Source organism: Xylocopa sonorina, chromosome 10 (genome assembly GCF_050948175.1).
Source record: "Xylocopa sonorina isolate GNS202 chromosome 10, iyXylSono1_principal, whole genome shotgun sequence".
Classification (NCBI taxonomy): Eukaryota; Metazoa; Arthropoda; class Insecta; order Hymenoptera; family Apidae; genus Xylocopa; species Xylocopa sonorina.
The window spans coordinates 2,328,259-2,819,598 of record NC_135202.1 but is presented as its reverse complement, the minus strand read 5'-3'; the positions used below and the strand labels follow the sequence as shown (position 1 = coordinate 2,819,598).

At 46.0% G+C, this 491,340-nt stretch overlaps 12 protein-coding genes across 31 annotated transcripts; 9 read left to right on the top strand and 3 right to left on the bottom strand.

Moving 5' to 3' along the window:
* The first annotated feature begins 27,837 nt into the window (after positions 1-27,837).
* Positions 27,838-90,025, top strand: Rdl (Resistant to dieldrin). 16 transcript variants are annotated; one of them, XM_076902794.1, is made up of 11 exons: positions 27,838-28,133; positions 59,473-59,570; positions 68,832-68,899; positions 76,604-76,830; positions 77,942-78,024; positions 84,569-84,706; positions 86,069-86,206; positions 87,539-87,823; positions 88,040-88,188; positions 89,320-89,482; positions 89,781-90,025. In XM_076902794.1, exons 1-11 carry the CDS (start codon positions 28,000-28,002, stop codon positions 89,927-89,929), a joined length of 1,632 nt encoding a protein of 543 aa, XP_076758909.1. In that variant the 5' UTR covers positions 27,838-27,999; the 3' UTR covers positions 89,930-90,025. The 16 variants fall into 16 exon arrangements, with proteins under 16 accessions (XP_076758909.1, XP_076758912.1, XP_076758910.1 ...); XM_076902797.1 differs by lacking the exon at positions 68,832-68,899 and adding an exon at positions 64,975-65,042 and having other exon boundaries at positions 89,341-89,482; XM_076902795.1 differs by lacking the exon at positions 68,832-68,899 and adding an exon at positions 64,975-65,042 and having other exon boundaries at positions 89,338-89,482.
* Positions 90,026-102,652: 12,627 nt separating this feature from the next.
* On the top strand, positions 102,653-105,035 carry LOC143428136 (uncharacterized). Its single transcript, XM_076902847.1, has 3 exons — positions 102,653-103,076; positions 103,782-103,991; positions 104,114-105,035. Exons 2-3 carry the CDS (start codon positions 103,793-103,795, stop codon positions 104,857-104,859), a joined length of 945 nt encoding a protein of 314 aa, XP_076758962.1. The 5' UTR covers positions 102,653-103,076; positions 103,782-103,792; the 3' UTR covers positions 104,860-105,035.
* A 14,636-nt stretch (positions 105,036-119,671) lies between these two features.
* On the bottom strand, positions 119,672-467,412 carry Foxo (forkhead box, sub-group O). 3 transcript variants are annotated; one of them, XM_076902789.1, is made up of 10 exons: positions 467,403-467,412; positions 216,227-216,896; positions 155,279-155,400; positions 155,001-155,195; positions 154,641-154,673; positions 153,658-153,773; positions 152,805-153,034; positions 152,156-152,512; positions 151,758-152,079; positions 119,672-119,927 (listed from the first exon to the last, which is right to left on the bottom strand). In XM_076902789.1, the coding sequence occupies exons 2-9, from the start codon at positions 216,668-216,670 to the stop codon at positions 151,858-151,860; spliced, it is 1,719 nt and encodes a 572-aa protein (XP_076758904.1). In that variant the 5' UTR covers positions 216,671-216,896; positions 467,403-467,412; the 3' UTR covers positions 119,672-119,927; positions 151,758-151,857. The 3 variants fall into 3 exon arrangements, with proteins under 3 accessions (XP_076758904.1, XP_076758903.1, XP_076758905.1); XM_076902788.1 differs by lacking the exon at positions 467,403-467,412 and having other exon boundaries at positions 216,227-216,930; XM_076902790.1 differs by lacking the exons at positions 154,641-154,673; positions 467,403-467,412 and having other exon boundaries at positions 216,227-216,930.
* Positions 220,262-221,424, top strand: LOC143428003 (uncharacterized). The gene is made up of 2 exons (XM_076902555.1): positions 220,262-220,725; positions 220,925-221,424. Exons 1-2 carry the CDS (start codon positions 220,533-220,535, stop codon positions 221,419-221,421), a joined length of 690 nt encoding a protein of 229 aa, XP_076758670.1. The 5' UTR covers positions 220,262-220,532; the 3' UTR covers positions 221,422-221,424.
* Positions 223,041-274,228, top strand: Gukh (NHS actin remodeling regulator GUK-holder). The gene is made up of 11 exons (XM_076902745.1): positions 223,041-223,588; positions 260,478-260,728; positions 262,039-262,205; positions 262,419-262,619; positions 262,681-263,241; positions 263,360-263,807; positions 263,892-264,741; positions 264,859-265,152; positions 272,013-272,589; positions 272,781-273,267; positions 273,339-274,228. Exons 1-11 carry the CDS (start codon positions 223,297-223,299, stop codon positions 274,143-274,145), a joined length of 4,935 nt encoding a protein of 1,644 aa, XP_076758860.1. The 5' UTR covers positions 223,041-223,296; the 3' UTR covers positions 274,146-274,228.
* Positions 281,925-302,392, top strand: LOC143428118 (uncharacterized). Of its 2 annotated transcripts, none has more exons than XM_076902821.1 (8): positions 281,925-282,385; positions 283,886-283,989; positions 285,197-285,377; positions 285,811-286,013; positions 286,726-286,908; positions 299,878-300,060; positions 301,515-301,599; positions 301,797-302,392. In XM_076902821.1, the coding sequence occupies exons 1-8, from the start codon at positions 281,964-281,966 to the stop codon at positions 301,864-301,866; spliced, it is 1,431 nt and encodes a 476-aa protein (XP_076758936.1). In that variant the 5' UTR covers positions 281,925-281,963; the 3' UTR covers positions 301,867-302,392. The 2 variants fall into 2 exon arrangements, with proteins under 2 accessions (XP_076758936.1, XP_076758937.1); XM_076902822.1 differs by having other exon boundaries at positions 281,926-282,385; positions 285,197-285,373; positions 285,831-286,013.
* Positions 302,519-309,607, bottom strand: L(2)k09022 (HEAT repeat containing 1 homolog l(2)k09022). The gene is made up of 7 exons (XM_076902743.1): positions 309,558-309,607; positions 309,296-309,444; positions 304,578-309,220; positions 303,920-304,237; positions 303,367-303,821; positions 302,837-303,287; positions 302,519-302,739 (listed from the first exon to the last, which is right to left on the bottom strand). Exons 2-7 carry the CDS (start codon positions 309,435-309,437, stop codon positions 302,569-302,571), a joined length of 6,180 nt encoding a protein of 2,059 aa, XP_076758858.1. The 5' UTR covers positions 309,438-309,444; positions 309,558-309,607; the 3' UTR covers positions 302,519-302,568.
* On the top strand, positions 310,055-311,366 carry Galla-2 (MIP18 family protein galla-2). The gene is made up of 3 exons (XM_076902861.1): positions 310,055-310,175; positions 310,485-310,564; positions 310,634-311,366. Exons 1-3 carry the CDS (start codon positions 310,055-310,057, stop codon positions 310,901-310,903), a joined length of 471 nt encoding a protein of 156 aa, XP_076758976.1. The 3' UTR covers positions 310,904-311,366.
* On the bottom strand, positions 311,073-313,055 carry Oxa1l (OXA1L mitochondrial inner membrane protein). The gene is made up of 8 exons (XM_076902834.1): positions 312,904-313,055; positions 312,640-312,814; positions 312,483-312,551; positions 312,082-312,402; positions 311,941-312,020; positions 311,578-311,847; positions 311,330-311,501; positions 311,073-311,260 (listed from the first exon to the last, which is right to left on the bottom strand). The coding sequence occupies exons 1-8, from the start codon at positions 312,964-312,966 to the stop codon at positions 311,091-311,093; spliced, it is 1,320 nt and encodes a 439-aa protein (XP_076758949.1). The 5' UTR covers positions 312,967-313,055; the 3' UTR covers positions 311,073-311,090.
* Positions 357,102-391,752, top strand: LOC143428108 (protein apterous-like). 2 transcript variants are annotated; one of them, XM_076902787.1, is made up of 6 exons: positions 357,102-357,394; positions 367,541-367,829; positions 368,094-368,544; positions 384,559-385,088; positions 388,162-388,379; positions 391,380-391,752. In XM_076902787.1, exons 1-6 carry the CDS (start codon positions 357,347-357,349, stop codon positions 391,593-391,595), a joined length of 1,752 nt encoding a protein of 583 aa, XP_076758902.1. In that variant the 5' UTR covers positions 357,102-357,346; the 3' UTR covers positions 391,596-391,752. The 2 variants fall into 2 exon arrangements, with proteins under 2 accessions (XP_076758902.1, XP_076758901.1); XM_076902786.1 differs by having other exon boundaries at positions 367,538-367,829.
* LOC143428130 (LIM/homeobox protein Lhx9) lies at positions 435,509-446,906 on the top strand. Its single transcript, XM_076902842.1, has 7 exons — positions 435,509-435,529; positions 436,111-436,229; positions 437,603-437,913; positions 440,894-441,067; positions 442,078-442,310; positions 446,013-446,248; positions 446,448-446,906. The coding sequence occupies exons 3-7, from the start codon at positions 437,636-437,638 to the stop codon at positions 446,700-446,702; spliced, it is 1,176 nt and encodes a 391-aa protein (XP_076758957.1). The 5' UTR covers positions 435,509-435,529; positions 436,111-436,229; positions 437,603-437,635; the 3' UTR covers positions 446,703-446,906.
* On the top strand, positions 454,866-473,232 carry LOC143428173 (uncharacterized). The gene is made up of 7 exons (XM_076902893.1): positions 454,866-454,970; positions 463,203-463,358; positions 471,264-471,539; positions 472,170-472,331; positions 472,388-472,600; positions 472,671-472,827; positions 473,027-473,232. Exons 1-7 carry the CDS (start codon positions 454,866-454,868, stop codon positions 473,230-473,232), a joined length of 1,275 nt encoding a protein of 424 aa, XP_076759008.1.
* The last annotated feature ends 18,108 nt before the right edge of the window (positions 473,233-491,340 follow it).

Below are 491,340 nucleotides of genomic sequence, written 5' to 3'. Positions count from 1 at the left end.
GGGTACCTACGCGGGAATGACACCGTTCGCTTGGTCCGCGAGATCGATTAATCTCCATTACAAACTGTTCCAACTGCGTGCCACGGTTTTGTCGTCGGTTCTAATTACCCCTCGTTAGTTCTCGCACCCCCGCCCTTGTCTCTCCATTACCGTTCTATTCGAAGCAGAAAAGAATGGCGGAAGAAGGATCGATGGTTTCGTTGGTACTTTAAATAGAATTCCTACTTCTTTCTCGTAGTAGAAACCAACGACTCAAATCTCGGCGTTTTCTTTGGACAAAGTGAAATTGATCTCCTCGCCAACAATGACGAGACGGTGGATCGGAAACAGTGCTATAAGATGCAGGGCGGATGATAAAACGCAGAGACGCGAGAAGAGTAGCGGACGAATTCTCGTCACGGATGGAGAGGACGGGGTTGGATAGCGCTAGGGGCGGAATAAAAAGTGCGCCGCGCGTGTTAGTCGGTGATCCTACAAGCCGTGCGTGTTCCGCAGCTTTTCGGCCGACAGTTTGGATCCCAGCAGACCCGCGCCAGCTCTCCCGTTCCTAGGAGGCATGACAGGTATAAATTATGCCACTGGCCTATTTACATGGCTGCCATCCTGGCCAAACTCGACCCGAGCGCTCTTCATAGCAGAGATATCCACTTGTACGTAGCTGCACGCGTGCTGGCCCGTTCCATTTTTTGCCACCGTCGAAAAGAACCGGCGGAATTCACGGCCAAGGAGGAAAATACTTGAACCGCGAGGGGATAGACGCGCATCAAGGGTGTGGTGGACTTTGAAGGACAGCGGCAGAAGTGAGCACGAGAGTTCTCACATCTCAAATTTGATTCTCGGATCTTATCACGTTAAATCAAGTCTAGTTTATACACAGATTAATAATAATTTAATCTGTCCAAGTTATATTTACGATACGTCATTTTATGCTACTCTTTCCATTATAATTATTATTTTCTGTATTATTATAATATAACGCAGTCTTATGACAGCTAAAAAGAGGAATATAATGGTACTGTAATTATTACAAATACTCGTCGAGCTAGATCTCGAATGTAGGACAAAAATATTTGATCCCTTAGTAGCCTTTAGCGGTTCAATTAAGACCTAAGAAACACTTCCAGGTGAACGTTAAAAAAATAACCAGCACTCGGAAAGAGATGATCACTCTGTACTGCAACGCCACCTGCCGCCGTCTGGGAAAAAAGTTGAGACCCGAGGAAGAGAGAAGAATGAAAGGAAAACAGTCACGAACTGGATGAAAAAACGAGTGGAAGCTACGAGAAAAGTACCCCGGACGAACTTGGAAACATTCTACCGACTCTTAATTCCTTAGTTCCTCGAGGCCTGACAATTTTCATCAAAATATTTGCTTTCAATTTCAGGGATCGGAGCAGGCCGTGGTGTAATTTACCGTTTTCGAGTGCCTATTTCTTTGAACCGTTCCAAGAAGAAGGGAGGACGACGGAGGGGGTTGGAAAAGGTGCGGGACAAAGGGGACGGCGAAGGGGAGAAAGGTTCGCATGACTGGGATGAAAAGAAGAAAAGAAGGCGAGGGGAACGTTCGAGCGAGAAAAAAAAGAAGGCAGAAAATAAGCGGAGCAGGGATGTATCCGCGCATCCCATTTTCCGTGTCTTTCTTTTCGTCGCGCTGCAGAAGCCGGCTGCCACTGTGCCAGCCAGACAAAGGTCCTTCCGGAACTCGCGGCAAGGTATTCTCCGGACCAATTAGAAACGGGGTGTCAAATGGAAAATTCAAATGAATAATTACTTCCTTGGCGCTCGTGTGCGTACCACATTCGTACCCCCGGTATCGGATGGAGTAAACGCGTTGCGACGAACAAGTCGGTTAGCCGGATTACGTTGTAACGTTAATCGCCTGATTAAACCGTGGGGCGATCGTTCCGTTCTATTTGAAAGGAGAACGAAACAACGGGAGGCATTGAGAGACCAACGCCTCGAGAGAGACGATCGACTTTTCGCGCGAAAAGCAAAATGATCCGCGAAACTGGGTTACGAGACACGTAGATCGTATTTCCTGGCGTGTTCCATTGTGAGGCGGAAAAACGGGCAAGAAGACGCTGCCACTTCAATCTTCCACTCCCCTAACGATACTTTGAATCGTTCGCGCCCCGGTCTCTTCTTATTCGCGTGCTCTCGATCTCTTGCTCGTTAAATATAGCCGGGGATCGCTGAAACGAAACGGCCATTTTTCCGGGCTCGAACAATAGAAACAACATGATTGATCGATCGACAAACGGGTTATATCGCGCGATACAGGCCAGAATTTTTTTATATTTGAATGTCGACGTGAAAAATTCCCTCTTCCTTACGCGGCGGCTGGCTACGAGAGAACTGCGCGGTTCTCTTCTTCATATTCAAACTAGTCTCGCCCGGTAAAATAGGAGAAAAAATGATTTTTACAGAAAATCAGGAGCCGGCCCGGGTTGCCTCAATTACGCGGCGTTCTAAAAGTTGCTCACGTCCCTGTGTCGGTATGCATAAAACCGCGAGTTTATTCCTAGAATTCATTCGCCTCGCCTACACGCGCTCTCGTCTGAAAGGAAGAACTCCAACCCCTTCCGACCCTCCACTCGATCTCTTATTTCAAACACTTGTTATTCGCAACCACGCGTCCGCGGAACATTCAACTTTATGGCGAACGGATATTGCTGCCGCTGTTAAAGGGTGTATTAAACAAATTTAACCACCTTTTAGATCTTATCACCAATGGAACAGAAAAATAGTAAACGATTAACACGAAACGATTGCTGCGATTATTTTCTGAAATACGGTTCGGACGCGGATGTCAAAGTGGTTTCTAATGAACGGTTCGTTCTAATTGGACGAGTGGACACCAGCCTCGTAGGCATCAAGTATTTAAATAGAGGATAAAGTTTAAACCGTGTCGGACGTAAACGGATCGATGGAATAACGCCGCCTTAAACGGTCGCTGAAATATGTAAATTGATAAACGACGGACGGCTTTAAATCGGGCCGAATCGTGTTTGCGGGCCGTTCGATTGGCCGGAAACCGATTTCGGATCGTTAGGACGGGAGACGAAGATACGGCTGGCTTGATCACTGCCACTTGGCTCAATGAATTAATTACAGTTAATTGGCAATTACCACCTTGCGCCGCCTCGCGACCCTGATAGGTTGGCGCAGTGACGCTGCGGAGGAAAATATATTTTCTTCTTAATGCGATCCTGCGCCCCGGTGTTCCGCGTTTTCTGGCCCCGAATTGATTTAATCAACGCCGAACATCGTCTCCCCTGTCTCTCCCGTCTTGCACCCTTTTACCTCACTTGGCTAGCAAGGTATCGATGTTATTTCTACAACTAGCTTTATTTATAATCACTTCCATCGACGGGATCGGTTAATAGAAAATTTCGTCGATGACGATGACGGCGAAACGCGGAGGGTACTCCACAAGGAAATGAATTCTCGTGTAGAATGAGTTGCGTAATTTGACACAGTGGCTCTTGTTTAGGCGGGGAGAATACATTTCGCGTTTTCCGATGTTTAATACTAGAAAAGGGCGGCGCTGTGCAGGCCAATTGAAACGAATTTTTAACCAGAGCGATACCTCACCGAGTTCCTTGCAACTTTTACGATGCAATTTTCAATTTGGCCACTCCACGCCCGAAACGTCGCATCAATTTGAAAGTAGGAAAAAAAACAGAAACACTTTGCCTCGGTTAAGGGGAACTAATTAACGACCGTTGCAAATACTTTTCCTTCCCCTCAACGACTTTGACTAATATCGGTCATAAATCATCGGAAAGGTAGGAATTATAAAAAATGATTAAGCGTCTGAAAAACTGGAACACTTAAAGGTCATAACGCTTACCACGCGAAATATTATCAGCAACGAAAGCTATCAAAAAATTACTATCCTATAAACCGAAATACTCGCGTCCAGGATCACTCGATGCAGAGAAACGATATTGCTTCATCCCCCTTTCCAATTTCTACGAAAGAATTTTCAATTTGCCCGCTGCCTCCTACTCAAAGCGAGGCATCAATTTAAAAGGCCGGAAAAAACCGTCCTCGGAAATATTAATTTGATAATATTTCTTAATTAAGTGGAACTAATTAATGTTCGTTTAAAATGGTTCCCCTCGTTCTCGCGGAACTAGGTTATACCGAGAGTAAGTATCATTGAACGCAAAATGGAGAAAAAGGGTAGAATAAAATGGTAAACGAAAACAAATTTTTCGGCAAACAATTTATATGACATAACATCGAAAAGTATGTGAACACTTTACAATCTTATATACCAGTGTCGTAAAGCGGAACGTTCTCCCTGAAGAATGTTCGGAGCAATGTTTGGAACCTAGCTATCGATACTGCTATTTTTTATTATTCCACGAAACAACTAAGTCGGCAGAAATGTTTATTTATACAAGTGGAAATCTGTTATACGCGTCTATTGTGCATACAAATTACACAGCTCGACGATTCTGACGCTTCATGACAGTTGAATCGATATTTCTATCCTTGCCGAAGACTGCCTGTTTTCTTGAATATAACCGGTACCCGCTTCGTACCTGTAACAATATAATATCATGAACCCTGAAATATTGAACGGAATACATCGATCATCTGAACGCCCCATTAGCGATGCGATTTCAATTCCAAGTAGCACAGACCATGAATGATCAGACGCCGTTCTCCTAGCAAACACGAGGCAAAAACCAACGTTTCGCTAAATAAATTTACCTAAACGCGTTTAGAAAACCAGTGCAGCACCTTGAAAATCCCACGAACCTTTCGTATAACAATAATTCCGACTATCGCATTAGAACGATCGCGATCAGAAGCGGTTTATCAGTGCAATGAACGTAAAACCGCGAAGGGGACGCTACCAAGGAACCGGACAGATTACTAATTAATAGAGGTCTAAAATTCAGCGACGACCTTACGCGATACGAAGTAAGCGTCCCGCGGAATTAATGAAACATTAAACCCTATAAATTTCCCTCGGACCCTCCATCAAATATTAAACGGGATAAGGTCCGGCTCTCCGGCGGTTAAGCCAGTCCAGCGCCTGCAACGTGGTTAATTAATGCACCCGGTGGAAGTCGACGCGTGCAAACGAACCGGCAAGCAACCGTGGCGTTCGCAATTAACGGAATTATGCTTACCGATGTCCGATACTCCATTAACGGGACCGATCAGTCGTAATGGCGGCGGAGAGTGGCTCGTTCGAAAGCCATCTTAAACCACGCTAGATGCTCGCCATGGCTGTCGCGGTAATTAACCGTTGGATCTCAGGATGCGAGCAGGATGCATTAATTGATCGCACGCGCGCACGGGCCTCGTTTTCGTTCTGTTCGCAGGTCGAAATCTCCCGCCGAGCAAATCACAGACGGTTGTTAGATATCCAGGGTGAATCGATTTCGCGGCTGGACGCCACGCGAGGAATTTTGGAGATGATCACGGAGAGATCGCGGCCCCGAGGCGAGATTTATACGCGCGAACGAAAACGTTTTTTACTCGTTTTATTGGAGCTACAGAGTTTTTTTATACTCAGGATGGACGAAATACAACCGGGTTGAAAATGAACTCTTTGCGAGTTTTTCATCGATGGATTTTACGTTTCGAAGCTCTAAAAAAAATGAATTTCAGAAGTAGGATTAGCTCAAATGATGATGAATTTCATTTTGAACTGTTGAAAAGCGAAATCGATCCTATAAGTGAAAATGGACACCATGCGATGAATCGAACGAAAGCAAAATTTATACTCGGCGAAATAAAAATCAAATAAAATGGATAAAATATTCAAATATTTTTGTAAGTTTACGTTTTAATTCTCTGTTACATTCTTACGTAAGTTAATTTGTATATAAAATCATTTGGTGTTATCTGTAAACAAAAGCATCTTTAGTTGCTATTTCACCCGAGCGGAAATGTCGCTAAGCGCGAAGGATTAAAACGAGTAAAATTGAAACGAAGCTTCAAAGGATCTCGAAACATTCGTAGTTAAAATGTAAGAATTCAGAGTGATGACGTTCGAAACGTACTGTTTTCGTGTGACGCCAACAAGGTCGCGCGAGACCACGCGGCTCGCAGTACCAAGATGGCGTCGGCTGGATCCACATGTCAAGTCGAGACTAGTAGCGTAGCAGTGTTCGACAAGGCCGCGACTGTGCTAATAGAATCCCGCGAATATTTTACATTCTGTTACACTTAATCGAGGGGTAAGTGTTCGTATTACTCGGTGAAGTTTACTGGTGCGAAGAATAGCGTTTGCGACTGTCATCTGTTACCACCGGCGTGTTTACTGTAAGTACTGTCTTCTACGTAATTCGTGCACGCCATGTTATAACATTTCGTAGCGGCCGTGTGTATCTGAACGTTTCGGTCCGCTCCATAACTAATTATTTTCATTTGATGGCTTTCGCGTGCGTTTAATGGAGGCGTATTTCGTGATACGAATTGCAGACACAGCGATGCATATTATTATACGCGGGTTACGGTTAATTCCTGTATTAATTTACCGTTCCACCTGCCAACATATATTGCCATTTTTGTCAACGTCTAAAGAAACGTTCGGGCTTCTGTTTCGCTCAACAGTTTTCCAAAGTCTCGATTATCCGAAACTCGAGCCAGTTGACGGAGGAATGTTTGAAGCATTCTTACCTCGACGTCTCTGAAAAGTTTCATCTCTCCCCCCATTTTCGTGCAAAAATAAAGAAACTTTCTTAATCCTTGACCTAGCATCGCACATACACCGTCGTCGTCCAGAGACGACAAGGAGAGAAAGTCTGCTGATGTGAAATTAATTAAAACTTCGTTAACGGCTGACGTATATCCCACTGAGGGATCGCGTGGAAAGCTGTGCACGCGATCGCGGGTTATCGAGTGAAGGAGAACGTTACTGATTTATACCTTCTGATTCGTTAGGCTCCACTTTTCCCTGGCCCAATAAACGATGCTAATGGTGTGATCTCGATACCTTGTCCTCTGTAAAACGATGACGAAAGATGGCGGTGACTCGCGCCAAACGTTAATTACTTAATTTCGCAACACCGTAAGGGGACCGAGGTCGCCTCGATCCACCGGCGTACAATTCAACGCAATGAGCTGGAGCGATGCCATTTTACCACACAATTTCGCGCAGCCTGAGCGAAATGGAAACGAGGAGGCTCGCGTGATTATTTACCTCCCTAATAGCCGCTGTCGAACAGGAATATTAAAAATCGCGTAGCCAACCTCTTAGCGGTTAAAAATATCACTGGCGTAAGCATCACTTCCTTATTCACTTGTTTTCTAACATAATTAGATATACGATTAAATGTTGGAATAATCATTTTTTACGTCGCATGTGTATGAAAAGTGAGTAGAAAAGAAAGAAAAAAGAAGGTGGAACGTTTTGTTCTAGACCTGCTAGTGAACTCGGTGCAGCTACGTAGCGGAACTCTGTCTTAGACAGGGGATGCTAGAGACAGGTTAGAATATTTTTATGTTGGAACTGCAGGAAAATGTGAAGTCTTGTGGCAGACTGTAAGTGGTGCTTGTTTATTCAATAGCGAGCTTCAGAAGATGCGCTACGTTAATCTTTATATTACTATTAGGCGTTCGTAATTGATATTATATCGAAAGTTAAGTGAACAGTGTTTACGAGTGTGCCTAACAACAACGTTAATTCTTCATCTAACGCAATAACAGCTCTCAAATTCGCCAGCCTTGGTTACGCTGCGCACCTAAATCTTGTTACGCGTCATACTGTGCACCCTTAAATCCCATTACACGTTATGTACAATGCATGTGCCTACACCGTGTGTCTCGTTATATCTAAAACTTTGTCAACATGTGCAACTAGGAGTCATCCGATCGCAAATTTTCTCTGTGAATTGAATATTTATCCTCGAATACGCGGAAATCGTAAAAAACGTAAGAAGCAGACTGATATTAGCTGCGGTTCTTAGTTTAATCTTCCGTTTCCATCATTCGATTGAAATGCCAAGCTAGTTCCAAAATAATTACGAAGAAAATAAATTAGAGAGTTCGTTAAAAATATTTCAAAAGGATTGTCGCATTTCAGGGTTATTGTCTAACATACGTTAAAACCGAAATACTTTTCTATGCCTGTTATTACTCTGACATAGGAACTACGTTAATTAATTTCCATACACTTTGTATTATTATATATTGTATCTTATTCAATATTTGGTAAAAAATCTCCATAAACATTATATATGTTACTTTCATTTATTATAATTCAGGTGACTAAATATTTTCATTCCTAATTATATTTATTACCAAATAGATACAATAAGAAACGATTGTTAGAAATCCATTTTTATACCATCTTAATGACTTTGACTATAAAATATTTGTCTTCCTTCTTTCATTCCATTGAAGAAAAATTGCAAGAATTGATTACATTACACACCGTACGATATTATCTATTTCTCCGTGTTGTCACAATTCCCCAAAAGTAACTACAAACAGTACACCATTCAAGTACTGCTGAAGATATCGGATTCCCTATCAACCCTTCCGCGTCGCGATGAAATTCTGTACGTCGATCCGTCCAAGAGAGATACATATAAAGCGAACCGTCTTTTGGATCTTGGATATCTCGGTGCCGGTAATTCTCGGGGTCTCGTACACATCGAACAAAACCTTGGAAGTTTGGATCGACTGTAGAAAGTCGGCCGCGGGCTATGGGGCCGATGCGAAGCGGCGTTGCCCAGATTCGAGGGGTGGCGGCCTGCGGGGTGGATAAATGAGGGGGAAGGAAAACGCGGAGAAAGCTTAAATCAATTCGGTGCATTCACGCTGGGATACCCAGTAGGTATATTATGTACCTATTATCGGGAAAGCCAATCCGACCGAATATCGCGGGCTCCGCGTACGGTGCAGGATGCTCGATTTCCCCAATCGAATAGCAGTTAGTTAACTGCGACCCTTCTGTGCCTCATCCAGCGTTTGAAAACCACGCCAGCTGGATATCGTGAACCGAGCCGTCGGTTTACTTTTGTTGTCAGACATTCGATTGGATTGTCAATCTCGTCGTAGTTAAACTATCCGTGCGAATTATTTTCGGCCGTTCTCAAATTCCACTGCAGCGAATAAATAAACGGCAAACGACGCGCTGATATCCTACCCCATCAATTCGTTCCGAAGCAAATATCACGCGAGAATTCCAGATAAAAATAAGAGAAGGAAATAAGGTGGCACTTCCAGGAGACAAGGAAAATTTAAGCATACGGCGCGAAGCAAATCTCTGTCGCCGTGCAAATCCTCGCTCTGTGTCATGCATCGCGATTTCGCCCATTACCAATACTCGACCGAACGGAACGCAACACGAGGACTCTGCGAGATGTAAAAAGAGTAATGGAGGGTGGAGGCGGAAATGCGATGCAACATTCGAGACAAAGGAAATCCAAGCGCGGGAGGTGAGAAAAAGTCGAGCTGGTTGAAGAATTCTCGAGCAGGCGTCGGCGGCCACGATTTGAACGCGAGAGACTCGATAACCGATTCAGGCTTGGGAGCCACGATTGACGTAGAAACGAACGACGAGTCTGACAGGCCACAGATACGGAAACGGACGGTCCCGTCGGATAAATCCCGGGGGGTGGCTCGTTGACGAGGGCGCCGGGAAAAGTAGTCGCTGGTTGGCGCCACGTAGCACCGGGTGAATAATAAATACCGTGAGCGGGCACTGCGACCCGGAGAGTGGTCACAGATGCGCTAGGCTTAGGATGCACTTTACTGCAGTGCAGTGCCGCCGCGACGAGCCGCGCGTACCACGGGCATGTATGCCGCGTCCTCCTATATAATGCACCGTATGTGCCGTAAACCCGCTCTTAAGTATCCTCCGCGGCGCTCCACCTATTCCCCGTGACGAGGCCGTTTCGATTCGAGTCGCGTCGTACGTCTTTCCGGCACTTCTCTGGTGTTCCCGTCTGGTTCACGCGGCGAACGCATCGATTCGAGTCTGGGGTGCTCCTGGAAACGGTCACCGCGATGTTTGACTCTTCTTTTTTTTACTTTTTTTTTTTTTTTACCAAACCCTCCCCTTCTGGAAGTGATTGCACGAATGCAAATACTTGGTTGCGACTCACTGCGATAAAATGAAGTTCGATGGCATTCGGCAACGGGTGACGTATCGATACGTCAAAGCTGTGCCGATCATTCTGGCTAATGACGTATCGATGTGTCAAAGTCGTATCGGCTGACTCCGCGGATACGTCAGAGGTCTCGTTATTTTCGCGGCATCGAATGATGAACGACACAGCGGCATCCATATGTAAAGCGAACTAATTGTAGAGAATAAGCCGGTGGTAATTAGAGGAAGATAAAAATTGAAAGGGAGCCCTTTCCTTTCGGGGTTGGATTCAGTTGGAAACTCCTCGTTCGGATGCGAACGCGGACGTGTGTCTAAAGTTGAATTTTCCAGGGAACGCGTTTCCGCGAGTACGGTTCCTTGTTACAAGTTCAAAGGTAGAAGTATCGAAGAATTACTCCGGTGGTAAGTCCAGAACGAGTTCTGCGTAAACGGAGTTAGATCGATCCCGGTATGGCACCCCTATCCGGATAATCTGAAAAGTTTCGGTCGGATTCGGAGTCTCTTAAACTGGGAAACTTATCCGAGTCGACACGAGGGAAGTTCGTTACTCCGCTGATTACTTGCTGATTAGACGTAAACTTGAGAACTTTATTCGCGTTGCATGCAATTCGGTAACTTCCGCCCCCGTCTCGATAACAGAGGACAGATGGTACAACGTTACAGCTATTCGGGAGCCATTACAATTTAAAAAAAGTAAAAAAGAAATCTCGCCATCGATAAGCGACTCTATTCTCGAGTAGTTAGATACCGTCTCGATGAAATATACAATTTAATTCAATTATCCATATCATTGATAGCCACTGTAAATCCAAACGAGAACAGAATTTTAAACCCGTGATCATCCGTGGGAAGAGAAAATTCTATTATAGTTGATTAAGCCTCTTCGCGTCTGATTTAAACCGACCGCTTCACGTTGGCACAACCGCGCGCGTACTTAGTAATAAAATAATAGATGCGCGGGTAACTTCCGTGTCGTATCGCGTTATACAGGGCTAACCAACAATTAAGCAAAATCTCCGGGGCTGGTAGTGCACTCGCGTCGCGGGCTTTCAGGGACGGCGAAAAGTGAAGTGCGAGCAGACGCGACGGAAAAGAGCAAAAGAGAGAGGAGTGGCGTGCGCGACACCATGAGGAAGGTGTGCCAAAGCGAAAAGGGTGACGGCGAGGTTCAAGAGGACTCTGGTTGCTCGCGACGGGGAACACCAATGGAATAACGTAACCGAGTATATACGTACGTACGTACGTATGCGCTCGCAGTGGAAAATAAGAGTCACGCGATGCCACGCCGCACTGCACCACGCGCGTACGTTCCTCGCATGTGTGCACGCGCCTGCGAGAATGACGGATTCGACTCTTTTCTGTATTTTTTTCTTTTCTTTTTTTTTCATTTTGCCGCAAGTAACGCCATAACGGGCCTTGGGATAACGAGCCTCGTCTGTCACGGTACACGACCACTTTTACTTTGAAATTTTTGCCAACTATGCAAACGTATTCCCGAGAATCGCGCTTGTGTGTTTAAGCTCCGTCCATTTTGTCAATTTTCAGCAATTTCTCTCTTTCCTCGAGATATTAAGACAAGAATCGAATTTTTATACCCTCCAGATCTGGACGGATCAGACGGATTATCCGTAAATTGCACAAATTTCGCAAATTCATTCTGTTGTTTACTTTATTGATCTATTTTTTCTGTACGATACTTTATTTAACAAGAGCGAACTATGAAAAGAAATCGGAAAGGAGCGATTCCAGTCGCCAAACAGAATTCTGGTCCCACAAGGATATTCCCTTTTGAATTGCTAACCGTACGTGGCAGGGAACGAAAGTTTGGCGATATATAATTCAAGTTTTTGACACTTTTTCTACCCCCGGATCAAAGTTAGCCTTTTGTTTCGAATAATTTAAGTCCCCGTAGCCACAGAGGAAAGTTACACGGACGTTCGATATCGCGTAGACCGGCAAGTGAACGATGAACTCGGCTCGAACCAGATAGTTTTTATTGCCGCATCGCGCGTACCAAGCTTGGCGATAAAGATAAATAAAATAAATTTAACCGTGCGATTATTATTCGAGCAAGTCGCTACTTTTTGCCCCCGTAGCCGTGAGAAATTACTTGACCCCGTTTTATCCTGGCTACGCCGTGGATCGCGCACTCTTATCACGGTATCGGACTAAATTGTACAATTCCGTGAATATTAAATTAGGGAGCGCACGATGGACGAGCGAAACACGATCGTGAAATACCGCGATTTCGATGAACGACGAGATCCAACGGCCGATTTACGTGACCGAGAAACCGAGGAGCGAGCCATTCACCGAAACATCATACAGTCGACGACAGTTCAATTGCACACGATTATTAATCTCTTAATTATAACAATACACAAATTGAATGCCGATTGTTGTTTCGAGTACTTGGAAACGTACAATTGTATAATAGTAATTAATTTATATGCGCACATTGGAACCTCATACTATGTCAAAGAATAGAACATTGGCAGTCTGAATGTTCCCGCTTTCTATCTCCACGAAATTCACCAGAATCAATATACTACGCCCGCACAAGTAGCGATACACAGAGATTATGCTAATACAATATGTGTGATTACGGTACATTTCTGTCCATAACACGACGTTACGGAATTAATATAGAACAACGTGTAAGCTCCACCGCCATTTTCACCAGTCAGCTATCCAACCGGATTGATGCCACCCCGCAAAGCTTAGTCCAATTTTCATTACACACGTCGCGAGGTCTTCGTCTACCTGTCACGATCCATAATGCACATATTTTCAACGATCCCGAGGTTGTCACGGGATGTCTCGGGCGAAATGAGCGAGGCAACGTAACGCGCTAATACCCCGATTAAATCCCATTGAAGGCACCGCGTGCAACGTGTCTCGCGGAGACGGAGTTTCGCCGCCGCGGAATTCAGTTGGCCGCCGGTTACAATACGCGGTGCCCGTTGCTCGCTCGCGTACAACGGTCGCCGGTTAATCCGGCGGTATTTTCGCGGCAGCTAACTTCGCGACAGGTAAGAAGCTTAAAGCGCAACCGAGCGAACCGAACACATTTCGACGAGTTTTACTTTTCGACAGACGCGTACTCGTGGACGCGGTGAAACAAATCTACGAGCATCCCTACCATGTTTCTCTCAATTTAATTATCATTAGATACCTTCGTACTATCCGCTCATTCTCGTCCACCGATACTTTCCATTTAATGCCAGGAATTACCAAGCTCTCGCCTCTTTGCTCTTCCATCCCCTGCCGTTTCTCTTCATTTAGAAGAACGATATTACAGACCCGCGGGCAAGTTTCATGAATTTTCGATACATTAATTATGCATGTCCCTGCGCGGGCATATTAAGAGCCAGATTCGACGATAAATTGTAACGAACCCCGTCCCACGGTAGCGTCGATCGGTTCGCCAGAGGCTCTCGACTGGTCCCAACTGGTTCGCTTGGCGATCGCTTGATCGTTCGGGTAGACGAAGGTCGAACGGTCGAAGACGAAACGCTGCCGAGGGAGAGAGGGATGCAAAAAAGAAGGCGAACGGGAGCGAGGCGAAAGGTGGATGCGGCACCAAGGGGTGGGTTACCTTATCGGACGAGCCGACGAGCCGTGAAATCGATAGCTCGATACTTTGCACCGCCGCGCCCGGCCTCGTTCCGCCGTGAAATCCTTCTAACGAGTTTCCGCGTTTTCTGAAGCAACCGAGCACCCAACCGCCCCTCGCGATCTATCACCAGCCACCTTCGATACTTTTTCGAGCAATCCATCCGCCCGACTCCGACTAACGGCATCCACCTTCTCCTTTCCGCGGATTCTCGCACGAATTCGCGCGCCGTTCCCCTCGTGCCTCACGCGATTTTCACCGGTTCCTTGGTGAGAAAAATTCCTCGAAATGTCAATATTTCGAACGTTCAAGAGAAATAGATCAATGGCTAGAGAGACAGTCTTCTTCGATTTATGGTTATACCACTCCGAGCCCCATAAGTAGCTATAGTGCGAGTGGCTATATGTAGCTATAATTGTCCGAAGCGATATAAACTATGGTTTAACATCTCTTCCAGCAATATCGACGTCCACTGTTCTCGTTAATTAAATGCGTCGAGGCTGCTGAAATTTTCTGAAACGTCGCTCGAATCGTTTGAAACGCTGACCGTAGCAATCTTCCAATAATCCACGGAATCCGATGCGATAAACAAAATTACAAAAGTGGAAACGTTCCATCTCTGACTGATACGAGAGAAATTTTTTTCATCCTCGATTTTTCGATGAGCCAGCAACATCGAGCTCGTTAGGAGGCGTTTTTTTTCCCCCGCTCGAAGCTAGATTTCTTAATTGAGCCTCGAGGAATGAGGTCGGAAGTTACCGTCTAGTTTTCAATTTCCTCTTATCAGTCTTGCACCCCGTCACCCAATCCCCCACTCCTTCGTCAGAATCGTCGCCGCTTCAACGAGAGACGGAGGAATGAACTGTACGCGATAATCGGCCGGAATCTCTCGATCGTCCAGAGAATTGCGAGTATCCACTTCCGATAGTGACGTCGAGGAGGACTCGTGAAGTGGCGCGAAGCACGGGGCCACCGCTACCTGCCGGACTTGGGACACTCGATGAGGAATCGCGATAAGCTGGCGCCGACATCTTTGCGATAAGACGGATACAGTTTTAACTCTTCTATCAATGGCGCTATCGATGACTTCTAAATCGGGTGTGTCTAGTATCGGCGATTCAGAGAGCGAAACGGAATACCAGCGAGCTTTAAACCATGAAACTTGAGATGAGAGATCTCCGAGACGCGAGACCGGTTTCTCGATTAAGTCCACCGTAACCGTTAATACCTATTACTTGCAATTTGTAAGAGAACCTGAGCAAACATATCCTCTTACCACCGCGAGAAGAAACAATCGCCTTTTCGCGTACTCTGAGAAGAGAAGTGACACTCTCGTTCGTGGTACGTCACTTTTCTTCTAATTTCAGGCCAGGTTCGATCACGCTCGATGCTGTTACTCGAGTTCGATACCGCGAGCCGCGCAAGGAACCGGAAGTTAGCCAGCGGCCATAGAGGCTCTCGAGCGGCCACGCGTAACTGCGCTCGCATAAATAATACCGGATATATCCGATGCGAATTAGGGCACAGCAGCGGATGCACGAGATGCAACAACGATTGCAAGCTTCGCTCTCTGTCTCTGTGTATAACTTATTCAACTGTAATAATAAACGTAATACAAACTAGAAATGGAATGAAATTGGAAAATGACCCAGAAAATTTTACCGAGGAAAATTTAGTTAAAGCGAGATAGCGATGGTAAGAAGAATGTATAGGCAAAAGACTTAGAGGAACGGAAGTGACACTCGCCAAATTAAATCACATCATTAAAATACAATCAGCGGCTGTTACTCTAAGATTACTGAATTCCAACAAAGTTACAAACATGACGGAATTGAATAAAAAAAGGAATGCTGCAAATTTACGGGCGCAACCCAACACGACACCATCCGTATACATACGCAGACAGCGCTGGTGCACCCTTAGCTATTTCATCCGTTTACCTCGTTGTTGTGCCGGCTCGGAAGAAGGAAAACGGAAGCGGGGAAGGGCGCCGAGGCAGGAGGAATGCGGTGGGAAGAAGAAAGAGAGAAATCGACGAAGGAGAGAACAGCGAAAAGTTGGCTCGACGCCAAGCCTGTTGAGCGCCACGCCCTGGGGAAAGAAAAGCAAACTAGAAGGGGATGGGCTCGGAGGCTGGAAAATCATCGCTGCGATTCGAGCCAGGTGCCGATCGGTCGACCGACCGACCGACCGCTATAGTTATACACCGAGCCTACCCTAGTCGCGCCTGTTGCATTTTCTCTGCCGAATACTTCCGTTCTAGCAGTGTCCAAAGTCTTTCCTCGGTCGTCCTTACTCCGCGTTCCTCCACTTTCGCTCTTTCTCTTCCGCGTGATTCCAACGGGCGACTAATTAGAATGGCAAACGGAAGCATGGCGCGATCCTGGACGAGATAGGACAGTGTAAACGAGTAGCTTTTTTTTTTTATACACGCGTTGTGTATTGTGTCAACGTTGTGGTGTACAGCTTTCGACTAGATAGAGGCAGAATTTAGTTGTCGGGGGCGTTGTTATCATAAAGTGTCCTTTTTAAGTGGGATAATTAGCAAGGAAGCTTTGAGAGATCCTGTTGGTTCAGAGAGAAAGAGTTGGTCAGTTTTCTTTTTACGTGGACGTAGGCAGGAGCAAATTGCAAAGAACGTGAAGCTCGCGTTATCGTCGTGCCCATGCCGCGGCCATAAAAATAAAATGGCTTCAAACGGTTACACGCAAAGTGGCCGGGTTGGAAATTTCAGACGTCAAGGTGAATTTAGCGACTCGATGGTGTAGTCTAATTTCTCTATCCTTCTCGAGCCGGCATTAATTCTTAAGTAGTCCCCTGGCTATAGTAAATACTGATGGTAGTTCCCGGTAATAAATACTGCATAAAACAAAAGTACGTAAGCTTCCCTCTAGGAGGGTTCTCGTTTAATCCTCCCTCGTAACTGTTTAAGCATTAAACAGTCATCCCACGCCAGTGTGTAGCAAAAGTTAACCCAAGAAAGAAGTTGATACTTAGAAGCCTACTCTGTCAACTCGTCTACATCGTGCTGCTTGTTACAGGCTAATATTACGTTTTCCACAACACAGCAGAATGGAAAACAAAACGCCGAATGCAATTTAATTACACTCGCGTTGACTGCCGGAACGAGCCTGTGAAATATCCCTCGACGCGACGCAAGGAGGATTCAACCCCGTTCCCATCCACCATAACTTATCTACTCATTTATCGGTTGTCTGCGTAATAGATAACGGAACGACGACAGGCCTTGCGCCCACATAGCTGGCCAGATATCATCTCGGCTATATCTGTCTACTCGACCGCCGATTTTATCCGACCGCGTTTTCTACCGTGAACGATAAGACTTCCGGTCATTACAAGGATTCTGCTATCCAGGAATACGCGATGGCGGACGAACTTCTGTTCCTCCGGCAGCCTACTTTGCCAGCCGACCCGTCCACGCAGCCACGCTGCCCGTAATAACGATTTATCGCGAGAAACAATCACCGGTGTCGGGCGAAACAAATGAAACGTGAATTAGGAAATCGCGGAAAGGAAACGGCGCACCGCTGCCGCCCTCCCCGCGAAATATCGCTCACCACACAATTTATCGTGCGTTCGCGTTTCTTGGACGAATTATTCTTTTCACGACTCACCAGGCGCTGGGAAAGTGACAGAATCGATCGAGGATTCGGAGAATTCGAGAGAAGTTTCTTAATTTAAGAAAGATATAAATTACGTGCGTGTGCGATGGAGAAGGAGAGATACGGACTAAGAAATATAAACGAAACAGAGGAAACTATGAATAAATGATAATATAATAGAAACTGTAGAATGAAGCATACGTCCGTGGAAAGTGATGAACGTAGAAAGCGGATGTGGAACGGAAATTTAAAGAGAATTCAAAGAGTATCTTCGCTCTGAATAAAAAAAAAAAAACAAAGACGGGGAAATAAATTTAATTCAAACCGCTGTCGATGATAGATGGTCGACGTTGAATTATTTCTACCATTCCAATAAAGCGTTTTAATTAGTGATTCACGGTCATGCCTGCGCCGGCGAGTTAGATTGGACAATCTTATTTACGAGGAATACGGATTCCCGGAGAACCGGGAACGCCTCGAAACGCCGCTGAACCGTGCCGTGCGATATTACGAAGCCAAGTTAGGGACCACGGAACGAGGGATGGCGATTGTACATGGACAATCCAGCCATTGGTGGGAGGGCGACGAGCGTGAGCTGAACGGAGCGAAACGACACGCGCGTTTCGAACTTTGCTGTGGACCAAGCAGAAATTCGGTCGCGACGAGAACGGGGAAAACATCGAGCTGCGCGTACCGATAAGCGAGATACGATTCTCGAAAATTCGCCAAATCGACCGCTGATACCGATTTTTATTCGTCTACGAATTGAAATCCCACGATATTCGATTCTGTGGAAATTTATCGTAGATAACCTTCGAATACTTTAATTTTATCGAACAATCTTTGAATTTAAATTATGTCAACGCTATAGTCCGACAGATGTCTTTTCGAATGGCAGCCAGTAGTATCGTCGTGCATATATCAAACGCGAAATACCGCGCACCATTAATTTCAACGATGAGAACGCGAAAAAGTGTTATGCAAACCATAAATAATTTTGCAGATCTTGGTAAACATAGCCATGAATATAGAAAAACCGCGTAACAAACCAAATCCCGTCCCTGCCAATCCTCGTGCAGCAACAATTCTGCAAACAAACCCCAAACCAGAGCAAACCATCCTCCCGGCACGAAAAATCCCAAATAAAAACCAACAAGCCATCGTGTTTACCCTGATGCTATATCGCTGGGAAGAAAAACGCAACGAAAGAAGCAGCAATGGCGCTGCGCTGGGCTTAAAGGTCCAACAATAAGAGGATCTCGTAGACGCGTTTCGGTCTACTTTTATTAATAATAAAACGACGAGCAGTTTCGCTTCCGCTCTCCTCGGACTCGCGAAGCTCTGCACCGAGATGAACCGGCGTAGAGATGGAACGAAATATTCCGGAAACCGTACGGGTAGTTGGCACAAGGGTTTGGTAAGCGCGAGAGGGCGAAATATGCGTAAGAATAGCAGGCATGAAATGAACAAACGGTAAACTAGAAATAATAAAGGAAGCACATATTTGTGATAATAAACAGCTGAAAAGAAGAAAAAATGACGAAGAATAGAGAAAATAAGGAAAGGAAGGCAGGAGAGAGCTGCAAGCGTCAGGAAAACACAACGGGAGTAAAGGTTAGAAGCGGCAGCGCGAAAATCATGAAAAGAGCAAGCAGAATGTAATCAGAGGATGAAAAATCCAAGCGTAAGAGACGTAAGCACACGAGACGCGAGCTTGAAGAAAGCAAACATTAGTAGAAGGTAAGGTATAAGGGTAAAAGGGCAAGCGGAGAGTGATATGACTATGAGGAAGCGTAAAGGAGGCGAGCATAAGCGAAACGAGCGTGAGGGTTGTCGCGCGGATTCCGCTCAGTCTCGATTGCCGTCGTATCATTCGGTCCGGTGCGGTCTGTAGAAGAGCGGCACCAGGCCGAAGCGGGACGAGACGCGCTACGTTCGCGTGTACGCCGACGAGGAGAGAGCGCGCGCCTCGTTCCGGCGCGCAACGTTGGCCAAGATCAATAGGCGGGCCACGAGCCATCATCCCAGGCGACAGAGGAACCCGCTGGTTTTGATCTCTCGCGCAAGCGTCCGCGTCGTTCCACCGTACCGGCTCTGCTAATAACGGCCACCACGCTACCGGCTGGAACGATAACGTCACCCAAGGAATCCTATCGAGCCAGAAATTTCTGCGTACGGGGCGGTCACCCTTGGATCGAGCTGAAATCGGGGATCGATTTTTAGCCAGCAGAAGGAACGCTGGATTTCGAGAGTTTGTTGATACATTCGCCCGGTGTTAATTTGATTTGGTAATTCGGTTTGTTCGAGAGGCTCGTGGGTGGGTTCGCAGGGAGCTTGTGCGCGCAATACATTGGGTGGTTCGAAATTTAAGGAAATCGTAGCTTACAGACGGAAGTCTGATCACATTTTCAATTCCTCTCTAAAACGTAGAATGGAAAAAAACAAATATAAATCCGAATACGATGAAGCGTTTCAGATTTCGAATTATTGATACGATTTCTGATACAATGAACGTTCCCGTAATTCCATCAGCTGAAACAGAAATTTCTCTCCGTCACGCTATTCCCCGAGAGAAAACATGCTACGTCCCAGAGAAATCCTTTTCCTCTAATTTCAAAAAACAAACAGGGAACCGTGCTAGCGATAAAACTAAACGGAACATTCCGAGTACGGTTATTTCGCGAGGATTCCAGGTGTGTATGGGTTTTACAGCGACGATTCGAACGGGTTGGTTATAATCGGAACAACTGTATCCAAGCCGGGCCATTAGAGAGGATGAGAATGGCGCGTGGGTCCGACCGCTGACTTATACTACTTACGGGAGCCTCTTCGCTGTTGATACCCTAAGACCAGAACTAGAGACAAACGCTTTTAACGTCTGTCAATTTATTTCGATTCTCTTGTTAATCTCATCACTGTCCCAACTAACTGCGACGCATTTTTCTTCAATTCATTAACGAAATGCAAACGCACATACAGTGCAAATGCATCGAAACGTTTGATTTACATTAACGACGGACGGCGTTTCGAAACGTTCCTCCGTATAATCATCCGCGACTCGATTGCACGATAGCGTGTCGCAGTTTTCAACAATATTTTCGTAATGTCGCGAGGTGTTCCAGATCGCGGCTGAAATCGTGTTCCGTATGTAAATACGGCGGCTAGAAGATGTATATCAAGAGCAAGCAAAATTATTCTCCCTTCGAGTACGTGTATAGTTCTATCTCTCGCTATGGCAACGTCCTCAAAAACACGCTGCTCAAAGTATCAGATTGAACCGCGGCAAAATATCGTAAACCATCACGAACCGCGAAGAAAAAACGAAAAAGCGGTGGCAATAATGGGGAATCAATCAAATCAATCGCATCGTGAGACGTTGCGAGACGCGCTTGACGCGCTCAACGCGTCCGTCGGCCGCGAAATTACGCGCGTTTGCTCGTGACGCGTGGAAATCTTAGTCCGACGTGGATACCAACGAAGTACACGCTAATGAACGACAGGAACGGAATCAGAGAAACAACCGGCGGGGGGGGGGGGGGAGAAGAGGGAAGAGCAGCCCTTGCACTTGTCGTTTTCTGATGAATGCTGAAGCGGAATTTGCGAGCGCGCGTGTAAGACAAGGGTTCGAGGCAAGAACGTGTTCTGAGATACATGCTTTCATGCACCCTCTTCTGAGGCACCGACGTGTAAAGCGTGTACTCCTCTATATTTCAATGCTTGGATCGAACATATCGCGTATCGATGGTGTTACCAAGTTCTGGGGCTTTGAATTTAACACGTACTATCGTTTAATAAGTTTTGAATTTATCATTTGATAATAAAAGCTCGTTACTTTCCGTCAAATTTCTAAAATCGAAGATATATTATTCAAAATTTATTATGGTAGACGTGAAAATAGTGTTACAACTGTGTTATATTATAAACTTGATGATTTGAATAGGAATGTAGAGAAAAGGAAATCATATCTTTACGAAACGAACGGCAAACGCAACAATGACGCGAAGCCAAAGTTGATCCTGGCAAATGTGAAAATAGAACAATTTTTCTTCTAACTGCATTATTGCATTCTCTTTCGCACAGCAAGCGATGCACATTAAAATTTAGAACACATGACAATGTCAGTCAGACTTTGTTAACTACTTTTGACAGATACACTGTCTGGTGCACGCTTAAAATTTTTGAACAGGCCGCACAGCTGAACTGAATCGTAAAAACAGTTTCCATCAAGTTAGTTTCCCTCACGATATCACTAATAAAACCTCGAGTCACAAGCTAGCGTCTTTAAGTTCTGCGCAGAATCCGATAATAATTAATCGCTGATTTCCACGATACATCCAGCGCACCCTTTAATTTACCCGAGACGCAGCGATCGTCCAAGACGATGGAGACAGCGATATTCGCGGTCGTTCTTCTTTTAATTAAACGTTAGGCTCTTAATTAGGGGCGGTATTTTATATTTGATACTCCGTGTTCCGTTCCAGGGCGCTCGTTACGCGCGTGCGCTGCGCTCGACAAAAGGGGGTGAAAGACGCGCCGCGACCCGGCCCGCTAATTAGAAATCTTTGTCCATAATTTGAGCTCGCGATTAAGTTAATCGGCCGAGGCGATGAAAAGCAGCGGCTACGAGGTCGACGGGTATCAGAGCTGGTGCACGGCCGTCGCGATCGCGTCGAATGAATCACGCGGCGTCCCGCGACGAAACACGCGGCGACCTTAATTAAAAAGCCGCGCGCGTTCACGCTCGATTCCAGCTTTCTTCCGGCAATTTTCTCTAATCAACTCCATTTTCCGCAATTAGCGCGCACACTCCCACCGGCCACCCTCGCCTACCTCACTCTGTTGCGCTGCTGCACCCGTGTACGTGTGCAAATAAAACAGAAAAAATGTGTATAGATGTCTGCGAGAAACACGCATCACGTTTCGCCCCGACACGACTGCGTCCAACCACGCGGCAAGTATACGCGGTGTCCCAGAAACAAGGCGAGTCTCTGTTTTTTTTTCCTTTTTCTTTTTCTTTTTTTAAGACAGAACCACTTTTTTTAAGGCAGAAACGGAATGCGAAATAATTTCGTTCGTTCCGCGAACGAAAATTGAACGCACGCGTTGAAACTCGTTCTTTGTCTTTTCGAACGAGGCCCTCCGTGAAAAAATATTTCATGAGGAGTCGTCTGCTGGTCGGAATCGCGTCGCTATTGCTGGAACACCCACCAGCGGTTCAATTTTAAATGGAACGCGCCGGAGCGTTGGCTCGGTGACGCTGGACGCGGTTGTTAACGCGTACAGAGGCCTCGACTGTTCTCCCTTTTAATTAGCTGGCATCCCCGCGGACGCGTTAAGAAGGAAATAACACGGCTGACAGGAGGCCTAGCTCCTGTCAAACGTGTCCAAATGGGAATGTAAGCGCGCGCGGGGAAGGGGTGATCGATCGTCTGTCCCAGGAGCTTTACATTTCGATACCAGCTTCTATCCGTCCGGCTCCGATAAGCGCCGTAGCGGATCTTTATTTCAAATAAAATCCAATTTTCCAAACTGCTGGAATAAAGAAATTTATCGAGCCGCGCGTCCTCTCGACGCGCTTCTCAAATATTTTTCTATCGTTCGACGACAGTCGCCGGACAGATCCCTTTCGACTGTAGGAACGCGTCCTCTTCTCTCGTCCCTCCTTCGCGAAATCAAATAGAGGGAAAATCGTAACCAACGTCGAACGGAATCCGTTCTTCTTCCTCCTCTGCGAGTTTTAAAGGTGCACCCGCGGAAACGAGGCTGCCACGAGCGAGGGAGATCCGATCGGACGCGGGAGAGGAAACCGAGTCCTACGAATTCGATGAATCGAGGAATTTACCGAGACCTCCGCCGGGACACTCGAGGATTATTTTCATCCCCGGAAATTCGACCGCCGTTCCTGCAAGCTCCTTTTCTTCCTTCTCCACTCCGCCGTTCGCAACCCCACGCCGTACTCCACCCAGCTCCCCTCCTTCTCGCACACTCTACGCGCCTCTCCGTTATTCCCGAGCCTTTCCTCCTCGACGATCGCAATTATATTCGAAGCCGACTCTCCCGCCCCCGCCGACGGAATAAATATGTACCCAGAAGTGAGCGCGACGACTGACAAAAGCGTTTCCCTTGCTATAATCCGCGTTTATGAAAGAGAAACAAAGCGATGGAAGAAATTAAAGTAGACTTCGGCGAACGAGAAACGGTTGCAGCGGGACGGTTCGAGCGACTGCCAGGGGTGGGAAGAACTTTCATCCCGGTGGCTGAAATTAGACCGACCGCTTCTTAGAAAATATCATAATAGCGTCGCTGACCGGGTGGCTCGGGCGAAACGGTTGGGAACGTCGATGACGAGGCGGAGGTCGCGAGGGGGAGAAATACACTTCGATCGAAGCTTTTTAGGCCCGCGAACGATCGTTCGAATAGGATATCAAACTTTACCTACTCCGTTTTATATCGAGCGCGATTTCGAGCACTTGATTAGCCACTTCACCGGTTTGTTCCCGATACAGTTTCTACAGTTTTACTACTTTGTCTCAGAGAAACTCGATTACACGCTCGCGGAACGCAGCGTCTAACCCTTTGAGGGGTGGGTGCGTTCAACAGTCGACTCTTTTACGTTGCTTTCTTACTCTTTAGCGAAGCGAGCGCGCGAGTTCGAGTAATGTTTCGCTTCCCATGCAAAGCATATCGTGTGTGTTCGAAGCTATTTGAAAAATTAAAATTCTGATCAAATTCCGGGAGAACTGTTTCGAAATTTCGAAACTTCGACGAAGGAATTCTTGGGTATATATAAAAAGAAACACATGGCTCTTGTTGTTCTAATATTAAACCGTTGCGCGCAAAGCTGCAAAGGGGATGAATATGCACGTAACGCGATGTGTGTACACGCATACACGCACACATATCGCAAGTTCATAGAATTTCGTCGATTTTCTCCGCGCGTTCAAACGGCCCCGATAATGGCGGTTCTAAATAAGTTCCGTCGAGTCGTACCGACCGAATTCATTAAGCGTAACAGACGCAAACGGAAGCGGAGGGAAAGGGAAAAATAGATAGGGAGAGAGCGAGATGGGTATTGAAGAGGCATTCGAGTTTCGAGGATCGCGGCGGGGATCGATCCCGCCGATATGCAACGAAGATTCGACAATGGGTTCTCGAGTTACCGCGAAATGCCACCGTGAAACTTTTGCGCGTGCGATAGTTCGAGAGCGGTAATATCGACTCTGTTCGCCTCTGTCTCTGGACCGTCCGCTGGTCGCGGCTGTCTCTCTCATTCGCGGCTCGCTTCCTGCACATTCACCCATGCGAGTGCACCGGGCGAAACCTCGCGCTCGGTTAATTCGCGGACACTACCGATACCAGCCTCTTCCTGCTAAAATCGGAACCGAAATTCTTGTTTGGACGTCCACCGTGTCGTTATTGCCAGGATACTCCTTTGTAATCAACGACCGGGAGGGAAAAGTGTCCCTCAAAGCCACGAACGCCCTCGATCAGAGGCTCTCGTACACGCGCGCCTCCACAGCGGATGGTACACGCTCGAGTACGTTGGTGGTGGTTCGTTTACTTTAGCGGTTATGGTAAACGATCTATTTGATGGTATCTTGCGTCCCGTGACACGACGTTACGGAAAATAAAGTAAAATTTTGATGGATGTAATCATTCAGCGCGCGGTAGGCCCTTTCGAGTATGAAATGCCGCGATAAAAATGGCCCGCCGAATTTTTCTTCGCCGAATGATGAATTAACTTTACGACGAGCAAAAGTCTCGTAACTCCTCGAGTTTGAAATGTCACGTGCTTCGTCGAAGGCACGAAATTGCGCCCTTATTCCTCCGCTCTACGAACTGTATATTACCGGGGGCACGCGAACGTCGAAAACCAATGGTAGCGCAAAAATTCAGACTGCGTCTCGGGACACACGTCCTCGGGAAATCCAAACATTGCCATCCAGATCCAGAGGTAGCGTCGCGTCCCGTTTCTCGGCAGTAGCACGCTTTGCGGTAAAAAGGGACCAATACAACTACTCCTGTACATATTCCTCGTTTTATTCTTACCATTCCTTTGTACGCGGACACCGAAAAAGAAAGGAGGAGAACAGCGGAATACATCGACTACACCTATCTAAGCGGAAAAGTGCTATAAGCAAAATTCACAGTCGTCCATCGCTTTTAGCGAACCGATATAAAAAGGAGAGGAAAAAAAAGCATAAATTATCAAATCGACGGTTCGATAATCGAGGCAAGGTTACGGGCATCGACAAAGGGGTCCCACAAAGGACGCGAGTTATATAGCCAGATATACACGGGGGCAAACAAAACGAGGGAGAAATAGAGGGAAACCAAAAAGAGCTTTTGACAGATCGAACAACCACAAAGGTAGGCTTTCACGATCAATTGAATCGAAAGTTTCCAGGCGCGGGATACCTGGCGATTCGCGAGGCTGGTTTCGGGTAGCCGCGCGCAGACGCGCGCTTGCACCGCGTATGCAATGTTTGTCTCGCAAGCACGGCGGCGGAGAGAAAAAATTTCTCGATTCGGAATCACACGGTTGGAAAGAACGCGACACCCGCTCGGGCTCCAACGATCTCAATTACCCCGCCTCGCTGCCCGCACGCGGACTTCTTACATGACCGTGTCAACGCGCATACGTCCTTTCCCTTTTGCAGCCGTTTGTTTCGCGTTTCTGACGTAGACCGGCTGCTCAATGAACCTCGGTTACGAAGTACCAGAAGCCGTTAGCAAGCGTTAGATTCGAGCGTCAACCAAGAGTATTTTACATTTTCATTCACCGATTCAGACCTTCGAATGCCACATATTCGCATTGCACAATACCTTATTTGCAAATCTCGTATATGATAAAACGAATGTATGATTTCAGGATGCAGAGAAAAATGGGATCCCCGGTGTTCCGAAGGGCGAGCATTCGTTGGTGCGACAACCGAGAATAAATGATCGCGACAGCGTGGCTGAAAACAACCGTCGAGACCATGGGCGAACCGCGTAAAGTCGAATCAGTAGTATAAAACGAAATCGCTCAGCCACTTCCGCACCGCGGGCTAAACACGGAGACAACGGGGAAGAAATGGAAGCAATAAAGAATGATTCCGTTCGTCGTCCATTAGGAGAGGCTTGAGTGGCGGCGAATCAAAGAATTCACCGGGGCGAGTTGCGGCGAGGTGGCGAAAGGGCGATCGCAGGGGGAAGAAGCTTACGACGGAACGAGTAGTCGGTAAAAGTATTGTTGGCGGTTTCGAAGCAGCCAGGTACAGGGGAGGGCTAATCAGAGGCGAAAGAGTAAGACAAGCAAGTAGGCAGGCAGGCAGGCAGGCAGGCACGCAGGCAGGCAGGCAGGAAGAGAGGAAGGAAGGGCGCTTGCGCGGTGGTACGGCCGGGCTAGACGCGAGAGCCGCCACTCCCGAGCGCGTAGCGGTGTAGCGCGGGTGCTGACCGAGTGTCCCCGTGAGAAGAGAGCGAGAGAGAGTGCGAGAGCGAGCGTACGTGCGAGAGAGCGGCCAAGAGAACGCGAGGAGAAGAGAGAAGAATGTCCATCGTCGAAGGAAGGATCCCTAGGAAGCGGAGCCTGCGGCAAGACATCTTCTACGCCCGGGCGGCTCCGTGCTTCTAGGACGAACAAAACGGAAGAGAGGGTTCTCTTCGAAAGAGGATATACTCGCCGCTGTCTCCCTCCTCCGCAACGCGAACCCCTTGCTCGGCACCCGATCCCTTTATCCCAGCCGAACGAATAGCCGGCGAAGAGGAGGAAACCGAGGGGCGCGTGAGAACGTCGCGGGAGAGAAGTATTCGTCAAACAGTGCCTCGAGGAAGCGTCGTGCTCGCGAATCGGTATTATCGCGGTTAAATCGAGCCCGGGACACTATGCGCAAGTATTAGAACGGTGTACGCGACCACCGAGACAACGGACGTGGCTGGTGACACCGGTGAATACGACGATAATCGAACGTGCTCTCTGTGCGAGGCTTCGAGCCGAAACGAGAGAGGAAGCGGAAGAAAGATCAAGAAAGATCGCAGCGTTGCTGGTGAGAGAGAGAGAGGATCTTGTTGCGTGGTCTAGTCGTCGCGAGTGACAAAGCGGAGAGAGACTACTCTTCGAGAGCCGGAAGAGTACCGGCCTCTCTCTCTCTCTCTCTCTCTCTCAATCGAAGCTCGGTCGCGATCGGAGGAAAAAAGTACGAAAGATCGTTGTGAGGTGATTCGATTACGAGGTTGCGGTACACGCGCGTACACAGGTACGTACGCACGCACAGTGTGAACCGGGGGTAACGAGTCGAACGCGAGTGTCAGTGAAGCCAAGACCATCCAGGGTGAAATTTCAAGTAGTAGCGCACTTTGCTGGCCAGACCAGGCTAAGAGCCGTGAACAGAGGAAAAACGGGAAGAGCGAGAAGCGAGAAGCGGGCGAGAGGAAGACGGAGGTAGGAGGGCGGGGCGGGTGGGTGGAAGGTTGGGTGGGGGGAGGAGGAGGAGGAGGAAGAGGAGGAGGAGGAGGAGGAGGAGGAGGGGGCGGAAGAAGGGGGGAGGGTGAGACGCGGACGGCACGCAGAGAGGCGCCGGGTCAACGCGCCAGGTAACAACGCCTCAGGACACCCGCTGACGTCCTCGTCGACGTCCTTGTCGTTGTCCTCGTCGTAATCGCGAACGGCGACGCGCCGTGCTTTCTCCATGAACCTGGACGGCCCGTCTCGTCCCACGGACAATACGATGTCCTTCCACGCCGCCTCCTGGAGCTTCGCCCTCCTCGCGGCCACGGTCGCGTTGCTGCCCGCCACGCATCGTGCTCCATTCGCGCAGGCCGCGTAAGTACCAGTACACACCTTCTACTCTATTTCCATATTCTTCTTGCCTTCTCACTCGATGGACCATCGATGGATGGTTACATCGATCTTATCGTCTTATCGAACCGTTGATCCCCTCTTGTAGACATCTCGATTGTTTGGTAAGAACGTAAACGGTAAACGTATGTACAGGTGCACGAAAGCGGGGACGCGTAATTTTGCGGGATAGAAACGTAGCCGAGCACTGTCCGAATCGATAGCCGGTGAAACTGTTCGCAGACTTAACGGCGTGTGTGGCGAAGGTCTCTTTGAACTTTCCGCCCTTCCCGTTCGAATCGGCCCAAGTTGAGGCACACACTCGGAGAGATAGTCACGCGCGTACATTAGGCGAACTCACGAGTTCCGAGGAACTCACTTTGGAAACGATCCTGCCTCTCGCTCCCTCTCTCACCCTTGTCGTGACCTCGAACGGACGCCGAGTCGAAGTTAATCGACGAAGCCTAATGTGCCTAGAATACCGCACGCTGGCAATCGATAGAATCGCAGCTGATCCTGCGGCGCGAGCTAGGCGCAAGGATTTAATTAATCATCCATAATCCTATATCTCGATTACGTGTTCCGTCGTCTGCGGGGAGTCGTGCACGCGGAGCTATCGAGGCACGCGAAAATTGCTGGATAAACGGCTGTAATGGTCGCGACGGATACGTAAAAAGGGAACTCACGAAGGCTCGTTGAATTAAACGCTGTTACGCGCTGCGTTGTCGCGTCCGCATTTTCGATTTCGAATACCCTTTCGAGTCCACGTGCGACCGTTTAAACTAGCCGAGACCATCCATCCTCGACCATACGGAGCCGCGAGGTTGTACAACCTTCTACGCTGTCTGGATGCACGCTCGTGATTGCATGTAAATGAGCGGAAGCGTGCAGGCTACGTTGCATGCCCGGACGTACAGCGGGTGCATACGCTGCTTCAATGATCACGATGACGCCAATCCTCGTGCGACTACCAGTGAACGACTACCGCGAGGCGTCGTCTCGCGTTTTAATGGACGCCCCTTGTTCGCTGTTGCGTTAAAAAATTCATTTGTCAACCGATAATTGTCGCGCCCTCCTTGTCTTACTAATTGATCCATGTTAAACTTTCATTCCGAGAAGAAACTCGCTATGCAATTAATCTTCCCGTATGCATTGTTCGAACCAACGCTGCTTTTTCCACTGATAACACGAGAACAGTTTCAATCGATGTTTTATTACATTTCACGTTCAGAGAGCGGTATCTTCGCGTTCAACTTTTACGTTTATCTTCGGTATCGAGGCATTTCGATATGGATTATTATGGAAAATGCGGATTTAATAAACACATTCGGTTAATAAATACGCGATAGTATACGCGAGGCGCAAGCAGGCTTAGTCGGTACACAGCCAGTGTCTCGAGAATGACAGCGGCAGGGTGAGAACAATGGCGAAGCTGAAATTAGTTGTACCGGCTCATCCCTTCTCGCATTAACGCGCGATCCAGTCCCGCTCGTGTACATACGCGTACGTATGTAATCCGCAAACGTTCCTGCAACCCGAGCGGCTGATATCGAGCGCTATTTTCCGACAATGTTTAACGCGTTTACTTATCAGCCGTCGCTACCCTGTGACAGCTCAATCGATTACAATAACAGAGATTTTCTTCCAACTGCACCGTCATCGGAGCTACCGCGAAATTTTCAGCAAAATCGCACCTTCTGCGAACCAGTTCTGCGATCGAGAGACATCGCGAACGTGTCGCCGGAGTGTTGCAATTCCAAAAAGGGGTGTGGCGAACGAAAATAAAAGAACGTGATTAATTGCTTCCGTGTTCCTCGACGGTGGCCAAGTTAAATTAATCCTGCCCTCGCAGGAACGCTGCTTCGAACTATCGGCGAAGAATTTCAGACGCTAAGAAATCGTTCCTTCGTTTATTCGAACGATCAATTTTATTCAACGTTCGACTTCGAAAGATAGACATAAGGCGCGACGACTCGCGATGAAGAATGATGGTAAAGAAAGGAGAGATAACAGGACAAGCAACAATTCGCCGCGAAGAAACATCAAAGCTGGAACCTCGGTTGGAAAAGCAAACCTTTACCCGTCGTACCGTCGCTGATCCAATTACATTACAATCCCGCTCTGATCCCGTGCATCGGCTGTTTACAGAAAATCGCATCAACAGAATCTCCTTTCAATCGGAAATAACAGTAACGTTAGCTAGGTAGGCGTTCCGCAGACGGCCGGGAACAATTTCGGGCGGTAGCCGCGATCAAATCCAGAAGGAGGGCGAAAGAAGGGTAGTTAGATATAGCCGAAGGGATTATCAATATTTACGCTGGTCCAACAAGCTCGCAGCTCGGGTCGTTCCACCTGTTTTCTCCTCGAGGGCCGTGCCTCTCTGTAGCCTCCTCCAAACCCCAACGAGTACCAACCGCGGACGTTCTGTAGTGTGGTATCGGTGATCGCAGTAGAGCACTCGAGCAAGAGGGTGCTCCCGACGTGGCAGAGCTCCAAATCCTCCTACGCCTGCCACCATCTCGCACCGCTGTCGTTACCACCACCGCCTCCTCGACCCCCGTGCCAAACGGCTTCTCCCTGGACCCGCCGACACACATATTCCTCCCTCTTTTTCTTATCGAGAAGAACGGCCCTTTTCGTACGTCTCCTTCGTCTTCCACGCCCCTTACCCCGTCTCACTCTCTCTCTCTCTCTCTCTCTCTCTCTCTCTCTCTCTCTCTCTCTCTCTCCCCACTCTCTAGTATCTGTCTTTGGCCCACACACCCATATCTTATCCCCCTTTCTCGGTTACCCGGACCGAACTCGACCCGGAATCGTACTCTTTTCAACCGACCGCCTTCGTTGACGTTTCCTTCTCCCTCTTCTTTTTTTCTTCCTAAACGAACCTCGCCACTATGGGCATGCCGCTCGTAGATCCATAAGGGCGGACAGCCACCGTTTCTTCCGCAGCCGAGTACGTCCCCGATTTCATGATTGAAACGCGTCTGAAATGGGTTCCACGTACACAAGGAATACGAAACAACGTTTCCACGAGAGGGACGGGGCTCCGGGCTAAGCAGACGCGCTCGTTGCTCTATCTTGCTCGCTTTTACCAGTTACTCTTTCCCTGTGACGTTCGAGGTCGCCGTTTTGAGTGTCCTCACTTTTTGCTCCTCTTTTTTTCTCCTCTCTCTCTCTATCTGTTGTCAAAGCGGAATCTACGATCTTTGTGTCCAAGATTTATAGCTGTACGAACGTACATAAATCCTGTAACGTCGCCCGTGGTGCGGAGAGAATTCGATTCAAAAGGAAGAGAACGATAAACGCAGTAAATATGAAATTTAACGCTCGAAGAGGCGCGTATCCAGCAACGCTCGCGACAAAGCGACGGGTACCGTCCAGAACGCGCGAGCGTCGAAGAAGACCCGGAAGGTCTCTGATCTTCGAGCACCGTTTCGCGACGGATAATGACGATGTCGTTAACCGCGGCGCGTCATCTTTCCCCGTGGACGGTGTTCCGTGAAAGCGATCCTCTCGCGGTCGGAAGGGCGCGTGCTGCGGTGCTAACAGGGATTGAAAACGCGACGGATACTCGTGCGGTCGCGAGTGCTCGTGTTTTCGCCGTGAAAGACCGGGGAGAGAATCGTCTGCCGCGGAAACGAGGGGAAACGTGCCAAGTCATTCGGCTCGGTCTGACCCACTTTTCGCGGAAGCGTAAAACGCGCGCACTTTGCGACGACCATCCGACGAAACTGATTCTCCGTCCCTCCGGCTCCTCCTATTCCATCCACGGTCTCTCCTACGGTTCTCGCCATTTTTCCTCCATTTTTTCCTTTCGGTAGACACAATGAATGACGGTTGAAGAGCATAAGCTCTTGAAAAGAAATCCCAATTTCGCGGCGCGCGTTCCGGGCCCCTTCTACGTAGCTCGGCGAACCTCGACTTTGTAATTTCGCGATACTCCCTCGGCTCAATGCTCGACGTGCTCGCAAACTTGTTTAACTGTTCGCTAAAGACACTCTTCGAAACATTTCATTCCAGTTTATCCGCGATAGAAACGAATGCAACTCTCATATTTTTACGCCCCGCCGTGCCTCCCCGGCAGTGGAGGATATTTTGCTTGCATTTCCAGCGGACATTATTTTCATTAAACGAGGCTTTTCGTACCAGGATATCGATAAATTCTGTTTCAAACTTCTAGGATTCTGTCTTTCTTCTTTCTTACGTACATATAGAGTCACGTTTCACAGTGTTGCCGTCACGACATAATTAGGAATTGTTATATTCGTTGCTGTGGGTGCAAATAATAAAGCGCGCGGACTTTGAAAGAGCAATTTTGAAGAGATTGAACGAAGCCCGCGGAACGCATTTGCGCATGGATTAATATACATAGAATCGAAACGGAAATACAGGGGTGAAAGTTAGCGCGAAAGGGGAGCGTTTAGCGGGGTAGGAGGAATAACCGCGCGGCAAACAACGAATGCATATTTAATAGTGAACGATTATTAATGCGCGCTTACGGGATGATTGATGAAACTGCATATAGCCGCGCAGAAGGGTCGGACTTTAACGATTTCCGACTGCGATGCACATGCCACGCAATAATCGCGAAACGTCCGTTTGTCTTCGCGATAGTGTTATTCTTTCATTATTTTTTTTTTTTTTTTTTTTTTTTTTTTATACCGGAAAAGGAAACGCGTTGGGACGTCGAGGAGCGAAAGAAGCGAACGACTACGATAAAGGGACGAAGAACGGGGTGAAAACAATGGAAACGCTTGCAAATATCACGGCCGACCTTCGTATTGTGCGAGAACCGTTTGAAGAATTAATTAGAAGCGACCAAACGACACTCGTGTACGTCGCTGAAAAGCCCCCGGGATGCTGAATGCGCCGTTTACAATGCGCGTTATTAACTCTCCGACTTCATTTATTTAGACTCTGTTAATTATGGCTTCGAAACAATGACGGGAAGCACGAAGGGCAACCGGCTCACGGATTACGCTTGTAAGCCAGACGCTACAGTTCGCTGATTCAACGGCTATTTTCTATTAACAGACCACATTTTTCCGTGAATATTAACATCTCAATCGTGCTTAACCTGCTTCCTTTTTTCAATCGACACGACTGTATAACGATACTCGCATGAATCAGAGACCGCATCAATATTTACGATCAACGAGAGTCTTTCACGCGTTCAAACACAGAAACGTACCAGATTTAATAAAAAAAATTAGAGGTGCGGAGAATGCAACGTTTTGGATGATTACCGTATGATCAGTATCAACAAAGAGGAATAGAAGAATCAAATAAAAAAAAGAGAAGGAACGTAGGACTGTTAGAATACATAATGATGCACAACCAGCGAAGACTAGAAAGTAAGGATTGCGCTAGCTAATAACTTAAATCCACTTCTTAAATTAAACAATCCGGTACCTTAATTTAATTATCGTAGCTATATTATCTCGCGCGAAGATAATCTCTTCGTTGCAACGTGCATTTGTGCGCTTGCTTGCGAATACAATAGAGAGGGAACACCGAGCCGGAAGGTGAGACCGTTCAAAGTTTATCATGTAGTCAGCATCCGGATCAATGAGCGAGCCTTCCTAGTTACGCGGAAATCAAATATTCTTCAGTGCCTGCAATATCCGGCGCTGCGGTTCCACCGAGTCGGATCCAGGCCCGACTATGCGTCGGGCTATACTACTACTGCCGCCGCAAATTACATATTCCGCGAGGCAAGGATCTCTAGGAAATCATCGCCAGAAATCGATGCTAATCATTCCACCGCCGTTTCGAACGTAGCGTCTTCCCGGCGCAACTTGATTATTCAATCGTCCCCGACACCCGGAACCCGCCGGCTTAATGAGGTTTCGCATTCATTTCCAGCTAGCTAGCATCATCCTGCCAGCTTTCTACAGGACCACGGTATCCGTGGCAGTGATAGAAATTAGGGATACCCAGGTAAATTGAAATTCATCAAGTTTCGCTTGACGTGTTAAGCCATCGGCGATCAGCGAGATTTTGTCATCGACGAAATGTCGTTGCACAAAGTAGCTTGTTTCGTTCGCGGATTCTCTAAACGGAAGTGATGGAAGTGATTATTAGTGAAGGAGTGTTACAAATAATACGTAAAAAGAGGTTTCTCTGCTGATCTCTGCACGTGCACCCTCGTCGCCGCTAAAACTTCCGTTTCGTCCTCTCTACTCGCTAAAACTTCCGGCAACGTACATAGATCTGCCCGAAGAACACTCTCATCCCTGCACCCACCCGTCCACACTCGATATCACAGCACCCTTCGCTCTACACGGTTAGTTTCGAAACCTCGATTCTCGTAGCGTTACACTCGCGCCAACAGGGTGAGGCACCTACCGGGTCACCTCAAGATTGATCATCGACAAATCGAACGTCTCTATGCAACCGCTAATCCTCGGATAGAGACGCGTAGCTAAGAAAACAGTAGCTCGTAGGAAGGTGGGAAAATCGGTGGAGAAGAACAGCGACGGGGTGCGGATAAGTACGTTCGCGGCAGACGGAACGAGTGCACGCGGTGCATTCGTCCCTGGCGAACGGGGGGAAGACACGGGGTCGAGGAAGAGGCGAGAAGAGGGGCAAAAGGAGCAGAGGAGTCGGGAGTCGGCATGAAGCGAAACGACGTTGGTCGGTGGCTGCTGTTCCGTGGGGTTGCCGCGGCGGTGCGGGGGGGCGCGCGGGTGGGGGTCGCAGGAGGTCGAAGGGGGTTGACGGAGGTTGTGGGTGGTCGGGGGCGAACAGGGGGGTTGCTCCTCGCGTGCAGCCTTGACATGGGCCAGGAAATCAATGGGACCTCCAACACCAACGCAAACTCGGTCAGTCGAGCCGCGCACACGGCCCATGAGTATAATTCGCAGTCGCACGCGGGAATGTTCGGCATCGTCGACGAGCGAACGATCGATCGCCGGATCCAATCGAGAAACGCCTCTTTCCGTACGCGACCGTTCTCTCCGGTTTTATTTTCCGTTCGGAAAGCGGCAGAGAACGAAAGGCGAACCGACGCCGTTTCTAATGTTGCCCTCCAACTCCCACCCCCGAAGATTATGACCTCGATGAAACGTTCATTATTCGGTACACGCCAGTCGATTATCGGGAACGCCGGATGCGCGTCGTTTCTTTGCCGGGTAAACCTGACGAGGGTGAGGCGTCGTTCGAGTTAACGCTTGCTCGGTTCTAGCGATGCGAATGTACAGGCTGCTGGTACGATGACGTTGCTTACGCATATCGATACTAACGGTATTTAAATGTTACCTCTAATGACGTGTGCCGTTAACCACCATTTCTCGCGACAGAGCTTATTTTATTCGAGGAAACGAATTGCAATATTGCATTCACATCTAAGTTTGTACGTACTCAGTATATGTATATTATCGCCGAATTATCGACAATTAACGAACCGCGCTTACGTTTCGATGATTCGTGGCGGCTGGATTGATTCAAAAGCGGTCGAAGAAGCGTTGAAGGGTGGCACGACGTGGAGAAATGGACAGAAAAGATATCGAATGTGAGAGATGGAGAATTTGATGGAAGCACCGGGACGGACGTATTAATGAATGTTTGAAAGGACTTTATAAATCGAGTTGAATGAAACTCGATGGAGCTTTTAGTTACGAGATAGACAGGATTTGAAGGATGATGCTCCGAGCATTGTTTGTAATTTGATTCTATCGGCGTAGCTCGAAGATTGAATTTCCCGTTGTGAAAGGGGAGGAGGCGGAGCAAGAGAGAAAAAAAAACTGGTTAACACAGTTATCGGAGAAAAGTAAAGCTATAATAGATCGATTCGCGAGCACACCTCGCGGTCGAGATCTCGATACAACGTCCATTGCAATGTCTGTCCCGATGACGGCGGCGATACCGATAGCTGGGAAATGAAACGACGTACCGAAGGAAATGTCAAACAGCTGAATAAGGACACGTTGATCGGGAATGGAAACAGGGAGAACTTTCTTCCGACTTTCTAAATCTATTTCCGACCTCGTGGCTCTTCGGCTTCGTGTAATCTCTACATTCTCACGGTCTCGTTCTCACTTCCTCGACGCTCGAACTAATTTCTTTAATCCAATCGAACGAACCGAAATAAGTGATCGATTCATTGAATTATACGGAAGCATTATTTATACCGTCTGCTGTTAATTAAGGGTTTAATCAACTACTGCCACGTCACAGAGCCACGGCTCGAGAACGGCTACAAAGGAAATGGAAGGCAATCGAAATCAGTTTCCAACGTAATCCGCGACCAAAGCTGTACGTCCGAGTGGCGGAACCTTGACGAGAGCGCGGCCAGGGCTGCCAATCAATGACGAGGACATCACCCTCGGCGACTAACGTCTGCGTCCTTGATCGTACACGTTTCCCGTCGTTCCTACCGCGATTATTCGTTCTAAACGATTCGAATACCGAGGATAAGCGACTTTTGCCAAAGCTTTCTATCACCAGATCGAAACCACTTGAAAATAGTAATCGTTCAAGTCTCTTCCATCATCGGTATGCAAAACGATTGCTCACTGAATACACATATCTCTTCTATACCGTAAAATAGAAAGAGATTGCTCGTTTGAACGTTTCTTACGTCTCCCGAGAACCTCATCAACTGCCAGTAGTCATTGAGAAATCCTTAGTAGTCGCCATAATTCACCAAAAGGGATAACTATTTCCGCGCGACGCGTTAAAGGATCGAGAAGAAAGGGGGATTAATCACAGCGAAAGAGATTAGAGTGGCAAGAAAACGAGGAAAAAGCAGAAGACTCTTTTTTCCCTTCAATTCGGCGTGGCAATGGGATCAGAAACAGCGGGGCTGGTGTGCGTGCGACGACGCATTCGGCGTAATGCGCGCGCCTGAGTACGGGTGTAATAAAAGAGCTTTCTAGGTCGCATTAAGGTAATGCTTCCATGACGCTAGGCGCGAGCGAGGCACGGTTGAAACTTAGGCGAAATGGTGGAACAACGAGGGTCGACGGACTTTTCGGCGGCGTGAAAAGGGCAAGTCTCACCGACGCTAGCTTTCCCTCTGTTTCTCATCTGAAAACACTCTAACCAACTCGCACCAACGTGAAAGTAAACCTAAGTGTGGGCGCGCGTATATGCGACGGATCGTATTGTCTTGCGAACAATTTCTATTGGACGGAGAAAAAGGAGCAGCCTTATCGTTGTCCACGTAAAGATTTTGCAAATTATAAGCCTCGTCGTAAACTATAAGAATTCTCATAAAAAATAAAAATTGAAAAATGAATAAAATTGAAAAAATGCACGTAATCGATGTTCCGCGGTTTTCTTTAAACGATGATGAATAATAATGTCATTAAAGTTTCGTTACTTGGCTGACTTATGTTAGCATTAAAGCTGTTACTAGTTTTTCTAGTGTTTATCTACTACTTAACGTATAATTATTCGTTAGAAAGGTTAAATAACTAAGTAGTTTCCTGTACCTTATACGCCAGTTCCAAACAACCCTCTCACCAGTCGAGATGTATAGACACAATTAAAGCTTTCTTCGCAACGTCTAAAGTTCGCAAACAGCCTTACAATTTGTACAAGAATATTACATCGACCATCGGCTGAAAATTAGCCATTTCCCAGTGCCCTTCTTGCTTCGAATAGTAGATGGAAAAGTCTGCTCTTGCATTTGAGAGTATTTAAAGGACTAAGCAGATTTTACTCGGCGAACGATTCGGTGAACAAAAACAGATGGAACCTGTCCAAAAAGATGGATTCGCTCGGAGTGGAAAAAATTCCTCAAACTGACCCGCTAATTAATCGAAAGCCAATATCGTGGCCGATAAATTATAATCTCTCCGTCGATCGATCGTTCTCTAGCGCAGCTGGTATTCTCTAGCCAGTATTTATCATTGTTTTTTCCACACGACTCTCCCCGGTTTTCTAGAGCAACCGCGCTCAACCCTGAACCGCCCATCACCGTAAACTCGTAATGAATATAATAATGAACCGGACGGGTACTACTGGAAGCGTCATTGACTAGACACTAGATACTTGACAGCGTCGCGGCTGACTCGGCGAAATCGATTGCGTCTATGTCAGGGTCGCTTTACTTATCAAAGTGAGCTCGTTTCTTTCCAGCCACGAAACCGTCGTCGTTTAACGACGTAACAACGTATCCAACACCTGGCGTTTCTCGTCGCTCGTTCATCCTGACAAAATAAACGCAACCGCGCTCTGCAGCGCCCCATTCAACAGCCAACCCCCGCGATCCCTCGAAATTTCATTCACGTTTCCTCAACCCCGGCTACGGTGCAATTTAACATTTCAGAAGATGAAGCGTGGCTTCGTAGCGTGCGCGCGGTAATTAAAAATCAGCGAAGAAAGAAAACGTCCGCGTTTCGGGAGCGAACTCTGTCCGAAGGACGCTCAACCGGTTGAAAGCTAAAGAACATCCTGTCGAGTGGATCGCGGACAGGGGAAAGAAGAAAGGGTCGGAGGGGCGTGCAAGGGGCCTCTTTTTCGGCTGAGCGTTACCAAGCGAGGGTCGGTTCTGGCGGTAGTCGAAGCAATCCCCTAATTGGATAAAACTCAACGGCAACCCGGTAACTGGTAATTTCCCTGCAGCAACGTAATTACTGGCCCGTATTTACGCAGAGGGCTGCGCGCAGACCAAGGCGGCGCTCGCGCTCGCCGCTTCTCTCCTGTATAGCCAGCTGGAAAAAAGGCAACAACACACACATCGAGAGACGAGAGAGAGAGAGAGAGAGAGAGAGAGAGAGAGAGAGAGAGAGAGAGAGAGAGAGAGAGAGAGAGAGAGAGAGAGAGAGTGTGTGCACGATAAACCCTTGCAGAAAGTGTATAAAAAGCCATCGCAATCTCGTGGTATACTGGCACGCTAATGGGGCACTGATATAATTAACTGCTATACCTACGCTCTTATCGAGCCCTAGCGACGTAGCTGCCGCCGGCTCTGCATACCTTGAATAAAAATAGCGCTAATCCGATATATAACGGGTAACGCTTTGATATCGGCACCTCCGCTACCCTCCTTCGCCTCTTGAGACACGCGCGCACCCTGCACACACGCGACCACGTCATTTTCTTCGACTTCCCTTCTCTCCCTCGTCTTACGTCAATGCGCAACCTGTGCCTTTCCGTTCCCGCGGATCGGACGGGCCGCGGTGACGCGAGGGGAAACTAGTGAAAAGGAAAAGGAAAAACGCAAGGGAAAACCGTTCGTTTTCGCGTCGCGTAAACGGTAACACAGGCGAACGGGGAACCTTGAACAATGCGGAATGGAACGTTCCGATGAACGGTTCGGGCACGCGAACCTCGCGAGGACGGCTGGAATTACGATAAGGTTATACAGGGGTCGGTTTTTATGCATAGGATGTTTCGTAGAACGTACAAACGGTTTCAACGGTCGTTAAACGGAACGAAAAAGAGCCGGTGAACGGAAATTGACCGTTTTCCAGTGATATGGAATTTAAAATGACCGGAATAAATTACTGTGGAAGAGCGCAAGTATATTTTACCTTCTGTCGTCGCGAGGAAAAGGTAAGAGAAATTGGAGAAAACCCAATAAAAGCTGAGAAATTGGGGCTTAATCGTGCAACAAGAGATTTGCGCAATCGACGCGAAGCGTATTTGATCAAGTAAACTAGCTGTTCGTGTCGTTTCACGCGTATAATTCGTCGCCAGTGGAATTTAATGTCTCGATATTTAATCCATCAATAATTATCGTCGCATGGCCCACCCGGTTGCGGTTAATTTTCAGTGAAACTGGCAACTGCCGCGAAAATTTCCCGTTCAATCGAAGCGCACTGTTCCCGCCCGACTGGAGAGCAATTCGCGCTATAAACGAACACGAAAACAGTCCGATAGCGACAAGAACTGGTACGCGAGCGGGTGGATATCGCGTCTTGCAAATTACGCGAATAAATAGCCATTGGAATGGGTGTTCGTTATAATGAGCAATGCGACCGAAGATATCAACTGCGTTTAACGATCGGGAAATCACTAAACCTCGCGAATGAACCGTTAATTAAAACACAGCGCCAGCAACGTACGTGACAAGCTTCGAAGTGTGCGTGTACTTTTACCCCAGTTTGTCCAAGTATTTTCGTGCGTTTTCACGCGCCAGTTAACTCTCGACTGGCACGATATAATCAAAACCGACCGCATTATTCCATCGAAATATTCCACGATTATTTACGGCACGACAGTGGCAGTCATTTAGCTGACACCTCGGTTATTTCATCATCGACGTTGCAATTTGCTAGCGCGATAAAATTAGTTCGTCCATGACTTTCAAAACGATTCAAAAATAGAGATAAGATTCCGAGGAATAATTATTGGAAGTGGAGTAAATTTCTATTATGTTATGAGTCTGCGAAGCTTAACATTCGTTATATGAAAACGGTATAAAAATGTTTTATATTAAATGTCAAAATTTTTTCTAGCTTCTCAACTTGGTAGCCATTAGTTTTACGAACACGTACCTACTATCTATGTATGTCAGCGTCTACCCGATTATTGCTACTGTACTCAAGGATAATTTATAAGAATTAAAAAAATAACCGGTACATAACCGCACTATTCAAGGAAACACTGTAATCAAATTTTATATAGAATCATTCTTTGACCAATCCCTCGCTACGCTACTTACCATCCAGTCCCATTTCATTATAAATTAAGCATTCTCCCAATCTCTGAACATTCCATTATTCTAATGAAACGGTAACGGCAGAAAAAACAACAGTTGATACTATACCGTCGATATGACACATGCATATTTAACCGACTCACTTAATCATTTCAGCTACACCTCGTTCCTCCGCTTCCGACGCAAAATTACACGAATTCAGCTGCATCGTGAGCATGCTTACACAGCGTCCGCTCGAACGGGTGCCCTTCGACCTGAACTTCCCTTCGATTGGCCGCGTTACATTTCGCCGCGAGATTGCGTACGCTCGAATTGAGTGGCGCACCTTGAATAGAAACGACAAGCGAGCAGCACGCAGACCCTCGCTTCCCTTATCAGCTATCGCAGTACGGCGGTATCGCGCGCACGTTGAACGTTTCATTGGAAATTTTCCTTTCGATCCGCGCGCTGCACTTTAATTAACACGCAACAACAGTCGCGCACGGCCCACCATTGCGACGGCTACGCCGCGTGGTTTGACGCAAGAACGCACCACGCTTCGCGTTAACTTCCGACCGCAACCGAATGAAACCAATTTGCAAATAGCGCCGTGCTTAAACTGAATTAAATAAAATTTCATTCGCCGCTCTGTGAGTTCGAGCGGGGTTCGTGGAAGCACTCAAAGAGAAATATTATCACAGAGAAACAGCCGGGTAAATAACTTTCTTAATCAGTCTAGACGGACGGTTAAAACGAGCCACGCTTTTTTCTTTTACTGACAAACACCAGGTATAAAGAAAGAACCAACCAAACCTCCTCTTGGAATCGGTAAACGGCAACGAGACCACGGCCTCGATAAGAGCGCAAGCAAATCCGGCGCGGTAACTGAAAGCCATTTTCATCGAGTGTCCGAGGCTTGTGTAACGCGGTTAATTCCTCATCCACGTCAGCTAACGGGGGTGGAACGAGCGGATGGTAGGCTAGCGACAGTGAAATCAAAGTAATCCGGCAGCCGGTCGGTCCTGCACGTTGATTCGCCCGTCTCTTTCCGTCTCGTCCTCTGTCTCTTGCACGTCCGCGTAGAACAGCTGGTGCACACGGTGCCCGCCGCTGGTTACCCTGTGTGGACACGTACCGGAGCAGAGGAACGCGATTACGTCGGCGGCAGCATTATCGGAAAGTGCATTACCAGGCGCGTCGATCACAATTCCTACGCGCGATTTCCACCGAGTTCGCCGGTTCGGTCGGTGCTTCTTGATCGACGCCCAACGATCGGACCCGGATTACCCAGCTGCCGGTTATAAAGGCAGATTCGGGGATTTCGGGTGTAATTACTCGTCCCTGACCGTGCAGGCTTCCGACGGAACGGTCGAATCGATCGATTCCGGGCCACGTCTTCGACCGGTTGCAATTAAACGTCCCTGTGAATTGCGATATTTCAGATCCAGCGGTAATAAAAATATGCGTTCGTAGTAAGAGGAAGGACGAAGAATTAGGGAAATATTTTTTGTCGTTTAATTTAATTCATCATTTTTAAGTTTGTACAATTTTAAAATTCAGCGAGAAGCGTGGCCGTAATGGAAGAATGTTAAATGAATAGCCTCGGCATCGTCTGATAAAACAAATCGAGGGAATAATAGAAATACGCGAAAGAGAATCTAAAGTGACCATTATCGCGAACGCAGATCTTTATTGCGTGTCAGAACCACCCCATGGGTAACCTGTTAACGATAGGAAGTGGTCTGATACACACCGCTTTGCCTTTTCTTCTCGCGTTTCTACACCTGACCTACCCTATCGGGAACGACGGAAATAAATTACCAACGCTCCCTTGTCATTAAACGGCGAACATTTCGCACTACTTGGTCATTAAAATTGCTCTAGAAATTAATAATTTTTTGCTGTCTCAACAACAATTATCTCTCTTAACAAGCACCCTGTTTAGAACGTTAACGAAGACGAAAGCGTCCACCATTACGTCCCACTGCACAAGGAGTACCACTCGTCGAGGGGGCACGAAATGAATTTGTAAAGAAGATCGAAGACACGCTCCTCCATTATGCGGGAACGAAGCCACAGTCGATCGCTCGACTCGATTTCATTTCGTACACCCTGACACGAACAGGGTAGCTTCGCGTTTCCAGGAGCCGAACTCGTGATTGGCAGATCGAAGTAAGCCGCGTTCATGTCAGACGAAACCCGCCCCGTTCGCGCGGAACACGATAAAGTGTAACTTTATGACAAGGTCCCGGTACGCCACTCGCGTGGAACTGCAGTTCGCAAATCGTTCCAACTTTGTAAGACGGGTTTCGACGGTGCTCCGCGTCGATGCATCGGGGACCACCGTCGCTTCGCCGCGAGATTCATTCAAATTCCGAATACCTACGTGTTTACTCTTAAATTTCTTCATCGCAGGCGCATAGTTACTCGTCGAATGTGAAATTTCCAAATTCATCGTCGAGGCACGCCGAATCGTTGCTCTATTACAAATTCACTGTCAGATCGCGAAGAATCGCTGGTGTGTAAACGCGTAAAATTGGCGTGGTAACGGCGAAAAAAACGATCGCAGAAAATGAGAGCCGAGAACAATATTATCGGTGGAGGAAATCGCAGCGAAGCTAGCGGGAAAACGGGATGATGGCGTGCCGCGGCTGCATTTCTTCCGGCAAAAAACCGAAGCCGAAATGAAAAATGTTATTTGCCAAGATTAGAACCGCGCTTATATACGATGCATAATCCCCCCCGGGGTCGGCTCGAAATCGCGCAATTCCTCTTTTCTACCTATGCAGCCACTTATTAGAGGGCCACCGCCGGTTGATTTGCATGCCGCGGCAGAGGCACACTCCCGATTTACTGCTTATTGCTTATCGATCGCGCAGCTCGCGCTTCACCAATCCCCCGTCAAAATCATCGCGATCTCGCGTGCGCGCTCCATTTTCCGGAGACCCATACGTCATTATCGCCCGGCTTTATCTTGCTTCTTCTACCAACGAAACGCATCCCGTCTCGCTATTAAATCACGCTTTAATTACAACCCGGTAGATCGAACGGTCTTATCGTTACACGCCGCTACGGTTCTCACGGGCGTTGATCAAATTCTTCCTCGTTTAGAATACACGCTTTTGTTTCAAGATGTTTCGCGATAGATTAACGTCCGTGCGAACAAGCTTCGTGCAACTGCGACTCGTAACAGAAGCGTGGATATTGGAGAGAAGGTACCATTTGGTTTTGTATAAATTGGATTTTACGGTGCATCGATTATTACGTATCCGATTTCGATCTCGTACGAATAATATCGCCGAGTTACGTGTCACTCGCAAAAATAAATTCGCATCGCAACATCCAATTAGAGTCGAGGAAAAATTCATCCCAGTTCCCGTCCGCAATTACTTACATCGTTCACGAAACACCACCGGCGGATACCCTCCACATCAGAGGCGACCAAGATAAATCTTTCCACGCAACATCCATTAACATAAAACAGAAAAAGTACCATGAGATTTCCCAGCGTGAAACGAAGCAGCGTAGATTTACAGCGTTTCATCTAGCCTCCTTAGGTCGGCACGCTTTGAACACGTAAACCCGTCGACTGACGTTTCTAACGTAAGAAACGGGCTAATCTGGCCGGCCATAGTCTCCGACCCGTGAACGAGGGTGAACTTTAATAACCGGAGCCCTGACGTCCTGCGAGATGCCGGTGTAAGTCGTAAGAATAACGGGCTCGTCGCATTCGACCGGCGTGTCCATTAGGTAATGGTAAACGCCCTGCAGCGTGCTCGTTGCACCGGCCATTTCGACCGTCGTTGTTACGTCTTGTCGCGGAGCCGACGGCGGGTCGCCCGACGCTCTCGAGAACGATCTCTCACATAATACTGGTCCACGAACGCGTCCCTGCTTCCTCGTTCGTTTCGTTCGAGTGAAATCGACCACGATTTAGTGGTGTCGCTTCGAGTTTTATAGGGGCCGCGGAAACTGGAGCTGGCAATTTCTGTTTTTGGCAGTTAAACGGTAATTAAACGGAGAAGTGGCTTGCTTTTAGTTGGCTCGATGGGACGCTTTAACGTGGCGTATCAAGATTTCGAAATAATTAAGCGAGCCAATTTTAGAATAGATCCATCCGTAAATTATACTCGATGTTTAATTGTCCGTGTGTACAATTCGTTTATACATCCATTTCATTGGAAAATCAAAATCTTGTACAAAATGATTCCTTCGATTCTCCACATTTGCTGTGGCGTCCGCGGCGTCAATCGTCAAGCCCCCGTCGCGAAGGAGGACGACGATATTAAAAGATTGTTTCATCGACGCCATCGATCTTGGTTAATTATAAGAGTCGCGTCGCCCTTTTAATGACTTTAATAGCGGCAGCGCGACAGGATGCACGCCGCTCGCGACGTAAATCGGTCGACGATAAACGTAACCGTTCACCGTTTTAACGGGGAATAAACGGCTCGCGCGACACGTAGACCGCGCCGCGGGGGATACGGCCGTGCACTTTTAAAGCTACGCTGAGAAATAACCGCCGTTCCACGAGGCCGCGTCTAATAGCCGTCTTTAACACCCGGCTGAGAAACAGCGAAGGTAGCAGAAGTTAGTTCGATGGTGGCCAGCTGATAGCGGCGGTCGAGTTCCGATTCCGACGCGCATACATACGCTGCGGTCTAGGCCAACGGATGCTTATCTAAATTCCCGAAATACGAGACCCACCCCTTAGACGGAGAAACTTTCGCGAGAAAATTTATCCACTGTACGGTGAACTATGCTTTCTTTTCGTAATTCCTCCAATTTAGGGAATTACGCTAATCCGATCGCACGCCTGTCAGACGTTCGATCCGTCTAAATTACTGTTCGTGATTTTTCAACTGTTTCGTGTTTCTAATGACGAATGAAATTTCGTTAATTAAAAATAAACGCGTCTCGAGAAGGGTTAAAAGGAAACGTCTGAATCGAATTTCGAGCCTTTTGTTGTCGGGGCGGCGAATTATCTAGGTGAATGAAAGAGCTTCGGTCGTAATCGGAACCGTACTCGGTTACAAACGTCATCAATGGGCATGACAGCCGCGGCTCTTTATCGCCATTCAGTGTTCTCTTGACCGTGGCCGTGTACACACAGTGACGGACGTAAATAACGCGAGTGCGGGCAGCCCGCATGAATAAGAGAGATCGTAGATACGCAGCGGAGCAACAAAGACGTCGCTCTCCGTTGTCTTTATTGCCACTCGTTGCTCTTTTTACCAGCGACGCGTTTCACGATCACGAACGTGGACGATTAACCAAGATCGAAGATACAACGGCGGCCTGACAATGACTGCACCAACAAGCACGGGGTGCAACGACAACGGAACGAGGGGGATACCGACTCGTTGTCTTTATTGCGACTCCGTGGCCGGCTTATCTGCAGGACACGCGATGTTCCCAAGAGCCCTCCTAGATAACAAGTTTCTCCTCTAAAACGGCGAAGAACATCTTCCTCGTGTTATTGCCATAATCACTGTTACGACCGCCACTTAAAAAACTCGCGTCGTCCGCGGCGCCGGAGGGAGAAGGAATTTACCAAATCCAGGCGTCGCAGTTGCTCGTAGTTGTTCCCGGCAACTTTACTAGCCTGTGTTTTCCACGCTCCATGCGAAAACTTGTGCGCCATCTTCTCTAATTTCGATTCCATTATATTCCGCGTTTCGCCTCGCTGTGGGAAATTGCTTGTCTCCGTAAGTATTTTTTCGAACACCGGTGAAAGAAGTGGAAACTGCGTTCCAATAAATCTTCGACAACGCATACATTTCCATAGATGAGCGGATGACTTTGATTAGCCAGAATTCGGTGAGTATTTCTACGTTGGTATCCACATCGAGCGAATGAAATGAAATGCTGTTTTTGTACCGCGGTGAATTATTCGAAAAAACGGCGCGCAACGTTACATTAATCCGTAGCGTATAATTAACCACGATTTTAAGAATCACGGATAAATGTTTGCTCGTACGAAGATACTCGTACGTTGTCCAATATTCCGCCTTCGTCGTCAACGAGTCGACTATGTCGCAAGCTTTTCAATTTAACGAGCATAATTAATATACCACGGAGCATTTCGAACGGTAATAAACGAAAAAACATCCAACTAGGAATAAAAAAAACAGAGTCACGCAACAGACGTATTAGAGTACTAGCGCAGGGTTAACGCGAATTCCACGGAAAAATAGAGAGAGAGAGAGAGAGAGAGAAAGAGAGAAACAGAGGGAAACGGGAACGAGAACGGCAACCATAATTCAACCGTGTCCCGTTTTCCGCGATCTTAATTTTATATTTCATCGCGTGCACGCGCATCTATCACGCGCCAACCCTCCGCGGGCTGCGACCGTGGGATTCCATCGTAAAACACGTAAGTCGGTCGTACGCTCGTATCTGAAACCATGATCCTGGAACGATCCCCGGCGTCGAAGACGTTGCCAACACGACGTGGCTACGTGCAACCAGGCCAGGGGACTCGAATTTGATGGAAATCGAGATTTTCGACGCGCGTCCGAGACGAGCAGAGACGGGGGAGGAAGGGGCGAGGACGCGGGGGCGTAGGATTGAACGGGGACAAAGGGAAAGGCGCAGTATTCTTGGTTGAATAATATATGCTCTTGCCAAGAGGCTGCAGGATAAATGTAGTCGTATTTGCACAACAATTTCCAGCGTGTAGCTCTTGCACAGTGGGTCCCGTTTGCCGAACGAGGAGGTCGACGTTTAATGAGCCGTGTCTCACCCTCACCCTCACCCTCACCCTCAGCCTCACCCTCACCCTCGCCCTCGTTCTCGTCCTCGTCCACGTTACATCGCGAGGATCGTTTCACGCGTACGGCGCCCTGCCTTCTATTCGGACGAGCACGGAACATTAGCGTGGCTGATCACCACTGGTGAACTCGCGTGAAACAAATTTCATCGTGATTGACCGATCCTCGGCCGACGGAAGTTGACGTGCGGACAGCACTCGAGTAGAATCTCTTTAAATAATTATCCTTTTGCGATGAACGCTATTCCAGGACTTATGGAACGAATACTCTCTTTAAATTATGGTGAAAATGTATGGTACAAGTTTCGCAGAGGATTATTTAACTTGCAAATCATTTTACGAGCGAAAACGAGAGGAAATGTTGACAATCCGTTGCAACTGGCATAGTGAACTATGAAATTTTCAAGCGAAATAATTTCATTTCTCACAGTTTCGATGCATCGATGTTTATTGCACGATGATGATGGCACGATCAAATATAGTATTTCTTCGAAGATGATAGACGTGAATGAAACGTTGGATTATCTTTGTGGATTTTTCATTAAAAGCAGTGCTCCAGAATGAAAGAAACCGTTGAAGTGGGCTCGTGCTACATGTATTTCAATAATTAAAAAAACTCGTTTGTTGTTATAGCGGTGCTTTACTTTTCTAACAAGAAATCCAAGAAAACCCCCGCGGCAATCCAATACTTAAATGAGATTCTTGAGACTTTCACGGGCCGGGTGCTTGCAATTGAATCTATTACAAGAGTCCGGGTGTAAACCGTGCCCTTTAGGGAAATAATCCCGATGCTTCGCCACCATCGCAAACTGGCTTCATCCCAGATCTCGCAGCTCGCGGGTATTCTAGGAAGAAGCAGCTTGTATCTCGAAATCTTTAGTAATTTCAATCGTCAACTTTCCTCAACCTTTCTTTCCGCATTCTTTTATTAAACTTTTATCATTCATTTTGCGCATTTATCTAGTAAATAGACATTGGTTCCCTAGTTTGATAGAATATATCCACAGGGAAAGTCGAATATTTTCAACAGAAACCTACTTAAAACCTAGATTAACACCCGTTAATATTATAAAAAATTAGAAGCGCTAAAAAAACTTTGGGCCCTTATATCTCAGCAACGGATTAAGACATTGGGATGAAACGGAAACTGATTTGAAAGTTGGTGGCCAAATTTTATAACTAGGTATAAATGCACTCGTACGGAAATGAAACATTCGTATGTTTTCCGTATTTTTTTTTTGTCGCGCGACGAGCAGTACCGCCTTTGCAATGAGACGCGAGTTATTTGCATCCATAATCGCACTGTTTACAGGTATAGTAAATTTTGTTTTCCTTTCAGAGCTGTACAGTTGGGTACAAATATACTTTACGCGTGTATCGATGGAAGTTCGAGCAATTTTAAACTAACAATAACCGCAATCTAGCACTTGAACTAAAAGCAGGTCTTTCATTCGATGTATTGTCAAATCAAGCGCAATAACCGCGGAAATATTGCCGCGCAAGAACTGCAGAATCCGTCCCGAAAGCTCTTTCTCGCTTCCCATATTTACAATCGAAACACGGAAACTGGAAACGTCGACTTTAACTGGAAGAACGATCGGCCTGCCACGGAGCGGCATCGTGCAACGTTATTTTTTCGGGGTAATTTGCAGTCGAACGGTAATGGCCGCCAGACAAGGGGGCGAAGCGAGAACGAAGACAAGACTGATAGCGATTTAAGCGTAGCACCGCGGTGGCTCGACTAATAGGACTTCCTCGTCTTTCTCAGCGACCGCCGGCGCTCAGTGTCGCTTACCTAAATACCGGAAGTGGTTGCCTGGAAAGCGGCGACGCTCTCACAACGCGATGGTACTCTCCTTAAGCCGGCCTGAAACAAGAAACACGGATGAAAGGAGGATTACGGTCGCGCGTGCGCGCGCGGACTCGCGCAACCACCCTCGCGACGTCTGACAAGCGGCTACCGGGCGAAACGGATAGATTAAGCATTTTTTCCCTGTTCTGGCATCTATTCGCCATTGGCATCGAGGATCAATTTTTGTGCAGTTCGCAATTTTGCACGAAACGTCGATTACATGAAAATTGAATTCACCTGATCGTCGTAGGGTTTACGCACGTTCTTGTTCTAATGTTTTTTGGAATTTTTACGAAATATGAGAGCCTTCCGTCTCGAAGACTAGTTTTCAAATTTCTAAGCAAACGAGAATCAGAGGACGCTAAATAAAATTGTAAAGCGGGTGTCGCAGCTGAGCGCATTCTTGAATTACGCTCGGTTTGCAAAGGGTGTACAAAGCTCTCGGAAGCCTCTAGATTTGAATCAAGTCTTGCACAGTCATGTATAAACGTCAGAGAGCAGCGTCACCGCGAGGCAATTCATTTTTCAAACATGACTGGATGGTTCGGAGAAAAATTTTATCCGATTCCCTTATGAACCAACGAATTTCGCTGGTTTAATTTAAATATCTCGCATCCGTTCTTTAATTACGATATCCCTTCAAAACATCGTCGAAACGAGGTGGAAAAAGAGGAGACGGGGGAACTTAAACGAGCCGTGTGAACTCGCTTTAAAATGAAAAAGGGACGACCTCGCCTTTCGAGGTACGTTGAAAATTCTCTAATTCATTATGTTCCACGGGCAGCCAGGCTCCGGCTTTGTTACTACGCGCAAACACAGCCCGCACGCCACGGAAAACACCCTCTCCCTGACTTTTTACGTTATTTCCCGTTGAAAACCGTGATTCGTTGAGAATCAGTGACCTCTGGCTGATGTGAAAAGAGGGACGCGCACGAGATAAAAGCACGAGCAGAAAGAGAAGTAAGAAGACGGGAGCGCGAAACGCGCGGGAAGAAGACGAGGGCACCGCATGTCTACGTCCTTGTAACGATACGGCCGTATTAACGCGCGTGCAAAGTTCACCAGGGGATGCCATCGCATCGTGGCGCGCGGTTGTTTTCGCAAGCTTGAACCAAATACGTACACACAGCCAAGGGGTTAACCGAGCGCGTATCCCCCTGGTATCGTCATAACCCACATAGAGGGCGTCACACCGACGGGTTGAAAGGGGTGCGAAGGCGAGAGGGGCTGGCCGGTGACGTCAAATTCGCGCATACAGCCTCACACAGATGCGCACTCGATAAGCTTTGCTGGATACTGCCTCTTCTCTTCACCCTTTTTCCATCCTAACTATCGAACTATGACGTAAACCATCTCGCGAACGGTTTCCCATTTATCTTCGGCCCCTTAATTTCCTCCGGAAAAATCGAAAGCCGCGGTGCAGCCAGCCAGAGGTGCAACACATTTCTGCGTCAAAGTGTCAACTCGACGCGGATTCGCCGGCGAGGACGCGCCCGGATTTTCGACGCGGTTCCGAACATCTGTTTCGCTGTATCGTTAATTCGGCGCGAGCCGAGATACCGGGCTTGAATCCGTAATTTCGGGGCTGGAGAATTTATCGCGCGAAACGAGACGGTCGCGCAAACGTTTGTTGGAGCGAATTCAAATATTTATAGTGCCGGATTAAAGTGACGTCGAGATAAACCTTGTTAAAACCGAATGTCCCCGGCTAGATGTAACTCGTGACGATTTAACGAGCACGGAATATGTCGTTTGCGCTTGGCAAAAATTCATGACATAATATATTCAGCAATCAGTGTTGTTGTACTCTTCGATCAGGCTTAAGAGAAGCGCACAGGTTACAGATATTGTGTCATTTGAACTAGAAAAATAATTGGTAATTTCCAGTTGAACGACGACAGGATCTTGCGCAAATAAAACATAGATTTGGATAAAAGCAGCAGGTAGTAATTCGAGCGGAAAAATGTCAAAGTGTTAAGGGTTGCCTATTTCAAGCGGCATCGTGAACAATGTGTCGCGTAAAGGGGCATCTAAAATAGATCATCTGAATAATTCATTTGACTTGCATTTGACAATAGCGAAACACAGGTACGACTATCTATATTAATCTTATTCCTTTCCGTGGGGTATTTTTACACCCTCTTAAACCGTAATAAAGTATAATTAACCTCGATAGCTAATCTATGCTTCATTTGCACGTTCCTGATTTTACATTCATACAAAATTTCTCTCTAATTATACGCAACGAGTCGCTTCAACCCTTCGCCCGTAAATTCAGGATTATCCTGATATATTCAAGCGGAAAAGGATAGCAACGGCGATGGCTAACGAAAAAGCCATTGAAAACGGTTAAAACGAACGTTTTACCGCGTGCATTAATTATAGTACTCCCGACGAGAATGCGGATAGGGGGTAAAAAAGGCGCATTGTACTTACTTAGGCGGGGTCGGTTCGCATTCGGCATTTAATTATCCCGGGACCCCCAATCTTGGTTAGCCGACAATGAGAAGTAACTCACCGGGGCGCCTTTATTAAAACGAATAACCGGCGAATGTGTACGGGAAGTGATGCGTTCCAGCGGAGCAGCAACCGTTTTAATTGAATTTTAAAACGGCCACGGGAACCGCTTTGGCGATATTCCAAACAGCTTTCTACGTCTCCGACTTCGGGGCAATTGTCTTCCGTTCGATTAAAAATCAACGGAAATGGCTGGGAGTATCGTTGAACGCGCCGTTTAACAGAGGACAATGCTCGAGTCCTGGACGCGGAACTTTTAAAAATGGTAAAAACCTCGGCACCGTCGGGCACAAGTGTCCCACATCGAAAAGCACGATAACAAGAACGGAAATTTCGAACGGTTTCCGGCGCTGCTACGGGAGATCGCTATTATTCGAAAGCTTCGAAAGACTTGTTAAAACTCAACAGTAGCAACGAAGCCAAATAGTTTGCGGTTTTGTTTTAAGTTCATCGAAGGTATCCTGGTTGTCTGTGGAGGCCAAACAAGGGTATTTTCCCTTCTAAAAATTAACCACGATACTTTATTCGCTGCCTTAAAACAACAGTTTTACAGAGGAATTCCCTTTTTTTTATAACTGGTCCCATAAATACGTAGTAAACGGGGTAGCACCGCATTAAATATAGTTTCATTGCCCATTCATGTAACCGATGAAAAATACATCGTTGTATCAACCGCGAATATTTTAAGCCTCTTTTATATTTTAATGCGCGCCAATCTGTATGCGTTCATTAAAAACGGAACACTTTCAGGAAATTTATGCAAACGTTTGAGAAGTTCCAAGAACCTAGAAATTACACGAATCTACCCCTATTCTCGAACAAACAAAAGTTCCAATTACTCCTCCAGGAATATCGTTCAGGGCTTCGGAAAGATGCTCAAAGTTTTCAAATAAAATATTTCCAATCGCTTCGCAAACTACAAAGCTGTACAAAATCTCTCTCTCTCTCTCTCTCTCTCTCTCTCTCTCTCTCTCCCTAGCTACCCCAAATTTTCCAATGTTCAAAATAAATATATTTCCAATCGCCTTTCGTAGAATATTACCGACAATAAATAGAAAAAAAAATCGCTCTCGAAGCTTTCGCGCCAACGCCGTCGAACTTTCCAACATCCCGGGGTATACTCCCTCTCCCCGCGGTTAATCCTCTGTACATGATCGATCCCGCGTGAATTTCGCGCGAGATTTTCGCGGTCCGTTGCCGACGAAAGCCGCGAAGGATGAAAGGATCCGCGCGGTGGGGCCGGCAACTCATTTGGACAGTGACAAATGGACGCGGCGGTGCGCGCCGCGTTCCAACGTTAAATGTATCTGGGTCCGGTGTTCAGATTCGATGGATGACTAGCTCGTATCGGCATTTCGAATTCCTCCGCCAGCTTTTTCTCCCCTCGTTATCTGCACGGCCGTCCGTCCGTGAACGCGCTTTTCCGATCCCATTACGCGCGTTATTTATTACCGGTCGCCGTGTGAAAATAGCACCGCGCGACGTCAATGGAGGCGTCGTCTGTTAATTATGCGGCAACAGGAAAGCAGAGGGAAAGATAAGACGAGAGGAGAGGACGATGTAGGAGCGAGCAACCGGGGATGTTAAGGAGTGTCGTTACATTTTTCCGTGAAACGTAGAAAAATCCAAAATACCTCTGCGATTGTCTGTCGGTAACCAACCAGAGTTACCGTCTGCTGCCAGTAAATTAATGGAATGGATGAGCTTTAAATATGAAGCGTTAATATAATATGAATCACTCCCTAAAGTGTAAAACTGGTACTTCTACATATTCCAAGATTGTTATTAACTGAGATTTACGCGAATGTTTTCAAACTTCCAGGTACTCGTATCTGCGACAAATATTAATTTCTGAAAAAAAGTGTATGCTATTTCTTTAATCGGACTTCTAAAGAGTAGATAACGCAACAGAGTGGTACCGCTCTAAAAACCGGCACTCAAAATACGTCCCGCTGGTAATTCTCACCGAGTCTCGTAAAAAAGAAAGGTAGCACTTGCAGGGTCCCTCGTAAAACCCAGCAGACAACCGCAGCAATGAATTCGCCAAGAACGTGTAAATGAAACAGACTGCCTCCCGATGTTTCAACCCCCGTTCAACAGTCTCGCCCCCTCGGCTCGTCAACAACGTTAACAGGGAACGAAGGCCGAGGGAAGCGGGAGAGAAAGATAGAAATTTAATCAGCATTCGCGTTCATTAGCATGAACTAACGGCGAACTAATTCTGACTGGAACAGCCGACAGAGAAATATAGGGGTGGTTAGGGAGGGAAATTTGTTGGCGGCGCGGCGATAAAAAGTACACACGCGACACTGACCGGAAGGATGCGTCCGCGCACTTACCGGCTTCCTGGCTGTGGTCGAGCGTGTAAATCGGTGCCGAAATTAGCGTAAATCACACTGAAAAGCGTTTTCATTTGCTCTCTCTCTCCCTTTCTACCAGTTATGTACAGCGTCCGGTGACCAGAATATAACCCGGTTTTTCGTTCGTGCCCCACACCGGCCCGCTTATCATGAATAATTCATAACCGATACCCAGGCCGAGCGTTGGCTGTTTGGCAAAGGAATAAAGAGGAGGAACGGCGATCGTTGGGCGGGCGAGAAAGGACACTCGAGGGGTGGGAAGAATCTTAGGTGAGGCAACGATCGATCGATAAAAGAGTAATATGTTAATTGCGGTTAATATGATTCTCGTAGATATTATTATCCCTAACAGTGTCAACGAGACGTATCAACTGTTCTTCTCTGTCATGGAGAGAATGAATGTATTTAAAGCAAAAAAAAATCGTTCTCCGATCTTTACATCAAGACTGTGTACGCGGAGATTTTTTGCTAAGAATGATGGCAGCGAAGTTAGGGGGGGGGGGGCGTAGCGAGGCGAACGGACGCAAGAGATCGGCCACGAGGGGCTGCGCTTTTTACTGTCTGGGACAGTAAAGCTGGTTCCACCAGGCTGATCACAAATCAAATCGAGAAGAGGTATGGCACGGTTTCGTGGAACGATCGAGTGGAAAGAAATTCTTGGATATACACTGCTCGCTACGTGCGGTACATGTTCTGCGGCGACTCTTGATCTTCTTCCTTTTTCATCCCGCTTCTTGGCAAGCGCGGAGAGACAACAAATGGAAGATGAAGTTGTCGCGGGCGTGGCCAGGAAACTATATGCGACGCAACAAATTCGTAAAACGAATAAAGAACTGTTGGTAAAACCTCGCGAACAGCCTTGCGAGCTTGCCATTTGAAATTCGATTAAACGAACGAAAATATCCCGAGACAGCTCGGACCCTTTAAAATCGGAGAACGTCGCAGAGGAACGCGCGAAGCACCGTGAACAAAAAAAAAAAAAAAGAAAAAAAGCGAAGAAGCTACGCGATAAACGAGCGCGAGTAATTCTTCAAAGGGCCAGAAACGGTCGGTAAGGAAAGCGTAGGCGAGCCTGCTGACATTTCCGAAGGGAGCTCTCAAAAGGCTGTTTCCCGGGGTGCGCGTGTTTCACGCGCGGGGGACACGCTTTGCGCGCTTTGGTCCCAACGGTCGCGACCAGTCGCTCAACCCGAAGGACGCCATCCGAATGTTCTCAGCGATCGAAAATGTCATCCGTCGAGGACACTCTGCCCTTTTTCCCGCCTCTCGTTAACAACGAGAGCAGGCAGAGACGACTACGGATCGCTCGAGTTGAAGTTGATTAAAGGAGTAGGCGTTCGTCGACGCGGGAATCGAGTCGAGTGGAGGAAGAAAAAATGCAAAAAAAAAAGGGGAAAGGAGAAGGAAAACCGGGTGGATGGGGGCCGTCAAAGGCAGCTGAATTTCGAATAACGATTTGGCACGCCGGAACTGGGACGATATTTTCCCGTTTCGGGCCGTACGCAACCCGGAGAGATATGGCCGCGCGGCGACGTTTTATATAAAGGGAAACTTTCCGGCGGCGGGCGAATTAATCACACGTGACTCCGCGCCGCGAACTCCGTAGCGCATTTAATCCGCCGGAATTTACCGTGCACCGAAGTTTACGACACTTTGGAATACGACGATTCCACTTTCCGCGCAATTAACGTCGCTGCTCCTCGACCGTCGACATTTCTTTCTTCTCCCGTAATTTTGATACTAATGAGCTACAACGATGGCTACGCGATCTGAAAGTGAAATTTCTCGTTGCACTTGCAATATATTTAGCTCTGAACAAAAATTTCGGACTTTGCGTGGAAAAATCGGATCGAGGCGTTTATAGCCGACCATATAACGGTCGATCGATAGCTATTACACGGGCCTTATGAGACTTTGAATCGTTTCGCGAAACACATTCCCAGCGATTATGATCTATTTGCATTCTCCCTACGCTACGTGTTCATTAGTAGGAACGCAACAACGTTGCCGAGGCCGGCCGAAATTGTACCATCCCCCGTAATTTAATATAAATGGATCGCGAGGCTCCCCCATTATCCGCGGAACAAGAATCTACCAACACCTAAGCGCGGCTAGAGACGGTGTGTATCCTGCACGTTCTCAACGGCGTCGCTGTTATTCGCACCCTTGTTCTAAGAGCGGTTATCTGCGTTTAATCGATACGCCTAACCTCTGACCTATTATCGTAACCTGGCTGGCAAGTTGTTCGCAGATATCGTTGCGCAAGATTTAGTTCGCAGCGTGTACCTGCCGAGAGTTGTCCGATAAATCGGCCTCCATGATACACACGCGTACGGTCAAAGCCACTTCCGCTCGGTGCACTCGTCAGCCATCTCTTTTAAAAATAGTGAAACGACGCGCGACGTTCCAGCCGGATCGGCTTTCGCGCGGATGCATCGAATGATTACCGGTCCCTTGTTTGATCGAAAAATCCCGCGTACAGAACGTCACGGCGGATGACGAATCAGGAGGACACTTTTATACGATGGCCGGATATCCCGACGATGGATCGCCACGCGGAGGCTAAGCCTGAACTTGAAAAGAGCATCCTCCAGGCGCCCGATAACGATTGTCGTGAAATACGTTCTCTGCGTACTCGAGGAAATTTATCGCTATCAATTCGTATATCGAATCGGACGTATCGGAAAATTGGAGCGCGATGTTGATTAAAAGTACGACAGTATCGAAGAATTTTAACGATCAATAAAAGAAATTTCAAAAAAAATTCTTGATAAACTGATTTCGTTCGCCAAAAATTAATAGGAAAATTTCCGAAATATTGGAAAATTCTATTAGATTCCATCAGCGTGATTCTACAAGCGACTCAGATTTCGGAGGTTTCGAAGATTCGGGAGGTTTTACGGATCGAAGAGCCGAAAAATCCTGGCGAGCCCGATACTTCGAAATTCCGTGGGTTTCTACAATCTTCTGAAACTTGTCGAATCCCTAGAGCTCCCCGGAACCGCAGGTATAATTGAAATACCCCGAAATTTCCCAAACTGTCAAAAGCAATGGAACTCACTGATACCCTTAGGACCGCTGAAACCCCTACATCCCTTAGGGACATCCAGGAATCCTGACGCAGCCTAATGCCTCGTGAAACTTCCGGAATCACCAGGACTCTCGAAACTCCGAAAATTCCGGCAACCTTCGAATCAATCAGAGTCCTTTAACTCGTCCTCGTATTACGCTGCTTCCTTAAACTTCCTACACTTGGAATTCACGACTTCCTCGCATTCGATTGCCACATTGTCGCCACTGTGCTTCAACAAGTATCATCAATTTACTGCCATTCATTAATTGTCCGCCTTTGATATAATTTAAAGAAAAATTAATACCAGTTAATCCCTTTTGCGAAATGTATCGATCTACTCGTCCATCAACTATCATAGCTGCAGTAACGTTGTAGGAAAACGAGTCGAAGGTAATCAAGGAAATAAAATTCCCTAGTTCAATTTTGAAAGCGTCCTATATGCGGCTACGGTGACAATGCGAGTCGCGATAGTGGTGCAAGGCATCGTTTAACAGCGAAGGGATGGACGATCGCTCGAATTTCAACGGTACCACCGAACAGAACCGCGATAATTGAGGCTCGCGCGAAGCCTCAGCGCCGCCCACCATTGTCGCATCAGCAAGTTAACTTCATCACGCGTAAGGTCATTTATTCCACCAGCTATCTCGATCGAGTTGACTTTCACACCTGACAAAGATCACGGCTGGAGGGTATCAGTCAGGGTTGAACGTGTGATTTTGATCGAACGGCCGAACGAAACAAGGACCTGCCGCTGATACGTGACCGTACACAAAGACCGTTCATCGCCTTCGTTTTCTTCATTTTAGCTATTCAAATCTATCACAAAATTTACAACAAAAATATTTTACTAATGTTAGGCTTTTAATATTTGCTAGCTTCGATAAATTCCTTACACGTTGCTCGTTCCAGCCGTGTGTGAATACCAACGAAATGGAAAATTTTTCTCAAGTTTTTATCAAGAATCTATTCAATTTCGTAGATTCCGATTAATTACCGATTAATTGACTCACCAAGCCTGTATCTGCCGATCCGATAAGCGGAACCCGAGCATCCAGCATTTTACGCATTTAACCTTGTATACGAGTCTTTTCGTGCTCGAATACGCTACAGAAACCGCCACGATCGCTCCTTTCCGCTTCGAGAAAATCACTGGGAAACACAAGAGGGGGGAACGATAAATTATCCGCTATTGGAGAAGCCTCGCATATTAAAAAGCTATTAAGCGTTGGATATTAGAGAGAGATATATCTCCCTTCCGCTTTCTTCCGCGATGCTTTTAAAAATAATTATTGGAAGAAAATAAAAGCATCGTACGGTTGGAGTTTAATCGCTCAGATTAAATTCGAGTTGAATGTTTTTTATGCCAATTAGGTTAACGTACACGAGAGGCGCGTATTGTTAAGTAATACAAGAGTCCGATTTGACATGGACGTGAAAATTGCAAAGGTATCGATATTCTTTAACGTTTTCCTCTCGAAATATAGAAAGAAAAAAGTGGAACGACGTTCGGATCCACTGGTGGATCACGGTGTTGGATAAAGCCCGGATAATATTTCAATGACAAGCACCGGTTTACACATCGGCTCTGGAATATAATTATCTCTTGCCTTTTCACGTCATTGATCATTTGAACGCGTTAGCGCCGCTTGTACGCGTCAAGAGCAGATTTTTCACTCGGCCAGGGAAACGCGACTGAACCGCGCGAATCAGACGCACGCCCATTTACTCGACACAAAATCCCGTGTAACCGTGGACAAAAGTACAGTTCGCGGGTTAAAGCGCTTCTCGTTGATGGATAAAAATATCCGAGCGGCTGGAACGAAAGAAAATAATGATAATAATAGACTGAAGAGGGACGAGGGAAGAAACGAGCCGGTGTCCTGAATTGATAGTCGCATCCCTCTCTCGGAATTAAAGCGCGGCAGAGGGCTCTAAAATACTTTTTCAAACTTCCCCGGTACGCGGGCGAAACTTTAATATCCCCAGCGTGGCTTTAAACATCGGACTTACCCTTCGGTATCGTAACTCCCGGCACGTCAGTCATATTAAAAGCGTTTCCGACTCTGTGCATGCCACTAAGCTGGCCCCGTGTCGCCAATTTCGCGCAGCCTGCAACTTCCTCCTCTTTCTCAAAATCGTTATCCTTTTTATATTGCAGAACCGGCGGGGGCAGTATGCTGAACGACGTCAACATCTCCGCGATATTGGACTCGTTCTCCGTCAGCTACGATAAAAGAGTAAGGCCGAACTACGGAGGTGAGTAGGGGATACGACGTTTCCTCCTTTCTTTTCTAATTTTTTTTTTTTTTTTTTCTCTCTCTTCTTTACCCTCCCGCCTATCGACAGTCTGATCATTCGGCCACTTATCTGTGGTAGCGTCGACATATCGTGCGCAAAACCGCAATCACTGGCAACACGGCAACAGACGCGACTTAACGACGCCCGCCTAACTAATTTTTCGCGCCCTGACTAACGTTACCTAACGACAACCGTGGCGTAGAGAATCGGAGAGGTTTTGCCTACGATGTTCGATTACTTTCGCATATACCTGCTTACTCGTCGCATTTCTGATAGTCGTTGCACGGACTGAGCGTATCCGGGGCTCTGTTTCGCAGCGAACGGGGTTGCACCCTCGTACGACCCGATTATTTTATCGAGCGCCCTTGCGGCGTTGGTGTCCGAAGACGGAACCCGACTTCGTTCGCTGCGAGCATCGGACGAAGATTGCAACGTGTGCTTGGACTCGTGATCGAATGGAATCACCGGCTGGAGAGCGGCTGGATAGCGGTGCTGAAACGCGACGTCTCTAACGAACGAGACGGACGGCAGAAAGAAGAGAAAAGGGGGGGATAAAAAGGTTGACAGCGATCCGGGATGATCGTGGTAGTTTTAATGGGTGTAACGGGAACGCGGAGACCGCGGAACACGGACCGGAAGCGTTGATCGGTACGCGACAAAGGGATGAAAGCGCGACGGCTACGCGGGAGGAACAGAGAACCGGGAAAACTCTGGAAAATATTTCTGACGCCGCTTACTCTTACGTCGGGAGCGATACGGAAAAGAATATTCGGGACAATGGGGTGCAAGCTGGTAGGCGTGTACCTTTCGCCGTGCAGTGGAAAAGGCTCAGCCAGAGGCGGACACGATGCGGCGGGGGTGAAAACGAACCCCCTTCGAATCGCCGAGTGACTCGCGAGTCGTTCGCCGTTGAAACAGTAAACAATGCAGGGCAGCCTTTGACGATCACGATATTTCGCGAGGAAATCAGGAACAAGTCTTATTCCCGAGGAATCGTAAACGTCCCCGTATTTTATCGCGACGAATTTCGAATCCCGACTGGATTGCTACGATTCCTTTAAAAAGAACGATCCGGGGGAAGATATACGACGACGGTTTCCATATCTTGCGCTCTAGCGATTGCTTTCGATTCGTCGCAGGCGTAGAATAACGATCGTTATTGTTTCGGTTATTTCGAAACTTGATAAGTAAGGATAAATAATTCGGAGCTTGTTCGTCTTACCGTACGGCAGAAAACGTGTAACGAGATATACAGGAATGCTCGTATGGACAGAACTGTTCTCGATTTCAATCTAGTTGTAGAAGGAAAACCGTTCATGGAAATATTGCACTGGCGTATGAAATCTTTACCGATTTCTTCGAAAGAAAACCATTCGATCTTGTACGATCCGTCGCGTGGCGGGACGACGGTTGACGTTCGAGACGCCGACAGCTGAAATTCGTTCAGACTCGAGGTGGATCGAAGCCGGTGTTCGAGTTCTGTAACGGATAATCGATCGTTTTCGATGTCCACGATAAAGTTAAATTTTCGGGCAGCCCCGTAGAGGCTGGGCGGGGCTGGAGCGCTTCGATAAAACTTGGATCGATGCTGGGACGCGGCACGGGTTGCCACGGGTTGCCACGGGTTACCGTTAACGGCATCTCTTGCTCCGGCCACACTATGCAACACTGTTCTTCCCCCCTTCGATTACGATTTCAACGATGAACCGTCTCCCTTTGTCAGCCTGTGCGCGACGTCCCGTTCGTGGACTTCCGCTGCTGGATCGGGAGTCGAAGAATCGCGGAATCCTTGCAGGATATGGGAAAAGTCGTTCGCGCTCGGTTAGTCCAGATGAACTCTCACTTTCAACGTTGTCGCGTGATTTTCCTCAAGGACGCGCAACAATCTTCTAGATCTGTACTCGAGCTTTCAAGCTGGGGATCAATTAAGATTCGATGAGATAAAGAATTGATTATCGCACCGATCAGTCGATGTTAAAGCGGATAGCGTTCAAAGTGGTTAATCAATTTCTGATCAATTAGGTCGACCGAAATGAAAAGTAATTAGATTTCTTATCAGTGGCCAATATTGAAGGAAGTCGCAGTCGAATCGGTATTCGGAGCAATCAATCAGCTGACACTCGAGTTAGTCAACCGATCGTTGGTCAACCAGGAAGGATCAGTTCTGCCAAGAAGCAATTAGGTGCCACTTAGAACTAAGGCTTCGAGCAATTACTCGCAGTCGCCACAGTTGTTTTAATCGCTTCCTGTTAAACGAATGGAGCTACTTAGGAAACGAACCAATCGGGGCACGGCGAGACCTGCTATCGAACTTTAAAACCGCGACTAGGCCCAGCGATAGAAGAAGAGGAGGCGGTGTAGAATAGGTCTTGGCGACGAAACCGCAGCTAACAAGATCGTCCGAGGTAGTTCTGGCGGAAAATTTCGTACGCCTCCACCCGCGAACGTGTCCAGGTTCCAGTGGGAAACGGTAAACAGCAAACACGCTTTATTTATTCCCCGACAGACCGAACGCGCGCATTCATTTTCATTCCTGGTCCGATCCCGTGCTGGGACACGTTCCAGGAGCGACTCCTGACGCTGGCCTCGAGCCACGATGACCCGCGGAGGCACCCCACAACTGCGGTTTCTTGCTCCTTTCCCGCGGGAGACAATGCCGGGGTATTCGAGACCTCCGAAAAGTGTGTCGACCGCGCGAATTACTCCGTGGAAACAGCACCCTATCAGTTCTCTCGTTTCGCCCGAGACGATCGATTCTCTTGGCATTCTGGGCTACTTTTAGAATTGCGCGCAGAAACCCACCCTCCCTCTCGCTCTTCGAGGTCCCGATTCCTCGTCGGTTATTCGAGCGAGGCTTCCCCGCGGTATATTTTCCAAATAAAGAGTGAAGAGGAGATGAAGGAATGTAAAAAACAGCAAAAAAAAAAGCAAAAAAAAAAGCAGAAAACACAGGAAAAAAAGAGAAACGCGAAGCTATAACTGGTGTCGCGAGCGAATCGATTCAAGCGCGGAGAGTAAAATAGCAAACAGGCGTCATAAATAAAAGGGTCGATCGTGGAATTTCATTCGGTACTCGCCGTTCGCTCTTTCGTGGCTCGCCTCGATATTTCGCTCTCGTCCAATAGAATGCATTATACCCCGGCGCGTCTCGAATTTATCGGCGGCCCAGTAAAAATGCCTATAAATCCCAGGGAGAATTTTCAATGGCCTCTCTTATTTTTACCACGCCTCTGCCCGAAGCCCGCATGAAGCGGCACGGAATCGTATATCGGGGCGCTGCGCGGCGAATCGTCGATCTCCGCGGCTGGATGGAGCCACGAGACAGCCTGGATTTACCGGGTTCGTCGAATACGAGCTTTTAACATTTAAAATTTAGATGGATCCCCCCTCCCCCCCCTCTCCCGCGGATATTACGGACAGGCGAACGGGATATCCCGCATCCGCCGTGAGATAAACAAGCTTCTTCGTGGCTCCTCTCGACCAACCGGGCTTCGTTCGATATTCTCTAAAGCGCGGCTGGATTTTCAGACTGCGGTTTTCCACCCTCTGGTCAAAGGTCTGCATAAAAATAACTAAATACGTGACAGGGAACCCGGTATGCCTAGCGTTTCCGTCAGGTTTTCTTAAACGACGTCCCTGAGGCTCGCCTATATTAGCAAGCAAACAATTCGATCGATGACTGGCTACGTAATTCGATATAGTTCAAGGACTCCGGTGCAATGATGCGCTCCCGAGTGTTCGTTAAACTGCTGATCGATGGAGGGCATAAAGATTCGTTGTTACCAGCAACAATGTGGCGACGCGAGTGTCTTCCGTGCTACGGTGTATCCAATACTCGTTTCGAAGGCATTTTAATAAAGTGCGAATATTGAGACGTTGAGGCGACGATATCGAACACTGACGGGTGATTGAAGGTAACGAATAAGAGTAACAGAGGAGAAATTCATCGCGTAGCAATGTACAATAATAAAGAAGTATTTGAATCTCGTAAATAATTTGAAATTTTTAAAACAGAGCGGATGAATATCGCGTAATATGCGTCTCGATTGTGAACAATTGAGAAATTTTTTCATCTACGGAATCCTTATCCTTATTTATCTCAGACAGAAAGCGCGGGATGAGCTTTCAGATTTAAATACAAGAAGCTGAAACGAATTTTCGTTGCCAGAATGAAATTATATGCATAACAATACAGAAATTCTAGATTATGTACTACGCTGGTGAAGAAAAATAGAAACCTAAGAGCACGCAGAACCAGTTGTCAGTGACACGAATATTCCTCGCCAGCAATTCGTTTCAACCGTTGCCTGCCTTTTTTTTATTTCTTCCGTCTCTCTTGTTTCACCCCCCCCCTCTCTGCCCGCGTTTTCCCCCGCTTTTTCCGAAACACGTTCTCGCGGACGATTGGCTCCGAGAGGTAAGCCATAGCAACGCATTTCAATTAACTCGATACCACATTCGTTCGGTGCGTTTTGCAACGTGTACGTCGGCCCGTCATTGTGAAATATGCGTCCCATATGGGACGTTCCTCGACGCGCGCTATAGGGTTTTAAAAACACCCCAGAAATGGAAATGAAGATATATCGACGAAATGGCGCGCGATGCCGCTGGCAGAGCTGTTGTTTACGAGTCAACTTTACCGTGGAAATGTCTGCTCTAACGATTTTCTTCGTTGACTAACTTTCTCGCCCCTTATTTTTCACTTCCTCCCCTTCGAACTTGTCCGACACAGCTACCCTATTTTACTTTCTTAATCAAATTCTAGAGCCAGCCGTCGAACTATGTTTATGAACTTTACTTCTTCGTCCGAGTTTAGTCGTTACGTAGGAGAAATTTCGTATTTAATAGTGCATTAAGGGGTAAAAGCATATGTAGCGAGCGATCGATTCTCAGGTATGAAAAGGGAAAGAATCGAGCTATACGATCAACAGATTCTCCCTTCCCATGTCTGCTTTACGAAATAAATGGAAAACCGATCGACGTTTCAGCACCGCGTTCAAGGTATCAATGAATCTCTAACGACATGCCCAAGCACACGTGCCGAAAAAAAGAGTAAACGATGATCCTGGTGGTCCTCTAATCGAGAGTAATTACCACTTTCAGCGATCCATCCGACGTAGCGATACCACTTAATACCCATGACATTCGACACTCACAATAAATATTCACGAAATGAAACGAAAAAAGCCAAAAAAAGAATAAAGTATACCATACATACATACGTATCTAGAAACTGAAATGAGAATGATACGAACAAATAATTTAACGATCAGTGAATTAAAAAAAAGCCATAGTCACCTCATCGTGTAACTTGTCCGCGGCCGGAAACGGCCGACTCAGTCTGACTAACCTTCGATTTCAGGTCCTCCTGTCGAGGTGGGCGTCACCATGTACGTCTTGAGTATCAGCTCGCTATCCGAAGTGAAAATGGTACTATGCCTCTAGGTCTTACTCAGTCATTAACGCTGAAAATCGATTACCAATCATTCCGATCGTTCGACTAAAACATATATCTCCCAGCCCCCCACCCCCCAACCCCCTTTTGCCCGAGTAACCACTTCTCTTTTTAGTGCCCGTTTACTCGAAAAAGAACGATTGCCGCCAATCGTTCCAGCCACGATCTCTCATGTACATACCAACACGGTGCACAGACACACGAACGGACGTACGTCCAGACACGTAACCGACACACACACATACACACACGCTCGACAAAGCGAAATTGCTCCGAAAAAGTAACATCGAACAACAAAAGACACGAATGCGTACTTGTAACTACACGTACACACATATACGCGCGCGCTCACACACACACACACATACACATTGGATGCATGCACGCGCACAGGAATGCTTAGATTCCCTCTGAAGTTCCGTCTTTGGTTCCCATTTCGCTGGCACAACATTCGCCGATGATCGAACCACGCTCTATCGCGATATTTTCAACCTCGACTCGAATATTCGCAACGCTTTTCCCGGAATGTACGAGTTTCAATGTTTGATAGAATTTTCCAGACGGCGGTTCCGATTGGAAATCGGTGGCTCGCGCGCTAAGTCGTCCCCGCGATCGATCGAGACGAGACGCGTGCACGGGATAGTCGATTAATCGGGGCACGGGCGCAGGAAATTCGTAAGGTTTAATCCGGTTCTATCGTGGGTGGGAAAGGGTTGGAGCAAGGGTTGGAGAGTCCGATGGGACGAGGCTCCCGCTCGGTCGGCCATTTCGCTCGCTTGCTCGTTCGTACGTGTCGAGGGCCCGATTGGCGCTTCGCCGATGAAATTAGTTCGGTTGCCGTGCACAGAACCGCATCGCCTCGAGCTGTGTGCTCCTTTGATCTGCTCTTCGTTTCGCGAGAACGCCCGGAACGGCCACGACAATCGTGTAACACGATTACGATCAGAGACGGCCGCTGTTCGAGCGCTCCTTCCGCCCAGCTCGATGTCCAATTTCTTGGCACGCTGCGCCCAATCGACGCCCCGGGTTCGACCAAATTTTAATCAGAAGCTCCCACGCGCTCGTTTATTACCCGGCTCCAACATTTCTTTTTTTTTTTTTTTCATTCTTGTTCCCTCTTTCGACACACGGACGTTCAAATTGGACCGCCCGTTTGTACATCGGAGCGAACGGTTGCTTTCCTAGCGGCGCTCTGCCATATTTTCATTTATATTTTTCCAATTTCTATTTTCGAACAATCCGAGGCGAATTTTCGTTCATCCCTATTCCGTTCTGTTCGGTAGCTGTTTCAATACTTTTATCCGATTTCTTTTCCTTTCTCTCTCTCTCTCTCTCTCTCTCTCTCTCTCTCTCTCTTTCATATGCGAAAACGACCGTCGATTTTTATCAAGGCACAACGATGGGATCGTTGCGCTCCGCTCGGATCGCAAGCACCGCAGTGACGAAGAAACTTTTTCTTACCGAGGGATCATGTCTGGAAATACATCTATATACATTTATTATACGAAGTAATTTCGAGCTCGCTCGAGAAACAGGAAACTGAGCGCTACTTTTCCTCGAGCGAGCGCAAGCGTGAGCATCCTGGGGGCCAAGGTGTGCGCATAAAGTGCGCGTAAATGGCACGGTTAAACGGTCCGAGTTACGAAGGCGGCTTGCCACTGCAACTTCGGTACTAACGAGATGAACCCAAACTTGGTTAAGAGCTCTGACCAGCTTGATACGTTGCATTACGTCCGCCTAGTTACGCCGCAGTAGCGACTCGTATTAATGTTAGTATAATTGTGCGCGTGCATGGTATACACCGACACGAACGAACACGGGAACACTCGTGGCCGCGGACCACGGCTAGAACACGACAAAAACGACACGGAACCAAAAATGGACAAAGTACTATTTCGCATGTGTGAAACGATCAAAGTGCTCGCAAACCATCAAGTAGGCTACACTCAGAAAAAACGTCTCAGCATCTCAGCTGAACAGTGGTCGCGGCGAAAGGTTTGTAATTGTATTACGCGTACAACACAGTCCGTTGGAAAGGCACGAAACGCTTCTCCTTTCACGCTCTTTTTCTCTCGTCGTATCTCTGACTATCCATTTAGAATTACTTTCATTCGTACGATATATATATATACATTTCACGTATCCACACGCGTCTCCGTCTATAGAACGAGCGAACCGAATCGTTCCGATCCGACGTTTTTTCCGGGTGTAGACCAAGTTATTACTCACTGTCTCCTGCTTGTTACTTTTTTAGCCTTTAAGCTGTCTGAAGCGTGGTCTGCTCTTGTAACGAGAAACGATAAAACGAACGAACACTTTTGTTTCCTCTCTAAGTAGAAGAATAGTATCTTGTTCAATTTTGGATATAATATAATATATATAATATACATATATATATATATATATATTATACAAACGCACGAACCGTCCCGTTTAGACCATTTTTTAGACGCTAGCTGCTATGCCGCGGTTGCTGAGATGGGCTGCCCGCCTGCCATCACTTACAATTATTATTATTCTATATTTTATTCCGCCCGATTAAAACCCCCCTTGTCGACCCCCCCCCCCCCCTCGCCCCTTCTTCTGACCCGCCGTCGCCGCCGCCCTTCTCGCCCATCACCACCGTTCGCAACCACACTTCTACTACCTTCTTCACCCTCTGTGTCTGACACCGCACGTATCACACGTTCGTCTTCTCGGAACACCGGAAGACTCCGTTTTCTTTCCACGTCTCGAACGAACCATTCACGTTCATGTCCGTCCAATAGCTGAATCGTCGAAAACGAGGGGGGAAAGAAACGTGAACGAAATGGGGGGAAAAAGCGAAACAGACGGGGACGGTGGAAGGAAATAGAGATGTACAGTGACGCGCGACTAACAGCTCGTCCGGAATCGACCATCGCAGTGATAATGACAGCAAATTTTTTTGGGGCTATCCGTTTCTTAAAGCTCGAGAGTTGATTACGAACGTGACGTAAAAAAGTTAATCGATGCATCGCTCGGGAATGGGGGGAGGGATGGACAGGTAATAGGGACGGAATTATAGCGATGGAGAGGAGAAAAAAAACGGTACAGAAACCGGAGATAGTAACGAACCGGATACTTCCGGGTGATACGAAGTAGAGACACGCGTATAGTTGGCGCGGAGTAATTAGAATGACATGCTCGGCTAACAATGCCGTAGAACAAGAAACGGAAAATGTGCGAAGGGTAAATGTAACGAGGAACAAAGGAAACACGACGATAAGGAACTAGTGTAGAAATTAAAGCGAGATAAAGGACGATTTATCGAGCAAGGTAAAATTACCTTTCTTGGCACGTGACTCTGATGTGTATTTATATATATGTATAATAGATATTATATTATACATACATATAACGAGTCGAGTGTGTAAATAATTCTTCTAGCTTGGAAAGCAACGTGGCCGACGAGTGCTGTTGATTTGGTTCCGTGCAGGGTGCGAGCTCTCTTCGACTTGTACGCTTGCATTTTACCCCTGATTCCGTGTAAATTCTGAAAATAAAATTATGGACACGATCGAACGGTTGCTTTGTACAAGCGATACGTCTGCATTCGAAAAGTCGTTTCAGCGTTCAGTCAGCTACGCGTACCTTTCCCGGGTGATCGTCTACGGATAAGCGAGTCAGGGGTAACACACGAACTTTACCGTTGTCTTCGTACAATGTACCTGTCACATGTACGGAAACTTTGAAACTAGCGGATAATCAGAGCGACCAAGGCCGGATGGTTTTGTTGATTGCAGGTCCACCAGTGGAGGTCGGCGTCACCATGTACGTCCTCAGCATCAGCTCCGTGTCCGAAGTGTTGATGGTACAGTTTGCATTCTGAAACTCATACAGAACTCACATCGACATATTCCGTATTCGTCCGTTTTCTTTTTCTCGACCCTCCTATCGGCGTTCGCGCGCGTACCGACACGCGTACCACTCCCCCCCTTTTCTCGACTTGAACACTTGAACAGCGTTCGCCGTGAGATCGATCGCCCCGCTCGCTCGATCGATCGATCGTCCGAACACGCGAATCAGCATCTCGACCGCGCCCATTCAGTCCCACTATGCCGCTTGTTGCCGATCGGTCGTCCCGCGATATCCGCGATCGGCGCGCGTGCACGCACCTGCGCGCGCCTGAATATTCCGCGTGAAACTCGACGAAAGAACAACCGTGAACGGGGACGCGAGTAAGATTAATAAATATTCCGACCGTGAATATTCATCGTCGGCCGGCATTGTTCGGATCCGGCTGCAAAACGCAACCGTTACACCGGCTGGAAACCAGTGTATCGCGTATAAAGTATCGTTATCGACGAGATCCATCTCTTACCGTGTGGAACTCTGTCTAGGGTAACGGAAGTATTTGGTACGCGCGACGAAATCTCACGGAATTCTCCGACCGTGGTACCGGAAGTAAACGTGCACCAAGAGACACGTAGGCATCGCGGCTCGCGATATTTACGTTGGCAGCAAGAGGCATATTGGCACGTACACACCCACACACGTTTGTGTACAGACTCCGCGCGTCCATAAAATGGAAGAGCCGAAAGAAAAAGTGAGATACACGCATACGTACATACGCAGACACACACGTACACACACACACACACACACACTCACACACTACACGGATGGCCTACTAACCTACGTTTTTATAGCTCGTCACAGCTGTTTGGTTGGCTGAACTGTTACAAGGGAACCTTGCTACGTTCCACAGTCTTCGCAAGATATATTCTTGTCCACTTCGTTTATGGTTTATGGTTGACTCGTTTAATTCGATTTGCGATGTTCTTGTTGCATGGCCCTACCCGCGGTGCTCGAATCGACGACGGGAGCTCGAACGCGGTAGAACGTAGTCCCGAAAATGATACGGGGCCTGGAGGATTCCGCACTTTACGATTCACACGCGACGCGCACGATCGTTCTCTCGCCGATCCGTTTTATCGCGCGGAAAGGTTTTACGAGCCGGGTGGTAAAAGTAAACGGACGCTGGACCAGATTCACCCGATCGAGGGGCGAGACTGTCACGTCCAATTACCCATGCCGTCCGTCGATGTTTCTCGAATTCCCTTCGAAATAAGTGGTAACACGATTACCCCGCGCGAACCGCGAAATATCGCGAGATCGCGATTCGAGTACTGCAGGCCGCACATATATACGTTGAGGCACGCATATATACGCGTAGACGTACACGTATTTTTCCGTAAACTCTAGATGTATACGTATATAAGCGTGTATACAGCGTCACGTATGGTATACATAAATAAATAAATATATATATATATATTATATTTTCTTTCTCGATATTTAAAATACGTATATATATAGCGTAATCATATAACGTATTGTGTATTGCGTATACTCCTGTAGTATTCAAAGGTATCTGTTCCGGTGTCTGCAATCAGTTTCAAACTGGCACGAAACTGAATCGATTTTCGTCTGCCGCACAATTCCAGACTCGAGATATCCTCGCCGCTCGTATTTCCAACGGATCGCGCGTCCGATGTTCGGTTTATCGTTTATCAATTTTGTCTAACGAAACGCGTTTAAGACGATCGCGATCCAACACGCAAGTTTGGAGCTGAATGTACGAGACTGGACCCCAGGTGTTGAGCCCTGTGCGGAAACCAAATCAAGTCGACACTGTCACCTGGGACGTGACTCGCGATTCTTAAACCCGTTGGCAAGCCTCCATTGTGCATTCCTACCCACGGATCTACTTAAAAACGCCTCCGTGTCCATCGCTCCCCGTTGAAGCTGCCCCTCGGACCGATCCGACCTCGATCGTTGATCGTTCGATCGGAAGCTCGTCCTCTACCCTCTTCATATCCGGAAGCTCGTCGCGGAACGAGCGGAGGAGCCAGTAGTTTCCTCCATCGATTCGCGCCACTCTTTCATCCCCTCCTTTCCCGTTGGCCTTTACTCTCGTGGATTCTGGACACCCGCGTTTTTGATTAAACGAACGCGACCGGGACACGAGGCAAAAGAGGAGGCGAGAACAGTGGCGAAAAGAGAGAGCCGTCATGTCCCCGCATCCCTGCATCCCCTCTGGCCAGCCGACGAAACGCAATAGAATTAAAATGAACGAGTACAGCTCGCGCTACGTCACGACCACGATCGAGGCTATACCAGTACTCCGTCATTCGATATCTATGCATATACATATATATATACCGCGTATATATATTTATATTACATTATGGATATAATACGACACCTATATTGTGCTGTATCATTGTCAGTGTGTGCAGTACGCTTCTGGTCGCTATCAATCACTACGATGCCCGTGTGCGTTCCAATTATTCGTGTCTATATGTGTGCGCGTGTGCGCGCGTGCCCGCGCGCTTGCAGCCAACAGTCCGCGCTGGTGTGTCGCAAGATTTGGGGTGCATGCGTGCACACGGACCGGCGATAACGTCGAGGCGCGAACAGGGATAACTCGCGAAGCCTTCTCTCGCCTCTCCGTCATTCGTCGTACATACACCGCTCTGTTGCGTTTCTTTTCTTCTTCTAGTTTCATTTCCTTTCAGTTCCGATTCGCTTGCCAGCTTCCGCTTTTCGAGTTTGCTTCGCTCTCTGTGCGCGTAACAGCTTCGTTACCTGTGCTTGGTAGCCTCTTCTTCTTCTTCTTTTTCTTCTTCTTCTTCTTCTTCTTCTACATCTTCTACCTCTTTTCTATCTCGACATACCCCGTAGGCAGACTCTCGCATACCCCGCGGACTCTCTTCTCCTGCCTGGGAAAAGTTGCAAATTGTCCTTATTGTTGGATACGCTCGACGAAGTGTCGCTTACGTTCCATCCATCGTGCTCGCGGATTAGACGCTCCCTTTCGAGCGACCTCGTGAGGAGATCGTGTTCTTCTTGAACAATTATCACAGGCATCTGGTCATCTATTTGTATGAATTACAGAAGAACGCGCGGTACTGTTTCGACGTCTGGCGAATCATATTTACGTATTTAATAAGTAAGAGTAATCTGCCACGGTAGATCGCGACTAATGGTTGGTCAGATGCAAACTTTTGTCTGAAGTATACTACAGTTCCCATTTCTGTCACATTACACTTGTTTTAGCGATATTGAGAACGTTGTTTCTTTCAGTTACGTCGATTCTGGATCCCTGTTTCTCTTCTACGATTGTCGGCAACAGAAATTCAAAAACTTTCTGATCGAATCTGTGGTACGACTCTGCCGATTCAAGTAGTTATCGGACAGTACCGTGACGCTCATCGGAACGAACGGAAAGTCTCAACGCGCATAGATAGAAAAGTTACAGAACAATATAACTTGTCCTTACTCCCAACCCCTAAAATCCGATCCGAACTTTTTCAAACACCACGGTCCAAAGAAACCTGGTCGCGGTGCTACGGAATGAAATTCACGAGATGCCAGGATAATTCTTTCGTCAGGAATTAAATTACCGCATACTCTCGCGGGAAGTTGGAAAGCGGCAGCCGGTATAATAATGTCAGGCCGCACGATCGCGACGGTAAAATTCGGACACGAAGGGTTCGTAAGATCTTTCGAATCGATGGTAACGAGCGGCGAAAACCATGGCAGGACAAATTAGACGTCGAGTGCGCATCACGACACGACTGCACTGCGCCTGGAGGGACGCCAAACGAAGCAAAGCTTGCTGCCGTGACAACTTCCGCCCGAAGTGACATCGACGCCACGTTACAACGGAGTTACTTTCGAGACCGCTTTAATTAAACTTGCGTTCATGGATCCGCGTTCGCATCAGAAACTACTTATGACCGCTACACGGCCTCCAATTAATACGGGAACGGTTGGAACCGAGAACTCGTTGAGAAGTAGACGATGCCAGATATCGAGATGCTGGATGCATCCTTACACGAGCACCACTTCGATTTTAGAAAAGTTAGTTGCGCGTCGAGCGTATTCGCCTTGCGTTGTTCGTTGAAAGTCTCTCTGTTTCCACACTCTGTGAGTGAGTGAATGAATTTTTTGACTGGAAATTCCTCTGATACCCTTGCGAAAATAGAGCTGTCGCTATTCTCGGCGAACAGGGTCGTTCGATTAATAGCGGACGATATAGCACGATGAAACGGACTTCTATTTATTCCCCTTTTATTATTTTCGTCTTTCGACTCCACCCTTTGAGCGGTATCCAGGCATCGCAATAGCATAAATCCGTACATTTATCCGGCATAAAACTTTCCGGGCGTTGAAAACGTCACGAAAATATCGCGGCTACGTATACAGCGTCGATGACGGCGGTAAGCGTCGCCTCGGGTTGAAATCCTTCCAGCATCGCTGGAGTGAGTGTCAGCCGTTATTGGAGCTGTAAAACGTCCAAGTTCGTTCCTAAACTTTCCCGAATTTCTCTCTCTCTCTCTCTCTCTCTCTCTCTCTCTCTCTCTCTCTCTCATTTTCCCCTGGTCCAACGAAATTTCACACCTATAACAATTGCGAAAATTCCAACGAGAGTGCCGCGTTTATAATAGTCGTAAAATCCTCGACGTAACGTTGATGCGAATAAAAAAGTAAAAAAGGTAAAAAGGAAAAAGGTAGGAGACGGAAATTTGTGTCCAACGTGACGGTAGAACGCGGGTCTGCGGATTTATAGAGGCAATTGTTATTTGTCGCAAAATCCCGCGACCCTTTTCCCTCCCTTTGTCACGGAACTTGTATAGTAAATCAAAATTTTTGTCACGACTGTTACCGTGCGCGCATAAAACTCCCTTTTCCCTCCCGCTGGAGAACCAGCGCACTTTAATTCACAGCGAACGCAGAGAAGTGTTTGCACGCGCATCGCGCGTACGAGCGCGTCGAGTAAAAACACGCCGTGCAAACTCGATCGCGTCTACCCAACCGATGCGATCATAACGAACAAAGCGTAATCGGTGAACGATTTAGCGAAACTCCAAGCACGAATACTATTCGATAATCTCGAAACAGGCTTCACACCGATAATTTTTCTCTCGATATCGAACAGCTGCGCCGGTGGGAAACGATAGACGTAGCTAATCAATTTCACACGAAAATTCCAACAACTTTCAGATCCTGCCGCATATCATTGCTACCGTTTGTCAAGTTCGAAATTCGATTAAGCCTAAGTATCGTATTTACCGTTAAGATTCTCCGCAATTCTCTCTTCTGCAGCGCAATGTCAGTAGCCAGAGCATGTAGCTGTAACGATGTTCCGTAGCATGCTTGCACGTACCATGTAGCATTGCCCGAGTAGTTTTAGTCGATGTATGGAATATATATATACATATATATAATTACCATATATACACGGTCCATGCACCCCACCGCTTTCGCGTGTACACACGAATTACCATCGCGTCGCGGAACTTCCTCACTGAGATCGACCACGTCGACAGGGATCCGACGCGAGCGAACCGTGCTCCGCGATACCGATACCGCGAGCTCCAACCCGTATAATTTTCAGCTCCGCCGAATTATCCTTATCGCGCGTACTTCGGGCTGTCGTTCAGATTTCAGGAACGCGTCGACTCTGCCTCTGTTCGCAGTTTACTTAAATTCGTAACCCCTTCGTCCTCTGACACGCCGAGAAGCACGCGTTTCAAGAGCTCGCGTCTGGACGGTTTAATCTTTTAATCACCCAAATGTAACGCAAATACGATCAGTTTAGAGCGCGATCGATACACCCGTTACACGACTTTGATAACGAAACTTTTAATAGCATTTTCGTTACCAGCCTTTGTTAACTATAACCACGTTCAAATGCGCTCGCTTGTAATTACGTCCCCCCCCCCCCCCTACTAATAATAGAATAATCAAGGAACTTGGAGCTCGAATAATAAATCAGCCGTCGGGATCAACTGATTGCGCCGGAGCTATTCGCTCGGCTACTTAAACTTTCTTTATCGAACGTATTAGACACCCGGCTTCCCAGATGGAGATTCCCGACTAAAATTGCTCGTAATAATGTTTGATAAATTCACGGGGCGCGCGCGCGAAATCGTTCCGCCACTCTTCACCCGATTAAGCCGAACAAAGTAATCAAAGTTTCAACGATGGCCCCCGAACGCTTCGAAACGCGCAACATCTTCCCACGAAAATCTATTTCTGAACGGTTAAATTACAATATTTCCGCTCGACGATCGACCATTAAAGCGGCGGTACCTCTAAATATTAAATCCTTTCGCTCTCGAATCGTTTCGCGCAAAATCGTGGCTATTCAATCGCGCTCCGATTCCTTGGTCATGCGTGAAATTTTTGATCAACCGTCTCGCAATCTTCCGTTCCTCCGAACGCAAACAACTAAACCGCGAAATCATTTGCCGTGTATGAAAATCGTTCGATTTCACGCGATTTTTAAATCTACGCCCGTGTCCCGGACCACGTATTTCGCGACTACTTACTCCTTTGCCTGCGAGATACCTCGTGATTGGGTGTCGTTTTTACGACGCTCCGGACGAGCTGCCTCGCGTATCTTTTCATTAACACGCGGAACATCTCGTCCGTGTAATAAATCGCGAATGCGAACAGGTTTACGAATACCCGACGCTCTGGAAGCCGCGGTTTCTTTTTTATTTCCACTCGCAAATGTTGTACGAGAGACGCGCAACGTTTCAAAAGATCGAAGAGTTATCTAGTTCCCGGACAGGAGTTAAATATTTCCAATTATCCGGCATCCTTCGTGTCTCGCACGCTCCGTCGAAAGACTTCGCTGCCGGTGAAATTAGTCCGTGCTTGGCGCCCAGCGTGAGATCAAAACGGAGCGTTGAAGGAGGCCTCGATAGGGTTACGTGAGTGTTCAAGTAGCCGATTTAGCGCCCTACGATAACCACGGCGCGTGGCACAACGTCGCTCGACAAGAGTTCCGAGCTTCCTGTCGGCGTTCACGATCTCAGTTCTGCGTTTCCTCTCCCATTAACCAACCGCTCGAGCCCCTATCTTATCCGATCGCGTCGCTCTACGTTTTCGTTTCCCGGTGTTGCGCCTCACTGTTTTTACCCTGATTGTTTTAATCTCGCGACAATTTCGCGTACAAAAAAACGATCTCTCACTCTCCATCTCTCCCTCTTTCTGTCTTCATTTCACGGGGCGTTCCACGATATTCATCCATCGAGAGAACACTGAATTTGCCTTCTCGCCTCGAGTGACATCCTCGCGAATAAAGAGCGGAAAAAGAGAGAGAGAGAGAGAGGGATAGCAAACGACACACGCGAGAATAAACGAGGAACAACGTGAAAAGATAATCGCGTCCTATCGGAACGGGTATACCGCTCTGTTGCAAATTTATTTATTATTTGTATGAAACGTCGCGTAATCCCGTCAATCCACCGCGTACGTGTCGCGCGTCACGTTGTTCGGCTCGATACTTTGTCGGCCATTGTAATTCCCAGGCGCGATTCCCGTCTAATCGAAAATACGCACCCCCGCGCGGGTTTTAACCACCACCACCTCCCACTAAATTCGACCGCTTTCGACGCTCTTCCACGCTCGTTCTCGCTGGTGTCGAATACGAATCACCGCCACCATTTGCGGCTCTAACAAATGCACCCGTGTGCGTGTGTGTGCCCTATGCCAGGACTTTACGCTGGATTTTTACTTCCGGCAATTCTGGACGGACCCACGGCTCGCGTTCAAGAAGCGAACGGGCGTCGAGACGCTCAGCGTCGGCTCGGAGTTCATCAAGAACATCTGGGTGCCGGACACATTCTTCGTCAACGAGAAGCAGTCGTACTTTCACATCGCTACCACCAGCAACGAGTTCATTCGTATCCATCACTCGGGAAGCATCACGCGTAGTATACGGTGAGTGGAAACGCTTTTACTATTTACCTCTATTTCAACGTGACCCGAGGAGGGTTTGTTATACTTTCGATCATCGAATAGCAGCAGGGAGAGGCATTTAAATTTGACAATTTTTATCTGGGACACGTTCTCAACGCAGAACCAGTTTTTACGGACAATATGCGATAGCGTTACTATTGTTACATGGAAATGAACGTCCGCGGTACCTTTCGTTGCGTTAATCAATCACCTTTTCATTCGGTTCATCGATTTTTATAAACGTTTATATTAACCGAGCTTCAGTCTAAACGTTGCACAATGCGCGTAGGATTGGGAAGGAAGATAATAGCTGGAAACAGAACGGCAAAAATGCTGAACGGGTTTATTAAAAATTATTCAACGGCTTTAAAAAAAAAAAAAAAAAAAAACCAAAAAAAAAGCACAATACGCTTTTGAAAATGTTTCTCAATATATCGTTCAACAATGCTTGTGGAAATTGAAAAAAATTCTCTCAACTGATTTTGGTAGCGGGAGGACGGTCTCTTGGTAAGCGATCTAACCGTTTTCCGCAGGACCGTATTTCGTTGCGCAACTTTCGACGAAAGTCGGCGAACCCACCAGCCGAGAAGACTTCTCAAGTAATGGAACATATTTTCTTGCGAGAGAGGGAATGCGCGATAAAACTGCCATGTTCAGGCGCGATTTTAACCTCGTTTCGATACCTCGTACCGCCGGGGAACCGCCTAGACACTTGAGGGAGCAATTGTACCAGCCACGACAAATTTCTACCGCGCATCGGTTGTCACCGCTACCACCCTCCCGTTCTTCCTTCGACGCCTGGTCGTAACATCCCTCGTATCCATTGCTCCCCTTCGAACCGACCCGAAGTGTTCTGGTATTAACGGTGCTGCTATATTCAGACGATCCATGCATACCTAATTCCGCCGGTGCACACCCTTTCGCGGTGCTCTTCGTCTGGAAACTTGAAACCGGTTCGACGCGAACCGAAAGCAAAAGCAAAAGAAGGAAAGAACGGTAAGAGGTATCGATTCGAGAGCTAGAAATTCCTCCCCTAAATTAGATTCGATGGATGGAATTGATTTCGAAATGATTCTTGCACTGTTTGTTACAGTTTAACGATCACGGCATCGTGTCCGATGAATCTGCAATACTTTCCGATGGACCGACAGCTCTGCAATATCGAGATCGAGAGCTGTAAGTACGCACGTGTGCGCGTGTATAAATGCATACATACTAAACCGAAGTGACGATCTGAGAAAAGTTCGACACCCTCGCCTCCGTCCACTGTTCACACAGACACGCTACATACGTACACGTTAACATACGACCCGAATCTATCATCGGAGCATCAACGATTGCCGATCTTGGAGACGGCGATCGACACGTTCGCCGTGTTAAAACGAAACGAGTGATAAAGTGAATCGCGAGAACTCCGTTGCATTCGTAAAAGGATAAAGAAACGAGTGTCGATCGCCGTTCGTCGAACGCGACTCGACTGTACATCGCTTTCAACCCCTTTTTCAGATAAGCTCAGAAAGACACGCTTCTGTCGTGTACATTTGCGCCGAGCGTAACAAGAAAAAGAAACGAAAAAAAAAGAAAAAGAAAAAAAACAACAAAATCAGAAAAGAAACCTAAGGAAACTTCGTATATTCTTCTTTTACACGCTCATACGAAATATCGTTACCAGACACCTTACAGGCCCACCCCCTTCAAACGCGACAGCCACCGCTCTCTGTCTCCTCCGCCCCCCCCCCCACCCCCCACCCTCGTCTATCCCCCTTATCATCTTCTTCCCTCTTTCTTCTCTCTATCTTCTCTCCTCTCTAGCTGTCTATCTATCTGTCTGTCTGTCTGTCCATCACTCGCCACTTTACACGCTCACTGACACACGAATCAGTCACACGATCTGCGACATCGTCGTGGATCACTTTCATTCACTCGGTCCACTCACTCACTCGCTCACTCACCCGCTCTCGCTCACTCCTATTGGGTTTTTCTGTACCATTCACGATGACTGTTCTATACAAACGTGACATCGTGAACTTGCCAAGCCAGACGCGTGCCTTTCGTCTCGACTAAATTTTTCAACAGAGAGGACTTTAACTTCCGACAACAAGAAATTGTCGGAGGACGGTTCAAATCCGACGATATGCGACGCGAAACGAACGCACGATTCTCATCGGAGACTTTCTCGAAAAAAAAAAAAAAAAAAAAAAAAAATAGACGAGGGAAGCCGTCGAACAGAGTTGCAAGGTACGCCCGTCTCGATCGTTTCAATTCGAATCACGCGTTCGGCTCGGCAACGAGGCACAGTGTGCGCGGAACAACAAGAGCACCTTGACGAGAAGCGTCCGCAATAGCCGGAGACGGCCGCCGTCTCAGTCGCGACGCCCGCTGTATACGCAATCAGCCTGACGTTGAGTTCGGCAAACGGCTCGATCGGACGAGCCGCGCTACGTTTAGGCTGCTAATAGTGTTACGAGAGTATAGAGAACGCAGGGGTCCCGCTGAACGAGGGAGAACCAACCCCCTGGTAACGCACCAGTGTACGGTGGCACGTAGACGGAAAAGCCGGCCAACCACCCTCCCACAGCCTACTCTCGCGTGGCTGCTGACGCGCGGCTGCGAAATTCCTCTCTGTGTGTATGTATGTGCGCGCCCGCGCAAATGATCTGTGTACGTGTGCGTACAGTGTCACTGCTGCAAATTGCACGCGATTATTGGATGTGTGAAACCGAAAGAGGATGCCCGGATGCTCTCTCTTTTTCTATCTCTCCGGCAACCGGCCTTTCCCTTCGACCCTCTAGAAATCGCAATCGACGCGGCGTCCTCTCGATCCCTTTCCGATCGATCGTTCGCGTGAACGGTACAAGCGATTTTCATTGGAAATATTTAGCGCGAACGAGCGAAACTACGGATAACCTACTAATTCGTTAACGATCATCGGAGCGGCGGTCGGATCGTTCAACAGCTATTAAATCATTCGGCCCCGTCTCAATATGTTCCGTAATTGTGCCATTTACTCCGCCAACTGGCTCCGTCCGGCTCGGCTCTCGATTACGCCCGGATATTGTCGACGGCTCGATTCGCAAATAAATGGCAGAACGGACGGGCTTGGTGATCAGCAAGGTTCATATATATATACATCTGTATCACATCTGTAGAAATTACGGTAGAGAGGGATCGAACGATGAAGGGATGGAGAAGGGACGACGAAGTAACGAAAATGAGTCGCGAAACGCATCCTTTGATTGTAGCGGTCCTCGAACGGAGATCGGTAATCTATACGGGGACAATGGAAAAAGTTTCGGGCTAACTCGTCCCGGCTAACGGATCCATATTAAAACTCGATCGTTTGCAGGACACGACGAAAGTCGGACGCTTGAGATATCAAAGTGACTTGACCAAGTTCGTTGATTAGTTTCGCGGAGTAGAAAGTCGGATCGTGGCTTCGTCCTTAATTGCCCCAGCCTCGTCGCCGGACGAAATTATTACCGTCGTTCCGAGTATTTCCGTCCCCATCCGCCCCCAATTCTCCTCGCGAGACGGTAATTAATAACGATTAAGATCGCAACTACGACGAAACGTTCGAATTCTGCGAGAATGAAATAAAAATACCGATACGTTCAGTTCTATCTCGAAGCAATAAATAATTATAGAGAATCGATCGATTCGCGTTCCCCCTGGTTACTCCTGTTCTCGCGCGATTCATCCTAATTAACGCAACTACGCCCGACCGTCAAATTCCACGCGTCCAATTAAACATACCAATTAAAATATCGGCCACACTTTGCAGCCAGAGAACACTTCGTTACCCGAAAAACTGAATACCATTACCGTTCGCGTTCAACGAGTCGCGTGATATTTCTCTCGGCTATCTTAATTCGCGGAAAACAATGAGTGGGTTTTGTTTCCGCTTCCAATGGCCATGGGGCGAAGGGTATTAATTGAACTTTTTTCGACCGTGATTCGTCCGCGTTGTTATTTTAAATCTCGTTAATGGCGAACGTTAAACGTTCGCCTGTTATTGTTGCGATTTATCGGGACGGCACGGGCCACCTGCGACGAACTTGGTCCAGCCAGAGAATTCGTTTGGCCGGGGAAAAAAAACAAAAACAAAAAAACAGAGGAAAACAGCCGTGCAGGCCTTTGTTGTCGTGCCAATTTATGACGTTTCACCTGGTACGCATTAACGTTGTTCCGCCGACGAGTGCGGACGTGCAATTTGCAGTAACTCGAAACGACAGGTAGTAAGCTCGATCGCGCAGTAGTACAGTCGATCATTAATCCGCCGCCGGTGGATATCGAGCCGACCGACGTTTACGCAGCGAGAGCAGACGAATTTTGTGGTGGATTTTCTGCGTGTCGAAGGAACACCAATAAAATACGAACTGAATACGTAAAGGAAAGGAAAGAGAAAGAGATTGTTGACAATCGGAAAAAAGGTCGTCGAGCATAGTTCGAACGCAAGTACGAGTCTCCGCATCCTCGATCGCAATCTACGTGACAAAACCGTACATAACCGTAAGACCAATTTACGAGCATCCTCCGAAGGGTCTCCACTGTACCAATTTACCACTGTTATGAATTATCACGTCGGTCTCAGCGAACTTTAGTGTAATTTCTCCGCATACAGCGCTCGAGACGCGACTCGAACGTCTGGTTATCGCGTTCTAGCGTTCGCTCGATCGAGAACACGCGCAGGGAACGCGTACTCCGAGCGATTCGGACGGAAGCATTCAAAGGGATCCATAGAAAAATCAAGTAATAAGTAAAAGAGAAACAAAAAAATAATAATAATAATAAAGTATATAGAAATGGATGAAAAATCGACGGAGAAATCGCACGAAACTTGGGGGAACCATTTGAGCACACGCACGGCTGTAAATATAAGAATTTCCGGACGATCGAAAGCGAGTAAATACTTCTTGGCTCCGACGACGATACGCCTTTACGAACGTGTGCTACATGATTAATACCGAAAGTCACCACTTTGCCACTGTCACAAAACCACCACCACCACCACTTGACCATCACTATCACAAAAACCAAGCCCCCCCGGCCCCTCTAAAAAGCCTCCGACATATAGCACTGAGCCTCGTGTCCGGGGACGTAGTAAGGGCCGACGACGGCCAGCCCCGAAGGAGGCTAAACACAGAAAACGACGTGTCGACTACCGTGCGACCGAATTAAAACGCATTGTGCATCTAGCCCAGCGCATGTAAGAACGAAACGACTGCAGCATCTTAGCCACCACGTGACGTGCCGTGGCCCCGTTCGGTATGCCTACATTATTCCGAATATCTGGTTATGATCTATCTTGTCTATCAATTGATACGTTTCTCTCTCTTTCTCTCTCTCTCTCTCTCTCTTTCTCTCTCTCTCTCTTTCTCTCTCTCTCTCTCTCTCTCTCTCTCTCTCTCTCTCTCTCTATCTATCTATCTATCTATCTATCTATCTCTCTGTCTTTCTTTCTGTCTCTCTGATTTTGATATATTCCGCAATTGGTACCCATATTCCCCGGTCACATTTGCGTATGCCACCATATATACTATATAGATGGTAGTTTTGATGGAACCCCCTGTCCCCTAGATGAAGGACGGCATGTCTTTGGCACGAAAATCTTTTGTTCCGCTCTCTTAATCAAGGACCGAGTTTTCGGAGTGGCGTGCTAATTGTACGCGCATAACGCAACTTTAACGAGGTTCGAATCTGTCGACCAAACGGGTCTCTTAAATTGGAGTGGATCCCCTTCAAAGTTCGAAACTCGGTAAAGTTCGATCTACGCAGCAAACGAACGACATCGCTGTCCATGATAATTCGAGGGGAAAGGATCCCCGTGTTTCCGTGAAAATTCGATCGGTTGAATTCGATTCAGGGTAAATTGGATCCAAGGATAGCGTACCTCGCGAACGTTTGAATACTGCAAACGGCCATTCCAGCGGGGATAAAAAGAAAGTTAAATTCCGTGTTCAGAATTCGTGTCACTGGTAATGCACAAAGCATGCGGCATCGGGCATGACGTACAAAATTACGTGGCACGAAGCATGAGACTGTGTGGCGCTGTGTTGCATGTTACGCCCGCGCGTGGGAGAGCGCCGAGGCGCGCGCCCACTCGCCGAGCCCACCTATGCGTTCTCCAAATCCCGCACCGACCACCGCATGCAGACGCACGATACTTTTTTTCTTCGCTTCTCCATATCTACTTATACACTTTCCACTTATCGTCTTATATAACCTCGACTTGGTACCACCACTACCGGATCCCATACTGTTACTCTTTGCTAATGTTGCCGCAAACCCTCCTTTCTTACAGTATTCAACGGCCGCAGCTCTTACCCTCTCCCTTCTTCCCTCCGCACCCGTTGAACCCTCTTATAATGCTTGACGATACCCCACTCCAGGACGTTTCTACCAGTGGAAAAAAGAAAACAGGAACGGTCGATTCTTCGCACGCGCCGCGAACATCGGCGGAAAGATGGTCCTTTCTCGTTTCTTTGGAATCGTTTTTCGAACGAAATCGTCGCACCGCGGCATTTATTCTATTCGCGACTAACCTCGAACGGAACTCGATATACGAAGCAACCCGTTCGCGCGTCAAAAAGCAATCGACAGTGGATCGGTCCAGCAATCGATAGACGCCAGTAGTCGCGAGCATCGTAGAGATAAATCTGTCGCGCGGCGGAAAGCGTACGCCCGTGCGGAATTACAGGGTGGCATTCGCCGGGCGAAAATGAGCAACCGGAACGGTAGAAACGGCAACAGTATTTCCGTGTTCCACAAACAAAAGCAGTTAATCTCGAATACTCGGTCGCGAGACCGCTTAATCCACGTTTCGCCGATGCTCGCGCTATGTGGCCGACGCCGCGATGGAATTCCACTTTGGTGCCTGGAATGCGGTATAACGATCGTAATCACCTAAGATTCAGTTACGGAGGAATGTTTCTCGGGCCGGTATGTGCACGCTCGAGGCCGCGCCGAGGAATTAGACGAGCATAAATAGGCGTGAATTCCGATCGATCGCAGAAAATTCGACGGCAATCACGGTTCCGCGGAATCTCTTCGAAATACGAGGTACAAACGAACGAAAAGTCCGTTGTTTTCGTTCGGTTATTATTTTCAGAACTGATGACGCATAGCTTGTTCCTCGTGGCCTCGATCGCGCGTATTGTACCGTATAACGGGTTTTGCGTGGGAAATTATGGACGTACGGAAAGTGAACGGGAAAACGCCCCCAAGTACGCGAGCGGCGGTTAACAAACCGATCGGATTGAATACGGAAGTGCCTTTTGTACGTCCATAAATGATGATTATAAACGCTGCGCACGCGCAAACGTCCAGAGTATTATCGTTTCCAATTACGCGTTTGGTAATCGGCTGAAACGAACTGGTCGTTTCAGTCGACCATCGTTTCAACGCCTGGCTCGATTTTTGCAGCGCAGACACGCACCTTAAGCCGACACCGAAATGTAACGAGCGAGAAAATGGACACACGCTCGGTACGAACGTGTGAATAACAGATTATCTAACGGACACGGTTTAGGGTGCTCGATGAAACTTTTTGCTTCTCTCTACAACCCCAACCATACGAACCAAACCCCCCGCTCCTCAGAGTTGAACCCTGGAACAACCTTGTTTTCCCTGAAAGTTCCCCCTAAGACCTACCACACAAAACTTAAGTGTCTAATTATTGTATGTTAGAGCGAAGATATTTGTGTTCTTGTTCTCCCGGCAGTTGGATACACAATGCGCGATATTCGGTACAAATGGAACGCCGGCCTACAGTCGGTCGGCATCTCGAACGAGGTGGAACTACCGCAGTTTCGCGTGCTCGGTCACAGGCAACGACAGACAACCATACACCTATCTACAGGTAGATATCCCCCTCTTATTAGTTCTTCCTTCTAAACTTCGTCCAGAGGCTCGCGCAGATGGTTAAATGACTATTAACTTGTTGTAATGTAATGTTCACACGCGTGTACACGCCGTTATGTGCAGTACGATATGTGTGGAGCGTTCTGTACTATTCTTTTCCCTTTTCTTTTTTTCTTTCGCTACGATCGACTCTTCTTTCTTTCTTTCTTTCTTTCTTTCTTTCTTTCTTTCTTATTATGTACATGTATATAAGTATTATGTATGTTTTCGTTGTTTTTTTAATCCGTTTATTTTTGTTTCTTATTTCGCACCGATATGCACCGATATCACCGTGTTGCCTTATCACCGCGAACACAACCGATCGTTCCGATCAAGGAAGAGCTTACCCGCTAGGACGAAACCGTCCCCGGGGCTAACTCATACGACCAATCGACCGATCGACCAATCAATCGACTGTCATCGATTTTTAAATCCACGGAACAAAGGACGAAGACGAACTCTCCCCATACGAATCCATCGTTCCCGATTTAGTCCCCTATCACGGGTCCGAGGTCGGTGACGTACTATTTCGCTGTATTTCGCTCGACCGCTCTCCATTTCGATGCACACGCGTTCGCACGCCGCGAACTAACTCTCGAGCCACGAACGAAAACGGAAATAGTACCGAGCCGACCTCCGACGAAACCACCCACAACATCAGATCAAACCGACACGATGGGCTCTTAGAAAGTTCGAAAAGATAAGAGAAAGAATTATTTTGCTAAAACGACAACATCACCACGATCATCTCTTGTGGATCGTGTCCGGCGATCGAAGGGATCGCGCGAACCGACTACGAGATCATCGCACGAAATAAAAAAAAAAAAAAATAAAAAAACAAACAAACAAACAAAATAGAAACAAAGTAGACGAGTGACTTATGAGTCACGTTCGTATGTCATCTCGCGTTCGTAATCGATTTTTCTTGCCCCCCGCGAATCAACGCGGGCGCAAACGGGTGCCTCTCGTGAACGACGCAGAGAGTAAAAACGGACGGAGAGGGACAGATAGATAGAAAGGAGGACAGAGAAAGATGTTCGAAGAGAGGAGATCACGAACGAAACGAGACGCGAACCGATCGAAGGATAAACTCACGATCGAATATAAAAGCGATATGTAAACGAGTAAATGAACGTATGTATATATATAATATATACATTGATATAATATAAAGAGAAAAAGAGGGAAGTGTAAAATGAGCGGACTTGTTGGGGTTTTGACGGGGGTGCGAGGTAAGTGGAGGCCCCCTCGGAGCTGATACGCGTTTGAGGGCTTCCGCGAAGGTACGTACCAACCGCGGGGGGTCTCTCTATTTTTTCAGTCGGATACACGATGAGGGACATCCGGTACAAGTGGAACGAGGGCCCGAACAGCGTCGGTGTCAGCAACGAGGTCTCCCTGCCTCAGTTCAAGGTCCTTGGTCACCGTCAACGAGCCATGGAGATTAGTCTAACTACCGGTAATGTATGAATAGAACCCCACCCCCACCAACAAACAAAAAAAATTCATAAATAAATAATAACAATAATTGAACCCTCGCTTTTAACGGTATGGGTAAGGTGGAGAGACACGTTTTGCGCTATCCGATGTCCGCAGCTACGACGTCGCTCGCAGCAACGTTACTCTACGTTAAACAATCGTCGATCGATCGATCGATCGATATCTCTCTCTTTCTCGCGGTCACGTCCCCTATGCAAATGCTGCGCCACCTCGGTGGACGTTGAAGCGGCCGGTCCTCGGGCTTCATTCGTCGCCAACTTTATAATCTTCGCTCGATTTAACGGCTAAATATTTCACGAACGTATTTAACGAGAGACCGAGTCTCGAATAATTATTAAAAATTCCCGCTCGCTAACGACGTTAAGAAGGTAGAAAGAACTTTTAACGGAGTCTCTCATCAGCGACCTTTCAACGAAATTTCCTTTGGAATTGCATTTCCCATTAAAGCTCGAGTTAATATTCTTTCGTCCGAGAACAAGCGTTGTAACCGTCGTTCGCGTCGTTCCGGCGCATCGCGCGAGCTATTTTATCCCAAACCGCGTCATCAGTTCCACCCTTCTTCCGCGTCCTCTCTTTGAAGTCCCCGCGTGCTCGAAGCGAACGACCGAGCTCATAACCGTGGCGGAGAGGAGCAATCAGGCCCCCGAGCAAATCCCATTTACCTTCGGTGAACGTTGCGCGGATTCTTCTTGCCAGTTCGTTGCGAAGGGGCTAGGCGAGGGGCTAGGAAACTCCCGGGTGCCTGCACCGCGAAAGAAACCAATGCAACTCGATTTTCCATCCACGCAAATTTCTCGTTCCACCTACTCCCGGCCTCGTTGTTCAAGCGAACTCCTTTCCTCGAGCATACACGCGATATCCGACGTGGTCTCGGGGGCGAAACGCACGCACGAGATCCATCAACGCCGCGAAACTTTGCTCGACGTCTTTGCCAACGTCGGGGGCGAAACGCGGATTCGTCCGAATAATGAGAGGAAACGGGAGGAAGAGAGAGAGAGAGAGAGAGAGAGAGAGAGAGAGGGAGAATTAAAAAGACACGCGGGATGAACGTTCACCCTGGCCCAGACTATTCGACGAAGAGAGTAGAGAAAGCAAAGGGGATGGAAAAATGAAAAGCGACCAGCGTGGAAAGAGAGAGATATAGATGTAGAGAAAGGAAGTGTAAAATGTAAAGGGCAGAGCGAAAGAGGGAGATGGAAAAGAAAATGTGAACGAGAAGTAATGAACGGGATGAGACATTTCATGGCGCCTCTCCGTCCCCCTGTCCTAACTGTCGATCTTTTAATCGTAGGAAATTATTCGCGACTGGCCTGCGAGATCCAGTTCGAACGGTCGATGGGCTACTACCTGATTCAAATCTACATTCCATCGGGCTTGATCGTCATTATCTCGTGGGTGAGCTTCTGGCTGAACCGTAACGCGACCCCCGCTCGAGTGGCGCTTGGAGTGACCACCGTGCTCACCATGACCACCCTCATGTCCTCGACGAACGCGGCGTTACCGAAAATCTCCTACGTCAAGTCCATTGATGTTTACCTGGGCACTTGTTTCGTCATGGTGTTCGCCTCGTTGCTCGGTGAGTACCATCGTACACTTTCACTTACCGAAAATACTGCGAAATCCTTAAATACGCGGTGAATTTGAGGGATCAATCAAAAGTGCTTTTCAATCGGAAGGGTAGAATAGTATTGAAATTGGAAAACGAAGATGAAAATGTAACGTACTTTCAGTAAAAAGTATAATACTTGTACCGTCCTGTCTGATTATTTCCGCGATCTCTCTGTCTTCGCAGAATACGCGACGGTGGGCTACATGGCAAAGAGGATTCAGATGAGGAAGAACCGGTTCCAAAAGATCGCGGAAAGTATGAAGACGGCGAGAGAGAATCCAGGACCGCCCGGTGTACCTGGTGATCACGGAGATCACGCGCCAAAGCAAACTGTGAGTGTAACATCGGCCAACCAGTAGCACCCCTTTCGTCTTTCTTTCCAATTAGAACGTTTCTGTTGCCGTCAGCATTGCAACGCGTTGCGCCTTTAGCCACCAATTGAAATTAAACAGCAGACAGAACTACTAGTCGCAGTAGAATAGGATCGTGATTAGCAACGATCATCGTAGATAGCTGTTTCACTTATTTCACTCGCCGAGCATTGCCTTTTATCAGCGTCGCTATCATTTTCTGATGCGTTCTTCGGCAACTTGCGCACCGGAACTCGTCGCACGACACGATTTCAGCCGTCGAACTTAAACCTGTCCGCAAGCGTTCGATTTTCGATGGACCTCCGACGAAAAACAAAAAAAAAACGAAACCATAGGAGGAGGGGGAGGGAAACGAAATGTTTTTTTTTCACTCGAAACACGATCGAGCCGCGAAAGGTCAAAAGCTAAAAGGTTCTGTGAAATGAATTCCCATTTGGTCGCGTTCCGCCGGCCGGCGGCGCACCTCGCGCACGGAAACGCGATGCACTATAAATTTTCTTTTAATCTCCGGGATTGTGAAACGGGAACGAAAAATATTAAAGGGGGGGGGGGAGGATGGGGGAGGGCCACAAGAGGAGGCGCGAGACAGACGGAAGGTGGTGCTGACGGACGCACGGCGTCACGGTGCGCGTGTAAAGTGTTGCCAGAATCAGGCGTTTTAATTAATTCCGAACCGGATTAATTACTCGTTCTTTGACACGGAACAACGACATAAACCGGAACTACCGCGACTCGTTTCATCGGTCAGTGTTTTACGGCTTTGGAAAATGAAATAACACCTGAAGGAGAGGCGTCGATAAAAATGACGCGTATATAAAAGCGAGACGTCGTTCTCCATTTCCGAATGTGATTAACACCGGTACGGCTTCGTAATTAATTAAACGAACAGGAGAGCGTGCGAGTAGCTATCGTCAGGTGAGTCTTATCGCTTTTAAACTTGAGATTTAAAATATAGAAAGCTAGAGTGTTAAACGTTCGTCGAGTAGTAGAACACGCGGTTGCCCATCCTCGATGTCGCATGCCAATCTACCAAATTAAGGGGTTTTCCTCGGAGAAGGACACCCCACGCCGAACTGCCGTGTCTCTTGTAAGTGGTCCCGTGTTGTCCAGGAGGTGCGGTTCAAGGTGCACGACCCGAAAGCACACAGCAAAGGTGGCACGCTCGAGAACACCATTAACGGACGGGCTGACGAGGAGGCAGCGCCTGCGCCGCAGCATCTCATTCATCCTGGCAAGGATATCAGCAAACTTTACGGTACGAACGAATATTCTCCTCCGAGCTTATACTCTTGCGACCTTTTCTTCCGACGCTCGAACGTTCAATGAGACTCGAACGTTTTGATTCGTACAAGTTAGATTATAGAGTCCAACAATTGCCAACTAATTTTGCTCGATTCTTTTCTGATCCACAGTCGTTGATAAAATTGTTCTCCGACAGGAAGTAAGAGAGTAACTCTATTAATAGCGATTGCATATTCATATCGCTTTCTTTTAACGAACTCTAGTTCGACGACCGGCTAAGACAAGATAATCGATCGTTGTTTCTTTACTAGGTATGACACCATCGGATATCGACAAATATTCCCGCATCGTGTTTCCGGTATGCTTCGTCTGTTTCAACTTGATGTACTGGATCATCTACTTGCACATCAGCGACGTAGTGGCGGACGATCTGGTACCGATACTCGAAGAGGGGAAATAAGCTAAGAGAACGCGACGGTCGCGCGCGTACGGCAAACGAAACGTGCGGTTAAAGACTGATGCGACAGAGCATAGAAAGAAAGGGGTGAAACCAGTTTGCGAATAGTCCCGTCGAAATGAGACAGACTAAAATAACGCTGTGATTACTTCGAGACGAAGCGGTGATCGATGAACTGTATAGATGAGGTAGAGTATAAAACGACGAACAAAAGTAAACCGGATGGGAGACGGAAAAAAGAAAAAAAAGAAAAAAAAAAGAAAAAAAGAAAGAATTGCCGATTCTAACTTGTTTTAACGTGAATTACAAAGCGTCAGACCAAAGATGTCGAAAGAAGAACACCGGGAACGAGTCGCGTCTCTGTGCTTCGTTCGAGCAGGAGATAGGGACGGTCACTGGTCAGACCAGTCGGACGACTAACCGCGCTGTGACTACTACTTCGTGACATTCCAATCGCTGCACGCCGATCGTAAATTCCCCCAGCGACGTGTTCTTCTCGCTGGTTCCCGTGCACGATCGCGTGCGGGAAACAGGCGAGCGTTGGTAAAGAACAAAAGTATAGAACAGAGAGCGGACAAAAATTGAAAACTAACGGCGAATCCACGGACGTGCATACCTTAAAACATTGCCAGTCTAGGATCTATGCCTAGATCTTCAAAAAGAGGAGAAGAGAAACAAACACCTTCGATATAAACACTTGTCAATTTAGCCACCATTATTTACATACATATATACATACTTATAAATATATGTATAAATATATATGAATATATATAAACACGCGCGTGTACATTTATATATATTTGTATATTTATATATACATAGTAAGATTAAGGTAAACGTAAGGGGAACGCAGAAAAGTATAACGCTCGTCAGTACAAGGCCGACGAATCAAGGCGAGGCCGTCGGGAAACGAGAAATTCTAAGATCGAGTCGATCGTCGCTCGAATGGCGCTCGAGTGGTGTACATGTGCGCGCGCGCGCGCATGTGTGTGTGTGTGTGTGCGTGCGATCGAATGCGAGGCTGCGTGCACGAGGTGCGTGTCTCTCGAATGGATGGATATACCTCTGGCGTGCGTGCGTGCGTGTGCGCGCGCGTGTCTCGCGAGCGTGCACGAGAGAAAGGAGAGTCGAAGTGTAAGAGGGGGTTTTTATTTCGAACGAAGACGAAAAGAACGGTTCACTACCGGAGACTGGTGCGACTTAACCCGTTAAGTAAGTACGTTCTAAGTATCTACGTATGTAAGGACACATACGTACGCACACGTGCCGCAGGTGCGTCGCGTACGTACGCGCATGCATAATTAGGTAATTAAGCGCAGACACACGTACACGGTTTATCCGCGCGGCGGGAGGAGACGTGGTCGCGCGTTCGATCCTCCGCCAAGCTTCGAGACGGGCGGAGGATCGATCGCGGGTCTAATCTCGCGGCGTCCGTGGGACACGCCCGATCGCCGCGCGGAGCGAGCAACTATTTCAACGCGAGTCGCATCATTTCGAGGTAGAGCTGTTTCCTCGGGACAGTCTTTTTTATTGCCACGAACGTTTATGTATGTCCGTTTCATTTTATACCACTTTTTTACCATTTATAGACAACTCGTCGGACGAAGCGACTTTTATATTTCCGTCACTTCTATGACCGCGATCCTCCCTCGGAATCGTGTAACTTCCGTGGAATCGTCGCGGCGCGCGAGTCTGTACGTGTTCGTGTACGTGGCTCAATTCGGGGGGGAGGGGTATATAAAAGAAATTACCTTTTAGCTCGTACCACTACGTAGCCGCGAAAATGTTTACGTAGAACGATAACCACCGGTACGTATGATTAGGTCGGACGTAACGCCGTTGTTCCAATTATCAGGCGACTCGCGATATTCGAGTTACGGGGGTAGGCGGGCCAAGGAGGGGTCGAAATCAAACGCGCGCCGCGCTTCAAGCTTTCTCTCATTCTCCTCGCCGTTTCAGTGTTGTCGGACGCTAAAAAGGAGGCACCTCCTGGTCGAACGAAATCAAACAGCTTTCCTCTGTTTAGTGGCGCGCAAGCGTGGAGGAACGCGAAACGATCAAAATAAAAAGGAACAAAAAATGAAGAAAAAAAAGGAAGGAAAACGTCCTCATCGAAGAAAGCGGTTGCGAGAGCGGAAAGGGTAGCGAGGCGAGAGGGCGAAACGAGAGTCTCGAGGAAAAAGAAACGTGGAAAGAACGAGGGAATAGGTGGACAAAACCACGATCCTTGAATCGCCTTTCTGCTAATGGTTCTCGTTAGTCGTACGTCGCTCTGCGATGAATCATCACTCCCAGCCACGAATGTAACGCGTGCGAGCGCTCTTGTGTTCTCCATTTATATCCCTGCGGCGTTCCATCGGGTACAAAAAAACAAACGAAATTGTGAGCGGAGCAGCGTGCATGCAGGCTTGTTCGCGAGAGCAAACGAGAGCCCTGATCGCGTTTATCCTCGCGCGTGGATTAGCTTCGCCGTTGAACACCCGTAGGTGGAGCCGTGGCGCGGTCCTCCCGCGAAGAGACCCTTCGTCTTCCCCGGTAGCTGTTCCGCCGGTACGTTTTTGCTGAGTTAATTAACGCCAATTGTATGCCGTTCAACTTCCGTCTTTCGGATACTCCACACGCTGGCTGCTCGCGTTTTTCCATCCGCCGTCCCTCCGTGTGGGAACGCACGCGCTCATAGACATCAACACCCATGGGTGCCGGAGAGTCGCACACGCGAACGAGAATCTTCATGATTCCCGCCGTAACGTGCATACATACGTATTAACTTTACACGCGCCTCTCATTCTCTCAGTCTCGCCCTTGTCTCTGTCTTTCCGCACGCACGTCTCTCTCTCTCTCTCTCTCTCTCTCTCTCTTTCTTTCTTTCTTTCTCTTGCCGTCTCGGTCCACTCTCTATCATCCCCTTTTTTCATCCCTCTCTCTTCTGTCTCTTCCAGCGCGGTTGCTGGCTGCAGACTGGGTCGTGGAAGCTTGCCATTCAGGATATCGACCAGCTGACACGCCCAACCCACCCTCTGCATCCACCCCGGTGCTCCTCTGTCTCTCTTTCTCGATCTTTCTCGCAGTTCTAACCGTCTCCGTCTAGCCCGTCGATCCCGTCTCGGCTCGCCCTTCGGTTCTCTCGGCTCCCTTCGCTACCGGGCGCACTCCGCCGCTCTCTTCTCTACAATCACCAAACAGTCCGTTTGCCAGACGCTCTTGCTCATTGTGCATTTAATAAGGAAGTTCTTGCCCCGGTACTTGGCGAGAATTCTTTATAAAAGTAGGTAATCACGCTCGAGGATCTCCTTGGACGCTATTCCTCCTCGAATATATGCGGAAGAAGTGGCCGAGGGAAGGGTTTCGTGTTTCGCCGTCCCGTTGCGACCGTCGAACTCGCGGAACGGCAGGATAACGAACGCCCCTTAATTAACCCCCGCCGCGTCGTTGTTATCGGCTATTGCCTCGTCGAGAGACAGGGACACGGCCACTCGGTGAATGAGATGCGTTCCTCAATTTGAATCGGTCGCAGAGAGAACGGAAGGCGAGAGGGTTAGCGACAGTAGCTATAGGTTGAGAGAGATGAGTTGGACTGGCGGGGGTTGGAGGGATGAATAAAAATGGGTGGGATCGATCCCGCGTGGCGAGTTGTAACGGGACGTAAATTAACGTTCTTAGCCCTCGTTCGTCTCTTCGTTCTGCACGTATTACGATATAATTGTAAGTATACCGACGATACTTCCACGTCCGCCCCACCGGAAGCATTATTATGCAGATTTATATATAATTGTACATCCACATTATCTACTTGGAGTCTCTATTATAACGAGAGCGAGAGAGAAAGGAACTAGCGTTTTATCGTTGTGATATATTCTATAGCGTCTCTATATGCATTTATTCATACGTGTACCGCGTATGCGTTCATGCATGCCCACGTGTTTCTACGTATGTACGTTATATACGTGTGCCTATTGTTTACCTATGTTGAACCTATCGGCCGTGCGTGCGCGTGTGCGCGAGGAACTGGCGCGTCTGCGAAAGGTGCCGAGGTTAAAAGAGTGTTCTTCCGTAGCTAACGAACCATGTATCATAGGCGATTAGGCTAAGTTAGAAACGAATTCTACCGATAGAACGAAGAACGGGCGGATTCTCGATACGTATTTCCTTCACTTCATCCGTTTATTTCTCACCTCCGCCTGACAAACGCACGCAAAACGATACTGTAATATAAAGAATCGAGGGGCTAAGCCGCTACTGCAATCGCAATCGATCGAACGTTCCCTGTCCGTTTCCGCATCAAACACGGTTTCACGCGTACGCGATATATTTAGGCTTATCCGATACCTTTCGACGGAAAGTAAACGCGGCTACGAAGAACGGGCGTGCGACCGATACGTTTCGAGCGAAGAAAACGGAGAAACCTCGTATAAAACATGACTCATACCTCGTACGTATATATATATACACACACATATATCTATATTTTCGAAAGTCGAGACGAGGAATACTTCTTTCTTTCCCTGATTCACTCGAACACTCCCGAGCGGCCCAGACAAACGCGCGAAGCGCGATCGGGCAACGATTGGCAAGCGGGACATCGAAACGACGAGACTCGGAACGTGTATTTCCCGTTTCCGTTCTTCGACCACGCGATACGTAGACCAGAAAGAAATTGAACTATAAAAAAGAAAAAAAAGAAAAATAAGAGAAGAATCAACGATTCCTCGATCCGCGATATTTAAAAAGAAACACGCGTCGATTCATGCCTTGGAAATCACGCGTCAGTTCCTCCGAACCAACCACGGTCAATTATTATTATTACTATGATTATCATTGCTATGATTAATATTATTATTATTATTATTGTTATCATTATTATTATTGATACTATCGTATACATTATATACATATATATTATATATAAACATTTTAAGAATGAAAAAAAACGACGATCTCTGTCCTCTGGCAGGATGAAAGACAAAAAGTAAAGTGAATGAAGGAAACGAAAATGAGATTCGCGTGTTATAGGCGGTCACCTACGTATATGTATAAATATAGATATAAATACTACCGCGTATTAATATATTACCGAAATAATACGGTATCGTTTAATCAACAATGAGCAACCATCGACGCGCGCAGGCATCTTCTCATTCAATTGAGGAGCAGGCGGGGAAGACGTCAAACCATTAATGAAAGGGATTAATGAAGAAAACAAAGAGAGAAAGATGAAAAAACCTATTAAATACTATACAAATCGATCATCTTGTAAATACGAGTTTTATACAGAGCGATTGTATCCGTTAAAGAAAACAAAAAAAAAAGAAAAAAAAAACAGAGAGTACCTACTGCGAAGTAATATATACATATTATATATATATACATATATATACATATTATATATATAAATATATATACGCAAATGTAGTGCACACGAGAATGTGACTGTTCGCACATATTTAGGTAAATCACTTTTAAAGTATAGGGGAAAAAAAAAACAAAAAAAGTAGACTGGAGGCACGTCGGGGGACCGAAGTGAGTACGTACGTTCGTTCGTTCGTTCGGTAGCGAGTGATTCACTGTGGGAAAATGTTCAAATTGGTGCGTGAAAGTAGATAAAAAAAAGAGAGAGAGAGAGAGAGAGAGAGTATTCAAATATCGAGGGAAACGTAGCGAATGATTGATGCGCAGCGAACGAGAGTATTTTCCAAAGTCGACGAATCGATCGAGAAACGTGCACGAGAACGAGGACGACCATACACCCACGACGTTAAAAACCGTTTCGAGATTTCCAATAGCGCTCGAGACATTCGTCGCGGTGAGGGGAACCGCGTGCAGGATCGAAACAAACCCCGACAATTCTAAAGTACCGTGGAACCAAATCAACGTCTCGATTCCGTGCGACCGCTCGAGCGGAACGCGTAATTGCTCAAAACGAAGTTTTCTCGATTGGCAACGCGCTTGGTTGTCCGCGGAGCAGCAGAGGGCAAAGGGTGCGACGTGGTCTGTGACTCGTTGTCTTTTACTCGACGCGAGAAGATGCACGTAGAGAGAGAGAGGGAGGGAGAGAGAGAGAGAGAGAAAGAAAGAAAGAGAGAGAAAGAAAGAGAGAGAGAGAGAGTGAGAGAGAGTGATAAAATGAAAAAGAAGAAAAAAAAAGTAGAAAATGTTCCTATCGAGCTCGCGAAATATTTTCTAGGCCGACCAAGAGCAAGTTCGTACGCGTCATGATTATGGTCGTCTTCGTGCATGCGAACGGTGTCGTGAAAGAGCGGGGAAACGAGCCACAGGCGTGCACACGACAAGACCATGTGAGTTCAAATCGCGTTGTAACGAAAACTGCCAACTTCATATTGCAATATACGTTTTAGTCAATCGTGACGATGCACGGAAAACCAGTCGACGAAAAACTGAAGGAATTCGAGAAAAAAAGAAAAGAAAAAGAAAAAACGGAATAACAAAACTAAGCGACAAGGAATTGGAACAATTGTCTGTGCCGGTGTTAAAAACACCGTGGGGGACCTTCTTTCGGGTTCGACGATCGATCGATAGCAGGAGAATACTCGGAGGCAACGTTTCTCCCGTTGTATTTTCGTTGCAGCCAGTTCGATTTCGCGACGAACGATCCGCGATTCGCTGCACACCGCTTTGCTGATGAAACGCGCGCAAGCTCAACCATCTCGCGAATACGCGACGAACAAATTCGATGAACTCGATGAATAGCAATGTATCTTCGAACGGATAAACGTGTTCAACGTGTTTTGTAACCTGTATCCGTTCCCTTAGGGTTCGTAGTCGAAAGAAGTAAAAAAAAGAGAAGAAAAATAATACACGATTTGTATCATCCTGCTCAAAATAAAATTAACACCGCCGGGTTACGAATATATACCATTTCATCGTGTCTGACTACACACAAGCGACACACACACACACACACACACACACACACACATATACACGCTGAATATGCCAATTGATTTAGGAGCCAGCCTTTTAAATTGCTTCGACGAAGCTTCCAAGCAGAACAGAACGGAGAAGAATCTTCAAGCTTTTAGCGAAACTCCAATGTTCAAAATACAAGAAAACAAACTTGAATCGGTGAACATCAACGACACGATGTACTATGTTATATTAGCTTCTGAAGCTAGTGAACGTTTATGCTTTAATTTAGCCTCTCGTTGCTTTCGCGTCACGTTGCCATTTAAACTTTTACGATCCCGCCTTCTTCCCGTTTGTATCGTTCGAGGTTCCCCGTGAGCGTAGATCACTTTTACGATCTTCGCCGAGCTTTAACTACGTCACAGAAATAACAGAGAAATTTTTATTCTTAGGCGAGTTAACCCTTTAAAACGAGCTACCGTCGCCACATACGCGTACATAAACACTTGCCAAAAGTAAAAAAGAAAAGAAAAATGTAACATCGTAGCGAAGAGCGGAGAAGCTAACTCAAATTACGACCGATCGAGCAAACTTCATATTTTTCTAGAAGCTCGTAAACCGCAGCTCCGAATGGTATTGGAAAAGTTCAATTACGATCCCCCTGCGTTCCTCGCATTCGAGGCAAACCTACTACGTCGACGGAATTTCTAAAAGTATTCGCCAAGAGGGAACGATTCGCAGCTGGAAACCTCGAACGGTATTAGCTGGCGTAGAGTCTGATCAACGTGAAAGCATGCCTCGTTTCGTGTTACGCAAGTTTGCAATTTCGTTCGCGTACAGTTGCCAGACTCCCCTGGAAAGCTTGCTGCGCTCCGCAAAACCGCTCGAGAACTTCGCGAACGCCCCGATATCGAGGCCCCATATATACGCGGTTGCATGCACGCACACGCAGCGAAAGATGAAGAAGAAGAAGAAGAAGAAGAAGAAGAAGAAGAATCGATCGAATTGTCGCGCGAGGCGCATCGGCGATCGCCAGCCGAACATCGACTCGGAGTACGGTGCGGAAGGAACGCGGATCTCGAGGGTGAGTGGAGATGGACTAGACGTGGGAATCGATTGGAAATCGCGGCGATCGGTACAGTCTGGAGAACCGACAGAAGAGGAACGGACGACGAGAGTCTTGACGAGAGTACCAAATTCTAAAATGTATTTAATAAACACGCGCTAACCGCATTATGTTGTAGAAAACGTATTCTACGATCGTTAATGATAAGAGGAGAAAGAACAATGTAGATAGACGCCGGCGACACATCCCCCGCGTACATGCGTATGTACACGAGCGGGGAAAGCACGAATACGTACGCGTACGCACGCACACGGGCAACGTAACACAGCGACACACTGTACACGTACACGCAAGCATACCCCGTAGGTTGGGCGATTGCCATCTCGAAGCGATTATACATATATATATAATTAATTATAAATAAATAATTAAATAAATATATATATATATATATATATATATATATATATATATATATATATATATATATATACATATACATATACATATAACAGCACTTGGTAGGTATAGGTATACCCATACGTTTACCTATACTACCTATTAAGAGAAACAGAGAGGAGGGAATAAAGGAAAGGAGAACAAAGAGGGGACTGTTTCTACGGAAAGAAAGAGAACGCGCGAAGGGAGATTAAAAGAAGAGACAACGCGCGAGAATGCACTGCGGAGCGTACGTAGCATTGCGAATATGTATATATATATACATAATAAATAATAGCGTAGATTTAATAGGATCCAGGAGCGTGTGGTTGATTTAATCGTGAGAGTGAGCGAATGAATCGTCCGCGAAAGAAAGCCCGCGTGTATACTATTGGATACGTTCTAATGTGCGTGAGCATCTCCGTGGTCTGTATTTTATTACGGAAGTTCCTGTTCCTCGAGAATTAACGAGCGAGAGAGAGAGAGAGAGAGAGAGAGAGAGAGAGAGAAGAGTAAACGAAGGAGAAAGGGAATATGCGAAGATACGCGTGGTCGAAGGCGAACGAAATATCGAATAGAGAGTATCATAGGATTTTTTTATATCATCGAAGACAACTAAACCGCCAAGGGGGCCCTTGATATATCTGCCCGATCGATCGATCATTCCACTGCGTTTCGTTGACGAGTGATCGAGCGCCAAATTTTGTTCAGTGACCATGGAAACAATTGTAATTCTCAACGAAAATGAAACAAAAGTCTATTGGCGAACGTGTTCTTTCTTTGGAGAACCGGGCAGATTATGTGGTGCACACCCCTAACTTACGATTTAGCCGCGCGCCAGTAAGAATACCGTGTTTTGTATTATCCGAATAAAATGCATGGTCGACGACAACATACACAAATACCAGCTCAATTATCATTGTTCGTTTCAGAGAAGGCCGATCGTTCGCTGCAACCAAATAAATCACTCCCACACCCTCGGAAAATAAGGCTACCGTGGAGCCCGCTCGCGAGTGCATAAAAAAGAGCTCTCTTAATCGAAATTAAACAGACTGTGCGATTTTGTCGAAGGAAAGAAAAATTCTAGGCTACCTCGACGCTCACCGAATGCCAGAGAAGAAAATATTTCCGAACGTTTCTATCGTTCTCATCTTTGACATTTTTTTCGTCACGCGTCCATTCATTACTCGCGTTCCACTGATTTGTTTCTTGGCTTATTATCATATTTCTATATAACTATTTTTTGAACAGACATTACATTATTTCTTAAATGTGCTAGCACTTTAAAATTTATTCTTTCTACCACATATACACATATATTATGATTAGCAGTGGTTTTTACTGAGGAAAATGAAGGAGAAATGCTGCACTGCATTGGGAATATAGTCAGCTCTCGAACTTGAAAAGAATTAAATTTTCAATTGATAGATTCACATGAATCTTTTTCAGGCATATAACGAATACTTGACTCTACCAATAAAAAAATTGATTTCCGTTCTTAAAGTCACATCAACCTTTGCCTGAAACAGCAACTCTTTCGCGCTTGTATCGATAGCTACGCGCATTTATCCTCATCATTCATTACCCACGAAGGATGTACTGGCATCCAGCGAGCGTAATTGGACGAGAACGATGACAAACTGTAAATAAATTAAATAGGAAATCGAGAAGCGCGAGGAAGAGTAGCAAATGAACAAATACGAGTACGAGGGAGAATGCGAAGGAGAAAATGGTGGTGCAATAGAGAAAAAGGGAGAGAGTGCGGATGTATGAATGCATGTATCAAATAAATTATAACCACACAGTCGCATTACCACATGCGTAAAAATTGGAGAATTGCTCGCCCTGACTGCCGAGAAAAGGACGTATTATCGGGACATAAGCGTGCCCTCGCGCGCGTATCGTTTAGCTGTATAAAAGGGGTTTAAAGAAAGAAGATAGGTGGACAAATGGAAAGAGGAAGGAAGTAAATAAAACAGACGCTCTCCTAGTTACTTGCTCATTGAAATAATATTCTAAATAACATTCGTAACAGAAATAAAAGTCTAGATACGCATCGATATAATGAGGAATAATTTTACGTACAAATAATTAAGGTTCACGCGCTCGCGGTTACAGCCATGCGCGCGCACACGCGCGCCATTTCTTTCTTTTTTCGAATGCTCAAATTTCTTAGAGATTCGCATCGATCTTGGACCGTTAAAACTTGTTTGGTCAAGCTTTATTGTAATTTTAACCATATCTTCAAGTAATAGATACTGTTAAAGAAGATACGAATAATCGTTCATGTTACCAGGAAAAAAGGATAATAATATGAAGCAGTGAATCTTCAATTTAGTCAATTACTAGAATTTCTTAAGATACGAGACACTGTAAATATTCAGAAACTATAAAAATACTTTGAAACATTGGCATTTTTAGAGTAGAAACCCAAGACTTGTAGATATCTATTATTTTTAACAATTGGATATAGCCTATTTCTGATTTAAAGAACCTCCATTAATTGAAGATTCACTGTGGCTCTTATTGAAATCTAACATTTAAAAAACTGCTGCTCGTTTGTCACTTCGTCTAACGGAAAGAATAGTGGCTGTAGTCAAAAAAATACACACGAAATTATTTGCCAAGTGATTTGCTCTGTTCCATTTTATATACTAATGAATCGTAGCTGCATCCTAAAGAAAATTTTGAACAGAGGTACGTAGAAGAAGTGGCGTGCGCGTGTCTGCTTGCTGCTGTGCGTTCACGAAGGATCACGATTTCTATATATTAAGGATCATGTATGGCCTGCGAATAAAAATAAAAAGCTTGTATTCGAAAAAACGAAGGAGATAGCTATATTGCGAGGGAGAAAAGAAACGGGACGCACCCGAAACCACCTGAGGTACGACCATTATTAAAATGGTGACGAACACGACATACATTGTCACGTAAACGAGCATAACACGAGAGAAAATCGTATCGTTGCATGATCGATATACCTAAATAAAACTATTACTACGTGATACGACATTATTATGTAAAAGTTTTTATTGCGTGAGTAAAATTATGTTACCGATGAAAACGTGTACCTTGTAAATAATAAATCTCGTCCTTTTCTTCGTGCATCGATCACGCTACCAACCAAACGGTATCTTTTTGCACGCGCTTCGATCGATATTCGATAACGGCTACTTACTACTTACTTTATTTCTGAAAAGCTTTTCAAAGCTCATTATACAATGGAGCACATTTTTGTTGTAAAAGATGAAGTATGTTATTCGTAAACTCAAATGAGCCATGGCTCATTTAAATGGTGCGAAAACGATTGACCTGTACGGTCATAAAATTCTATTATACCTGAGAAAAATATATATTGATCAAAATGATAGGCAATATGTAGAATATATAACAGATCACTTTATGACCCAGAATTCCAGGAGCTTTACTGTTTAATATTACGTTCTGAGCAGGAGAAGAAGAGATGCTTTGATCTCTCCGTCTGTCATCACAATCATGGACCGCTTAATATCCAGAGAGAAAGAGAGGGAGAGGAAGCTTGTCGAAGAGGGATGATTATCTAGTTGGTATTATTCCAACTAGAAGAGAGAGTGCGTTTCGTCGTTGATTGACCTTGCTGAGCCCCATCAATAAGACTGACTCACCATCGATCGATTTATATCTCAAACAGCTTGCGATTTGGGATTTGAAACTTGTACGTATAGAAATAGAGAATTTACTAATCACTGGTGAGAGGGTAGTGATGTAAAGAATGCCATCTGACGGTAAAACACTCAGTTGTTGCTTGATGATCAACGTTGTGTCGGCTATCTGACATCAACCGAGGCGGCGGCCATTTTGGTACCACTTGTTATATTACCGATTCAGCACGGAATAGTTGGAATCGAAATTAAATTGTGAAGACTTGTCAGTAAGTGCAGAAATATTTCTGCAGTACCATCGTTAACACCGTCAATCGAAACACTCAATGATTTACTGATTCGCATCAGCACAGCGACTGGCAATGATTAAAGACAATTCATGAAACAAGTTGGACACATGAAAACATACTAAAGCGAATAATTCCTTATTAAGAAAACGTGAAGTAAAACGTCATTAGAAAAATTCTCTTCTAAAAAAGCATTAATCCATTTTCACAAAGCGATGCAATATTCAACAACAACATTCCCACTCTTGCAATGCGTACTCCTCTCTCAGGCGTCACTGTGTTATCCCAGCAAACGTATGCAGACGCGGTCAGCAAGTATCCAAGACGCAGTAAACGCGATCTGGGATACTTCCGTGACTAGCCTTGACCGCCGCCTTTACGACCCTTACATAAACCTCCTCGCATCGAGCAGTTAAACGACTAGAGCTGATCACCGCCAACAGGTTTGCATCATCCGAATGTTATTCGGATGACAAACGGGTTAATTGAGCCGATCCGTCTGGTTTCTCGCTAACTGCGAGCATAATTGCTCGAAATTGTGAACGACCTCTAGGCCAGCACCGCGACCTAGCGTCATCATCCGGAAGTCGAGCGCAAGAGTAGATGTGATTCCGCGACGTATCGTCGGCCAACAGGCGACAGTGCCAGCGTTAAGTTTAGCCACTCCGATCTGACAGCGACAGTGTGTCAAGATCACTCGATTCCGTTGCGTCTTCGCTTTCCATTAGCCGTCAGAAGAGGCGGACCGACGGAGAAACAGAGAATTATATCGGAGGGACCGGAAACAGAGGTGTGCCATCCGCGACAACGTTAAAAGGGGCGAAGTGACGTGGTGCGCGACGTTTCTTCGAGAGGTAATCAAGCTCCGAAAACGACTGTTGATCCTCGTGTGCGGCTTGCGTTGCGATCCTGTTCATCCACTACGAAATCGAGTCGAAGATTCACGAATTGAAAACACCGCTCGCGAGCATTCTGTCGTTTCTGCGACTCGAAGAACTGAACTCTTCCAATGTTCGCGAAGCGAAATGATAACGATTTCGTTAGCGTGTAACAGGTGATCCCTGAATTCTGATCGCGTTGCGTTAGATAGGATTAGTTTGAAGTTTTGAGAGTTGCCGATTGTTTGAGGGCTGATACGGAACGAACTTTTATTTTTAATTTACTTCAGAGTCTACGTCTATAGAATAGGGTGTTACGTCAATAATTTTTAACTGAGTAAGATATTAATGAAAATAAAGAGGCTTTTGCGAATGCAGTTATATAATTTCATCGGTACAATTAATAGTGGAGATAATGATGGATTAGTCACGTTGTGGAAGTGTATTTTCTTCGTCGTATTAACGTCAATGAGCATTGGTTAATGTTACATGTTAAATAAGCATCACAGACAATTTATATAGGCTACCACTTTGATATCCAGTATTTGTTTACTTTAAGACTCATCAATATTCATTTCCGCAAAATTAAAAAATGACATAGCAGATGAAACATGGCGCAGTAGAATTTCGACATTAGCAGCCAAGCAAAAGGAGTGGTGTAACGAAGAACATATTCCTTAGATTGCAGAAAAATGCAGCCAAGGGTGATAATGATGTCCACGATCTGCTTGCTGGTGTACGCGATCGTTGTGAGGGCAGCTAGCATACACCCTATCAATACTCAATACTCCCCTTTGACATTGCAAAATCGACAATACGGAGTTTACGGAAAAGTTAAAGACCAATTGAATAAGAAGGATCAAAATCTACCTCGAAACTTTCCATTCATCGGTACGCCTGGTATTATAATAGCGCTAGAAGCTTAAACTGAAAGTGCATCAAAATTTAAATCTGGTTTTGTAATCTACATTAACAATATTAGGTACACGTTCACTCGCAAATGAACATTTCAGAACACGAGGAACCCTACGAAAGCAATTACCTAGGAAGTGACACGTTGCTCCATCGGTCTGAGAGCAACTCTGATGACAATCCTTCACCTTTGGTCGAGGATAAACAACTCGATGATTTCTTCTTCGATAACGTAGAATTCGCGGATGAGAAAAAAGATGGTAGCGATGCAGAGGAACTCGAATTAGCTTCGCGTGAGCCGTCCCCCCCGTCCAAACTGGATAACCCTTTCGTATCCGACGACACATTCCACGATCAAGTATCAGACTTTAAGAATATACGCAAATTAAACCCGTTTTTAGAGAAACTGCCTCTGGACTCAACTTCTATCGCGAGACTTCCGTCGAATGGTAAAAGCAAGACATCCAAGAAGATACAAACGCCGGAGTACAACGACAACAGTACAGAGATTCCACCAAACATAGATCCATTTAGTATAGGCGGCGTACCGGAGCTGCAAGTTGGTTGCGAAGGATTGGAAGCATCCGATCTGAATGTCAAACAGAAGAGATCGATAGAGTCCATTTACAGAAGAGATAAAAAGGGAGAAGAGGTAAGTCAAATGCCTCTGGATTTGAGCTACGACATCCACAGCGAGGAGAGAGGAGAGAAGGTGCAGCGAGAAGAATTAGGGACCATCGTGAACGGGGTCGAGCAAAACGGAGTAGATTTCAACGAGGACAATGGACGCCCGGATGAATTACCTGTACGAGAAGACTTGAACAACTCTGGTGTGGACAACGAGTAGACCATTTTACCTGATCAGATTTCTATTCAGAAGAGAGTAGAAAATCAGCTGTCGAGCATCAGCATTTTAATAAATGGAACCGCAGGTCTTTAAACCCAGTCCTCAGTCCTCTCCTAATCACTTACTGAGATAATAATTATAGCGGAATATGTAAGAGTATTTTACTATCACACTTTGATTGAACTATCTATATTAATCGATCTATGTATTGCTAAAGCAAACGCAAGATACCAACAATTACGTTAAATAGCGTTCGCTGGATTTGTATAATATTGTTGTGAATCTGGTGTCCCTCAATCATTTAAAGAAATCGCCACTAACTATTTTAAAACGCTTTAATTAATTACCAGGATACAAATATCACAGTAATCAGACGCACGACCGTTTCTTGATAGCTCTGATTACGTTCTGACAGGTCCTTCTTATCGATCGCCTGATAAACAACGATCGATTACTGTTTCTTTACGTATACCAATTGGTCACGCGTCTATATACTCAATTCTCACAACAATATTAATCTAATCAAGATTAAAATATCAATAGATATCAGTTTTGCCAGAATTGTAAATGAAACATGCGTGTGTTATTCGCGAAATATCCTTCTTAATTAGTTACTTTGTACAGTAAGGCACACCTTGATCATTTAGAACGGCGGTTTAATAAAATCGAAAGGATGCACCAGATGATATCTTTGGGATACTTCGTGAGTGGTAAAAGTACTGTGCCATCGATAAGCAGTAACTACCCAGTTGATAAAGAAGGTTGCGTCCTTCGACTGGAATATACTGCATTTACCTGTAGGTCGTTCAAAAACTAGCGACCTTGCTCAGTATGCTTTGCACAAAGTACTCGTCTCACCAGCTGTAGGTCAAGTATTAAAAGAAATTTCGTACATTTTTTAAATATATTTAAAACGTTCCATTAAAATTATTAATTCGATCGCTTGATCAACGCTTATCATTATGAATTTCTCTTCAAATAATTCCCGATTATCTCAGTCGATCGATGAAGGTTATTTCGTGATTATTCAATTTACAAAAAAAAATTCTTATTTCGCAGAACATTTTTATTTCAGAATCGCACAGGTTTTATCGTTTTACTTACGATCGTCAATTGCATCGAGTTTTGACCATAATTGACATCAAAAGCGAGCCGCAAAGGCACGATAAAAGTTTGAGATCTTATAACCACGTTAAAAATAACAGTATTGATAATCGTTAATTATCCAATAATCAACATTTTTAAATCAATTGATAATTAAATACCTTGTTCAATAGAAAATTGCAATTAACGATTAAAGGCCTGCTGTATTCGTAATCACAATTATCGATTAAATGGCTACTTTAATTTTTAATCGCAATCAACGATGCAAATAATGTGCGCAGATTGGTCCACCGACGATCCCTGTGACGGGAACATGATAATTTACTACTTAGTCCAGATAAGGGGGCGATCCAAAAGGAATAAAGGGAGTGTATCCTATAACAGAAATACATTTCCAATAATCTGCTAAAAAAATGTTTAAAACAGAAATTACTCGTTTGGCTTGGTACAAGTTCTTGCGTACAGAAAAATTTATTTTTCTATAAGCAGCCAAGTTTACCATAACTGTCTTAAGTGTCACTATATATTATTAACTTTACAAAATAATCTCTCATTACGCCGTATCAAGTACGAAGAGGAGTTCAGACCTTGGTATCATCGCTGGCAATAGCTTGAACGCTGAGAATTATGCAATGGTGCCTCTGCATAGTCAACTCTTCGTTTGATGACACTGAAAATTGGTAACGTTTTAGAGAGATTGCATTGCTAAATATTAATAAACCCGCTGATATAACAATTTGTTTAATGTCGACGAAAGTCAGTGGCATTTCTATCTTATTAATAGATGGTGCCTTAAATTTGCACAGCGAAATGAATTACATGAATTATGAAAACTATACAGACAGATAGTTTTTGTTAAATTAGAGATCATTTTAATTTAGAGAAACAGCACACTATTTTACTCGAACATAGAACTTGGATATTGAATTTTATCGAGTCCATTTAAAACGAATTCTTCTACATTCTCTCTTATTTTTGTTTAGAAAAACTTAAATTCGCGCAAACAAGTTTTTGAAGAATAGCAATTTTATCTCGTAATAATATTTTAAACCCTTCTGTGCAGTTATTTTATCAACCGAAGATACATCAATTATGAGCGTGCATAAGATTAAAAAACTGTTCAGTATTCAACAGTGGAATACAGTTTGCAATTTGAAATGCTACCATTTTTTATATTCTACGCATCTTCAACGTCAGCAATTTCTAAACTTCCATCCGCAAGGTATCACCGATCTGAGAAACTTCCATTGAGCGAAGAATTACGTGCACATAAATCTTCGCTGGAGGAATTATAGGTTTTGCGTGGAAGTGCGCGAACGAGTGGAAGAAAAGAAACGAACGAAAGTTTAAAGAGTTCGAGATAAAAGGGATAAGAAAGGGTTACTAGCAGAATGTTTCGCTGCATAAAGTATTTCATTTCGGTGCAATGAATACTTAGAAGTGCAAAAGATAATGATAAGCATAGAATTCCTCTAGGTCACAACACAATTGTACGCATCACACATGACAACGAAAACCTATGCTATTTTTATAGATATTTTTGAAGAACTTGGAAAAATCATAGGATAGCTCTGAAACACCAGTGGATAAGTCACGCGTATTTCCGCTTCTCCTCTAGAACGACGGAGGTCTGAAGAACAATGCGATGACGGCAATTTCGATGCAATTACCCCAGCGTGAGCTGCTTTAATAGATCTTTAATTAGAGTTCCGTGTTTGTTGAGTTTTGTGCGAGTGCGAGTCGCTTGCTAAATTGAACAGTCGTAAGGGTAGCAGCCGGGTGTATACACAGAGACGTACCTCCGTCTCTGCCCGATTCATAATTCATAACCCGTTATGGCTCGTGAACGAACCAAGTATCCGGAGTGAGAGTTTTGAGCGTTCAACCCCCTCAGACTCTTATGCATATTGATACTCTCTACCCGCGGGAACGAAGACGGTGGATACGTTTCTTCAGCTGGTCGAACCCCGAATCCCGCCTACCGTCAAGATGTTTGCTCGCCGTTCTCTGTTTACTATCGTTATAGACTTTACAGGTATTTCGAGAATCCGTGTAGCGCCTCCATTCTCTTTTCCGTGGAAAATATTTTTTCATTCCATCCGCCTGTTTGCCCTAGTAATCGCACGTGGCTGCCGCGCGATGCTCCAGCGGCTTCGAATACGCGTTGTTGACGATGAGAAATGAATAGCTCGCTGCTAATTTGACTGGTTCGGATTTTTCGAAAGTTCGCAAGCCACTGTATCGTGTCTGTGTCGCGTTTATTAGAGACGGTACATCCGCGGATCTATGGACATTTTTTATTTAGCTCGTACAAAGTTAATTAGCACTTTTATATATTGCGCTGTTCGAAAATTAATATACCATCCCTTCTGACGGTCGTAGAAAATAAATTTAATCATTCTACAGCTTAATGTAATGTAGGGGAACAATTTTCTATTCTGTTATAAAGGCAAAACTTTTCTATGCGATTAAAAAGATTCACCGTGATTGCAACAATTGTGTTAATTTAATTATTTTATTTATCGTGCGTCGCATATCAGGGAATCATATAGCATATAATATAATTAAATTTGAAATAAAAACTCTCTTCACTTTTCGTCGCTAATAAATAACGTTAGCCGTTGTGGGTTCTTTTTTCAAAGCGTACATTTTTAATGTTGGTTACGTTATACATACGAGACAAATGAAAAATGGTACAGGATTAATTTTATCCTTCAATTGGTGAGAGAATTTATTAAATTTTCTGAACATTACTTTATAGAATATTAAAATCATAACCATAAAATATAAATAATTGAAAAATATAGCAATTTTAATTTAGAATATAAAATATAAGCCCCAAAGAACTATTCCCGGAATATTAGGAGTACTTACCTTGAAAATAATGATCCGCTCATTAAATTTGTTGACAAAATCTTGCAATCATAGGAAGAAAATGCTCTTTTATAACTGCTTGATATTTTACTATAAATTTCACACAGTTACAAAATTCCATCAAGACCGGTGATCGTCGCTTCAGAATGTTTCTCTGCAAGATAGCCAACAAAAGTACCTTGCATTCAATAAAATCCCATCTGGTTCACTCGAAGCAAATTAAAAACGTAACGAATCGAAACCCCGCACCAAAAGGAAGGGAAACAACACGCGACAATTAAATCCTCCTTCAAAGAGTGTATCGTACTGGTCGAAACACCGTGTCATCGATTACCAGTGCGCTGGTTAATTCAGTTCCGCCATTCAATAGCCAGGACCAACTAGCCACAGGCGCGGAACTGCGAAGAGGAGCACAGAGGAACGGTGGAAAACGAGAAAAACGCTTCGAGCCGCGAAACGGGTAGCCCTTAATTGTTTTGCAACCGAGGAGGACGGCAGATTAGGATAAAGCTCGCAGCGATGGTACTAGAGGGAAGCAAACGCAATCTCAAGTTGCAGTGGACAGAGATTGCGAGGGATGAGAAAGAGGTCGAAGAAACGCAAGAGGATCGCGTACCTCTTCTTCAACTTGAGGATCAAGGATTGAGAATGAAAAAACTCGAAAGGAGTTGCAATGGCATCGTAAATCGGCCGGGAATGCAAGAATTTAATTAAGAATCTCTGCATGGACAAGGGTGCCATATTGCCATAGTATACACGCGACTTTACTTGGCTAATTAAATCGAAAGAAATCCAGTCGTTTCTAGCCTTGGTTACGTTAAGAAGGTATAATCAACGTCCGTCTTTGATTATACCTTGAATATTTCCTTGTTATTTCTGACATTATTTTCATCATTTTACGAACCGATTTACTTTCAAGTACTTACATTCGTTGTGTTTAAATATTAATTCCTATTTGCCTCTCAGCTTAATCACTACATGTATCATGTTTGACAAGAAGGACAAAAGAGTCCTTCGAAAGAGTATTCCAAAGCTCTGAGATTTAGAACTAATACATCGTCTGCAGTAAATTATAAGAGTAACTTATGCACCGTTCGTGCTGCGTTGAAGTCAAAAGAAACAATCGCACTGTTAGAGTAGTTCAATTTGCTTCTTTCCTCCAAGCCAATTCTAGAATATCTCGGTAAATCAATGGATAAACTCGCAACTAAGCATCCTTGCCACATCAGATGTAGATATCCCAACATTGAGGCTCATTACTAACCTAACCTTTATTCAAGGTTCTGAACCACCCACTCCTCAAACATCACAGTCACACTGTCTTCTACATTTCTTCTCTCTCTTCTCCTTCTTCTACTCTTATCATTTCCTCTATGATATAGGCGTGTAAAATAGTGTAACAAAGTGTTCTTCCGGTAATATTTGTTGCAATACTGTTGTCCATCTAATAACCAGTATTACAGAACCGTCATATATACATTATCTATATTAATCTATTTAATATTTGAATAATGAACATTTCCTATTATGAATGATACTATAATTATTGCATTTACACATATATATGTAATAATTATAGTATACGTGTTCATATTTTGGGAATATTCGCGCAGGAAATTGTTAATAAACAGATTCGACGCATGTAAACCATGGGAATTTAAAACTAATCGCAGTTTAGATTAATTGAACGGATGTTCATTTTGTATTATCATGTGCGATTGGTTTATCCACTAAGATTTTATTTGTTGTTTCTCGATCGATGCATGAAAAATTGATACAAAATTTATCATTTGTTAATGTTGAAAAAAATAAATTAGACTATGTTTAAAAAATTATGGAGCATATAGAACGTTCTAACTTTACTTTAAAAGTATCGAGGGGGATATTTTTAACTAAGGGGAGCAGAATAGGCATGAATTAGGTAGCCGGCTATGTTTGTAACATATAAAAATATTTTATAATCAATTGATGATTATTCTAAATATTTCAGACGATGATTTGAAGTGAAAAATGAATTTTGATGGCTTATGATGCTATTTTATGGCATTGAGCAGTATATAGGTATAACAATTTTTGTATTTTGAAAGAACAGGCAAAGAAATTTGCGATTTGTCACTGGGGAGCATACGTTTCACGGCCTATGGAGAAAGACGAAAAGAAAAGTACGCTTGCACTTAAGAGTTCCATTTTAAGTCTTCCTTCCTGTCTCCCGACCTTACGAAACCTCTTACCTTCCTCTCGTTTGATACCACAATGCGCCATTCTTCCTCTACCGACACTGATTAATGATTCGCCAACGAAATGTACGTATGTAGAAGAGGGAATTCGCTAGCTATTTCCTGCTTCGGTTAACACACTTGATGATTGCAGAATACTTTATTAGATTTCTGTTTAGTAGTAGCAGTAGTAGTAGTAGTAGTAGTAGTAGATTACACAATTTAAAAGGTGAAATAATAATAATAATAATTGCCATTGCCAAGTTTTACCATTGTACAAATACCTTGGAAAGTAGAAATATTGTTCACCATTCTTCCACGCATCTTCCATTAATACTTGGAACTTGATCTTCTATTTTATATATATATATATGTAACATCACCTCGCTGACTTTTCTAGGTGGATCAGTCTTGCGAAGTTTACCATTTCTCCACTGACAACTTATCAAAAAGTTACGTATTTCTTTTAATTTACGCATCAATGGTGTAGAAAATGTGATTCGACATCGATAAATCGGGATCCACGAACGATCGTCAGCAGTTATATCCAGTCTGGATGGCATCTGTTCGGTGCCTAGTCGGTTTTCGAGCGCCGAAATCGAGCACAATAAAGGCAGAAATGAGAATAAAGTTTTCGAGCAAATCGACGATTCGCAAAGTTCTCAGAACCGTTCCGAATATTACTGGAATCGCGAAGGTCTTTAAAGGTTTCGAAAGTCGCGAGGAATCTTGAAAGTTTCGAACGTAACTCTCGCATATCCTGCTTCCAAAGAAATAGAAATCTCATGCTTGTCTACACTCGATGGCGGGCGCGCGTGTCACTTTTATTTCTCCCCCGTTATTTGCCTTCGCTTCCTTTACGTTTCGGACACGAAACGATGGAAGTCGAAACGCAACACCCCCGCAATTTTAGTTTTCCTTTTTAACTTATCAAGTCACCATATTATTACTTTCACACAGAGCGCGAAAGTAAGATGGAATACAAGAATAAATTTGCACGCACACAAGTATTATTGGAATAAATAATTGTGCGTTCCCTAAATTTGTTGACCATCAAGCAATAGACTTCTTATCGAAGTGATAGTTTGAATCAAATTGTACCTATTTATTTATTCGCGGCCATAATATGTTTCTGAATCCTCTTGATTATGTTATGTGCTATTGAAAATGGAAGATCGAGACATTGATAACAACACTTCTATACAACCTGTTTATTATAAGCTTGAATCATATATTAAATAGTATCCATGTTAAATATAATATATAACTCAAGTTTCAAGTATGTGTCTACATATCTTATACAGTTCCTTTCAAACGTTTGTGCTTACTCGCGCATGGTTCACAGAAAAAGAAGAAGAAGACAAAGGAGAAGAGAGAAAAATAATAACGCTAAACGGCTACAAGGAATTAAGAGTTACGATTGCTGAGTTTACAGCTTGTCACGGTATCGGTAACATTGCTCGCAGAACAGAGGACATTCTCTTATAACTCAAAAGAAATGGACACCATCGCTATGAGAAAGCCACGCTTCTAATAATTGTCATCTTCCCTCTCTCTCTCTCTCTCTCCCTCTCGTACACGCACATAAACACAGACGCATTCTCGTTTCACTCTTTCTCTTTCATGCTCGTGACACTATCTTAATTATTAGTTATCTCAACAAAATTCATTTTAATCTACAACTGCATCATCTTTAAAATTTGATTCAAACGTATCACTCAGAAGCTCGGGAAGAAAGATGCGTCTGATTATCTTTTCTTCTCACATTGAAACACGATGATACTTCTGAGATCTGACGATTGAATTAACTGATTACTAAACAACTAAAGAGTCTGATGTAAAATGGTGGTAATTATCTCCAGATTTTGGCTTCGAATATACTCCCTCATAGAGGGAAGAAAGGAAGAAAGATCGTTTCATGATACTAGTACTAAAATTCATTAGTTGACAGAACAAATTTGGAGATTTCAACGCGAGTGCTCGAACAAGTCAAACAAAATCCCGCAATCTTATAGTCCCACATAAGATTAAAGGGCTGTCTTCTGTTTCTCCTTGTCGATTCAATGCGTTGCAACTACAAAAACGTTACAATTCCTTTACCTTCCAGAGAAATTAAATTTTATCTACTAAACAGTAGATCAATATGGTAACTCTAAAAATTTAAAGATGACCATTAAATTTTAGAACAAAAAATGGCAAACATCTCTGTACGGATTACATTCTAATCTAAAAGTATAACAACGGAGACAAGTAGTTACACCAAAATCTTCAATTATTCGCTATTGTCACGATGCAGAAAATGAAGAGTGTTTCGGATCGCAATTTACAATGTGTGCATGTAAAGAAAAAAAAAATGAACATTCTGAACGTAAATTAGATTCCAATAGGATGTCGAAACGGCTTTCATTTCCGTCACTCTCGTGCTTGGTTTACTCTTTCGCTCACGTTGCTCCATGCGTTCTCCGTCGCGTTATTAACATTGACTACGTAATATATGTAACCTCTATGTAGTAACATATTTATCTAAGATAATTCGCTAAACAAACGTTTCGCTTACGTGTGCTGAATCACGGTGGAGGAAAGTACTTGTGTTCGTTTCTTTTTAAGGGTCGTTCCACAGGCATCGTCGTGGTTTACGTAGTCGGCGATCATTCGCGTGGCACGCGTTGCGTCTTGCGTCAGGATCTCGATCGGTCTCACGAGATATCCGGAATTTATTCCAGAAACTGTTCCTCGTTTCAAAGCGAGCGTTGCACCCCCTGTGACACGGAATTCCCAAAATATGTACTACCGACATTTTTTCAACTATCTCCAAGCATTTTCGTTCCTCGTTCATTGAATTGTTAACAAAATTTATACTACTTTTTTATCACGTTACATTTGAATTTATACATGAACGATCTCACAGCCACAGAAATTTATAAGCCAAAATTGTCTTTTTGCATCTGGTTTTTCTAAGATGAGCTGAAATGAGAATATTGTCAGAGGAACGATTCAATGTGCGCGATACTTTTGCGAATTTATCTTTGAATTGATATTTCTTCGAAACTGGCATTCAAATATACCACAAATGTTATTACAAAGACAGATAAGAACTGCACTGAGAAGATAACAATAATCATTACATAGTTAAAAAAATAGTAGAAGTACACATGTATCTGATGGAATTGAACAGTTGCAGCGCATCGCAGAGAGTTAACGAAGAATGACTAAAATTTGAAGCAGGTATCGACCAAAAACCAACTTCCCATAGCGACTTATTAATGTTACGTTTTAACGTTTTCGTATAGAGTCCTGTTACGCAACGACGCAACGTTCAATCCGACGATTCGAAATTCTACATTCAGTGGACGGATATACGAGCAAGAATTTCGCGTAGTTCTCGTCTGATTTTGCATGCTGAGTTCCCACCGTTCGGGGAAAGGTTTCTTGCTAGCGAAGAAGCTTCCCCGTGGTTCTTCGTTCACTCGCCATCGAAGAAAGCTTGACTTTCCCAACTGAATATGAAGCGCAACGTTTCCTACGTTCATTCTTAACGAACGAACGCTACCCCATCATCTGTGTACAGATAAAGCCACCGCTGCGCTGGAATCTGGAATATTTCGCGTACTATCGACTCGAACGAGATGCGAACTCGCACGATTTTTTTTCAAATCAGAATGAGACAACTTAAGTTGAAAAATTCATTTTTTTTTTACTTTATAGGTAGTAGATTGTAGCTTGAGAAACAAGTGAATCACGATAGAAAATCCTAAAGTAGAAATGAAAATGTGTCACTCTACGTACAATCTAACATATTTCTTCTTAGTTCACCTATGCATTGCTATCGAAATTTATTTGGTAATTGAAATTCATTAGCAATCGAATCGAATTTCAGTCTAATTTTGATGGAATGCAAAATTGTAATTGGATGTTACGACAATAATTTTGCAAAGGATGCACGTGACAGGAAGCACTCCATAAGCAGTTAACACAGGCCTAGCGTATATCGTGTATTCAAAAGTGAGAAACGTGTTTCGTTAGAGTTTCACCGGCATTCCAGATTCCAGTGTCAAGCTGACCAGCTTCCGCGTTTCACAAAACGAGAACAAGTAAAAACAGCGGTGTCTCTCGTCGCTGTTCTTCGTTTCTTTCACACCAGTGCGAACCACCGGTCACTGTTCCTCAGTCACACGTGTCATTTTCTCAATTAGATTAGCTCCGTCCCGCGATTACCTTATGAACACTTACGATTAGCTTCGTATTTACGCTAACACGTGAAGCTCGTCTTTCTCAGTTCGCCTTGAAGAAAGGTTGAACGCACCGTCGACGGATCTCGACGACCGCCGGAAGACCGAAACGACGACTGACGTTTTTCACATTTTGTACATCGTATATATTGCACTTAGTAAATGGCAGTTTCTATACATGTATATATATTTATTTATTTATATTACATATCACGAATAATGTGTAACTGAACAAAGACTCCGCTAGTCCACAGTCGTCTGTTAGCGTCGATCACAGAAATGATGCTCGCATTGTCTACGACTACGATAAATTTGTGGTGAGCGCATCTTCTACGAATCGAAACAAACTGAGATTACACATAAGAAAACTGGTATTCATTTGATCAGGCAGGTTGCAATAAACTACTATTGTTAATTTAAAAAATTGCATTGTTAGTGGTGCATTATGCTTTGTATAGTGATTGAATTGTGAATTGAATGAATCGTATGTATTGTACTGGTGGGCCCATTGCGATTAATTCGAGTGAATTGGAGAATCTTTCAGAGTTTTAATTCGACGGGTTGTTAGAACATGATATATTAGCGAACCGATATTAGCGTAAGTAAGTGAGATTTAAGAATGAGAGGAATCGTTGAGCGGTTATTTAACTGACATCCACGAAACGTCAAACGGCGATTAATTTCAGTTTACTCAGTAAACAGATAAAATTCTTTAATTTGCTGCGAAATTATAAACACTTTATGTACATTAATTACAGAAATCAGTTCGATGCGACTAATATAGCTACGATTAAGCCATAATTGAGTTTCAAAACGTTCTTAACCCTTCGTCGTTAGCTTCGTCGAACTCCGTTTCCGAAAGTCGTTCTCGAAAGATGTCTGGGAGAACAGTGGAGAAAGAAAATAGAGAAGAGTATATTCAACAGACGACCGTGCGTTTTTCTCCATTTCAGCTGTAGGACGCGGCGAGTGATCGTCAAATGGTGAATAAACGTGAACTTAGGGCGAGCTAAGTGCATTCACGCTCGTAATAGCAACAGTTGGTCAGTCGTCGTTGGCGTTCTGCCTTGTCCATCATTCTACTTAAATAACAGACGTGCCGCCTCGCTCGGACGAGGTCTGCTATCGTTCATACGTATGCATATGTTACCCTAGGACTTAATCATATTTGTCGATAACAAATTGACTTTCTTCTTCTTTCCTACGGTACTCGAGGGTTACCTGGACGCGCGCGGCCACCACCGCCTCTGCCGCGTTCTCCAAAACCCGAGACCGTCTCGCAGTGGCCAAGCTATCGACGACCTTTCTCTACCGTGTCGTTACTCCATCGCCGAAAAATTGATACGACTAAGATAAATTCGCCTAAGCTCTCTCTCTCTCTCTGTCTGTCTGTCTCTCTCTCTCTCTCTCTCTCTCTCTCCCTCTCTCTCTCTCTCTCTCTTCTAACCGGCCTACTGCACGCGTAGGTCCTCGCGAACCTCGAGGAACATTGTGGAGGACCCTCTAATTCGTCGGGCTGATAGTGTCACAGCGCGAGGGCAGACTTCTGGCGAACGTTTATTGGTATTCGTAGCGGTACGCACATCCGCGATCAGTAGCGTGGTTTTAAATTCGCGACACTGCCAGCCCCGTCTGTCTAAATAGCACATCGATCATCGAACGATTATCATTTCGTTCGCGGAAAAAGAAATATGGAAAGACAGAAAGAACGAAAGAAACGAGGAGGGGACGTTCATCTATTGAAAAGCACCAAACGTGTTATCGTTTCTGTCCTTCTAACAACGACGCGACAGATTCCAATATTGTACACCGTGCAAAATGAGCATTCGTCGTCCTGTCGTCTCCGATACCTGACCACGTGACTAAAAACTCTCCCCTTACTTTTACACGTTTCTACTTGTAGCAGTTCACTTAAACATTAATTGTACCTATGTATACCTTATACGTAACCTACGTAGTACTTATCTCTTCGCCTAAGTATATATAATTATACACATAATTATATATATATATTTTTTTTCCTTTGTATACTATACATAACATTAGCGAACGTACAATATTCTATAGAATATATTCAATATTTTTTTATCCTTACGTATTATCATATATATGTATGATATGTCTTATATATATATTTATATAGTGTCATATATATAATATCATACATATATATCGCAATGTATAATTCGTAGCGATATCCGCGCACAGATTTCCTCTTCGTAAATATTTTAGTTACATATACAATAATATTGTGTGTCCTTCGTTTTTCTCATATTTATGTATAATATATATTTATTCATTTATTTATTTATAATATATTTATATATCTATATTTATTTATATATGTATAGTGTGCGCCTCGCGAGCACATGAGGTTACTTTTACAGGGAACAGAGATCGTGTACGCACGGCGAAACGTCGGCAACCCGTCGCCTTTGTCATTTCGTTGGCCATCGTTTGTCTTCAGCCGTGCCCATCGTTTTCCCTTCTTCCCTTCCAGATTCGCACCTTCGTCGCGGTGGGTCACGTGCCAGGTTCGCAACGGAGAAACAGAAAAGAATAACGAAAAAAAAAGGAAAAAAGAAAAGAAGAAACAGAAATTACAAATGTATAGTTCCGTTCAACCCTTTGAACTGGAGCAACATGGTGTTCCGCCGCTATTCGCGCGTGTCTCCCCGTTCGTCGCGGATACGCAAAAATAAACTGGCGAACGGAGATCGCAGGCGTAACGGCGAGGAAGAGAAGAAACGAAATCGCGGTCGGCCACGGCCGTGGCATCGATTCGTCCGTCGATCGACTATCACGCCTGTGCGTATTATGTGTTTCGGACCTTCAGCGATCTCTACAACCGGATACGATCCGCGAGCGCAGGAAACCACTGTGATCCGATCGAATAGCAGAAACTCCGCGCGCCATCTGAATGGAATACGAGCTGCTAAGCCTTCCGATTCGAAAGCATGCTGATTTTTTTCGTATAGCTTGATTTTCTAATTCCTCTAAAATGTGCTAATATTCTCGATACTCCTTTCACGTGATAGACGCGACTAGTTTATTCTTAAACACGACGCAGCTTCCGATTCGTCGCAGTGGCAACAGATCTATGTCGTATCCGGCTATAAAGATCGGTGAACGGAAGTCGGACGCCTCTGCGAGTCGTAATGAGTTTCCCATCTAAAACAGACCACTGACCGTCGTTTTTTGAAGAATGTAAACAATTTCAGTGATATCAAAAGAAGAATGCATGGAACTTCTTTCAATGTTATTTTTATGTATAAATTGATGATGGAGAAAGTAGTTGGATAGCTTGATGGGACATTTTGTATGTGTACCATGAATTAGACTGTCCTTTGAGAAGTAACATGGGATAATATACAACTAAATAATATTTAGAAATGCTGCCGCACTCAAAAGAAAACCAAAAAAATAGAAACAATCTCCAATTGGAGAAAGTTCCGCTTTTGAGAAAATGAATAATTCTATTGTAAAGTCTAAAGTGCTATTCTCTTTTTCAATTCGCATCTCTGGAGAATAGGTTTGCAAATGTATTTCCTTCGCAGCTTCGACAATTCTTTTGGTTATGTATGCGCGTCGCGCGGAAGTCACGGAAAGGAAACAAGAAGGATCTAGGAGGAGCTGAGCGGAATGATCTAGCGATCGCGAGGAATCGACGGGAAAATATCATTTTTTGTTCTTCGCTCGTTGAAATATTCCGGAAATTGTTTCAATTTTAACGAAGAATTTTACCATATGTTATAATTTTGAATTTGGTGTGCGATACAATTTTCCAGACACAAGGAGACTGGATATTCGTAGGATAATATTTTTTCTTTTTTTAAGAGCAAAACGAAATTCAATGTTGCGATAGCACTTAAATATAGTGTCGAACCTACATGCTTTTAAAATTTATAGAATAAATATTTTTCATGCTTTTAATGCGAATAATATCCAAGAAAGAGTTGTAGGAAATAATTAATCTAACAGTGAGAACGTGGAAGTCTAAAACACGCGTTACCAATGTAACATCAGCTACAAAATTTCGTCATAAATTCTCGTTGCACCATCCACTTTCGACAATCTAAAATTATTGTGAACAAAAATCTATGCAGAATCGTGAAAGAGATTCCACTGCCTCCGTCCAAAACTTCGATTAATTCTTACCTATACTGTATCCACGTTCAAGTATAACTGTATCGTTTTCAGGCTGCGTTAATTTCGTCGAAGATACAGAAGGATGGAGAAAGCAGACATTTTTCGAGTAATTTCATCGCGACGCGTAATTTCCTAAAGGTATGTAATCGTGCAAGGGATGAATCCGAAGGTAAAGCAGAGGGAACTAACGTAGACCGCGAAATTCGATAATTCTATAAATCCAGAGGCAGAAAAGTTAGCTCGCGTCCCTTCCTCTGTCCCATTTAGAGCGGTCCGTTGTGCAAAACAGAGGCCACGAAGCGACGATGCCCGGTTCCCGACGTTGATCGCGTTTACGGCGTGATCCTCGCGCCGCAGTTGCACAGGACTGAATCGCCGTCTTTGAAGTACGTCTGATGGTATGGTACGTATCGTGGTCGTGGTCCGGTATAATTATTCCTACATCTTATCACAAGTACTCGTCGATCCTCCCGTTCGTCCTCGACACACGGAACATCTGCAACAGAAACAGAAATCGAGGTTTCGTTAATCGCTGCGAATTGATAATTTATCATTGTTAAGAATTTCTTTAAACAATTTTTAATAGTTCAATGCAGATTACAATTATAATCGATAAATCGCCAATGCTGTTGAATCCAACCTGTATACGATACGTCTCGTTGGCGGGGTTGCAATCGGCGAGAAACGGGCGATCGAAAAAGTTGCCCGAGCGGAGGAGCGGAGAGGATCGACGAGAGCAGCTTCGTTTAGCGGAGAGCCGATCGTTTGATACGGCGGCAACTAGAAGCGAGGAAAGGGATAGGATTCCCTGCGCGTCGCTGTCGTCGTCGTCGTCGACGTCGTGGCGGTGATTTACATGCAGCCCCAGAGGCGGTTGTCGCGGTGGCTTTTACCGTCCTCGCCGTTCCTCTCCTCTCCACTCAGCGCCCGTTTCAGCACGGCCGTTCGCGTACGCGCGAGCGATCCACGGCCATCTCGAAATCCGGGAATTGGGTTTCGCGTTTGGCGTGTCGTTACTTTGTTTACGAGCGCCGGAACACGGCTGGACAGCGAAAGAAAAAGTGTCCACGGGCGCACCGGGGCAATATTTACCGGTTGCTGTACCGTGCCGCGGCGCTTCGCCATTTTTACAGAGGGGTGCGAGCTTTATGCGGCCGGCTGATCCACTTTGCCCTGAAAACACGACCAATCGCCACGCTGCGACGCTTTGGCAAGCTACCAAGGCGAATCCACCAGCGTCACTCGCAAGAAGACTCACAGCTGTTCCCTTGGAATTTCAATCAAATTTTTCGAGAGCCCTTAACATCTTGTCGAATATTTTTTCACCGAACCGTTTTCTTCCTCGTCAAGAAATTAGTATACTTTTCGAGAATGAGTCTGTGAAACGAGTGGCAGAAACTTCTTTCGATTTTTCTTTTCTTCATTTGTCCATCTTTCTGTACAATGCCGAACTCGGCGAACCACGGTAAATCGTCCACGCTGTTGGCAGAGAGCGCGTGAATTTTCATGAAGATCGCGATGAGAACGGCGAGATACATGGCGAGTGAGGTCTTAAAACCCACGCGGCAGGTGAAAGGTAAAGGACTGGATCGCGTGATGAGATGCATTACGAGCGATTACTCCTGTTTCTCCCTGTTAAGTCACTCCCTCGTGCGCGCGCCCCGCGTAATGCGTTATTAAACAGCTGTTTCGAGGAGTCTAATGGGAATCTCGCGCAAATTGCTCGTTTGAATCGTGGAGACCTCTTGATGATTCGCCTTTTGTCGTCGTTTCGCGGGACAAATTGCACGCGCGTTGCACGTTCGATCAGATCAAAGGTGCGTGGATTTTTACTGCCGATACGTATCTCTAGCCTGCGCAAGACTAATCAAGGGATTGATCAAATCACTTGAATTCCAGTGTCCCTTCGATATCGAGATATTTAAGTACACAGCTAAATTACTTGATCGGAAATTGTTTGAATTCAAACAATATGATTTCAAATAGTAAATAGTTGAGTATTGTCGATTTTAACTTGTTCTCTGTGGTTGTAACGTCACTCTTCCGGTATAAACACACGTTACTTATTGTACAATGCAATTCGCATCGTTAGAAATATATTTCAAGTAGAGGAACAGTTGGAAAGAGCTCAACTGTGCTCCGAAATTAAAAGGGTATTTTAAGAGATCCACATTAGTGCGAATTGGTTTGAAGTTAGTTAAATTCGCGCGATTTCAAATCCAGTGGTCCAGCTAATTTTAACGCTTTCGTTAATAGTACCTCAAGTCACGGTGAAATGCACAAATTCGTTATTGTTCGGTATTATTGTAACAGATAGATGGAAACAAATAGAGGAAAGTGAAAGGAACGAGCAACGATCTCGCTGGGATTTTGCATCGTATGGCTTCTGATTCGTTGCTTGCAAGTCGACTCAGATTAGATTTCTCCCTAATCTAAAAGAAAACTAAGAGTTGTTGAAAAAATACAATTCGCATTAGTCGAACCTGAACACTTAGGCAAGGCAGGAGCATTTCCAAAGTGGTCCAAGGGGATGAACGCTTAGCGAGCTCAGAAATTCGGTACAGGTAGATTTAGATAGCAAAGGGTAGAAGGGCGAATAGAAAATAGGGGTGGACTCTCCGCTAGCACTTCGCGCAGCCAGTCATTCATACATACACAAAAGCTCTCGCCACTCTTCGCCACGGGGATGAAAGATCGGGCGTCGATGGTAAAACGTGCTTCCCCGGACTTGCTAATGGATTCCGCACTCTGATTTCACCTCCTTCTCTTTCTTTCTTTTTTCTTCTTTTTTTCTTTTTTTCTTTTTTTTTTTTTTTTATTTCGTGGTCCACTTAAATCCATATACTTTCCGCGCCTTTGTCCAGGTACTCGTGGTTGGCGCATTCGTGCCGTAAAGTTGGATACATAATTGAAGCACCCACGGCGAACCCTTTACCTTTAAACCTTTGGTAGTGAATCCATTTATCGCGCGTTATATAACCAAACTCGAGCAATTGTATCGAGACTACGAGCAATTAATACCCATTGCTCGCAACGGGAATCGATAACGTCCTGGCCTGTTACGGTTCCCTTGGAAGGATTGGGGCGAATTAACATCATCGTTAAGAAATTAAGTATCGAGTTACAAAAGTTTTATTCACTCGATGATAGTAGTCAGAACAATTTTAGTATAATAATAGTATTGAATACTAATAGTTTCAGCAGTATTCTATAACATAACAGTCGAATACCACTGATAAGACGCGATACCATAATTCTACAAGATCAAATAGCACGAGTATTCATTTCTATTGGTACTAATCACTAAATAATATTAATTATCTAATAACAACTGTATTTTAGATTTGTTTTGATCAGTCTCAATCGCATTTAAGTACCATTTCACGCTGCCAGACAATAATTATGTCCCAACAATTTATTTCTATCCATCTTTATGATTACATAAGAAAGACAATTCGATCTAGCACCGAAATAGATCCAATAATGGTAACTGTATTTCTATTTAATGCTTAAACGATACAAGAGTATCGTTATTGCGTTTACACCGCCATCTGTCGTTAATGCGATTTGCTGGTGGCAATTAGTCAGCAATGCTATTTTTTGGAACATTTATCAAATCCTTTCTACGGCTAATCACCTTAAATGCCGCCGTTTAACCAACGACCCTTGTAATAGACGGTTCCTGTTCAAATGAACAGGTCGTGGGTATTTATATTTCGGAGTTGGGTGCAGCGTTATATTTCGCAATGGTGTTCTTTAGTCATTCGAGATTGCACGCTGAATGAAATAACGGAAAGACGGTAAAAATTCGAAAAATCATTTGGTGGTTCAATTAAACTCTCAGAGTCACTGTAATAAATAAAATTTAACCCTCTGAAGAACATCAGAAAGCTTTCTTTCTCTGAAGACCTGTTAGAGAACTGTGAAACGCATTTTTTCTGAATTTTGGAATATCTTCTGCAGTTTTGCAAACATTTTTTACAATATTCTATCGCTTCCTACCTCCTACCAGAAAGAAACGTATTTTAAATACTAGATCAGAGATGAATAAAAGTGCCATAAAATTGATTTAAACAAATTCCGATTGAAGGAATTTAATTGCATATTTTAATGTTTCTTCTCAATGATATTTTATGAGCTTAACACTCAGTTGAATATTACTCAATAGTCTGTGTATCGATATCTGCAAAATCAATTATAATGGAACGTTGTGCTTCAGTCATAAATTAATCGTTCGTGATAAAATTACTCATTAAAGTATTCATTTATCGTAAATTCGATCATCATATATTAACCATTATAAACGGTAATAAAAGTAAACAAAAAGTAAGCAGATAATTAAAATGAATTCTAAAAAATTTAGTACAGCAACATAGCTATACTTGTGGAATCTTATACACGTGCAAAACCCATAGATGTTTGCATAAATTTCCTGTTGAATCAAAGTTATTCTAAGGGTCGGAAATAAAAAATTTCGCTAGAACAAATCAAGGATCGCCCAAGTGTCTATGCAGCATCGTACAGTAATTCAGCGCCCCGTGAGGATCTAGAGTAGAGTTATTAAGCTCTGGCAGTAGCGGCCGCTGCACTGGCCGGTCCAATACCGGAAAAGTGGTAGAATTTAATTTAAAAAATAGGTTTGTCGGTGGCACCGTCGCATAGAGCGTACAGTTTTTTATATTTTTAATTTTCATCGGAGGACGTCGTTTCTATCTGTCACTGACATGCCCCACCCTCCCTCCCCCGGCCACTTTTTCGAAACAAACGAAAAAAAAGAGAGGGAGAGAAAAAGAGCGTGCGCGCGCGGGTGAAAGAGTGTGAGAGTAAGAGAGAGGCGGACAATTCTGTCGATGTATGATCTGGCCGCTGATATATGGCGGTAACGTGAGCAAAAATGCGAGGCCGATTGAATTACATTGAGTTACGTGTCGTTACGCAACGCACCTACAGGGCCAGAGAGAAGCCTCGGCAAATTTATAGTACGACCTTTTTGGTTACGTTTGATTTTGAAAAATCGTCGCCGCGCGAAATTACGATCCCACCCACGCCCGGCGCGTTTTGGCACGTGCCCGTCGACCATATTTATTTGTTCCACGTGTTTTATCAGCGAGCACACATCCACCCAGTTCTCCCTCTCTTTTCCTCTATCCGCCCTCCGTGGGCCACCCTTCCGATCGCGATCTCTCTTTTCTTCGTCGACGCGGCGCTCCCGATTCTCGGATGCCCTCGCTTTCCGGCAAAATATGCGGCTCGGGGGAAACGACGCTTTATAATATCACGGCTGACACTTATCGTTATGCATTCTTAAGTGATAAATCTCGAACGAGCCGCGGATACGCTCGAAATTTCGGGGATCGCGCGGTTCCGTCGCGACGCTCGCAACCTGGCCAACGTGCTGATCTATATTCGCGACGATCCGCGCCCTCCGCCTCCGCCTCTGCGGATGCGAGTACGGTTCATTCTTTCACTTCTTTTCTCCTCTATATTATTTATATAATAGTTTTCTATACTATTTCTGAAAATTAGCTAAGCACAGTTATCCATGCAATCCTGCGCGCAACTAAGAGTTTCACTTTGTTACTTCTCGCCTCTCAATTTAACAATTGAAATTGAAATTAACTCCATTTTTGGGTATCGATTATCACGCAGATAGAATGGAAACGGACAATTGATAGTCGATCGGTGCCTCGCGATATAATTATTAATGCACATGTTTGCAAAGAACATTAATAGGTACCATTATACGGGACGTGTTATCTCGCGAAATTAAATCGAATCTGACGAATGGCTTGGCGGCACTAGACAAGTGTATTCTTAGAAGCACGTAATCACTTGAATTTTTACAGAGGGCAGAATTTTTGACTGTGATTGGCGTACCTACTTGTGACATGGCGAAAAGAGACACGGAGTAAAAAATAGATTTTCAGGCGAATTAGAATGCTCCCATGAAGCAACGAACCTTACGTCGAAATTTTGTCGTAGAAATTGGGAAAACGGATTATTTATGGACACTTTGCACATTTTTTTTTTAAATTTAGTATTGAAAAATGTGAGCTGGGGAAAACCCGTGGGAAGACTTTTCAATAGTAGATCAGTGAAAAAGTAGTTCAGGTTGAGACGTCCAATACTCGTCCACGGAGTTCCTCTGTTGGAAATTACCAGAACCAAGTGGACAGAATTTTCCACCTAGAAATCTTCGACTAGCGACGCAATTACTAAGCGATAAGAACAAAGACTGTGCGCGGTGCGCAAAGTGGATTAAAAGGAAAGCGAGCCGCGGAGGGAGAGCCAGATTTCTCTCCGTCGCACGGTACTCTGGACGATGTTTCTAACGTGGGGAAACTCCTAAAAGCATTTATTAAACTTATCAAGATTTTAGGATATCCCGATAACCGTAAACCTTATCGATCTTACCATCAGCTACCATCGATCGTTACCGTAAAAAGTGCTTTCTAAATATTTCTAATTCGTTCATATTCCGTTCAGAATATTGAAATAAAAGTTTCGCTAATTATTTAAATAATATCACCAGGTTATATGATATAGCGAAGATACAGACTGTTCGTTCGTTATAATAAGCAATAATAGTCCAGAGCGCGATTAGGAGAGAGTAATACGCGTTTGGTAACGAAACCGGAAAAGGTCGAGCGGTTCGGTGCATTAGAGTAACGGGTATTATCGAGAGTCACCCCTCCGAACTTGCATATCACGGTGGTCGACACTGAGGAAGAAAGAGGGTCTGCGCGATATCCCGGCAATTCGAGATAGAGCCGCTTGTGTGTGCGCGCCGCGAGAAAGCGAGGCAAGAGAAGAGGGAAAAGAAAGACACGCGCGGAGGGTTAGCCCTGGTCTCTTTAGCAGAGATAGGTGGGGGTGCGGGATAGCGGCGCCTATGTACGTTCGTACGACGGGCGTTGGTCGGTGTGCGTGGGCGCGCGTGCCGCTGTCGAGCGAATAGGTAGGAAGATATCGTTGGGAAGGGTTGGCCACGTGGCGCCGCGGCGCGCCGTTCCGGCGCCGACGTCCCGCACACCCTCAACGAGCTCAGTTTCACTTCAGCCCCCAAGCGGCTCGACTATAGACGACGAACAGCTCTCGTCTCCAGGATTCGGCCTCGCCGCGAGACCAGGCTACGTTTTCGCCTCGACTGTATCGACCTTGTTCCCCGTTCCTCGTTCCCCTCGCCCCTTCGCCCTCTCCACGGCCCGCCGCGTTAACTTCTCTAGCGCGACCTTCGACCCATGCGATCGCGACTCGGTGACATGCCCGCTTCCGCCGCGAAATTTCGACGGACGACGCCGTTACGTCGAACGCTAGAGATCGTGGCGCTAGCTCGGTCCCTTTCCATCTCTTTCTGCCTCGTTGCGGAGGAGGTTTACGATCTTCGGGGGATGGTGTAATGGGTATTGGTATCGTAGCTAGTTCGCTGATAGAGCTGGACGGATTAGACGTCTTGTAACGAGGCTTGCTTAATTGACGGCGCACAGTTTCTTTGGATGGTAATGGGAGATTAGGATTTATGGGGCCGAGGTTAACCCTCGATTATGGAGATTCGGCTTTAACGTTTGGTTACGTGCTCCATGCAGATCCGTAGCATACAAACAGCTGTAGCTATTGCTATTTCATTGCCTTCTACGGTACGATTTTCTACTTTCGAAGATTGTAAACCGATTTATTATAGAACAAAGGAGGATAGTTTTCAATCGCAATGTGTACTAACTGCTTTCGGGATACCCGTAAGTAGAAGAGACTCGTTTCTACGCGTCTATTACTAGCTGTAACATCGAGCAATCAATCTCAACTAGCTGCTCCAAATTTTTCACCAAATCGACAGTAGAATTCACAGGGCAATAAATACAGGTGACAGAAAATATGAGAAAAATTAATTGGTGAACAATTTGAAAACGGCACGTTTAATCTCGGGAACTCTCTCGGTTCTATCGAAGGAACGATCCGAAGTATTTGATCGAGCAGAGAACACGATTCGGACCAGCGGCTTGCAGCGGCAGATTCGCCGGTGGATCAAGTTTCGGGCGGTTCGAGGAGAAAGATGGCACGCCGTGCGAGGCGAAGGGAACCGGCGTGGCGACGGGTCGGGCAGGTCGTGGAGTGGCCATCGAGGCGGCCGATGCCACCGAGTTTCCGTGGCTCCGCCATCTTTATGGTTACGTCAGCATGTTTCAGTTTGCCGGATCTGAAAGTTTTCGCCCGGCGACAAGATATTTCAAGTGGTCGCCCGGTCGCTCAGCCCGCGATCGTACCGCGCTGAAATATTGGACGGCTCTTTCTTGCAGCCGCATATTCTTCTACCACCACCTAGCCGCGTTTCCCTCGCCGCCCTGCGCCGCCTCCTACCCTTCATCGGCAGCATCTCACCGCTCGGCGGTAGCTGGAGCAGCGGCTGGAGCAGCGGCTGGAGCCACCCCCGTCGTCTTCGTCATCCGAGCGTCTCGCGCGACCTTCTTTTTCCTCGCGGGTTTCTTCTGCTTCTTTTCCTTCTCCTCCTTCCTCGAGCCGGTCCACGGGCGCCTCGCTGGCAAGAACTGCGGAACTTATGAGTCGCGTATCAAAGCGCACCGAGCCAGCCCGTCGTTAACTACCCATGAATGAGTTACGCCCTACCGACGCTAATTCTCAAATTGTCCAAAAAGAAACGGCAAAGTGTCTATTAATCCGCGCGGCTCCGTTCCTCGAGACCCCGGAGGCCCGAGCTGGAGAACGGGGGGAAGAGCTACGAGGACCCCTTCCGGTTCGAAGCGGCGGAAGATTGGCGAAGATGAGCGAGAATGGGACAGCCGCGAGAGGAAAAGTCGCTTCCGGTCGAAAACAACCAATTCAACGGGGAACTGGAATCTCGGACACGCGATATTTTATCCGAGCGATCATTTCTCTGTTCTTTTGTTCGGATGCTTTAATTGAGAGATTTTACGAGGAAATTCGAAATTCCTACGAGTACCTTTTAGTTCTTGCTTCCCTTGGTGTCTTTTCTTTTACGAATAAAAACGTGCGACGAAAATAATCGAACGCCGGTTGACATGGAAAATTCAGTACATCTTAAACGTTTCCAAAGTTATAACTCGAGACTCGCGTACCGTCACGCGTTCAAGATTCATAGCCGCATAACGGAGAACGCCGAAAGCGTCGCGATCTTCCCTAACCGTGTTCGAGAATCGGAGAGAGTCAGACGTGGGGGTTAAAGTTTGAGAAGTCAGCCGATCACGAGCAGCAGGAGCACGACAGGGAGCTAATTATGAGTAATAGATCGGAGCGATCTCCGAATACGGCGAAGGAGGGGAACTAGCCGAGAGCCAGCTGACGAAGAAAGGTAAAGACGGACGCGCGTAGGCCCGGAATTTGGCGGCGAGGACTAAAACTCTGTCACCGTTGACAAATCTACGAGCGTCGGGCTGATAAATTCAATTAAACAATTATACCTCTCCTCCTCCTCCTCCCCCCCCCCCCCCTCCCCTCCACCTCCTCCCGCCGGTTTTCGAGGAGGATCGCGCGCGCGGCACCAGCCAGCCGTCGTCCTCTCCGCTCGCGAGCCAACCGGAGCGTCTTCGAGACGTCGCGACTCGGAGGACGAACACGAGAAGCCATTTCTGAAGTTTATAGCCGGCTCCGTGGATCAGCCGGAATGGGTAAGAAACGCAGAGGGCGGTTCGTCTTAATATAAAGCGAGTTGGTAAGTTTGGTGCAGCCAGCAGAGGCTAACTTATAATGCGATTTGTTTAATCGGCGCCAACTACTTTGTTCCGCCCAGCGTTTTCCGTCGTCCCTTTCGAGAAGAACGAACAGCCACCGGGGCTTTCTTCTCTCGCTTCCTTCTTCGCCTCGCCGCCCCGCGCGCGCTCTCCCGAATACCTAAAACTGCGCGACACTCTTCGCTCGAAACGATCTCGGGTATCGAACGACACCCCCTTTCGGCTGTCTTCTCTTCGCTCTTCGCCGGAGTCAAGGGTCGAACGCCACTTGGGCTACGTACACTCGAGCGCGGGCAACTTTTACCCTTCCCTTTCCGATGCATCGACGGATACCATCGCCGTTCTCCTGGCTACTTGTTTCGATTCCGGGCTGCGGATTTTTACGACCCGCTCCGACGGGGGGTTGTAAAGTGGTCTTACGTCTCGTTGATACGGTAATGGTGAACGATGCTCGGTAAATTTTTTGCGGATGCATTCCTTCAGGCTTCTTTCAATTGATATTTATGCGAATTACCGTCCCGGTGGGAGATAGAAATTCCGAATCGTTTAAGCGTTTATGTTTTAATGGTAATAAGCGTTTCTAAGTTTTTAATCGAATAGAAATCAGTTGCCACGATAAACCGAATGATCCGCGATGATAAAATATTCCCGAACAGCACTCGCATGTATATTTATGATCCGTTTACAAATCAAGCTAGTCCCGCAAGTCAGAGGAATCATCCCTTTACTCTTCTTTCACGCAAATCCACTCTTAGTCACTCGAGTTTCATCAGTCATGATCCGACAAAGTTACAAAGCTCGTAATGGTAAAAAGAGGACTCGGTAAGCCGAAGGGTGCATCGTTCGTGAAAAGAGAAATCCTTTGTGCGAGAGTTGTAACCGATGCTCCCGGTACCAAAACGTTTTTGCAAATATACACGCGACGTTTCTACCGTATTTTTGTTTTACATTTTAGAAGGAATATACATTCGAGGAATAATAGAAACAACCGAAGATCTTGGAAAACCTACTGGTCTACTATCCAATTTTAGGGTGAAATTATATTATAAAATCGTTTGCATTTCTTTAACAAAGTTCGAACGATCGTGATCCGTCCTATTTCTCGCATTATTCATTTACAAAATATCGTCTGCGAATAAAAAATGATCGCGGAGCGAAGGAGCAACGATTAAAAGCTCCGCGAAAAGGAGACGCACCCTATGATTGTCGCGCTGCCAAGCCGACTGAGGCATTTATCATTCCCAGTGATTAAAGAGTCTTTTGCCGACACCGTGAATCGAGGCATTCATTCCATAACGGTTTTTTGCAAAGAAGTGGCGTAAGGTCACGCTGGGAAAATGTTGAATTTTTAATTCAACCTCATCGCCGGTTTCCGCTCCGCTGAACGGATTAGTGGCATAGGGTAAAGTCTGGTCCGTTTGCAATCCCGGTTATTCTCTGACGCATTATTCCGCGATAATATGAAGGTACAATTTATTTGGATGAAGAAGAAAGAAGAAAGGGGAACGTAGGAAGGCAGGAGAAGGGAAAAGGGAAAATGATGTAACTGGAAAATGTGCCAGGTCGAGAGACGAATAAATACGGATGGATCGTTGTTGCCATGACAGTCTTTTCAGCCGAGGGAGAGCGAATACATCGTTGCTACTGTGGCTATTGATTCCAAAGATTCCTCGCCCTTTCATTTCCGACAATTACGCAACGATCTTGCTAATTCCGAGCTTCGGGAAACCCGAAGCATTCACCGAAATGCGATCATCTCTTCTCTCTCTCTCTCTCTCTCTCTCTCTTTCCTTTTTTTAATTACTTCCAAGGGACGTCCATTATTCGACGTCGAAGTGAGCGCGTTCTTAAAAGTGCGTCTCGCGCTTAGAAAGAGGCAGGTAATTTTATCGAAACGCTTGTAAAGTTTTCTATAATAAATCGTGCGGTCCACGGAAGATGATAACAGTTCTGTCGAATCAACTGATCAAATAAATTATTTCACCGTTTTATAATGAAGCTGGTCTTCTTGTATAAAGTAACCGCTCTTTAAACAAATTTCATCGTTTATTTGAATCGTAACTGTCAATGTTACGATAATGCTATTTCCTTGGCCACCACGCGTAGTTATAAGTTAGCTATTTTTTGTTCGTATGTCAACTTGCAATCTGCAGCCTTAGTATTTTTAGTGTTACTAGAGATATTATCAATTCAGCATATTCAGGGATCATGATATAATCACATATCATAAAATTTGTTAGGATGCTTCGTGTAGTTAATATTTGACGTTGGTTCCTTAGCTAATCGTTTCTTCTAATCGTACTACAACTATACTGATTACTAAGGGCAAAGCTTAATTGTAACTAATTGCATATTTTATTAATCTTCATGAATAAATTAATTATTTACGGGGAATACAACATGTTTCATCATTATCCTTCACCTCTCCAACCATCTCCATTCCATTTTTTCTGATCATATTCACAAGTTAGAATAGGATAGATAGCAGCAGAATCGTGTAAAATTAAATGTTCGGGATTTGAATATTCCGCGCTTTTTTCGGATACCTCCTGTCACATTATGTTCTCCTAATACAAAGTTCGATTTTCAATAAAAACTCTGGTTTTTCGACTTTCTATCAGGTGAATGTGATGTGTGAGGAGGAGGTATCCGAAAAACACGCGGGAAATTCAAATTTCAGAAATTGGCTTCGCCTTCGAAAAATCCTGATTTTCGGAATTTGTATCGGGAGAACATGATTACGAGGAGGTGTACGTAATGTATCATTTCTTGGAAATTACGTTATTTCCAGGAATCCTCAAAATTCTGAGTATTTCGGCAATTCTGGAAAGTGACGTCATTTTCCAGGAATACTTTCGAACTTGAAAGTAATTTAATCGTGATCAAGTCTGTGTTACACGAGTTTCTACTCGTCTAAGGATCGGAATCAGTGATTCTAGGATTTCAGAGCAGGTTCTCAAGTAATTAAGCGAGTAATTAATAATATATAAACGTTTATTGACACCTTTCAACAATTAATATTACAGCGATATTCTTATAAGCTAATTTTTATAAACTATTTTTATAAATTCATGTACAATACATCTTATATAACTTATATGCATATATACGACTAATACTTCTATACTAAGAAATTGATTTTTGATTTACTGCAGTCGTACCTCAGACACTCTTGATGCAAAATAATTGATAGTTTCTTGTCGAAGGGAATTCAGCTTCGTTGCAAAGTCTCGCAGCTAGTCCACGCAAGTATATAAAAAGCGCAGATGAATTGCGCACACAACAAATACATTAATAACCAATTATTATACATTTGATTAGAATCGGACAAAAGAAAAAAGTTATTAAAAACGAATATACATTATGCAACAAACATCATGGAAAGAGACAAGAAAATGCTAACCGATCTTGAACATCTCTCCGTTTAAAGCACGGCCTCTGCTAGATAGCCTCATCAACGAGTCCACCAACAGCTTCGTTCGAAATGTTCCATCTTCCATTTCTTTCTCATACAACGTATCCCTTTGATATCCTATTTGGTACAAAAGTATAAAGAATTAGTCAATTAATTCATTACTTACGAATTTGAAATTCATTTAAGTTATAACTTACCTTTTCTTGGGAACGAACATTAAGGAAACGCAACTGGTGACCCGTTTTTTTCGAATCGATGAGAATTATCCAGCGTTCGATTTGTTACTAAACTGCCCAATAAGTAACGTCGCGACGCTGTCGAGAACACAAGAACTTTGACAGAACATTTACAGGATTCCGCGATAATGGTGTGAGAGTGGTAAAAAGTGTACGAAGGGTGGTTCTCGTTCCGCCAAAGTCCTGAGTAAAAAACTATAGGGCGACTTTTACGAGCACCACGAGTTACGAAAAACGACGGATTCTATCGTTCTTTCGTAGAACCATTCGAACAGCTACGATTTCGTCCAGGTTGCTCTTATCGAAAATGATATAAAAATGATAAATCAAAATTCCTTACTAAAATATAAATGATTCCTTAAATGATAACTCTTAATTGTTTAGCACGTGTCGTCTTATTTAATTATCTATTTAAAAACCATTCGAGGAGAATTCAGCGAGGAACAAGTGTAATCAACGTCAGTGATAAAAATATCGAATGACAATCGAGTACACTTTGACGAGCATAATGCGAGAGTTATCTCACGCGAGAGACAAATGACTACGCTTTAAGGACCTATGAGCTTGAATACCGTTTGAAAAGCTTTAAAAGTGAGTGAGTGGGTAAACAAACGCCGGGGTTGTTTACCCTCTTGAGAACGTGGAGGAGAGCAGGTTGCCCGATGCTGGAGCATTCGCTGATACTTTCATCTCCCATGACCTATCCTATTTCATTCTTCTTCCCGATCTCTCGAGCATTCTCTTCAAGATCTCCGATTCCTGGCAGCCCGCTCGTGTCCACTGGGATGAATCGTTGAATCGTTCGCGACGAATCGTTCCGCGTACGCTCATTTGCGTGGAAACGCGCGTGTATCTCGGCAAGACGGCGTCGTTAAGGGGACAAGAGGAAGTGTCGCTTAGGTGGGTACCAAGCCGATGTAATTATTTCAAGGCCACTGAATACGCGATCGAGCAAACCCCTCGCATCGGATCATGCTGCTCCAGTGGTCCTGAGGCGTCGCTAATCTCCGATCCTTTCTAGGAAGACACATAGAACCGCTTCGCTACGCGTTCTAACCGTCGATAATCGTTCATGCAAGCACCGCCGCCGACAAGGGGTGCGTCGCCGAGAGGCGGAGTAATCCCGATTCGCCTCCAGAGGAGGAGCCGAGGCGAGATTCGTGCCGCTTCTTCGAGACTAGGAAGTGCGCTTTCACGCATCGGTATCGAAGAATTAACCAGCCGGAGATCGCTCGGTCGCGTGATTGTCGCTCGATCGATGCCACCGACGATAAGCCCGCTCGATGGTATTACGCCGCTGATAAGCCACCGACCGAGCCTCCAACGGATTTATTCCTCCTGCTGCTTAAGCTTCATGTTCACTCGAACTTCCACCATCTACGCTCCTACCCAAAAACGACGCGCTCCCAAGTTTAATACATATTCAATATATCCTATAATTGGATGGTTCTTTTCTAGTTTTCGCTCAACTTCGCTAGGACGTGAAGCGCGTCTCGACTCGTAACTTACAAATTGCAACTCTTTGCACGGTTGGCTGGATTTTCTGGAGGCAGTAATTAAAGGGCAAAATTTCTATCTCGCTGTCTCGCTAAGAGATAATTACACGACTGACCTGTTTCTCAGTCGTCTCCGTCGTCAACGTCTCCTTCGATTATCGGGCCAACTTATTCGTAGACCCGATCCGCGTCGATCCTCTCGTAAATTCATGAAATTCCAGGCTATTTTTCACCTTCTTTAAAATAATTACGTATGTACTCTAATTCTTTGGAGAAACTGTATCTTTTGAAATTAAAGCTACTAAACCATGCACTCGACTTCGTTTTCGATTCGCTCGCGGGACGGAAAAACAGCAGGAAACGTAGAAGCGCCTCGGCGCACAATAAATTCATCGGTAACCATCGAAAGCGAGCCACGGTGGGATCATCCATTAACCTTTGTTGCTACAACCCGTCAAAGCCTCGAACGTTAGATTTTACACGGGAACGGCTGTTACGCGAGCCATTTCAGCGGCTCGGGTGAGGAATGGCGAGGTACGGTTCCTGTCATTGATGCGTGCCAATCACGGAAACCGGCTGCTGCAGCTCGGTCGTCAGCGGTGAAATTACGTTGAAAAAAAAAAAGAAAAAAAAAATAGCCCACGCATACGCGTACGCGCGTGCACGTATGCACGCGCAGACAGACAGGGTTGTATACGAGAACGAAAGGGGAGGATGAAAACTGTCAGGGGTTACCACCGCGACAGTCGAATCAAACAAATGACCCTCCTCAATTTGGCACATTCAACGTGTAGCTTGTTGCGTTTCCATTCATTCCGCGGTAGCTCATCATAACGTCAGGTTATATACTTCTTTTATTTCTCGGCTTCCTCGGACTTCCATTTTCTTCTTTTGCTTCCTTCGCCTCGACTGCTCGTCCTGGTTGCTCTTCGCTTCCCTTACGTATATTTTTCTATTGCTATTCCATATCTGCAAAACGCACGCGCGCGTATCGTTCTTCCTTTTCGACCTACTCCGTCCTCGCTCCTCTCTTATTTTATTGCTCATTCGCCGGGACGTTTGCAGCTCCCTTCACACGTACGCGTGCACACGAACGCGTTGCCCGTGAACGCAACGATATTTTCACTTTTTAATAGCCGACACGTTTATCCCCGGGATTCACGCGTGCGAACCTGTTCGAAACGCGAAACGGCCGCTCGCGTTGATTATGCGCGTACACGCGCCCGGACCCGCGCTTTTCGGTCCGCCCTCCACAAACTCCGCCGCTGGACTCGTTACAAGCCCGCATACATATGTATTATACGCGCGGGAAACGGTTTTCCCGCTTATTACGTCTGTCTGCTCATTTATGGTCATTGTGCGCAGAAACGCGCGGGCTCGGCCGTTCCTCCCCGCAATTTCCACTACATCGTTTGTTTTCATCTTTCATTCGGGATGCATGCGGAAACATTTACCCTCTACAATTCCTCGTGTAAATGTATATTCGTACCTGTACACATGTACGAGTGCGCGCGTGCCGTCGTGTCAATATTATATCTTCCTTTCTCCCATCGCCCCATTGCTCCGCGTATTTCGGCTATGTACGCGTTCGATCATTTCCTCGATCATTTTTGCCGTTATCCGTTCGCCATCGACAGACACTTTTGTGGCGCGATGGGTGACATACAGCTTTATGGACGATAGAATCGGAATAATAACTAATAACATTTTTTTGTTTCTCTCTTAATAGCACTTCGAACAAATGAATCGCTGCTCGTCGAAAGTAGCATATACGTGTTGGAAAGTGAACGCGATGTAGGATTGAACTACTGCGTTCAGAGGGTATACTAGTTATATCGATAAATGGTTGAATAAATAGTTAGACTTTATTATATATATGCTAATAATATTATATAATTTTGTTCTTTGTTACCGTGTGGTATTAATCCTGCGTAGGACACAATATTTGTTATAAAAACAAAGAGGAGCGGTTGTAAATCGATTGCATCTTGCGTGTAATTATAATCGAGCGCCCATAGAGGTTAATAGTAAATACGCACTAAGGGTATTCTTCGTGCTATAATAGGTCTCGATAGAAACGGCAAAATGTGTACTTTTACTAAACTCAATACCGCGATTATTAGGCAATAGTAACGGTTCTCGTATCAGCATACATGTGTCCCTATATCACCGCAATTGATAGTAACCGCAATAATTTAGTTGGTGTTAAGTGATTTCGCAATGTTTCATTCCCCGGGTCTCGTTTTCCCTAAAACGCAAGCCTCGAACGCAATTTCCTTCCCATCGACCCTTAAATATTCCATGAGCGGTTGCCCGTCACCCGGCACATAAATAGGTAGAGGACCGCGTATCAAAAACAAGGAGGCGAAACGAACTGCTCCTCGACACCGGCGTTGTACACACTTATTTAGCGTGCAAACACTCAAGGGGTTTGCCAGAGAAGCAACAAGTGCCCACCGGTGTACCTAACAGCTCTCGGTTTACATCGCGCGGATACAAATCTACCGCCAGCACACCTGACCGACGAATCGCACACGCGGGAACATATTTTACGCCGGTTCAAGGTCCCTGTGGAATCGAGGGGAAATTAACAAGATTTCACGAGTTTAAGGATAACTGGAGTCATCCGGTGGACAAAATTATTAGAGAATTTTGTACTTTTTTTACTTGGTAAAGAGAATATTTGTTTGCTAAGTTAAAATATGACAGATCTTTCATCTGAATTTCTAAGAGTGAACTGGTAATAATCCGATTCGGCTAGCCTAGGATCGTCCGGGTATATAAATCTAACGACAGGATATCGTTCGTTCTTAATTACACGCGGTTAAACTAATCCCGCGTTCGGTTTTTCTATCGCGTTGATCCTCTGGTGCGGCATCGGGAGCGGGCGGCAAAAACGCGTCGCGCGAGCTCGCGTGCCGTTAAACGCTGGCTCCAGCTCGAGCCGGAGATGCCGTTAAACGCGGTCGAGTCGCCGCGAAAGGATTCGCTTCCTGGTGTTGGCAAAAAGCCGCGTTTTAAGGCTGCGAACCGGACCGGACAAGTGGACACGACCGCTGTACACCGTGGTACTATCGCCGGAGCCACGGGATCCGAGTGGACAGAGGACGATTCAGAACTTCCTTCTCCGCGACGTTTATGTGGCAAAGAAAGCGTCCAGGACAGTTTGGAACTTGTGATACATACGAGCGTGCATTCGACCCCGTGTTCATAATTCTTATCATCGTTCTTTTTGATGCTCTTTGGAACGTTCGAAGGAACTGTTGCTCGGCTCGGTATTTACGTGTCAGCCGTGAGGCCTTCGGATTGGACGTTGTAAACTAGAATTTTTGGACGAGAAGAAGACGAGAAAAATGAATGACTATGAAGTATTTCTACAACTATTTCTAGAACTTTTGCCAGAAACTAATATCATATGTGCTTTTTCCACACTTCGTGTCTGACATTTCAAGTAGTTTCTTATCGTCGATTCATCCACGTCGCAGATGCAAACGTATCGAAGTAATAATTTTAAGTGAACTTGAAAGGGTTGAAGAAGTCGGAGGATCGCTTTCCGTACCGATGGCATTTAAATATTTACGGGGATTTAAAATCCCGCCTCGACTGTTTCTTTCGACAAGACCGAAACTTTCGGGATATTTACGATCACGGCAATTTCGTACTTATGTAAAAGCTGTTTGAGTTATCGCGGTTCCATTAAAAACTGAAATTGCGAAGCGACGGCCGTTCTAAAAGCGGCCATAGTTTCTTTTTATTCCCGCAGCTAAGAACTGGAATGAAATTCGTTTGAGAGTGAAGTTTAAATTACCCCTTTACTCCGTCTGATCGTCGACCGCGGCGAGCCCTGGCTTCACACTAATTGACTTAATTTCTGGGCTGATTGCGAAGGTTATTTGCAGCTGCTTTAAACGCCACGGAACTGGATCCGTGTCTTTCCGAACGATTCATCCGCGCCTGGCTAAATAAGTACCAAATATCCCCCGATAGAATTAAACTCGCAACGATACCGATTTTATCGTAGCCGCCTATTTCAGACGAGCCTTAATCAGAATTAATTCCATAAAAAGCAACACTCGCTGAAATTTGTTTTCTAATTTTCGGTTAAATATGCATTCGTTGTATTCGGAGGAGGAACGAAAACATCCGCGGTTACGATATATTTTTGGTAATACAGAATAATACAGAACCAAACTCGGTTCGATGCATGTTCGATTGTTTTCGAACACTCGAAATTTCTGTTCGAGAAAAGTTTGAAGAATAAATGTATTTTAAAGTCTGTTTAATTCGATCGTCGAGGTTAGGTTCGAACGGGACCCAAGCATTTCGCCTCGAAGGAGAAACAAATCAGGTGGCAAGGAGGAACGAATCATTTTAATCTGTGACGATAGAAAGGCAAGCGAGGAAGTTTAAATTACGTTCGAAGGAGCAGGGTGCCGCTCGTCATTCTGCCCTCGCGGCCATCATTGCCTTCTTTAACTTCTGTAGAAAGGCGGCGGCAGCGGCGGCGGCGGCGGCAGCGGTCGCCGGTATCCGTGGAACTTAACTTTCCTCCTGATTGACGTTCGGTTATTGTCGCATTTGCATAACTCACCCCAGCGTCGCGGGCAAGCGCTCCTTCCGCGTCTTTCTCTCCTGTCGGCGCGTCTCGAGGCTGCTAACCAAGAGACAAGGACGTGAGCGACGACGGACCAGGCTGAACGAGCACCCGGAGACGGTGGAAAAGGTCGAAGAAGCAGCCTCGAAGGGGTGGGCAGACGGGTGCCGGCAGCCAAGGAAAAGGGAAGACGAGCTCGTCGACAGAACAGGAGAAGAATGCGAGAACGGCCGCGTGTCAAATCGAATTTGCCTCATTTGCCCTGAGCGGCGACTCTGCCTGGCGCAGGAATCTATTAGAATAATTTTTATGAATCTAATTTTAAATTCCAGGGAACGAAGTTACTTTACTGTCACGCTGTCAGCGGCTCTTTATTAAGTGGTCCTCCTTGCACAGCCGGTCCACGCAGCCGGAACTCGCGCGACCCATCGGAACCGAATAATTTAAATAATTCCTTCCGTCTAATTTCTCTCGCAGTCGATGTCGCGGGAGAACTTCGGGATATGCCCGACTCTGCTACTCGAAATATCGCTGATCCGAGCTAAGCTGAGCTTCACGCGATTAAATCACGTTCCCTGTTTAACTTATTTCTCACTCCTGGCCAACTATGCATCTGATTAACAGCCGGAAAAGGATTTTGTTGCCAGCCGAGAGCCGTGGCGATCGTCCGTCAACAAAATGTTCTAACGGTTCGATACTGTTTAGATTTTCATTTGTTCGCATCGTTTATACAGAGTCAACTGATAGCCTTGAAAAATCAGGAGGCAGCGCGGAGCTCAAGTGGAAGTGGATCGGCTGTTGTCAGACGTGCTATTATAATCTGCAGGAGTAGAGCAGGAAGTCTCGGTTCGTAATTTTCCACATATGAATTATGTTAATTGCTGGACGAGAATGGAAATTATCGTTATACTTTTTAGACGATATACGTAAAAAGCTCTCAAGCGATATAATGTAATATTACAAAAATTAATGCTTTCCTCGAATAAATTTGAATCGTTTTATCCTTTAAATTGCCGTTTGCGATATATTGCGATTTCACGCGATTTACATGCATTATTTACTTATAATTACTTATTCTTAACTCCACAATTTTTCCACGACAAAATTTAGTGAGCATAATTTATCTATTGTCGCAAAGATAACAATAGTTTGTAAGTAGTAAGTATTTTGTTTACAACTTTCGGTGTACATTTAATCATACATAATTATACGGTGTATCGAAGGTTGGAGCTTATTACAACTCCTCAGTTTTTGTACGATCCCACATTTGTACAAGATTTCAATCAAGGATACCATTTTGCGAATCGATACGTCAAAATGATATACGTCAAGTGACGCTGAAGATACGCGTACACGCTACACGGTGTTAATTTAATTGTACGTTTGCGAAGTTATGTTCGCGACGTTAGTACGTCACAATTAGTAGAGGTAAAATTTTCCCAATCATTTTCTAAGCTTTTCCACGCTTCCTACGACGTATCAGCTTGGTATTCGCATAGAAATTGTTGTGGAATTTTTCAGGAGCATCTGTCGCGAGTTGTACGAGATCCACAAAGAGGAGCTCGTTTTCCTGGGTCCGCAAGATTTTCGACGATTCTCGAGGATCAACGGAGCGTGACGTCGAACGCTCCGCTCGCCGGAGCACCACCAATTACGATCGGCGAACGGCCGTCACTCGACATTATCGGATAGTTAACCCGGTAAATGGGGGAAAAAAATTCTCCCTCTCAAGACGATGACGACGATGATTCGAATGCTGGCTCCGGAGCAGCAGAGCCATGGAATTCCATCGGCGGCCTATATTCGCGGCTTATTTTAGAACCGTACTCGAGCCAACTTCGGTCGTGCACGCACATGCGTGAACGCTGCGAACGGTGCGCCGGTTATGGTACCACTGGAGAACGGATGATGCACGCGCCATAGACGGAACCACGCGCGGTAACCAGTCTCGATCATCTAGTTGAATTAGAGACACCTTTCCAACTTTTTGCCGCGATTTAGAGAAAAAAAAAACTACTCCAGGAATTGTACGTCTATTTGCCAGCATAATAACTCTCAACTAGAGTTATGTCTCTAAGTTTTTGCTATAATTTTAAAAGAACTTCTCGATGGACTGTCTGTCTGTTAGTCAGTATAAAAAGCCGCCTTAACACGTTGAATGTCGCGTCGATCATAAGTACATTTATCACTGACAATTCAGGCTCCGACAGGAGTCTCATAAGGTGTTTCACGTGCAGATCATTTCAAATATGGTTTACTTAAAATACTTTTTTATTGTAATAAAAATGTGAAAGTTTTCCTAATACTCTGCGAAACAATTTAAACAGGTTTACGACATTTTAGAATATATTCTTCATTCATTTTAACAAAAGAAAAAAAAAAGGACATCAATTTCTCGCGTCTCGAAATCGCTTGAGATTGGAGGTTAATCCGTAGTCACGACACGCATGATCAATGAGTTTTATCGTTTACGTTTTATCATCCGAGAGATGTAATCATGTGGCCGCGATGGAGCGGAGGCAAAGGCACTCCTGTAATTCGTTTTTCAGTACCTTCCGTGTTAAATAGACCGTGGTAGTTCAGCGTCGCGCACCACGGACGACCACTACTTTTTCACGTTACCTTACAGATTTTATTTCAAAAGTTTCCCTCTATCGTGTCGCGACGTTAATTTATCCAACAACGGAAAAACCATACTCAGATGTTCACCCCTTTAACTGGCACGGCCGAGCTTTTAATAATAATTCTCCAACGCTGGCACAATGTGCGCCACGCTTTGAAACATCGCATCGTCGCATGCCCTTTCCGTTATTAATTCGATATAAAAGTAATTAATTAAAAATATTCTAATTTACATACGCTATGTTCGCTATAATATAAACGTGTTCGAAACAAATAATAAGCTATTAAAGTTAGTTCCGTTCCGGTATAATATTACTTGGTACACACAGAATTGCGAGCAATCGTTCCTCTATCTGCGATTCTACACTGAATTTACTCTGTCCCAAAGATAAGCGAATGTCCGCGTACTTTTAAACGTTGGTACCCGTCGCCAGTGTTTAAAGATACGAATCGTTTTGAAACTTGCCACGTAGATTTGGAACGATTCGGTCGGCCTTGAGTCCGCCACTGGCCGCTAATCGCGTCTGCCCCTCTAAAGCTTCGATATCAATAAAACTCGTACGCTTGATTGCGACAGAAAACTCCGATCTCATGGCGCGCGCACACATACACGCGTACACATACGCGTCGCAGCGATCGCCGATTGGTGGATCGCGGGATAGCACCCACTAGATATCACGCGTGGCGCCTTGGCCTACGCACTTTACGTAACGTCGCGTATCGCGGCTCCGCGTCGACTGAGGCGAACGTCGTGACCGTCTACGTGAATTTCCACGTCATTCCGAACTACGCAACTTGGAAATAGTTTTCAAGTTAACGGGAGATAGAATTATTTTATTCGTCGCGTGAAGCGTCGACGCTCCGGTCTACGACGGCATTAGAATTTCTAATAGGATCTAATTAAGCGCTGGTGAATTTAACGATAAAAATAACGTGGGTCCAAGTACCCGTATTAAATTTTATTTATTATTATTATATTAAATAATAATTATTACTCTTCAGTGTAATAGCGTAAAAAGGTAACATCGAGGAAATGGGCGCAATACTCGATGAAAATGCGATCCCGCTCGAAACTTTCCAGCTATCTGTGCGCAAACGAATAAAATAAAATATTTTATATACTAGAATTGCGTGCACGAGTTTAACTCCACGACCGGCGACATTTTGATTTACAATCGCAAAAACATTTGAAGCGAACGCAACACCATTGTTCAGAGTCATCGAATTAAAAAGTTTCACATTTAAAAGATTTAAATTCAAAAGTACGCGCAGCTGTTTCGCGTTCGCCCCTTTTTAATTATACCGTGTAGTAGGTTTACACAGTGTAACAATTAAACTCGAGTAGACACGCGATAAATCAGCAACACTCGTGTTACTATTGCTGAACAAGGTACTCTAGTAACAAACAGAATTTTTAAACACGTAAAAAAGAACGCGCAATTTTCCAACAGCGTTAAATGGAGTACGTTACATACCAGAGAATGCTACGATAAATTACGTAATTATTGCACGAGTAGAGGCGATAAATTGTAGAACGTGTTAAAAAAACAAAACATGCCACGAATAAGTGCAAACGATACTCCTTTACTTTCGCACCTACTTCACAAACTACCTAATCAAACAATTCGAAAACTTTGCATTAAATTTATCAATATTTCGTCCCACGTCAAATCAGAATTGTAAAAATAACATTGACTAAAAAGATTACTAGCTTTCTCGAAGCAGTTGAAAAACAGGGTATCGAGGATCCATTGCACGCGACCACAACCAATTCCTGCATTCGAAATTGTATCCCGAAATTCGGCGAGCAATAACCGCGTCTGTCCAGTCTTTCTAATATTGGTAGAGCCTCTAGAGACACGCGCGAATACGAGTTTCTCGAACTGGAAACCTTTTCCTCCGTCACCTTTCGGCCTCGGACGGTTCGAGCACATCTACGCCAGATGAAAAAAACATGTTTCTGTGCCTGGGCTGGGGAACATTTCTTTTTTTTATCTCGTCAGAAGGTGCTGTGTCGTCGATAAAAGTTGGTCGCAAAAATTTGTCAATCGTTAGCGTTCCTCGTACACTCTCTAATTCGGTGAAAAGATTTCGGTATCGACGACTAAAATAAAAAGAAAAAAAAATAGCTGGTGGTGCATTCGAGTTATCCTACAATCGAGGCCAGAATATTCGAGCGTTCGTATATCGTGATCGAATCGGTCGATCGGCGATCTCGATATCGTGAAACTTGGTCCGCCACATCGTCTTTAAATCCCGCTGTCCACTGGTGGATTACACGCGCGTATCGCGCCCGGTGTGCTCTTTCGGAAAAGTAGGCCAATGTGCGCCGGCAAGCGGGCAGCGGGCAGCGGGCAAGAGGCACGAAAACGTGGTCGACGATATTTCGTGTTACCCTTCTTATACGCATCTCGGCGCCACGTCACTCCTATATATTCGGTCAGCAGCAGCTCGTAGCCGCACGAGAACGAGAACTTTTCCGGCGACTATCGGCCCTCACGACTCGCATCGCCGACGATGACATACTTTATCTTCGACGGGGGTCGAACCGTGAGATCGTGGCAGAAATTTATTGGCCCCGTCGCGTCGCAGCGATTTCACCAAGGACGAATTAATTGATTCCCGGCCCTTCGATCAGGACACCGCCACTCTTCACCACCGTTCACCAATCTGATCCTTTTATTATATTATCCTGTATTTTTACAACTCGATCAGTTTTCCATTCCGCCACGATAGTCCGTTACAAAACGTAGTTAGCGGTCCTTCGAATGGTTCCAATTGATACGACGCAAACGTCCGATTTCTATCGGAGGCGCGGTCGAAATTGCCGCTTGTTTCGCGGTAACCAGTTTAACTGGTACGTTGCGACGCCGCCGATATTTTAAAGAGGCGAACGCTCGATACGAAGTGGAATCATCTCCGACTCTGGTTTAATAATGTTGTTATTCGTTTCTATCGACAATGCAGGAACACGGAACAATTTGCAAGACAATGGCTTTACTTTACAAAATTTGAATGACTAATTTTAAGTACGACCGCGGTAAACCATACTTAGTGAAAAAACGGGTATAAACCGTTGATTTTTTCAATCATTCTGGACACGCCGAAATAAATGATAATTTTAATTAATTTTATTATATAAATAAAATAAGTAGATATAATTTTATACGTACGCTAAATTATGTATACGAAAGCTTAAATTTCCACATCTGGTGCAACTCTGATTCACGATTGTGCGCGATCGATCGATGTCGAGAAGAATAATCCGCGACCGCGGCTAACAGCATTTACCCGTCTCTGATTATTGCAATTATAACCGCGTCCGCTTTATTTTCGCAATAAGCTATTCATGTAACCCGGCCGGTGTCTACGTCGATACGTACAATACAAATTCTGACCCTCTAAGCATAGCGGACGCCTCTATAAATGTAGGTGGACGCTATCCTATTAATGTTACCCTGCGAATTAGCCGAGTATTTAAAACTTGCTAATATCAGGGGGGTGAAAATGGGGAGAACTTCGATGCTCGATCGGGGAGGCCAATTACGCCCGCAATTCATCGCCGGTTGCGTGTACGCGTGAACGATAAAACACCCAAGTCCTTCGGGTGATATTACGGCGGATAAAGGCTACGTCGAATCGAAGGACGTGGTATTAATCGCGCGAGAAAAGTCGCACGGACGTTGATAAATAGAAACGGAAAGAACGTGAAACACGTGGACGCGCGTATCCACGTCCCGACGTAAACGGAGAGGCGTGAACGCGGGGATAATGAGAATAAACGCCTAACGGTTAAGCACGACCGGTCGTAACAACTATAGTAGACGCTCGATCTTGAATAATTCATTGAAAACGCACGCTCGATTAGGCAACCTCGCAAGCACGGCCACCCTTCGCGAGTACGAGCGTCGCGTCGTCACCCTCCGATCCTCGATCCTCCCTCTTTCACCGCTTCGGACGTCGTCGTCACGGCGACCACGCAGACGAACGAACCGCCGTTAGTTTTTCATTTTTAACGATTAACCGCGACGATATTTATAATTGCCTAACGAAATTCAACATCAAATTTTGCACACTACTATCGCAGTTTCCTTTACTGCTATTCCGAGAGGAAAATACCGCGGAACGTTGTTGAAGTAACGTATCGAGGATCGAGTGAAACCTTTCAGGTGCGATTGAAAAATACGGATGTCGAGCGTGTGTAAAACGAACAATTACAGAAACTTTAATTTTCAAAGCAGAAGAAGGCAAAATCGAGAATCGAATATTGCGGAAATATTGCGAATAACAACAAATGCCTGCAGCCAATGTTTGCCGAGATATTGGAGTTGAGAGGAAAGAACAAACGTATCGAAGAAACATTTTTATACTCAACGACGGCTTCCTTAATCATATTTCTCGTTCAGAACACAGCTACATGTAACAGCAAAAAATGCAAAGAGCAGGGTGATTAGAAAAAGAGAACGAAAAGAGACCGCAGCCGGTCCATGACCTCTTTTTTTTTTTCCTGATACACGCTCGTTCGACATTCCCTCCCGTTCCTCTTCCTTGTTAATCGAGGCTTTTTCCCTGCCAGGCCAGACAGATCGCGACATTTTCCGCCAGCAAGAATGCGTATCTGCCGGCATTCCTCATTGGCATTAAGGTAGAATTGTCGAGGTCGCCTGGTTCGAGTACCACTCCCACAGGCGACAGGGAAACAGGTACGAAAGAGGGGCCTATAATGGCGGACGTTTTCAAAGGGACACTCGTACGAGCTAAGATCTGCCACGGTGTAGAACGTGAGTTAGGCGTACAAACGGGATTTAGAAAGATTTTCAACGTTCATCTTCTTATTCAATTCTTAGGTTTCGCGTATCCCGATACAAATTTCGATTCGTACGGAACCTGTAACGAAGACAGCGCAATTATTCGAACGGCAGGAAGAGGAACATGATCGACTTGATCGATACAGAGACGACGAGCCTGTATCGCGTTGCACCACCTTTAAAACTGGGTTAACAGAGCTCACCCTGTACACCCGACCGAACACTGCGCAGAAGTAAATCAAAAGTTTTTTCTCCGGGGCCGGCGAGGGGGCGAGTGGCTGAGCTGGATCGTAGTTTTATCGTAACTACCGGTTAGCTTGAGTTATTGTTCGTATATTGTTACCGTCAGCAATCTTTCTGAGCTGAGCAGTAATTGCTTTATAGGATGCGTGCCTTAAAGGCTCGTTTACATATATATAAACGGCGAATTCGTTCGGCGACGACGCACGATTCAGGCGATTCAAGGGATTTCTGTTTAAAATTTTTCTAAAAAAATTCGGGTTTAAAACAAGAAAATGAAGAAATGTTATATAATACTTATATTGTTATATATAGTTTCGCTGAAAGAGAAGTGCAAAACGTGTAACGAGAATCCGCATTAATTCGTTCGACGTATAACGTACCTGGTGTTTCGTAACTTCTAGCTCGTGACAAGTTAATTAGGCATAACCTCCCGTTCTAACGACAGTATGTGTTCACGCTGCTAATGACTGTTCTTAGAGTGGCCGGTAATTCCCCGTATAAAGATTCAGTGCGAAAGAGAGAGAGAAAATTATGAATGAGAGATCACGCTACAAAGTCTTGTAACTCTAAACGCAAATGAGGATCAAATTAATTTGAAGGTCGAATCGAACAGGCAATTAACTATTTTTCAAATTAAATTAAGAAGGCGTCCTTGATGTAGAAATCTAGTTGGACAATCCTTTCGTGGTGTTTCAAAGAAATATTAGCGTGGCTCATTCCTGGCCTCCTGCCTTGGTCTCATCCTGCTGGCGAAAAAAACGCGCGGTGCAAACGAATTTGGAAATGAAACCCGATAAGAAGCATCGAATGAGAAGACGTTGCAAAGTCGACCAGTTACCAGGGATTATCGTCCGAAAGTTTCGCCAGCGAAAAGGAGGATCGTTTTCCGCCGGTTTGGTAGCTAAGAAGAGACCGGCACGCAACGGTTGATCATTAAAGGGACATCGGAGCTGGAAGTTTCGCTCGTGGATTGAACAACGACAGCGTTATTTCGAAATAATCACACGGTACATGAGTCTAATTGAACGACTTCCTGCGTCGGTGCAGCGCGAACAAATTTCGGACTGAACGCGGCCGACGGTCCCGGGCTTTAAACTCCACGCGAAAACGTACCTCGAACCGATTCTCCGCTCGCGCTGGAAAGTTTTCGAGGTGGGAGCAAAAAGCGCGGTCCCGATGAAAAAGAGAAAGACGGAAGGGCGCGCGACTCGTGGGTGAAACGGCGGGCGGCTCCTCGGGGGCGAGGTACGTAAAGAGAGAGAGAGAGGGAGAACGATGGTGGGTGAGAAACGGAGTCGGTAGGTCGAGGTGGCGCGTAGGTGGAGGACGCGGTGGAAAGGGATGGTTGCCTGACAAGGGTGGGCGGCGAGGGAAGAAGTCCCCCGGAGCTCTCCTCCACCAACTTTATAATTCTTGCGACGCTTTTGGGGAATGAGATTGTCGGCGCACGGGGTAGGGGTATAAAGGGGAGGTTTAAGGTAGTCCGCTGGCGCCAGTGACGTCTGCCGAATAGCTGCTGACTTCCAGACTCGTGCAGTTTCGGCTAAGTGGTTCCCTTTTGCTCCACTTGAATGTCTGCACACCTTCCACCCCTGTGTTCTTCTCCCTAGCACCTACCCACGTCGAAGAGTCGCCGATTTTTATCGATTTCCGTTACCACCGCCGATCTATCAAACCGGTTCCGTTACCTTAGAAATTCGCGGGCGCCGCTACGCGGATACGATGCAAGTGGGACTATCGTGGATATTCGTAGGTAAGCCGCGTGAAACGCGATGAATATCTCGACGTTGCACTCCGATGGCATCCACTCGGCGTACCGTTAAGTGGGCAACGGGCTTTAAGCCCGGAGAATGGTTATAAAGTTGGAGTCAAAAGCGGGAAAACAAAAAAGGAACAATGCAAAAAGAACATCGATCCGGAACTAACGGGAAACGGCATTCGCGTTTCATACATCGAACAAACTATAGGAGGCGCCGGAGGCGCTAATATGCCAGTGCGTAACAGGAGGGAGGCGGGTGTGTTTTTTTCGTCACGTCCACTGCTGCTGAAAAATATTTTGCTGAAAGCTAATATCTATCCGGCTCGATATTCGCCCGTGTAAATACTATTCCACGTTCGTAGAGGCAACAAAGTAGCCTCTCATGGTTGGCCGAATTTACCAAAGAGTTTGGAAAAACGAACCGGCCGTGGCCGGTACGCGACTCTGCGTATCAACATATTTTTCCAGACGGGAACCGAGGCGATGGGAGCGGTACGATATGTTTTACAATCTGCAACGATAACGTCAACTTCCCCTATCGAATTTGCTCTTTCATTCTAATTAACAAAAGCTTCGGAACATTCAGTCGTCAAGTTGTAACCGCGAGTGTTTTTGTTGCGTCCAAGTCGTTGCATATACAGCTACCAAGTAAACGTATGCATTAAACAAGTATTGTAAATTCGCGTATACATCGGAACGGTCGAGGGAATTGTATTACATTAGAAAAGCGCGCGGCCTGCGCCTCGAAATTGCGAAACTTTTAAACGGGGCCCGAGAATTAATGCGTTATTTCAATAACGCCTAATACACTATGCATTAATATTACTCAGTCGAATAGCACCACCGGTCCTCGCGATTCAATGAATTCCTAAAATGTTGAACGCTTAGAATTGCCAAGAATTTTTCACAACCAAGGAAAAACTTTGTACATATTGCGTTTCCAGTTTCGTCGTTACCCGCGGAAAATATTAACGCAACGAATGAAATACCAGCTGCGAACTTTTCAGTTCGAGCGTATTCTTGAGAAAGATGATTTCTATGCAAGAATGTTCTTCCCCCTACAGTGTTCCACAGTTTTTCGCTATTTTTTTCTCTTTTTTTTTTTTAGATAAGATTATTTGATCGCGATCGTTTTTTTCGATTCCAAATTATCCTGTTTAAATTAAAAGCTGTTTCGCAATATAAGCGACATCGAGGGAATAATTCGGTTTTTAATCCTTTCATTATTTGGTCTTCCATCGAATTCAATATTTTTATCTCAATATTATATTCGGATGTACATGTGTTCGGAATTAACTACGCGCGAATAATTCTTGAAATGCACGAGACGAACATATGTGAATAGCGCGAGCGAACGTTGCTATCCTAAGTGTAACGTATCGAACTAGAATTGTAATACTTTCCATCGTGATACTTTGCAACTCGAAAACATTGTTCTGGTATCCACCAGTACGAATAGAACGTCATAATTACACCACGCACTTGTGTCTGCTTGGGATTAAAAGGCGGCACGCGTTCCAATGAAATTATTTTAACGCGTGGTCGTCGAGCGGTAAGAGGCAGAATCGTGTTATCTTACCTCTTTTCCTTTACAATCCCTTTACAGCCTTACAATCGCAAGGAGAAATAGAAAGTGAAGATCTTTCTAATTTTCCGATGAAACGGGAAGATAGAATAAGCGATTTTCAACGAGCGGTTTTCAGATTATTTCCACTGAAAAATATCCACCGCGATGCTTTCCAGTAATAAAAATGAAATGGTCGCGTTAGCCGGTAACCCTGATGATATATTATACCGTTTAACAGTTAAAAATTTGAAAATATTGCAAGGAAATCTGTCCCCAGAGAAATTTAGCCCTCTTTTTCACTCCACCGTAGATTCGTTTCGTTTTATCCGTTGATACACGGATTCCGCATTTTTCTACCCCTTTCGCGCGTTACACGGACTAAAATGGTGCCTGCCCGCGAAGGGGTAGCAAAAACAAAATCGCGACAAATTCCAACGCGCAATCAGCGAACGAGTCCCGGATAAAAAGCGGCCGAGTTGATCGTAAGCCCCCCGATGTGTCATGATTTCCGGAATTATACGGGTGCTCGTTTAAAACCGGCCCGATTAACGCGAATCAACTTATTAGCGCTCGATATTCGCAAATCAGAATTACAATTCTTTACCTCTATTTTTTTTCTTTTTTTTTCCAACGAACTTTCGTCGATGGGGACTCGGTTACAAAATCCGTGGAATTTTTCGTGCTCCACTCATTCAACCAGTCTCATCCGAAGGTATCGCGTTTTTGATCGGTAATCGCCGATAAATGAAGCATAATTACCAGCGAACTCCTGGCTATGGTTCGAGATAAATCGACGTTTTACCGAACCATAACAGAGTTTCCAAATTATTTACGCGCTTTCACAGAGTCCACCCTTTGCCGAAGAATCGAAGCACTTGTAGCAGGATTAATTAAAGGTTGGCTAAAAATTAACGAATATTACAATACGCAGTCGCGTTATCACATTTTTCCGTGAACGCGCACAAATATTTTCCGCATAATTCGACGATCAGGTAAATGCAACCGTTGTTGCGAGCAAGTCGATACCGATTTCGGGCAAAACGCCGGTGGATATTCGGTGCTATATAAATGTGGCGGCACGTACGGAATAGATCGTACAACGAGGGGCAGCGATACGTGGAAACGATTTATTAAATACTCTACCAGCGGGCCATTGTTATGACACGACTGTGTAAATATTATTTTACATCTACGTCGATCAAACGTTATCCGGGACCGGTGCTCTCTATATTTCTGTGTACCTTCCTCCTTTCTCGTTGCCAGTAGCGAATTTTTATTGGGCCGACTTCAAGCCTGTCTCATTCGTCGCGAAGTCGATTCGATTTTAATAGTACCCACTAAATACATGGGATTTTCCATTCCAATCATTTGGGAATGTTTCATACAATTGCAACTTTTAAGCTTTTCATTAAATTCTAAAACGGTTGGCCTTCTCAACTAATTTATTTCCTTTATTTGTATAAAATTTAAGTTTGATCCTTTTCCGTGTATATATTTAAAGCTTGTTACGATCTAAATTTCAAACTACTTCGATCCTCGAGTGGTCGAGGTTAGCAATTAAATTATCCATTCATTTCCTGTATTCGGACACGCAATTACTTAAATCACGGTTCATTGCATTAACGCAGAAGATTCAAATTAACGAATATTCTTCTTTTAAACGTCTCGACGATGCAAAATATCAGTGAAATTGGACAAGCCGATTGCACTATTTCTATTTCTCCAATTAAATACGAACGAAAATAAAGCGCGTTACACGGTGAGATGATGAAAGTAATGTCTAAAAGCCACGAAAAGATTACTAAGATTTACCACGCGCATCTCCACGAAGCGGTCCGTATAAAATTCCTCGCGGTGAAAGGTAAGGAAAACTGAGACTCACCGATGAACTGTCCCTCGGACGGTCTGTGGAAGTTCTCCTGTCCGTCTAGTAACGACGATGACAAGGACGACGGGGGTGTCGAGGGCAGTGGGGTCCACTGCTAGTGAACCCACGAGGGAGGTGCAGCAGGAGTCGCCGCGTTGGTGCTCACGTAGACTCCTGCGGGCGCGTTTCCGGCTGTCGTGCCGACCACGTTGTTCTGGGACACGGCACCGTTCTGGCCGACGTTGCTGTCGCTCACTTGGATCGCGGCTGTGCCCATCACCCCTTGTTGGAAGTTGAAGTCTAACGTTCCGTCCATCGACAGCTCGTGTTTGATTACCTGAAATTGCGAGCGTCTCTTTCGTTCCTTCAGCGCGCTATCGCGAACGTTGAATTCGAATAAAGAATCTATATACCTCCTCGACGTTGCAGTCGAAACCGCCGTGCAACGATTCGATGTTAATGTTCAAATCGTCAAGGAGCGTGGAATTGTTGAGAGCACCCATCAGTTGGCCCATCATCGTGCTGGGTGTCGGCCCGCAAGGTGTGGGTGTTTGCGCTGCCCTGGAACCCGTCGCGCCGCTTTGCGGCTGTTGTTGTTGCTGCTGCTGCTGCTGTTGCTGTTGTTGCTGTTGCTGTTGTTGCTGTGTCTGTTGGCATTGTTGCGTCTGCATTATGTACTGAAGGGTTTGCTGTTGATTACTTCCTAATGCCGTGGGACTTGGCTCGCTCTGCTGGTAGGACGGCGACATTCCCGCTACTGGACTCAAGTTCTGATGTTTTACATAGAAAGGAGGAGAACCGATGGTTATTTTGGTACGATAACGAGTTGAAAATTAGACATCGATGTTTTCCGAAAGCGGACAAGAAAAACAAGACGATTCGACTGGTAGATAATTCATAATCGCTTAAAAACGTGATCGGATCAATTACGAATCCATGAATTATGCTTCGAAGTGAAACCGTGTAATCAACGTTTAAAAATGATCCTTCGTACACCGAAAACGGATGAAGCGATAATCGAAAAATGGTAGAAACTTAAGATTTGAAGGTTTTTCCACTCACCATTTGACAGGCGCACGGTTGCAGACCGTGAATCTGGCATCTCTGCTGATTCGCCGATTGCGGGGTCGGCTGAAGAGCGAAAGAGGACGACCCCGTTGACAGGCTATTGCTCCTTTGATATTGGGCCTCGTAATAAGAAGGTGGCGGTCCTGTCTGTTGCTGGTGACTAGGCGGTGACGTCTGATACATTTGGTAGGGCTCCAGTTTCATCGTTTCCGCGAGGCTACCGGCTACGTTCGCGTGAACGGTGAAAAGAACGTACGTTAATTGTACTTCTCTGATGTAACAAGGTGCCTCGGTCTCATGCTCTGTTCCGCTTTTCCGAGCTCCGGCTTCAAGCGACATTGGAACGCAACCAGTTCCGTATCGAACGAGGGCCCACGAGTTTTATTGTTATTCGCGTACGTGCATTTCATGAAATTTTCCTTTTTCTCCAGTAAATATCTAATCGAACTTACACTTGCACTTGCACGATCCTTTATCGCGAATAAATTTCCGCATGAATACGAACTCGTGGCCCCCACTTCGATGTTACAACAAAAAAAAAGCACAGTTAACCAGCGTTGCGATTGAAACTAGCAAAAGAATCGGCTAAAGTTACTGAAACGATAATCAAGTAGTAAAATAGAGCGCTGAGCCGACCGCCGTTCGCGTACACCAATCTTTCGTCGTTTCGAAACATGCTGCGCGTGTATAATAATTAAAAATGCGGTGCGACAGAGAAGAGAGAAAAGACTAAGTGGACGTTTACGATAGAAAAAAAGAAAGAGAGCGAGAGCGAGAGAGTAAGAGAGAGAGAGAGAGAGAGAGAGAGATAAAGAGAGAGAAACGTATATGAAATCGTAGTGCGTACCTAATTGTTCTGGGCTATAAGAAGGTGTGTATGTTGGTGTCCATTCCGGTTTCCCAGGGATCGCCGGGATTGGACTTAATCGACCACAGGATGATGCATTACTCGAAGTTCGAGGACTCGAATAAAAAATAGTTGAAATGTATTTTAAATGTGCAGATATTAAACTACAAATTATATGGGACACAGGCTACAAACGCTATGTCCTTACGCTACACGTACACACACATATGCTGCAATTTCTAAACGTAAGCGAGTGTGGTGCATTATGCGCGCAATTACACGGTACAAAAGCATACAAGAAAAGTACTTCAGTTTTCCTTTTATTGACTGCTGATAGTACGCGCGTTAAAGCCGATGCTTCTCACCATCTACTATACCAACGTAACGTATATTTAATACGAAAGAAATTCTAACTAAACTATTTAGAAGCAATGCGTAATAGTTTTAAAGGAATTCATTGCTACGTCGATTTTTTATTGTATTTGGTTCGATACCTTTCACGTGGAAGTACTTCAAGTAATTACACGAGATAAAATTGCATTAACCTTCCAACCGAATTACCGCTAATGTAATTTACGTTTAAATAAATGCGATATCATTTATTTCACATCACGCAACGCGTCAAATTGACGATTTCTTTCCAAAAGATCCCAAAGTGTAACATTTTCCACTTTTCAATACATTTTATGTATCGATACGTTGAACGAAGGATCAAGGAATTTACATTGCGGTATCCAATTGAAAGATTAACCACTCAGCTTGGAAAAACATTTACAATAATTCGTGTCACGTTCAATTCGGAATGGAAAGAGGTTGAAGTTTCAAAAAATTCGAAAGCTCTACGATCTCTTAAAGCTTCGCAACGAAACGCAGTTCGAAACGGGAACTGAAAGAGAACAGTCCGCTTCGGAACGTAAACTACATTGCGTCTCGCTGAATCTCTGGTAAAATAAAATCGTTGCATGGCAAACAATTATACGTACCTCGTGTCAATTCTGTCATTATAGTGAATGTTCCTATTAGAGAAAAATAGAACTTTACTTTTAGGGGATAAGTTTATCTTTTTCTGAAGAGACGGGAGGAATAGAGGAGGAGAAAGAGAGAGAGAGAGAGAGATAGTGAGAGAGAGAGAGAGAGAGAGAGAGAGAGAGAGAGAAAGTGAGAAAAAAAACAAACAGAGAGGGATGAAATCTCATCGAACAACACCTAAATTAAACGTTCGTTCGTTATAATTCCCAGCTAAGTGGTTCGTAATAAAGCGGAAACGGTGCTACGATCGTATTTAGGCTACGATAGGATCCGAAATAAAGTAAACGCGACTCGAATACGGTTGAAAGACATACCGGTATTCAGGTGAGAGCTGAAATCCGCTGCCAGGTTGGATAGGGCTATCCGGGAAGAGATCCAACCCCTCGTTGACGCTGTTACTAGGGCTGGGCGTCGCGTCGGGCTGCAACCCTCCGTTTCTTAACGCCTGAATCTTCTTCCTCATCCGTCCGCGCGGCTTCTCCAGTTTGCTCGTCTCCATGGTTATCGCCCTGCGAGGCATCGGAAATGTCCGTGACACTGTTCACTGTTCAGCTATTTTACGGATTCTCGTCAAACGAACGGCCCAATTTACCTTCTGCGCGACTTTCCTGGCTTCGCGTCGCGGTTTATCATCCACCAGGAACTCTTGCCCGTGCCCTCGTTCTGCACCCGCATGAATCTGCTGTGCAACGACAGGTTGTGCCTGATGGAGTTCTGCGGACAAAAGGAGACACCGGTTAAAAATTTCGAAGTTTGCTTAATCGTCGTGTTAAGTTTACGGACGACTGCGTCGTCGGACGCGGTTTTACGCCGTGTACAGAATCGATTCGAAGAGTGAGTCACGAGGGCCACGTTTTATTGTGTTCCGTAGACAGAAACGTTCCTCCGAAGCGGGCGGTTGTTCATTAGGCAAATTGAATCGACGTAGTAGTCGGGCCCTTTCTTGCTCCTAAAAATTTCGGAAAGCTTCTACCCTAATACGAAAGTAGCGTCGAGAAGCGATAACAATTTCCTTCCGTCTTCGTCCCATAAGCAGCGTCTCCGTGTGCGCTCCGGAGCTTCTCCGGGATGGCACTCGCGGAGGGAGGACGCGACGCGCGAAACCGTGGCGAATGAAAATTATTTTTGCAAAATTGATGCACCCGAACCTCGGGAACTTCTCGAAATTACAACAATCCGGTTCTATTGCCATCGTTTCGCGAGCACGCGCTACTCGAGATGCAGATTTTATTCCACGACACTGCCCATCTACGGTCCCAGCCCCGCGATACTTTCGACGGATTCGGAACACGGAAAAGATTTATCGGCGTCGATCCTCGAGGGTGGACCGTTTTGACTCAAAACGACAGAGACACTCGAGATGCTCGTTGCGAGAGAGAGAGAGAGAGAGAGCGGTACAAAACTTGGAGCTCGTGGTCATCCTGGGTGCTCGTTACCGAACTCGCGTAGCGATTACTTTTACTAGTCTGATCTCGCGGTTAAGTGGGCCCACTACGAGTAAACCTGCGAACGACGCTGCTCATTACTTTTATCACGCGCATACCGTTTCCTGCCTTTATACTGCGGACACTGTTCTTAAAAGTTGACCGATCGTTTCGCCGTCACGAGCTGTTCATGTGCAGAGCGGGCAGAGAAGCTAAACTATTTATCGACAAGGCGGTTGCGCGTCGCGAGTACCGACGAGGATGCTTTTACGATCGATCCGCATCGTCGATTCCTTTTACCTTCTCGCTCGGGTGACAGACTCGTAGGGTTCACGATGGCGATCCAGCCGTTCGAGTCATTCAGTCGCGGGGCTATACACCGGGACTTTACAGCCCTATCGTTCCCCCCGCCTTTAGCGCCGGTACATTTCGAAGATGAAGACATTTTTGGCGCCGACATTCTGATTTTTCAATCGTCCCACCGGTCGTTCGCGTTCCGACGCGACAACACAGCCTCACCGATCATATTACCTTTCAATATTTCTTTTACTAGCCTTTCTGGAGCTGTTGTCAAATTTAGTAATTTCATATTGAATTAAAAACGCGAGAAATTACAAGTAATATAAATAAATTGAAAGTAGAAATTCTTTATTTGTATATAGCGATTATATATGTGAAATATTGAAAGCTTTCCTTGTTACTCACTCTCTCTCTCTCTCTCTCTCTCTCTCTCTCTCTCTCTCTCTCCAAGTAGAAACTGATAACCATCGTTTATGTTAGTTAATGTAATTGTTTTATTTAACGATATTTCCTCGAATCCCTTACGACATTTCAGACGAATTTCATACGAGTCTCCATTTCGCAAGTCTTTGTATCGAACGATATTTAACAAGTTTGTACATCAAAAGATACGATAGCGGAAAAAAAGAGCGAGAGAGGGGAATCGGAAGGGAGAAAGGAATTGGACAAACGAGCGGAGCAACAAAAGGAAGAAATAAAAGGACAAACGTTGTCGAGGCAAACTTTTTCTTTGATCAATACATGATCGGAAAGTGTAGTTAAAATCAGTCATATGATGGTTGCCAGACTTTGTTATTGTTACTGAAACACAGACACGTTCGCGTAGAACGTTGCGCGTGTGCGTGTGTACAGGGTGGTCCACGTAACTAGAACAAATCCTCTCTCTTTTCCAAATGCATATTGCACAAGAATATTAAAGGAAAAAGAAGAGTAATTTAACGTGAACTTCGCTTCTACATAAAGATTAATATCGAGAAATATTCTAATCATTCGAACACGATTCGTCACGCTTGCATTTCACTTGAACGTTCTAAGGGCCAAATCGGAAATTGGCCGGCTTTACATTATCGACCACGGACACGTATTTCATCATCTCGATACGATTCGTCACAGAGAATTCGGAATGGTCAAGACAAGCAGCAATTTGAATAATAAACAACGGTCGTTAGTCAAATCTGACACGAATGCTTTAATTTTTCATTCGCACGTGAGCATAAAAGTGAGCATAAAAGTGAGCGAGCCAGCCAACCAGCCAGCCAACCAGTGCGCGATCGATTCACTGTCATCGAATTCATTTTTAAATCATGCCACGAGCTTCTCCTGCTTCGAAAGTTGCTACCGCACATACACGCTTCGTCCTTGCATCGGCGCCCCATGATTTATTTCGGTTATGCATGATTGAATCCTTAAAATCACCCGATTAGATTCTCGAGTCTTTCCGTACCTTGACGCGTTAAAAGTTGATACGCGTTGATTCGTTTCAGTCGATGATAGAACATCGTCAAGCGCATCATTTTTCTGTTTTCTCGCGTAAAAGGAAAGAAGGTGATTCTTTTAACGTTAATCAAACGGCTTAATATCGCGGAGTAACGCGAGTGGAAGTAGGCTTACTTTAACCACGGAGGATGTGGCATTTGTCTTGTCAACAGTATACATCCTTCTAAAACGCTTCCGTACGAGCAGGAAGTGGACACTAAAGTTTGCGGTTTGCGCACGTTAGAAAGCCGCGAACTCCGCGAGCGTCGCATCTGAGGCGATAAAGCATCGTTTATAGCTAAAACGAGTCCATTTTATCGCTGAAACGACGGAAATAATAAGTCCAGACTGTTATCATCTGCCTAACCACTTGACGCGAAAGAATGTTACGAAAGAAATTTTCTACACGTGCAAATAATTACGTACCTAAAATATTTTCCACGAATTTCGTCGTGATTATTGCAATCTCTTAAAACAAGTTCTTTTCAAATTGGATACTTGGAAGAAATTCTGCTGTATCTGGTCGTAAAAAGTATATTAATTAAACAAGGCACGACTCGGAGCGATTTGAATTTTATTTCATCGTTCTGTCAATCTACGCGTAATACGCGCCATTTTCTAAACAACACTGTGATCGATAAAATAATAATCGATAATTAATGTGTTCTAGTCAAAGTAGTGACACCTCCGCGATTAAAATAGAAATGACACAATAATAATCCCTTGGTAAATAAACAATCGTGCGAGGAAGAGAATATTTCAGTAGCAAGAATCCAGGAATTGCGAATTAAAGCTGCTTATTGAAGGATTCCGGGTGACCAATCGCGGGCGGACGAGATAAACCGGCATTTGTGAAAAATATCTGAAGACGAACGATTTTTATCGGCCTCCTGACCACCGCGATCGGGGTATTAACGATATTGCAACACCGATGTACAGAGACGGTTGTTACGTCGCTTTGTGTCGGCGACGTTTATGCTTTAAGGTAATTAGATCGGCCAAGACTGCCAACAAGACCATCCCAGCAATCTGCAGGAACATCTCGGTACACATTAATTCAATTCCATCGATGAGGTCAATTTCGTAAAAAGCATTTGCTGGGCTATCGAAGCGGGATCGATCGCGGAGCCGGTTAAATATCGTACCTGTGCAACCCGTTCGCCCACGCCGCGACCACAAACCGCCGAACGACGAAAGTCAACCTGCTTTCGCTAACAGCGTGACGATTGATATCGTGCATTCTAACGTCGTTCATCTTGTATCTTGGATGAAAATGAAATTACGATATCTCTACGCAAAGCAATCTTTCACACGTTTGTGTGCGATGTGCTTGTATTAGAGAAAGTGGAAAATTTCAATGTAATTTCAGTGTACAATTGTTTTTTCTTTACATTTTACATTAAAATTGGTTGATCGCATAGTTGTACGCAGAATTTATCGGAAATGTTAATGTGTCATGAAATTAGGTAAACTCGATGGCAGACGGAAAGGACAAAGTAGCAATTTTCAACGGTTTTTCATTTGCTTTTCGATGCATTAAAAATCTTTCTCGATAGGAGCGAACGAAATTGATGTGACGTGAATTGATCATTGAAACGTTCGATTGTACGATTAATTTTTACTAACGCATACATTAATTACCGCTAATTAAATTAATAACCACGTCGATTTTACACGAGGAAAGCTTGAAAGTTTGCAAATCGCGAGGTATTCTCCAGGTTTCCTTTGTAAATCAAGTATAATTACCATGTACATGTATCCTAGCCTGCCTGTATAAAAATAAACGACAATATATTAAACAATTAATATCACTGGAATTACTAATGTAATATTTTCAAATAATATGTGATTCGAATCAATCTGTTTTGGTTTCGAAGAAGTTTCATTCGAACATTTCATTTGCAACCGTGCGAAGTTAACTAGAATATTATTATTAGCAGTGAGGAGGCGGAGCTGGTCATTTTTGCGGCAAGAACCGTAATCTTTCTCGAGGCTGGGTCCCATGCCAAGGAGATATCCGCGAAGGGTAGGGGCGCATCGAGGCTCGCAGGCGCGTAATTTAGCGACAAGGAGAATCGGTTAATTCGGCTGGAGACCCGTAAGCTGCACGGGAAGAGCGGATTCCGCTCGATTGCAACCACTCAAATCAGAAACCCAGACTGGCAGCCAAATGCAGGATCGAACGTTCAATTCCGACTGGCATGGTGAACTGGCAACTGTGACTGAGGGGAGATCCCCGAAAGAGCAGCCAGGAAGGGCAAAGGGGGCAGGGAGAGAGAGAGAGAGAGAGAGAGAGGGAGACGGAGGGAAAAATGAACAGCGGTGGACGGTAAGAAAGGGTGAAGACGCGCGGCACCCGAGGGGCTGGCAAGTTCAGAATAATAGAAAGAGCGGTAGAAGTGGATATAAGGGAGAAACAGTGAGCCAATTCGCTAATCCCGATCTCCGATCGCGTACATCGATTCGCGTATTTACGTTAACAGCTCCAATCAGTTTCCTCCCCATTTCCTTACTTTCGGATACGGAATCCTCGGATGCGTTCGCCTTGGAACACTTCCTCCTTTGATGATCGGCCGATTCGCGATCCGAACTCTTGTTCTTCTCCAACCCTCATCCACTTTCATTTCCTTTCCCATTCCTTTTTCTACCCTTTCTTTCACCAATTACTTACCCCCGCGTCTTCCGCGTTCCCGACTTTTGCTATACAATTCTAGTGTAGTAATTACTAAATAAACTACGATCGTAGTAAATAACAATCTCGAAATTTCGTCTACCGACTAGCATCGTATACAGATCGATCTTCGGCGAGGGACGGCGACCAAAGAGCAATTAATATTAACACGCGAGTCCGACCAACGTCAGCGATGTTACTTCCAATAAAGTGTTCACCGCGAAAACCTCACAAATCTTATCCAGGAAGAAATCCACCGCCGGCTTCGTCCGGTCCCGAGGAAGGACGGCGGTTCTCTCTGACCAGATAAAGAAACGCTATGTCGTAATCTGAAAAATTCGGCGGCCCGCATCCTTCTCTGCGGTAATAGATTCCTTTATCGACTTCGTCCCGGACCAGACCTCGCTCCTCGACGATATCTCTGTCTCTTTATCGTGGCTGAAATATCAGCAAATAGAAAAGAGTCGGACGATGGACAGGAAGTTGGTAAAGTTTCGTGGCAAGGCGTAGGTGCGGACAATCGATGTCTCACCGTTCCCGATTAAGCCAAGTTAATCGCTTCGTCGTGGTTAATTAACTCCTTCCAATTTTGGTGTTTGGCGAAAAAACTGTTGACGCGAGCAACAACTCTACGGAAAGCATCGATGGGATCCGAGGCGAAGGAACCTCGGGTATCCGCGAAACGATAAACCAAGCCGGACTCGTGGACATTTTTAAAAATGAATATGGGGACATTTTCGTCGCCCGTACGCGATACAAGGGAAAGGATACGGTCAGAAGTGGAAAAGGCTTTCGGTGAAATTAGATCCGGGAGTTCCGTACTGTCGGCGGGCGCCGATTTCCCCGCAATTTATACGTGGTAGTATTTTTGCGCAATTTGTGCCGGTTATGAGGACGCGGAAGCGCGATGGTCCCACCGTGAAAAATATAGCTCGAATTTATCGCGGAGACCTCCATCCGAGTCCTCCCTTCCTTCCTCTCTCCATCGCCGACGGAATATCCATTATTCGTCACTGTCCGTGCCCTCCGAGTGACTGACCAAAAATTCTCTGGCTCCTCGAACGATACTCGAAAACCTCTCTCTCGACACACCTGTCAATTCGTCGCTGAAAAATCGCCTCCTTCCGATTGATGCCGATTCGAGGCTCCATACTTCAGACTCGTACTTTGTTAATTAACGAAGATTTTCGCACATTTCACATTGAATTTCGCCCGAAATTTCGAATGAAATAAAAGAAATTATAGATGATGAAATAAGAAAATGAGAAAGTAAAAGGAAGCAGTTTTTTCTCCTTTGGAAAGTCCTTGGGTCGGGGATGAGAGTCGGTGGTAATTCACGAGAGGGCATGATGGATGCTCTCGACGGCCGCGCGGCGTCGCAACGCCTGGACCACCGTCGGGCAACGCTCGCGATGCATCCACCGCGAAACTCGGATGATCGGCGTCGCCTCGGGGATCCCCGCGGAATGGTTAATTGCCCGTGGAGGACGTGGGTGCCGCGTCCCAATTGGCCGGCCCGCTGAATCAAGACGCTCGAATCGACACGCGAACCAACCGTTAAATCGCCGATATCTGCGATCTCGCGACCAAATTACCCTAAATAAAATATTATTGAAGAGAAAGCCGCGACGCAGCCGTCGGTTTTCAAGTACGTCACTTCAAGTGCCCGTCGCTACTTCGAGTCGTATTAATTGAATTCAATGACTTCAAGTCAAATAACTTGACACGTACGAAGTCAGGCCACTTTGGATTCGAATAACTTGATTAATTTCAACGAAGCTCCAAGAAAAACAAATATTACCATAGACGTCAATTTGGAGAAGCATTGCGGCTGGAACGAAACGGGCGTTGATTTCGTCATTCAACAAATCGAGCCGGCTAATGAAATTTTCATTGTAAATGAAAACCGTCACTTCTGCACGCGCAGACTTCCGTCTGACGCGATTATTGCGCGACGCAAAATAATGGCAGGAAAAATCGCGGTTAGACGAAAACATTAGTTTAGCGACAGAGACTATATCCGAGCTGAAATTAAATTAATTCACGGGAATGAAATTCAGCAATTGAGCAATTGCGCGCTGTGTCGAACAACGGATTCGCTATCGACAACCACCGCGATCGAGTAGCTCGATCTTCGACTTGGATAATTCCACGGTGAAACGAGTCGTGGAACCCTGACACCATTGATAACGATTCGATATAGGAAATTTTGTTCCCGAGACGAGACGAGACGCCGGCGGGAAATGATGTCGGCCACGAAAGATACGGCCACGTTCTCATTCTTCTGCCTCTTCTCGAATCTGGCACGATCACGGATATCCGAAAACTAATAAGAACGAGACTGCGCTGGAAGGCGCAGGAATGATTAATTTTCGCGTTAACATACGGGGATGAAGCTCGCGGTTTTTAACGCGAGTTCGGTTCGCAAAAATCTGACGAGGCGAACAATGTTCACGAGCACGAGAAAACACCGGGCATTCGTAAAATTGTCAGCGTGAAAGGGGCAACATCCATTTCCCGTCAGGCGAGGCTCCCCGACACACGCAACGAACCGTTCCCCGGGAACCTGAAAAACCGAACCTGTTTATGATATCCGGGGTTTCGACCCGGTAATTAATAATCGTGGGTCGCTTCAGAAGGTGACGGGGAGTTAAGACGTCGCGGACTCGACGACGTGAAGAATGTCTCCTCTTCTTCCGGAACCGGCTGAGGCGGTACGAAAAAAACAAAAAACTTCCGGTAACGACGTCCACGGCGAATTAATTTCATCTCGTCGCGTTCCTTCGTTCGAGGCAAGGTGGCCAGCTTTATTAAATTAGTCACAGTAGGCCGGGATACGCTGGATAGCGCGTATGCAGAAAAAAGCTACATAATTCACGGTAACATTGTTCTTCGCGCAATATGTTGAAAGCACGATCATTGGAATTTGAAGCGATCGCTGACATTTTGTAAGGTTTCAATATACTTCCGTAAATATCCTTTGTCGCACTGACAGCTTTTATAGGATATGATCAACATCCTCTGATCTAACCTATTTTTACGATGCACTTCTAATAAAGCTGCGTGTAAAACAATCGTCAAGTGTCACGAGGCGCGATCGTTGGGCGAGAAGGTGGAGCAGTCGAATTAGCGGAGAAATCTCCTCTAATCTCGCGGGAAAAATTACACGAGTCACGTCATTAATTGTCCTCGCCCTTCGGAGGAAAAACACGAGAGAGCGCTAATTGATCGTTCGAATGGACAGCCGTAGTAGGGCGGTCGCGCAGGGATGAACGAGATAGAAAAAAAAACGCTTATGTCGGCGAACAGCCGATTTAGTGTTTTCGCGATAAGCGTGCGGAATCGGCTGCGTAAAAATGGATCGTCTATTGCAAAGGGGAGTAGAGCTTTATCGTGGCTGCGATAGACCGACTTTACGGACTGGTCGCGAGCAATAAAGGGACCCGCGTAGTTTTACGTAGCTCCGCGGGAAATCTACTATAGAATAGCGGCGGCGGTGGCAGTGGCGGCAGAAGTCAGTCCACCGGATGAAAATGTCGAGGAAAACGGCCGTAAAAAATTGACCAAATCGATTGGTCAGGCACGAACTGAATTCGATTCATCGATCAGAGTTGCTTCTTCGTTGTCGTCGTCGTCGTCGTCGTCGTCGATATCCCATTTTGTACGGTTCTTCTGAATTAGAATCCTGTTGATTAACAAATTCCGCGAACATTTCTAACAACATGCATCTAAAAGCCTAGTGCTGCAAATTTTTAACTTTTTATGAGCGTTTATTAATGTTTCCAACAGTTTCATTTTACATACAATAGAAAAATGCAATTCGAGGATTTACATTCCAAGCATTCGTTATGAAATAATATCCGTTTAACAAAATTTCCTATCACTTTGCGGTTGAATAACGATAGGTTTGCATCTCCTCGCAACCCTAGGAATAGTACTTGTACTTTCTTTAAAATGAAATGTAAGCGGTTGACCGTAAAATATTATTATACTACAAACATTGTACTTTGTATAAGCTCAACTCTTATCGAACAGATAAAAGATGTGATTACATGCTGGAGATATAATCATTGTAGACTTTCAAACGTTGCTTTCAGAAGAAGTCACGTTTTTATTGTCTATCAATAATTATACTTCAACCGAGTGATGTATAAAGGTTAAACAAATAGTCTGTTTGTAAAACACTGTACTTCTCCATGATTTCGATAAGAAAAAGTAGGAAAAAATATTTCAAATATTCGAAACAACGATAACATAAATTTATTGTTTCTATAGAAGAGCCGCGCTCGCAATAAAATATTAATTTTGCAACGTGAAAGCTTTCCTTGCATCGAGCTAATAGTTTGGCATAAATTAATTTATATGCAAGTATTTGCTTCGATAAATTGTACAAAGTTTTGTAATTTATATTATATTTCAACGAATATTAAATTTGTCATTCGTTTTGACAACTCCACTTAATTTACAACTAACCATGCCCCAAAGAGTATCTCGCTGACAAATATTGAATAAAGTAATGAAATAACGAGACGAAAGAAAATGCTTGGTAATCGAGAAAAAACGAATCTTTTGAAGAAAAAAAAAAGAGGATGAAAAGAGGATTGGTGCGATCAATCAAATAAAACTTGTCTACTGAAAAGAAGATGGAGAGGAAATCTACATTATGTCCTTTCTCCTAGAAAACGCGCGATGGCCATACAACGCATCTCTCCCTCGTGACACTCTTTTTCCTTTTTAAAAATGAAACGAGTCCCGTTCTTCCCATTTCATTTACAATCTTATATCGTTACCAAAACTGATCACGTTAATCACTTTCTGATATTGGAACTACACAAACAACCGACAAATCGAAGGAACATGAAAATGTCCCGCGACGAGATTTACTATACTAGTTTTAACTCGCGATAAGATTCACAGAAAACCAGAGGACATTACCATCGTCACCGTGGCTCTTTCATTAAGTCCTGTCCACCCTTATCCTCGGAGGGCGCGCAGCCCTGTCGATTCAATCGAACGCGTATCTATCGCGTATCGATCGCGTCGGCTAGCCTTGAGATTCCATTTAATAATAATAACGGGGCCTCGTATGAAGCCAGTGGCGGTGGGCGGAATAAGAAAGGAAACGGTGCCTGGTCAGAGGGAGAAAAACCGTACGACGGGAAGAGAGAAGTAAGAAGACGGCTAGCGAGAAATAGGACGTCGAAGAGAAGAAAGCAGGGAGGGGGCAGGGAGAAGAGACGGAGGGCAGAGCTTCCAAGTTTTATTCCCACGTATTAGCATAATAATTGCAAGACTGCGCGAGGGTGGTCTCGGAGTTTTATACGGCGCTAGCGAACACTCGTGCACCCGGGGGGGGGGGGGGGGGGGGGTGGCACGCGTCGACACACGAGCACACGGTGTTCTCCGCACAAAGAGAGGACGAGAAAAAGAGGGAACGCGAATCGCTGTGATCGGTGTGCGGAGTCCCGGGTACGGAGACGGATACGTCCAACTTTTCGAGGCCGACTCTTTTTCGGGATCAGACGTAAAAGAAGGTTACGGCAGGCGGAGTTTCGCCAGCTAACCCAGTTGCCTGTTGAAACGGCCACCGTCCCGGAAAGCAGTTGCATTTATCGTCCAGGCTCGATTCACCGGATGATGGAACGCGTCCCCCACCTTCGTTTCACTTACCCAAACACGTTCCAGCATTGTGTAATTAATGATAATGCTATCTGGGATCCCCCAGTTCTCCGCCTGTACCCCCACTCTTCGATATTTGATAACGGTGCTACGTTTATCGACGGATTAATGGAATATTACCGTTAAAGGAGAATCGTTCGAGCCGAGGGCAGCTACGGCTGCCGTAGGAGCTCGTGACCACGAGACCCGCTCGGATTTCAATCGAGGACTCGATAGGCGCGAATTAAGGCTGGCCCAACGGGAAAATCGAGACGATCGAGCGCCTGTTCCACGGAAGTAGAGCTTGCCTCGGTCCCAGTGTAAATTTGCGACGAGTCAAACTTGAACCTTTTCGGAAAGGAAATTTTTTGAATTCCCACCCGCGCGGTTGGTCTTTGCACGCGAGGAGTAACGCTCGCGCGCGCGCACGAGGAAATGCCCGGAAACGCTCGCCTTTGGCAAAGGAAATCCACGATTTGTAAGCCACTTGGACTTTCGAGCATCCGAAACGATACTTCATCCGTCCTTTTCCCAGCATTGGGCAACGCTGCCGCGCGCGCTTCTTACGAGCCGACCAAGCGACTCCGGCAGGGATTTACTAGGGAAATTTCCCGGGGTACGAGATGCGGTAATGCTCGCAAAATAAGAGCCACTTCGGGAACCGCTTTCCGGGATACTCGCGACGCACTAACACGAATTAACCGCATCCCTTCCGGGGCATACGTTCGATCGAAGCGAATTCCTCCTCGAGCGCTACGTGCCTCGAAACTGAACTTCTCTAACCATTGCTTCCTCTGTTCTCCTATATATAATTAGGAACTTATACCTAGATATTTGCTTTGCACTGAATTTTTTCTTAATAAATATCGAAACTTTTTTATACTTTTTACACTGCTGTCTTTCCGGGTTTTTAAATTACACCTTTTTAGTAATTGCAATTTTAATAATTGCAAAGTTTGTGCGAACCAGACGAAGAACGACGAGAAAAATCGATATACCTCGACTAGCTTCTAATATCCGTAACAATGCACCCTAATATCCGCGAGAATACGAGTGCTCTATTTCGTAACAGACTATACTAAACTCTCTTTCTCTCAACTTTCTCTCACCCTCTGCCACTCCTTCTCTGTCTTCGCTCGTTTCTTTAATCACCTAATCGCGTGGAAGCGCAGTCGCATTGCGAACCCTCTGTAATTGCCTGCAATGATAAATCATTTCCTCCTGCGAACGAGGAATCTCACCCTCTTGAACGGCGTTCGAACGTGATTCGGGGAATCTCCGTGTTGAGGCTGTCCTCCATCAAACCGAACGGGCCATCGCGGACGCGCGAGAAGACTGGCTGGCTGGTTGGAACGCGGATTCAAAATCGCGGAGTGCAGTGGTGCACGGTGTATTCGGATGGGGGGATGGCACGGATACCAATGAACGGGGGGACGGATCGGGACGATAAAGAGAGAGAAAGAGAGGGAGATGGAAGTTTCGAAGGTGCAGGAAGGTGGTCGTAGGGGGTGAGCTCGCAGACTGGTAGGTGAGCGTCGAGTCGAGTCGAGTCGAGTCGAGGGAAGAAAAATGATCCATTAATCTGAAACCCAAAGTCTGGCGGCGCCGGGCGTCGCGGCGGCGGCGGCGGCGGCAACGGCGTTGGCGGCGGCAGCCTCGACACGGCCGACTGTGCGGTGGTGGTTTCGACGCTCGCGCGCAGACCGAACCGTCTCCTCGAGCGACCCCTCCGTTCGCCACCCAGCCTCGCTGCTGCTATTCCTTGTCTGTCCTACGCTTTCTTTTCGTCCTACCCTTACGCCCAGTGATCGTCAACCTTTGCTACGGCTACCGATTGCCACGGCTGCGCCAATTTTCTTCACCCTTTCCCACTATATCACGAATTCGAAGGTGGTCGCTCTACCAAGATGGAAACTGGAACGGTAAGAACGCTGGAAGCTTTCTTTCGTCGCATAAAAGATGTTCGAAGCGACATGTACGTGCATATTTAATATATCAAGTTTATAAAGCTAGTTAACGCCAGGGCAAATTCGTTAAACCAACTCTCAAAACGCAGACTCTAAATTGTAAAAAATACCATTTTATCGATTTAGCCGACGCGCTGGCCTATGATACATGCTAGAAGATTGTAAAATAGTTGAAGAACACTGACCAGGCACGAATCACACATGGATCTAACGGGAGCCTCGTCCTCGTGTGTGGCGCGTCCGCAGTAAGGGGTGGGTGACGATCTTAACTCGACCGTACAGGGGAATAAGAGGCAGCCCCACCGTCTCCGCAAAGTCGTGGGACGAAGATACGGAAGGAGAATGAGCGGAGGAGGAACGAACGAATAAGAGATCGAAATCCGGCCACGGTGAGGTGTTGGAACGAGAGACGACGAAGACGACGGCGAGCACATTTGAATCCCAAATTCGGCCAGACCACAGGCGAGCGTGATTAAAGAGTTCGGCGTCGTTGTCGATTGATAACTGCGCCCTGAAATCGGGTGCGCCCCTCTTGGCTCGCTTGGAACGCTCCAATTTTTTCGTGTTTCGCCTTTTTCTAATCGCGATCAAAATTCCTCCGATGATTCCTAGCCTGCCGTGCACGAATTACGACGTTCCCTTTAATCCGCGACTAATTAACCGCGCGAGCATCAGATTTTCCTCAATTAAGGACGATTTGAATTTTGGTAGACGGCATTAGACGACGCTCACGTGGAGCTGAAATTCTCGAGCGAAATAGGATCAGGTAATAAATCGAGTAACAACGGATCAAGCTGCTGCGACCATCGAGTTCCCGTCTCTTCAATGGAGTCACGGCCGTTTAATGGAGCGTTCGCGGACGGAAACGCGAGAAGTGACGTTCAGCGAGACAGAAAGCCGGGGAAAAACGTCGAAACCGAAAGTTCGTGGCGCGCGAATCGTGGCTGATATCGAAAAGGCGAAAAGTTTCCCTCCCGCCACGCTTTTTTCCTCAACTTCCGGATGTTCGACGAGCGCGCGGATGATGCCACAGGCTTCAGTATAAAGAGCGTCGCCTACTTTTTCCTCGCGGTGCCATTTCAGCCGTTTGTAAGTGGTCGGAGTTCGCAGTTTAAAGTAAAGGATTGATAACCGTGCATCTTAAGATGCATGGAAGCGGCAAACACGGAGTCGAAAGGCGTAGAATTTCGGAAGAAGAAGAAGAGGAGGAAAGAGAAAGAAGGAGCCGTTCAACTATTAGTGGCACGCCACTACCCCACGATGCATTTACAACAGCTGCGACGCCATTCTTTGCGTCTACGAATCCCAGCGACTCGGCTTTCTTGAATCTGTAAGGTTCCCCTAAACAGAAGAGGGTGTAGGCGAGCTACAATGGGCGAAAAAAGCACCGTTTGAAGTTGCGAAGAAAGTAGCGAGCACCTTTGTTTGAAGAAAAATCGATGAATTCGGACAAGCAACAACGTCTGCTGTTTTTGATGCGGCAAACAGTTGTGTAATTGTATCTGGCATTTACCAAAAATGCAAAGTTCAAACGATGTACGTAAACGTATATCGTATAGATTGGATGAAATTTTCCGCCAATACCAGGTGCGAATCACAGCATTCTCACGACTAAGATCGCCGACAATTGATCTTTAATTCCGCCTGCTTGCCATGCGGCCCACGCGCGCGTCGTCCACGCGAGGCTACATCCGCGAACACGCGTAAACAGAGGCATCCTCGTAGCAGTCCGGATCGCCCGGAGTGAGTTGACCCTGGCTGAGTCGCAATTGATCTCAATTAGCGTTCCCTCTCTTCGTTTCGCCCTATCCGTCCTCCACCCCCGCCGGCCAGCCGCGGCCGTCGCCAGTCCAGAGACACGTCTCTTTCCTGCTCGTGGCCCACCGTGGCCAATTTCTTCTCTCCTCCATTCCTACGTCCTTCCTTCTGCGCAATTGAACGAACGCCGCTGCGAAAGGGTGCCCCCAGCACCCTCGGAACCTTTCGACACCGGCATCGAGCAACGATCGATCCTTCAGAAGTCGCTGCCGTACCACTGCTCGAAGCGAACGATCGTTGGAACGCGGTTAAATATCGAATGGAATGCGGGCCTGATTGGTCAGTGGCCTTATTAGGTTCACCTTCTCGCAGAGACCAGACACTTTTGCCATCGACGATAGTCACGAATCGGATGTCATCGAAACTTTGAAGAAAACCGTACAATTTCAAATAATCGCGAATGCTTCCTCCTAATGTACGAGGAGAAAAAATAAGTAAACGAAAATCGGACGACTAATTCGAGCTTCTTCGAGTGAAGAGTTTTACCGAGGGAAGTTGAACGTTCGAACGAACCGAGAAGGAGAAACGAGACGAAGGGAGCAGACGCAACAAAACGAACCGAACGAGTACTCCCAGATAACATTTTCCGAACGACTAGCGGAAACCGAGTGGAACTCGTTGCCGTATAATGGATATTACACTGACGACTATAAAAATTAAATCGGCAAACTTTTGGCCCTATAGTGTCGGCCGTCCAATGGCGGACAGGCGAAGGATAGGCAAACGAACGATAAACCTTTATTACTTCGACAAACCACTCGACCAACGGATATTTCCATGCGGACATTGCGACTCTCAAACTTACGTTTATACCAAGAAATGATCCTGATCGATTGGTTATTGATGTTACGATCGAGCCTCCATCGTTCCAACTTCCTGCATAATACGGATCAAAAATTCGGGTTGCATACAGTTCGAAACGCGTAATTCCAGAACGTGATTTCGTTTCACAGTGAAACATTAAATATTTATATTGTATTGTACGAATAGAAATTTTTATTCGAAGCTTATATGAGAATGAAAGAGGTGAGTTAGAGAGGTGTTTGTTTAAAAATTCTTGTCCATGTAACACGACTTTGAAAATTCGTCGCGTGATCCAGGAGACAATGTGACGCGTGACGAAATCGTATGTCATATTGTCGCTTTGAATGCGGCCGCAACTCGACTGCCACCCGTTTAATCTCATTATAATTGTATGTCATAGAAGATAACTGTAAATCGAGTGATTTCATATCTACGGCACGTACCGCGTATAAAAACTACTTGCTGCTGGTAGTATCAATGATATAACGCGTCAAGTGGAATATGTCTAATCATTCTACTGATCGTACGGACGTTTCCTTATTATAGTGAACAGTTTTTACCCGTTGCGCGTTGATTTGATAATGTAAATAAAGTTTTTAACCCTCCATTTACTATTACATGCACACGTACTCGAAGCAAAGAAATAACACGTGTTTAGCAATTTTTAAATATAAAAAATTACATCAATCGGAGAAGGGAGACTGTTGAATTTGAATACAATGACAATGAGAAACAAGGACATCGATGAAACACTTTTTCCCAATCTTTCAGAAATAAATTTCACGAGATTCGCACCGTTGATTATGATAGCGAGAGTAAAAGGGTGGCACTTGAGAAGAGTCGGTGCGAAAGGGGTGCAAACGAGGATAGGTATGCGGTAGAGGGGCGAAGGAGTAAACGAGCGGAATTCAATGAGGTCGAGGAAAGCGAGGTAATGCTTGTCCTAACCCTACCTTCCACTACCCACCTGTTGAATTACGTGTAACCAACCCTGTGCTGACCATCGTGGTTTACCTGTGTGCGATCCGATCCTAAATCATCCTTCGTCCCGCCGCAAATGGCCTTCGAATAATTTAATTATTCGATATATAGAAGGGGGCCTCTACTAACGGCGAACAATTAACCCGTTGGTTGCGAAATGTACAGAGCGAGAGTTCCCCTAATATCAAATACGTGACGTACCTTCTAACACGCGAGAAATGGATTTTTTCAAATTTTAACTAGCCTAAAATGTATTGAGCGATCATGGTAGAACCTTAAAAATGAACTCGTAATTCTGTCCACGATATAATGGACAACGGCTGTTAATGTTCGAGCGGCTCGTAACCGCGTCTTCCGCTCGTCCATCCACCTTTCTCCGCGGCGTCGGTTCGTTTGCAACAACTCGAGCGGAGATTTCGCAGGCCACACCGTGGATGGATCGAGCTGATTAGGGGAGCGGGAAAAAATGAAATTCCTGAAAAATTACTACCGTCCCAAGGGGACCAGGCTTCGGTGAACAAGACGGCGCGAAACAATTCAATGAAGCGAGCCCTGATTAATTGAACGTTCGGGCCTCTTCTTCTTGCGGTCATTAACGCGCGCGGGCCGCGCGGGCAGCGCGGGCGAGCGCTGCAGGGATTTTTAACAGGGATAATGCCGGAGGGTGAAGGGTAAAACGAGAACCAAGTGGTTCTCGTGCCGTTGGCTACGTAAAGTGTTCATAACAAGATCATTATTCAAACTTTACAGCTGTTAAGAAGCCCGCAAATTGAAACGAGCGATCGTCCACGCCTGGGAAATTTTCGATCGTTCGTGTTCCAGCTCTGATTTATGTTATTTGCGTGAATACGTGCATTTCTTATAGAAGAAGGATTAAGCGTTGCTTCTTTCGGGGAGAATAGCAGCCTCCTTTTACTAAACGTGGTAATGTACGATGGAACCGTTACAATTGTTTAACATCAATTTTGAAGAAATTATCAATTCAAATATTTTTTCATTTCTGCCAGAAGGAAAATGAGTTTTTATAAAATTGAACATCCCTTCGGCACCTTATCTTCAATTTGTTTTACCACTTCACGGTTATCAGTTACATTGTACTCCACATTGAGTTATGACTCAATTACACAACATATTATCACCTGCTTACATTCCCCCCTGCGTGGTCATGTGTCTGTATCTTACGTGTAAACAGTCGTATCTGCCATTTTTGTTAATATCGAATTAACCATAATTTCACCACACAAGGGGCTTAAATCATATATATCCAATGGTACGGAAACTGAAATCCGTTATCGTTACGTTTCGATGGATGAGCGCAACGTTAGTGCAATATTGTTATCAGAAACTTTCATGACGACAAAAAATCAATTTTTCCTTCCTTACAACGAGTTATTAAACTCTTACGGAAAACAATTATAAAGAACTTTTTCTGGTATTAAACAGGTACCCGTATCGTTACGCTAAGAATGGTCAAAAATGACACTTTCACGATACCTTTTTTGGAGAAACTCTCGGCGTCTTTATCGCAGGTTATCGTAGCCGATTTTTCATTGAGACACATGGACGCGTAACTGTCTGACGTTAAATTGACAGGTGCAAAACAATTGACGAGCAACAGCTGCAACACAGTACGCGTTACGTAGCGCAGTTAAGAGCGCGATGCAAGCGCTGTCTCGACGATACGAGAGATCCACCGCCCTTTCTCTATTTGGCAGGTTCCGATTAATTTAATAAGGGAACGGATTTATCGTTTTCGCCAAGGGGGAATGTATCGAGCTTACGCCGGTTTGACCGATTCGACGCGTTTCAGTCGATTATCGACACCACTCCGGAAGAGCTCCGCAGTAATTAAGCCCGATTAAATTTCCTACGCGCCTTGTGCCCGCCGTAATTGCGACCCATTCTGCATTCGCAACGAACCAAATGAAATTCATTAGTCGACGTTATCCCTCTCTCTTCTTCTCTCGCTTTCTCTGCGTCGTACGTAATATGCACGCTTGATCAGGCCGACGAAACAATAGTTTAGAAAAACATTCGAGCTAGCAATAATAAACTTTTGTCGATCGTATCTTTGTTCGGTAACATTAATCGCAGGCTTTTACGATAGAAATTTTCATCGTTTTACGAACTGCACGTTCAAGTTGGAATACTAGGAAACCGCCGGTTTATATACATACACGGCTTGACCGAGCGAGACTTCCTTCCCGGCGGGTTTAGAGGTTTAATTCGCCGTGAAACAAGAAAAACGAACGCTTCGAGTGTCCATTTCCGAGAGGAACTTCTTCTAATTGGCTCGACGACGCGGCAAACAAAAATTCCAAAGGTCCGTCCCAAATCCGCTGGAAGCCGAAAACGGGACGCGGGTAAAGCCGGATAACAGCGGAAGATTTCGACAATGAAATTCGCGGAAATACAGAAATTCCGATATTATGATTCGAGCCACGTAAAGCGTGGTGCGGCGTCTGCGAACGCTCAACGCACGGGCAGACGCGCTTCCGTGAACAAAACAACCGAATGTATGAAGGGAATGCGTCGGGAAAGAGAGAGAAGGAGGTGGGTTGGGAGGAATTCAGGAAGCAGCAACAAGTGTGACATCCCTTACCATCGCTACCTTCTACCTTGCCCCGGACACCTAGCCACCCTTCCCAAGGGGCGAGAGAACCTCTCCCCTTCCGTGTCTTTCCACCCACGTTGCGAGTGGAAGACAAATAACGGCATCGTGTTACAAAGAACTGAATGAACCGTTCTTCTTCGTCCTGCTCGCGATATATAATACATTCTGTCTTCGCTTACTTTCTTCCTTTTCCGCTTCGTTTCTCTCTTTTTTCCCCCGTTGCCAGAACGAAAGCTATTGCAACTTTAATGGACCGAGGGTCTCGAGTCCCAATTTCGAACGGCGATACAATTTGGGCAGTGATTTATATGCAATTGCGGGAAACAGTGGTTTCTCGTTTCTTTTAAAATTCCTGCGCGATTCTCACGTCGATTCCGATTCGACCAATTTGGTCGTTATGAATTTCAATCTTGGGCGTAGGCGTGGGCCCACGAGATGTGGAATTTTCCGAACGGTTACAACCTACTCAATCAACGAAGGGCATAAAATCCATCAAATACGTACCAATTACCGCTCGGTATTCGTGCACCAGCGTTCCGCGATGCATATTATTGTGATTTCGTGCCGGCTACCGGTTCGCTCGTACTTCATTATCATTACAAGTACAACATCAATCGTTATTGATTCCCGACGGACATGTAATATATTCCTGAAATTTGCTCTAATTACTTTCCATTTAAATGTCCCGTCTGGCTCGAAAAATATTGCCGCGATCGATGAGGCGATATGAAATATCTCGCAACTTGGCGGCATCGCTTCTCTCGCCGTGAATATCAGCCGGTCCGACTATGTTCTATGATCAGCTCGTTAAAAGCGCCGTGCGCCCCCTTGAACGCATCCAAGTATCTCGAAGGACAGGAATTGGATCCAGAAAAGGGCGAAGAGGAGCGACTTTCGCTGAGGCGGATCCAAGATCGTCGATACAACCTGGAAACGATGTCGTCGAGAGGGTTGAAGGCACGGCGATGGGTAAGGGGCGAACCTTTGGCAGGGCAAGCGGCGCCAAGGGTGGGAAAAGGTTGCGAGGACACCAGTTGCTAGGCAGCGCCTCTCAATCAGCGCTTCGCCTCACGTTCGAAACCTATGTATATCTGGGTGATCCATAATGCATCATTCTTTATCAGCCTGAATCCACCCGGAATCCCCGCCGTCGTTGACGGTTGCTGCTTTGCTTATTGCTACCTCTAAAAGGATTCTGGTAGAGTAGCAAAAAAAAAAAAAAGAAAAGAAAAAACAGAAGAAATCATTGAACGACGTAAGTTGTATCGTCTCTTTTCTAGCAAACTTTTCCAGCAAAACCAGAAGGTTTCGATAAATATAATATGAAGGGAAATAATTGGTATTTCAGCTACACCGTCTTTCGTCGACTACGATGTCGGTAATTTCGTTTATCGCAATGAAATTTATGCATTCTGATTCGAAATCCGGTCACCCGTTACGCATACCAAACTCCGTTTATCAAATTGCGAATGCACAGACATTCTCCTCTTAAATTTTGATGTTCTCTTAACAAATAGAATAGCCTCATCTTGTTTCTTTAATCGTTCCGATATCTTGGAATTGTACCATTCTTGTTTTTTACAAAATAATCGTCTGATCGAAACAAACAGCATATTTTAGCTTTATAAAAAATTCGCTCCTTGCACGGCAGTCGCGTATTACGGATCTTCTACAAGATCGCTCGCGCACCCCCTGCATTACAACAGGAATTCCTCTCAACATTTCCGCCCGCGTAAACCAGCGGAAAGAATAAAGAAAAGATCGAAAGTAGAAAGTTGGAACGAAGAGCAGCACTGGTAGTTTAGCAATCCCCAGGGGAGTACTACTAATTAAGACGTTCCTCGTTTTTTTCACCCCTCCTATCGCGATTCTGTTCGCTCTTAACGTAAACGCAAACACAAAGAACCAATGGCGTTATAGCAGCAAGCTATCGCGATCTCCTTCCCTGCGTTCTGCATCGACGCGACAGTCAAACATTACATTAAATACGCCACTCGCCTCGACGGATCGATCGTACGTATAAAAAAAAAAGGATCATTGATTCAATTTTTTTCACACGATTTTTACCCGCGGAGACGCTGAAAAGAAACGTCCTTCCTTGTTTACTACGGTTGTAAAGACTTCAGGATGCTCGATGTCGTGCAGCGTTTCAAGGAATGCCGATCAATTTTAAGGTCCGCGTTTAGTGACCATAACCAACTAAATTATTGAAGCGACGATAAAAATGCTAACGTTAAAGTATCCCGCGATGGTTATCCGGTGAGTAAAACCAAAAGCGAATCGTTGAAAACGGTACAAGGGAGGCTGGGAAAGATCGTTTTCCGCGGTGTAAGCACATCCGTAGCCTAATTCTTTGGGCGCAATGAGAGCAGTGAACGAAAGGAACGGGAGAGAAGGTAAAAAAGAGGAGAAAATCAGGCCACAGAGGGGGGGAGAGAGAGAGAGAGAGAGAAGCGTCCTCCGGGGTACATTAATTGTACGGGGGCTACCCTCGATGGGCAATGGTGGGCCACTCGAAATGCAAAGCAGCCCCGCTTTAGCATGGTCAATGACCACCGCCAATAGACTCGAGCATAACGAAGCATTCTTAATTGTAATGCCGTTGGCTTCAACCTCGCTGACCATTTTTAATCCACTTAAGCCTACTCTGCCGTGGCAAATTGGCCTACCCAAGAAGGTTTCATCCCCGAATCGGTTCGCGTCTTGACCAAATCGACGCTCCATTGCCGCGATTCCCGTAAAATCGCGATGCGGCATAAATATACCAACAAATTCCTTATCCGAAGGTTTATCCTTAAACCGATCATTGGCCGATAGTAGCATTTTATTGTTCGTTCAATTTCTAAATATATTAAATCGCACGACAACTCTAATCATAGCGCATTACCGAGAAATCGTATTAAAATCGCAGATGAAACGACGAAGCGTTCCGCTAGCAATTTCCCCGATCGAGTGTAACGCCCCGGCGAAATGTTCCCCGTAAACAAATTTTCGTGCCACTAATTATTCATCAGATAAACGGAAAACGACCTATTCACTCGGCGTCTTTTATTTCCACCGGCCCGATGAAAACCGACGGGAAAATTCAAAGCGATAGTTATCGAGACAATATACTCGCAATCCCACCGCACATGCACGCCACAAATATATCTATTCGTATTCGATGTATAAGACCCCATTGGAAATCAATCGTTAAATCTCTCGATTCGGAAACGTTTGATCGCGCTCCTCCCGTAGATGCAAAGCGGAAAGCCTACGCCCAGCGTCGGTCGCGGAATCGTCGCGCTCGAACTGCCGTACGGATATTATTAATGCAAAACGTGCATCACACGATTCCGTCCTTCTCTGTATCGTAAGTGTATCACAAGTGAGTTTCGCCTAATTACTCCATTACTAATGCATGCGAGCGGACGCGTAATGGGGTACAAATTACCGGGGAGTAAACGGTGCCCGGCGAAATCAGAACCGCTAATCGACAGATCGACCGATACGGAGCGTTAATCGGCGATCGCGATGGCCGTTTAATAGCGCGGCCGGGAGAGCCGCCTCGTCGCGTCGCGTCGCGTCGCGACGCAATTTACGCCATCTCCGACGCCTTCGATTCGCCCCGCGGTGGAACGATATAAACTATGCAGAGCCGCGTTCGTGCCGCGAGGATGATAAAGGTGCAATAAATAGTATTATGAATTTCATAGTAGGTCAGGCGGTCGAGCCGCTTCGCCATCGCTCGGCACTCGACTTCCAGCACCGATTACGCGAAACGTCCTCCGAATCAGTTTTCGTTGCGCTCCCAGTTCAGGTCGTGATCGAGGGAAGGTCTTTTCGCTACGTGCTCCAGTATACCCGAGTTTCGTCGCGCGACAGATAAGGCGGAATTGCGTAATGGCTTTCCGAAATAAAATTGGCCAGATTAATAGTCATCGGATTATCAGCGGAGTCGCGTGTTCCCTGGCGCGCCTACACGCGGACCGACTACGATAAACGCTCGACGATTGCGATTGGTCGATGGAAAATAAAAAAAAATCCTTTTCACGCTCTGCCTCCGTCCCTTTTCCACGTCCCTCTCGCGCGCGCACAGCGTGTATCGTTTCTTTCTTCCTTTTTTTTTTTTTTTTTTTTTCATTTCAAATCCCCGTAACTTGCGCGCGTATTTCGCGATTATTATGGTCGATGCAATTTTACGATTTGTATACTTCCATACGTATAACGCTGGGTTATTTCCGTGTTCCGTTCGCCACCGTGGCCATCGTATTTGCATATAAACGAACTATTACCTATGAATTGGGGCCATTCGCGCCCCGGTCGAGTGGTAAATTTTAATGAGAAAATGCCACCCACCCCGGGGCGTTAATACAATTAGACGCTTCTTTTCCTTTTCGAAAACGTCCCGGGTAAAAATAAATCTAATTAAACGGAGAATTAACGAGCCACATCGTAGCCAGCTCGGTGGCTCGTTTCGATTCGGTTCAATGATATTAGGTCTACGCGAAGGTTTCGATCGTCCTTTCTCGTGGGCGGGATTTCTATTTACTTCGTAATTCCCAGGTCGATTAATCGTGGACGAAATGTCTGCCCTCAGACCAGGTTCGATCTTTTCGATAACCCGTTAAGTCTGTCGGGTAAAAAGATTGGCCAAGTTTCATTTTGAGGCAGGGAACACATCGGTGAACAAGTATCGTTTTATCGCGTAACGTTTCAACGCTGTTAGCTGTCGCTGTACTAAAATCGACCAGACAGACAGGGAACTGTTTAACATGCATTGAACCAGGCGATTATTTTACGATTGCCACGCGTTCGTAGCGTCGCTCGGAGACTATTCACCTCCTCGATGACGGAGTGTAATTAAGAAACACGCGCGACAGCTAATTAACATTCGATACGGCCACTAGAAAGCTTCTTCGGACGACGAAAAAGTACCTAAAGCGGATATTTTAATTAACGTCGACCACAATTGTTTGAAATATAATTAATTTTTGTTACCGGAAAATTGAAACGTAAATATACAATAATATCACCACGAAAGATCGAGCATCGCGATCTCTCCCACGTCCGAACGATCGGCCGGATTAATCGGAAAACTAGTGAAATCCTTTATTCAAAAATCCTGTCCATTCATTCGAGCCCCTCGGGTCTGAAGGGGTGCAGCGGTGCGCCGCGTGGGAGAAAGGGCTCTGCGAGGGCTGCTAATCGATTCTTCGCGATCCGACATCTGTCGACTTTGCCGCACCCCCGCGTTTTCAACCCTTTTACCACAGTTTTTCCCGAAAATCGTGCGGGCTGATCTGCATTTTTCCCCGACATCTGCTCGTTGCCACTCGTCTCGGGCATTGTCGCGACGTACAGCTGAACTGCGACGCCGCTCAAGGATTCCAGTTTTGTATCGCGGGACGAATCGGTTCGATTTCCACCGATGAAACGAACCGGTGGCTGGTTGCAAATCGCGGCAGATGCGTCACGCGACAATGGGAGAGCCGGTCAGCGGATTGCACAATGACGGCTGAGGACGCAATCGCCGCGACGGATTTTTCGATTCTGTCTGTGACATTGCATGAATTCGATACAGATGAAAATGCAAACGTAATTCCTCATACTCGATCGAGCCGTTGCGTACGCCTTTGGTAAACTTGAAATAATTTCTCGTGAAATTGAAGAGCTTTCTCTGCATCAACTGTCTGCGCATTACTGTTGTGATGCAACTCGCGTCATCGAATATCCGTGAAAAGAAGATGGGGCAACGGATACGTAAGAGAGAAAGAGAGTAGGAGTCGACTCGCTCTTTCGAAATTTAATTAAGCGCCAGTTTTACAACGATTCGAACAGCGTTATTAACAAGGGACGCAATTTTTCCTCACTTATTAAACATAACCGAATCGAGGTGGGTGTGCGTTTATATGAAAAACACCGTGTTTCGCAGAAAACGTTGGAATTTATATTCAATATCTGATTCGGGAGTACAAATACTTGAAAATCATCCAAGCTAATAAATGCAATAACCTTTCGCATTTTGCGTACAATGGACAGCGCTACGCTTCGCTGTGTTTCTACGTTTGCGAGTACGTACAATTATTGAGGGAAGGCTCCTGCGTCGTCTACCAATTGCTTTTCTAGAAACCTCAAAAACTAATTGCACGGTAGACAGGGACCACTTTGTACATAGAAACCCTTAATTCGAAACTAGAATTAACAAGACCTCGTGCTGATCACCGATTCGAGACGAATTACGTCCCAAGTTTAAGTTTCAGGTATTTAAATGGTGTAAGAATTATCGCGTCGACGGGTATCTTAGGGGCGATCGCAAATTGAATTTGAACAGGTTTCAGCGTTTGCATCTCGCGAGACCAGGCGAAGCTCGACGCACTTCCGTGTCTATGGAAACTGAGCACCTGTTGTCCACGCTTACCCTTACATTATATACTTTGCTCTGCTTTTATGGCGCCCGATACATACCAACGCGCGTAGATAACGGTAGATGTTTCCACCTATATTAAAAGGAGCTTCGAAGTGAAAGGAGACGAGGATACGCTATGAGACAGTGCTTCCCATCGCGAAAACGGCGACTCGATTAAACGCGAGAAACTGGTCGTTACTACTAACCATTCTTTTTTTTTTTTTTTCAAAAAAAAGTTCAATCGTGAAAAGTTACCAACACTCCACCATCTCGAAATTTCTTTAGTCTCTTCACTTTTCTTAGAAAAGGGCCTTAAATTAAATTTCGAGATTTCTCTATTTTTTGAAGACTGTAAAAAGTATTAACCTAAATTGTGCACGTGTGTTGTACGTGTATATACGCATAACGTATTTTATATACTTATGTGCTTAATTCCGATCGCAACGATGGTGATAGCTCGAAAAAGATCTGAAGCGTGTCGCTCGTTAATCACGGTTGCAACTCCAAAAGCGGGGCCTCCCAGGAAACTTTGAGAAACACTGAGCATCGCCTCGATACTATCGTATCGATAGTAACGAGCTAGCCTGGAACGCAGGAATTGTTGTACATTACGCTACATATTTATAATCATACGCAAGGTTATATATATCTGAGCATGCGCCTATATATAGGTCCACCTTCAGTCATGTATATGCACGTACCACGCATTACGTAAACGCACTTGAGCGATGCGACTACGCGTAAGGGTGGCTTTATAAAAAATTCCTCTAAGGATCGATGCCGGCGTTGTTGCCATGGATATGGTTAATCGCCGTTTAAACATGTCTGCGAGTGTTTTTTTTCACTATGGCGGCGGCCGTTTCTGTGTCATCGTAACTTTTTTTTTTCAACTAACTTCCCGCCGCGCCGCGCCGCGTCGTTTAAAAATCGAACCGCCGCGTCGCGCGCGCAAACCTCCTTTTCCTCCCCCATCGGCGACCCCACTAATTGTCTCTCTGATAATTGACTCCATTAAGTGTTTCTGATTCTAAACACTGATTCGACCAGTGTTTAGAACTCGTTGAAATCGTAGCCGCTTGGAATCGGTCATATAGGACGCGACGCGTCCATTCATTAGCGGATTCGATGAAAGTTTCGAGGAACGGCTCTTTACGTTAGTGTAACCCCCTTCACTCGTGGAACTCGTCGCGCCGTTCACGCGTAACGTCCTTACGCATGCAGGTATACACGGTGCGGTCGTAGTAGCAGTACCCGCGGTACCCGGGTACACGCCTAATGCGTGGGTTTCGCATCGGGTCGCAAAGATTCTTGGGGAATGCGCGTATGCGTTACGCGCGGTACGACGCCAGAAGCTGGTATCGAAAACCGCACTTTCGTTACGCAACGACCGTAACATCGCAGATCGCGATACGCTTACGGAGTCCACTGAAGAAAGCGAGGAAATGAACGATCGTGTTTTATTTAATTTACTCGTCGGAGAACGTGGAAGAGAAGAAGAACGGTGGCGTGAAGGTTGATTTCAACATTTATATTCATGGTTTTAATTCAATTTGATCAAGTCTGTTTGTGTTCGATCTGTTACTGTCCAAACCGTGTGTATCGCTTTGTAAAGTTGAAATGGAACGATCGTAACGCGTATAGGCTTGCGGTCTATCGAAGGTGCGTGGGAAAAAATAAGTGGGAAAAAATAATGTGATGCGCATGCCATTATTGTTCGATTAACAAATTATTAGAATATCTATGCGATACTCCGTTTTTCTTCGCCGTGAACGTGATAACCTTCGCATCTTGATACACTTTTTCATACCGTTCAATGTAAATATTTCATCGAGGCATACAATTAGCATAAACTCAATATAAACTACTCTTGGCGATAATTCCCATATACTTAAAATAAAGCGGCAAAGAAATGTATAATTGGCTCGCGATGCGCATCGAATTTTTTCGATTATACGTACGCGTATGCTGCGTATAATATTTTGAGTGAACGGGAAAGCAATTTTAGAAAATGTATCGGGAATTTATCGTATACACACAAGTAGGCTATCAGTAAGTTATGATACGTATTCGCAATATCCTGCATAAATTACGTATAAAGGTTAACAATTATTTCAAGGAAATTTTTCAGTAAATGTCCTTTTCCTATTTATAAATTGTTTCGATTTCCTCAACTATTCAGAAGTTAAATCATCTTCACGAGAATTACGTAAAATGTTACTTCCCCATCCACTATGTATTATGTTTAAAGAGGAGGACATTTAAATATAATGATTCAATAATTCGTTTCGCTCGAACGAAAAAGCTAAACTGGCGACTCGACGTATCGAAAGGAACTGAAATCTGACGCAATTTTCTCAAAGTCGCATCATCCAGTCACACGTCAACTTCTCCGGGCCCACGATTTTCGAACCGTGACGGAATCCGGATCGACGACGCGGCAAAGCAACCATTTCAAAACTGGCCGCGCGCTGCTGAAACTAGAACCTGCCGCGCCAGGTGCAATTTTTCGAATTGCGAGCCACACGCCATGCTCAATGAATCATGAACGCGTGACCATTTCGATTGTCGTACTCGCGCCGTTTCAGAAATAAAGAGAGAGAGAGAAAGAGAGAGAGAGAGAGAGAGAGAGAGAGAGAGAGGGATGACAAAAACTCGCATACATCGAACGATCTACGGCCGATTTCCACGAAGCTAACGATTGTGCCTGCGAGTAATGAACGTCGCGTGACCGTGCAGACCAATTACTTGAGGAACATCCGAAACGGAAATAAGAGATAGAGAGATAGAGAGCGTAATTGTTCGCAAAGTGTGAGTATAAAGGGAATTTCGAATCGAAAATGAATTCGACAAAAAAACAACTAAATTCCAAGATTAATTAGATGAAAGAATAGAAAAGAAAAAAGTGCAGAGAGAGAGAGAGAGAGAAACGAAAGCAGAGAATTCAGCAACGCGAAACCCGTGTCACCGGATAAAGAAATCTCGAGAGCGGTCGCATAAAGCGGGAGAAAAGTTGTGAACTCGGGGCGTTCCGAAAAAAGGACATTCTAAAACGATTGGCGGCGTGTCTGGTGTGGGAAAAGGCATGCATAGGTGTGCACAATGGGAAGGTAGATCAAGCTGGTTTGACGTGCCCGTGTCACGGATGTAAACGCAAACTGGCAATATTAGAAGGTGGTGGAACACGACGGAGTAGAACAGAAGGCGGGGGCCGTGGAAGAGGTCCAGTGACGTCACGCGTAACCTTGAGCACCGACCTCGGACAACGAGTCGCCTGGTTTATCTATATGCAGGCGATGCTTTTTCTCTGTCTTCGTGTCCGTGTGCCGACTGCAAAGGCGCTTGCGCTTCTCGCGTGTACACCGACGCGGCTCGAACGGCCGGCCATCGAGGGACGGGGCGAGGAAAGGGGATGGATCGCGTGAAAATTTGCCTGCGCTTTATCCGCACGCCGTGGGAACGAGTGTCGCGATTAAAACGGCTCGATAGGTCGCCAAGTCGTCCCCGGGACTCGTTTAATTGATATTTCGAGTCCGTCCGTAATTAATTATCCGACGTTGGCGCGCGCAAAATAGAGCGGACCAAACGGCTCCGAAAATGTTCCGTTTAAGTACAGCCGGGCTACCGAAATCGAGTCTCATCGTTCGCTGTACAAAAATCGCATCGAAAGTTTCGCAGAGTCGATTAATGCCAACCTGCCCTTGTACGAACTAAACGTCGATCATTTTCTAACGACGCGTTTAACTGAAATTAGGCGGAGATTCGAAAACGCCGTTCAACGATACGATGGAGCACGATTCTGTATGCACGGTGCGGAGCGAACGTTCAGAGGGACGTAATTTTAACGAGGAATCACCAGCACGTGCCGGTCTTTTAAACAACGCGGACAATCGACAATGGTCCCGTGACGCAGACGCGAAATACCAGTCAAACGTACACCACCATCTCGAATCTGAAGGTTGCCGTAGGTTGCGTTCGAGTCTAATTCTGACCGTCCAACACCCGCGTCTACGCGTGAACACCAACGGCCGCGTTCGCGCGCATAATAAAGTCTTTTTAGTTATACCAACCATTGCTCGACGTAGCCGCGAAAATTCGGCACGTTCTCGTGAGTCATCCTGGAAGAAATTATCAGGCATAAAAGGCTGGCGCGATTATCGCGACTGATTCGACCGATATCTTTCCGAATCGATTGCTTCTATAAAGGAATTGAATTCGTGACGCTGATCGTTTAATATTTATCGCGAAGCAAATCAATTGTCGTTTCTAATTATCCGAGAATGAAAACGAACGCGAAAATAATATCAACGGTACAATAATATCTGTAATAAATGGTGCAGTAAAGTGTAAATTGTCACCTAGCCGCTAGACTTTTACATTGCTGGATCGCCATGATAATTAGCGTTAGCATCCGAAAATCGACGCGTACCTTCCGCACACAGAAACCAGAATTTCTGTCCTTTTCCAACATCCGTGACATTCCATCGTCTTGCAAATCAAAAACTGCAGACAGGTTGAAGTGAAACCAGCGAGACGATATCAATTGCAATGAGAGGCCAGCATCAAGTGTGAAACACTTTCGAAGGTCTCAGACACGAAACCAGAAACGTACAACGCTCTAACAGCGTTGGTTTTCGAATAATCCGTCATGGACGCAGCTTCGGAAATATTCATTTTCGAATTAAATCCTACAGCCAAATGTAACCGTGATAAGTGTTGTACTTTATAACCGAATCGGTAAGGTGAATAACAATACGAGTCCAAAGTCAGTCGCTTTTAAATGTTCCAATAAAAAATAGTGCATCGTGGTCTTTGAACTCGTATTGTTCTTCGATCCACCTATTAGAATATTACGATTAACAGATGAACGAAAGTAAATTGTCAACGCTCCGTACACACTAAATCATAATCGTATCGCAAAGCAGCAAAGTAAACAGTCGATCGACCAATTATCTGCTATCAACGCATTAAGAATATTATCATGCAATCATTCGATTAAACGATGATTTGCAGAAAAAAAAAGTGCATTCAAAGTTGGACGGTTCGAAGGGAACTTTTGCGAATTATCGTTCCTCGACAGTCCGAGTCAGAACTCTCCCGGGGCGATACTGTACGGGGATGTACCGATACAGGGACTATTTCCCTGAGAATAGAAGAAGCACGTTAAGTAGGAGGGAGCAGCGGTGCCTAAAGGTTCAGTCACGTACGCGCGAACGGCACGATATATCGGCCGCTGTAAATGCGCAGAACGCGATGCAGACGGAACTATAATTCACGTGATTAAAGCTGCACTTTGATCATCTGTTTAGACTGCGTTGCCGCTATCACCAGCGATGTACTTCACCGAGAACGTATCGTCGCGCACGCGAGCCGAGCAGCGCCTCAGGTTCCTCGACAATTCTGCTCACGTGCAGGCTGTGACATTAGCCAGAAATTTTGCAAGAATTGATCGGAGACGAGCAACGCGTTATCAGACGTTGCCCTTCCTTCGATTCGTAGTCGAATCTCTAGTATTTCGATCGGATTTGCAAAAACCGGATCCAGATTAATCAACAAGAGGCATGTTCATCATCGAGAATTTGAAAAAACGAAGGACGGGTAAGAAAAGCCAGAGACGATGCTGAGACGAACTCGTCGTTTGTAGACGAACGTCATCTCCCGAAAAAGAGCGAACAAAGTGCACGCGGCTGTCAAAATTGTCATTTTAAGTTAGTCATATTAACAACGAAAGACCCGCGAGACATCGTATTCGTGTCTACTTGAGAATTCCTGGAGAGTCCGCGATCCTCCTGGATAGAGATGTTCGAGTCGAAAATCGCGCGACTGAAAACTCGCACGCGACGGAAACGTGGCCCCGCGCGGGAAAATTGCAAGCTCGAAATGCTCGATCGGCGTCCGTTGCGTAACATCGCGCTCGCGCATTATCTGCGAAAGTCGCGGGGACGCGGGTATCGAGCCGTGCACGATAGATCCTTAAAGTTTCCACTGCAACTTATTAAAAAGCCGTAAATCATTCCGCGGCGGCGGCGGCGTCGTCGATGCCGCGCCACCGTAATTACGCCGGCGAGAAGAGCGAGAGAGAGAGAGAGGAGAAGAAAAATGGTCGACGCGTACGTAATCGTAATCAGTCGTTATCAACGTCACGTAGCCGCGTGCAGCGATCAACAATTTAGCTCGAAGGCGACGTACACTGTCGCTCGTAAATATCGAAACGGCTTAGCTAATTTGTTACATGGCGGAAGGTGTAAATTAACGACAGAAAAGGTAACAAGTAACGTCGATACTTGTCAGCTTCTTACAAATTTTTAGGAATCGGTCATTCTTCGGTCGTTTATCAAAGACTTATCGGAAGCGTACAGGTTTTAAATTAAACGCGTAAAATCGTCGATGGTATCTGCTCGACATAACTTAAATATTGCTTTATTACAGTTCAAACATTTCAATCGACCTGTATGAACAATGTTTCCCAAAATTTCTGAATAGTAGTCGAAGCATACCGACGAACCATAATTGATCGAATTTTACTAATCACGAAAGAAATTAGGAATTTTTCTTTACTCGCTGACGCTTGATATTAGGTTGTTATGACGCTTGAATTACGTGTTACATATTATATTACATGCACGTTTATCTCGTAAGATATTTATATATTATACAGGTACGATTACCATTAACCTCTTTGTGCTCCAATGACAATTACATATAAACGTTACTCTTGCAAATAGATAAAACATTAAAGAGTTCCGTCAAATTTCTCAAACATGAATACCAATTACGCGTATGCGTAATTATTATGCGGTGACTTTGAAAAATCAATTTTATCGCACCGCAATATTTTATTGCGCCGTACATTTATCGACAAAAGTTACTCGGATATTATACAGTTGACGTACGCGTTGCGTTTCTATAAATCAGAGTACTCGCGACGCTTGTTGCGAGGTGAGAAAGACGAGAACGAGTGCATGCGCGTGTATTTCTCCTCTTCTTCTCGTTTCATTTGCGGGCAGCGGTTTTGTCAGCGATTTTCGGCGTTCGAACGAGCCCCCCGGATACTTTTGAACGGTATTGTACGTAATAATAAAAGCGGCGATTCGCGCCATGTCATTTGCCGCGCAGTTCCGACGTCGACGTAAGTAATGCGGGATAATTTGAATTTGCAAGTCTCATCGGGACGCGAGAGCACGCTGCCAACACAGACACCTATATGATCGTTATTTATATGTACGTATACGTATATATGCCCAGGTATGGCAGCCGATAACGTGCGAGTGATACGAAAGATTCAGCACTGATTAAAACGCGTTGATCGTCAGCGATGCGAGTATATCGCACCTTTACATACGATACCTGTTATCGAGAACAGTTGATCTCGATTCATTCTTACGCGAAGAATGGCAGATTTGTCAAACAAGTTTCCAAGTGATTTCGTATGGAAAACAATTAATTATGCTTCTCTACGTGTTACTTTTCATAACGCACGATAATATTACATCGAACAAGTTTTTAATCCTTTTTAAACAAAATTTATGATTCATTTTTTTTAATAAAATGAATAATTTTGTAGGCGACTAGAATCTAGCGCATAATTCAACGAAAAATAACCATTTTAAAGTATAAGAACCACCTTTCACGCCTTTTCACATTTAAAACCTGTTCTCCGTAATCTTCGGAAACAGTTTTTACAGCGTCTGTGTTTATATTGTCCTCCTGAAACATCCTGAAACTGCTAAAGCGCGTAACGTCTCGAGTGGATTTGACTTGGCGTGCATTTTAAAAATTTGTCTAACCTTCGAAGTAAAAAAAATCTGTGCGCTCCTGCCGCTCGATTTAGAATGGTTACGAATGGTTACGACAACTTTCTAATAACTTCAAATTAATATTATACGTATCGACAGTGCAGTCTATTTCAACTGTAGACATACGAAACGTTTGATAATATTCGAAATTTCCATCAGAGTCAGGTGAATGTTATCGAGACGAAGAGGCTGCCGAGGCTGCCGAGGCAAATGGGAAAGAACAAAACCGAAGAATTTAACGACCCTCCGCTCTCTAAACATAGAATACTCTCGAGCGGCCTTGAATCTGAAAAAGTTGCAGTTTAACCGGCGGCCGTTATTAAAGTGGCTCGTTTTTAGAAGCTGCGTAATACACGCAAATGCATTTAAATTTAATCGGCAAAGGTCACCGAGTAAATAGCTAAATAAGGCTCGATAAATCGGCGGACGAGCGTCAGCGTGTTTCCTGCAGGCCCTCTTTTTACAAAGAACAGCAGCCGCGTGAAACTGCGCAAAAGAGTTCTCGAAATTCCGCAGACACGCCGCGTAAAGGTATGCGCGAGCATGAACCGGTGATAGACGCGTTAAAAAACCCCGGCCAGGTTTGTGCTCGCCGGTGTCTTTATTCAGAATCGCGTACGACTTCTTCGAAAGTACGTACGAGCCATCTTTTTTCGTACCGCGAGGTTCGAAGGACAGAAGTGTCAGCTGAGCCGCTCGTCGATATTTTCGTCGGTGCGTATATATATATATATATATACGCGGAACGGTGATCGAGAGACCGCGATCACGATTTTTCTCACCTCGAACGGGAGCCATCGAGACGAGTGACGCACACGAAGGAAATCGTAAAGCATAATTGCAAGGAAAACACGGGCTCGACAAAACAAACACATCTGCTGCCGCGCTTTTTCGTTTCGCGAAACCTCCTTTCTTTTCACGCGAATCTCTGCCGCGCATCGCTTCAAAATATTTCCATAAATAGGCGCTCCCAAACGTTCGAATAACAGTAATAAAAACGAAACCTCTGCCGGTTCCTCTGCATCTTCCTCTACTATATAATTTATGTACGAAGGGATTTTAAATATCTAAAGTCTAAATCATTATTTGCCTTTAAAGTGGAAGAATTGAGTGCTAGCTTGGATCGAAAGCTTGGTTTTTTTTCCAAAAAGGTTAAAAAAGAAAAAAATACGTCGGAGCATTGTCTATATATTAACGTGCAGTCACGCTGTGAGTCGGCAGGAACGGTTAAGACGGTTTTTGCGCGTTAACCTTTCGCTCCAGACAAAGTATCAACAAAACGGGGAACCACTGACGGACTAATCGTGCAGACCAGTGACGTCATTCGGCTGCGTTGCACCGGCGAACGTATCGTTGCACCCACGGCGTGTCGCGCGCTTGCGCGCTCGCTCGTCAGCGAACGCGACCAAATTCTACCATCGCGTATCTGCTCCGAAGGCCAATCGGCGAAATATTTCGATCCCACGACACGCAAAACGCTGGCATTGTCAAAATTTAAATAGCAAAATCGTGCAAATTACAATTACCGCCTGATGGTTTTAATCTCTCCGAAAATGGCAGCTGTAACGGTAATCGGTTAAATGGCATTTTTATTATGCCGCCCGCCGTTTGCCGCTGATTGCTGTTATTTTTCTCATTTTTTCTTCGAAAGATATTAACGCTCGAACGTTTCGACTGTCCATCCACCGAAAGCCATCAACGGTTTCAGTCAAATCTCGTTGAAAGTAGGTAATGCATCTGGTGTACCGTCTCGTCGTGTTTTTTCGCAAAATTTCTTTTTTTTCTCTCTTTCCCCGTGTATTTCTCCTGGGTGTTGCCAATCAAAATAATATCGATACACACTTTTACCTTGGAATTTTTCAAACTGTACCTGTTGGTTGCTCGAAAAATATATTCGTCTAATCTTGCAAATACATCTCTGGAATCTCTGTAACCATCGCGAAGTAAGCAGTAGCAGGAGACGGCTTTTTTGCATTTGATATTGATCAAACGCTTGATAGTACTTATCATAAGTATAGAATTTGTACGAGTCATAGAACATCTCAATCGGCTCGAGTATCAACAATAAATGCGTTTAAACAAACCGTGTGTATCGCTATCAGTTAATTCCCAATACCAATGACGATAAAGTTACCTAGGAAAAAATGGCTCTTTCCAACATGGAGTATATTTTTCGCTTGTAACATTTTCAGCGAACTGTACGTTCCGTTGGGTTTGAAAATAGACGCGATAAAACGCGCGGCGAAGGTGAAAAAGAGTGACTTTTTCTCTGGTTGAAAAAATGAGCAACGTTCGACCGATAAAAGAAACGAGACACGGCGTCGGTCGTCATCGAAATGAAGCGGCGTCGATTACAGGAAACCGGGTTTTACACCCGGGTTAATTTAGTGATCACCGCTTAAACCCGCGTCCTCCGCGTCGACGGTGTATAAAATGGCGAGTGCCACTTTGATGGGCGCCGGTAGAAAAGCGGAGCTGAACGCGCGGGACAGGTAATGTCACGGTTCCACCCGTGAACTGTCAATTTCGATACGCGGGCCAATTCGTCGGGCGCACGTGACAAAGATATTTGGCAGTGACGGGTCAAAAATACGCGCGGTGCCGCGCGTCGCGTTGCATCGCGTGTGAGCGATGCGCGCTCGCTAACGATGTGGCGCAGATACCAGATCTGTACTATCTATGGTCTAGGGGTCGGTGTATAATTACGTAGGATGGTAGAACGAAATCGTCGCTTGAGCATCGATAAGTAATTCAACGTCCAATTAGAAACTTTTTATATGTATGATTACTGCAGTGTACGAGAAAAGTGTTAGTCATCCGAATACCAAATACTTTGTTATTGACTTTTTTTTGTAATCAATTTTGAATAGCTCCACATCCTGAACAAATGACAAGTGTTGCGCGCATTTGTATGCAATTTCGAGGATGATGCAATACCAGTAATATCCAGTACTCTGTGTATTATGTAATAAAATACTAAAAAGGATTGTTTCGAGAAATTCTTTATCTACGAGTTGGTTGGTTTCTAAGCTGCGAATTAGATAAACAATTTCTTTGGGACCTGTGATAAAAACGTTATCGCGATTAATTAAGCTGGAGATATTTAAATCTGGCAAATACGATAAACAATTTATGTATATTTTCGTTAAATACGCTGGGCGATAACTTCAACTTGTAATTTCAGTTGGTCTTCTGTGTAAAAAGCTATCGCTCGTATTAGCATCAATTACAAATTTGACGGTAATTCACACGGCGCTTACTATAAATCGACCAAAATATACGAATATTTATGAGCGACGGTGTGCATAAGTGTAACAACAGTGTGGAAATATTCTTGATCATATTTTATAAATGTACAATTTTTGGGTACGGACAACATCATAAATTTCGCTTTCGCTGATGCGTTATTCCGGCCATTAATTTTCATTTCACGGTCCCTGAAATCTGTTACCGTGCATTATTTTAAGCACTCCACTATCCAAATGGTTTCGCAATTCAATTCGATATTATGTAATCCGAAATCACTTAATTCAATTTCAAGGTGTAATCGCGCCACATAATAACGCGTTCTCGCGGTTCAGTAGGATAACCACCACCGGTCGCGAACGCGTACGTCTACCGCGAACGTACAAATTACCGTTTCAGAACTTTCATCATTTGAATTTAAATTTACATTCACGTTTGACGATCCGTACGAACGCGACCGTCTGTCCGTGTGCGTCGTCGGATCGTTTGGAACGATCACTGACACGAGATCTATTAAACGTGATTTACTCTCGTCGAGGTAATGCGAGCATCGCGTGAAATGGCAGACGAATACGCATCTGGTCGTAGATGGAACGCTAGAAGAATGTCTGTTAATTTTATTTCGCCACGATAATTAATCCCTAAATATCGCGATCGACCGCCTTCTTTGTAAAAAAAAAACCAAACGCTCGTTACGCTTATTTCGAACTTGGTTCGCGAACGAAGACTACGAGAAGCGCGAAACATTGAAAAGTTACGCGCAAGTGAGAGAAACGGATCGCGTAGTACTCGCCCGAAATACGCGTGACCACCACCGTAGCGGTCCGTAAGAAGCGATCAATCAGCGCGAAAGAGGACGCGCCAACGCGAATCGTAGCGATTCTACGAACGTGGCCATCGCCACGGATAAACATTGCAAAAGTAACGACCGACTAAATTTGCAGCGGCCACTGCGTCGATTCCAATTGAATACACAAAACGTGTCCACCTAATTGGCTGACGTTGGCGAATTGACACCTTACCGATGCCATTGTAGCATGCGCGTTGAGTTATCCTCGCATCTGAGCTAGCCTCGTCCCCGACTAGTTGACACGCGGCGAAACGCCGCGTTCGACAGGTTCGAACGTACACCGATACGTTTGTCTCGAAATTGGAATTTCACCAATCAGATATGATACACCCGGTATTGGTCCCCTCAGCAGCGAACGTATCAGAAGATAATAGATATCTCGCGTGTTTAGCCTGTGTCCATTGAGCGGCTAACTTAAGATACATAGGTGCGCACTATTTTGCCAGCGTTCTCCAATTGGTCACCCGTCAGGAATTCGCAAGCGATGAATTAGAATCGCAAAATAGCCTTAACGTATAGTCCGTAGAGAGAGGAGGCTTTAGTTCGCGCAACATTTCAACGAGCTGCTACGTGGTATGGATCCATGGTGATGGATATTATTTTCTGCTTAGCAAATGGGAATTACGATAAACAGAATTTCCTGTCAAGCGAATGTAAAACTATGCTATACTTGTACTTCGATGTCTGAATTTCTTTTTTTTCGTAGCTCAATAAATCAGAATCTCCCCGATCTCGCCTCTCGGGGGACTCTCATTCATTTCCATGCTCGGTTCGATGCAAGCCTAGCTGTTGCGTACATCGTATCCTTGAAATTTGTCTCTTCGCGTTCCCCACGCGTTCAACAATTTACAACGGCAAATTTCAACAGTTCCACCGTTGATTTATTGTAAATTTTCATCGAAATTATAACTCGCGACCGCTAACCATACAGGAAGATTTCAAGTGTGCACGCGTACGAGAGAGTATATAGGCCACACTGCGCGAAAGCAGAGACGCCACGCGAACCAGAATGGTTACGAGTAATGGTTACGACGATAAACGTTTTCTTTCAAAACGATGTCGATGCAAAGAAGAAAAACTAAAACGCTTGAATTAAACTCTTGTAACGATCGTACAAAATTTTGAACAAACAAATTCTTTTCTACGATACCGATCATCTGTGGAAGGCGCCATCTTCTCCCGTGGAACGCCATGTCGTTCGGTTCACGGGCTGGAAAGAAGAAATTCTAGATCGCGCGTCGCATTTCCGATCGACGCTGCGCCGACCGGTCCTGCGTGGCACAACGGTAAACGATGATCCACGAAACACGTTTCTTGCCTCTTTATTTTGGCAACAAAGGTCCGATTACCCGTGCCACACACGCGAGTATCGAATGACAGAATGGCACGGGAGAGTTCTTTCGCGGTCGGTCGATGGAAACAATTTCGAGGGATGGCCGCGTCGCTCACGCGGTTTCGCGACCGTTCAGTCGCGTCGATTAGTATGCTAAATGTTTAATGAAACTCAATTAACAAGTTAACCACGTCTACGTTGCAACGCATGTAATAACGCACGTGTGATTTTTATCCGAACGGCGGGCGGTAGTTAAATCGAAGAACGCAATTACTAGTCGATTCTACCTTATCAGCCAGTCGGATCACGACGCTAACTTTCCTTCATTTCTCACTGTCCCGACAATTTCGCTATAATTTTTTTTTTTTTTCTTTTTACGATTGAAATATTGAATTATTTATCGTAACTTACTCAACGCGTCGAGTTTTAAATGGATTCTGGTTGTGGTAAAGGAATTTTGTAAACACTCACCTGCAACAGAAGGAAAAAGTAAATATTAGTTGTACGTACACGCGAAACTGCAAAACTCTCGATGTAACAACATTTTCAGAGCAAACATTTTCAGAAGCTTTCAAACGTAACGGGAATTGAAGCAACTTGGCTAATGAAGGCGAGCGTAGAAACTGCGAAGCATATTTCACGTCAAGTAAACAATAGATTCGCATTGTTTCAAATTGCCACGGATTCAAGCGACTTTGATTCGAGTAACTCGATCAATCGAAACAAAGTTCCACGTTCGGGAACTATCCGGCAAATTGACAGAATCTGAAAAATCCTCGATCCAAATGGAGATGTAGGTGAGGATGTCGATGGATAAAAAGTTAAGGAAAGAAACCGCAAGAAACGCATTGGACGCACGATCGAGTTCGGGAACTCTGCCAGTCAAGAGCGATCGTCTTTCGTTCTTGAATCTGCAACGAGAGAGAGAGAGAGAGAGAGAGAGAGAGAGAGAGAGAGAGAGGAAAAGAAGAGGTGGCCGTTCGAGCCGGTAGCGTTCATCTCCGGTCTCGTCTACTCCCCCGAGTGCGCCACTTTCTCTGTAGCGTCGAGGGTACTTACGAGGGGATGTAATCGCACGGTAATTTTCTCATGAGCTTTCTTACCCCTCGCGGGAAGGACGCACTTGGATCAAGCCCAGTTGGCTGCGATTCTTCGCTTCTCGCTTTTGCCAACAAATGCCATAAGGCAGCAGCTCGCTACAAAGCCTTGTCACTTTGCATTAACGCCGATCTACCCGTCGACGACCTTTTTTCCCGACGGAGAACCTTAGAACTCCTTAGTTAAGGAGCAAAGATTCCGAATCGATTTTCACGGAGACTCGATCGTTTATAAATAGAGTTCGACCACTGTATCGGGCGTGTATCACGTGTTCTAATGCAATAACGCAAAGTTGCATTTCCCAGCATTTACAAGCTTTATTTCCAGAGCAGCCGTTGCTATTGCAGCAACCTTGCAACAGGGGTCGAAGGCGAGGAGCGGCTGAATGAAGTCGAGGCTGAAGACCGACAAGTGAGGATTAAGTGAAAAAATGCAGTACGCAGGATTTTTTCCACTGTCTATGCGGAGGTAATGTAATAGCGTCGAGGTTGCTCTACTCGATAATGCGTCGTTGAACATTGTCGCCTACCCAAGTAAGTATTTATGCATACGTTTGTTCAAAGCGGAGGCGACAAGATGGCGCGGTAACGACGTGGCGACTCCCTGTACAAAGTCTTTTCTTCGTAAATGAATCTTTTAAACGAGGGAAGAAGTTATAAAATTAGTTCCTTCTCGTGTACACATTTAAATATCGACGTAATAAAAAGACTGATATAAAAAGTACAGTCTCGATTTTAACCCACTGTAAGCGTGATGCCTAGCGACAGACTGTGTCTACGAAAACATTTTTACCTGTTAATTATTGTTATCGAACCAAGCATTAATTATAGGAATTTGTTTTCCAGCCATCATATTTATTAAATTTCGTTGGACACCGGATTTTATTAGATTTTATTTAATATCCTATTAAATACCTAGTGTGCAATATCTCGAACCCTTGCTGTCTGCGCGAACGATTCAAACTTAGAATTTACGCCATACAATTAAATTCTCTATTCTTATTCTGCTTTTTTTCTCCCCCGTTCTCTGCGCGATATAAATTAAAAAGGAAGAAAGGGAAAAGGCAGAGAACCGTACATTACCACCTGCTGATTTACTTTTGATATTTCGAACGCCAAAGAATCGGCAAACATCCGTCCGTAGGACCTTCAGAAATTGCGAAATTAAATTCGGATCGCTATTTCATTCCTCTTGATTTCCACGGCTCGGCAAAATTCGTAGACATCGCTGGAGAAAGTTGTTCGCGTTAACGCAGAGCTTTAAACAAGCCTGGCACGCGCGAAAAGAGCACAGGGATTCCTGTGCAGTATATTATCATGCCGCTCCCAGCCGAAATGCAACAAGTTGCCCATTCGATCCGAGTACCTTCTCTCTCTCTCTCTCTCTCTCTCTCTCTCTCTCTCTCTCTCTCTCTCTCTCTCTCTCTCTCTGTCTACTCCTTTGTTACTCTCTCTTCTTCTTCCCCAGCTAGCCTTGTACTACTACGATATGTAAATGTGAGAGTAGGATCGAGTAGTTTCGACCGTCTCTCCTATCCTTTCTTCTTTTTGATAAGTAACAAGTTTTTAATTCGAACATCCCTATTATATTTCTTTTTATACTTTATATTCGACCAGATGGAAAACGTTTGACGAATACAAATTGCATTGCCCAATTTGTTTCACAAGCAGCTGAAATTCCTACAGAAGTTTATCCGCTCGGACATTATCAAGAGATTGATTACGCAAACGATAGTATTCGATCGTTTCGAACGATCAATCGAGACGATCGCGTCGATCACGAATAGTCAAGGTTCCCTCCTCCGGGGCGAGGACAATCGGATTCCCTACTCTTCGACGGTAATAAAAATAGCTCTGCGCGGGAGTTCGAAATATATTGCATGAAATATTTCCAGTGGCCGTCTCGTTTCACAGAGACGTTCAACGGAACGCCAATCGCTGTCCAGTGATAAACCGTTGGTGTACTCATCGGGAATAAAGCTACGCGCTTGAGGAGAACGCGACTCGACTCGAGAACTGGACGTGGCAACGGTGGTCAGAACGATAACCCCTGTGAAGACTCGAGCGATAAAGAGCCGGTTATCTCCAGAGCTGGTTATCGTTTTCTTTCTTCCTCTCCTCTGCCCCCTTTTCCCCCCCTGTTCCTCCATCGTGTCCGTAGTCCCCCGCCAATCACGCGCGCTGCTAATCTGCCCGCCAATCACCAACTAACCTCTCGCGTTAAAAACTGTTAACTTTCCCGGCTGGCAATTCGTCTGACGTACCGAGCGCACTATCCGCTTTTACCCGCGAAAAACCGAACGCTCAGCATCGAACCGATGCCACCGATCGCGTACGTTTTCTCTACAATGCGAATACGTTTTTTGTTATATATATATATATATATATTTAAATGCACTAGTTGGTCCAGCTGATTAATATTGCGAGATAACAGTAATATATTCCTCTACATATGTGTTTGCTTAAAATAGTCAGAAAATTGTAAAAAAAAAAAAAAAAAAACAGAAGGAAACGAGACAAATTCAATTATAGAGTGTCGCAACGCAACGATACCATTGGAAGTATATGAATCTTAGAGAATAAAAAAGATTATTCAAATCGTACGAAGCATTCGAAAAACCATATGAAGAACTAGCTCGAAGGACGAAACCGCTGAAAATCTTGTACGGATAGTACGCGTGGTGTGTAATTAACATCATGTATCAACGTAAACGTAAAAAACAAACTGTGTACTATCTACGGTAGCAAAAACAGAAATGGTTAATTAATGATACTTAGTGAGTGGATACGGATTAATATAATACAAGTCGCATATTTCTAGAAAACATCCGGTATGCGCTACGCGCACTGCCATGAGATTCTAATGTAAAATTAATGTATTAATTAACTAACTACTGAATTTACTTGTCACCTTGGACATTGGATACAGTAATTTATATAAATACAAATGCATGATACATCTTCAAGTTTACGTTGATCGGCCTCGATCGGCTTCGATCGGCCAGGTTGATTTCTAATTCAATGCATAAGAAGCGATACTCTGTATCATCGATGTCTTAAACATTTCGATACAATGAAGACAACTTACAGAGTTAAGACAACGCGTCTAGACACGTGACAAATACGTGAACGTAACGAGTTGATTTAAATTTGATTAAATTTCAACCTATACAATATAGTAAGCTATCGAAAGATAGAATAGCAACAAACGACAACGATCGTATCACGTTCAATTGCAATCGCGTTCTAGCAAAAATGTTTGTTATTGCAAGAATCATCTCGAACAACTTTGGATTCCCCCGCTTTATCAACTTGTATCTATGTATACGGTACAGACGGTTACAGTGATTCGTTCGATACTACATCGTTGCACGTTGCTGATAAAGTCACATTCCGTATTGGACGAAAAATTGGAATCTAGGAGACTGTTCGTACCTTTACTCGCGCTACACACGCGATGCAACGTGTCATCGTTTACCCTCGTTCTTTTTTCCCTGATTGGCGCCTATATTACATTAATCACGCAGCGTTTGCCCTTTACGTCGTAGAGACCGTCCAAGAGATCAAACGTTAAAGAGCTGTACGTGAATCGACGATTTATTCGTTCTATCGGATCGTCTCCGTCTCGTACGCTTTGAATAAAGTTTTTTTTTTGTTTTTTTAAATGCTCGATCGCACGCAAATTCATTTACAAACCGATTTTCGTGCGAGGCGAAAAATTCGAACGAAACAGAACGAATCGATACTAATGCAATGTTTGCATGACTAGGTTAATTTTGTTAAGGACAAGCGCGCGATTGCACAGCCCTGGAAATATTTATTGCATCGCTAAAATATGAAACGCGTTATCGTACAAATAGGTACAGTACGTGTGTATGTACAGTCAAGTTGAAAAATGTTCAGTTTGGCGAATTATATTGCCAGGAAATGAAAAGGAACTTTTCTTTTCGCAAATTCATCTTACTCATCGCACGTACGAACAAATGCAGCCTGAAAGTGTGCATAAAAAGCGTAAAAATATGATACATTACAGGTATGCTAGCACTGTTCAACTTATAGAAATTAAGTACGATTGTAAGTAGTCTACTACTGTTGAGAGAAAAAAAAGGTACCTTATGATTCATGATTCTCAAGAATTTGCATTGCTGCACCCACTAATTTATATGTATGTACATATGTGTTATCGATGCTTTTTCTAGATTTATATGCACGTTTAAACATCACTTGCATAAAGTTATCCAACAACAAAATCGCAGAACGTAAATAATACGTATTTAGCAGGTATGTTTCTTTTTACGTGTACTCCTGTTTCTGCCATTCACCTACCACATTTATATCGAGTTATACGTACGCGCATTGACTCGTTCAATTATTGCTAAATTAAATTAAATTAAACTGTGAGCCATTTTCGTTAAAACAGCAGCGTAGTTCGGTCGTTGAAATTCATATTTACATACGCCGCGCCTAAAATACAGTAATTCGTTAATTAGCTGTCTAAACTGTTGTGCAAACGATAAATTTCCGTTTATCTCGCGTATATCCACGTATCCATTCGGTATTAAATCAAGAGGAGGAGCGACAATATGTGAACGGGAAACGGAGAAGTTTTGAGCGTTTGTCGGCTAGGATTTCGCCATAAACGAGACAAATTTTAATACATACGCATAGCTCGTTTCGTCATCGACCTCCAGAATCTTCGAACCGTGTAACGTGACGCAGATGATTCGACGGAATTAAACGGGCATAGAGATCGGGCATCGTAATTCTACTTTAATGAACCGTACTTTTTCTCGTTAAACGCTCCGGAGTAAAATATGGATAATTGCGTATCCAATTAGAAGCGGCGCATGTAACCTGTTTCTTGTCCGCGTAATACGAATTAAACGTAAATTACAACTGGATTAAGCGTAGAACGTTGTGAGGCCTCTTAAAAACTCGGCATTTACATATGGTGGTGCGTCAACCTGTTTGCATAGAGCGCAGGAATTTTCCAACGTGCGTCGCGAATTGCTGCAACTTTAATGATAACGTTACTCTGGAATCGTATCTCCGGTGTGCCACTCCAAAATATCTATATATATACCGAACGGGTAGAAAATCGTACTTTCGTTCGAATAAACCCAAGGAAAACCGGAAAACTTCCAAATATCTTACGCTAGATGAACTCGAAAATTAGGTGAATTAATCATCGAAATTGTGGATTAATCGTGTTTCACGTTCGGGAACGAAGTTTCAGCCGTTTCAAATATTGACAAACGTTTTCTTCGTTTTAGGCGGGAAAGGGTTTGGCTCGTCGCTGTTTGCGTCACGCGGTATTGCATCGAGATAACATTTGACCTATATACAGATGTATAGAAACGGGAACGATCGTTTCGATCGTCGAAACGCGATCGGTGAAACGCGATCCACGCGAAGACGAACGGGTTACGAACGGGGTGGTGGGGGAAAAAATATAGAACGGCAACGTGCGTCGGAAGCCCTGTAAGCTATCCAAGGCCAGTAACCTCGCCGACGTAGGGTCCAAGGTCGTGAGAAGCCAAACTGGAGGAAAGGCAAGAGAGATAAAAAGAGGAGATGCTCGGTTGAACGGTACGAGGACGAGCGCGCGCACGGATAGCTAAGCTATAAGCTATCCTTGGATCCTCGGCCCTTCGTGCAATTTACATTCGACTCGTAACCTGGCATCGAAGGCCGTATGAATATCCGACACTGGCGATGCCTAATGCTAAACAGCGCTATTCTCCGTCTGCGTGCACGGTTGGAGGAAAGGAAACGGGCAACGAGGAATAAATACGCCTCCATTAGACGGTCGTTGGATGACTCGAAGAAAAATTCATTCATAACCATGCGAACACGTATGGAAAATTGTTTAAAGGGGAGAGCGGTGGTTAGGAAGAGTTGTCTCCACTGGAGATATTGTAGCCGACGATAAACATTTCTCTAACATTGATAAGCGGATAGTAAATTATTGAATGGAAATAATAGTAAGAAAAATGTATGCGTAGTACAATGAGGCAAACGGTTCACTGATTTTGCCGCCGAGAGAGCAACAAATTCTGGGCTGTATCGTTTTTAATAACCGTTGCAATCTGGAGTGTCGCTTCTCGTTCTATCTACGTCGCGGGCAATATATAATAAGCCATGTCAAACAGAGCGCAATGATAAAGCGCCGATAACGCCACCGCGATAACTCCCGCGCTTTCGTCTCGTCGCGAAAATTACAGAAAAGTTGGCGAAACGAACGGCGGAATAAACGCGGCCGCATCCTCACGCTGGAGGCTCGTTTCCCTTACAAAGTCCCCTAATAATTCGTCGCCTTAAAATATTACAACGGTTAAAAGTCCACGCGATTACCAGAGCGGAGATAACGTTGATAAAGCGATGACGTTCCCGACCTTGATGCTCGAGTGGCCAAATTTTTGCAATCGTTCAACGGGTACCATTTTTGTTCGTTCCATATTGAAATATACGCAGCGGGCAATACCGGTATAATTATAACTCGTAACAGCTCTAGATGCAACGTGTACCATGTTATACCGCGATATATATGGTATGTGCCTGCCAAAAATAAAAAGAGTGTTGATTTATTAGGGATATCGTCCTCTAAATTCCATGATCTTTGATTCAGCCCTGTTCAATACCGTATATTATATTTACGTCGCTCGAAACAGATGGACTATCCAAGACTTCCACGCTCGATATTCCGTTTTCAAGAGTTCAATGCGTATCTGCGCTGAACGAAATTATAACGCTTCCAGAATTTAGATTCGAGATCACACTGATATTATTTCTATAACGAATTATAGAAAATAGAGTATTCAGCTATTATTACGAGATTGATGATAATCTTAATTCGCGTTCATGTCTGAATGGAAAGTTGCAAGCTCCGTTCCAGCAATTATAGCCACAAGAAACAGAAATAATTACGAAATATGTTTTATTCATCGCGGCGATGTGATCTATCATTGCAAGATGTCCAACGAGCTGTGACAAAAAATTCCACGTACCTAACAATTATCTACATGCATGATATTGCCTTTTGAACTTCGATAAACGCATCGCACGTTTTTCATCGCCAATGCTGACAATACAAGTTTCCCTCGAGTGACTTGTTCTGTATTTAAAAATGGATCAATTTTCGCTCGCGTCCTTGCGGTTGTTCCTAATTTTGTACTTTCGAATAATTTGATTTTCAAAAACCGCAAGCACCGGAGAGCATTAAACTGCAAAGCGACCGAATAAACTTCGACGCGGCCACCGAGTGACGTATCGTTCAATTTTGAGGCAGCAGAAAAACACGATACAACCATGTACTACGTGCACGCTGTACGTTACACGTGTCGCAAGAAAACAGAGTCATCGACGTGACATATGAGACGATATCGAAACAGGAATGCCTAATAGAAGCATAGAGCGCGTCTTTTAGATCGGTTCCCTTCAAAGGATACGACTCCAATATGGTTCGATTTGGCAAATATTACGCGTATATCGCGCCCGCTATGCCTAGCTTTCGTTTCGTCTCTTTCCAGTAGTTCCGTTTCGAATCGTACCGGTAATTGATGCGAATAACGCGTACGACGCTAACCATTTGAAATTGTTGTGCGTAATTCAACAGGTGCTCCCCTGTAAACGTGTCCATATCCCCGAAGAATAAAATGCGAAAAACTAACCACGTCCTCTCTCCATCGACTATCCGCTCGCTTTCGCCGGTAATTTGTTAATTTAAAACGCGGGATAGGAGCAAGGCACTCCGGTGATGACGCGGCGTTCGAAAACGCGCTCGACCTTAGCGGATCCACCCCCGCCTCGGAGGCGCGTGAAATGCCGCTCGATGGGCTCGTCGTTTATTTTTGGAACACGCTCGACCTCTCTCGGACTCGGTCCCCTTACTTTTCTGTACTCGCATCATCAGAAATAACTTGGCGCAAGGTGGGTACCTCTGCAACTTCTCGCCGACGAATGCGCTATATATTTTTCGCCTCCATTATGGATACTAGACGCGGCTCGGCTCGTCTCATCGGTTCAACCGTTCGTGTATTATAGTAATGCCAGGTTACATTTGCTACACCTATGAAATAAGAACTTAACCTTACGTTCCAATTAGATCAAAAGACTTTAAGAAAGAATTTCGAATTCAGTCCAATTTAGTTGAAACAGAATCGAGCAGACGGTGTTAATACGACGCTAGTTTAATCCTCAAAGGTAATCAATCAGTTGGAATTAGCGTGACGAAGTGGTGAAACGTTTCCACTGATTTCTACTTTTTGTACCAATTACAGACTACTGTGCGCTCCCAGTTAAATACAAGCGTTAACGACATGACAGTTCGTCAAAGCTTAATCACCGTCTTCCTTTCTACAAAAGAATAACGTTCCTTTTAACGAGGCGACCTGTTCATTTCGTAAACGATCAGCGTAAAAACATTATTTTCCCAACCAACACCTTTCCTTTGTTTCGCCGAACGAAATCGTGCGAGTTCGTATAATTAATTAATAATGGTGTATACAGTTCGCGTAAACATTGCGAGGGTGAACGGAACGCTACAACTTGTTTACGGGATAAAAGAACGCGAATGTCCATTCATTGATCGACAATATTATTGCGCGGGATACGAGCGCACTTGAGTCTCGTGTTACGAAATAAATTACGTTCACCCCGCCGTATATGGAGTATAGTTATTTTCGCGCTCGTTGCAACAGAGAACGTGTGCATTAAAAAGAAAAAGAAAAAGAAATGCGGCTGGCTTGCGTTTGATTTCCAACAATTTGACACGCACTTTGCGTCACGTTTCGAACGTTTCCAAACCGAGGCGGTCCCTGTAAGGTCAGAACGCAACGAACAACCAGCCGGAACAAAATTTCTTTCGCGCAGAAGAGAAACTTTTACGCATTCGAGAAATGATAAATTAAGCGACGTTTAATTGTTGCGTGTCACGCGATAATAACGATCAATTACCAATGCCAACGGAAGCGTCTGCGTGGACAATCTTTATGACACCTCGATCTTTAAATAGCTTCATAATATTAAATGGCCGAAATTAAAGAATTAAAACGGATCGGCAATATTATCGTCAAACTGAACCGTTCGTTAGAATCGAAAAGAGATTATTTCTCCAGCAACTTCTGTCGGAATAATGAAACGTTCGAATTATCGAGGTAACGCTGCATCCTCGATTGAATGCAAATGCGAATGCGAATTGATTCAACTGGAACGGTGTCGTTCGTTCGTTAACAGGATCGATCGTTGCATAACAGTAAATAAACAACATTTCACTATTCTTTTCCCTTTGATCGTTGCACCTATACAAGACGCAAAATGAAAGAGGAAAGTTCGTCGCAGTCGATTATCCTCGCAATCGAATAATGCATTCTCTTTCATGGAAGCGCAAGAAAACGAAGAGACCCGGCGCAAGAATACGCGTTTGAATCGTTGGCGAGTAAAATTACGCGAAGAACCCAGCAGTTCGCTCGATCGAGTCCCTATCTGAATTCAACGGCGGCGAACGTAATCGTTGCGCAAACCGATGAAGCGATAATTCGCAATTACGCATGCACGATCGGCAATCCGCGGTGGAGAATCGCTATACCGCTCACGGATCATAGGTTATCCTTCTAACAGTGGTCTAACGCGCAATAGAAGCCGGGCCGTGTTTATCAGCCGATATTAAAACGTACCGCGTAGTTGAAATGCTTCGCCGCTGTCGTTGCGCGAAAGGACTGGAAAAACATTTTTCCAAGCCACTTCTGCGTCTCGCCGCGCGTTCCGTTCTTGCCGATTGATCTTTCAAAATGTTAAGCCGGTAACGTGCGCCGCGATCGAAAACGATTTTCTTCCCACTAACGAAATTTTCACCCGTCCCATTCCAGTTGTTTCTCTGATCTACCTGCAAACTGTCATTTCGCGACTATTAATGTATAACTTTATGGCCACAATCATAGAACGATTCTACTTGCCCGTTGCTCGAAGAGGTAATATTTCCCGCTATTAACGAGTCTTCGCTTGACGAACGCGCTCATTTATTACTTTCGTCGTCGATCATAGTGAAAACTATGGAAACTGGCAATATATCTTACCCTACATATGCTCGGCCTAGCTTTGCTTAAAAATAATGTATCGTTCGATAGGGATATTAATATATTCTCATTATCAACGCTAAACAAACGTTTCGACGCGTATAATCTATCTCTCACAATATCTTTCACACATGTAGATACATCGTAGAAAACAGTCGTAGCAGCGGTGAGAGGTAATGAAGAGTACAATACCGATTGTCAAGTGTACGTATAGTTGACTAATTTTAGATCATTTTTCTTCGCTACTTGCTATCTACAATCTAATTTTTATATACTTTGAATTCAGTTGCTTCGTTAATCGAAGGAATTCGAGATTTCGTTTCGAAACCCAGTGTATTCGTTTCAACAATATCTCACCTTATAAAATCGATTATATTAAATTAAACTTTCACTGGTTCTAATTATATAAATGGTCGCAATGAAGAATCCCGCGGGCGAATCGCAGCGATCGAGGATCGAGGTCTCGATGAAGCCCGTATCATCTTTACATAACAGCTCCGAAACGGAGTGGCGTCGCGATGAGTATCGGACCCCACCTATCTGCATCTGCATCTCTCTGCGAGCGCTGCCGTTTAAAAGTAAAGAACGATTACGCAAGCCGGCGACCATACGGCAGGCCGCTTTTATGAGCGTGTGGCTAAGTTTAGAGGGCCGCGATATGCCCGCGCGCCGCCCGCCACCTTCTTTCCCGCGCTCTTCCCGACACTTGTTGGATACCAAACGGCGAACACCCGTGTGCGCGCGCAGTTACCGTCGACGCGCGCCGAAACCGAACGAGCGTACGCGAGCGAACGAGCGAGCGACCGAACGAAAAGGGCGCGAAAGCGGCGAGGCGACGCGCGTTGCACCGGGAATCCCACGCGGGATGCACGTTGCACACGCGCGCGTTCACGCTTTCGAAAACCTCGCGTATCGACGTGCCCGCCGAGGGAACGTGCACGTGCGAACGATACACGCGTCGCGCCTCAGAGGAAGACGACGCGGGCTGACGATACTATCTGAATGCAGCCAAACTCGTAGCTACTGCAATCCGCTGGCAAATGCGCGCGGTTTCTCAAATCTGTATGGGACCCTGTTTACTATCTACGGACAACGATAAAACGTTTTCATTTTTCAACTAACGAGTACAATTTTAATAAACTTTAAGAGTTCCGAGCGAACTCCTATATATGCTCGAATCTTTTGTCTATTCCTTCTGACTCATCTGGTTAAACGGGATGGCAACGTGACGACGATGAAGAAGAAGAAGAAGAAGAAGAAGAAGAAGAAGAAGAAGAAGAAGAAGGTGGACTCGCTCTTAGCGTGCCAACTGGAGCACACCTACGTTCGAAACGCGTCACGGCCGACACGCAAGCGGAATATGTCAAAGGATCGACAAGTTTATACTCGGCCAGTCGAGCAGCGTGCCATTTACCACCGGTTAATCGCGTGCGATCCGTTGGATTGTTGTAGACACGGTATTCTTTCAGGTTTTGACGTAAACGTGTAATTAACAAACTGGGAGGAATGCGGCTCGGGGGTAGGGGTAGGGATAGGAGGGGGGGGGGGGGGGGTAGCGGAGGTATTGCACGCGTACTTGCTTGGAAATCGGTCGATTACGGTTTAATAAAACACGCGTTGTTTGTTTGTGAGAATCTGGGTTCCAAAAGGGCACAGTTGACACCCGAAAGCTTCGACAATGATAAATATGTCACGGCTGGCCTTCCAAGTCCCAATCTTTGTGGAATTTTTTATTACAACTGTCCTGGCGAGAGGCCATAAAACTGAATCGAACCGCGTCTATTCTGAATAAATGTTAATTCCCGCTGAAGAAATTCCTGATAGTTCATATTATATGGGCTAATGCGAACCATGAAAAAAACAAAATTAGATACAACAGCTATCGTGAAACACGCCGCGGGGACGAGAAACGAACGACATCAAGGATTTCCAAACGAGTATAATTATTAAACCGTAACGAGGAGCGAACTCGCGCCGTGCCCATTACGGAAGCATTTTGAAACAGCGACAGTGTCACGCTGCTTTCGATAAAGTCAACACAGGCGAAAACATAGACGAGCTGTCGAAAAGTTGGCCCCAGCTCGTGAAATTATCGGACGAATAAAATTACAACGCCGTTTTCTTCTACGCTCCCGCATTTCCGCGCGCCCGCTACCACTGGAAAATTCTAATAAATCCACGCTTCCACGGGTTTCGCGTACTCCTCCGTTCAGGCACGTGTTTCTCATTTCGCGCGTAAACTAACCGGTTCCCCTCCACCGAAGGGCAGCAAACGCTAATTAGGATAAAAACCATACGACGTGGAAAGTCCCCGTACCCACGGGAAACTCTGCCACGCCATGATCGATATCGTTCGGCGTCGACGAACTGTGCCTGCCATCCGCAGTTATGAAACAACGAAATAGTTGCCACGCGATATTCTGCCGCACAACTCTCAACCCGTGCGCCAAGTAAATACGATGTTCAGCTCGCGTACGATACACCGTACACGGTGTTTCCAATTTGAAAATAGCGATCTACAGCCGTTAATTAGGCCACCAATGAAAATACTAAAATATCTCCAATATCCCATGTTCAATGATCCAATTTAACTCTAGCGCCATCGATTATTATGATCCATCGATCGATGAAAAAGGTTCGCGTCACCAACGTCAAAAAGTAACTAACAGCCAATTCGCAAAAACCAATTAATACTAATTATGAACTCCGTTGTCAAAGCGACGAGGCCTCGTAACGGAAAACATCTACGAAACGCATAGTACGTATACAGATACGCGTTCGTGTGACTCGCCTTCATGTACGCTCCGTGGATAACTTGCAGTTGACTTTGACCCTATGTAGACGAACATGAACGAGACAGAGCCACTGTCTCGTCACTGACCAGAGAACCGTATAATTACGTTCGAAACGAAATGGTGCCACAGTAAATTATTAAATATTTTTTATGTAAAACAAGTTGTAACAGAATTAGGGTAATGCACAAGATCATATCGTATTGTCACACGTGTTATAATATATGTGCCGGTAGAACATCTTCTATTGTAATTTTGAACAAATTCGTTATTCATTACAATTGACGTATAATACTGTTCACTGGTACATTTTTAACGGTGACGTGTGATAACTTGAAATCGATTTAAAAAAATAAAGCGCTCGTGATAGGAACAGTGAAGAAAATTGGATATTTAAAAAGTGTTTTTATCACGGTTTCTTATGTAAATATCCGAGATAAATGCAGTTATAAGATGCACCAGTTTTTTTCTCATATATTTTTTTACACTGACAGATTTCATTTATACGAGTCTTGGTGAAAAAAAAAAAGAAAAGAAACACGTAGAACCAGTAATCTGCGTAAATCGAAGGTTAACGGTAATTTTAAAGATAATTCTCTAACAATGATAATTACGAAGGTAAAGTACCGATTATTAGCGTGCACGGTTCAACCCCCGCTGATCCTCTCGAAACTATTTATTGCTATCTATATTCTTATCGACACATTGAACGAACGAAAAACGGAACACACTTTGTTGTACAAGAACGAAAAAGAGGATAGGAAACGAAAAAAATCAGAGAATTCATAAAATATGAAGCCTCATCGATGGAACCTGCGAGCACAGGAAAGACCGTGGTGGAAAAGTGAGAATCCCTCGTGAAAACAGACCGCAAACCTACGTGGAGGCGAGCGTGTGCGCGCGAGTCACAAGCGAGGAATTGCGACGTGAGCAGATAGTCCGGCCGTGCCCCTTTCGTCGCGCGCGACGATTGGTCCACTGGCTCTCCGCGTCTGCTGTTAACGCTCGGCATACTACGCACCAGCCGAACAGATGCAATGTATGAATGTACGATGCACTCTTGACAAACAATCCGGGAGTCTTGGCACCGACGGTTACGCGTCCCCGACGAGATGTTAATCGGGGATCAAGCCAATTATAGATCGGCCCGTTGTCACATAGGTCGGTAGCACGTTGCGAATCGAACAGCGCAAAGTAAACAATGACGATTGCCGATCGTGGTTGCGAAAACGATGGGCAATTCGGGAAAATTCAGAAAGGTCTGACCGACGATAACGATAAGCCACTGTAGGGAGGCAGAGTACGCCACGATACCGACAGATGTTTGTTACCGGAAGCTTATCGGTATACGAGCGAGGACACTTGTGTGACAGATAATTAACGCGCGGCTGTACCACCGCGTGTTTATGTGCTACGTGAAATTCTATTTCGTTTTTCTCAAGTTAGATTGATGAAACATAATCTTATCAACTATGAGTATTTATGTACCTCTAATTTGGTGAGCAAATATTGAAAATTGACCGACTTATCGTGTAGACGTCATCAAAAAATGTGTTTCGATAATGGAGGCGTTCCGTATCGCGTTTATTTCGAATTTCAATCGCTACTGGGAGCCTGAGCGTTCGTCTAAACTGCAACGTTAAGTAATATAGCGACGACGAGCGTGTTCGTAACGGTTCGGAAAACAGCGCGTAATGATAGAATCGATGTTTGTCAGATCGTTATAAATTATGTGTTATATCTACGTCGCGCGAGATCGCGGCACGATAAGAACACGGTCGCGCAAACGCTGGAACAACGAACGCGGTAACGATATTTGCACAATTGTCTTTGTCGCGCGATATGCAAAACTTGAACGGCCGACTCCCGTCAGGGCCGTGTCATCTGCATTTCTCGGAAATCGTTCCGTTTCCCCGCTTCCCGCCGCCACCGCGTAAAAGTGACTTGCGAATATCGCCGATAATAGCCGTGAAAGCGTGAACGATAACACGTCCGTCGAAATCAGAACCTTCGTAACACTTGAGTTAACATTACTTTCCTTCATTTTTTTTCTTTTTCTTCCTTCGTTTTTTAGCGTTTGAACGCCGACGAATTCATCGGCTCCGCGCTATGATTTCACTTAAATAGATTCGAGAGAACTTTGCCAACTCCTTTTTTCGTATCCGAATGAACTTTGAGGAGAATACGCTCCGTTATTAAATCGTATAGAAACGTATAACCCCCGTATGGGATTAACGAACGATGAAAAGTAATTTGTGTCACACTAGAGAAACAATCGTTCTAACGTGCATTATATGCCTTTACGTTAAAAACGCATAGATTTTAAAAGCTTGCACTTCTCCGAGTATGCAGAATGTCTCGCAGAAACGCTCATCAGGTTCGTATATCATTTACGTGTAATTCTAGTAGACGGCCAGTCCTGCACAGTCTCATTCTACTACGTATGCCAACCAGCGTAATATTACGTGGTCTGTTAGAAAAGTTCTCGATCTTTTTCTATAAACAATGCTTTAGCAGCTCCGCTCCAGCTTTTTGCAACGATCCAACATTTTCCGTTCTTTCAACCGATTTTGACGGCGTTCAAAATGTAACCAACGTTCCGTGTACACTTGCGCTCTCGAGAAGGCTTCACGATTCTTTCGATGAAAAGAGACCGGTGAACGGATACGCTGTGGTCTCAGTAACGATGGCTGAACGTTCTGCCAAGAGATGTCGAATTAGCGATGCCGAGTGCGTCGCCACGTTTTCGTGACGCAACGAGCAACGGGTCGCTTTCCACGAATCAGAATTTTCCCTACGCGCAATAGTTTCAGGGCATTCGAGTGTGTAGTAATCATGACTAACAGGTCGTCCTTCGAGAACGTATTCGTGACGATCTGAAAGCTGAAAGTGACGAAAGAAGATCGACCGTGCCCCGACGCTGACGTTCGGTTTCCATCTTCCAGCGAGCTTTTACACTGAATTTCATTTCTGAAACGAACACGATACATTAAGATGGTGCCTAGAAATAAAAATGAAACAACTGTCAAAAAAATGTAGACCAACGTTAAACAAAGACGAAAAAATGTTCAGAATCGTTACCGTCGCAGGCTAAAAGTAAGGTAACCTCGTCTAAATCGCTTAAAAATGACCAACGACGTCGCTCGGGGCTGAAAACGCGGCGCGATTAAATGCCCCAAGATTTTTCAGCATGCGTCAAGAGTAGGTTCAAGAACGTACTCCTCGAGCGTAGCCGCGTTGCGTCACAATTCAATGATCGAGCACACGAAAGCCGTAGATCGGTCGGGAGCGTGTGTACACGCATGGCCAAGGCAACACGCGCAAGCGTTAAAAGAATATTTTATACGGGACACTGTAACCCGCCGGAAGAAAAAAAGAGAAATGACGTTCTCCGTGCGAGAGACAGCAAGACGGACGATCCGAAAGCAGGGAGGAACGAGGAGGAACGAGGAGGAACGAGGAGGAACGTAGGGACAGGCTGCGTGGCCGAGCGACGAGGAGAAACGTGAAAGCGAATCGAGAGGGACGAAGAGACACGAACTGCGGTAGAGAAGGGCGGCTAAATAGCACGCGAGGTCAGTGCCTCGAATCGGAGATCGGGCCCAATCAGTTCGTAGCAGATAAAACTCGTGTCGTACTTACCAGCGGGGTCTTTGCTTAATGAACGACGTCGTTACAAATGAATTTTCATATTACGCGGCCTAATGATCAAGCTCGATGAGAGTGGAAATTTCTAGACGTTTGTTACGCGGCGTCCAATGTCCTCAAGCTCTCGTGCTACTCGTCAACGGTAGCAACAATAAAGTATTTAGTGGTTGTTAAAATCCGACGATGCGATAACGTACAAGATGTTACATATACACGTATAACACAGTTATTTTATTTCACCTCGCTACGCATCGCGGTACGCGGTAGATGCAACACGACATCGAATGCGTCAAGATGGACGTCTTCGCCGCTTCTTTCGCAAGGTAGACATTGTTCCCGTGACGTGGTTGCATATACATTTCGAATTAAGCAGATGCGATTTGCATGGAATCGTGCAAACACTTCCGCGTTTTTTCGCGCGCCTGTCTCTTTTTTTCAACGCGCGGCTAAGAAATCCCGCTACGCACCTCTCCCTCTCTCACTTTGATCGCGGTCCGATCAAGGCCGTTCTCTGCCGCGCGCTGGAAAAACTCCGGCTCTGCTCGCCGTACGATTTTTCATTTATTATATCTCAGCGCAGCCGACGCAACGGAGCGGTCTCCGGCGATCGACGCGAAATACCCGCGCCCAAGCTTTTTATCGCGAACGAACGGTTTATCACGAACGCTTAGCCAACGAGCGTGCAAGGGATGCGTTGCGTGGTATGGTATATTCTTGTAACACGGTGCAGCATCGGGAGAAACCGCGGCAGAGAGGCGTGCAACTCCACCTCCGCTCGCTGCACGTTGCGTCCGTATCTCTACATACGTAACGAACGCGCGATAGTCATTAGAAGAGTCAAGGGTATGTTACGTGAAGTGTGCGGTTACGGCTCCGTGTCTGACATTGCGTCACCGAATGTGCATCTATCTATCTATCTATCGGTAGACATCGCCCCGTCGCGCGAGGTTTACCAGGAAGAACGTGCTAGCGCCACCGAAACGTGATACCGGACTTGAGCGGTTGAAAGGGAAAACGCTTTTTTTTTCTCTCTTTTTTCTTACGACCGTTTACGACTCGATTTAACCTCCAGAATAAACGGGTGGAACGAACGCAACAGGGGATGAAAGTGCTCGCAAACAGTGCGTCCACGCTGAGGCCAAGACGACCAGTTAGACGAACAGATTCTTTGACGCAACGTTTACCGATCGAACATTGTTCCCTGCTCGCGAGTGTCCACACACTACCGGCAAACATAGTTCGCGAACAGCAGTGTGGAGCCGACAGTAAATATAGCTGCCAACGGCGATCCCTGGCCCGCTCGATTCGCAATCGAAGCAGGTGGAGGAATAAAGTAGCGAAAGAACCGGAGGAAAGTTTTACCGGTCCTGATCGGCGTGGGACCCAAAGTAGGCGGAGGGAGAGATGACCTCAAGATGATGATATCGGCAATGTAGTCGCCGCAGGGTCGTATACACACAGTTGCACCAGAGAAAAAGGGAAAGAGAAAAGGAGAGAGAGAGAGAGAGAGAGAGAGAGAAGAGTGGAGGAAGGGGAAGGAGATCGACGAGAGAGACGCGGCAACGATGCCAGTGTTGCCTCGTGCAAAAATAACGCGGAAAGCCTGCTTTAAACTCAGCCGACCGCGCTCACTCGAAATATACGCGGCGCGCGCCCTGATGCTTCCACCAAATCATTTTTAAATCTCATTAAACAGCAGACGGTTTGGAAAATTCGCATTAATTGCGCCACGGTTCGGTAATGATGACTGTGTAACCGATGCAACGCGAGTTAATATACCGTGCCGCGCAGGACCTACGCCGCGTTTGCCTGTATACACACGCCCGTAAATGGACGCCGCGCGAACCGATGCTTTCAAGATCACTCTCGGTTAATCATCGCTACTAAACTGCTCAATTATTTTTAGAGGAACCTCTATCGTTCTTCCGTTTTCTACTGCGAAGAACCGAATCAACGCTACTCCGAACACTACAGAAATACACGGAACTTCGGACACTCTAGTTTACGTTCTTCCGCGGAACAAATTACTAACTGTTAATTAAGTAGACAGCGCGAAACGATGTTCCTCGGCGCTAGTGTGACTCTCGAACTTGAACGCTGCTTTTTTTCTTTGCCGTTTACACACGACGATATAAAAACTTTCTTCTGTACAATATATGTGTATAGTAATCGAAAGTGTACGAAAGCGAACGCAACGTTTTATGCATTTCATCATACCATCTACTCGATTCCTATGGAGGATTGTCTGCTGCATTCCCATGAAACGTTTACGTAAAAGACGGCGCGCCGTTTTTGAAACTGCATTCGAGGCGGTATAAAACTGGCCGCAGCGTAACGACGAAATGAGAGGCCACGGTGAAAGAATAGCACGTTCGGGGATACCCAAGATTCTCAGACGATGTCTGAGCATTACGGTTACGGATCGTTTGAGCACGCCCAGCAAATTGTCATGAAAGAACACTGTGTTCGGAGGTTCATAATAGCGGAGGCAGGACTTGCAGCGATGAGTACTAAAACCAGACGGATGAGTGACCTTTGCCGGTTCCATGGCACCTCGAGGTTGCTTGGTACACGCGCCGAGATTCCGGACAAGGCGCCGTCGTAGTATCGCTTAAGGGCTTTTCACGTTCCGAACGAAGCTCGATAACACCTTTCTTAACCTTCCTCTGATTCGAGCAATGCTTCACTCTTTGGCAAGCAATTACCGCGGGCAGCCTTGACTACTTTCGAACCCCAAGGTCGAATTTACAATCAAAATTTTCAATTTACCCGCGGAAAGTTGACCAATAAATTCACGACCACGAAATTGATTCGAAAGAAATAGAAAAATTGCCATTTGCATACCAGACTCAGTCTCTCGTTCCTCTGCGTCCCTGTACATCAATGAAAATTCATTGTTGGTAGAAAGTTCTCGAACTTCCTTCCTGTAAAATTCTACCATTCCAAGCGTCTCTTCGACTTTCCTTTACTAGCCACTGCTTATCCCTTAACTCGCTCGTCCAATTGTTTCATCAAATATATTACCAATAACCTACGCGTGTTTGAAATTCGATGTGCCTAATAAGAAGAAACGAAAAAAGAAATGGGAAAAAAGGAGAAATTCAAATGGATGTTTAATACGTTACGACCTAATATTATTTCTCAGCCAGCCAACAAAGCGACGCTGTTTACCCGACAGCGCGTTTCATTTCCCTCGATTTCAGAACAACTCGCAAAAGTGGTCCGCTTTGAGGGAAAAGTACCACCGCGATAAAAGTTAACTTCGCCAACTGTTAAACCGCGTAAATCGATAGTATGCTTTTTTTAAATTCCGATGGAACGGAGATGATGCACGCGCGTCGTTAGAAATCAGACCGCGCAGTGGTACGCTAACGTAGTAGCACGAGATCTCGAGCGCGTTGCCGATTTTTATATTCATTATTCCATCGCTGAATTCCAACTCGAAGAATTTTCGATCCTCGTACGCGGCGGCGAGAAAGCGATCGCGTGAGAAATTCCTTCGTTTACGAAGACCACCTTTTCCACCGTGAAACGGAAGAAGAACCGCGCGTAGAAACGTTTTACGCGAGCGGATTCGATCCGATCCGACGCGCTGGAAAAGGAGCGACGTACGAGTCGGAATCGAGGAGCATATGAAAATCAGGCGGATAAAAGTTAAACGCGAGAAACCTGTTCCTTTATTCCACCGCTACTTTTTTTTACATACCGCGAATATTCTCTCTCTCTCTCTCTCTCTCTCTCTCTCTCTCTCTCTGTCTCATATATGTATATACATATGTATATACACAAGTATCCGCGCCGAAAAATCTAAAACGCCTTCCTGGCGCCTTTCTCTTTCCTCCTTCTCCGTCTATCGCATACCACGATTCGGCAATGACGAGACACGAGTCGTCGAATCGTGTTAGAATCGCCAGCGACCATCCGCGAGAGCTTGATGGCGCGAACGAGGATCGTAAAATGCGAAAAATCTCCGGCTATCCGGATACGAAAATAGTTACTTCTTAATTATTTATGGGGCGGAGGACGGAGATGGAGGTGCGGGGGCTGAGATGGAACAGTTATTTTCTTACCACTGGGAACGCTTTTTCGAACGATTCACGTCACTGACTCTTTAGAATCTAATCTGGCTCGTATCATTTGAAGACAATCACGTGACATAGGTCAACAGGCACGAAAAAACGAACCGCAATCTTTTCAATTCTATTCACCAGCTCTACGTAAGCTTCCGTTTTAAAAGCTCCGTCGAGGCCATCGAGAGCCTCGCGATCCGAAGGAATGTCTTCTGGTTAATTTAAACAACAAAAGCGTATACCATCGAATTAAATGCGATTGTTTATACGTGACGCGAAGCAACTGGTACCGGTCACGAAAGTATCGCGCGTAAGAAACGCGCGTGGTCGTTACGTAAGATTAAGGCGGGAATATGAAAACGGAGAAAAGGGCGCATTATATCACGCGGGAGAGATAGTAGGTTAACCGTGAATGGGGATTTCACTGGTGTCGAACGCACACGCTCGACGGAACGTGTTTCTCGAAAAGAGAGAACGGCGACGTAACGCCGAGTATGATACAATAAAACCAGGGGGAAAAAAAGGATATAAACTCACCTTCCATCCAGCGCTGCTGTTACTTTCCCCCTTCTCCCTGAAGTAAGGAATATTTTGCATCATCCATTCGTAGATCTGAGACAAAGTCAACCGCTCGTCCGGGGCGCTGGTAATGGCCTGGGTGATGAGATCGGCGTAACTATGATTCCCCCAGGCGTTTCGCCGGGACGAATTCTTCTTGACCGGAAGCAGGCCGGTACCTTGGCCGAGAGAACCATGCTGAGGCGGCGTGCCACTTTCGACGCCCTCGACGCCCTCTTTGCTGGCCGCCACGCTCGGTACCACGTTTCCTTCGATATACTCCTCCGGTCTTGGCAGCGGCCACGTGTGCGATCGTGCTCTGGTCTGAGGCTCGAACCCGCTCTCAAGGTCGTACGGTACCCCCTGCTGTGGTTGCAACCCGGTCTTCGACCCCGCGGCTGAAACCGGCACCGAGTCCATCATGTTCGTTTCCTCCGTGTACTCCACTTTGACCGCGGGCACCCCGTTAGGTGCTGCCTCTTTTCCCCAAATATCGCACTGCCTACCGAGAAACCGCGAAATCTTCCCGTAAACGCGGCCGATACTGCGCCGCGATCGAGACCGTCGACGTTGCCAACACCACTGTCACTATTGCGGGTTAACAACACCGCGTCGGTATCAACGAGTCGAAACCAGAACCGGGGTCACTCTTTTCTCTCTTTTTTTCGTTTTTTCTTTCCCTCGGCGAGGTCTCGCGTTGCTGTGCCCGCGGCTGACACTTGCCTCTTCTTTCTCGCGCGACGCACAGCTACTGCGAACGGATGCGGTTCGTGAAACGACGTCCGATCACTCGCGTCGAATATCGGCTGAGAGGGAAACGGGAACGAAAATCGGAGTAATCGCGGATCACTCGAATCGAACTCTCCCGCAACTGGCAGCAGACCGACCGAGAATACGCTACGCTGTACGTTGTTCTGCGTGTCGCGAGCAAGCGAGAGAAAACCAGGGACAGAGGACGAGCACGAGCGAGAAGGACGCCGGCGAAAGAGGGGGCAGACCACGTGGTCAAACTCACTGTTTACAAGCCGCGCCGTCGGTCACGTGGTCATGTTTTGATAGAGAACTTGGCCCACTCCGAAAAGAGAATCTTCGGCTTTGTTGCCCCGCAATTTGTACGCAGCTCGGTTTTGCGACTACTTTTATGCGGCTCGAGATACGTAGCGCCGTGCCGCTTCGTTTTTCGTGCACGATGCCGCCCAGTGTTTTTACGCGAATTCCCGATTATCAAAAAGCTGACTTTCGATATCCTTTCGGCACCAAAGAGATCGCCTTTCCTCCTACTTTTCATCGATGTTCGTTGCCCACCCTATTCTCCTGGTTCTCAGGATGAACACTGTGCCAACACGTTACGCGTCGCGCCGCGCCGCGCCGCGCCGCGGTTCTTTTTTTCGGAGTTAAGTAGATCGGGACGATCCAAGGACGACAGGCAGACTCGAACGTCGTGGCCTCCCGTACTTTCGTAACGCGATCGAGCTCGTTCGTACAGCCTCGATTTACACTAAGAACGTAATTACCGTTCGACGCACACGACGTTGTAGGTATCTTTTACGCGTATCTCCGTACCAGACGCACGCACTTGTAATTATTACGAGATTAAAATCACCTCTCTCATACGTACGACTTGCCGGCAACGCAGCGCGGCGAATACTGACGAATTCTTCTGGCCAGCAGCCGGAACTGACCGAGCGAAGCCGAAGTTGCAAGAAGTGAATTCGTGACGCTTGCCTCCGCGCATTCGAGGAAGACAAGGACGAGGCAACGGGCAGTGAAACGCGATCGAGAGAGAACGATCGCGGCGATAGAAGCGAAACAGACTGACCTATCGGTCGAGCATTGGAACGAGAAAACAGCAGGCAGCTCGCGAGCACGGCGAACGCGCGATCTGGTGGGTGGTTCGGCGACGTGGTAGGGAGATTGAAAGGGGTAGGGGCGAACCAGCGATGTTGGAGCAAAGGAGAGAAAGGTGGTAAACGAGCGAGCTAGCCGGCAAAGAGGTTAACGGAACGAGGGAGGGAGAAAGAGGCAATGGTCCGGAATGAGCTGGATAAAAAGAAGAGGGAGAGAGACATGCTGATCAGGGGAGGGAATCAGCGAGGTTAGATCGACAAGATGGGCGGGGAAAGGGGTATGTTATGCCCCCAGGGCCAGATACTGTTCTCCATGTGGCCGCGAAGAGAGGGAATTCGCACGCGGCCACCTACCCCTGTAGCTGATGGGCGTTCAATTCTCTTCTCTCTTTTGCAAATTTTCGGATAATTTCATTCCGAGCAATTATAAAATCCCCTTAACCTTAGAACACAAACATGTTATTAACACGTTTAGCCCCGGGTGTTGAAATATAATATAGGGGTAAAAACGAATACTTTTACTAATTTAACTGGACTTTAGATCTAAATCTATCATAATAAAAATTAAACGATTGAACGATTTAATAGCTAACCGGGATGTATCTTTTTTATATATTAGTACTGTCATTGTCATTATTATCTACTTCTTTACCACACTACTGCATTAAAGCGAGACTCGACAACTCTCTACAAGAAAACCAAGTATTTAACATTTTCTCTCACGAAGCATCGTTAGTTCTTCCTTAATATCTTCTCCACTTTTTTTTTCTCCATAATTTTCATCGTCTTGAACGTGCTATTAATAACTTTAACGCTCTTATTGATTTTTTTGTAATTTCTAGGCTTGGCAACTTTTTTCCTTTGGAAGACTATTTTAGTTCTTGACAGCCTTTAAGACTCTCAATACCTTCGGTTAAACTCGCTTGAAACGTTTAAAATCGTCGAGGCGCGCCAACGTATTTTAAACACTAAGAACAATTCAAGTCATCCGAATATTGTGTTTCTAATAAGACGATCTATCCAAAGCTAATTAACAGCTGTGCGACACTCTTTGAAGCATGCTGACACGTCAACTGTTACCTTCGGTTATATTTCGCGACGTGCCTTTCGCAAATTTTTTTCGTCCCACACTCTCGACCTTTCATGGCCTCGTACAGATTTTAACGTAACCATAAAGAAACAATGTTACACGTAGTACGAAGCTATCGGTAGCTTCCGTTGACCTCCCGTGATAATGTGACGTCGGGTGCACGAATCGTTAAGAGAAAGGTTAACGAAATACGCAAATTCGAGATTGCTGATTAGTGTGTTTTGTTAGAAATGTGACGCGTGACATTCATTTTATTGTGATACTTGGCTGAACTTTGATCCCAATCAATAACGCTCCTGTTACACTTTTTTGTCAATTTTGCACGTAAGTATATGAAATCCACGAAGAAGCGATTTTCATACATTCTGTTTTGTAGGATATTTTAAAAAATCAAACATACATTGAATATGAAACTAAATATTTTTAACTGTTCAATTATTTATAGAGCATTTTCTGCAAGAAAAAAAAAGGAGCATAATGTTCGATCGCGATTTGGTCATACTGAACTTGGATGTACGAAATTTTATCGTGTGAAATCGCACATGGGAGGAAAATTAAAGAAAGGAGGGAAACTACCGGTATCCTTTATCCGATAGATCTACCCGAAGAGGGTGAGATTAAGCTCGTGCTATCAATTACAACACCCCAATTCTAAAGCTTACTTTACACCAAACGGAATCAAGATGCTCGGGATAAAATTTGTTACGACAATGGCCAGCACATATATTTTAGAATAAATCTGTCAACGAAAATAAAAGCTTAACGAATACATTATAGTAGCTATTTTCAGTTTAATAATTGATTATCAAATAACACGAATTTTACTTAAATTGAATTTAACATAAAACATATTTTAGAATATTCACGGCCAATGCAATATCATTTCGCATGATTTCATTTCATTTCGAATATATTCTAACGTTACATTTCATTATACTAATGTAACAAATGGTTTATGAATAAATTTTGATGACTCGCAGAACGACGACAAGCTTCAATTTGTAAGATTATTTAAAGAAACGCGATCGCTTTTGACTGCGGAGCTAGTAGTTCATTTTTTGCGAAGTGGCCGCCACCGAGAAAGTGGCGCCACAATGACTGTCAACGGCTCAGAACGGCAACTGCCTGGACCACAAAGTTAGGGTAAAGTTTTTGTTCATTTGTAATTAATTAAGAGCAGGTTACAATGTACTTGATCTAACTGTAGAAAATTTGTTTAAAATGGAAGATCTACTTATTACACGAAGTTTCATTACTTAGAGTTTGATGTACGCGAGTACATTAGTTTTCAATAACTATGTACAATTTTACAAACAAGTGCAATTAATATAAGTGTAAGAGAAATAAGATGGAAGAGGATATTACCAAAACTATAAGTACAAGAGATTTTATTTCAACTGTGGAAAATGAACCAACAGTGTGGAATACAGAAACTGCTGAATATAGAGATAAAATAGCAAAGCGGAATGCATGGAATAGAGTTGTGTCAAAATACGTGCACAACTTTTCGGAAAGAAACGATGCAGAACAATTAAATATTGGTGAGTATTTATATCATTTGTTTGCTACAAGAACGTTAGAGGTCAAATGATCATGATTATTCTAAGCACAAGTTTGAACATTTTGTAAGAATATAACATTTAAATGACAAATTGGTATAGTAATATATTGAACTGGAATAAACGCTTATGAAAGTATGCGTTAAGATTATGTTAATTTTTGTGTATTTTACATTTTCAGTAACACAATTCCGACGTAAGTGGAAAGGACTAAGAAGTAGTTACAGTAGAGAATTACTAAGAAGAAAAGAAGAAAAGCGTTTAGGATCAAAGGCAAACTGTAGGAAACAGTATTCCTTTTTCAAGAATCTCAATTTTCTGCTACCTGTATCAAAACAAACGACTAGTGGAGAAGGTGATGTTATTAGCGAAGACAACGACTTTGAGGATAAGGATTTTCCTACACCAGTTACGCTACCAGCAAAAAGCATCAAAATTAAGAAGAAATCAGTAAAAGAGGAAAGTGAATTACAGAAACCAATGTTAAATAATATCATCAATGCGTCGGTGCCACAATTCACAGAATATACAAACGCACAAGATAGTCCGGATAAGCTTTTTATGCTGTCCTTGGTACCAGAACTGGAGAAACTTCCGGAAGAAGTAAAACTCGATGTGAAAGCTGATCTCTTGAATGTTTTTAAAAAAGCAAGACAACATATTACAACGGAAAAGTAATGACATTACTTTCTGGAGTACAGCAATTTAATACATCCAGAATGCGTCCAACCAAACGATCGTCTTTAATAAGTTATTTCTTGAGAAATATTTTCACCATATGCATTTACATGATCACACAAATTCTTTTCGTAGCTAGTTCCTCGTACTGAACTTGCACACGGTTCATAAATAATTGGAAAGATTCAAATATTTGAATTTTCTTAATCACCAGAAATGAACTTTTCATATTTGCCTACACGAGACACTCTTACATGTTCATATGTATATATGTATATTACTCTAATCTTCAAATGTTTGTAACTTCTTTAAAGTAGTGATGTGAAAAAAATTTCTTATATTTTTTAATGCAAATTACAGAGATATCATTCTTTCACCTAGGTTCCCTTTTGATATTTTTAAGTCAAAACTCTATTATTCTGTAACGAGGGTGAATGAAAATCGAACTTATGAAATTTGAGATTGGATAGAGAATTCTTAAAAGATTGTATACGATAGCACTTTTCTTTACTATGGAAATACTGTATCACCTGTTATGACATCTATTATGTTTCTTTCACATAAATGTATTAATGAAGACTGTCTTAATAGTTCATAAAAACTATATGATGCACGTTTAAAAGTGCGTACAAAATTATCTATCTCTTATTGCTGCTCGAATCACAGTTGCACGTAGAGTTCTATTATACATGAGCAGATACGAAACTATCTAATTCTTTCGTTCAAATTCAGTTGAATAACATTGTCGAAACAGAATTAAAGAATTTATTTTAATCTCAGCTTTTGTTAGAGAAGTAAAGAACTATATTTCTCAATGATACCTTGTCAAACTGTACTGTTCATTCCTGATTTGAACGAAAAGCGGCGGCATTTTTTTACTCTCACGAGCGATAGCTCTGGTATCGCCATCAGGTCAAATGAAAACCTGCAGTTTCTTGCACGATCGGTAATTCAGAACGTGGAACGGAGGAATACAAATTCCATAAACCGAACGACCTATCCGTAAGTAAGTATACCTCGTCGGTGGTGCGTCACAATCGTATCTTTAACCTGCATTTTAATTCAATTATTTTCCTTTTTACATATCGATACGAAAAAGGTAAAATTCGTATTACCGACGGTAGAATACGCCAACTGCACCGGAAATACTGAAGGTGGCTGTAGCATAGCAGCCGGAATGGCGCCTTTGGCGGGTTTGAAATGAATGGGAGTGTAACCGAAGGACGGGCCGTCGGCACGGCGACAGACCGGCCGGCACTTCGCGTACCGTCGTCGCGTCGTGAGGAGGTTCGTTCGTTCTGCTGCTCTTTCGGTTTAACCTATTTTTCGCTCGTAACTACCTTGTGTGTGCGTGCGTGACAGTTTGGTACTCGGTAGCTAAAACTTTTCAGGTGTAATTCGTAACGAATACATCGGGTTTGAAAAGCGCCCCCTTCGAAACCGTGCGTTCCCGTAGCAATTTTTCGTTTAAAGAAACGCCGCGTCTATCGTCGAATTATCGTAGCCGGTTGTCCGAGGAATGCGTCGTCCCAGAGCGAGGAGATTCGAACAGCGGTTTCAGAGTGTCGAACAGTGGTCTTGTTATCGAGTGTGCAGTGTATACGTACAGGAGGGGTACCCGCGTTCAGTTTGATAGTTTTCAAAATGGAGCCACGGTATTCGTCGGAGGAAATCTCGTCCCCAAAGATCGCCGGATATCCCTCTCTCAGTTGGAGCACCGGCGGCGACGATTACCCGAGTCGCGTTGCAATCTGATGACGATACGTGTATCTAACGGATACCGATGTCTTCTGTTCGAGACAGCAGTGTTTCGCGGTTCGTCGTTCGGCCCTGGTGTTATGTGTGAGGGTGTGCCGGTATTCCGAAGGAGAAATCATGCCGTTCGTGCTGCGACGAGTGGAGCCGCGTTTATTGTGCCGCGGACACGTGCCAGCGGGATCGACGCCGCAGGGTTGGCCTGTGGGCGCCGAATTGGAGGCGGTCGCGAACGGCGCGTTGACCACCTCGTTGAAACAGCTCGCCTCGCTTCTTACCACCGCCGAGGACATCTTCGCCGAGCTCACAGCCGAGCTGACCGCGGTCGCCGATCGGAGTAGCAACTTGCGCCAGAGGCTGGACAAGGTCGAGGAACGTCTCGCCAGCGTTGATCCGAAAAAAGTACCAGTCCGTAAGTACCGAAATACACACTAATATCGATACAATTACAAATATCATATCTGATGGGAGAAAGATTATAGATTATTCTTCTTGCTACTCTATTATAAAATTTCATTACGCGTCGCGTTACTCTTGTTATTTTATTAAATGATCACGATGAACTGGTTCTTAAGAACGGGGAAATACACGTATTAACTTGAGGGAATAATACGTGAAAGGATAGTAGGCGGACGATATTGCAATAACCATGCGGATTGTTCGAAATTGATGTATGTCAAAGGGAGAATGGTGAACGCGTAGGTAAAGGTAAAGGGCTTAAATAAATGAAACAAAAGAGAGCAGCCGTGAGTAGCGTGATACTTGTTCGTACCTTGACTGGCTCGTGCATTTCCGGTCGCTCTTATCGATGCAAGTACTCGACGCACAAGCGACTCGTTGTCTGAGATAGGAAATGCACGGGTGTCAGCGTAACTTGGAAAGGGGTAGAGATATCCCTCCTTGCGGGAGATGCTCCGAATTCGTAGAAAGGTTCGCAAAATTCAATTAAAAATAGACCGAGCGAGCGAACAATTGCTATTATATTTTGAATTGCGGTACGCTCACTGATCGGAAATTACATTCGAAATGATGATAAACGATGCTTTACGGTATTTTTTATCTACCTTCTGTTTACGCATATATTCCAATGTTGAAGATGGAACAACGTAGGTTCTTCTTATACATCTATTATAAATTTTATAAACATTTATTATAATATTAATCTGTTCAGCTGGAGAATTATTGGTTTTGTTTTCTGTTGTTCCTTTGCATCGATAAGAATAAAGGGTTCTAGCGGCTTGTATTGATTTTCTGAGATAAAATCGAGGAAAAGCTAAAAATCGGTGGTTGTTCCGGGAAGACCTTCCTTCCATTAGCATTCCATTCGCCGCGAATGCGTCGATTGCCGCACTTCCTCGGCAAACCTTCCTTCCTTTCTACCTGCTCGCCGCTACCAGACTTACGGCAACGTAAGGTCGGTTTCACAATCGTATGGAATTCGTAGAGGTCGTTAAACAACTTCCACTCCTATAAAGAGTGTTCACTGAAATCAAAGAGATTAGAGAGTCCGTGCCGGAAAACGAGACCTGTTTCCCTTCGAGCCGAGGCTTCTTTGTTGCTCTTAGTTTCCATTTTACTTCGCGTCTTGCGGAATAACTACCAATATATTTCTCTCTCGCCGACTGTCCGACTTCCTGCGCCGACACCTTCAGCGAAACTAAAACTGCTCCTACATTTGACGAATCACTATTCGCATCAGTGATAAGTAACTCGCGTTCTTATCCAACCTGCAATTTTGTCGGTGTTCAACGGTAAACGAGCTATTGCCCATTATTTATAGAGACGCAGCGCGTACGAACGTCTGTACGGCGGCTTTAACGACTCGAATCAAAGATTCGTCGATTTCACGGGCTCGAACCGAGCACCGAGCGACTCGAAGGAAAAAGATAAAGCGGGAATGGTTGCGGAATGAAAAAGGGAGGCAGGGGTTGGTCGGGAAGTGGTACAGCAGGGGCACGTAGAGAAGAGGGATGTATCGCGGAGACCCATATTACGGGGAAAACGCTCCGGGTTACCTGGCGTACCGTGGGAAACGGATCTCGTCGTCGAAAGCGAGTTTCACCTGAGGAGAACGAAGGATTAGCCCGACTCGTGGCTCTACGATCTTTGAAAGGAGCCCCTTGTTCCGCTGCACGCCTCACTCTCGCCGTGGATAAGACAGACGAGCTTCCGTCAGATAAAACGCCACTCTCGGGATACGTTAACGACACCTCTGTCCTGTTGGTAGGCGGAATGCCTAATTATCACGGAAGTCAGCGGCTCTTACGTAATCCAGCGAGGGAAATCTACAGGTTGTTGAAATTGCGCCGGTGTTCCTCGTTGAGTGCGTACTGATTTACGTCGATGATTGTAAGCGCGGTTTGTCTTGTACATTTTTCGAACGTTCTTGACATTTCGATTTCTACGTTCGTACAACGGTACTTCTCTTATATTTTCGTTGCGAATATTTACGTAGAAAAGCAGCTTCGGGTAGCATTTTTAATTGATACCTCCGTAACTTTCGCGACGTACGCATTAAATTGCACAGTGTTTCCTGTTAATTAAATCCAATTGATCGTATCGCCAATTAAACTCGCCCTCACTTCGGCGTAACAGTGTTCGATCTTCTCTCGCGTTGCGCCCTGTCCCCGCTATTCAACCTTTCCAGCCCTGTGCCCTTATTCCCTTTATTCCTCGCTCGGCCACGGTGGAAGATCGAAACATCCTCGACGATGCATTACCATATTACCGTTCGAGCATATCAACCGCGTATTACCATGCACGACTGTATCCAGTAACAGCCGGCGGTGTTTTCTGCGTTGCAACGCGGAACGTGCAGCCTGCAGGCGAGGAGCTAGACGGCGTGAAACGCGTCCTACGGCTTCCATCGGCAAACAGCTGAGGCTTCCTCCTACGGTCAGGGCCCCTAACCCCGAGGGATCGCCCGAGTCGAGTCCCACAGGTCTCCCTGGCCGCGAGTCTTTTCAGAGACTCGCCGGGACTGTCTGCGCGGACAGCTGACTCGTCAGGTAGACATCACCGCGTTCTCGTTCCCGTTCCTGTTCCATCGACTTCCCTCCCTCTCGGGCCCTTTCGAATTCTTACCGAGAAATTTTCCTCTCGAAGACGATACCTCGCGTTATCCAAAGCCGGATCGCTCGCACGGATCCACCGATTAACTTGACGTGCCGCGCGAAGGCATTCCTGGCGTGCAGCTCGCTCCAAGCGTTCGCGACTAGGTAAACGATCGTTTTAATTGAACGTCACCACCGCGACTACAGGCTAAGTATCGTTCCTCGGTTAGACCTCGATATGATGAACGCGAAGGTGCTACAAAGGTACCGCCTTAAGCCCCTCGATTTCTTTTTCCATGCTTCGTACACGCATCGCTAGTACTTTGAGTTTCGTTGCTCTTCGTAGACGGGGATAGCGAGAGAGAATTACGTGGCACGAGGTCATGCTTCTAGTCTGTCGGACGTCTGGAAAATGGGGCTCGATACGTTGCTAATTCCACGCGGTAGGAAGAAATGAAACGCCACGGTTGGATGAAACGGAAATAGAAAGTTCTTGAGAAACTGGCGCGGTTGATCGTGGACGTAGGTACTGGGAACGTGGAACTCGTTCGACACGCACTTCATTCAGCATTCCACACGGTGCATGTAGGCACCTGGCGCGTTAATTGCCGCAAAACGCGACCGATCATCTTCGGTAGATAAACTCGGCGAACGCAATACACTTCTACGACATTGCATAAGGGTATCTTGTAATTACGTAGCCGTAATGCTTGCGTTATACGGTTTCAGGCGTTTCTATGACGGTAACACGATCGTGCTCGACGAAGCTCGCGCACGCGTTTTGCGTAATTACCGTGTTACGTTGCTAATGCAACGCGTGCCGTCTGTCGATCAGCTGCGATTCCGAGTCGACGAACGATTATTCTGATCGCGTCTGTATCTTCGTTGCCGGGCAGATTCGAAAATCATTTCGCATCTCCCGCACAAATCTACGTTTTTCGAGGCTCTTCCAAGGTCTCTCGTTCGCCTAGTCACGAAGAAGAGAGTCACGGCGGCTGGGTTGGCCAACGTCTGGATATCGAGAACGATCGACCGATCAGAGCCGAGTAATTTTCTTGCGCCTTGCAATCTTGCCAATTCTCGAAACGCGATGCCCTTCTAATTACAGGGGATCGTACGATGGGTGCAATCAGTGCGTTTACGTGGAGTTTGCGAATGATCTTCCGAGATGGAGCTGAAAACTGGCGATAATACAGCGAATAGTAATCTTCCCGTGGCGAAAAGCAGTTTCGTTTTACGGGACGGCATTCCTTTTTCGTGTAGAGTTTTCAAATTATCCTCCCTAAAAAGGATGCAGCCTTTCGATTGGAGGACAATTTGAATGACGTAAAAAAAGTAAATGCAAACACGTGGACTATCCATGTTTTATAAGAATCTCTATTGTACGAGTTTGATTGCCTTTATTTAACCTCTAACGGGGCTGTTAGCCATAATGAAACGCGTGCTATTCTTTCAAGCCCCTTCGAGAGTTTGGCTGCTCGATTCAGGAGATCGGAAAGTCAGCTGGTCGATGAGTCAGTCCAAAACTCGCCATATGAACAATACCAATCACAATACCAAAGAACAATCGATCGAGCGATGGCGGAGCTGACATTTCAGACCGCGTGGTAGATATCTGAATGGCTCCTCTGTTTCGTTCCAAGACCCGCGTTCTTTGTCGGTCGAGAACTACCTTTAAAGGAAAACCGGTGAACTCGGATAAATTAACGCCTCGACGTTAAGCAAGTTACCATTATTAGCAGTATTACACGCTTCCTTTTATCAATCAGTGTTGCAGTTTGGGACCAACTGGAAAGATCGCCAATCGTTTGATTTCATCTACTGTAGGCTAACGGTACCGTTTCTATGTAAAGAAAAACGTCTACCGTACTGGTATTGGATAGTTATTTTCGAAAACAGTTTATAATTTCGCTATTCTGCGAATCATGGTTGCTTATTTTACGACACTATGCCCAGCGATCGACATTAGTTTTTCGATCAGAACTTGCGTTCCTAATAACGCATTCCACGATATACAACACGAGAAAATAGTTCAACAGAGAATGTTGAAACGCGTGAAAGTCGAAATTCCGTGAATATTTTTCGAATCCACCGGTGGTGGGTGATATCTCGCGGTGATCGTTACCGCGGGGAGTTCACGAAAGGCGATAAATCGATCAGTAATGGATCTAATTGGGCCGCAACGCGAAGGAGTCGGGTACGAAAGGCGGAGTGCGCGAGGCCACGAGCATCTGCCCGATAAACGAGAGATACGTACGGCGTTTCGCCTTGCAGGTAATGGTAATCGAGGATGCTCGGATAAGGTCGACGAGTAGAACGCGATCGTTCCTTCCCTCCTGAAGTTGCTCTGTAACGAACTCCGAAGACCCTTTAGATGTTCCCCGTCGGCCTCTGGACTCGCATTCGCCTATACCTAAGTTATTGTGCCGCTCGATCGTAAAACAATGTCAATCCGGTACAATGAAACGATTTCTCAGCATACTGGGAACCGGCGTGCGTTCGACCACGGGGAAACGAAACCTCTGAAACTCGCTTAGAAATGATTTACCGCGCTCCGGCTCGGCTAGTTAGCACGGATATCGACCTTAATTGCTTTTATTCTGTGCTTCGTTGATTGCGGGACTGGTTTCCTTTAAAAAATCTTTTAGTCTAACCAGTGCAGAGGTTAAAAGACATAACCAACGAGGGACCTTTTGGGAACTCGAAAATTCTGATTTCTACGAAACTTTGAACATTTTTAGAGAGTCTCGAGAGAAGTATGGAAACACTTTTTTTTTGCCCATATTCCGCCTCTTAAAAGTAGATCGATGTCACCGCGTTCTCCTGTATTATATGGTTTTGTACCTCCTTTATCCATTTAGAAGAAGCTTGCCTATTTTATTCTGATCATACGCGCACTGCCTTCGAGGCGTTTCTACCGTTTGAGTCGAGCGATCGGTAGGTACTAATTTACCGCGGATTAATATGCAAATTACTTGTAACTGCATGATTAGATTTGTCGTCGAGCCTACGCGTTTCCGTAAACGTTCCCCATCTCCTATTACCGGAACGTGTATTACGTTTACAAGGTAACTCGTGTTCAACCGTGCCATTTTTGCAGGACGCATGCAAACTGTATGCTATTTTAAAAGCCTGACTAATCGCGTGCACCTATGCATTTATTTTCCAAAAAACCATAAATGCTTCTTTGCTTAATTTTTTAAAATCTATTAAATCGGAGCGTCTGCACCGACCGTCTTTAAAAGAGTTTCTCCCCGTAATCAGTTCGATAAGTTTTACAAACTAAGGAATGTCTGTTAAAAAACGCAACGCTCCGGGTGTTCTGTTTGCGAAGGAACGATAGCGCGCGGCTGGCTTTACGCGAGATACCGACAAACTTGCACTTCGTTCTCTCGGATCGTTGCGAGCAGTTCAATATCGGCTGGCCTAGCCTAGTTTAACCTAACCAACGTCACACTTGCAAACACGATAACGACACTCTCGGAATCGACTAGCACCGCTGACCCGATACTTGGAACTCGTAATAATTGAACGGAACGATCCCCAATGATCGAGGGGGCAGAAAACCTCTTACCTCTAATTGTCGATCTGTGTAACGAGCTTCGATGGGTTTATGCCACTTCTATGCTTCTTTCAACATCGGGACTTCCCCCCATGGGAGCACAACCGTTCATCCGAAGCAACAGACAATCCGGATCGTTCAGCGATTTGCCACATTGTGTATAGTTGCAGCACAGTTGCGTTGCAGCTTCCTTTAGAAATGCTTGTAACTTGAACAAGTTCAACTTTTAGTTGGTGCACTCGCAGATAGATCTCAAGACCTGGCCAGCACCTTACGTATTTAACCTTTTCCCGTAACCTCTGCGGGCGGACGAAAAGATGCTCTGCGGTCGAGCTCGAATCGGGGTCCCATCGTGCTCACACGTACCGGGGCGTGACGTTTTGCCAAGATTTATCTTTCGCGCGCGAGCTGATGCATCGTAAACAGAAATGTTTGAGTAACGGGGTCGTTACTCCCGCGGAGTAATCGAGCTGCTGTAACGTAACGTAACGTCTACCGAGAGTAACTAGCCTCTTGTCTACAAGTGTTCTCGCCTCGATTGACGTAGCCCGTTGCCTGAATCTTCTTAGCCTTTCATTACTGTGTTGCGCGACTAAAAACTAGGCTAAAAACTGCCTCCGCTCGACGGACTGCGGCAGTCTCGACAGTCGGTGCATACTTTTCTTTGGATAAGACCAAGAGAAACTTAATAGGGACGAATGATTCGTGCGCGCGTAACATCTCAGTGGTTAAAGTGTTAAAAGCCACCTCGGTAAGAAATTGCTCGCAAAAAGCAAAAAGTGTGCATTTTCCACTTCGTACCTAAGCTTTTTTAGAAACGATCAAAGGTCGTGGATCGGCTTTGCCAAGCGGCGGGCATAGGCGCGCGCGGTAATAGCGCTTAATAATAGACTCGCGAAGCGAGGGCAGGTGTGCGACTCGTCATGATTAATTAATAAATGATAGGTTTCCCTGGCTCCACGCGGAGCTAGACGCTTCCCATCGCGACCGAATCCTCTCACGGTGCTCTTCCACGGATTCTCTAGTCGAGTCTCGCGCGAAACCGTGCACCCCCGGTGAATAATCGCGACTTCATATTCGATGACAAAGAATTCATTCGAAGAGAAAAACCACGAAAAAGCTCGCGTTCCAATGTCTAAATGGGATCATTATTAGATCCGTACGGTGCAGCTGAGCTTTCATAGTCCCATAAAAGAGGTTTCAAGAGCAATCCCTTTTCTCTTGCTCCCGTTATTCATTACACTTGTACGCTGCTAAACAATTATATGCGACACGTGTTCCACTTACATCTCTCTCCCAAACCATCGATCACACCACGGCTACGAGTTGATAAATGTCCACGATACGTTCCCGTATTTGCTCAACCTTGACCATGATCCTCTTTTTTCCGGAGGATTGTCGTAGTTGCACACGCAATAATAAAACCCGTCGAGACTCAAGAGGCGTCATTAATAATCAGTCGAGGGGCTATCGTTCTCTCGAGACTCCCTGTTCTCGTTTTACAGAAACGGTATCGCCGAAAATACCCCGCGATCATCGAAAGGCATCTGTTTTGCCCGCGTACGCACGTGGTCGATGGGAGGGCTTGGAAGTGAGAAAGAACGACGAAAGTGGCTGCTCGTGTAAACGCGGGAAAAGGAACAAAAATAACGCGTGCTATCGTGACTGGAGAACGCTCTTTGTCTTTGGGGATGCTTATCATTCTTTCGGCACATCACCTCAGCTACGAGGGAAACGGGATATCTGGTTAAATGTCTGGGAACTGTCCAATCTTGGTGGTTATCCTTTCGTGTACGTAATACCGTAACGTATAAGGGCTGGTTGCTAGTGTATCTAATATATTGAGACAGGAGTCTAGGTAATATCTTCGCGTGTACCGAAAATTGTTTTACGATGAATAAGAGGGACTAAAAGCAGCTCGTTTAACGCGGACAATGAAATTTTTTTGGAATCAACCTGAATAGAAATGACGGCCCTTAGGAAATTTATGACCAGAAGTTTATGACTTTGGGACAGGAGTCGCGGAGGTTTATGACAGAAATGGTAACCGTTTCTGTGCTGAGAATATTATATTGTCCTTTCATGCCTTCAATACACGTGCGTGCACATTATACACGCTGCGGTTGGAAGAGTTTCAGCTTGTAGAAACTTTATTAGACATCTTTACCTTTACTGGTTACAGATGGAGTTTGGTTATGTTCCTTTAATATCAGGACAGGCATAAAAGAGTTAAATACTTTTTAACGTGTATACCATTTTCTCATTACTGGCATACGTCGTCTTCAAACAGCGTCTATTCGAGTAATCATCACGCACGTGCTCTTCGAAATACACTTGGCTCGTCACTGGTCTCCTAAGCGCTATGAAGAAATCCTCTCCCGATTTCCATAGCAAACGACCGCAAACGTCTCTGTAAACGCGGAAAAGAAAAACCTCGATTCGGAGCACGTGCCAGTTGATGCTCAGCGGGCTAAAATTAAGCGGGCGAGGGTCTTGTTCCGTTCGCCTCGAATCCTTCCTCCCTTCGTCGGAACCCCTGAACCCCTTCCCAGCCAGCTGGCGGCCAGAATTGGGCACGAAGCGGAGTCGAAGAAAGAAAGAAAGCGGTTGAAAGAATAAAGGAAACACCTCGAGGGGTGCAAACTGAGAGACACCGTTCCACTCGGCTAGTGGCCTACTTTTATTTTCATACACGTCGTTATTATTGCTGCGAGTGGCTCCCCGTTTCTCAAGGGGAGAAGCAAGAGAAATGAGGACTGTTGTAAAATAAAAAGAGGAACAGAGAGATTATTATGAAACAATCGTACATTGAGAGGAGATGAAATAATTGTGAACACATCGCACGCATCTTAATGGCTCGATCGCGACACGGAAAAGGTATTTTTCCCAGCTAACTCTGAAAGTCCTGTTACGCTCAGACGAATTTAATTCACGAACGCGTCACGAATACGTCGGCTGCGAAGAAGGCAGAAATTATCAGGCGAGGGACAACAGGAAGAGGCTGCAGGTGACCAGGTTCCGTTCCGGACACGAACCGTAGGAACGCGTTGTAGCAGATGTAAATGTATGCATATGTATACCGTGCACGTTTCTACGTGGCTCGAGTTATCAGGTGTTTCCCTCGACCAACGGACCAAGAGCACCTGCTGCTCGGCTCGGGCATACACGTTCAAATAGAGTCAACGTACGATGCTCGACCACGCGAAACGACCACTTTCAACGTTGCATTCCTCACAGAGCCCATGCACGTGTCTTATGGATGAAAAATAATTGCAATTGTTAGAATAATGTTTTTCCACGCACACCGCGTGAGACATTAAAATAATACTACCTACGGGTACGGTACTCTGACCCGAGAGGCACGTTCAAATGGGGTTTGAATAAATACAAAGTGTCACGGGGGTAGCCGCGAACGATGAAAGCTATTGAACGCCGGCCCGATTCGATCCACTAGGGAACGAGACTTTAATTCACCGTAAATTAAGTCTTTCTGTTTCACATCCATCTCGGTTCCTCCCCGTGCGCAGGCTTCAATAGGGGGTGCATAATACGTATCCAGGCATAATTGCCACACGTACCGATCCACATTCGCTTCGTTCCATTTTTCCAGAAGTCGGAGTTGAGTCAATTCTTGTTGGCAATTGCTGATACGATCAGCAGGTCTGGTTCCATTGGTTTACTTCTTATTTCCCTGTTCTCTATCCTTGACAAATTGTCGCGACAGGGAAGCGTCGAACGATCGAAGAAATTCCGTATTCCGCAACCTGACGGTAGCAGAAGCGCGCGATGCAAGTGTACTACCACTGTACGGGCCAAGGCATTTCTACGTGACTGAAATTCCGTTTGCACTGGTTCACCCTCCATCCCTCGTTTCGTGGGGTGTTCCGCGTGTCCTCGGGGAGTCAGCAACCCTTGTCGAGGAACTCATCGGACCATAACTCTTTACTTTCTGGAGCACATGCCGGCCCTGCCGGCTGCCAGATCCTACGAACGCGATTATTACCGATTGTCATTGGGCCCGCACCATGAAACGAACTGTCACGTGCTTGCTTTCACAGGCCGCCGCACCTGGCACTCGTCGTGGTTCATGCGGAAAGGCCTGTGGTGTTACGAATCGTCGTATCCTCTATTGGATTAACGCTGCGAAGAACAGCGGAAAAAGTTTACTTCCTTTGAAGAGAGTAAAAAATTGCGAAATTCTAAAAAAAAAGAAGGAATTTGCCGACGCGTCTCAATAACAGGAATGAATTCGCGTCGGCATACGAAAACCGGAGCGTGGCGAACGCGCTGAGAGAAGCACGCGAGATCGACGGGGTGAAACAAAAACAACCGGCATAATTTCGCGTCCATTCACTCGCAATTTAAGTCCCTTTCATAGGGAACGCGCGCTCGCTGCGAAACCACAACAGACATTATTCTCGAGCGACAATACGATCGACGTTTCAAAGACAGTGCTTCAAAGAAACTATCCAACATCTGCTCGCATTTCGTTACCTGCACGATTTCGCATTATGCTCAAGTACGATACATTTATAGCCCATAGCCCCGTAGTGAACGGCTCGTATCCGTTCCGGCCTCTGTCACCGGATAACGTGCATCTTTTTTCCTCACTCTCTTCCCCTCTCGAAATTTTTGTTCCCTTCCAACTCTCGGGATGCACGATCGAACATCCGTCAAGGGCCGTTGTGCGTCGAGAGTACGCCTTTATGCCTGTTTCGAGGCCCCATTGTCCGCGTACATGCTCGGTAGTTGCACAACAATTAAGGGTGCACATCCCCGGCGTCTGTTTTTTCATATGGCCCGCCGCGGAAAGTGCGCAACGGAGAGTACGTTGCATTTTCTCGCACTCGCGCGAAAACTGCATTATTTCGAGCACTATTTTCATATCACGTTAGAACATAACAGAGATGACATAAGTAACGATGAATTACGTTAATCCACTGCCGTCAAACTAGTTGATCTTAGCGTTCGACGTTAATGGTACCGCAACAGCGTAGCAAGATGCAACAGGTGTATTCGTATCTACTAACTGTACCGACGTTAACAGTTAGAAGAACGAGTCCAGCTTTAAACCGCATTGTAAATCACGGTTTTGATATTTACTTGAGCTTCGGGACTAGTCGTTTTGCTTCGTACAGTATCAAGGCGATTTTCGTCTGTTTCGATCAATTGGAACATGCTTTACTATTTATCGAGTACCATTCGATACGTACACGGGAAGTTTTCAAACTTTTCTAAGCTTTAAAACTTGTACTCCATCATATACATTGTTTTATATTGGAAACTGGTCAATCGAAAGTATCAAAAGTATACCTGTCGATAGGTTAATTGGTCTCGACACTGTCCAGAGAAATTTATTTGAAAATAAGTGGAAAGTAATCTAGGTCACGACGGCAGACAAAAAGATTAATACTTGTCAAAACAATCGTATCCCCTTCAGGCAAGTGATTCATCACGAGCGCAAGATAAATCGTTTCTAAATATAACGAGTTACGCGTGCAAATGGCATGCACGCGTGTAACAATTATAAATATTAAACATTCTAAAAGCTGATAATGGTAAATACTATGGGAGGGGGGGGAATATATCGCTCTTCGAAGCTTTCCACGCGATTTGAACTTCTCAAGAAAAATTGGACTCGAGGGAAATTGCTCGTATGCAATAACTCGTACTCGGTGAGAATAAATTGTCAGGCCGCTAATCGGGTAAACTGATCCAATTTCGTTCGAGTGGTCTGAATAAATGGGCACAGTGCGCGGTTCTGTCCATGTACGCTATGTACTCGTTCGTCCGACTGGAGGAGTTTGTGGCTCCCTTCGAGACGAATTCCTGGAGTTGAAGAGGAATATCTAAGGAAAAGGATGCGAGGAGATGCAGGATGCAAGAACTGTGGGAGCCCACGAGCGGCTGTACGTGCCTTGTAACCAAGATACCCGGCGCATTTAACCTCTTGTGTGCCTGCATATATGGCGCGTTGCTCATCGGTATCACGCCGTCTAGAAGAAATTGATCGGTTCCTACGTGACGGAAAAATCACGAATTTCATCGAGCTTTACGTGACTTTCTCGAGCAGCGTTCGTGTCCAAGCGAACGTGTTTCAATCGTTCGAATACGGTTGTGTTCTGTAATAACCGTAAAACATGGCGGTGCGATTTCCGACGACGAAAGAAGCGGAAGGATCTCGCTTATTTTTTGCTTCGTCTTCGTGCTATCAACGGTCATTGTGTGATGGGAATGGAATGAAAAACGGAAAGGTGGGCAGATGCGGTTCGATCCCGGAAAGGGAAGCCATTGTAAAGCTTCCTACGCGCAGAAATATGAGCCCGATCCGTGGTATCGATAAAAAGCAGTTTCGGTTGCGTCCATCTTGCTGGGGACTAATTAGTGGATGCCAAAATCGTTACTCGATGAACCGTTACGTAGTCGTCCACTGTTGGCCATGTGTGCTCGCCAACGAACTTAATTACACGGGCATACCCAGTCAGACAGTAAAATATTACGATTCTCTGTTCGGACATAAGGTGGTTGGTTACGCGCTGCCTTCCGAGATATGCAGCTAGACCCCTTTTTTCTTTCTTTTTTTTCTTTTTATATCAAAATCCAATAGACCTTTGAAGGCGACCAGTGTATCTCGCGTGTTTGCATCCTACATCATTGGAATCGGTCAAGTTACTTTAAACAAATATTGCACTCAAAGTAAGATCTTTGGTTCAAGTTTAAAGTAGAAGTCGATAAAGCTGACGGCGGCATAAGTAATTATCGCATCTTTCTTCCACGCGGACACTAATGATCCACAACCACCCATCCTCGTGGCGATACACACGTAACGCAATGGATGGCAGAAGACCGTAGCTAGGCGAACGTGCGTCCACGTTATATACCAGCCATTAACACGATATCTTCGAAATTAATCTGGAACACGTTCCAGTATAATTTTCCTGTTTACAGACATTCGTACAACATTTGCGCGATAAGCCGATCTCTCGGAGTTTCGTGTAAACGCAAACGCACCATTAAACGCCACCTTCTGAATTCTCACGTCAAAGGTGCAAGTGTCCATTTTTGATTAAATCAAGTTCAAACTTTACAGTGGTACAATACGTGAATCTATTGCAGATCAACCTGAAATTTTAAGGGACGACACTGAAGGCTGTCCATCAGGGATAATCTTCGCCGTCGACTGTCCATCAGTATCAGTACCTGAAGGGTGTCTCGCATAAATTAATAAATAAGAAAGACTTGGAATTATAGATGGCGAGAGGGGTAGAAAAAGGCAAGGGTTGCGAGACGTAAGAGCCTACATCGATAAGTCACACGACGCGATAAGAACGATTCGCGAGTCATGAAACTTGACGCCAACAAGTACTGGTTCTAGTGATCCGATTCCACTGGGTCGTGGAACTCGAGAGCAAAGAGATCGTGGGAGCGAATATCCATCGACTCACGACTCGTCGTTATTGATTCACTAGACCATTCAAGCGTTCGTGTCGAGACTCGAACGGATTGGGTCGTTGGTACCGTTTCGGGAGTATTTAATTTTAATAAAAGCTAAACTAGATTTAAATACGTAATTGTTCTTGACAATTGGAACATTTCCGAGAAACTAGTTTCTTTATATTAATGAACGTCGTTTATAAATTTTTGCAAAATTTAGAAAACGTTTAGAAGAATACGAGCAACGAGACCTAGCACAGGAAACAAATGGCACCCACTCTCTCAGTTGATACTGTAAATCGTAAATTCTTCGATGCACGTGATGTCTCCGGCTGCTCCAAAGAAGTTCTAGAACCAGTCCAAAGCTTTTTTCCTTTTTTTGTCATGAAATATCTAAGGAACTGGTCTGGTGAAGTTACGGGCTGATACCTTATAAACCGGATGCACATCATGTCACGTCAGGTCGAGCATCGGCATTCTAGATAGCTAGGGGTGCTTCGTGTTCAATGGCCCTCGCCAGAGTTCGAGCTGAGAACGGTAAGAAAACCTACGGACTTAATTGCGACGAGAGGACTCGTTTTCCGACCGAGCTACCGGGAAAAGAAGTACAGCTACACGCGTGAAACGATTTCCCAGAAATGTCTAATTACAAAATCGTTTATAATTGCTGGTCTATCCAACATTTGACCAACGTTGAGTTGCCTCTAAGCTGGAGAACTTAACGCGTTTTGCTTCTGAATTTTCACATACGTCGCACGTAGAACAATACGCCTATAACGATTACGTTTCATTCGCCATCTTGTTTACCGAAGACGCAAAGAGAGAACTATTTGCAAGTAGTACTCCAAACAAGGCCAGGACGTGTGTGTAGGCAGCCGGTGGATACATAATTTACGCCACGCCGTTAGATGGGACTATTAGGTTTATTTTAAGCTAGGAAGAGAGCGTTTGTTGTTCCAGCACGAGCTACGCGCGAGATATTCTGTTCTTTCTCTCGTCGTTGTTTTTCCTACACTTTCTCTTTCCCCTTTAACCGCAGACCGTGGTTTACGTCTGAACCCTATAACAGTACGTTCGAGAGACGTTCTGTCAAAAGATTTCACCAGGATGCGTTTTATGGCCCTTGAAACGTATGCAACGAGATGACATCCGGGGTGTAGATAACGATCGTCCATTTTTAACACCCAAGCTAACAGGAACATCGAAAGATTCTTAATTCTTTGTTTCGACGTCGAGCTAAGAATATTTTAAGTACACTCTACCGTGAATCTTATTCGGAAGCCAACCGGAAAACGCGTTCACCGATGAATTGCAACCACATATTAGAAGAAGTACAGAGCGTGTCAAGCGTTAACTTCTTCGAGCGTAAATCCCTAATCAAAATTACTATGCAATACATATTCCTGAGGATTTTTCTAATTAAAATAAAGGCAGAAAAATACATTGCGCGATAAAAGGTTGTCCACTCTATAGCTAACCGAGCAAGGACCATGGCACGACTGCGTACATACATAAATGGACGGACACACGCGTAGAGACAGCCATAAAGGAACAGTTTCGCGTTCAAGCTGAGCGAGTCGATCGTAAAAATGTTTCGCAATTCGTTGATATAGCCCGAAAGCGCAAAGTCTAAAAAGCAGACGGCCGTCGTAAATGCCAGCCGTATATGGATTCTTGTCTACGGCATTCTTAGGCGGCGCGTACAACCACGATTCAAGTGACATTCTAGAAGTCGTTTCCCAGCGAAGGCGCAGCAACCCTGTCGCTTCGCGCGGAAACTTTACGTAATAGCCTCCAAGTTCCTGAATTCGGCTGCAACGCTCGACGAGGCATCGATTAAGCGCCGCGCTGTTGCGAAACCAGCTGCATCGTTAAGGTCCAGTTATACACGCGATTATCGTTTGTAATTTGAGTATAATTCTTAGAAAATTTGCCAACAGTTACCAAAGAAGACTCTTCTCCTTCGAAACGATAAAATATGCAAATATTAGTTACATTTAATTTGGTTCGTAACGCCGTCGAAACATCGACGACGTCTAATGTACGCGCGGAAGCTGCAGTGCGGATCAATACAGCTACAGGAGTCACCGGAGAAGAACGTTGGGCATCGACCAAGAGTTTTGCTAACGTTCGATCGAGAGTAGCCGGATGGAAAGCACCGTAGATCCGTTTTGCGGAACGACAACAATGCGGCTGAACGAAGTAGTCGGGCCACACGGGCCATAAACATCGCATCTGCCATCCGGTTTTATCTTTCTGCGCTCTTTTTAATCCGATCCCCCAATAGGGGCGGGCAGCAAACGGCAAACAGGAGCAGCCCTCTGATTGCGGACCGCCGCGCCGAATGGTCAGCTGCCTCCGGTCCATCCTATGCAAAATCGTTGCGCGCGTTCTACCGCTTTTCAGAAAGGGTTGAAGCGGATCCAGTGGTCAGCCGACCCCCTCGTACCCGTTAATTATATTTTACGCCGTGTTTTACGTCTATCCACCGAACGAACCGTGAAAAATTCGTTTCCTAGATGATCGATCGAACGTATCGATTTCCACTCTATTATCATTTACAACTCTAGTTTTTCCACGTGTATCTTATTGGAATCGTAGCGACACGCGTTCAAACTTTAACAATATCTCCGTAAAAGGTGATCGTGGAATCCAAGATCGTGTTTACCATGCGAAATTACTCCGCGTCTTTAATCGAGCCTGAACGAGCCCGACAAAGCAAACATCGATTATGGTTGCAATTTATCGGTTTGTCGCTATGGTCGATGCTATCTCTCGATTGGATCTCCCTCGCAACGTGATTTTCCCCGCTTGAATGCCGCCTCGAAAATTCCTCTTAAATTATGACGCATCGGCGGAATTTGCGGTACAAGAGGCCGAATGTAGCTGCGCCGCGGCGTAGATTCGCGACTCGCAATAAATTCTCCACAACGGCGTCGCAATCGCGCGGTTCGTACGTGCGCGAACGCGAATACGCTCCACATGTCAATACTCTCTCTCTCTCTCTCTCTCTCTCTCTCTCTCTCTCTCTCTCTCTCTCTCTCTCTCTCCCTCTCCTTCCCCCTGAAGTGCGTGTATATACTTTTCATTGGATTCCCTCTATGGGAGTTTCGATTTAAGCGTTTCAATTTCCATACGTTGCGCTGCGCTGGCTCGAGCTCGCGTCGCTTCCATCTTGGTTCGTTGCCTTCTTATTGCAAGTTGGTTAAGTGCGCGAGCAGACCGAGCAATAATCGTTCTTTTACGCGGCGGTGGTTTCGTATGAAACTGTAACTTTTATGCAAACCCAGTTAGGGAGGAGAGTTTTTCCAGCGAGTTCCACGGTAGAGGATCTCTGATTAAATGCACGCATTGTGTATTGAAATTTCCACTTTTTCTCGAATCCGCATTCTTCATTTCCTGTTTGCTAATTCCCTTTTCCTCGCACCTTTCCCCTCCACCCTCTCACTTTCTTCTTCTCTTGCGCGTGTCGGACGAACGCGGACCGCTTTCTTCTTCGCTTGTCGCTGCGCTCCGCGGCGACCACCTTGCCTCTTCACGGGTAGCAGCCAGTGGCAGGGCAGCTGTAAAAGGTAGAAAGATGCTCCGAATAAGGGAATCGCTGCGCGAGACAAGTGCGCGACCTAGGAGCACGGGGGATGACCGATGAACTCGAGTTCACCGACCTATTCCGGGGCCAGACGATCTCGGATATATCGCTAATTGCTCGCTCTGCGAAACGCAAACACGCGCACACGTGTACGCAGCTACCGAAGAAACCGCAGTTTTATTACGGTTACCAGTAGCTGATCGATTTCAAGAAGCGATTTTGTTCGAGAGCAAGGCCTCGAGCTGTGAGAATTCCTGCAACGAGAACTCTTTCAGCGTTCAAAGAAGTGGGCGAACCAGTCTGCTTTGAAACCACCGCGACGCCCGGGGACCTCGATATACCGCCGTAAACTGCGCGCACGCGCAGTTCATATAGTTGTATGCGCTCATAATCATCCGCTTCCATTCAATGAGATTGTACGGGTGCACTTTGGAAATCCGATTCTGCATTAGGTATCGGCACTTCAAACGAATTCAGAATCTCTGTGCGCTAATAGAGTGATTGTTACATTAGGACTTGGTAATCATTATCTGTCTCTTAATTTTACTTACAGAAGAGTCACCCGAACGTTTTGTTTCAGTCAGATTCATCGAAAGGTCCTATCTAACTGTTAAATGCAAACAAAGCCCACTATGTTAAGATACTCTAATAAAACTGTTGGGCGGATAAAAGTAAAATGTTGCGATTACAATTGCAGTAGCAGCTGTTGCCTACGTTTTACGGTGCTATATTATCCGCAGTCTCCTCTCCTGAACAAGATGACGCGAATTTGTGCGCGTTCAAATCACTATAATCTCGTGAAAGTCACACTTGGCCGCGTGTGAAACGACTGAACTGCGGCGAATAATTTATGGGCTCGCCGTGCGATCTGTACTACGAATAGAGTATCCGATTGAAATGGAGGCGTTACAGTCGACGGTAGAATTCGTTGACAATGGAAAAAACGAAACCAATGTCGATCTAGTTTAAATATTGTTTTAAGTACCGCGAACGTCGTATCTCAACACCTGTGAATATGGTCGTATGCTTCCAGATCAATCGTTTCTTTTGTTACGGTGAGCGAAACAAATCGCGGAAGGAAGTCGTTGCTACTACGACAAACGCTGTTTCCGCCGTTGCAGCAACACCGTATGTACGAAAACTGGTCGGAATAAAAGTTCAGTGGCGACGACCGCCGGGCCGGAAATGTCGGCTGTTCCACCATTATCTATTTCGTTTTTCACCGACGTCCGTTAAACGCGAATGTAGGTGTAGCTCGGGTAGGTGCGAAACGCCTACGAACCATGGTTGAGTATAGGCCAATTCTCGAACAACGGAAACGCTATAGGTTCGAGCGCGTTAACCGTTCGTTTCGCGGTGACAATGCCGCTTTCCATGTTGAGCCGTCGCATTGTCTACCCTTTCGTCGGCAAAAATCCCTTGCTTTCCAGTCCTCGTTACTTTAAAAATGTTTATTCCGCACAATTATTCGATAAAAATGCAAATCTATACAAATATATGCGCGACATTACAACTAGAGTGTATATTTTATGCGAATACTTATGCCATTTTTATAAAATACGTGCGGAAAATGTAATCAGGATAACTCGCGTGTGCGCGTTGTAAATTTCCTTGATTGTTACGTGTTTCGTTTCGTATTCTATAGGGAAATGTACCTCTCATCAATAATACTTGGTACAATTATTGATGTCTGTGCTTAAAAATATATAAAAGGACGAAACAATAGTCAGAAATGTTAGAATAAATTATAGGTGCGATTGCTTCGTAGTTAAAAGGGTTCAAGGTACGGGTGAGAAACCGTACAACGTTGCTGAGGAAAATATCTAGTGTCGAAGGGGGTGCGTTCCTTAGGAAGAAAAGGGCTTCTTTGTACGAAAAGCGATTCAGTTTATCTCGGTAATAAAAGGAACCGAGGAAAGCGAGCAGCCTAATTTACTACTTTTATGAGCTGTTTCTGCTTCGTCGACAGCCTCGACCATTTTCACAAACGTATACAAGTAATAAATTGTGTCATAAAGCCGATGCTCGAGTAAGATCGCAATTAAACTTGGCCTAGCACGAGCAGTAAAATAAATATAAAACTTACACATCAAACAATGTTGCGTAGCTAAAGATCGCCAAAGATCACATGCTTAAAATATTTGCGAGGCTTGTCCAACCCTCGCGCCGACTTTAACCTTTCTGTTTACTCTCAATTTGCGTTCACGTCGTGTTTCTTCGCGAACATATCCGGTCCCACGAATAGGCATTGATAAATCGCAATCGCCCTTGTACTAATTTTTCTCTTCCATCGATCACCAACCGAGCGGGATCTGTGTGCTTTTCTCATTTGAAATTACGTCAGACGCGTGGGCGTACGACGCGCGCTTACATGTCACTTTCGAGTTACGAACTCTGACCTCGGCTCGGTTGTCCCCAATTTCGAAACTTAACCTCTCAACGATGTCTTGCGGGCGCTACCTAAGTTAATCACTTAATTAATTCCGCCGTCTGGTCGCGTGCATCGCTTTCACTCAATTAACCCTTGGCGTGCTTGTATTGTGAATTTAAGATAAAATGCTGCGAGTCGAATTACTTACCCCCCTCTTTCCTGTTCCACACATATGTAACGCCACATATATGTACATAATACCAAATACCGTATTAAATTAAGATACAGACATGAAATTTAGAGAGATTGGAGGGGAGGAACGATGAATTCGAAATTAGTAAGTAGTAGCTTTTCAGATATTAATCGTAAAATGCACAAACTCGACAATATTGCTGGTACTTTCGTTTAGATTAGGATACCCTATAGATACCGAGGCTGGTATCTCTGTTGGGTCGTTAGCTACTCGACACTTTCGACGGCCGACGCGACGGCCTCAAGTTCCACCCCCTCCGCAGCTCCCAATGTCGATTTGGCCCTGTCGACAAATTAACACGGTTTTGCCGTCTTACAAATGAAGCGGACAATTAGCGATTCCTCGCAATTTCTATCGTCCCAGTAACCTCCGTTTCATTCGAGAATCTCGCGCAAGCGGCTCGTACTGACGAAGGATGACATTCGGAGCCAAAGGCAAAGCAGAAAGACGATAGAGTGAGAGAAAGGGAGAGGGAGAGGAAGAGAGAGGAGGAACGAGAGAAGGGTTTCGGCTGGCGGTTGTCTCAAGGTTTATTCAGGCTTACTCAAGCAAAGTCTCGGTTTCGTTCTCTCGTATCGCTTACGGAGACTGCGAAGCCTTCGCTGTCTTCTCGTATCTTCAACAGAAATAACAGGTTTCCTTGGGGCACGTTGATTGCGTTGACAATTTGCACTAAGCCCTTTTTATTTCATGTAACTAAATATAAGTGTAAATCTTTATGATATACGTATAGCAGTTATGCGTTTAAATCCTCCGAAAGTGAAATGTTTCGAATTCTAATAATAAATAAGCCCCCAAATAATATTGTAACATCGAAATTTAATATTTGAGAAGCGTATATAGATTCTTGTGACCGATTGTATATATTCGAGAGAAAATAAAATATCTAATCGTCTACTATTCGACGGATTATCATTTCGAAAAAGGCCGCTCAACCACCGTTTTTAATGTTATAAATTCCATCGTTTCCAACTAAGAAAGATTCCGGAGATCAAAGATACGGGACGGACACGGATGCTCGTGTACGGAAAGTTCTGCTTTGAATATTACATTTCGAGGTGACTCTCAGGTTATGAAGTATAAGGATATATTCGTTCTGTTCCGGCACCTTGGTACTTTCGACTTTACCTGCACGTGCAACAGTAAATCGTAAACACGACGAAATTCAGCTTTCTGCCTGCATACCGACCGTCATGAATTATAAAGTGATAACATCGAAAACATCACGGGTCACGTTACGTTACATAGATATTCCAAGCTGAAAACTCGTGCTCCTAACGAACTTAACGAAAACAACGTTCAGCCGAACGAGGTGTCAGGTATATATCTCAAACGAGCGTTCGTCTTCTTCGCATATTCTGAAAAAAAAATGCAACAAATCGTTCACGATACAGCGTGATGTAAGGATTGTAGGACTGGGGGGAAATCGGGATATGATAGCTGTTCGATTGTGCTTAACTTAGCTTTAATCAACCAAAAAAAAAACATTCCACTGAAAAGTTTGTCTGCACTCCCGCGTGACTGATTTCACTACCTGTCGTCTACACTCGGAAGCCTTACGTCCGATTCTCTTGCACCGATAACATCGGTACCCGGATGTGCCCTCCGTTCGTCGTCGCGGAGACATTGTCTTTCTTCTTGTGATTCCGCCATCTTCTCGGTTGTCTTCTCGCCGCCATCGCGTTTGGTACCGCGTCTCGAAATACTTCCGGCACAGATAGTTACAACACCGGATGTATTCGCGCATGTCCTCATCGTCGGCCATTTTGTGTTGTGCGAGCCGCTTCAGCAGCGTGATTTTTCTCGTTTGTCTGCGATATTCATAAATGGACTCGAACCACGATGTAAAACACAACCCTTTACCTGCATTAATTGATACGCACAGTATGATGTCCAAGCCTGCACTCGTTGTTGCCATCCACAACCTCGGACCTGACTTCGCACCACTTAGACAGTCTACGCGTCATCCTACATAAGGATAGAGTCCACGTGTATCCCCTACGAGTCGTAGTTGTCACGGGTGAACAGTTCGACGACGCCATTTTTCTTGCTTGCAATACCGATTTGTCTTTACCGCACTGTTCACTATTCACTGTTCTTGGCTAACGTTAAAACGCATCAACGCGATAGCTCTGAGCGCACAACCTGTTCAATTACGCGTAATATTAACTGGGAAAAGGAAATGTACGTATACCTACGTAACGAAAGGTCGCGTACTACGGAGACAGGGCGGAAGCAAACCCGATCGTCCGATGGATGTCACGTGATTCCGGGGAGAGCCGGTCTCGCACGACTACCGTCACACGACTACCGACGACGACGAGACAGTCGTGCGACGCCGGAAATTTCCGGGGGAGAATTTAAGCACAAAGTTTTTGATTTCACGGAGCAAACCTCCCGCAGAATATTTCAATTATTTTCAAAATCATTTTCAGTTCAATGGTAAAGCTCTCCGTGCCGCACTCCAATTCTGTTTCTTACGCAATCGTGCAATGCCTTCACCTTGTCCTAGTAAACTTTCCGTGTGAAGTTGTCAATTTTTCATGTATTCCGGTTCTACAGGATTACACGTACGTGACCGGGTAGGGTAAAGATATCGAAATATATCAACGCATGTTCCACCGTCTAATAGCTGTGACTTCTCATGCATAGCGAGCGGCGAGAACGATCACAGTGTAATCGCTACACGGTAATAATTCAGAAATGAATTCTCGCTCGTTAAATGGTGGACGCTCGTTTAAATGAAACTACGACGGGAAGTACGAAGCTTTCCCCGTCTCTAAAATCTCAATCTCGTTTTACGACCCCTAGAGGTTGAATTTCGAAAGACTCTTTCGTAGTCACGGTATACTTGAAATACAGGAACGAGGTGATCGTGTAACCGAATCTCCTCGTCCTCTTTAACTTTCACCTACGATCTGTTTTAAGAGTTGTCTCCGCGTATACCTGACATTGAGCGAGCAATGTGGGCCGGACCTTGAAAGTATTCCCAACATTTCGCTCATTGTCAGTCGTAAACTTCTTCGTTCGAATAACAGAAAAGAACAAGTACAGGCCGGGGAAGGTTCTTCGGCGACCGATTCAGTAGTTTCACCCGACCGTGCACAGCCAGCCAGGCTGACTCGAGCGTGTCTGCGTAATCTCCCGAATACCTGAATCCAGACAGCGTTTATTCGCGCATACGCAAAAGGTGCATCGAACCCGAAAGCTTACCTATATTAAGCGGCCCTTGACATCGTCGAGCTATAAGCGAAGCGTGCGCGAGCATTCGTCCGCATTTAGACCCAACGGCCGACGCTTTTCGAAAGACAAAGCAAAGAGACATTTACCAGGGGCGTTCGTCCAGTTATACCACGAAGTCTCGAGTGTTTAGGGTCCTCCTCCCGGTTGTTAAATATAACCGCAGGATGGTATCGCCGGACGCAGTCGCTACGAAACTCGAAATAGTCTGCAACGCTCCGCAATAAGCCTCGATGCGCGCTATCGATCAGCTCACGGTTTGTTCACGATCCGCTCTCGATCGAACTCTCTTTTTACTCTTTTATTCCCTCGTCCTCGATAAAATAACCTGTGAAGTTACGCGCGCGAACGCGAACGATCCCTCGGATTCCCGACTTCCTCCTCGAAGCCGCCGGTACCATTGTGTGTTTCCAGGTCAGCCGTTGGAGATTCGTTGCAACAACCGAGGTGCAACGGAGCAACGCTATTTAAAGTCCCCTCACGAATCGCCGCGCGCGACCGCCGGAGCACGATTCGCTAACGATTCGCGTAATTTGCAATTCCTTCCTCGTCGTTCTTGCCCCGACGTCGAGCGTCCGCGATGTTTTCTTGTTACGACGTTGGTGGCCCGCGTGCTCGCCGCTAGTCGCCTACAAAGGCTACGCCGAGCCCGAGACACGGTGAACGCGGCACGTTGCGTCCATATATTCGCTCGTGTTCCAGTAAACGGTGCGATAAATTTCATCCTTTTCTATCACATCGGCCTTGATTACAGGCCATCGTTATTTTACGCAAGGGATGTTAGCACCGAAGCTCTTCAGTTCCAGAGCTTAAATTCGGCACACGGGTCTCTGAATTGATTAGCGACGAAAGGCTATCGTTCGTTTACTTCGACAAAGCTGTGCCTTGAGCGGCGCTCCACTATAGATCGGCGGAAGAACCATTGAAGAAATTTACGATCGACGGGTGGTTATTAGGCGATGCTGGCGCAAATCGTGACCGCTCGAATTCGAAGCATTTAGTAGATTTCCAGCCCACATGCGTCATTACTTTTCATTTCCACGCCGGCTATCTTCCCGGTTGTTATCATTTTACGTGCTCGTTATGCCCGCGCGTTTAATTGGACTGACCACTATTGTGACCCGGCTGTTCAATGGAAGTTTGTAAAGGACGATTAAATGGTTCATAAAAGTCGTTTTTCTCGTAAAGCTCATTTAAACGAGCAACCTCCGTTTCAATATCGGACAATGTCTGTTTAACAAGTTAAACTCCTCCGTGAAATCACTGTATGGATCATTTCATTGTTCCTAACATTCCTCTTACTTTCCTTACCTTTCGTTTCAGTTCGTCTGTATTCGAATACGAATACCCTGTAGATGCAAGCTGCGTAAAGTTGTTACAGCGGGCTGTAACTTTTCTCCATTATAGAAGCAGTATTACGTTTCCAGTGGCAACGTTGTCACGATGCACTCGAAGAATGTCCGTAAAAGCGTATACGTAGAAAATTAGAAAATTCTTGCGACCGAAGAAGGGGAAAAGGAGGAAGGCAGGGAAGAGAGTGGCTGCAGCGACACTGCGGTGCACGTCTTTAGGTTGTTGGCGATGAGCCAGAAGTGTATTTTCGGTGTCAGGGGATGGGCTCGACCGTCGGGAATGAGACGAACCAAATAATTTTTCTTACCGACAGCTGCGCGTACAATTTGCATGGAAAGAAGTATTCGCTTCGTTAACTATCTTTCCAATCTCCCTGGAGCGAAATATTTGTTAAAATTTTTAAACGAAGCGTTCTTTCCTAGAAGGAATAAAAAGTTCTCTCTCTAAAAATTTGTCTCTGATAACTTTTTGTACATTCTAAGAACGGTGAAGTCGAATCATAAATCTGAGAAAAAGAAAAAAGACTATGGATCATCACCCTTTGGATCTGTGCACAGTAATAATATGGCACCCACGTGGTGTCGTAACCGACACGCTATGTTACATTAACTAGTTGGATGACACTTGGCGTGACAAGAAATACTTTCCCATGTCACGGTATACGTCGAAGAGGCTGACAGTGAAATTGCTCCGAAAACATTAGCTTTTAATCAAATTCTTTCAATTCTTTCAACGTAGCACTCCCCTTCGTCTATTTTTACGTTTCCACGTTTATCCGAGGTTCGTGAAATAGGCATGGACGAAATAGTTTAAATAGAAAGGGGAAAAAAGGGTCATCTGACGTGTGCACAGTGTCTGACGAACCTGTCCCGTAAGTAAAGAAAGATCTCGGTTATCGTGCGCTGCGATAGCGCACCTTTCGCGTTATCGATCTATTTTCAGGGTATTAGTTGGTTAGTGAAAAGTAAACGTCGATAAGAGAGTTTGTAAAGTTATTTCATTGATTGCGAGGATACGTAGAAACTCGAAACTCCGGTCAATGGTGTCGAGATTAGTCGATATATATATATATGTACATGTATAGTTTTAACTCTGATGATTTATCAAGCGAAAAGAAAATGTGATCAACCGGAATCAACCGCCAGTGGAATTAAAGCAAGCTTACAGTAATTCCTTTGATCAGTGTATTAAAGAATCCTGCGCGCATATGGTTCCAGCTATAATTTAAATTACCCGATCGGTCACCGTATAACCGGTCGTAGATAAAGCTATCTATAAACGAGAAAAAATCGAACATTTCACAAGTCGGTCTAATTTTATCTGAAAGGAAGATGTTGGAAAGTGTCCACTTTTGGTTCCAAATGAAAAGGAAAGCTACATTTATCATCTTAAATGATCGTGCAATCAGCATCTCACGTGTATCGCTTAAAACTTACCGCGACTTAAAATTATACGTATTTAGTGAAAATACAAATCGATCCGTTTTTCGACTGATACGTCGATTTAACTTTCATCAGGGAAACATACGCATTATTTGCATACGCTTACGTAATAGATTTCACGGTGCAGTAGTAACGGCGTAACGTTGAATAGGCGTTGTGAAACGCAATCCCATTTACGGAACGAGTGAAACGAAGCTTCAACTTAGTTTAATGCAGTTCCAAATGAATACATAACTGAAGAAAATGTTACGACTGTTATACGCATCTGCTCGAACGGTTTGGCGTTCGAGTACAGGTGAAAGCGATGGAATTAGAAACCTCGATAATGATACAGCAAGATGTGCCTGCGACGAAACCTTTCGTGTTTGATCAACCGTCGTAAAATGATTAAAGTGATAGAGAATGGCTTACTATTATTTTAAAGGATACATATATCTCGCGCGTGGTTAACGGTCGTTTCTAAATCGTTATGTAATATTATCGTAGCAATCAGAGTAAGTACTTTCATTCGTTTATATTTGAAACACACGAGTATCGTATGGAAGTGGTTAATAGAATGATCGAAAATGTGTTCAGTGTTAAAACTTGTGAAATGTTACTCCCTTCTTCTACCTTCTCGTTGTCATCCGTTTGTTTAGCATACGTGACTAGTTTATGCAAATAGGAAAAAGCACGCGTTAATACAGCGAGGCGAGGTTCGAGGACAATGGCTATCATTTATTCCCGGGTACGGTGGAGATTTACAAGGCTGGACATGATTTGCAGCGCAAATACACGAGTACATGTACGCGCGCGGAGATCAAACCGGCGGTCGAGCACGCGGCGAGAAAGATCGAAAGAGAAACGAGAAGAGGGAAGACGCGCAGCCACGGTAGAAATGTACCCTATGCATCAACCGGCGTCAGTCCGTCGTGTCTTGTATGATTCATTGCAATTGTCAACGACGCTGTCCATCTGGCCATTACGCGGGCACGCTCCTCGTCCATCGTGCTCAAAGTTGTCCAAACGGCTGCACGATTCGTCTTCGATCGCCGACTCGACGACGACGGAGGAATTTGTTCGGGGTACTTTGACAACTATCGAAAGAGGTAGAGAGCGAAAGGGTCCGAGAAGAATGAATAACGCTCGGAATTACAAACGTGTACGCGTAATCGATCTATTTTCGTTGATCAGAACGGCGCGGCGTTTACGTTCATCGGCGCTTAATTAGAGGAATATACGAACGACGTTGCGAATTGTATTGCATTGGAAGCTACGCGATTTAAATAGGGACGTCGCCAACGCGACGTCGGAAGATCACTGTCAACCACTTTGAATATCCTGTCAGAGCAATTGGTCCTAATCTCATTTGAGTTTAACGGCTAAGTGTCCTCGGCCTTTTATCCCTTTGTCTGCCGTGCAGACAAGTGGCATTCACACGGGCGCCAGAACTTTATACGGTATGATCGATCGACGGGATCGGCCGATGAAACGGTTACTGCACGGTGCCACAGAAAACGGCTCCCGTCAGACTGGAGCAGTCGGTTAAGAAAGCTCCCAGATTTTTTCCCTCCTTCCACCTGACACACTGTAGAAAAGAAACTGGCCTTATTTTATTACTCGCTTAATTCCAGATATCAGGAATATAACGACAACGTTTCGTTTGGTGTGTTTCCGTGAAAAAAAACGACGATAGGGTCTTGTGACGAACGAATCGATCGATCGATCGATCGATCGATCGATTCCACAGTGATGGTAGGATGATCTGTTTTTCGATGATTCATTAAGTTCGCTCAGCGGATATCTCGGTTAGTCCCCACCAGTAATTTTCCACAAACGTGATTTGTCGCTGACGAGAATTCACTTTCCATTTCAAAGTCTAAATTGCGTTCCTGGTTCAGTAAGCGAGATATAAGGCCATTCTTATCCGACTACGTGCTGCGTTGCAGGTCCGCGGATTGCATTTCCAGCTACTTATTTAATGTCACAAGTTTGTGATATTAAATTGGCTCGTAAATTTCGTTAGCTAACCGCGACGTACATTTTTTCCTGATAACGTATTCCGAAAGGTAGATGTTTCGAAAAAACTGCACTTTGTCCTAAAACGTACGACTGGCGAGGAAAACGCTTAGAACCGATAGTAGGAGAAACAATTTTTTGCGCCCATCTTACGCGCACGTTTCCATAATTCTGCAATCTCAATTGCCATCAGCAGAGTTACGTTGTACGCGCGCATACCTATCGCGAAATCGATAGAAAACCGTAATGAACTTCTCGTTCGCTTCCCTTACCCTTTACACGTTCTCAAACGTCTTATCGTTCGTTACGCGCAATAATATAAACATCGATTCCATAAACTTGCCACGCGGGTACCGTAAAAATGACAATTGGAAAGAGAATCGACCGTATATACAATTTCGTCGAGGCGTTCGATCGAATCGGTATCGGCGCTAAAACGAAAATAGCGGCGTTGGATGTGAAACCAGTTTGACGACTGAAAAAAGGTTCCGTCTCGGTAAGGGTGGGGGGTGTGTGCACGTTTCGTGTCTCCGTAATACGATTTTTCCACGTGGAAGGAACGGGGCAAACGGAAAAAGGCACTTGCTGGTTTAACGAGGCGCTCGTAAATTATGAATTATTCAATGATCCAGGACCTAAGATGGAAGAGACGATGAACCGAAGCGACCGCGCTGACAAGTTCACGTGAACAACGTGTTCTTTGCATCGGTTCCGATCGTGAGAACGACCTTAAAGCTCGCTGAACGTCTACACGCCACTTTAATTAGCATTACTTACGACCGGTAATCAGACTTTGAAGATCGGCCGAGTAATATTTCGTGTACCACGAACGGTGTTTACAGTTTAAACAGAAATATCCGTTCCACGCGTTGCCAGGATTATTGCAAGTCCTGGTATTTCATACTTTTTTTCTTCTATATTATTATATGAGCGCGATAAATATCAATTAAATTGCATTGAATTTTTTTCATGCCTTTTCAATTCAATACAAGTTTTAATTATGTAGAGTAATGCAATATTAGTAATTCGAATGTAAATTTATGGTAGCGGAATGTTTAAAAAGTTCTATTTATGCGTATTCGCGAAAGAATTTTTTTCCAGATATGCATATATTCGTTTCGTTAATACTTTAAGTTGGAGTATAATTACTGGAAGGGAACGGTTGCTCGATTATAATTACCGACGTGCGGTTACGTCTTCCGGCTTCAAATCTCGCGGTCGGATGAACCGTCGAGATAAAAATTTGTCGCAATAAAAATCATTCGAGATCGATTAATGTCATTTGTACGCCGATTGACTACGTGTAGATGGGACAGAAAATTGAGGGCATCGAACAATTCTATCAATAGAAAGATATTCTTATGCACGATGCGGTACTTGCGGCGAGACCACACGACAGACGATCATAATGAAGCCTCCTTTAATTAATTTCTTTTTCTCCTGCGTGTCACGTCTCATTTCTCAGCGATACCGTGATCGTAAAAGTGGTCGGTCTCGTCTGAGATGGTTCTCATCGGGTATTCGTTACGAGCTAAAAACGCCGCTTCTCTCCTATTCTATCTGGTTCTTGCTAAAATTGTTACGCTCGAGGCTGAGTCGTTATTAAATTTCATGCAAAGCAGTCACAAGGTATGTCGAGGGAATCTTCTTTTTCTCCCATGTTTCGTGCCGCCTCCTATCAAAATTGCTTCCACGAATCGACAAGAACGATTGAACTGCTTATATAATATTGCACGTGCGAGTTGTTTGCGTGAATCATCCTGTATAGGCTACGTTATGATCGCAGTGCCATTTGCTAATCACAGACATTAAACCTGCTGTATTTAAAGATACAGTATCTAGATCGTATCTCCGCATCCAAGTCCGTAGATACGTGTATATACGCGTTCTTTATTCGATTTTTCATCGAAGCGACCCAATTTCTACGGAAGTAGACATTCGAACGGCATACCTTCGCGCCACGCCAATGGCAGACTGTAAACCATCCTGAGAGGAGGCGTAAACATTTCTGTAACACAGTACGACAGACGGAACAGACATTGACGTTGACACGAGGTTAGATTTATTTCATAGCTTCCGGTCCGTGGATGCATCCGTCCGCGGTCTCTCGTTCTCGCGCGCGCGCGACCTAATTTTCCGTTCTCCAGCAAGCCTCGAGGCTCGCGGGCCAAGGATTTCCGTCCTTTCGCGCGTCCGGCGAAAAGCCAGAAAAACGGCGCTCGCGATCGTTACAAACTGAGGGAACCAATTGAACCCGTATCAGCGATTATAAATGGCCGTCTAACGAAGCATTCTGGCCTCGCGTACCACCGATACGTTCCTCTAGCCGCGTCCGAGCGGGGACGAAAGCTGCTTAAGCTGTCAAAGGGACATTTTCCTCGAACAGCTCGTTAATCGTGATGGTCTTAAGGCGGCGGGAAGAGAGAAGCCGAAAGGAAGAAAGGGAGAGAGGGACTCCCTCTCGAATGCAATTCCTCTCGTATATACTGAATACACGATACCATATGCACTATGCTCGGTTGCATCGAGGGTCAGTGTACTGTGTGGGCTGGAACTAAAAGTCACGACACACATATACACCGGCATAATACGTCGAAGATTGTATTTCATCGGAAAAAGGAGAGTTAAGAAGAACGTCGGTATATGCAACTAACGTTCTCCGTCCTGGAATGTCGTCTGCGGACTTCGCCTTCTCGCTCTAGCCGCGAGGACCAGTACCTACGTAGGTACCGTAATTCTTGAACATTGTTGGGACAGCGACTCGAATTTGAACAGTCTCGCGTACCCGTTACCATTGTTGCAATCCCGGTGGATATCGCGATATTATGCGTAGAGCCAGTCCTACCTCGGTCGCGTTCTATCTATATAAATATGAATTCCATTCGTAACGAAATGAATTCCGTTCTAGTTGTTGCGCTGAAGGAAATGATACGCGGGTTCATAAGTTTCTGTCACTTCCGTTTGTAAATTCTATTCGATAGGAATCATGGTTCAGAGCATTTTGTTAATATCGCGGTATGGAAGCGATCGATAGACGATTTTCTTGCTCCAAGTTGGAACTGGAATGGATATTCGTACGATCGCGCGTCGAAGGCGCGTTCCGCGTCAAGGGTAGATAATTTAAACGGCGTTAACAATGGTTAGCGCATGCGCGTACGGTTCGTTGGACACGCGGAGGTAACGACGAAAGCGCGCGTCCGCGGGGTTTATCTTCAATTAACCGAAGTCTAAACAGAGTTAATAGCACAATGCACTTCCTGCTGGCCGGCTGTTGCTGCCGGTTGTTGCAATCAACTTGCCGCGTTGCGTCTTCAATGGGATTTCTTCGTGGTGTTCTCTTGTTTGGCACCGCCCTCGAACCGCCGATCGCCGCCGGCATTAATTACCGTTCCGATCGTACGTGCTTCCTATCGTTCAGCAAACGGCGAGTCGTTCGAGAGTACCGCCCAGACGTCATCCAACTGTCGCGATCGCAATGTTTAGAAACGAAACCTCGTAGCGAGAGTAGAAAACAAGCAAGAGTTGTTTGCGGTACAGATATTTTCTAATTAGCATGGTTGGCTCCGTGTGGACTTTATCTTCGACGCGATTGTCGACCAATCGACGTTAAACACCGTTTTCTTCGATATCCATTAGATGCGCGTAATGGAAACACACAAGCCAATAGAGGGACGTCGCCAATAAGGGAGGAGTGATAGAAGATAGATCGAGCGTTGGACTGGTGGAATAAGTAAATCCCAGCGTTTGAACCAACTATATCAGTTAACGAACAGGCTATTCGTCGTGTCATTCGTGTTAGCATCTCGAGACAGTCGTACCGCATAGATTAAAATTTACCGGATAGTTCGACACGCGCGATTATATTCCATCGTCTGGGAAGCAATTTGCATACGAAACGCATCAAACGTTTATCTATAATGAATATCTTCTAGTACCAACTGTACGGAAGATCGGTTGAAATCAAGCGTGCGGCTCGCCTACGAGCACGGTAATTAAGGGCTCGCCGATTTCACGTTTAATAAGCCACAACGAGGCGAGCAATTTTTCGTACGAACTGGTAACGTCGTCGGACGTGTTTCCTTTACTCCTTTTTCGCCGATGGCCCGCGCGTTTCTTAACCCTGAGCGCGCCATTGTGATGTTATCGGTGGATCTTGGATTTCCAGTCATGTCAACCAGCCAGGCCAGACAATCTGATGGAACCTTATTGTCTCTCTGACGTCCTCGCTTCGTACGGTTACACGGTTTGCCTTTTTTAGGTTGCAATAAAACCAGCCAGAGTATAATCAAGATTTATGGAAGTTGGCACCAGCCAACTTTTAAACCTCTGTGCATTTGGTAATTAATCGAGAGAAATAGTGCAACGATCTCTTCTTTTCTAGTGTCGTAGAACTGCATCTTTGCTTTCCTCTTGATCTCCGAAACCGGCGAAATTCCATCGTTAATTACGATAACAGTTATCGAAAACTGACACGAGATCGTATGATACTACACGTAGCACAATGGAAATCTTCTTATACATCTTGTTTAACCTCCTCGTAAACTCCTTTTAACACCTACGTAAGGCCGAAGCTGCTCAAATTCTACATAATGCTCTTACTAACCGTAAAGTCCCGTTTTGGTTCGACCTGACGGTTAGAATTACTTGTACTTTGTATTTATTAATCGTTAGCAGTTTAGCTTCCCTGTGTAAATCTCGCGTCAGTCGCGCTACGCTTGCTCGTTTCTAATTGCCACGTGTTTATTGATAAGGTAACACGTTTCGGCCATTAATCTTCCTGCATGATCGTAGTGCCAAGCACACCGCAAACAATTTATCGTTTCTGGATTTGGCGATATCGCCGCAATTTTGATCAACATTTCTTCCATTCCGGTTGATTTAACTTTAATTTCTTATTTTCATATTGGCATTTTGCATAATAACGATGAAATATCGAAACGCTGCGGCCGTCGATCGACAGAAAATTTGGATTGTTAATTACAATAGTATAATACATAAAAACTATTTCAGTTTTGTTAGCCGGAAACCTCGAAAAGTACCAAGAATTTGCGAGCATGCCAAATATTTTTCCAGCAACCGTAAGTTACTCATCTCTCACGACACCGTTCTTCTGCCAAGTAATCTTACTTCCTGTGGATTTTGATGAACGTTGATCCTGAAAGATACGATCGTTTTTCTGCAGGATAAGAAAGCCTGGCCAGCTTTACCGAAGTGTTCCCGGCGCGGTCCCGTTACAAGGAAGCCAAAATGTCCTTGCAAAAAGAGAATGATCGCTATGTCGGAGTTCCGTGGAACGTACGTCAGAATTTTGGTAGCTGTTACGTAACCGTATCAATGTCGTACTCAATCGTGCGCCATTAGTGGCTCCGTGCACGATAACAATTTTTGACTAGAATCTCTTGACATAGCTCTCATTCGAACGCATGGCGCACCTCGGTACTTGGATCTCGAACGATGGTCATGAACGATTACGGAATAAACAATTTTCACGCGCGATCTTCGAGTACGGGTTTTTCGTCTCGAGCGAACCCATTTTTCTTGTCAACTCAGCGATCCAAGAAACGATTAAGATTCCATCGAGCTGACGATCTCGGGATGACGGCAAGGTCACGAAAAGAAGAGAGGCAAGAAAGCCTCTTCGTTTGCCTACGTGGAAGAGGATCAGGTGGATCGTCTCGGTCGTAACAGTCGTAGATACACAGGTCTGCGTTCTAGAACGACGGAAATCCATCGAAGGCAGCGTTGGTGAATGGCGCGGGAGCGTCAGAGCGTCCTCCTCTTGGAATACGCGCGGTGGGGCCACGCAGTTTCCGTTTTGCTCGTTTTTCGTGGTCCCTGTCGGGCCTTGCAGGACCTGTACGAGGACTGGTCCGCGATCTACCGTAACCGCATTCCTCCCTACCTCACCTTGCCCTACCTCCCCCCTGCGACCCTACCACGCTTCGCTTCGTTCGCTTCAGGTGACTCCATCTTTCTTCCTCTCACTTCTTCCACCCAATCCCTTCACTCCTCCCTTCAACTTTTTTTCATTTTTCCTTCGCGAAACCACACTTCTACTTCTCGTTCGCGATGTTACCTGTTTCTCTCTTCGTCAGCTCTCGCAGATTCCTCTCCCTCGCTCAGCGGCTTCTCCTTTTTTCCTTCTTTTTTCTTCTTTTTCGACGAACGCCACGGACACAAAAGAGCTCGAGTTCTGAAACGTACTCGCCGAGAAACTTCCCCACCGAGGGACTCGTCCCACAAAAGACTTGTTTTACCCGCAATTACACGGAGTCCTGAAGTTGTGCGACCCGCTGTTTACCCGGTCACGAAACTCCGACTGCCAGGGATTCGTCCGTCACCGAGTGCGTACACGTGCTACTGTTATCCATCGGTGTTTCGCATCTCCGGAATGAACGAATGCGTGTCGCGAGTTATAGGTTCCAGCTTCGTGGATCGTATCCCGCGAGACAAGAGGGAATATATTTCGCATTTTCTGGCTTACTTTGGCTAAACTTTAGAAAAATCACTTTCGGGTATATGTTACGTTTCCTGTTTCTCTTATATCCTCTCCGACTAATCGCTCTCATCTCTCGAATAAATTCTTCCTTATTTATCAGTGGTAAAATATTGCGAGGACGCAATCCATTTTCTTTTGTTCCTATCGAAGAGGCACACCCCGATCGCTCTTTATCCGTAGGGTCAGAAACCGGAGCATGCCACGCGTTCCTGTCAATGCGATTCGCGCACGCGTTCGTCCGCGAGGGCGACCGCGTTTCCAGCCGTTGGCGTCCCGATAGGATCTCTGTTTCGCGCGTCGACCGTAGAAATCGACGCCCGCGAGTGACGCATCCGTTGAAGGAATAGAGGAAACAAGTCGTTTTGACCCCTCGGTGGACATGAAAGCCGATTTCGCGACGCTAGGCTGAAAGATGCCAGTTGGGCCAGTAAATTTGTACGTTTACGGAGCCGGGCCAGTAACCATGAATTACACGCCTCCTTCTGTGATATCTTGGTTCGAGCGGTCGAAGCAACCGGTGAGCCGGCTGTCGGCCTCTGTGAAGGTCCGCGCGAGCGGCCCTTCGGGCCACTTTGCATAGCCAAGCCTCATCGGCTATGCCGGACCTCCCACAGCCCGACCGGCTCTTCACCATCGGAAATCTGCTTTCTACTCTTCTTTCGTCTTCCACGTTTATTCTCCTCTTCGCTCGTTCGCTTCGGCCAACTTCTAACTACTCGATCAGCTATTTCATGAAATTAAGAACAAAACGCTGCTCCTCGATCTTCAAATCGAAAACATGTCACTCCGAACACGATCGTTTCGCGAATCCAGCTGCGAACTGAAATCGTCGGCTACCGGTGCGAGCGCAACTATCCACCAGCGGACACGACGTTCTACCAGTATTTCCAGCCATATTTCTATTCTCATGACCGAGCAACCTGTGCAGCCGTCCTTGACTCGTAACTCGCTCTCTTCTGGCGTCTGTAAAAATTACCATCGTCCAGCCCTCTGGTGCTAACAACTGTGTGACGCCCTTAATGCCGTTCGCTCGTGCATTTATCGAGTCGAGTTCCTACGCCCCTAGGCACTATGTGCATACACTGTGCGTAGAAAAATGGAAATATTGAAATAAAGGTGTCCGAATATTTACGTAATCAACCGTTGCGTACATTTCCTAAGAGTATCCCGCGAGATTCCCCGCTGGAAGGAATAACCATAATGTGCAATCACTTCTTTCCTCTCTTCTGCTCGTGTTCATTAACTGAAATCAATTTCATTTCGCTCCATTCATCGAGCCACGCTGGTAAATTGCAACCCCGTGGATTCAGGCGCGTCCATGATGATTTCTGAACTCGTAGACCGTCGGTAAGAAATACTTGGCGGACGATTGTATCGAATTAGACTGGTTCGCACGCAAACCCAAAGGCGCCTGAAGCAATCGTGTGCGATATTGCTGCTTTTTGCCATGACTAACCGAATCGTTAAGATAACTGTTGGGTAATTGAAACGCCAGTGGAAGCCGGTTGCCACTGCCTATTAACCGTCCGAACCTCGAGCTAGTCGGATAAATTTCGAACGAAATTCGTCTTAGATACCCCGTGGACCTAACAAACGATTCCAACTGAAATCTGTGTTCCTTTCGGTTCGTCTGCGAGGGAGAGACTGAATGCCGCGTTTCTATCAAAAGGGTGCACGACCCTATCGCGTGGCAAGAACAATACCGATTGACCCTTCGCGTTATTGTCCGAAACGGAACAAGAACAACGGGAAGGAACAACGAGGAGCACGCGATAATAGGAGAAACCCATGGCGACACGAAATCCTGGATTGAGCGTATAATGAAACTAATCGCGACAGAACGCTTGTTTATTCTCGCGCATTGTTTTGAAACAGCAGTCTCCCACGAGTAGTGAGTGGAGCATGAAAGCGACAAAGGATGATTCACTTGCCGTGAGATTCGGTGGTGAACGTCCAAGTCCATTTTGCACCGATCTTCTTTCGCTGATTGCAAATCTGGTCGTCAATTCTTCCGATAATTGAGATCTCGTACCGTTAGGTGTACTTTATGACGTTGGTGAAAGTATTCGACGGCAGATCTCCGTACGTCCGTTAAAAGGTTTAGCTGTTGGTTCGAGGTGTGTCACGGTCGAAAGCGCAGGAAACGTCGAATTAAAGTCGTAGCCCCGTAGGAAATGGAACATGAGATACGTTCTTTTGATTTAATTGTTACGCATAGCCCATTGTCATCGGCTCAAATTAAACGTAGCATTTAATCCACTGACAAGGACTATTATTATAGACCGTAAAGCTGATCGTATAAACAGGTATATACAAGTTTCGTTACAGATTACGTTCTTGGAACGTTTTTCGCACGAGCCGAAAGTGTGTGCCGCCCCAAAGGGACGCAACTTTTATTTTAATTATCTGTTTGCCACGAGCTCTCGTTACTTTTTAGTGATTTATATTATTTATAGTTTCGGGGAAAGTTGTTCGAGTATTAATTGATCGATTTCCTAACGTTACAGCTGAATCGGACATTTGCACGTTCGCGACGAGGACCGAGCATTTTCACATCGTTAACAAACCATCGGCAGCGCTGTTCACGTCGAACACCAGACCGAAAGCCTTGAGGGAATTATACGAGGCCGCCGCTATAGTCGCTGTCAGAAGTTTGGATAGCCTGAGAAGGGATGGCAGCTCCATGGATATGTTCCTCTGCACGCCTGTCCTTGGCAAGAGAAGGCGAGACCAAAGTCTCGATATTGAATCCAGGATCGTAAGTATGAAAGTGAAACTACGATTTATACACGTATCGACGATGCTAAATTATTTCAATGCTACGTAGGAAAGGGTGTGAACGATAGACTGGAACGAGACGTAAGAGCAGAACGCTGTTTCATATTCTTATATGTCCTCGATTGATAATAGTAGGCGAAACGCGCTATTTCCTTTCGTTATAGTTGGTACTTGCCACGTCAATCTGTACTCGGTACCGCGGTCAAAGACTCTCGCGAGCGAGCAGTCTTTCACGGAGGCTATCAAAGATGTCTTCCGTAACGCGACTGCACACCTGTGCGAATCACGAACGTGATCTCAACGTAGCAGGAAGAAAGGATTAGATTTAGCTAGGCTGGGAATCTCGTATCTGTGGAACCCAGCGCATAATCTCATCGGTATGGCGTTGCCATGATAGGACTGTCCCGCATAAGCAGGTTCAATGGGAGATGTCATGGGAAGTCAGGAAGATACATTGAATTCTACACGGTGGTCCCTGTCTGGAGGGAGCGTGATCCGCTCTATAACGATACGTATCGTTCCGTTGCATTGTCGTTTCGTTAATGCATTAGTCCCTTAATAACGTACGATCCGCTGAGCGCGATTTCTACGATCCCTTGTGATTTACTCCAATTACGGTCTGGCACCGAGTAAAAAGCTTATTCGCTTTTATCTTCGTCGATCTTTCCAAAGGAATAAGCCGATGGTTCGCAAAGTATTTTCGTCCGTTTCGTCCGTTTCATCCGCTTCAGAGCTATGCCGAACGCGGTAAATATTGTGCAATCATTTCGCATGGTTTTGTTTCGAAATGAGTCATTGAAATGTCTACATTCAAACTCTGTATAAGTACTTGCATACATTCGCGAGGTTGTCGGCATACTTGTTCACTCGCTGTAAAAGCAAACGGGAGGCTCCGTTTCATCCTGCTGTTAAAAACCTCGAGTATATCATTCGTTGGCTCTCGTAATTATTCGCAAGTTTGAAAAGTGCATCGAGAGCGTCAAAATGTGAAAAATGGCCGATTCATTTTCAGCTGGATGGCAAAAAATATAGGCCGTTGGAAAAGGGCGAGATTGAAACACAATCCGTTTCGTATTCTGTGCGTGAAAGCTGCTTGGCCACGAGATGTCATCCGACAATGGTCGGTGCCCACGCAGGGCCGTAGTGCGTGAAACACGTCGAGTCGCTCGCTTTCCGCCGCAGCGTCAAGTTTCTTAGAAACAGAAGCGGCGTGTCAGTGTTGGTTGGCCAGAGAATCGAGGAAGGAAGTCCGGTGACTTTATTTCACGTACGTACAATTCGTCGTTACAGCCGGCCGCTATCGAGGATCTACGAAGATGGACATCCACGGAGGCGCTCGGAGACGTTACTGTACCACCGGATTGCATGTCCAGGATCTTGGGAGATACAACCGGTGACGACGCCGTCGATCACAAGCTTCCCAGCCCCGAGGAACAGGTTCAAGCTATCGCACTCAAGTAAGCAGGAAGTTTATGTCACCGTAAAGAATTATCTTACCCATTATTATAATGGGTACGACCGGGTAGACTTTTAGAAAGCAACGGTGTTTGCCAAAGGAAAATCAGAAACTTTTCCATAGCGCAGAAACTTGAGGGACCCGAAATCCCTTTTGTTCACGGGATTGTACGAATTATAATATGGCGATGCATGGTAATTTTTCGTTGGCTCAGATTCCCAGCGGAGATCGTGGCCGTGGACGTAAGTGGGAAAGGGTTCGAGAGAATGTCGACGAGGAGGAGATCTTTGCTGTCCGGTCCGGAGAATCAGGAGACAGCCGTGAAGAGACGATCGCGACCACGCAGGCCCAGAGGGAAAAGACGGAACACGATAGCTGGTACCGATCAGAAGGAAATTCGACAAGCTATCGGAGGGTAGGTCGTATACATAGAATCCGAGCGATTCGATCTCGAATGTCTACGGTTATTTTTCCAGCGAGACGGCTAGGGAAGACGCGGAGGAGACGATGTCGAACATCGCGTCGAGGGCTCACCGGTCGGCGAGCACGGATCTGCTGGGCTCGTCGAAGAAAGAATCGCCAACGGAGAAGAAGTCCCATTTCAATACACTGAAGGCGTGGGGCATGTCCAGGTTAAAGCTGATCAGTCCCAAGTCCAGCCAACAGCAGGAGCAACAACAGGAGAGCTCGAGCACCGAGAGGTCAGGACAGGATCAAGGTCAGTCGAGATCAGCCGAAGAAACAAATATTTACGAAATGGTAACGACCAGGCGCAGGAAGGACAAGTCTCACGAAAGGAAGCCCAGCTCGTCGAGCTCGAGCGGGAAGAGCACCTCGAGCATACCGGTATCCGTCCCGAGCACCGAGAGACAACCGAGCGTGAAATTGCGCGAAAGCGCGGCCCAAAGGAGAGAAAGACGAAAGGGAAGCAGCCGGGACGAGCCGCCTCATTCCAGCTCCGGAAACTGGAGCGCGTCCTCCGAAAGCGGAAGGGCGAGTATCGGAAGCGAGACCACCACCACCACGCATCAACCCAGGTATAACCCCCATTTCCCCGTCCGACTTAACGGGCCAAGTATAAGTATTAGTTGTCTTTTACACGTACGTTGAAGTGTCTCAAATGTCGAAGAACGTAAAACGTTGATACATGTACAGATCGACGACAACGGCCTCGATTGGCACATCGTCGACATCCTTGTGTCACGCGAGGCGATTCAAGGGACGCGATACATCGACCTCGTCCTCGGTAACGTCGGAAGGCACATTAACTCCGGATATTATACAAGATATCGCGGTGATACCATTCTCGGACGACGGTGAAACGTCGTCCGTATATTCCTGCGATACGGAGGGCTATTACACCTCGTTCCATATGGACTCAGGCTTGAAAACGTTAAGGGAAGAGGATCCAGTCCCGCAGAGTCCACTGATGAAGTCTAACGACATCAGCTCCGATCCTACCTCACCGGTTGTCGAAAACGAGTACGAACTGTTCGGAAGAGGCTCGACGTCGACAACCACGAGTTCCGCGGGCACAGTGTGCACCGCTCTGATGGCACCACCGCCACCGGAAAGGAAGTCTAGCCTCACCGTTGTTGCTATGGTCAGAATCGAATCTTGTTCTATTTCTATACCCAGAGTTCGCGTAAAGTGATTTTTATCGTATCGATCCACTTTCCATCGACAGGTACACGGACCAAACCAAAATGGCGGCGAGTCACCAGACAGCGGTCACAATACCTCGTCGTCACCGGTAGAGTCAGCTTCGAGTCCAGCTTGCACGGGAAGGTCCTGTTCCGAATTCGAGTATTCCGAATCGAGCGATCTCGAAGGGTGCGAGAGAATCGAGAGAATTCGTTCGAAAACGGCGATCAATACCAGTCGCATACCGTCCATGTGCGTGATCACACCCCCAGGCTCGGACGACGAGCACGCGAGAGAAACGGATCATCAGCCGAGTAAGAAGCAGGAGCATGAAAATACTGATTTCCAAAGTAGCGGATCGGTAACGGTACCTGCCACGGAGGACGCATCGAAGACGGAGGCGATCGACGGGCAGGAGAAGAACCTCTACGCGACGATTCAGGTGTTACCTTCCGCGGTAAACGAGAAATCCGCGATTGGGCAGAATCCATCGGCGGCCAAGATCAGCCCGCTCAGCGGAGTTCTGGGCAAGCTTCGCGGTGTACTTCCGGGCAGGAAGCACGTGCCGAAGGGCACGATTCAGGACCAAGTGAACGCAGACTCCGGCGACTATGTCACCATAGCCGACGTGAGGAACAACAATGGCAAGCGTCAGGATTCGGCTTCCGGTTCTAGCACGACCCCTGTCCGGCCCCCAGCCACCTACGCCAATTCCGATATATTCAAGAAAGACGCCGAGTACGTAAGTCTGAGCGAGTTGCCGAAGAAACCGGATTCGTCGTTGGAGAGGAAGAGGCAGGGAGCGCGGGTCACGTTGGATTCGGAAGGCAAAGTTGTTTACTCGTCCGATAGTCTGAAGAGGAGGAAAGGTGCGCACACCACGTTTAATCCAGGTGCGCTTCTTATTGCGTATTAACAATTATACTACCGTTAATAATCTAGATCTCTGTGAATCGTAATCGCGAGTTAAGCATTTCCTAAATATCTAACTAAAAATAATTGAAATTCAGGTCCGTTCGTAAGAGAAGGAGTGTCACCGAATCCGTCGCCACTTCTGCACCGTACAACTCCGAACGTTCGCGCCGTGACCAAGAGCAGCGACACGGTGGACGGTCCGACGAACAAATCCACACCGCCCACCTCGCCTCAGTTGGGCAAGGTGATCATCAGGGCGGCGAAAAGCCCGGATCGCGCGTCCAGTCCCGATTACGTGAGAACGCCGACGACCGTGGTCGGTCCAACGAGTCCCACGACTCCCCATCGGCAAGTTCGCGGGGCTTACGTCAACGTGCAGGAGGACGAAGGTAAGACGGCTTCTGGTACGGGCACTGACGAACGCGACTGCACTGGCTGCGCCGGTAGATTAGAAGCACTGTACGCACACGCGGCGACGAACTCTAGTCTTAATGGCAAGTCGAACGCGCCCCTTACTATCAACGGTAGCCCGTTGCTTCCGGTCAAGAGCACCTGTCGAACGGCCGTCGGTACCGTAGCGTTGGCACCGAGTAATAAACTGTTAATACACGCCAACAAGTCGAACCTCTATGCTAACAAATCGCACGCCGGGCACAGGTCGGTGGACGTGACGTTCACTTGCGACGAAAATCATCCACCCGAGCCTCCTAACGACAGCTCGATCCCCCAGAGGGATTCGCGAATTCTAACTAGAATCGACGCGCCAGCGTTGGACGAGTCCACGAACTTGCGACTAGACTTCGAGAAGTCGGCTTTCCGTCCGAAAAATCCGAGGCCAACCGGTAATACACCGAAATTGAACAGGAAGCTGCTGGTCTCCGATCTGGACACGCCAAATTTTTGTAGGAAAATCACGAAGCTGGAGCACCGGTGCGACGATCGGGACGTCGTTGGTGTTAAGGAGAACGAAAATCGCACGGGACGCGGAGAGTCGAACGTCCCTGTGGCCTTCCCAGATAATAATTCTCTGAGAAAATTCGACGTGTTCAGGGGTGGCGATAGGGTCGAGCGTAAAATAAAACGTAGCGAAAGCTATCGAATGGCGAACAGTCCAATAATGTTTATCAAAAAATTCTCCGGGAACGGAGAGAAGTCGTCCAAGATTTGCAGAACGCCGTCAGAGGAGTTGCAAGAGGAATTGTTCAAGGAGAGAATCAATTATCCCGAAACAATTTCGAGCCCGGAGCCACCGAGCGACGCTACCGCGGACTTTGATATGAATCCGGCCGTCTCGATTCCCATTATGACCGTTGCCAAAAGTCCTAGACCCAGGGCCACGGACATTGAACCCGCTAGAGTGCTCAAGTATTCTGGCAATGACACTGAAATTTGGTGATATCGATCCCTACGAAGCACCGATGGAAACTGAATAACAACATTTTGCTTCAAGTTTGAGAAACAGTACGCTTACGTTACACAGGGGAGAGGGATAGGAACGTTATTTTTACTTTCACAGGTGAGATTGCTTCTCGCGTCCATTTTTGCGGCAAATACGATCTTTGTATGGAAAAATACAATTATTTTTGTTCTAATAACGAACTAAACGAGAGGAACACGAGTAAATCGTTTCTATGACGATGAATTCGTATTGAAATTAATGAAATTTTTAATACGCTCTCAATTGGTGGTAAATCGCGCAACGTATAATCACCCTCTGTTCTCCGCTTCTTGCGCAACCAGTTACATAAATCGCGTATTATTAGATAATTGGCCAAGTAATAGCGTCAGAGTAGAAAATAGATAAAGCAGGGGCATATTTCAGCAAGGACTGTTAGCAGAGCGGGGTGGAATAAAGAAAGCGGATCGATGCAGAAGTTATCGCGGACACGATGGTGCTTGTAGCTTCCATCGGAGGAAAAGAAAGTACGGGCAACGGGTGGGTGTTATTACTTGGAAATGAACGAGGGCAAACGACAAACGAACCGTTCGACGGTCACGATAACGAGATCGGACAATGTTTTTCCGCGTTAACGTGGATACGGCGGACAAGTCACGTTTCCTAGTATCTACAGACTCGTCTGATCTATTGGCAGCTGCGAGACAAGAACCCCTAGTGTAACACTGTTAAACGATACGCCCGTATTCCTTCTTGTCGCATTTTATGGCGCACGGAATATTTCAGAGTTCAATAGTTTCGTCGATAAGGCTCACGGACGCAGTCTCGATGATATACGTACATGCATGCTTTTCGCAAGGTTAATAGATAACATTGCATGCGCGTTTCCACTAGTTCCTCTGTTTCTTTTTTTTTTTTTTTTTTTTCTTTAACAACGCCACCAACTTGACAATTTTTTCGTGTTATCGGCGGATTAAAAATATATCGTCTCATTGTCACGTCCAGATTCCTTTCTCTCGTTTTATCTCGCGTCTTCGCTCAAGTGATGTGCAGAAGGGGGAGTCGATTAATCAAGAGAAATTCCAATCTGCATACTCGTTCCACTACGTTCCCCAGCTCTCGAACTGTCGGACGGAAATATGTAGGTGATGAGTTGTACAATTTTACGAAGAATTTGATGAAAAACGCTAGGAAACGAGAGATGAAGAAAGGAGTCGAGGAAAATCTCCAAGAGAGTGCTCGAGTGCTGGAAAAAGGCATTGCTCGAAATGTTTCACCGGGCGGTATTTCACGGAATTTTCAGGGAATTTTCACGGTATTTACCGTATCCAGAGGTTAGCTAGCAGGCAATCTTCCGAACGGCACGCAATAAAATGAGTAGCGGGGGCCAAGGACGATAAGCTGGAAAACTCCAGGGAGCCCCCAGTGAAGCCTCACTTTGTTAGCCCTTATCAGCATCATTAGCCGCTGGCTCAATAACTAACGGAGTTGCATCAGACGCGATGTTTATCCCGGCCGATAATTCGAAATCCAGATAAACAAAATTCTCTCCTACCCGCGGAGGATTGAAATACTTTCGAGGGAACGGCACCGCCCTCAGTTCGGTTCGAACTGGCCGCGTGTTCACGGCCGAACGTGGGTCAACGTCGCCCGCCCCGCCGCGATCGTTCATCCCCCCAACCGGTTCTACCCTTCCGCGGATTTCGTCCGATCGACTTTCAACCCTCGCTTCAGCTCCGCTCGTCTTTATCGTCTTTAGCTGACGCAACTTTTTATATTTCTTGCGGCAAATTCTCCCCTCGAGCACCGATAAGCGTAAAAACGACGGCGTTATAAATTATTTACGCGCCGCCGGAACAGGCAAACGTCGTTCGTTGCCGCGGTAAGAGTTACCCGCGAACGGTACCGCGGTGAGACTGGTGGGGTAGAAATTCGTATTTTTTAGCGAGTGGCGATGATAAGACGGTATCGGTTCAGCAGCGAAGAGGAAACCTTGTCGCTAGACAAGCGGTCGCCAGCCCCGATAGTCGGAGAGAGATTCGGTTGTAAGACGAGCGTGGTATTCGCTGATTGACAGTAGACGCGAGGCTGCATCCCAACATGTTGGCGAGGCATCTGCTTTTTATTGCAACGAGACTGCACCGTAAGTCGCGAGAAGCCTTTTATTTTATTTTCTCTTCTAACTTCTTCTCTCTTGCTCGTTTCGAAACACGTTCCGTAAAAAATGTACCAATTTCAAGTCGAGACGCGATTCGTTTCACTTGTGGGGCATTTAAACGTTTCCAAAATAATTCACGCAGAACCTTTACATCCTTTGCCAGAATTAATCGACAAGAGCAACATCAGCATTATATATTATTTCTTTTTACAAATGTTAAAATAAGGGGTGCTATTTATTTAAACCCCTTGTTGTAGACCTGTATGTCTTACAGTCTGATGTAATTTAGTAACTAAGTTCTGAACGTATAATCACAAAGTATTTGCCGCAAAAAATTGTTCGCCTCTCGCCTCGTCGGTAAAAATATTATTCCGCTACTTGAAGGGGGTTCTCCAATGTTCTTATTCAGGCAATCTGTTTTCAAAACTGTCATACCGGTCCACATGGATCGTGATCGAAGGCATTATAAATCAAATGTTACATTCGCATTTACACACAACTGTTTATCAACATTGTAGATCTTTGTTCATAATTGAAACAAAGTACACATTGTCAATCACGGTGTTACGAAACGTATTCAGTCTTCGCGACAGACACTGTTCACGATTACAAGCAAGTACACACGTACAAAGCCTGTGAAATAGCGTTACGAAATTTCTACGAGATCGGTACAGCGGTTTTTTTCTTTCTTTTCTAATGAAACGGTGACTTTTCGTTATTTGTTATTTACGAGTTCATATTTCGCCGCGCGATTATTCATTTTGCGAACAATACGTACGTCCATCAGTGCAGAAGATAAGTAATGACTTTTTATTTTTACAATTTTTCAAATTTCAGTTGAACTCCACGTGCGAGCGTAATAAGTAAGTTGGAAAACGAAAGTGAAACCGAGTTGTGTCTATCGTGCACCGAACAACGTACAATGTAACAGAAGATAAAAATTAATTAAAAATTCGGATACCACGGAGAAGGTTGACAAATTGCGCGACACGAGTATCGTTTTATTGCTCTTCTAATTTATAATCGGTTCGCTGGTGCTCGCCTTTTTTCCAGTTACGTCACGAATGATAACCATAGGTCACGTACTGTAACTCACAGTGGCGGAATTACTAATCGTGCGATATATTTCTGTCGTTCGATAACCGACGAGCTTATGTATGTGTTTAAAGTAATTTTATTCGAATCGATGACAAGACACGACTAATCGACGATGGAAAGTTCCGCGAAACTTCTGCCCTAATTTCATCCTTTTACCGTTTTATTGGAATTGCGATTTACGATTCGTTACTCGTCGGTGCGTAGAATTTTTGAATTTTAATTTGCGTTACCAGTATTTAGGTAATCCGTACGCGACACGATTAACTCGTTCTTCGGACTTTCTCCAAACAGTTTGTTATTTTCTTTCCGCGGTTCATTTTTTTTTCTTTTTTTTTGTCGATATTGCGAACCATCGAAGATGTTAAAATACTCTATTCTTTTAACCGTTACGTATACTCTCTAATAATCTTGTCGTAATATTTTGTACGTAAAAGTTTCGGCTTACAATTAAAATGAAAATCTTGGTCACGATTTCGATCTAAGCGTTCACGATCGAACGCTTTTCCCATATAAACGCATTCTATCTCCTTGTCCTATACTTGTACTCTACTTTCAAATAAATCATTGGAATTACCAAATTGTTTGGCAAACAATCGAAATAAAGATCCAATGCGACGATATCTATTAATCCGAATACGATGTTCCGTCCAATCATGTATGTAAATAGCTAATTTATTCGAGTTTAATCGTTCCGCGTTAGACATTCGTATGCTATCTTTATTTAGGTGTTGCGATCGTTCGTGCCCGCAAAAATGTAATCGTAGCTACACCAAATACGCTTCCGTTAATAATCATCCATGGTGATCAGCGTTCTATTCTCATCTCAATTTATAATGATGCTGATACTGATTTGAACGCAAAGTTAGAGCACGCGGTGAAGATGTAAAGCGTGGCTCGACTTGCCGTGTCCGCATGTTAGCCCGAATGCGTGCTCGCCCCTCGTTGTAAGTAGCGTTTTCGCAACTAACAATCTACCGACTAACTTCAGACACGGGACCATCGTCGTTGCGATCGGTATTCCGTTTCGTTTATTAATCGAGCGAATGCGTAGACCGACATCCTCGATTCCTTACCGAGATAGATATCTCACTCGCAACGCACATTTACGCAGCAACTTCACCCGCTGCAAGTTCCTCCGCTACGGCAAGAATTAATCAGCTTGCGACTAATACATATATCTAGAGATCTACTTACAACTTGGGGTAGGGGAGCATGCAACACTCTGTACCGTAAATGATGTACATACGTATGTTGTCTCGATAATGTGTAAGGTTCATCTTTCGGTCGTGCGCACTTTTTTTTTTCTTTTTTTTTGTTCGTGAATGTGTATATTTCTCTGTTTGTCGTTTCTTTCCTGTTGTTTTTTATTTTCTCTCTCTGTTTTATGTATTCGATCGATATCGAACAGAGCGCATCTTGCCACTCGAATGTACATACCGACGAACGATGTCGTTAAACCTTTGCGATGTTAAATTTTTATGTGAATAGACGTAATTATTTGTGGAAATCTCGGCTACATTTTGTTATTTGTTGTTCTCGTTCACGTTTCACCTTTGTCGTATCGTTAATTATTAAGTGATAAATACTGTACATATTCTCCCATTATTTCTCGTCATTTTATATGCTCAGATAGTTTCTAACAACAACAGCCGGTTTCTTCAGCCGATTCGAATTGAACACCACAGCCAGAGGTGTACCGAAATTATTAAGCGAAAGTGCGTTTTCCGTAGAAACCAAAGAAACCAAACTGTTATTCACCTCCGACCCCGATATCCCGATACCTATTGTCAGTTTTGTCTATCTTTTTTTGTTCTCACCCGTGCACATTGGTCTGTGTACATATGCATACTAGTTTTAGAGAGAAAAAATGCACCCCTACACGCGTGTGGCAACCCTCGCTAATAGCTCACATACATGTCGTAGTACCATAGTTCATGTCATGGTGAGTACATTTTGTTTTTAACTGTATCAGAACACGCACGAGTCCGCTGTAGAATATGTCCGGCATTATCCACCGCGCGATCGAACGCGAACGCGAACGCGAACGCAGTGTCTTCACCGTCTTTCTTATCAATTATTCACCGCGCGGTTCGTAGAAAACAAGTCGAGTTACCATTAACATTCCATAACGGACTCGAGCGGGTTAATCGATCGGCTGCAGTGTTCTCGTGCTTTTGTTGCATGCTTGCGTTTGCGATCTCTTCATGCTTGCGTTGCTTTCATTTCTCTAACAACAATGCCATTAACCAATTACCTATTTACGTACGCTTCGAATAATCCGACTAGTGTTTGCATCGATGGTAATGAAAACTGTGCGCGAGAACGTGGTCCGAGTGCAGAACCAGGCGAGTAGTGAGCGGAAAAATAGTTTTCTAGTTGACTAAAACGAAACCGTAATAGTTGCAATAGTATATAGCTCCAGCATATTCGTAACAGTAACAAATAATACACGTGAAGGATCTATTTAATAATAGTACGAAACAATGGAACGTCTAACAAATAGAAGAAAAGGATACTCTCTTAGTACCTGCAGAACCTCGCGAATTAATCATTTGAGCGATCGAGAGCGGGGTTAGTTATCGGCCATTTTGTTTCAGACAACACTATCCTGGCGATAGACTCGGTGCCTCCGCACGGTATAGTCCAACCACCGCCTTACATCTCGCCACCGAAACCCGAAAGGATAGAGACGCGATGCGAGAAACAGCCGAGCCATGGACGCCGCGCGGCGAACCCTCCCGTATTTTACAGCCAAGACCCGCGACGGAACCTTTACGAGAACAACAAGCTGCTCGAGCGCAAGCAAATGCAGGGGTGCAACGAGTTCCATCGTGGTTACGAGCAACGGCAGATCGTGCAGATGCGGAACGCGAGGAACCACCAGTGCTGCATGCCCGGGAAAGACGTCAATCAGCAATTTTACACGCTGCCGTCGAGGAGGCCGCAGAGGGACGTCGAACCACCTCGCAGCGTAACGCCAGACATCACGAGGGGTCTTGGACGCGGTTCGTTCGCTACGATGCACGTGCTCACCAGCCACGGACAGAAGGCGTTAATCGAACAGGACTCGAATCGATACGGCTCCCAGATCGAATTGAACAGGAGGAACTTGGAGAGCTTTGAGACGAAGAACAGACTGAACCAGAATCAACCGATTGTGGATATCAGAAATAGGTGGGCTGTTTTTGTGAATTAATCGACACAGGGTAGTCGGTAGTCTTTCATTTTCAATTTCGAACGATATTATTGGGATTTTAATTAGCGTCTCGTAAACGCGGGGGGATTAAAGAAAAGGAAGACTCCGCCACTGAGATATTTTCAATCAAGGGACGACAGCGACACTCGTCTCCGTTTTCTTTACCCAGATTCGCAACACCATTAGGGCTGACAGCGCTTGGATATCGATTCTTCGCGTCCTCGCCTGTTCGTGATCCCGTTACGAAGTCCTCTAGTGCTGATGCGTTAAAGTACAATCCAATTTCCCCGATCGGGCACGGGTACGGCAATAGCTTCAAGTCGTCCACACCGACGGGACGCAGTATGCCAACTGTTGCCGAACGTTTGGCTCTGGCCGGCGGCAACAACGGCTCGGCGTCCATGCCAAACTCCGGACGAAGCACACCGGTACAGAGTTCGTCGGGTAGAAGCACACCGACGAACCTGATCCTCTCGCCCACGAAGAGCACCATGTCCAACGAGGAGCTCTTCGCCGCCATCCACAAATCGAAGAAAAGACTGAACATCAAGGACGACAACGAGAATCTGTCTCCGTACGGGTCGACCAGCTCGCTGGCCAAATTACCGCCTGGTAATCGAAACAGCTGGAGTTCGGATTCGCAGAAGGTTCCGATGGTACGTAGAAGAGCTACACGCGCGCTAACCGTTGTTAGACGTTGGATTAATGGGACGTTATCTAATTTCAGGTAACGCAAACCGCGCAACCGGCATCACCTTCCACGTCGCGTCTCGATTTTAAACGTCTGCTGCTTCAGCAGAGCGTGAAGACCGGCCCCACCAGACTCTCCGCCGCGGAGCAGCTGAAGCTGTCGCGGCAGCAATGTCAGCAGCAACAGTCGTCCCCGAGCGTTCAGCCGACAACTTCTTTAGCCAAAGTTCTGAGTCCCCGCTCGGTATGGAGATTTCAAACGCCGCGTACGGACGTCCTCTCGTCTACGATAATCGAAGACACGGTAGCCGAGGAGAAGGCCATGAAACCGTCGCCGGAGAACGCGTCCCCGGTGTCGAGACTGAGCGCGAGGCGACAATTGGACCTCTGCAGCGACATTCCTGAGAGTTTGCGTACCACCGATGCAGGGAGCGTTGATAGATTGTCGTACGACGACGCGGAGGGTTCCCGTGCCGATTTAACCGTGGGCAGAAGATCGCCTGGAAGGGATAGCCGAGTGGAATCACCGTTCGTGGACAACAAGTGCCTATCCGCCGTTCCAAATGCATCCGGATGCGTTTCGGACGCGCACTCGCAGAGCGACGCGACCAGTTCGCAACTGACTCCGTCGTGTCAGCAGGCGATAAGCGCGTTCGAGTCGAGAAGAATCAGCAATCAATTGGCCAGGGCGCAATTTTTGTCTGGCACACCGACCGCTGCCAACCAGGATCACAATAGCTACGCGAAAAAGATATTCCGCGCTAGATCGGAGTCTCCTCAAGATCCCGCTGTACAAAATGTTGCGCGTAGCCCTAGCGTTCCGACGCTGGAGACCGCTCTGTGATCGTGACGCGTGTGTTGCATGCTTCGTTTCGAACTATCAGCTTATTACCCGTAGCTGTTCTATTATTTTCATCCAGTCGAACGTGTAATTTGTCTCGACAACGGTGTGAAATATTTATATTGTCGCTGGGCTGTAATTTTTGTTCACGTATCGGTAACGCGTGGCAACAGTCTAAATTACGTTTTCGAGTCGAATAGAGCACAATGTATTTTTGAAGAATATCTTTCTCTGGTTCCTTTGATTACTCGCGGTTGACGACGGTTTGACTATACGTAGAACGTAGAGATCGCGTTGTACATTGAAATATTCGATCGAAAGGACAATAATTTAATGGAACGCGCGAGCGTGGCGACGAAATTCAATTAGTATTATACAGTATTTGATTGCTTCATTAACGTGCGAGTAGCGAGTTGAAACAATGAAAGTTGAATAATTGCCTAGAACCAAGAATAATAGTACTTATCCAAGCCGAAGATATTTATCTAATTTGTACTCCTAACGATTATAAAATGGCTATTACTCTCTTGACGTATACAACGCGAATCCGCTAAAAGCAATAAGTCCCAATGCAAATAATTCTCTCGATTATTTAGATAGTAATGCGTATATATTTATACATATATATATATATATATATTTCATATTATATGGATTATATCGAGGAGGATGCGACGAAGGGAAACTAACGACTATTATAAAAGCGTTTGTACATGATACAAATATTTATAAACAATCATTTTTATTCTTACCATGACTGCATTCCTCTGATATTGTTAAAAGATAAGTCTTAGTTAAGGATTATTTATTTTACGAAGTTTATATTCGATATTCCTCTCCTTTCAGGAAAGACAAAGACCTTGGAATTAAATCTATGAGGTATGACCTCCTACGCATAACTTCATTCGACACTTTCCTCGAATACTCTGCTTTTCTCCTAGACTCGAATGTTCTCTCTCATTCCTAAAGACTCTGCGGATCCACGTAAGTAGGAAGCGTAAGAAATCAAAATTGAAATAAATATAAAATTCACTGGAAGCAAATAAGCTGGAGAATGTATCTTTTCAATTACTGTTTGAATTGGTTGCCTATCGTTATCGACATTGCAGCGATCTACTGACAGACTGCGCTCTCTCTGTAAAAAGCGCTCAAACTGGTTGCCTATCTTTATGGAGATTGCAGCGACCAACTGGAAGGCAGCGCCGTCGCTGTAAAAAGTGCTCGAACTGGTTGCCTACCGTTATCAACCTACCGATAGACTGATGGTCGTAGCTCTGCGAAAAGTGTTGAAACTGAACTTTGAACAGTTTCAGCATTTTTCATAGAGATAGCGTTACGAGTCCGTCGATAATGTTTCAAATTCAAAATCAACGAGACAGATATGAACAGAACACTGCGTTGAATTCGAGAATAAATGAAATTTCAGGATAAACAATGAAATTTCGTTAGGCTGAAACAAATCTCAGAAAAGGAAACGTAATGACCAATAAATTGAATGAATAAATAAGGAATTAATTAACCGATGAAAAAATTAATTAATTCAACGCGTACCACAGACGTAACAGCATGTCTACCTCAAAGGAGATGATAATTCTTAATTTACGTCGCCTAAAAAGCAAGAGTCCATAAAACTGTGGCGACTGGACTGGTCAAGCGTCGAAATATCGTGACGCCCACAGAGATTTCTGTTTTCGGTTTACATACTTATGACGTGCAACCATAGTGTATGAACTGATCGATCGCAGGGCTGGCTTACGTAAGACCGTATCGTCTGAGGATCCACATAATACGTAATCTCGTTAGCAACCTCCAAGGGGATTGCTGTCTGCCGCAAAGCTTGGTCAAATCGCACAACTGTGTTGCGACACCTTCGACGAACGCAGTTTACCTGAAATTAATAAATTACAACATTCTATCGGTGAGCGTTGTATCGTTCGTGGTAACGAACGAGGCACGAAGGGAATTTTATAATGAACGTAATTGTTAAATGCGTTGTACTTTCATGGTTAATGGCTGTATCTCGTGTAAGTAACAGGCGTCGAGGCTTCCAGGTGTAAGTCGCGCGCTGCGAGGTAGCTACACTAACATTTAGCGAGCATTGCAGGGTGCGTCGTCAAAGGCGAAGAGCGCGCTGATACTGGTATGTCGGTAGTAGATCTCTGTAAAAGCCAATGTTTATTTTTCTGCAATGTTAATACTAGTTTCGAATGTTTGTCCGACCACAAGATGTTTTTTGTTCGGTGGATGAATCTTAAATGGAAGTAATAAAAAATATAATGGTTCCTCGTGAGTTATTTAAATAGAAGAGGAACGTTTTCTACTATCTCCTATTTAAAAAGATGTTGATTCTGCCAGAGCGAACCGTACGCGTAGTACATTCGATTACGTTAAGCTTGTTTATAACCCGCTACGATGACGCGCAGAAACATTTTCTTTGGGAAATAAAATCTACACGCATGCTGAAGGATGCTTTTAACCTCGAGCCATACCTAACGTCCCTATTCCTCGTTTCGCTTCAAACTGCTTTCTCTTTTTAAATATCGCGACGCGCACTTTACACGAGTGCAAAGAAATTTGGTAGTAATTCTATTTCAGGATTCTCTTCCCGCCCACACCCAAACACGTTACGCGTTTACAAAATAACGGAGCAGAGAAACGTAATCAGTTTTAGACAAAACTGACGAGTCCTACAGGCAGACCGAATGTAGGCGATTCGAATAAGCTGATCAAGCGTGCAAACACGATTTATGTATTGTTTTTCATGTCTCAGTTTCTTCGACAGGTAAACTAAAGATCCAATTTTACTAACGGTCTGGAGAATTTGCGTATCGAACGAGCCATGACTAGCCGGCACATGTCGGTGTAATTTAACCAGCGCGCGCCCCAGGGGCTCGGTGCTCCGCTCAAGGGGTTCATCGCATGGTGGAAAAGACTGCAGGGTTGCGCGTGACTGCACGTCAGACCGGATGCGATTTTTTTCGTTTCGCTAGGGAATTGCCTAGGAGACCGTGTGTCTAATTTCCTGCGTAAATGCTGCGCGATGATCGCCGCGAGCGTTAAACAGAAAATGATTGAACCCCCGCAGCGTCCGATAATAACGAGAATTAGGGGGAAACCGGCCAACAGCACACCCTTCGCGGTTTAAATTTGTACAGCTAATTGGAATAATACACGGGAGTTAAAGAAATAAATAAATTTCGAAACAACTACACTTCAACTACGTATCCACTTTCAACATCCAACCGTGTACCACCTCCCTTTACGCGATCATTTGGCTAGCCGAACAAACAAACAACTAGATTCCTCGCTTTAAGCCGTCAGCGAATAAATCACGCTGTTTACACCATTTAACGCGTTACCTTCGTGTCTTAATGACGATCGCCTTCACGTTCGACGGACAGATGCTTCCTGGTTCTCATCGAGGCGTTCGGAGGTTCGAGATTCGACGAACAACAGGATAGGATCGATGACACCCGGTGTCTAGATCCGTCGAAATGGAGCTTCCTGAACGCAGATGCACGCTACGAGAACGCGCGTGCCACGAACAATGGACCAATAGCGGTGCAGAAGAGACGCGTGCTTCTCGACGCTTTTGGAGGCCACTTCTTCGACAATGGGAGCAAAGGAGGCCCTGCGCGTTACGTGGAAGGAAAGATCGTTAGTCCAGGATTAATTTAGCCAGTGAAAAACTCATTTTCCAACGTTATTTTGCAACGTTCAATTTGATGTTTAAGAATACCAACGCGAAGACTGAAATATATATAAAAAGAATGTAAATCAAATAAGCGTGTACATCGAAGGTACTGATAGCTTTACGAGGCCTGCGATACATCTCGGTATCGAACCAGACAGTTTATTTAATCGGACAATCTTTCTGCCTCTGGTCTTTAATTTTCTCTATTTATACTTTTCAGTTAAAATAGCTGCCTAGTACCTCTAGCAGCCTGTACAATTAATTGGAAATCAAATAAACCTCCCAGATAATTCATTATTTAAGAAAAAGTGATCTCTACGATCTAGAAGCTATATTGTCATAAGTTTGACGATTGAGAATTTGGATAATTTTATCCAAATTCTCGGTATAAAGATCGAAATTGAATTGTTGCGGACATTGGGCCAATTATGGCGGTCGATACATATGGAGACCTTTGTAACAAATGTTTCCCGTGACCTGGATGGAAAAGCGATGTCTGGGGGACAATGACGACGACAGCTGTCGCGATCGCGGATCGAGCTGTTCAATGGCTTAAAGACAGAAACGAGGGATCGAATGTGGGACTCGGAACAAGGGAGAATGTGGAAATTGTGATTTTGGGATAAGCCGGACGTATTGCTGCCAGCCTAGCGCCCATTGCCCACTGCTCGAACAAGCGAGAAACGTGTAATGTCCAGATTACGTGCAACGAGGAAGATGATTAATCGTAGAAAAGAAGAAACGTACATACCACAATGCGAGCCCGATGAGAAGAACAATTTTAGCAGCCCCTCGAAAGGAAGCGAAACAATAAGATCGTTCGACAGTTCGCTCGATGTCCCTCTCCCTGGCCTCTGTCGATTCAAGGAATTGGGACGAGAAAAGCTGTGTCGCGTCGCGATTCGAAAAGAAGCAGCTGTCAAAATCACAGGCCGATCTTCCGTGGAAGAGAACGAGCCGGATATTAAAGGGGAGGACCGAGAAAACCCACCCTGACGCGTGGCCCCGTCGAACAGCCCTCGCATGACCGAAAAGAACGTGCACGTGCTGTCGCGCGGGGCGGCCACCCTAGACCAGGGATCTCCAACCGCTTGATATTCGCGCGGAACTTTCAAATTAATACTTCTAATTAAAACAATTAAAACTTCGAACAAGTTTATCGATAATAAAGTAAAAGGTTTAATTCATTCATTCTATAATATTTACTTCGTAGCGGTTCGATTGTACGAGGAGGGGTGAATTTAAGAAGCACTTTCGGTTGGAGATCGAGGAACCAAATCGGTTACCAAAGGTTGAAGATCGCTGAATGAATAATCGAAGAACAGACTTCCAAGGGTGGGTGCATGCTGGTGGTTCGCCTGGGACCCGCTGTTTCGATTATTAATGTTCCGTCGTTTAACTCAGAACTAGGAAACGTTTTCAATGAAACATTTTTAATTCTCATCAAAACCGAAAGTACTTGAAGTAGTTGAAAAAGATTTCCAAGCATACCAGGTCGTACCAGAGCAATTAACGCACGTGATAAATAAAAAGAAATAATTAATGTAAAAAATTTGTGCGTTACATACTAGAACATATTTACCTGCGGCTATAACCAGAAAGACGAGAAGTCATCCGAAACGACAGACACGAAACGTGCGAACCGAAGCATTTCCCGAGCCATTATTACACCCTCCGCCTTTAAACGACCATTTTCAACCGTAGCGGCACTCGCAAACAGCTTTCAACGGTGGTAAGCTGGCGGGGGACGCCGGCTTCCGGGGGTAGCTCGGTCGCCGATGGTTCGTAGGATTCGCAGTTTAGGCTGTCAATGTTAGAGAACGGGCTGACAGCAGACGCTACACGGTGGCACACGGCGACGAATGCTCGACAGGAGCGGGCCACGGTGCGTGCTAGTGTTTCTTCAGTGTCGGGCATGCCGTCAAACGGTGCGTTTCATCCATTTGCCATATCACGGCCCTCCTCGATCTTTCCGCCAGTGTCAGCCAATCGAAAGCGCGGTACCGCTTTCGACCGTTCGATCGTTCGTTTCGACGGTCCCGAAGACGTCTTTTCTACCTCGTCGAATTTCACCATTTTATTCGATTAATTTGCAAAGTGACGAAACAGTGCAGAGGTACCAGGTGTTGCGTGTACTGGTTCGAGAACAGAGGCGCAGAGGCGTTTTCCAGCATCCTCCTCGTCGTCTGACGCAGGCAGTGGAAAAGAAAAACGTTGCTGGGATGACGAACGACCCGGATAGGTTTTCGCGTTGATTTATCGCAGTGTATTTGTCACGTCGACGGTTTTTCGAACCTTTTCCATTTACGCTCGCGTCCACGTTTTATGCTCGAACCGATTCGAACATCAACGGGATGATCTGTAGGGAGGGAGGGAGGGACGGACGGATCAACCTTCCCACAGAAGTTGTTTGTTCATGATGGAAATTATTGGGATCGGAGGCAACAACTTGAGGATTAGTTGAACGCAGAATGTGTTTGGTTAAAATGGAAAGATTGCGTGTCACAGCGAAGAAACACCGAAGAATGTTGGTCGATAGCGGCTGATGAATTGGATTACGCGAATTAAATCCACGCTCGTTGATCGATCGATCTGTGTGCCTTTGAAGGATTGTTCGTTGGAGAGTTGTAGAAAATTGTTAGAACGATCGAGAAATTGGTTGTGATTCTATGAATATCGAATATTGTCGAGGATAAAAAGAGAGAACGAAATCACTGAGGAATTTCGTGTATATGCTATTTTTTGAAAGTAATTTATGCGTATATTTGCTTAGAAGGAACGCATGCGAAGGATGAAGCGTATATTTTAAAAGAAATTTCCAATGAATTCGGATACATATCGTGAGAAAGATATACGTTGATATCGATCTTTGTGAGACTGACAAATCGCTGGAACCAAAGAGATTTCTCAAAGTTAGAATAAGCTTTCCGCTCGAATAAGATTTAAAGGAAATTATTTCAGGGTGAAATCGAAGAGTACTAATTCAAAAATAGTCGAATCGAGACCCGAACCATCCTACTATCCATCGGTACCCATACACCTCGTTCCCGAAATAAAACTGAAACGAAGCGGAACGTTTTTAAATCCTACCGCAATTTCAGATCTACTAAACCGTCGCGATACTCACCATTCTACCGAATTACTAAAAAAACAAGAATAAAGAAAACTGTGCAAAAAATGACACATCGACTCGATTAAATTCAGTATTAATTAAACGCTACTCAAAATTACTCGGAAATAGTTTCGAGAAAGTAACGCTCCTACGAGTCTGAGCAAATTCTTCGAGAATACTCAGATACCACAGCTGTTGCAATCGAAGAAACTGGACAAAAGAAACGAGAAAATTTGTAGACACGTACCGAAGTAAGAAGAAATGGAATTGGTGAACACAAGGTGAAGACAAGACGCGCTAGAGCGTGGCTCATGGCCGACTGAGAATCGAACTCGTGCTCTCGATACTATTCTAATCCGCGTCCTTGGTCGGCGGGCGTCCAGCCGTTGTCTACGAAGCCTGGAACTTGGCAATGGCCAATTGGTCGCACCGCAGGGTCTCTTCGTTGTGGCAACAAATCCGAGGATACCAGGAGCAGCAGCTGAGCGCCGAGGGCTGAAAATAAAGAGAGCCGCGATTTTCATCGTAGAAATAATCGCGCCTCTTCAGTCTTCCCAGGTTAATCCGACTTGGTGGTCACATTCTGCCAAGAGAAACCCTCTGAAAATTCGTCGAAGGGCGAAGACGTCGTGTCTGGTCGAATCGATTTGGTAGATTTAGATCGTTCATCGTCGATCTAACGCTTCGCGTAGCCGTCTGAAAGGAATCCGGTCTATTCCTCGCCCTAAACTCACTTCCCACACCCTTGACGCTTGACTCCGCGTCTCTCGCTTGACGGAAAGAGAACAGAAACGAGGATCGTCGAACTGCGGCGTAAAAGTGGCCCTCGAGTGTCCGAGCTCGGTCTCGAGGAGCAGAAGAGCTTAGCGCATAGCGGCTGTCCATTTCAGAGGCAGAAACAAGAAGCGGAGGGTGAATCGGTCGACGTCATCGGCGCACTCGACCGCTCGAGTAGGTTGATTTTAAGATCATCTCGAGAGGAGGACTTGTTCGACCTCTGTGATGATCAACGACCATGGCGCCAGGAGCAACGACCCTGACGAGCCTCTTGTTGCTGCTGGTGGCGATCGCGAGGTGCTCAACGACCAAGAACGTCCATTCGGGTACCCAATCGTCGTTCGCCAAGATTCTGAGGGGCGTCAAACTGCAGGGTGGTTATATGGAGGTGGTCCAGGAGGATCATTGCTCGGAAAGCGTCGTACGGTTGACCTGCAGGTCCCTGAAGGCGTTCATCTTTGTCCTAGAGGCGGAGTACGCTACGAACCTGACGAACGTCTGTGGTTACAACGCGCAGAAGTTGACGGGGAAGAAGTTGTACAGGGGTCGAGGTAGCAGTTTGTCGTACAGGAAGAAGGAGTTACGGGGAAATTACATCGATGATCCCGAGGAAGAGTTGGGACACGGAGTGGTCGATATTAGACAATCGTTAAATAGGAGGTACGTGATCCGTTAATTATACATAAGAAATAGAATAAAAATAGGACGTGGTCGCGACGGTTTTAAAATTGATCGTGCTTTCAAAGTCCTGTGGCTTTCGCTTTTCGTTAGATTTCGAAACAATGAAACCGCCTCTGGTAACACGAGTCACCCACTGGGCATCCGCAAGAAGTGGAGAGAGTTAAGAATATTTGGTTCGGGTTAGGTTACCGACACGTAGACCACAGAGATAGATTCCCACAATAGTCGATACATAGTCCGAGTAAAGCTAAGCTCTTTTGATCAGATTGATTATAAGTTCAATCAAACAATTCGAATGTCGTGAAAATTAGTCGAAACAAGAAAATCTGTTGTATTCCACACTTTAAATTCCACTTATATTCCAAATTTCTGGTATCTATTTTGCCACGACAGTATCACCCGCAACGAATTAGACTTATTTCTCTGCGTTCAAGTACGTTGGTTATCCGTAATCGTGTACTTGGCGGCTGTCGACGCGTCTTCGAGGGTCAGACGAAATCTCGGCACGCAAAATCGTCGTTTGATGTGCGCCAGCAAAGCGTGCGTGCAATTTTAATTGCCTTTTGAGCGACGTTCGATGCCCGACGAAGGAGAAATCGTTTCCAAGAGAGTGCATCCTGCGCGAGGAGCACAGCTCGATGAACTTTGCAAACAAGGGGTTACAGCCACGAACCGAGGGGCGAACTACCCTGACCTCTCTTTCTGGGATCGTGTCCCGGGCATCCTGCTAGCAGAGATTCGATTTTGACGTTACATAACAGTATTCCTTCGTGGGACAGTTCTGATATGAAATATCAGTCTGTACACCGTTCTAATGTAAAATCAAAAATTATTCATTCCGCGCGAGCGCGCTACGATCTCGTTTAGGGACGGAAAACGTGTCGATGAAAGTGTCCCGCCGACCTGCGAGGCCCGCCGCGTCGAAAAATTCAAAGGGATTCTTCGCGTGGGTGGCGCATGGAACGTTATTTCCCTTTTATTTCCGGCATGGGGAGCGGAGCGATAAAAATCGACGCGAGGATAGAGGGAGGGTACAACGAGCTCGAGCATGAAAGGGGTGAAAATCGGGACCCTCCTGGCCATTGTTCCACGCACCCAGGCCACTTTCGATCCCCTGCGCAACAATCATCTCGATCTGAAAACAATCGCGATTTCTCCTTTGTTCGGCAGCGCAGGGTGCACCGTGCTCTTTCGACACCCAGTGCACACGTTCTAATGACCGGCGTCGCTTGTTGTAATTGACGACGCTGCGACGAGTAATCGATACAATCTGCGTTACGCAGTTTGCAATACGGAATTTCTAATCAGCGTGTTCGTTTGAATTTCGCGAGACCGATAACTCGATCGAGACAAATAACCTCTGGCCCTCGAATAAATAATTGATAAAAATATTGTACATTTCTATGCTATAAGAATACTAATGCGAAGTATTGAAAAATCTAATCCTGACAGTGAATTATTTTTGTTCTCGTGTTTTAGATGCGCTGGACAAAAGCACTGTCGTTACAACTTCACCACGGACCAGCCAGGCGCCATTTATTGGAATCCTGCCACTTTGCGGTTAAAGTACGCGTGTATCCCTGGTAAGCATTTCTCGAGATCAAAATAACCATCGTTTATCACACGCATAGACGTGAAAAAAACCATAGTTAATACTCGATACATAAAAAAAAAGAACAAATTTTAACGTTCTAAATGTATTTGGTGTTAGAATTCAATGAATGAGAAATAGTAAACGCTCGTAAACCGGCCATTTCACTTTTTCAACGTGCATGTCACGTTTCCTCTTACAGACCGTAGTCCGCTATTGATTTTCAGTCACGCTTAAACGACAATCTTTAATCTTAATAACCCCGAACGCATGCTCGTTTCGGTTGGAGGCGGGAAAGTACATGGCCTGTCACAAATCACGATGAATTCCAGAAATACAATTTGCGTTCCGGTAATAATCTCTGCTTATAAAATCGCGGGCGAGGCGAGACTAGAATAGAATGCACACCGCGAAAAAAGTCGATGCATCGTAAAGACATCAATCTTCGGGTGGAATTCGATGGCGGTTGAATAAAATCGTAAGCCTCCGTTGAGAGAGAATAAAAGCTCGAAAAGAATCGGGAATCGAGGAACAACGAGGGGCTTTTCCACGACGGGAAAGGTGGGAAGGGCTGGGTCACCCCTTCGACGCCCTACAACTGGTACCAACCCCCTCCAAGCGAAGGTATTCACTGGTTGTTTCACCCCTCCGTTCGAAAGTGGGGCAAGGACACCCCGGGCCAGGCTGAACGGGACATAATGGTGGACAGAGTCACACTTGAAATCGGTAAATGGACCGAAATAGATCCAGATGTTCGTCCGCGTCCTTATGCCGGCGAAAGCGTTCTCGTTTCGCGTCAACGTGACGAGAGATACCCCTGGGCCTCTGGCCTTCGGGATGGCGATTCAATCGAGACGAATCGAACCGTGGAAAATGGGATTCTCTCATACTACCGTGGATAATTTATGCATCTACGTACATTTTGTTTGGTACCTTAGGAGGGAAAGTTTAATTTCCTTTCCATCCACAGTTAGATAGTAAATGGATTGTAAAAGGGTATATACAATATTTATGGGTACCTCGAGACGTTACGTTTTGTAATTTTCCATGCTATCCTTTTAAGAGTGTGCTCTATACATTATGCATCTTCTATTCCTGCAGACCGTGCTTATCCTTCTTCCATTTTGAATTTATTTATTAATTGAAAGAGTTCCGAATTCCAAGAGGTTCAATTCGTGCGTCTTTACGGTTTATTCTAGAGGCAGCCGTGAGAAAATATTGCAACGAGGAGCTGAAGGTGGTCCCAGGAGTGGGCGGTTTCATAAATTCGCCAGGCTATCCGCTTTACTATCTCGGCGAGAATACATGCGGATGGACCTTCAGGTCGGCCCCTGGGCACAGGATTGTCCTAACGTTCCACGACCTGGATATACGGGGTGAGTATCGATCCGGGGGACTCCGTTTAACCTTCCGTCGCGGTACTCCCGACTGTGCAATTAACTCGAGTGGATCTTGTATAGAATCGATTAAAAAATCACGTACAGTAGTCCTCTGTGCTTTCTACGGAAAATAAACCAGTCCGGCGGTCACGGTTAATATTTCGCTGTTACTGGTACACGGCAAATCGATATACGTTTACGAAAGGGTGAAATTTCAGGTGACACTTCCAATTTGCAATTTTTTCAGTATCTGTCACTGACAGAATGCGACTCCATTATCGACAAATCACGTTGAAACGATACGTTGAACGATTTCCAGTATTATTTCACGAATTACGTATATGGTATTGATTAAAGTCACGTGGTGTCCATTTATTGCACTGTCTTCAACGAGAAAGAAATCTAATTAAAAATGTCATCTATATAAAATAAAGACGTTCAATACGTGTTTCAGGCATGGAGCCAGATAGAAGTTGCGTGGACATAGTAAGGGTACGAGAGAAAGGAAGAACGTTGTTCGAGTATTGCGGTACCGCGGCTGGCGTCAAGGTCGTCTCGAACTCGAGCGTGATCACCCTCGACCTTGTCGCCACGAAGAGGCTGTACACGGCAAGAGGATTCTTCCTGCAATACCAAGGTCCGTTTCATCTTAGAACAGATAATACGTATTCGTGTTTCGTCTTTCTTCTTTTTTTTTTTTTGTTTTAATCGAAGCTTTCTGTGGTCCCCTACACATGCGTGTATAAGCGTGGTACAAAACTCTAGACGAGCAATCATTCATGATTGCGCAATAAATGCCTTTCATCCAACGTTGACGAGTCTATTTTTAGAGCAAAAGTATGCCTTGAAGCGTGCCTCGAAGACTTCGTATCTCGCTTCACCGATTTCTATTCGCGATTACAATCGTACAGTATCCGTTGCGATACAAACGATCTATCCATCTATCGTGGTGCGATGACTTTTTATTTCCTCTCCTAATCATTGTTATATGCACAAAGTATTCAAGGTTGCTCTACTTTCGTGAAAATGGCACAAATCAATTCAAAGGCCTAAATTGATACTGTCCTCTTTCACTTTCCGCGTCGCGTTCCTACCTTTGACCACCAGTAATCTATAAAACGTAATAGAAAATTTATTTACCGTGGCGAGTTGTTACCGTGACCAGTAATTTCCATATCCGCATTTTGCTTCGTGTATAATATGCCAAGGGAAAAAAGGATAATTGCTCGGACGAATAATTAAAATGATGGAAATGCCGACGCGTTGAATAATTACACCTTGTCACGGTGAACAGAAACCGTAATGCAAATGAACGGAGCCGCCACGGGCTGGTGGCGTTAACGTTTCAGCGCTGGGGTGTCCGGACGTTACAGCGCCGAACGGAAGTTACGTATTGAATGCCACTCTGACCTCGAGGACGTTCCTCTGCAAGCCAGGCACTGTGTTCCCTGACAGTAAAAAGAAGACGAGGATACTCGAGTGCACGAACGGCAAGTGGAACGAGAGTGTCACCAGCATACCGAGTTGCACAGGTAACCGCGATTCCGTTTTTATCTACGAATCTTCTCTTGCATGCAGCATATCGTTGACACGGAAAAATACCACGGTACTGCTCCGCGAGCTAGACAAAAATATTCCACGTCCTATTATTCGGAGATGCGACCGAAGCATAGTTCAAGCCTGGAGGTTGAATCATCCCTTGGCACGGCTCGCTAAGCAATGCGTCTTATCTTAGAGAATATCGAATCGAGTATCTACGTTAAGAAAGAAATTGAATTAAAAATATTTGACAATGTAATAAATTTGTCGAGAGGAACAGTAAAACAGCAGTTAATATAGGTATTTACAAACTCATCAACGGAAGACTATTAATTACTACTGCATGATTGACGGTGAACGAGGTACTCGAGCTACTTGCTACGTCCCTCCCGGTAGCCTATGGTTGCCCATCGTGTTCGAAAGGGGAAACCCGCGGTGGGGGAATAACGTGGTGAACGTGGGGACACTGGAAGAGGGGTTGAAAGGATGCGGGGGGTCGGAGAGCAGGAAGAAAGAAAAAGACGAAGGCAAAGAGTCTCGGGGCGAAGTATTCGTGAAGGTAGCATACATCGTCAACGTTGCACACGCAACGACGCCAGCCGTCTCGACGCCACGTGTCCGTGTCCGAAAAAATAAAAAAAAAGTCACTCGAGAATCGATCGTTTCTAACCGTGGAACGATTATATTTTATCAAATTCACTGCAATCGATTAATCAGTGACGTTGGTCGTGGAATTTTAGTTAGACGTGAAATTGTTTGGAGAGGAGAAAAAAATCACGCTTCAACTACGTCCACGAAACTAGACGAACACGTACAGGTAATTTGGTTGTATAAATAAATAATGAATAATTCTTCGTTTTCTGTCCTAATCGAGCTCAAATCGCTATTTTTCTCCTTTTTTTCAAGTCGTTTGATCGTGCGTTTCAAAAAAATTGCCTCGCGTCTCCCTTTCGTTGAACGGTTTGCGAGTCTGACCGGCGAGGGATATTCTACTGCGATAAATCAATGTTCGGAGACTCGTCCGCCTTTCTCTGGCGTTGTATACCTAAATTTTTTCTTCTTTTCTCGCAAACCATTCAATCGACGTTGATCGACACCAAGTCGGCGTGTTCTTCCTTTCGAATCTTCGTGCTTAAGCGAGATTCTGAATTAATTAACGTCTCCCGACATCTTTCTTCACGCCTGCCGTCGACCGATCCGTCCGCTCTTCAGAACACGATACGTTCAGCGGATTATTAATTACCCTTGGTCGTATCTGACAATATACCGTCTTCACCCGAAACAAACCTCCCCTGCTTGTTCTTCCGCTGAGATCGCAATTAATTTGTTAACCAGATTCTGCACGCTTATAACAGTCCTCTTTAATATTTAAAAGCCAATCCTCTTTAATATTTAATTTTCTTATTATGAAACAATTAAGAATTTGAGATAACACACCCTGTTTACTTTGTTGATATCTTCTAACAAAATAATAGCAATCGAATAAAATGGTTATTTGACTGAAAGTATATAATTTTAGTCTGCTTCAATCTTACCTTATCAGCAACATTGATAGCAGGTTCCGCTTACGATATTTGCCTTCAGTCCGTCACGAAAATTTTCCATGAATCGCGCGATCGGTGAACGCGTTATCAACGCGACTTGGCGTTTTCGTTCGAGAAATCGACCGATCACGGTGACGATACACTCTTGCTAATTCACTCAAGCCGAACAAGGACGCTGAAAGACGTACGAAAGTAACGAACAGCTGCGGGTCGAATGGAAAACGTGCCTGGAAAAAGGAAGAAAAAATTATCCGAATCCTCCGCGCTTTTTCACGCCCCTCGAACAAAAGGCTCCGGGAAGAATGTGTCTCTAGACGTTCTTTGTGGATCCCTCTATTCACCTCGATAATAACACCGCCAGAAGGATTTCCCTCCGCGGGGATATCGAAAGAATTTTCGTGGTGGCTCTCACCGACTACAGGAGAACGCCCGCGGGAGGATTATTGGCTCTCTCCTTTCTTTCTTACTACAAAGCGTTCGAGCGTTATAACGACTTTTCGAAAATCGATTCGAATGATCAAAGCATTCCCGCGTAAACCGGGGCTCCACCTATTCGCGTCGTTCGCGGCCATCGGACGAACTTTCGAAATTACCCACGAAACAGCCGTGGATACAAGCAGGTGGACGTCTGTGCGTGTTACACCTCCGTAACGTTCCCTTAACGAACGAATGCATTATTCAGAAGGTACACAGTTTCGGCTAACATCGCGGTTAGACGAACGTGAAACATGAAAAAGGAGAAGTAACCAGTTCGTTTTTGTGCTGCTGGTGGGGAGAAAGAAGAAGTAGGGGAAGACTGTGATGAAACTGGTGGTGGTTAATCGCCCCTACCCCCACCGCCTATAGCTCCTTCTATTCAAAGATAATTTTAGAGCCGACTAAATAAAATAACGCTGCGGTTGCACATATTCTGCGAGGCAGCTGAAAGCGTGTTGAACTTTGAGAACGGCGGACTGAAAATCAGGCTAATGTTTTATATATAGTTCTCTCATACATATTTCTGGTATTGTTTGTTTCAATTTTAAAGCAAACCGGAACGGTGCAAAGGCATGAACACGAAGATAAAGATTGAATAGTGCAAGACGTTTGATTTTGGGCCAGGGGCGGAGGCAAGACCGGGGGTTGTATTTATCGGCTGGAATATTAATCAATCTAAGATAAGATTGTTTCCGATCGATACAGAATTTTAAATGCGGATCAACGCGGTTAATATTAATGAAGCGTGTAAACGCGGTACTACAGTGGCGAGATGCAAATTAATCTGAACGACGATTCGTTCAAACTCTTAAAGACCTAATCAGCCGATTTAACGACCGTTCATCGATTCAACTATAAACGGGTATTTATATTCCGCGATGTGTTTTAATCCGAGCCGTGATTTCATTTTTCATTATTCAAACTCCACCGACTGTATTATGTAGAGAAAAATGAATAACCAACGAAAAAATATTTTACGCTTCCAAGTTTACTACTAATAGCAAAGTTAGATTACATCAGTAAAATTGTAGGTATACAAACTGATAGGAATACGTAAATCTTTCGTTCGCGCTAATGATCAATTACGTTCTTGTTCCATTGGTAGGCTCTTAAATTTCTCCGAAAGGAAAAATCAATAACTCGAAAACGGATGCCGTCTCGGTCGGCTTCGTATCGAAAGCAAAAGAGACAGCAATATCGAGTGATATGGGTACGCAACGCGGAGTCGTCGTACGCGAGGAAACGTCGATCGGATCGAAAGAGGACAGCTTGTTTTCATCCTGGAAGGAATTCGCGTGGGAGATGGAAACGTAGGGGAAACGTGGTGTACCATGGTGGGGTTCTGCGTCGGTTCTCTCTGTTTATCCTCCCACCGGGATACCGGCTGGGCCGCTCTTTCCATCGCCGTCCCTGTTGCCCTCACCGCGGCACGAAAGAGGCTCCTCCCGAGCGTTGCTCGACGGTGATCCAACGGAGGTAGGAACCGTCCGCGTCCAGTCGTCGTCGGAGTTTCTGATAGTGGGACCACGCGACTCTTGCCGTTTTATCGCCTCTTGCTTTTTATCAATGGAGAGCTCGTGTCACCGTCTTTCACGTTTACGTACGCACGCCTCGCGATTACGCTCAACGACGCACGCGCGGTATCGTGAGGAGAAGAGGAACAAACGCTCCGTACGCGTGATATCGTGGGAGCCGAGCCTGGAATCCTGCCCGTCGCGTTACTCGACGACGGATTGTGTGTTACGGCTTCGAGGAAGCTCGATGGAATAGAGGAGAAGCCGATACGTAGGTCCACGGTGTGTGCGTCACTCCGTTCGGTATTTCGGGGCAGTACGCTGCTCGGAGAAAGCCCCTGGCATCCGTTTCGGTATCAAATATTTTCCCCTCCGGATATTTTTCGGCACGTCACGAACGAGTTGAGAAAACAGAGAAATTTCGACGGGAGTGTTTGATGCACTTCGTGTCCGTAACGCGCAACGGAAAGGCGAAGAAAGGGCCGATCGTTCAGGTCCAGATCGGAGCCGAGGAAGGAAAAAGAACCGTTCGAGAAACTGAATCACGGATCTGCTCGCTTACAGCAGGCTGGTTTCATTTCGATGGAGTTGGACAGCCTGTTGTCAGCTGAGAAAAGTATCGTCGACGACACGAATTCGATCTCTCCCGCGTCTCTCCATTTCTCACGCTTTTGACGTTCCGGTTTCGTTACCGACTTCGATAAATACATCCTGGCTTAGCATGTTGGCCCATCAAAAGAAAAGGAACAAAAAAACGTACGACGATTGAAATATCGTGGTAGTGGCAAAATTGATCGTAGATTTGTATCAGAATACCGAGAGCAAGAAAGCAGAGAGGAATTTCGAGAAGAGAAAGAATTAAAGGCGAGCTCTCGAGGAACCGATGAATTATTGAGACACGACCAGCTGAAGATAAATCGGATCGTGATCCGAGAGGACAAACGCTACTGGTCTGGTTCGCTCCAGTAATACGCTTCGCGGAAAGATATTTCGAAGCGCGTATTTTTGAGAATGATCGCCAAGCGTGGCCAAAGAGTCTGTCGAAAGTAAATTAAGCCGGGGGCATAGTTCAATTGGAAGTCAGTCCTTGAATTTTGACGCGTGGCACGAAAATAGTTCGAATAGTAGAAAGGCGTGTCCCGATCGAGGAACGCGTTTACGTATCAGGACGCCACGTATAATCACCGCGTCTAATGCTTTCGGCCCCTGAGATATCATTGGATATCCTTAGTTCGTTTCAAATCGAGCGGTTCGACTGAAAATCGGACAGACAAAATTCAACTCAGGCGTACACCGTGGAAGAGCACGTGATCGGGAGAGACTTGGGAGGGAGGGGAAAAAAATAAAACGGGACACCTTTGATCAGACGTTCGGCTGAGAAGCAACCAGTCAGACACGCGAGCAGGTTGAGCAGGTATTGCAAGTTTTCTTACGGCGTTAAGAAATGTCTCTTTGCTCGTGCAAATTTTTCGCTGTATACGTACACACGTAATATTGTGTATATACGTAACGAAGTTTGCCAGAGAAAAGAAACAGGCTGCAGCACAGTGGGCAACGTAAAATGACCGCTTATTATAGTAAGCGGCAAAAAGAGATCCGTGCAACGGAATATCGAAGGGAAACGTGCACCGTTGCGCACGACTCACCTTTCCTTTTTACCTCTCTTCTTTCGTCTCTCCGTCTCTCTTTCTCGGTTTGTTCCACGATCGTTCTCTTCCTTTGAATTCATCGAACAAACAGGCACAAAGTCGATTTACGCAACGTGTTTATTGTGCACCAAGGTTGACATTTTAACCGTGGAGAACACATGCTCGATGAAAAGCTGAAAAATAGACAGCGAAATTTGACCAAATGGAAATTAGAGTCACGAATATCGTTTAAAAAGCATGAAAATAGAAACCTTCTGGTGCTCCATTATAGGTATCTCGTTAGGGATAGTTGTTTTGAGGAATTGGTTTTGATTAATGGTAAACTGGTTCTCGCGGAACGAAGCAGGTGTTTCGAGGGAAATTTGTTGGAGCTCCGCCGTCTGAAAACGAGCCGTTTCTTGAAGCAGTTCTTCTGTGTGTACAAAGAACGTCAGTGTAAGGTCCCCAGAACGGAGGGGATAAGGATAGTCCATGTAGCATCGTTAAGTCAGGGTCGTCTTCGTCGTTCTCAACACCCTGTACGCTGTCTTTATAGCCTTTGATGCTTCGTAGTCTTACCACAACTGATCAACTTAAATAACGGGTTAATATATACTTAGCGTAGTATAAACAATTAGTACATATAAGATTGATTTTGCATTGCTGTTTGCAGAACGCACCGATGTCTACAAAATAATGAAATTTTCTTTTTTCTACGAATAAATTTTCCAACATTTCAACCCTTTGCAATGCAAACGATCTTTCAGCGATAAAAATCAGTTGAAACATTATCGATCTTACTATTTTCCAATTGTTTGAAAGTAACCCGAACCTAGAATAAATGAAAATTTTCTGTCGACCGCAAAAGGGTTGGAAGCCACTGTGTTTAGAAAGTCGAATCGAGTGTTTCGCGCGCGTAGAAGCAGTTCCAAAATGGAGGGACGCGTAACGAGATGGCGAGGAGTCTGGATGTGTAACCTATACAAAGAGAGATGCATCGGTACGCTAAGAGACGCGATAAGAGATAAGGGGCGCGATCTTCTCAGCGTTTATTCTCTTTTTTCCAATTTTATATCCGTTTTTTTTTCTTGTTTTTACTTGCCGGCCGGGGTCAAAGGGCAGCGTGGTCGCAAACGAATGGGGGCGTCGTCCCATCACGCCACGCGCTTCTGAACGACGATAAAACCGATGGAATAGCGGCGATCTTACTCAGTTCGTCTCTTTTGCTCCGCCCGTCTTCAGCTGGCCGTTTATCGGTGATACAACGATGAACGTACGCGATTTTCCTACATGCGCGTGACATCATTCACGTTACCTTCGACTTCCCAGGAAATTCGTGCCTCACGCAGTGTCGCGTGTTCGTCCATAAATGTGTCAGTATACACGAAAATATACCGCGTTTCACAACCGATTATTATATAACACCGATTATTCGACCGATCCAACGATCTCGAACTTGACACGCGGAGCGAATACTTGAGGAAAATTCCTGCCATTCGGTTTGTTGATAGATCGTAAGAACATTTGAGGAAAGGCGGCGCATAGATAGATGGACGGTTTCTCACGATTCGAGGAAGGATGTACGATTTGAAAACGAGTGGAAAACGTTAAAAGAGGGAAGGAAGGAGAGATTGTTCGCGGTACAAGACAAAGGCTGGAGAGAGGAGAGGCTTTGCGAAGAGACCCCGCGCCGAGTGAGTTCGAAACGCGGGCCCACTGATGCTACGGTAGTTTAGCTCGAGAAGCCAGCAGAAGCTGTCGGTTTAACAAAAGTGCCGTGCAGGAACGCGGTATGGTGGCGAGTAGCAGCTGACAGCGCGCCCGGCCACACACGAATTCGGCTTAAAGGCAGGATCGACGGAGGAGCTTTCTTGCCGATCTCACCACCATGATACGAATATTTGCGGATACCTTCAGGAATCTGATAAGTGAGTGTCCAGGTGATACTACGCTTAAAGTTGACAGTAACGTAATCGATGACACAGTTATGCATATAGATCGGTACATTGCTTTTAGAATAGCGGTTCTAAAAATGAGCTAAGCACTATTTCAATACTATCCATTTCTTTCGTATGATGAAACGCAGGTGTCTCTCTTAAACGTGGTTGTACTTGTTAAGCGTCGCCAGGATAATGATTCTGTTGCAGACGGGAAAGGACGGGAAAGGAACCCGGAGCGTATAGAGTATAAAATTTTGGTTAAAAGATAAGGCAATTCAAGCAAACAGTGCTGCTTTACAGCAACCGCTATTCCCACGTCGCTTAAGCTATACGCATAGAACGTTGCATCACACCGTTTTGCTTCATTAAACCGTCAAACACGACCGGTTTGGAAGTTGTCATACACTCGTGTTAGAGGAGTCTATGCAGCGGTCATATTAATCAAATTATTTATACGTACGTAGAATCACGTGGACGTACGGTTTGCATCCAAAACTTGATCGCACGCGACATGACGTTGGTGGCCGTTGCATCACAATTGCGACACGTGCTCGGATGAAGCTCGGGTCAGAAAAAGACTAATAGATTTAATAGCATTAATTACCATTTACATCTAATTAAAAAACATGTCAATGAAATTTTTACAATACGATAACAAAAAGACGAGATGGAATTTAAAAACGACTTATTTTCTCGTTATCAAAGGGAAAGAAGGTTCCTTCTATTCCTGTCAGATATAAAAGTAGTGTATATACTTGCAAAGTTGCATTCAACGATTCATCCAAGTCTCATTTGGCCCGCACAACGGGTGCAAGGGGCTACAAGGAAGCCAATTCTGACCAAGAATGCAAGAAACGAAAAAATTTAGTGCATTCTTGCTAATAATTATGCCGGTGATTACGAAAGTGACACAAGAAAAAAGGACCTAATTGCGCAATCATTCGTCTGATATATTGAAACGCATCTACGCCAATCTGTGTAACATAAGTCAAGTGAAAAGCTTACCGAACTCTTCTTTGATTTGCGATACTTTTATAATCACCAAGGCACAATCATCGAACGACATAGCAACATAATAAGAAATTACGGTGATGGTCACGAACGGTCGTGACGTTCCATCTAGCAGGGAGTCATTTTCCGCCGACATGGCACGAAAGCGAAACAAAAATGCCGTACGACCGTCTCCAACAATTCGATCGACTCAACAGGAAAATTGTCTCTCTCGATATTATATAATTGCACGATGGATCACGAGCGACCAACGGTTCACGATCGCAATTATCCGATTTTTTTTCTTTCTTTTGCTCCAGCTTTATCGTGACTCGATTTCGAACTTCATTCAGTCGTCCCTATCGACGAGAATAGACGCATCTGTCGCGACATTGCCTTCCGGTTTGCCCTTTTACCGACGACTTCCATCAGCCGCTCGCGCGCGTTATATCAACCTTGCCGGTTTCTTTTCCCGCCGGACAGCCTTTTCTTTCTCCGACAGCACGTGGTATACGTGACCGATGCAACGTATCATGGTTCGCGTTCTGCTCGAACACCCGCTCTAGATTCCATGCTTCTTCTCTGCACACGACCAACCTCTCGGGCTCATCCTGCTTTCGACCACGACTTTTCTAGCTACTCTAAAATTAGGCATACCGCGGAGCAACGTGACGCAACAACTGTCGCGCTTTCGATCATAAATCTGTCTATTCTCGTTGGTCTCGATTGACGTTACTTTGTTGCGTTCGAACGAGACGATTCTTCTCGGTTTTGCGTCACTCCTCCGGATCGATACGATGATTCTTGTCGAGGGTGCCGCCGGAAGGGTGGAGGGAAGTCCACGTGAAAAGAGACACGAGTGTGTTAGTCGAGAGAATTGTAAAACGATTTCATTGCGTACATTGTTCATTTGTGTAGAGTTTTTATCTTTTTTTTCTATCAACTCGTAGTACGGAATATTATTCTGATTTTAGCTATTAGAGAGGGGATGGTACGAGATAGAAGGAAACTTTAGAGAGTGACGATATCTATTCTTGAAAGATGGAGCTTGTTTATTTTTAAAAGTTTGCCGTGTTTCCCGTGATATCGTGGTCTCGGATTTTTGGGGTCAGACATTTCGTGTATTTTAATTAATCGATCAGTTTCTCCACTGTGAAGGTGATATCCGATGCCAAAATAATCTACAAATGAATTCGTACGACTGACGGGAGTGCATTGATAATAAATTTTGACACTTGTCCAATTTCGAAACCCAATGTTCTTAATATACTTGAAATTTAATGAGCGATTCACTTTTTCTTGAACAATCGGAAATTTTACAAATTTCTGGAACTCATTTAGCAATCTCAAGGCGAATGTACAAAGGTCACAGGAACTCTTTTTCCCTGCCTGCTAAAAAATTTGGTAAAAATACCTCGCGAGACTTTACGCACGTAATGTGACAAAATAAGAGCTTAATTTGAAAAGCAAACTTTAAACAAGCAAACTTCAGAACCGAAACTTGACGAAGTTCTATTTCCTTCCTATACTCCGCCTTCTTTGGTCTTCCTTTTATATCGTTGAAGGTTGAATGTAACCTTCGCTCGATACGAACTTTGAGCTGTGTGTCTACGAACGGAATCCGCAACGTTCTCTGTTCCGTTCCCTGAAACGACTCCGCGTTGAATATAGAGGAAACGCTCGACCCTGTAAGTGGCATCTCGACTGGCAGCCCTCTCTCTCAAGGATTAACGAAGTTAGAGGGTTAGCGGCAATTGCGGTTGATTGAACGATCACTCGAGAGACCCTTCGTTGACGTACTTGAAACGCACCCGTTTCAGTTTAGTGCGTGCACCTCGAGGAGGAATCTGATCGGCAAACGAAAACCTTTGAACGCATGGGGCGGTGTCTCATACATACCTAGTGATAGATATTCAGTGATAAGAATCGATCTACGTCTCGACCAATGAAATCTGGTTGATTCTACAGGCTCATCTTGCACGTCCGTGTTTATTTTTGAGAGAATAATGTATTATTTCCGTGATTTTCTAAGAAATATTTTCCCTATGCTGCATTTGAGAAGAGATTCCACAGATTCCCATTTAGCTTAAATCTAAAATCTGAATTCCAAAATGCCAGAAGACTTTCTAGCAGAATCATTGTGTCTTAATGCGAACGAAAAAGTGGAGAGAACCTATATACTGTGCTCTATTTGGGAAGGGCTACGTCAATTTATCTTATTTATCTCGAAAACAAACCTGATACACTACACTTCGAAAATGCCAAAGAGCCTTATGCCAAATGATCATCCGTATTTTATCATTAAACGATCCTCGAGTTCATATCTCTTTCGTGCCTCTATCAATCTTTCTCTCAATCTTCTTTTATATACCATAGACGTCATTTCTAGCTGGCTTCGTCAGTTTAGTCATCCAAAAATAACTCCAGATACTACAACGGCCGCCACATCCGTTTCCCTCCTTCGTCGCGATCAACACACGCGCGGCCCAAGGCACGATTTTTCTCGCACAAGGGGAATATTTAGCACATGACGCGTGCGTTCGATCGGAAACCTTGCGACGCCCGTACATCCGGCGATTTTCCGCGATTCTGCGCTAAATACCGCTTCACCGGTTGGAAACGTACAAGCTGGACGTGAACAGCGCGTGGCGACCGCGTGAAACTGAGAACATAAAACAATTACACATTACTAAATGAACCGTCGACAGATAAACGGTGACCCGTACTTAAATCAGCGTAGCTAATCGAAATCGTCCCACATTTAATAACGATAACGTTCGATCGTCCGATTCTCACGCAACCACGAGACCGTTCATCTCTTCTTTTTCTCCGACTTTTTTCAATACAGCATAATTCACACACATCGTAATACACATCGTAATTCCGCGCGATTACAAAGAATCACTGTTTACTACGATACGTTTGCAAATAGCATCGTAGCAAACAAAACTACGTGTTTTCAAACATTTGTTTACGAGAACTATTAATATACACCTGTTTGATCATTTTAATAAAATTAATCAATTTTTCGGTATACTATTTTATAAGTCGTTAAGTCTGTACGTTCAATAGAAATCGTTGCCGAACCCAAAACGTTGGTCCTCTTGCTTGGTTAGATGATTACTCGAATTGCAGTCATGCCAGAAACTCCTAAATTCCAATCGCCGTTGCCGCCTTCGTACGATAAAGATCGTGGCTTCGTGCAAACGCTGATATTCGCGAATAGCAAGTTGTGAACGAGTAGCGTGGCGAGCGAGGGACGGAGAAAGTGTTGCGCGCAACCAGTGTCTGATCCGAACCGACTATTTCCCCTGAATATGTGCCATTAGCGATTCTCGACTGTTCGCGTTTCACCGACGTTTATGTCGAATCTGTTTCGCGTTCGATTAGCACGATATCCTGCCTTACACGTCGTTCAAGCTATTCGCTCACAGGTGAAAGTTCCTACGATATTAATTTCTCTTTTCGCGTGAATTACGGGTGGTGGAAAATTTGCACCTACCACTCTTGAATTCGCAGAAACGAATCTGGAATTCCTTCCTTTGGCCGTGTTTTCCCTTCGACTGCAGATTCGCTCGGGAAACGGAAATATAAAATCGCTGTCGACGTGCATACGTTGATGCCTCATGGCTGGAAAGAAGCCACGAATCGACTCGATCGTAAACGGGTTTTACGAGCCTGCGATACGATCGAGGGAACGTCCTCGTGGGCGAGGTGTTCCTGGCTTCAAAAAAACAGAAGCCGTTTTCGAGAAAGCCTGACCCGTTCGTCTTTCTGGGCCACGTTCCCAGCGCGAATCGCTGCTGGTCGTAAAACGCGCACCCCTTTCGAGGGGAAAAAAGATTTATTTCGCGAGTAATTGCACACGCCTCGAATGTACGAACAGGAATTCTTCGCTGTTATTACCGTTACGGAACAGAAGGAGAGACATTACAAACGCTAGGTGTACCATTTTGCTGGTAATAAATATGGGTTGTGTTTCCACCTCTTTTTGTCGATTAAAAAAGAAAAACCTTAGCGGAACGGTAATCTCTACGGTTCTCCGCTCTGAGATTGCTTTTTTTTCTGCTTCTCCGACTATCTGTACGTATCTGTACATAGCTAAATTTCAATCTTTCACATTTCTAATTATCTTCCTAGTGATTAAAGCCAATTGCAAAATAACAAAGTAGTTTTATCGATCTGCTATACGAGAGTGCAAGAGTTGTGCTCTGAAAAAAGTTTGTTTCGTCGACGGTGTTTTTGCTTTATGGGGAACGAGAGAGTTGAATTGCTTTTATTTTTCGCTCAATTTTCTATCTCGAACGTGCAGGGTTAACGATTAAAAAAGTTTCTAGAATATCCCCGAAAAAAAACTAGAGAAGTGCTAGAGTCTGTGTCATACTCGCATTTCAATTTCCCCTGTTATCAGTTGCTTTATCGATCACTTTTCTCCATCTGTGTCAATATTCCAGTGATAACTTCGTATCGCCTCGTGTCGCTTTCGAACCTTCTTTAAATTGCAAATAGACTGCACACACTCTTCAAAGTTGGTGTTTTACGATGTTCGAATAAAACGTTCGAGTACTTTTTCGCTTGCATACAAATACCTTTACCCTTTAAAGATTAAGAAATTAAGATAATTGATATTTAACTGATTATAAATATTTAAATATAATGTAGCATTAAATGTCACAGAACTTCGTTTTTTATGATTTCCAGTGGTATCAACGATACACCGAAGAAACCACTTTGCGTCTGTAATGTTTAACACGTTCTTTAATTAAAAAAATGTTTATCTATCTTATCGTAATTATTCCAATATCGTCGCATGAAATTCTTTCTAAGCGAGCATGTAATTAAAATTACCTCTGTTTCATGTTTCTTTAGCCACATCGGCGGTGATCCTGAAGACAGAACACGACCATAATCGGTTGTCAAGTCTTTCCGGGGATAACATCCTTGGCACAGGGGTTAGAATCGGACGTGGCGAGGACGCAGTCGCGGTTGGCAACGGGAACATTATGGATTCGACGCAATCGGCCATGATGAAGCAAACGGACTACGTCGTAGGTCAGTGAATCGAAGCTCTTGTCGAATTCTCTTTAGATCAGCTTCTTTTAACTTGTCAAATCTTTTCTCCGCTCGAAGTGTTGTTCGTGCCTCGGAACTTTACTCGCAAAAGTGTCTAGCGTATCCCACGGTTGTAGTACGGCGAAAGAAACTGTTCCAAGTTTAAGTATCGAATCCTGATTAACCGTAATTGTGCGTTTAGTGTCTATATACATGCGATGAATGAAGTTTTTTCAATCATTATCATATTCGTTACTCGCGTTCGTAATTTGTATTACTACGAGTCTTGCAGAAAGAAAGTGATAAAATAGGGAAAGTCGTGTCTCACTGGTCATACGTCTGATAAGTTGTAACATGTAATCGGTGATTTTTTTAAACACTGGTATCGGACTTCGTAGAAAAATTGTCGTCGGTATAACTTATGTAATAAACAAGCGCAAGTTCGAAATTGCTGTTTCTATAATTGTGTACGTGCTAGCTAGCGTGTGCAATAATTGAACGAAACGCGCAATTCCTGTCGCACGCGTGACACATGTGCTTCTTTTATTTAGTTGTCTTTTTATCGATCGTTTTCGCGAATCATTCGAAATTAATTGATTTGCAATTTTATCTGTATGAATAATAAAATTAATAGGAGATATCGTCCTCTCTAACGTTCTGATCTTTTACAATCTCAGAAATTTGATTTGGAAACAGAGCGAAGCCTCCAAATTATTTCGTTCGATGAACCAGAATCGCAAACAGCTTTTTTCCGCGAAACTATGCTTTGTAACCACTGTACTTTGTTCGAGAAATCGCATGGAAGCTTCTGATCTCATCATTTAACTCGATTCACAATACTGTGGAATAATTAACAGAGATATTATAGTCCATTGGCCTTGCTTTATTAAAGTCAACGCGATAGCGAGCACGTATACTCGTAGTACCATTACGAAAGCTTTTAGTTGCTTATAATTGTTGACGTTTCTCGCATTTGCTGCAAATTAGATAAAAAAATTTATCCGTGTTTAAGCGAAGAAAAAACAGTTGAGACATTATTAGAAGATTGATAGCAAAGGTGTTTCGCTTGAAATACCTAGCTTAGAATTAATAACGCGCAAGTTACTGTTATACGTAATAGTAATATGATTATACGATAGTAAGGAGAAAAAAGAAACGAAAAACTTGACGAATATATCGATTCACGATTTAATGATTGATATCGACTTCGAATAGTTTTCTTGCTAATTGCGATCGCAGCATGGTTGATTAACTACTACCAAACGAAGCGCGGAAATATTGAGTCGAGCGCGTGCGGCCGGCAAACTTCGACCGATTAGTCAGCTTGCGTACAAAGTACACTGTACTACCCGCCTCCAGGAGAATCGTCGAATTGCAGAGGCGAACGGCCGAAACCAGCACGTGCCACGATGCATCGATTGATCGCTAATATCTTCGCTTTTTCGACCTTACAGATGTCGTTTTGCCGACCGTCCTAATTGCCCTGCTGTTCGTAGGCAACGCCATCATCGTGTACATTATCTTCCAATATAGAAAGCGGTGAGTAAAGTTCGTGGAACGGTTGTAAAAATACGCTATTCGTCCACTCTGTTCTTCTCCGTTTATTGTCGTAAATATATTCTTTCGTCTATAATGCGTGTCGGTGTTGCCCTCGCGAGTTTTCATTGTCCTCTGAATTCGATGAATCTATTATTACTGTTGACATAGAAATGTGATGCCACGTGGTCCGTTTGCAGGAAAGTTCCGGCGGTAGAGCAGGGCGAGGAGATGTCGTTGCGGAACGCAGCCGAAGTGCCGCAAGTGTGATTCACGGAAGGATCGACGATCAAACTCATGGTGCCAGCCCAAAAAGTGTCAGCGAGAAGGCCTACGTTGCATTTTTTTCTACGAGCATGATCTCCCACGAAGATCTCTAAAAAGTGGATCATCAAGAGGCTCTGACCGCTATTCCCCTCCACCCCACCCCCACTATTCCGAGCGAAATTCTTCACAAAGACATTGCCGTCGAGTCAACCGTGGGATCTTCGAGACCCGTATTCGCGACATACGAAAAGCCGGGTTAAAAGATGCTTTCCCGTACGGAGACGCTCTCGAAGAAAAGACTATAAATGCGCTCGTCGCCGCTCGTAATACGAATCGCTATTAATATTTAGAAAAACAAGCGTCTATTTAGTGCTGCCACATTCTTCTACTTACACGTTACACGAGTACAGACGTACACACGTACACATATACACTTACGATAATGTATTATAATATAAGGAAATAATATATTCTATATTTCGTCCAAATTGTGACTACACTAAGAATAAACGGATGTTTTCTTAATATACCTGCCTTCCCGAGTGTTTCATTCGCCCACTCTCATTCTCGCGGCGATTATCTTGTCCCGTTCGTTGTGAAAAACCAACTGAAGGCTTGAATAAAGATCGTTTCTCTTTTTCTTACTTTGATAGTCTTTAATGCTAAAGAACGGTATCAAGTGTCACTGTAGTTGGTGAAACCAGATTAGAAATACTTTTGCAACGGTTCACCCAGAATCTCTTCGAGAGTACGCACAGCATCCTGCGCACACTTCTCTGTAGCTTCATCCTCGTCTTCCAACAATTCTGCCAAGAATGGTATAGTTTCTGGAAGGAGCGGCATGAAATCCTCGCCAAGCTTTCTCACGATTTCAACCTATGCCCCCGTGGAAAACAAGCAATATCAATGAAACTTTATCTTGTAAATTCGGTTGAAGCGCGTTTCTGACACGCCCATTTCGCTCATTTCTTACCAATGCATTCAACGCGGCGCTCCTAACGTATGGTTTCGTGTGTCTAGTCTTCAGCAGTGTCTGGTACACCAATTGCTTGTGCAAAGTATCATCGGGAATAGCACTAGCAAATGCCGCGATGCAAGGAATGACCAATTCCTTTGCCCTTCTCTTGTAGTCCTCGTTGGAGCCCATAGTGTTCTCTATCTGATCTACGATAGGCTGCGCCAATATATCAAACCTCTCTTGATTCACGAAATTATGCGCGTCATAGTTGAAGACTCGATAGAGAGTTAATAGAACCGCTTCCACTAACTCGATTTTATTCGATTCCTCGGGTAGAGTCATCTGCTGTGGTTCCTCCGTGATCGCTGGATTGTTGCTACTCAACAACACGGCTGCATGCTTGAGGAAGTGACCAGCGAAGAGTACAAAAAGAGATTTTAGGCAATTTGCTATGTTCGCTGATAGTCTACAACAAACGGATAGTTATGGTTCTTTATAGAATCTGTTCGCTAAATGATCGTAAGAAACAGGATTTACGGACGTACCTATAGAAAGTAATGCTTCTTTGCTTGTGTTGCGGATTTCTAGCGGCCCAGTCGTAAAGCTTATAATAAAGCGGCCTAAAGGTGGCTTCGCTTAGTTTCAATACTAAAGAAACTAACGCTTTACTAGCACTTTCCTCTACGGCCACCACGTCCTTCATCGTCATTTCCGACTCGTCTACGTCCATCTCATCGCCGGAGTGGGAAATGTCCTCGCGGAATTCTAAAACCTTCAAGAAGAACGTGCCTAAATCGGGTATGGCTGCGTTCAAGTCGGTTGGTTGCACGTTGTTGAACGATTCCGCGAAGACAGTCATCAGTGCCGGTATGCGTTTATACGTTTTCTTTGCAAGTAACGTCATATACGTTCTATTGACAGCTGGTAGTAACACTCTCAGAGGTATACAGGTGGAGAGTTTCTGAGTTGTGGCCTTTAATCGTGACACCACTACGGCAACCTGTAAAAATGAATAAATACGAAGAACTTAACAATAAGTACAGCACGTACGTTTACAACACGTATTTATCGTAACGACCGATTGAAATTAAGTTATACCTTTGGATTTTCCGTATCCGTGTATAAAGAGTTCAACCTCGCCAGCTCGAACAGCAATTGGTCCAGATATAAAGACAAGAAGTTACCTACGGACTCGACAATTTTTTGCAGGGCGCTGATTATGCTGACAATTATCACGTCGGGTACAGTTTGATCGCAATGGTCTTCCAACAATTTTAGAATAGCCGGTACAAATCTGTTTAACGAGTGTATCGCGTGTATGCGCAAAGAACTGCATAACTCCGCGACGCAAAGCGCAGCGCTGCCCAACACTGCCCCTTCCTTTGTTTGTAAAAGTTCGGTGGTCATTTCCAGGATCTATAACGTAATAAAAAATAATAATAACGGACATTATAAGATTGCTGCTTCACTTGTAATCTGTTCCCTATACTATTCTTGGTACAGATCACGTTCTATTCAAATAATTAAGACTTTGATTTATAGTCAATTGACTGAACTATTTTTAGATCTGTACAATCTCCTCTTAATTGTATTTCTATATTGTACAGGGTGTACTGAATATCGTGGTACGACTCGAAAGAGAACAATTTCTCGTGAAAGAATAAATCGAAAATAGATATAAAATCTTGTTCTGAATCGATAAAGATCGATAAAGATGCTCGCGTATCCTAAATCTGTAATTCAATGTTCAACTCACCGGTTTAAATAATGTGGGGTGTTCAGAAGCCAACAATTTTGCCAGTAACTTCAAAGTAATCAGAGCAGTTTGTTGAACAACCTCTTGCTCTTGCGATTCAAACTTTGCCTTCGTTTGTACTATCTTCAACAAGGATTCAATGAAACCTAACAAATTTTTGTGATCCCTTTCGTTGAATTTCCTTTGCTGTAGACGCGTGTTGAAAAGCTCCAAGGACTTTCTTTTCACCGTCAGCAGATCGTGTTCTATTAACCGCTTAACGCTGACCAAGAATATTCTATTTGGCAACAAATTGTTCACTAAATCCAGCACGTCGTACAAATGATGCAGAAGAACCTTCCAATACTTCCCAATCTGCTTTCCTTGATGTTTATCGGCATTTTTCGCCGTGCTCTGGATCAATACGATCAATTTGACGATTAACTGATCATAATACGGTATTGCGTTGTTCACTTCGTTAGAATCAAACTCGGCGACTTTATTGATAAAATCAGGGGACGACAACAAGTTGCTTAAAAATTGGACTAGCGTGTACTTGTAATGTCTCAAGTGTTTCGGCGTACAATTACCAACGTCGAAGATGTATTTATATTTAAAAGATACCACGGCCCTCCTGCTCTCCTCGTCTTCTATATCAATGGGCAATTCCTTCATAAATTCAGCCAATTTCACGCAAACTTGAATAAGTCTCGTCGGTGGAAACTCTTGGGATACTTGCAGAGCGAACTCCAGCCTCTGTCCAGACGTCTTCTGGTTCGTAATACGCATGGTCCTCGACATGACGTGGCTCTCGAAGCTTAGCAGATAATACAAATGAAGGTGGTTGTCCAGCAGCTGCAAGAGTTTCACGAACAGAGGCGTTCTTCTGTGCTCCGGAATATCTGGCAGCGAAACAATGAAAGTCCTCAAGACTTCGCACGCATGTATCTCGTTCTCGGCCGCGTTTATTATAGGGACCACAGTCTCGATGGTCTTGGAAATAATTTGAATGGAGTAAGCATCGTCCTGGCGCATCACGGAACTGCCCATGAACGTGAAAATCGGCATGATGGTGTACAAAGCGCAGCGCACGTCGACAACTTTCAATAATTCCACCAGGACCAATAAAGCGTGATGATGAGTCTGGGGATTTCTCGAGGTCCTGATGCACTGAGTGATCAGGTCCACTTGCAAATGAGCGTCCCGAATCGGCAGTTTCTTCATCGCCAATCGGTGGATCGTCGATAACAACAACTGGTTCGTGTACTCTATGGGACTCTGCTCCTCAAAGCTAAGACAGGTTTTCAGCAAATTGAACAGTGTCGGGTAAAGCAGCTCCGCGTGTTCGATGTTATTGGCTCGTTGAACAAATTCCAATAGAGTCACGCCACGCTTCCATTCCCTCTGGTTGATTATCGTTGGATTAGGCAGAGAGCGTATGTGGCCGAGTCGTCTTTTGTTCCTAATTTTCGAATCGTTTTGTTCTGCGCTCTTTAAACTTTGCATGATTTGCAGCTCGTTAACTATGAGCTGTGCGTGCACGCGAATCCTTCTGGTCGCTCTGTTGCCAGCGGAAATTACGTTCCCTATTTCACAGTCGGTGAGCACGTCCACTAATTTAGCTAGAATCCTACTTTGAAGATCAGCAGACACAAGTCCAGCTCTTTCAAAGAACGTCCGTTCTATCTGCTTCAAAAGAATAACACTTGGCGGATGTTGAGTCCGGTTTTCCGTGACTATCTCGATCCTGTGCTCCTCTATGCTAGCCTCGAATAATTGCCACACTTGCTGGACGGTGAGAGCCTTCACAGTCGCGCTGTTGAACCTCTGGAGTATATTTTTCAACACGTTTCCAGCGGACTCGTTCTTCGACTCCGTTGAAAGGATTTGCAAAAGTTTAAGCCCAAGGGGAGCCAATCGTTCGAGTATCGCGGGTCCATTGACGTATGTCATAATGTCCAGAAGCTGAGATTTGATGTGTAACGGACTCTCCGGATCCATGACTACTTCGAACAATTGTTGCTGTGCCTGTTGGAGCCTCTTCCGAAGGTCCGACTTCAATTGTCCGCACACGTCCGGATCGGGTGACAGTAATACGTAGAGTGACAGGGACAGCTGATCAGGATCCAGAGATATCTCTGGGCTTCTGTTAGCTAGTTCGTGCAACAACGTCGAGAAGGGATCTACCGTTGATTGAGTAGCGCGCATTAGCTTCCCGAGAATACTTAACGCGGCTATTCGACAATCGTTGTTCTCTCTGGCCAACGAAAGTAATAAATTCGTGACGAAGATTTGATCCTGAAACGCCCACAGGGTGGACTTACATTGTCTCAAGAGTACTTCGGTTATTTTCAGACAGTGAAAGGAGGTTTGCACTTTAACTGGTTTTATGTACAACTGAGAAAGGAAACGAATGAGATCCTTTATTGTAGCGAAGTGCCTCTGGAAGAATATCTGCAAACAACGGGAATAGTGTTTGCACCAGTATTTATTGCCTATCCCCTCGAAAAACATCTCGAGGAGCCTCAAGATCAGATTACTACGATGTTTATTATTCTCGAAATCCATCTTCGGATTTGACTTCAAGTCCAAACGTCTGTGAACCATCTCCAGTACGTAAGTGCCGACTTGTAACGGCAAAACTCCCTGGGAAGTTAACTCGATAGCAATTTGTATATTGTCCCCGGTGATATTGTTGCAATTCTGCAGCATTTTCACTTGAGGGTACTTTTTTATCATTTCTGTGGCCATTTCGATTACTTCCCGGGCCACTTCCGGTTTCAGAGATCCGACAGGAACTCTGCACACAGATCCCAACAAGATCAGATTGAAGAACATGAAAGCTGCATCTCCGTGAGACATTTGCTGCTTCATAGCGCACAATATACTATCTGTTGGAGGTAGCAGCTCCCAATTAAGTATGTTGTGAAATGACGCAGACGAAACCGCCTCGGCATTCGGCGAATTTCCCAGATCGTTCCGCACGTGTTGCATGTAAGGGTTGTTCCTGGCAAAATTCGATTTTAATACTTCCATTGCGATATCCACGTCTGCATCGTCGTTCGGAAATAAATATGGCAAAGACGTGATAAAAACGCTGGTATCGTCACCGACTTCGCAGAGTTCCAACAAAATTTTCAATGCTGGTTTCGCCAGTATCTTTCTGCCGCTGGTGTGACAAGTCGACAACAATAATTTCAATTCGTCGATCAGTATATCCGCAGGTAACAGAGCTGTTAAACGTTTCGTAGAGATGGATAGCAAAGCCCTGATTACGTCCACCTCGCTGTCGCTGAATCTAGCCTGTATCGTGTTCGTCATCATCTCTTGGAAGCTTTCAGAAATATTTATATCATTTCTCGCCAATGCTTCTAATGCTAGAATCCTCTGTTCGGGGCTGATATGGATCAATCTATCAAGGATACCAACAAAATTCTGCGTATCTCTAGCTCCCAAGTACCAAGATGTGACGAACTGTAAAGCTAACTTGGAATTTTTGTCCGTTTCACTACGTTTCATTAGACCCTGTAAGTAATCGTCGAATCTTTCTGGATACGTTCTCTCAAGTATGTGGTATAGTTTAATAAGAAAATCTTGGGCTTTCGTAGACACATCGACCAAAAGCAATTCATTTTCAGATATATTCCTCAACACCATGTCCACTCCGTTGTTGTCTAGCTTTATTCGCGTTAGTATCTCGCTGACCATATTCTGTACTCGTGCTGTTCCGTTCGGGTCGTCCAGGATTACGCGACAACAAGTTTGTAATAACGGTACGACGAACTTTAATATGTTCGTATTAGACGATTGAATTTTAATGGTGTACTCGATGAACCAGGATAACTCGGACAGTCGAGTAGCAAGGCTTTTCGGGACAATGGTAAGTCTATTATACGGCGCATTGTACAAGAAGAACAACAGGAGTAGAGCTTCCTCCTTTAAATGCGTTTTCTTAAACATCTTCAAGAATAATTTCTCGGTAGTTTCGTCCCTGAGCCTTACGTGAGTCATTAACTTTGCCAGGATCATATAACTACTGGCTGCAAAGTCGGGAATGGAGCACTCTAAACCCTTTAGAATGGTGGGTAACATGTAACCCATTTGAACCTCAGACACAGTTGACAAACGATCGATAGTCCCTAATATCGAAGTAGTGTAAAACGCGTACAATGTGCTTAAGGAAGACGCTCGTTCTGAATGTACTCTAGTGGCGGTAATAACGTGGTTACAAATTAATTTCAGAAGGGCATTGTCAGTACTAAGACGATTGATCAGTGTTATTGAAGCTAATGGAACGCCTGGTTTTTGAAGAGGTTCTAACCAGTGCCATTTGTCAGCCTCGTCTGACAGATCTACCAATTGCAATGCTCTAACAAACATTCGAGTCTCATGGTACGGTAATATCAAAAGTAAAAACAAGTCTTTATTAAATTCGTGTATACGAAATCGGTGTATTAGCCATTCAAGTGCTTTGTGGCTGATATTAAGCAAGAAATAAGGAGATAACAGAATGAGAAATTTTTCAATCTCTCCATCTAATCTTTTGTTCACTTTGATGTCCTGTACAGCACGTTCGAGATTCAATGAACTCTGCGCGAAAAGAGTCTTTTCAAATTCTAAAAATTGTTCCGACAACTTTGTCAACTCCTGCAATCCATTCTGGCCTAAAAAAAATAGTGTTACTTAAGTATTCAACAAAAATATTTACATTTTGCAAATTCGTAGAAAGAGTATACTACCTATACTTAGAACTGTGTCCTTGTCTAAATTAGCAGCTTCTTTAGGATCGAATAATAAACTGGCGCGATTCTTGTCCTGCAACAATATTGATGTCTGCGGGGTTCTCAATTTCTTCAATTGTTCCACAAGAGATGTAGCCATTTTGAAACTGTAATTAAACTGATTAGTAAGTGAAGAGTGTTCGAATAAGCACCACAAATGTAGATAAGTGCAAAGAATAACCTCGTTGTTCACTTAACCTGAAACCGCATATAATATCACCTTATTTTTATACTATTCGCCACTAAACAAAATAAACTGTCATTGATTTCATAAAATGCTAATGTAAACTTGTTTCTAAAATGTCACAGAATATTTTCACTATCTGAAATGTACTATTTTCACTCTCTGAAATATAATTATAAAAGATATTCATCTCCATGTGCTGACACTGCAAGCAGCCATACTGACGCATGCGCAAAGTCGTGAAAATTAGCACCAAAACTGAAAGTAGTACGATACTATAGACGGTTTTTTATATCAGTATTTACGCGATTGTATTACGCGTAAAAGAAATCCAATTGGACTGCAGATTTTAGATGATTCATAAAATCGCTTTATTCATTGATTCCTTTTGTCAAAATTGAAAGAATTCCTATACTTATGTAAACACATCGAGTTAGGTTATTTTCTTGCTTCTGTTTAAAAACGAACACATAGAAGCAGGTAAATAGTAATTAATATATTTTAATTCCGCTCTTCCTCTTTTGACAGGACAGATGGCTGACACATTAGAAAATATTAACCCCAAATTATACAGAAGAACGGACGAAAGACAAATTACTGAGAAAGATGAAGACGAAGATGTTGTAGACGACTTTGATACACGTGAAATTTTTGGTACGTATTAATAAATTTTGACACGAGCTTTTCACAAATACATCCGTAACCAAAGAAAACTCGACAGACTATTAATGAATACACTTGCACTAATGTCTTTGACTTCGTGATATACTGTAAATTTGATTCTGTAATATCATCAAATGATAAAATACATGTATGTACATATAAATTAGAAAAAATATAACCATTTTTAATCCATCTTTAAAAAAATCACTTTATGGTTAATATTATATTCCGAACGACTGTTACTCAAAGAGGACTGACATTACAATAACATTGGATTCTTAAGTTATATATAATTTATAGATCTAATTAAAAACATCAATGATCCAGAACATCCACTGACACTGGAAGAACTGAATGTAGTTGAACAAGGTCTCATCGAGGTAACGTTTGTATCATGTATCAATGAAAAGTGAAATTATTTGAAAAATTGTATTACTATATTATTCCAGATTGATAATAAAAGCAATAGAGTTCATGTAAAATTTACACCGACAATACCACACTGCAGTATGGCAACATTAATCGGCTTATCAATCAGAGTACAATTATTGAGAGTTTTGCCCTCAAGGTTTAAGGTTAGCGTGGAAATTACACCTGGTACTCACTTGTCAGAAGCAGCAGTGAATAAACAACTGGCTGATAAAGAAAGGGTAGCAGCAGCTCTAGAAAATTCTCATCTACTTGAAGTTATTAATCAATGTATTGGGATTAGATGTTAAGGGTACTGTAAATTCACAATGTCACATAATTTTGTACCTATACTTATGTATAGATGTTAATAGCCTATTGATTTTGCCACAAAACTTACCACTCGTTGTTTTCTTGTTTATTACTCATTTTTAAATTATTACACTTAATTCTTTCACTTCAACTAATTAAAAAAGCAAATTTACAATCTACAGTATCTTATTTCTTTAGTGCTGACATCGATGCAGCTGAGTTTTCTTTCGGTATATCTTTCAGTGGATTATATTTAAATGTCTTCTTCAGTGGACCTTTCGCTGCCTCATTAAACTGTATCATGTCCGCACGTGCGTAATCTGCCAATTTGTTAGATACTTTCATATTACTCCAGGCTGTAACAGAATAATTGTTAGTGTAATACATAAAAAAATTTTTTGTCTTAAACATTTAATTGATATTACAATCAGAAAATGCCTCTCTGAAGTTTTTCTTTGCTAACTGTGAGGACCTTGCACTCTGTGGGTGCTGTATAGGAAGTGGAATTTTAAAAATTCGTTTCACGCTATTCATTTTGAGAGCTTCATTTTGTATTACGGTTACAATATTCGAAGTGACCCAATGACACAAAACCATCTGTAACAAATTAGTCACTTAATATTTTCAATGCACCCAACGCAGATCTCAAATCTCTGATGTAATAACTTCTTACTCCTGGGAAGTGAGCTGCAAACAGGAACGAAACAAGTGGTATTGCCCTTATAAAATACCGCATCATTGCAGATACCTGATTCGCGCTAGCGTTTTTCATTGCATACTCAGTAACCAAAAGCATTGATACACTACTGCATAGTGGTAAAATATAATATGGATCGGAAGCAGTTAAATCTGCAAACCACCAAAGTCCACCGTCTTTTAAACTTTCTACAGGGACAGCAGCCATTTGCCTTAAGGCAATAAATATTGGTATATGTACACCGATCTTTAAAAAAAAAAATATAACAAATTTCGATCATCATTGATATTTATAATTATGATTATTACTAATGAAATTCCTTAACATGTATATCTGTACCCTAATAAAAGATGAAATTGGAAACATCTTGATTTTATTCCTCTTAAAAAATTGTTGCAAATCATAAGAATGCAGAGCAGCTGAAAAATAAGAATTATATTTATTTGTTCCGATTGACACATCGTGTAATGTAAATCATACCTTCTTCTACGTTCCCAGTACGTCTTGACTGTGTCAATCTGTCTTGTAGTTCGACCATTTCTGGTAGAACATTTTGCAATTTAGAAGTATTTCTTTGTACATCTATCGCAAGTGGAAATGTAACTATTTTGATAAATAAGGCAGTTACTACAACTGACAACCACCATGGCATGTCACAACTGATATGAAGCCATTCAAAATACGATTGTATAAGTCCGATAGGACTATATCCACCCAACCCTAAACTTTCAAAGGTAGGTTCACCATTTGCATGTACCTTAATAGCTTCCACTATTCCTTCGGTTAATGGTACCGGTGGTTCTATATTAAATATATAAACAATACAGATATTTCAAGTCCTAAATATTATTCAACAACTTGAATGTTAAATATTGTTTTACCTGGTATTTCACTTAAAAGATCTTTCTCCGGTACAGCGTCATTTATATTTATTACGTCTTGCGGTTGCGCTAAGGGTACATTGACGAGAATGAAACAGTTGCATCCTTTATATTCCTTTTTTATAATTTATGCAGAGCAAATGATTGTTATATATACCTGATGGGATATTCGAAACAGTTTCCTTTCCTGTTACATTAATTGTGCTTTCATATCGAACAAGATAAATTCCATAAACTTTTGAATGTTTGTGATTATTAAATATAATACCCTCTTCTAAACGTCTGTTTATCGAGTTATGAGCAAGACGACTGAACTGACATTCCGTTATTTTCTGAATAAATTTGCATTTACATTGTAAAAGGATCTTCATTTGTGAAGTACGATAATATAACCTCAACTAAGAGTAAGATTTTGATTTACCTGAAAACCTGCAGTTGGGCTTAAAAACTTTCGTCCGATATCTGCAAATAATCGTGTGAACATGTTTTCGTTTAAAAACTTAAAATATTCAATGCTATATCACAAAAAGAATAGCACGTTGAGGACACTCCTGCCCTATATCTACATCTCCATTCCCACCGAGCATGTGCGTCGACAGTTTCTGCGCATACAGGTCTACTCTGTACCGCGTACACGTGGTCTTTTAAAAAAGGAATCATGAATTCAACTTGAAAGAACCTATTTTATTCGATAATATCACACTTGAGATTACTAAACTACTTTGCGCGATCAGTACTTCAGGGTATGGAACACCAAATCCTACAGCACAATTATTATCCTGTATCTACCTTATGCATCGTTGGTAATAATGTACGTTACCTTGTTTACATATATAAATTTTTCATTTCTAATCAGGCAATTAGTAACTCTTTCCAACAAATTTTAGGAAATGGTATGTTCTCTAGTATATAATGTATATCGGTTAAAATTGTTAAAATTGTAAGAGCTGAAGAAGAACTGTGAAAGAAATCATCAACTTATAATGATTTCTTTTAAACCTTCCTGCTGCCAATTCTGCAAAGTAACACACTTTTCAAAAAATTTCTTTCTCCTTCTCGCGTAGATTCGAGACGTTACACGCCACTAACACAGAACACTAGCATTACTCTGTCAATGTCGGCGTCTCGCACGACCGAATCTACTGCAATGACAATCAGTTTACGCCCTGGGACCGGGGTTATTAAGACAGACCTACTATTTAAGTCCGCCTTCTGCCGTCTCTTCGGTTTGCGGGCCTTCCTTCGACCGCGTAGTCCCTTTTCAATCAGGTTGTGTAACCCGTCGTGAAGGATCGCCTGTTCTGTTGATTCAAGACGATAATACGCGGCTGCGAGAGATTTTTCGTGAACAGAAACAGACTAAAAGAAGAAAAAAAGAAAAAAATGATCGAAAGACGGCACACTCCTAATTACAGATTCACATTGTCAGCAGAGGTCTCTAACCACCGTGCTTTCGGTACCGGCTGTCAATTTCTCCACGAAATAATTCGGTAACTACTCATCTTCTGGATGGAGCAACCAACGCCTCATTTTGTTAGCTTCTTTTCGTGAACGCGCACCCGTAACGCTCAATTACTCGCATGCGGAGTCAGTTTATTTATCCGTCTGTGTTTCACGTACGACCAGCGACTCGTATCGTCTTTTATATTCCTTTCGGTGTGCGCGGTCCCGTTTGCGCTGATTATTAGGCGGTAAAATTTTTCATTCTTTCTCTGGTGGATGATTGAAAAAATTGTTCGCTAAATAGGATTACCACGGGAGACATTGAGTTACCAAGAAAGGGTTAAAAAAGAAATTCGGCGATCGCTTTCCGGAGAAGACTGCTCACTTTTCGCTCGGATAGCAGGTCAGTCAGAGGGAGGTATAATGGGATCGAGCGTCTCTCGAAAAGTACAAGATAGTGAAGCTGTCTCGGGAGAGGGACGACACTGAGTTCGGGTCTCCTGTCAGCGTCGTATCGCGATCCTTTTGATCGCACCGATAAAGCCGGGAATGAACGGAATCTTCGTCGTTTCCAAGCGTAATCTGATGGAGAAGAACAACACCTAGACGGAATCACCACGAGGAAGCAGAGCATTCATTACGCCTCACTGCTCCGCTAATGGGAGATCGTGGAACTTTACGAGATCTATAACAATGATTCATTTCGGTTAACACGTTGTTCTACGACGAATTGATCGATTGCTCCTAAACTGGTCGTTATTAACACTGGTCGTGTTATATTTTTTCTTCAGTCTTCATTGATCCATACAATTTTGTCATGTTTTTGATAAATTTCCTTCGATTTTCAGAATTGTCATATATTTGCTGCGATAATTATCAACAACCAACACGAACGAAGAGAAAACAAATATACGTACCTAATACCCATACGACCCTCCTCGTAGTCCGAGACCCGTTAAACACCTCGTCCGAACTGGTTGATAGTCTATGAGGTATCATTTAAAAATCTCTGAAATATAATACTTTCAAAATTCGATGGGAAAGTTCAACTGTGTTAAATGTTATATCATTTAGCAGCATCCAGAGATTAATTACGAGCTAGACACGACCTAACGTCGTACAAGTAAAACGAGTTTAATAGCAGACACCGTACTGCAGACTAGTTCCGTACAGACATAATCGTTGGCGAGACAGGTCTGAAATCGCGAACCCGAGGATCGAAATCGTCGTTAATTAGATCATAAAGTCGCGCGAACACGATGACCGATTTAGCGGCGGCGTCATTCGATCGGCGATCACCGGCAGATGGTTGTCTATGACAAATTGCGGGGCTGATCGATTCGCTCGCCGCGATTCCATCGTGATATTACCGGCGTGCGAGCAACGCGTACGCCAATTATCGCGAAATTTGCACGCCGCCGGCTGCCGCCTTTCCTCGGGTGCGCGCGTGTGCCGTGCGCGCGAGGCCCGTTAACGACGGCGCGAACCGTTGTAAATCAATTTTTAATTGCCACCGCGCGTCGCTTCGATCGGGCCCGCGTTGTTAAATTGTCGCTAATAACGCGAATGAAATTCGACGGGTAATGCGCGCAGGATGACGGGTTACGGTCCTCTGTTTGCTTTTAATAGTCGTTGGCGTAGCGTGGCGTAGCGTGGCGTAGCTCGCGAGGGGAGCAGCCCGTCGGTGTAATAAAACTTTCAAGGTTGAAAATATTGTTACAAGCGAAGGGGGACGCCTCGCGGCGAAAAACTTTTCTGTACAAGGTGTTCGATTTTATGCTTCCAGGTGATCAAATCGCGACGCAAGATTCAGTTGCACGGTTGCTTGTTTTCATCGCGTCCTCTGCGCTGCGTCGAAAGCGAAGCGAAGCGAAGAAGAACAGAAATTGTTCACGTATACGTTCACGTATACGAGTTAATACAGCAACTATGCCGCCGATTCTTCGTAAACCGGTCAGGTTACAAGAATATACCGGAGCCAAACGAATTTCGATGAACCAGTATGTTCACCGTCGCCGAGTTCCGAATGGTCGTCGTCTGGCGACGTCCAAGAAACGAGGAAGGTCCGGTGGTGGTAAAAGAAGGACGGCGGTCGCGTCCCTCTTTCACCCGGGCCACTTTAAACGTCTTTATAAGTTTCGGCTGTTAACACGACCGTGGAAACAGGTACACAGGCCTATCTTCTTCTTCTTCCTCTCGATGCCTGATGTCTTCTAGTATCTGCGGGATCTCAGGTGGCTAGCACTCTGGCACGCATTCGTCAGGGACAGATAAGGTCGCGATTGGACAGGAAGTACGGGACGGTGCAGGCGGAGGAGCCGGCCACCGTGTTTCTCTTTTCCCTCTTCCCGATTATGGGGACCGGACTGGTTCTATTCCTCGGGTTTGCTCGATAAAGTTCAAATTTACCGGTGCTACTCGTCGAAAGCGGTGAGACGTTGGTCGCTTCCTGCGACGCCCACCTTCGGTCGAGGATCGTACGAGAAACCTTGGATTTCACAGAAGACTATTCGCTGCTAGAACGCGAGAATCGCGATATAAACTACTTGGTGTCGTGATACTCGAGAAGCATGCATCGGGTGATTTTCGTGTGACCGTGGTTCACAGCCTGAGCGGAAACGGGATTTGCTTAACGAGACGCTGCCTTGGAGCAGATGCATCTAACGACTTCCTCAAAAGCAGCGGATCCATCGAACAATCAAACTATTTGAATCAAAGATCGCGTCGAGATAAACGAGAACCGCGAAAACAGGAACAATAGTCCACTTTCATAAAATTATACTAAAATAGAAAGAAAGGAGAGGGAAATATGATGATTATGGTTGGTCCTGGTAATGGGAGCAATCTATGCGTTTCGTCCGGGTATGGCCGCAATTTTTCTTGATCGTTGGGACTCGCGTGTCGAGGTAATGGCGTACAAGCATAAAGGATAATCTAACGTCTGATACGTCGCTCGTAGACGCACCGCTGTGTGGGATCATAACGCGCAAAAGGAAATCGCGACGGTTTAAGGTAAACGCTCGGGGAGGCAGGCAGAACGACGTGCGTGCCCGGCCGCGTGTGAACCACCACCGGTTTCCTTTCATTCACTAAGTTTCTTCATCGCGAATGTCGCACGATTCCTACGCCCGATTATCGTTGTGCGAGCATCATCTCCGTGGAAAAGAAATATGGAATCCTTCCGCGGTACCGATCCGCGCGCGGTTAACGGGACTTTATCCACTTATCCAAATATTCACTCGAAGGCTCCAATCTTTCTCTTTCCGCTGCAAATCTATCGACGACGTGTTTGAATAACAATTTTACCGATTCGCTCAACTGGAAATCGCATCACCGCGGAGGTCAGCCTACGAGTTTTTTCCCTCGATCCGGGACGAAATCCGGGACCTGGTTTACGCGCGAACGAGCGAACGACACGGAACGAAGCCGCGATTAATCGTGAAATCGGCATTGTCAGCTCGAGAGAAATTGTTCACAATTAGAATTTGATGAGCTCGGCCCCCGTCGCTGTTTGATTGTTTGCAAAACACGAAATATAGTTCAGCGGTTCGACCGTGCTCCCGTATGAGTCGCGAACGATCCTCGCCGTTTCGTTGCGATCCGCATTTTATCGGATCGAAGATCGATGTTCGAACGAACTACAACCACGTTTATCGAACATTGTGCCGTGCAAAAATGAAACAAAAAAAGACGAGAAAAAAAAGAAAAGAGAGAGGAATATTTCGCTGAACGAAATATTTATCATCGGCGATGCGTACGAAGCAAAAACAACAATGAAACGCGTGTAACTGAACCGAGGACGATTGTTTACAGAAAAAAAAAATTCGTTACAGAATTCAAACAGCACGAGGATAATACAACACCGGGAGAGCATTAAAATGTATTTCGTGTGCTTTACACCACGGAATGGAATGGATGATAAAATACCCATCGACAACATTTTTAAAATTTGAATAACGAACAAAATTTAAAATTTTGAAAATGAAAATTTAAATAACGAACAAACGAAAGCGGTAATTTTAATCTCGACGTTATACATTTCAATCACTCGTTCGTTCGTCAAAAAATGTTCGTCAGTCTCTTTCGCGATAAACGACCCATCTTACAGAAAAATGTCGATGGCAAATGTCGATGAAGAACGGAATCAGGGATTCGCGTGACGCGTCGGTTGATATTCGAGCGCGTGGGACGGCGAAGTCCGCGAATTGGCTCGCGAACGCGCCACTTATCGTAACGTTTGCTCCATGCTCGTCGCGAGGAGGTGTCCTCGCGTGTCTGCTGTCGCGCCGGGGAGCGTTCGTGGGACCAGAAAGACCTCCCTCGCGCCATTCGTCGGCGAGGATGCGCGAGCGCATCGAGAACGTTCCCACAAATTGCCAGTGGCCGGTTCGAACACCACTCCAGCCCCCCTCCAAGAAAAAAGAAAGAAAGAAACAAAAAAAAAAAAAAAAAAAAGGAAAAAAAAAAGAAAATAAAAGGAAAATATTCTCCCTCAACCGCGCGAACTTCCATTTATTATCTCGCGAGGTGGTTGCCGCTCGAAAGAGTTCCGTTGCCGCGACCGGAACTGAATTTTCGTCGCGGGCAGAAATTCTCACGGCGGCGCGATGGAGGGAAGTAATGAAAAAAATGGTGGAAAATCTGGTTCCCAAGATCGCGGCGCGGTGTTTTGCATGAAAAGGAAGAGGAGAGCATTCCCGAAGTGAATCGCTCAGAGAACGTTGATCCGCTCGCGAGACGCTTTCGGCTTCGCGCTCGGCACGCTCGTTATACGCGAGACGGCCCGGCTTAACTATGTATGCATTATACGTGGAACGGGGTGAGCGTGTTATCGCTCACGTGCCCCGAGAGATGAGCGTCGTGAATGCTCGTCCGCGACGATGTGCGGACGAGCATTATTATTATTACTATCATCATCGCGCGAGGCATCGTGCAGCAGGTGAGCCGAGGAGGCGTGGCGCCGGATGTGTATATATCATAGAAACGTATGCATTTCCGGTGGACAGATCTAGATTGATCCGCGAGCTACTCTTTTTTTTCGTTTCCTCCCTGGCCAACCGAAATTACGGGCTAGACTTTTTCGTCTCCGCGATAGATATTCGGAACGGATGTTGTAACAAGGCGAACGAAGTTAGATTCGAGCGAAATCACGGCCTAAGGTTCGATTAATTAACGATTAATCGGTAAAGACGAGGAATAATGAATTAAGCAGGGAGTTCGTGTTACGGGCACGTGTTAAACGGGCAGCCTGAAAGGACAGTTAAAGTCAAGGATGCTCATTTTCACCAGCAAACGATTTTATCAACCCTCGCGGGTTGTAAATTAATGACGAACCGCGGCTGACCTTGCTCGCGACGATCCTTACGTACGGCGTTTTATCATCGCCCGCCGATCGATCCATCGTATCGCGCATAAATTATCCACGGTATTAATTAATTTGCAGGCATGCCGCCACCGGCAGGTATTGTATCGTAATACGTATTATAATACGATCAACCGGATACCAGCGAACAAAAGGAGATTCATTAACAGCTATCGATGGTTAATTGAATGTAAAGAAACCGGTGATTTTCGATCGAAACAGCTGGTAATCGATACACCTCGACGATGAATCATTTTTTCCGCCTGCCCCCGAAATGCCCCGGAAATTCGCCGCTGCATAATTAAAATCGTTGCGAAAATCCATTCGGGACTGCAATTTGCAGGCATTCACGGATTAAATTGAATCGTCGAAACGAACAAAAGTCCGAGGCGCTAAATTTTTGGCATCGTACACCGATGGGCGATGGCTGGTAGCGATTCAACTCTTTACCTTCGTCCGTAACGTCGAAATAATTAATTTCAATTGTAACGAGCCCTCGTTTCGCGCTCCACTTTGTCCCGAACTCGGGGAAGTTTATATTAATATCTCCAAGTAATTACATCGCGAAACGGTCGAAAACGGTGATCGATCGCGTCATGCTCGAATGCCAGTAAACGCACCAACAATTTAATCGCTCTTTTCTTTCTCTGCACAAATTATATACAGATACAAGGGAACGAGTGCACGTACCAAGACATTATTATACCTTATCGTATCGCAATAGTATAATAGAATTACGGAACGGGATCAATCTTCAGCTCGGATTGATATTCACTCAATTTTACTCTTTTATTAGAGTACAATTATACTTATTATATTTCCTCATCCTCGTTTCAACCAGCTGTTGCCATCCCTAGGCGAATTAAAGAACGCAGAAACGGAAAAAGGGCACACCCCGAGCCACGAAGGGGCAAATATGATATAATAAATAACAGCCCTTTCCACGTGGCCGTGCCGTTGACCACGCAATCCTGCCACATCGATCCATAGGAAGATAAGGAGTCGTTTGCTCAGCCACCGAGACGATCGACGTTAATCGAAGCTGGGTAACCGCGCGTTTACAGCTAAGCGACATGCAACTAGTGTCTGCTGTGGCCGAAACGACGAAACAAAAAAAAAAGGGGGAAGAAACAAGCCGAAGTAGAGGTTCCGATCCGATCAACACAACCGGAGACCCTTTCGTACGCGTCCCCGGGAAACAATGCTCGTGTACCGATATGGTAATACGCACGGAGTGCGCTTCGAGCATCGTATTCCTAGGCGAGTAGAAGAATGTCGCTCCTCGAGGATTCTCGGGAACCCGGATGGTAGCGTGGATGTTCGCCGCGGCAAGGGATGAAATTGGGAGCATTGACTCGGGGACCCTCGACAACGGTGAAACGTTAGTAGTAGCAAGTTGTATAAGTAAGAGTAATCAAGGGATATACGCTGGTGGAACTCGTCGTAGAATAGTGGTCCCGGAATGGCAGAAACGAAAGAAATGGCGCAAAAAAAGGTGATACCGTGGCACGTCCTGCGTTCGAGCAGAGAGGTGAGCAAAGTCGGACGTGCTGTCTCGTAAATTTCGCGTGCACCCGTGTCGTTCGATGCGGTAAGCCGTGTAATGCTCGACGCTGGATACGAGGGGACGTATCGCGCGCATAAAAATGAGCGAAGTTGGTGCATTAAGCCGAGTAATGGGCGCCTTTGGGAGGAAGCAGCAGCATAGGCGCCGCCAGGCTAAGTGTAATACGCCATGACAAAGTGGCGCGTCTGGCCGGTTGCGACGAGGATATAGCCACGACCGGGTCCGGTGGTATCCTTGACCATCGTGTCCGGCCGCGTTCTACGCTCCGCGGCAGCACGCGGCACCAAGAAAGCGTATCGCCCGTTCCCGGTCTCTCTTCCTCGTGGTGGCTGAACTTGCCGGTATAATTAATTCGATCGATTCGTGCGGCTCCGGCAATTAAGCCGGTGTCAGTGTGCACAGATAAGTAAACACTTCTAACGGGCCTGTCTGATATTACATAAATAATTCATATTCATATAAGAACGAACGCCGGTCGAAGGAACGCGGTAATGCGCACGGTAACCGCGAGTTCGAATTCAGAGCCGATTAGATTCTGAATTATGGAACAGATCTGTATTGTGTAACATCTTTGCACGAAACATTCGAAACATGCGCATCCCCTTGACGCGCAACCATCTTTGCACGGTGAAAACGAGCATTAACAGCTGCTAATTAATCTTTTCAATTGAATCGCGAGCAATCGGCGGCGGTGAACCGATGCGCGTCCGCGTAACATTGTAAACGGGTAAAACCTTTCTCGGTTTTTACTTTTTTCCTTACCACAATATCGGTTAACGTTAACTGGCAATATAAAACGTTAAACATTCCGAATTCTGGAAGTATGCTTGTAGAGTACCATTTTTTACTCGTACCTCGCTGTCGAGCGATCATTATCGCGCGCGTACTTACTTGATTGATCGTTAGTTGTAATTAAGACTATGCTGTTTAGACGATAACCTGACGAATTTCCCAAGCCGATTCAGTTTATTAATAGAGACGTAAGAAGGAAATTGGTTGCGAACGGTGCCTTATTACGGTTTTACGGCGCCCTATTCAGCCGGGGCGGAAGGCATTTCGTTGGATCGTCGCAATAACCGTCCATGGGTACATACACGGTGCACGGGTGTTGCAAAAAACGCGTCTCCTAAGCGCTGGCTGCTTCTCCCTTGTACGGTTTGAAACCTCTGCGTCCCGCCAGTGGGTGCGCGTAACCGCGCTTGCGCCGTTTCCGTGCACCGCGATCGTTGGCGCCAACCGACGGGGTTCCGCTTTGGTTGCGCCTGTACGTCCCCTATTACACCAGACGCGTAAAAAACGCGTCTGTTTGCGGAAGAATGCGTAGGTCGAAGCCACGGGTCTTGCGGACGTCTTTGCCACTTGGTCACGAAAGCGGTTCGCGGCGGTTTTTCCACGGGATTCTTTCCCGTCCGGACGGTACGCTCTTCCCGCGGAAAGCCGCTCGTGTGAATTCTCCTTTTTCCCGGACATTCGCGTTTGAGCGACGTTCGAACAGGTACACACCCCACGTGGCGAGGAATTAATTAAACGATCGCTCTGTTATTAGAACTGGTTCCGATGGATCCTGTCTGGTTTGCGTCTGGTTCGAAAGATCGCGCGCTTCACCTCTGCGACGTTATTCGATTCACCGACTATTACAGGTTTTATCGGCGATAAATAACGGCGACACCGAGTTGTAATCTTCTGAAATATAAGCGGGGCCTCCGGTGAAATAGTAATTATAAATTTTTCCGCCGATGTAAACGTTGGCGCCAGCCAACGGGTACGGGCGCTTTTGTGTCATTATATATTACGCGTGGCCATTTGCACTTCTCGCGGGCATCGTAATCCGCTGGACACGGACATGGAAAGCGCCAGTGTACGCGAACGGCCAATCCCGTTGCGCGTCTCTCAACATAAATTAGACGGTACTCCCGCGGCTGGAACGCGTCTAAGAAATTGCATTTTCTCGCCGAGATATCGAAAGGGTCATAAAAAAAAAAGAAAAGAAAAAGAAAAAACGTTTACGCGCGCGTGCGCGCGCAGTTTATTCACGAATATATTTATTTATTCGCGGTAATAACTTTTCTGTCGGCGAGTTTCTCTACGATCGCTAGGAAATCGTGAATTGCATCGTTACCGAAACATCGTTAATAGCGTTATTGCTCGTTAATCGAGGTTTGGATAGTTTGTAATCTGTTGAGCGAATTTTATTTCGATTCCATAATTGATATTTAATTGGTAATATCGAATATATGGAGATTTGAAGAAAAGTTGGAAAGATTGGGGGAAACTTAATCTTCGTAACGAGAGGAAAATGTAAAGACTCGGGCACCCCTCGTGTCGCAATTCAAACAACTGTTAGAAGCTGAACCAACAACATCCAACACCTGCCTATTCGCGGTACCTTTTTCCGATTTCTGCGCAACATTCGCGCAGAACTGTTTGAGCGAAAGTCTACGGGTACGATGCAAACTTCTTATTCGGTTTTCGTGCACTTTGAAATGTAGTGCCATTAAGGGGAACACCCGTGCCACTTTCTCCCCCATTTTTTTCCCCTTCTGATCCTAGCGATCCTCACCCCCGCGACACGGCCAGACAGCGAAGCGCGTGTGCACGAGCGTTCGAGCGGATAGTCGAAGAGAGGCAGTGGCGAAGATTGCGCTCATTATTCGGCGTATCTCGCGTAGGGCGAGCTGCGCGTAGATGATTTCACGGCGTGACACGGTCGCTCGACAGAAGGTGCGTCAAGTGTTGCGTTCGATGCAGCCGCAGGCCGCGGCGCCCTTTCCTCGCAACGGTGCACGCTTCCAAAGGAAGTTCCTTAGCCGCGGAGTGGCTGGGGTGCTCCCTCTCCGCAGTCCGCGAAAAGGGTGGAAATGTTTTCACGGAACGATGGAACCACTCCTGTCGCCTCGCGAGCATTATTTATTACGCGGCGAGAATAATAATGCGAGAAATATTCATTATCCTGCGACCCACGACGAGATCGGGATTTTCAGATAACTCTCTGGCTTCTTTGAAATATGAAGATTATTCAAAGGAAGGGAAAGAGAAATCTTCGGTGCGGTAGAATTATAATATCTGCGTCATGGAATATGCATGAACGTAATGCGTAACGCTCCTGAAAGACCGATGCAGAAACGAATGTACCAATATGTCGGATAATATATCTAATGCGGATAACGATGAACCAAATTAAGAGCGAGACATTTGAACATTTGCGTCGTGAAATATTGCGGAAATTCGTTGTAGCGGGAGGAAAGCTCGAGAATCGTCGAAAACCCACCGCATCAAAAATCCCGGAGCGTACCTTCGAGAGACGGTGCTTCGTCCGCTGAAAGCTAAATCGCGTTGCGTACGTCCAAGAATAGCCGGTGTCACGGGCAAATTTAACTAGCCACATATCAATAGGCGGCGGGAGTGGAATCGCCACGGGAGCGTGATCGAGAGAGAGCCGGTGGTGTTGTTTCGAAAAAAAGGAAAACGCGGCGGATCTCTTTCTCTCTTTCTCTCTCGCTCTCGCCCACAGCCACGGCAGTCTCCGCCGCCGCCACCGCCGCCGTCGTCGTCGCCGCAGCGGTGCGGCTGGGGTGCGTCGACGAATGTAGGGGGAAGTGTGACGGTAGCCAAGTCCTCATTAGCGCATTCCGCTGCGACGCCCGCGACTCAAAGCGTCGTAAAAACGGCTGAGATGTAGCGAGACAGAGGGGCGGAGACGAAGAACGCGGGACAGAGGGGCTGGTAGCCGCGAAATCGAGCCGCTCAAACGCACCCACTCCCTCCCCCGTGATAGAAAACGGTGGCGCAAGCTTCGCCTTCGAGCTCTCGTTACTCTCCCGTTTCTCTGCCGTTTCGTCGATGTCTATTCCGAGATTAAACACACGCACTCTCTCTCTCTCTCTCTCTCTCTCTCTCTCTCCCTTCGCTGTCTCCTGGTGACGGGAGAGAGTTTGCGTCGTGAAATTGAAAGGGCACCTTAGGTGCATCCTGCGACACCAAAGCTGTCCAACAGTGCACCATTTCTGATCGGTTTGCACGGATGATAAAAATAGAAGAAAAGGCGTAAAAGCGGTGCACCCGGAGTGAGATAAAGAATTAATTAACCGTGGATTAGCCCGCGAATACGGTGTTCCCACGGATAAAAAGTTTCACGGCGTCTGAGACTTCCTGAATCGTGGCAGCAGCGAGCATCCGAGTCGGACGATCTCGTAACTAAGACGCGGACGAACCGAAGAGAAATCTGGGTGATTTATGGAGGGAGAGAAAGGGAGACGACGCGACGCCGCGGCTGGTTCGAAAGAGGCGCTTCCGCGCCCCGTGACGCGCCGCCGAGAGACGGTCGCTTCGTTAGCCCGTTCTATAGCGGTGGCTTAAATTCATGTAGCGTGAGAGTGTTTATAAATACGGGGAGCCGGGCGGATTTGTCAAGTCCGCGGGCTCGTTTCACTTCGCGGCGGACCCCGACGAACAGAGGCGAAGAACACGCGTTACAAGCGGCCGTGGAGAAAGTATCGCTGTTCCCGTTGCCTTCGATCGTATCGACCTTGCGACCTCCCTGGATCTTGTCGATTCATTTTGTTCCCTATCTGTTCGCCAAATGTTTTCTCTCTTCTTCTTTCTTATTTCTTCCTCTCTCGAATAATTCGACCAGACGAGACTGATTTAGGAACGGTCGACGATTTTAGCGCAAAAGATCGTAGACATCGCAGGGGAACGCGCCATTACGGTGGCCCAAGCGTGCTGCTGATGATCTACGAAGATTGATCCACGTCGGGCGGACACCGACGATGACGCGTCTTGTCGTAAAGATGTTCCGCCTGTTCGTGCCTCTGATACGACTTGTCGTCGCCTATCCGAGGAGTAAATCAGCAATAAAAAGAAAAAATATCTCGGCGCGAAAGCAGTAAAAAACATAATTAGCGCGTCTAACGTTATTCACCGTGTTACCGTGCGCCTGACGCTTGCCATTCAGCGCGCCTTTACGGTAAATCGAGGAAAGTATCAAGGGGAACGCGCGTTTTTATTGACTTCTACCCGCATGCACTTAATTAGAGCTCTTTTTGCACTGCCTATCAAATTCATTTCAATGTAAACACTTAATATCACGACTTTATTCCGTATCAGATTTCATATTTTTCTATATTTTCCGACCTAATCGAACTATTGAAATAGCGTGACTACTGATCGAACTCCTTTCTACCCCTCCAATTCCACGCGGACAACATCCCAGACGTCCAGAAACGAAGATCGATCGCCACGATTTATAAACGATCGCCACGTTTCGGCTTAGTCGAATCCGCGGTGTGCACCTTGATCCCGTAGTAACTTTGAAGGAGACTATCCCGTAAAGCAAAACTAACGAGCACCTTTACCGAAGATTACCGCGCTACCCCGCTCGGACGGGGAATTATCTGGATCCTCCCTCGTGCACGGGGGTCGGCCGTATAATCATCGCGTATTATTCAGTCACCCCTGCGCGCGGCGCGCCGGTATCCACTGGGATATCGAAGCAACCGAGCATCAAACTGGCTTACGTTGCCTCTACCAGAGGCTACGAGCAAACACGACCGCAAACGTTTGTGTGCGCAGCGTTAACTTCGTCCCTAAAATAAACGACGATGAGGTGGATGGAACAACAGAGGATAAGAGAGAGGGAGAGAGAGAGGGAGAGGGGGGGGGGAATGGTGGAAGGATTGGTTCTCGAGGGGCAGGTCATGAATGTAACACCGCGTCACGCACCGGTGAGGTTGAAATTTGTAATCTTCGGTACACATGACTGATCGCAGAGTAAACGGAGGAAAGTGAACGGTCCTGTGGACAAGTGAAGAGCCGTCGAGGGGGAATAAAATTAATCGGTTAGAAGGGTGATACGGTTTACCTCGACGATTGTGCGTTCGTTTGTACCGAGAGGATCGATTTTCAAGCGAGAATCGAAAGTAAAGTCTTTCATTGTAAATGCGATGGATCCTAGTTTTTAATAAATACACATTCGTACAACAAAAATCACCGTCGCTCAACATTCCTCCTTGCAAAACGTCTGTGCATAGTTACGTGACACTTAGCCGCGTGAGTTTAACGTTCCAGAACGGTGTGCGTAATGATATCAATTACGCGAACACGTCGTTACACGTTTCGTTGAAACGCTCTCCTTCGAGCGTTTCGCGAGTGCCATTATTTCATCGAGAATGCCATAACGGCCGAAGAAAAGTCGGACCAGGCGACGCTCGTAAATTAATTTAGGTAGCGTCCAACAACCGGCGAGCTGTTCCGTTTCGTGAGTCTCGTCGCGGCGAAGGGACGACGATGAATTCCGCTTCCTTGTTTTACGCGGCCAGTGTCGGAGCCACTTTGTTAGGCGATCATTGTCACGGGACGGTATAAAGGGATGAAACGAGGCGCGCGCGTACGCTGTTGTAACACAGTGCTCGAGCCGAGCGCCCGACAGTTTTACCTCTTTATTCGTTTATTGCTCCGTTCGATCACCGCCAAGGTACCCCTTGTCTTCATTCTTTTCGAAACGGGCGGATTTCTTTTTTGGTCGTTCGTTCTACGTACTCGTTGTAAAAGTTTCTTCCTTCGTTTTCTTCTGTGCACAACTCGGCTTCTCGGTGTTAAATTTTGGACACGAACGTGGGAAAGTATATTTACGAGCCGCTCCGATGGTCGTAACGTTAGCAGGTGTCCGGGTGTTCGTCGACAGGATTTTTTATTTGTGAAATTGACGATTCGCGAGCGGCCAACCCTTCGGAGCATCGTACAGATTGTAAATTATACACACTCCATACTGGTCGTTATACCGTTGTATTTTTCACTTATGCTCTTTTATGGTTTTGTAAACTTGTTACATCGCAAATTTATTTCCCCGGAATATGAACAAAAAATAGGGTAAAGTAATACCGCGGTCGAAGCGTAAGTAGCAGCTTGGTAAAGAGAGAAGGCGAAGAAGCCACGGAGAAGAAGCATGGTAAGAAGAAAAAAAAAAAAAGAATGGAGAGGAGCGAGAGAAAAGCGGACCGATCCCGATCTTGGAGCCCCGCGCGAATACTAATTACCGCATTAGCGGCGCGGCCATTCCCAATTTGTCTCCCGCGGAAACGAACATTTTCCCTCGCGCGTTCCACTCCGTTTAAATAGTTATAAATAAGCCCAACTCTGAAACGGGCGTATCCGCGGGCACGGTTAGACCGAGCGCCGTGCAACGCGGCACGTATATGTATAGATTATGCACGCGGGGAGCGGAGCTTTTACCTGGGCGAGCCTAACCGTAAACCTTGCCCGCTGATATACGATTTCGCGCGATATTAATTGCGCTGCTAACAGCATCCGCCTTTTTACCCCGGTGCAACAACGGGCTCGAACCGGCGGAGCGAGGGAGAACGAAAGAGCGCTGCGGGCATGCCCGTTGCCTGTGTAAAAGCAGAGAATTATTGCCACAGGAAATTCAATCAGACTTGCCCCACGGCTCGCGATATTCGCCTTGATTTTCCAGCTTGTAAGCAGCCACGGTTAGGCCCCTTCTCGCCGCAGCACCCCGCGCGCGCCCGTTACGTTCACCACGTGATCCACCGATATCTTCGTTAAGGGGCCACGACGCGCGATAGGGCATCGGGCGCGCCTGCCCGTGCGTTCGCTCGTACAATGGCCATCCTCTCGCTGTGTGTGCCCAACACGCGTAATTACGCGCGAAACTGATAAGATCGATCCGGTGCCTATCATCCCGATCACCCTTCGATTTCATGCCGTATCGATTCATCGGAGGCCAGCAAGCGCGCGTACATCGGCACGCACGCGCAGCCCCGCCACTTTGCCTCCCATTCAATCGGGGTGAGAATATTGGTACTCGTGAAAAGGATTGGCCGGTTCGTTAGCGGGGCCAGAATTTTCGGTCGGACAATCGGGGCGAACGATCTCTCGGAAAAGTCTCGATCGTGATTGCCCGCGCCAGGTACCCTTACCAGGCTCTCGGTAAGGACTCTTCACGGCGTCCACTCGCCGCTCCCGGCCCTTTTTGTGGGAACGTATACGCCTCGACCAAAACTCGCAGTACACGTATCACGTGTCCAACTTTTCGAGACGAGTATTGCTGCGTTCACTTTGCCATTACTTACGATCGAACAAACCTTTAAGTGCGAACCGCGATGCGAATTACGTTCACGCGAGAAATATCCGGGTTGCAGTGGGGAGGATAGAAAAACGCGCGACTCCCGCAGCGTGGTCAGTTTTTCCCACAGTTAATAAAGCTATTAACTTTATCTCGGGGGCCGAAACTCATCCGGATAGGTACCCGGGCCGCACCGGCTGAATATAATTCAAGTTGTCGTCTTATCCGACGGACATCTACGGGCCAGTGCGAACTATGGGCTTTTAGGTCGACAGGGACTTTGGCCCCGTGGTCGCGTGGCGTTTTACTTACGGCTACGCACACAGACGGCCGTCGCGCTAACATTGTCAGGACCGCCTCCAGATCCCCGTACACCCGACGAGTGCCACGGTTTAAACGCTATCTGATGAGCGGTCCACCCCAATAAGCCTTCGCTATTGTTGAACCGAGCGGAACGACGCGGGCGTACCAACCAACTAACTACGTACCAGCCAGGTAGACGAAACGTTGCGGTCTCGAGTGGCTTTCGTAGAAGAAACTGGATCCACGAAATAGGTTACCCAGTTTAGCGGCGTCGAATGTGTTTCGGAAGTTGAACGATATCGCGTAGCCAACTTTGCCAGATTACGGTTTCCTTTCGTAATAAAGGGGAAGTACTTTTTATTGAAACGCAGTTTCTCCAGAGTTTGGTTTAAGTGAAGAAAGATTCGGCCGTGATTCGTTACAAAGGAAAAAAAAAAAAAAAAAGAAAAAAAGATGAACTTGAAACCAGTTCTCCGGATAGGCTCTCGCGACTGTGCTGTTCGACACGGTGAACGTAAAAATTCCCTACCTAGTTCTATTAGCTACCGCTACTCTCAACCAACTCTAAGCCATCGTTCGCTCCAACAGTCGATACCTCGAACATTCGGCATTTGCTTCCAATCTGTACGCTACTCCCTAATTGGCAAGTATCGATGGAAAATCTCGCAGCTTGTGCGGCGTACGGATAGGGTTTCAAGGTTTCCCTAACAACCCGATAAACCTTACACCAGCGTGTACAAACTGGAGCCTGGACAATTCGCATTCGATCCCCGCCACCTGGTGAAGCCACGGTTATTGGGCGATAATCGCTTTTACCGGGCCTGATAAGTCCCGCAGCTCGTTTGTCGGTCAAAGACTTTCCGCGAAAGGGCGGAGAACTAGCAGCGCGTGCTACACTCCTTCGACCCGTCTCCTCGGCAAAGATTATCCCGAGCACAATGGCGGTCGAGCGAGTAAAGGCCGAGTTTGCGGTTGGTCGACGGTAATGGCATTTAAGAAGAACACATTTCCACGGGTGAATCTGCAAATGGCCGGATTACCGGATCCAGGACGAGTGCCATTTCTTGCTTCCCGCGGCTGGCTCGGTGGAACGCAAAGTCGTCAAAGGCGGCTGGCCCTCGACGCCTTTGAGCAGCTTGAAATGGCCGGTGATCTTCGAAAGGTTTCGAGGAGGCATCGATTCGAGGTCGAGGTTTCGACTCGACCCGAAAAAAGATAAGCGTTTAAAAGTGCATCGACGTATAATATACTACGTGTATATACTACGAGTTACCGCGTGTAATTAAATCGTTTCGATGAACGATTTAAAGGGCCAAATGAACGAGACGTCGGATCACCGAACCGTCGCTGTGGCGTATTCGCGTTTCTTTCCTTAACGCGGTCACTTCTCGCAGGTTGTTCCAAATATTACGGACAAACTGGTCATTATCGGCGAAGCGTTAAAGCAGTATTACATTATTGCCACCTGGTAAATTTATGCGGCGATCAAAACGCGATATGCCCGCCGAAAACGTTTCGGTGGGCCTGTCAGGAAGGGCAGGTCCTCGGGTAGCCTCGCGATTATTCGTCGGGCACCTTAGCCGTCTCTCTTTTTTCCTCGTTCACGTCAACTCGCTCAGACGGAGGAAACAAGCGGCGTGTATATATACACATCTTCACGCTTTCCTGGCGTGGCGAGCGCGCTGCTCTTTCCGACGTATCCGGTGCGCACCAACTATTTCCCCGGTCCCTCCGTCTCCCGTTGCCGAATATAATTATTAGCCGCTAACTAAGCGCGACTGCGGTAGATAAAAGTGACTCGTCGGTTACAGCAGCGAGCAGCTCTAAAAAGGGACAGCAAGAGCGCAAAGTGGTTGGATCACGAGCGTTCGGTATAACCGAGCGCGTTCCTCTCGGCGAACCGGCCGGCGAAAAATTTCTTCTTTTACGAATTAATGGAATAGTTTGTTTGGCTTTAACCAGACGATCTTATCGGGACCGGCAGACCATTTTTTTTCTGCTTGAGATCACACGTGAAGCGCGGCCTGGGTTGGTCGAAAGAGCAACGCGCGCGGTTGCGCGATCTGCGGCTTGCCGTGCGCGGTACCGACCGCGCATGCGTTGTTCTCCACGCTCACGGCCGATCTTCGGCGCAGGAGACCGCGAGCTGGGACGACCGGTCGATCGAGACCGAGAGGAAGTGGAGAACCGTTAAAATGTAAACGGAAGGAGCGAGAGAATGCTCGGGAGATAGAGCCAAACCGGCATGAAATAATTAAGCCGACAGTTTGACATTATTAAGTAATAAATTCGTGGACGGTATCCACGGCCGATATCGGTGCGTGCACGGAACCGCACTTTGAGTGGTTCCGCTTACGAAACTTTCGGAACCCGCCTGGATCGGGAAGGAGTTAATGGGCCGCGTATCGCGATTATCTCCCGGGGCTCTTCCTGAATAAACTTTTTTTTTTTTTTTTTTTTTTTTTTTTCTTGCGACCCATTAAAGAAATCCCGTGAATTCGATTGTTACGCTACATTAGCGGAGGAAGCTTGTTCGGGATCCTCTCCTTTTACCGATGATTTAATTTACGAACGGACGCGCAACCTCCTCCTCCTCCTCCTCGATCTTTTTAGCACGTTTCCACCACGTTTTAGCACCTCGTTGGCACCTCGACAGGCTCTCGCCTTTAGTGACTCGAGCGGCTTTGAAACAATCTTATCCCCCGTAACGATTATTATATACGTTTCTTGGTTTTCGTTTCTTGGTAGGAAAGAATTCTAAACGCGGGTTCTCGCAATTAGCTAGCAAATTGTTTTGTTGCCGATTTAAAACTCGTTCTCCTCGGCGCGTCATTCATTCCACCGGCTAATAACAACAACGATGAACTACAATAGAGGTGGAATTCCTTGTAGGCGCGCGTGTAAATGATCGCGGTACGCAGGAATCCCATCGTACCCCGCTGCGCCTAGGCATAAGCCTGATATGACCCTGATGAATCCATAACGCGCAAAAGCTTCGCGATTTAGAGGAGCACACGCTCGATCGTCTGAACTTGATGATGATCGTCGATTCGCCGAGCAGATACCGGAGCATGCATAATCGCGGTATTATTTCGTCGTTCTCAGGACGTAGGCTCGACGAGACGAGTTCCTCGTTCCCAGCTCCCGATGTGCCAACCGCATTAATTTGTTAGAATCTGCTATCTCGTTCAGTTCCCGTGGCACCGATCCGACGATTCGTGTCGAACATGCGCGTTTCCTCGAAAAACCGTTCCGTCTGCTCTCGCTCGGGATGCGACGTTTCCTGCTCCTGGTTCCAACCCCTTTCGAGCCGTGTTTCTTTTTCTTATTTTTCTTCTTTCGATCTCTTATCCGTGGATCCACTCGAGTGATTCCACTGTTTCAACCTCTAACGGCTAAGCGAACGCAGCCCCTTTGCTCCCATCGCGAGTATCCATTATTTAACCAATACGAAATCGTTGTGTATATTCTTTTCAAGTCATCGTACGAGTCCATTACTTCCAGCCAAGAATTCCTCGATGCATTCCTAGACGATGTAACCGTGACTCCTTTTATTCGTTAAGCTTCGCCGGTTCACAGCCGTGGCGATTAATTTGCCATTATCCGCGGAATTTGCAAGAGGCCGCAAATTCGAGGCTGTTTGATATCGTTGGTTACCCGCGTTAATTAATTTGACACACTTTTCAGCAACGTTAAGCTGGATTTGTTCGAAACGCGAAAGATTAGCATTACGCATATCGATCGTGAGCGACCACTTTGACTTGCGAGAAGACCAACACCATACCATCTCTCACTAGGCGATGCCGTCTCTCATAGATGTGCAAATGCGTTAATGCTCGAATAAAAGGGCTGTTAGAAGTTTGGATAGATCAGATATCATCGAGCACAGTTTATCACTCGAGACGGCGTAACGAGCAAGTTGTCGTCGGATCTTGATTTCGAATCGGTTGATAGAGTTAGCGTTCGATACGCTTCTTCGTACGTTGAGGCGCATAATTATTCATCTATGGTACAGGTTCCGGTCACTGGAGTGGAGATGTTTATCCTATAGGACTGGCAACCACCTGCCAAAACCGATATGCAATTAATGCTAAATGTTCGGGCAGCATGCGAACTTTATATGCGGCCCATCCCTCTCGGAGAGAATAAGCGTCGCGTTACTTTCCGCAGCCTGTGCTTCCCCGTCTCGGTTTCGCAAACATTTCGTAATAGCGAACGCCGTTAAAACGTAATCGCTAAAATTATTACCGTCAAACGTATCGAATTTACCGCTGAAACGGCGTCGTAAGTTGAGAAAACGCGAACGTAGCGGACAGTAAACGATGGGAAAAACTCGAACGATACGTTATCGTATCGTTCGATTACGTTTCTTAAATTATCCCGGATTCCGGTTTCGTGTCTCCACCGGCCGATCTAAATGCTACAAGGTATATTATTTCCCTTCGAACCAGCTGTAAATTCTCCTCGTTGCCAGAAACTACCCTCGTAACGGTAAATTTGGTTAATCAAACGGGCATTTCTTTGAACAAAGTGTAACACTTGTTTGCGGCGAGTCACGCGATCGCGCCGCGGCGATCTATCCTTATTAAAAGAAAAAAAAGCAAAAGAAACAAGAGCGGCGTATCGCCCGTGGCGTATCTTGATAAGGCGATGCGCGCGTTGCACGACACAGATACTCGTCGAAAAACAGCTTTCTCTCCCCTCCCTATCAGCGAGGGGATAAGAAAGGTAAGAATCGAAGGGGAGGAAACTGTATCGAGGAAAGAAAGGAAAAAAATAAGGAAGAACCGCGGAAGAAACGAGCCGAAGGGATCGGAAACCCGTGGCAGCCGTACTTTACATATATTCTCCGACGCGCAGAGACGCCACGATCAAATGATGCATACCCATTAAAGTGAAATTGGCCATACAAAGTGGCCCATAAAGCCTGAGCCTCCTATTACGGAGACCCCGTCCGTCGATGGCTCGTTGACCGGACTTGAGCGCGATCCGTGCTTAGCGTACCGCGTCGCGAAGCACCTGCCGCGCCGTGACGCGCCACGCCTGCCTCGTACACGCGTATTACGTGCCCGTGCAATTTCCTAAAGTCACGGGATTCTACGGGAGCAGCTGTGAACAACTCGTGCCCGGGCCCACTCAGCCCGTGTCTTTGCTGATCGATTTAGGAGCAGACCGTTGCGCACCTTGACGATCGACGGCCACTTTTTGGAAAGGTGCTCGAACGGTTTCGGATGCCGGGCTACAAGAGTAACCTAGTCTTTGCCAATTCGATATCACCGTTACCATGATGATCGTTTCTCTTATTCGCCGCAGTGGTACGATAGATAATAATGTGGACGTCCGCTTGTTGCGTATCCTCGTATCGTATCACTGCTGCGTAACGAATCGTTGCGTTTACATGTATTGCTAGACGATACGCGCAACCATGAGAATACCATTTCCATGGAATTTCCAAGCAAAACTCGTAGTACGTACCATCCAACTTAATCGTTTAGCCACCTTCTCTCCCTCCCTCTCTCTCTCTCTCTCTCTCTCTCTCTCTCTCTCTCTCTCTCTCTCTCTCTCTCTCTCTCTCCTGTTACGAACATGTGCATACGAACATGTGTATCATTTTTCCGATAGAGACATGAAACGGGGAAAGAAACCTCGAGCGGGTAGAAATGAACGAATACCAGCGGCAGTTACAATTTTTCGTGAAAAAGACGGTCGTGGCTGTAGTGACTGGATCGCGAAGCGTACAGAGGGCGAGTGCACGCATACGACAACGCGGCATATCTGCCGGATCTTGCATAGATCACACGGCTGTGACCTCTGGAAATGTTCTCTCGGTAGAGAAAGTAACGCGTAAGAGCCGTGTTTTACGCGTGCACGCTTATCAGATTAATTGCTGAGCCGGGCAACGCGAGAAAATGGTCAGCCGTAGGAATGGTTCAGTTCTTCGCATCGAGTCCGTGTACTAATTAAGACGTGATTAGGCCAGTCCTCGCCCTTGCCACCGCCGCGTCCAACGTCCACGAAAGGAATTGTAATTGCGCGGAAAACAAGTCCGAGATGATGTTCACGAACAGGTCTCTCTGCCTCGCTTTTTCTTCGCCTCGTTTTACCACCTTTTCTTCTACCCTAACCTACTCAACCCTCTCTCCTCCCCCTCCTCCCTTGCTCCATTCGTTTGCTAGTTGAACGCGATGCAAAACGATTTAAATTCAATGCGTGTGTACGCATCGCGCAAACGGCGCCGAGTTAATTGTCATTTCATTTATCCCTTTTCGCGGCTTCTTTTTGCACCAATCGCGTACAATTTATTCACTCTTATAGCACGTCCGCGAGTCGTTTGGAGTGCAAGGCTCATTTTTTTTTTCTGCAACCCCTTAGAATGTAGTAGTAAGGTTTCGAAGTTATGTATCCATGCCTTATCGATATCTTGCTTGCTCCTCTATTACTATGCCGTTTTATTTTCATAGCGCACCACCATTAATTGTGCGGCAAACAGTGTGTTAATAATAATTATTAATTATTAAATTTCTGCACAATAAGGGGAGCTGTAATAAATTGTGGTAATTTAGAATTTCTATAAATAGTTTCTAGTTCCCTCGCATGTCTTCTTCCATTACGCTATTATATAACAGCGTATAAATGTTCTTTCAGTTAATTGAATCAGCGAATTGAACAGTACGAGCCTAAAGATCGCACCTACTGTTCTCCAATTCACGGACTCGATTTATAAGCTTCGCGCGCATGCTACGATACTAATTAATTTATCGAATAAAATAATAATTCAATGCTGCAACAAGGTGCATTCATTTTCATTAAACCACGGATGCTTACGCATTTAAGAGAAATATAAACAAGCGAAAAAGTAAAGAACGCACGTGAACGTACGTGAAAATATATGAAATAGATGGAACAAATCCATGCGTGTTTAGATGATACTTCTCTAGTTGCGTCCCTGTTTCGAGTATTATCATTGATATCGTTATTATTGTCAGAAAGTCCACGTTTGCTTCCGGATATTAATGCTGTTTCCCAGTTTTCATTCCTCTAGAAATTACAGTAAAATTTGCGCGTTCTAAGGATAGAGCTACTACGTGTCCCTGAGATACTGTTTCCATTCTCTCCATCAACGATTCTCATATTCATTTTTTTTCCTCTCTCCTTTTATTTTCTTTTTCCACCATCGTTCAGGAATTATCATTGCGGTTAATTCCGCGGCAGGAAATAGCGATGCTCGCGATTTCACGTTATGAAATAAGCGGCGGCGAACGATCCCCGGCATAAAATAGAGCATTATACAGGGCCGCGTTTGCCATGAAACGGCGTTAGATGGCAAAGAAATAAAGGTAAGCACAGGCGGAGGGTGGAAGGAGGGCGATATAAAATGTAATAAAAGATGGAATAGGAGGGAGGGAAGACGAACGGGAGCGTTGCGAATGCTCGAGGGATAGGATCACCGGCTCTCCGAACCGGGTATCGGGGCTGAAATTGTTGCGATCCGCGCGTCGCCGTGAAATTTATGTGCCTAAAGTCGCTAGCGTGTTGCCGGGGCATAATTTTCGAGAGATTACCTCCAAACGTGCATCAACCTTTTGCTGGAGCGTGTAATTAAACTGTCTGTAAAGCGCGATGTTACTTCACGGTAAACAGAGCTAACGTTTCCCTGTCTGCACGGGAGGATTTTCATGCCGAAGCACGATCATCGCGCGACGATCTTCCGCCTATATAGCGCCATTCACGGCTTGTCCTATCCCTCTACGTTTTCACCGCTCGCAACCTCTCGTTCGCTGTCTACGGTTTTTCTCCTTTTTTTTCTTTTTCTCTCTTCTTTTTTACCCCTTTATTCCTTCCTGTCTCTCGTCCGCGTATCAGACGTCCGCGCGAGTTCTTGCGAGTTTCCCTCGCGGCCGCGAAATAAGACGTACATGTACAGGCGTAACGAGACGTGATTTACGATAGGAAAGCAAGGCGTCGCGTTATCTGGACGCTGGACACGAACAGGAAACGGGGTTGACGACAAGCTGTTGGACGAACAAAATGGCGCGTTCCGAGCTCTCGAAGGGGTGGGGGATAGAAGATATTGTCCCGAACTTTTCTGCAAATGGACGCGATCGCCCTTTCGGTAGCCAGGCACCGACTGATCTCTAAGAGCGAACTAGTTTAATCGTGGTTAGGCTCGATGAAAGCAGAATAATAGGATCATCGGAGCGGAGATTGGAAATCAGTGGAATTAGGCGCAAAACGCATCGCGGATACGCCAGCCCTATGTCCGAGTTTGCGCTTGCTTGGTTCGTAATCTCGCGTATTTACATTGGCAGACGCGAATAAAATTGTTACGTTATATCCCGGTATCCTCGTGTGCGCGCAGCCAATTGGTGAGTCGGAGAATTTCATGGAAAAGTGAGAGAGAGAGAGAGAGAGAGGGGGAGAAGGCGATTTTTGTCACAAGCTTGGTTCCTTTCTTCTGTATTTCAATTTAGCTTCGAATTTATGAAAAAAAGTGTTCGAATGGCCTTCGCGTTTACTTTATTGGTGAAACGAGAGTCCTCGGGAAAAGTCCTGAACTTAATGATACGTTGACTCATTGGATTGCGAGATGTCTCGCTTTCGCAATTTCGCTAAGAGTTCCTCCTTCTTCCCTCGTTCAACGGAGAGAAATCGAAGCGCGAAAGAAAAGAAAGAAGCGCAACTGTAACCTTCCTACGCGTAGAGAGCGTAAAAAATTCGTCTGGACGCGGATGAATTCCCATTAGAGGGCAAAGCCGTCGCGAAGGCGGGGGTTAAAACGCGGATCGTTCTCACCCCGCGAGAGAGCCACGTCCTTGCGTTCACCACGGTCGAGCGGAGGGACTGGTGCGTGTTCTAGGGCAATTCACCTGGCGAGATTCGCGATTCGCTCGCGATTTAATATGGAAGGAAGCGGGCATAGTTGTACCTGCGGTCTGTGATACACCAACGTGCGCTTCCCGACGTGACTTCCCCCTAACTCTTTATCCTCCGGTTTCGTTCAAGTTTCTGGGAGCGCGCGTACGTGTTCGAGTGTACGTTCTGCTTTCTGCTTACCCACCTCTGTATCGGGTGATCTGTATGCGTATAATAATTCAGAGCGATATGCACGCGGCTGCGCGTGGGAAAACGTTACGCGAATGTGTCGAATCGTCGACCGCGTACCTCTCCGCTCCTCCTCGTTTGGCGGTTTCAGCGGGTGTGCGCTGGTTCGACGTAAAACTTGTTTGAAAAATAATTCGTGCGCGCTTCCACGGTCGAAAGTTCCGCGATATGGTAATCGCAAGAAGACTGGAGAACGGAGAGTCTTATCGTTCATAGGAAATCGTTTATATGAAAGGTAACTTGGCCCTATGGCGAAAGGTAAACGTCGATCATCGAAATTAATTATGGCATTGGTCTCCACCGTCGAAACGCCGGTGAGCCGAGAGCGTGGAAAAGAAAGAAACAAAAAGAGGGAGCGAGACGAATCCGCGATGGTAAATGGCGAACCGGAGAAAACAAGAGAAGGCAAGCGCGCATGAAACTCGCTCGTTTCCCCCGACAAATAAACGTGCATTAGCCGCTATCGCGTCGGGGTCCGGCGCATAAGCAATAACAATTACGTGGTATAGCTAATTTTATGCGCGAGCCATCGGTTACGTCCGCGAGGAGTAATAAATACACGCGGGTGGCTGAATCGTAGTTACACACCGCAAAACTAGACCGCGCTATACCTATCAAGCCACGACGCGAGACCGTGTCCCTTATAGCCGGCTCGCGTGTTCCGGGGCGCACGGAAACTCTAACGAGGACTTTGTTCTTCCTGAAACGCGTTGCTCGACACCCGTTCACCGTCACGGGGGTTACGCAGCGAACGACATTCGCCTCTTCAATTCCACGGAGGAACCACTCGCTTCTTTTCACTGATGCGCGAAATTAATTTCTATCATTTTCAATAATACGCATTCGCTGAATTATGCACGCCAAGTTGTTTCCTTTTTGTACAGTAACGCGCGTTCGGCCACCGCGATCCCGTGCAACAGCTCTTTCCCTTCGTACCATTTAATTCCGCGCAACGATGGATAAACCCGCGTTAAACTAAACGAACCAGGCCCCGCCGACAAAGGTTTGCAAATACGGTTCCGCGGAATTTTTCTGTCCGTACACTATTCACTCCGCGTTACACGCATCGTTCGCCTCTCGGTTCTTTCGAGTTCCACCGCGTGTTCCAGGAAAACTCCATCGTTGGAGACGTTAAACGATTTCTAACCCCCAAGCATCGAAACTTCAATTAAAAGCAAGGATGAATTTTTGTTAAGAAAACAATGGGAATAAGTGAAAATAAAACGATTTTATTCGAAGCGATCGCTCCATTTGCTAAACGAAAGTTAGCCGCGTAACCCTCATCCCTTCTCTTAATCCACCTTCCGGTTCTTTCAACCCTCGCCGTGTCCAATCCTTTCTTTAGCCGAAAAAAAAAAGAAAAAAACACAAGCGGGTAACAGAACGCGTACTCGACTAACGCAACAAGTGTTTCACCGTGGCAACATCGGGGAACAAAGGTGGAAGCAGGTAATTTCATTCCGTGAAGGCGAACGGGAAGCCGCGCCGCGCGGCGATTACCACCGTGGATACCGTGTTCCTGTCATCGACGGATCGAGATCTGTTATCTCGATGCTGATTACGCTCGCCGCCGGCACCTGTGTGCAAACACGTAGATGCACACGCATACAGCACGCCGCGCACGGTGCGCACAATGTATAATAAAAAGGAGGCAACCGCGTCTCAGCTCGACTGTAACAAATATACCTTAACGTGTACACGGGTGTGTACTCGTTGCGAAGCGTTCGCCCGGCTATATTACGCATAAATACCGCGTGTATATCAAGTTCCGGCCTGTAGGGGAGTACCTCGGGTAGGTATCAACCACGCGATCCTGGCGTCTCTGATTGGTAATTAAACGCATGACATCCGACTGTTCTTTGTCTCGAACGATCTACGGCGGTGGACACATCGATGGGTGAGGGATTCTCCCGTGATCGGAGAGCTAATGAACGAGTGTCGGGCAATGGGAACGCCTGTTGGACACCTCGCAGTTGCGAATCAGATTCTTGCTCGATACCAAGTAGTTCCGAAACGAAATCGAATTATCTACGGGAAAGTGTACTTGAACGCACGTACGAGAAACAATTATAATATATCGTAAGAACCGAGGTAATCTCCCTGGGCTAGCCTAGAAACGGCACGGCGCAGAACGGAATCGTCCCTCGATCCGTGAAAAAGGACGGGATCAAGGTAGTCGGATCAGATCCAGATTATTTAAGAGTTTTCCCAGCCGCTTCCGGCTGGTTGGCATGCTCTTCCGGAAGATTTACGTTGGCACATTGTTTCGTAATCGCGAGCAGCCCGGTTCTCGTCAGGTCAGTGAACACTCGCACGAACGCTATCGCGGCTCGGATTGCTCCGTCGAGGAAGGAGCCCGACGTCGGACAACGGAATCAGGGAGCCGGTACACCCTGGCTGGCTGGATAGCTAGCGGTTCGTTCAGATCTAGATCGTAGATTTAACTGCAAATATTAATTAGGCTGGGCCGCGCTCGTGAATCCTAACGGATTGCGTCACTCCACCGCCGCTGTGATCCCTACGCCTGTGCTTTCCACCGAATCTCTCGAGTTTCACGATTCCAATTTCGAGATTCGAAAACGACGCTCACTTGCCAGACCTTAATTAAAAACGCCGAAAAAAGTTTCAACGTACGCTGAACTAGACATCGTCTGGTGTGCCGGTGAGTTTCGTCGTCACCTAATCGTCTGTTAAAAAACGATCGACCGTGCGAGTAATAAACGGAACCGTGGAACGACGGTGCCAGTAGCCACCGGACAGATTTGCCCGGTGTCAGCGTAGTAAAAAGCTTTGTAACGACGACGCGGGAACATCAACCCTTATCGGAGGGCCTCGTTACCGTAGCGGCGCGCAAGGACGCCGTCCTCGGAACGACGGGGCTCGTAGCCGGCGTCCACCTCGATTTGTTGAAAATAGTCGTGTGTTCACGATACGCGCCGCGTTATATATCGCCGGTGGTATGTCGCATAGCCGGGATCGGAGCTCGCCGGTTACAAGCGGCATCGCGCCGTGCCCGCTGCGCTAGCAGCACGTCAGCACGCCGCCACGAAATACGGCAGACTCATGCAGCGTTTCTCAAACCACGCTCGAGCGGTCTGCGAATAATCCTGTTCGATCGTGAACGTTCTCGCGGTAGCAACCGAATCGATGCAGAACCCGGCAGCTGACTACGAGCGGCTACGAGATTCGACTTTGCCAACCGGTCACCGGTGTAGATTGAGAGATATTGGTTACTTCCGAAGGAAATGAAGCGACGGTAAACCCGACGGGGACCGTACGGAGTACTTTAAACATAAAGTTCAATGGAAACCCTTTGATCCTCCTCTACCGAAACGGGCACGCGGTGCCCCCCCCCCCCCCCCCCACCTCCCGCCCACCATCTAATGGTACCCGACATCGCTTGCCACGATCGTTTCTTCGTTCACAATCCACACGCATCCACTACCCCGGTTCTTTTATCCCAGTTTTACAAGTCCGAGTTAATTAAAAAGGAATTCGTTGTATACTAATAATCCTCCGTAACACCACCGTCGTTTACCTCCGGTAAATAGCCGAGCGGTGAAAATTCAGAGTTCTTAATTAAAATTCGGCTCCGTTCCGGCGAGCTAATCGACGACGCCGTTGTCACTCGGCGTTTAAAGAACCTGCCCGCGGTCCATTTAAAAGAGGGGATCCTCGGCGCGGGAACGACGAAGCCGGGTTTGAGTATCACTGGACGATTGGGACCGCATTCCCGGCTGGTAACCGCAGCGCGCGTTTGAAGACTGCATTTGGAGCGGCCACGTAATGCAAAGAGATAACCTATATGAAGAGCTGTCGGTCCTGGCCGACGGCAGTTATGCCGAATAAAATCGTTGATTTGTTGTACTGCCACCGATTCCCGGTTCCCCTCGCGCGGGCGCGATCGCGCTTACCCGCGGCACGATGACCAACATTCCGGTGGCGCGTTTACGGCCCTCGCCACGTCGATCACCGATCGCTCGGGGATCGCGCGGACGGTCCTTAAAGGACGCGGCGAAAGTTTCGCGCTGGTAACGGGGGAAAACGCGCGGCTACACTTTATTGGATACTTAATAAGGCGTCTTATCGACCGGCGGTGAAGTTAGATACACAGGGAACGAGGTATCCACGTCGATATTGCCCGAGATATATCGGGTATTAGACTGTCCGTTTAACCTCTCCCGGGAGTTGTCTTCGGTTGTTGCGCGACGACCGGCTCGCGGTATATCGACTTCTTCGATAGTCTTCTGCGTCGATGATAATCTTCTGGTTTTTCACGTTCGATGCTCGAGTTATCGATTGTCGTCGACGATTATTCGTGTACGCGGCTCGCGTGCGGAGTGTCGCGTTCACGCGAGCGATTAATAATCAGCGACTAATAAAAATAATGGCGTACACCCGTAGAGCGTCTTGCATTCCTCTCGTTAAGCGAAGGGCTCCATTTGGGAGCAAACGAACGGTGTCATTGAAACGGATGGATCCATAGATCGTAAAACTATCGTGTCGTAAAAAGACATTTTAGGCTGGAATTTTGATGGAGAGATCAAGGTGGCACCATTCGGAACGATAGACGATATGGATTCACAGCTTTTCGAGATTCGATACGGCCAACACGGACACCGCTCGTTTCAGAGAAGCGTACGTTAAGTTTCCATTACAGTTTACTCCGAACGACGAGCAACGAAAAGTCCCAACGGAACCGGCACCGTCCGAGGAACTTGACAAGTGGCGAGTGGACGAGACCACGGCTCGGAACGACACCGTCGTAAACTGGTACTATAACCGGCATCGATTAAGAATTACAGGAGGGAATTCAATGTTTTCTGAACGGTTGACAATGAAACAACGACAGAGCGGATTATGGCGTGGATTTTATAACGGTTCAACGGACGACTGCCGTTGTAGTTTCTCATCACGACGATTCCGTGGAACTGGCCTTAGACTCGCGTTGGCTAGCGTCACGTGCGCGTTCACGGAAATCAGAAAAACGGGCAACTGATTCCCGGAGGATCGTAGATGAACGATAAAACCGAGCAAACGTATACTTGCCACGCGACGCGTTACAATCTGCGGATTATCGTAATCGAGGAGCGTTACACTCGTTGTTAGAACGAGGAAGCAACCAGAGTGGTGTGCCCACCTTGGTAAAACTGCCCTACTTGGGGCATCTAATTAATCGCTGTGGTAATTCGCACACTCGCTCGAGACGATTATAATACTTGATTTTACCTATACCGCCTCGGGTACAGTTGTACGTGTTACCGAAAGGAGGACAGAATGAGTGCTGTTTGGAGAAACCGTGAAACGACGTTTATTCGCCGGGTACCGCGGTCTTCGCTCGCGCGATGCTGTCAGAAACGGATATACGATCCCATAAAATGACGTAAATGAACGTGTATAACATAGCGGTGGGTAATTTATGCGGTAAAATCCGTCGAGTCGGACCGCTTCGCGCCACATACGCGAAGACGCGATTTCACAGACGTCGACACCTGGCATACGCGTATCGAAAAAAACAAATTATTCTAATCATTGTTCTTGCCCAACGGCTAATATGTACACCCTCGATTAATACGGGATTCTCTATCACTCTTGACCACCCTCGAGAACTTCTTTCAGAGAACGGCACGAAAATATTTAACCGAGTAGTCTGGCTCTCGATCGAGAAAGATATCGTCGACTACACTCGTTTCGTGCGAATAAAAATGTCAGTAGAAACCTCGCGTTCGTACTGCACAGAAACATCCTGTCTGCGATCACCACGAAAGGAGGCCTCATCAGGCCGAAATTGTGTTTTCCACCGAAACACCTCTCGCATAAAGAAGCGTCTCGTAAAAGTTGAGCGCTCCGCCTCTCGCGCAGGTACAAACCATGATTGCGCAACTCGTCATCAACGGGATTCGTTCGAAGCCGCACGGTCACGATATCCGGCGTCGAGGCGAAAGGACGATTTTTATCGCTCTATCAGGGATCCGTCGCCAATCGAGGAGATTCGTATAGCTCTGGCTGGCTGACCGGCCGGGTTTACGATGCGAACAGTTCGACGTACGCTTCGAGGAAACTTCGTCGTCGTTTGGAATGCGCGAGTCTCCGCGTTCTGCAGGGCGGAGGGAAATGAAAAATGCCCGGGGACGCGTAGACCGAGTATTGTGTCGCCAGTAACGTGAAACCTTACGAAGCTTATGCTCTCGAGAGCATAACAGAGAAAGAAAGAGAGAGAACGAGAGAGAGAGAGAGAGAGAGAGAGAGAGAGAGAGAGAGAGAGAGAGAGAGAGAGAGAGAGAGTGGTTGCGTTCTCCGCGTATAACGCATGGCACGAGTCTCGAGAACGAGCGTGATAAACATGTCAGCGTGACTGGGCCCCCTGCAGAGGGCCGAGAAGAGGACCAACCGGGTTTGATGCCCCGCTTTACCTGTTCCTGGCCAAGCTACCCCACGGACACATGGCGATATCGGACCTGGTTTCTTCAATTTTTCGGCTCCTCCTTCACCGCTCTCCTCTTCGCGGAATCCTTTCTTACACCTGTACTCTCACGCTATCTTCATTCTCACGGTAGACGTAGATGAATACCGTTTTCTAAATGGACGTAGGCACCGCCTTTTTCTTTCTTCTTGAGAGAGATTGCGTCCTTTCGGAGTTTCCATTCTCGTTAATTCTTCATTTCTAACTTTGTTATTTCGTGCATCTACCGTGCTTCGATCCTTGTGGTTGCAACGAAAAAGTTAATTACCATAAAAGGGCTAGTCGAGGAATCGAAGAGCTGCAGATGGTGTCCGTGTCAGCCGTTCCACCATTTTCATCGAAAACCACCGTATCATTTCCGGCCACGGAGCAGCCAAAATACCCGACCACTCGTCTCCCGTATCGTTCTTTCGCGACTTAACGACTTTAATCGGTCCTTGAAGAGCAGTCAGGCGCCTGGACCTCTCGTAAATTGCTGTTCAGTCGCGTTGCCGTTGTAACCGTTTGATTAAAAGCAATTTTAACCACACGAGGTGAAGTATTCGCATCGGTTACTAGCCGTGGTTCGCGTCAATCGAGAACAACAATTGTTCTGCGTCAGAGGAGTTGCGCTCAATCGTTACAGCAATAATAACAATGCGAATTTCGTTCTTGTTCTTCGTCGATGTCGCAAAAGAGCTCGTCGTAATAATTGAAATATTTTTTATTTTAACTAAATCGATTCATTTTTACCAATCAAAAATGACACAATTTCGAAGTCCGGTGGCGCTTGTCGTCCACTCTGGTTACCATTTTCTCGCATTCACCCCGGTTTTAAGCGCCACGGCGCAAGATAGATGTTTCCGGGAAACGGAGTAGAGTCAGAATTCAGTCAAAGCGCGACTATCTGTATGGTCCAGATGTTCGTGAGCCTTCAGTCAATGGCCCGTGAAGCGGGAGACGACGCAGATAAGGCTTAACAGTGATTCGCCTCCGAGATAACCACCGTTCGTTTCTGATCCCTTCTGAATGCTCAACTTATTGTTCCTATCTATCCATCGGGAATTTCTTCCCGAGAGGGCGCACCATTATTTGTCGTTATTCGACGGGACTGCATTTCAAATACCCTGTACCTCGATACTGTGATAACCGATCGTACAATTTTGCGCAATCCGTGGGTACAATTTCAGACATCGTTCAACGCTTACTTCTTACGTTTTCTCTCGATACACTCGATTCACTTGGTAACTCGTGACATTTTGTCCAAGTTCCTCGTCGTTATTAATTATTATTCATTAAAATGTTTAAATAAACGGAAAGCTGCAGTGTTGTACAAATTAGGAACGATATTTCCAGCGTACAAAAAAGCGTAACGACCAATCTCATTAAATGTTATTTTTGTTGTATACACGAAAGTTGTTTCGCCACCCCATGTCCATACCTTCCTCCTTGCCGTTAGCAGTTCAACAATTTTTCACCGGCTAACTCGCCGCGCATTTACGCTCGCGCAAACGAAATTTAAATTATTATTAATTGTAGAGTATGAGAGAGATGCGGATGTTATCGTCGTGGCGGCGCTCGCTATCGCGGCCAGATCCGAAGTAGATTTAATTGGACTCCAGTTTTGCCGGCGGTAATTGCACGGTTTTCAGTAGAAAATGTCATCGATCGAACGGCCTTTCGCGCCGAAAGAGAGGGCCGGTCGGCATAGAATTCTCGCCTGTGGCATACCTGGAGGAACGATCGATGGCGTATCTCGCGGTTGGACCGTGAAAAACCGAAAGGCAAAGGATAATTCGATGTTTACTCGGTCATTGTCTCCATTACGGACCTAAGAAAATATTTAAACGGCGCCACGACCCACTAATTTTTCCTGGTGAAAGAAGAATGGCGCGAAGTGGATGACGTTGCAGACACCTGGCCGTCGAAAAGTCCACCGTTTCCCACCTGTTTTTCCAAGATCGCACCGGTAAATCGCGATAAGACATGATCCGTGCTATAGCAGAGACTCGTAAAGAATCGTTTGCAATTTTCGTTCAATTTCATCGATCCATTTTCCAGAGGATTTCAACCATTTCAATGGCAATTAGAAAAGAATTGTTAGTTTAATTTAAAAATAGAATATTCTCCCTGTGATTACAATCAGAAAGAGGTACACGCACATATTACTTATTCCATTCGCTTAAATCAATCGGAGAGCTGGACGCTGAAAGACGATAAATTTGTTTACGAAAAGAAAAAGCGTTTCGAGTATCAACCGTGTCTAGAATGGTGAGGCGAGAAAAAAGACGATGGCCCAAGTGTCGGCGAAGAGGCTAGTCCTCGAACGCGATGTCGTCGCGATAACCTCAGAATTTTTTCTCGCTCTTCAAGGATCCGAATCCGCGTCCATCGTGCTTTCTCCATCGCGCTTAATTTACTGGATCGTAAACGTCGTGGAACCAAGAGACGCGGTGTCGGTACACGAGGTACAGGAGGCTTCCACAGGAGGGTTTGGGGATTTTTCGAGCGGACCGAGGGGAGATCGGGCAAAAAAGTAACCCAACGCCTATCACGGTGACACAATTTTCTCGGCGCTGAGCGTGGTACACCGGCACCGCGGCACGTGAGTTATTTATTGCGCGTAAATGAAGATATATCGTAGGGAAATACTTTTTAACGACTGTCTCTCTTCTGGCTGTTTCGAACTCCCCTGAAAACCATTAAACGTTACGCGAGCGTGTGTACAACGCGGTGGTTCTTGAATGACAAAGTGCACACGTGGACGAAATCACTAGTGGGGATTTAAATCGAACGGTGGCGCCACCGACTCTGTGTAATGGTGGCGCGTACGTCGTCACCTGGTGACATCAACGATCGAAGAAAAACGACAGTCCTTTACGAAATGCAAGTTTTGGTTCACAGGAACCAAGTTCAGATCTGAACAAATTTTACGCTACGCCGTGTCCTCGATAGAAGCGAAATCTCGCTTTTGCATCGAACGTGCATTGCATCTCGAAACAAGAAGAGAAGTAAAATGGCAGGTGTAAAATATTCAATTATCCCGTTACAAATCACGCGGCACTTGGTAGTCGCGGCGCGTACCCCGGCTTAATAAAAGCAACGACGCGACTCGACTCGATTTAAAACAAGCACGGGGAATCACGGCCACCTCTACGGGCAGAAGCGTTCCAAGATCGAGTTCCAATCGTCCCGTATCAATGGTACAAAACCACGTCGAGGGGGACGTGACTCCCGCCTCCCTTTCGATCGATCATATCGAGCCGGTCGACAACGAAGAATTTCCGTGGTATCACCGTCCGGTCGACTGTTAGCGACGATCTCCAAGGGGCCGCCGAAAGGAGAGATGATCAGGACAAGCCGTCGTCGCAGCTGTGCTCGCGATGCGGTCGCATAATTTATGGCATTGGCTGGGTCGCGATGCCACGAAGAGAAGCGCGCGTATACACGAAAAGCACATATACTCGCGCGCGCGCGCGCGCACGCAGAGAGAGACGCGCGCGCGCGCGAGAACGTGCACGCGGTGGCCAGAGCAAGGGGGAAAGGATACGGTCTTCGTGTGCCGATGAGACACGAAGGAACAGAGAGACGAGAAAGAGAATGGACAAGAAAACGGAGAGTCGGCGGCGGGAGGAGGCGGGAGCGAAAGAGGGACATTAAGATACCGACACTAGCTGGCAGCACAGCGACGGGGGGAAGGCGCGGCCTTACGAAGAGAGGGACACGAGGGACAAGCATTCTTTATGCGTCTTATCGGTCTTATCAAACGGCCGGTAGTGATGTGACTCTGGCCAACCTCGGGATCCCCCTCCCTGGTCGTGCTTCCAGGCATATTCCATTCCCCTTTCGTCTCGGTGCTCGTTCCCGCCGACCATGTTATTTACGAGCATCACCGAAGCGAAGGGCGCGGAGGGGGTCTGGACCAGCCGAGAAACCATCATCTCCTTCTTTTTCTCTCCTATCCTTCTCTCTAGCTGAGTTTCCGTTCAAACGAATCGCTTTCGCGTGATTTTTAATCTCGATTCCGAGTTGAATCCGCAGATGTCGTTTATTTTCGATCGTTACTTTCCAAATTCCGGGGTGGTTCCCCGAAGGGGTTGAACACAGCTGTCGCGTCAATATCGAAGGCAAGAACAATGTGTTCGCCCGTATGGACCCGGGAAACCAACAATTTAACAAACAATCGCTACTTTATTGAAATTCAATCCGTTTTACACGCTCGTTTCGCGGTTCATGGGCCATCAAGCGGGAGAGGAACGAGGCTCGTTGGCCGTCGTCCGAAAAAGGAGCCTTCGCGTCGTTCCTCCTCGAGGAACACGATCCATAAATCAACGGGGGAGAGAGTGCGTATCGGTGTCCGGTCTGCGTGGTTTATTCGCCGCGTGGCTAGATTATTTATCACTTTTGCGTCGATGCACCCCTCCGCGCGTCACCGTTAATGTAACCGTCCGTAGGTTCACATTGTGGCGCGAATGCGGCCAGAAGCGTCGCCGCGCCTACACCGACCATATTCCACCGATGAGGAGACGCGAGAGAAGACGGACAGAGGAGAGAAGAGAAGAGAAGAGACGTGACCTAACCCTCTTCACTCTCGAGGGGCTGTGGCCGAACCTGGCGTCTGATTGATATACGGACTGTTAAGTGTTTGCAATAACCGACGTTTATATCCACCTCTAATACATCCAGCCATAAATAACTGGCCACTTCGAAGCCTGCACGCGGCACGAATCCGCGGGCAACTCTGGCCAGGAGGTTGAAGAGGGATTCGCGAGCTGCCTCGCGAGGTGAGACGTTGACCAGAAGTCTGCTTTTTCGACGGATGACGGTGTTCGGGGTGTCGATAACCTGTTCTGAATCACGTCGAATAAGAATTCCTTCTCGCGATGCTTACGCTCCGCGAGAAGGGTTATTAGCGTTAGAAGGGGAATTAAAATGCGTTCAGGTTAATTTCTGTGAAATCACCCGTTTATTCTCGACACGCCTAACGTGTCGTTACGCCCTTTTGTGTCGTGGACACCATTGAATCCGACGATCTCTAGGAGGTCCACTCCTCAGGGAACACCTGCGATCCTAGGATCCAGGTGTCGCTCACGGCTTAAACTCGTCGAAATTTGCTAAATCCCTGCCCTTAAGCGCCCTCGTCGACGCGTCGAACGCGGCCGTTATATCGCCGAAAGAGCATTCCCTCGACTCGGCTCGGCACGGTACAATGCCGCGTCATTAGCGGCTAATAGACGCCGTTAAACAGGATTTAGGGAGACCGAGCGGCCATGGAAGAATACTTGCCTTACAATTTGTCATTTGTCATTTGTATCGTTTACTGGTGATCCGAGGCTACCCTTAAACGTTGCGATCCGTACCCGAGAGCCTTGCCGCGTCTCTTCTCATTTCTGCTTTCGATGCATAGGCAGCTTTACGGGGGAGGACAAACACCCGGCGTGTACGTTGCACTTGAAAAAAAAAGAAAAAAAAAAGGCACCATTCCAAAATACACACCCCAAAAGTCGTCATCGGATTTCGCTCGAGCGCTATGACGTTTTATCAATCACAAGCTGCCAGAGCCGTCGCTTTCATTAGACCGCGAATCGCCCGGCTTTTTCTCGCTTGATGGATGAATTCTAGAAATCCGTAACACGAGAACGCGTACGCGTCATTTCTCCCGCACGGAGGCCTGTTCGCATTGTTTATGAGATTTTTATGGAGGCGAAACGCTGGGAAAACGCGCACCCTCCTACGATAAGCCGGATAATAAAATGTCGAGCAATCACCGAACCCTGTTTTTTCCTCCCCTTCCCCTCTCTCTCTCTCTCTCTCTCTCTCTCTCTCTCTTTCTCTCTATCGAGAGGGTCCATAATTAGTGAGTCGTAAATCCTCTTCTTTTTCCACCCTCAAGAAGAATGGTCGATGATAAATCATTTTTCCCAGGGAACCTGTTGAATTTACGTCGATTGCATGTAACGTTGATGTAGACATTTACACGAAATATCGATTGCCGATTTGCTCTCGAAAACACTGGATCTCTGCAACTTTATCCACGAGCTTTCATTAAGAATACTTGCGAGCTTTTCTCTGATACCTCCATTACGTAACCACGCGAGGATGGTGGTAACATTTACGATACTGATTGAGGAAGTTAATCAGCCGATTATTTTCCGAAGTTATGTTTGATAATTAATGACGATTAAAAAACGATAGTATTTATAAAGACATACGACGAGTGATTATAGTAGACGACGGTTGTGTCTTCGTTACACACGTTCCAAGAAATGCCATTTCGGTAATGGCACTGGTAGCTCGAGCAACATCATTTTCCTCGTACCGAACGTCATTTTTTACCCTGAAAACGGTAACGATCCTCTTTTTTATTCACTTTCTCGTCGTGGTAAATTGGATGTTGGTCCTTGTTTTTCTTTTAAGATAAAAGCAGGAGAAACGACGTAACGCAGGGTGGCCAGTGTGCGCTCGTAGCGTTTCCCACAATAAAGGGCACACGTGAGCTTGTTGCGGGGTGTAGGGCGCAGTTTTTTTTTACGGAGTATCCCTTGCACGTCGGATCGATTCTCGTCAAAGTCTCGTATTGCTTTACACGGAGCATTAAAGCGCCATAAAAATAAAAAGAATAATCGATTGGAAATCCATCAGAGACGAGAAAAGACAATAGCACGATCTACGATCCTGATTAAGATACAAAACTACTCGATGCATATTCTTTCATGCACCGATATTACCGGTTAGAAGTGATCCCACTTCTGACGCTACGATTCGACTGGACCGAGGGTAAGAATCGAGGAAATCCCCCGTGCCGAATTTCAAAGCCTGTAGCCTAGCCCGGCATCGCGCAAGTGGAGACTCGAAAAATCTGACGTGTCCCGAATCTCGCTTAATTAATAGCCTTATAGGGCCGTGATGGGCGCCGTTGCCCCGAAGGACCCTCTCGCGCGTTGCTGCCAGGACTGCACGGCAAATGGGGCACGTGCAGGCCACGTGTCGGTAAGAGGATATCCGTCCGCGCTACCCTAAGCGACCACCTTCAAGGGAGAAAGACGGAGGACGATGGGGCCACTGGCACCGCGTTGCTGCTGGTCTCAGGTGCCTCTGCTTTCGCCCCCTTTTCTCCGTCCTCTTCGTCTTCTTCGTCCGTACTCGCTCCTCGCGACCTTCTCCTCTTCAGCGTGCGCGTACCGCGTAATCCTCCGCGAAGGGACGTTGATCCTTCGTCGAGTTCGATATTCGTGACAGAATTTTTTAGACATTTCCTACTCGCTGATGAATCTCGTGCGAGTGGACAGTGGTTCGTGACTGGCGATGCTTTTCGAGTCGAACGGCCGATCGATAAATTCCCCCGTTTGTTTATTCGCGCGAATAGAATCCAACTCGCAGCCTAAACGTGGCAACAACTGGTAAACTTAGGCCGGACAAAGGGTACTTTTCACTTTTCCGTCGTCCGACGACTGACCACTTTGAAGAATCGACGAAAAATCCCATAATCCCCGCGGTGTCCATTGATCAGCACGCGTTCCTCGTCCACCTTCTGTCCCCTCCGCCGCGGAACGACACGGATTTCCGCCAGCGGACAATGAACAGAGAAACATTTTCCAGCAGGCCCAGTAGAACGGTAAGAACGAAGGACCAGGCCCCCACCTTTCATTGTCCCGTGGTCGTCTAGCGCGCGCGTGTAACCGGCCTGGTTTCGGTCATTCATCGTTTTCTGGTGACTCCGCGTCTGGGCTAGGGTTTCAACGCGTGCTTGTGGGTGAGACACGATCCACGACAATGCGCACAATGAGCACAGGGTGGACCGTTTAGGGCAGCACCCCCCGTAGCTTTGTGAAAGACGGCCGCCCCCCGATCGGAATTGCCGCATATTTCTCAGCCCCGTTCTCTTTTTTGATCTCTCTATACCGAGGCACTATCCCCGCGTCCTAGGCTACCCTCCCTCGGACGTTCTCCTTTGCGCCGACTGAGCTTCGGTTCCGGGCTCGGTGGTCTCGTTAGCGCGTTTTAACTCCCGTTTTTTCCACGTTTCGAGCTCCGTTTGACATTGGCTCCAACTACGACCAATATCCAACCTGTAGTTGGTCCTGTTTAAATCGTTACGTAGTGCTCGTAATCGAATCGTCAAGAAACGAGAAGAACGCGTCAACGACCACGCGATGCTATGCCTGAAAGGTTTCTCATCGGTCTTTGACACGCTTGCCAGAAGAAAATGACGACGCGGCAGAAGAGGGAAGCTTTTCTATGTCGTTCGCGTGCCAGCGTCGCGCGTTGCTTTCACCGAGCAATGCACTTTTCCCGGTGCGCGAGTCGAAGGAAAACGTTGGGCTGTTCGTTTCGAGCATCGTTTAATTCCTCTTTTTCTCCTTTTCAATTTTCCTTCCACGCCGAATGTACACGTTGAGCTTGCGGCAAACCTGCACCTCCACTGACGGTTCAAAGGAGTGCGACCAATGTTGGTCAAGGTTCGTCATTGGTCCTTGCCCGTGTTCCGGGTTTTTATGTCCCGTTTCTAATCTTATTTCATCGATAATTATATTTGAAACAGGCTGTTTATAAAACTGTTTCCCGAAGGTGTATAGAAAAGTTAAACGAGAAACCCGAAGACGACCAACTAAACGGTTCCCATTAGGCTCGAACAACGTCAGGATCGTTATCCCGCCGTTTCACAACCAAGTCACCGGTGGCTGATTCATTACCAAACACGGAATATCAATAACACCAACTGATTTCAGCGTGAACCACCACGGTGATCGGTCAATTTATTCGCGAACGTAACAAATAGATCGGCAGGGGACTCGTGCGAATGGGAAGGGGGGGGGGGGGGGGGACGCGTTCGAACGGTCCGCTGAGACGGTATTGTCGACCTATCAATGAACGAGCACAAATTTTAACAGTTCATCCGGTTACGTTTATCCCGTAGGTATAAGCGGTTTCACGGGCGCGACCCCCGAAACGAAACGAAATGAAACGCAAGGTTTCCGTACGCTTCTCTATGGGGGCTTTCACGGGCCTCCTCGAGTCCCACTCATGGGGGGTTCTCAACGGGCGGGGCCCCATTCTCCGCGGGGCGCCGGTGTTCATTGTACCGTCACTGCGTGTTTAGTACTCACGCGTCAAGTTAACAGCATCCCTCCCCTTCTCACCTTCTCTCCCTCTTTTTATTTCCTTGCCGTTTCGTCTCTATTTTTTCTTTTTTTCTTTCTCTACGCGGTGTATTCCGCGTTCCGTATACGCGCACACCTTCGACGGGATCTCCTGTTTCCGTTCGTGGCGACTAGTTTCTCAGACCCGGAATAGTCGTCAACCGTTCCTTTATTCTATACACCTTGTCATTTACATTGTGTTCTTCGAGAAATTCGAACAAGTTCGGGGTAATTCTCGAGCGTGAAGGGTTTGCGTCCGGGGGTAGTTCGACAGGGGAGTTGGACAGCTCGACGTATACGTTGCAAGCGGAGAAATGAAAATAGCGACGCGTGCTTTCGTGGGACCTTGAATTGCAACTGCCTAATGAGCTTTATTTAATGAGTTTAAGGAACACTCCGGGCTGTTAACCACACGGTTTCGAGGAAAGAGGACTCGCCGGTTGCTGGCTAGAGTAGAAGCTAGACTCCAACCTTACTCTTTAAAGATGAACACTAAATTCGTCCCAACCATCCTCGACGATACGAAAATCACCGCTTTGAACAGCCTACCATCGCGAATGCTAACTATTCGAGAAAATTCTGCCCATTAAAGCGAAATATGAATGTCCCTCTTCATCTTCCGATCGACCATCGACGTCTATCGCCAATTAGTCTTCTCGTAAAATCTTTCTTCATCGTTTCACCAACCGTCTTCCGTAAACGTTCGATTCTAATGGCGTCGGGGAAAGATTACGAAAGAGCGACGAGAGGGGATCGTCGACAACGTTTTCGCGAATTCCATCACTCGGTCGACGTTATCGGTGGCTACACCAGCGGTTTCCGTCTACGTTGCAGACGAAACCGGTTCCTTTTTATGACGGGATATCGGACGTTTCGTTTCAGCTGGTCGTCTGTGTTTCGTCTTTCCATTTCTCTTTCTCCTTTTCTCTTTTTTTGCCGTCTGTTGGGCACCTTCGTCGTGCCTGAACTGAACTTGAACCTGAAACCTGTCGCTTTTTCACGAAGACGCAACAGACAACGGCAGACGGAGACGGGAGGAAGAGGCACTGCGCACGAGGCGGTGACAAAAATGATGAAGAACGAACGACGAAGACTGCGTTCAGTCAGGTTCGATATCGCGGAAAGTAAATCCACGATCGATGAAAAAGTCGAAACGAAACGGAAACCTTAAACCAGGATCCCGGTTAGTCCCGTCTAATGACGAGGAAAAAGAGAAGAAATCACGGTTGGTCGTCCATGGCGCGGAGTGTCTCGTGGACACCGGACCGAGACAATGGACGTTGCGCAACAGCAAGAAACCGGTGGTCAAAAAGTTCCGAGTGGCGAACGGAACAATGTCGCGTTGAAAAGGCATCGGCTATGGGCACGGTGCAAAAAGACGAAGGCCGCCGCACTGTTCCGCCGAATCGACTTTCCATAGAACGAGATAAAAAGAGCAGGCGCGGCTGTGACCGCAGAAAGCGTGGCCGGATGCAACCGGCTGCTCCGATGACTTCTTAATTCACCGACGACGAAACGAGTCCCTTCCCCTTTCGAACCGCAGCCCCTCTCGCGAGGAGGAAAAAATGCGAAAAAGAAATCGCGGGCAGAATCGTCGCGTGACGAGAGGCGACGCGTGCGAAATGTGCCCGTTCATGGAAATGTCGTAGGCAAACGTCGAGCGAAACACCAATTTCCCCCTCGAGGGCGAGGATGCCAGTGAACGGATGCAACTGGCCCGGTGAGGGTCGGTTTAGCTTTCAATTTTGGACACGGAAACGAGATGCCTGCGGTTTCGGTGCGTTCAAAGCGGTGCCAAGCGGTGCCAAGCGGTTCCGGATCACGTCGATTTCCCATCGGCTAATGGATTCGTTCAGTTAAGGGCGGGGTTAACTTTGAGGGACGCGACAAAATGTTATCGTCCCGCGGAATCTAACGTTACATCTGCCCGTATAAAAAGGAGCGATTCGATCGGCGAGCAGCACGCACCGCGGGCATTCCTCCAACCCCGACGCGTTCAGTTCTCGCGATGACATAACAAAACGGCGAAGAACGCGGTCGTTCGAGGCAGCGGCAAGTTAGATCGGCCCTTCTACGAACCTCCCGTGTATATGCGTTATTAGAGAGGGCTGGGGCTACGCCACTGTACACCGCCGCAACGGAGACGCTGTCCTCTCGCGCGCGGACGGTTCTCCGGCGCAGCGGCGTCGAGCAAAGCGAGTGTGCTCTCAGGGTGCTCCGAACGAGGAGGGAGAAGAGCGAACCGTGGAACGGAAAAGGAGATAGGGTGCACCGTGTTCCGCGTAGGGGCGGGACTTGTTGTTCCGCCGTGGAGCCGGGAAGGGGTCCCGATGGGCGGCTCTTCGTGGAACCGTGTCCGCCCCACTTTGTGACGTGACAGTCTTCAGGGTTCCACCGCGACGCGGCGCTACCTCTGGCTGGAACCAGTTGCAGCTGTGCCGGTTCCCTCACTCCGCAACGCGGCTTCGGCTCGGCAGACGGGTCTGTATTTACCGTGGTGCAGCGTGCTCGCGCGTATCTCGTTTCCCGGCTTCGTCGTCGTCGTCGTCGTCGTCGTCGTCGTCGTCGTTGTCGTTGTCGTCTTCGTGGTCGTGGTCGTGGTCGTGGTTCACCACCGGAGCACATGCACCATGATACGGGGCTGTCGCGCGTCCGATCGTTCCATCGTAACAGCACCGAACTGAGATCGATCATCATCGCGTGGTCGATGCTGCAAGGACACCAGGACGGTGGTAGTATTCGAGAGTGCAGGTGCGCGAACCAGCCGGGTGTTGCTTCGTCACGTTTTCCCGTCTACCTAACCTAGTGCTTTGTGAACGACTCGACTCTGTCTAACGATGGAACCAGGGTTCCCGCGTAAGGATTCCACGTCCCGGACCGTCTCCGATCACCCTGACTCGCCGCGTCGATGAACCTGTCCTCTTTCTCCGCAGTGATCGTGTATCAGTGAGGGGTGTACTTTCGTATCCGGCGGTGACGTGACTCTTTGCTTGGATGCTCCCGTACCGTTACTCTGGGTATTTCCGTTCATCACGGAGCAACACAGTGTCCGCAGGATCCGGGGGTGCTTTCTTTTCAGCGAGATGCGCCCGTGAGGGCGCGCGTTGGTACCCTCTCACCAGACTAAATTCCGTTCCGGCCGGGTTCCATCGAAACTACGGGAAACGGTCGGGGAGTTGCCAGTGACCATTGCCAGTTTCCGTGAGTGCGGAAAAGTTGCCAGACCGAGGAAACTACGGAAGGGTGAAGCGAGCTGACGGTGGCGGAGCTAGAGGAAGGAGAAGAGGAGCCAGAAGAAGGGAACCTGCGCAGCGGACGCCATCTCCGCGTTATCGGCAAGCGGATCCCCCGGGACTCCCCCCCAAGCAGCTTCGGCGTCGCGCACCCTCGGCGGGAACTACCCCGCGACAGCAGCCACCCTGATGGGAGTGTATGAGGAGCGCGCCCCTCCTACCACCGGCATGCACTGGGTGAGCGTCATCCCTCTGTTCCCTCTGTTTTCCCTCTCTTCTTTATCTCTGCTCTATCGGCCCGCCTCATCCTCGACGTCGTTGCACAGGGGTTCTCGTCTCTCTTTATCGCACTGGCCTCGATGATCCGTGGATGATAATCCTCGCGTCGACCCTTTCATCTCCAACGCCGTCTCAACGTCTCCTCGCGTCCACTTCAACCCTGGTAGGGCCCTCTTCTAAAATGTCGCGAGCTAACGGTGAAGTGAACCAGATTCCAACTAGAGCTGTCTCGTTACGCTTTCTACGAGTTGCGACGCACACGAAAACTGTTTGCGCCAAATTAGAATCGTCTCGACGTTTTTACATAGTCCTCGATCGAACAAATTTATTCTTCCTCCGTTTAATCGATCGTTTGAACATTATGAAAATGACGAGCGCAAAAGCCGTAGTCGAATTATCGAACTCGCCGTCGAACGACCAATCTTGGTCCATCGAAAATTTTCCAACTCGATGCTCTTAAATCCTCGAGCTCTCTCCTCGGACTAATTAAAACGTCGCGCTGCGAGGGATAAGAAAAGATGATGTCCCTGCAACTGTGACCCCCCCCCCCCCCCCTCTCTCTCTCTCTCTCTCTCTCTCTCTCTTGATTTCTCGGGGCGACCGCCAGTTGTAGCTGTTAATGGAAACAAATCCTAGCCGGATAATTCGATCGAACGCATTTATTGCCTGGGTGTCCGTAATTGGAATATTGCCGGCGGTGCGAGCCGCGCGGACGAGGCCCGACGCTTATCAGCGACGGTTGATATATTCACAGACCGCGCGCGGAACGAGTTCCACGATTCGCGAGGCGACGTTGTAGATCGCCGGGGACAGAAAAATGCTCAACGCACCGACGACAGGGCTGCGTGCGTACAAGTCGCGCTGTTTGACGGATCGCCACGGGCCTCGTGAATTTTTCGGGTGTCAACGGCGTAATGGATCGCGACACGCGAGCCCGCAGTCGCGCCCCCGGTCCGTTAATTGATTCCACCGACGGGAGGGGTTGCAGATTCGGATCTGCGGTTAAAAGGCGCGCATTCGACTTTCGCCCGTTTAGCGTTGCTCGAGTCACCAGGGTTCGAGTCCGCGAAACGAACGGAGTAGTCCGCAGTCTTGTTAGAGGACGAACTCGTACCGGCTTTCGTCCTCGCGGGGTCGTTCTTTCCACCTTTTTTTTTTTTTTTTTTTTTTTACCTTTTTTCTGAAATTTTTTTGCGAAGCTTCGTTGATCTTTCAGATAAAAAGATTTGACGTTGAATATTCTACTCTCGATCAGCATACGTATTGCTCGATCGCGGGTACTTTTTGCGCGCAACGAACGACGTCTATTTGTGTCACGCGACGTCCATTTTCCAACGCGGCATCGAAGCGTCTCTTCTTCTTTTTTATTTATCGCGCGGTCATCGATAAAATCGTGTCGAATTAAACGGTGGAACGTGGACGCTCGTGATTTTCAACGGCGACGTTCGTTTTCGATCGCACGAGCGTTTCGGAGCGGTGTCGAGCAATGGACGATCGACGAAGCCGGCGTTCATCTTCGAGGAATGTTAATTCCGTTTTAAACGACCGTTGAATGGCCGTGCCGTTAACGGGTACACCTTGTAAACAAACGTAATTGATTGTTCCGTGTCACCGCGTTGGCCGCTAATTGAATCGATGCATTAACTCGTGGCAGCGCCGCGGCGTCCAAAGGAGGTGGATGCAAAACGCACGCCACTGCCTCGAGCCTGGTTATTCCCCGCGGGTCAATTGAAACTGCAATTCGGTCAATGAAACGACGCTTCGAATTGTACTTTCGTCATTTATGCTTACTCTCGATGGATCGAGCGATGCTCTCAAACGTTCCTCCGAAATAACTCCATCTTCCCGTGCCAACGTGCAGCGTTTTAATGAAAAATTCATAATCGTGTCGTCCCCTCGATTTACTTTTGACATTTACTTCGTACCTTTACTTACTATCTCGATTACCAGGTCTCCCTGGAAGAATATTTAGTCGGGTCTCCTTGCAAGAGTATCAGGGAAGATCGAATTCTTTCTCCGTAATATCTTCCCCCTCTGCGATGGTATTCAAAGTCCAGTACCCATTTGTTTTTTTTTTTTCTTTTGTTTTTGGTCTTCCTTCAACTAGTCCGAAGAGGTGGAGTTCGTCGAGACGCGTAAATATATTTTCATTCATCGAAACGGCTCGACGGGAAACCTCGACGCGAAACTCCGCGTAAATATTTTGTTTGGCCTGGTATCGGTGGCAGATTAAAGGCTGTCGTGTAAAGTCCAGCGGCGGGCAGCAGGCGCCGTGCGTTTAAAGCGGCCTAATCTCCTTAGAGCGGCGCGATTATTTTATCGCGCGAAAAACGGCACAACGAAGGCAAAAGAACGACTCGGGGTACGCGGCGATTTTCGCGTAGTGTCATCGACGGCTGGCCAAGCCCAGATTTTCTCGGTCCCGTCGTTGCGCAATCGTGCTGGGCTCACCGTCCGACGCGATAATTATTCATCTCGCGACGGGAGCCCACGACCACGGCGAAAATAAATAACAATTTCCGCGACACTGCGGTGAATTACGAGCTCGGCAACCGAAAAGGGTTCTTCAGCCGTTTCATCTGCGACCGGGTGGACGTTGCCTCGATCTCGTGATCGACGAACTGTTTTTCGAGTGTAACCGAACAATTTATTCCTGTTTTGTAGCTTCTTCGTCTCGCGGAGTTGAAATTATCCGTCCCATCGGTCGGGGAAACGTCGGCATCTAATCAGCGTCGCGGCGGCATTAATTCGGCGTCCCATGCACGCGGCAGGACGCGTGCGTCACCGTGGAGCCGGCCGAGGAGAGTGTGATTATTGTAACTTCGATGAGATAAGGGCGTCGTGGCACGAACGTGTCTGCCCGTGATAGTGGTCCGTTTGTGCCGAGCGTAATTTATTAGCCTGCCCCGGCGAGATATATCCGGCCGTGCGTGCCACGGCGAGCCGGTCATCGCCAGCCGAATGTTTAATAACGTGCGCGCGCCGTGTCGATCTTTTGTCGTTTATTTATGGAGAGCCGGGATCGATACTTTCGCGAGCCCGCGAGTCGCTGGACCGGCCGCGAGACAGAAACGCGCGCGTCCCTCTCGACGGAAGTCGACACGCGTCTGCCGTGTCGCTTTCGCGTTACTAGAGTTTGAGCAACAAAAGCTTGTTAATGCTCAACATTCTTCTATTCTGGGTAGTTTCAGACTTGGACCACGCTCGTTGACTACAATACTACAATACAATATTTAATCGCGATTCCTAAACAAAGTCATTCTTCTCTTCTTTCGATCGACGGAAGAATATACGAGGTTAACAATCGGCGATGAGAAATTCTCATCCTGCAGAGATTCGAATGGTTTCTAAACAAAAATTTCTCTTTGTTTTCACTTTTTGAATAACACGCGACGCTTGAACCCTAACGCTTCAGATGTTAACGCACTCTCGATGGTAAAATGAACACTGGGAAGATGGGAAAATGGAATTTTGCATTTTCTTCGATTGGATACCATTATCGAAGTTCTCAGGAGTGCGCGAACGTCGACCAGCGAGCAGAAGCGAGAAAACTCTGCTGAAACGACTGCGTCGTTCGCGTTTGCTACAGCGGCGCACCTGTCTGTCCGATGGTTTCGCAAAACTCTGAAACGGCCCTCGTTACGGAACGTTGAAACGTTTACTCGTGCTTTCAGCGGGACCGATCGCGGTCTCGCGTATGATTAATCGCGGTCGAATCGCTCGACGTTGGCAGGCGAGACGCGATCTGAATTTTCGTCCGAACGCGAGGCAGGAGCAGCGGGACGGGAAAAAGCGACAGTGTATCTTGGGGTCAGGTCGCGATTCTTGGCCTGGCTCGAGACGTGCCGCCGCTCCGTGTCCCTGCGTCTCCTCGTCTTTTACCATTTAATTTATCGTTTTCTCTCGCGTCGATTTCAAACGTCCCGCAGACTTCCATCCTTCCTTCGACACGAGCCTTTTCAACCTTTCGCTGCCAGTGCTGACTTTTCATTATCCACGCGTGCCGTTATGGAAATTTTAGTGCAGGATTAAAAGGAAAAGAAACATTTCCGATGTTTTTCATTCTCGAGTCGGACAGCAACTGCCAAGAGAAAAAAGAAAAAAACGGAGAAGAAAAAAAAAAGCAACACGATGAAGAAAGTTTTATCGTTGTTAATCGGTTATTAATCGCGTTGATCCGTGTAATCCGGCTTGACACGAGGCGAAGAAGAAATCGAGCGGAACTCTCGTTCCGAGCGGATACGTCGCAAGAAACAGAGGACCACCGGCTGCTAGACGTAACATTGAAACGAGCCACGGAATTGGTATCCGCGTGTCGTTAAATCGAGGCTAAAAATAAAATTGAAAATCGTCGATTTCCCGGAAGCGGTCGTCGAAATTCGTAATTTCTCAATTGCCGTTACGTGCACGCGGTTATTCTTTGTTTCACGACAATCAAATCGCTTCCTTTCGCCGCGACTCGATCCTTCTGGCGATTATGCAATAACGCACCGGATGCAACGCAAGGACGACGACGTTCGTTTCGATTCCCACAAAAAATATATGTGTATCGTTCCTATAGATATTCAATAGATGTATACGGAGATAGAGATAACGGTCTACGTATATTATCTCGAGCCTTAATCGTTTTAGGGAAAATTCGAGGTTGTACGTTGTACAGGCCACGTTCGATGATTCGCTGATTCACCGAACTTGCGAAACGCGCATGTGTGTCGCAACCGCACGGCAAAGCGCAATAGATTTGCGAATTAATATTCACGGTGATCGGGCTGGGCGGGGCGCGGAAACGAGCGCCTGAAATGCGCGGAAATTCGAGCGGATTGATAGCCTCGGGCTCGTTCGATAGGAAATTTCAATGTGTACGGGGACCGAATGATAAAAACGATAGGTTTCTCCGCTGTACGTGTTCAATGGGAACATTGTTCCTACGCGATGACGTCGTTGAAAGTCCAAGATTGTGAAGTTTCGCTTGACGTTTCCTTTCCCGCCAAATCACGATTATCCGGTTAAATTATTTACCAAGGGATCATCGACGGCCAACCCCCGTGACTCTTCGTCGAAGTCTGAGCGAGAGCAACGGGTTCTATATTTAGAGTCCGACCGGTGGCTTCTTTCTTCGCGAACACCTTTCTTTTTTCTCTCTCTCGCTGATCAACCGTCGCAGCCGAATAATCCGAGGTGGCACAGTAGCACACGAGCAGCCACGAAGCAATATTTTTGCCTGGTCGCGAGTGCCTCGGGTTCGCCCGGTTGGTAGCCGGTCGCCGCGGAGAAGTGCAGATAGCGGGCCAGTTTATCGGTTCTCTGCGGTGTTGAGCGTCGCCCACGCGTTTTAAGAGAGAAACCGCAGGCTGCGGCCGAGTGGACGAGGCTGTTTATTGTTATCACTATCATGGCAGGCCAAGGGAAGCTGATACGCGGCAACACGGGACGCGCGTGTTTATAGAATCGAGCGAGAGAAGGAAAGAGGGCAGAGGAGAGACGCTGGATCGCTCTGGTGTGAATTTCCTGGTTGTTCTTGTTTGCTCCTGGTTTTCATTTTCGATCACCGTTCGCGTACGATCGTTCGAGCCTGTCTTTTTTAAACGTGTTTCACGGGACGTATTTGAGAATTTCAATCGGACTTGGTCGTTTCTCGATGTTGGCTTTTCGAAACAGCCATCGCGAACGCAATTCTTCGCAACATTGAATTTCGCGCCTCTTTTTGCCACGTACACGTTTCACGGTCAAACTTTCAACTGGCCGTGTCGGGGTTACCTCGGAGTCGTTCCCAATAAATTCAATGCGATCGCGGTCCTCGAAACTTTCCTTCCCCGACGGAATTCTAGTCGCGTCTACCGATGCATTTTCCCATGGTTAGATCCGCGCACGGTTGACGCGGGATAAAATGGCTTCTCGTAAATCATACGAGATCGCGGCCGAGTAGCAAAAAGAATCGCGCTCCAATTACCCCGATTCCTTGCCCGCGAAAAGATTGAAAAACCCGCCGCTGGGAAAAAGAGTCTCACCGCGACTTTGTTGCCAGTCGCGAGCGTTTTCTGCAACCGCTAAAATAAATCGTACCCCGATGAACGGCGGCTTCTGCGAACGTTCGGATGTTAACTTTTCGATGCTCTACGTAAGACCGCAGTTCACCACCGTATCTCCGTTCCGATAACTTCCATTTAACGACTCGGCGCTCAACTTTCAGATGAATCACCGATTGCTTATCAATCTGAACCTAGCGGCGGGAATTTATTTAGTAAATTATATTGTTATCGCGAACCGTTGCCGGGAAGAATGAACGAAGAAGCGAGAAAGCGGAGCAGCATTTTCTCGCGACATTCCACCACCAGCATCGGGTTTTCGTGCCGGGATTCCGCGCTCGTTATTTCCTCCGCGTATCGTGAAAATGAAAAAGGCGGAGTCTTGTGCAAGTCGCGAGCGTTGCGGCTGACGCGCGCGCACGCTCGCGGTGAAAGTCTGTTTCGCAGCCCGTGGCACCGGCCTCCTGGCAGGTCCACTCTCGAGATGGATAAGGATCTCTCGCGGGGCGAGTGAAGATCGATCGAAACGGTCGCCGCCGGTCGTTTCGTGGGAAATTTATAGGATGCCCGTATCGATCTCGCCTGCCCGTGCGCCAAGCGCGCTCTTACGAAATCGAGCGGCGATCCGGGGAAATTCTGGAAATGGAACTCGTCTCAGCTCGGATTCGAGGAAACTCTCTACTCGCTACTCGCTACTCGCTACCGTTCGTTATTATAAAAGTAACCATTTTTCATTTCCATTCGAAGTCGTTGAAACGAAACAAGCATATGTATCCTATAGAACCGAGCGATCGAACCGAACGAATAAATGTTAATAACACGCTCATTTACCACTGTCCTCTATACAACCGGGTTTCTCGTTTCGCACGATCATTAGCATAATCCATAAATCGAGCGACTGTAGCTCGCGAACCGCCCGAACGTGCATCTCCTGTTCACCCACTCTGATTACAGTTTTAAACTGTAATCTTCGTTCTTCGTCGTCATCAATCTGGCAGATGTTCGTATCCATGTAGACACGGCTCGAAATTTAGGTTACCATCCGACAAACACGGTTCACGCGATTGCACGCGAAAAGAGACTCGGCAAAATGGCTCGTGAGAAAAACACTCGACGTGGACGCGATTTCCAGCGGTGTTCCACAAGGAATATCTCCATTTGCATTCGGTGTCGGTGATTCTTTCGCCGTTGGGAAACTTCATTGAGACACGTCGAAAGAAAAGCAGATAGTATTGCCGTCTGTAGCGGCACGGCGCATCCTTGCTCGCGGCTTTAGGACCGCGAACTGGCACAATGGGGTGTTAAGAAATGCGGCTCGCGGGCTCGGAAAAACCGTTCCATTGTTCGAGCGGTGGTTAATAATGACATTAAGCGGGGAACTATCTATGGAAACTCGGTTCGGTTCTTACATGATGCGCGCGCGGTGATATCGCCGCGCCAGGTGGATCTTGCCGCGGTGGACCGACATATGCTGCGTGCTTCGATCTTGACGATTCGTTGCCCTCCTATTAATTACCTGGCTACTCTGATGTTTTCGCAACAGCAACGAGATTCTAACAGTCCGATCCAGACTAATTTATGAAACCTTTCCGTCTCTTTTTTCAATATATCTTGAAGCTAGCGCGATAATTTATTATCGTCTGCCTGTTCTCGAAAAAAGAAATTATTCTAAGATAGCCGATGAATTCATCGACTTGGTCACGAGCGTGACAGTTAATTGATTAACATTTTTTTTTTAAATCGAGATTTCAATCGATTCGCAACTAATTGATTATCTCTTTGGGTGTTATATAAAATTATGATCGAACGTAAAACTAAACGAGACAAGGTTAATTAACGAGGAAAGACGCGACGTCTGTCTCTCCTTCGAAGATAACCGCGATAAACAGATTCGATGAATTCGCTGGAAAATCGCACGTTTACCCGGTGGAATCGAGTTCATCACCGCAGGGTGTCGCGACTAGAGAGACCGCGGGCAAGAAAGTCGCCCAATCAAAGTTCCAATCGAAGCTTAATCAATGATCTTCGAAGGAAACGAGGCACGATTCCCGATAGGTTGCACGCCACCAGAAGCCACCACGGTGAGACACGTTGAAACGCGCGTTCCACGGATTCTTTTCGCGACCCGATTTATTACATAAGAAACAACGACCGTCCGCGTAATCGTCGCGTTGCACAGCGAAAATCCGCCGTAACAAACGAACCTGGCAATTTCTGTTAGTTTTCCCTCCTATGCGCGAGCGCAGTTTTATCCGATCGATCTCTCTACACCAGCCACCGTGGACCATTATCCTTCGATGGATCGGTTCCATGAAAAAAAGATGCCACTGGCAGGTTATTGAATCGGTATCTGCGCCGAGGCTGGAATGCGAGTTTAGCAAAAAGAAAATCGTTGCATAATTTATGAGAAAATTAAAAAATCGATCGATGCACGCATATGACCATACGATGGTCATGCGATGGGCTAGTTTTCTAACAGAGCGGCTCTGTGGCGAAGAAGATGGCTGACCGTACGACAGAACCGTGAGAGGTTAATTTTTAATTACCGACGGAAACTGTTCCGTGTGCCTTTACGAGGTTCTATGGGACAAAAGTTAACCAGCCGTTCGGACCGACGGTCCATCGCAAAAGCGCCGCTTCGACGAAGATGCGGTAAATACCGGTATCTGGCGTCGTAAAGCGCGGCATTGGTTTTCCAGGGTAGACAGACCCGTAGGAAGAGTGGGCTCGCGAGCGAGAAGGAAAGGTGAAAGAAAGGGTTCGTCGTCGGGGAAGACGCGAAGAGAGAGAGAGAGAGAGAGAGAGAGAGACGGGGAGAGGAAAAAAGGGGAGGAGGCGGAAAGAGAGGATAAGGAGAGAAGGAGAGAAGGACCAGGGCAGCTCGGCACGTAATTTATGTCTCGAGCGCACCGCGGTACGCCGCAACCGCGTTGACAGTTGAAACACGGCGGCGACTCGGATTGGTCGGCACCGGGCGCCTTATAGGGTCGCGCGCATGCGCACACCGGCTTACGACATCCATCAGAGGCGAGCGGCTACTGCCGTCAGCATGCCACTCTTTATCTTTCTCCTTTTCTCTCTGGTCCCCTTGCCCTTTACCGCCGATGTCAACCGAGCCGTAATCCGCTGTCACTTTGGATACCATGCCCGTGCTCTTCGTGCCTGTTGGGTTGTTGTCCTATTTCGCCTATTCCGGTTGTCCTATCCTATCCTCTCGGCGATGTCCTTTACGGTCCCTCCTCGTCGACCGCGGTGGAAAGTGTCCTCACCATCTTCGGTTTGGCGTTGCCCAAGTGGATTACTTTTACCGGCGAGCTTCTTTTTCGAGCCTCTCTCGTCGCGGGAGATTATAGGTTTTCACGTCTATCATCGACGCGGGCTTTTTTCGACGTTCTTTTCGACGTGCCCCCGACTCGCAGCCGACTCGTTCGATCGTTTCTCTACGCGAACCTTTTAATTGGACGCCACCTTTGATCACTTTCACTGCGTGTCCCTCTTCGGACGGTGATTTCTCGCGATCGAGTTTTTCGCAGCGCCGGTGACACAGTTCCTTCTTTCGTGGACATTCCGCGGAGTGCGGAGGTGTGAGAATCTCATTCGAGCAAATCGACCGCGTTTCTTTACCGGCCGGCTCTGCGGTTAGATCGGAAGGATTAGGTTTTTCGATAGGTCCGCTGAACCGTGAACGGTGAAACACCGTCGGTGTTACGTTGGGTGTCGCGCGAGATCGCGTTGCAAAATAACCGCAACGCCCGTTTCGAACTCGTTTCTGCTCGTTTAACGCTGCGATACCACCGCATTACGGTTCAATCAACGTATATCCCGTTGCTCCGCTCTTCTACAGTGAAGAAACTACGATTAACGGCGATGCGCCACCCCTTCCATTCTTAGCATCTCTCTTTGCTATCGTTTAGTCGCGCGTATATGTAGTTCATGGGAGGAATATGTACCAGAAAAGAGAGAACGCTTGCAACCTTGCCGATATTCCTTCTCATGAAACTGTACACCATGAATCATCGATTGATCACGAATCACCCAAGGTTTTCTAAAGTTCTCGACCGAATGTTTGTTCCAGCAGCCGGCCAGCTCGCAGGAGCGTGGCAGCGGCTTGGCTGTGGGGCGTCAAGGGGGGCCCGGCAGCGCGGGGGGGCCCGGAGCAGTGGACCAGGCGAGGGACCTAAGTCCCTGCCTCCCTGCGTCTATGGGCGACGCTGCACGACCCACCACCTTGCCGTGCAGTCCTCCTGCCGCCCACCATCACGGGCCCCATCATACGCCCCTGCATCAGACCCACTGCGGCACCAACAACAACTGCTACGACGGACCCACCACCCCCTACGACTCCAGGGACTACGATTCTCCCGGAGGTTGGTTAACCGTGTGTGGTCCAACTCGTACGAATTATACGTAAAACCAATTCGCTCATTTTCGCCAGGATCAAGTTCGAAAATCTTCGACTATCTTCGACTATCTTCGTTCCCTTAGCTCTTGACGCGTTCTCCTTCTCGATCGAATACCGAACTGTTCCTCTCTTCCATCGAAAACCGTGCGAACAATCGCAAATATTCTAAACGTGGTGACAACCTTTAGGTTAAATCTAAAGCAATCTCCGTTTGTTCGATGTTCCTCAGGTGGCCAGGAGTACAGGAACAATAACAACAACAACAACAATAACAACAACAACAACAACAACAACAACAATAACAGCAGCAGCAACTTTGAGAACCCGAGCGACCTGAGCATGCCCCCGCAAACGACGCACCACCACCACCACCACCATCACCATCATCATTCGCATCTGCACCCGCAGACTCACTCGCAGGAACAGCAGACGGCGGACCACTTGCACGCGATACCGAAGCTGGAGCCGCCGCCCACCCCTCCGGCGCAGTCCGAGGATGTTACGGGGGTGGTTTGCGCCGGATGCGGCCTCCGGATATCCGACAGGTTCTACCTACAGGCGGTGGACAGGCGGTGGCACGCGGCCTGTCTTCAGTGCTCCCATTGCCGTCAGGGTTTAGACGGCGAAATCACCTGCTTCAGCAGGGACGGAAACATTTACTGCAAGAAGGACTACTATCGGTGAGTCGACGCAAGACATTCGTTACGATGATTAACCCTCGACTGGTGGCTCGACGCGAACGCTTTACGTAAGCGGTCGAGGACGATTCGACTCCTACGAGAAGCGGTGCGGTTGCTCGAGTTCCATGCTCGCGAGCACATCAATTTATTTCAGTGCTTTTCTGTTCTCTTTTTTTTCTTTTAACCAACTGTAAAACACGTGCTACGTGTATCGCCTGTACGGTAACCTCCAACCATTTTGTATTACATTAAACATCAGAGAGAGAGAGAGAGAGAGAGAGAGAGAGAGAGAGAGAGAGAGAGAGAGAGAGAGAGAGAATGCTTGAAAAACAAAGTATACAATCTCAAAGTTCATCGATTTAATGTAAAATCAACATGCTTTCGACTCGGTTGTTCCGTATAAATTATACAAAGCCGGTGGTTACTAAATTTAACGTTGAAGCGAACCTATTTATTACTGTAAGAACGAACATAATTTCTATTTGCGAGATATATTTGTCGATTAACACTCGAGCGTTAAACGTACCTCGTAGAACGACGATGGTGAACTGCACGAGGATTACCTAACGGCTAATATCTCGAAACAGCGTTAGAAGCAGGAAAACGTTTTGCTTAGACGACGATCCTCTATTTCGCGCACGCACGACCGCCTTCCACGGATTTCTATTCGAGCGAGTCTCCGATTACGCTCTCGACTTTCCCGGTAAACGTTAAACGCAAATCGGTAATACCATCGTTCGATTTCCGGAAGTAGCCAACGCCACCCCACGAATATCCGCGTCCGAAGCACACGAACTTGGCACAGCTTCTTAAGAATTCTCTCACGTTTCGCCGGTCTCGGTGGATTTCCATTCGGAGAAACAATCGCGCCCCTCGACGTTCGTTTACGCGGAAATCACCCGTCTTGCCATATTTCGCACCTGTTTCACTCTTGGACTGGCCTCTAAAATTGGCGCGTGAACTTTTCGAATGAAAATCGCCTGTCGAACTTCCGCGTCGCGGTGCTTTTTTTTGGGTGGGGGGGGGGGGGGGGGAGGAGGAAAACGGGGACTACTTCCCGATGCCGAGAGATCGTAGAAAGGTAGAGGAATATGTGGAATGTTCGACGCGAATCAGGAACTCCATAGTCCGCGAGATCCTTAATCGTAAAAATCGAGTTTCTTGCAGTAGGGTAGTTTACGGTTAATTGGAGCAACCAACTCGGACGAATTCTCTTGTCTCGTTATGCCTCTCTCGCGTGTTTCGCGTAGTAATTTACTTATTATCGTTCTCCTATTGTTCCGAGACATTCGAGCAGAGTATCGGATCGAAAGCTCCGTGATGGAATACGGCCTGAAACCATTTTGGTCATTCGTTTCCATTCGATAACCTAACCTAACTGGATCGTCTATCGATCTAATCCATAAATCAGACCGGTACGATCCGTCGTGGAAATGAAAATATCAAAGTTCCTCGGTGGGCCCGATCGTCCCCCGTTCGGATCGGGCAGCGAAATAATTTAAACGCTCATGTCGGAATATCGTGGCAAGAGGGACCGTGGCAAGAGGGACAGGGAACATCGTGTTGGGCCGTGGCGGAGGCCTCACACGGCGCGGATATTAGCGTACTCCCTCGCTCCGCTCGATTCGCACACACGCTGCTAGGCTACGTACGGAGTGGCCAGTCCGTCGACTAATGGTCACGACTCGACCATTTACCTCCGGCGAAGCGTCGATTCTTGATAAGTAAATCACCGTCGATCTACATTTCACGAGCGACGGACGATATACACGTGCAAACGGGCCTGGACGTATCGCGCGCTCTGCACTGGAATAGTCATCCCCGGATGTACCTCCGGTGTACCTCCGGTGTACTTGCTTTCCTCTCTTTATTTTCTCTTTCTTCGTACTTGCCACCAATTCCAATTCTTTACTCTTCCTCCTTTCCTTTCCGTTTCGGTTAATTTTCTTAATCGATGCGAACGAACGGATAATATATGTGATGCGAGAAGATCACGCACGGATCGTATTTAGATTTCTCTAGAATATTTTCACTGGACAATAGCCAGCACTTGGTAACCACACTCGCAACGACAAAATCACAGTTCGCACCACCTTCGGGAATCAATCCCAATTTTCACGCAGAACACCGGTATCGGACCGGATTAATTAACCGGATGCTAACGACAAGTAACGATTTGCGATAAAAAATTGCATGAAATTACGGGAATCGGTAATTTCGGCTGGCTCGCTAGCGGTAGCGCTTAATCGCGTCGAACGTTCCAAGACGCTCGCGCAGCAGCGTATGTAGCAAAACTACAGTTATCCGGGGTTCAACGCGTGCTTACGTAGATCACAGATAGCTGTGATTCATTATTACATAAATCATTAAAGACGTCGCAGAAGAGCTGAAACCGAGGCCGAGTCGAGCGAGCTACCGTGGTAGCAGCTACGTTCGAGTCGCAATTTCGGTAGCCAGACGCCCGACAGAGACTCCTTTTGCTCGTCTCCCGTTCCTCCGCTTCTCTGCGCGCTTTCCGCCCCGCTCGTGGACGCGGTGGTATGCCTCGAAAATCGCGCCAGCCGATCTCCGAGGCCACGCTCGAGATCACCCGGGATAAGGGGCTGGTTTTATCGCGCGAACCAGAACGCGCGAGCGAAGACACCCCGTGACAGCGACGAGATTAGAAAAGTCGCGTATACACAATACGCGTACGTACAATCGAGGACAACCATTTCGGTGAAGACGCTTATCCAATTATTCGTTAGATTTACCCTGCTACCCGAAAGTGTTTCCATTAAAGTGGAAAAACGTAACTGGAAGTGAAAAACATGGCTGGAATGCTTTCCGAGTTCCTTCGAGCATGAAAGTTGCTCGCGTTTCCCCATTGTCGCCCGGTCACAGGAACTTTATTCGCGGCGGATAGTGTGTGCCCACGTTACGCGATATCTGCTAGGAAAAGGAATAAATTTCTCGCTGCCGCGATGCGCGCCGCGATTCCCCGTGATTTACTCGCGCGGCACTCGTAAATTAAGCCTTGAAATTTGAGAACGCAGATTTCCCGTTGATGCGATTGTGTAAGACGAGAGCCCACCTCGCTTTTTCAGCGCACGCGAATCACGTTGATTCCGCGTCGTTTCGTGCCCGAGATGCAAACACCGCGCTCGCCGATTACGCGACCCCGCTCACGCGGGAGGATCGAGTCGGTGAAATTTTTTCCTACGCTCCAATAGAACTCGTAACCGAACTCGAGTATAAATCTTTCAAACAATTCCGGTCTTGTCAATTGGACGGACACCGAAAGAAACTTTCAAATATAATTCCCACCCTCTGACCGCTCATCGACAGTGACCATTCAGCGGAACGAGAAAGATACGCGAAGATCGAGAGAAGCAAGAGTAACGCGTCGAGGCAGAAGGCGTGGTGGCAGAGTCGTGTTCGCACGTCGAAGCAGCCCTTGCACGCGAGCAAACGAGCCAACGAGCGGAGGAACCGGGACCCTCGTGGTCCGGTAGAGACGCGTGAGTACGGGTGCGTACACTGGAGCGCAGCACGTCATACACGAGAGTGACAGGCAAGATGGAATAGCGCAGACATCCCGTCACGACACCGCTTCGGGTACCCGAAACCCTTATCTCGTTGGTTCGCATGTGCGATCTGTCGCTGTTGCCGCCGTGTTGCTGTTGCTGTCGCAGGCGATACCGGTGTTATTAGGCGACGCGCGTTCGCGTGTCCGTCCGGTGAGCCCGGCTTTACGCGCGTGACACCCTTTCGTAACTCCCGCGGCGACTCTAGGATCGGAAGGAATTATTTCCAGCAGCGGGCCCGAACTTGTTCTGATCTAACGCGATCACCCGTTCACCCGGCCGCTGACTTTCCACGATCGTGTTACGACGTTTTAGCTGGCTGGTGTTGTTTGATCGTCAGCTTCGAGGCGTTAACGGTGAACCAAGTCGATGGCCGTTGGGTCGGTCAAATGTTGAACAGTTCGAGTTGAAGAAGAGGTTTGCCGTACGGTTGAAACGTTCAGGTGTTAAGACCGATCCGCCTCCTAATTAGTTTCAATTTGCCGGGCGATTCCTCGTTTTTGGCTACCGTTCCCCTACGCGATATCTCTTAAATTGATCCGCCGATCGGAACACAGTCTCGCTCTCTCGACTATCTCCCCTTATCAGCCTGCGTCGACGGGGCAAACCAGCGCGGGCAAAAGGAGGAACAAAGAGGCACCCATCCCACCTTCTTATCCGCGGCTACCGGATCGTTGATATTTTGACATCGAATAGGATGTAATTAGCGAGAATGGACGGAACGTAGAAGGGGTTAGCCGCGGCGTTGGCTTAGTCGCGATCGCACAGGTGCCCCGGCTTATCCGTTCCGTTTCTGGCCTCGGGTGTCCAGTCGCACACGAGAACGTCCTTAACGAGCGGCACCTTACAGCGAAATATGAACGTGTACCCCTCGCAGACGGGTGGAACGGACGAAAGTGGCTGGTCACCTCGCGTGTTAGTTCGGCCCGGCCCGGTGGCTCCGTCGTAAAAATTGCTTGCGCGTAAAGAGATCGTTGCTCGTCGAGCTCTAAGAGCTTCCTGGATCGTTTCCATTTCTCTCTCTCTCTCTCTCTCTCTCTCTCTCTCTCTCTCTCTCTCTCTCCATCGCTTTTCCTTCTTCCTCCGCTTCCCCCGTGGCCGACGCCCCCGTCTAGGTGCCTCACGTGAAATTACTCATGGGTGTTCGCCGTTGCCCTCCGGTTCCCGTCCCGACGTCGGCCGCCGTTGTTCCGTTCGGCACTCGCCGTTAATATGAGCGGCGAGTCAAGGTAATCGAAGCGTGTCCTAGCCTCCCGATCGCTGATAAATTGCTCTAATGCGACTAATGAACTACCCGCAACAAGATTCAGCGGCTGGCGCGCGCACGTTCGCGGATGCCTCCGATGATGCCTCCTCGCGCGCCGCGTCCACGTCCACGTACACGTCCACGTACACGTGCACACGTCTCCGCGTATACAGAGGCAAGTTCAATGCCGGCTAGGTAATTAATTCGGAGCCCCGTCTCGCTTCGAGGACCTTTCGGAATTTCTTGCCCACGCCACGCCGGCAGATTCGTTACGTGGGCGATGAATGCACCGGATGATAGGATCGAGGGTGAAGAATCGCCGAAATCGGGTGTCTCTTCGAAATTCCAGTTGTCATCCGTTCTATGTTTGAAGAATTTCAAACGTAGAAGGAGCGGGGAAGCAACCAACGAGCAACGAAAGATGCACTAGATTTTCTACAAATAAGGAGGTTGCAACCCTCCATCCAACCGATCTTTCGTCTCTCAGCTTGATTCGAAGATAGCATAGAAGTAGATGGTTCGTTTCGACCAGAATACCGATTCCGCGACATTACATACTCGGTGGGACCTTTCGATACTCCGTTCTATTCAATTCTAATGAATCGAGTTTGGATTTGAATTCAGTTTACTGTTTCTACCCGGCCGTTTCCTAGATCGGACAATGTTGAGCGTTCGTTAAGTTTTCCATTGGCAATTCGATGATACCGTAGACCGTACAGCTACCGCAAAAGCAAAAGCGTTCCGAGTGCAAACAACTTCTGGGAAACAGCCCATTTTCCTAAGGGATATAAAAAGCGTAATGCACGTTATTTTATATTTACCCAGTATGGTATGCTTCCTGTAATCAGTGAGCAACGTATAAAGAGTCAGACGGAATTCCATATGCGATTATTTTCATTCGAGCGTTAATTAATTTCTGATCGAGCGTAGGACAAGTATTCGCGTAACCCGGCAAGACAAAGGGGGTAGAAGAAAAGGGCGGGGTCGTTAAATTTACCAGCGATTCCAAGTACCGAAGGGTACGTCAGATCCGATTTGCCGGAACGGTCGTTCCTGCAGGTTTATTTTCGCTATTAGCGAAATCGTAGCCGAAATCGTAGCTGGAACCCGGTGTTCCGTCCCTCTTCGAGCTTGGTCGGGTTTTTGGAGAAGGGTAGAGGGTTGGCGAGGTGTCCAGGCCCGGCAACTCGTTATTTATCGAGCGAACTCGTAGCAGCGCCACGTGGGACGCTGGTCACGCATAATTTATCGCCGGCCTCTTTGCATACAGCGAGCGCATGAACTTGGACGAGAGACCACGCGAGTGTGTTTCACGAATCGGACGTCCTCGAGGGCCTGAGAAATTGTCGGGCACCGCGAGGATCCGATTAATAAAAACGCGAGTTAATACACGCCGTTGAGTTCTGGAATTTATTTCGGTTCGTCTCGAGGGTAGTTTGAACGCAAGTTAATTGCGAAACCTACTTAATTGTAGGCACTGGACCCGCATCTGGTCGACGGCATCCTTTCTACAAGCACGTTGCACGTAACCAGAGGCTAAGGGGTACGTGTAATTCCGTGGAATTGCGCATCTAGCGTTGCGCGAAAAGACAAATCGGTCGAAATCAAGCTCCCTTTGGGTTAAATTCGTTAAATTCATAGCGATCAGTCGCGACGATCGATCCGTGAGTTTTCGTGTCATCAAATATATCGATACGCATACGCGTGGTTCAACCGTATTTTTGCGACGTATTGATGCACGAGTGTGTAATATTTACTTATTCGTTGTAAAACCAACGATACGTTTGAACCGGTTCACTGTAGCAGACCTGAGACCAGTTGGCACGCCGATGGCTCTGTTTCCCCAAGACTCGACTTAATGTCGCTGTCTTTTAGCCTTCATTTTACCCTCCTTGGATTCCGGTTACCTCCGAGTTCTATATACATACTTGATAATTTTAATCTTTCACTCGCAGCTCCCCATTTCTTTCTTCGTTGATATAGTATTATAATTTCCCATGGCGTTCCAACATTACCGCTATCTGAATTATTGCACGATCTGCCAGTTTCGTATGGTAATAATAAAATTCACTTCAGATTGTTCAACGGGTCGCATTTGTCCGAGCAGCACGAGCAGGAAAGATTTGTTCGCAAATTTCTTCACCAATTACGTTTCTCCCCGTACTTGCCGGACGCTGGCTGTTCGTCTGGTGCCAACCATATGCTTGTCCCCTTGCCCCCGAATGCATCAGCGGCGAAACGTAAATGTAGAAGGCGAAATTAAAGTATGGCCAAATCGTTGACGCATTCGACTTTTGTGGTTACGTCTGCGAATAGACATCCTCCGTCTACCAGTTTTAATTAGTCGAACTTTCCTTCGCTTTCCTCTGCTTCTCGAATTATTTAACTGTTCGCGATTTACGAGGTTCTGGGAATATTCAAAGGATGAATTTTATGACTTTTTCAATTTTCTATTGTGACTAGTTAAAGTTCCAGGCATAGCGTGAAGATTGTTGATAGCGATTGTGATTTTATTACTATTATTTTCATATCGAGATTAGAATTTAAAATTTTACATCGTGGTCGTAATTAGAGTAAAAAATTTTGAGGAACTAGGTAGTTTCGAACATTTGCCGTTACACACTGTAGATTTCGATCGAAAATATCTGGTATCCTCCTCTACAATTTATTTCCAGTTTCTAACTAATAATATTTTTAATTACAGATCTCCGTGCGATTCCCTACTTTTCGTAGCAATTAATCGATTGAAAATGTTGAAAAACCTTGTCGAATATCACCGATTACGAGTCCCGCAATCGGTATTACTTCTCGCTGTCCGCAGTATCCTCCTTCGCGCGTAAGATAAGTCCGTCGAGGATGATGAAAGGCTCGAATCGTACGCCGGGATAGGCAAAGACAAGATCGCGGGGTTTAGATTACGATACTAGGAAGAGAGTGCGTGCAGGCCCAACACCGAGCGACTATGCTTTACGATTTCCTCCCGAAGCGACTACCGAAGTGGTCTGGCTGCAATTAGCCCCTATCTGATCGCATTAAATTTCGATTACGATCTTGCGTTTAACGTCTCAATCGTTCGATGATGGGCTCGCGCGAAATCCTCGCCGCGATTTCGTCGTTTCACTCGGGATTCCACTCGAAAATTACCGTCGCAAGTAAAAATAGTAGAACAATCGCGAGTAACCGTTCCTTTCCTTTCGTTTCGTTTCGTTTCGTTTCGAGTATCAGGCGGTCGCGACTGAGTTTCACGGTTCGTGAAAGATCAAACGATGGGCCTGCCGTTAAAAAGGCGCGATCGCGAAGGACGTTGTTTAGGGCGCAGGAAGTGGTCGCCTTAAATCAACGGCACGCAAAGGAAATGGCGAGTGGTAATTGAGCCATAACCCTCGGCCAGCGAACACACAAATATTTCAGCGCCGGGAGCTCGCTCATAATTTAGCCCTCATAATTAAGATGCGCAGCGCGGACTCCGGGACCCGTTGGAACCCCCTGCTCGCGTCGTACGCGCGAGAATCCTTGCACGAAAAAGGACGAGCACGAGGGCCCACGACCAGTCGTCCCGAGAGGTTCTCACAAAAATAGATGCGACCAGCTCGGCCACCGCTCTTTTCCGAACCGCTTTCGTAAACCTGTGCCGCGCGCGAACCAACTGTTATTGCACACCGCACCGATTATCATCGAACAACCCCTAACCCGTTACGCCCTCCCACGAGACAAACACGCGACAAGCCGAGCGAAACAACGGATCGAACGGCCGCTCGCGTCTAAACACCACCCCGTAACGTCCCACCTGGCGGAGTCCGAGCATTAATCAGAACGCGGGTTTACATGGGGGTGGCGGAGGCGGATGGTGGATAACTACGCGGCTCGGTGCGACGATAACGAGCCACGGGGACATAACTCGGTGCGTCCACTGTGTTACGATCTAAGAAAGGGGCCGAGAAATACTGCGACACCGGTACGGCTACCGATGATGCATGTCCCAGAAGTGGCTGCGAGAGGCTGCGCGGTCGCGTATTATGTTACCCGTTGCGACGCACAACCACTCTGTCGTCCTACCGTGCGTGCGTGCGTGCGTGCGTGCGTCCACGGCCCGCGCACAGGTCGTGACTCTATCATATTTATGTCCCCGGTTGGCCGTTTCTATGGAGGGAGGGGGTTGGAACGTCGAAATTCCCCAGGGACGCCGCGTAGATGCGGCCCCCGATAAGGGGAGGATCTCCGATGGACGTTCGGTTATCTCCGCCACCGTCCGTCTAATCGGCCCTCGGTCCGAAGAAAAAGGGTAGAGGGGTGATTAGAGGACCCAGGCGGCGTACTTTAAGGGCCGATTTCGAAGATACCCCTCGGTGTACCCCGCATTCCACAGGCGTAACAGCAGCTGGCCGACTCCTCTCGTTGGGTTTATCGATCCTGTTGCGCTCGTTAAGCGGCGCTCGTTTTTTTTTTTTTTTCTCTTTTCTTTTTTTCTGGTAGCCGCGGAAAAAGGATCGCCTCGCGCGATCGATTTCGAGCCACTCGCCTCGGGATGGCTGAAAACGATCGCCGACGACGGAGGATCGATACGCGCCGAGGTCTTTGCGCGTCGTCTATTCACCGTGGAAGGAGTGACAGATCGAGTAATGCTCATTAGAGTGATTATTCGCGATCCAGCAGTCGGTCGCGGTAGGAGCACGATGGATCTGCGATCAAAGTGTTTCTGCTGGTTAGAAACATTTGAAAGAAAGAGTTTTGGATAATCAGAAGTATGAAATGCTGCATATTTCCTTATCATCGAAAGATATAACGGAACGGATCGAGGCGTTGATAACGATCGTAAGAGATAGTCGAGCCGATCCGAACACGCCCATGGTACAAATAGATCATTTGTCTGGATCGAAAAAAGGGGTCCGCCGCGATATCTCGATGTCGTAGATCCCGCATGAGATAGCTCTCAGCCAGCCGTATTTGTCCCGCGACACCTGCACGCAGGACACTTCATGTATCAGCCACGGGATGCGAGCGGACGCAGCGAGAACACAAATGATAGCTCCACCGAGCGGCGATATACCTTCTCGCCATTATCAGATTCGCCGGCAATGGCGCCCCGCTAGGAGTCACTCGGCCGTTCGTGTTACAACTACCGTCGCGTCGATTTTTTCACCTGTCGATGCTGGTCGGCATTCATTTTCAATAATCCATCGACGACCGTAATGATTTTCAATCAGAAAAATTTCGCTGCGCGATGCGATTGCAATTTGGCGAAGCCAACGAACCAACGCAACGGCCGATCGAAGAAACATTTCGATCACTCGGGGGAACGTCCGAGGCCTCAGCGGTCCTTAATTCGTACGCATGCCAGCGACACGTTCCCGCGTATAAACCCGGTTCTGCATACGGTTCGTATAGGTACGGAGTTTTTACGAGTGGCACGGCCGTTGCTCATCGTTACTCCGCGCGAGGATTCGGCGTAGCCCGGCAGGGGGTCCAGTTTGCAGGGACCAGCAAGGTCACGACCAGCCGTGTGTCTACCACGGAATTGCGAGTGTCACCACATAAACCATCCCCGCAAAAGTATCGGGTTACCACGGTCCCGGGCTCCTCTCGACCACTACCCTTCTTCCTTCTCTTCTCTTCTCTTCTCTTCCTGTTCCTTACGCGTCGTCCAACGATGCACGGTTCAACGTGCAGATGAATGGCTAGATTGTCGCCGATCCTATGTTTTGGTGCACACGCACACGGGGCGTGTTCGGTGGTTCCGCCGGCGCTCCTTTCCGAGTGAAAGCGTATCCGATTCTAGTTTAAAAACATTCGACTCTTAACTCCAGGGAAAATTCGAGGCGACGGAGACCGCTAAACTCTACCTCGTCATAAATTGTCGGGCGCAGTGACTTGCTCGGAGGCGCGGTTGAGTTACAGCCGCGCAACATTGTAATCGTACGTATTTATTGCGCCGGTGGAGATGAGCTACGTACCCTCCGGCTAGATACCCCACATATCACGGAACGCAGCGTGTCTTCCCGTCCAGTTTATATTTCCTCGTCCGGCTCGGCCCGCCTCTCTCTCTCTCTCTCTCTCTCTCTCTCTCATTTTTCCCCGTCGTTCTTCGTAGATCGATACTCGGATTAGACCGCACGGAAGATAGGCACCGGCTCGCGAGGTAATTCCTTGATTATTATATCGCAGGGAAGAACTGTTTTATGGTGAACGGTCGGTAGAGCGACAAACTCGTTGATTCGACAGGGAAAGAAAAATTCACCGCTTTGGGTATTGGGAGGATTCGGATCGTTTCGAAACCGATTAACCGAGCGCAGCCCTCGCTCCAAACGCGAGGCCCGATACTTCCTAAAGCGAGCACCAACCAGGGACATAAATTTTCCCCATCAGGCGGTCGGTCCTCGTAAATGGACAGCTCTGGCCATTTTCAGTCGGATCAATTCGTAATTCGCTCTTGTTCCACTTGTACCCTCGGGAAACTGTCGATCGTGCGTCGAATCGATTCTCGCGCTCGACTCGCGTTCGTTAGATGATTGCGACCAGACAGTAGCCGCGAAAGGCCGCGAAACCCACCCCTTCTATTTCAACTTGTGCCACCTCCGATCGCTCGCACCAGTTTCTCAACGAACAAGATTGTTCTCCGGCCCCGTTGGTATCGACGCATCAGCCGCGAGTTTTCACGGTTGCTGTTTCGCTCGTGCAGCCACCGCGGGGGAGGAGATCAGAGGTGGCGATACAGGAGCAACTTGTTCGCTTCTCAACGTTATTGTCGTTGATACCGTGGATATGACATGTTTATGCCTAGTGTAGCGTGGCGTGGTACCTTCGCTGTCGTGACACGATTGCCCGTTCGGTTGGCGTTCCGAGATATTCCTGCCTCGATAGCCAGCTGATCGGAGTTTGTCGGAAACTTCCTGAGCGCTTAGAAGGGAGGCAAGTACGCGATGGACGAAGCTTCTTTATCTAGAAACAACGTTGCGTGTTTCCTCGATCCTACAATAGTCTACTCTCGATTTCCATATGTACCTTCGACATTGTTCCGTATCTGCTTCCCTCCGCGTGAATTGAAATTCTCCTCGAGTTTCACACTAGCTAGGATCCATTTCTCGAGCGTTCGAGTTCTCGAGTTGTAAAGAAGCTGCTCGCGATAGTTTCTCTCTTGATCCATACGTTGCGTACATGGCAGTCTGTTTTCCCGGCATCGGTTCGGATGAAACGATAATGCAACGAACGGTGATCTAGATTAATGCTCGGTACGGCAGGCGGCGGCGTCGTCTCCTCCGTTCGCTGTTGCTCCGTCGCCGTGTATCCGCTCGGTGGTTCTGTCGCTACATTATTCATAAAATGGAAACGCGAGGCCGCTGCCTTATAATCCGTACGTTCGGGCTGGGCAGCGTGCAAACGGCGCGAGAAAATCAACGTGAAACGTGAAAATGCACCGAGCCGAGGAGAACGCGAAACGCGAGCCGGTGTTACGAGCAGATTATTCAGCTGATCATTCAACAGCCCTAGCCTGGCCGCTTCCGCTTTAACGCTGCTACGTAATAAAGCGATATGTAGACGCTGTTGGTTACTCGCTAATGAGGGACACTCGAAAACGGGACTTCTTTTTTACGACCTGCCGTCAAGAAAGTCGGCAAACGTTTCCCTCGGGGTGCGCACAGCGTAGCAGACAACGCGACAAATACATTTCTGGAATCGATTTGTACCACCCTCTCTCTCTCTCTCTCTCTCTCTCTCTCTCTCTCTCTCTCTCTCTCTCTCTCTCTCTCCCTCCGTATCGTATTCGTCTCGTCCGTACTTCGTATAGGCGTTTACTTTAAAGTGGTCTTAATAGAGTTAATTACTGCGTTCTTTAATTTTGAGAGGAAACAGAAACGATGGACAAAATTGGACGGAACCACGTTTCGGAGTATCTAGAATTGAAGAATCTCTTTCGTCATCCCGGTCACATTTTAAACCAGGACGGTCTCCGGCGATCGTCGAATCTTCTCGATTAGATTCGCGGCCGCTAGAAGGACGGGCGAAGGATCGTTTATCGGTCGGCGCATTAATTACGCCCGAGGCTTCTCGTCCTTCTCGAGAGGACGAGTCTTTATCGTGGAAATAATAATTTACAGCATCGCGAGGCCGGCGTGGTTAATCCAAGCGCGGTTGTCAGCACCGCGGCGAGGCCGCCGCTTTAATATACGACGATGGCGAACGAATAGAAGCGGACTGGGACCCTTTCGAACGTCCGCGCGCGCGAGGGCTGACTAATGCCACGGGGACACGACACGCGCGCAAAAATCCCGGTTCGCCAACAGATTTCGCTCGAGGACGCGCGTCCCCCGGGCGCGAGTTAATTAATTTCGTGATCAGCGGCTCGCGTGCTACCGCGTGGCGATTTGTAGCGGGGCCTTAACGACCGTGGCCAAAGAAATTTAGGGAGTGCGACTGGTCGCAGTCCGCCGAGTACATTAAGGAGAAATTGTTGGAATGCTTAATCGGACATGGAAGTTTGGAATCCGTTGAACTTTTCAATTCCAAACGAGAGCTTGTGGAATCTCGGTGTGGATGCTCGTCGTAATCCGTGCGTTCACCCTTGGTTACGCGATTTCGCGATCGAGAAATGATCCATGTAACCGGCAAGCAATTCGCTTAAACGAGAAACCAAGTCCAATACAATCGGTGAAAAGCGATAGAGGTCGAACAGAAAAGAAAGAAAAGGGAAGGAAAAAAGTAGCGAAACCACCGCGTGCAATATACCTGTACACCGCTATAAAGAATCATCCCTGGCGGTGTTCGCGAGGAGCGAAACCACGGGGTGCAACGGTCGAGGATGAAGACGCGTGTAGCGGAGAACGCACGGTAGGGGCGCAGTAGTAAGTAGTCGTGGCGGCGTGCGAGAGAAATCGTGTCCTCGCGGGCATGTTTCGCGCGCCGTTGGAACACGGGGGAGCAATGGAAACGGATCGGAAAGAAAACGGTGAGGCGACGCTCGAGCACTCGAAAAGGAAGAGAGGAAATGGAAACAGGGGAATCAAACGATCCACGTGGTCGCCGGTTCGCGGTGAGTGCGTGCGAACGCGCGGCAAGTGGTCCCAGCTAGCGCGAGTAGCCGCGTGTTATAAAAGATTTCCGACTCTTTGTGACCGTTCCGTTTAAGAGCGAGCGAAAAAGCGACGCTCCGACGGCGCTTAGAAAGTGTTGTAACGCCCGGCAACTACGTATTGTATAATAATGTATCGCATATGGCGCATCTTGTAAAACTCTGCGGGCGTCCCCCCGCGGTGCCTTGGAGCCGGGACCGAGCGTGGAAGAACGAACGGAAGCTGTGAATGAGGTTATTCCCGGTCGTGGAAGCTCGTTCATTCATCCATCGGTCGGGGTTACAGCCCTCGTGGGGAGGCGAGCTCGCCGAAGACACGCTCGACCGGAGGCAAGGAATCGGCGGAACACCGTCTGCGCCTCTTCGCCCCAACCCCAACCCCAACCCTCCTCTGGACAACGAATTTTTCCTTCTCCCGAATACTACCTTGCGGGTTTCTCGCGGAGCGGCCTTAGCGAGGTGAACGCGACCTGAACTCGAACGATCTACAGGATTAGCAGAAGATGGGTTAACCAAGCGGGAAGAATTTCTGTTTCTCTTTAGCTCGGTGGTTGAATTTTTCACCGTCGGAGACGATACTGCTGTTGTTGTTGCAATTCGAAAGAGGGCCGGCCGATTACCCAACACGCTTCAACGGATCTGATTAGACGAAAATAGGCGGCATTACCCCGCTGCGCGCAAACCAGACCACCGCAGCTATTGTGCCCCGGATTGGGGCTGTCAATAGGATCAGCAACGATAACAATGTGTTCCGAGTCAAGAGACCCTCGACAGCTCGTGGACTCGGTGTGGCTAATCCATTAGATTAGGTTTAGATTTTACGGGGACCCAGTCGAATCCCTTCGACTCTCGAGGACTGTCTGTCCTGGAACGCTATTCACTAGGACCTCTGGCACCCATCGCGGAGCCCGGCGGTGTTGAATGACTGGCTACTTTGCCGAGGCGTTCAGGTTGTTTTGCTCGTGGCCCTGTGAAGAGGTGTTGACACCTCAATGGGAATTTGAATCGAATCTACTTGTCGCGCTGTTTGGGGACGGCGGATATTTTCGAAACTCGATTCGAGTTGTTGGAAAGGTGGAATAACCGCAGCCGTTAACTTGGCGAATCGGTACGAATACGTCTGAGACAGGAGGAGCGAAGCCGCGACATATTTTATGTGTATACACGTATATACAGGCCGGAGCGAGTTTACCAGGACAGGATCCGACGCGGCATCAGGGTTATAAGATCGGCCACGTCTCTATCTAGGTTGTTTAGTACGGCTGCGAGGGAACGTAATATATTTGGGAGGAGGTGGAGAGTGAGATAGGTGGTTGGGTAGGTAGCCGTGGTGGATGTCGGGTAGATAGTCGACCGGCTTCGGTAATGGAGACTGCAGGGTGCCGCTAATGCAGTAGCGATGTCACGGTGCCCGTTGCATCGGTATATTCCTTCCCTTTCCGCCCTTTTCGCTCCTCCGCGGTTTACCATACGTGTTCAACCCGGTCCCGACTCCCCTTTTCCCGCCGGCTTCGCCGATATCACCGGGTTTCTACGTGTCCCCGGCTTGTCTCTGTTCGTGCCACGGACACCTCTCTGTCGGGTGGCTGTTTATCTGCGGCTGAGCTCGGGCCCTTTTCTCTTTTCTCGATTTAACGGAACCCTATCTGGGGGACACGGCGGATATCTCGGACGATGGGAAACATTCTCCATGCGGATGTGTTTGTATCGTTTAAAGTGAATGGAAAAATGAGCGCCGCCTGCATCCCGCAGTTACGATAATTTCTTGGTTATTTTTGTTATGGCCGGTGTGCCGCGGCGGCCGGGGCCCGTTCGAACCGCCTCTGCGTAGCCCCGGTGTCGGCGGACGTTGTACGGAACGTTGCTCGATTTCTTGCCCCGTTAATTGGCCGGCCATGCTCGAAAAATATGTCCCTGCGACGACTACCAGCCAGCAGTATAGTATCCGCCTGGACCGTTTAGCCACCGCGAGATCTTAAGCCCGTCCCTGGGCCGCTGAAAAACGTAGACGTTACTCGGAACGATCTTGATGCTTGTCCAGTGGTTTACAAACTTTTAATATCTCTCCCAGCCCCGCCGATGAAATATATGTCCGAAATGTGTAACACACCCTCGTTCCGTATATATATATTTTTCAGGATGTTTGGCAGCATGAAACGATGCGCCCGATGTCAAGCGGCGATCCTTGCCTCGGAACTGGTGATGCGTGCCAGGGAGCTGGTGTTCCACGTCCGTTGCTTCTCGTGCGCTGCGTGCGCGGTTCCGTTGACCAAGGGCGACCACTTTGGGATGAGGGATGGCGCGGTGCTCTGTCGGTTGCACTACGAGATGGGCGCCGAGCTGCACCCCTCTCAGAGTCCACCGGTCCCGGTTTACCCTCCCGGGCCGCACTACCCTGGCCAGCCGTTCCCGTCCCCGGAATTCCTCCACCATCATCATCATCATCACCATCATCCACCGCACCCGCACCACTCGATGCATCCGCAGCATCCCCACAGTCACGTCAGCCCGGTACCGCTTCAGCCATCGACGCCGTCTGTGCCGGACGCGGGTTCGCCACCCAAGGTACCGTACTTCAATGGCGCCGCGGTAGTCCCACCGCCCAGACAGAAGGGCAGGCCCAGGAAGAGGAAACCGAAGGATCTCGAAGCTATGACCGCTAACATAGGTGAGTGGTCCTCAGGAGGAGCTCTTTTATCACCAAACTTTTTCATTCGAGTCAGTGGTGTCTATATATGTATACATATACGTACACACACACACACACACACACACACGTATGTACCGCTTACGGTTCGGAGCCTCGTTTGTAGACGGGTATAAAACGTAGGAAATGCAAATTGGAGTGGAAACGCATTGTAACAGTGTTTTATTAGAATCCATCACGCAATAAACATACTCACAATTAGAAAGCACCAGATACGTAATCTTGGCAAAGTACAGTACGATTTTTTGGACCGTGAAGTGGACGAATGTTTGCTCAACAAGAAAATGTAATTTGCGCTGGTAACACGGAAGATGGGGTGCAGAGCGGGTGTCGTTGAACTTTTCAAAACGAAAAATTAATAGCACGGAAACAGGCACGCCAATTCTATATCGTTCAAATTAAATCGCGTTAACGTCGTGTTATTTGCTATTCAATCTCTTCCCACAAATATCAGCGATACGAAATATCCCAGCTGTTTAAGCCGAGCAGTTCACTTCATAGCTTCACAATGTTTTAAGTTTTCCTTCCTATAGCTATAATAACCAATTAAAATTAACGTACGTGTTATTAATTCTATTACAGAAGTAATATTTCTTTAGCCTGACGTCGATGAAATCAAACATTCGGAGCAATCGAGTAAGGAAATTCTTTTCATCGTTTCACAATATTTAAAATTTTACTTCCTACACAACTTTTGTAGGCAATTAAATTTAATTGCTACTAAAATCATTTACAGTTTCATAACTCTTACACCGAATTTTCACCCGTACGTTTTATTTCTATTTCGCAACAACAAAAAAATATTATCCGCACCCCATTAGCCTACGAATAATTTCGTGAAATTCTCACTGTTGGTAGCACATCGGTTCGTTTCTCCAGGCAAATCGAACTAGAGGTAAAGCTCCTATACAAAGGACACTTGCGATCGCTTGAAAAATTTCTCTGAACCAGACCTGAACCCAACGACTTACCGTCAGCTAATGTACGGCTAGTGTACGGCTAGTGTACGGCTAGTGTACGTCTAGTGTACAGCGTAAAGGTAAGGGTGAAAGGATCCCTACCACGAGAGGGTTCTCGAGAGGTCGTATCCAACCGTTCCTTTACTCTGGCTAGCGTAGACGAACAGCTCGAGAGATTTCCATTGTCAGTGTCACGGGACGATCGCGATCGCGTGCACGAAAATTCTCGACACGATTCCGCGGCGGCCTAGCACAGTACCAGCCCGGAGAGCAGACCCGGTCAGAGATCGAGCGTACGTACGAGGGGTTGGTCTGCTCGTCGTGTGATTTACGGTCGTGCGTAGGCGCGCGGTGTTTGCCACCGAACCCTGATAAAATTTGTCGCCGCGACATAAATTCACGAATCCAATCCCAACAAAGCGTGTACGTGTCGCGCGTGGGCAGCGCGCCGCGCCGCGCCGGCAGCTTCCTTCTCCGGCTTCGAGGACTTAATTTCGATTGTTGACCGACCGTGGGAACAACCACGGAGACGAGATAGAGTCGGCTGTACCCTACCACCGGGACCAGTTTTCTTCGTCCCTTATTCTTTCTTTCGTTCTCGGTATTTCCTTTTTTCCCTCCCGAATGTTTTCAGTGAAAAAGATCTCGCGGACGATGATGCCTCGACATAGGACCCACGGATGACTGGGAATTATTTGTTCTGTTTGCTGGCCGGATGGGCCGGTCCAAGGAGGCGCGAGAATTTATCGTCGGAAATAAAATAATTTGAAGGGGGAGCGAGGGGCCTCGTCGATTGGGCCTCTTCTCCGGCAAGGTCGTCGGGCCTTTTCGTCGTGGATGCGTTACGTTCAGAATTTCCTTTTTCTTCGCCGCGCGGTTGATTTCAGAATATTTCCAATTCGGAGATGAGTTTATATTTTAATATATGCAAATTTCTTGTCAGCTACGACACTAAAAATGTATCTCTTGCATCGTTTTACGATTTATATAGTGAATGATATTCGAAATGATAAGCTGTTTAATATTCGAGCGACGAATTTTAGAGTCAAACGCTGTCCCCTTTGATCTTCTACGCATCCTTCTGACAATTCTTCTGATATCGATCAAAGTGCAACATTTTTTCTCACGGGACAGTCGTTGAACAAATTTTATGGTTTCTTGGGGCTATCTTGGATTTCACGTGTCCCGTATAACTTGGTAACCCGTTTCCTCGGTAATTAGGAATTCTCGCAAGATCACCGAGTGAGATCTAAGAGTTGGCCAAAGAGACGAGGAACGGTAGCGGGCGATTAAGAGCGGAAAAAGGTGCGCTCGTTCATCTCGAACGAGCGAGCGGAGTCTCGCAGATTTCCACGCGATAGGGGATCGATCTCGATCTTATCGATCGGCTATCCTCTAGCCGGACGACTGTCGAGCGTCGCTTTATCCGGCGGGACGGGATAAGTATACCGGAATGAGGTATCGTGCCTGCGAACTATTTGCTGCATAGAGTTGTAATTGGCCCGTGTATCCACTGGTCTTTCGCGTACGCTATCGCCCTTCTTGTTTGCACTCGAGGAGCTAATGAGCTGTGATACACATCAAACACCGCTGATGTCGCTTCCGCCGACGGTTCTTCGTATCGCCTCGAGGGCCCGCAATTGTTACCGCGATAACTTTATTCGCGAACCAGCCGCACGAATCGTCCCGATCAGATTTTGCTAATGGGACTTTGGGAGGACCGTCGAAACGAGATCATACCGTATCGCGCCTTCGTTCAACCCCCAACTTAACGACGTTCATATCCAACAATATAAACGGGACGCATAGTATTCTCGGCGATACATAAATTCAGCCGGTTCACCCCTTGGCGCGAAGGCAAAATAGAGGTTCGGTCCACCAGCGGCGGCGTCGTCGTCGTCGTCGTCGTCGTCGTCGTTGTTGTCGTCGTCGTCGTCGTCGTCGGCGGCGGCGGCGGCGGCGGCGGAAAAGATCCCCCTAGCTGATAGAACCGATACGAGTAGCTTCAAAAATACCCAACGACACGGGTGTTTAATTAAGACGCATAATCCGGATGTTCGGGATTTATGTTGCAGATTTGAACGCGGACTACATAGATATGCCCTTCGGAAGAGGTGGCCCGGCTACTCCCGGGATGCCTGGCTCTAACAGCAGAACAAAACGAATGAGAACAAGTTTCAAGCATCACCAGTTAAGGACGATGAAGAGTTACTTCGCGATCAATCACAATCCGGACGCGAAGGATCTCAAGCAACTTTCCCAGAAAACTGGCTTGCCAAAAAGGGTGTTGCAGGTAAGCACGTAAGCCGACGATCGATCCTTCTACAATTCTCGTTTCGAGCTGGGCTGAACAGTCTGGTATCGGGTTCAATTTGTGCGATTCGATCAGTCGCGATCTTCGCCGCTGTTCGTCGAACGTGCGTTCGTTTTTGCCCAGGGGAAATTAGCTGCACCCAGCTGCGACGACGTTCGCGTTCTTCTCCTACGATCGATGCGCAAAATAATTGGACCAAACCGTCTTACCGATTCGTTCGACCGTGCGTATAATTAATAAAATCCGATCCTACTCTTGCGACGTACAACCCGCGGAGCCCCTTTCTATCATATCCTTACAGTTAGTCGAATTGAATTGCTCGGTAGGCGATGAGCAATTAAATGAAGAAATTTAGGGGGTCGGTGCGCGGGAAAAATATTCGCGTCGGGCGTGCACCGGCCTCCTCCAATTAGTGTGCTCCGTCAATGACGCATGACGCCCTTCATAGGCCAGCTAAAACTGTCCCCGAGGACCTTTCTCGCGGTACGTCGTTTTGGACAGATTGTATCGTTGCGCGTTCTCTCCCTCTCGTGTTGTTCGATCCGGCCGCCGGTGTCTTTGGAATTTATGCGACCGTGTTACGTTTATTTCGGCGGCACTCGAAACGTGGACCACGCGGCGGTAGGTTAAAGATAGAAGAGATTGTTAGTACGCGGAAAGGGAGGAGGAGAAGCACGGGTGTAGGGGACCGGTGGAAATCGTCGTCTACCGATTTCCCTTGTGATCCACCGTTCCGATTATTCCGTTCAACGATTATTCATTTTTCTGCCCGCCGTCTCTGAAAGATAGATAGGCTGATTGTTTTCATAAGACTGTTTCGAGCTGTCGGATACGTCTTCGTTTTTCTCTCCTCAGTCTCGGTCTCAAGTACCGCGAGTTCATCAATCAAGGGAACTTGGAAATTTTCCTCGACTAAAGTCGAACTTTGTGTCGTTAATAACGTCTTTTTGACAAATTGTTGCTCGCGCATCGTGATAGTTTGTTCTACGGATAGACGCTGCGCGAGTTCATTCAGTTCCACCGATGCAAAATTACTCTCGAACGGAAAGAAACCGCGAAATCGTGCGAACGGTTAGCTACGTAAGCTGTTCGTTATCGTTCAAAATTTCGCTGAAACACTCTCACTTTTTTCAACGACGCCGTTCTCGTTAAAAGTAAAGCGGCAAAAGCGAATCGGAACGAATCGGGATCGAAGTAGCAAAGTAGCGTAAAAATTTCCTCAGACGAGATATCCATCGTTGGTCCGAAGGCGAGAAGGAACCCCGGAACGGCTCGGTTTCTGAGAGGGTCGCGGATAGGTTTCCAGAGAGGTGGTTAAAAAAGGTGCAGAGAAAAATCGCGGTTCGGAAGATGGATAGCCGGTGGTTCGATCGTTTTTCCTGCTTTCTCTCTCTCTCTCTCTCTCTCTCTCTCTCTCTCTCCGCACACCCCGTTTCACTTCCCTCCCAGTCGTCGTTTGCCAGCGACTCCATATAAAAATATTCACGTGCGGTCGAACCACGCGCGCTGGAGACGTACGCGCGCGCTTCTCCCAATTAGTGCGTGCTGCCGGCGGCGCGTTGAGGTAAAAGAACCGCATAGGCAGCGGTGATATTTCCGTCGACGAGGCCTCTGTGGCCTTTCCCCGTAATTATGGCCCTCCGTCAATCCGCCGCTACTCAAAATCCCGGCTGGGCAAGTTTTGTCGTAACGAGCACCGCGCTGCCCTCGTTAACCCACTACCGTTAAATTACACGGGCCACGGATCTATTTCGTTGCGCGGGTGTTCGCGCGAGCGCACGCGCACCACGTGGCGCGTTAATTCGAACCTACGATTCGAATTTCGTGATACAATTCTCATTTCCGATTGTTTCGGTGTTCGCCTTGGGGATTTTTCTCACGAATGAACATCAAGCTCGATGCGCTCTTCTCGGAAGTTATGCCTCTTCGAGGTGGATCCAGTCAGAGACGGTGGAGCGCGTGGCGGTGACTCGATGGCGCCCGGGCAGAAGATCTAGAGAAAGAGAAAAGGCCGGGGGGGTCGTCGGTTCGAGCAGGGGAGGAGGCGAGAGAGCCGGCCTATTGTATTCGGTGCGGTGTAGGGTTCTTGGTCGCCATCTTGCTTGATATTGATCGCGAAACGCACGAATACTCGCTCGTTCGCCGCGGCTGCGTTCGTCGCCGGCTCTCCTCTCCTCTCCACGGTACTCTCCACGGTATGTCCTATGTACGGACACACAAACGCGCGTGTACCTAAGCCACCGTGTACACTTTCGCGAACGTACCACCGGCAGCCATGATACGTATATACGGTGAACGCGTGCGACGCTCCTGTATTTACATTCGTAGACGGTGTGCGATGCGACGAAGGGGAGGCTCGGGTTGCCTCGCGTCGGCTCCAAGTCGCCGCTGGTTTTCAGTCCGCGGGGGAGGAGACTATCTTGAAAATGGCGACGCGGACCGAGAATCCCCTCGCATCGAGACTGTCTTTTATCTATCACAGGTGGTAACAGGGGGTAGAGAATGGCGTGGCGAGGGAGACCCACGATGGAGGGACACGGAGAATGCCTGCGGGCTCTGTGTCGTCGCATTATATATTGCTGTATTGTATGGACGATGTAGCTATCCTAGTCTCCCTTGGGCTTGGCTGATGCGCGTGTGGTTGCATTTAAATTACGCGTGACCCTCGATGAAGACGGATTAGAGGCCAGCGAGACATCTTCGGTTTTCGTTCTCCTCCGTTTGGTCTACGCTGGTTTTGTTCCCGCGGTTCCCTTTGGCCCGTCGCGACTGCGTGCAATTCGAAGGTAGTTGCAACCGAGGATGCGTTTCAGGCCTCCTTAACAGATGATTCCTTAAACAACGATGGGATTTGATCGGCCGATCCGAGGCGACCAAAAATTCATTTATCATTCCTTTCTCGATCAGCAACGCAACTGAAACATCATGCGGCACCGCGATACATTACATTCAGCCGTGTTGGTCTCCGTGTGTTCGCAGGTCTGGTTCCAGAACGCCCGCGCAAAATGGCGGCGCATGGTGCTGAAGCAGGAGGGGAAGTCAGACAAGTGCGACGGCAGCGTGGACGGCGGTTCCCTTGGCGACCTTGAGCTTTATGGGAACAGCACCGGAAGCGGTGGCCCGCCGATGAGCCCTCCATTCATGCTGGGCGGGCCGCACAGTCCCGCGTCCTTGGCGTCCTTGGACTGCGCGTGATCCCCGAAATCCCGTTTCCGGGCCAGGCTAATCGAACGATTCTCGAGACGCGGCCCAGTGTCGTTCTCCTCGTTAACGTGCCCGAGGAGTCGCGACTCGAACGTCACCGCGAACGGAGACAACGACGGACTGTTTCGCTCGATCGTGCGAGTCGACGGTTTCCACTCGGGCACCACATCGACGCGTCGCGACGTGACGGATAATTTATTCGAGGGATCGAGGAGCAAGTGATACGTTGCGTTTGGAGGCACTACAAGTATTTTTCTGTCGAGTTAGTGTTAGTCAGGACTGGTGGTAGAGATTTTCCATGGAAAAATGCGGAGAGTCGTGTCGTCTGTGCACCTGTCGAGCACAGTTCGCCACCCGTGGATGCGAGCGGCGTACGGTCAAGAGGAAAATGAAGACGATTGTACCATAACGGAGGATCGATTAGTCGAGGAGCATAGAAAGCGTTATATTTATTTTAAGCGAGACGCGCGGGTGAGAACAGGTTGATTTAAAAACGTGACACCTGTCGAAATCGGCCAGCCATGATGGGTTTCGCCAGACGAACGCGTAACATACGCCCACGCTCGGAGGATACACAGTTCGATGGGGTGCCTCGACGTGGCACCCGGCTCGAAAACGTTTGTAATTAGTTGTCGATGTCTATTTATTGGTCATAAGCGTTCCGAGGTAAGCCTAGTTAAGGGTTACGAACTTTACCAGTGCTGTGTGAAAATCCAACGTTTCCATTCGGTTAGCAGAGAAAACGTGCGGGCGTGATTGACTATACGAATCCATTGAATAAGTAGTTGTAGTTAGACGAGTTAGGCAACAAGTCCCGGCGGGCTTTACGTAGCGTCAGCGAAATTGTTGTTTAAAAAGCAAACTCCATTGATGTTTCGTGTCGTATCGCGAAACGTTGGGTTTAAACGTCGAGTAAATGCGAGTATAAATATATAAATAAATATATATATATATATATTATTTATAAATAAATTCGGGTGCGTCGAGCTTGAACAACGATGTCTGCGTGAGATTGTGTAATTATTGCTCAAAAAAAAAAGAATATGAATCAGAGAAGAATGTGAGAGGGGGGGGGGGTGTAAGCCAGGGCGAATTTATGGCTCGTATCGCGCCCGATCGCGAATCCTTGGCGTAAACTTCACGTAATTGTTGTAAATAAAGGACGTTCCTCGAGTTTCTTAAGGCACCGCTATAGGTTATAGGGATTCTAATTGCATTCGGTAGCGGTTCTGTTAGGCAAGGTAATAATGATGACGACGATTATTATTATTATCACTCCTATTATTAATATCCTTGTAACGAATGGAACGATTGTCTAATTTTACAAGATGATTTTTTCATTGAATATATTTTGACAATATACTCGCTGCTTCTGTCGACTTTTTCTTTGAAAAACCCTAACCGCCAAATCGTCATTCCATTTTCACATCTACGTCCACAATACTCTCGACATTTCAACTGTGCGACTCGAGAAAGAAGAAAAGATGAGGAAAAAGCGAGGAACATGGGGTTAGTGAAACAACGGCACGAGCGCTACCCGTGGTTCAGCCCGACGGCAAAGTGCGAGGGAGCGGTTTCACAAGGTTGACAGCCGATTTAACAACCCTGTTACGCGTAACCAGGGGAGTACGTTAAAATTAAAATTACACGTTTCGCACCAATTCGAAAATTGCGCAAGGTAGCGTCACATCAGCGTTTCCTTCAAATCACGTTCGACTCTGGAACGGAAAAAGAAATTTCTCGTTAGCTTTGCGGAGGACTTTTCATCCTCTGTTTTTTTTTTCTTTTTTTCTTTCTCTTTCTACCACTCGAATCACCGACTTTCTAACGACGCCATAGGTATATACGCGTAAGTAAAACGCTGGCAGGAAATATGCGCTTTGAATTCGCGTGTCGTCATTTTCACTTTTTATCCAATTTGACGATAAGCCGCGCGAAACGTATTGTCTGTTCGAAACTGTCTTCTTTTTTGTTCGATGTTCTTGGAAGAGATCGAAGGAGATTGGAGCTTGCAATTAAAAAAAAATAGCGATCGCGAAATCTCTCGATTGTTTGCAAACTTCGCATAGCTTCGTTCTATTCTTCGTTCCGTTAAATGTTATAAGATTACTCGAAAGATAGTTACAAAGTATCGGGCAGCGGGGTGGATGGAAACGAATCGAGTTATGTTAATTGAGTCATCCAGGGCCTTCGGTGGATTCTCGCCGCCACGATAAAGTCTGATATTCGAAATGGCCGCCGCCTACGCCATTATTATTGGGATATCTATACTTGGAACGAACAGTTCCTTTTAACAGCAGACGTTCGCGTACCTAAGAAAACTGTTACCACACAGATTCCGAATCCATAGAAATGTTAGAGTCGCTTAGTTTGCCGGTTATCACAGAGCGATCCTTGATTTTCCACCAACAGAAATTCCATTCGCAATTTCAGTATCGCACAGCTTAACTTATACATCGAACTGGAAGGATATCAACTACCTGCGGAGCAGGAAGGTGCAACACGGAGAACGGATAACGGAAGTGCAAAAAACGAAAAAAGAAAAAGGAAAAAAGGAATAAAGGAAAAAAGAAAAAACTAAAGTAGAAGGTAGGAAAGCGCATATAATATGCATACACTTGCATTGTGCCGTCCGCTGAGTAAGCGGCTGACGCACGAACCGATGCGATTTCGAAAGGAGATTATTTGCCGCGCTTCCGAATCGATAAACATCGCAGAAAAAAAATTGGAAATAGAAGAAATATCATCTCGTATTCTGAATTTCAATGAACGTCGAGCGACGTTCAAAGGCAGGAAAGCAGAAAACTTACGGACAAATTATTGCTGCGGGGTTTTCAACACCACTTGACACTAGATTTCTCATTGCTCGTTACGAGGACCGCTCGTACAGATCGTTCTCTGACGTTTCAGTTGTTCGCAGATTTGAAGGAAACTTAAAAGTGCAGATATTTCAGACGCATTTGAGCGAACGATCGATGACTCGAGAAGACGCCGTAAGTCGAGTAAGAGAGATCGTGGAGCCACGATGCGTTTAACGAAGTAAATGAGACGTAGCCGAGGGATCGACACCGTTCGAGCGGTGTCGAACGAACGAAGAAGAGCCGTTTTCCTCGGTGTCGCAGGCTGCCTCGGCATCGATCATTCGCGTTATCGACATCTCGATCCCACGAACCGGTCAGAAGACACAGTGGTCGCGGGGAGGGCTGACATCGCGCCGAAGGATCTAGGAATCTCTCGCTCGTCCCTCGATCACGCCTGATCGAGCCTGAGAATGAACGGTCGCCGAATGCGAATGGAAACGGCCGTGGCGCGCGCGTTGCCTGTTCTCGTTTCAACGGCTAGCTAAACTCACTACCACCGACGCCGCAATTCCCTGCCCATTGTTTTAGACGTGAGAACCCTTTTGCCTCTCTTTCCGTTCCGCGCATCCGTACCACGCGTTAACCTTGGCCCATCGACGCAGGATGGACGCAGGAGAGCCTTCTACTTCCGATGGTTTTTCTGGCATTTACGCCGCTGTGGACGGACATCTCGGAAATTAAACAAATTATATGAACGAGATTACTCTCGTTATTCTTACCTTATAGCGGCAATAGTTCCGTTCCGTAACAGAATAATTTCAATTAATTAAGAATAGATAGAAGAAAAGAGGGAAAAAGTTTATATTCGTAGGATTTCGAAAAATACGAATTCCGTTGAGGAATTTATGAGAGCGTTCAAGGAGAAACAAGTTCTATCGATGCGACGGTAATGGAATAGAAATTAAATGGCATGCAAAATAATGTTCCGGTCTTATTTATATTCCGAATCCTGTGAATCTTTTTGTCATCAATTCTTATAGCTTGTTCATTGGTTGGTCGAGATTAAACTCGTTCCTTGATAATGTGCCGAGAAATTGGACAGCAGGAGAGGACCATCGAAATCCGTTCGAAGAAGAAAAGAAAATAGTGAAACGTCTCAATGTTCGAAACTATAATGGAACAACTGAAAAATATTGTAATACGCTTGCTTCGAAAAGCCAATTGCAAGTGCACACGTTCGGATCGGGATGATTCGAGCGCAATCAGAAGATAACGATCGTAAACACAGAAACGATCAAGCAGAATAGATGGAAGGAAAAATGGAAGGGAATTTGCATGTTAGTTATGAATAATTGTTCGGTTAATGTGTGAATACATTATCCTCGAGGTATGAGGTATCCTGTCTGAATAACTTGAAAACTTCTCACAGCTTTTACGCACGCGTTTCCTCCCTCTCTCTTCCTCAAATTACGCTCCATCCTCTAAAGTGCACTTGAACTTGCGAGTTGAATATTTAACGAGATCAAATTAAAATGTGACTAAACGCGTTCGATACGTTTGATACTCTAGGCCGATAGAATTTTTACATTCAATCTGCGTTTATAACGTAATGCATAGGTACTGGACGTTCGATAAATATTGATGAACGCGAAAAGGTAACGTAACAGATAACGTAGTATCGAGGACAAAATCAGTTGCAAGTACCAGCGCGAAAACGAGCTGCCGTAAAACGAAATTATTTGTGTTTAGAAACTGGTACGTTTCATTTTCTATCGCAAGACACTGCTTGTGAACGAAAAATCGCCTCGAATGGCGAACGAGTCTATCGACAATTCCCGTTTCGAGAGATTTGATGCGAGCGAGCGTGTCGCGGGGTTGAAGATTCGGGAAGGAGGCCTCTCGACGACGGCAATTCCGTGGTACTTTCTATTTCGAGTTGCGAAACGTAACGAAACGAGGAGTTTGCGAGTCGTTGGAGCGTCGCTCCCAATTTATCGAGGCCGCATTTCACCGGAAACGAATATACGAAGCGCGACAACGCGCGCCGGTGTGCCTGTGCTCCCTCGGATTTTCCCGCGCCCCTTTTCTACCCTGAACCACCTCGTTCTTTCCTCCTTTTTCTATATAAACCTCGTCACGTTATTATTTCTCACCGCTACCCGCTCATTAAACTCCTCTCCTTGATTTTTCATCTTTTTCTTTTTTTTTTTTTTTTACTGTGCCTACGCGGATCTCCGGAGTCTCCTCATCCACGCCTCGATGCATATCCGCCACCCTTACCCCCCCCCCCTCCTCTCTCTTCTCACTCTCTCTCTCTCTCCCTCTCTTTCTCTCTCTCTCTCTCTCTCTCTTATTCACGCTGAAACTCGACTTCAGCGTCGGCACGACACAACGACGGCTTGGGACTCACTCGTCTCTTCGTTTGTGTGCGCTCCTCTCTTCAAGAAACGCTTCCTCTGAACGCGGCGCAGAGCATCGCGCAACCCTTTGCCGAGGACTTTTGACGCCCCGCGGTACGCTCGAATACCGTTCGACAAGAGGATTCGGGAGGCGACGAAGTATTTTTTTGTTCTCCTTTTTTTTTTTCCTTACCCTCGTTTCTGTTCCCTCTCGGGAGTCCCTCTTCTCCTTTTCCGCGCACGCCCCCGTTTCTTCTTACTCTCGCGGGATTTCGCTCTCGCGACAAAGAGTCGGAAAGATCGCGCTCGGAGGAGCGAAGAAGTCACGGAACAAAAACCGTGGAGACGATTCAGGGACGAAAGAGTGGTTTGAAAATCGCTCGTTTGATCTTTGTTCAAAGAAGACGTATCGCTGATACCTCTTCAAGTGAATTTAGAGTTTTCTCGTTCTCTCTTCCAATCAACCTCAACCTCTTTTCCAATTAGCTACTCTTCGTCCATCGACGAAATTTAGTACCAAGTTCGCCTAATTAGAAGAAAATATACCAGCACTCCATATTCAATTTCTAACCGACTCTACTTGTTTCGTTTTTGTTGTAAAATTTTACTTTTTTATAAAATGAAATTCGTAAAGTCAGACGGTTCCAAGAGATCTAAAGGATATAGATACTCGAGATACCGAAAATAGTCGACGAGTTACACAACGACCGTACAGTACACCTCTCGAGTCGTAACTTGAACAATTTCCAAGAGGCCAACGTCGTGGTATCTCTTCAGAGGATGCGAAACCATCCGTGGACTACGCGTTAAAGGTCTACCCAGGCACCGGGTCTCTCTTTGCCACCGAGCACTTTCGACGCCCTGCATCACGCTCGGATACCATTCGACAAGGGGTGCCGCTCTTCGCGGCCAATAATTCAGACTTCAAGGCGCGGGCGTGAAGATCGTCCTGACGGAGTATCAAAAGCCGCGCGAGCGCGTTTCCTACCCTCCCTACGCCTCTTCCGTTCCACGATGTTCAAAGGGGTCGTTCTTCTCCCTGCGGAGGAAGTCGGACGAGCGACTATCTTTCCGTGAAACTTGACGCTACGACTAGTGGGGAAACGTTCGCCGTAACGAACATTACCTTTGCTGATTTACGACAAACTCTAGGTCACTGATATGAAAGGTATCAGAGTTTACAACTTGCGTAAACTCAGCAAAAACCGTAAAACATTGTGCTTATCATATACACCGCAATATATTCTCTGTTTAAACCAAAAGTTTCGCGTTAGAAGCGTAGCTACAGAAAAGAAACGCACACGAAAGAAAGCAATAAATGCGCAATACGACGACGTGTAAAGACGAGGTTCGACGTGATTCACGAAACAATAACGCCAGAGTGCGTGCCAGCCACCGGTGAAACGCAAATGGGAACTAAAACAAAGCAAAGCTGTAACCGAGTCACCCTTGCATTTAGACACCTCTCAAACGAACATGAAGTCTGCGAAAGATAGCGCGTCGAAAAAGGGAACGAAGAAGAACGAAAACGAGTGGTGGCGAGTGCGCAAGGCGAGAAAGAAGGGTGGAAGCTTCCTCTGCACGGGCTGGCGCGGGTGACAAACAACCGCACGGATTCCACGGATCCACGCGGCGCGCAAAGTCCGCGCTAATTAGCGGCTCACGAGCGTGCCGAAAAAGAGACGACGCGCGACGAACGGTCGTGGCCCACGGTTGGCCAGGGGACGCGGGCGAGAGCCGGCGTAAGAAAGGAATAGAAAGTAAAAACCGAATAAGAGGAGAAGCCGGTGGCGCGCGCGTACGGATGGCGAGGGAGAAAAGAAAGAGATAAATAAAAGGAGGATACCCCAGGCCCCCAAGATGGCAGGTCTGGCGGTCCATTTGAATATATAGGCGAGGGACAGTGAGCGATGTTGCACCTGCCGCCGCGAGTCAGCGTAATAGCTGCGAGATGTCACGCCACGGTACATGTGCGAGCGAAATTCGTGGCCCGCTTCATATCCTCCGTCTCTTCCTCCTTTTGCCGAGGCCGACACCGGCAGCGTCGGAGAACGCGCGCCGCGCCGGATGGACGATTAGTTGGATGAGTTGCGCCGCGCCACGAGGTGGGTGGATTCTCGTGGGGACGTCTTTCTTACATCCTCGGTTGGCATGCATCGGTTCATGTGATTTGTGCCTGGTGTTTGCGGTTCTCGAAAGACGTCGGGAAGGGTTAACGGCGTTCGAAGCCCAACACGATGATCCAACTGGTTAATCGTTAAATTGCGTTAGATCCAATCGCATTCAATAATCGACCTCGTGAGAAGAGAATTGGAAAGGCGGATCGAATAAGAATCGTAAGACCATGGAAATACGAAAAATGGGATCGTTATCCTCTCAGGTTGATAGAGAATAAAATGACCCGAGCAGAAAACTGAAATTATCTGTCTGAAAGGGAAGAATTAAAACGAAAAGCACGCATACGTAACTACTCCCCGGCGATTAACAACTGTTTTCGCATCGTCATTGTTTGAATAAATGCGGGTGTCTGGGAAGAAGAAAGAAGTGGCTCCTTTCAAGTGCGTCACTGTTCAAACGATATCTTATCAGGCCGCTTTGTACCGGTTTAATTAACGATTAATAATATTCACCGGGCGTTACGTAAATACGGCGTTTTACGAGTGCTCGCGGGCCACGATAAGCACCGGGCAATAGAAATGTATGAAAATCGAAATGGATTCGTCGAGAAACCGGTCGCGGGATCCCGAGATACCGTAACAGGGATTATAACAGGAACTCGCGAGCGGGGCGGTCGCTTCGCGTCCTTTATCACGGTCCGGGTTCAGCACGCCTCTGCCAGTCAAATTAACGTGTTAATTGCAAGGCAAACGGAGAAAATCAAGTGGCCGGTTACGCGCGGCCGAACCTTTTGAGAGATCGCTTACTTATATGAATCATGCTAAGAGTAATATCGGATACTTTGGATTCTTAAAGCCCAATGCGATTGGCTCGAGAAAGTCTAGCGACACAAATAAATACGCGAGATACTGCAAATTGGTTACGATTGGCGCCACTTCGAAAGGAACGGACCGCGTACTATAATTTCCAAAATTATCCATAGTTTCAATCGTAAGTTGGCAAGTGTAATAGGGCTTTGTAAACTATCAAGACGAGCACGTTAGCCTTCCCGATCCGGGACCAGCCAAGATTGATGCACGCGACGCGATCGAGCGCCACCAACGCCGTGGCCATTTATCTCTAACGAGACGGTTTATTAGCTAATTAATTGAAATGCATTATTGCGAGGATCCGACCGACTGTCGCCGGCAAGGCGAAACTGTTTTTTTTCTTTGGTACACGCGCGAGCACGACGCGACGCCGACCTCCTGATAATTCCGCACGACGTAACCGCTGAAATATTCCGCCTCGTTCCGCGATACAGCTGCAAGAATCGTGGGCGCGTAGAATGCCGGGTGACTGTTCGCCTCGCGATGATTGATGGATGGTAAAGGATGGGAAACAAACGGTGCCTTTAGTGCCGTTCTTTCTTTCGACGGGACGCTTTTTCCAAAATAATCCTTGAAGCTCTATTGCTAAGAAAACTTGTCAACAAGAGTATATCATCCCTTTAGTAGCACAGGTATCGGTCGTTCCGAGCGCGAAACGATAATCATCGACGTGTCCTCGCATGCTCTTAGAGACGAGGCCACCTGCGAGTGATCCCACATCGAAAGGGGGCGCAAAGAGCTCGGTGGACACGGACGGTTCCAACGGGGGTGGTTGTAGTATCGACGGGGGAGCTGAATTTAAATTAATTGATGGCCAATCTCGTCCGCGACTCACAGCCCGTTAATTGGCAGCTTATAGACGAGCCAGGCTCGTTAGCGGCGCGGGACTATGTGCGTGCGCGCGCGACCGCGCGCAGTGTTTTTGGATGTGTTACTTCAGCGAACCGTGTCTGGTTCTATACGGCGCAACAAAGCGAGGATAACAACGATGATACAGGTGCAACAACAACCAGCGGCTGTCACTCGTCGAATACACGAGCTGCTCGATCCTGGATGACGGTTCAGTGAACCGTAACCGCTTTAATGACATAATCCCACCCCTTTCGATCGCGGGCGGCCCTTTGTACTTTGGGCGCACGGTGACCTCTTGGATACGACGCACCAAAGATGATGGTTGCGTTCGAGTGAATCGTAGATCAGGTGTCGATCACCCGATTGAGGGATATTTAAAAAGTTCGAAAAAAGAACGATGCTTAATCGTCGTTCAGCCGTTGGTATTCGATTTCTACATTTGGAATTATTTGGCATGACGCGACGGTTAATCGCGCCGTTCCTGGCATACGAAAGCGAAAAAATAATTCTACTCTCGAAACTAAGAGAAAACTGAGAGAAAAACTAAATGAAAGTCAGAATCGTCGTAAAGCGCAATGTAAAGAAAGCATCGTAACCTATTAAATTGATCTCGCAAACCCTCTGCCACTGGTAGAGTCCGTACCTACGGATGGAGGAAATCTCAGCAACCGACGGCCCAGAGGCCTGCGTTCTCGGTCCGGCAGAGTCACGCATATATCGAGAATGTTTAATTTAAGGAACGAAGCGTGTCGAGGGTGTGCAGCTCGGTCGTAGCGCCACGAAATCGGAGTGCGAATCCAATTGCTTTCTCGCTCGTTCGCCGGCTATCTCCTTCGTGTTCCGGCAATAAATTCAACGGGATGGTAAACACAACGGACCGGCGAGTGCATCGAAACCCGAAACCCTAAATCACGGCGTAGATCTGCGGAAAAAAGGTAGAGCCAACCAGCAAGGGTTTCTATAGGGACAGAAAATGAGAATAAGGAAGAGGAAGAGAAAGGGAGAACCGAACCGTGTGCCTCGCGATACTCTCTGAGAGAGTGTTTGACTAAATAAACAAATACAGATTAGTTCCACGGACTCACGGGGACGTAAATCATCGCGAAACTCGTTACACGCTGCATACATATACATATGTATACACATGTATGCAAACGGTCAGCCAAGATCAGCAACGATTTGTTGTCCGTGGAGCAGACCGCGCGAGAGATCCTGAAAATCGAACAAAACGAACGGAATTATTACCTCTCCAGACCGCGTTTATTGTTTCGTTCCCAGCTGACAACGTTAACCCTTTCTGTTTAGTAGTGGCCCTCTTTGGCCTCGTTCTCTTTTTTTTTTTGTCCCCGACACGAGCGACGATTGTTCGCTGCAGCATTAGGGTTACGCCGATGGATACAGTCCCTCCTATCTGCACGGTTTCTGCGTTGCTTGCCACAGTTATATTCGTCGTTCATCGATGACAGACATACCATCTTGATTGAACCTTTTCGACAGCCTTCGGACCAAAACAGAGCAACGTCCAGCGTAGAAAAAAGTGAACGATCCAACCAGTAGGCACGGATCGGTTCATCGTCCAGCCGTGTTCACCGAGTGAACCGAATCTGGCCCGGTGCTCCCGTTCCAGGAAGCAGGCCGGATCATTAATTCTCGAGGTACATTAATTTCCCGTAAGCACGAGCAACGTCAGTGCCAGCGAAGCTGGTGACCAGATGGCAGCGGGTTTGTTGCTCATTAGGTCGTCACCGGACCTTCGCGCCTCGCTGTTAGACGCGGTTAGGTCGCGCCTACATCCCGAAATCCGATGATCAACCGAAAACGCGACATGCCCCGCTAACCTAAGGAGCCGCTCCATTGAGGAAGTTACAAGAATACCCCCGGTTCCGTGGACCACCCAGTTCGCCTAGGGGGACGATGTTTCGGCTGATCGCGTTGGTAGCCCGATAACCGGGCAAGGGGGAGGAGACAGGGCGGGCAAAATAACTCGTCGACCGTGATTAGATCCAGGAACGATCCTTGTTTCTGGACGTTTCTTCTTTCTTCTTTTTTCTCTTTCTTTTTTCCCTGTTTTTTTTTCTTTTTTTTTTTTTTTTCTTTACTCTTATTCAAGGAAAAATGAAGGGGGAATGTTCGGTGGAGCTAACAGTTCCGAATTCAACGAAGAATCATACTTTCCAGAATGCGAAGTACAGGCGAGTCTTCGATCAGGAGAGATTCATCGTCATCGAAAGCGGAGAGAGAGCCCTGAAAACCGTCTTTGGGGATCATTATGGCACGAACCGACCGATTCTTCTTCGTCCCGGTTTAATTAATTGGCCATAACTCAAGAAAACCGTAAATCTCTGATCTCGCGCATGCGGGCCCGTCGCGGAAGAATGGCCTCGTAGGTGGCGATTGTCTCAGGGCCCACGCTTCGCGTCGTGTGGGTGTGCAGAAATGGCCCAGCACCTCTGCGCGTTCCTCGGGAGTACCAGCGACTTTTGACGTTCGATTTGGATGCGTTTCAGTTCGATCGCGCCTCGACGTAATAGCTTTCGCGGAGATTACGAAACATCGAAATTGTTCGGTACAGGATGTACTAGAAACTTGGCATCCTCTAAGATACAATTAAAATTGTTTCTTTCTCCTGGCGTGTAATGCGCTTTTGCGAAACATAGCGAATTCGGTGGATTCTCTTTGATAAGAATGAAAATAATATTTCTGTACGACATATAATTCATGAAAATATCGCGAGCACGTAAATCCGTGCGTGTCAAAGGGCGTCAGCGTCGATGGTCGGTCGTCCAATTACAAGCGGCATGGAATTCTTTTTCGCGATCCCTCCACCCACTCGAGGCTCGGACACGAGAAACGAGGGGCTCGTAGGCAGCACGGGGGATGATAAGGAGCAGATCGAGTACGATAGCGAGAGAGGGTTTTGTGTCGTCGCAAAGCGACGGAAGGTCATCGATCATGGGCCAGCGAATATGAATGGTCGCCGCGCGCTACTCGCCCCTGTCGCTGGCGCTTCTCTCCAACGGAGATATTTGCCGGAAAGAGACGGGGACGATGTCGTCGTGGGACCACACGCAACCCGAGTATTCTCGATTTGACCGGGCTCGCTGTGTTCCGGGTTTAAAGGAAGCTAGAACGACCGAAACTCGTGCAAATATAACTTTGCGTGAACTATGTACGTTGCCGGAAGGTAGAACGATCGCAATTTAAGCAAATAAAAAGGTGAACAAGTGTTTTAGCGTCCAAAGTCCTGAGATAGTTCGAGTACGAAGATGCGCGTGGGATATTTTAATTGTCACTGCGAATTCCGAAGGACGATAAATTACTCCGTTACTTGAACAAAATTTGAGAACTCGTAAACCATATAAATGTATTTAGTCACAGCACCGAAGGTGCGGAACTTCATTCGCCGTTCTCCACCACCCCCCAAGTCTATTGTAGCCCTTTATTTTGAAAATAAAAAGTAAACCGCGATACGCTTTGGTTCCCGCAAGTAGTCTCAGCCGTGTTCGACTATAATGCGCGAAATAAATCGGGCTGGAACCGGGTCCCAACAAAGTTTCAGACGAGGCGCGAGGCTCGTCGATGCCCGGCCGATCTCACACAGGGAGGGTCGAGTCGGCGACGCCACGGGGTTCTTGCTACCCGCCAACTTTACAAACCTCTTTACAGATCGTTATTCGTCCGATCGGGGCCACACATAAATCGGGGGCTCCGAAAAGGGGTCGGAGAAGACGCGCGGGCACGAGATCGCGACCGTGCGTGCCGGTTGACCGGCGGAAAACTTATTCCGATCGGTATAGCCGAGGTCAAGGGCTGTCGTAAAATCACCCCGGAACACCTGCTGTGCCCTCCCCGATAGATGACCCCTCGAGGTGAACCCTGTCCGTTTCGCTGATTTCCTTTGAACGAATTACGAGTGGTGTTTTCTATGGGTACTCGTGACTGTGCGTCTTGCTTGACTATGGTTACCTTCAAGTATCAAGCGGATAATCATTTTTCAAGATGCAAGTCAGTATATATAATATATATCGAATGCGAATACTTTAAACATCTTTTGATAACTGAGTAAAGAGTACGTTACTATTGAAAATACTATAGTCTCATAAACGTATAGCGTGGGGAGGGTTCTAGGCAAGGCGGGAATCGAATCTGTTCCATCGTCTATGCATAGAAATATGCAGGTAAGGAGTGTGCAGGAGAGTACGGCGAAAATGATAAAATAGCTAGATGGAGAAAACAAGGAAATTCCTGGAGACACGCGGTGCAAGGGCAGCGCGGAAACCTTAGAAGGGGACGGGGTCGGCGAGCTGTGGACGTAGGAAGAAAACGCAGTAAACGGCACGGAGGCATCCAGCATTTTATGAATAATGGTCGCAAGAAACGTTTCTCGGCGCAAGCCGAGTACGGTGGGCGTTTCTTCGTTTTTTACGTTTCAACTTTTACGATCCACTCGCTGCCGGGCAGGCCTACAGGCACCGTACGTCCGGCGGGAATCAAGTGAACCGGCACGACATCGATCCGCGTCCGGGTCCTAATGATTTCCTGCGATGAAATGTTTATTCTAATACCGACGAAACGGCCCGTGCACCCTTTCATTAACGCGATGCATATCCCCGTCGAAGGCGACGCAGTTTTTTCCGACCATTCGTAAAGATTTTTGCCGATGCTTCTTGCGATGGGGATTAAACGATGAGACGTGTTGCACGGTGTTCCGAGAAATTCACTCGAAATTTCAATCGAACTAATTTCTCACGACGAGGAACAACGATTGAATGAACGATTCGAAGACTAAATTTCTAATCGTTCATTTGTATACGTCGCACAGAGCTCTGAAACCCACAGAAATACCGCGATTAAGCCACCAGAAACACGAGGAAGTAAAAGGATCCTCGGGACAAAGCGCGATACAAAAAAGCGCGGGACAAAACCACGGTCATCAATGGCTTCATTCGTCAGCGCGAGTCGACTGTCCGCGAGATCACGTTTCACAGACGCGACGGCAACACGGAAACCTGTGTTCCTTGTCTTCTCGTCTGTCGACACGCCCGCGACTTGACGAGGTAACAACGAAAGTCGACGCCGTTCTCGTAGATCGAGGAAACGGGCGGGTCGCGAGCAGCACGTGTGCGATGCACTCTGTTCTGCACGCTGGCCTGCGTACAGTTTCACGGAGTCGATGATTTTTGCGGTCTACCTCAAAGGTCTCCGAAAAAGGGAACCGAAGAGGACGAGATGAGCCCTGGCGCCAGGTCCTAGCGTGGCTGACACGTGATCCGTCTGCAGGGGTGTGAACCGCGTAAAGTTCGAGCACGAGGCTCCCCCTTATTCCTCTCTTTCGTGGCTAGGCTAATGACGCGTGGAGAAAGGAAGACTGGCCCGGCATTGCCGAATTCGAGCTATTTTCAAAAGCGTCTGCGACACCGGACGATCGACGCCGTCCTTGTAAACGGGACACCCCCGCGACGTACAATTCCGGGAACTATTAGACAGTTTACACGTACGATCAGTTATTCTTAGAATCGTAATTTTTTGAAAATTCCAAACTTTCATTCAAGCTTAGAGAGAGAGAGAGAGAGAGAGAGAGAGAGAGAGAGAGGGACAGTGTTAACGAATACTGTAAATAGGAAACAAGATACCTCTAAAGCTACTGGTCGATTCTGTAGTACTTGTACGACCGTGTACTTTCGCCCAATTAAATTATCTTATACGGATCTTTTTATAATATTGTCGAAGATGAGTTCCTACGTCATCCGTAGTACGTACACACGTACGTACGTAACAGTAACGTAATAAATATATCGAAAATAATGACTGTCGAGATCGAGCGGCAAAGGAGGAGCAACTGGTGAGTCGATAGACTTGGGCGAATAGGAAACGATTATCACCCCCTTTGGCTCGTTACTTCACCCCAATGTGCGGGAGAGGCATCGCGTAGCAAATCTCCGTGCAGCAGATTTGACAAGGTACTTTCCGTCGGACAATGCCGCAGAAATCCCCCCTCGGCATACAATTGATCGTCTATCAATGAACTCCATTCATCTTGTCGACGAACAGATAATAATTCTCTATCTGGTACACGATATCGGGTCATCCAGGTGTACGAAACGAGCGGGGGTGTTCCGGTGAGAGGATCGTCAATGATGATTCAACGACGACAGGAACCGGTGCAATGATAACTACATTTTGAAACAATTATCCTTATGAAAATCTGAAATAAATACTAATTCTGTACGATTTCGAGAACCTTCGTTTATTTTCGTAAACGGTAGCGATAGAAGGTAGCTACGTTGTACCAGCTGATTCGTGTAACACTATGTTACGTTTCGCTAGAACCTTTTCCTGAACGGTATTAGCCCCGTGGTAAGGCATCGAGAAGGATTAAAAACTGTACTCGGAAAGCGGAATAAAGGTGGAACCAACAAACGTAAGGACGAAAGGGAACGAAAAAGCGGAAGAAAGCAGGAGGAAGACGACGGACGTATCGAGCGAGTGACCATAAATCCACCGAGTGTCACGTGGCGTTGAATTGCGGGTCTCTGAAGGAGCCATTACTTTAGTAACATCCCCGAGGAGCAGTACCTCGCGGTGGGAAAAATGGCGCAATAAAATCGTTCCTCTGACGCGAACGTGGCCCATGTACGCGTAATACCTTGTGTATGTGTGTGTGTGTGGGTGCGCCATGTACGAGTGCCCAGTATACGTACATAACGTTTCACTCGACTCTGGAAGGAGCCACAGCAGTGAGCAGGGGTGAAGTCGTAGCGGAGAGGAGGTTGGAAGGGTGAAAGGCAGAAAGAGAGGGAAAACGAGAGAACCCAGGAATCGGGTTCAGGGGCTGGGGCGAACGGAGTTTCGCGTAACGAAGGTAATTTCATTCTTCGTAAGGAAGGTTAGCCTCTATGGAACGCAGGGTGAGAACCGACGATGTCGAGGGTGGGAGGGAGGGTAGAAACGGGGCAGAAATCTACACAGGAAAAAGGGGTGAGTGGATCTGAAGAGGGGAGACGTGGCGCGGGACGAGTGGGAGAGGGTCGAAACGAGAAAGTGACAAGGCGAGAGAGTTGACTGGAACGGGGCGAAAAGGAGAGAGGTGGAGCGGTGGAGAGACCAAGGGTGGCTGAAAGACAGCGAGGGCTGAAGAAGAGGGAGGACGGACGCGGAGAAAAGAGGTTACTCACGTAAAGGGGCGGGCACGTGAGGGAGGAAAGCCGGGTTCTGCCCGGCTGTGTCGAGTTTCTACGGCTAAAAAGAGACTTTCAGAATAACAAACTGCGAGGAAAATGGAGGGGAAATGCCTTGGGAGGGTGAGGGTGCGCGCGAGGCCGCCCTACGACTTGCCCGCGTCGGCGGTTCGCGAAGGTTTCGTGGGTGGCTGGCCATGGGTTATCGGCCGTGGAAAGAATAGATATACGCCTTATTATGTCCCAGCGGGACACCTGACCGGAGAATTTCAAAGGATACAGCCTCTCCGTGCGCCCGTGCGCCACGCTGCGAACGCGCGTGCGAGAAACAAACGCCCGTGAATTAACATTTTAGAGAAGAGGAGATAAAAGAGGAGGAAGAATTGGGATGAGTGCGAATCTCGTCTTTGGAAAGGCTCCGACCGCGTTCGAATTCGTTATGCATTTTGCGACTGTGGATGAGAGATATCGTGATATTGTTACAATAATTCGATCGTTTACACGATACGATGTATAATAAATTATTTTGTATAAAACGATTTACGAATGCGGGACAGAGAACGATAAAATATTCGATACTCCATACGTGTTCGCTACCAGTGGCAACGATGATGCGTTGGTAACTAATGATACGAAAGGCCAATATCACACACGCATATCTCGTAATTACGAACGTATAGAAAAAATATAATATGCTGAATATATACTAGCCTATAAATTTACCAGTTAGTATTTTCTTTTTTTCTTTTATGATATAATATAACGTCACATGTACGCGATACGCTATGCAACATAATCACTTTCCCTATTCCATAATTTGATGCGCACAAAATAAGCAAATGTAAGGCGTACCGTGTGAAATGATCGGAAACAGCGTGGGTTGTAGCAAAGATTTTGCGACGAACATTATCCCGGCGAACGCGCTATCCAACGATCTATAAACTCTAGCATTTAATGAGACGTACATAGTAGTACAAGTCAATCACTGTCCGGCGATTGAGTTGTACCACTTGCTCCGCGACATTTCCGACGGAAAATGTGCAAAGCTACAAATCCTATGCGTCAAACTGTAGCTCCAATTCGAGAGTAAATTGGTCAAAGTGATCCCCTCGCCGAGTTATAATTCTAGACCAATGCTTTCTGCCGAAAACGATTGAAAGATGTATCATTTGCTTCGAGCACGATTGCGTATCGCAACAACGCGCAAAGACCACGGGATGACCGTCCAGCATTCGGGCGTCGTCGCGGTTTCGTGATGGCGCACAAAAAAATCAGTCACCGTTACTCGCAAGGCTTATTTAACATAAATGGCGGAAGTGATCGCATTAGGTCCACGTGTTAACCGACGCAAATCCAGGCACCCCTGGACCAGAGGATGGGACACACTGGTTTTGTGTGTAGCGAGCTATCCACAAAAGGTGCGCCGTTGGTTAACGCGGGCCGACGTGTGTTCGTAAATAGACGGTCGAATCCGGCTGAAGGGCCGTGAGAGCGTAGTCCGTCATCCGTGACGATTTTGCACCCTGAATCGCTCGCAATTATTGCTCGGTCATCGAGTCGACAACTAAATATAAACACGTTGACGTTTCGCAAGAATGATCAACTCCTGGTGATGAACGATGCCGATCTAGCTGGTCCGTTGAATCTACCCCGATCGCGGGGGTTGGAAAAAGGTTCGAGTTTCAAGGTAGAATTTCTACAAATTTTCGACTTATAAAATTCTGTTAGATTAAATGAATACAGTCTAAACTATAAATGTAACGTTCACAATTCGCAAATCATCATTTAAGAAATCATCATTTGAAACGCAAACGCTACTCTCACACTCCGTGGATTATCCGTTTCGGAACGAGCGAAATTTTCTCACTTACGTCGCGAAACAATTTCGCAACAGTCCAGGTCGAGGATTCGGGCGGTAATAGTCTCTAGAGTGTTTGCACGGATCCTCGAGGCAGCGGTGGAGCGAATCGCATGAGGGGTTGTTTATTCGATTGATCGCAAACCGGGGTGGCCAGTCAGCGGTAAACCAATGCGCGCCTGGTGATGCTCGTTGCCCGCGCTAATTGATTGGTTACGCGGCCAAATATTATGCTCATTTTCGTGTCGGCTGGCTCCGGTAGCCGTGCAAACATTTCTGTGCAAAGCGTACGTCGCTACCGACTTTGTGCAGCGGTTTTGCAGCTTCCGTTGCAATAGAAAAAATAAAAAAGAGAGGAGACCGCTTTCGGATTAACTTTTACCCTTCTTTTTTAGCGCTCTGGCGGATGAGATATGTAAATAGGGTGGCAGACAAACGACAACGTCATCGCGACGTCGATAACGAACGTTCACTTTATTTATTGTACATATTCTTGTTCGAGATTCGTGTAGGATTCAAAGAGCAGGAAAGAGCAAAGAAATGCTATCGTTTGGAAAAATAATCAGGTTTTGAATATAGTACATCGAACAGTTGTTGCATACTGAAAATTGCACTAGAAACTGTGTAAAGTAGAAGTACACCTTCTTGTCGTGGCTCGCATGTATTCGGTGCCCAATCGCAAGTTTTACACAAAGCAACGTCGGGCCGAGTGGTTATCCTTCGACTCCGATCAAAAGCAATCCACCCGTCCATTCGGAATAAAATCCGAAAATTAAAATATACAACTGCGTTCGTTCATCGTGCAACCCCTACTTAGTTGAACGTTTTAAGTAGAGCACGGCGTGCACCGAGAGCTCTTTCAGAGGGAGGAACTAAAAATTCCCATGAATATCGTTCTTGACCCTCGATATCCATAAAAATCGACAGTGTAAACCGATCTCAAAGAAAAGCAGTACTCGTTTTCGTTTCGCGGTGGTATTCAGCACAGCACAGTTCCTTTTCCCATCGCAATTTCCTTTGTTTCAAAGTCGACCGTCTCCTCGTCCCAGATACCACTCAGTCCCAATTGAACGGCGTACGACAGCCCGCGGAATCCTTGAGCGGATCTTCGAAACAAGCGTTCCGTTCTGGCGCAGATCGAAGTGCCTCTTCCGCGGCCAGGAGTCGCGAGATGCTGGAATTGAAAATCCCGTTCACCGAGCCACGCAATCGGTCACGAAGAAGAGGGTCTGCGCTTCGAGAGGACGCCAGCTCCGGTTTTATCCCCGGGCACAAGTCGTCGTCGTCGTCGTCGCCGTTGTCGTCGTCGTCGTAGTCGTAGTCGTAGTCGACGTCGTTCCACCCCAATTAGGGAGGAACTTTGCCGACGTTCCCGTCCCTCTCTCTCTCTCTCTCTCTCTCTCTCCACCGCGCCTTCCTTTCACCCTTCACGCTGCCTCTCTTTTTCACCCTGCCCGCCCCTTCCCACGCGACTCTCTACCCATGTTCGACGAACCTCGTCCCACCGACCCCCGAGTCTTTCCCTCTTTCCGTTTCGAGCGACCGTGACGTCGACGCTCTCGATTTCACCTAAAGCCGACGTTAACGAGCACATGGAAGTCACGTGGAAACACGACGTGGACGTAGCCGGAGGGAAAACGGGGCAGGACAGAGGCGCGCTCTCCTTGCCCGTCGTCGTGGAAAAGTCGTGACGGTCACGTGGACCTGACAGGTGAGCGGTGCCGACTTCCGTACGATACTCCGTGTGTCGTCCGTGTTTCCGGGCTAATAGGGGCCTTTCCGGTTGAAACGATCGATTGGCTGCCTCTCTCGGCAAGATTCTACCTTCGATGATTCTATTTCAGTGGGTGGGGTTATAAGTTCTCCAATTTAAGTTGAAAAACTTTGAACAGGATTCCGTAAACGTCTTGCGATGTAATAAAAACTGCAAGCCTACGTACGTATATCGTTGAAACATCTCAAATCGCATGAAGACCATCTCACGAGGACATTAGAAATGAACAATAGGACAATAGGAACATTCCGGTCGCGTTTTATAGACTCGACGCGAACCGTGAATTACATAACAGTAGATAGTGAGTTGTGTGAAGAAAAAGTGACGCGCCATAAAGAGAAGTTATAAGAGCCATATTTACCATTATATTGTACGCAAACAACGTACGAGACAAGTGAGAAAATTGGCAACGTTTAGAGTTTGCCCCGCCACCGAAACAAATCCTTTCGCGCGATTAAGCCACCGGAGCCTCACAATGGACGGTAATTGAGGAAGTCAAGGATCGGACGACAGACGGCGCGTTAAATTTACGCACGAGGAAAAAAAGCATACAAACGCAGGGTGGCCGGGTGACAATTGATTGCGGTGCACATAAATTCCCTTGATGTCTTCATATGCTGGCGATCGAGAAGGGTTAGGGCGCGCAACGGAACAGCGATAAATTGCCAGGGGTGACACGGGTGTATCCGAGATTCCATCAATCGATACGAAAAATAAACAAACCCCCTGTCGTTCTCCTTCGCGATTTCCCTCTTTCAAAGCATTCATCGATAACGATTTCGATGCACAGATAGAGGCAAGAGACTCGTTAGCGGAATTTCGACTTTTTTGGTAATTGTCAGGGGTTTCGTGGAACCATGAAGGCTTTACCTTCAGGATACGATGAAACGCAATACGCGTTCCTGGCTTGCCCGAGCAAGGCCAGTTTTAACGAAGATGAATGATTCCTGGGATCGAACCGTACAGCGAGCTCGAAGATATTTGCGCGGTAACGAACGAATCGCTGTTCGTATAATTTTTCACGATGCGATTATCTTTTAACCTAGATTGGCTACTGATTCGTCTCGTGCGAAACTTTCGTACCATGATGGCGCGCGTAACGAAGGATAAAAATGAATAACCTCGATGATCATTGCCGAATCTGTCGAGAAACCCCACGAAAACCGGGTGAAAATCTTGAAAACCCTTGACACCGTTCGAGGCTGCTCATTTCGGCACCCCACTCGACACGGAACAGCTTTGGTTCGTGGATCGCGCACGGGACTCGTAGCCTTTATTTATCTATTACACAAGGCTCGAGATCGAGATCGGGAGGAGGATTAGCGCGGGTAGGAACGCGATCGTGGACAGGGGAACACGGGACAAACGAGGCTAGCCCGATCGAGGGTAGCATATGTTAGGGGGGTTTCTCTCGTGGGGTTGCGGATAGAGTGGGCTACCCCCCAATTACCGGACTCCCCTCTGGCCGCCTCTTCGGCCTCTGTTAGGCGGGATCCAACCCTCGAGAAAGTACTTCATTACGCAGACAGCCGTGTTGACTTGTATTGTGCCGGTGCTTCGAAACCCGCCGGGGAGAGACAGGGAGTGAAGGAAAAAGAGACAGCCCCTTCAAATAATATCTGTGACGAATCGCTTGCGTTCTTCTGACCCCCTCGACTGGTACTCGCCCCCTTCTACTTGTCTTTACACGCACGCGGATCACCAACAACGTTTTCCCTCCTCTTTCCTTTCCTCGAGATCTCTCGATTCTTTCTACAATCGTGTTTTTCCTTGAGATCCCATCCGCGAGCTGAGACGGTTTTTTTTTCTGCCACGTTCTCTAGAACGGTGCCGTTTTCTCGCAGGCGAGAACAAGAACGATTCGGATAGATGCCAGGCGGGAACACCTGCTGCGAGGCATCACGTCTGACTCGTCGTTAACGACGAGAGTGTTGATTCGAGGAATAACGAGGTCTTCTTTTGGAGACGAAAGCATCTTCGCTATCATTTACGATCGGCGGCTGATATTTTCAAACACAATTTCTTCCCAGTTTTCCCGTGCACGAGAGAGAGAGAGAGAGAGAGAGAGAGAGAAATTATTCGTGCGTGACAGGAAACGCACAATTGTATAATTCGCAAAGAAATAAAAAGCACGATACTCGAATTTCTTCTTACCAATAAGCGTTAACTATTAGACGTTGGTGGAAGTTGGTACGAAGAGGTTCGGAGTCGAACGATTCGAATAATTGAACTGACGTCGTGTCCCGGTATTATATCAAACGCGATGTTCGAAGCGAAAGATTGATAAATCGAACCGCAACGGAGGAGATCGAGGAGCGATACGCGTGGCTACAAGCGCGGCAAACAAACGTTCGGTTCGCGCTAACGGGACGGCTACTCGGGCGCGACTAAGTATTTGGTCAAACACAATTTAATCCCGCGGGCAAACATACGCAGCCCGTGGAAGGGTCGGTGGCTTGTTTAAGAAGCGGACGCGAGTAATCGAGATAATCGTCGGAACAGGAGCGGCCGAGCGATGCTGAGGCAAGGTGTCGGCCGCGCGGAGTTATAACGCTGGCGATAGTTTAACGCGCAGGTTGCGATCAGGTGTGCCCGATAGGGAGACCGCTGCGTGCCCTCGAAACGTTCTACTAGCCTCTAGTTGGAGAGTTAATTGTCGATCACACTTCGTTTCGCCGTAGCCAACGATTATGCTCGTGTTTCACACACGTGAATTTTGTATTTACCAGTAAAGTCGATTGTTGCCCTCTTATATTAATTAGACCGGTTTCATTTAAGCGTGAATTGGCTGCTCCAGAATGTTCAGCAGCTTGCTTCGATGGTATTACGTGCGCAGACGGTAGTTTGTAAATGGTGATTTACAAGTTCTTAACGAATCCAATCAGATGTTTGATGTTTAGATCGTATCTACCTTTAATTAACCTTTCAATGAAGCAGCGGGAGAGAGACTCTTGCATAAGTATCCCCTAAGAGCCCCTATACATTTGTTTGGCATAATTGTCGTCGGGTGTCCTCCATCGTTCCTTTCCTTATCATCATACGAGAAGAGGGTTGAATAAATTTTTCGTCCAAATGTGCCGCAACTGGGCCAAAAAGGAAGGAGCGCGAGCCTTCCGACATCGGTACGAGCACCATGCAGGCGAAGAAGCGAGCAACCCCGCTGATTAATGATGCGCAATCAAACTGAGCGTCAGAGGATCAGCAACGGGTCATAAAGGCAGCGTTTAACATCGCGCAATGCCTCATCATTCCTTTGCTATAAATCAGTCTAAGAGGAACTCTCTCGCCTAGAAAGAAACGATTTCTTTCTCCCCAGCGCGTACCGTCTTCTACCTCGATCCACGTTCGTTCCCCGTGGCTTTCATACGCGCGAAACGTCGAACGGATGAAGATCGACGGGTTAGGTCATATATTTCTCACGTATGGTCACATGGCTGAATAACGATAATAATAATATTTAATTAATTAACGATTTCGTGCTCCGTTGTGTCTCCGGGCGATCACACGTTTACCCGTCAATTGTCCAATTCCGAATCGCTCGTCACATCGTTTCACGTTTACGTCCACGGTGACTATTTTGAAACGGCTGATACGTATAATTTATTACAAGGAGATAGTAGCAACAACGAGCCGTAGGTTCAGCGGGGAGAATAGTGGGTCGAGGTTAACGTATGATTTCGTTCGACGAGCTCTTCGAGTTTACGAATTTGTACAGTGGATTGATATAGAAGGACACGAGAAGCGTATCCTTTCGATTGGATATGAAGCAAATAAATGAAACGATAAATAAGACGAAAGTAGATGGTAGCAGATAAGGGGTCGTTACTAGTCAAGAATATATTGTATGTATCGACTGTTTGATTAAACAGAACATTGAAAGAATTATTTTAATTTTCAATAAATATTCAACTTTCTTCTACGAGTAATATATATATATATATATATATATATATATATATATATATATATATATATACATATACAAATGTAAACTGAAACATGATGGGATGTAATGGCGACGGAAAGAATGTAAGAATACTACTGCCCTCAAAGAAAGCCCGTTACATTTATTTCTTGTGCGAAAGGGGAGTTTCTTTCACTATAGTAGCTTTCACAATCTTTCGATACTTAAACGAACAATCCTCTTCTTACCTATCCTTTGGATTCAACAGTTCTGTATTCTCTTTGAAGAAGAACCATTATGTTAAACACTCCAGAACAATTAGAAAACTACTAGTTTCGAGAGTTCCCTAGTAAACCATATCCATCCCATTGTCACCTTTCCATCTGTACGCTTCCCTTTCTCTTCTAAACGGTTCGTGCTTCGCGTATGGTTGCGTAATCGGCCGCGATGAACTTCGCAGGACCGATTCGCAGCGATAATGACAGCCGGCAGCGATCTTGGCTCGCCTCTCACCTCGGACCAAGTAATCACACGGCATTGAGGGGTACGCCGCGTGATCGTACAATAGCAGGTTGGCCTCCGCCGCCGGAAGACTCACCGGCATCCGAAAATGATTAATGTCTGCCGCGGCGCGGATCCGTCCACGTCTTAATTCCGCGACATAATGGCCTTAACGATTCCGTGGCGCGATCACGCACGGTGATGATGGCAAAGTATTCGGTTTCCATCGTCGCGACGGGCCGAGAATGGGAAAGGCGTGTCGTTCGTTAGACCCCTCTTGTCGATCGGATGCTGGATTTCGGTGTTCACCGCTTTGCTGCTCACCGACTGCCGTTGCGGTCGTCTCTTTGCGGCCTCGCTTCTAGATTCAGCTCGGTTTATGGCTCTCTTCGGTGGAAACGTAACACGCTCGCCGAGTTTCCTGCCACTTTCGTACCGATTTTTTAGCAGCAAACTGTTTCCTACCATTGAATTACGGATGATTGCGCGAATGCGCGTAACGTACGAGGGACAATATTTTATATCCACCAACGGACGGATTACTGGATAGGCGATCTATAAACGAACGATCGATCGAACCGTCCGCGAGCCAACAGCGTTTCTCCAAAACGGGAACTCGAGCAGAACCACGCAATAACCGTGACAATTACACACCGAGAGGAACTCGGCGTTTTCTCTCCAGCAACCGTTCAGCCAGCACCGTCCTGGCCGTCAGTCGCGCCAAGGCGCGTGACAGCGTCACGTAGGTACGCGTTCCTGTTGTAATTGCACGGCGGCCGTTCTAAATTCCGTGCAATTTTACGGGCAGGGAGAAAAAGGGGAACGAGCCTCCCTTGGCGCGCGATTTCGAATGAATCAGCGCGACTCTAAGGAAACTGGACCGAGATCGACGAGAAGCGGACGCGCACGGCTCGGTCGCGAGCGATAGGACGCGGCGACAAGCACGATCGAATCGCGAGGACGGAGAGGTGGTGCTCCGTTTGCCGATGAAAGGTAGCCACATTGTTGGACGGTGAGAGAAACGCGACCCGATTCGCCGGTACGCCGACCGGATCGACTTTAACGAGGATTGTGTCGCGCGATGTCACTTTCGTCCTGCTGGATAACTGCTTTCGGCGTGCGCCGATTTATTCGCCGAATATGGAAATCGCGAACCGAAACGGAGACTGAAATAGAACTTTCCGTTTCGGAGGTTTTCAGGTTTGAGGCTATCGGAGAAGGGAGAAAACGATTTGGTAAATTCTTGACATCGTAATTACAACTATGGATAGAGATAAGAGCAAGTATATAGGGTATCCTAGAGATCGATCCAGAGATCGTGACTAGGGCTCGTCTCCTCGATCGGTTCAATGGAACAAAGAACAATGGCGCACGGTGGCCAGCGCGGATAGTCCGTCATTGTTTCGTGGCAGGGGGTTCGTTCCAGATCCACCCGGAACATTTTGACCCCGCAGCGAGATAAGAACCGTCGGCTCCCTTTGATTCGATCGCGGGGAAAGAAAGAGGAACCCGATTTGGATCATCCCAGCAGAGAGGCCAAAGACGATTGAACCGAGTTACAAATGGACCTTTCGGTTCGGTCGTTTACCGACGCATGGACACTTACTTGCAGGTACCGATACTGATTCGTACCAGCGATAGCAGATCTCTCGAACCCTTTAGATCTCTGCTTACCCAACCTGATACTCTATGCATAGCTTTCCGTATTGATTCCGTTACGATCGTATTCGACGATACTGTTGTACCCGAGTACGCCAGAAGACATTTCCGAATTAATTGCACCACCAGGCGAGGATATTAGAATTTGAACTGCCGCGAGAATCAAGAGGCTACGGTAGAGAGGAATTTCACCCTTAAAATTCGATACTCACTCTGCGGTGGCTGCACGCAACCGTAGCCGAGTAGCAGGCGCTACATAAGTATGTTCGAGTGAACATCAGCCGAGGACACGCTGTCGCCAAGTCGACAGCACGAAGCAACCGTTCAAAAAGAAGACGAAGAAATGGGGAATCCAGAAAAGCATTTATCCCATCACTTGACGAACATAAATTATTACCTTCTTCTCCACGTTTGGTCATGTCGAAGAGGCGAGGAAGAAACGAAATGGAAGAAACGGAGGCGAGACGAAAAGGCTCGAGCTTCGATAAGACCCCTCCCTTCGAGCCGAGCCAAGCGCCGACAAGCCGAAATCGCCGATCTTCCGTACGGAGCTTCCGTACGCAGGATTCCACTCTCACGACGTGTCTGCCTCGCTGGATCCACTATAGTCATCGTGTACAGGTCCTGGCTACGACCGCCAGTGAATGACTGGCAAATCCTCGCGGAGGATGTCAACGGGTCCCGGTAAACGTCCTCCACCTCTTCCTTCGTTCCGTTGGACGTCTCTCTTTCCACGATGAAAGAAAGAAAAAAAGAACGATTCCACCCCGATGGCAGAAGCGTCATGAGTCATCGCACAGTCATTCTTGAACTGGCTTTTAATATCTCCACTCGAATCCGTGGTGACACGAAAGGAGGTGAGAGGGCACACGCGGCGATTGTAGCGACGACTACCTGCTTGGTTGGCGCTTCGTGCCAGCGACAGTCCAGCAGTCGGATTCTGTGTGAAAGAAAAGGACCCAGCGGAGAAGGATCGAGGGGACGGAGACGGTCGAAGAAAAGCCGACGGTAACCAGGCAGTTTAATAGTCGGAGGCTCGAAGCTATTACTCGGCAAATTCCTTCCTCTGGCCCCGGTTCCTGCCTGCGGCATCGCAATCGGTCACCAGTCATCGGTATGTCCTACCGTCCTGCCACTGTCGCGGAGCGCGCGGCCAATCTTGATCGGTCAACTTTCCGATTCGGATGATATTATTTGTTTCTTGACATGGTGGCCATTTAATGTTGCCGTCGAGTGTTACAAGAACGCGATTCGATTCAATTCAATACCTTCCGGGCACATCTCGAAATCGAGTCGATGCGTACTCGTAATTCGTGACGTGTCACTATTAGCCTCGAGCCTAACGACGCGTACAAAGTTATTATACTTATTTACCCGAGAAACAAATTTACCGACTTGGGCGCAATCAAAAGTCGAGAAATCACAATGTCGACGCTCTTAACCAGATGCGTGCAACGCGCGCATAGGTATAGACCAGCGACACATTAGACGCGCGCACGCGATGCACCGCACTATAATTGTACGTATCGGTGTGTATCATTAACCAGACGACTCCTTCTCTCTCCCCCTTTTATCCGGGGTTCCATCACGCTCGCCAATTACCGATCGCGTATTCTGGGAAACTACACGGGCGAGCTGTACGAGTGGACCTACATCCGGCGAAAGATTTTCGGGAAACGAACCGCCATTTTCTACCAGAAACACGCAACAACGATTTCGAACGAGACGCGGCTCGCTCCAGGGCCCCGTAGAGTACAGCTACAATAGGTGAACAGTGTAGCCACGGATTTGAAGAGTAAGATTGGTCGTTCGCTTCGAGGCCAACTTTTGAGAACGAAACGAATAGCTTGGAGGAACGAATTGCAACAATGTCCGTGGGATAAGAATAGGGTACGGCTGTGAAATTGACGAGAACGAATTGGCATCATTGGCATCAGCCCTTCTTACCCCTCTGGCTGAGTCCTGTCACTGAATATAGGTCATCTGTTTTTTTGTCGTTCCCACTCGAAAGCGTTACGTACACTTTTGGATTTCTTCTAGATCGAACGTTTCCGGAACTCGCGTGTTCGTAACTCGCGCGAACATTGGTTAATAAGCGAAGCTTTCGAAATGTTTCTACCACTTCCGTGTTTGCGACGAAGAGCGCTACTCTGGAAGCCGCGACAAGCGCAGCGCCGTCCAAGTCGCCGCACGAAAACCCGATCAGAATTACTACCGCGGACATAAATAATCGCCTACGAGGCTGAACAGGTTATTTACCATGCCGATTCTTCTCCGGATCGTTTAACCGTGCCCGTTCACCGCGTCCCGCCATCAATATTAACCGTCGAACACTCGAAGCTAGAACACTCGTACGCCCGTGCCGGTGTTTCCACACGACTATTCCCCCCGCGAACCAAAGGGTTACACACGTACACGTGCACACGCGTACCGTACCACCGATCGTACGGTCGCACAGGCTCAACCCCCTCCCCCCCCCCCCCCTGTCAGCATTCTCGCGAACAGGAATATTTAGCGATAGTCGCCCGGAGCAAGAGCAACGGGGACGTTAACTAATACACGAAGCCGACTGTGGGACACAGTGACGTATGGGCTTCGGTAAATAAACTATTAATATTATGGTAACGTCACGCATTCCTATCCATATTGGCTGGCTCGCCCTGCCAGCTCGTTGGCGCCTTCGAACCAACCCCGCTGGCGAACCAACCGGGTGGACGGAAGGAACGTACGGGAACATAGAGGCGAGGGAGGAGAGTCCAGGCAGAAGAAGATTTACAGGCCGAAGAACAAATACGTAAATTACGGGCCGAGGTCCAACAATCGAACAGTGTCCTGACGAGCGAGACGATCGGCGTTACAGGTGTCTACAAGATCGCGTGTTCTATCCAGCTCCGCGACCGACGATTCTCATTCCGGGATTAGAGAAGACCGATGAAAGCGTTTCGCGATTTCCGGTGAGAGAGGGAAGGTTGAATATATATACGAGGGAACGAAAAACGGTGCAGGTTAGTCACCGAACAATTGTACTCTCGTGCGAGTTGTTAACACCTGCGACATTCTTTCACGAGGTATATAGAGAAACTAGACTCCATAGAGGCCATAAACTCGATTGCGACACAGCCTGAATATCGTGACAAGAGTTTTAACGACAGCTTAAGCAGATCGAGTATTGGACAAGCATTATTTGCGACACCCTGCACGCGCGCTATTCATCGCACGGGCGTGGTAGGTAATATTTGCAAATTATGCTTCACCTGGTGCTCGGAGTCCCAGGGTCGCAAAGCCCGTACCTACCACTGCCGATACTAGGCGAATCCTGGGAATTCGTCTTTAAAACTTTCATCGAGAACTTTGGAAACTGAAAGACCTCCGACTCTCCGTTCGCCGATACCATCGAAAAGACTATTTAACGATACATCCGAGTCGTGCTTCACCATTTCTCATCGCATTCTTTGCTCGTTCGTGCGATAGACCGAGAATTCACGAGCTTTAAAGTCCTCTTGTGTCTTTCGGCGGTCCTCTTTCCGAGCTCGTGGCCAGGATCGTCGTAAAAGTAGCACCGGGGCGACTAAATAGGAATCGTCCCGGCGACGTGGAAGTTTCGAGCGTGATGAGATGCGAGGCAATCAATGCGCCATCAACTCGCCTCGATTTACGGCTACATCGTCACGAGGCCTATTCGAGGCCAGCCACGGGATCGTTTTCCTCTACGGTGAGAGACAGAGAGAAAGAGAGAGATGCATCTACATGCTCGTCTGCCAACCAGACCGATTCCACATCGGCTGGCCAACGGCTATTCTCTTCGACCGAGAATTATTTCAATTTACTATCCTACTCCATATCCCGGCGGCCCCGCGGTCCCATTGCATCTGGCCCTCCTTTTTCCTCCTTTTTCACGACCCTTAAGCCGCTCCTTTTCGGACCCGTCGAAAGGGAGAGACGTTCGTGATTTATGAAGACGCGTCTATTACCACGGCTCCACCGCGCGATTCATCCTGCTGAATACTTCTTTATCGGTACGCCTCTCGATGCCCTCGTATCACGACTGTCTTCCGGAGCCATTCGCGACAAGTCTTTTCCGACCGATCCTCTACTATGCACCAAGCGATGCATTTTTCTGGTCTAACTCGTTCGAAGGGTAGTAAACATGTAAATGAAATCGAAATTTCAAAACTTTACGATACCAAGTCGCCGTTGGGAATTGCCGATATCGTGTGCAATCAATCCACCGAAAAAAAAAAAAAAAAAAAAAAAAAAAACGAAAAATATGGCACAGTCCAAGGGATGTTCCGGCCGGGCTGGTGAGTTATCGGTGTTCCTTATGACGCAGAGATGGAGACGACGAGGAGTCGAGAAGAATGAGAGAGAAGGGCCGCTTAGAATTTCGTAGTCGCGCATTAGAGACGCACGGTCTGGTTCGAATAACTCGTGCGGTGGCGCCTTGACGCACGAATAACTAACTCCTGGCTCCTCGACTCGCGGTGTGGGTGGCGTTGGGATTTTTTACACGAATGCTCGCCGGCATCGGGCCTGGAAACTGTGAGCCCAGTAGTAATTATTGCTACGCTCCTCCTCTTCCTTCTACTCTTTTTACCTTCCGCTCCTTTTCCTTCCTCGCGCCTCGCCACCCTCGTCTTCGATCTTCCTGCTTCCTTTTTTTTTCTCCCTACCTTCCCTACCTTCTTTCTTTCCTCCTTTTATCCACCTCCCTTGCGCTCTCTTTCTTCCCCCCGCCCCGCCCCGCGCGTACGGTTCGTTTAATTAAAGGGCGAGAACGCGCTAGAGAAACGCGTCTGCATCGGACGGCGATTTCCCTTTCCTCTTTTATTTTTAGCAGACTAGGGGAGTCAATCCCCCCCCCCCCCCCCTCTCACCCCTCAATGACACCGCGAACTGGACTCTTGATGACACGAATATCGGGTTTGCTGGAGAAGCTCTCTCCCTACAGCTACTGTCGCTCTTTGGATTAAAAACGGTGCCCTATTGTTATAGGTATCGTTCTACAGTCCAAAGTAAAAAGAGAAAATGAAATTTCTCGCGATCGCTCGAACGAGGAAGCGATTCTCACGAAATTTCCCGATGAAAAACGATTCCCACGAACGTTTCTCTTCCTCCGTTCGTACCCCGTCCCAGTGGAGAACGGCTTTTTAATAAGCTGTCGTTCTATCGGGAACACCTGACAAGCTCTCCCGAGGGCGGATACACTCGTACTTAATTCACCGCGCACGTAGCCTTTGGAAAGTCGGTACACGGCCAGTCGCTGTCAAATAAAAATGCTCGTCCTGAACGCTGCTTGCGTTCGAGAAACGAGATGATTTATCGTATCGTCGAGACGCATCCGTAAGAAATCGACGAGCAGCAGCCGCGGAGCGTGTGCGCTCCGGAACAGAGCGAAAAAAGACGACCGGCCGCACGAGATTATCGATGGTGACTTCTCTGCGTTATTGGAAATCTGTCCCGGCAAACCGGCCAAGAATTTCGCTAACTTTTATCTCTACGTGAAACGAATTATCCTTCCTTCGCTTAAGTGGAGATCACCCGTACATCGATAAACGCAACCTTCTTCTTTTTCTACGTCACGACGAAATTATAAATGTATTCCGCGGCAGCGTCAGACGAGATTATAGCACGATAAGTATCGTTATGCCGCTTGACACACTTCCCAGTTACTTCGAATGATAACTACGAATACGAATCCTGCTAACATCCCGAGCGACGTTGAAACACACCCCCTTTCTACTTCTCGGAAAGCGACTGCTCGACGCAGTCTCGGTGCCGATCGGTCGGCCGGCAGGCGCGCCTAAATCAATGGAGCGGAAAGGGAGAATTAAATAAGCAGTAAATTGTATCGTAAAGGTCGGGATACGTAGCAAAAAATCGGTCGCGCACGCACGTCGTTAAGGCTTTATAACTCGGGTGAATGCGTTTTAATTATTAGCCTCGACGAAACGGCCATCCACTGGAAGCTTTACTGCTCTCTTCTCCGTGTCTGGACCTTGTCGATGGCCAGAGTGGATCCTCGACGCTTGACGCGTAAGCTACCCCTTTTCGTCGTCGATACGCGTCGAATAGGAACGGTCAAGCTTCGTTCAAGCGAGTAAAGAAAAGAGAAAATAAAGAACAGCGCGGATGCACGTTTCAATTTCGCGAGTGAAACCGGCGAAAACGGAAGCCACACTCTCTCTCTCTCTCTCTCTCTCTCTCTCTCTCTCTCTCTGTCGCCCATTCACACTGCGAATCGTATGAATTTTTGCAGCCGCTTGAACTTTCCAGCCGCCTTTTTCCCGTGGAAGCTTTTGAAACTCGCCTCTACGATGCATCAAACGCGGTGCTTTCAACGTGTACCACGGCAAGTGCACTATTTCTGTTTGCCGCGTTTTGTTTTCTGATATACCATCGTTGATGCTGGGCGGGAACGGTAGGAAGAAACGAGTGAAACGTACTTGGTTTTTTTTCCTCTCTTCTTTTTCATACTTTTTTTTTTCTTTTTTCCACGTTGACGATCGATGAGAATCGACGAGTCGCGGAGCACTCGGTGTTCCAACTATCTGACGATGGGAGTCGTTGGTTTTCATTGCGAAGAGAGTTTGAGAAGAAACGCTTCCAGCCCTGCAACAGGAACTTTTTTTTCTCTAAACTTTACAATTCATCGAAGATCAACAACCATCGGGAAATAATGATGCCATGATCAGGTGATTAAAAATTGTGCAGAAACGGCTGCAATCGTCGGAAAGAGACGTACTGCGGTAATTCACGGCGTCGACGCAAAAAGTGTAGTGTCGTAAAGCGAAACAAAATTGGAATTTAACTCGGTGCGGAGAAGATCTCGCCGGGAATGTAAATTCTGCAGCCGTGTAGCAGAGACTCCTGTGGGTCTGGAATCCTGTGTAAGTGTAACGGCATGGACAACACCACATATGGTTTCGTATGCGGCATGAATGGGTCGTGGCGCTAGCGAGCTTTTTGCGAACACGAAAGAAGCGGAGCTATTTATCAGTGGCCCTGCCTCGAGCATACTAAGCGGCCTTTTAATCAGCCCTGCGACTTTCCTCCGCCCGTGCAAGGGAAGGAAAAGGAAAAGCAGTCCCGGAAAACGTCGATGTTCACCGCGTTCGAACGCAAAAACATCTCGGATTATCGTTCAAACGTCTTCATTGAAAATCGATTTGTTTGAAATCGCTATCGCGCGGTAGAAGTGCGGAGTCGTTAGAACGTTCTAACGTTGCGCAGCTCTTCCTGCGTAACAGATTAAATTATAGGGAATATTTTCCCCAAGAAATATTAGGAAATTTGAGAAATATGAAAGTAAGATATCTCGACGCATCAACGGAGACATAATCTCTTATTTAAATTCCATCGAGAATTTAGAGTCCCCGCTCCTGTGAGACCAGAACTGAAACTCAAAATTATGGTCAGCGATCCATAATCTGTGATTTACTAATCTCACTGATCTACCCTTAACCCACCCCAACTAGAATTCAAAACAAATTATAACGCGACGAGCGCAATTGGAAGCGACGAGCAACCGCAATTAAAATGGAAAAATATAGACGCGTAACTTCAGTAATATCGCACGGTTCCATGTCGCAGGGAGTTGAGTAAAAAAGGTCGCAACGCCTAACAGCGTTCGTTTAATCAAGAACCAGTACTATCACGATCCATCGTCTTCGTCGTCCAACAGCTCGGGACGCGTGAACCCGCGAGTGTGCAACGCATTAGTCGGACAGTTTGCGTCAACGGTGAACACGGATCGCGTTTAAGTGAAACTGTTAGGACTTCTCTAATTCCCCCTTTCGTCCGGGAAAATGGAAACGCAGCAGCAGTGGCGGCCTTTAATCTTGCTACGCGCTTATCTACACGATTTCCCTCCTCTGGCTCTTCGAGGTTAGAACTCGAAAGGGTCGACATCCCGCGGCGACGCCATAACGACGATGATAAAGATGAAGTTGATACTCGCGGTTAGAGCTGGCATCAAGACGGCGAGCGCTAAGAACGTGGAGTTTCAGGCGTTACGTGTAACCCGGCGAGATCTTATCTGTTATACGGGCCCCTCGGATACGCCGCAGCCTTCTCCCGGCATCTTGTGAGAAATTCGGTAGGCCCGTGTCCCCGTCGTGTGAAAAGCCGGTGTTCCGTGCGAATCGTTCCACTTTGCTCGAGGAAAAACATCTAATCGTAATAAGGTTGCATCTATCCAAGTGTAAAAGAAGAAAATAAAGGAGAGGGAATTACCGGCCGATCGTGATAAGAAAGAAATCATCGAGCCGGTTCGGGAGAAGCGTGGCGAAGAAGATTCGAAACTGACGGGGACAGAGGGACATTACCATAAAGCCGGGGATTTTACGAGAATTATGCCCGACGTCCGAATCGCGGGTAGCGCCGCGGGATACCCCGTGGCGTTCCCTGTCGTTATCAAAATTCCGTCACAATGGCCACACATCAACTCCCAGCACGCCGCGTTTTCTCCTCCGTGGCCTACGCCTCTCGCGCGCCTGGACCCTTCTGTCGTGCCATGCTTCTACAGGGTGTACCGCCTCCGTTTCTCTGGTGCCTCCTTCGATTCGCGCGGCGAATCGCGACCAAGCCGCTCGATCATTCGTCGCACCGGATCGCACCGAGTTCGTTCGCACTAGTCGCGCGCGGGTCGTTTCAATTTCTCTCGCTAATATCTATGATATTATATATTGCTGATATATTATAACGCTATATACCGAAATGAGATAAGCACTTAATTGTTCAGATGCATCTTCAGACACCGTATAGTCGGAAGAGACTCAAATTCCGCTTCACGCGATACGTTAACAATCGCTTCCAACTGTAATAAATTTCCATTTAGTCGGCACATTTATCTCAAGACAAAACAGTGAAAAGTAAGTCTACTAATTTAATAAAAGTGCTATCGAAAATTTATAAAATCGAATCTAACATCCGCGAGCAGGCAAACTCTAATTTAGGATAAAAGTTTTCACCTCCTGCTGGAATGGAACCGTTTCAAAGCCGGGCGGAACTACCCGAACCAGAAAAGGTTCGTAGTAAGCTTACGAATAAAAAACCTGTCGAGTAGTACGATTCGCGTCGTGTCACCCGTTACATGAAAGAAAGCTCGCGCCGAGAGCAAACGTTCAGGTAGCAAAACCGGCGTGGCTGCTGCGTTTTGTCGTCCTTCGTTCTCCTCCTCGTCATCGTCTTCCTCCGCCTCCCTTTTCCTCTTCCTTCCAACCCCGTTGTCTTCCACAAAGTGAACCCGTCAGCGAATCGTACGTCGAATAACCATAAAGTCGTCGCTTTATGCTGGAATCGTATCCCCCAGCGTTCCCGTGGACTCTCTCGTCCGGGATTAAACCCGTCGGTCCTTTAATCGTGCCGAAGGATATGACGCTCCGGAACCATTCCACGGCCACGATTATGTACGAGGAGTCGGGTAAGCGACGCGCGGTACGGTAAAATCTTTGATTTGCGACGACAGAACGGCTAGAGCATCAAGCTGCTCTCGCGGTATACCAGTGATAAACGTGGCTGAAACGAGGGATGCTTTTTTATTGCCGATATAGATAGATGTTTCAGATGAAATCGGATTGTGTTCGAGTCGTATAAAAATTGTAATATTCTACGTTTATTTTGCAAAACTGCCAAATAAAGGAGCACGGTGAAGCGACAGTCGTAATTAAAAACACCATCTCTGTCAGAGATGTACAAAAGAGCACAAAAGTGATCACATCTGGGCGAAAATGCGTTAGACACCTGGGCACGTCGAGTCACGATGGGATGGGATGAGTTTGGATTTGCGTGCTATTTCGCCACCAAATAAATCAGAATAAATAGAGTTACGCGGAATTAATTTTCATACGTTTTAATTGCGCCCGTAAACGCTACAATTAAACTATAATTACGAGACAATCGCCCAGTGGAAGCGGAACCAATAAAAACGGCCGCGGGTTTATCCACGGAGCAAGAATAACACGAACCCCAGTGGTATAACCAAAAATACAAGCCACCGTATTGTTTGGCTAGAGACATCAGAGGGACACGCCGACTCTCGCGTTGGCTCGCGTCAACTTTCCGCCACCCGACACCCTCGTTTGTCCCCTTTGACGACTCGCTCCGAATAGGGTGCCGTTCAAGTTGTTTATCCAAGCCATCCTCGTCGATTTCTGTCGTCGGGAGACGTTCGATCCACACGTTTCGCGCCGTTAACGACGGTTAGTGCGTCCATCCATATCCAACGATCGAAAATGACGATGGAATAACTTATGCCAACTTTCCGATAAGATCAGTGTTATATTTTTGGGAGTAACGGTTGCTTGGAAATTTAACGAGCGATAAAACATTGAAATTTTTCAAGCCAGCGAATGATCTTCCGATCAAGGGGTAATGTCAACGATAATGCCACCACGAACTCCAGTTAACAACTCCTTTCAACAGCTCGTTTATCAGCTGAAACCAACTTGACAACTTCAACACTCGTTGGATGCTGTCAAGTTTTTGCATGAAATTTGGCATAAACGAAATTAAAGAAGAATTTAAAAACGTTTGTGCATTTAAAAGAAATTGAAACGCTGGTCATGGTTAAGAGACGATTCGTTGGTAGTTGCTCGTTCTAACTGGGACGATCCAAAGAAGCGTAACCCCGCGATAGTACAACGTTCCCATTTCGGGGCAACGGCTAGATTTGCGCGGGACGAGCTTTCATAAATAACGATCGCGCGGGTGCAACAAGCCAGAAACACAACTACGATCACAGTTCGCGGAATGACTCGATTCCTCGCGAGTGCCATAATTCACTTTATCATCGAGCCTCTTAATGAGTCTTCGCCTTTATTTCCTTTTCGTCCCACCGTCTCGCCGGCAACCCTCTCACTCACGCCCACTTTTGCCAACAGTTTTCGCGCGCAATATAATAGGATACGGGATCCAGCCGAGGAAGCCAGCCAACGCCAAGTGGTTATGGTCTATATCCTCTTTCACCCAGGTGATCCTGGCCAACGATAAAGACGGAAGCTCAAATAAATCGCGCCGCCGCCGGATGCTCGACACCGAACGTACCACGCCGCGAAGAGTAACGAGGATTTCATTCCTTCGGGGTTTACCCCGCCTAGACCGTTGGATCGCGTCGTTTCACCGTCATAAATACGCCGGAAAGCTGGCGGAAAGACAAATAAGAATACGAGGACGAACCAGAAGAAGAAGAAGAAGAAGAAGAAGAAGAAGAAGAAGAAGAAGAAGAAGAAGAAGAAGAAGAAGAAGAAGAAGAAGAAGAAGAAGAAGAAGAAAAAGGAAGAAGAAGACGGAGATGTTGATAAAGCAAAAGAAACGAGGCTGGGTGTGGAACGAGTTACCTGCCACTTTGCTCGCGTTTCTTCTTTTTTACCGCGACACGAATGAAAAACAGCCATTGGGGTAGGGCGATCGAGCAGTTTTCCCGAGGTACGGAAAAACGTTAGGGAGAGAGCGTTTGCTGATTTCCTTACATGGATCGCTAAGAAACGTATCACGCATTCCCCGTGATGAATGCCCGGCAGTTTTACGGTTGCGATCACACACAGAAAACGCGCGCGCTAACTGATTTCGTTAGCTAGAGTAAACTATAGCTTCTCGTATATTTTTCCTTCTCTTCCTTTTCGACTCTCTGCTCTTTCTTTCGCACGCATTTTCTTGAAAGTCGACATGCTCACAGACCGTGATTCTGGTATCGGTCAAACGTAATCCATATTTCTGTAATAGTTCCAGACCAGTACCTATTTACCGTATTTTATAATTAAGTCACCGTCTACGAACGACCATTGTAGAAAACTGGTACGTCGAGGACTGTACAATCTTCTAGAATGATTAAGCCACAAGAAAGTTACAAGATCTGAATCTATCGGACAATTAAATGTGGAAAAAGAAAAATCTATGAATAACCAACGTACGAGTGTTGACCGAATCCTGGATCCATGAAGGATAATTCAGATCGTTTGCGCGAGCCAACTATTCTAAACGAGTCGACTCCTAAACGCACCCAAGCAGGTGGGACGATCCTGGTCGAGATATCGTTGGCGCGAACACGCAGCTCGATCTTGCCACGGAGAGCAGGGCAACTGTGCTTTCTTATAGAGTGTGAGATGCATTTTTTTCAGCTTCCATTTGCAGACAATCGACGCGGTAATCACGGGTTGGGCGCCGGAAGCCGAGAAGATATTCGCGCGCTCGCGATCAGATAACCCTCCATACTGCCTTTGCCTGACCTGCCTTGCTTTCTTATTCCTCCTACCCGTCCTCCTCCTCCTCCTCCTCCTCCTCTTCCTCCTCCACCTCCTGCTGATGCACCGCCACCCTCTTCACCCTGCGCCGACCGTGTAGGTTCGTTGGCAAGCATCGGCCTCCGTTGCGGCTGACAGGCCGGCGTATAGTCGGAGAACAATGAGACGAACTTAACAGGATCCGTAAAAGTGAGAGAAGCCGAACGCGGAACGGATGATCGCTATCTTCGCCAGATCTGATTCAACGCCCACGCAAGCTTACACGGTCTGATCGTGTTTATGAAGTGGCTGGCCGTTCTCTGAATGGCGGACGGATTAATTAGATTTCGAACGCCGCCACGGTGAAAGCTTCCTAACCGCGTTCTACCTCGACTACGCGATTCGAGTTGAATGAAACAAAAGGGACTGCTTCCGCGCGCGTTAACGGTGCGCGTAGTGACACGCATCGGGACTTGTTTTCCACGGGCATGGGCTTTAATTTTGTCATTCAGAGTAGGATACTCTCGTAAAGGGTTTCTAAATAGAATGGATCGAGTACTAGGACACCTTTTTCTTACAGTTTCATTCCCCATCCGCTCTATCGTCGATCCATCCCGTTATTAACCATTCAATCCGGGCATCGAGGAAACCTCCCAGGGGCGACCGGGCGGTACCATCGTCATGGTCAGAGCGCGGTGGCACGAGGCGGTGGCGATCAGAGCCGTGGCGACGAGCATCGAGGCGGTTCGCTTCCTGAATGTTCCCGTGGCACACCGATCGGTCGTTGTACGAGCCGAGTCCACACGGCCCGGAAGATCACCGGGTATACGTCTCCCGCGGGGAAACGCACCATTTATCCACGTCAGCCTCATTCACCAACACCGTCGTGTCCCGGGCCACAATCTACGATCCTTCCCCACGTGACGGTGCCGCACATAAATATACTTGATGCACGCGCACACGCATACGCACCGACCATTTTCCCCTCTACACCTTGTCCTTGTTCCACCATCGCCGTCGACGTCGTAGTCGTCGTCGTCGTCGTCGTCGTCGTCGTCGCCACCGCCACCATTCCCGCTTCCATCGTATCTCTCTCTCTCTCTCTCTCTCTCTCTCTCTCTCTCTCTCTCTCTCTCTCTCTCTCTCTCTCTGTTGGTCCTCTTCAGCTCCTCGGCGCCGCGTACCTCCGCACCGCAAGATGCAAGCTCGAGCAACGTAGCGAACGCGCACGGTAACACGCGAGACCGTGTGGAACACACGTTCCCTGATCAAACAGGGACCCGGTGGGCAGATGTATGCGTGCGTGCACACACCACGCATACGTTTTACGCGTACGGCGGCTATTGTGCATGTGTGGCCGTATGCGAGGGCCACGGTAGAACGACACGTGGAACAGACGACCGCGGCAGATTCACACTGGAAGAGAGCCCCGGTATCCTGCTGCTTGGGCGGCTCGCCGCGGATAGACGTCGCGATAAAACGCGGTTAACACGGAAATTAACCGTTATATCTTTGCACTTATTTACTCTTACACCGTGCAGATAACCTAGCAAGCGGTGCACCGTATTTTACATAATGCGATCGAGCCCTGCGAGGATGCACCGCTGCAACCCGGGACCAGAGGATGGACTACCGGATCCGTTACCGGCTTTTGCGATTCCCGTGATTCCACGGATTTTACGGATTCCGCTAGATAGAAGAACTTGAAACCTGGATCGAGATGTTGGACTAGCAGATGTTGAAGTTGTCCAAGTTCGATGCCGTTTGCTCAGAGACTTTATATGAGAGACATGTTCGAGATGTAGTTAGCTCAGTTTAACACGGATTGCAAATTGCAGTACATTTGTAAGATAATTGAAAGAGAAATATTTCTACACTCGCATCTTTAAATTGCATAGCTAATAGCCGAAATAAATCTTGGTTGATTCTAGATTACTCTGAAATTAGGTGGTACGGTATTAGGAAGTTGATAAGGAATGCTAATAACTCAGCAGTCGTTTGTACACGCTGTTAGGACGCATGTACTCCAAGATTACCGTGAAGAAAGTGTTAACGAAGTCTTCGGATTACGTCGCGGTTTAATTATGTCAATTAATTAATTCCCTTTCTCGTGACGGGTAACGGCGGACCACCGGACGGAGAACATGTTGGGACACGAGTTTTGGAACGAATCAAATTTAGCTTGAAATTCTGCCAGGTTGCGAAATCTGGGATTTGTTACCGGTGAAATAACAGGAGATTGATCAAGGTTGCATGTGAATCCGCGGTCGCTGATTCAGCAAAGTTTCCGGAGCGGATATAATTAATCGGGGAGATGGTGAATTTTAACTGTATCGCGGTGCCGCCTTCCTCTCGCAATTTTTTCCCGCAATCGGTCTTCGATTTCAAAATTGAAACGTATAAGACCGCGCGAAAGAAGAAGAACTCGGATTATTCCAGACGTAGAGAACAATCGAAATGAAAGGATCGCAAACGAGAACAACTATATCTCGTTAAACGAGTCAACCATCCAAGACAAGTTTCTTCCCCTAGAGATCCCACGTTTCGAGGGAACTCAACCCTCGAGTGTCCCGACCCAATTCGACTCTTCAAGTTCGGAGACTCCAGATTCGGTCGTAGTAATATCCGCGAAATCCTCCTCGGGAGACGGTGGGGGCAGCGTCGGAAACGGCCTCCAGCGGTATCCACCAGATGACGCTCCGTCTCGGCACGAAGAATCCCGGGTGTTCCGTGGATGCTGGTGGGACCAGTTCCATCTCCAAGCGGCGGTGGCTCGCCGTTTCCCATCAGAGCGGTGTCAGTCTGAATAGCACGTCGACCAATCGGACGACGGCTTTATCTTTGTCCGGTCCTCCCATTGGCTGGAACCGGTCGGGTTTCTATCGAGCGGGCGTCAGAAGGCCGCGCCTAGCGGAGAGAGGTTGCTGCTTTGGATCTGCTGGGGTTACCGTACCTTCGTTTTCCCCTCCAACAGGTCGAACAAGGACGGTAAAGCGGGACGAGCGGCAGTCGAACGAAGAGAAGAAGCGAGAACGACAAAGAGGGATGAGATAGGCTGCTCGTTGATGGGAGGGGAGGAAGCGAGGATAGACCTAGTACTCGTCCTCGTCTTCGTTAATATTGCTTTCAGCCGTCGGTCTGCTAGGCTGTTTTCGAAAGAGCCTTGATCGATATGACGTTGCATCCCCGGACACCTTGCTACGAGACGCAACGTTCCTCGCGCGCCCTTCCACGCGACACGCGGTTCCATTCGCCCTTACTAAACATTCTCCCTTACTCTCTCTCTCTCTCTCTCTCTCTCTCTCTCTCTCTCTCTCTCTCTCTCTCTCTCTCGGGTAAACCCCGAAGATTGCGAGACGGAGGAGAGGCTGTGCAACTTTTTTCTCGTCGCTCCTCACTGGAGCCAAAAACCCCGATTGAAACGGGGTTGCGACCACTGCCGTGTCCACTCGAGTTTGAGTGGATTTCATTTTCGAGCTGACTTTGGGTATTATTATTTATTGGGTGGAAGGAATTTTAATACTAATTCGCATAGAATGTCAATCTCGTTAAATACGATCTTACTCCGATTGATTAATTGTTCTCCGATACGGAGAATCTCAACTAGAAGGTACGCATCTTCGACCGCTTCGTGTTTCGACTGAACGCCACCGTGTTAGTTCAATTCGCATAAACAAACTCAGAAAAGTCATGGAGAGTAATTGCCGTGAAACACGGGACGAAAAGAAGAGAAGAAGGGCGCGAGCAGTGGTAACGACGTATAAAAGGCGGGGCCCGATTTGCACAGGCCCGTGCAATTGTGCCGCGGTTAACGGACATAATTGTACGTATCCTAAGGGATGAAAGGGGAGAAACAGAGCAGCAGTGCAGACTCCGGAGAGACAGGATGAATTTCCGTCGCGCACCGCGTCCAATACCAAAGCGCTGCTCGCGGTACGGACAATACGTCTGACTGTTGGCATCATTCGATTACGATTAAACGGTAAAACGCGGCGGAGAAAATCTGACGCTGGTAATACAGGTGAGCGTGCTCGCGTGCCGAGGAATGTTGGCTATTTGTTTCCCGGTCTCCTTTGGCTGGTTTTACAATGTAGAATGGTGTGACATAATGCTCTTGGGAAACGTACGATGTATTTCGTACGATGAAAAGATACTGCTTCATCTGATACCGCGAATTTATGACTAGAAAAGCGGGCATCCATGCATTTCATTCCTCGTGTTCGTACGAATATAAATTTACAATTACATTCGTACTCGTAATTATCAATGGAAAGTTTAACTACATTTGCTACAAAATTTTATTTCGTAAAAAGTACGTACGCGTGTGAAATAAGCGATTTCATTAATTCTAACAGAACCGACACAACTTTCGCGTCGGAACAACATTAAATACATATCTCGTTCCGTTTGTTAATTCCCCGAGAACCGTGTCGTAAGCGCTCGCGGCTCGACGTTCGATCTGACTTTCAGAAATCCACGGGCCAGCGAAATAATCGTTCGAAATCTGTACGCATCAGTCGGCGCGGCGCGCGTTTCTAAGCGGTCCGCGACGGTGGCGGCGGTGGCTACGGCAGCGTGGCATTCATTATTCATGATTAGCGCCTCCAGCCCCGTCAACGTCGTTTTCAAAGCGTTTACCGGTACGCGCGTTCGCGTTTCACTCTCAATTAATTTATAATCGCGCGAGGGCGGAGGGGGTGGAAAGGTGCCCCGGCTCCCAAAGAGAAATGACGTGACACGCGAATGGTTAGTCACGCGTCGCTCACGCATACGGCTACAAATTACATTTGCTCGGAACGGGCCAGCAGCTATGTTCCAGTTGGCCGCGAACGGACGAAAAACGTGTTCCCGCGACAATTTTAATATCGCTGACACACGTTTGTCACACGGTCCGCGTCAAGATACACTCGTGCGACCGCCGCTGAACGCCCTGCCCTCGTCATCGACGGCAACTGTTTACGAGAAACCGTAAACAGTTTCTACAGTATTAATTAATTTAAGACGTTACCCGTTACTCTCGATCTCTCCTCATCGGGCAACCTCCATTTTACGACCCCCTCCAAAACGTACCACCCTTAAAACTCGAGACGGTCACCCGACCGTCCCTACCTCCCATCGGAAGAAGCCACATGACGACATAATTGAATATGCTCGGGACGATTTCTGCTGTCCGTGGCGGCAGAGCTCGGGATTAGACGCGTCCTCGATGAAGACGAGATGTACCGGGAGGCCGGGCGCGCGTCGGCCGTTGAGCGCGCAAACGCCGGGCGTCCCGACGCCACCACCCCGTCCGCGCAGCCACCGAGAAACCCCACCCCGTAACTGCGACGTCGTCTGCACGCGGGGGGCCAACCCCTCTATTCTGCCATGCCGCCACGTCCGCCCCTGGCCCTGGCTGGTCAGCCCAGGATCGTGCTGTTACGCCGACGGGGAGCTTCCCTCGCGGCGAACTCGCTTGTCGACCTTATCCGCGTCGCGCACCATTTTTCCTCACGGCCGGCAAAAAATCGTACAACGACGGCGGCGTCTCACCTCGACCGACGGGAAAAGTGGTGTCTTCCGGGTTTCGCGATTCCGTCGGCGTGGCGACGACGACGACGACGACGACGACGACGACGACACGAAGACCTCGCGTGAACGGTGTCCGCGACGTGCAGCGCTGGCCTATTGGTGATGAGTTACGCGCGAGGGAGGACCAGGTGATAAAGGAGAGCGAGTTGAGCGAAGAGCACGCCGAGGATCGACGACGACGGTCAGAGAGATCGGGGAATCTGGATATACGACGGAAGGGCAGGTAGAGACGAATTGGGATTAATAGTGAATGTAGCGGATTCACGGTGGAGATTTTTGAAATAATGGGGGGTCGTTAAGTGTTGCCACGATGTAGCTTCTAATTTGAAAATTAATCGAAGCAAGTATAATTGATTGTGTTCCGAAATGAAATGAATTTTTCGGTTTAACGATCGACTCAGATTTCAATACTGCAACTACTTATTCTCTCCAATTATATCATTAAGATTTCACGGATTTTCCTGCACACTCCAATTAAAATTAATCGTCCTTCATAAATCTCTATCAAAATTGAACGTTGAGCAATTCTATGATCAATTCGAGAAGATTATACGCAACTGCTTCGAGCAATTCGATACTTAAACGTAGCCCCTGCTTCGATCGTCCAACACTCGAAACGTTTATTTCTGAGATCGTGGTTGTCGCGATAGCTACCGACGGACCTTGAAACACCAACTTTGGATCGTTCCTTTCAACGACAATCTAGTATCGACCGTGCCGAGCCTACAAGCTTGTATCGCTCGTCATTTAGGATCACGTTTCGAGTAGAAATAAAGAGGTACAAGGAACAATTTCACATTATAGGGTCGCTACGACGACGGGAAGCGACGGTCGACGAAGAATAGCCAGAGAAAACGACGCAGACGTTGCTAGCGTCGGTGGAATTCACCGCGGAGTTTGCAGCTGATTAATTTAACATTCGGGTGAGTGAAAAGTAGAGACCAGCGAAGATTTATTTCAATTTGAAACTTAATCGAACCGAGAGGTAGCATCGAGTTATCGATTAGACTCGCTGCGATAGACCAGCAACCTTGGGACGTATTTGACAAAATATTCCAAAGTGAGCGGGCATACAAATTAATTTGTTTCTACCGCATTAATACTAGCATGCGAATGTGGTCCAGTCATACCACTCGTTAAGCATCCAAAAATGATGAATGTGAACGACAAAAAACAAAATTATATGTTTATCCCAATCTCTTAACAAAAATCTACGGATAAGATTTAGACTTTGCCTAAAAATACCATCCTCCTGTTACTTTTATATTTTTAGGTCGAGAGCACCTTCTCTAGAATTGCTTAGCTTCCACTCGATTTGAGATGCGAACAATTATTTAATCAAGTGGAAATAATAACCAGCCACTCTCTCGAAAGGTGGATAAAGAGAAAGATCCGAGTCCGACAGAAAAATCAGATAGCTAGGAAGACAACGAACGTAGGGACAAAAGGAACAACCGAACAACCGTAGAATAGTTGTAAATCAGCGTGCACACGTTCGGCCTAATAAAACGTCGGTGACAAGCGGCAGCAAAACGGCGTCACCTTGGTAGAACGAGGTGTACGGTGATTCCAGGCGACGTCACCTTCCATTTAACTTACGGAAATCACGTGCGGCCCGCGCTCGTAAAGGACGTTGAGTTATTGTGGCGATCCGCAAGCTTCTACTAATTAGCTCGCGGCCGATTCGAAACCGAGAGAGCCACTGCCCCGGGAGTCATTCATTAACGGGACAGCAGTCACGAATTGTTTTCATTCATCGGTTCTTGCGTGCGCCGCCGCTGAGAAGTGTCCTGAATGAATGCGGAGCCGCCTGTCCTCCTCCTCCTCCTCCTACTCCTCTCTTCCTCTGCCTCCTCCTCATCTTCCTCCCCACCCCCTTCATCGGGACTCCGCCGCCGCCGCCGCCGCCGCCGCCGCCGTTGCCGCCACCGCCTCCGCCTCCGCCGTCGCCAGAGGAGGAGACTCACAAGTCCCTCAACTTCGAACACTCGTCATCCCGATGACGACGAGAAAAAAATGTTTTCACCGTGAAATCGGGAACGAATGACCCAACTGGAAACACCTCGAATACTCACCCATCAAATACAATCGGGGGTGGACTAAAGTTGGCTGGATGAAAATCGATACATACATCAGAGATGGGTACCATATCTACTGTAATGTAATTCGTTCGTTGATCGTTAAAAATGTCTAGCTGTAACGAGACGGGCATCCAACTCTTGCCGTGTACCAATTCACTTGGAAACGTAACATTGCCCTCGAAAGTCAGAAAGCGCAATCTTTGTTTTCCCTGCAGAATGCGCCGGTGGTCGCGGTGGTTCGCGTCGAGATGTTGAAGGAAGTCGGGTGTGGGAGCAGCACACCCCCGCCAGGGGATGGTGCCGTCAGCAACCGGCAGGTTGGCACCGGTGAGAACAACAACGCTGATGGAAGCCTCGGCTGCGGGGGTTGCGGCCGGGAGATAGCCGAGAGATGGTACCTAAGGGCCGCGGATCGCGCCTGGCACTGCGGCTGTCTTCGTTGCTGCCACTGCCGGGTGCCTCTCGCCGCCGAGTTGACGTGTTTCGCCAGGGACGGCAACATCTACTGCAAAGAGGATTATTATAGGTTAGTAGAAGTAGTCGTAAGCGGATTAGGGCCGGCCAACGCTGCAAGGGGTGGCTTACCGTCGTAACTCCGTTCCAAAAGCAGAGGGAACTACCGGAACCGAGAGCATTTTCTATCCAAGATGCTACGCTCGATTGTTTGCTGTTGTTTCGAAGGTGTTCCAACTGCGACGTTCCGTATTAGAAGTGGCCTATAATGCAAAAAGTAAACTTTCCCGTATATACGTAAGTTGCACAGAAATACGGAGGAATAAAGAGGTGATAACAGATTCGATCTATTCTATTTTGAAAATGAACATTTTCTGCAACTGCTTTACCCGTTTCTTTCCTTTTACGTTTCGCTACGCGAGACAAAGCGGACCCATCGTGCCATTTTACGTCGAATTACCCAGATGATGCGCGAAATTAATGCAAGATTCTCCAGCGCCGGTTGCCAGTGGCCTGGTTGGCATACGGCTTCTCGTTTCAGTATTTATTGGGGTATCCGCGAATTTGCATAGGAGCGTCCGCCCCGCTCAAAACTTAGCCAGGACCACACAAAATGTCTACTAATGGCCAGATTCAAGCCATGTTTGTCCTAGGCAGGCCTAACCCGGCACCTAAAATTCCACGCTGCGATACGTTCGCCACGATAAAAACACGCGATCACGATTTTCGATGGATACCCTCTTCTTTCCACCATCGCTTCAGTTTTCATTCGTACACCGTTTTGATCCATCGTTTTATACATGCATTTTCATTCGTTTAATTGAATTTCATTAAACAATTTCCTATAGCACTGTTATGCACTCAGGCACTTTGATTGTTTCGTGAGATTAAATAAAATAACGTGTGTATAAAATGTACAATTAACTGGAAGAAACATTGCGCACCGAGTGAAATAAATTTTTCTTGCGCAACTGTCCAGCGCAAGTTTCATCTTCCTGTTTGCACGCGTTCAGACGTAAACGCTCGTCGAACCGACTCAGATTAAGATATTAAAATGCAAAATTGCGACGAATGAAATTAATTAGATTAAACACAACGATTGTGAGGAAGGTAATTAGATGAAGGGAAGAATCTGTTGCCGTGTTTTTGCCTATGAAAACTCGTCGGTTGCGTTCTCGTTGAAATTCAGAGCGTAGTTAGCGGACGCGACGAAGAAGCACGCGTTGCATAATTTTACGGAGTCCTCGTAAGCGTGAGAAGCGTTTCTTTTCCTTCGACCCCTTCACCGCCCTCTTTCTTTTTCCTTTCGTTCCGTTTCGTTTAGTATCGAGCCGATTGAAATTGTAAAATTGACGAGCTTTTCGAGTAGAAGTTAGCGTTAATAAATATTCAATTTCCTATGAATTATTCACCACGTAATTATTGTTTACTTATATAATAGTATCGGTGGAAATATCTCCTCAGCAAAGGACTAGATCAAATTTTGTACGCACGAACATTGAAAATAAACGAAACAGGAGTAGTTGTATTTAATTTTCATTTCCACGGTATTATTGTCGAATATTGTTTGCTTGTTATTATTTTAATGACAGGAAAGTAGGATTGGATTGCAAATTCGCCTTTTTTCGATCCTGTAATCGTCTTCTCGTCAGCAAATTAATGCATGGAACTCGATAGGAAGAAATAATTAAAGGGAATAAAAGGAACTCTAGCCTAGCATCGGACAATTTTCAGTACATGCACACTATACCAGAGTTATTTTAGTATATGTATACAGTCACTGTTTTAAAGGGGCTGAATCCACCTCTACAATGCATCGCACAGTAATACATAATAGACGATAGAACGGTCTACTAAAGTTGTTAAAGACTTTTAATGACGGTATAATATTAAAAGTCACACGCGAGAAGTGTTAAAAAAGATAGGAATATCGCAAGGACACCAAAGAAGAAACGCTGAGACACACGCAGAAATCGCACGTTCGCGCCGGTCCTCGGGTGCCAAGGATTCCAGACGAGGGTGGAACACGCCATAGCCCGGTGTTCCTGCAGGCTGGAAACCCTAGGCCGCCGGTTCGTTAAAGAAGAATACACAGCCGGCTCCCATGCAATATGCAACGATCCATATCCAGGCCAACCCCTTTGTCTCTATTTGGTTTTCGCGCTTCGAAAGCTGTAACTTCGCCTCGATCGTCGACGACCGATATATGAGAGCCTGCGAGGAAACCCCACCCACCCCTCGTGCTACTCCACCCTCTCGCTCTCTATCCCCTCCGCGCCTTGGCTGTCTGCCTTCGTAAACGTTATGGTGTATTAGTGGAAGAAAAACGTAACCCAGAGGGGGAACGGGCATTGTTCTCCGATTTTGGTTCGAGCCGATAGTCACGAACAACTGGGGTCACGTGCGCGCGAAGGAGAGGAACACGGAGAACACAGACGCAGGGAATCGATGAATTCGAGCGACGATCGGGATCGTTGATTTTGTAATTAGGGGATTCTACGAAGAACGCGCGATCGAGAACTCGAGGACCCTCGAAGGAACCCGGAACGACGACGATGCTCTCTCTGTCGACTATGCAACTACTGTTGTAGAGGAATATCCAAGTTCATTCTGCTCGTCTGTCTTTGTTGCTTTCTGTCCGTTTATGTATTTGTTATTGTATGTGTCGATTAATACTGAAGGGAATCGTGGATAATTTGCAAGAATTGGTGGAGTTCTCAAGCGGAAGAAAGTCTGACAAATGTTTTTTTTCGTGCCATTAAAACTTATCGTTGCAATAACTCATAGTGTAATACTGTTTTTGTGATACCGATTGTAAAGCTGATCAGCAGTTTCAATCAACAACATTCGTTCTCCGTGAACGAGTGGCTGATCGGACACGGGCATCGTTCTACGTGGAATGCCGAGCGGTAACTACAATAATTCAGACTGTAATTTTCGCGATTTCGAACACGACAGAGGACAGTTTCCTCGTTTTCATTTATTATTGAATATTCCAATATTTCAACTTGAATCAGAGCGAATAAAAAAAAGAGCACAATTTCCATCCATAGATTGTTCGCCGTTTCAAGATGTTCCCGATGCCGAGCCGGGATTTCCGCGTCGGAGCTGGTGATGCGCGCAAGGGACCTGGTCTACCACGTGGCCTGTTTTACGTGCGCCTCATGCGGCACCCCGCTGAACAAGGGCGATCATTTCGGGCAGAGGGACGGCCTGGTCTACTGTAGGTGAGAAACACGAGCCCGAATTACCATCCTCCAAAGGCCGTCTCTTTGTTATCAACGAGTTTGATGACGAGAGTGACAGAAACACGAGGCGCGTCGACATAGGACATTTATTATCGTTCGCTGCTCGCCTAATGACAGCCCTCCGGCGCGGGTGAATCCGGTCTTTTCAATTCTCAGAAACGGGATCGGTATATACAAAAGAGAGAGAGAGAGAGAGAGAGAGAGAGAGAGAGAGAGAGTGGGAGAGAGAGAGGGAGAGAGAGTGTGTGTGTCTGTGTGTGTGAGAGAGAGAGAGAGAGAGAGAGAGAGAGAGAGAGAGAGAGAGAGGGAGAGTGGGAGAGAGAGAGGGAGAGAGAGAGAGTGTGTGTGTGTGTGTGTGTGTGTGTGTGAGAGAGAGAGAGAGAGAGAAAGGCCGAAAGATAGTCGAGCTCGACGCGCGCTCTCGTAAAGGGAAAGACATCGCGGTGCCGCTTGCCGCTCCGCGGGATCGATTCGATCGCTACTCTCGCTGGTTTATCAACGGTGTCGCCGCGTGTAAACTAGTGTCGTGAAGGAGGCGGATAATATTTCGTACAGAGTCTAAAGTGGGGGGTTGACAGATTTCTCAGAGTTGCTTGCGAAAAGAGATTTTTATTAAATCGATGTAACGCGTGACATTCGAGGTATTATCATCGAAGGGTTGGGATGAGAGAGGGCTGTTGGAATATGTTTGTCGGCGATGTTGACCGATGAGATTGTTCAGGAAGAAAGGAGATGTTGTCTTGTATCAAATTAAAAGGACGAGGAGCTCGTTGCCGCGCGGTTCGAACGAAAGGAAACAAACGATAAATAAAGCGCTCGATTCGCCGATCCATCGATCCGATCGAGCGCCAAACGGCCTGGCCGTTCGTCTATCTCCTCTCGCGAGCGTGACCGCGTTCGCGCGTTCATCGAACTCGGCGGATAACGCAGGGTCGCCACTGAAATACTCGACAGCAAGGTTCACGAATGACGAGCTGGTCGGTCCCAAGACCTCACTACGAGTTGCTGTGCTGCGCGGGGGATTACGGAAGCGCAGCCAGCAACATCGAGGACATCGGCTCGCCAGGGGTGTCGCCGCTTCCGGCTTATTACAGCGCCGCTGAACAGAGCCCGATCACCTCTTCCGGCACGGTGCAGAAGGGTCGTCCCAGAAAGAGGAAGCTGTCAGAAGTGACCGGCTCCGAGATGCCCGTTACCATGAGACTAGCCGCTGGAGCCCTAGGTGAGTTGCATATTTTCAATTTCTCTCGACTTTCTCGATGTTGAACGATCAAAGTTTTCAGAGGGATTCATCGCGACAAATTAAAGGTTTCTCTGAAATGATCGAATGGCGGTAATATTTCCTCCTTAAATAGAAAAAGCTACAAGTTCCGAGAAAGAAGTTCTTCGGAACTCGGTCCACGAGGGAAGCATCGATCCTACAGTTCGATCCGAAATCGTGCCGCGGATCGATTAATCGCGCGAGCGACAGAGGGTAAAACAGAGAGAGAGAGAGAGAGAGAGAGAGAGAGAGAGAGAGAAATAGGCGAGGGACGAAAGAAAAACGCGGCCTCGGGGCCCTTTGTTCCCTTCCGTCGTACAGTCGAAACAATAAAGAATTCACAAGAATCCAGCCTCGGCTTGACTCGGCCCGAGGACGCAAATACGTGTAATTGGCAGTGGTGAAACAAACGCGGGAACGTAAGAGAGAGGGATGGAAAAGGGTTGCCAGAGGGATAATTGGGCCGGATGGTAAACGGGGGTGTGCTTTCAAACGTAGGTCTTAAAACCATGGGAACACGTGGTACACGCTGGCTCTCTCTCTCCCTCTCTCTTGAACCTACTCTTTCTCTTACTTTCCATCCCTCGAATCGCGTTGGTTAGCCAGGGGAGTTGCATTATTTGCCGAGCTATGAGTATAATGGCTGGTTCCTTCGGTGCGCAAACATTTGCACGAGCACTCGAGGATCGCGAGCCGCGAATTGGCCGGAGATTGTTCGCGCTCGCCTCGTTAGACGTTCCCTCGTCGGCACACACGCGAAATTCTTCGGCGAAATTTCGTACGGCTGTCTAATTGATCGTTCTGTACAAAGTACAAGCGTCTCGTCGAGCTTCTTTGTCCCGGCGTGTCGGACATGTGCCCGACGGACCGATCGAACGATTTTCCTTTTCGAGAGCTCAAGAATAAACGGGCCAGGCTCTCGTTTCGCGAATACGTTCGTTCTCGCATTACTTGGTCATCATGGTTGTTGCTTTAAATTGGAGTCGTTTCGTTTAAATTGGCTCGTTCGATATACGCTGGAAGACGTTCCGCTAAACCTCCTCGGCCCAACGAGATTAAGAAAAACGGGTAACTTCTGCTATTTATCTAAATGTCAGAATACTGAATTAATCGTATACCGGTCATTCATGGGAAAGCCTACAGGAACCTGCATGAAATCGAATGACGAAATGAATTTAATAAACGATAATTCGTGTAATACCGCCGGAAGCAAGATCGCGTCGCGAGATTCACCTGTTGGTTGTGGTTGTGTTTCGGTTCGCAAGTGTTTGCAATGACGCGACGATTATTTTATTTTATAATTGACACACGATTACGTGAATGATACTCGCGTTACCGAACGATCAACAGCCGTGATATCGGCCATGAAACGGCTTACAGGGATCGCGCAGCCTTGGACGGGGTGGGAACCGGACGACTGATTCGCGTTTTATTGTCTTTATATATAATTGGGACACTTTTTGCTGATGAGCTACCGGATCCCTCAAAACTATTCCGTCTGGACGTCAGACGGAGCGTTCGATGAATCGCTGGAATTGCGACCGCGATAAGCCCGTCGATTCTCCGCCGCTGAGAATACTTTTGTCCACGCGGTTACGCTTCTTGCGAGGATGAAAAATTAGCCCAATTCGGCGACTGAATTTCGGTTTTGTTGTACAAGGAATGTTAAACAGGGGGTAGTTTTTGCGAGGCCATTACTCGAAGAGCGAGATCATTACTTGAAGAACGATGAAAACTACTTGTTATCGCTATACACTAGTGAGGTAATAAATAGTTTAAGCTTAGCGGGCGCGAAGTAATGTTCACAGAGGGTTCGCGTCATGCATCGATACGAACGATCGTCCCGTGATCGGAGAGCGCGAACCACGCCGGTCGCGCGAGAGCAGAGAAAAGGCTAGGCCCCGCGGAGACAGTGACAGATGGGTATCGGTGGCGAGATGCATCGATTGGCCGATCTGGCCGGAAAAGAATGTTGCCGCGGCCAATACGTGGCCGTAGCCAGCAGAATGGCCGGCGGAACACTATAATGCCGCCTGCGTGAGTTTCTTGCCGGTTCGAAGACGGCCCTCGCCGTCGACCGTCCGTGCCATCCGTGTGATTTCGGCCTCTAGCCCGAACCTGACAAATTGTAATCTCATTCTTGAACCACGAAAACCGTCCATCCCCCTCGCCGTTTCCCCTCTTTATCCCGCCATTGCGAGTCCCTTAGCCGTCCCGTCACACGCGGAGATACTCGCGCGGCTTGGGAACCAGGCCAGTCCGATGAAAAAACTTGCGTACTCCTTTTGCAGGGGCGTGCGTTCGGCCGTGTTTATTGATAGAGCTGGTTCTAGGGAAAGCAATCCGTTTGAGAAACGAGAGAGAGGACGGCGAGGCGACGAGAACGTCGCGTTTCCTTCGGTTTTTCTCGTGGCCGATGGAACGAGTCTTTCGGGTTCTTTGCCCGAGCTAAGTTGAAAGGAACGAAACAAAAATCGGTGTCGTTCACCCCGAAGAACAAAACGAACCTACAGCGTCGGTGTGGCCGGCGTTCGCGAGAGCGGTTCTTCTCTTTTCTGGATCGCGAGTCACCGCGGAGAAACAGCCCGCCGCGTCCGTAGGGAATGGAAGTTCGGGACAATAAACAGTAATGGCGGATACGTGCTCGGGGATTTACTTCTGCCCGGGTCTACCTCCCCTCGCCTTTCCACTCTACCATTCCCCTATATGCGCGCGGCTGTCCGCGAACGTCGTCTTGGAACCCGTTCTTTCTCCCCGATTGAATTCAATGGTTACCCTCGTCGTCTTATTTATTGGATGCGTTCCTTCGCTCCGGCGGCGCGCAACAACTGCAACTTGCAACTCTCTCTCTCTCTCTCTCTCTCTCTCTCTCTCTCTCTCTTACGATGCTCCTTGCTTTTATTCGTTTCGCGTACTGCACATAACTGTGCGGGGTGAAAGCATGGGGGTAGAATTGACGGGTAGATGAGAAGCTTGAGAGGAATAGACTAGTCGGTATTAGTAGTATTAATTGAAATGTTTGATAATTAGAAGTTCCTGTGGATAATGTTGAAAATTTTTTGTTGTTCGGGCGGAAAATCGACTTGATGGGTGAAGTATAAAAAGTTTGGAAGTAGGATCGCCAAGGATCCTTGAAAATGTGCAACGCTTTGCTTCGGAGATTGCTCTTTCAAGATTTTCGTCAAACAGCAGAATAAATCATCCGATAGATGGGATGGATAGGCGCCTATATAGATAGTGCCGATTGATGGATCACGGAACGTTCAACACCGATCAAAGATGAATCTTCTCATTTACCATTGACTGTCCTCTGTATCGTTCGATCGATGCTTGCTCTTTTCTGTCCGCTGTCTCGTCTTTTTACGTCCGATGGGACTGAACTCCTTATACGCGGCCCATAGACCGATCAGTTTAAGAAATCTTTGTAACAGGTACACGAAAGTTGGCTAAACTTGGACTGGACACATTCGTAGCAGCAACGTTCTGATTGTGTCTTGATCACTGTTGGCAAGATTAAAAACACGTTTAAGACACGATCCACTTTCTTCTATTGCAGATTCATTTCTCAGAATCGTCCAATTGAAATAATCTGTATCGTAGATTATAGTATTAAAAGATAGGAACCAGGTCGAATGAAAAGGAGGGTAAAATTACTCGTTGCAGAGCTGCTTCATCCTACCGAACTGTCCTCGTCCATGGAATCTTTGGCAGCGTACGAAGCGTCTGTCGGCTCTCCCGGGCCGGTACATCAGAGCCAACGGACGAAACGCATGAGAACTAGCTTCAAGCACCATCAGTTGCGAACGATGAAGAATTATTTTGCTATAAATCAGAATCCCGACGCGAAGGACCTCAAGCAACTGGCGCAGAAGACAGGGCTCTCGAAGAGGGTGCTTCAGGTAGGAAATATTATTCAGCAGGATTCCGTTCCGCGAAATTCTAATGTCGCGGCATTTAATAACGATTATCGCGTTTATCGTTTCTATCGAACTTGATTCCGTTGAAATGCACGGGGAACGAAGGAGAAGGAGAAGAGGAGAAGGAGAAGGAGAAAGAGAAGGAGTCGCGAGGCCTGAACTAGGTTCTCGATTCACGCAGGTCTGGTTCCAAAATGCCCGCGCGAAATGGCGACGGAACATGATGAGGCAAGAGGGCAACACGACTACCAGCAATGTGGGGTGTCCAGGGACGCCGGTCCCATCGAACACGGCCGGCTCGCCAAACGTGGGACCAGCAGCCAGCATCCTAGGGGACAGCAACAGCATGCCGTCGACCTCGATGGAGGAGCTGCACGCTCTTCATCACCTACATTCCGGCGTTTCCTCCCAGGTCTCGTTCTCCGATCTTTACTGACGACGGCTTGAGATGGAGGAAGACAGCTACAGCAACCTTTCCAGCCATCTTGGATGAAGGATCGTCGCGTCCTTCTATGGGATCGACTTTCTAACGCGTTGACTTTCCATTCGATTTTCTTCCTCCTTTTGCTCGAGATTTTCACAACGTTCATTGATCGGTTGTCAACGAACGGGCCATACCTTGCGCGATCGATAGTCGACGGACGATAGAGGACCCATTTCAACTGCTGTACGGCTTAAAAGAACTTTATAGAACCTTCGACGATTGTTTTGGTGAGTAATAACACGGAGATATCCTCCAACTCGAAATATATAGATTTGAACGTCGTTCGTCCGTCAAGAAGATCATCGTATACGGTAATTTAAATTAAATCTGCTTGGTACACGAGCAAATGACGATCATTGATCGCTTCGAATCTCTAGAAACCATAAATATAATACCAACTGTAGTATCTAGTGAAAATTTACCAACCTTGTCGCGAGAATTCTAATTGAACGATCTCAGCGAAATATAAGAAAATCTCACCAGGAAAATGGCCAAGGTTCGCGATCCTGGCCGATCAGTGGACGCTTAACAGCGTTTCAGCTGAAACGGAGATTATGTTTAAGTAATCAGTGATAATAATCATAGTTCCATGCACATCCGAATTACAAATGGTACTAGGCGATAGTTTGTCTCGCTAGCGAGGGCGCGAACCGGGTCTGGGTGCCGGGTCGGACAAGCGAAGATGAGACCAATGGGATGGACGTTTGCTTTTTTCGAGACACTTTAAATTTTTGCCATTTCGCGTGGACAAGACCCGTTTTTTGTCGTGTACTCGGCTAGATTCGTCAACTGTTCGTTGATGAATTCAAGGCAAACATAGACTAGATCGTTCGACGCTTCGATTTTAGCCTTCCGTGGCACGCTGACCCGACTCCTCGCGTCGCTTCACTCCTCCTTTTTAGCCGAGAACCGTGTCACGGAGACACTTTTTGATAACGGCCATTTACGGGCTAGAGAATCGCGAACGAACAAAAGTGATAGGTGTTGTAAAACGGCGTTCCTCTCCTCGTGCCAAAAAATAAAAACGTACGTGCGTACGTACGTACATACGAATAGCTAAGATTGCAGTTCTTTTTTTACGATGCCAGCCGAATCTAAAGTTTCTACATACGAAGATTCTACGTTTCGTAAAAAGTAGATGTACCAAGAAGGGAAGGGGAGAGGGGGCGATCTTTGGATTCGATTGGCACGAAATACGAAATTCATTCGACCACTGACGACACGGTACGAATATTAGAGAGAAAGAAAATTAACGAATAGCTTGCAGAGCTTTCGCGCCAAATAATCGAGTATCTCGCGCGCGACCAACGATCAACGTGTAGCAAACGTTGTGACGGACAACGAGAAACAGGAAACGTAGATGAACGAAAAGAAAACGAACCACGGGGGTAGAGAAAGTAATTATATCCAGGCGAATTGTCGTGACCGTTCGTAGCACATGCGTGCGTCACGTTCCAGACATGTAACGTTAAAAAAAAAAAAAAAAAAAAAAAAATAGAAGCGAGGATTCCTATGATGAGAAAAAGATGAAGAAAAAATTTATTTGTAACGATCAAGAACTTATAATTTTTATATATACACATGGTAACATTAGAAAATAATATTTATCGACAGCAGACGACGAAACATTCCGAGATAAAGATCATCCCGGAGCTCACTTCCTTGCCCATCGGACATCTCGTCAATTACCACGACGAATCGCCAGCGTGAGGTTTTTCATACTTCTCTCCAGAATTTGCGACGATCTCGCGGTACGGGCAAGCGTCGAGGTGGAAATAGTCTGCATAGTCGGTAAAGTGGCGGCAGTCGCATGTTAGGCATGTGTAGCATAGCGATGATTTAACGTACGCGCGCGTAAACGTCTTAAAATCGCCACAGAGATTAAATAAAGTTGAAAAGAAAGTGGACGAACCAATTATGTAAAACTGTATAGATAAAATTAATGTGCTGCATTCGAGTGCGACTATTATCGTATAATAAATAGTTACGTACATCTGGAATTTGAAAATAACACTTCTCACTTGCTCCATCATTGCTCCAACATTCTCTTGCAATCTACAACCTGTTCATTTGTTCTGCAACAATGCAACGTCTTCAGCCATGTATCAAAGAAATGTTTTCATAATCGTTGGGTTATAGAAATTTTTCCCTTAAATTTGCAAAAGTATTCGTATAATTATAAGGATCATGCAGTAGTATCAACAACTCTAGTGTCCAACGATACGTTTTACCTTAGGTTATACCTTCGCTACAAAAACATGATGCTTTTAAAAGAGCATAATCCATTCAAGGAAGAAAAAAACAAGATAAAAGCTCACAAAAATCATCCCCGACCCGCTTACTAAAGAATTCCACGCGATTCGTTCCGTACTTAATTGAATCGCAAATTAAGCCTCTATCTCTGGGTAAAAACAGGCCACCAAGTCTTGGAAACGCGGCACCAACAAAGTTCAGAGATAGGAACGATATTCAGACCCAATGCAATGAAACCACGAATTTTATTCGCGTTACACCGCGCGTGTCTTCCGTGTCGAAGCTGAAAGTATCCCGCTCATATCTCTACCACTTCTGACAGCCCTGATCGTATCCCCTTGAAATATCAATAAACGGCGTTACAAGGCCCAAAATACTCAGGACACACGATCACCATCCCGTGGTTCCGCCACACGCGAACCTGTCGCCGCGAGACGCGGCTACGGGGAGCAAGTGCGAGTTCTAATTAGCATCAAATTAGGTATTTAAGGATTTCACGTTCGTGCGCGAACGAGTCGGGGAGAGAGAATTGAAGAAGAAAAGAGATTCAAAGACGTTCGAAGAAGAAGAAGAAGAAGAAGAAGAAGAAGAAGAAGAAGAAGAAGAAGAAGAAGAGGAAGAAGAAGAGGAAGAAGAGGAGAAGAAGGAGTGGAGGTGGAGGAAGGTCGAGAAGGCGGAAGAAAAGGAAGAAGAGAATCTCCTACTTAGGGGTTATACCAACATTGGGACCTCTCGTGTAAATCGTAGGCCCCGGAGTCGTATAAGTGCAGCGCGCGCTCTACGGCGTACACATATATTTTGTCGGCGCTCATATAAGTTAATTTTCAATCTATATGCGGGTTCTCGGATGGCGCGCGGCGACTCATCAACGAAATGAAGAAATTGAGACTCTCGTTAATATTTAATGAGCGCGAGGGGGATACAATGGCCGAAGCCGTCCGCGCGAGGAGTTCGAAATATCACCTCCGCAAACGGATACTACTAGGCGCGCGTGTGCGCGCTCTTTGTGATACCGCACGTTTGCCAACGCATTCGTATCTGTTATATTCGAATCGACCAAGAATCCTTGTATTGAGTTTCAACGTAAAGGTGAAAGTGAATCCTTGGTAGCATTAGTAGTATAAGTCAACGAATATACTGTCAACGTATTCACAGATTTGGGTTCGAAATCGAATATTTCACTTCGAGTCCGAAATTCGCAGCTAAAATAATGAAAACTTAAATATCAATCGACAGTGAAACGTAAAATATTCTTTCCTATCCCGTAAACGTTATTATTTCATTTTTATACGATTTTCTCGAATATAAATTAGTCGGCGATTTCTAAATATTTGATTAGTTTTCTGGCAAGATCGCGTATCTAAGGATTATTTCTGACACACCTTATATACGTAATTTATGCCCGAGGTTTAAAATTTCTAAAATTTTGCAAACTTACACGCACCATTAATTCTTCCAAGACGTCGATTGTTCAAAGTCATACGATACACACAGGTGAAATATGCTTTGCGAATGTCATTTTTCCGTACAAGGTAGAACCATTATTCCACTTCTATTTCAAATACAATCAGTCCAAGCATCAAACGTCAAGAGGTTCCAATTTGTGATCCTTTTGTTGACTGGCCTATTTGCAACTAATTTATGAGCCAGTCAGAAAGGCATATGTGCAAACGGTTAACGAGAGGGGACACGTCTCGTTGAAAGAAGCCTCCGAAAGGCGAGGGACGTGCGCATCCATGAATTCCGCGTATTTTCTGGCTTGTCGAAAAGCAGTCGTTGTCACTGGCTACCTTTTACAGCAGCGACAGCTGCGCCCAGAATCTGGTCCTCCCCTTTTATTGGCGATCGCGAATCGCGACCGTTCGCTTTGCGGGGCTTTATCTGCCGCGACAAGATGCTCGAAAACGGCCGCCTTCGATTCGCTTCGATCCGTGCCCCTTTTTCGCTGATTAACCCGATTCCCCGAGCAACGAACGCGACAAAGTGCTTCCTTGTTGAATCGCGAATGAGAAGAAATCTGTTTGCTCTCCGCGAGAGTGACGTTTTCGGATGCTACGCTCCAGAAATGTCCCAAGCTGACGTTCGGTCTACGTTCTCCTCTTTTTCTGTTATCTCTTGCAGGTGAAATCTTGTCGGAGCCAGTGGTAAACATTCTTTAACGATACAATAACTGATATTTATTCAGAGCCTCTTTCGACGTGTTTATGCTGTCTTAAGCAAAGTTAGTTTCCACCACTTCTTCATTTTTGAATCTCTTGCGTGGTACCTATACTTTTCGTTGTTTACGCATCCTGTTCGATACACTTGACTTTATCTTATATTATACCCGTATCTCTACCATTACGTGCTCTTATATCACATTCATTAAACTTCGAACGAAGAGTAAAAAGACGTTCTACTAATTAGGTCAGACTCCCTTATTATTCTCTCATTACCTTCGCATAAGTTTTCTCTATATCGTAATTATTATACCGTACATATTACAAGTACGCCATCATCGGCAATCTGTATATTAAGGAACGGAAACTCGCAAATTGTTGCAACGAGATCGATTTACAACTCTGCTCATTTTCGTTTCCTCGTTCCTTTTTTTATTTTTTTTTATTACAATTCCATGGCCCACCATTCGACCATCTCCGGAAATCGGCTTCCACCAAAGAGAATTTATGTTTCCGTCCGTGCGAACCTTGTTTGCAAGGTGATCGAACGACAGTCGGTGGCGGCGATGAATCGCAAAACTAGCGGATACCCGTGCACAGTTAATTTGCGCCTGGTTACGTAATCTCTTACAGGTGTTTACACGGCCCGACCAACTTCATTTGTCCGTGGAAATCGGCCGACCTTTAACACCACGCCATCGCGGCCAGATAGCGCCGTGATATCCGTTCTCTTGAACGAGAAAGTGCGAGAGGGGAGTAAGTAACAGATTGCCCGTGTCCACGTACGGGCCAGTTTCGTGTGTGTGTGTGTGTGTGTGTGTGTGTATGTGTGTGTGTGTGCGCGCGTGCGCGCGCGGAAGAGCGACAAGGGGAAAGGCGGAGGGGTGGGTTCTCCATGATCGAATTTTACGTTAATTAGTTAAGCGTCGTTAAGTCGCACGCGAGGGCGTCCGTGTGTCACGGATAATGAAGAAGCTGGTGTAATGAGAACTTTACGCGTAGAACCAGTGTTTTATTAGTTACCAGAGACAAAATTCGAGGAGTGTTTTTTTTTTTGTAAGTTTTGCTAGTACTTAACATGTACTTTACATGTATACATACATTTCTGATCAAAAGATGTACACGTGATATATGTATTGGACGTTGTTTAAGAACAATAACTTACGTCCATATGGCTTGATACTTTCAAACGGAAACCATTAGCGAACTGATACATTGATTAAATATCTATGAAAAGACTCCTAATAAATATTACGAACTGAGAGTAAAAAACGAAATTTCCAAAACGTACGTAATATATAATACTGTTTGTATCCGAAAAAAAAAAATAAAAATAATTACCGAAAAAAAGTGCAAATAGAAAGATCGGAAGTTTGCTGCCAGTGATTGAAGTTTGCTCCTCATTTATACCTAATATCCTCTATGCCGTCTAAGTAATCATAAAGTAGTTACCCTATGATTAATTCTGGATTCTATCCCAATCACCCCGTTTCTTACACCTTCTTAGAAACAGGTCCGATTTTTTTGACACCCCGTACGAGGAAATCGCTAACCGAAACATCGGGCGAAGCCTAGGGAAGCATAGTCCGCCAATTAGTACCGGTACGATTCGTGTTCCCCTACGTTTCAATTGGTCAGCGATCATCTAAATGATTGGAGAAAACGTAAAAGAAGAAAAAAACTAAGAAAAAGGTAGTCGCACAGACCGGGAGAGTGGAGCTGCGCGCAAATCGTCGCATTCCCAGATCAGCAGCCAAGGGGCTGTCCGCAACAAGAACGAGAGGACGGCTGTCAAGAAGCGGCACAGACGAGGGATCGCAGGAAAAGATCGACCTGTAGCTATCTCGAAGCCCACCGGTAGTCGGTCGGTCAGTCCGTATCCGGTTGGTGTCGATGCGGCCGTCTCACTCAAAAAGTGGACCAATTTTCAGTAATTTGTACGACGTATCGGTTCGTGCTGGCAGCAGGGATCGCGCTTCTTCTCTTTGGGTACGAACGGTACGAACGGTACCGTACGCTCATAGGTGTGTGCACACGCGCGACCACCTAGAGAAGGTGTAAAGGGCAAGAAGACGAGAAACGATAATATAGTGAGAGTGTAAGGATCCGTGTAGGGTGGCTAGCAGAAGGAAGCTATTTTCGATGCCAGTGGAAGAGGAAGAAGCGTTCGACGGTGTTCACGAGTCCGGTCGATAGTCTTTTGTTCTGTCAAACGTCGGAGCGTGGACCGCGCCCGGCTTCCTTGCGAGGGAGAGGACGAAACGAGGCGGGCTGTAAAGGCAACGAAGAGCACAGGCCTCTCCTCTCTTCGACCTCTTCCCTTTGTCTCCCCCCTGTATTCCGGCGTAGCACGGCTCTTTCTACCCGAAGGACGAGGAGAACAGAGCAGAGGAGACAACAAGAGGGCCTCGAGGAGCGGAGTTTTTATTGAGGCGGCTGCTCTTGCAGCCAGGCTCCGGCAATCGTCTCTTGCCAACTCGATATATACACGACTGTCTCTCTGGCGGGTAGAGAAGCTCGCACACGTGTACGCAACCACGTGTACGTACACAGGTCCACGGGTAACACAAAGATGGTTTACACTGGGCTGGCGCAAGCGAGGAGATCGCGACTCGTTTTCTGACTGTAAGAAGGGCAGAGGAGCCAGCTGCTACCGCCAGCATCTACCGCCATTGCATTGGATGTTACGCTTCCGCCGATAGCCGAGCGGACCCGTCCGCTTCTTCAAGTTTTCTTCTTCCTTTCTCTTTCTCCCCCCCCCCCCCCCCCTCCCTCTTTCTATCTCCTTGCATTTCTTCCTTCCGTTCTTTGCCCGCGCTTCTCCGCGTTCGCAGCCACGATAAGCTCCGCGACCGATTCGATTGCTTCGCCTTGCCTCGCCGGAAGCTGGTCTGCGCACAACAGATGGCTGCCGACAGGGTGACAGAGGCACGCGTTACCTGTGTACTACCTGTGACTCGCAAGAAAACCAGTATCCAGAACTGCGCGAGTTTAACCGACTAACCCCTCCCGTACCTCAGTTTCATCCCTTACCGCCACATGCACGGTTGCATGAGAAATTACGTTTTAATTAGAGGGAACGAATTACGAAGAAGGGAGGACTCTGTCAACTCTGTCGTTGACCAGGTGATTACGGTGAATCGCATAAAACGCGGCCACCGTCGAGCTTTCACCAGGGGCAAAAACATCCGGTGATACCTGCCATCCTGATGTACACCTGCGAACAGAACGTTACGACCGCCACGCTGAACGATAGATAGTCGATAAGATCTTTAATACAGGGCAGGAAGAATCATCCGTGATGCATCTGTGTCCTAACCAGGGATTCTAGCTGTAACACTCGGTCTCCGACCGAGTTAACCGAAGCTCCGATAACCTCTTAACGCTAACTTCATTAACGCGGAATACTCGTTAGAGAATGATCGTTAATATAGTTTTAAGTAATACTTGTTTCACTGTTACGCAAATGAATCAAAGTTGAACGAGGACGGCAAAGGATTGATCGAGTCAACGGGAAGCCAACACTTTGCGTTACGCCGCAGGTTTATGATAATGATAACTGTCCGCAAGTTTCCATCGTCCGTTGGCGCTATTTGCGATCGAAAGTCCTAAGTAGAAGAGCCAACGGAAACCACGTCAAACGGAGAGACGTCGGGAGGAGGGAAACGGTAGGCCGTTTCTCCGATGTGGTAAAGAGGATCCGATGGGATGGCTGGAGCAACAGCAGCAGCAGCAGATGCTGTTGCATATGGAGGACAGAAAAGGAACGAAAGATGGCCGCGGTTACCCCAGCATTGTCTACCAAAGAGTCTGTTGTAAATAATGTCTCTCCATGGCGGCGAACCAGAAGGTTGGAGAGTTGGCAAACTATACATACAGTCTGGTTGGTCCCTGGCTCTCTTCTTCTATCTTCCTCTTCCTCTTGTTCACCACCCCACCCACCCTCTTCTCCTGGTTTCGGCTTCTTTTTCTTTCTTTCCAGAACCTGTCGCGCATAAACTGATTCGGTCCCGATGTCCCCTCGCACGGGACTCCCATTGGCCACCGCAGTCACGCCGTTCGCTTTGTTTCCTTTGTCGTCTCTCTGTACCGATCTCACCAGACTCACCCTACCCCTCGAACTCCACCCGCTCGCGTTTCGGACCACCCTCTCCATTCGATACGTCTCCAAATATTTCACGAAAATTACGGGGCAAGCAGCAACGGTTTATCGGTCGCGTAAACTGTGACCGCGACGCGATCGCACTCGAAGGGCGGACCACGCTCCCTCTTCCCAAGGGTAACGAGTCACTCGTGCTACCCCGCGGAGCTTTTGAGCTTTCCGGCGCATCGAGGCGCTCCAACTAGTGACCCAACTTTTGATGGCCGATCCATTATTTTCTTGGTCGAAAGAGATGCTTGGATGAGAATAATAAACCGAAAAAGAAGAGGAGAGAATTACATTCGGTAATGAACAAAACGGAAACGGAAGAAAACTATCCTAAAAGTCTGGGGTGAAAATCAGCCGTCCGAAGCGACAAGATGGCCGTATCGTTTCCAAAAACGCGCTATACATCGATCCACCCTGTATGTGCGCATATAAGTCGATATCGGGACGATCGAAGGGGGCGAGGAAGAGGATGAGGAGGAGGCGGTAGGAAGGGGGGATGGGGTTGCTTGGTGCGGCACAGTGCGAGTTCACGTTTCGCGGTCTTTTTTCTCGGATTATCCAAGCGGCGCATCGCTTATTCGTGTATCGACCTTTTTCGCCTTTTTACCCTTTTTCTCCCGGGGGTGCAGGGAGGATTCTTTGTTTGCGACGGTTTCTCCAGGAAGAAGCGGAGAGCCGAGGGAGAAGATAGTGGCCATTGTGGCACGATCCGGACAAAGGTCGCTATAGCGACGGAATTCAAAGGAGCTGAAGAATGGCGGCCGATGCAAATTGAAGGTTTTTTCCCGTACGTGGCTGCCGTATCCACGGACTTTTCACGAATAATAGACACAGCCAGTGATGGGATTAGTTTACGCCCGCCAACCTACCCTACGAGACTCTTACTGAAATGCACGCGATACTCTATTCCGAAAATTTTCTTTGTTTTTCCTGGCTAATATGAAAAACATCGACAATGGAGAAGAACTTTAACATTTTTCAGGAATTTTTTCACAAAACTAGCTCGATAAAAATGAACAACCAATCTTATCGGTAACAAAATCGGTTTCCAAATAGTAAATGGATCGAAGAATCCATTTAGAAGAAGCGATTCTCTGAAATGAACTCTTGATTCGTTTTATCGACTCATCACCCCTGCGAATTCACTTTGAGCGCAAACTTCTATCTATACAGAGAACTCGTCAACTCGTCAAAGGTTAGACCTATAAAAGTGACCAGAATCAGCGAGGTATGGTCGGTTTTATCAGGATCATTGATCCCGCACATGGAGCGGAGCGTAAAATTGTTCTTTTCTTCGTTGCAGATGGCCGAGATGGTTCGAAAAAACGAGCAGCGAAAGACTTTTCCAAGAAGTAGGTGCATTTTTTTCTTATCGAGGGGGACCGCGGAACGCTGGCGAGAAATTTCGTGAATGGAATCTCGTCCTAGGAGGCACCATTTATTCCGGCAGTTAATTCACTATCGTACCCTGTCGAACGCTCCCTGACAGTGGTCGGGAGATTTACTTCTGATCGGTTGATAACCCGCCAGTGGCCATGTCCGCTGTGTCTACAGTGTGTTTTTCAAGCAAACTTGTATCTGAACTCGAAGCTCGCCGGCCACGAGTGTGCCTCTAGGCGACTTCTCTTCTCTCGCTCTTTCCGTCTCTCCAACTTTATTCCATCCTTGCCCCTGCTCCCAGACGAGCTTGATAAATCTTTCTCATTTTTTAATCGGCCGTTTATTGCCGCGAGAAACGCGAAATAAATCACGGGGGCGTCATTAAACTATACGGCTACACGTGACGTGGGATATCTTCCAGGCTTATTTTCAGCTCGCCGCTCGAAAATCAGATATCCGGCGTCAAGAGAATTCCTGTCTCGGATAACGCGAAACTCTCACTCTCTCCTTATATCCAAGCAGACTGCCTGGAACCGTTCGAGACGGTGGAAAGAAATCACGCGGTGGGATATGCCACGGGAACGTGAATGGCTCTCTCAGTGTCTGATTCGACGCGGACTTAACTCGCGCGCTTTTCTTACCACTTGATTACATCGGAGCGTACGGTTACGGTATTCAAACAGTCGAACAGCTTCTTAAACATTTCAAGCATATCTACTCTTTGTTATGTGCAAACGAAACATTTCTGATATATCTCCTCCGTGGGAGATGCGTACCTTATGAATATTTGTACCCGTTCCGATCGAATAAAAAGTCTCTGCCCGTGGTGGTGAACGGTGGGCCATCAGCGAGCAACTTATTCATCGCTAATTTCATCTCGCCTTCATCGCGGCACGGTCGAAATTCGTTCCGAACCCGAGGCCTTTTTAACGCGCTATAACTCAATCAACGATGAACTACGGGCTACGCCCCTCCGCGTATCGGCTCTTTTCCACCGCGTCGACTTTCGAACTTTCCACGAAGGACGTGTCCAGCCCCGATCACTGAACCCGAACAGGTCGTAAACGAGAACTGGACAGAGTCGACCGTCGATTAACATTCAAATTACTTGCGCTGGTCGCGGTTTGGAACAAAGTGGCGCGTCCCCCATTTCAATCTTAATCGTTTCGATTATCCCGTCCTTTTTCTGATAATACGGAATGCATCGTTGGCCGGAGTGGAGGTCAGCGAGTGGTGAAGAATTAATTTCGTTCGCAGGAGGATTCTATTACGCGTGGAACGAACTTTGGAGCTGGTGCGGCCAGAGGAAGTAATTTATAGTCGTGGATACTCCCCGTTTCACTTCTGGCTCGAGCTTCGGGTATTACCACAACCAAATATTAGGAACCAGTATTACGAATAATCGAATTAATGGATCATTATCAGACTTTGAGGGAAGATGAAGTTAACTGGAAAAGGTAGGAGCGCGAAAAAAGATCGGCGCGATCTAATCAGGCGTGGGAAGCGAGACGAAGACTCGTCGGGTCGTTCTCGACGAGGCCGTGGACGGGGTCGCCGATGCGGAGACTCTGTCGACTTTTTCCATCGGCGTCGAGAGGTTTCGCGCGAGGTCACGGAGTTTACGCCGGGTCCGTGATATATACCCGGCCGGTGAGTCGACGCCGAGATCGGTGGGGCGCGGCATTGGTGCAACGAAGAAGGGCAAAAAGGGCGTGCAGTCCAACTCGCGCGGGCGTAGGTTTGTTTTAACAAGGCATTTAAAGCGTACTCGGTAAACATTCGACGAGAAATATTGGTTGTTTATGGCGCGGTGATTTATCACCTCGCGCGCCTCCGCCACAGGGCCGCTAGCGAAACGGGCTTGGGCCGGAACACGAACGAGAGAGGCAGGACGTAGGAAAAAGGTTAAAGGGGTGGTAATGGAATGGGTCCGGTGGAAATAAGTTCAGCTATGGTTCATCTGCCGTGCGAGGGAGCGGGGGCCCGCGTCCACGTTGCATACCCTCGGGGTAAAAGCAGCGTAGCGCATCGACGCGGCAGGTTTTAGCGCCGCTTAGGAGGACGAAGCCAAGGGGGCCCCCGTCGGTGATGGCGCATTTATTTCGCGATAACCGCGAATAAATTCCATCGTGGGTGTAATTATTGCGCCGGGATTAGCCTGTGTCTTGCCCCTTTGCCCGTGACCACTTATCCGTGGCTCGTTCCTCGGTCTAAGTAATGTCTCGTCAGCGTCCAGGACTGTTCCTCCGGGATAGAACTCTCGCCGGAGCTTGAATTATCGACGTTTTTTAATTGGATACGTTGCGTGGGCGGTAGAGAGAAATTGGCTGGCCGCTCTGTCGACGTATACTACTACGCGGACCCTTTCACTTTCCTCGAGTACTCGCACGCGCGCGTTCACGTGCCGTACGTAAAATTATCGCGAATAATCGAGCAAGACGAAACGGGAGTGCGAAAGGTCCCGTAGAGGATTTAACAGGTATCCAGAGAGGGAGGGAAAGAGAGAGAGAGAGAGAGAGAGCACGGAGAACGGAACAGTATGTAATAAAGGTTTGTTTGAATGCCAGGCAAAACGCTTGCCCGCTCGAAACGCGACATGAAGGAACAATTTTGTTCCTTCCCGACTCTTCTCGCCGTTTCGCGTTTTTTCTGTTCAAATTTTCGCGAATTACCCCGTTACGTTACGTTCCGCGACCATGCGTATAATATCGGCGTCTAAACGAAGAGAAACGTTAGAATAACTCATTGACCGTGTCGTTGGAACGCGTCCACGGCAGGAAAGCTGGTCGCGCGTGGTATAAGCAGGCCAGGATAATGACGCGGTTCTACGTAATCGCGCGTTTGCAAGCTCGTAGACGAGAGAATACTCCTTCGCCTGTACGTAATACCTTCGTAATCTATTGCCATATGAATGACACATTTTTGTCACTAAATTCAGCGGATCTTGCGAATCGAGAAATAGGTAAATTGGAATTGAAACGTAAAATTCGTCCCGGATTCATAGCGCAAAATCGCAGCTATTAAAACAAATCACTCCGACGAGGATCCCATAATCTGTGCCGCGCATCTACGCATCCTTTTCGAAATACATTAATAGGCCGACCACCTTCACGGTCAGTTGTCGGAGCTTCCCATATTTCCAAGCGGAAGATCGCCCCGTAAATCTTTCTAGTTCTCTCATTAAACGAAAAAGCATCGAGCGTTACCCGTGCAACCCGTGGGCCAGGAACGTCCCTATTCGCGCCACCAAATTAGGGTCTACTACAGGACCGTGAAACCGGTGCTGAAATATTACAAAACGGATCCTGGATCCACCGTTGCCCTGTTTCCACGAAGGGATAAGAGGAAGCATGCGAGAGCAGGGCACAAACCGAGTATACCGGTCGAAAAAAATTAAAGGAGCTATTAAGAGGGAATCCCTCATAGCGTCGTCGCTACTGTAAGAGATGATAATCTCAGCCAGCTACCGTAACCCGGACCGGACCCTCTGGCTCTCGATGACGGGACACCCGTGGCCCGATAGATTTTACCTCATAGTCGGTGAAATTTCACCGTAGGAGGTCCGCCCGTTTGACACTATTAAAACGATACCACAGACAATGGCCGTTTCTGCCAGGAATCCCCGCGATCGTGGCCAGCCTCCAGGTTACGGAGAGGCGGACGGGGTGGCGCAGAATGTTTTCGAAATGAGGCGAACTCCTTTAGCAGGGGCATTCTTAATCTTCATTAGTTCGTTTAGAATTTGCATACCAGAGACTGGCTCGTTTATCTGATCGTGGACAACGACAACAGTTGAAGGACCCGCGAGCTTCTCCGTTGTCCTACCCTGCCCGTGGAGTTGTTCGATGTTTGCGATGGTCGAAACACTCCATGAACCTCAATCAGATATCGTTCAATTATGACGAAATAACATTTCCGAGGAGTTTTGCGAGAATTTCAGGTTTGAAGTTGTCGAAAGCAAAGGAAACACCGGCATTAAATATGTATAACGGTACATCTAACAGCAAGTACAATAAAAAATTCATCAATGTTCCCAATCGAATAACCCGCAGCAACAAGTTAATTCCCGAAGCGTCTGGTCCGACGAAGCCTGTCGAAGGCTCGCGCGCACGTGAAATCATTCTTTTAATCCATCAGAGAGAACGACGTTCCCTCGGTGAAAGTTCTGCATACAGCACGGTCCCCGGTTATTAGGCCCACCCAATCAGTGCTTAATCGTGACCTAACCTCCAGCGCGGACCGCTTTGGGAAGCGCAGCGAACGAAGGGGGCCAAGAAGGTCAAGCTTAGCCCTGAGACGCTGAACCTCACCTTATCGCGCTCCCTCGTCCGGGTGGCCTACTCGGCCTTAATTGCGGGCCCATATCACGATCCAATATGGCCGCCCACCGCGAGTATTAGACCCTATGGCGAACATCAATGTCCGCTTTATGTAAGAAATACGGTATATCGTGCATCGCTAGCGCGCGCACTTCATCAAGGACAGCCGGCCCAGCAACGACCGACACTGAAATTACAGTTCTCTCTCAGCTGTCTCGACTGAAACCGGTACAAGTCTTGGAAAGTGGTCTAGATCTGGTCGAGAAACGTCTTCGACGTAGACATACTTCAACGTACGAGAAAACGGACCGTGAGCGCAAAAGGGCGGAGGACCGATCCGAAACATAATTACTTGGAACGATTTCCACGTACTCGGGCTCGGTGAAATTTACGTCGCAGGCACAAATCAAACGCAGAGTCGAATTCACGATGATCCGGTGCTAATTTATCGACGTGGAACATATAGAAGTAATCTCGAAAGCGCGAGAAAAACGCGACAGGTTCAATGGGAACCGCGATTCCATTTGCAGTACATCATTCCCGGCTACCCACGATATAATGTAATCTACGCCAAGAGAAGATCGTATTCGAGATATACGCTGCACTCGATCCTTACCTCGCGTCGGTTTCCGGACAAAAATCCGACAGCCACGATATACACGACGTGCCCGTTCATTTTTCATATTCACCAATTCGCTCAAGGACGTCTCTCCCGGTTGGAAAATCGGCGGCCACCGTTCGCGATCATTTATCAAACGGACTCTCCCCTTTCCGTCGCGCGTCCTCGTAACACGCCTTTGAAAAATGATTCTTATCTGTCCGGTTTGCGGCCTCATCCGGGGCACACACCGCTCTTCATTTTACCATTCGTTCTCTATCGGTGATCAGGTAGTCGCGAGTGTCTCAATCCGCTGCTAGAGAGACCATCCCTTACCCCTTAGACGAAAGGAGCAGAGATTCCAGCGCACGACGCCGATCGCGGTGGCACTGGCGTACGCGTGACCCGTCACTTTTCCAGATCGGTAACGCCGATTCCCTGGCCAACAACACAAAGAAGTTTCTTCCACTCGTACGTTTCCTTTTCTCCGTTCAGGTAGCCGAACCATTAGTCTCGCGCATATTCTCGATGGCATGCCGATCTGGCATAACCGTTTCCCTCGAGGGATGATACAAACAACCGAACCCTCGTGAAAGCAATCCGCGTCTGTCAGCATCGACGTTCTTATCGGTGCCGTGATTAATTATTTTCACCGTGGAACCGATGCTACTTGCTGACGTTCCTTTACCCTGCTCGCCTCATCATCCACGGGAAGTCAGCTAGTTCGAGCCAGTCAGCTTAGACGAGCTTCGATCGATCGGTCCAACCTCCCGTGATCGCGATCTTCGTCGATGATCGTCACCGATCGTTTCACGGTCCTCGGATATTATGTGTGCCTTCGTACGTACAATTTCCATTATCCACAAAAGTATCCACGCTCTTCAGCATAGATGAGCGAAATTCTCGAAATTCTCGTGGAAACGCGAGATATTCGTTTCTCACCTAGATACATTGCTGATCGCAACATTTCATTGTTACCTACTGGTTGGGAATTGCGTGGCAATCGACTGGCTGAATGAATCAAAGACGACCGAGCGTCCCGTGAAAAGTTAATTCGCAAGATTCACCGAGAGTTCGACTTAAACTGTCATTATGAGTGTCGATGCAATAGCTGATGCTCAGGATAACAAGCTCGTGCGTCTTGCGACGCGATCGTTATCGGTCCATTCCTTAAACGGACACATGCAGGCGGAGGACTGGTCTAACAAACGAGACGATTAACCAGCAGTGACGGCCGTCACAAGTGTCGTGATTTCTGCCCTGCCATTCATTTATCCAGAATATTTTTAATTGTTTCACCCTCTTCCGATTTATAGGATTTCAACTTTTACCAGTAATACCAACCAGCTTCGAGTACCATTCCAGCGTAGCGTTAGGGCCTTTTTGCTGGGGAAAACCTTGTCAACGTCCCCGAGCGACGTAACGGGTGTTTCAAAATCAAACAATCATCGTATGACGTCGAGTATCGGTCGAATCCAGTCGTTCGGGCGCAATGTAGCGCAAGTCTTCCGTTAGCGTACACACGCACCTCGAGCGATCATCCGTGTGACGCTGCGAACGCAACATATTGCCGATGTAATTTCGATGTAACAGATACCGTGTGTCATCGTTGTTTCATCGTGTTCCATGATAACCGGTAATCCTATGCGAACATCCACCCGTGACCATCATCACTACCACCACCGCCACCACCACTACCAGCAACAACAACCACCACCACCACCACCACCACCACCACCATCAATACCGGCGAGCGAGCAGCACCGTCGTCGCGTCGAACGAACGCCTCGAAGCTTTTCTCTGACACGCGTGTGTACACGAAGAATCGGTCACAACGGGAAAAGACGCAACAGGGACCAGGGGGAAGGCTAGGACTGGATGGGGGGGGGGGGGGGGGGGAGACTGACAAGCCAGAGGCCCGGTGCAGCTGCAATTTCGCGTGCTGCACGCATGTCGAATAGCCAAGAGGGGCGATCAAGGCAAACGCACCCTGGAGGACTGGGCGACGAGAACAAACTAGCCTCCGAGCATTGGTGGCCGTTCCGTTCGCTTCTCGGCGGCCTCTCAGAGCAGCCGAAGAGAAGTCGCCCGGTTATGGCTACGCCTGCTACGCCAGAAGAGGCGGTTAACGAGTCTAATTAGCGACGAAAACGAAAACGAGTTTGACCCTTTTTTCTCTCCTTCCCTCTCTCCGACTTGCTTCGCCTTGTCTTTCTCCCTTAAACTCTTCCCATCCTACCCCAACCCCTTCTTCTACAGCCTGCTCCCTATCCTTCTTCGTTCGCAGATACCCAACACTCGACTCTCCTTCCTCTCCTCCTTTCTTATCCTTCGTTCCCTCCACTGTCACTCTTCCTCTTCCTTTCTTTGCGTTCCTCTTCCATCATCCTCCTTTCTCCGCCTCCCCTTCGTCTTCCTCTTTCGCACGGGACCATTATCTTCCTTTTACATATCCGCCTGTCCTCCTCTCTACTCTTTACTCTCTTCCGTTTCCTCCGCCAGGATGTCGGACGGATCGCGAACCCTGCAAAGGCGGCAGCCCCATCGGGTTCCTTTTTTCGCGTGGAAACGAAATCAGGTCAGTGGGACGCGCGAAGGGAGGTCGGGACCGTTGGCAGGGACTTTAATTTGCGTGCTTACGCTGATTACGCTTAGACCGCTTCGGACGTCGTGAAATGCGGCCTCCACCGACGAACGCTCCCGCTGCTTTGTACGGAAGCACAGAATCAGGTTTACGACGAGCATCAGAGCGTCCGCTCTGTTAGCATAGTTTGTACCTCCGATTGTACAGTTTAAGCGAGTAAACGCATCTTTTCTGCGAATGAACTGTATCCTTTTCTGCCTTCCGACTTTTCCTTGAAGTACGGGTGTTAAAACGTGTAATACATACTAGAAAATATTTACGTTCCCCCAAGTTCGCCCAAGTATTCTCCTTTTTCTTTTGTTTTTTCAACAATTTAGATAACATTGATAGAGATTTGAATCGATTTGTTTAAAAATTGCACTTAATCGAGAGAGAGAGAGAGAGAGAGAGAGAGAGAGAGAGAGAGAGAGAGAGAGAGAGAGAGAGAGAGAGAGAGAGAGAGAGAGAGAGAGGGTGATTGCCATCACAAATGACAGAGAGCGAGAGTAAGGACGGGCGGAAGAAGATGAGAGTGGCCATTAATTAAAGGAGTACAACGACCTTAAGGCTTCGTTAGCATACCCGTGAGCGATTTGCTAAGATACTTGGCTCGTACGGTATTCTAGGTCCAAACCGAATCTCTTCTCCTGTCCTCCGTTTCCTTAAAGGACTTTTAAGCCATTGCATTTCAATAAATCAGAAACACTCGTCAACGTATTCGTTCTTTTTCTAGTAAAGATTCGAACAGAGGAAACGATATCCTCAATCGCGGTTCCTAGCGCAAGTTTTTCATTCAAAAGAACGCGTGTGTCGCGAGAACGGTTCTGAGAACGGATTTGCTGCGATACACCCTCACCGGGCATGGGCATCGAAGCCGTCTCGTTTTTAAGATAATCGCTGGAAAAGACAAAGTTGAGGCACGCGGCATGCCGCTGCGCGGCGACCGCCGCTGGTTCTCTCTAATCGAGATCGTACACCGTGGCATTTTTTCGACTACCGCACAGCTCCTCTGATTGAGCTTCGGTGAAAAGCATTCAATTTATACGGGAGATATCTTGATCGGAAGGGCGAGCGAAGAATGTACCTTCATTAAGGCGGGTTCGACGAACACGGTTTCGCTTTCGCTTCGAAACGTCCAATAGTAACATTTTTTCGTAGAGGAGCCGCCGTGGAGCAGCCGAGCCATGGTTGGGAATACCTTCCCGAAAATTTGTTTAACGACGTCGATCCGCTCGAAAGAGCGCGGTCGATAATAAAGGCCACAGCGAATAATACGTCCGCCGCTATGGTGGCTTCCTGAAAGTCTAACCGCTAGCTTTTGAGCGTTCCCACCTCGCGTGTCCTATTCAAAAATTTGTACAGCCCGTTTAACGGACACTAAATCGATTAACAATCATTCATCCATTAGACGATCCAACGATTGGGTGTTTCTTGGATCGCGGAAGGATAACGAAGGTTGGACAACCGGGTGGATAAAGACGTATCGAATGGAGGGACTTGGACAGCTTTCCCCAAGCTCAAGATAAGAGAAAACTGGTTAGGGAAGAAAAGGAATCACAGTCACTCGAAAGAAATAAAATACGATCGATCGTTAACGCGTGCATTAAATTCATCCAATCGCATCCAACAATGGGTCCTCACCGGTCGATTCCCAACCGTCGCAGTCAGATATTTCTAGGCGATCGGTAGATTGTTAGGCGAGGTCCGCGAAACAAACAGGCGCGCTGGTTGCTCCCATACGATTCGACCGAATCGGCGATCTTCCGGCGTGGAGTCACGAAGCCGTGGAATACGAGGAGAACCGATGCTGCCGGGCCGATGCAAAGAGTGTTCCCTCGGCTAGCGGAGCGGCGGCCCCGCAGAAACATTGTCGGCTCGGAGCTGTCGTCGCTGGCGGAGCGGTCCGTTAGTTCGAGAGGCCGTTGTGTGTCTGGCTAACAAGTCGACCCTCATGGCCCCTCGAGGGTGGTCGGCCCCGGGAGGTCTCCCGATCACGCGCCCAGTATCGGCTACTCGGACACGCCCGCGGTCCGTCATCCCATCATCCACGCTCGGACCCGGGACACGACACGTCGCGTCGTCGTGCACGAGCAGAGGATGATATTCAGCCGCGCCGCGCCGGATCTGGCAGGTACACACGCGCGCGCATCCACCACTGCGGGAGATAGGATAATGTTCCGCTATTTAAACGACGAACGCTCACTTCGAAATGCCCGCAGCCACCCATGAAGAACGCGAGCGAATCCCTTTCGATGGAACGGAGAGTCTGTACGAGAAAAGAAGATTCGTCCTCAACTGGGACGTTTCGATTATTCGAAATCGTCGCGTTCAAACTCCAAATATAGGTTAATTATAATATATGGGTTTTGCAACAGGTTTTGAAGAATTCGAGTTAGGGTAACCAGGGTGACACTGACACAAAAATAGTCAACTATACGTTAGAATGTTGACTTTTACAACTGACTTGGACGAGATTTAGGACACTCGATCGAGAGGGATATTCGATGTACAAACCCCGAAAATGAGAATCTGTACCGACCGTTAAAGCGTCAACTTGTCGGAGCTTCTCAAAAAGTTGACTTCTACCACGCACGGTCGAGCATTCCCATCGATAGTCACCCTTCCGACAAGGGACGAGCAAAAAACCGAGAGGGAAGGAAGGAAGATGAAAAAAGAGGAAAGAAAGAAATAAACCACAACGACGTTTTCCCACGTGATCCGACGAAACGAAAGAGCCGGTTTTCTCTCTTCTGTCGAGTGGTCCGCCGATCGCGAGTGCTCATTGTTTCACGGTACAATAATGGGCCCGCGTTTCACTCGCACAGCCAGAGACCAGGACAAGTGTGCGAAAAGCCGGGAGGGCGCCGTTCCAGCGAAAGAAAACGAAGCCGTGCGCGCTCGCGAGTGCACGCGAGACCGAAGGATCGCCGCACAAAGAGCGTGCAAAACACACAAACACCCGGATTGCAATAATGGATGCGTGTTGTACAAATACGATATCGGCTCGAGGGGGACGCAGCGCGGGCACGTGACCCTTTCAAAAGGACTCGGAATATAACGAACACCCCCAATGGCGTAACCCCCACAGGGGACACGCTCCGAGCTCGTGCCTTCCACCAGTTGGATACCGGGGTTAACTTACAACCTACCGCTAACGCGTGCAGGAATACTATTTTTTCCCTCTCTTTCCAGCTTCCTCCTTTTCTTCTCGCGTTCTCGAATTGTTATTAGCCATGCCTACGATACACAGTTATGTTACGATAAACTATTGCGTGTCCATTCGCTTCTGCATAGCTAAATATTCGCTGAAAGTGTTAAAGATTGATGCAGCCACACTTGAAGCAGCCTTGACAAAGAATAGCTTTCAAAGAACCGTACACATCGATCGATAGGACGAAATGCGAGAAAAGTAAAGGATTTGTATATGTGCTGCTAAGCCGAAGCAAGTCAGAGATGATCATGGAGAACACGACTTTTATCTGGAAATCCTGAACGCCAACCGCCCTCGATAAATCACAAAGACAATTACAGCGAATATGCGCGACGCGGTTTGCGGCGATACGTCGCGTCGGAAGTTCGTACTTAGGACACCAAATGATGGCGATCCGGGGTTGTGCAAAGACACGTGTCGAAATAAAGCGCGCGCCTATAATAGCTCCTGAATTGCGCGTGCACGCCCTTCGCTATTTGGCCCGTCTGTTTCGTACACGCCCTATACAAATCCTAGCCGATGGGGGTCTGGGGCAACGTGATGTTTTTATCCTAACGCGATATCGACGATGTGTGTGTCACCGATATCGTGATCTTTGACATCATTAGAAAAAAGAAATTGCACCTCTACACGGATTGAATGTGACCGCTACGCGCACTACATTGCGCATACCTATTAAAAAGTAGTTGAATACTTGTGTAATGGTATTAAATTTTACCCTGTTAGTGGCTGTGGATAACAAAGAAATTGATAAATATCGCACCAACAACGCATAATCGCATAACAAGGCATAGCATAAGCCCCTCGTAGTAATTAAGAAAAGCAGTGCTTATAATATTATTGGTGGTTGCTTCGTATTGCAAATGAGACTAGAAAGAAAAGGAGAGTGATCACCAAAGCAAGGCAATCTTCGCAACTTGTCCGATAACTTGAAAGCGAGCTACCTCAATTGAAACAGTGGTATAATTATTGTCACTTCGGACGACAATCTAACACGTTATGAAAAAAAAGAAGAATAAGTAAGGATAGTATCCCTAATTAATTACTTGCCAAAACCATAATCATACACATATATTGTATCCATCGAAACCATTAAAAAAATTCCATCGCCTTCTAATTTTTAAATGAAATCGGCTAAGATGTGTAGAAATTCAATTATCCCAGAGTTATTCGTGTAGCGAGTCTATAACTGACTGAATATAGAGGGTGAAAAAATATCGTCGTGAATCCGATGGACTAATTTCGACGCACAGATCGATAGTCGTTGTTGTGACAATCGGGGAATAAGTTGAAGCCCGTCATCGTGCAACATTTTTATTTACACGTCACTACACAAATTGACGTGTGAAACACACACTTGTGCCTGACAGTCCAGCCTTCGGAGTCACTCGCGTAAAATAAAGGGCGGAAACACTGATGATTACTCGAAAAAAATCACGTATCAATAGCGAAAATCGCACGTTATCTTTTCTGATGATAGGTAACTACTAGTAACTAACGAAATTCATAATTCCATATTTCAAGGTGTCGAATTATGCATGCTGACGAAATGTTTTACCATTTCGTTTTAACTTGATACAGGATAAGCGATGCACGATACGTTATTACTTTTTATATAAAATTTTTTTAATTATATTTCCAGATATTTGCAAGAACATTATAAAGTACACCATCAAGACTAGAATAAACTGTTAACATAGTCGGTAAAGTAGCTGTCGCTTTCTGCTTTACTGACTGCTCCGCTTGTTCGTGCACCTCCAAATTTAAACTGGTTACACAATAAATTAGAATGAAACAACTTTTCTGTAAGTTTCAAAATACGTAGGGAAATAATAATCGAGAGAGAGGTTTCAAACTTGGAGGTTACCGATAGATGTCAACAGAGTCGTAAGGGACATGCAAAATTTTACCGACCGCTGGATTTTTACCAACTTATGGACTTTTACCAACTTATAGTTGATGCAAAAATATACATTAACGTATATATTTTATACATTACATATAAGCGTATAGAAATAATTCTTAATAATTTAATACTATATACACAAATAATAATGAAATATTTATATCTAATATATATGATATGTGACCTTTTCCCATGATTTTTCAAATTCGTATTCCGCTCGTTGCATCATCTCAAAGAATTAAATATCATAAACAAGAAACATAATAATATATGGACTAACATATCTCGCAAAATATATAGAAATCATAATATGATTTTGTAAAATACCTCCATGTTTTAAAATATCAGTAGCTACAGTGTTATTCCTTAGTTCATACAGAAAAATATATTTCCCTACGTCGTACATTTTATTTTTTGCCACTTCCCCTATAATAAAACACATGTATAAATTAAAGAATGTGTCCTGTTTCAAAGAAACAAATAAAGAAATGATAAGAATCTACATTAATGTACATGTACGCGTACATATACAAAATTATATGAATTCTAAATAAATTTAGTCTATTTAAACAATTAATATCTAATTTAATGTCAACATTTAATGTCCAATATTACAAAGAGATCAGTATTTTACTGAATTTCTGTCTTGAAAAAGCAAATTTTATAAAGCATCACGCATAACATACACGGACCGCAAAGAACCATCATTTCTGTATAGTATCTTGACAGGTGCGCCATATAATAATATACCTAAATATTTACACGATTATGTATACTTCCGAATTGAGAGCACTGGAAAAGCACTGATTTATATATTGATAGTAAAGCGATGTTTGGGAACTTTAAGTCCACAGTCCATGTCTTAATAAATAGCAGAACATAATTAATTTCAGCAGATAAATAAAATATCTAAAAATCGGTAACTGTGAAATAGTTTTACTTCGTTTGCTTTAATATTAAACTGTACCGCATACTGCTTGTATATACATATAAACAAACATTTAAATTTGTATACATTTGTATCCGGACGAGCGAGCGATGATAGTCTAAAGTTGATCGCGAACCGAAGAACATACAAACGTTTCCGTACATTACGTTTTGGCACAAGAAATTACAATGAACCGTGTGTTGGGAAATACAAATTCTTCTAAAATCCCTGTTAAGGTAAATGGTTCACGCTCAAACGCAAAGGAAAATGTATGTCCTTCCGTTATAGAAAATGATAAAAAGAGGGTTCGTTTCACGTCCGGCAAAACCGTTAGTCAGTCACGTGATGGTTTAGGTATTAGCAATGATCAAAAGAAAAGAACGGAAATCACGAGAGATTATAGTCGCGCTGTTAGTCAAAATTTCCCTAGCAAAAAAGCGCCGTTTCACATATACTGTGACAATTTAAGTATTGCTTCGACATCAACGACTCATGATCCATTAGAAGAGCCGCAAACATGTAAGAAGTTCATTTCTTCAAAGATACCATGTCGTCCCAGGCAAGCATATGTATAGGCCTTGAATCTTGCAATGACCGAATAAAAATTTCTTTCACCAAGTAACGCAAACATATTTTTTTCCGCTTACAGAGCGAATTCTGTTCCATCAGCGCAGACCGGCTCTTGTGCTATTTTGCGACGTGCAGTATCGGTCCAAACAGTAAATCATTCATACAGGTAACTAAGTTTCATATGATAATATTGTTGAAAGTAACAGGTATGTTTAATGTTTTTTCTTTTATTTCTCTCTACTATGGGAACTTGATCAGTTCAACCAAAAACGTAGGAGAAAGAATACGAAGACAAGTAAAAGATGAAGAAACAGAAATACGATTTGGGCGTGCAACGCCTATGGATACATTGCCGCCGCCAGTCACGGTATACGATCATTCTTTGAGTCTTGCCAATATTCATTTGGCAAATATAGGTCAGCTTCACAAATACTTTACTTGCTTTTAAGGCGGTGAAAGAACGGAATAGGCTTCAGATAGCCGAGATCCATCAAATAAAAGTTGAAGGGACTGCCAAGCAACAGGATTGCTTCCCAGTCCAACTATTCTGTCACGCAGAGTATTATGACGACGTATCAATTGTCGAATCTGAAAGAGACAAACAATCACCACAATTGTCGGCAAATTTTTTGATGAACCACATAAACGCCGAGCAAAGGAGACTAGTTGTTCATTTTCTAATACGTGTTGGGGTGAGTATGCCATACGATCATAGAGAGAATGGGTGTGTGTTACGGCGAGAGCAACAGGTTGTTTATTGAAAGAGATCTTTCCGGTATGCTCTTCTTCACTGGATGACTTAACGGCCAGTGACTAGTTATAGAAAAACTGGACATTGAACGTGCGCATGTAACTTATACTTTATTAAAAATTGTTTGCATTTGTTCTTGTTAGATTGCACTACTGGTCGTGTTGTGATTTGTTCTGTACTTCCTGCGCTAAAACATTCACTTTTAAATCCTCGGCGTGAGCGTGTGCTTTTTCTTCAGACATTCCGATTCGTTCGTTACATTTTCTTCGGAAAAGTAAGGGAACCGCGATTGTTGTCTAATTGGTTGTCAAATTCATAGTGGGAAGGGAAAAAAGGTGGTCCTTCACTAAAGGTCACTTGAGGGTACCGTAACACCTCCAAGTGACGGCTCGTCGGGCGTTGCTGCTGCTACGGGTAAGCGTATTGTCACCATGTATTTGATAAATGTAAAATGATGACAATAGGCTCGGTTGGTTCTGTTGATTAGGTTTTTTCATTAAAAAAAAATTTCGTGATTATTGTTACGCTGTAACAGTGTACATAGTGAATATATTTTCCTTTACATTTGTAGATGCATTGTCGATATCCATCGCACATTGTTTATGAATCAGTGAAACTGTTCGATGCTGTAATGGATGAAATTTCCGTGAACATAGAATTCATTCAGATGACAGCGTTGGCCAGTTTATGGGTCGCGTTGAAGAGGCAAGAGAATTTTCATAAGATTCCTACGGTAAGTAAATGCAATTCGTTTTACAGAGTTCACCCCTATTTCAGTTGTTTTTGCAGGCTACAATGCTGGTATCTCATGCGAAGGAACTTTACGTGGGAAAAGAACACTTGTTATTAGAATACGAAAGAAAAGTTCTCGGTGCTGTCAATTTTAACGTTACATTTGCAAATCCGTTTACCCTATTGGCACATCATCTCATCAGATGCAAACCTTATCTAAATTTATCAGACCAGAAGATTGTATTACTCTATAATTGCGGATGCTATTTGGTAACAAATTTTCTATCCGATATTTTCTTAATATGAGATTAAATTAAGTTGATCGTTCTTTCGTTTTTAGATCGACCTGACATTGTTAGACGAACAATTTTGTCGGACATCCATAAACCTAATTGTCCTCACAGTAATCGAACTCGTTTTCGGTCTCGTTTTAGACGTCCTTCTCGCTAGGCCACGATGGTTATATTGGAGAGGTTTCCTAGCTGCCGCCGTTCCCCATTGGATTGGCAGGTTGACGTCATTTTTATCTACCTAAATAGGCACTCTATGCGATTCTTTTCCACCGAACATATCAACAAGTAGAAACAAAAGAAATATGTCAATTATCACTAGATCAGTAGAAAATGTTTAGTTCAGCGATGCTTTTGTACAGTGTCATCAAAATAATTAAATTTTTGGTATTTTTTATGTAGTGACACACAACAATTTACAGATACGAAGACCAGCAGATCGATCAAACTCGAATAATACTATTGCGACGTCTCTCGGATTCCAATGGAAAAGTCGACAGTTTTAACGTGGTGTATAAAAAATACAACCGCACAAGATACGGAAGCATATCGAAGTATTTACTAGAACGAACGATCAATATTTTTAACACAGAAGCCCTCCTCGATGCCTAGGCGGAAATAGTTGAAGCATACTAAAATAAAGGCATTCTTATGATATTTTTATTTTTAACTAATTAATTTATTTATATATTTTATTATTGACATACTTACTTATTTATTACATTACTATTGCAATACATATAAGGTACACATACTATCAACGAAAAGACAGAAAAATAATACGTAACAACAAAACAGTTGCTAACAACTTTTACTTTTTTTATGAAACTGCTGTCTTGGTCATATGCATTATCTTAAAATTTACTTTATTACATTAAGGTAAAAGTCTGTACAAACGATCTTTTTGCTACATATAATATTATAGCTAGAAAAACCATATGAATTCAAAATCTGTAATAAATTTTCTATACAATGAAATTTTTATGTTATTATATTCTTGTGATCTATACACGCATGTTGCTATTGTATCTACCGTATGCATACCTAGAATCGCTGCCGAAAACTTATTGGAAGCTTAATTTAATTTGAAAAGAAGAAATGATTTTCTACGTATGATGCGCATGCTCACTCATGAAAATCTTGGAAGAGATACAGGGAAAAAGGAAGTCAAAGATGGATGAGATTAAAGCAGAAAGAAGGCAAACCATATTTGTATCAAAAAAGGAGGAAGAAGCAGCTACTTGATCTGGTGGAATTCAAGAACGTCAAATTAAAGTATAGACCTAAAAGTCCTTATGTCTTGAAAGGTATTGTGATCAAACCAGAGAAAAAGGTGGGAGTTGTTGGGAGAACAAGTGCAGGAAAGACATTATTACATTTAGACACTATTATAGATGGTATACCTACTGATAAGATTACATTACACGATTTTCGTTTGAAAATCAGTATTATACCGCAAAAGCCAGTTTTCTTCGATGAAACCTAGTTTTATGGAGTGCTCTGCAACAAGTCGAGTTAAAGGGAACGATTTCGGAGATGGCAGCAGGATTAAATTCGAAAGTAATTTAAATAGAAAGAATTGAACTTTAGCATTGGTCAACGTCAACTACTATGCCCTCTCCAAGCACTGGTTAGAAATAATAAAATGATGGTTCTCAATGAAGCCACTGCCAACGTCGATATACAAACTGATGACACACTTGATTCCCTGATTCAACAGACTGTCAGAAAAAAGTTCGTGAATTGTACTGTTTTCGCTATAGCGCGTAGATGGAACGCTATAATGGACAGCAATAAAATACTTGTGATGTAAATGAGATGATGTATAGTACATTTAAGTCCGTTTCTCAGCATTCGGTTTTTAATAATTTGATCATTCTTATGTTCTGTTACAAATGAAGGGACATTTTTACAATATGGTACAACAAACAAGTACTACAATGGCGAATAAATTGTCAGAACTGGTAAAAGAGGTGAGTGGGGTATAGAAGGAGTCCATTGCAAGGAAGTCTTCCATTGCAAGGAACTGACACTGACATATTACGTAAACTATATTTTTTCAGTGTTTTTATAAAAACAAGAATGGAAACTGCGTATGGAAACCCACCCTAGACGCGACCCATCCGTCCTCCTTTCGCAAAAAATATTATTGAATCCAACCTTCTTTTAATGTACATTTGCAACGCGTTTAGTCCTTCATCGCTATGCAAATGGACACTAAAACAAGTTTTGTAAAGAATTCTTGCGAAAAAATGAAATTAGCTGGCTAAAAATTTACTTTAAAATCTACTTAATTTACTTAGTTTACTTAGTCTACTTAATCTACTTAATACAAATCTACTTTAAAGCATATTTAATCTACTTAATTTACTTTAAAGCGTACTTAATTTAATTTAGTATACATAATTTCAGTGAAATTGTTCCTACTTATCAATAATCCAAACGTGTTTCGTCCTACCTACGTAAGAATTTAATGAAATTTGTGGAGATGTTACATGATGTATGCATCTGACAACAGAAATGCTAGACCAAAGTAATTTGCAAAGAAATGACAATGCAAGGCATTCAGATGTGAGAGTATGTGTATTTCTACCTATTAACAAATCTAAATATGCATCAACCCGCCTATATAAAAATCTAATGGGTTTGAAACCATGATATGTCCAGAAACAGGGACAACATAACAACACAACAAAACAAATCCAAAAGTAATCAACGACAATGACATTTAGGTGTAAGAACACATGAAGGAAAACTGCAGTTACTAAAATATCTGAAATAAGAATGTATAACACACAAAAGAATAACATATCGATTAACACTAATCCTACTTGAGTGGACGAAACCACTTTTGAGACTTTAATAAAAAATGTTTTTTAATTATTACACGACAATTATTTAACTGAGAAAAAATATAACGTTTATTTGAAAAGCGGTCATTTGGCTGATTTCGGTAGAAATCGACATGTATAAAATGTTGATAGGTTTAATATCAATAAATCTCACAGAAAATATATACATAAATAGATACATACAAATACACATATTCATGCGCGAAATATAGATATAATTAAATTAAACCCATATGTAAAACTTATGTAAAAGTAGAACATGAATTACTTATATTAGAGCAGCCACCTCTGGGCGCTTGTTATAATATCATAATATATAAATATTATAAAAATAAATGTTTACTACTCAAATATGACTCCGTAATATATTTCTCTTTTTGTATCCTCATACATCTTTTCACACTCATTATTTTTTATTCGCGTCATATCTATATGACCATACTTCCATCTGTATAATATGATTTATGTGTATCATTATATTTCCACCCTCGCAACATGTAGAATTATCAACTACACATCTTCAAAAATTTTATATCTGTAACAAAATTATATAATTGATTAATAATAGCACATTTTTCCAAGCCCGTTCCCTTGGCAGTGGTTTCGCTAGAAAGTAGATAGGGACAGGAGTATTCTGAACCCGGCCCCGGGAGGGGGCGCGAGCCTGCTACCACGCCACTAGGGCATACGCGAACAATAATAGCACATAGTATGATTTCATAATATCTCTTCTATATCTCTTCAATATATATTATGACGTGGTGACGTTACAAAGTCCCGACCCATTCGGCTCGCCGATCACCATCCACGCGCGGAGAGCGTTAACGATAGTTGCGGCGGCGATAGTCCGCAATTTTGCGATAAGTAGCCCCCTTTAGAGTCCCTTTCCCCGTCCCTCACGACACAAACGGTAGGAACGAAAAGGAATTGCTGCCGAAGAAGACGTCCCTCCAGCGTATAAGATGACAGCACGTCCCCAGGAGTGGCTGTGCATTAAGGTAACGTGAAAGGCTCGACGGTGGAGGAGCATGGAGAAAAACCGGCTGAGGAGACGCCCCGAACGGATGACGACCCGGACCCCGACCAACCTTGACCGCAGCCTGCCGTCCACGACAACAGCGAACGTACTTCATAGGGGCGAGAGAACTACAAACTGCCTCGTGCCCCTAAAGAAGAGTGACCAGTCCAGCGGTCCTGCGGGTGAGCCGCGCAGCGCGGCGCGAAAAGCGCGCCGCAATTAGAGCCGCCAAAATCCACCGACCGATGCCCCGAACAATACCGAAATGCACAGTCCACCCCACCATGGAGCCCCGAGAAGGCTTCTAGAAAGCCAAAGGACCGCACGCAACTTAATTAGGAAGAAGGATTGTTTTACGGAATAGAGAAATTAAGAGAACGAGAGAGCGAGAAAGAAACCAGGAGAAGATAGCGTGAGTTCTTATACGTCCCATTTCCTCTTGAATTTTCTTTTTGCATTGTACTGCGTTTTATGCGCGTGTGATGAACAACGGTCGCTCGCGGCGTTTATTGCGTAATTACCGATCTGTGGTATAATTCCCGTGGCCCTTTTCAGCCGGATCGCGTCAAGGCAATAGATAAGGAAGCCGTGACGCCAGTATCCTGCAGCCCGTATTTGCATCATCCAGCTAGTCGTGAGTCGAGATAAGGAGCCGTTCGAAGCTTCGAGCGTTGTTTCATCCCGTATCTCCCGGATCGCGTAGTCCCTTTTTGTGCTACACTCTGTGTGGCTGGCACCCAAGAGTTTGAGATCTCGCAGCTTCAAACTTCTCTCTTTGAACCAGCAGATTTTGTGTTCGTGAGCACGCGAAGAGTTGTACGTGAACGATTATCGTATAGCGAGAAGTCCAGTTGTATTAAAGTTCGTTTTATAAGTTGCCGTGCTCGCTTAATTAACCCTTTTCCGAGCTCCCCTGGCGAGGAAACGACTAATCCCCGTCACATATATACGTATATGTATGGTCAGTAAAGAGTCAGTCAAGAAAGTAAGTGACCAAATGAAAGAATATATATATCATATATATAAAAATACTGTCTTTAACTAATATTAACATGTTTGTACTTCCATCCGCGTAATACGATACAAATTCTGTGTATTATCATACTATCATCTTTCTAACTTGTGAAGTAATCGTCGCAGTGTTTCAACCATCTAAATATCTTTCTAGAATCCTAAATTTAGAATAAACTTATTAAATGATTTAATAACAGCACATATTAAAAGGAAGAGAATACATATTAGATATAGAAACATTAATTAAAAAATAACAACAAATAAGACACATCCCAATGAAATATTATGTATATTGTGGTGTGGTAAAACATAAAATTTATACTTAAATTTATATTATTTTTTGTACTTAAAATTTATATTACTTTTAATTTATACAAAATATTAACTCATTAAAAATAATAATAATAATACTGTAATTAAATATTAATAGCTTCGTTCTTAATACTCACTAAATTTCAAAGTTTAAGTTAAATTTCAAAAAATATCTAGAATATTTACAGATCAGTCATAAAAATTAACACTAAATAAATTCAGATTGTACAAATCATTGTTTATTTTAGTGACAAACACTTGATGACATAACACTTATTGTAATTAATTTTTATTGTCATTAAAAATGATGAGTGAAATATTTTATCTTTTTCGTTAGAAAATAAATGGAATGAAGAATGTGTCAAAATCAATTCAGTAAAAAGTCAGCAAAAATATCGTGAAAATTGCCAGGACCTTCTTTATAATTCCCAACACTAATTAATCGCGAAGTGCATTATAAAAAAGCAATGCGCGAGCAGTTACCTACGGAAGCTTCTAATGGTTCACATATCTAATTTATACACCCACAATTTAAATACGCAACCTAGTAAACTAGATTTTAGAAGAAATGATCTACTTAGGTGCAATATCCTTATAATGAAATATCATACTTCCATTTATGAATCAATCAAATGGACAAATGAGCAAAAATATCGTGGAAATTGCCTGCCAAAATTGACAGGGACTTCATATAATTCGTAACACTAATTAAGTAAGGGGAAGATTTTATTTTACGTTATCACAGTATAATGTGGCTTTCAGTTACAGTGGTAACTTATGTGCATATTTCCACATTATTTTGCTCATTTTATTTATTACGATCGCAACGCTACTTTGAAAACACGATCTTATATATCGCAACATTAAAGAAAAAATCGCGATTAATATTTGTACGCAACCCTAATGCAAATCGTGATTAATCATTCAATATCATTAATCGTCAAAATAATGTGGCCAGGAATTCTGGCGAATAAAATAACATGCATAGTGACGATGCAATACAATGGAATGGCTTTGCGTCCAGAATCCAGTATTTCCGAATGCAAGAGTCATTCGTTGCAACCCTCTTCTATGGGTCCCTTCAGCTGACAGCCTCTTCTTTCTTCGGTTGCAATGCCCAGAATCTTCTCAAACTTAAGTCTATGCTCGAGATATCCTTTTTACTCTTTGGAAGCGATAATTCGTACTTTTATGCAAATAAACATAAGTACCATCCCATATGGTGATTATTGCATCATCATCTTCATTAATATTATTTATGCGACGAGAAATTGCCAAAAAAAAGTACATCCAAAAAAAGAGGAATAATGTAAGTAACATTAAATTGAAAAGTATTTTTAAAAACGAATTCTTCCTAGTACAATAATAATCTCAATCTCCGATGATAATAATTTTAATAATAAGTCACAATATGTTAAGAAAAGCATTTGTTTTGCTCGAATTTCGGGCCCACAGCTTGCGCATCGACACGAATATTATGTTATAACTTTTAAACAAAAAGTTTCCCCAGGGTAAGATTTATACCACTTAAAGAGCATAAAATGAGCTTCCTATACTGAGTTTTTTGTTAAAATCTAGGGATACCTATTTTGGGAATAGCAATTTTTCGCAATTTTTCACTAACCCGAAAACTAGAAAAAAGCATAAAAAGTGACTTAAAAATTCCGAAAAAAGAAAAAATTATATAGCATTCGAAAGCTTAATTTTTTTGTGATTTTTTGACGCAAAATTCAAGTCGATATCTTTTTTTAATCAAAAGTTATAGCCTCCGAAAGATTTCGCCAAATGCGTACTTTGACCCCCTCCCCCTCCCTTATTAAAAGGCCCGACAGATAGAGACTCTGGCAATTGATGAGACACATATAGATCTACAAATATGCAAAGTTTAAACAAAATCGATTGGGGGCGAAAACATATGGTTTTTGAATAGGGTCCTTTCGATTTGGTGCTCGAAATCAACAAGCCTTGGCGGACGAGAAGGGAAGAACGTGCATCATACGTATAGAGGTACGCAGTGGTACGACTTGTTATCGTGTGTTGTCCCGCTGTGCGTGTTGAACCTGTCTCGTCGTTTCTGAGGTACGCTACAGATTTGCTTACCGACTGCAGAATAATTACAATTGTTACCCTATAAGCATCTTTATTGTTTTCAACTGATATCTACTCTTCGTTAATTATATATTGAATATTATTAGTATTCTAAACGTAATTCAATTTTTTGCATTTTCTTTATCTATTTTTTACTTGTGCGTTTCATTCTTACTATTCTCTACAGATTTTATTTGCACTTTTAAAACATGATTTGAGTTTGATCATCGTATAATTTAAATACAGTTGATTTTATTATTACATATTCTGATTACAACTTTTTTATTTTGCATTGTTATATTTTAAATATGCAAATTCTTTTTAATTAACTTTAAAATGAAAATTTAAAATAGAAATGTGAAAAGACGCCATCGCCATGACGGCTTCAACTAAACTACAAGGAATTTGAATCCTGGCGCGTGAGCGTTCAACATTAAAGCAGAGCACCTGAAGCAGACGAATATATTTGACAAAACGACAAGATTTTGAAAATTTTCAGCATAAGAATTGGAACTTTATGCATTACAGACAGTGAATCATAGCAAGAACAAATATACAATTGTACTCACGTATTTCTCGAAATGATGGTTGTTGCGTTGCTTGCTGCAATGATTCCTCGTACAGTTTTCTGGAGTCAATCCAGTTTAATAAACTATTCCATTCTTCACATTCTTCAGTGCATTAAGTAAAATCTTCGTACAGTTTATATGTTTAGCGAACACCAGTTGACTTGTAGATTCCTTGAAAGAGAGTTTAGCGAATTGGAATTACTTTGTTCCTACGTTCTTCACCGCGACAATCCAAGATTAATAATGCGGTTTGTGTGAAAAAACCGTGCCCTTATATACCCAAACGTAAGTGCGAGCTATTAACCAATGAAAGCGCTCGCTTGAAAACCGTTAACCTATTGGTTAACGGCTGCTACTTACGCTTGATATATAAAGGACAATTTTGTTTGCACAAACTTTAATATATAAGAGCAGTTAATTTCTTTTATTGAGTTAGATTATTTTTTCAATGCACGATGATAGAGCTGGTTGGAAGAAACAACAATAACGCTAATTAATATTTTAAATGTACGAACCTACATTGAATAATTTACGTTGAAAATGATAAAATCACATTTGTTTCATACTTGTGTTTCTTTTTTAGCGTTTAGACTTCATGACACTTGATTTAATACCACGTAGAAGGAAAAAAATATTCATACAAGATAATATAACATAATAGCAGAGGTCAACGGAAATCTGCCTGCGCAGAGCAAGTAAGTGATTAGTAGCACTATTGGAAGAAAAATAGTAGCAACTTCTCCTAAACAAAATATAATAGCACTTATGTTTGCCAACAAACTTGAACGAGTCGATAATAAATGAAATACTTTAATCGTAATACGCTGTTGTTTAGAACGTGCTGGTAACATGTGCTAGTACTTTAGCTAACGAATCCGGTCATAGATGGTTACGAATCTGCTGGCACTCCTCGCAAGTGGTAATGCAGTGCTGGTATCGCGTCAACAAAGTATGACTTTATATCTTTCTATGTGCACTTGTTGAGATCGCTTTTGAGAAATATGTGTATATTTCTCTTCTCGTGCTTGTATTAAACTTTCATTTAAGTAAAGATAAGTAAAAATATTTGTGCATGATTAAAATGTTAAAAAGTTTAGTATCCAACGTACTGTATGTAATAAAAAATAAAATTTTTTCTGCTTGGATTAGTACTACATATATAGTTAAAGCGGATAACGAAATAGCAAGGCCACGGAGTAGAATGTAGCTTTATAGTAGCGAATGACGTACGGAAGCGTTTGGCCTCCCTCGCACGCTCTCGGGACATGCGAGAAGAGGCATCGGCAGTTAGTTTAACTCGTCGTCGACTGGTGGTAAGATGTGTCGTCCTCTGCTGTCATTCAAATTTTTCGAGACACGTTTCTGCATTCGAGGTACGTTCACGCGCCTACTTATCGACTGCGTAGTATTCTGAATTACGATTCTATTATACTTTTGTTCTATTACTAACTTTATTTAATCATCGCATACTTGATTAACTATTTATTGAACATTATCATTATAAATATGAATATATCTCTGAATTTTCTTTTTGATTTTCCTTTTTATTATGCGTTTTACTTTTCATAGTTGTCCATAGACTTTGTTTGAATTTTGAAAATATGATTTATGAACTTGATTATTATAAAATGTTAATATAACTATAATTTTACCTTTGTATATTTATTCTAATTGTTTTGTTTCTTTTGTTCTGTTACAAACTTTTAAACGATCGTCTTTTAAACGATGGATATAATGAGTAACGAACATTATTATTATTGAAAGAGGTGTGACGCACAGACTGGAAAAACTTGATGAGGACGTATAGTATAAATTTATATTACTTTAATATTGATTTGATAATATTGTGTGTATAATTGATTATGAACACATCATGTATGTAAAAATTAATGTGTTATTTGTTTAATAATCATTCTTGCAAGCAATTTCGAATATTTATAGCATATAATATAGCTCACTAATTAAGAATATTGAATATGCTTTAAATTCTGATACCAAATAATCATAATAGAATTTTTATCGATCAATCACGAATTTTTAATATGTTCATAAATAGTTTATAATATTTGGATATATTTTACAATATATTCAAATATTTACTACCAAAACCGTAAGTATTATCGCCTTTCTCTACTTTCTATGACTTTCAATGGCTTTATGTTACAGGTCGTTGAACTCGTTTTAAGATGCTCTATCGTAATACGGAAGCAAAAACATACCGTATTCATTTAAAAAGATGAAGGTGACCCTCAAATGTCCGACATACCTCCACTTACAAAAAAACTATTTTCGCCAACAGATGGCTTCCTTCTTACTATGCAATTTTATATCAGCAAATATTTCTGTGAAACTTATAGTTTTGAAGATATCTGAGGTACTAATAGTTACTGCCCCACCCTGTATATTACAACTGTCTTGTTGTAGTAGTACATAGTGGTGAAGTCTAATATCCTCTGACTTCGTTTCTGTGATTATAATTATAATCATTATGTAATGATATTGATAGAGTGTATCAAATGCTTTAGATTTAATTGAGTTTGTATTTATTGAAAATTGAACATACGAAATATATGATAAATATATATGATAAATATCATATATATGTAACTTTAACTTGTAACTTTATAGTAAAGCTTTAGTTATAATTAAAGTCTATTTGCTTGATTGCCGAAGCTATGTCATATTACATGTGCAAGAAGACATTTTGCGTTGAGTAGATTTTGAAATCAAAGCATCTAGCTTGAATATTTAGAATGATTGCTTTGATGACGAAATCGCTCGAAATTAATACATTTTTTATAAAAATAGATTCAATTGTATAACTTATATCACAATTTATTTTAAATTTAATTTTAATTTCGAATTTAACTTTTATTTTAATTGCAATTTAAAATTTAACTTGAATTTGAAATATAATTTTGAATTTAAATTTAATTATTCTTGACAATAAATAAATGAACTTCAGTTTATTGTCGAGTAGCGTGGTATTACCACTATAGCGTTCCAGTATTGGCCTCTACCCCGTTGCGTAAAGCCCCCGGCTATTCTGACGGACAGACGCAGTGGTATGCCACCCTCACCAAGGGCTTTGATAGCAATAGACTGTGTATTTTACTGCACTGGGTTCACGGCCGGCTAATTGGGCGTATCCCAATCCCTACCTCAAGGGAGGTTGTGCCTGGGTGTCACCGACGGCACCTGGTCACGTTAAACATCTCGCGGACGTGAAAATACCTCAAACGGTACTGGTGACTGTAATAGTAACCTCCTATGGGTTTGCTTTGCTTGTTTTTAAGATCATTTGGAAGGAGGGTCCGCTTCGAAGGAAAGGTTACATTCCAAAGTATGTCGATAGTTTTTCAAATCGAGAGTGAACAATCCCTCACTTTGTTCGCGTCCCGCCGCGCTTTTTCACTCTATTCTGTATATTATGATATTAAAATGAATTGTGAAGCCTCTTTTCCATATCTCGATTAATATTTAGTAATTGGTAGTTAATTTTATACTGCATAGAGTTGAAGTAATTTATCATTACCCAGTACGGACGCTCTGCCCCATCCGTAAGGCCCTCGATTATTCCGAAGGGCAGACAGGGGAGCCCGCCACCCTCACCAAAGATATATTGGTAACTTCGAATCTCGCTTAGAGGTTCGCAGTGCGCGATTTGAGCGTATCTCAATTCCTGCATCAAGGGAGGCCGTGTCTGGATTGTTACTCGATGACATTCTAGTCACGTTAACCATTTTCGCAGACGCGAAAATGCGTCAACCATACTGGTGGAAAGTAGAATTCTTTACAGTTCTATACAACGTAATAAATATCAATGAATAACTTTTCTTTTCAAAGAATAGTACAAATCACTAATCATTATATTTAGATCAGGATTTTCAGGTTTAATCCCTACCGTGTTCATTACCAGGACGATGATTGTATAATAATTAATGAGATGCTTTTTTCGCGACTGACGTACTACTGTATCGTGCATAACGTATTTTCCACGTTGTGTGCGTGCGTGCGTGTGTGTGGTTAGGTCGTGAAATTGCGTCGTTTCCATAGAAGCAATTTGCTATTATTTACAAATGGTACCAAATTTATTCTTAACACGTTCCCTGCCAGACCGTTTTTTGAAGACTTCCCGTTTAAGCCGCGTAGGGCGTATGCGCCCCACGCTTTACATTTGTATTATTTTGTTTCTGGTGTATGCCTTACAATAATTAAAATAGTGCAAAAATCATAATTATCAAAGAAAGGTTGTATAGTTTAACATGCATAACACAACAAACCAATAAATTTATTTTTCTAGGAATTTGTTTAACAAATAACTGGCTGAACATTATTATGCCAAGCGAGTGGCATCCTCACATATAATTCTTTTTATTATGCCTATATCAATTTAAAATATAACATTTCAGTTAAATTCAAGTTTGTATGCAATTACAAAGGGATGTTACGATGAACTTTGTTAAAACATGGCAAACATAAGTGTGGTTTATTCACACAACTATCGCAGAATGTTACAACTTTTACAGTGCAGTTTCTTGCCGACTGGCAACTTAAATTTTTAACATTTCTTTCGTAACAAATTTTGCAGCGCCTTCTTATCAAATTAAAGTGGCCTTCCTTTATTTAATTTCGTGTCGATTCCTTTTTGGTCCAATTCGTGGAGAGTTATTATTATTATTACACGACATCAGATTCATTGCTAATTTTTTTCGGAATTCGATGCTTGTTATTTTTCGGTTGGTAAGACTGTTATATATAATCCATGAATTCACTACCGCTGTGTTCAGGCAAAATTCAAATACTATTTTTTTATACTATTTTACTGATTTTCGTAGAGGACTGCAATATGCAGCCATTTGATCGAAGATATCTACAGAAGATTTCCCTTCATTATAATTCACAATAAGCTTCGGTTTTCTAACAATATTCCCCCTTTTCTGCACAGCCACAGTTTCATTAGAGTGTTTCGTTGATAATAGAAGAACATCACGCTTGTCCTTCCATTTCAGTATTGTCAAACCATCATTGCTTTCCTTAGCGATATATTCATATCGTTTTAATTTTTTTGAAGGTAGGTCTTTTGGAATTCCACGGCGATTTGATCGTATTGTTCCAATCAGATGAGTGTTTTGAGCAACTAGCTTTTTGGCTAATCCGATACTTGTGTACCAATTATCGGTACATATTGTATGGCCTTTACCACATATACTTTTGCACAATGACAGAACAACATTGGTAGGCGTTGTTTTCTCTACATCCTTTTTTTTGTATGCGTGTATCCCGATGCTGAACATAATTTGAAAATTTTAATACCGTACTTATGTCTTTTTTGTTCTATATATTGTTTGAAGACAATGCGACCTCGAAAAGGAATCAGAGATTCGTCTACACAAACAATTTCGCCTGGTTCAAAATACTTTTCAAAATTTTCATTCAACATATCAATGACGGTTTTAATTTTATACAAGCGGTCGTTTACATTTTCCTTGTCATTGTCGTTAAAATGCAACATTCGTAGCAAAACCTCAAACCGATTTCTTGACATTATTAAACGTGGAAGAGTCTGCGAATATGCTGGATCTTTAGACCAATATAAACTTATTTATGGAAGCTTTACAATTCCCATCCACATAATAAGTCCAAAAAAACGTTTTATGTCGTTTTTGTCTGTTGCTATCCATTCATCTAATCGAGATGATGTTTGTCTAGATAGACATTGTTGCGCATACCGATTCGTTTCTGTAACGACAAGATCGAAGAATTCGTCACTCATAAACAAAAAATAAATATCTTGCGGTTTTTCGTAAGTTTGGTTAAATATTTTGAAACCCGCTGTACCAACGAAAGGCGTAAGGCGCGGTTGGTTTCCGATGGGATTAGCCCAATCTATATGCGAAGTAGTTATATTGTTTATTGAAGGTTCAGCATTTTTGTCTTCACTACTGGATAAAATGCGAGTGCCGCGTGTGGAAAGGCGATGAAAAGTTATGATTTCCTCTGAACTGTCTGAAGAATCTTCAGAAAGAGTTCCTCGTGCAATCCTACGGCGTTTTGTTAGAATTTCTGCGAGTGGCACGTCAGAATCACTACTAGAAAAACTGTTGCTGTGTGATGCCATATCTGCTTATAAGAAGTAATTATTGTAAAATTTGGAAAAGGTCTGAGGAAGAGAAGGGGGGAAAAATTGCAAACATTTTTAAATGCAAGATATCCGAATTTATAAACTGAAATAATATGTACGTACCGTATTTCCTTCGTTTAACACACTGAAGAAACACACTGAACTATAAATCAATCCTAGCTTCAGTGATGCAGTAAGTATTGTATCAACGACAAGCGAATAAATGACTGATCGGAATAAAAGAAATGCGGTTAATCACGAATGTGGTACCAACTCCAGTAAAATGCGTGTCGCTAATAGAACTTCTATATTTTATGAAAAATACAGATTTGTTCGATGTTTCAACGTTCACATTAAACATGCAAATGTAAATAAAAATGCTTTACTGGCGTTGTACGCAATTGTCACTAGTTTTCGTCAGTTGATTATGCAGCATTGATACGTAACCTTAGAGTGTGCGAGGTTGTATGCCAAGCTCGGGTGTCGTAGGCGACCCGAAGCGTTCTCTTTAGTGTAGGATTTTTTCTCCCGAATGAATATGTTGGTGTAAATTTTTTGCCATTTTTAAATATAGAACTAGGTAGGTAGGTGGTTTACTTCTGGTGTGTGTGATAGTAATAAGTAGGTAGGGCCGAGCAGGTTGACCACAGTCATCGATCAGGCGTGTTTCTCGCGTGGATCAACCTATTTTAGGAAATCAAATTTGTATCATCGACGGTATAGCTGGCGCGAACGGAGGATGCCGTTCACCACTGCCCTTACTCAATCGATTTTTCAAATCAGTCCGCGGTCGCGATTTACTTGAAATGAACGTTTCCTGCTCGAGGTTGGCACGTTTGTACGAACAACGATTCTTTACAATCGTTGCTTGCCTGCGTACGTTCAGAACTTTCGCAATTCATATTTTTATTTTACCTTTATATGTTATTTTTTGGTTTGCGTTCAGAGAATCTCGAGCGTAGGTATAAGTTTCAGTATACTGGACTTCACGCCCGGAGAAAGAAGAGACTATATACCGAAGAAGTCTGGAGAAGAGGGCAACTACTAATGACTATGCATCAGGAAGTAATTCTCTGAATGCAAAGTTATTCTCTGTTACTACTTTGTCACTGTGCTCGTATTTGCATAGTAATATATTCTAGCCAGCAGAATGCTGACTCATCGAATTCTGGGCAAATCACGGTTTCCATTGTAGCGTTGTAAATAATTAATTACGGTTCCAATTCGAGTTGCGAATAAATCTAAATCGCGATTGTTATTAGAGTTGCGATTAACTCCAGGTCGCGATTTTTCTTAAAGTTGCGTATTAATTAATATATCGTACTTTGAATTAGAGTTGCGTAAAAATGATAATCGTGATTGCTCTTTTAGTGTTGCGAATCATGAGATCGAGATTGTTTGCTGAATTCATAATTATTGTTTGTTAATATTTGTTTCACAAATAAGACTAAATTGTATTTACTATTTTAGTATATATTAATAGTTTTCGATTAGTTTTATAGGATTGCAATTTACACATATCGCAAGTAATTGCATCTTGTTGTTGTTGTAGAAGTAATAGTTTTCAATTGTTCAGTCTTTAATTCCATTTAGTATTGCGGTTCTCACGATAGTGTTGCGATTAATAAAATGCCCAAATCTTCCACTGATACTGTGGAAACATGACCCTGTGCTACATAGTCACCACCGTATCACCAGAGTGATGTGATGTTAGCACCTATAAAATCTTTCACTTGCGCTGTGGAAATGTGATCTTGCATATAAAGTCACTACAGTAGCCAAAGTGCCACATTACACCGTGGTGACATTGTAATATGCAGATCACTGTTTAAAAATCTTTGTATTAATGTTGCATATTTAGATTATGGGTGTATAAATTAGCATTGCAAGTTAAGGAAAGTATCCTGAAGTGGCTGCTTGTACATTACTTTTTTATGACACACCTCGCGATGAATTAGTGTTGCGAATTATGAAGAACACCAATACGACTGCTGTCATGATTAATTTTGCTAATTTCTGTTTCAATAAATTATTATTGCATGTTGAAACATTTACCGCGATTCATTTTGAGGTATTGTTTGTTTTATGTTTAATAAATTGATGATACGGAAAAGAAAAAATACTTCATTAATGATATTTAATAACGATAATAATGAGAGACGATGGATTGCATTCGTTTCTTCAAATCTTCATTTCATATCTCTGCTGATCGAGCGTTTGTCATAAAATATTACATAATTATGTAATTATTTTCTACGAATAGATACTCTCTAGTTTTTACAACCTTTCATTTAATGTTGATTTGTGATTGATATTTAAACATTCCATTTTCTGTTTTGTGTATCAGAATGCATAAGCATTAAAAATCGCAAATTATATTAGAATGCAATTACCCGTAAAATCAAAGTTAGTGTAGTTTAATAATACTTTTAAAAAAGTATTATTGAATTGATAACATTTTACATTCAAAATGATTTTTTCCAGGCGAATGAAAATTTAATTAATTTAACGAAAAGTAATAGGAAAACAATATAGAATGCAATGTAAATTTTCATTTTTATTACACCAATGTACATTATAACCAAACATGTTGTTTTCATTACATATGTTACATACATCATTTTTATGATGCTATTTCGACAATATGATGTTTTTTTATATCTGATTTCTACTGTTTGTCCGTCAAATTTTTATAGTGTTACTAATCCATTGTATAAGTTTGTTGCAGCGTACAATTTTACAGAGTCGACGTTCACTTAATTGAAATAATATATCAGGATGAAAGTATATCATGGAAGTATGATAATGTACGCATATTAAATGATGCTACGAAGATGAAGGTATTTGATATGGTAATTGATATAATTAATTATTACTTGTATATAAATGGTACGTATATTTTCAATTATGCTTATATTTTTCTACATCATTTTTTATATGTGCATGTGTATGTGTGTTTCTGTTCTTGGATATATATTTTTGTGAAATTTGTTAACCTGTATGTTGAGGTTAACCCCTATTTTGCTTGTTGTATATTTTTGTTTTAGATATTCCAGCATTTCCTGTCCTGTTTATTATTTTATTATTATTATTATATATACTTTTAATTATATTTAATTAAAAAAAAATTTCTATTTAATATCTTGTATAAAAAGAGGGTGGATGAGACGTGGTTAAGGTGGATCTCCATTCGCAGCAAGCTCCACATGGTGAGACCCGGATTCTATTTATTTATATACAATTAAAATTTATATAGTAAATAATTAGTAGCAAATGGCTGCCATAGGTTAGTTTTATTTAGGTTGATTTAGAATCAACCTTCGTAAACCTAATTATAGTAGATAAATTTTCCAAACAAAATCGCTGGTAATGATTTTTTCGAACTTAAAAAAAAATATTCTATGGTTTTTTAGTCATTACGTTTTGATGTAGTTACTGGTGGGATTATCAGTATTAGTAAAACTACGTTTAGTTTTAGTTTTAACTATTCTATAATATATAAGTAACGCTAAAAAGACGTGATGAATAAATAGAGATCTTGTATTTTGGGATACATAGATAAATTAGGTAATTGATTTATCTTATAACTCATCTGTGATTATCTTATGGAACTTCATATCGTATGCTCAGAAATACTAATTGTGCAAAATCTACGGGTATTGTTGTATTCTTTATAATTTAGAGAGAGGGAGAAATATAGGTTTTACCTAGACAGTAATCATTATTCGTACCCTATGTAAACTCTCCAAATCCTGCAGAGTTTAGAAAATTTTAAATGAATCACAAATAAATTAAATGTAATACGTAGTCCTTAACATGATATCGTTTTCAAGAGATTAATTAATCTCTCGAGAATGTTACCAAGTACCCAGGTCCATCGACAAGAAGATGACTACGCAAGGACTCATCCTTATATCCCTAGTCCCATCCGCCCTCCATTATATCCATATGTCCACAGCACAGAAGGTGCTGAGAACTCACTCTACTTGAATTTAAAACCGGAAACCATAAGACATTTTCGAAGAAATTTTTAGAAATTGTAGTATGGATTTTACAAATCGTGAAATTTAATCTATGGGTGTTAGAAATGCCACTTTCTTATCCTCAGTGGAACGACTATACTAATACTTTAGAAAAATTAAAGTGTTTCGCAAAATGGAATACGGTGCGATATACTAAATTATCCATTACTTTATTCTCAAAATTAGTTAGATCTGAACAAACTAGTTCCATGTTTCTACGCTTACCATGTCGTCCCGACGATGACACGGGGGTGTGTAGGGGTACCATTGGGATTTCAACAAGACTTAACATTAAGACGCATTGTTCGACGACAGACAAAGAGCAAACCACATGGACTGCTTCAAACCGTCTTACAGCAGGTCCGAAGACCCTAGCGGCAACTGAGTAGGAACTACACGGCCCGACTTCGCTGCGAGCGCATGCACCGTGCTAAACCTATAGCCTAGTCGAATTCCCATCGGGCGTACCAATCGAACAGAACTACTCGCGAAAGCCAACTTACGAAACACAACAATAGAGTATCCACTACTTACATGCAGCGCGCGATACATGCAAGCGAATACACAGTGAAATAGTTTATTGATATTGAGCGAATGCGAACTGATTTACGTGAGGACAATTAAAAGTTCTATCGAGGTAAACGGTAGTGGTTGTTTCTCACTCCGAATAAGAAAATGTATTCTTTAACAATTTTCTTATAATTAAATTACAATTAAATTA

What these genes read in the sequence shown, in the direction of transcription:
- LOC143428003 (XM_076902555.1), top strand. Translation starts at nt 220,533, where the DNA reads ATGGAAGAGGATATTACCAAAACTATAAGTACAAGAGATTTTATTTCA. An exon ending in TGCAGAACAATTAAATATTG is followed by an intron (nt 220,726 to 220,924) that starts GTGAGTATTTAT and finishes TTACATTTTCAG; the next exon opens with TAACACAATTCCGACGTAAG.
- Foxo (XM_076902789.1), bottom strand. Translation starts at nt 216,670, where the DNA reads ATGATGGACTCGGTGCCGGTTTCAGCCGCGGGGTCGAAGACCGGGTTG. An exon ending in AATGACAGAATTGACACGAG is followed by an intron (nt 153,774 to 154,640) that starts GTACGTATAATT and finishes TTTTTATTCGAG; the next exon opens with TCCTCGAACTTCGAGTAATG. An exon ending in TTATAGCCCAGAACAATTAG is followed by an intron (nt 153,035 to 153,657) that starts GTACGCACTACG and finishes ACGCGAACGTAG; the next exon opens with CCGGTAGCCTCGCGGAAACG.
- Gukh (XM_076902745.1), top strand. Translation starts at nt 223,297, where the DNA reads ATGCCGTTCGTGCTGCGACGAGTGGAGCCGCGTTTATTGTGCCGCGGA. An exon ending in TCCGAAAAAAGTACCAGTCC is followed by an intron (nt 223,589 to 260,477) that starts GTAAGTACCGAA and finishes CTAACGTTACAG; the next exon opens with CTGAATCGGACATTTGCACG. An exon ending in TCGATATTGAATCCAGGATC is followed by an intron (nt 260,729 to 262,038) that starts GTAAGTATGAAA and finishes TCGTCGTTACAG; the next exon opens with CCGGCCGCTATCGAGGATCT.
- LOC143428130 (XM_076902842.1), top strand. Translation starts at nt 437,636, where the DNA reads ATGTTGAAGGAAGTCGGGTGTGGGAGCAGCACACCCCCGCCAGGGGAT. An exon ending in ACTAGCCGCTGGAGCCCTAG is followed by an intron (nt 442,311 to 446,012) that starts GTGAGTTGCATA and finishes TACTCGTTGCAG; the next exon opens with AGCTGCTTCATCCTACCGAA. An exon ending in TCTCGAAGAGGGTGCTTCAG is followed by an intron (nt 446,249 to 446,447) that starts GTAGGAAATATT and finishes CGATTCACGCAG; the next exon opens with GTCTGGTTCCAAAATGCCCG.
- Rdl (XM_076902794.1), top strand. Translation starts at nt 28,000, where the DNA reads ATGAACCTGGACGGCCCGTCTCGTCCCACGGACAATACGATGTCCTTC. An exon ending in AGTAAGGCCGAACTACGGAG is followed by an intron (nt 59,571 to 68,831) that starts GTGAGTAGGGGA and finishes TGTTGATTGCAG; the next exon opens with GTCCACCAGTGGAGGTCGGC. An exon ending in ATCACGCGCCAAAGCAAACT is followed by an intron (nt 88,189 to 89,319) that starts GTGAGTGTAACA and finishes GTCTCTTGTAAG; the next exon opens with TGGTCCCGTGTTGTCCAGGA.
- LOC143428118 (XM_076902821.1), top strand. Translation starts at nt 281,964, where the DNA reads ATGGCGCCAGGAGCAACGACCCTGACGAGCCTCTTGTTGCTGCTGGTG. An exon ending in AAAGTACGCGTGTATCCCTG is followed by an intron (nt 283,990 to 285,196) that starts GTAAGCATTTCT and finishes GGTTTATTCTAG; the next exon opens with AGGCAGCCGTGAGAAAATAT. An exon ending in ATTCTTCCTGCAATACCAAG is followed by an intron (nt 286,014 to 286,725) that starts GTCCGTTTCATC and finishes TTAACGTTTCAG; the next exon opens with CGCTGGGGTGTCCGGACGTT.
- LOC143428108 (XM_076902786.1), top strand. Translation starts at nt 357,347, where the DNA reads ATGGGAGTGTATGAGGAGCGCGCCCCTCCTACCACCGGCATGCACTGG. An exon ending in TGCAAGAAGGACTACTATCG is followed by an intron (nt 368,545 to 384,558) that starts GTGAGTCGACGC and finishes TATATTTTTCAG; the next exon opens with GATGTTTGGCAGCATGAAAC. An exon ending in AGCTATGACCGCTAACATAG is followed by an intron (nt 385,089 to 388,161) that starts GTGAGTGGTCCT and finishes TTTATGTTGCAG; the next exon opens with ATTTGAACGCGGACTACATA.
- Galla-2 (XM_076902861.1), top strand. Translation starts at nt 310,055, where the DNA reads ATGGCTGACACATTAGAAAATATTAACCCCAAATTATACAGAAGAACG. An exon ending in TGATACACGTGAAATTTTTG is followed by an intron (nt 310,176 to 310,484) that starts GTACGTATTAAT and finishes TATAATTTATAG; the next exon opens with ATCTAATTAAAAACATCAAT. An exon ending in TTGAACAAGGTCTCATCGAG is followed by an intron (nt 310,565 to 310,633) that starts GTAACGTTTGTA and finishes ATATTATTCCAG; the next exon opens with ATTGATAATAAAAGCAATAG.
- LOC143428136 (XM_076902847.1), top strand. Translation starts at nt 103,793, where the DNA reads ATGCAGCCAAGGGTGATAATGATGTCCACGATCTGCTTGCTGGTGTAC. An exon ending in TCGAAACTTTCCATTCATCG is followed by an intron (nt 103,992 to 104,113) that starts GTACGCCTGGTA and finishes TGAACATTTCAG; the next exon opens with AACACGAGGAACCCTACGAA.
- Oxa1l (XM_076902834.1), bottom strand. Translation starts at nt 312,966, where the DNA reads ATGTTCACACGATTATTTGCAGATATCGGACGAAAGTTTTTAAGCCCA. An exon ending in TGTTTCGAATATCCCATCAG is followed by an intron (nt 312,552 to 312,639) that starts GTATATATAACA and finishes ATGTACCCTTAG; the next exon opens with CGCAACCGCAAGACGTAATA. An exon ending in TACTGGGAACGTAGAAGAAG is followed by an intron (nt 312,021 to 312,081) that starts GTATGATTTACA and finishes CTTATTTTTCAG; the next exon opens with CTGCTCTGCATTCTTATGAT.
- LOC143428173 (XM_076902893.1), top strand. Translation starts at nt 454,866, where the DNA reads ATGGGATGGCTGGAGCAACAGCAGCAGCAGCAGATGCTGTTGCATATG. An exon ending in CACCACCACCATCAATACCG is followed by an intron (nt 463,359 to 471,263) that starts GCGAGCGAGCAG and finishes TGGCAAATATAG; the next exon opens with GTCAGCTTCACAAATACTTT. An exon ending in CCTAGCTGCCGCCGTTCCCC is followed by an intron (nt 472,828 to 473,026) that starts ATTGGATTGGCA and finishes TTATGTAGTGAC; the next exon opens with ACACAACAATTTACAGATAC.